At 41.2% G+C, this 445,129-nt stretch overlaps 4 protein-coding genes, 3 long non-coding RNA genes, 1 other non-coding gene and 4 pseudogenes across 14 annotated transcripts, besides 21 other annotated features; 5 read left to right on the top strand and 7 right to left on the bottom strand.

Annotated features, from left to right (window-relative positions):
* Nucleotides 1-8,336: 8,336 nt before the first annotated feature.
* LOC124907821 (uncharacterized) lies at nt 8,337-11,392 on the bottom strand. Its single transcript, XR_007086810.1, has 2 exons — nt 10,030-11,392; nt 8,337-8,718 (listed from the first exon to the last, which is right to left on the bottom strand). It is a non-coding gene; the product is annotated as an uncharacterized LOC124907821 (long non-coding RNA).
* Nucleotides 17,918-18,419: an enhancer, noted in NCBI's record as "NANOG hESC enhancer chr2:69506926-69507427 (GRCh37/hg19 assembly coordinates)". NCBI's record gives its function as "activates a minimal SCP1, AML or CMV promoter by ChIP-STARR-seq in primed H9 embryonic stem cells {active_cell/tissue: H9 hESC(primed)}" and the evidence as "EXISTENCE:reporter gene assay evidence [ECO:0000049][PMID:30033119]".
* On the top strand, nt 45,839-46,395 carry LOC100421347 (golgi reassembly stacking protein 2, 55kDa pseudogene; annotated as a pseudogene).
* ANTXR1 (ANTXR cell adhesion molecule 1) lies at nt 48,886-285,069 on the bottom strand. Of its 6 annotated transcripts, NM_032208.3 has the most exons (18): nt 284,562-285,034; nt 258,098-258,169; nt 253,400-253,471; nt 227,485-227,566; nt 226,426-226,459; nt 225,112-225,191; nt 222,555-222,623; nt 220,725-220,805; nt 207,294-207,354; nt 195,273-195,371; nt 175,127-175,196; nt 173,570-173,648; nt 145,949-146,044; nt 127,924-127,965; nt 116,332-116,427; nt 115,553-115,720; nt 104,798-104,878; nt 48,886-52,988 (listed from the first exon to the last, which is right to left on the bottom strand). In NM_032208.3, exons 1-18 carry the CDS (start codon nt 284,711-284,713, stop codon nt 52,728-52,730), a joined length of 1,695 nt encoding a protein of 564 aa, NP_115584.1. In that variant the 5' UTR covers nt 284,714-285,034; the 3' UTR covers nt 48,886-52,727. The 6 variants fall into 6 exon arrangements, with proteins under 6 accessions (NP_115584.1, NP_444262.1, NP_060623.2 ...); NM_053034.2 differs by lacking the exons at nt 48,886-52,988; nt 104,798-104,878; nt 115,553-115,720; nt 116,332-116,427 and adding an exon at nt 125,655-125,846 and having other exon boundaries at nt 284,562-285,069; NM_018153.3 differs by lacking the exons at nt 48,886-52,988; nt 104,798-104,878; nt 115,553-115,720; ... (1 more) ...; nt 127,924-127,965; nt 145,949-146,044 and adding an exon at nt 151,848-152,887 and having other exon boundaries at nt 284,562-285,069.
* LOC124906019 (uncharacterized) lies at nt 73,323-104,792 on the bottom strand. Its single transcript, XR_007086799.1, has 2 exons — nt 73,824-104,792; nt 73,323-73,635 (listed from the first exon to the last, which is right to left on the bottom strand). It is a non-coding gene; the product is annotated as an uncharacterized LOC124906019 (long non-coding RNA).
* Nucleotides 80,822-81,116: a silencer, noted in NCBI's record as "tiled region #2730; HepG2 Repressive DNase matched - State 5:Enh, and K562 Repressive non-DNase unmatched - State 22:ReprW". NCBI's record gives its function as "represses a minimal TATA promoter and a strong SV40 promoter by Sharpr-MPRA in HepG2 and K562 cells {active_cell/tissue: HepG2 | K562}" and the evidence as "EXISTENCE:reporter gene assay evidence [ECO:0000049][PMID:27701403]".
* Nucleotides 88,070-88,573: an enhancer, noted in NCBI's record as "OCT4-NANOG hESC enhancer chr2:69436772-69437275 (GRCh37/hg19 assembly coordinates)". NCBI's record gives its function as "activates a minimal SCP1, AML or CMV promoter by ChIP-STARR-seq in naive H9 embryonic stem cells {active_cell/tissue: H9 hESC(naive)}" and the evidence as "EXISTENCE:reporter gene assay evidence [ECO:0000049][PMID:30033119]".
* Nucleotides 88,574-89,078: an enhancer, noted in NCBI's record as "OCT4-NANOG hESC enhancer chr2:69436267-69436771 (GRCh37/hg19 assembly coordinates)". NCBI's record gives its function as "activates a minimal SCP1, AML or CMV promoter by ChIP-STARR-seq in naive H9 embryonic stem cells {active_cell/tissue: H9 hESC(naive)}" and the evidence as "EXISTENCE:reporter gene assay evidence [ECO:0000049][PMID:30033119]".
* Nucleotides 100,401-101,600: an enhancer, noted in NCBI's record as "CDK7 strongly-dependent group 2 enhancer chr2:69423745-69424944 (GRCh37/hg19 assembly coordinates)". NCBI's record gives its function as "activates an origin of replication core promoter dependent on BRD2, BRD4, P300/CBP, MED14 and CDK7 cofactors, with strong dependence on CDK7, by STARR-seq in HCT116 cells {active_cell/tissue: HCT116}" and the evidence as "EXISTENCE:reporter gene assay evidence [ECO:0000049][PMID:35650434]".
* Nucleotides 115,230-115,336, bottom strand: RNU6-1216P (RNA, U6 small nuclear 1216, pseudogene; annotated as a pseudogene).
* Nucleotides 116,210-116,316, top strand: RNA5SP96 (RNA, 5S ribosomal pseudogene 96; annotated as a pseudogene).
* Nucleotides 119,542-119,836: an enhancer, noted in NCBI's record as "tiled region #12475; HepG2 Activating non-DNase unmatched - State 5:Enh, and K562 Activating DNase matched - State 5:Enh". NCBI's record gives its function as "activates a minimal TATA promoter and a strong SV40 promoter by Sharpr-MPRA in HepG2 and K562 cells {active_cell/tissue: HepG2 | K562}" and the evidence as "EXISTENCE:reporter gene assay evidence [ECO:0000049][PMID:27701403]".
* Nucleotides 120,562-120,856: a silencer, noted in NCBI's record as "tiled region #8391; K562 Repressive non-DNase unmatched - State 8:EnhW". NCBI's record gives its function as "represses a minimal TATA promoter and a strong SV40 promoter by Sharpr-MPRA in K562 cells {active_cell/tissue: K562}" and the evidence as "EXISTENCE:reporter gene assay evidence [ECO:0000049][PMID:27701403]".
* Nucleotides 126,462-126,756: an enhancer, noted in NCBI's record as "tiled region #10320; HepG2 Activating DNase matched - State 5:Enh". NCBI's record gives its function as "activates a minimal TATA promoter and a strong SV40 promoter by Sharpr-MPRA in HepG2 cells {active_cell/tissue: HepG2}" and the evidence as "EXISTENCE:reporter gene assay evidence [ECO:0000049][PMID:27701403]".
* On the bottom strand, nt 194,458-194,531 carry MIR3126 (microRNA 3126). Its single transcript, NR_036073.1, has one exon. It is a non-coding gene; the product is annotated as a microRNA 3126 (primary transcript).
* Nucleotides 272,386-272,555: an enhancer, noted in NCBI's record as "experimental_59282 CRE fragment used in MPRA reporter constructs". NCBI's record gives its function as "activates a minimal promoter by MPRAs in K562 erythroleukemia cells, with activity observed for the introgressed 2:69252875 or rs80039118 variant allele {active_cell/tissue: K562}" and the evidence as "EXISTENCE:reporter gene assay evidence [ECO:0000049][PMID:34662402]".
* Nucleotide 272,470: a transcriptional cis regulatory region, noted in NCBI's record as "Neanderthal adaptively introgressed variant 2:69252875 (GRCh37/hg19 assembly coordinates) or rs80039118 in the experimental_59282 CRE". NCBI's record gives its function as "modulates activity of the experimental_59282 enhancer by MPRAs in K562 erythroleukemia cells {active_cell/tissue: K562}" and the evidence as "EXISTENCE:reporter gene assay evidence [ECO:0000049][PMID:34662402]".
* GKN1 (gastrokine 1) lies at nt 317,237-323,577 on the bottom strand. Its single transcript, NM_019617.4, has 6 exons — nt 323,524-323,577; nt 320,665-320,718; nt 320,439-320,576; nt 319,232-319,342; nt 318,153-318,300; nt 317,237-317,484 (listed from the first exon to the last, which is right to left on the bottom strand). Exons 1-6 carry the CDS (start codon nt 323,533-323,535, stop codon nt 317,390-317,392), a joined length of 558 nt encoding a protein of 185 aa, NP_062563.4. The 5' UTR covers nt 323,536-323,577; the 3' UTR covers nt 317,237-317,389.
* Nucleotides 325,855-326,087: a silencer, noted in NCBI's record as "fragment chr2:69199258-69199490 (GRCh37/hg19 assembly coordinates)". NCBI's record gives its function as "represses an EF-1alpha promoter that drives an FKBP-Casp9 reporter gene in an ReSE screen in phorbol 12-myristate 13-acetate-treated (for megakaryocytic differentiation) K562 erythroleukemia cells {active_cell/tissue: K562(+PMA)}" and the evidence as "EXISTENCE:reporter gene assay evidence [ECO:0000049][PMID:32094911]".
* GKN2 (gastrokine 2) lies at nt 345,320-352,981 on the top strand. The gene is made up of 6 exons (NM_182536.3): nt 345,320-345,363; nt 347,458-347,511; nt 347,950-348,087; nt 350,956-351,066; nt 351,753-351,909; nt 352,763-352,981. Exons 1-6 carry the CDS (start codon nt 345,352-345,354, stop codon nt 352,843-352,845), a joined length of 555 nt encoding a protein of 184 aa, NP_872342.2. The 5' UTR covers nt 345,320-345,351; the 3' UTR covers nt 352,846-352,981.
* Nucleotides 354,287-354,476: an enhancer, noted in NCBI's record as "active region_15968". NCBI's record gives its function as "activates an Ori minimal core promoter by ATAC-STARR-seq in GM12878 lymphoblastoid cells {active_cell/tissue: GM12878}" and the evidence as "EXISTENCE:reporter gene assay evidence [ECO:0000049][PMID:35858748]".
* GKN3P (gastrokine 3, pseudogene) lies at nt 371,379-375,708 on the bottom strand (annotated as a pseudogene).
* Nucleotides 388,937-389,464: an enhancer, noted in NCBI's record as "H3K27ac-H3K4me1 hESC enhancer chr2:69135881-69136408 (GRCh37/hg19 assembly coordinates)". NCBI's record gives its function as "activates a minimal SCP1, AML or CMV promoter by ChIP-STARR-seq in naive and primed H9 embryonic stem cells {active_cell/tissue: H9 hESC(naive and primed)}" and the evidence as "EXISTENCE:reporter gene assay evidence [ECO:0000049][PMID:30033119]".
* Nucleotides 388,937-390,508: a biological region, named in NCBI's record as "P300/CBP strongly-dependent group 1 enhancer GRCh37_chr2:69134837-69136036".
* Nucleotides 389,309-390,508: an enhancer, noted in NCBI's record as "P300/CBP strongly-dependent group 1 enhancer chr2:69134837-69136036 (GRCh37/hg19 assembly coordinates)". NCBI's record gives its function as "activates an origin of replication core promoter dependent on BRD2, BRD4, P300/CBP, MED14 and CDK7 cofactors, with strong dependence on P300/CBP, by STARR-seq in HCT116 cells {active_cell/tissue: HCT116}" and the evidence as "EXISTENCE:reporter gene assay evidence [ECO:0000049][PMID:35650434]".
* Nucleotides 389,443-389,532: an enhancer, noted in NCBI's record as "active region_15967". NCBI's record gives its function as "activates an Ori minimal core promoter by ATAC-STARR-seq in GM12878 lymphoblastoid cells {active_cell/tissue: GM12878}" and the evidence as "EXISTENCE:reporter gene assay evidence [ECO:0000049][PMID:35858748]".
* Nucleotides 389,465-389,991: an enhancer, noted in NCBI's record as "H3K27ac-H3K4me1 hESC enhancer chr2:69135354-69135880 (GRCh37/hg19 assembly coordinates)". NCBI's record gives its function as "activates a minimal SCP1, AML or CMV promoter by ChIP-STARR-seq in naive H9 embryonic stem cells {active_cell/tissue: H9 hESC(naive)}" and the evidence as "EXISTENCE:reporter gene assay evidence [ECO:0000049][PMID:30033119]".
* Nucleotides 389,743-389,862: an enhancer, noted in NCBI's record as "active region_15966". NCBI's record gives its function as "activates an Ori minimal core promoter by ATAC-STARR-seq in GM12878 lymphoblastoid cells {active_cell/tissue: GM12878}" and the evidence as "EXISTENCE:reporter gene assay evidence [ECO:0000049][PMID:35858748]".
* Nucleotides 389,893-389,942: an enhancer, noted in NCBI's record as "active region_15965". NCBI's record gives its function as "activates an Ori minimal core promoter by ATAC-STARR-seq in GM12878 lymphoblastoid cells {active_cell/tissue: GM12878}" and the evidence as "EXISTENCE:reporter gene assay evidence [ECO:0000049][PMID:35858748]".
* Nucleotides 416,184-422,672, top strand: LOC105374792 (uncharacterized). 2 transcript variants are annotated; one of them, XR_940227.3, is made up of 3 exons: nt 416,184-416,255; nt 416,720-416,771; nt 422,537-422,672. It is a non-coding gene; the product is annotated as an uncharacterized LOC105374792 (long non-coding RNA). The 2 variants fall into 2 exon arrangements; XR_940228.3 differs by lacking the exon at nt 422,537-422,672 and adding an exon at nt 419,993-420,154.
* Nucleotides 416,730-422,105: an enhancer, noted in NCBI's record as "VISTA enhancer hs2511". NCBI's record gives its function as "enhancer in: heart[10/10]" and the evidence as "EXISTENCE:transgenic organism evidence [ECO:0001131][PMID:17130149]".
* Nucleotides 426,816-437,304, top strand: BMP10 (bone morphogenetic protein 10). The gene is made up of 2 exons (NM_014482.3): nt 426,816-427,188; nt 431,642-437,304. Exons 1-2 carry the CDS (start codon nt 426,855-426,857, stop codon nt 432,580-432,582), a joined length of 1,275 nt encoding a protein of 424 aa, NP_055297.1. The 5' UTR covers nt 426,816-426,854; the 3' UTR covers nt 432,583-437,304.
* Nucleotides 426,840-427,000: a silencer, noted in NCBI's record as "fragment chr2:69098345-69098505 (GRCh37/hg19 assembly coordinates)". NCBI's record gives its function as "represses an EF-1alpha promoter that drives an FKBP-Casp9 reporter gene in an ReSE screen in phorbol 12-myristate 13-acetate-treated (for megakaryocytic differentiation) K562 erythroleukemia cells {active_cell/tissue: K562(+PMA)}" and the evidence as "EXISTENCE:reporter gene assay evidence [ECO:0000049][PMID:32094911]".
* Nucleotides 437,305-445,129: the final 7,825 nt, after the last annotated feature.

The following is a 445,129-nucleotide window of genomic DNA, read 5'->3' as shown; positions in this document are numbered from 1 at the left end:
CCTTCGTGAACCTTCCTGGCTCTTCCCTTTCTCTTCTGAAGTTCGCGAGCAGGCAATGTCTGTGGCACGCAATCTGGTTCCTGGTTCCATCTTGCCTCATAGGGATCTTCATTGCCCTCGTGTGGGCCTTATGCTCTGCCTGCAGTGAGACAGAAGCCTCACCAGGGAAAGCCTTGTTGTCTAATTCTTTCAGCTCCACTTTGCTGCCCAGTCCTGGGTAGAGCTCACAGATATTTGAGGGCAGAAGCCTGGTCAGGTCTTGTATTTGAAGCCTCCCTCTATCCCTCTCCCAATCCCCTTGCACAGTGTCAGGCCGCAACAGGCTTTCTCTAGGTAAATGTAAATTTGATGTTGGTGTTACAGCATTTGCATTGATGGGACCTGTTATAGAGAAGGCAGATGGAGAGGAGAGGCTGTGGCCTCTTCCTTCAGGCAGCTGTGATGACAGAGCCTGCTTTGACTCACGTCCACCTCTGCTCATTTCACCCTCTTTGCCCATTCACTCACGGGGCACTGTGATGCTGGCATCTACAGGGCATCTCGGTCAGACCTACCCTCTGTGGGGTGCCCAGGAGGTGCTGCCTGTGGGGCCGTGCTCAGTCTGGGGAAAGGGAGTCTAGATCTTTATTTCTAGGCCAGCAACCCCCACCCTCACGCTACATTACTGCCTTTTGGAAAGGGCATTTGTTTTTTTGCTTTGAAGGAAGGAGAAGGAAAATGTGTGTGGGATCAGCAGGGAGGGGTTGGGCATTGCTCAGGAGCCTCCTGACACAGGCACGGCCGGAGCGCTGAACAAGGGAGTTCTGGGTGGGGCATTCAAGGGCTGCTGCAGACAGAGGAGCCGGCATCTGGAGAGGACCACACCATGTGTTCTGTGCTTGGCGCCGCAGTTCCACACTCCCAGGACAAGGCCTAAAATGTCTGGGTGCTCGGTTTGCCATTGGGAACAGGAGGCGATGAGGTCCTTCTGGTGGAACTCGTGTATCTTGTGCGCGCTGGGGATCCTGGGGCTGCCTTGGTTGGGTGGGTGCGAGGGCAGCACCTCTCATGCTCTGCTGCAACCAGCATTTAGCAACAGCGTTTCTGGAGCCCTGGCGGTGCTCTGGCCTTCGGGGTAGTGGACGCTGACACCACAAAATCAGATGTGGCAGGTCCCTGCCCTGGAGCAACCCTTGCAGTCTAAAGGGAGAAAGACAGGGTGACATCGGAGGTTTGTGTCCCCTGCTGTGGGTGCTCAGAGGAGGGGGTACCAGGCCGGAGATGTAATGTGTATGGGGGTGCAGAATGGGTTTGGCCTGGCTGCAGTGTGAGAGTTTCAAGCAGGCATGAAACAGTCAGGGTTGTATTTTAGAAAGATCACTGTGGCTGGTGTGGAAAGAGGGTTGGGGGGGTACCAGGAGAGTGGTGGCTGTGCTGGGTGGAGGCTCTGCGGCCATCCAGGAGAGTAATTCCAGAGGGCAGGCAGCCCGGCAGGAGACACCAGGGGAAAGCAGCTAGAGTTCCTGCTGTTTTGTGTGTAGTGCATGTGCATGTGGTTTTGATTGTGTGCATGCATGTGTATGTGTGTGTTTGTGCTCATGTGTGTGCCTGTGTGCATGCATGTGTGTGTGTCCACACATGAGTGTAGGTGTGTGCATGTGTGTGAGCGTGTGTGTGGGTTGTGGGAGAGTATAAGAATGAACATTTACTGAACTTGGTATTGTAGTCTTCATTTTACATTTACATTACATAAACTGAAGCTCAGATATTTTATTTTTTTGAGATGGAGTCTTACTCTGTTGCTCAGGCTAGAGTGCAGTGGCACAGCCTCTGCTCATTGTAACCTCCACCTCCTGGCTAATTTTTGTATTTTTAGTAGAGACAGGGTTTCACCATGTTGGCCAGGCTGGTCTTGAATGCCTGACCTCAGGTGATCCACTTGCCTTGGCCTCCTAAAGTGCTGGGATTACAGGCGTGAGCCACCGCACCTGACCTCAGATATGTTAAATACCTTCCTTTTTTTATTCAATGAATATTTGAGCATTGTCCATTTGGAGGGCATATTTTACATATTTTGCCACATTTAATCCTTACACTTATAAAGGAGTTACTATCATCTCCCCATTTTGTAGATGAGGAAACTGACACTTGGACAGATACAAATCCTGACACGATTGAACAGGGTGATGTGTTTCTACATGGCAAATGTCATCTGAAACATTTTCAAATGATGGGCTTCTCATTTTGAATATTCAACATAGTCTTTTACTTTTTTACACAAAAAGGGCAATCTAGGTGCCTTTCATGATCCTCCAAGGATAAAGGAAAGAAGGAATGAGGGGATAGGTATAGATTTCATAAAACAATAAGAAGGCACAAAGTCAAGTCTACAAGCACAGCATCCTTAAAGCAGCATCCTGTGACAAAGTCCAAAGCAATAAATTGGGGTTATGGAGGATTCCACAAGGCCCCGATTCATGTAATTCTTTCTTTCTTTCTTTTTTTTGAGATGGAGTTTTGCTCTTGTTGCCCAGGCTGGAGTGCAATGGTGTGATCTCGGCTCACCACAACCTCTGCCTGCTGGTTTCAAGCAATTCTCCTGCCTCAGCCTCCCGAGTAGCTGGGATTAACAGGCATGCACCACCACGCCCGGCTAATTTTGTATTTTTAGTAGAGATGGGGTTTCTTCATGTTGGTCAGGCTAGTCTCAAACCCCTGACCTCAGGTGATCCGCCCGCCTCTGCGTACCAAAGTGTTGGGATTACAGGCGTGAGCCACTGCGCCCAGCACTTCTTTCTGTTTTAATATTAAGCCTCTAACTTTGGCATGTGCTAACACAATGTGAAAAGGAAAGGAGGAGTGGTTGTGAAATGTACTGTAAACTAGCACTTCTGGATTTTAACATGTGCACAAGCCCCCTGGGTGTGGTATTAGAATGCAGATTCTGATCCAGTAGGTCTGGGTAGGGCCTGAGAGTCCCCATTTCTAACAAGCTCCCAGGAGACGTCTCTACTGCAAGGCTGTCAATGACGTGAAGAAGTCACAGGTGCCTGCCGTTAGTGGAGAGTGGGAATGTGGGCGAGAGTCTGATGGGAGGAGATGAGTTTTATTTTGGATGTGTTGCATTTGAGGCACTCCGATTTTTCCAGAAGAGTCAGTATGACAAAAACTAAGCGAGAAGAGTCAGTGGGAAGAGTGGGGCGTGCTGCTTCCTCCTGTTTGCCTCGAGGTCCGCCACCCCCAGCTCTTCTCACTGTGCCAGGAGGAGTACCTTTAGGACTGTCAGCAATGGCTCTCTCACCTTCTGGACTGTGGTTGGGTTCAAGCCAATGGGGAGCCCTGCAGGAGGGTGCTGGAAGGAGATGAGTAGATTGGGGTGTGTGTTTCCCTGACCCTTACTCTCCAATGCAGGCCCCAGCTTGTTGGGGTGGGGGTTCTTCTCAACATAGCTCACTCTCTCTGGTGCTGGTAGCTTTTCTCTGTTACTGGCCCTGGTATACTGCACCATTCCTTGTTAGTGAGGGGACTGTTTTTGGAGGTATGGGCTTGTTTGGGCAAAGCAACCAGCTTGTGTGTGCCATCTGTGTTCTGTTTGGCAATGACCAATAGAGAGGACATGGTCGACAATGCTAGATGTTGTAAGAGAAGGAATTGGAACCAGGACATCCACTTTTGCAATTGAGAGCTCTGTGTCCAAGAGCAATTCTCAAAATATTCCCAATTTGATGGGCATAGTGAATTGAGAGATGAGTGAGGCTTGAGAAAGTGTTAGACGACTCCTCCAAAAAGTTGGACTATGAAGAGAATGAGGGAAGCCAGGAAGTAGCCAGAGTGAACACTGGGATTGAGGAAAGGGATTTAGGATTGGAGACCCTGGAGTACATTTGCAGGCAGAGAGGAAGGCCCTGTCAGAGACAGAGAGATTGAAGATGCAAAAGAGGGAGAGTGGGCGATGGATGAAGAATCCCAGAGGTCCAAGGCCTCAGGATCAACACAAGACATGGAAGACTCAGCTTTGTGAAGGAGGAGGCATGTTTTTATAGCAGATGAGAAGGAAAGGATAGTGAGTGATGAAACAAGGACTTGGCACAGGGAAGGGCACCAGCTGATCTCCTCTTGGGTGATCATCTTTTCACTGACAGAGGAGGCAGATCTCCACCTGAGAGTGAAGGGGCAAAGGGCAGGTGTGGTAAGTTTAGCTGTTATAAGGAGGAAAATCAGGAATATCTGGAGAAGGCCAGGCACGGTGATTCATGCCTGTAATCCAGCACTTTAGGAAGTCGAGGCGGGTGGATTGCTTGAGCCCAGGAGTTCAGCCTGGGCAACATGGTGAAACCCCATTTCTACTAAAAATGCAAAAAATTAGCTGGGCATGGTGCCGTGCGCCTGTAGTTTCAGCTACTTGGGAGGCTGAGGTAGGAGGACCACCTGAGCCTGGGAGGTCAGTGTTGCAAATGAGCTGTGATTGCACCACTGCACTCCAGCCTAGGTGACAGAATGAGAGACCCTATTTCAAAAATAAAAAAGAAGTATCTGGAGAAAAATGGAAAGTGAGGTGACAGCCAGGTGGTCTTTTGCATACGCTATGACCTGAATTTGATGTGCCTCTAAAAGTCACGTGTCGGCAGCCACGCTCCAATGCGATCGTGTAACAGGTGGGCCTTTTGGAAAGTGATTAGGTCATGAGGTCAGAGCCCTCACGAGTGGGGTTAGAGGCCTTATAAAAGAGGCTGAAGGGAGCTGCCTCGCCTGTTCCACCATGTGAGGACGCAGCAACAAGATGCCGTCTTTGACGTGGAGAGCCCTCACCAGAAACTGAGTCTGCTGGTGCCACAGTCTTGGACCTCTCAGCCTCCAGAACTGTGAGCAATACATTTTCTGTTGTTCATAAGTAATTACCCCGCCTATGGTATTTTGTTATAGCAGCCCAAACAGACTAAGACACCATGTTACATGGTTCCTAATTGCTCTCACCATGTGGCTACCCTTCATGCATTTGCTCATTCCCTCTGCCCTCACAACCACTTCTGTGGCAGCCGTCAACACCAAATGCATTGTAATTGTGAGGGCCTTTGCCTTTATGGGGTAATTACTCGTCCTCCAGGATCTCTGTGTTGGCCCTCCTCTGTTCCTACCTGGTATCTGGTGCAGGATGAAGCATGTGAATCCTCATGTGGTTTGCCTGCTGGCTCTGGCTGACCTCAGGATGAGGTGCGGCCTGCCTTCCCAGGTGTATGGGCATCTGGCTGCACCTTGCATTTGGCTCAGTTCACCATGGCACTGGTATGACATGACTGGCTCTGGCATGACATGGAATTCCAGATCCAGTGCCTCGCTCCATCTTATCCTCGGGGCCTCTCTTTTGAGAGGGAGAATCTAAGTGGCTCAGGCCAACCAGTGGATTTGTTTCTCCTGGGCCAGGTTTCCACTCAGGTTTCGGTCAGCTCTGGCCGGAGTGTGGGGTCATGCGTTACAGACATGGGCCCATAGACTCACCCATCAGCAGAAATTGTGGACGGGGTTCCAGCAACTTTATAGAAGCTCTTCGTGAGATTAACACCCTCCTGAGAGTTTAGTACCTTGGGATTTGGACTGATGTGAATGAAACTGTTTGAGGAAAATTCCTTTGGTTGTTTCCCTGGGATGCTGAAAGGTCCCTAAGGGATAGCAAGGAATTCGCTAATGGTTCCCTAAAGACATTTTATCATGAAGTAGAAATCCCTTAGAGGAAAGAAGTGACTTGTGGGAGATGTGAATTCAGAGGCTGAGGTGGCAGAAATCGACCCTGGGCATGTTTATTATCACTGCTTGCTCAGAGCAGTCATACCCATAGTCTGAGAAAGCATGAGACTGCAGGCTTGGCTGGACCTCATAGCCCAGTGAAGAGGCTCCATCCCGTTCTTCCTAAGGAAAGAACTTGGGATTTGGAGTTGAAGGGTCTTGCTCTGCACCATATAATTTTAGGCAAATCTTTATCTCACTGAGATTATAATCTTCAAAAGACAACATCTTTGGACAAATAATACATTGGGTTAAATTCACACCAAGGTGTGGATGACAGACTACCCAAACTTTTCCTTGGCACAAGACCATGGAGGGAAGATGTCAGTAAATCTAAAGCCAGGAATTCTATTAAGGAGATTTCTGCACACTTAGCCTTGGGCTGATTAAGCTTAGGCCTGAGTGCATAGGGGTGGTGTTCACTGGCCTTTAAACATTCACGTCTATGTGGAAGAAAGCCATTACTTAGAGAGTCTGTACGGTGTGGGTCTCCCTCACGGACTTTAAAATCTGGGCTCTGTTTTCCATGACTGTCCTTTCCTGAGATACTTGCTGACTTTCCTCTTGACTTTGCACACCAATCCTGTTTGAAAGAAACAGTTTCAAACACTGCCAGAGTATTCAGCTGTGACTCTTCACCTGCACCCATGTAGATATGTGTTCCCTCCACAAAGGGCCAATCTCCCTGGCTTATTGCTACTTTTATTTAAAAGCAGAAACAAAAAACTGGGAAGCTTCCTACCCAAAACAACAACAACAACAAAACCCCATTGGGTTTGTTTTTCAAGGAAAGCACCCATAGTTCTTTCAAATCTCACATGCCACATGCATTTCTTTTGAAAAGATCCCTGACTTAATGTCTCTCCAAGGGCCTTGCAAAGATGATCTCATCCCCTGAAATTGGCAGGGAAGAAGCATTCTGGTTCTGTTCCAGCACAAGAACAGAAAGGTAGTTGTTAAGCAGAAATTGTCCAGTTAATAATCAAACAAGCTCAGTCTCTTCTTCCCAGAAAGATTTCAGCCAAATTCTGGAGATACTTTCTGCAGGCAGGGTTTACCCTAGACCCCACAGGCATCTGATTCTGGCTTCTATCAGAGGTTTTAAGGCCTGGTTGGTTTTGAGGGCCTCTGAGGAGGAAAATGGGGCTGGAGAGGAGCAGACTAATGTGGAACCCTCCTACTCCAAACACACAGAAATGCAGGATGAAGGGAAACCAAATTAGTCCAATTGCTGGGACTGAAGAGGGAATGGAAAAACATAGCTGGAAGTGGTGAGCAGCTCCACAGCAGACCTGGGGTGTGGATGTGTCTGTGCTGTTATTAGGCTGGGGTAAGGTCCATGCAGAGATGAGAATCAGAGGCTTGGGCTAGTGCCATGCAGGAGCCTAAACAAGAAAGCAAAACCTGGAGCAATTGCAGGACTGAACTCTTAGGGAAAGAGGGACTAGGATAAAAAATCCACCCATTGAATTGGGAAGATGCCAAGAAAGTTTGCTTGTGCTTAGGTTCTGGGTGAAAAAATAAAATCCTTTTGTGAGAAAGTAAAATCCCAAGTATATGCTTTGAGAGGTTGGAAGACTGAATTTATACTGTCTGTGAGTTATGAACATCATAAATTAAGAGATGCACGTGAAGAGTGGGCCTGTGTATGTTACTGCTGAGGATACATGCTGACATAGATGGAAAATCACTCTGGTCATAAAAGATTTCCATCGAAAAATCAAGCTCAGTTGAAGATGAGCGTTCAGTAAAAAATTACAATATATCTGATAGACCCACCATAAACAAGAGTTTTCAGACACTTGTAGGGAGGTCAGCAACCTCAAACCCTAGATCATAGAAAAACAATTTGAAAGAGACCATCAAAGATAGGGATGTTTAAATGATTAAAGAGATACACAGGCTGGGTGTGGTGGCTCACACCTATAATCCCGGCACTTTGGGAGATTGAGGCAGGAGGCAGGAGGATCAATTGAGCCCAGAAGTTTGAGACCAGTCTGGGTGACATATGGAGGCCCTGCCTCTACAAAAAATAAAAAACTAGCTGGTGTTGTGGTATATACCTGTAGTCCCAGCGACTCAGTAGGCTGACATGGGAGGGTCGCTTGAGCCCAGGAGGTCAAGGCTGCAAGGAGCTGTGATTGTGCCACTGCACTCCAGCCTGGACAAGAGAGCAAGACTCTGTTTCAACAAATAAATAAAAAACAAAAAAGCCACAATGAAAGAATAATACATTATGAAAAGGAATGGGAGTAACACTGACAATGAAACATATTTGTGTTTATGTTCAGATTTCAGAAATAAGTAGACTAAAACTGAGGATAACAGGTTGTCACCAAAATAAAACACAAACATACAACAACACCAACAATTCAACAACACCTCCACCAGTCCCTAAAAAAAGCAACTCAAAGTAAAAAATTCCAAAATACAGGTCTTGGAAAGAGAAAACAGAATGCTTACATCTTGTTCTTGCGTATGTCAGCCCACTGAACTTAGTACAGTTTATATACCCTTATAAAATATGCCAGCTGGCATTAGGATTATCATGAAGGAAAAACAATGCAGACACCAAATTGGGTTACCTAGGATACAAAAATAACATTTTTATTATAACAATATGATAATGGAAGGAATTGAGAATACTGTACCAGTACGGTCCTTGGATGAGCAGCCCCATAAAACCATACAGTGGGAGATAGTGAGTGGAGAATTTGGGTGGAGTCATGGGATGGAAAAAGAACATTACAAAGAAATCATGTAGGGTGTACATTCAAGCATACATGTTCGAGAACTTTGGTACTAAACATGCCTGATGATCAGCCACCATCAACATAACAACTTAGAGTTAGCTTGCCTCCTCCACTCCAGTGTTGCTATAGAGACTGTAGAGTCCACTTTCTTGTTAGTCCCTATGAGCTGAGTTGGGATTGTCATGGTTGTAGAAAAAAGAAAAAGCTGAAAAGAAAAAAAATTATCATTATTTGAGATTATTTGATGGCCAAAATAGAACATTTATGAGAACCTACAGGTAAAATATTAGAAATAACAAGAATGTTTAGTAAGGTTACTGGAAATGAGCAATATACAAAATAATCAGTAAAGGCTAGGAGTGGCTCACGTCTGTAATCCCATCACTTTGGGAGGCTGAGGAAAGTGGATTGCTTGAACCCAGGAGTTCAAGACCAGCCTGGACAACATGGTGAAACCCCGTTTCTACAAAAAAAAAAACCCACAAAACAAAATTAGCCAGACATGGTAGCATGTGCCTGTGGTCCCAGCTACTCAGGGGGCTGGGGTGGGAGGATGGCTTGAGCCCAGGAGATCAAGGCTGCAGTGAGCTGTGATTGCACTGCTGCACTCCAGCCTGGGTGACAGAGCGAGACATTGTCTCAAAGCAACAATGACAATAAAACCAAAAAAATCAGTAGCAAAATTTAGAAAATTTACTTAAAATACATTTAAAACAACAATAGCAACAACAAAAACTGAATATGCACATCTATTATATATCAATAAAAAATAAAAACACTATGAACTTCTAGAAAGAAATATGAGGATAAGACCTTTAAAGAAAAGGTGAAAACAATTTTTTGAAAGACATGAAACAAGACCAGGTAGTTGGGAGACAAAATATATTCATGGATAAAAAGTCTTTGTACATAAAATGTCAATTTTTGTCCAAATCAAATTAAAGTTAATTCAATTCTAACAAAAATGTCCAAGAGAGTTTTTCACAGAACTTGACAAAATAGGTCCAAAAATTCATATAAAAGAGGAAACAGTTATAAATTTCAAAAATCTTAATCATAATAATGCTGATAATGAGAAATACGCCCTCAGATTTCAAAAAATTTTGCAAGCTATAGAAAGTTAAACAGTGTAATATTGGCATAGAAATAGTAAAAGCTACCAATGGGACAGCCTGGAGAGTGTAGAAAAAGACTTATGTATATTAAGAATTTGGTTTATGACACAAGTAGCATTCAAAGCAGTATGAAGAAAGAATAATAAATTGGTCTTGAACAATAAACTATGAAAAAAGAAAAAATAGGATTCCCACCTCACTATACGTAACACATGTGTGCACATGCATATATACACAATTCCAGCTGGATTAAAATCTATAGAATGTAAAATTTTGAAATGTTAAGAAAATATAGACTAATTGTTACAACTTCAGGATATGGAAAAATGTTTTAAACTGGACAGCATAGGCAAAAAAGAAATTTGATAAATTTGACTTCATGAAAATGGGAAGATACTTACTCTGTAACCCAACCTGGAGTGCAGTGGTGCAATCTCCGCTCACTGCAACCTCAGCCTCCCGGGTTAAATGATTCTCTTGCCTCCATCTTAAAAAAAAAAAAAAAAAATCAGAATGTACCGCAAGTAGTTAAGAGTGTTATTTCATGAAAATTTTGTTTCAGATTACATATGCGCTCACATACACAGGTATATATGTCTACGTATATGCATGCACGTGTGTGTGTGTGTGCGTGCATGTTTACAGGGTCAAAGTATAAAATGCTTTTCATGGATTGAGTGTGGTAAAAAGTGTGAAATCTATTGTTTTACTACATTGTCTTACAATATTCTGTGTTTATAGGTCCAAAAGTATGCATGGGAGAGATAAATAGTGTTAGGACAGTGGTTCCCTTCGGCGTGGGAGGGAACGGGAAGACTTGGGGTCAGGGTGTGAGGATTTGCTCCATCTATGTTGATATATTACAAAATATATCCAAAACAAATGCAAATGATGTTAACATCTGTTGTCTAGGATGTCCTCGGGTGTTCATTACATCTGTGCCTTTTCATATGCTTGAAATATATCATAATTAAAGATAAAAAATTAAACAAAATTTCACCAACAGCATGGCATTTGCCTGTAATCCTGGCTACTCGGGAGGCTGATGAGAGAGGATCACTTGAGTCCAGGAGTTTGAGACCAGCCTGGGCAACATAGCGAGACACTGTCTCTAAAACAAAACAAAACAAAACAAAACAAAAAATGTAACCAACCATAAAAAGTATGGAGATGTGGGTAGGGAGGGAACAGGGACTCAGATGTCTTCAAGAAGCTTGCAGCTTAGGAGCCAGTTGTGTTGACTTCTCTGTGGCCAGATGTCCCAGGAGCCTCTGCTCCTGTGGGCTGGTGGCTGGTGAGTGACTGCCACATATTGTTGTGGCCTTGTTGCTTCACTCCTGACTGGCATTGCCACTGATTTGATTCTTACCCAGTTAGATCACAAGCCATCTGAGGGCAGCAATGAGTCTGAACATTTTCATCACCCTCCAGCTCCTGGCACCTGGCAGGACCAATAGACTTGACACAGGAAAAAGTTGCTGCTTGCTGTTTATTGAACATTCTTTCCCCAGGAACCCTCTGTGCCTCTGGCCCTACAATTCTCATTAGAAAAGATTTTATGTTTTTTTAATTATGAAAAATGTCAGACTTACTAAAAGTTTGGAGAATAATTTATTTTTTTTTTAATTTTAATTTTTTTTTTTGAGATGGAGTCTCGCTCTGTCGCCCAGGCTGGAGTGTGGTGGTGCGATCTTGGCTCACTGCAAGCTCCGCCTCCCGGGTTCACGCCATTCTCCTGCCTCAGCCTCCCGAGTAGCTGGGACCACAGATGCCTGCCACCACGCCCGGCTAATTTTTTTGTATTTTTTTTAGTAGAGATGGGGCTTCACTGTGTTAGCCAGGATGGTCTCGATCTCCTGACCTCGTGATCCACAATAAATGCCATTTGCTTTTTTAAACTATTATATTTATGAGATGTATCCATGCAGATACCACTATCTCTAGTTCATTTTTGTGAATATGCCACCAATTGTTTATCCATCTAGGTGTTTTTATTGCTCACTATTACAAATAATGCTGCAGGGAACATTCTGATTCATGTCTCCTGGAAGGTTAGGGTATGTACACCTAGGAGCAGATTGCTCAGTTGAAGGTGATATGGTTTGGCTCTGTGTCCTCACCCAAGTCTCATCTCTAATTGTAATCCCCATGTGTGGAAGGAGTGAAGTGATTGGATTATGGGGGTGGTTTCCTCCATGCTGTTCTCGTGATAGTGAGTGAATTTTCATGAGATCTGATGGTTTTATAAATGGTAGCTTTTCCTGCGCTCTCACACTATCTCTCTACCCTGCTGCCATGTAAGACACACCTGCTTCCCCTTTCGCCATGATTGTAAGTTTCCTGAGGCCTCCCCAGCCAAGTGGAACTGTGAGTCAATTAAAAACCTCTTTCCTTTATAAATTATGCAGTCTTGAGTAGTATCTTTATAGCAGTTTGAAAACGGACTAATACAGAAGCGTAGGCCATATTTCTTGAGAAACAGGATGTGAAATGCAAACCTTCCTGTGATCTTATGGTGGAGGCCTGAACATCTGGGCCCAGTTTTTCCTGGTGAGCAGTTTTTCTTATTTTTACTGACTTGTAGGAGCTTTAAAGACGTTTTTCTGGATACCACTTCCTTGTCGGTTATACTCACTGTGAATGCCAACTTCCAGGCTGCATTTGCCTAGGATGCCTTAGTTACATCTTCTGCTTAAAAATACTTAAAAAATTCGATTTGAGTCAAATTTGTTTATCTTTTTCTTATTGCTTGTGTCTTTGGGTCTTGTGTGTGAACTTTTGTTAGAATTTCATCAAGCCCTGTTTAATGGAGAGATTTTTCTCTGACTCAATTCGGTAGTTTATTTTTAGTGGCATAATGGGTTTTAGTTTATATCATTTGTTAGGGTCCTCTAGCCAGGCCTAGCTCTATTATAATCCATGTAAACTAGTACTTAGGCCTGCAGAGATCCAAGCAGCTTCAAGGCCTGCCAGATCCATTTCATCTCATGGGTGGGGCCCTCTTCACCTGTCTCTCATCATAATCCTCCAAAAGAACCACCACAATCTAGCTCCTGAGCTTGGCTGGAATTTTTCCAACAAGGGCAGATTGAAATTCTTTTCTTGAATAGAGTTAGAAGGAGATTAATAAATAGAAAATAGGGGTCGTTTAGTTTGGATTTGGAACAAGACAGTTTTTTGGAGCAAGAACTTGCTTTGAAATCCCAGTCACATCATTAATTCTGAGTCTTTTTAAAAATCTATAATATAGGAATAATAGGACCTCAACTGAAGAATTTGTGATGAATATTAAATGTATAATTCTGGATACAGAACCACCACAACAAACAATAGTAGCTAAATTTGTTGAGTGCTTAATATGTGCTAGTCACAGAGCTAAATATTTGCATGAATTATCTCACTTGGTCTTTATGACAATCCTATTAAGTACCACTACCATGTAATATAAGGGTTAAGGTAAAGGTTTTGATCATGTTTAATTCTCAGCTCACCTACTTACTGTGTGACCTTAAGTTCTTGCATTTTGTTTTTCTTATCTGTAAAATGGAAATGTAATAACACACATATACATACAGTTGTCCGTTAGTATTTATGGGGAAATTGGTTCCATGGATATCAAAGTCTATCAGTGCTTAAGTCTCTTATATAAAATGGCTTAGGCCAGGCACAGTAGCTCAAGCCTGTAATCCCAACACTTTGGGAGGCTGAGGCAGTTGGATCGATTGAGCCCCGGAATTCAAGACCAGTCTGGGTAACAGGGCAAAACCTCATCTCTACTAAATGTACAAACATTAGCCAGGTGTGGTGGTGAGCACCTGTAATCCCAGGTACTTGGGAGCCTGAGGCAGGGAAGGTTGCCTGAGCCTAGCAGGTGGAGGTTGCAGTGAGTTGAGATTGTGCCACTACACTCCAGCCTGGGCAACAGAGGAGGTTCTGTCTCAAATTTAAAACAAAAGCTTAGTATTTGCTTAGAACCTATGCACATCCTCACTTATACTTTAAATCATTTCCAGATTACTTATAGTACCTAATACAATGTACATGCTACATAAGTGCTTGCTATACCGTATAGTTTTTCAAATTTGTATTTTTTATTGTTTTGTTTTTCTGAATATTTTTGATTTATAGTTAATTAAATCTGCAAATGTGGAACTGTGGAAAAGGAGGGCTGACTCTATAGTCACAGGTTGCTTAATAAAGGGGATATGTTTTGAGAAACGTGTCATTAGGCGGTTTTGCCATTGCATGGACATCAAGGAGTGTACTTACACAAACCTAGGTGGTATAGCCTACTACACGCCTAGGCTATTCGGTATAGTCTATTATGCCTAGGCTACAAACCTATACAACATGTTCCTGTGCTGAATCCTGTAGGCAGTTATAGCACAGTGGTAAGTATTTATGTATCCAAACATATCTAAACATAGAAAAGGTACAGTAAAAATATGGTACTGTTTATCTATGGGACCATCGTTGAATATGTGATTTGCATTGATGGAAATGCTGTTATACCATGCATGACTGTACGTATTTGCTAGGGCTGCCATAACAAAGTACCACAAACCAAGTGGCTTTACCAACAGGAATTTATTGTCTCAGCTCTGCAGGCTAGAAGTCCAAGATCAAGGTGTCAGCAGGGTTGTGCTCCCTCTGAAGGCACCAGGGAAAGACCTGTTCCTGGCCTTTCTCCTAGCTTCTGGGAGTTCTTGGCTTGTGGCAAAATAGTTTCAATCTTTACATGGCATTCTCCCTATGTGTGTGTCTCTGTGTCCAAATTTCTTCTTTTTTTTATTTATTAATTTTCTCTGAGAAAGAGTCTTGCTCTGTTGCCCAGGCCGGAGTGCAGTGGCATGATCTCAGCTCACTGCAACCTCTGCCTCCCAGGTTCAAGAAATGCTCCTGCCTCAGCCTTCTGAGTAGCTGAGATCACAGGTGCACACCACTATGCCCAGCTAATTTTTGTGTTTTTAGTAGAGACAGGGTTTCACCATGTGGTCCAGGCTGGTCTCAAACTCCTGACCTCATGATCCGCCTGTCTCAGACTCCCAAAGTGCTGGGATTACAGGCGTGAGCCACTTCGCCCAGCCTAAATTTCCTCTTTTTGTAAGAATACCTGTCATGTTGGATTAGGGGCTCATCCTACTCTAGTAAAATGTCATCTTAAATTACCTAATTACTTCCACAACAATCCTATATCCAAATAAGTCCACATTCTATGATACTGGGGGTTAGGATTTCAACATGTAAATGTTTGGGAAATACCATTCAACCCATAACAATATACATGATGAGTTTGTCATGAGGTTGAAAAGAGTTGATCGATGTAGACGATTTACAACATTGGTTCATAGAAAATGATCAGGAAAGTGTTAGCTGTCATTACTACTACCATGAATCAGATGGAGAAACTGAAGCTCAGAGAGGTGGCATGACTTTCCTAAGGTCACACAGCCACTAAATGGCAGATTCAGGACTTTCAGCCAGATATGGCTGATTTCAAAACTTCTGCACCATGTATCTTCATTGCCTAAGAGGATAGAAGAGAGGGAGGCATTTATAATTCAAGGTGACATTCAGAAGAGGCTCACCTGGGTGTAATTATCTACAAAGAAGGTTCTGAAAATCATCCTCAGTACTTCACTTGCATATTTATATTCCATATAAATTTTCTTATTTCCAAGTAAAATGGCTGTCAATGAATGAAATGAAATAAAGAAAAAATGAGCTGTCAGTCATTGCATCATTTTCTTTTTTCTCTTGGTTATTTACTGCATTGGATTACTTACGTTCCATTTCCTTCTAGTTATTTCCTCCACTTAGTGTTGCCCAAAGCAGGGTCCCACCTTTCCTTATCAGGGCTGCCCTCCATGTAAGATCTCTTATTGGGTTTTCCTTTCCTCCCAGTCAAAATCTACCTCTCCTATGTCCCATTCTCATAACAGAGCTTTTACTCAGTTGTCCTGGTTAAAAAAATAATGCAGGTCAGGTGCAGTGGCTCATGCCTATAATCCTAGCACTTTGGGAGGCAGAGGTGGGAGGATTGATTGAGCTCAGGAGTTCGAGACTGGAGTTTGAGACCAGCCTGGGCAATGTAGTGAGACCATGTCTCTACAAAAAACTTAAAAATTAGTTAGGCATGACTTAAATGTTAGACCTAAAACCGTAAAAACCCTAGAAGAAAACCTAGGCAATACCATTCAGGACAGAGGCATGGGCAAAGACTTCATGACTAAAACACCAAAAGCAATGGCAACAAAAGCCAAAATAGACAGATGGGATCTAATTAAACTAAAGAGCTTCTGCACAGCAAAAGAAACTACCATCAGAGTGAACAGGCAACCTACAGAATGAAAGAAAATGTTCGCAATCTACCCATCTCACAAAGGGCTAATATCTAGAATCTACAAAGAATTTAAACAAATTTACAAGAAAAAATCAAACAACTCCATCAAAAAGTAGGCAAAGGATATGAACAGACGCTTCTCAAAAGAAGACTTTTATGCAGCCAACAGACACATGAAGAAATGCTCATCATCACTGGCCATCAGAGAAATGCAAATCAAAACCACAATGAGGTACCATCTCACATGAGTTAGAATGGTGACCATTAAAAAGGAAACAACAGGTGCTGGAAAGGATATGGAGAAATAGGAACACTTTTACACTGTTGATGGGAGTGTAAACTAGTTCAACCATTGTGGAAGACAGTGTGGCAGTTCCTCAAGGATCTAGAACTAGGAATACCATTTGACCCAGCCATCCCATTACTGGGTATATACCCAAAGGATTATAAATCATGCTACTATAAAGACACATGCACACGTATGTTTATTGTGGCACTATTCACAATAGCAAAGACTTGGAACCAACCCAAATGTCCATCAATAATAGACTGGATTAAGAAAATGTGGCACATATATACCGTGGAATACTATGCAACCATAAAAAAGGATGAGTTCATGTCCTTTGCAGGGACATGGATGAAGCTGGAAACCATCATTCTGAGCAAACTATTGCAAGGACAGAAAACCGAACACCGCATGTTCTCACTCATAGTTGGGAACTGAACAATGAGAACACATGGACACAGGAAGGGGATCATCACACACCAGGGCCTGTCAGGAGGTGGGGGGCTGGGGGAGGGATAGCATTAGGAGATATACCTAATGTAAATGATGAGTTAATGGGTGCAGCACGCCAACATGGCACATGTATACATATGTAACAAACTTGCACATTGTGCACATGTACCGTAGAACTGAAAGTACTATAAAAAATTAAAAGAATGAAAGATGGTTAGCCAAAAAGAAAAATTAATTAGGCATGGTGGTGCATGCCTGTATTCAGCTACTCAGGAGGCTGAGGTGGGAGGATTGAGCCCAGGAGGTGGAGGCTGCAGTGAGCCATGATTGTGCCACTGCACTCCAGCCTGGGTGACAGAGTGAGTCTCTGTCTCAAAAAAACAAAAATAAAACAACAAAGAAACAAAAACAGACAAGCTTTGCTGGGGTGTATTTGTTATACCCCTGGTGGGTTCCTAAAGACTGTGCCTCTGACAGCCTGGGAACAGGTGGTGGTGGGGCTTACACCAGGGACAAGTGTGAGATGGTCATGACTGGGCAGGCCCTGTCAGGGTCCGAAGGTTGAGAACAGTCTTACCATTTCCAGCCCCAAGTCCAAGTCTTCAAATTCCTTATTCAGGTTCCAGGGTGGCTGGTCCCATCTCTCCATCAGGACTCCCCAGTGAGGGTCCTCACCTATGAGATTCATGTCTTCGGTCCCATTTGGGAAGCTCTCCCTCAACGTGGAAACCTTTTGTGGATCCACAAAGAGCGGTCCTGCTGTAAATCTGGGTGGGCATCAGGCACTGAGGAATTATGATCGCCTTTTCCGATGTGGTTCATTGTGCAGCTAATTCTCACTGGTTATGCTGAGCGAGGATTCTTTGAGATTTTGTAAGGAAATTTCCTCATATTTTCCATTCCTTTCTTCCTAGAGACATTTTGCTGGCAGAGCAACAGCAACTTCTCTCAGCAGCCAGATGAGAAACAGAGCTTGGAGGCAGAGGCGAGAACAGTGCTGATGTGGCCGGTGCTGTTCCTTGGAATTAAAAAAAGGCAGTCCCACTTGGGGCCATTTTTCTGAAAAGTGAAGGGAAATGTAAAACATAAAACGGACCTAATCTCAAGAAAAGTGGACCCTGCTATGTGGGGAGAGATGGTTCTGGGTGAGATGATGCCGCAGTTCTCTATTAATACTTAGGTCATTGACACTCACCTTTTCATGTCGCAAGCCTGGCCTTGGTCTCTGGTCATGGACATGCCACACTCGTGGGTCGTGAGGGTTGGCCCTCTGCCTTATCTTCCCCAAAGACAGACTCACTGGCTCCTGAGCCCCAGGGATCTCCAAAAAGGGGCCTTTGTTGTGGGGACAGCCCCATCATCCCAGCTGGTGGCTACCTTCCAGCAGGTGTTATGTGGCTATGTCCCAGTTCCCAAGTTGCTGACCTTGTGTGATCTCTTCCCCACCCCTGCTGTGATGCTGGAATGACAACAGTTCCTCAAATCTGCAGAGCACTTTCAACTTCCAAAGGTCTTTGGCGAACACTGCCACTAATGTAATCCCTGACTTCCCATTAAGTTTGTGTTTAAGGAATTGTTATAACTTTTAAAGAAAATTATAAAATCAAAACAGCACACATAAATGGTTTTTAAAGAAGCAGAAAATATTACAGAAAGGCCAACAATGAAAACTTCCATTTCTCATGTCATCGCCAACCACCCCATGTTCTCCTTCCTAGAGGAAACCACTCTTAATGGTTTCTTTCTTTTAATTTAGTTTTTATTTTATTTTATTTTACCATGCCTTACAAGGCTTGTTATTAAAACAGCAGTATCAGGTTTCTTATCGGGATGATGAAATGATCTAAAACTAGACTATGGTGATGGTTGCACAGCTCTGTGAATATACTAAAACCCACTGAGTTGTACCCTTTAGATGGGTGAACTTTACAGTATGTAAATTATATCTTAATACAGAGCTGGACATTTTTCAGCAATGTGAAACATGTGATGTGATTTCAGTCCTATTAGGCAAATAAAGCAATTTGCGAGGGCTTTGAGAAGACACATAATCCCTAAATGGATAGACATGTGGCGTTAATTATTGATCACAATAGTTACTAACCATATAGTCACTGCTCTTAGAATAACACAGATTACTGTCTGGTCTACAAAGTCACATATGCAGAAAAATTCTTGTTTCTTTAGATATTGTCTGTGTTGACATACACTCAAAAATGTTGATGTTCTTTCTTCTACTTTGCTGACATCATATTTTCATTAAATACATGCTGCAGTATACTAAAAAAAATTATATCTCAAGCTGTTAGAAAAGGAGGCGGAGGCTGGGCACGGTGGCTCATGCCTGTAATCCCAGGACTTTGGGGAGGCCAAGGCGGGCGGATCACCTGAGGTCAGGGGTTTGAGACCAGCCTGGCCAACATGGTGAAATCCTGTCTCTACTAAAGATACAAAAATGAGCCAGGTGTGGTGGCGCGTGCCTGTAGTCCCAGCTACTTGGGAGGCTGAGGCAGGAGAATAGCTTGAACCTGGGAGACGGAGGTTATAGTGAGCCGAGATCGCACCACTGCACTCCAGCCTGGGAGAAAGCAAGACTCTGTCTTTTAAAAAAAAAAAAAAAAAAAAGACAGTCTCCTGACTCCCCCCTTCCAACTGCCACCACTGTCTCACTTCCTGAAGGCCATTACTTTCAAACAGCGTGATATTTTCTTCCATATTGCTAAATTATTTGTTTGCAATGTTATTTCTTCATTACTTAGTTTTAGGCATTTACTATTGACTTCCCATTAAAAAAAGATGAGGCTTTAACTTTCTTCCCTCTAACTGCCTTGGCCCCCACCATACCAAATATGCACTTCCCACCCCTCATCCTTCTCACAGAGAGTTACAGATATCCTGGTTAACACAGTGTTTCTGTTTATATTAACATGACGACAAAAGCACCACTGGCAGCTGTCCAGTTGTGTGGCGTGGAGGAGGGCATTCGAGGGTTTCACTGATTCTTAATTTGTCAACCTCCTATCTTCCCCTCTCTCTCACTTCTATTTCCCAAGGTCCCTGGATTCCAAATCTTTTGTTTCATCCAACGTGTAAATGATGCTTCATTGAGGCTTTCTCTACTGTGAGCGTGGAATTCAGTTTTTTTGGGGGGGGTCTCTGATTATTTATCACTCGTCCATCTGCCATTCAATTTCTGAAATTTTGTTGCTTTTTCTCATCTCACATTCTTGTCTTTTCTTGAGACAGATTTGTTGACATATAATTTATAGACCATACAATTTATTCATTTAAGGTGTACAACTCAGTAGCTTTTAGTATATTCAGAGAGTTGTGCATCCATCACCACAATCAATTTTGGAATATTTTCATCTTTTTATTTTTCTTTCTCCCACCCTTGATATCCTATCATCTCTTTTTCTGAGTTTATGCCTTTAAACATTCCTTTCAATTTTTTGAATTCCTTAGAATTTCCTTTGAATTCACTTGAGCCCAGGAGTTCGAGACCAGCCTGGGCAACATAGTGAGACTCAATCACTACAAAAATAAACTTGCTGGGTGTGGTGGTGTGCACCTGTAGTTCTAGCTACTCAGGAGGCTGAGGTGGGAGGATCCCTTGAGCCTCGGAGGCGGAGGTTGGAAGTTTAACCTCTTGCATTGGATCTATTGCTTTCTGGGTCCCGTGTCTTATCCTTTCTTTTTTAATTGTCTTATTTTGCTGGACTATATCATCAAGTATATTCATTAAAAGGTAGTAAATTTTTCATTCCTTCCAGGTCTGAAAATGTCTTTGTCCTAATTTTATACTTGGCAAGGTATAGAATTTTAGCTGAAACTGTGTTTTTTCTCAGGAGTTTGAAGCCTTTGTTCCACTGCTTTTTAGAATCTAAGATTTCTGTTGAGAGGTCTCATACCGATCTAGTTATTGTTCTCCTGTAGACAACTTTTTAAAACCTTTTGGGAAGCTTTTAGCATTTTCTCTTTATCCTTGGGGGGTCTTGAAATTTCATAATATGTCTGTCTATCTGTCTAGCTATCAATCTTCCTCTATCTATTCTCTTGTGCAGTGTACTTGGTTGATCCTTCAGTCTAAAGACTTGTGTCTTTCAACTTGGGGATTTTGGGGTACTATTTTAAAAACAATTCTCCTCCTTCTGTTTCCTGTATTCTCTCTTTTTCCTTTGGGACTTTTACCAGTCAGATGATGAACATTTCTGGGTTGGTTCTTTTTGTCTCATATATATATGTGTGTGTGTGTGTATATATATATATATATATACTTTTTTTTTTTTTTGAGATGGAGTCTTGCTCTGTCGCCAGGCTGGAGTGCAGTGGCATGATCTTGGCTCACTGCAACCTCCGCCTCCCAGGTTCAAGCGCTTTTCCTGCCTCAGCCTCCTGAGGAGCTGGGATTACAGGTGTCTGCCACCATGCCCAGCTAATTTATTTTTGTGTTTTTAGTAGAGATGGGGTTTCACCATATTGGCCAGACTGGTCTTGAACTCCTGACCTTGTGATCTGCCCGCCTTGGCCTCCCAAAGTGCTGGGGTTACAGGCATGAGCCACCGTGCCCAGCCCTGTCTTATATATTTTTTAAAAAAATTAAGATTTCCTTTTGTTCTCCCTGATGAAAATTTCCCAAACATTATTTTCCAATCATTCTGATGATTTTTTCTCTTTTCTTAGATTGCTCCTTAGATGAATAGTCTTTTGTTATTATCTTGTGTGACATTGTCTCAAATCTCTCTGAGTACATTAGTTAGAGATCTCCTTCTCTTCTGCCTTTTGAATTACCCATTTCTGATTGTTTGCATCGGTCTTTTTATTTTACGGTATAGGCTTCCCTCAAGTGTATAATGAGGTTTTAGTTGTTTGGTTATATTTGAGAATGAGGCAATAAGAAAAGGTGATTGTGAATCTGTGTGTGGAAGCGGAGCTTGTCAACAGGTAGGCTTTCCTTTAAGGATAGTGGGCAGGAAGTTGAACCTTAGCAAGAAAACTCCAAATGCCCTACGCCAGCTGCTGTAGCTTTTCCCAGTTTTACCCCTCCAAAAGAGAAGAACCTTGTGCTTTGTTTGTTCGGAGTAGGGAGGTGGTTATTACAGCACACCAGCCTGCTGGGAATTCTGTACATGGTGGAGGTAGGAGATGAGTTGAGGACGACTGCTCTACATATAGACTTTCATTGATCTCTTTGATTTCAGCCCTTCATCCCACTCCCACCCTAGCACCTGGCATTTCTGAGTTGGGAGTCTCTCTGGGGCTGTTCAGGACAGAGGTCTTCCTCTGTAGCTGCCCCCTACCCCCACTCATCAGTCTTATAGGCTGTAGCATCCTCTATCTTGTTTCATCTTTTGTCAGCTCCTTAAGTATTGTTTTTTATTTTTCAGAAATTTATTGAAATCTATTGTCCCTTGGTGACTACTCACACTTTCTTCATGGTGATGGACTTTTAGATATTTTTATTGTCATTTTAATGTGGTCTTGCAAGGCAGTGTGCTATCTTGAATTAGAAACTCTCTGTTAGTTTCAACAGGTATAGTGGAAAGATCTTGGTTGGGTTCCTTGACAGCTCTGCATTCTAGTTATATAGTTCAATGCATTTTTATGTCCTGTCATTCTTTCTAGCTGTGGCACTGCTATTATGTGGAAGCCTGGAAAAGTATTGAGAAAAGTTAGCTAATCAATTCATATTTTTGAGGCCCAGGTTCCCTACTTTTAAGTTATTCATGCTGTTAGCTACCATGATTCTAGTAGGTATATGGTTTTGTGCAAAATGCTGGAAAAACAAAGATGAATAAGTCATGGTTCCTTCCTGTCAGGAAGGTGGGGGTTGGGTAGAGACTAAAGAATAAGATTTTACTGTGAGTGGTATGATACAGATATACCAGAATAGGAGAAATCAGGGAAGGTATCACAGAGAAAGTGATATTTAAGCTTTAAATTAGAGTTATCCAGGCTTACAAGGGGGAAGGCAGGCATTCCGGGCAAATGGGCCAGCAAGTACCTAAGTGTGCAGTCATGACAGAACTTGGTGATTTTAGGGACAGAGCATAGGGTACTTGTGGAGGAACGGTGAGAAGTGAGACTGGAGAGTTAATAATGGCAGCCAACACATCATACATGTGCAATCACTACTTATATTTACAGATGGGGAAACTAAGGCACAGACTTACATGACCTTAAGATCCCTTAGTTAATAAGTCAGAGAGCTGGGATTTGATCCCTGGCAGTCTGGCTTAGAGTTCATTTTTTTTGTCAGGGGTTAGGTGATATGGTCTTATTTTTATTTTTTTTAATTGACACATAATAAGTGCACGTATTTGGGGGCACATGCGATATTTTGATTCATTCATATAATATTTAATTTTCAAATCAGGGTAATTGGGATATTCATTATCTTAACCATTTGTTTTATTTATGCAAGGAACATTTAAATTATTCTCTTCTAGCTGTTTTGAAAATAGTGTTCACACCAGGTCTTATTTCTTCTATCTAACTATATTTTTGTACACATCAATCAACCTCTCTTCATACCTCTCCACTTCTCTACATTTCTAGGATTCTGGTAACCATCATTCTACTCTCCATCTTCATGAGATTCACTTTTGTAGCTTCCAAATATGAGTGAAAACATGTGATGTTTGTCTTTCTGTACCTGGCTTATGTCATTTAACATAACAACCTCCAGTTCCATCCATGTTGCTGCAAACGTAGCATCTCATGTCCTGCTCATTTTTATGGATGAATAATACACATTTTCTTCATCCATTCATTTGCTGATGAGCACTTAGGTTGATTCAGTATTTTGGCTATTGTGAGTAGTGCTGCAATAAACATGGGAGTCCAGGTATCTCTTCAATATATTGATTTCCTTTCTTTTGCATATATACCCAGTAGTGAGATTGCTGGATCACATGGTAGTTCTATTTTTAGCTTTTTGAGGAACCGCCATACTGTTTTCCATAGAGATTGTACTAATTTACATTCCCACCAAGAGTGTATGAGGGTTCCCCTTTCTCCATATTCTTGCCAGCTTCTGTTATTCCTTGTCTTTTTTATGAAATCGATTTTAATTGGGGTGACATGCTACCTCATCGTGGTTTTGATTTGCATTTCTTTGGCGATGAGGGAAAGATAATAAGCATTTTAGTAAGGAGTTTGGGTTTTTTCCTGCACACAGACTTTAAGGTAGGTGAATAAAATGATCAATGCTGCGTTTTAGAGCCATAACTCTGGAGCCACCATTTGAGAGAGTGTTAGACCAGAGTCAGGGAGTGCAGAGAGCAAGTTAGGGAATGATTATTCTATGTACCAACAACAGATGATGGTTCTTGAATTTAGAAGTGGAAAGGGCTGCAATGGAAGAGTCCATCGAGTTATGTCAGAGGTGAAATCAACAGGACATGGTCACCGACTAGATGTAGGAGTTAGGAGAAAATTAGGGTCAGGATTAGGTGGCTGAGCCACTGGTAGTTTGCTAAATTTGAGAATGCAAGATGAACAGGCCTGGAGAAGAAAAAGAGAATGACTCAGTGTTGAGCACGGTGTAATTGAGGTGACTGCACAATATCCAGGTAGTCATGTCCAGAACTGGTTGGGAGGATGTGTCTGGGATGCTGGGAGGACATCTGTGTTGGAGGTACAGATTCAGAAGTCACTGGCTCATAAGGAAAATTGAAATCATAGGCATGGATATGACGAGAATATGTGTTATGGAGAGAGTCAAGCCCAGAGTCCTGGAAAGCATCAGAATGTATGAGCGCTGTGCCTGAGAACTTGGTTGATAGTATCCTTGAGGAGGGGTGGAGGGGTGTGGGTGGGGGAGGAGGTGGGAGGATTCCAGTAGTGCCTCTGGGGCTGTGGAACGTGAGGCTGAGGATTGGGAGGGAGGTCCCTGAAGGGCAGAAGGAGGAGGCCAGTGGTGAGGCGGTGATAGAGACAGGAATCTTCCCAGATATGAGGACTTTAGTGATGACAGAAGAAAGGGGTGGCAGGGAGGGTAGCATTCAAAAGTGCTGGAGTGAAGAGAAGATGCTTGATTGAGTTGAGTGATCAAAGGTGCTCTAGAAGGTGGATGAGGAAAAGGCAGGAAACATTCCCAACTGGCCTCTCTTCTCTCAGCAATTTCTGGTCCGCTTGGGCAGACTGCCTGTCCCTGCAGGTGGCGGTCAGCCCGTATAGATCTGCAGAGCGGAATCTGGCTTCCTGAAGTGCTGATGTGCTAGAACCACTGCAAACGTTTACATCCACATATTTTGCTTCCCCTGACCTGTGGACAGATGTGGAAATAGGAAGCCTAGCCAGCCAAAGTAAGCAGAGAGGCTTACAGATCCAAACTCTCCTTCTGTTTTAACTGGAACACCAGGACCCAGCTTCATTCCTCTAATCTGTTCCAGTCTCAAGGAAAATGGACCACCTCTGGCCTCATACTTTAGAGCAAAGCGTGCCAACTGCGCACCTCATGTCCCATTGGCTGCTCTGCACCACCACATATCCCTCTGTCCTGGCCGCACCAGAGAGCGCCCTCCAGTAGGCTGACTCCCTGAGGGTGTGTTGAGTGGTTTGTGGTTGTCTTCTGTGTGTGGCACAGTTCCTTTTCTGAACTTCTCATGACAGCCTGTCTAGTAGGTACTAGATTAGTCCTGTTTGCAACAAGAAAAAAAGGAAGCCCAATATCATACAAATACTAATGGGGAGAAGTGGAATTTGTTTTATTTAACTTTTCTTTTGTCAGAAAAAATTTTAAACAGAAACATTGAAAGAATAATGTAACTGGAGTTGGGCATGGTGGTGTCTGCCTGTAGTCCCAGCTACTCAGGACGGTGGGGTGGGAGGATTGCTTGAGCCCATGAGTTCAAGACCAGCCTGGGCAACAGAGTGAGACCCTATCTCTAAAAGAAAAAAAGAAGTAACTGATACCTCTGTACCTACCAATAGTTCTGTAAGACTATTGTAATAAGTAGCCATCCCTGCATCTGATTTTTTAAAGAAAATGAAATATTAACATACACAGTTGAAGCTCTCTGTGTCTCCCTTCCTGATGCCTTCCCCCCCACTTTAAAGCTCACCACTATTTGAAGTTGGCATTTATTACCATGCAAGTATTTTTATTTTTATTGAATATACTGTATTAAAAAACAATCTCTGGTATTGTTTTGCATAATAACATTTTCTAGACTGTGTTGCATGCTTTTAAATGTTGCATAAACGGTATCAAACTCTGCACTTCTTCAGAGTCTACTTGAGTTTATTTAGGATATCCATTGGAGATTGCAGACAGTGTTAACTTCACCTTGGCATTGAGCAATCAGCCTTGGTCAACTCCGACATGAAGGGATTACAGGCCCTGCAAGTTCAGTGTCTCACAGTTCCCTTCCCGTTTATAACTCAAAGCTCTAACTCCTTGAGTTCCTTATTTGGATGTTTAGGTCAATTTCCTCACTTCCTTGGATTCTATTACAGGCTTTATTATTAAAAGTTTGTCTTGGTCAAGCCTTATTCTTGCCAAACCATTCTGTTTAATGAATGAAATATGAACAATATTTTCCACAGTGCAGAGATGGGATGGAGGGTGGTGGAAAATGCAGGTCAACCACAAAGTCAAAGTCAGAGGACGGAGGAATTTCAGGAGCTTCTCCACAATGTTTGCAACAATCCCTATGCTCTTTCTACTCCCGTTTTTTGAGGAATCTCTCCCAATTTGGCACAAGGCACTCTCCGGGTATTGAACCCAGCAGGAAGTGGAATGTCTGGGTTTTATTGAGGCTATTTCTCATGTTATGAGGCTATTTCTTGTGTTTTGCCTGATTTTTTTTCCTATGAGTCAAAGACTACAAAATAAAAAATTCAACTGTCTTCATCAATAATGAGCTCTTCAGCTTCTATAGCAGTGATGCTCAATCTTTTCTGCAGAATTCTAGAATTTCCTGCAAAGATCAAAGTGTTCTATATCCATGCTGTGTAATACAGTAGTCATTAGCTATTAGCCACATGTGGCTACTGAGAACTCAAAATGTGGCTAGTGTGACTGGGAACTGAATTTTACATTTTATATAATTTCACTAGAGTAGTCACATGTGGCTAGTGATTATTGCATTGAACAGCACAGTTCTAGAGGATTTATACCACTATATGTTGGTAGAATTTTAACAAACCTTAATACATCAAATGAGCTCACATTAAATTTCAGCTGATTTATTTGCTCTTTCTTTTCCCAACTTGAAGTTAATATATGAAACCGGGCAGCTTGGACTGTTATGCTTGCTCAGGCCACTCTATTGTACAGAGTATTGTTTCTCCAAGAGCTTCTGTTAATCTACTGTTTGTAGTCAACATATCTTTGTGATTTTGATGACACTGATGAGCACCAGCTATTGGTGGGTGCATCTGCCTGCACCCCATCATTGGACATTGTCCCTCACATAGCTCACTCAGTCCACAACGTCATTCCCCAGCTTCATTGATTCTGCCTCCTTTAAATTCAGGCTGTCTTTCTCCTCCCTCTGCCTCAGCACAGTCTCACTTTGGGACATGAGCTGTCATGATGGCTCAAAGAGAAAGCTAATTAGAGGGGATAAATCAATGAATAGGAATATAGAGCTGCAGAAATTTTCCAGAATGCATGCAGAGAGGCAAAGAGTAGAAATATGAAAGGTTAAGAGACATGGATGATGAAGTGTGAAGGTCTAACATATATCTGATTGGAGTTCTAGAAGGAAAAGAGAGGATCAGCAATTTTTGAATTGATAATGACTGAGAATTTTTCTTAATTGGTGAAACATTTATGCATACTTCAGATTCAGGTAGCCCGATGAATTTATAACACTACAAACATATTCATCCTTCATAGTGAAACCGAAGAACACTAAAATCATGGAAAGGTCTAAAAATAACCAGAGAGTAAAGATGGATTAATACAAAGGAACTACAGTACCCACAGTTCACTTTTCCACAGCAAAATGGTATTCAGTAGACAATGGAATAAAATCTTCAATACTATGAGAGAAAATAACTGTCAATCTAGAATTGTAAGAAAGACTTTAGGAGAAAATATAGAAGAATTTCTTTGCAATCTTGGGGTAGAAAATGATTTTTAAAAAAGAAAACTCACAATTCATCTGGGAAAAGATTAATACACTTGATTACATTAAAATAAAGAGATTTCATTATCAGAAGTATCTTAAAGACAGTGGAAAGAGAAATTACAGAATAGGAGAAGATATTTGCAGCACTTGTAACAGTGAAAAGATTAGTATCCAGAATATATAAGCTCCCTTAAAAATTGATATGAAAATGACGAACAACCCAACAGGAAAATGAGTGGAACAGTTGACAGGCATGGTGGCATAGAAGGGGTACACAGATAACCAACAATCACTCAGAGATTGTACAACTCATGAGAAACCAGAGAAATGAAAATTTTAACTACAGCTACAATGAATTGTTAATATGTACCCACAGATTGGTAAAAATCAATGGGTCTGGCATGTTGACATGGGTATGGAATAACAGGAACTCTTTTTTTTTTTTTTTTTTGAGAGGGAGTCTCGCTCTGTCGCCCAGGCTGGAGTGCAGCGGCGCTATCTCGGCTCACTGCAAGCTCTGCCTCCCGGGTTCATGCCATTCTCCTGACTCAGCCTCCCGAGTAGCTGGGACTACAGGTGCCCGCCACCACGCCCAGCTAATTTTTTGTATTTTTAGTAGAGATGGGGTTTCACCGTGTTAGCCAGGATGGTCTTGATCTCCTGACCTTGTGATCCACCTGCCTCGGCCTCTCAAAGTGCTGGGATTACAGGTGTGAGCCACCGTGCCTGGCCAATAACAGAAACTCTTAAAGGCTTCTGGTCAAAGTGTAAATTGGTACCATAACTGAAAAAAAAAGGTCATTATTGACTGATGTTGAAAACGTGCATATCTTATGACCCAGCGTCCTACTTTTTGGCATATACTCAAATATTATGTTGTGTAATTCAGTAGCCACTAGCCACATGTGGTTATTGAGTCCGTGAAATATGTCTAGACTGCACTGACATGTGCTGAAAGTATAAATACTTAGTGAATTTTTAAGATTACTGTGAAAAAATTAAAAATATTTAAATTCATTTAAAAATATTATTAGTTAAAATCATAATATTTTGGATATATTGGTTTAAATAAAATATAGCATTAAAACCAATTCTGTCTCGTACTTTAATGTAGCTGAAATAAAATTTAAAATTACATATGTGGCTCTCACATGTGGATCACCTTGTTTTTCTTTCAGATAGTACTGCTCTAGAGACATTCTAGGAGATAGGTACAAGACTGTAAACCACAGCATTGTTTGAATTAGAAATAACCCAAATGCTCGTTGAGAAGAGAATGCAGAAATAAATTATGTTATATTAATTTAGTAATAATATTATACTCATTCTGTGATAACAAAACATGGCTGTTTCTTATGAATACTATGTTAAGGGGATGAAGCAAGTTGCAAAGAATACTGACAGTGTGGTTCCATTCATTGAAATTTCAAATTAAATGCAATATTCAAAAATGTATTACTTAGGGATACGTCCATAAATGGTAAAATCTAGAAGAAAAGGTAGGAAGGTAGAAGGGGAGAGGAAGAAGGGTGTTACTTTCAAGGTACAAGAATATTCTGTCTTCAGCAATATGGAGTTTACAAAGCATATTTTTTTTTGTTCTCCAACTTAAATCTATTCAGTGTTTTGTTTTTTTTTTTTCAAACCTGATAACTGGAATCGAGGGACTGATTTTTGTGGGGGCAGGGAAGAGATTTTGATTACTGATTTAATTTCTTTTAGAGAAAGTGCAGTGGCACGATCTCAGCTCACTGCAGCCTCTGCCTCTGGGGTTCAAGTGATTCTTGTGCCTCAGCCTCCTGAGTAGCTGAGACTACAGGCGCCCGCCACCGTGCCCAGCTAATTTTTGTAGTTTTAATAGAGATGGGTTTCATGATGTTGGCCAGGCTGGTCTTGAACTCCTGACCTCAAGTGTTCCGCCACCTTGGCCTCCCTAAGTGCTGGGATTACAGGCGTGAGCCACTGCGCCCAGCCTATATTTAATTTCTTTAATCATTTTTTAAAGGTTTCCTATGCCGAGTGATTTTTGCTAATTAATATTTTTATAAGAAAATTTCCCTTTTACTTTAGTATTCAAATTTATTTGCATTGGTTTTAAAATGTTTTTATATAATTTTAAAAAATTTCTGCTGTTTCTATAGGTATATCTCCTTTTTAGATCCTAATATTTTTATTTATACATTTTTCTCTTTATTCATGTTTGTTCTTGCTAGATGTTTGACCATTTTAATAATTTTTTTTAAAGAACCAGTTTTTGTTTTTTTGTGCATGGACTTTATCATTTTCTTATTCACCAATTTCTGTCCCCGTCTTTATTGTTTTCTTCCTACAACTCTCCTTAGATTTACTCAGTTAATTTTTTGAGACAAAGTCTCCCTCTGTCACCCAGGCTCGAGTGCAATGGCGCGATCTCAGCTCACTGCAACCTCCACCTCCCGGTCAAGTGATTCTCCTGCCTCAGCCTCCTGAGTAGCTGGGATTATAGGCGGGCACCACTGCACCTGGCTACTTTTTTTCTTTGTATTTTCAGTAGAGACAGGGTTTCACCATGTTGGCCAGGCTGGTCTTGAACTCCTGACTTCAGGTAATCCACCCACCTTGGCCTCCCAAAGTGCTAGGATTACAGGCATGAACCACCACACCCAGCCTGTACTTCAAGTTAAATATTTATTTATGACCTTCATTGTTTAGTAATACTTTTTATGCTATTAGTTTATTCATAACAAATTTACTGTTTTTTCTTTTCATAGATTCTTGAATGTTTAACTCATTCATTTTCAATCATTTATGTTTTGTAATAAATGGATTTAATGCTACAAATTCACTTCATATCATAAGTTTGGATATGTGGTTCTTTGATAATTTCTCAATATAGTATTTTGTAGTTTCCTCTTCTCATCCTTAAACTATTTAGGAATTTATTTAAATTTTTCCTAGCATAAATTTTAAAAACATTATTTTATTGTTAATTTATGATTTAATTGCACTATAGCCAGGTTGCAGTGTCTGTTATGAAATTGGTTGAGAATTTTTTTGACACCTAGAATGTAGTAGATTTTAATAAATATTCTACATATCCTTGGCCGGGTATGGTGGCTATGCCTGTAATCCCAGTACTTTGGGAGGCAGAGGCAGGCGGATCACGAGGTCAGGAGATCAAGACCACCCTGGCCAACACGGTGAAACTCCACCTCTACTAAAAATACAAAAAATTAGCTGAGCGTGGTAGTGCGCACCTGTAGTCCCAGCTACTCAGGAGGCTGAGGCAAGAGAATTGCTTGAACCCGGGAGGTGGAGGCTGCAGTGAGCGAAGATTGTGCCACTGCCACTCCAGCCTGGGTGACAGAGCGAGACTCTGTCTCAAAAAACAAAACAAAACAAAAAAACCCACCTGTTCTCTATTTGTTAATTGTGTGATTCCATGAAGCTCTATTAGATCAGGCTTAGTTATTTGTGTTATTTGAAATTTCTATGCCCTAAAAATTTTCACATTGCTTATCTATTTCTAATAGAAATAAGTTTAAAATTTCTGATCATTTTGGGTTTGACAATTTCTCCTTGAAATTCTCTGTTTTTGCTGTACGTATTTCAAGTGTATGATATTTAGGTACATTACAAACTTATGGCTTTTATATCTTCTTGGAAGCTACTTCCTCTCACGTTTATCAGTTAGAGTTTTGTTAAGGACACTGAGACTGTTCTAGGTGTCTTAGAAACAGCTAGAGCATAGGGAATTAGATGCTCTAAGATTGTTGGCCTAGCTGAAAGAGTTGGTTCTAGGCATTTTCCAGAATGATTCCTTGAGGAATACAGAACTGACTCAACAGAAGACCAATATTTCTAAGGCTACCATCTTGGCTGTGCCAAAATCAAGAAGCCATCCTTGCTGTACCAATTTCCTCTCAGGACCCAAGAAGCTGGAGAACAGACAGAAAAACTGCTGAAGTCAAGCCTGTCATTGCCACAACTCTGCATGTTAGTGAAGACAGCCAACAAGTTTGGAGGAACATGGCCTCTGTCTCACTTCCATCTTCTAACTCTTCAACTGGTATGAACGATGTGTAACCTCACTTGCATGCAAACCTTAGCCTCAGAGGAGATTGGGAAATGCCAGCATCTCCAGCTAGAAATAGTCCATCTTTATTTTTACTACTTCCCTGCCTCTTTTCCTGTCTTCTATTAGACTCATAAAATTATCTATATTCCCTTTCTTTTTTTCTTTGCCAGTTTGAAAGCTATAATTATATTGCTATTCTTTTAGTGTATACCTTAATTTTTAAAGCTAAGTTTAAATTATTTTAATATTTCAAAGTTACTTGGTATTTTATCTTGTCTTTCTAACCAAGGCAAAGACTTTATCATGTTTAATGATGCACTGACCATCCCCCTTTCTAATCTTGCTATTGTTGTAAAGTTTTATTCTTACATTTTAACACAGAAGTTAGCTTTACCGTTATTTCTTTGCAGTCAACAGTTAAATAAATTTATACTGTTTAAAAATGTGTTTTTTTGCTCACCATGGTTTATGGTAAAGTGTACATTTACTGTTCTGTCTACCAAAGTACATCTTTTAGGGTACACACACAACAAAAAGCTGACCTGCTGAGGCTGTTCTAGCAATCCAAAGCATTTGTAACAGATATACTTACCTTGCAGGCTCATTGTGAAGATTAAATGAAAGAGTAAATGTTAAAAAGTGTGGGACAGTTCCTAGCACATAGCTGGAGATCAGCAAATGTTCACATGTTGGAGAGTGGTAATGAAGTAAGAGGTGAGACTTGACTCCAGAGGTGGGGTTTGGATGCAGGACCAGATTGAGGACTAGCTAAAACAGGGATGGGTGGAAGCAGCTTTCTAATCAGACATGCCCACTAGTGTGCCATGGCAACACCTGGGGGTTACCACCCCATTCCATGGCAATGACCTGATGGCCCACAGATTACTACCCCTTCCCTAGAGAGTTCTGCATAAACTGCTCCTTAATCTCCATGCAATTAAAAATGGGTATAAATATGACTGCAAAACTGCCCTGAGCTCCTACTTTCTGCCTACAGGATACACCTGCTCAGCAGGAGCAGTCAGGGAGCTGTAACACAGCCTCTTCAAATAAAGCCATTTTCGTCTACTTGAGCCTGCCCTTCTCTCCTGGGCAAAGCCAAGAACCCTCACAGGCTAAGCCCCAGTTTAGGGCTTGCTTGCCCTGAATCAGTTATATGCTATCAGAATACATGATTTTTCATAAATATTTTCCCATGCTAGGAGCATTTGTTTTCGATTGGGTTCCTTGGAAAGAGAGTGAGTCAATGAGTTGTATATAGAAGTTTTATTGTGGAGTGGTCTATACACATAAGAAAACAAGGAAGGCAGATTGCAATATAGTTGCAGCAGAGGCCTCAAGTGATCCCACAAGGAGCCCTGGAGCTGGAATAGCCCTTCAGAGTAACCCCAAATTGAGGCAAGTGATCAGGTCTTTGTAGCCCTCCAACAACCAGTCTTTGGTCTTGGGCTGTCCCATGGGTGGGGTATGTAACCTTGGCCAAAGCAATCCCCTGTGGCTGAGAGGAATTCTCAGAAGGGATTCAGCTATGAACCACCAGCAGCTGATATTCCCAGCAGCTTGAGGATTTGTGTATTGTCCTTGAAGAGGGGCTCTGAGCAGAGCATCACAGTTTTCACCATGGTCCACCCTTTGAGTTGCTCAGATCCACTTGCCACCATGTTTGGGCATGCCTTCTCCAGCATTCTGGTTTGTCTCATTTCCTGAGGAGCTTACAAGAGAAATGTTGCTAGAATAAACTACAGCTGTTGTTGCTGTAGTTGATCTTAAGGCTGAAATGATTATGTATCATGCCCCTCTTTAGCTACCCATTCCAGTATCTCCTCACTTTCAAGCAGCATCTCTACTGGTCTACATGGCTTGCCTGAAGGGGTGACCCAGATCCTCATCCCTGTGGGGTGTGAGCCCTATTTCTCAGGCCATGACTGCTTTTCTTTCCCATTTACTACTAAAACAGGATACAGAAGCACCAAGGGACACTGGTGGATCACTTGACCGCATCGTGGAGAAGGAGTCCCACCTCCTGATGATCAGGAGCAATGACCCTGCCAGGATAGTGGCTCCTTTCCTTGCCTGCTGGTCTCTTGGCCTGAGGACTCTACAGTGGCTAGTAAGCAGCCATAGCTTCATTTTCAGTGGGATTCCCTTGGCCTTCCCTAGTGGAAGTGTTTGCTCTCTGGGAATCAGGACCACAAGGCTCACAGAGCTTAAGTGGCGGGGATAGGAAGCAAGTGGGCCACTGGCCGTCAGGTAAGTGGGGTCACCTCTGATTCCACCCCTTATTAGATCCATGTATTCTAACTACTTGGGGTGAGGATGGTGCCTCTCTTTGTAAAGTATTATTTCCAAGCTGGTGCCTCAGTTGTATCTGTAAGAGGCCATTCCTCTGCCCTGTCAGGCTGGTGGCTTCTGAGTAGTGCCATACCTGTTAGGACCAGTAGATTCCATGTGCCATGGTTTCACCACTTGCTGTGAAGGGGTCCTTGATTCAAGACAGTGCTATTCAGGATGCTGTGTTGGCGGATCAAACACTCTCATCACCTTGGATAGTGGATCTGGCTGAGGCCCTGGAGACAGGAAAGGCAAACCTATACCTGAAATATGTGTCAATTCCACATTGATAAATAAATAGCTGCTGCTTCCACAGTAAAAGGGGTCCAGTGTGGTCAACTTGCCATCAAATGGCTGACTAGTCTGGATTAGAGGCTCAATATTGGCTTCTGTTGCTGACAGGTTGAACTTTTGACAGCAGCAGTAGCTGGATCAGCTTTAGGGAATGGGAGCCCATGTGGCTGGGTCCTTGCATGACCTCCATCCCCACTGGTATTGGATTCTCCACTCAAAAGCTAACTGTGCCAGCACCTGGGTGGCTGATGAGAGAGGCCAGCTGGCATGAGCTGGCTGAGTGGTCCTGTTTACGTGGTTAATCTCTTCTGCAGTTGAAGTTCTCTGTTGTGTGTTAAAATGAGATATAAGATCTTCATACTCAGTGTCCATTCCTTAGCTCCATCAGTGGCCCTCTTCACCAGATCTCCCTGTGTCCAATTTTCTAATCTTCCTAATTTTGGGCCTCTGACCAACCTACCAGGCTTTTTGCCAATACTCCTGAATTCATTTATATTCTTACCTATGATTGCTCCTCTCCCTCCACAAAGTAGATGACCATGGGCACGGCCCAGAGCTCTGCTCACTGGGAGGATTTTTCCACACCCTTATCTATCAGGCCACTCCTGAATGAGGTTATATGATAGCATCAGTCCATTTTGGCTCATACTGACATGCTAAGCCAACCAATACATGAATCAAGCTTGGACTTTTCTCTCTTCATCAACTGGTCCTAAGAGACTTATCAGTCATGGATGTGAGAAAGGGACCCCGGTTCAACATGGGGAAAAACACAGCTTACACATATCCCTTCACCCTGCTTATGCCTGATTCCAGATTCCAGATGCACCGTTTCCATCTTATCATGGGTTGTTGGTCCTGCTTGACTTTATGACTGCATCCAGTGAATGGTGAGCAGGATTGGCCACATAATCATCTCATGTCCTGTGAACAGATGCTGTGTCTCCCAGAGCCCAGTAGAACACCAGGAACTGCTTTTCATGGGGCGTATGGTTTTCTATTGCAGATGGCATTGCCTTGCTCCAGAACCCCAGGCCCTACATTGTGTTTCTTCTATTGGGGTTTTCCATAAAACCCCATATGGAATCTTTTTACACCATTGATACTGCTAGTGCAATAGGCTCTGATCACTCGTATAACCCATATGGTGCTTTCACTACAGCCTGGGACTTGCTGCAGAGCCCTTTCCTTCTTCGAACCCCTGTCAAAGATAGTGGCTTCTTGTGTCACCCGGTAAGTGGGTCAGAACAGAATTCCCAAATGCAGAATATGCTGCCTCCAGAACCAACAGGGGCTACCAAGTATCGTGCTTTCTTCTTAGTGGTGGGAAGTGAGAGATGCAGTACTTTGTCTTTTACTTTGAGTGACATAATGGTATGCCCCAAACTACTGGATCCACATTCGTGATGGGGTAGCCCCTGAATCTTTAGAGGATTTATCTCCTACATGCCTTACCAAGGTCTCCGATATATTTGCCACTTCTTGCTCAACTGAACCCAACTGGCATAATGTTATGGATATAGTGGACCAATGAGATGTTTTGCACGTTGTCCAGATGGTTCAGGCTCTTCAGACAATATTAACACAGAGGCAAAATAATTAACAATAGCCCTGGGGTGAGACCATGCATGTATATGATTATTCCTTTTACAAGAATGAGAACTGTTTTTGATCCTCCTTTCTAATAGGTCTGGAAAAGGAAGCATTTGCCAGGTCTATGGCTGCGTGAATCTGCTTTAGTGAAGATCTGCATCTAGTATAGCAGTATAGTAGGGGCTACTAATTGGATGAGTTTTAGTAATTCGCTGTCATTTTCCATGATCCATCTAATTTTTGTAGGGAGCAGATGAATGAATTAAATGGTAATATCAGAGGACCCAATGTCTCTTAATTATGCGTTTTCCAGTGTAGCACTAATCTTTCCTGTCTCTCTTGGGATGCAATATTATTCTTAATATTACTGTCTTGGCCTGGGATGGGATTTGGAGGAAGCAGTTTCAAAGTCTTCTTCTTGGCTTGTCCCACTTCAGTATCTCTTACCCCAGAAGTCAAAGAATCAATGTAAATGTTTTGCAAACTACTAAGCATGTTCATTGCATTATACATTTGGGATCCAGTCTGTGGACCCAAGTAGACCCAGTGTGAACCTGGGTCAAGTCTCCATTTACTTAACCTGGCCCCCATGTGTCCCTTCTGTAACAAGGGTCTATAACCTGGGATGCCTTGGGTCTCTGGTTATCAATGTCAATTTATACCTCAATTCCAACAATCCTCAAAACGTCTGGAAAACCCTCCTTCCCCACTTTGTGAGTACCAAATAGATGGTCTTTGGGGAAATGTTGAGGAATTATTACTAGATACAGTAGTCATGGTGTGGCAAGACTTATTCTTATAGGAAATGGTCTCTCCTTCATCAGTGAATTCCTGGTCTGAGAACTTGCTAGATCCAGAAACTGGGCAACAGATTGTGATTTTGTTTATTGGGGTGGCTGTCCTCAAATTCCTCATCCATCTTTGGTGCCTTTGATTGTTTGGTTGCTTTGATTGTTCCTTTGTTGGCTGCCCATCTATCTTGCTCCTAGGGACCCTGTGTCCTGTTAACCATCTTCATACCTTCTATGGGTTGGGTCCCCCACTTGTTACTGTGGTCTTATGATAATTGTACCCATATTGCTTCTGATGGGTAAGTATCTCCATTCAGACTCTAATTTAATGTTGGGATTCTATACTTCTCATAGCTATCAGAGATCCTATTTCTACAGCAGCTTCTCTTACCATCAACCCTGGCCTACAGAGCACAGCCCCACTGAGCTTCTCAGCAATGCTGGTGTTCCCTTACCAGTGCATTCTTTACTGTTCTGGTCATTGGAGTACCTCTGGCCCTACCAGAGGGCATAGTGAGTCAGTGGGTTTTCCTGTCTTACTAGTATAACATTAAGCCTTGCCTACTTCCCCAAGCCTTTTGATCCTTTCTTCCTCCATCTGCCATAGAAATTCTGGCTTTTCTAATTCACTTAGGGTAGGTCATTACTGTTTCCAAGCTTCCAAAATCCATCCTTTATCAGGGGAACCAGCCCCCAGTATTTCAGCTTAGGTTCTTTTTATTTTCCCTAAGTGTTGGCCAGTCTGAGAAATAAGTGAAAGAATACAAAGAGAGGAATTTTACAGCTGGGCCTCCGGGGATAACATCACATATTGGTAGGTCCGTGATGTCCTCTGAGCTGCAAGTTTTTATTAGAGATTTTAAAAGTGGGGAAGGTGTATGAACAGGGAGTAGGTCACAAAGATCACATGCCTCAAAGTGCAATAAAGATCACAAGGCAAAGGCAAAATTAGAATTACTGGTGAGGGTCTATGTCCCACTATGCACGTGTTGTCTTGATAAACATCTTAACAGAAAACAGGTTCGAGAGCAGAGAACCCGTCTGACCAAAATTTACCAGGGTGGAATTTCCCAATCCTAGTAAGCCTGAGGGTACTGCAGGAGACCAGGGTGTATTTCAGTCCTTATCTCAACTGCATAAGACAGACACTCCCAGAGCGGCTGTTTATAGACCTCCCCCCAGAAATGCATTCCTTCTCCAGGGTATTCCTTGCGGGGAAAAGAATTCAGCGATATCTCTCTTACTTGCACGTCGTTTATAGGCTCTCTGCAAGAAGAAAAATATGGCTCTATTCTGCCTGACCCCGCAGGCAGTCAGACCTTATGGTTATCTTCCCTTGTTCCCTGAAAATCGCTGTTATTCTCTTCTTTTTCTAGGTGCACTGATTTCATATTGTTCAAACACACGTTTTACAATCAATTTGTACAATAGCAGTCCTGAGGTGACAAACATTCTCAGTTTACAAAGATAATGAGATTAAGAGATTAAAGTAAAGACAGGCATAAGAAATTATGAGTATTATTAGGGAAGTGATAAATGTCCATGAAATCTTCAAAATTTATGTTCAGAGATTGCAGTAAAGACAGGCGTAAGAAGTTATAAAAGTATTAATTTTGGGAACTGTTAAATGTCCATGAAATCTTCACAATTATGTTCTTCTGCTTCAGTTCCAGCCAGTCCCTCCGTTCGGGGTTCCTGACTTTCCGCAACAATCCTGGTGTATTAGTACCTTCTCCCGGGGTCCTTGCCAGAGTGCAAAGTCATTTGTCTCAGGAAAGTGTTCCCACATTGACAAGCTCCTTCTTCAACCTTATGTTCTGCCTACTCCCCCTTGATCCAGGTTTCTTGGGGTTCAGATCCAGGCACATGCTCCTGGCTCCTTTTTGAACATGCTAGCCATGTCCTAAAGCTTCTCTGGTGTGCTGATTCTTTCTTCCTTTAGCAGCACTTTGCCAGTTGGACCATGTTGGGATTCCAACCTTGTGATCAGTCTGGTTGTCATGATGGTAGGTGGTGGTCGATCCCAAGAGGGGCAAGCATTGTCTGCAAGGCAACTGCCTCATCTGAGGTTTCTGCATGATTTTCAAACAGAAAAGGAAGCAGTATCTTTAAAAAAAACATTTAAATTTAAAAAAAATTTTAATTTTTGTGGGTACATAGTAGTTACATATATTTATGAAGTACACGAGATATTTTGATACAGGCATATAATGTGTAATAATTACATCAGGGTAAATGGGGTATCCATCACCTCAAGCATTTATCATTCCTTTGTGTTACATACAATCCAATTATACTCTTATTTAAAATGTACAATGAATTATTGACCATAGTCTCCCTGCTGTGCTATCAAATATTAGATCTTATTCATTCTGTCTAACTATATTTTTATACTCATTAACCCTTCCCACTTACCCCCTCCTACCAACTACCCTTCCCAGCCTCTGGTAATCATCTTTCTGCTGTCTCTATGAGTTCAATTGTTTTTGTTTTTAGCTCCCCAAAATAAGTGAGAACATGTAGTTTGTCTTTTTGTGCCTGGCTTATTTCACTTAACATAATGACTTCCAGTTCCATCCATGTTGTTGCAAATGACAGAATCTCATTCTTTTTTATGGCTGAATAGTACTTCATTGTGTATATGTACCACATTTCTCTTATCCACTTGTTTGTTGATGGCCACTTAGGTTGCTTCCAAATCTTGGCTATTGTGAATAGTGCTGCAAAAACATGGGAGTGAACATATCTCTTTGATATACTAATTTCCTTTCTTTTGGGTAGATACCTAGCAGTGGGATGGCTGGATCTTATGATAGTTCTATTTTCAGTTTTTTGAGGAACCTCCAAACTGTTCTCCATAGTGGTTGTACTAATTTACATTCCCACCAACAATGTCAATTGCTACCACATCCTTGGCAGCATTTGTTGTCTGTCTTTTGGATAAAAGCCATTTTAACTAGGGTGAGATGACATCTCATTGTAGTTTTGATTTGCATTTCTCTGATGATCAATGATGTTGAGCACTTTTTCATATGCCTGTTTGCCATTTGTGTGTCTTTTGGGAAGTGTCAATTCAGATGTGTTGCTCATTTTTAATTAGATTATTAGATTTTTTCCTATAGAGTTGTTTGAGCTGCCTATATATTCTGATTATTAATCCCTTGTCAGCTGGATGGTTGGCAAATATTTTCTCCCATTCTGTGGATTGTCTCTTCACTTTGCTAATTGTTTCCTTTGCCTTGCAGAAGCTTTTTAACTTGATGTGTTCTCATTTGTCTGTTTTTGCTTTGGTTGCCTGTGCTTGTAGGGTATAGCTCAAGAAATCTTTGCCCAGTCCAATATTCTGGAGAGTTTCCCCAATGTTTTCTTTCATAGTTTCATAGTTTGCCAACTTAAATTCTTTAATTCATTTTGATTTGATTTTTGTATATGGTGAGGTCTAGTTTCATTCTTCTGCATATGGAAATCCAGTTTCCCCAGCTCTATTTATAGAAGACTGTCCTTTCCCCAATGTATGTTCTTGGTATTATCATTGAAAATGAGTTCACCGTAGATGTATGGATTTATTTCTGGGTTCTCTGTTCTGTTTTCTTGGTCTATGTGTCTGTTTTTATGCCAGTACCATGGTGTTTTGGTTACTATAGCTCTATAGTATAATTTGAAGTCAGATAATGTGATTCCTCCAGGTTTGTTCTTTTTGCTCTGGAGAGATTTGGTATTCTGGGTCTTTTGTGCTTCCATATAAATGTTAGGGTTGTTTTTTTCCTATTGTTGTGAAAGATGTCATTGGTATATTGATGGCGATTGCATTCAATCTGTAGATTGTGTTGGGCAGCATGGACATTTTAACAATATTGATTCTTCCAATCCATAAACATGGAATATCTCTCCATTTTTTGGTGCTGTCTTTCTTTCATTAATTTCCTTCATTAATGTTTTATAGTTTTCATTGTAGAGATCTTTCACTTGTTTGGTTAATTCCTAGATATTTTATTTGTAGCTAGTGTAAATGGGATTACTTTCTTGATTTCTTTTTCAGATTATTCACTGTTGACATGTAGAAATGTTATGAGTTTTTGTATGTTGATTTTGTATCCTACAACTTTACTGAATTTGTTTATCAGCTCTAATAGTTTTTTGGTGGAGTCTTTAGGTCATATCATCTGCAACAAGGATAATTTGATTTCTTCCTTTCTAATTTGCATGCCCTTTATTTCTTTCCTCTTGTCTGATTGCTCTAGCTAAGACTTCCGAGGCAGTATCCTCTAACAAATGGGAGTGGGCTTCTTTTATAGTCCCAACAAGTGTAGGGGAATCAGGGTCCCACTGCTTCCTTAGTAGGGCCCCGAATTTGACACAGGAGACTTCCTGGTGTTGGGAATTCAACCCTCTCTGAAGCTCCACTACTTTCTTTTTTTTTTTTTTGAGGTGGAGTCTCACTCTGTTTCCCAGGCTGTAGTGCAGTGGCATGATCTCGGCTCACTGCAAACTCTACCTCCCGGGTTCAAGAGATTCTCCTGCCTCAGCCTCCCGAGTAGCTGGGATTACAGATGCACACCACCATGCCTGGCTAGAGATGGGGTTTCACTATGTTGGCCAGGCTGGTCTCAAACTCCTGACCTCGAATGATCCCCTGCCTCAGCCTCCCAAAGTGCTGAAATTACAGGCATGAGCCACCACGCCCGGCCAGAAGCTCCACTACTGTTATGATGAAGTCCTTAGTTGGATCTCTGCTCTGCTGTCCTCTACCTGTAGCAGGTTGGGGTTTCCTTAAATGCTACCCAAGAGACCTTCTAGTTTTCTTATTTTTCCTTGAATTGATGATGAATGACACTGAGTCTGTCGTATCTTTCTTCAATGAATCAAGTCATAGCAATGGCCCTCAAATCCCATAGCCCTTATATTTACCATCTCTTATACCTTTTGAATACCAGATATATTGCACCAGCGAGTGCATCTCCCTCCACTGGTTTCCCATCCCAGCTCACCACCTGTGAAAATTTTAATAACTGCACCACAACAGGATTCTAAGGGCTCTCCATCCCCCACCTACCACAGGTGATGGGGTCCCCATTGCCCAAGTAATTGCTGTAAGTGATCTAGAATTCAATGAAAGAGTCTGCTTCTAAGGACTATTTCTGATATCAACTGTATTTGATCCCTGGGAACAGACACAGAGTTGGTGAGCTGTATTAGGAAATGCTCTCAAGAGATTAGAATTAAAGAAGGAAAGATTGAGTGGAAGGAGAAGCTGATTTGCGATACAGTTACAATGGAAGCCTCAGCTGACCTCTGGAGCTGGCATGGCTGTTCTGAGTATTCCCCAATTTGGGGAAAGGGGTCCAAGCCTTTGTATTAAGCGCTAGCCAGTCACTGGCCATGGGCCCACCCTGGGAGGGGCATAAACTTGGCTAAGGCCAAGAGCGAGTCCTAGTGAGGGATGCAGCTGTGAGCTGCCAGCAGCTGCTATTCCCAGTAGCTGGGGGTGGGTAGCAGGGGAAAATACCTTGAAGAGGGGATCAGAGCAAAATACCTAAACTGTCCTTATACATTTTCATAATATTAAGTAAAAAATACAAGGTAGAAACTTGTATTTATAGTATAATTTTAATTGTTAAAATTAATATACATAAAAGTGACTAGAAGAATTAAAATGCTTAAGAGGTTTTGTTTTGGAGCTGGGAAAATGAATGAATGACGTTCATTACTCACCTCTCACCACCTGTATCTTATACACACATAAAAAACCTTAGAATACTTAATTGAAAACACAAATTTCCCCACTGATTCCTCTCTATGGGCTGTTCAAATCAGTTAGAAAGTCAGCCTTAGTACTCCTTAGTAGATGGCTGGGTGAACAAGCTGTGATACATCCAGATAATTAAATATTATTCAGTAATTAAAAAAAGAAATGGAATATCAAGCAATGAAAAGGCATGGAGGAAATTTAAATGCATACTGCTAAGTGAAAGAAGCCAACCCAATAATCCTATGTACTGCATGATTCCAGCTATATGGCATTCTAGAAATCGCCAATTATGGAGAAGTTAAAAAAAATCATGGAGGCCGATGCAAAAGGATCTCTTGAGCTCAGGAGTTTGAAATCAGTCTGGGCAACATAGTGAGATCCTGTCTCTACAAAAAATAAAAATAAAAAAATTAGCTGGGCATGGCAGTGTGTGTCTGTGGCCCCAGCTCCTTGGGAGGCTGAGGTGGGAGGATTGCTTAAGCCCATGAGGTTGAGGCTGCAGGGAGCCATGATTGGGCCACTGCACTCCAGCCTGGGTGACATAGCAAGACCTTGTCTGAAAAAAAAAAAGATTAGGGGTTTACAGGGTTTGTGGGAGAGGAGGAGGATGGATGAATAGGTGAAGTGCAGGGGATACTTAGGGCAGTGGAAGTATTCTGTACGATACGTGGATGTGTGTGCGTATGTCAAAACCCACAGAACTGTACAACACAGAGTGAACTCTAATGTACTAGACTATGAACGTTGGTAAATAATAATGTGGGCTGGGTGTGGTGGCTGATGCCTGTAATCCCAACACTTTGGGAGGCTGAGGGGGGCAGATTGCTTGAGCCCAGGAGTTCAAGATCAGTCTGGGTAACATGGTGAAACCCCTTCTCTACAAAAAAATACAAAAATTAGCCAGGTGCGGTGGTATGTGCCTGTAGTCCTAGCTACTTGGGAGACTGAGGTGGGAGGATGCTTGAGCCCAGGAGGTTGAGGTTACAGTGAGCCATGATTGTGCCACTGCACTCCAGCGTGGGTGACAGAGCAAGGCCCTGTCTCAAAAAGAAAAAAGTAAATAATAATGTGTCAGTTTTGATTCATCAGTTGTAACAAATGTACCACACCAATGGAAGATGTTAGCAACAGGAAAAACTGTGTGCAGGGAATAGGGGATGTAAGAACTCTGCATTACGTCCTCAATTTTTCTGTAAACCTAAAACTGTTTCAAAAAATAAAGCACTAATTAAAAAAGAAGGAAAAAATAAAGTGAGCATCAGTTTCTATAATCTACTAGTAATGCCAGCAGTAGTTGTGACTGAATTAACAGATCACATGCTTAGCGGGCAGAAGAGAGGAGACCTCCTCCTCATAGACTGAACAAAGCCCTTTCTGGCAGTTGTGAAATATCAGAACATAAATCTACAGATCAACAGCTGCCTTGTTTATGACGCATTAATAGTTATCACAACAGCCTGACTCTTGATTCTGGAATCTTACTGTTTCCTCAGTGAGCCATGACCCAACCATTGAGTCTTGCTCTACGCATTCAAAGAATGGCAGGGGATCCGGTCCTGTGACAGAACACTTGATAAACGGATGAGACAAACTGGAGTTCAGTCTTCTGACGACTGCCAGGGCTGGCACTGTTTTTTCTTCTGGCACCTACCCCAAGTTCTTGGCATCGATTCTTATTTTTCCTCTCAAGCCAAATGCAAAAAGGACTTAACCTCAACAGACATAGATTGTGGAAGAATGTGCATGCGTTGAAAAGTAATCCAGTAAATTGACAAAGTTAATGAATTTTCAGAGGAATTCATTCAATACCACCCAGTGAGAGTCAGCACTTTGAATATTTCCACAAAGGCAATAGGAAAATGGGAATTTGTTTATTACCTTTGGCTCCTGAAAGAAAACATTGTCCCATACATAGCTTCCATGTCTATTGTTGATTTGCTTAAGCATTTAGAAACATTGAGATTCTTCATTTATAAGTTTATTTACTCATTACTTATAACTATTAATAGTTTTTTCACTGATTACTATGTGAGAGGCACCCTACGCATGAGATTGTTAGTGGAGAGGTTACAATAATATATGTTCTACTGTAGTATCAGAGTATGGGCAGCGGAAGGACCCTTTTTCTTTTTTTCTCCTTATTCCTGCCTTAATTAGAGAGAAGACAACTCCTTTCAGCCCTTCTATTTCTCTCTCCACTCTTTTCTGGGAGATGAGATCTCTCTGATTGGCAAGATTATAAGAAACTTCCATTCATAAGGCAGTGTTACTAAGGGATACTGTCACTGTTAATTAGAAGCAAGAAAACTTGGCATGCATTTGCTTTTATTTAATCCATTTGGAATTTATTTTTGTATGTAGCAGAGATAGGAATTTCATCTTGTTTTTCCCAACTACTTAGTCGTTTATTAAAGAATTAGTTTTGGAAATGCTATTATTATGATAAACTAAACTTCCATTTATTTACAGGTCTGTTTCTGAAAACTGTTCTATCATCATATATTAACTATAGTTGTCCATTTTCTTTTCTAATTAAAACTTAGAATCAGCATTTGAAAGTAGACATCTTACTAGTTTTTTTTTTAATTGGCACGAGTTGAGTTTGTAGATTGAGAGAGAACTGAATTCTTTTCAATATTAACTCTTTCCATTCAAGAATGTAGTATAGTTCTCCATTAAGAATATTTCATTAAAGTTTTATAGTTGTCTTTCCATAAGTTTTGCACATTTTTTGTTAGGTTTATTTATAGTTAATTTCTGGTTAATTTATACACACACATGCACACATATATATATAATTTTTTCTATTATGAATGAATGAATAACTTGTTTCCTAACTGATCATTGATAGTGTTTTCCATGTACCTGGACAACTCTTATTAGTTCTAATAATTTTTAAGTTGATTCCATGGAATTTTTAGATAGTAAATTATATTCAAATCAGTTTTTTCTTCCTGATAATTATAATTACTTTTTCCTTTCATTTGTTTTATTGCACTGGCTAGGACCAAAGGTGGACAATAACACTGATGGTTGGAATCTTTTTCTTTTTGATTGTAAAGGTAATATTTAAAAATATTTTATGTTAAGTATATTTCCTGTAGGTTCGTGGTAGATACACTTTATCAGGTTAATGATGTTGCTTTTTTCCTCCCTATTGCTAAATTGCTAAGGAAGTTAAATTTTTTAAAAAAACTAATCACACTAAGACATAGTGATAGGATCACTTTTCGTTTTTACTAATGGTCCAAGATTAAACAGAGATAATTCTCTTTTAAGGATCTCATAAAAGCAAATATTGAAGGAGCCTATAAAAACGCCGATCTAAACATCAGAATGCACTGAAAACCAACAGTCACAGAAGTAACATGTAGAGTGGCCAGGGCCTGTTGAGAGTGAGCATTTGCTGAGGTAGCTTTCATGGGGCAAGTGAAAGTGTCTGACAAGTATTGGAGGTGGAATCAAAATCTCCTGGAGCTTTGCAGTCTTATTTCTTGTAGTGATTACATCACTGGGGTCAAATATAACACAGGCACTGACAATGGCCAGAAATGCTCATAAACACCCAATTCTGCCCAGAGTGGGGAAGGCAATCTAGTGTATGGCATCAGAAAGGATTATTTGTGGCAAATGCTTACAATGCCCATTTGAAGTAGGAAAAAGTATTTCTCTTCCTGGAGAGAAGACTGGGACCTACATTACTCCCCTTAGGGATGGGTTTATTCACCTGAGGTTTGAGACCCACCATCTTGGCCACCATTTAGAAGAAGAGGAATTGAACAGAGTCCACCCCAGCCAGGAGAAGCCCCTTCCTGCAATGTCAGATCAATGTGGATGCTTCTGCCTCATCTCATTTATGAACCACACTTTGGGTTTGCATGGAATATTTATCTCCACAGGAGCTTGGCTGGAAACGCAGATTATCATTAATTTCACACAAGTCTTTTACATTTACAGGCGTCCTGTAAATAATGTTAAGAGTAAAACTAAGCAAAAAGACATGGACTCTGTATCCTGCAAAGTTGGGGTGGGATTCACAGGGAAGCGAATGTCACACAGTGCTTGTATTTTAAAAAAATGTGAAGTTAGGGCTGTATAGGGTTTCCTGGCTACTCTTGGGGGTGCACATTTTTGGAAGGGACTCATCATAGGTGGTTGACAGTTCTCTTGTCTTACAACTTCTTTTTCAGAAGAAAGTGAAATGTTTTCTGCACTCAGCCCTCACAACCAGCATTTCTTGTACTTTAAAAATCCTTTGTAAGAATGTAAACTACTTAACTACCCAAAGGAAAATGTATTTTATGAGTTGCATCTATTTTAATGTTTACAAAGAAGTCCCAACTAAAGATGCTGGCTAAAGTACTGAATGTGCACAATTAACTGAATATCTTTTAACAGAATCTTGCTTTCAGCTCTCAAGTGACTCAGAGAAAATTGTGTTAGCTCAGCAATTGCTTTATAAGTACACTGCGAAATGGCACTTAAAACCAAGTAAAGGAGATGCATACTTTCAAACTCCAAAAACTAAAATGTCCCAACTTAAGTAGAGAAGGAAGAATCTTTATAACTTAGTGACTACTTGAATTTTGAGGAAAAAAAGAGAAAGGAATAAAAGATTACAGTGGTGGAATCATAAGGCTTCTAATTTGTTTAGATATGATAACTTGGGATGGGGTGTGGTGATTGAAAAGAACACAATACAATTGTAGTCAGCATAAAAATTACAATACAGTTGTAAAGAGAATAAAAATCATGTTTGGCATACGCCAACTCTATAACCTTATACCAAATATATAGTAACTGTTAAGTGACACCTGGTTTATAATGTATTTAGATGGACAAAGTATTATTCTGATTGTTTTGTATCTAAGTGATACTCCACAAAACAGATTTATCTGAAGACAGATTAGTGAAAAACGGTGGATCTCAAATTCATGTTCACAGTTAGCACCTGATAAATGATCTTATTCCCGTTATTAATGGTTCCTTTGTTCAACTTAATGCATTGGATCATTACTCAGGGTTATTTCAAGCAATTTCATGACAAAGTTGATTGATCATGCAAACAATATGTAGGATTTTAACATTCTTTATACCACACAGAAAACTTTTTTCACAATTCTAGTACTTTTCTAGCTTTATTTGTTACACTTAAATTCAGTTAGAATTTATTTTGGTGTAAGGAGTGAGGTAGGGCTCCAGCTTTTCCTGTTTCTTTTCAAATTTCTAACCCATTATCTCAAAACCATTTACGATTGGGAGTCTGAGGCAGGAGGATCACTTGAGGCCAGGAGTTTGAGACCAGCCTGGGCAACACAGTGAGACCCTATCTCTAAAAATAAACAAACAAAAAATCCACACACACACACACACACACACACACACACACACACACACTAGCCAGGTGTGGTGGCATATGCCCATAGTCCCAGCTACTTGGGAAGGTGAAGCGGGAGAATTGCTTGAGCCTAGGGGTTTGAGGCTGCAGTAAACCATGATTGCATCACTGCACTCCAGCCTGGGTGACAGAGTAAGATCCTGTCTCAAAATAACCCCCAAAACACAATTATTAAAGATATAATTTTAAAATGTGTTCATACCCATACCTATTAAAAAGCAAATACTAATGAAAACTTAGAAAAGACTTGTGGCATGACTTTCTGTTTGTGGATGGTTTTATTCCAATTAAGATGTATTCAAGGCTCAATGAGATCTTACAAAGAAATTCAGGAACTAGAAGGAGATGCTCTTCTACCTACAAAATAAATGGAGGAGCTGAATTAAAACTGCTAGGAGGGATAAAGTGAGTTGTATCAGAAATGCAGAAGCAATACAAAGATTTTGAGATGTACATAGAAAGGTATTTATTGCAGCACTGTCCACAACACTGTCTGGTTCTTGGGTTGCTGCAAATCTCTGGACTCCTTGTAAAATCAATCCTAGTTGCCTTTCTGCTACGTTAGCCAAACACAATCCTAACTGATGCAGTATATTTTTCCTGTGTGTTCTGTTTTCACTTTTTACTTATTTTCTCTTAGCATGGATTACATTTTTAATTTGAAATTTGTTATGAGAAATAAAAAATATTTTGAATGTCTGACAGCTAAGGAAGAAATGACAGTAATCCAGACAGTAGAGAAATTAGTGGAAGGCATGAAATCATTTGAGAAATGTAATTTAATGTATAGCACAGCAACCACTGTATTATGATCAGGATATTGAGAACTTGAATACGTCGCACTTTATAACAAACAGACAAATAACCAGAAAAAAGAGTTGATTTAAGAAATTTATTATTTTTTTTAAAAAAGCAACTTCCAGGGTTGTCATTGTACAGGTTTTGCCCAGTCTCCTATAGCATGGTATTATGATCAGGATATTGAGGACTTGAATACGTTGCACTTTATAACAAACAGACAACCAGAAAAAAGAGTTGATTTAAGAAATTTATTATTTTTTTAAAAAAAGCAACTTCCAGGGTTGTCATTGTACAGGTTTTGCCCAGTCTCCTATAGCATGGTATAGTGATAACTGATTTTTTATAACAATGACTCAGAGGCATTGAAGATCCATAACTATCTTCTGAATTATCACAGAAAGAAGAAAGTTAGAAGAGTTTAATGTTAAGTGTATTAAAAATCATATTCTAATTCTTTTAATTTGGTTATCTGAGTATGATAATATAGGAGAGCTCAGATAACAAGAAAAGGCAATTGGTTAGAACACTCCATTCCCACAGGATGTGCATTAACAGACTTTTTACTGCATATGTCTTTATATAGTTTGCAAACTAATTCAACCATTTTACACAGCATTAATTTTTTTTTTAACTGGGTTGACATTGGGCTGAAACATTTGCTTATCATCTTATAATTATTTTTTCCTGTTCTTTAATGGATTTTACCCCCATCTGACATAGTGTTTGGACTTTAGTGTATGTGACACTTCAAGATCATCTCTGCCCATTCTGATGATAGTTACAATGAGGTTACCCATGGCCAGATATCGAAGACTATTAATTAATCCACCAGCTCTGTTCTCAACTTTGGTAAAAGAGAGATCTTGTGTCTCACTGGAGGGTGCACCAAGCTTCAGGCAAGAAACTGTGAGCTGGCTGTCAACAGAATATGGTTCTTATCAAGGTTCTTATTAATGCTGTGCAAACAAGGGTCTCGTCATTTCAGTAACTATTTGTACATTTATAAAAGCAATACAGTCATGGGAAAAACCAACAAGCACAGCTTGGTAGAATAACCTGCCATGAAATATCATCGGCTTTATAATAATTTACTACAACTGTTCTTTTTATTCACACTGGATAGGAAATGCTTCCATCTAACACATGGAATACGAATATATACAACACAAATTTGGCTTTAATAAAAAAAAAAACAGTTCAAAAGGACAATAACACGGGGGCTGAAAACAATAATTTTGTGCAGTTTCCTGATCATAATCACATGTCTCCTGCCTTTTACAGGGAATGACACAAGTATTGATGGATTTTGTAAACCAGTTAAAACATTTTCCTGCCTGTAATAGCCCACTATGAAGATATCACCTTGTTCATACAGTCTTATAGAAGTTTCTCCTTCTTAACTGTAATTCTAAATAACCGGGGATGACACACTGAGTCGGTTTAAGAACAAATCCTGCTGAGCCTTTTCAAAATCATCATACATTTGCAGTTCCCTATTCCATCAAAATGCTTTGCCGAAACAACATCTTGTAACTGCACTGGGCATATGACTGATGTGCTGAATGGTGCATTTGCACTGATGCTCACCATCTCGTTGCTCAGCAACGTCAGCATCTCGGCTTGAACTTCTGAATGGCCGCGGGAATCACGCGGCAGTGCCATGGGGTGGGTGGACTGTTTTAGACTGCCAGCAGTCAAAACAGTTGTGATGGGCTCAATGTCTCTACACTGTGAGCCTGGGGAACCCATTCTCCTATGGAATGGTTTTCAGGGGTCCAGCAATGTCACTGCAGGTGGCTGAGATATTCTGGCCCCTGCTTATGAGGAACTACATGAAAGAAGAAGCCTAGTGTTCTAAAAATTAGACAATGCGGCAGGGTTGGGGAGAGGCTGGGGGGTTGCTTTCATGAGTCTGGAAATTTCTGGTTTTAGCTCTCTGAGAAGGCTGGGAGACTCTGTTGTAGGCAGCTGTGGGAGAAGGCTAGGGTTGGAGGTACACCTGGAGATGTGTCAGTTTGGTGTTGGCACTGCAGATTCAGCGCCCGTGGTCCCTGACTAAGGCACTCTGCCTAGATCTATTTTCCCCTGACTGTACCTTTTATGCCCCCTGGCTTTCCCATTCTCCCTGGAAACTCCTGTTTGTTTTTGCTTTCTAAGATAGAGATAGCAAGTAGGGTTCATTTCTCTCATCTGACTGTTGGGTTCATCTGACTGTTGAGTGGCGGCTCTTTGGAATTGTAATTTGAGAAGGATTGTGAAGAAATCAGTGGGCTTAATAGGAAATAGTGCTGTGATTGATTAGCAATGTCTGCCATGGCCACAAAAATTGGTATTGATAAAATAAATGCATCCCAGGCCCTTATATCTCTGTTCTAAGTAAAGTGAGTGAATGAAGCTGGCTTGATGTATTTTTGAAGGATCTTTGGAGACCATAGCCCAAGCCACTAAATGTATATTTATTTTATATTCTGCCTTGTTCCAGAAAAGATCTGAGAATTTGGGTGGCTTGGGACAGGAATTTTAGGATTTGTGGAAAGCTAGAGAGAGAGATAATTTTGAATAGGCTGATGCAGGAGGTCCAAGACAATGATCTCTGTTTTTATCCCTGGGTGATGAAGCCCAGTGTTTAGCAAGTGATTATAGGGCTTATTGATTAAACAGATCCAGAAAGACCTGGATAAATGGGGTGAGTCCTAGGCATGGTGGAAATTTCAGGCAGAGCATTTCTGTGTTGCAGATCTGATGTATTTCCCCTTGGTTAACAGCTGAGGTTCTATGTCGAAAAGCCAAAGAGAAGTATATTTGTATACACACACATGCCTTATGGGGGTTAATCAAAGATCCTTATTATGTCAGGACCATTGTCTCTCAGCTCTGCCCAGAAGTCTGTGGTGCATGGCTTTACCAAGAAAAAAAACAAAAAACAAACAAACAAAAAAAACTAGTGATATTGTGTGATAGGTCCTAATGATGGTATTTTGGGAAGATCAACTTATGTTTATCTCTGGAAAACAGGATAAACTTCATACCTCAAGTGATTTAAACTGAAGCCAAACCTTGATTTTTAACATGATTCATTAACAGGTTGCTCTTCGACAATGCCATTGTCTGTTGATTTAGGGTCCATGTCTGGCCAAAGCCAGCCACCTCTAGCTGCTGATGGCCTGTGGGTTTTAGAAACTGGCTGATGCTCCCATGAATACGCCCCTGTCTATTGCACACAACTGATTTCACTTACACATCAACATAGCAACATACCTTTTCCATCAGTAAACACCTGCTCCCCTTCTCACTTGGAAACTGGAAGAATTTGCAAGGAAAAGATGCCATACATTTTTTATGTACCTGCAAATCCCAGAAGAACATCCTTCTGCATACCCGTCTGATGTTGAGTTTCTTACCACACCAGGGACCCCAGCATTTCCAAAGTTGTAGGCAAAGTTTTCCTCTTTCTTGGGTGGTGCACAGGGGTGAAGGTCCTTAGGCTCCTAGGCCAAGGGTCCAAAGTCCAGGGATGGAGGTGGAGTAGAGGCAGGAAGGCAGCATTTTAGAAACCCAGCAATGTATTTCTTATCCAACTCTGCATTTCACCTTCAGATAAATGATTTTCTTACTGGTCTCCATGAGACATAATCCTGTTGAGAGCATCTTGCAGTTTCACTGTCTCTGGAACCTTCTAGAGGTGATAGATGGCTGGCTATAAATCTGACTGTAGTTGCCTCATCATTTGTTTTCTGGCAATTTAAAATATCTGTTTCTTTCAGCTGATCATGATTGTTGGTATACTGGCATTGCCAACCAATTTTTAGAATGTGTGAAGGTCAGTGGGCTTTATCACCACTCCTCTTCTCTAACTGGAAAGACTTGTTCTAACATCTCCTGAAGTTTCTGAGAGAGCCCAGAGCAGGAACTTTGGGCTCTAGACAGAAGGCCTTGGAGGAGGGCGGGAGGGAGGAGGTGCCCTGTTGGGAGGTGGAGCCTGGGGAGGAGGGGGAAGGGTGGAAGGTGGGGACGGGATGGGAGGGGTAGGGGCGCTGGGGGGCGGGGGAGGGCAGTGGGGCGCAGGAGGTGGGGGAGTGTAGATGGGGGCAGGAGGCGGCGAGGAGGTGTGGTAGGCGTTGTTGAGTGGGTACTTGGCTGGCTGGTTGTTCTTGACCCTGGTGAAGTTGATGCAGCGCCCCTAGAAAAGAATTGGAGAGAAGGAAACGTGAGCGGACGGCCTCACATCAGGGCCTGTGGTGCTGTGGTGGGCGGCTTGCAAGCAATATGTGGAAAGCTGGCCCCTGTTGGTGACAACTCTCTAGTGGCACATAGTAGAACTTGAGGACAAGTGAGCTCCCCACTTCCTTTTCCTGGACTGTGTTGCAAAACTGTTAAAATTCATCTTTTCCTGGAGTCTAACTCTCTCAAGTGGGAGAAAGGGAATGAGACTGACCTTAACTGGGTGCTGTGTACAGAGGTCATTAAACTGAATCTCCTCAACAGCCCTGCTAACCGGGTATTATTAGCTGTTCCACTGCACAGATGAGGAAGCAGAGGTTCAGAAAAGCGGAGTTACTTTTTCAAGGCCACACAACTAGGAAGAGATGGGGTTGGTGATTCTAACCCAAAATAGACTCCAGAATTATTCTTCCTGCTGCTACTTTGCCTTCTGGAAGGGATCCTCATATTTCATAAACAAAAGTAATTTATTTTGATTAGTTCAGTTACATGCCTGGAAATGGCAGAAGGTTAACACCACGAGCTTCTCCTATATTGTAATTCAAGGATGTAGCTAGATTCTGTGATTGGAGTTGTCATGGAGGCCCTGATGCATTTACCTCGTCTGTGCCCCCTCAAACACTTGTTCCCGGTAATGAATGAAGGAGGCAGCTATCTCTACTGATGTGATCAATACAGCTTCCTCATCCACGCCTTGCCTTCTCCAAAGTGCTAGTAAATAATAAACAGTTTGTCCTGCCCTTGTTCTGGCTGTGGGAATCCCTCTTCTACACGCGGCTGCACCTGTGCAGGTAGCCTTAGTTGTTGTCACAGGAACTGACAACCTGTGTACCTTAAGAAATACAACCTGGGGACATTCTATTGCCAAGCAGGCATCTGCCCTGAATTCTGCTTTTCTCCTACCCTTCTTGGGTACTCAACTGAACAATGCAGAGAAGACCCTGGAACCCCTTAAAGCAGCCTCCTGAAAGTCAGCGTCCAAAGCCAGCCTTAAGTAGCCCTGTCTCCCCTATAGTATCTGCTCTGCTCTCCAGAGTCACAGGCATGCTTTCTCTGTCCCCCAGTAGATACCCACTAGTCTCATCTGGTACTCAGGAACTTCTGTGCAACACTCAGCTCTGCAACGGAGGGGAGACAGGGGTTCTCCTGCTCACCATGTTCCATGCTGGCGTGAGCTCTCTTCGCTTGGCCACTTGCCTGGGTGGGTACCCACCCCTCTGAGGGCTCCTGGCCTCCCTCACTTCCCATGCCTGTGGGGTATCTTATTGTTCTCTCTCTGGCATGTCTGGATGCCTACAGAATTGCTCCCCACAGCGGCTGAGGTGGGGTTGCTCCTCTCTGAGGCTGCCCTCTATGCTGGGCCTGGGGCTGGGGTGTGGAATTGTTCCTGGCCACATGCTCCAGGATGGAAGTTATCCTGTGGTGTCCAGCCTGAACGAGATATGTCCAGAGAGCACAGAGTTTCCCTTTCCAGGCCTTTTAGGGATGAGCTTGAATGAGAATGAAGAGGGTGAGGTGTGGAATTTGGGGAACAATTGCTGCTTAAATTAGCTCTAGGACAAGAGGAAAATGAGAGTGTGCTATTAGAGACTTGGCTCAGGATGGGCCACAGAAGGGACAAGCCACATGCTGAGCAAACCTTCCCTCCTTGTGCACAGCCCTGTGCATCCTTCAAGTCATAAATCATGTCCCTTTTCCCCCAAACATTTCCCCCACAGTGACTCCAGCCTCCACTTACCCTTTGCTTCCTTGAGTTCTCTAGTTACAGCCTACACCACACATTGCAGCCTGCATACTACAGTTGTTTCATCTGTAAATGCCTTGCCTCCCTGGCCAGACAAGAAACTTCTGGAAGGCTGCAGCCTTGTTTTGTGCTTTGCTGCTCCACAACTCACAGCCTCACAGGGTGTTCTGCATGGTACAGGGACTTTTGGTAAAAACGGAGTTGTTTGAGCCACTCAGGAAAAGTAGGGGGTGGGAAACCTTAGCAATAAAGTGAAAATTAATTCCTAGGACATAGCATTAGTCAGAGGGCATCTTGGTGAGGAAGGGCCAAACTTGATGGGACTGCAATTGGTTTAGGAGTTGCAATGCTATGTTTAGATGCCAGCACCCCTGTTTCTCTGAGCTTGCATTTCATGTGATTAAACCAGGTGCTAAGCCGGGGAGGCTGTGACTGGGGTTCCACCCACTGCAGAAAGAATTTACCCCCTCCTCGCTGCACTGCCCAGAGCTCCCGGGTTTATGTCCAGCCTTTCAGGCATGATGCCGATTTTGTAACCCAGTACTGTACATTCCCGGCTGTTCAAGCTGCCCTCTTTTATAGCTTTATAAATCTAAGCCTTGGTTACAGTTTATTTATGATTCTGGATAAAGCTTTCCTTTAAGATGTGAGGGCCCTAATGATTACCATCTGTGATGAATTCCCATGACGACAATTTAGAGCTGGGATTTACTGTGCTATCTGTTCTGCCCTTCGTTCCTAGACATGCAAAGTCAGACAGAGAGGCTCAAGAGATTCATGTCCTTGAAAGATGAAGGGAAACCCTCATCCTGGGGAAGGAGCTGCTGGTGCCTGGGGTTGAGTGCTCATCTGGCTTCAGATGTCTTCTAGAGCTGGCCACCAGGCTGGCCGAGAGGGGAGGCTAATTAATTAATGAATCCGGAAGCTCATGTACTTATTCTCTTCAATTGAAATAAGTCACTCTACTGTTTTTACCAGAGGCTGTTTTGTCCAGAGACAAAATCGGGAGCTCCCAGCCTTCTTCTGCCAATATCTCTGTTCATAATCCATGTTAGGATTCCCAGGGGTTTTCAAAAAAGTTGAAAGCATCCACAGACTAAAAGATGGTCTCTCACATCTGTCCCCTGAAGATGGGATGAAAGAGGGCAGTGGGGGCTGTGGGGGAGTGAGGTGGGGAGGAAGACCTGAGGTCAGCACTTCCAGCTGCCGCCGTGGTGTCTTGGCCAGAGCAGCAGAGGGATGGAGATGGGGTGGGGTAAAATGGTGATGGTGGAGGCAAAGAGTCCTCCTTCCTCTGGTCAGTAACACCCTAGGGGTACGCCCATGGGTCACCTAATCCAGAGCATTGTGCTGTGGTTCATTATAGACCCTCCCCTCACTCCCCACCACCTGGTCCTTTAGAGCTGAGCACAAAAGCCCAGAGCTCTCATCGAGCAGCCAGAGGGGAGGGGCAAGCTCAGAGCTTCTGCGTGGCCCCCACTGTGGGACACCCCACAGTGTGATGTGAAGTGGGGGTAATCATACCGCCTGTCACTTACAGGTATTAGGAGGACTCCCTTAATCAGTGTTATGAAGGGCTTGGAACAGTGCCTGGCGCATTGTGTTTAGTAGTCTAATGCTGTCTCTCTGCAGGTGGGGATGCGCAGACACAATCAGACCCTGTCTGTGGTGGAAAGGCCAGTTGGAGGTGGTATCAGGTGTTCCAACTCCTAGTTTAGTGTCTTCTGAGTGAGCTGCAGACTAGAGCTTCTATACTCCACATCTGGCTTCTATAATACAACTGGTAAATAGGAAAAAATGTAGCAAAATTGTAGGGAAAAACAAAGCAGCCCCTAGAGCCTGCACTCTTATGTTTGTTCTCTCCTCCTGTTGCCACCAAGTCCTGTAACTTATTTCTTATAGGACCTCCCACAGTGCACTGCACACAATTTGACTGATGTTGAATTTATCTTCCTGAAAAAAGGTGCAGACTCGGCATCAATAAATCCCTGGGGTAATATACAGTAAGACCCACAGTCTTTGTAAGAGGGGTGTGGTTACAATAAGTTCTTAAAACCTGGAGTCAGAGGTGCCAGCATAAACACGGTAACATTTAGACCATATAATTGGCCTAAAGATCAGTTTACACAACATCGTTTTTTGCTTGCAAGAGGATAATAGAAAGGCCAGATGTTCTCACCGTCATGTAGGCCAGCAAATCTGCACCAGTGTTTGGTTAAAAGGTTGCTAGGACGATTGGAACTCTCGCTTCATAACACTGGTCTTTGTGACCCAGTTTTATTTTCCACAGTATTGGTTTTGGGTGGTTTGATTCCGATCCAAGATTTGGCTTTGACCTCAGTTTACCTCAGCATCCTCATTTACAGGAATGAATGCCAATTATTTTCACACATTAGCAAAAATTTCTCAGATTAAATTCTAAGAAGAAAATGCAACAATATCTCCAGCTAAATGAAGGCTTAGGATGCCAGCTGGCCTTCCTCCTAGGCTTGAAAGTGCCATTTTGATTTGGGTGTATCTAATGGTGGTGGGAGGACTATTTGAAACGTCCAGGTACATTAGTGTCTTTACTTATCATCAAAACTCTGTCAGTTATGTATCAGTATTTTCATTGTACAGAAAAAAAACTAAAGTCTCACACCTATTTAAATAACTTGCTCGAGACTACACAGCCAGTAAGTGGCAGAGTGGGATTAAAACCCAGCTCTGTTTGCCTCAGGAACTCATCCTCTTTATACTGTATTCCTGAATATAGACTAAAAGTGCAAATGATTTCTTGAAAGACTTGTAGATAGCATCACACAGTGTAGCACTTGACCACAATCCAGCAGCTCTTGACATAGTCAAACGATTGTTCCCGAACCTAAGTCTGGTCAATTCACTCTCCAGCTCAAAATTCTTCAGTGATTCCCCATCACCTTTAAAATAAAAGCCAAACACCTCCACTGGCATACACAGCCCTTTGGGATCTGGTGCGTGCTTATGGCTTTCAATTGATGTCTTACTCTTTTCTTGCAAGATGTCCAGCTTGGTCCACCCTATGCCCTCCACAAATATTTGTTCAATGAGGAATATAATTTGCCATGTGGAACCCTACTCTAAATGTTTCCCATTAGAAACATTGCTCCTTAACTGGTTGGTGAGCACCTCTGAGGCACCCTCAAGGGCTTCTCCTGTGGAGCCTAGTGTTGCTCTAAAGAGCCCAACATTCAAGTTGGCACTCAACAAGTACTGCTCACACACCGGAGCTCCGAGGTGCAGCAAGATGTCTTAGAAAGCTCTGATTTTTCCCTGCAGGTTTAAGCTCTCCAAAGGTCAAGGATCCAGGAACACAGCTATGAGTTTAGGGCTTCTCAGTCACCTCCCCATGGTCTCCTTGGACATCTCCTAGGTTCTTGGAGAAAGGATAGCAAGAATCCTATGTACTTCCCTTGGCTTCCACACTTGAAAGGTTAATGTTACCTCTAAAAATACTTTTTGGGTTACCTTCGATTGCTTTATTAAAGGAAATTGTTCTCAACAAAAAGCTTTGCCTAAATTGGAGGTGACATATTCTGAAATGGTTATGATGAAATGGTCAGGATGAAAGATCTTGTTGATCAGGTTCTGGATTTCCTTGGGTTTGAACTCCAGGCATTGATGGTCTGAGGCATTTAGAGACAGGACACTGGTGCTGGGGGCTGTGGTCTGCCTTGTGGGTTGCAGTCAGGAGGCAGAGTTCTACCTCTAGTTCTGCCACTAACATACTCACTGTGAAACCTGGGGCAAGTCACTTTCTCTCTATGGGCTTCGGTTTCTTCATCTGTCCAATTAAGTTGTACCGGCTAGATGACGTTCAAGGGCCTTTCAGCCCTAATATTCTATAATTCCATCAACATTTTTTTTTTGAGATGGAGTCTCACTCTGTGAGAGTGATCTCGGCTCACTACAACCTCTGCCTCCTGGGTTCAAGCGATTCTTCTGCCTCAGCCTCCCAAGTAGCTGGAATTACAGGCGTGTGCCACCACACCTGGCTAATTTTTTTTGTATTTTTAGTAGAGACGGGGTTTCGCTATGTTGGCCAGGCTGGTCTTGAACACCTGACCTCAGGTGATCCGCCAGCCTTGGCCTCCCAAAGTGCTGGGATTATAGGTGTGAGCCACCGCACCTGGCCTCCATCAAAATTTGAATTCCTTTGAAACCTTTTCCTTGGATAATTTAATCTGAATTCTTTTGGGGCAGCCAGTTTGCACATTTCTTTATACTAATTAGTTTGGCTAATGCTTTGTATTGCATATTTTTCTGGTTGGTCATTAGATTTTTAAAAATATTAATAAATTGAAACTTCAAAATTGGAGGTCTGCCTTCTGCTTTTCTATTATTGTGGTAAGAGTTTGAGCTTGCCTGCAACTTCTGAATTTGGGTTTGTGGGATGACAGGGAGATGTGAGAAGAGGTGTGGGCCGATTGTGTGCAAAAGACTTGCCAGTGGTGAGCTCATGTGTGCTGTGTTATGAGACATCTGTTTGGGCATCAGGCACGCTCCGTGGAGAGGGAGCTGGACTTTGGAGATGGTTAAAAATATGCTATGGCTTCCACAGATTAAACCAAATAGTTTCCTATGAACAGAGGTCATCTAAGGAAAATGGATTCCACAGGAAGAACACTAAAATAATTAGATCGTAAAAGTATAACATACATGCCAAGTTTCCTCTGACAAATACCTTTTCTCTCTGGCCTAGTTCTCCCATTGATTACCTTGTTTGGAGGGCTGTAGGTATTTCTCAAGTTACTAATGAATTAGGTTTCCCAAGTCAGTTGTTTGGAATTATGAGCATAGTTTCTAACTTAAATCATTCTTGTAAACTCAGGCTAGACCACAAAACCTCATCGACATATTGAAGGCAATTGACATAATCCTGCCGAAGGTGGTGCTCTACTGATGAATTAAACACATCAACAATGAATGGATGGCTGGATTGGATGACTTAATAGTTAGCCTTCTACACTATGATTCTCTTCATTTGTTAATTTATTTATGCATTTATCCTTTTGACAAATGGGTTTTAAGTGCCGGCTATGTCCTCAAAGGTGCTGCAGACAGTATTGAGCAAATGTTGAGGTCCCTGTCCTCATGAAGAATATAGTCTAGAGGTGAAGACAGACAGTAGTTAAATGGACCCCAGCAACCACATTTGTGATCTGTGACCCTGAGCTTGGCCACAGTTGATTGGACCAGTTGATTGGACAACTATGCTGAGCTAGACCAATCAGATTCTCTCTCCTGCGAATTTGGAATGACCACTGAGTGACAGGTAGTTAGTTAGTCAGGACTGATCATTTGAATAGAGGGAATGTAAAGTGGGAAGCTGGGGATGAGGGAGCAGCCATCTTCTGCCACAGTCAGGGAGAAGCAGAGAAAGCTCTGATTCTGTTTCATAAAGATCCTTCATACTCATTCATTCTGCCCTGCCCTCATTGTTGCTCATCTTCTAACACTTGGCCACCAAGTAAACCAGTCTTCCTGCTTTCAGCCTTTCCCTTTCACTTTGATATTTTGGCTTTCCATGTAAAATTCATACACGTGTGCACACACACACATATATATAAATAAAAATGTGCATATACATACATATATATGCATGTCTACATATGTATAGATAGAGGTATGTATAAAATGTATGTATACCTGTATATATAAAAATGTGTAGATACACAGATGCATTCAAAGTTATCTTTCTGGCCAGGTGAGGTGGCTCATGCCTGTAATCTCAGCACTTTAGGAGGCCAACGCAGGTGGATCACTTTAGCCCAGGAGTTAGAGACCAGCCTGGCAACACAGTGAGACCCCGTATCTACAAAAAATAAAAAAAATTAGCCTGATGTGTGTGCCTTTAGCCCTAGCTACTTGGGAGGCTGAGGCAGAAGGATGCCCAAGAGTTTGAGGCTGCAATGGGCTATCATGGCACTGCTGCAGTGCATTCCAGCCTGGGCAACAGAGTGAGACCCTGTCTTGCTCCTTCCCCTTCCCCAAAGCTGGAGCCACGGGCAAAGAGAAGGGTGTGTTGTGAGTGGTGATGCTCTGATCCTTCTCGGCTCCCTTTTCTCCACTTAAAACTTGCCCTGCCTATAAATCTCATAATAGCCTGCCTTTTATGTGCTGTTCATGGAAAGGGATCCAAGGTCAACTCTTTTAATTGATTCATTTTGCTGACACACATACTGGCACGTTCTCCATAATAATGTCTTTGGATGCCAGAACTGAGGGTAAGATGAAAGCACACAGGAAATATTTGGTAACACGAGGAAACTAGAAAAATGAAGGAAAGGGTAGAAATAAAAATGGCATCTCTTTAGTGGGACATGTGTAAATACAAGGTCTGTCAAGAATTAATGTTGAGATATGACTTATTTAATGATAAAATCCCCTTTTTCCATCTGATTACACAGTTCTTTGTTGAAAATTTGAAAAATACACAAAAAAAGGAAGGGAGAAGGGAATGTTAAATTATAGCATTCAGAATTAATATTTTGTGCTTATCTTTACAGAACACAGACACACACCCAGTGGTGGATTTATTTACAAAAATGGGATCATCCTGTATGAAAGTTTTAAAGTAGTTTACTGTGACCATTTCTCCCCTGTCATTTTCAATGGTTGCATAATCTTCTATCACATGGAAGCACCAAATGCAGTTAAGAATTTCTTTGTTGTTGGGTATTAAGAGTGTATCTAATTTGTCTCTATTATAAACAGTGCTGTGATAAAACTATTTATCCATAAATATTTTCATACATCTGTCAATTGTTTTAGAACAAATTGTTTGAGGTAGAATTTCTGGGTCAAAGTTTATGCACATTTTAACAGTTTTTGATAATATATTGTCAAACTGTCTTCTAGAAAAAGTGATATTCATTCATAGTTCCAATACTATTTTATGAGAATTTCTATTTCCCTACACTTTCAATTACAGAGTTTTAGAATTAAAAATTTTTGCCAATTTGACTATCTGAAGGAATTGTATTATTGTTTCCCTGTTCACTGTCTTATTATTTGTGAGATGAAAGTTTTTAAAATGTGTGTGTATATATGTAAAGATATATGTGTGTATACATATACATATATACACTCACACATACACACATATATATACACAAACTCACATATATATACACACACACACTACATATGATTTGTCTGCTCATATACTTTGCCCACTTTTACTGAGGTTTTGATCTTTTTTTATTGATCTTTTTTACTGATTTGTAAGAGCTCTTTATAGAGTAATGATGAAACTGGTTGATAGGGTTAGGTTTTGTGTCCCCACCCAAATCTCATCTTGAATTGTAATCCCCACGTGTCGAGAAAGAGAAGTGATTGGGTTATGGGTGCAGTTTTCCCCATGCTGTTCTCATGATAGTGAATATGTTTCATGAGAGCTGATGGTTTTATAAAGGGCAGTTCCCCTGTGCTCGCTCACATGCTTTCTCACCTGTCGCCATGTAAGATATATTTGCTTCCCCTTCTGCCATGATTGTAAATTTCCTGAGGCCTCCCCAGCCATACAGAACTGTGAGTCAATTAAACCTCTTTTCTTTATAAATTATCTGGTCTTGGGTAGTTCTTTATAGCAGTATGAGAGCAGACTAATACACTGGTTATGTAAGCTATTTTTTTTTTTTTTTTGGTTTGTGATTTTTAAAATTTTACTGATGGTATTTTTTGATGTACAGAAGTTAAATAAGTTTATGTGGGTAGCCAATTATATCAATCCATAGAGTCTATTCTTTTTTTTTTTTTTTTTTTTTTGAGACGGGGTTTCACTCTGTGACCCAGGTTGGAGTGCAGTGGTGTGATCTCAGCTCACTGCAACCTCTGCCTCCTGGGTTCAAGTGATCCTCCCACCTCAGCCTCCCAAGTAGCTGGGACTACAGGAATGCACCACCACACCTGGCTAATTGTTTTGTATATTTGGTAGAGACAGGGTTTCACCATGTTGCCCAGGCTGGTCTCAAACTCCTGAGCTCAGATGGTCTACCAGCCTTGGTCTCCCAAAGTGCTGGGATTTACAGGCGTGAACCACTGCCCCTGGCCCATAGAGTCTATTTTTTCATATCCCTTAGAAAGGCCTTCATCAGGGCTGGGCACGGTGGCTCATGCCTGTAATCCTAGCACTTTGGGAGGCCAAGATGGGCAGATTACCTGAAGTCGGGAGTTTGAGACCAGCCTGACCAACATGGAGAAACCCTGTCTCTACTAAAAATACAAAATTAGCTGGGCGTGGTGGCACATGCCTGTAATCCCAACTACTTAGGAGGCTGAGGCAGGAGAATCGCTTGAACCCAGGAGGTGGAGGTTGCGGTGAGCCAAGATTGTGCCATTGCACTCCAGCCTGGGCAACAAGAGTGAAACTCCGTCTCAAAAAAAAAAAAAAAAAAAAAAAGCTTTCATCATTCTTTTTTTTTTTTTTTAGTTATGTTATAGTTTCACTTTTCTATGTTTATAGAATGTTTATAGAATGTGGACTAAAGAGCCAAACTACTAGGATTCAAGAGATCTGGTTCTGCAACTTACTGTGTTATCTTGGACAAATTAATTAACTTCTGTTTTCTTTTCTGTAAAATGGGTTAAATAATTGATCCTAGCTCATGAGATTATTGTAAGGATTAATGAAAATAATAAATTTTTTAAATTTTTGAGACGGAGTTTTGCTCTTGTTGCCCAGGCTGGAGTGCAATGGTGCAATCTCAGCTCACTGTAATCTCTGTCTCCCAGGTTCAAGCGATTCTCCTGCTTCAGCCTCCCAAGTAGCTGGGATTACAGGAGTGCACCACCTGGCCAATTTTGTATTTTTAGTAGAGATGGGTTTTCACCACGTTGGTCAGGCTGGTCTCGAACTCCTGACCTCAGGAGTCCTTGGCCTCCCAAAGTGCTGGGATTACAGGCATAAGTCACTGTGCCCAGACTATAAATAACTTTGAATGGTGCCTGACATATAAAATTACCCAGTAAATGTTAACTATTATCATCTGGAATATATTTTGCTATGAGGTGTGAGGTGCAAGTTCAAATTTATTTCATCTTTTTCTAAATCAGCCAATTGTGCTAACTTAGAAATACCATTTGTTAAATAATCTACCACCTTCCAACTAATTTAATGCCAGCCTTATATGGCAGATTCTCACTTGTTCTTTCATTTGTGTTTTCAGATCTCTGTTCCACTTCTCTGATGTGTCTCTCTATATCTGTAGCAGCAGTTTCCACTGTTATAGTTCCACAACATATTGTAATATTGATCTTATAAGTCTATCTTTATTATTTTTCAAAATTATCTGCACTATTCTCATCTGATTGTTCTTCCAAACAATAACTTAGAATAATGTAATTCATAAATTAAGTTGGAGAAAATGGCCTTTTATATTTTTATGTTTTCTCATCCATCAATAGCACATTCCAAATTTGTGATTTTCGAATGTAAGTTCCAGCCTTCTTTTAAACATTTATTCCTAGATTTATTTTATTGTTGCTATTGTAAAGTTTCTTTTCTCTATTTTAGCATCCTACTCTTAGTATATTTATTTTGTATTTAAATATTTTACTGAATTCTCTTACAGTATTTCTGTTGATATAATTTAATATTTTCCATTTCTAATATTTACTTATTATTACATTTTCTTGTTTTATTGCATTGATTAGAAGTGATGTCAGGTGTCCTTATCTTATTCTTGTCTTTAGTGGGAATACCTTCAGTATTTCATAATAGTTTAGATATCCTTACTTCTGTTAAAAATATACTTTAATTCCAGTTTAAGTGTTTAAAAAAATTTAAGCAAATATCAAACACCTTTTTGATATAAAGTAAGATAACCCTATTGATAGATATTTTTATTAATGTTAAGGAAATAATTTCCTATTCACAGTTGATAGTTTCAAAAAGTAATATTTTAAATTCTATCAGAATCTTTTTGATATCAAGATCATTATATTTTTCCTATATTTTCACCTACTGATATATATTTTATAAATTTTTTTCTAATAAAAATTATCTGCACATTTCTGAAACAAACTTTTGAAAAGTTCTGAAATTAATTCTCTTTGATTTAGGATTTTTGCACCCAAATTCACAGGTGAATTTGGCCATGTTTCTTTTGTTGTGAGCTACTTTTCATCAAGATTATGTTAACTTCACAAAACAATTTGGGAGGATTTTCATCTTTTTATATGTTCTGTATTTCTGAAATAGCATAAGAATTACTTGTCGTATAACAAGTACACAAGCATGAGATAATTCTCTCAAAAATTTTCTAGACATGCTGTTATTTAAAAGTATAGTTCTTTGATGCCTTTAAAAATTTTTGCCACAGATATTGATTTATTCAGGTTTTGTACTTTTTTTGAGTCAATTTCTGTAATTTATCCTTTCTTAGAAAATAATTCATCAAGATTTTAGAAGCATTTGCATAGATTTGTACTTTGTTCACAGGGCATTCTTACAGGTAAACAAATCTCCTTCGTTGTGATAGTCCTTTTGTCTTTCTTAATAATTACATATTTTCATGTTCTAACCTTCCTTTTTGGATTTGTCTTTCAAAGATTCATCGATGATACTGGTAGTTCCAAAGAAATTCTTAAAGACTTATTTCTTGCTTCTACTGATTTTGCTTTGTTTTCATTAATTTGTTTTTTATTCATAGATTCCGTGTTTCTGCTGTCTGTAGATTTGTTTCATATTATTTTCTAAGTTTTACCTAATTCTTATCTCATTTGTTTTCATTTTTTCTTGTTTAATAATGAAAGAATTTAAGGCTATGATGTTTCCAAATCCCACAAGTTTTTATTGAGATGTTCCAATTGTCATTATTTTCTAGGATCCCAGTTAATTGCAGTTTTGATTTCCTCTTGGACTGAATAGTAATTTATAAGACTGCTTTTAAAACTTCAAAGTGCTTTTTTTTTTTTTTTGGAGACAAGCTCTCGGTCTGTCGCCTAGGCTGGAGTGCAGTGGTGTCTAAGTGCTTTTTTGAAGCAAGAGTTTAATCCCTTATTGCTAAATTGTAGATTTTTATTTTTATTTTTGGTGGTATATGTGGACTCTAAAAATTATATGTTCTCTCTTTTTTCAGGTTTTCTTTGTGGCCTAAGTTATAGTTGATTTTTACAAGTTAAGAAAATAATATGAATTATTTATTTGAAGGGTGCTGTTAAATATCCATTAATCATTTTTTGATTCGATTTAATTAAAGCCTCTATATCTTTTATTTACTTTTTCATCTGCTTGCTTTATTGAAGTCCAAGGGTGGTTGTGAGTTTATTAAGTTACTTTTCTCCAACGTTTTACACAATTATATTTGCACAAACTTTGCTCTTTAATCACTGGGCCACCCAAGAGTAGCACAGAGGGTGCTCTTTCAGGGCTCTCTGGGCAGAAGGAAAATCTTCCATCCCAAATAATTCTTGCTTCCTGTTTGTGGTGGTGGTAGCTTATCTGCAAAGGTGGCTGCCATCTTTTCCCCCTGTAGTACACATGTGCTGTGGCGAGGAGGGGTCTATGCCTCTACTCCCTTGAATCTCGGTTGGCTGTGATTGTTTTGAATATAATGAAAGTGATGTGCTAGCTTTGAGCCTGCCTCTGAGGCCTGACAGTTTCTGCTTCCTGTTTTTGGTGCCCTGAGCCTCCATGTAAGAAATCCTGGCTGGCCTACTGCAGGGAGGCCTGTTGAGGTACAATGAAGGCGGTCAAAGGAGTGAAGAAGCCCTCTGGGATGTCCAATCAACCTTCCAGTGATTCCAGCCCCAGCCGCCATCTGACTGCAGCTTCATGAGAGACTCTAAATGAGAACTATCCAACTGAGCCCAATCGACCCAAAAAATGTGAGGAAAAATAGCAAATTATAGTTTAAGTCATTAGGTTTTTGGATGGTTTGTTATGGAATAATACTGAAACAAGAAGCAACTCATCTCTTTGCCTAGTGGGGTCATTCATGGTGTGTGGAAGCTGAGTATGAGTTGTAGGTTTCCCTTTTTTTTTCTGGACTCTGAACTTGGCACCCTTCCTAAAGTTGCTGCGAAGGATCCCGATCTGTGCTTTAGTCATTGCCTGATGGACTAGGACTTTATGCCACTGGAACCCAAGGTCCCCAGGAGAAAGATGGGATAACTGGATGACAGAAAGATATAACCCCAAAGGTAACCATCACACATTTCCTTTTCTGTCCTCTGGATATTATCCTGCAGTGTTCATTTTGAAATGTAGGTTATAGATTAGATAAAGAAAATGTGGTACATATACACCATGGAATACTATGCAGCCATAAAAAAGAATGAGATCATGTCTTTTGCAGGAACATGGATGGAGCTGGAGGCCATTATCCTTAGCAAACTAAAGCAGGAACAGAAAACCAAATACTGCATGTTCTCACTTACAAGTGGGAGCTAAATAATAAGAACTTATGAACACAAAGACAGAAACAACAGACACTGGAGTCTACGTGAGTGGGGAAGGTAGGAGGAGGGAGAGGAGCAAAAGAGATAACTATTGGGTACTGGGCTTAATACCTGGGTGATGAAATAATCTGTACAACAAGCCCCCATGACACATGTTTACCTATGTAACAAACCTTCACATGTACCCCCAAACCTAAAATAAAAGTTAAAAGAAATATAGATTGTTATGTTGGTGAGAAAGGGCTGAACTCAGGACTGGGAAAAATGTTGCAATCTGGAAAGGGGTTTTTGCCTATTTACACACTTGTGCATGCTTACTTGTGTAAGCTGAGCCTATGACATCCTATCACCTTCTCTCACGCTGCCAGTGGGTAGCTCAAGGTTGAAAAGTCTCTCCCGATTCTGAAGTCAGGCTACATACATATACTCAAATTGCCATTTTGACTTGAAAATCTTAAAAAATATTAATAAATACTTGGACACAGAGGAAACACAGTAAGATAAAGTAGCCGTGCCATCAAAATAGGGATGAACAAACTCTGTCCTAAGGCTATATGAAATGCTAACTCTCCATGTCTACCCTACGCGTAAAGTTACAACTACTTGCCATACAAATGAATGAAACTGTAAGGCCAAGTGGTAAAGGACTCACTCTGATGGCCCCTGAGGAAGGTCGATAAACCATTGTAGCTAAAAAAGGCAAAAATATACTAGATGACATAAGGAAATAAAACCTCCTTGTCTGATGCTTAAATCCCTTCTTTAAATCTCATAGCACTATATAAAATCATGGCATGTTTTGTTTGCACCTGTTTAGTTCTGACAAATTTCAAAAAATAAAGACAAAATAGGGTTGGAGAAAGGAGATTTAGGAAAAGTGATCAGGTGGCCAAAGTGCTGTCACTAAACAGGGACTGGCTCTGAGAATTCAAACCTTTCAAAGGGGCAAGACAAAGAATTATGCAGAGATACCCTGGGTAGTATACTTTAGAGGTGGTAGAGAAAGTTGAAAACATTAAGAGGAAGCAAATCATGCTGAGTGGTGACCCAGTGTGGCACATCCTAAATATTGTTTCTTAACTTTGCTCTTCTTAAAACCAGCCATTGGTACTGACCATCATCTCTTCATCAATGGCATCAAGTCCAATGTACACTCCTGGGTCCTGCCAAGCAGTGTAGCAATTACTTCTCCAAAGAGCCTGGTTTTAATCAACATTTTGGATGGGTCTCACTAATACTTTAGATTTAATGCACTTTTCTAAGATTAAAAAAAAAAAAAAAACCACCATGGCATGGTCATGCTGAGTGAGTGAAAGTCTGACCCAGGATGAACTAATATTATTTAGAGTCTTCCTTCTTGCCCTTTCTGTCTCACCTGTTAAGAATCTTGAGGATATTTTTCCTGTCCCCAGTTAAATGACTCTAACTACTTAGAACGACAATTAGTATAGTCTTTCAATTTATTATTTTATTTATGTTGAGGTATTTGCTTTAAATATTGGTGCCAGAAGATAAACCGACTAAGATTTTTTGGTCAAGAGCACTATTTAGCTTGGATGTGAAAATGTAAAAATTACTGATTCATCTGGTGCACAGCGCTGATATCATCCCGCTCCATATATACAAGCTCATGGATGAAGGTTTGTTTTCTTCTTTTGCACCAATCGAGGAATGCCATCTTCAGGATGAGTTCTTTTCCTATGCCAGTAGCTGTCAACACCTTTTCCCCAAAATGGAATATTAATTTTTTTAAAAAAGAACAAGTTTGCTTCTGTGCTTCCTGTATTGTTGCCAGTGAGTGGCACTGTTATGGACCGAATGTGTGTGTCTCCCCAAATCCATGTGTTGAAGCCTCAGCCTCCAGTGGGATAGTATTTGAGGGTGGGGTCTTTGGGAGGAACTTAGGGTTGGATGAGGTCATGAGGGTGCCTCCCTCATGATGGGGTTGGTCCCCTTAGAAGAAGAGTTCCCACAGGGCTTGTTTTCATTCTACTCACACATGCACCAAGAAATGGCTATGTGAGCACACAGCCTGGAAGAGGGGCCTCACCAGAACCTGATCACACTGGCACCCTGATCTCAGACCTCCAGTCTCCAGTACTGTGAGAAAATAAATTTCTGTTGTTTAAGGCCCACAGTCCATAGTATTTTGTTATGGCAGCCTGAGCACACTAAGAGAAGCATCCTAAATGGGTAGGTGTCTGCTAGGTTCTCAGCACTTCACACATGCACCTTTTTCCTATCCCACAACATTGTCACACTGGCCAAGCCCCCTACTCATATGTATTCATTTGAGGGACAAGTTGTTTGTTATGGAGTGAAAAGTTTCATACTAATCCCAAATGCCACTCACTGAGTGCTTACCCTATGCCAGGCTTGGTACTAGCTGCTTTATATTCATCAACTCATTTTGTTCTCCTAAAAGCACCATTGGTTAATATCCCCATTATCCTGATTCAAAAATGTAGAAATGGCTCAGGGGCTGCGTAATTTTCCCAGGCTATCTCTGTAAGTAAGTGACCGAGTGAAGATATAAATCGAGGTCTGTTTAGACTCTATGCTCTTTCTTTTGAGCAACATGTGCTTTTAGATTGGAATGAATCTAGGGCAGAATGAATCAAGAAGCATAGCCATGAAAAGAGTTGGCCACCAGTAATATTACCCATTTGAGAAGTTTCCACGGGTCCCAACACTTACCCAGCCTCCGTTGTTCTGTTCCAGCTTTCCATGTCTCTATTTCTTCCTTCTTTAGGATTTCAGTGCCCTGCAGCAACCCTTCCTGGAGAAGTGCCTTGTGTATCCCTATCCCTTTTTCCAATCATAATTTACTTGTCCTATGTGCCTCTCCCCTTATAATCCTCTGTGCTTTCTAAGGGACAAACCTCTAATCAGATCCACAAGCTGGGTCCACTATAGTGGTTTATTTCTTAATAGGCTCTATCTTTCCATAGACACAAAAATATACTGTGACAGAGATTGATAACTGTCTCTCATATGCATTTTCACTTTCTTCCTTTAGTAGTAGAACCCCTGAGTTTCACTGGCCACATGACCAGCCAGCAATGACTACATTTCCCAGCCTTCCTTGCAAAAGCTGCTTCAAGAGGCAGTAAATGATGCTGAGCTTGACCTAGTGTGGTGCAAGGATTGCAGGTGGGTGTGGCTTCCTTTGCATCAAGGTGTGGCCATGTAATCTATGCTCTGGCCAGCTGAATGTGAGCAGAAATTATATGTCCAAATTCTAAGCTGTGCCTTAAAGGGCACACCCTAACCCTTTTCATTCTTGGACTATGCTGACAAGAACCACACTCTTGGGGTGGTGGAGAAACAAGATGGAAGGAGCCTGGGCACCTGACAGCATGGAGCTGCCATGTTGATCCTGGACAGTTTATTCCCGGAGAGTTATATGTGAGAGGGGAAAAAAAAGTTCGATAGTTGAAGCTTGTATTATTTTGGGCTTTTGGTAGGTCAGCTGAACTTCTAACCTAAATAATATAATTCAAGAAAGGAACCTTCTGATGACAGTATTTTATTCTAAAGGAGCGGCCCCAGTGCTGGGCATTTGGGGTGCTGTGGTAGGCTCTTGTGGTGATCTTCTGGGATTAGGCTGGGCTTTGGGCAGCCTCTTACTTTTTGACCATGGAGTTGGATGCCCACCTTTGAAGAGGTGAGACCTGCCCAGCTGGCTCCCAGAAGCCTCTGGACTGTTTCCTGGACTTATCTGCTTTTTAGGTAAGGGCTGCCATGATCCTGCCAGAGTGCCTCTCAGATAAAACTAAAGGAAGACAGTAGTCAAAACCCTGAAGTATTCTGGCTGATGTCAGACAGAAAAACAGAAAATTTACAGCACTCAAAATCTGGGATTCATTTAGGAGTAAAAAAAAGCATGAAGTTATCCAACCTCAAAACTGTTTTCAGGCTTCCACTGGGCCCCAGTACTCTTCCTAATTGCAAGACCATGTAGAAGTTGGATCTGAAATAAGACCATGAGCCAGTATCAAAATGCCCCATTTTCATGGTGCACGAAATGCTTCACGAATCCAGCCTGCACTAATTAAATGTCTGTGATACTTCTCCCCAGGCTGGGCTGAGCTCGTGTTCTGTATGATCTGGGAAGAAATGGTTGTTGGACTCATATTGAGACTGTAAGAGGAATCTTTAAGAGGAAAAAAAATATATATGTTAAATCTTTTGGAAAGAGGCAGGGTAAAGCTTTGGGGGGATTTCAGCACCTGGATTATAAATAAAGAATGTCGCTAATTACCAACGAATTTTATTTGTTCATTAAAAGTGGACTCAGCAGAAAGCTCCACTTGGAGAGATGACAAACGGTATGACCTCTACTTCATTTCTTCTATTTCAATGGTTCCTCCTAGTTGCACAAACCCTTACCAGGATAACAAGGTCACCCCAAGTACCTGGATGGGCCTCTGACTCCCGAATTCTTCTCAGCCTCCTCTCACTGCTTTTGTTGCTGCTCCTGGCTTGCAGCATTTCTTACTTCTCAACCACCATTTTGGCTCCTAGGCTCTCCCATTTCCTACCGCTTGATGAGGCCTTTGGAACTAGCTTGACCTTTGCCTTCCTCCGGCCTCATGACCTGCTCCACATCCTTCCCCAATTGACTGGTCTTTCACTAGGTCCCATTCCACAGGGGATGAGGACTGGGCCCTGGAGGAGTCTCTCTGAGCTAGATCCCAGGGGCTGCTCACAGAGATCAGCCCTGGAGTGAATTCAGCCAGAGAACCCAAAGAAACTCTGTGAATCCAGACAGTCCAGGAAAAGAAAGGTGACCTCATGCTTAGTAAGAACAATCTCTGTTCAGTCTCCAAAGACCCTGCAATGAGTGGGGGTGCTCGTGGTTTGGCCCACTCCCCCGAGCTATGGCTACCAACCCCCTCATTGAGGAACAGGATTCTTGAGGCTGAGAGATGTGGCTGGGACTGAGGCAGAGGAATGCAATGGAGAGGCAGTGTGGGGACACACTGCAGTTCTGAACAGCTCACTCTGATTTTCTGGGAGTCTTAGCTATGCAGTGGTTGAAATTATGAATAAGCAAAAAGCCCAATAGTAACAGCAATACTCCTTGTCCTCTTTCCGGCCATCACAATTCCCACCTGGTCCTTTCTTGCCTTTCAGCCTTCTTTCTTTGAAGGCAGGGACTTTGTCATATTATTTGGTTTTGGCCTAAAAGAAGCTCTGGAATAGCACCCAACATTTGCTAGTGTTCAATCCATAAGCTCCCTGAAGAGGCTAAAGAACTACATTGTGAAGCTGGAGAGGGAGTTTGGGGGTTTGCATCATCAGTTTCTCTAAACCTGTTGCTTTTTCTCAGCTCGCCTCTCTCCTGCATCCCATCTCCCTTGCTTCTCCCCTACCCATGAGGTTAATGAGTGCCTCTGGTAGCGAGCTGAGCAGAACACCAAAATTTCCCTGCCTTGAGGTGTCTTCTTCCTACTCTCTGCACCCCGGACATGTCCAGACTACCAATTGGTCTGATATATGTATTTTTAAATTATTTAATAAAATAAAAAATAAATTTTTAAATTCACTTTGTCGCCCAGGCTAGAGTGCGGTGTCATGATCATGGCTCACTGCAGCCTCAACCTACTGGGCTCAAGCGATCCTTCCACTTTGGCCTCCCGAGTAGCTGGGACTACAGGCATATGCCACTGTCCCCGGCTCAGTCTGATATTTTCAACATTAGGGATCCCCTGTGGGCATCTCATGGAGACTCCTTTTAAAATGCCAGAGTGTTACCCAGGAGAGAAATTCCCTGGACACTGGCATCCAGTAACATGTGGGTTAGCCAGCATAAAGATCTATTCTTTTGAGGCCAGGGAAAGGGTGCTCGGGACTGTGAAATTTGAGTGGTGGTGATCGGGATAAAGGGACATAGGAATGTCAAATTTTGAGGGAATGGGGGGAGGCAAAAGGACCAAAGTGTGCAGAGCACTACAGAGAAGGGAAGAGAGGGGCTGGCCAGGAGGTCAGCACATGAGCTCATTCACATAGGCTGGGAACACCACAGAAAACGGAGGGAGGGTGACACTCTAGATGTCTCCAGGCAGCTTCTGACCTGGAGCTTACCTCCCCAAACTGTGCAATGAGCCCAAGAGAGACTTGTTTAATCTCCAAGAAGATTTCTTTTCATATGTTAGTCACATGGTATAATATGGACTAAGCGCAAATATTAATATTTTAGGAGGAATACTTTTGTAACAGAGAGTGGAGTTGAGACTCTTCTGCCTCTTACGTCATTTTCATGGGAAAATGACATTTTCCAAGCTGCCAGGAGCCACAGATTTTCATGTTTGGGGATGGAAGAGCAGCTGTATCTGAAGACTGCTGTGCAGGATCCTGCCAGAGTGTCTGCCAATCCTTTATGCTCTGGTCAAGAGAGGGCCTGAGCAACGGTGGGGCCCTGCAGGCTCTCTCCCTAGGGATGGAATGGAATGCAAGCCCAAGTTCTGAAACTTGGAAGTAGGGCACTTGCAGGGAGGTAGAGATTTGAGGGCAGGGAAAGGGAATAGGGAGGAAAAAGGGTGATAAAACTAAAGTGAAGAGCAGCAGCAGGACATGGTACTTCATTCTTCCCATAAACAGAACAATTTTACGGCTGATTACCTTCTGGATTACCTTTCGCCTACTTTCAAAGTGTGTTGCCACAATCTTCTGTCAACAAAAACCAACAGTGATCTCAACCTTCTGTTTCAGAAGGTTGGTAGTTACATGAACATTACTTCTGGTTTGAGTCTCTGAAATAATGATCATACACAATCTGACGATTGATGAGGATGGTATCAAAAGGAAAATTCCCAGTCTGTAAGCCTTGAAAGTGCTTCTGAGGAGATCCTATTTGTGTTTTTGGCTGGCTTATGCCAAAGATAAACTGGAATCTGTATCAGTACAGGTCATCTCTCAAAGGCTATTGGCACACTAGCTGGCTTTTTCTATTACCTTAAATGCTACTCAGGGGCCCTGGCCATGCAGTTATAGTAGACAGCATTCAACTTGTCATTGGCAGGACCGGGTGGAGATGAGAACACAGTTTATATGCCAGAGTTGAAAACTCTAAGGGAAGGGTGGAGGTGTGGTTTTTGCTTATCACATACCCAAAGGTTAACTGAAATTGGGTATACACCTACATTCGAGATCAAGCAAATCATCTGTAATTTTTAGCCGTTTCCTCCTTTAGGCAATTCATATTTCCTTAAGCAAGGTCTTGCCTGATTTTCTGATATTCTTTCTCTTAACACCTCAGTTTGATTATTCTGATTTAAAGAATCTAGCACACAATGAAGATATTAAAACCTTCTTCACTTTAAGCAAACCTCCTCAAAAATTAGAACATTTTTGGGTCATTTTTGTCATTATGATGATGACAGTGATGGTGTTGATGACAATGATGTTGGCCCTTGTTTGATCTAAGCTTCATCGGTGACCTCCCAGTTTGGATCAAACTTACTGGAGCTAAAGGAGACAATCTTGAGTTGCTTTGCTCATCTACTGAGTGCTATCCTTCCAACAACAGCTTTCCTTATTCCTCCATTTGTGTAATAAGGAAGTAGGAAAACTCAGGACTTTCATCTCTTCAGGCTGGTAAATTCGTAGGAAAGAAAAGTTACCAAACAAAAGAGAAAAGACAATGGGAGGAAGACTGCAGGGGACTTGGAGAGTGACACAGGAATTAGAGAATTTAGAATTTAGAATTCTCTTCTAAAGAGAAATTGGCTCTGAGTAAGGCATGGCATTTCCTTTGGTCTGTTAATGTCCAAGTTATAGGTCACATGAGTCTGTATAGCTTTCCTCCCTATCCATGCACACTTGAAGTGATCTCAAGTCCTGGGCCATCTGCCAGCCTGCACAGGCCTCTGGGGACCTTCTGAGTAGAGGTGACTTGAGGCTGATCACAGCTACTCCAGGCTGGAGGAGAGCCAGCTCCTTGCTTCTCCACACTGGACCTCAGGGTCCCCAAAAGGTGGGACATGCTGATAGTAAAGAGCCTCTTTCTGAAGGCAAATCATAAAGACGTGCATTCTTTAAATAAATAAAAGGATGCCACCTCCCCTCATATCTGAATGCACATTAAAGAGCACAAAAAGCATCAGTTAGAAAAAGTGATTACAAAACTGTAATTTATGCAGAATGGAACCTCACAGAAGGTTCTGGGCCATGCGAAAGTGGTTTATACACCACAAATGTCAGAGTCTCACAGCTTCAGAACATTTCCTTGTGAATGAGAAGAGTCCTCTGAGTTTCTCTTCTTGATATGCAAGGGCTGGGGCTGGGTCCCTTCTGCAGGAGTCTGAGGCAACCTGGATAAGGATGCCTCCTCCTCCAGCATCTTTTCGCTCTCCACCCCTTCTTCACCATCCAGTGACTCCAGGGTCACCCCCAGCCCCCTTCCGGTCTGCTGTTATTCTGCCTGATATTACAGTAGCCTCCTAAATGGTCTCTGGGGAAATGAAATTTTTCTTGGGTTGCTTGTTTATAACTAGAGAGTTCATTACTACTGTTACAGAGAATGACTAACTACAACTTTGCTGTGGGGGCAGATGGAGACAATGATAGTTCTGTCACTCTGGAATTAATATCTGGGAAGACATTACTGTCCACTTAAAATCACTGAAGGAATATTGAACACTGGCCTTTTAAGCTCTCAATGTTTTTCACTTTTAAAGGTTCAAATCTTGAGCCGGTCTGCTAGAAAACATTACCTCATCACACTGTCACTGGGTGAAGAAAAAAATTGTAAACTAAGTGAAGATTGAATTTCATACCAAAGCTCTGAGTCCAGAAACCTTGGGGATCACTAGACAAGGAGAATGACAAGAAGACAGGAGAGTGATTTTTAACAATGGTGAACTTGCAAATGAGTGTCCTGGGAGACCTGGGCCACAGAAGTGATGGTGGTGTTGGATGTAATGTCAGCGGAAGTGGCCACTGCAGAGAACCACTGTGTCCTGGTGTGACCAGTCACTCACACCTCCTCACTCAGGCTTTGAATTAATGGGCTGGAACATTTTTCCGAAACCCGCTAAGGAGTCTAGCTCAGACATCATAGATCTGGTTCTATAGTCATCCCTTAAAGCTCACATCTGCTTCTCTCTCTCTCCTCTTAAATTACCATTTCTTTTATTAAATAAAAGCAATTAAAGGCACTAAAAACTCTATGGAAAAAAGAGAAGAGAAAATCCTGGGCTCACTAACTCCACACAGCCATTGTTATTATTTGCAAAGTACATATTTATTTCCACATTTCATCATTTTCACATTTCAATGGATCTCCTATTTTGAGGTGATGCAACAGGAATTTTTTTTTTTTTTTTTGTAGTGGGGAAAACTAAGTTTAGGCAAAATTTAATTGACTCACTGAGAGTCTCTCTCTGGTTGTTCTGTGATCAGAACTCCACCCCTTCTTCACCATCCAGTGACTCCAGGGTCACCCCCAGCCACCTTCTGCTTTGTTATTCTGCCTGACATTACAGTAGCCTCCTAAATGGTCTCTGGGTCTCAGAACTAAGATGCTACTGAGTCTCTTTTATTTTTACTTTATTCTTAGATCCCCTTTTACTCTCACTCAAATGAAAGCTGAATTATGATATAGGGACAAAATGGGGCTTAATCTGGAGAACTGAAAAGAAATAAACTTTTGTATCAGTATATGAGCTAATAAGCCCCCCAACTCTGATATCTCCTTATGTGAGATTTTACTGTATTTTAGGTGCATAAAACTGTAAAGATACTCTTTGAAAGGTATTCTTAAATAGATCTCAATGGGAGATGACTATTTTGAGGAACAGCATCCACTGGGCTCTGCTCCTCTGTAATTGGAGAGTCCCTTTACAGCTCTTGGTCAACAGGTAGCTGTTATAAATGTGTAGTGTCATTTAAGAGCCCCATATTGTTGCAAAAAATAAAAACCCCAAACAAGCCTTCCCATATGTTTCCACTTCTCAATCTATAAATGAATATTCATTACATTTTTCTGTGGCATTCCATCCATCTCCTCTATTCCTTAAATGATGTCTTATTTAATAGGCTTTCATTTTATTAAGATGGTGCATACGAGCAGTGTTCCCAGGATATATCAAATACAATCACCCTTTCTATTTGAGGTAATAACAATCTTTTTAAGAGTTTCAAGACCATTTGATACACGGAGAGAGATCACTGGAGCATAGGGACTTCCAGGGGTCAACTGTTCCATCCTTTAGTTTCATAGTTAGCTAGGATTGGCCCCCAACAATCTGCTCAGAGAGAAGACAACTGACCCTGTCTGCACAGAGCAGAGTTGACTTGCTACATAAATTCATTCTAAGAAGTACATTCAACTTAAGCTGAGATAGAGAATATATGTTTTGAAAAGTTGTTTTAAAGAATAAATAACAATATATACATACTTGCTTTAAGAAAGATTATCATAATTCATAATCATAGAGTATAAAGAGGCCTTTTATGTTCTACATACAAGCTGTAATCTTAATGTCACACACCCAGAGATTTCAGGGCAATGCCTTGTTGCCCCATTGACAATACATGGGAAAACTCTGGAAGTCTTTGTCTATTTACCTACATTTAGACATTTCTCATCACTCCAGGCTCTAATGGTAATGTCTGGTGAATGAGGAAACCCACTTTAAGAGAAAGATACTACAACTGCAACGGTTTAATTTTGGTCAGGAAACTCAAAGTCTAGAAGAGCCTTCTCTTAAGGATCCCTTCAGCAGCTCTGTATGATGAGGAGAGAGCAAAAATCACCCTCCCCTAGGTGGAAAATCTGAGCCACAAAGAGGAAGGTCAGGGCACAGAACCAATGTTTCTTTGCAGCCATGAGACTGCCTTGGCTTCCTATATTAATATTTCTATTCACTATTTTTTCTTTTGAGTAGGTGGAACCATCAGTAACAAAAATGGTAACTAAAATAGACTTCAAGTTACTTGGCCACCCATTGCTTTAAATCATGGCTCTAGCTCTGCAGGTTTAATAAAATGCAAAAAGATACTGTCTGCAGTTTGAGACAGTTTCCCTCCAATAAAACTTTCCTTTGAGGGTATTATTTTGCTTTTCAGCAGCTAAAAGCCTGTTCAAAAAAAAATCAGGAAGGATGGAGATGCTTATGGGAGGGCTCAACACAGTGGGAAAGGGGACCCTTCTGATGGTGGAGGAGTCTGTGGGCACTTCAGTCAAGAGGTTTCGGACAAGCTGGGAAGCTTTCTAGGACAATGACTTGATCATAAGCATCCCTTGGGCCACTTGTTAAAAACAGAGGACAAAACCCCACCCTGTATCTACTGAATCATGATTACCAAGAGAATTTGTCATTTTAATATACGTTGATAACATAACACTTAATAAGTACTGCTTATAATCAGAAAGGTTTGTGATACACAAAGAAAATGAACTTGTTTAGCATATAATATAGTGCCTGGCTCATGGTGAAGGACTCAATACAACTCAGTAAGAAATACTCAATATTGCTTATTGTGGCTCATTAGCAATACAAAAAAATGGTGAATGCATAAAAGAACAAGATGTACTCATAGCCAGTTGGTTAAGGGAGATAGATAACCTAATTTTCATCAGTAGGGTGTGTGTGTGTGTGTGTGTGTGTGTGTGTGTGTGTGTCCTCCTTCTGGTGGACACTGTGATGTTACCTAGGCTAAAATTCCTTAAGTTAGAGGGATTAACCTTTCTCCTTTTGGGGAATTTCTGGCAGGTTGAGGAGATGACTACGCACACAGAAGCCTTTACAGTCACGGCAAGGGCCTACAGCCCATTTTGCTTGTGCATGCTCTAAATCAACCCCAAATCAAATAGTAGGACCACCAGAACCCAGGGACCTGGGGACTGCCTCCCAAGAAGAGGCTGGCTCTGGGGCAAGCTGCCCTTTCGTGGTGGATGAGGAGGTTATGACCTTGGGTCTTATCGTGGCTTAATTCTTTTAAGCATTCATTAAGTCCATGAAATAATAATCATAATAAAATCTCTACATCATAGCCATTGACAGAATTTAGAGTGGGTTTCCCGATGTCAAAACGGAGCAGTTATTAAGGCTCCTGGTTTGTTTTAATTGGACCTGGGCCTTTCAGACCAAAGTCGCTCCGGCCTTTGGAACCATTTATACTCCTTCTGCCTTGAGGCTTCCCACCCCAATTAAGTGGTGAGTCTAGGTGGGGCAGGGATATTTAATAGGCCTTTGGTTTTCTGTAAGCCTTTTATTAATGCTGTAAGTTACAGCGGCTACATACTCTGGGCTGGGTTTCACCTTCTGGTGCTGTGTTCCTGGCTGTCATGGTTTTGTTCCCAGTGTGATTTTCAAGTTGGTTAGTGTTAAAGCAGGAAGTACTACCCCTCCTAGAACAGCCCAGTTTCACCTAGATGGCATAAGTGCTTTAGGAAGAAGGAATGTGGCAGACAACCTTGCCCTTTCTGCAGATCTTCCCAGCAGCTCTCTGCTCTTAACCTACCCACGTCACTGTCCAGTGTATTTTCCAGTGAAAAGGGCTAACTACACCTGCATTTTCCAAGCAGTTTGAATTCCTGGCTATGGCACACTGAGTTGATTACTTTTACACCGACAACACAATGAAATCTCCCTACTGACTTGTCCTCAGTATAAAAATATAAAGGGATACCCATCCCCCCCTTTTTTTCCAGAACTGAAAATAAAACTTAAAATTCTCAGCTGTCATTTAGTATTATTGCCTTCAGCTTGAGAGCTTTTAAAAGAAATTGGCTTCAGAAAGTGACCCAGACCATCTAAAGCCCACTACAGCTGAATCTTGCCAGCTTAATTTTAATCTACAAAGGCATGGGGTGACTTTTCTGCAGTTTTCACACGAGGGCCAGGAGAATGAACTGTTAGAACCTTTGCCGCTTGGTTGACCTTGTTCATTTGAGGACCTTCCACCCGGCTCCTCTCTGCCTCCTTAACAGTTGCTCAAGGAGATGATAGGAATCCTTTGTCCTCAGATCTCTGGGGGTTAGAAGACACCCTGAAGAACCTGTCCATGAGATAACCTGTGTGCCCCTCTGAAAAGTAGCTTCCTCCAGGAATCAGCCTGGGGCCAGTCCAGTAGGGCCTTGGTTTCACCTGGGGATAGCAAATCCACAAGCCAGGTGACTGAAAGGAGACAGACATTCTCTCATAATTTCTTCTCCATGAAATTCGAGCTCTACAGGGAAGAGGATCTTTTCCATATACCGCTAGTGCCTAGAAAAAGAATTGAACTGGGTACCTATGAATAGTCCCCTCACACACAGGCCCTCCACCCAGGCCTGCTCCTTGTCCCATTCCCACCCCTGACTTGCAGTAGTTAATTAATAAGGGTATTTTCTTTTAATAATAACAATGCTGATATGCACCAGCCACTGTGCTGAGCATTTCATGCACAATATTGCATATACTAAATGCACTATATTGCATTTAGTAATCACAACCATGAGCTCCCATGGGCTCATTTTACAAGTTCAGAGTGGGTCATTAGTCAAAACCACACAGTGAGTGGTGGGGTTAGGTTTCAAACCTAGCTCTGCTAATTGGAAAGTCTCTATTCTTACACTCTCACCTAGGTGATCTTGAGCCCTGAGTTGATGTTGTTGATACAGAAATAATTACACGAAACTGAACTCTCAGATTCACATTGTGCACTTGCAATAGGCGAGTGGCCCATCCTCTCCAGTAAGGCCTCATTAGGGATGAGGGGGCCACTTGTGTGAGCTGGACACTGGCCAGCAGCAGGGATGGGAGGCCCTGAGGCCCTAAGCACTTTTGGTGGGAACTGCTGACTGGTGAGATGCATGTCAGTCCTTGGCAGGAAGCTAGGACAGATTATTAAACAGATGGCTTATAAGTTCCAAAGACAGGAAACAGTGGTCATCCCTGGGAGCAAAGGTTTGCCGAAAGCGAATTGTGCCAAACCTCATTTTTTTTGCAAGTCTCACTAGATTCATAGATGGGGGCTGACAGATGTAGTTTATCTGCATTTCAGCAGATCAGTTCACACAGTGTCTCAAAGCACATTTAGGGGAAAGATGGAAAGATGTGGGATATTTAACTGCAATTGAGATGGCTCAGAGAAGGTTGAACAGGCAGCACCCAGAGAGTGCTGGTTAACTTAGCAATGACAATGGTCACTTGTTCTGAGTGCCAAACACGGGTCAAGAATGTAGGAAGAACTGAGTAAATATTTGTTGGTAGTATTAAACTCATGGGGGAAGTCTTCAGTGGTCCCGTGAAAGGGCTCTTTCTTTGATTTGCAAACATTTACAGAATAGACAAAGAGTTTGGGAAGTGGAGGGGACAAGGTCTTGCTCCTTGATCAAGGGGAGGGAGCAGTAGGGTCTAGTGTCTTTCATTTTCTTTTGACCTCTGGAGCCCAGTCTCTGGGACATGGTGATGGGTGAGGATGACTGTGGGTCTTTCATTGTATCTGGACACACTGTGTTTCAGGAGCACTTAGTGATTCTGAGGGGGAGGTTTGAAGACTACTCTGAGAAAATCGTGTGTGTGCGTGTACATGTGTGTATATATGTGCATGCATGTATATATGTGTGTATATACATATATGTATGTGTGTATATGTATGTATATGCATGTGTGTATGTATGTATTAATAGATATGTATGTGTATGTGCATGTTTGGTTTCCCAGCCCAAACATCTAGAACCCACCTAAAACCACCTATCTAGAACCAGATTATCTCCGCTTACCTGTTTTTCATATTGGCTTTCTGGTAAGATTTCATTGAAAGAAGAAGTTTTTTGGCTCAAAAATGTTTGGAAGCCATGGAATCTGATGATATAAAAGGTTCCTTCTAGCTCTAAAAATTAATTGGTTCTTAAAAATTGTGTAGAAGGAAGCTTGCTAAAGGCAAACTCTAAAAAATACTGGTTTTGTCTGCCACTTCCTTTTCACCTCCTGGCACACACGGTCTCCCTGGCAAGCCTCTAAAAGAGCTCCCACCTCTGGGCCTGCCATCTCCTTTCTCTTAAGTGCCTCCTAGCACTCTTCAGGCCCCTGACAGTGTTCCTGTACATTCCTTGTATCAAATTGTCTTCTTAAGTGTAAATGACTGGCTTCCATTTTCTCAGTGGTGATATCTTTGTTGTTAAAAAAGCTTTGAACTGATAGAATATCTGATTAGCAGAGTTTTAAGCAATGTAGCCAAGTGAAGAATTTGAAGAAGAATGGGAGAGAGGCTCTGGGTCAGTAGAGCCTCCATTAATCTTACCTAGAGAAATGTGGCCTTTTGCCCAGGTTCATTAATTTTTTTCAAAGCCACTTTTAAAGTACCTACTATGGGCCAGCATTCTACTAGACTCTACTGGGGGCAAATATTGAGTACAAATAATCTCAGTTCCCACTCCCATATGGCTTGCAGGCTGAGGAGGGGACGCTACTTTACTTAAACATTAATTTGTTAATTCAATAATTATTCACTGAGTGCCTATCATAGCTGGGATGTAGTAGTGAATAAACCAGATGATGTCTATGCCCCATGGGGCATATCTTTAAATGGGTGGATAATTAAAATCTGAGATAAGCATGTAATGAATGTTAAAATGGAAGTTTTGACTATGCTCTGAGCTGTAAGATATTCTAATAAGTTGCCTAATAGGGAAACATCTGTAAACTGGCTTCATGATGCTTGGACTCTTCAGCCAGATGAAGGCTATAAAAGGGGCCTGGGTAGGGCGAAGGATGTATGAAGGGATTTCTTGGAGAGAAAAGTTGCTGTGCTGTGAGTCTCCAGAGACCCTTCCAGTAGAGATTTCATCAGGGCTTCCCTGGGCTTCCCCTCCAGTGCAGTGAGGCTGTCCCCATGGGGCTACTTGGAGAGCTTGGAATGGGTTCCCTGAAGATGGCGAATACAGAGTTCTCATGTCTGAGAAAGTGGAGGCAGCCTGTGCAGCAGGATGGAGGGGCTGCAATTGGGTTCGCCCATCCATGCGTCCTGTAAGTCTTTCTTGTGGACCAGATGTGGGTCGTGCAGAGGAAGTGCAGAGCAGAGTCATCTTGGATGCTGTCCAAGAGGCTATGTAATAGGACAGAGGGACTTCGGCAGTAACAAGCTGGAGGTGACTGCTAGACCCAGAGGCTATGAAAGCACCACAAGCAAACACTGGGAATAAAGAAACATCTGCCTGTGTCAAGGAAACTACTGGAAGGAAGATCCCAAAAGAGCTCCAAGGAGCACCCCAGGGGAAAAAAGAGAGTCAGTGTTAAACACAGGCTGGGCCCACAGAGCACAGACCAGCTTATAATGGGACTAGTTCAAGGAAGGTCTACTTTTTCTCCTACCTCTGCTCACCTGCCCCTACCAAGGAGGGGTAAGAAATTGGCTAACAGACTTGGGTGGGGACTAGGAGGAGAAGAGCAAAATGGAGAAACAGGGGAGAGACAACCTCATCCTGCCTTTTCACAGGGTGGGGTTGGAGTTTAGCCTAGCTGGGGGAGGAAGGAAGGTTTACCCTGGCTCAAGTTGGAGGTTTTGATTAATCTCTCGGATTGTACTTTCTATGACTGAATTTGGAGTTTGTTTTTGAGGGTGGACCTGCTTATAGCCTAAGAATACACTGAACAGTTACAGGGCCTGCCATGGCTGTATGTGGTGGCAGGAGAAAAATCTCTCTCAATGAATAAAATTTACAAGGAGTAGAAGGAAATACAAACCAAAGCTTTGTTTTGATCATGTCACTTGTCTTCTTGTCCCACAAACCAGGTACCAGTGCTCAGAAGGAGAGAAACAGTTACAGAGGAAGTGATACAGCTTGCAGGCCAGGGAATGGCTTGGTTTTCCTTAACCTGGGGATTCCAACATCATTTTCTCTTCTTCCTCTTCACAGGACCCAGAAATGCTCTCCTGGACCAGGCTGTTATGGATGTTCAGGTTCTCACCCACATTCAGCTGTTTTTCTCCTACAGGGCTGGCTGTGACTCAGTGTGGAGGCGCTGCTCTGGCCCTGGCCCCTGTCCTGCCCTGGCTGAGACTGCCTGGCTGTGGGTTGCCCTGGGGGCTGGCAGAGGGACCACAGCAGCTGGGCTGACCCCCTCCCATGCCCCACACTGGCCCATTATGCTTAGTGCCCCCACATACGTCCCAAGGCTGCTGGCAATGGGGGCATGGTCATCCACTTGCGACTTGTAAAAGTCACAGGGAATGTTGACTGGAACCCAGGCCTCCTGGCGTCCAGGCCCTGGCTCTTTCCATGACCCACATGTGGGAGACTGACTTAGGTGTTGCCCCGACACTCTGAAATGGAATTTCTGCACAAGCATGAAAGAAATACATCTAGGCATTTAACAGTGTGTTAGAGACAGGAGTCTGGCGACCCCACCAAGCTGTGCTTCCACAGGATGAGCTTTTCCAGGGTGGAGCTCTGGCAAGACCGCTGGTCTTTGCGGAAGGTAACTACATCAACAGAACTGGCATGACAGCTTACAAAGAAGAGGCTTTGTGGGAAGATATCTGTTGCATCTTGTTGACAACATGTGTCATTTTGTTTGGCACGTTTTAAATGTACAGAAAAAATAGAAGCTCTGGTCCCTTTAGGAAAATAGCTTTGTTAAACCGACTGGCCATTTTTATGTGAGTTAAAAGCAGGAAGCAGATGTGGGAATGTTTCTTGTGTCTCCCATCTCAGGCAACTGGCCATCTGGCTGACAAAGAGATTATAGGCTGCCCAGCCATGAGAAGCAGCGCTTCAGATGGTCCATGTAGTGAGTGCACTAGGCCATAGATTTGAGGTTCTAGTCACAGCTCAATCTGCTCTGTGGCTTTTAGGCCCCTCCTCTGTGAAACGAAGGCACTGGCTTTAGTGGTAGGTCTCTTGACAGTGATTGCTTTAGGGTTATATAATTTGCACTTTGTATGTTATTAATTTTGTTTAACAGTAATAGCCAGGTGTGGTGGTGGCTCATGTCTGTCATACCAGCATTCTGAGAAGCTGAGGCAGGAGGGTTGCTTGAGGCCAGGAGTTTGAGACCAGACTGGACACCATAGTGAGACCCTCTCTCTACCAAAAAAAAAAAAAAAAAAAAAAAAAGGTGATGTGCACATGTAGTCTTAGCTACTTAGGAGGCTGAGGTGAGAGGGTCACTTGAGCTCAGGAATTTGAGGCTGCAGTGAGCTATGTTCACCACTGCACTCTGGCCTGGGCAATATAGTGAGACCCCATGTTAAAAAAAGTTAGCTAGGCTTGGTGGCATGCACCTGTGATCCCAGCTACTTGGGAGGCAGAGGTAGGAGGATCACTTGAGTCCCAGAGGTCAAGGCTAGAGTGAGCTGTGATCACTCTACTGCACTCCAGCCTGAGTGATGGAGCAAGACCTTGTCTCAAAAACACCTCAGTACTAACTGGATATTGTATTATGTTGTTTACAAGAAAACCCCCAAGAAATGGATACATATGCTGTTTTCTGAATAGTACAAATATAAATATGTATCTATTTTATCATAAAGCATAGGTTAGGTTAAGGGGTCACAGTCTGCGCCTGCTCTTAGGTATTGCACTCACTGGTTAGAGCTGACACCTTATGAATGGGCACTGCCCTGCAGCTAAGTGTGGCATGGTGCCAGGAACACCTCCTGGGAGCTGCCTTGGATGGTCATATACGCAGAACCTCATGGATCTTCTTTTCCACTAAGTACTCAAGGCTGCGCTCCCTGGGCTTTGCCTCTTACCTACACTCAATCAAAGTACCACGTCCAAGGTCCTGTGAAATTCTCTTTCCCACTGTCACCTCCCTGGTTTTCTCCTCTCTTTCTCTACTCCTCCCATCCTCCTCCTCCCCTCCCCTACTTCTTTCTTTGTGATTCTCCTCTTTTATCTCCTTCCTGTTTTTCTTCTTCTTTAATAAAGAATTTACTAATTCTACCATATGCAAGGTATTAGAGATAGAGGTAGAAGCCAGCTATCAAAAGCTAAATGAGTGTGACATAAAGCAATATTAAGATGGTCTGAGGCACAAGGCATCTCCAGTCCTGGTAGGGATGAGCAAAGCTTTCCAGAGAAGAAAGGACTTGGGTTGACTTACAACGAGAGGAGTGGGTTGACTTACAATGAGAAGAGAAGGAACAGCATAATTTGGGCCGGGGGTGGTGTGAGCAGAGGTCCACAGGTGGGAATACATATGGTGAGTAGGCTGAAATAGCGTCTTGGGGGCAGTCTGCCTTGTGCAGGACTCCTGAGAAGCAGGCAGCGTCTGACTGTGGAGGGCACTAGGGGAAGCCCTTCTTAGTCAGTCCCGCATTTCCCAAAGTGCCTTTCACAGACTGTTAGTCCCAAGTGATGCTCTATGAAAACAGATCAGTAATTTACAAGTTTGGGAAATGCTGCGTATGTTCCCCCTTTGGAGATTCCCAATGCATGTTGGCTTATTAAAGCATCTTTGAAGTCCTGCAGAGAAAAAGCCCTCTTTAACACTAAGTGCAACAATTTCCAAATGTATTTGACACCTATGAACAGCTGCAGAATAATTATTCCACAAAACACACCTTGTGTGGGCAGGCAGTGGGAACCAGTGAAGGTGTTTAAGGGAGTGTAGTTCTTTGGTGTGTAGGAGTAAAAATTCCCTTATGTCAGAGAGAGATGCATGTGGAGTCTACACAGATGTGCCCAACACCTGCTGGCACAGTTGATCCCGCTCTGTGTTCTGGGGAAGAGAGTAGTTGTGCTGGTAAGTGAAGAAGGGTGGGTTTGCATTCCTTAGCACTGACAGCATGTATTGCCCTTGGGAATTAATGAAGTTCAGCCTATATGCCAAGAAAATGTTTTCACTGGCTGGAGAAGAAGTTGCATATACATATGCATGCATGTGTAAACTTTTGCTGACTGGCAACCTGTTTTGATCTCATACCCTCCCTGTTTCTCCTTGTTTAACCAGAGCCCGAGGGTATCCTCTAAGGAAAATCTTAGGTAACACCTCCTCTCTGTAGCCTTTTCGGACCAGCCCTTGCCTCTGGCTTGTCACTTCCACCCAAGATCTCTCTCTTCTTTATCTTACTGCCAGTGGCAAACAAATTATCACTTTGTGACAACCATCTGGTTCTTTTTTTTTTTTTTTTTTTTTGTGATGGAGTCTCACTCTGTCGCCCAGGCTGGAGTGCAGTGGCACGATCTCAGCTCACTGCAACCTCCACCTCCCATGTTCAAGTGATTCTTGTGCCACAGCCTGCCAAGTAGCTGGGACTATAGGCCTGTGCCACCATACCTGGCTAATTTTTGTATTTTTGTTAGAGACGGGGTTTCGCCATGTTGGCCAGGCTGGTCTCAAACTCCTGACCTCAAGTGATCCACCCCTGTCGGCCTCTGAAAGTGCTGGGATTACAGGCCTGAGCCAGCATACCCAGCCAACATCTGGTTCTTACGTACAATTTTCCTCCCCCATTCCCTACTAAGGAGTGTGTAACTATGCTGTGCTGCAGGGTGCTTTGTACATTTGCCGATGACTGCATATATGACATTGCATGCTTCTGGTTTTTTGGTTTTCAAATGGTAGTGTGTCATATGAATATGTGAACAGCTCATCTTCCTGCCAGCCAAAAGGAGAGTGAAAGAATAAAATCATTTTGGTTATTCCCACTGACACGATTTTGGAATATAGCAAGGCCTCCTTATTCACCTTGAATGTGTTTCTAAAGGTCAACATGAACAATTAAGACGCTAACAGCTAGGCAGGACAATGAATTAACAAAGCAAAACAAAGGGGTGATAAATAATGACAATCTGTCAGTGTTTCATTTTGTCTTCTGGGCATTATTACGGGGTGAACAGAAATTAGATTTCCCTGGGCAGAGTGTTTTTGGATGGACACTGCAGGAGTGAAGAGAGCTGGAGGGACAGTCAGGTGTAAAGAGGGATAAGCCATCCATCAGCCAGTCTCATTGGCTTTATCTCCAAAAAACTTCAGACTCCATCCACTTCTCACCATTTCTACTGGGTCCACACTCATCTACCACCATCGCCTCTCATCCGGGACTCCAACCTTGTCACTGATCTCCCGGCTTCACTCTGGTCTCTGTATAACTGATTCTTCCCACTTCATCCCTGGTCATCTTTGTAGAATGTTAATTAGAGGCAGGCAGTATTCAAGTGTGGAGGATGCTAGGGCACTTGTCTCCCCCCTGCTAAGCCCTCCCCTCCATGTTACATCCAGAGTAAAATCCAAATGTCTTTCCTCAGGTTACAAGCCTGCCTGCATGGCCATCTCCCCTGCTGTCTCTGACCTTACTGCCCACCCATCACCGCTGGCCTCTGAGTTCCTCCAACATGCCAAGCTCTTTCCAGCCTTGCAGGCCTTGTGCCTGCTGCTGTCCCCTGATCTTAACGTAGCAGCTCCCTCTTGTTATTCAGATCTCATCTTCAATGTCGCCTCTTTAGAGAGGGCTTTTCCCACCATGCAGCCTAGATATCTATTGTCTTTCCACTCATCACACTGTTTTGATTCTTAGTAGAGCACTTAACACTTGGGTGCTGTGAATCCTAGGATACAAACTCCATGAAAGGACCATATCCTTGTTTACTAGTGTTTAGCACAACAAATAAACATGTGTTGAAAGAATAAATGCTAGTTCCTCTGTTTATCAGCTGTGGGGCACAGGCACTCGAGCCCTCTGTAAAGATAATTTCCCAGTATGTAAAACAGGAATGGGAACAACTGTGTCACAGGGTCAGAATAAATATATTAGAAAATAATTGTAAATTATATGGCTCTCGTCAAACATGAACCATCATTATTGCTCTAGTCAACTCAGGTTCCTTTTTGTAAAGTGAGGATAATATTTGCTTCTCAGGAATTTTTCAAAGATAAAGTAGATCAGATAATCCAATAAATGTACAGATACTTAGAACAAGGTTTTAAAGGATGCAAGTTCTTCTCTGTGATGATGTTGCAGGGAAGAAGCAGTAGAGAGACCTTGAATGCTTGTTTGCTTTAATAAAACAACGTGGTAGCAGGCACCTGTAATCTCAGCTACTTGGGAGGCTGAGGCAGGAGGATCACTGGAGCCTGAGAGGTCGGGGCTGCAGTGAGCTGTGATAGTGACACTGCACTCCAGCCTGGGTTAAGAGAATGGGATGCCATCTCAAAAGAAAACACCCCAAACACCTAACATGCTGGCTTAGAGCATGCAGGACTTCTGCCTAAAAATAAGAAGTTTGGGATAGGAATTGGCCCAGAAAGGCAAAGTCACAGCTGACCTAATAGAAAACCAGAAAGGGCAGAGATCCATAATTTCTGAAATTCTTACTGTGAATAAAAACCAAAATAGTTGAAGAACTCAGGGCCTGTATGGAAATCATGTCATTCCCCCTTCTCACAAGTGTCTTCCAGACCAGTCCTCTGGACCAGCGTGTCCAACAGACACATAACATAAACCACATGGGCCTTTTAAGTTTTCTAGTAACCACATTTATAAAACATAAAAAGAGACAGGTGAAATTAACTTTACTAATATATCTTATTTAACCCAATATATGTAGAATGTTATTTCAGCTTAATATAAAAATCACTAAAGAAATATTTCCTATTCTTTTTTTCATATTACTTCCCTGAAAATCCAGAGTATATTTTGCATTTATAGCACATGTCATTTCTCACTAGCCACATTCAGGTGCTCAATAGCCACATGTGACTAGTGGCTGCCTTTTTGGATAGTCAGCTCTAGATTTTACTTTTGAGATGTTCAGGATCTAAAAACATCTTTTGCTACTTGTGGGGGTAAGAAGGGAGGCCACAATTTTTAAAAATGTGAGTCAGTTTGTAATCCCACTGACAGCAGCAGGGGGCAGACAAATGCCTAGGCAAACAGGGGTGGGTCCCCAGCAAAACCCCACCTCCAAGTTGAAAAGAATTTAAAGCCTGAAAGCCAAGCTACAAGTCAAATCCACAGACCGGATTGAGAACCCCTCTTCCTTTTTGACACAATTTCCTCTGATGGATCCCACCCTTTATCTATTTTACATATACCTACCCTTTCCTAATTGGTTTTCTACACTGTTGTGCCTACCTTTGAATGTCTTTGCTTTAACCATTTTTGCATACTCACAAACCAATCAGCATGCACTTCCCATTCTGAGTTCATAAAAAGCCCCAGACTCAGCCACACTGGGGGAGAGAGAAACCACCTGACTATGTCTCCACTAAGATCTGTTCCGTCGCTCAATAAAATTCTTCTCCACCTTCAAATTGTCAGCATATCTTTATTCTTCTTGGATGTGGGACAAGAGCTTGGGAACCGCTGAATGTGGGTACAAGCTATAACACAGGGTGGGGTGTGGGGGGTGTTGCCAGCGGAGGTCCCAGTTGGCAAATTGGCCGAGAAAAATCCTGCTTCACTACCAAGTTGCCTAGTGTTTTTCTACACATGAAGGAAAAAGCCATGGTCAACTCTTCCACTGGCCAGTGAAGAGCTTAAAAGAAAATTCTCTTAAAATTTTAAGTTCCTGTCATGGAAATATTTTTATCCTCTGATCTCCACAGATGCTTTACTACATGTAAAACTGTACGTGAAACTGCATCTCTCTCTTTTTCTCTCTCTTCGGGCAGTGCTAGGAAGATTACTCACAAAAAGTCAAATCACATCCCCCATTCTAATGTTGGTATTTCTGGGGAAGCCTTATGGAAAGCTGCGTTTTTTCATGGGGGAACAGTTTGTGCCATGGTTTTACAAAGCTAAAGAATTTCAATAGTCAAACTGTTGCCATAAAAAAATCAAACTTAGGAATAGAACTAAACATGTTATTAACAGAATAGGCTTGAGAGAGCAAGAGAATTCTTTTGGAGTAAAGTTATCCAAAGTCTATGTGTTCTCCTTTGACACATAAATCTACTATCGACCTAGTCTTGGACTTTTTTTTTGGACAGAAATTGGGTAAGTTTTGCAAAAGACAGGCACAAAGCCTGGCTGTGGATGACACCCTGAGGGTCAGAACATTCATTACAGCATTGGCGTCTACAGAAATTTGAAAACACAGCAATGTTGCTGGATAAAATTGGCATTTTCATATGGGCAGGGTAACCTTTTTGGAAGCCTTCATGTTGCTTAAGGGTGGCCTGCTGTGGGACACAGATGTATGGGTTTCTGACTTGATGCAAATTGCTTGTAAGGTCCAGTTTTTGCTAAGAGATTCTATTTTGATCCATTACTAAATATATTTGCAACTTGAGGCCCACCAGCAGTGGATCTACTGCAGAACACACTAGTGCAGCTGATGAGGTGCTGTGGGACCATGGGATATGGGCAGTTCTCATGGGCTTATTCCTGATTTTGGGGGGTGTGCTTATTGTTTACAAGCACAGAGGGTGGCCTCAGCTCTGCAGCTTCCTTGGCTATCTCTGGAGGACTGCATGGCATCCCCTAGGCCTACAGATGTGGTGGGACACTAAAGCAATGGCTTCAGGAACTCTGCTAAGCTTGCTCCCACTACACACTCATCTTTCCATTGCTCTCCACCACCATGCCTAAGACAGCCAACCTTGTTGGTCAGAACTACTTCCCTTGTTAGAGAAAGAAGGAAAATAATTTTGTTGCATAGAAACACAGATGATTCCACGGTGGACTTTCCATTAGGCCCACTTTTACTAGTTATACCACTAAGGAGAATGCTGCCCCTTATTATTTCAATTTTCCAGACTCTGTGACATTTAGGGTTTTCCATTACAATTCACCTTTAATAAGCAGGAAAGTAAATGGAAAGGCTTATAAAAGATTTATTCCCATTTAAAGCTTGTACTTAAGTCAGGGCCACAGAGTCCTTGAAACATAGGTGTTGCAGTAATTGAGGCCAGTCAATGCCTGGGTGTCAGCTGGTGGGGCCACACCATTCAGTGAAGCAACCAAATTCAGACGCTGGGGGCAAACACAGAAATGGACAGAGGTGCTGAATGCTAGAGGAATGGAATGAGCACCCTCACAACTAGCTCTGTCATCACTGTGGATTCTCAACGTGACACTGCTCTCAATGGTATCAGCCAAAAAGAAAAAAAATGGAAAAACACTAATATTAAACAAATGTTATAGGAACGAATTTGTAAAGTGAGACTGGTAAAGCCTTGGAGAGTTTTTTAAAAATGAATTTTCTATTTTCAAACAAACTTAAAGAAAAGTTATTAATAAATGGCAATGACAAAGTATGAATAGCAATTATAATAAAAGTTTAGTGTTTTAAAGTTTTAATCAGCCTCATTTTATCTGGACATGTCCCTAGAAGACCTTGTGAATTCTCTCTCCTTATTAAGAGACGGAGGATTCATTCAGATGTCCCCTTGCCTGTGACTCAAATGCAGTTTCCTATGAAGTTTGCAAACAGCTGTGGCCTGGAGGTTGCAGAAAAAAACCATACTCCCTGGGACAAGGAAACAAATTGAGCTAGGTCCTCAGTGCTGTGAGGGAAAGTTAAAAAAAAAAAAAAAAGCCATGGTTCATTCCCTCAAATTGCTTACAACTTATTCAGGGAGTGAAAAGTCAGTATTGGTTAAAATTAACTTGGTGCTAAACTTTGTGGCTGTAAGCGGAGGAGGAAGGAAGGGCCAGACAATGAGCCTTGACTGGGAGAAGGTCTTGGGCTTTGGCTGAGTACTGAGTGCCTGAAGGATTTGGGTGGACAAAGACTGGAGAAGGTGGAGCTTGCAGGTGGGGGCTGCTGCACTCCCTACCCTCCCTGGTTGCAGGCCTGTGTGTCCTCTCTCAGTTCTTCTCCCTTCTGGCCTTTTACACATGCTGTTCCTCCAACTAGAAGGCGGCCCTTCTCTCCCTGCACTGGGAGAGTTTGTCCTTCGGATCTCAGCCAAATGGTCTCTTCTCTTTGGAAGTATGCCCTGATGCCCTAGCCTGGGTTAAATCTTCTGGCTCTATGCTCCCAGAGAACTCCAAACTCCCCCTCATACTATCTACCATGTGGAGCTGTAATTTAGTGATCTTTTCTGACCACTCCAGTGTACACTCCACAAGGGCAGGGATCTCGCCTTGTTCATGCTAAATCCCCACTGCCTAGCTTGGTGCCTGCTGGAGAGTGGGAGCTCAGGATGTATTAACTGGATGAATGGAATTTCTGTCCTAGACACAGTGTTGGTGGTAAAGTGGGAGGCAGCGAGAGGTGGAATCAGGGAGAGCATGAGGTGATCTGGGAGCACAGCATCCTGTGCAGGAGAGCAGCCCCATGTGGGAGGATATCAATGGGTATGTCATCTTGGGCAGGATATAAAAATGGAAAGGTACTGGGAGGTGGGAAGAGGTAGGAGGACAGGAAGGGAAGGGATTGGGCGGCAAGGACTAACTCTGCCTTCTCCTCAAGAGATAAGGCTGAGTCTGGATGCTTATCCTCCTCTCATGGCCTGGGGTGAGGACTCAAGGAGAGCCAGGCAGTGTCGAGCTGGTGGGTTTCCAGTCTTGCCATTTCCACCAACACTCTTTGTGACCTTGAAAAGAGCAGAGATCTTATCTGAGCCTCATCTTTCCTATATTAAAAAGAGGATAAAGTAAGAAGGTGATGGGGAACAGATAAGATAATGGACCTGGGAGGGCTCGGGAATCTCTCCAGACCACCTTTCCAGACCTCAGCTTTGGTGCCTCTAAAATGAAGGGTCTGGGATTATGAGGAACTGCCAGTCCAACTCCGAGACTGAGGGTCAGGTTGAGTTGGGGTGGTCATGGAGATGCTGAACGAAGATGGGTGTGTGTGGATGTTTTATAGCAGGCTGGCTCTTCCCCACACTGTTCAAAAGCCTATTTCCTAGGTCAGATTTTGCCATCTATAATCTAACCCAATACTTTCTGGCCAGAACAGAACTTCCCACCAGCATGGATTCTGATGATTCTTAATTGAGGCCCATCACGGAGATGCTGAATGTCCCTCGAGATGATCTTTTTTGGTGCCATCAGCTGGAGGAGCAGGCCCGCAGAAGCCAAGTGGCTAGACATGATCATCATGCTTAGACAAAGTAGCAAACCTCCTAAAATATTACACACTTGGGTAAAATTCTGACCCTAGAGCTAATCCCTACCTCCCTCAATCCTGATTTTGTTTGGAAGGGAAAAAATGAGGTCGGAGAATTTGAACAGGGTTGCTTTATTCCCATCCCTGTCTGGTTCAGCCTTAGCATTTACTTCTCTGTTTGCTATTTGCAACCTGATTCCAGGACTCGACCTTCTGTTGTTGCAGCTGTTTGGGAGATGAGACAATCTGAAGTTGAAAGTCCTACAAGTTGAAATTGAAAGAAGCTACAAAATGATGATGATGATGATGATGATGGTGATAATAAGGAGGAGGAGGAATGTGTGTGAATGTGAGTGTGTAATGCTTGTGGAAAAAGGGGGATCAGATTGTGAGGATTGGAAGAGAGGGAGAGGGAGGGGGAAAGAGAGAGGGAGAGGAAGATTGCTCAACCATAGCAATTGCTTTCATACGTATTTACTCAGAGACAGTTCCTACCATGGGAGAAAGAAGTTGGTGCAAAAAAAATCCCAAGATGGTATATTTTGCAGCATCAACTTTGGGTTTAACATCTCTGAAAAAAGTTAACTTTGCAGGTTTTGGGTACAGTTGGTTTTTGCTGTGGACAGAGAGTGTTTTGAACTTTTTATTCCTTAAATTCAGCTAACTCAGCCAAAAATTCTAAGTACTCATGTCCCCCTCCAATGAGACAGCAAAGGAGAGGCTTCCAAGGGTGAGAACTGAATGAATACTACAGAGAATTCAAACATCCAGGGAAGATGGCTGTGCCAGAATAAATCACACCCTCTAGGAACATTTCCTATAATTTGCTCTTTTTTCTTCCTTTTTCTTAAAATGATCCGTTTCTTACAAAAATTTATAAAAGGTCAGGAGACTTTCCCTCCAGATCTGTTGGGACCTTATACCTGGTGTCAGATAGGAATTCTGAAGATGTCCATTTACACAACATAAAGAGCTAATGTAAACTTAATTGTTTATTGTGCAAGAAAAACGACTTTCATGTAAGACTTCAATATGTAGATAACTTGGTTCTTTTGGTCATTGCTGGTTTGAACATAAAATAATTCTGAGAAAAAGTTTTTCCTACAGGTTAAGAGGTAATTAAAATTCTCTGAAATCAATGGCAGTTTTCAGGGAGAAGGAAGGGAAGAAAATAAGCTCCCATCTTTTCAAATTATTTATACCTACCATTTTATTTAATCCTGAGACATTCACTCTGGAATGTGGAGAAGTGCTGCCAGCATAGGAGCAATGGGGTTCCCAAGGTGTGGCTGTTTCCAGGAGCTCCAGTTCCAGCTCCTCCACTCCTCCAGCCACATCACAGGGAGAACAGAGCCCATCACTTCCCACAGGGATGTCCTCACTTCCTGCCCTCTCACTCATACCTGGGATCTACAACCCATGTCACTAAGGAGGACTGGCACTTCCTCCTAAGCCCTCCAACCCCTTCTCCTAAGAGTTCCTGCAGTCTAACAGTGAGTTCTTGTCTTCAACCCCTTCCTCTACTGGATCTCTGCCACACGCACTTAATCACGCTCAAGTCTTACTAAGACAAAGAACTCTTTCCAATTCTAGATCTCCTCCAGCTACTGCCTTGGCTCTCCCTCCCATTGTTTGTTAAGCTTTGCTCCCAACCCCATCATCCCACAGAGCTCGGGTCACTAAGGGCACCATAACCTCCTTACTGCTAATCTTATTAGATGATTGCTCTCAGTTTGCATCTTAATTTCCCATCACTTGACACTCCACCCTCCTCCATAATGTATTATTTTCCCTTGGCTTCCATGACCCCAGACTTTCCTCTTACAACTTCTCTTTCTCTTGGCTGGTCCTTCTTAGTCGTCTTCTTGCTCTATTTCTTTTCTCCACCCTGACTTAAAGGATGTGACCCTCAGGGTTCAGTGCTTAACTTCTTCTCTCTACCCCTCTCCCTGGTTTCCCCTCTAGTCACATTGGTCTCAACTGCCATGGCCAATGACTCTCAGATCTTTGCCTGCAGCCCAAAACTCTCACTGGAGCAAAACTGCCCCCTGACTAGGGTGAGGCATGCGAGGTGTCTAGGGCACAAAATTTAAGGAGGCATGTACTCGCAGGTCCCTACTTTCACACAACCCTGACAGTGAGCAACCCAGAGAGTTCCTGCCCTAGATGCCTTCATGCTTCCCCCTGGTCCTGACCTGCTGCAGGTCCTTTTTGTTTGGATGTCCCACAGGCACTGTGAACTCCACAAGTTAAAAAGTGACGTCCTCATCTTCCCTCGCAAAGCTGTCCTCATCCTGGTGAATGGCAGGCAGCACAGTCAGCAATGTCGCTTGGGCCAAATCCTGGAGGTCCTCCTTCACACTTTCTACCCTCTCATCCTCTACACCCAGGCAGTTACCAAATCTGTGATTATTTGCTCAATATCTTGTGAATCCAAGCTGTCTTCCTTGCCCACCACTCTGCACTTCAGGGTGCCAGCCTCTCTCACTGCCGCTATGTCCACACTGCAGCCAGTGCGACCTTTCTAAAATGCACATCCGATTGCGCCTCTGCTTAAAACTCTTGCAGTAAGTCTCTACTGTCCTCAGGGTGGAGTACAGCCTCGTCAGGCTGGCAGAGCAGGCTCCCACGGCCGGCAACTCAGGTTCCTCTTCACCACAGTCCCTCCTCTCAGTGCCTCCCACTCTGTCCTCCTCTGTACCCTGCTCCTTGTGTCTCCCTGAAGGAGCCACAGTCTCACCTGCAGATCTGTATGCAAGCTTCCCTGTCACTAGAATATTCTACCTCCCCAACTCCATTCCCCCTTCTTGTCTTAGCTTAAATGTCCATTCAAGAAGGCATTTGGACTCCAAGGCTGGTGAGATGCCTTTCCTGGGTATAGCTCCCACACCTCATGTGCTCAGCTCCATCACAGAGCCTTTCACACCAGGCAGTGTTTGGGAGCTTCCTGTTTGTCCCTGTTCCTCGAGGGCAGGGACAGGGCTCATTCATTAATCTTGAATATCAAGCACTAATACAGTGCTCATTGGCTCTTAGAAGACATCTAACAACTATGGGTTGAATGCATGAAGGAGTTCAGGAATCCCTAGTGTTGACTTTCAAGTCTGAAAGTCCTAAATTCAAGCCCCAGACCTCCTTACCAGCTGTGTGTCCTTGGAAAAGTTAGTAATTTTCCCTGAGCCTCAATTTCTGTTCTTTAAAATGGAGATCATCATTACCCCAAGTTACTGTGAATGGGTTTATGCTTCTGTAAACATTTGCAGTTCATACAGTGCATGACACTCTCTTCTCTTGCACACCATACATACATACATACATACATGAACTCCTGGAAGCCAGAGTTTAGTCCTCTGCTAATGGATATCCCTAGTGCTCAGCCCAGAAATGGATTCTTAGTGGGAGTGCAATTGGTTTTTGTTGAGGGAAAGCAGCCATGGCAGGCCTTAGAAATTGGCAGTGAACAGGGAAAAGAAAAAAAGGAAAGGGGTTAGAAGAAAGAGGGAATGCAGGAAATGTGAAGGAGAGAGAAGAGAGGAGAGAGAATGCAAGAGTGCAGACACTTTCTCTGAGGCCTGCTACAGGAGGCTTATCTGCTTTAGAAGGACTGGGCAGAGGATAACCTCTCTCCTGGAGGATAACCTGCCCAGGCTATTCTCGCCTCTGCGACAGTAGGGAGACATGGTGCCCATGTGACTGGCCTCACGCCCTTATTGGAAACAGCTGGGGAGGATTTCACAACCTCTGAGGCTTCAGATGAGTTTCAAACATTGTTTATGTACATTTACGTGTGTGTTTCCCTGGGTCTCTTCTGGTTGCAAGGAGATCCAGGCTTGCAAAACAAGCCCTGAGTGAGCTTTAGTATTTTGTTCTTGCAGATAGTAATGGAATGTACCGGCCTCCTGATGCCAGATCTGAAAACAGATGACATCCAAACCCAGTGGGTTCTCTGGGAGCACGTGAAGTGGGATGGAGTTCGATTTGGAGTAAAAGTGACTGGGGAGGGCTCAGGCTGGTTGGTAGATGATTGAATTCCATCCAGAAAAGACATATGAGGCTGAGTTCTATTTTCTCTTTTCCATCTTCTTTACTCAAGCAGTAGCAATGACATGGCAGCCTCAGTCTAGATTAACCATCTTCCTGATAGGAAAGGGACTGTTAAAAGCCCATGAAGAGTGTGATCAGCCTATCTTACTCTTGGGGTTTCTGAAGGAACATGGGGAGTTGCCTTTAAATTGTTTCAAAAAGGAAAGAGAAGATGCTGCCCTGAGTGAAAAAGAGGGAATTGGACCACCTCACTGCTTCTCAACCTTAGATGCCCATTAGAATCACCTGGGGAGGCTTTGTGATTCCCAGGTGATCCTATAAGTGCCCAGACCTCATCACAGAACAATTAAACAGAACCTTTAGGGGGGGACCTTGAAAGCTCTCTAGGTGATAACAATGTGCAAACACATTGAAAACCACTGGAGTCCACGCTCTGATCTCTGAATTCCCTTATGTTTCTGTGTTTGAAATTAGTAATCTAGGAACAGAATATGTGAAGATGGGAGATTTCTTCACAACTCACTGAGGCTTAATATTTAGATTTAAGGTAGACTAGTTATTCTCCAGTTGTGTCAATAGGTGCTCTATGGAGAAATATAGAAAAGGGGCGGCTTGGTGGCCAAAGCAGTATAGAAATATTGCCTAGGACCCCAGACTCTCAGGGTGAGAGGTACTCTGAAGTTTGTTTGGTTCCTTATCTTACTGGTTTTCAAAGTGTAATCCCCAGACCAGCAGCATCAGCATCACATGGGAGTTTGTTAGAAATGCTAATTCCCAGGCTCCACCCCAGAACTTCTGAATCAGAAACTCCGAGCATGGGTTCAGCAAGCTGTGCTTTAACAAACCTTCTAGGTGATTCTGATGCTCAAGTTTGAGAACCATTGATCTGCTACAGGAATCCCCTGTGTCCTGGCCTAGTGGTTAATTTGTCTTATCCGTGTTTGGTAACATTAGTTACCTGGAGCATTAGTCTCTGGGGCAGCCCGTTGTGTTGTTGAAACTTGCATCCTTCAATTCTTTCTGATGAAATTTGTTTCCCCATTGTTTCTACCTATGGGGCTAGCTCTGTTCAATGGGATGGCCCAGAGTAAATCCAAGTCACTTTCTATTAATACATCCACTTCAAGGCATTCAAGATAATTTTCTAGGACTTCTCATTTAATATAACATATGGCCCATAGCTTCCAAAGGAGCCTTTCCCAAATCTACACTAAAATACTCAGGAAGATGCAGAAAAGGTGACAATTCGCATTACCATCAAAAACAGACCGAGGGGGTGGAAGTGTGGAAGAAAATTTTTGTGAAAATGTATGTTCTCTTGAAGTAGGGGAGGCTTCTCTAAATTTGAAACAAAAGGCAGGAATCATAAATATTTATAGATTTGACTGTAAAATTGTAGAAAACTTGAATATATTTCTAAAAAGTTAAAAGGTAAATGGCAAACTAGAAAAAACTTTGGACATATATTACATGGTTAGACTTTAAATGTCATAAGGATTAAGTACCACATACTTAATGCAAGCACAGGATCTGATACATAGTAGGCTTTCAAAACATTTGATTAATATATGAATGAAGATGGGTTAAGAAAATGATCACAGGAAACCAACACTAAAATATCCAGTGGAAAAATGAGCCAAGTCAAACCAATTGACAAACGAGAAAATAAACATTAAAAAAATCGTTCTACCTCAGTAATAATAAAAAATACAAATTAGCACCTATCAATCAAATAGGTACGTTAATAATATTGAGGAGCATCTGGGGAGATGGGCGTTTCATAGGGGGCTAATGTGAGGGTTAATTTGTATAATCTTTTGAAGGGCAATTATTTGGCCATTTGTATCAAAGCTTTAAAAATTTGCACACTATTTGATCCAGTAGAAAGCTGGACCTTTTATTCTAAGGAAACATTTGTGAATGTGCACAATGATTTGGCAATAAGGATACTGACTGCAGCTTCATTTATAATAATAGATACTTGAAAATCAATCTCCAAAAAGGGAAGATATGCAATGTAATATGACATGGTCATTAAAATGATATTATTCAAGGATATGTAGTGACATGGAAAGATTATTCCTTGACAATGGTGACGTGATAAGAAACAGCTTGCAAAGTGGAATGACACGCCATATCATCATGGACCAAGTAAGTTAAAAAGCTCTCATGACCCCTTGAAGCGTTCTTTCTCAGAACATTCTAAATTCCTTCAACCATTTGCCCTTGAAAGATGAGCAAATTTTCTGAACTCAAAGAGTGGCCAAGCTGTGCAGGAAGCCTTGGGGACCATCCTGGACCATCCTGGGACAGAGGTTCTAACTTCCAAACCTTCTCACCTAGGCTCTGTCAAATGTGTTCTGCTTGGGCAATGCCCCCTTTCAAGCATGAGTCTGGCCAGCAACTTTTTGTATTTACAGGAAACTGTGGGAACAATGAACAATATTACCAAGCTAGGTTCACTCGGTAGAGAGGATGGGAAAGGCATTCCAAGCAGAGAAACCTAGCAAAGGTACAGAGACACAAAATGTCCTGGCATGTTCAGGGCATGACCAGCAATTAATTCCACGTGCTCAGAGCCCATTTGGAGGTGATGAAGGAATCTGGGGTAAGTAGCGTATGAAATGGAAAGGCTTGCCTTTCTAAATCAAGCTAAGGATTCTGGGTTTTCCCACAGTTTTTGCAAGTCTGAAGTGGAGGCATGGTGTGTTGAGGTTTGGTTTTACAAGGAGCACTGTGGTGGCTACCTACTGGGAGCAGGGGACACCATGTGCTTAGTAAATTTTAACAATCTTAGAATCAGATGTGCTACTGGTTTGCTATTTAGGTGGTTTCCTTTGGCACTTTCCCTTTTAAGTTGGCCCAAGCATTTCCTGGTGGGCTCCAAGGAACAATGGGACCATGAGCCCACCGCAGGCAAAAAGAGGGAGACGGGTGATGGCAGATGGAAAACACTCGTGTTCCCTGCTGCCACCCCTGACCTGGGGCTTGGATGGTTCTGAGGAGGTGGGTGCCAATCCCAGGGAAGGGCGGTGGCTCTAGGCTCTGGCTCCCTGAGCCCCTGCTCTGTGCTGAGCTGGAGGCCTTTCAGCAGCCTCAGAGGCTCTGTTGGTGGGCTTGTGTCTGCATCTGGAGGGCTGGGGTGGAGTAGCTGGGGGGAGGATGAAGGAGACAGGAACTAAGGAGGAAAATTTGCCAGGTTTCTGTGAGGTCAACATGTGTCTGAAGCAACTTAGAATGTAACCGAGAATGCAATTAGGTGATTTTTGTTTTTGTTTTGTTTTAAAGAAAAAATTCAGAACCTGTGACTCTTGTTCATGAGCACATGCCTGGATGGAGTCATTTTGAGTTTATGGAAAATGTGGTCAGCTCCATAAATCAGTGCTGAAGAATTCTTACAGACTCACCACCATGCAAGCAAGGCAGGCCTCTCTAGTGAGTCTCCTAAGGTTATGCAAAACAAAACAGAAGAAGCATATAGACAGAGCTACAATATTGCCCCCCCTGCCTCGCCTGGAATTCTTTCCTGAGTAGCCATAGGCAGCTATGAATTCTGGTTCTTACCTCATCTGTGACCTTTCTTGTGTAACTCCATGTGTACATCGTGTGGCTGTTGCCACGGCAACAAGGACACAATTTTCTGTATCGATTTCTCTCATGTATCTTATTTTAGCAAGACTTCCATAAAGAAAGGGCACTTAAAAGTAAACTGGATAATCATAATTTGTAACAGTGTTGAGAGTGTGTTCAAATGTATCCAAATTCTTAAGCTTCTTATATCTCAAATCTATTATTTTGCATGGCTGGAGAATAAAAGTTCAAGGTGGTATTATGTCTCTCAAAAACAGATGGAACATCTTCAGCTGTTAATACAAACTTTCATTCAGAATTGGTAAATAAGAGATTCAATTTAAGTGTGATTCATTAGAGGAAGTTCCATTTATTTTCATTCCATTGTTCTTGGATTTATATAACCAGCATTTTGCTCCCAAACAGCATTGATTCTTCTGTCTTATTAATGATAATATTTCTTTCTATCCAGCCTCTTTCCTATAACCCTCCCACTTCTTAGGTTGACCCAGTTTATGAATTGGTTTCTGCCAAACTGGTCAGTGGAAAATGGAATGTTAACATATTTTAGTGGAGATGTTTTTCAATTGCTGTGAAAAAAAAATGGGGTCATACACTGTATCAGCATCTTGTCACAAAAAAATAGTACTACTGAACCTTAGTTTAGGGATCTTATTATTATTTTTTTCTCAATCTGTCAGAGGAGTCTCATGCATGCTAAAAAAATTTCTTCATTTCCCATAGAAAGCAAATGTATACTTTATAAGACCAAACACCTCCCAGAGTACTAACTATGGCCTATGCTTGTTTCTCCTAACTGTAGAGTTTGTATTTAAAATTTCATATAGAAATTTGGTCTTGTTGACTGTCACAGACAAAAGCTCAAATTCCATATGTGATGAGGGCCAAGTCAACCCAGCATTTATATGAGCTGGTTTCACGTTTTTACTTGCCTGCCATCCTAGTCACAGCAAGAACAGCTAATTGGGCAGTGGCTCACATAAACTATGAAACTTTAGACCAAATCTTCTCAGCTACAAACCACCCACTGTCACCAGGTGCAAGGGGAGGGGGTAGCAGGGCCTGTCTATTGGGCTCTGCTCTAGTGTTCTCTAGTGTTAGCTGTGTCATGCTGGACAGTCAGGAGACCATACACACCAACTGCAATATGGCTTGAAGTTCTGTATCAACCATCCCCAGACAGCAGAACAGCACAGAGTAAATGACCATAAGGATATCTGTCATTGATTGAGCATTTTTTTTTTTCTTTTTCTTTTTTCTTTTTTTTTGAGACAGAGTCTTGCTCTGTTGCCAGGCTGGAGTGCAGTGGTGCAATTTCCACTCACTGCAACCTCCGCCTCCTGGGTTCAAGTGATTCTCCTGCCTCAACCTCCCAAGTAGCTGGGATTACAGGTGCCCACCACCACACCCAGCTAATTTTTGTATTTTTAGTAGAGACAGGATTTCACTATGTTGGCCAGGATGGTCTCGATCTCTTGCCCTTGTGATCCACCCGCCTTGGCCTCCCAAAGTGCTGGGATTACCAGTGTGAGACACCACGCCCGGCCCGAGCATTTCTTTCTTAACAAAAAATTTTTATTTTTTGAGACAGAGTCTCATTCTGTCGCCCAGGCTGGAGCAGTGGTGCGATCTCGGCTCACTGCAACCTCCACCTCCTGGGTTCAAGCAATTCTCCTGCTTCAGTCTCCTGAGTAGCTGGGATTACAGGCATGTGCCACCATACCTAGCTAATTTTTGTATTTTTAGTAGAGATGGGGTTTAACCATATTGGCCAGGCTGGTCTTGAACTCCTGACCTCAAGTGATCTACCTGCCTTTGCCTCCCAAAGTGCTGGGATTACAGGTATGAGCCACGGTGCCCATCCTGATTGAGCATTTCCGTGTGTTCAACAGTGGGCCAAATGCTTTACAAACATTACTTCTCCAACCAGCCACAGTAGGAAGAAGTCCGTGCCATCTACTTTATAAGGATGAAGTTCAGAGAGGTCAGGTGATTTGCCTGGAGCTTTCCAGCCAGGAAGGAAAGGCGGTTCAAACCCAAGTCTGCTTGATTTGAAAGGAGTTCTAAATGAGATACTTTTATTTTGTTTTTGGATTAATGTGCCTGATTCCCAAAGAAATGGATGGAAGATGCAGGTTGCTGGTAGTTGAGGGAAAACTTGGTCCTGAGTTTTGATCTGTAAAACTTGAGGAAGAGAGACTAGCTCTTACATGAAGAAATAGTGATAGTGTTGTTTCGGCAGAACTGAGGTTGTTTCCAGTGTAAGTTACTTGTTACTATTTGAAACAGAACAAGCTATTCAACTTCTCTTGTTTTTTGGAGAATGCAATTAGGTGATTTTTGTTTTTGTTTGTTTTTCTTTCTTCATTTACAAAATGAAGCCATGGGCTGGATGGTTTCTAAGGTCTCCCCTGGCTCTATCTTTCAGGACTGCTCTTGACTAGAGATATTCCAAGCTTAGCCTTGACAATGCCAAGACAAATCCTCACCTGGGGTGAAAGATCCCTCTGGTCCTGGGCTAGCTGGGCCCCACACCTGCTGGGAAGATGGTAGGTGTTTTCTGTGGCCCCTTCCTTGCCCTCACCCCATCCTTGCAGTGCTGGTACTCTGTGATGCACCACTGGCTTGTGTGGCCAGTGGCCAGCAGAGCTCCCTCCTGAAACTGCCCCAAGTAGGGGCCAGTCCTGCTTTATTCTCTCACTGTGCCTATACATTGAGAAGCTCAAATTCTAGGAAGTTAAACCCAACATATTACTGTCAAAATCCTTTTCAGAAAAGCAAATCAAAACTCAAGATCTTGTAATAACCAACATTTTGAAAATCAATGTCTGATTTGTTGCAACATGAAATAATAGCTGGATTTGTAAATCTGGAGTTATTCTAGCTCTGTTTTAGAATCCAAAGTTATTTTAGCTCTACAAAGATGGAGAGAGAAAAAGAATATGTGTGTGTGTGTGTGTGTGTGTGTGTATGTGAGAGAGAGAGAGAGAGACACCATTAATGAATTAACGAGTCCTACCGTGTCTCCTGGCTGTGGACGCATCACAGACACACGATCATATCCTTTCCTCAGTAGGACCCACAAGGCATCGAGTTTTCCCTGAAATAAAACAAATGCACCAAGATTACATATGAAACCAGACCTGTGGCTAGCCGCCGTAGGCTCACAGAACTTTCCGTGCTTCTTCAGTCATGTGAACAACACAACACTGTCAATATGGTCATGATGGGATTAGTGACTCTGCAGTCCCTTAATTCAAAACTGGAGCTTCATGAATGGAGGAGAAGAAGAGACACACAGGAGACTCTGATGCTTGTGAAGGACGCACCCTGAGGTTTGAGTGCCCCCCAAGTTTGCAAACATAACTTGATTCAAGCTTTGGGCTTTTGTCTTTATCACATTTCTGGGCATATCCTCAGACCACAAGTCAATCTTTCCAAATTTCACTAAAGTTTTTTCTTCCCACTTGGTGCCCAGAGCTCATTAGTAAAGACACTAATGATAAATTCTGGAAAATTACTAAACGTTAAGTGTTGACAGGGCAAGACCAATTAAAGGCCCCTGGAATGCACATCCCTGGCTGTCTTCTAGGCTTGCTCAGCAGCTATAACTTGCTCTGAAGCCTGGGCTTGAGAGACAAATTACCAAGCATTACAGATGACCAAAAACCACAACCCCTTTGAGGTTGTATGTAATTGGCTGAAACGGAGAAGAGTGACTATGTCAGCACAAAGGCTTTCACAACTGATGACCAAGAACGCCCCTACAGGTGACTTTTATTTGTATTCCCGGGAACCTGTGAATATGTTACCTTACATGGCAGAAAGGACTTTGCAAATGTGATTAAGGTAAGAATGTTGAGATGGGGAGAGTATCCTGGACTATCCGGTGGGCTCAGTCTAACTGCATGGGTCCTTCCTAGAAGACCCATGGTGGCTTTTGGCAGGAGGGTCAAATCCAGAGAAGGAGATGTGCGGATAGAAGCAGAGTCACAGTGATTAGGTGTGAGACGGACTCAACCCAATGTTGCCGACTTTGGAAATGGAGGGCGGCCATAAACCAGTGGGTGTGGGCAGCCTCTAGCATCTATAAAAGACAAGGAAATAAATTCTCCTCTAGAGTCTCCAAAAGGAAAACAGCTCTGCCAACACCTTGATTTTAGTCTAGTGAGACCCGTTTGGGGCTTATGACATCTGGAACTGTAAGATAATAGATTCGTGTTGATTAAACCTTTAAGTTTCTGGTAATTCATTACAGCGACAAGAGGAAATTAATACAGTCCTTCTCACTCCCTGATATATTCTATGTTAATTTGCTGATTGTCTGTGCCCCCTGGAATGCCAGCTCCATGAAAGCAGGGGTATTGATGGTTTTGTTCACTTCTGTCTGCCTATCCCTTAGGACAACATCTGGTGCTCAATATATATTTGTTGGAGGAATGAATGTAACTAAGTGGTAGGTGCTTCCATGAGTGTTCTCTAATTGAATTGTCCCAGCAGTCCCAGAGGGCTGTGGAGAGGAAATGGAGGGTCAAAGAGAGATCAAGTAACTTGCCCAAAGGCAGATGGTTTATAAACCAGAGTTGAGATTGGAATCCATGTCTGTCTAATTCCAAATCACATATGCTTTCTATTACACCAATTGCAGATTCTTCCTCATGCAGATCTTCTGGTGAAAGCGCTTTAATTTAGATCCTTTAGAACATAGGGTTTCTCAGCTGTGGGTTGCAACCCTTTAAGCCCTTATGAAATCAATTTTGTATGGGACCAGAACTTTTAAGAAATAGAATAGAAGAGAAAATAGTAATTGCACATGGTGAGGATAAGCATTATTTTGTGAAAAATTTATCTCAGTTAAGTGTGTATGGGTGTGTGTATGACTGTGTGTGCACAAACTGGGCCAAAATGTAAAATGTATTTCCTACCCAAGCCTTAGGAACGTTTGAAAATCCTGATCTTGCAGGGGTCTTTGAATGACAGTGCTGGGAAGGCTGGAGGAGTCTAAAGAGTTTAAGTTCCTGGACACAAAGCATTTATATAGGGGCAGTGTTAAGAAGCATCTCAAATATTTCATGTTCTGAAATGATTTTCTGGTGGATTATATACACATATAAAATTGTGTTCTTTAATCTTTATAAACTGTTGTTTGAGTTCTTGTGGGTTTAACTTTGTCTTGTGGGTTAAACTTTGTCTTGCCAAGTGTAGTGTTTCTCATCTATTTTGGCAAGGAATTTACAAACGCCTTGAAAAATATTTTGAAATGATTTTAGAATGCTGGATAGAACTGCTGCTGTGTGCTGCATGGTTTTCTGTATTAAGCCGTTCCAATCACCAGCTAAATGTTTTCCTTTAAGGTTCTTTTGGATAAGCATTTATATTTCAGGATGTAACCAGGTGGGTTTCCTGGATGAATGCCTCTTTTTTCTTTCCCCTTCGTTTTCAGAAGGAGAGGACTCCCAGCATTTGGGTTTGTAAATCAGCCCACCCACAGAGCTGTGTGTGCTAATCACCCAACTCTGTGACAAATGGGCAATGAGATGGGGCAGAAAGAAGAACACTGGGCTGTTGAAGGAACACATTAATTAACTCAGCAGAAATTTAAAGTTACATGCATAGCAAAAGACCAGAAACCACCTAGATGTATAATACCAGGAGAATGAGTAGAAAATGATGTTTCTTTGTGGCAACAGATCACCCTACAGTGTAGTGTTTAAGCACAAAGTGACTGAAGCCAGCCTGCCCCAGTTTGTACTGTGGGTCTCCTTTTCACCAGCTCTATGGGTTAGATGAGTAGTTTCATCTCCCTAAGCCTTACTTTTCTCATATTTAAAGTGGAGATGATAATACTGTCTACTCTACAGACTTGCTATAAGACTTAAAATTAAATATTGAAGTTAGGTACTTGCCTCATAAAAGGTATTCATTAAATGTTACCTATGATCATAGTAAAGTCATTAAAATGATCATTTGGGAGGCTCTGTAGAGAGATGGAAAAGAATGTAATACAGAGTGTAGGAATCCAGCAATTTGAACTTTGTAAGCATGCATCTGTCCATCTTCTATTCTGTGCTTCTCCAAGACTATTTTCCTCTTACCCCCAAGCCACAGTTTTTATTCCTTCTGCCCCAATCACTCCACCCAAATTGCTCTTGCTAAGGCCACCCACGGCATCCCGACTGCCAAATGCCTTGACACTCATTTTGCTTGGTTCTTTGGGGAGATCCGCTGTGCTGGGCCTCTCCCCTGCACACTCTCCCTCAGTCTCTGTGCCACGAGCTTCTACCTGCTCCCTCCGACCTCTCTGCCAAGTCCTTTTCAGCTTCTTCTGCTCCTCCCCCTCTGCCTACACCTGACATGGTGGCCTTCATTTGGCACCTCTATTCTCATCTCTCAGCTGAGTGCTCTCATCTAGTCTCATGGGTCCAACTTCCACCTATCTGCCGGCAACTCAAAAATTCTATACTCAGCCCAGTCCTCTCTTGAGCTCCAGATCTGGGTATCTATTTACCTATTAAATCTTAATTGTAATGTGGATGTATCATATCACATCACAGCTATCAAAAAGTCAAACATTATAAACTGAACTAACTCTTCTCCCCAAACCTGCTCCTCCTTTTGCACACCCTGCCTTGATTCATGGCACCACCAATCTCTCCAGATGGGCACACTGGGTACCAGGAATCATTCTAACCTCCCTTCTCTCTGCCACCTGCTCATGTCCAACATCAACCGTGTCTCGTTAATGTTCTCTCTGTAGCAGCTCTGCTGCCGCCTCTTCCCATCCACCCCTGACCCACCACCTCCACAGCTCCTGCCTGGGCCCAGGCCCTCATCATCTGTCACTCATTCTGGGAATAGTTTCCTGATTGGCCTTTCATCTCCAGGGTTCCTGTCCTCTCTCCTATTGATTAATAAAGAATTTTACTGTGAGCCCAAATGGATGCACTGCAGTCAATAAAATGAACCATGAAACATCTTACTGGCCAGTGTGAATTTGGGTAAGTTACCTAACCCCTCTGTGCTCTGGTTTTGCATTTGTAGTTTCTACTGATCTGGGTGTCTATTTACCGATGGATAAGTACTTTCTACTTTCAAGGGCTGTTATCAATAATAAAGGCATTAGTGCATAGAAAGCGCTGCCCGACTTGCAGGGCATGCTTGATCCGGGTGAGCTGCTGTCATTGGGCTCTTCTGGCCAAGGCGAGATTAGCTAGTTCCAGGTGTATCCTTAGCATTCTGAGTTCTGATTGTCCCACAAATGAACCTAAACTCTCCAGTCTGTGGCATAGAAAACAATCCAGGCAATCAATACAACCTATAACCTCTTTCTACTCCTACAACAGGTAGTTTTTATGCAAGAGCTTTAGAAAAACAGTGTTTGCAACCAAGAAGTAAGCTTTAGAAAAAACAGTGTTTACAACCAAAATCAGAATAAAAAATAACTCTCAAAATTCAATGAGCACTGCATGACAAAGGCTCTTGGAACCTTGATTTTTCTGAATGTAGGCAGAAGTCTGTCATTTAAAGACAGTAGTAGTGGGCTCGTTAATAACAACCCTTTGGGGCTAGATGTGCCATAGAAGAGTCTTCTAAACAGTCTCTGGGCTTCACCTAAAGTCTTAGAGGATCCTTCTGAGTTGCCTCCGCTTTATCTATCTCAGACTTGGATGTCTGTCATGCACAAACCTCTCCACAGCATGCACTTAAGACACTGGTCCTCACTCCCTGGCAAAATGCCCAACTGCTTCTGTGAAGCTAGGACAAAGATTTATCCACAAGCCTCAAGCCCTCTGGCAGATTGTATTAGCTGACATTTATAAATAGCTTTCTTTCATTTGAAGTTGACAAATTTTGACTATAAAATGAGAAATTTACCAATTCCATGCTCCCAAACTGTATCTTAGCCACAGAAAATACCTGCCAATTCACAAAGGCAAAGTGGAAGTTCTATGTAAACTCTAGCTTTGGTTTCTTTCTAAGCAATAAGACTGTGCTGGGAATGATTATGCAGCCAGCATTCATAGCATTCTGGAGGTAGGGAGCCGGGCACGGTGGCACATGCCTATAATCCCAACACTCTGAGAGGCTGAGGTGGGAGGATCACTTGAGAGCAGCTTGGACAACACAGTGAGATCCCCATGTTTACAAAAAATTAAAAAAATTAGCTGGGTGTGATGGCTTATATCTGTAGTCCCAGCTACTTGGGAGACTGAGGTAGGAGAATCCCTTGAACCTAGGTTGATGCTACAGTGAGCTATATGATCGCACCACTGCACTACAGCCTGGGCGACAGAACAAGACCCTATTTTTAAATCAAACAAACAAAAAACCCAAAGCACCCTGGGTCATCAGCTTTTGTGGTGGGGTTTCCTCTTTTTTTTTTTTTTTTTTTTTTTTTTTGCCAGGCAGCAGTTGTATCTTTTCTTCTGGTTTGTCTGCCTTAGCCAGCTGGAAGACAGTCAGAGATTGAGAATTCTGAGAGTAGTTCAACTTATAAGGCCACTATAAACTGACACCTGACTTTTTACACTTTGAAATACATGGTAGGCCAGGTGCGGTGGCTTATGCCTGTAATCCTAGCACTATGGGCGGCCGAGGCGGTCAGATCAAGAGGTCAAGAGATTGAGATCATCCTGGCCAACATGATGAAACCCAGTCTGTACCAAAAAAAATACAAAAATTAGCTGGATGTGGTGGCACCCGCCTGTAGTCCCAGCTACTCGGGAGGCTGAGGCAGGAGAATCACTTGAACCTGGGAGGTGGAGGTTGTAGTGAGCTGAGATTGCGCCACTGCACTCCAGCCTGGTGACAGAGTGAGACTCTGTCTCAAAAAAAAAAAAAAAAAAAAAGAAATACATGATAAATAGTGTGACCCAGCTTTCCCCCAAAGGAAATAAATTAATGGATTTAACGGATAACGTCAGAAACTTTCCCTACACACAGACACACATGCACTCATGAGTGTGTGCATGCCATGCATAGGATAGATTTTGTTGCGCTTTTTTTTTTCTTCTTTTGGTTTTTAAGAAAATTTGCCCATATAGCTGGGCATGACTTCACTTGTCTGAAATGGTCAGCTCCAATTTAATGAGAAGCACGGGGTATTGTAAATCCGGGGGTGAAAACCAAGCAAAGGAAAATGCAGGCTAAATATCAGGGAAAATTTCCCGATCATGAGTCTGGAATGAGGAAGGGGGGAAGTGTGGTTGGTGTGGTTGGTGCCTTAAATTAGACGGGGAGATGGTGGGTGGAGAAGAGCCCACTGTGGACTTCTTCCCTCCGTGTGTTCTCTCTGGGTTTGCTTGGCAAATGTGCTCACCTGCTTCTCAAAAACCCCATTTCATGTAAAGCAATGGGTCTAATGCAATGCAATTCAGTAAGTACACGATTCTGGCTCCTTTCACTGGGGAGCCATGAGTCTTTCCAATACCTGCTGACAGTTTTGTGTGAGGTAGAGCTGTTGTTCTCCTTGCTTATAGCAGAGGTACAAGGCAGGCAGCGAGTGGATGGGTCACTCTCCCTGACCTGCCGGCCCCCATCCATTCTCTGCCTGCCTTCTCCATGCCTTGGAAGCCTGCCTCTGGATCACCTAGCTGCCCTTTGGTCTTGGTCTGTAAAGAGCCAAGGATTTGCAGGGCAAGAGGCAACATTATATAGGTACTTATATAACCTTTTAAAAATGTAAAAACCATTCTTTGTTTGCAGATCATATAAAAACAGGTGGATTTAGATTGTCAACTAAAGAAACAGTTCCTGTCGAGTAGTCTCTTTGCAGGGCTACAGCTCTTTCTGGAACCCAGTAACACCATTTCCCCACATGCTCTTCAGGTGTAACAGCTCTCGCTGTTGCCAGCCCCTGGTTGCCCCATCATCCCTGGGGATTCCCTTCGCTTTGCCCACATCTCTGTTAGTTCAACTCTTTTCAGTGTGCTTTCTGTTTCCTATTAGGACCACGGTGAGTTCGGGAAAGGGAAGCAGAGTTTATGGTACCACATAAGGCTAAATGTTTTGTCCAAGGCTGAGCAAATGTCCTTAGGCATTGTGGCTAGCACGGGACTCATTGTGGATCGAACATCATGTAAAATAGGATGAACCCTGAGATTCTGGAAGCAAGCCTGCCTTACTTCTGGACGGAGAGCACACATGATTACTTTTGAATTTCTTCCTGTGCTTCTATCCTTCTTGTTGCATCTAAAACAATCTCTTTTTCTCTTCTCTCCTCAGAGAGATGGCATGAAGAATGTCAGTTTTCTGGATAGAGTATGCCAAAATGGTCTGTGTGGTTTGACTGGCAGGATGCTCTGGGGAGTGGTTTCATAATTACCGTTCATGCCTCAGCTCTTTAATAAGGGATGAGCCAGGTACAACACTGTTTACTGGGGATTCAAAGCATAGCTGGTGCCTGCGGGGGGTCAAATCTAGTGGAGAGAAGGCTCATAAACATGAGTAATCACACCAACGGCTATGTATGCATTTCCTCTACAGTAGAAGGAGCTGAGTAAGCATTGGCATTGGCTGTTCCACCAGGCAAAAGGAGGATTCATGCTCTGCACGTCCTAACGAGGGAGTCCTGCCGAGGAGCTCTTCAAGTCCACCGGCATCCTAGGTCATTTCCATCTGGCCTTTTAGTTGACTCCTAAGACACTCAGATTCCCAACCACTTAACATTAATTCAGCAGTTGTGTTTGTGGTAAAAATGGACCCAGTGTGAACATTAATGTGGCTCTCCTTGCTGAGATGCCTGAAAAATCACCGCAGTGCAATCATGGCCTCTTTGCCTATTTTAACAATCCAGGCACCACAGTTCCTGCCCTCCAAGGACTTCCTATGGAATGCTGGCTGGGACCTTTGGTGACAACTCTTCTTCTTTTTTTTTTTTTTTTCTTTTTTTATTTGAGATAGAGTCTTGCCCTGTTGCCCAGGCTGGAGTGCAATGGCACAGTCTCAGCTCACTGCAACCTCTGCCTCCTGGGTTCAAATGATTCTCCTGCCTCAGCCTCCTGAGTAGCTGGGATTACAGGCACCCACAACCACGCCCAGCTAATTTTTGTATTTTTAGTAGAGACAGGGTTTCACCATGTTGGCCGGGGCTGGTCTCAAACTCCTGACCTTGTGATCCACCCTCCTCGGCCTCCCAAAATGCTGGGATTACAGGCATGAGCCACTGCGCCCAGCTGGTGACAACTTCTTAACTCAGCTTGTTAAAACCCAGATGGCTGGGCCCCACTTCCAGCGTTTTTGATTTAGTAGATCTTAGGTGGGGCCGAAGAATGTCCATTTCTAACAAGTTCTTGGGTGATGCTGATGCTGCTGTTCCAGGGACCACCTTTGAGAGCCAGTGCTTTACTACAGAGACTAAAAAGAAGCTCAAGAGTCAGGACTGATGAAGTGATAATTGGGGCAACAGAGGCCTATCACTCAGGGAGTCTGGAAGTGAAATTAGAGAAGGGAGGCATTGTGAACAAAAGGAGTTTCACTTGATAGGAAAAGATGGGCGAATGCTGAGAGCCAGTGTGCTTTTGGAGGACTTTTGTGAGATTCTGGGTCACTGGGCCTGGGAATCTGTATTTTTTAAATCACTCTCAGGTGATTCTGACACTCAGCCGGGTTTGAAAGCCTCTGTATATTCAACATCCTACAGTGCCTGGCACACAGTAGCTGCACAATGAATACTCACTGAATTGATACTAATTCCAAGTGGGTGTTGGGAATGTTTTTAGATTTCTAAACGTATTGGCCCATATACTTATTTATCTCATCAAATTCAGTCCTAAACCGCCAGTCAATAGAGGACTATGCTCTCAAGTAGAAACCGGAGTTTTCAAACAGAATTAATGTTCTCTCAGTGTCCAAGATTACAGAAACAAAAACCTGGCTGTAACCAAAGATGTGGCGTTAGTCACAAGGTACAGATTCCTGAGAACGGCATAACAGAAAATCCCCTTTCTTCTTCATGGCTGAGAATCTGCTTGGCTCCTTCCTGTCTGCACATGCATGCACGCCACTGCATGTTCTTCATTAGAAAATAATTAGAAGCAAACAGCTGTTATTCAAGCAAGCTGCATTTTGCCCACATCTTTCCAGAGTTCAATCCATTACCCCAGAGGGCAGGCTTATCCTAAAAAAAGAATCTCACTGCTTCAAACATGGCAAACCAAAATAGAAATGCGTGGCAATTCAGGTGAGCTTGAGCTAGCTCAGCTGAGGAAAGGTAACCACCAATAACGTTTCGCTACACTGCCTGAAATGGTACTTCTTTTGATTTGTTGGAGAAGCCCTGATCCAAAATTAGCAAATTAACTCAGCGAATGATGAAAATAATCTTTGTTGCTATTGGAAGGGGGGTAAGGCTGTGTGTGTGTGTGTGTGTGAGTGTGTGTATGTGTATGGATGGTGATGGGAGCTGGCTCTATTGAGTCTTTGACTTGAGGCTTTGGAGTTGGTTCGGTTCTGTTTGCAGCTTGAAACTGGAGTCTGTAGCCCTGAGTTGGGGGCCTTGTTTTCCAGACCTCAGCAGAACAAGGACTTTGCCTATCTCAGTATGAAATCAGAGAGTGGGGACAGATTATGTCTAGAGTCTTTTCAGCTATAATTTTCCAGTGCTCTCTGACAAGTGGCATAGTGCAGATGTTTATGGGCATGGCTAAAGATTGAAGGTGTTAACTGAATCATGTGAATTCAAAGCCATTTGGACCAAGAAGAATAGAAAAGAGGCCTTCAGGCTGGGCATGGTGGCCCATGCCTGTAATCTTAGCACTTTGGGAGGCCGAGGTGGGCAGACTGCTTTATCAGGAGTGCAAGACAGGCCTGGGCAACATAGTGAAATCCGTCCCTCAAAAAAAAAAAAAAAAAAAAAAAAACAAAAATTAGCTGGGTGTGGTGGTGCGTGCCCGTAGTCCCAGCTACTTGGGGGTTGAGGTGGGAGGATGGCTTGAGCCTGGGAGGTCGAGGTTGCAGTGAGCAGAGATCACACAACTGCACTCCAGCCTGGGTGACAGAGTGAGAACCTGTCTCAAAAAATAAATAAATAGAAAATAAAAAAGAGGCCTTTAGGAAACATTAACTGCCTCCAACGGTTTACACTTCCCAATAAACCAAAGAGGATTTTAAGATCTGGAGGTGTGGGGGAAAGACAGATGGTGGAGAAAAAAGATTTGCTTACAACCAGAAAGAGTGAGTCCTAGATCCATGACCAGTGAGATTTGCTGGTGGGCCCTGATACACTGGCAGGAGGCGCAAATAAAAGGGAATGGGCTTATATTATGGCAAAAGGAGTAGAGATTAGCATTAAGGAGAAGGCTGCCATTTTTCTTAGATAGTAGATTGTCTGCTAAGTGAAGTTATGAGATGCTATGGAAATTTATAGTCACTCTCTGGGGTTACTACCCAAGTTACTTGACTCACAGTCCATGCTTTTTCCAGTACCTTGCCATGGTGATTTTTTTTTTTTTTTTAATATGGAACACTTCACGAATTTGCATGTCATCCTTGCCCAGGGGTCATGCTAATCTTCTCTATATTGTTCCAGTTTTACTATATGTGCTGCAGAAGTGAGCACCACGGTGATTTTTAAAAAGCCTAGTTTTCAACCCAGATTATGTGGAAATTGACAAAGTAATTACTAGTACTTTCAAGTCCATAATTTTAGATAATTGTTCCCCTGTGATAAGCTGGGTTTTAGGTTGGGATTTTATCATGTGGAAAGATTTTGATTCTTCACTATGTAAGTGTTTTATCAGGACTGATGATAGATTTTTTGAGTAAAGAGACACACCTTGATTGGAGAGTACCACTTCCGGGGGGAAGAAGGCCGACGCATATTGTTGTTGAGATTTCGCGGCTCAGGGAATTCATATTCCTGCTCCGGCATCTTGACTCTTGCATTCTTTGCCTTTTCCAACTTAGCACCTTCTTCTGTGGAGCCCTTTTCTCCCCAACGAACCTAAAATAAACAAAATACAATGAAATGAAATGACAAAATATGCTGCCCCTCGAGAATGAGAATGACAAATACATGCATGAGTTGCAATGTGAATGCTACCCAACCCTGGATTCCTTTGGGTTTTGAGGGCCAGGGAAGAGGGAAACTGTGGAAAAAGAGAAAAGGGGAGGACCAAAGGAGCAGAGAGCTGAGCCACATGGGTGGATATTTAGGGAGGAATTGTCCAGGCAGCGGGGACAGCACATGCAAAGACCTTGCAGGTTCAGGTACGAACTTTGGATTTTATTCCAGTGAGAAAAGAAATCACGAGGACGTTTGAGCTGATGTGTGACCTGCTCTGACTCACGGTGGGCAAGACATGGAAACGCACAGTGAAAGGCTGTCCCTCCTATCTCTCCATCCGTCTGCCTTACAATCCATATCCCCACCAGACCTCAAGGAGGTTTTCAGCAATTTGCTTTGGGTTTCTGACATTGAGTCATCAGTGTGGTCTACGGCCATACTGCCCTGGGCATGCCTGATATCTAGAGGCTAAGCAGGGTCAGGCCCGGCTGGTACCTCGATGGGAGTAGTCAGCACATAGATAAGTGTATATGAAGCTGTCCTCTTACCTCCATTCTTTTAATGCCTCCAACGCCTCTCCCACCATAATAAGAGGCGTCTACCGTTGGCCACTTTTTCTTAGGCAGACCATCATCATCTTCTTCCTGCAGAGAAATTGTGGCACATGAAGGAAGCAAAACAGCACTGCTGTGTGGACCTGCCTACTACAGCCAAGTGATTAGGAGTAGAGCTTATAGAGTCAGACTGCCTGGGTGCAATCCCAGTGCTACTGTTTCCTAGAACCTTGGGCCAATCACTGAAACCACCTAAGCTTGTTTTCCTTATCTGTAGAGTGGGAATGTAAGCAGTGCTACCTGGTAAGTTTGTGGTACAGTCCTGTTCTCTTGTTCTCTTCTACAGCTCTACTCCTTTGTGGGAATCGCATCTAACCCCACCTACATGCTAATGACTTGTGACTTTACATCTTCAGCCCTGATGCTTCTGAACTCCAACTGCTCACTTGACATTCACATTATTTGGGGGCTAAAAAACATCTCAACAACACCACAGCAGAGATGTCCTGATTTCCCTACCCTAAACATGCTCCTCCTGTAGTCTTCCCCACTGCCTCTCTCTTCTTTACTGCCTCTCCCCAACTTGTCCCAACTTGCCAGCTAGTTCTGTTGCTACTACTTAAAGATCTAAAATCTGTTGACTTCTCCATCCCCACCACCACTATCCTGGGCCCAAGCCCCCATGCACTTGCTCATGGACACTGTGGTAGCTTCCCAACTGGCCTCCTGCTGCCCTAAGACTCACCTATGATCTGTTCTCCACAAAGCAGCAGAGTAAGTGCAAACGCCAGCTCTGCCCTGTGTGTTCTGGCCTTTGCTCACCTTTCTGGCCTTCTTCCTTATCATGTGCCCCCCTCCTCCTGAGCTCCAGCCTGCCTGCCCTCTCTCAAATACTCTGGGCAAATTCCTGTCTTGGGGCCTGTGCACAGTGTCCCCTTGTCCCCTTGTCTAGGAAAGCACTTCCCCCACCCCATCTTCTGATGGATGGATTTTCATATTACTCCTCAGAGAAACCTCCCCTGGAAATTTCTTCTAAAGTAGCCGCGGTCTCTTCATTCCATCAATCTGTTTTATTTTTAGTTAAGGATCTCATCATGGCTTGATATTTACTTAATATCTGTCTCTCCACACTAGAACGTACGTTCCACAGAGGCTTTTGTTTGTCATGCTTACAATTGTATTCCCAGTCTTTAGAATAGCACTATGTTGTATGTGGTGGGTGCCCAAGAATTATCTGTTGAATTTACAAATAAGTTAAATAAGATGACTCAAATAAAGCAGTTAATTAAGTGTCTGCAACTTAGCTCAGTGACAAGAAGTTAGTGTTTATATTTTTTAAGATGAAGAAAGAAGATGAGGAACTTGTAACTGTGGATGGAAAAAGGGAGGAGATGTAGCAACTGCTCTTCATCTTGGCACTGTAATTATTCTTGTTGTGGGGAGAAAAATATCACCATTTATAGTCATGGATGGATTATAAGGAAGTGGCATGATTTCTCTCCTGGGTAGAGAAAGGAAGCTGGAAAAGGGGTTGATAAAGCAGAGGAATGAACAAAAGAGGGAGAAATTGCTCACAATGCTGAAGCCTGCTTCTCACAGCCTTGTTTTGGTGGCATTTGGGTGAAGTCCTATGCAGGGCACCACTGCGTGGGATGGGGCACCCCATGCAGGAGGCAAGGTGCAAAAAAGCAAAGGCAGGAGAGGTCAGGACAAAAGGTGACAAAGCAAAGCAGAAACATGTTGGCACATTAAGACTCCCTGAGTTACATGTTGTGCTTGGGATGGGCAGTCTTCTTTAAAATGATTTTCAAAAAATTTAATACATCTTAAAGGACAGAGAGGTCACAGCAGACTAGGACGTACAACATTCTGACAGCTGACACTTGGGTGTCTCTCTCTCTCTTACTTGGTTGCTCGCTCTCAGATTCTGCTGACCCTTGTATTCTAAGTGCAAAGTAGGTGCTCGATAAACACATATTGCATTCATGATAACACACCATTGAATTTATGCAGCCTTTCCCATGTTATGTGCCAGTCACTCTTTTGAGCACTTTAAATGTATTATTAATCCTTTAATCTTGCAACCACCCAGGAAGGTACATGGTGTTATTATTCCTATTTTAGAGAACGAGAATAGAGACGTTAAATGACTTAGGTCACCCAGCTTGTATGTGACAGAGCTGGATTTGAACTCATGCAACCTCATTCTCCTTTGATTGTTTCTCAGCATTGGCCAGTCTGGATTTTGTTCTTTTGTGGTTTGCTTTTCCAATCATTTGATGGCAACAAATACACGCTCATTTTTGACTTCTCCTTGTACCTGCTAATTTTGATAATTTTTTTTTTTTTTTGGAGACAGGGTCTCACTCTGTCACCCAGGCTGGAGTGCAGCCTCAACTACCACAGCTCAAGCAATTCTCTCACCTCAGCCTGCCTGAGTAGCTGGGACTACAGACACATATCAATGCACCCAGCTAATTTTTCTATTTTTTGTAAAGATGGGGTTTTGCCATATTGCCCAGGCCGGTCACAAACTCCTGGGCTCAAGTGATCCTCTCACCTCAGCCTCCCAATGTGCTGGGATTACAGGTGTGAGCCACCGCACATGGACTTAATTTTGATAATTTATAACTGCAAAATATAACAAAATAAAGTCCCCAACACAATAAAATATTATAGTTCATATTACTTTACCTTAGAATTTCCGAGGTTTCTTTCACCTTATGATGTGAAAGCAGGAATCTTATATGTCCTATATGTGGTTAAACTTTACATTGGAGGTGGATGTATGTTTCTGTGTAAGTGGCTGTGAACACAGATATACAAAATATGGCTCTGAAAGCCTGGGCATTCCCAGTCTGGGGCAGTTTTCCAAAGGAGATAACAGAAATTCTATCCCCTAAAGCTGAACACAGCAGCACCACGAACGTTAAGAAACTCCAAGAATAAAGCCGCTTTATTCCACAGGGGACTCAACTAGGTTCATGAGCCTCTTAATTTTTTAGGAGCTCATCTAATTAAGTCTTTTCACTGCACAGAAGAGGAGTCAGATCTAGAGAAATGAAGTGACCCCTAAAGGTGAAGTTCTGGTGTGGTTTTCTGATGCCTTGTCCAGGGGTTTTTCTCCCCCTATATTTTACGAAAAGAACTTAAAGAAGGATTTACAACTGGCTTTCTCTAATTCGCAACCCCGCTGAGTGCTCAGGATATAGTAAGATGCATGAAGCCGGTTTCCCCGCTTTCCAGGTTCCACTTGCACACGGGGGCAGTTCTCCCTCTAGTCCCTGGCCCCTCCCTCTTGCCCCTGGCCCCTCCCTCTTGCCGCTGGCCCCTCCCTCTAGTCCCTGGCTCCTCCCTCTTGTCCCTGGCCTGGGGAAGGAGGCGCCGCCCTCGTGCTCAAGGGCAGGGCCTGGCCTTCTCGCAACAGGAAATGCCTAGGGCTTGGGCAATCTCCACACGCTGCCGCGCCACCGAGCCCGTCGCTTAATCCCCTGACCGGAGCTGGCCTGCCAAGCTCAGACAACAGCACCAGGCAGCACAAAGGCCCAGGGGCTGACGGACGGGAGAGTCAGAGTTTCCCCTGCAGTTAGCATGGGTCTGTTTACACATTCTGGAGACAGAAGGGTTTTGCAATCCCCAGGAAGAGAAGGGAATCTTTGATGTGTCTTTCCATTTGGCCAAAAATGGACGGAGTAGAATCCCAGCCCCTCAGCAAGGCCACTAAGAAACTCGGCAGCACTGGAGGGTGGATTTTTACATCTCATTAAATCATAAAGGCTCTTGAGATCTTCCTCCTACACTGCCCTTCAAGGATGGTAGCAGGGAGGGAGAAAACACCAGTATAGAAATCCTCAGTGTGAGCTGGCTTTCCTTTAGTAAACAAAACAAAACAAAAACCTTGCTGTCCTCTATGGTTATTGGAGGATGGGGCTGGATGAGCCCAATTGCTGTGAATGAGAAATCAGGGGCTTGTGGGGAATGAGAAGATGAGCAGAACAGAGTGGGGCAGAGCTACCAGTGAACAGCTACGACCCCCAATCCCCCCGAGTGGTGGGGGTGGCCGGTGGTAAATAAGAGTCCCTTTAATATTCCGTCAGGGGTTGTGGGCTGCACTATACTTTTAAACCTTCAGTAAAATTTGCTGCGCAGTTGGATTTGTGCCAGAGCTGCTAGATCGTGTCTAGCAAACCGAGAAGATGAGATAACGCGGAAGAAGCGAGGAGTAGGAGTCAGTGGTGCCTGGGAGAAACCGCAGGGATTGGGGAGGGAGGCCGGTTTCCCATCAAGGGAAGTTGTGTTTAAATCTGAAAGGATGTGGTGGCTCCAGACGTCCAGCTGGCTGGAGCTTGGGTAACACAAATGGCAGCACATTCCTCAGATGGTAGAGGCCCCTTCTGACCTGCGTGTCCTCAGGCAGACCTGGGTGTGCCTGCAGGCACAGTGCTGTTCGAGGAAGAAACAGCTGTAGAGGATGAAGTCTGTGAACTCACTTGGTTAGCCTGTAATTGGATTAGCCCTGTGCTGTCCTCAGACCCTGAACTTTTCCCATCTTTCCCAATCATGCCAGGCTTTTGTGCAGCTCCACGCTTCAACATGCAGGGCTCCACATGCCTGGAAAGCCCTTCTCCCATTGCTTCTACCCATCCCTTAATGTTGTTTAAGCGTAACCTATTCTGCCAAGAACTCCCGGGTTCCCCAGAGAATGCAATGCTCTCGCCTCATGAGTTTCCACAACTCCACCTTCCACTCACTCAACACGTTTAACTGTTAGTTATTAAGCAAACCAGAGGGTAGAAAGGATGAATTTTCCAGATTCTGGGACTGCCTCACTCCTGCATGTATACTGTGCATGGGACAACTCCACAGACTTGATGTGAATAGCGTCCCCTGGAGTTGTGCAAAGGGTGGCCCTCTCAGACTCAATTGATAAGTTCTTTAACTTTCCTGCTTCTCTGGTATCCATTTACTAGAAGAGCCACATGGCCGGTTTGACTCAAGAAGGCTTACAACTCCCAGTTCACTGCAGGTTTCAATAGGAACTATCAATGAAAAGGAGCACATAACTGAAAGAGAATCAAACCCAAGGCAGTAGCTTTAAATCAGCTTTTAAATTAATTTTAAATGTCATTGAACTGGAGCACATCTTAAATGCATAAGCTCAACAAGAGATTTTTATTTGTCAATTATTTCACTAACTCAAGCAACTATCATTGAGTCCCCATCACCTGCCAGCACAGTGTTATATTTTGAGAAAATAAAGAGAACTCAGCTGTCGACAATATTGTTTACATTTATAGAGGAGTGAGTTTCGTGAGAATGACGACATGAATTAAAGGACTAAGGCTACAGAAACTCCCAGGTCTGGGAGGCTTCGAAGGGCAGAACTTAAAGTAGAACTGGCAGGACTGTCTCATTTGGTCTTTGGGGAGAAGTCAGGGAGATCCCCTCAATGTCAGTCTTGGAGGTAAACTCCTAGGAGTGAATTGGCAAGTCAGAAAGATCCAGCAATACTTCTGTTTGTAAATACAACACTCCAGAGGATTTAAGATTTCACCATTCTGAGCCGCATTTCACATGTCATGGCACCATTATATCTGTTTACGTAAACAAAGTGATTAAAGACAACACAAGGATTGTCCTGTATTCTTCAGTAAAGAATAAGGTGTTTATTTTCCTAGCAGCAATGTTCTTTTTTTTTTTTTTTAAAGTATTAAAACATAGAATACGGAATTTTGGGCCTTCTCTAGGACTTCTGTTTGGAGTGTATGTGTGTGTGTGTGTATGTGTGTGTGGGGGGGTGTCTGTGTATGTGTATTTAATGGTCACTGGCAAGAAGATGCCTGACAGTAGCTTGGCCCTTCATCCCTCCAGGGTGGAGGCTACTCTGGGTGTCTGTGTAGACATGGCTGGAAGGATGCCAGACCTGTTGCTATTAGGAGTTCAACTTATCTGGCCCTGTATAATTTTCCATAGCTCAGTTTTCCTATCTAAACATTTCTTGCCACAGAGAAATTTTTAGGATCAGTGAGCATAATAATAAATCTGAAAATAAGCTCATCCTTCAAAGCCAGGTGCCTATTGTTCACTGGATGGGCATCAATGCTTTCAATAGGCACCCCTCTCCCTTCAGATACAAAATACCAACCTATAGATGTCCACATATTCACATCCTTTCCCACTCTCACCCGCCCCCCAGTGCATATATACTAACCCATGATTAAAACAAGAAGACACATTCTTCTTTTTTTGGAAGAGTTGGGGTCTTGCTCTGTTGCCCAGGCTAGAGTGCAGTGGCATGAACATGGTTCACTGCAGTTTCCAGCTTCTGGGCTTAAGTGACCCTCCAGCCTCAGCCTCCCCAGTAGCTGGGACCACATGTGTGACAGCCACCATGCCAAGCTAATTTTTATTTTTGTAGATATCGGCGGCGGGGGCGGGGGGCGGTCTCCCTATGTTACCCAGGCTGGTCTCGAACTCCTGGCCCCAAGCAATCCTGCTTCAGCCTCCCAAGGTGCTGGGGTTACAGGAGTGAGTCACCATACCAAGCTCCCAGATATATTCTAAAGCTTCATGATGAGACATGGTGACATGGGAGCATGAAAGAGAAGACAGGCGGGAAACATAGGGATAAGAGAGCTAATGAGAATAGCTACACACTAGGGCCATGGACAGAGCACAGAAAATAAGTAACCATCTTTACGTCAGTCTTAAAAGGGGCTGTGTGCCCTGTGTGAGTGACACGGGTCAGAGACAGGTGACACTGCCACTCAAGAAAGGAGCACCTGATGCTCCCAACAATGAGCATCAGGAAGACTTGCTCTTGGTTGCAGGAGCTACATTGTCTTCAGGGACCAGTGAGGAAAGACTGCTCTATGCTTCTTTTTCAGGTACAAGTTTGAATCCCAGTCCCATCACTTAATAACTGAAATATTGGGGCCACTGGTATTTTAATCTCATTATACCTCAGTTTTGCATCTATAAGGTAGGGGTTCATAATAGCACACTTTTGTTTCAGGGCTGCTGAATGATAAAATGAAATGTACCACAAAAAGTGCTTCACATAATTGCCTGGATAGTTATAAATGCTCAATAAATGTCATCTTCAGTAATTAACCACTATTATTATTAATTTTCATACATTCACATGCAATATCCACCAGGAATCTCTGCCTTTCTTCCTGATTAGGACTGATTAGGTCACCAACTTTATAAATGTCCAGTTACACTCTCTCTCTCTCTCTTTTTTTTTTTGAGATAGAGTCTTGCTCTGTCGCCCAGTCTGGAATGCAGTGGTGTGATCTTGGCTCACTGCAACTTCCACCTCCCAGGTTTAAGCAATTCTTCTGCCTTAGCCTCCTGATCAGCTAGGATTACAGGAATGTGCCACCATGCCCGGGTAATTTTTTGTATTTTTAGTAGAGACAGTGTTTTGCCATGTTGGCCAGGCTGGTCTCAAGTACTCTGCCCGCCTCGGCCTCCCAAAGTGCTGGAATTACAGGCATGAGCCACTGTACCTGGCCCAGTTACACACTCTCTTAAGGCAACTCTGGCAGAGAATCTCACACTTGCTATCAGCGCACAGGAGCACTCATTCTAGAGTTGTTGAATAAATAAGATTTTTAAATATCAAAAAACATTGGGGCTACTTACATACCTTTTACCTCTACCCTATTTGACTTCTCTAATGTCCCTCAAGTCAGATTCTAAGACCTTGATTTGCTTGATGCTAAAAAGTACAATGTTTTAACTATTATTGCCTATGTCTCCAGTTTGGGTAGTTTCTTGATTTATTTCTGACATAATATTTAGTTGATTAAGCCAGAGGGTTTCAAAGGGAAATGAACAAGGGGAGGCGCTCTAGGCTCCAGGAAAGGAATGTTTTGTTTTTCATTGCAAATAAAATGTACTAGTCATCTGTCCAGCCCAGGTCTGGCCAAGGCAGTGTGATTAAGGAAGAAAATGGCAGGTGTTTCCAGAGCTATGCCTTTGATAGAGTGAGACAGGACATGGGAAAGGAAGCATCTTCTCTTTCCAGTACATTTACTTCATATGTAGGTCTGTGTGTGTCTGAGACATGGAGCTGCTTGGGGCTAAGCCATAACCCACTTTCCATTCAGTCATGGGGCTTCCTGCTATCTATTGCCTTTCAAATATGCTTGATATTGGGAACGATAGGATCTTTGAGAGCCTGTAAAAGTGGCAGATGTTGGAAGAATATGGTATGGATTCCTGGGTGTAGCTTTTATTTTGATAGTATTTAATGAGACCGAAGTTTAGTTTCTGAAACAATACTATTTCAGAGAGGCCACAGGGCCTGCACCAGGTCCATTCCTCCTTCTGAGGGGAGCTATTCTCACCATGGCCACGGGGCTTACTAGGAAGCTTCTCTTTGGCCAGATGTGACCCAAGAGCACCAGTCTGTTGGTTGGCTGTGAGCTGTGACTGATGATCTATGGTCTGGAGTGAAAAGATGAGCTGGACCAAGTATTTTCCCCTATTGGGAACTGAAAGATGGAAACTGAGAGACTCAGCTATAAGCACTGGGGGCAGATGGTGAAATGAAGACTAGAAATATCAGATGGAGTCAGGAGAGAGGGCTCTGTACAAACCAGAGTTACAAGGGCAGAGAGGCGGCCAGTAAGAGAAGGCAGAAGGGAATAAATTCCCAGAGAGAAGCAGAGCTGCTAGCAGTGAAATCGAAAGCCCATGAGGGTGGTGTCTAGAGCTGCCTCAGTTCTTTCCCCAGCCACAGTCTACCTGAGTTCTTTCATCTTGGACTAGCTTGAACTGGTCTCTGTTTTTTGCAGGCGAATGAGGCTGATAAAAACTCAAATATGGTCATAAAATCCATGGAAGGTGATTACATGCAGAACAAAACCGTCACATGAAGTGCTCCATTACTGCATTCTCCCACGAACTGCCAGTTATTTGGAGTAACTGGAGAGTTAGGGAGGGATCCCCACTGGTGCCACTTGAGAAGATTCTTAACCCAGGAAATGTCCCTCTTAGTTGTTAAAACTGAGCTTCCTTGCTTCTATTGAGCTCTTCAAGTTTCAAGTAATTTCTCTTTGTACCCTCTTCATACAAGTGTGTCACCGTTGGTTACATAGAATCTCAGCATATAGTTCCTTTTTCCATTCTGAATTTTTATATTTTCTATTAAAAAGGTCACTGAGAGCTTATTATAAAGTTATCTTCATTCTCTAAGTTTAGTTATTTAAATAGTAGACATGCCTCTCTCAGAATATGATGTTGATAGAGCTGATGAAAGTTGGGATAAATAATACTGAAGGTCTTCATATATACGGCAGAGAGTGTTTGATTTCATATAGCTATTTATTGAATGTTAGACACTGGGATTTGAATACAGGGAACTAGAGGAAAAGACTGTCTAGATTGAGACTATGATTTTCAGAGCATTGTATAAAATACGTTGCACGGGCTGTGTTAGGTTATCTGTTTCTGTGGGATTTCTTTCTTTCTTCTTCTTGTTATTTTATTTTATTTTCCTGCCAAAATACATTAGGAAGGAGATTAGGTGGCCTAACTCACAGGGCCAACACACACGCTAAGGCAATCAGCACATGCCAAAAAGCGCCTGATGCTAAAAAGTACAATGTTTAAATTTTTATTGCCTAGGTCTCCAGTTTGGGTAGTTTCTTGATTTATTTCTGACGTCATATTTAATTGATTAAGTCAGAGGGTTTCAAAGGGAAATGGAGGGGAGGGGATCTAGACTCCAGGAAGGGAATGTTTTGTTTTTCATCAGCCAATGAAATGTACTAGTCATCTGTCCAGCTCACGTCTGACCAAGTATAATCAACTGCAGGTGTTCACGTGAGTTATCCCTTTGATAGAGTGACAGGGGACAGGTGAGGAAGCTTCAGCCCAAAAACTCCTTTAAGCCTAACATAACCCTTTAGATTCAAGCATTCTGAGGTTGTCATTCTGTTTGGGAAATGAAGTCAGCTTTCTTTGGGTGTAACTACAACTTTTATGAAACAGAAAAAACTCAACTACTTCTCTTCCTTGCTTTTAGCTATCCTTCCTAGATGGTTTTCTAGTTTGGGCTTTTTTACTTGGCTCCAAAATTGTGTTGCTGGGTCCTTCATCCTAAAAGTCCCTGCTGAGCTTGTACTGTGTGTGCAACCCTAGGCTAGATGTTGGATCTGGGGTAAGTCAGAGCCCAGTCTTAACCTACATCCCCAGGTGCACTTTGGCCACTATGGCTGCCACGTCACCTTCTAAAGGCAAATACAGAGCAAGAGCCAAAAGAAAAAGCCACAACCCTTCTAACTGAACACAACAAGGGAGGGAATGTTATTTGCCTCCAGGCAAACAAAGTCCTAATAAGGGAGCTCCTTGCTCTATTTTATTTTTTATGTTTTGGAAGTCTAAGAGATAGCTGCACATAACAGAAGCAAAGCCAATTGCAGTCGTGGAACTAGCCACGGTACTTTCTCTTGAAGGATTAAGGAAAGGTTTTAATGTATGTAAAGAAGGTTTTTTCTTCTTCTTTGCACAGCAATGTAATTTCCTCCCTTGATTTCTGGGCAGAAAGTTAGCATTCCAACAAGATGCACTTTAATTGATTGCAGCTATTAAATCCCTTGGCTTACATGCGTATGGTTCAGGATATAAGAGCCACATGGAATTTTTAATTTAATCATTACTCTTTCTGTATGTAGGAAACTTGACAAATGCATTGGAAGGGGAAGGGTGAGGAACTGGCACTTGATTTGCACACAACAGACGTTAGGGATTGAGGACAAGAACTTGAAACCTTATCAATCTATCTTTTGGTCTCATTGAGTGTTTAGATATGTAACCCTGGCTTCTGAATGGGTGGATGTTACTTCTAGAGACTCCAGCTGTACTAAGAGTGATCAGATTAGCAAAGCCACTTGCTAGGCACTCTTGCCTTTCTCATGATTAGCCTTTAATGCCTCCACTGTATTCTACTCCAGGCCACCCTTGCATCAGAACAGTTTACTGGCCGATTCAGTGGTAGAGTCCAAGAATTTTTTTCTTTAGATGACGAGAATTTGAGAGGAAGGCCAGGATATTAACATATCCCTCTCCAGCGTATTTTCATTACTGCCTGGCCCATCTTTAGGTAATATTGTTTTTAAATGAAAGAAAAATGAAGAATTGGGCATCAGGTTATTCCTAGAACCAATGATTGGAGAATGTAGCAAACTGTGCCTGATCTACACACATAAAGCATTAAGTCTCTGCAGGAGAAGAGAATCTTAGGGTTTGTTTGAGAGGAAAAGTCAGTATCTCAAAGCTCCAAATAACTGTACTGATAAAAACATTTATTTCCATCTCACATTTTATCTCTGCAGGGAGAAAAACCTCCAAAACTCATTGTCTTTTCTGGCAGTTTAGTTCAGTTTCTTGTTCATCCCTGGTTAGGAAAGGCCAGACAGTTTCCTCCCTTCTGCTTCACAGGCAGGTACATTAAATCCTTTGAGCTTGACTTAGCTCTGCTCTGCAGGGGGCTAAGTGTCCAGCTGCCCAGCCAGCTCTCCACCCTACTCTGCCACCCTGCCCACCCACTGCCATCCTGCTGTGGTCACTTACCTCACTCTCCTCGGCAGGGGGTGGAGGGACCTCCTTGATAATCTGAAAAGAAAACAGAGAACAGGTCAGTGAAAAATCTCTGGCTACCTGCCTCCTAAGAGGCTTGCTGTCAGGAGGTACCGTGGTGGTGCTGCCATAATTACCATGGCAATGGCCCCAGCAAGTCGGGCTTAATCACTGCCATGAGAGGTGTCTTTGCTGGACAGAGTAGCTCTGCTAGTTAGCATATGACTCAGGCTGAGGGTTCCAGTCTCATTTGCGTCTCTTCTGGTTTTGTATAGAGAAATAAATGTTCCACAGGTCACAGTTTCATTTCCTACCCCAGATAACTATCATGCAAATTTATTCACTCATTTATTCACCGAGTCATTCACATATCAGATTATTTATTCATCCATCTATCCAATCGTCTACACATTTAACAAAGAATTGTCACACAATGGAAGTTAACATGGTGCTTTAGGGATGTGTCAAGCGTGGACCCCACGCGGGCTGCTGGCAGTCCTTCAGCTGTCACTGGTCCCCACGGGTGTCTTTGCAGGGTGGATGTGCTGCCCAGGCAGACCGAGTCCCAACAGAGGCAGCAAAGGAGTGTCCAGGGATTTCTTTCAGGGCACTGACACTTAGGGGCACAAAGCTTTAACTAACAGTGTTATAAGATTCTGACTGTCCCATCTTTGGGGCTGAAGAGAGACATGTGGAAACTCTGGATGGGCAAGTAATTGGGAGACAGTCTAACCCATGAGAGAATGATGACACATGGGATAAGGACAGAGCAGGGACAGCTGGGGCCAGTGAGCAGTCCCTCCTCCCTCTTGACCCCAACTTGTACCCCTCTGTCATAAAAGGAAAGCCCTCACCGTTAAATGGATTTAGAGTCTCTTACATGGCATTTGGCAATTATCTACTATAATTCCACTCTGTGCCTTGGAGGGCTTCCTCCTCTCACCCCAAACTTATTATCAGAATTTTGGGTCCCCTACTCAGTTCTTTTACTTAGAGGACTTCTGGCAAATCCAAAGCTCATTCCCTATCTCTTGATGCCTTAACATCAGGTGCTGCCTTTGTAGTTGGGTGCTCGGGCACAGCCCACAGGACCCATTTTTTCTTCCTCCAGTCGGGGAGCCGGGCTCTGGCTGCAGGCCAGGCTGCTTAGCTGGCAGCAAGCACCTCTTCAGCTCTCCCTACTCAGCACATGTCTCCTCTGGTTTGATGATTATTCTGGGACCTTGTTAGGGCTCCAATCCCCACGCTGTTACCCACCCTACCATTATTGATAACGTCATCTCTGCATGAGGAGGCAGGCTTCCCACTGCAGGTTCTGTTAACCTTAGCCAATGGCCCAAGACTCCAGTCCTCTGAAAGTATGGTATTCCATTAATTGAAGAGGCAGAAGTGAAGGCCTCCAGGGGTTTCAAACTCTCATTTCATCTGCCTCCACTTCCTGGCTGCTGTGAGACGCCTGGTGAAAGTCTCTGGAAAATGCAAAGCCATGATTGTGCTCACCCACTCAACCCTGGCTCAGAGTTCCTTAAGGAAATCTCTGGGGAGGATCGCTCCTGTCCAGGACTGATTTCCCATCATCCCAGAAGCAGTAAATTACTTTACAGCAGGAAATGTCTGGAAACTGGAGGGAGGGGTGAGGATCTGGGGACCAAGATCTGGAATGCATCTGTTCTCCTGGGGCAGGGGTAGGGAAGGGAGTGAGAGGGGGAACAGGATGTTTGGGAAGAGACAGATGTTGAGAGGGCAGCATATGTGGCAAGGCCCCTGGGTGTGAAGAGGTTTGGTGCTGAGCAGAGGGCTTTTGTCTCCACGGTGCTATGAGCTAAGCACAGCATAGATGTTATATGTGAATTCCAGACCTGCCTTCTCCTGACTGTCAGGATTTGATGAGTCCCTTAACCTGTCTGATCTCCACTGTCCTCATTTGTTAAATGAAGTAATAACATGAACCTTGCAGAAACTGAGTCATCATGAGCGATCATGTGTGTTAAGCATCTGGTAGTGAGTAGGTGCTCAATAGATGCTGCATGCTATTAATACTCTCCTTTCCCTTTCTTGTTGTATTTGTCTCTTACCTTGATTACATCTTTCATACCCCCCCTGCATATACTAAATGCCTTTGCATGGTGGCTTCCAGACAGAGATGCCAAGGGGCCAGCATTTCATGAACTGAGTGAGACAGGAGGCTGGTGTTCTGACAGTGGCCAAGGGTTTTGGGGGAGTCAGTAGCAGTATGCCTGGCCACATGTGTGTCAGCATATGACACTGGCTGGGGAATGCAGTTCTAGGTGGCCCAACACTCAGACCAACCCATCAATGCGGTTGCTATTTAATTTAATGTATTAAGTATTAATTGAATATCTATTCTACATCCTGCAATGTGCCAGACCCTAAGGAACCCAAAACACAATGCTAAAATCCATGATTTATTAAATATTGATAAAGAGGGGCTGGTTTATGATCCAGATTTCACATTGACGCACTGTAAGTTGGGCACCTGAGCTTCTGGAAAAAATGCCACTCTGTTCAGGTAAACAGGAATTAAGCACCTCCAACCTGGTCTCACTGGTTCGGCTTCTGGTTATGTTCAGCAGGAATGGGCAGGAAGTCTTCTCATTGCTTCAAGCCCATGCACCGAAAGCTTGCCCCTGGGGAGCAGGGTGCAGCTCACCACAGGATGGCAGGACAGCTTTTAAAAGTATGATCTAGACAGGCTAAGCTTGGAGTCAGGGATGAGAATTCCAAGCAGTAAAGTTGGATAGGCTGTCCGTGAGTGGGCCAAATCCTTGTGCCAAGACCAGCACATGGGCCACCCAAAGGAGTGCTCTGAGCACAGAGACATGTCAGCTTTCTCAGCCCACCCCACTCCCCTCAGGGCCAGAGTCTGTGTTGCCTGGAGGAGCAGCTTGGGCAAAAGCCTGCATTGCTCTGTAGCCTGCGGCACCATGGCAACACGGCCACACACAGAGTAGCCTTAAAAATAGATATCTCCGTGGTTGCTTCAGTACTTAAAACCAGTGCACCCCTGCTAATGGCTTCCCATGGCTTATAGGATATAATGCAAACTGCCCCCATGTCCCACAGGTTCCACATGATGTGGCCTTACTTCCCTCCCACTGTGTCTCTCTCCTTCACTTTCTGCACTCCAGTCTCCTGGGCACCTTCTTGTTCCTTCCACATGCTCTGCTGCTTCTCAAGTGCAGTATCTTCTGCCCAAATGCTCGCTACCTCCTCCACGCTCAGTCCACAGCCCTGCACATTCCCCAGTGAACACCTACTTATCAAACAGATCTCCAGTAAATGCACCTCCCCTGGGAATCTCACAGAAAGGACAAGGTTCTCTTTGTGGGCTCCCATCATGTTTGTTTTCTGTAGCACTTTGAATTGTAATTGAAAGGCAAATTGCATAATTATTTGTTTCCAACCAGCATGACTAGAAATCCTCTGTTTCCAACTAGAATGCAAGCTAGAATCAGCTTCCAAGCTCAGGCTTGGTTTGGCCCACTCTCCTTTTTCTCAGGTTATGTGAGCATCCTCCTGGTTATGGGTGGGCTCTTTGGCGCCTTCCTCATTAGGAGGGACAAAGAAGATGGATAGGGTTGAAGGGTCGTTAATAAAATATTTTAATGGAAAATAATAAACATAAGCATAACATGGAAGAACTGGATGGTAGTATGGGAGTAAATCTGAGAACATTTTTCACATTTCTACTCTGCAGGCTAGTACCACTTCCCCACTTACTACCACCTTTAGACTGGGTATTTTAGAGAAGCAGAAAGTGACCATTTGCCTCCTTGGGATAGCTGCCCTAGAGTCCCTTTTGCACTAAGAGATGGGCTGGTGAGGTAAAGGGGACGGGAAAAATGAGATGGAATATGGAACTCCTGAATTCTATTGGTATTTCTCTGATACCTGAGAATTTCTTGAAACTGCTGTGTGTTGGGAGATGCATCTCCTCTCCTCTCTTACCAGTGACTTTAATTCTGACTTTATCCGTCTCTGTTCAGGCTGACATGAGGTAGGGTCAGATTTGATGACGATCATTGCATAGATAAAGGAAAGTCAGAAAAGACCAGGTAGAATCTGATCAAATTGAAATGTTACTGACAAATTCTCATTGAGTCAAACAAATTCCAGTTTTTATGTGCACTCCTGAGTTTGGCTGTTGGAAATAGTAATGATGGAAGATGTGGAGATGCAGTCAGCATAGTACGAATAGAGTAGAAAGATTGCGTGTTCTCAGGGCCTGTTTCATGCCTGGGAAGTTGAACTATTTTGGTTTTATGAATTAAGTTCAACCATTTGGGTCTCTGTAAAGCGCTCTCTAATAATTCATTTTATTTTTTTATAAATGGCTTTATAAATTGATTTTAGAAATTGTTAAAGTGAGATAAAGCACCTGATGAGTTTATTTTGCTTTTCTTTTTTCTCTAGCAGTATTGAAGTTTGATTCTTAATGTGTAGGCTTTGATCCTTGCCGTTGTGTTTGTCACTTGCTAACTCTACTGTTACAGTCTTGTGCAGTGGAAGAAAGGATGCTGTCATTCTAGTTCTCAACATGGGCACCTTTCCCACCTACCAGATGACGGCTGCACAGGCTCACTAGACGTTCCGTTTGAAGCCGCGAGTCAGGCCCACATGCTGCTTTAGCAGCAAAAGAATGCCAGGCCTAGTGATTCCTTGTGGTCCCCTGTTTTGCCTCTGTCACCTTGTTGAGAAATCCTCCACCACAACTTCACATCTCCCCTCCTCATCTTTCTTGTCTCCTCACTCTGTGACTGGGACTGGTTAATAGGATAAGCTGTATAGACAGGCTCATTGTTGACAAATGCTCATCTCATGGCATGAGAAATGGAACAAAACAGGGGACTCGTTTTTGGCCCCTTTCTTCTTAAGTTGTATTTTTGTGTCTCCGTGTCCTTTTTGCATGAGCTGAATGCAGGGCACTTCCTGCAAGTCCTCTCTGCCGAAGGGCTGGTCTCTTGCTGCAAAGGAGACACTTCCTTGACACACAGGCATCTCTGCTGTTTAGACAAAGTCCAAGAGAGCTGCTTCAGATAACTCCTTTATTAACGAAATGAAGCATTTGTCCTCTAATTTTAATTAGCTCAGTGGTTTCAAACTTTATTGAGTATCAGAATCACCTGGAGGGCTTCTTAAAACACAGCTTTCTGGGGTACACCCCTGAGTTCCTCATTAGTGGGTTTGGGGAGGGGCACTTGCATTTCTGACAAAGTACCTGCTGGTCTAGGGACCACACTTTGAGAACTGTGAATTAGCTTATTTCCTGGAGCCCCATACCTCTGTCAGATATGCAGGGGCTATGTTTAGCTTCAAGTCAGACATTCCCATGAGTGTTCTGTTGAGACTTGCTTATAGCTGATTAGAAAGACCAGCTTTGAAGCTGTTTCATTCTAAAAATTTTGGTGTCCCCGCTCCATTGTCAGGAACTCTGGGCTCTCCACTGCCTCCCGTCCTGTGTTGGGGAAGACATAGAACTATTTCTGGAGTAAATTTTCAGCTCTGCATGCAGGTACTCCTTGGCTTCCACTGATGTGAATTTGTGGTCATCTGCATACAAGGCTGGCACGGCCTGGATTTCTAGATCCAGCCCTGAAACAATCCCAGCCAGATGGCTCCCTGGGAATTAGGGACATGGATCTTATCTCTCTCTGTCTGCACTGTTAGCAACAAACTCACTGAACTGTGTTTATTCCTCTGTCTTCCGCACTGGACTGTAAGCTCTTGAAGACATGGGCATACTTATCTCCTGACACACAGCTTAGTGTTTGTTACTCGGCCACTATTTCTGGAATAAATGAGTGTGTGTTCCTGAAAAGGGAGGGATAAAGGAAGCATTTCTGATTATAATAAACTTCCTTGCCTCTCAAATAAGCACTTAATACATGTTACAAGATTCAATTCTGGTCTCTTAACCCTCCATATAAATGTTTCTTCAGTAGTTAAGATGCTGAAAGTCCCAACTGCCAAGAGTGGGCTGTGATGCTTGGATGCATTGCGTCATGGGAATCTAATCAGAGTCACGGGTTGGCCTTACGGTTAATTGTGCCATCTTATTAGATACCACCTATACCCCCTTTCATCCCCTAACCCAGGCTTCCATGTAAATTCACTTGCCCTGTGATTATAGACTCCATTTTCCAGTTTTGTATCCGAAATTCATTTCTAAGAAGACTTTCTGAAAATTTGAAAACTACACGCACAGTCTGTTTTGTTCCAACACAGATATGTAACTTGTGACTGTTCATATGTGGTAGTTAAACAGGGCATTAAAATCACTAAACTGCAAAACTGTGCCAGCTCAAAATATGATTTTTGCAAGGTAAAGGAGAAGGTAATGTACATTTTTCGTCTTTTGTTCTTCATAGTCAACTTCATATAACATTAACCATTACACATTTAAAAGTGTGAGGTGACAGTATTCGGCGCCACTGAGTAACATCAGGTGAATGTGAAAATGCTGCCCAGCCACCAGTAGTGACCTGGGGAGGAATATGCAGAAACCAGGCATACCTCATTTGCTTTCTCACTTAGGTGTGTCCTTGTGCAAGTCCAGCATGTATGGCGCTCCTGAATGCGTGTTCTTTTCCTCATTAAAAACCTTTTACATAGCACTGTCAATAGGAGCGTGTGTCCTGGTTCGAAAAATGCAGGGGTTGAATGAGGGAGGAAAGCCTTCAGCCTGTGCAGGAGATGTTTGTAAAGATATAAGAGAAGATGAGATACTGTGAGAGCAATGGGCATAAAGAAACCCAAATGAGCTTCCTCAGAGACCATGCTGAAAAACCAAAGAAAGGAGAATGGAACTCACAGGAGCCACCAGTTGCCTTAGAGGGGATTAGAGGCATGTGTGATGGAGTGAAGAAAAGGAGGTAATGCCGAGAGCAGCAGAATAGTACTTTCATGGTTTTCAGTCTTATTTGGAACCACGCAAATTGCTTTTTTTTTTACATGAAAAGAGGAACCTGGCAACACAACAAAAGCTGAAATTCTATTTTAAGCCAGTGCAGAAGGAATAACAAGACGCTGAGTCATAGCCATCTCCCCTTGTGTTGTGACACTTTGCCCTAAGAATGTCCTTCCTTCCGTCTTGTTTCTGTAGCTCAAAGCCACGGTGCTGCATCAGACTCACGTCAACTAAGAAACTTCACCTGTTTATTTAAAAAAAATCAAGGTAAAGAGCCATATTTACTGAAGTATGTTTTATTAAGAATTTAAGGTGTTTAAAACGGTGGCATTTTTATTGAGTTTATTATTTTTTAGCGTTAGGTTGGCACAAAAGTAATTGCAGTTTTGTCATTCCTTTCAATGGCAAAAACCGCAATTACTTTTGCGCCAACCTAATATATTATTTTGTAAGATCGCACAGTTTTGAATGTTCTGCTCTGAACCCATTTCCCCCATTAGTCCTATTATTTTCATGGGCCAAAATTCCATAATGCAGTCATATCTTCAGGAACACATTTCATGTTACAGGAGAAATGGTGATACACAGAGAATTTTCAGTGTATCTGCTATTTAACAATTATTGTTAACTTTGGACAGAGCAAAGGGAATAGTGCTGACAGGGACTGACTTCCTCATCCTTTCTCTGGTCTTTTGTGCTTTCCATGTGTATCATAAAATCCCAAGGGCCCAAGTAATAAATAATATTCCTTGGGTTTTTGGTAATTTGGGATTGTGAGCTCATGTGTAGTAGGCATTTACCTATGGAAATTCTATGAGGCCTGGGTTGAGGGACGAACCTGCCAGAGGTTTCAGGTTTCCTCTTGCAGATCCCTAAGCATTTCCAAACTTTTTCTCAGCTTCCAATTTACAAAACCTCAAGTAGTGTAAGTTTGAACTCTAGACCTCTCAGAGGTTATGAATTCTTAGGGACACAAACATACACACCCACATCAAACCCATAGCCCATCTTTCACTCAAGGCTTTAGGCAGCTTTAGGCAGAAGACTCAATTTCAACTCCCAAACTTTTATGGGCCCATGAAAGGCTATTAAGCCAAACATCTAGGTTACTGAGATAAGAAAATCTCAGGCAGGAAGCCACTGCTTTAGGGTCAGATGACCATCTGATTTCCAGATCCTGCTTTATTTGGGCCCTGGAAACATCTCCTATTTTCTCATGAGCCTGGCTATGCATTTAAGGCAACTTCTATTCTATTTTTTCCAGGAATTTTTGTTTTTCTTTTGCTGTGGAGTCTGCTGCATTGTCAGTCAATAGTAATGGATTTTTTTTTTTCCACAAATGATGACTTCCTGCACGCTCAGAGGTTAGCTCAAATAAATGTGCCTGTATTTAGATGACAAAGGTCTTTTTTGAAGCCTTTGATTTAAAGCACTGTATGTCCTGGGGGACTTCTGGGTTGATCTCTTAAAGCCGGCTCAACTGCTGCCCCCCTGGCCTTTTAAATTCTGCATGAGAAGCCACCAGAACAGAGTTATGTATAGAAGAAATGCCAATCCAGATCTGAAAAGCCATCTAATAAGGGCTTTAATGTCACAGCTAGAAGGAGATGCTTGCTCTGACCCTTTTTACATTCTAGCCTTCCATTCTGGCTCCCAAACCTTGTAAGTATTCTTTTAATTGAAGTCAAGAAATCAAGGGAAAGTAGGCAACTTGATATGGAAAACATCCAGGAGAGATGAGATGCTAGTTGATGGAGGATAAAGGAATCTTTCCACTGTATAGACAGCATCAATTGAATAGAGACCTCATGACTGATTGGGGTGGGTTAATGCTGGCCAAGGACTGCCTGAATCCAGTAATTTTACACTGTAAAAGTTTAGCAAAGGATGGTACCAAGGGTGTTAATTTGGAATGTGGTACCAGAAATTTTCAAAGAAATGAGGTCAACTTTTTTTCCCTCCAATTTGGAACTCAGATTTCAAATGATTTTTGGTCTCTCATCTCATCTCCCTTAAGACTGAGACTATTTAAAAGGCCCAATTCATCACTGTCTAAAGTGAGAGTTGCAGCAGGAGCTTTACCATTAGTCCACAGGGCCTAAGGGACTCACATGGTAATGTGAGAGAATGGCTGTGCATGGTCTCCATCAGATGGTATGCCAGTGTCACTGCAAAAGTCTGTGAAGTGAAACAGCAAAATAAATCCATGATTTCAGATTCCCTGAGGCTTGAAGGAGCAGCCTCTGGCCTCTGCCTGGGTTACGGGAAAGCCGATTTTTAGACACTAGTAGTGTCAGTGGGATCTGAGCAGGGCACAGAAGGAACAAGGGTGAGTTGATGATGTTCACAAGATGTTCAAGCTTGTTGATATTGATACAGCCTCCAGGGAGGGCACAAAAGAGGCTGCATCTTAGGATCCAGGAACCTGCTCTTTTAGCTGCTTCAGCGTTCTCTAGGACTGTGTTTCCCAAATAGTATTTGGCAGAATACTGGTGTCCTTCCAGATGTCAGTATGTTAATAAGTGTTTGGGAGAGTACAGGTAGTGACAGGCCAAGGAAGAGTTCTAGGGTCAAAATAAATTTGAAGAGTCACATGCAAATTATCCTATTAATGACTCTGAGAAGTCCTGCAGTAAAGGCAGTGATTCAACTTAGTTTAAGGATGTCTTTAAAACTCACTGTCTAAATACCTCTTGTTCTGAAGTGCCCCTATTCATACTTGCAGGGTATGATTGCCCTGACATAGTTTGGAAATGCTGCCCCTGAGTACTTGTATCATATAAAAACTCCTCAGATGGTTTCAGTATGCAACCAGGTTTGAAAACCACAGACCAGGGAATCTTGAAAGGGAGAAGCAGATTCACTCAAAGAAGGTACGAATATGAGGAAGCAGCCTTAGAGACAATATGGTTCCAATTTTCTAGTTTTTCACACGGGGGAAATTAAGGTTAAAGGATTGGACTAATCCTTTAACCAGAAGAGGAAGATGCGGCATTGAAACCCAGTCGACTTTGACAACAACTCGCCTCTTTCCATTTCACCGGCAGGCATAAGCATGGGGGTTGGGGGTTATCAGGCAGCCCACAAAGGATGAGGGAAGCCAGAGATGAGAAAAAAATGGGTGTGTGAGGTGTGTGGTGTACCTGCCCTCCAGAGGTGAGGGCAGGTCATGGCAGAGCTCTGTGTGCTAACGAGAAATAATCTTGTCAGCTGTAGCCTGAGGCGTGTCCATATGGGAATGGGTGGAGGCTGGAACAGGATCAAGAAGGCACAATCAGTATTAGGCCCAAGATGCCTGCATCAGAAGTTGCCTGTCCCAGTTGTGTTTTTATTAAACTGTCAGTAAATCCTTTTGGTGATGTTAGGCTTGGGTTGTCTGGCCCTACAAATTAAATGTTATTCTTAACGGTGCGAAGAACATTATTTTAATGCTTTATTTTTATTTCCACTTAAGGTATATCAAGTTTTTGATTAATTTTTGCCCTTTGCAATTTGTCATTGGAGATGTCCAGTGGGCTTATTTGTTGAACTATCCTTGAAATTCAATTAAATGAATTAAAAGTGATCTGTTACGTAATTCTTTAAAAGCTGTTCATAAGATACCTATAAGGCCACTGAAAACAAGACAGGGAGAACAATTTTGTTTATATAGGAAAAAATTCTGAATGCATGGACATGAGCCTCTCCCAAAATACTGAAAAAAAATTGTTGTTATATGAACAGAAATACAGTGATTTGATTTGACCTAAATAGTGTGGTGTTTTAACTAGTTGGATTGCAGAAAAATTGCAGCTTTAAAAGCAGGATTTTTTTTTTCTTTTTAATTGTGGTTAAAAGAACTTAATATAAAACTTATTATCTTAATTATTTTTAAGTGTACAGTTTAGTAGTGTTACATATATTCACATAATTATGCAACTAATTTCCGGAACTTTATTTTTTTAAATAGTGATGCTGTCTCACCATGTTGCCTAGGCTAGTCTCAGACTCTAGGGCTCAAGTGATCCTCCTGCCTCGGCTCTTCCAAAGTGTTGGGATTATAGGTGCGAGTCACTGTGCCCTGCTCAGAACTTTTTCATTTTGCAAAATATGCTAAGATCTTTTCACTTGGGGTTTCTCATATACCATTAACCTCTCAATAAAATGGGCCTATTTCTAGGATTTTATTTAAGAAACTGATTTGAATGTCCTTGTTATATAATATTAGATACATATAAAATATTGCATATAACATACATGTAAGTCATGAAATAGGATAATACAAACCCCCATGACACAACCACTCATTACAGTTCCATAGGTCTGTGGGCTCCTTCTGCATCGAACACTCTTCCCCTAGGAAGACTTAGGTTTTTAGTTTGATTTGGAAAATACACAAATTATAATATGTACTAGGCACTGTACCATATTTTGGGATTAGTTTCTGTGACTAGTTTCTCCTCGCCATGGAGGAGTTCATGGTACAGATTCTCCTCGATGTATGATGGGACTATGTCCAGATTAAACCCATTGTAAGCTGAACATGTCATAAGTTGAACATGCATTTAATATAGCTAACCTAGTGAACGTCATGGCTTAGCCTAGCCAACCTTAAATGTGCTCACAGAACACTGACATCAGTCTAAACTTCGGCAAAATAGATAACACAAAGCCTATTTTATAATCAAGTATTGACTATCTCATGTAATTTATTGAATACTATACTGAAAGTGAAAAACAGAATGGTTGTATGGGTACTTGAAGTATGCTTTCTATTGAATGCACACAGCTTTCATACCATTACAAAGTCGAAAAATTCTAAGTTGAACCACCATAAGTTGGGGACTGTCTGTACAGTGAGAGATATATACATAAATACTTGTGATAGAATGAGCAAATGCTCTAAAACAGGTGTGAGAAAAACGCCATGGAAACCAAGTGAGATAGCAGCTGATCCTCCCCAGGTGAGGAAAAGGTGTGCAGGATGCTACTGAAATGGACTGAACAACAAGCTGGACTTTGAAGGAAGAATTGTATAGAGAACATAAAGAAGGTGAAACTATTTCAGCAAGAGGAAATAATATGAGCAAAAAGATCATGATAAGGAAGTACCTGATATGTTTAATGAGCCCCAAAGAGTAGAGTGTGCCCACAGTTGGTCCTCCATCCACTTGGCTGCTAATGAACTTTGAGATACACTGAGCAGCAGCTTTGAGCCAGGCACTGTATTATGCTCTGGGGACCTACAGCCTTGGCTTCCAACAGCTTCAGCTTAACAGAGGAAGACAGACAAGCAAACAGGCAATTTTCACAGCATGATCAGTGCTATGAAAGAAGCAGGCACAGGTGCTAAGGGAGACCCTGCACAGGAGGGGAAGGTAAGAGGTGAGGCTGGAGAAGTGGGGCCAGGATGGAAAAGCCCTACTCATGCCATCTCAAGGGACGGGAACTCTGTTTTACGGCCGCTGAACACTCAAGAGAATTCTAGGCAGGGTAGTGAGTAGGCTCATCACCTGGCTGCCTTTTTTAAAAATGAAAAGTCTCTTTAATGAAGGTGAGAAAGACTAAAAGAGCAGTTAGGAAATTGCTGAAATAATTCAGGTGGGAGATGCGGAATCCTAGAGTAAGACAATGGTATCCATTCATTCATTCCACAAATATTTCTTAAGCAACTACTGAGTGACAGACACTGTGACTGTGCTGGAGTAGAAGGTGTGAACAGATGTGAGATAAGATGAGGTGTGGGAAAGGATGTGCTGTAGGCAGCTCCAAAGTGAGATAAGACAAGGAGGGACAGAAGAAGACATCAGCGGTTGCTCTGCAGTCCCTAGTCTGGGCAGCCTGGAGAACAATGGCACATCCATTGATGAAGAGCAGGTTTAGGGGGTAACGTGAAGAGTTCAGTGGGGGGTATGTTGAGGGTGAGATGCCTGCATTTGAGATGTCCATTGGTCCCTTTAATGTGGGCTGGTCCTCTGGAGCCAAGGCCAGTGATGGGTAAACACATTAAGTAGTTGAAGTTGTGGGAGCTGGTGACACTGACCAGGAACAATGTGTTAGAGAAGAGGGTGGAAGGCAACCCTGGAGAACAATTGGCAAGCAGAGGAAAGAGAGCCCATGAGGGAGACAGGGAGAAACTGCACAGAGACGTAGGAGAAGAGCCAGCAGACACCAGTGGAGGAGACAGTTTAAAGGAGAGAGAGGTCGACAGTGCCTACTGCTGAAAGAGGTAAAGAAGAATGAGAAGTGAATGGAGACCACTGGCTGGGAAATTCAGTTTTGCAAGCGAAGGATTGGAGAAATAATGGCAATGGTGCTCAGGGTGCAGTGGGAGGAAGAGGGAAGGAGAGGAATTGTGGACAGTGGATGCTCCGCAAAGGAGTGTGTGGGTGAAAGGAAGGTAAGGAGAAGAGAGTAGCATGAAGGAGAAATAAGGCATGAGATTAACATGGGTTGGATCCGTGTTCCCACGCAAATCTCACGTCGAGTTGTGATCCCCAATGTTGGAGGAGGGGCCTAGTGGGAGGTGATTGGCTGATTGCAGCCATCAGTCATCACCTGATCCATCAAGTGATTGGATCATGGCGGTGGGGTTTCTCGTGAATGGCTTAGCATCATCCCTTTGGTGCTGTTCTTGTGATAGTGAGTTTTCCTGAGATCCGGTTGTTGAAAAGTGTGTGGCACCTCCCACCTCGTTCTTCTCTTCCTCCTGCTCCCACCATGTGAGATGCCTCGCTCCCCCTCTGCCATCAGCCATGACTGGAACCTTCCTGAGGCCTCCCCAGAGGCAGAAGCTAGTATGCTTCCTGTACAGCCTGCAGAACTGTGAGCCAATTGAACCTCTTTTCTTTATAAATTACCCAGTCTCAGGTATATGTCTTTGTAGTAGTGTGAGGACAGATTAACATAGACACATTTTTTAAAGGATGAAGGTGGCTGGCGTATGTTTGTAGGCAGAGGGAGGAAGCCAGTGGAAAGGAAAGGAGGAAGATGCTGGGTGAGAAAGGAAGAAACGAAGAACTTCTGTGGAAAGGGAGGGAGAGGGATGCTGGAGGAGGATGCACATATGAGGGTGCTGGAGTGCAAGGATTTCTGACAGCACAGCTTCTGTTTTCTCACGGAGATAGAACAGCAGGTTGTCTGCTGAATATGAGACAGCCAGAGGTAGTACAGGGAACTTCAGAGAAACGGTTGCAGTTTGGGAGGAGTTCTTATCCATAGAGGTAAGTTAGCAGTTTGCTAAAGTATGAGTGCTGAAGCCCTCATAAATGTGCAGTGGCCCCATCAGCAAGCTGGGCTGCTCTCTTCTGAGGTGACTGATATCTTGGGAGCGGGAGGGGAGAACACACACCACCGGGAAGGTGTAGGTATAGGGACAGAGGGGAGATCGGGAATTGGGGTGTTTATCAGAGTGTCAACATGGAGTCATGAAACTGAGAGCCCCAACAGGGATTTCTTCGATACTCCAGATTTCTCATTTGGGGCAGCCAGTCCCCATTGCTAATCGGAATCCTCCAGTGTCTTGCTACCTGCTGAAATTTAGGCAGGATACGATGGCCTTTCTCTGTATACATAAAGCCACCCCCTACCTGGGCTGCAGGCTCCCATCAGGGCATTGGCTCTTGGCTGGGGTGAGGGGAGACTCTCAGGGATACCTGCATTTTCTACAACTTTTTAGTGCCCTAATGTCACTGATTCATTGATGACTTTCCCCCCTACACATTCAAGCCATTCATAACATTTACTCGTCTAATACATTGCAACTTTTTTTAAAAAAATGATCCTTTTCTGTTTTAGATTTCCTAGTCTTCCTCTTTTTAAAGTTCAATTTTGAGATTTCAATAATATCGGACCAAACTTATGAGTAGCTGGAGTGGGCATGGCGTGACTTGAAGGGTTCTGGAAATGTCCCTTGTGGAACTGAGGCAGGACTTTATTATTATTATTATTTGGGAAAATATTAACCCCTTGAATTACCTATTTGAAAATGCGAATAAGCCCAGTGTGCATAGTCCAATACCTCTCTCCCCTTCAAGGTGGGTGTTTTGTGCCAATGAATAGGTATAGGAATCTTAAAAGCCAGAGGTCCACCTGGCGATACTGAGGAACAAGCTGGGAAACACTAAAGGTTTGATTCAGGATATGGTCAGTTTTCTCTCTCCCCATCAGTCATTACTGGTAGATTACATCTGGCAGGCTGGCAACAAGTTAATTCAGGTTCCATTTGGCTGGAAGTTAAGAGCCCAAATGGGGGAGTGGGGTCCTTAGGGAAAGGCCAAGTGCAGTGGGTAGGCATCATCTGTCACCCTCACCCATCAGGTTTCTTCTTCCAGACAGGACCAGCAGGAAGCAGGAGGATGCTGAGCAGAGGCAGGCCTGATAGCAGCCCCTGTGCCTGGTCTGCTCATCCTGGCCAGTACATCTAAAACTGGCCTTTGTAGCTAGTAACTGGGCCTGCTCTCCTACCCAGCCACCCTGCAGGACTTCATCCCCCACCCCTTCACATACCCAGCCACTGTGGGTTAATGTGTGGCTCAGCGGGGGTGGGGGCCTTGCAGGTTGTTAAATATTTTGAGTATCACTCCTAAAGAAAAGATTGCAGCAGGAAGGAGAAGGCACACGGCAGACACGTACCCCACGTTTTTTAGGTCTTTTCTGCTTTCTGGCTTTTCCTCCAGCACGGAGATGCGGCTCTGCTAGTAGGTTGAGGGGCATTCCCCACCCTTGGGGTAGATGCAGGAAGAGTGACAGAGGAAGGTTTGAGGACCATTGTTTACAAGAATGCCCTCTATTAATCTGGGGACTGTGGTGAGGGGTGCTGTATCTCGGGAGAGAAACTTCCCTGTGTCCTCTGAATGAAACTCTGATGGGAGGCCCATGTTTGCCTTCATTCCTGAGTATACTGTTTAGGAAACATATGACCTTAATCTGCCCTGCTCTGGAGCATCACCCCTCATCAAGGAAGCAAGTGATCAGCAAGTAGTTTTAGGGGGCAGACCAAGCACTGGAGCCCAAGCCAGCTTTCAGAAAGAGTGAGAGGAGGCAGCTTAAATAGACATCATAAACAGGAAAATGAATCCCGAAGATCAACCCTCATAAAGAAATCCTTCACGACTTACAAAGTCAGACCACATTAAGACATTTTGGCTGCCTTCCAAAGCAACAGGGACTTAACCAGATAAATTCATTGAAAAATATTTTGAATATTGCAAAACTCAATTTGGCCTTGGGTGACATTGCTTCCAATAACAAAAGGTTTATTTTGAGAAACATTTCCAAAGAATATAAACTGAATGCCATCCAGTATCATAATAGATTCCTATTACAGTAAAATACTTTTAAATAATAATAATATACAGCAGTTACTATGTGTTAGGTGCTTTCTAAGCACATATATATACACTCCTTTATAGTCTTCACCATCTAACGATGAGGTGGGAGCTCTTATTGTCCTCATTATACCAATGAGGAAACTGAGAGAGAGGTGAAGAAACTTGCCCAAGGTCACACAGCCAGTATTTGGTGGAGCACTGCTTGGCTGTTCTAATGTTCCTAGCTGTCCTCACCCAGAGGTAACTGTAAATAATCAAAGGAACTATAATAGTGTTCACTGCCTGCTGCTACCAGGCCTGCCGACTCTTCTTTAAGAACCCACTGTAAGGTTTTTCTTTTCTTTTTCTAGACTTGAAAATGTGCTTGTTTTTGAATCTCCATAGAAAGCACTTGGGCTGACTCATGAGGATTTTTTACCCTCAAAATAAAATGGTTTTGCAGCCTTAAATGTTTAAAACAACATTTAACTCTTGGAGCTGCTCTGGTAAGAATCTGTTTAAAATCTTGGTGAAGTCCAGCCCAGCCTGCAGGGTCCTAATTAACCCAAGACTTGTGCCTGTCCTGGGTCTCTCCTTCCATACTTGTCTGCTGCAAGTCAACCCTTTCCAGAAGTCCCTGCCATATGGTCCACATCCTGGTTGAGCTTCCCATCTCACTCATTTGCCACCTCTTTAACATGTCATCCGAAGCCATTTCCCCTTGCTTTTCAAGTCCAGTGCTCTGTCTCTCTGTGGTCTTGGTTCAGTTGAGCTGTACACACAGATGTGAACTCCCTCACACTGTGTGCTAAATGCTGAAGTTTCAGAGGGAAAATGAAGATGAGTCCCTGTCCTGGAGAGGCTCACTGTCTATTGTGCCTTGCCGGCCCTTCCATGGAAGAACTAAAATACAGGAAATGAAGATGCCATGGCAGTGGAGCAGTGGCCACTTCACATTCATGGGCTTCACAGCACACACTGATTTGTTGAAAGGCAGGGCACAGGCTAGAAATAGACATGTCACAGGGAATGTTTTTTTTTCTTTATTTGGCTATTACTTTGTTTGGACTTCTCCCAGTCTAAGGGCCAGGGAACAGAAATTGACAGCCAGACATTTACCATTTGGGATTATCGTCAGGGTGGATTATTCCAGGCCCTAAGCTATTCTGGGGAGACATTGTCATGTGATGACTCCATATGACACTGATGGGGAGGAGGCAGGTTTTTATTGATCTTGTAGCCAAAGTGCTTAGCCCAGTGCTGGTCACACAGTAGGTGTGTCCTATAAAAGTTGCCAAAATCAATGAATAAAGGTAAATGCCATTCTTCATTGTTGAAAATAAAGAGGTCAGGCCAGAGACACTTTCTCAGATAGGTAGACTAGTTACTAAGACCAGGGTGGCCTTAGAAGAGTATAGGTTGGGCAACTCAACAAATGTGTATGTGTGTATGTGTGTGTACCGTACACAGAGGCATATATGTTCATTACATGTCGAATAACACTCATCATTTGTGTTGTCCTGTGGATCTTCCCTAAGCACCAGAACTAAAGCGGCCACCCCAGTTGCCCCACCCAAGGGGCACGGCCATTGGCAATCTCACACCCTAACTCATACTGACTGCTGGTGACTCATGGTTCCATTGATCAATGTCAGTTCACATCAATTTTGTATAAATTGTATAAAAAATGCAAGATTTGTCTCCCATCTTTAGTTTTTTAAAAATCCCTTTCTCTCTACTCATGGTCTGTGAACTTTATGTCACCCTTCACCTTGCATGGCCTGAGGTTTGGGGCACTTACCACAGTGCAGCAGAGGGGCCAGAACCACCAGAGGAGAGCCAGGGCTAGGAGCAGGAACAGGATCAGCAGGGCGATGGCCAGGATGGAACCGTCAGACTGCAGGGCCAAGAGAGAGGCGGTCAGCAGCGGGATGGGACCATGTGTGATCTTCCCTCCCCAAACTCCCATCACTGATATGCAGATTTAAGGCTCAGAGAGCAGCACAGTTTGCCAAGCAAATGGTTGAAACTCTGCCCATCATTCTGGGGCTCATGGCCCTGCAACACACTCTGTTTAGCCAATTTTCAAGGGAAATGAATTTATCTTTTCAGAGAGGCCCTGTTCTTCCCTTTGAGGAACATTTTGAAAGACCAACTGCATAAGAGACAGAGCAGGCATGAACATGGACTTCCACTGCTCATCTGGCCCCCTGGAACACCATCCCCTGCCTGGTGACAGCCTCCTCACTGGGTCTGATGTCCCAGTCTCTGCCTGGGCTGACTCAGGACCATTGTACTCTGAATTCAGCCTGCTCCCCTGAACCCATTCACACAGGTGCATGTAACAGATTCATAAAGCTGTGGATGGAAAGTCTAGAGCCTGCTGATGGGATGCCTTGTAGGGTCTGTGAATCCAGGGGGTGGGGGCAGAGCAACGGCTGCTGAACCTGGGAGGCGAGGGGCTACAGTCAGATCAAGTGGCTACATGGGAATGAGGGAGGGAGGAAGGCACTGAAGACCAGTTTTACCCACCTAAAAATGTGGCGAGGCCAGTCCTAGACACAGTTTCTGTGGACTGCGATGTCTAACTTTTAGCAAACAGAGACCCCACTTGGTGTCAACATTCTGAGTTGCTGGTTCAAGGAAGCTGCTTAGGAACACGGGTCTAAGTCCCCTCCACCCTGCCTCCCTACAGCTACTGGGAGTGCAAATCAGCAAATCTTTCTAGGAGAGAGGGGGCAAATTGTGATAGGTATCAAAAGCTTCCTTCTGCATAGAACTGGCTATTCCACTTTTAGTCTAAGAAAATAATCACCACTGCACTCCAGCCTGGGCGACAGAGCGAGACTCCGTCTCAAAAAAAAAAAAAAAAAAAAAAAGAAAATAATCAGATATGTTTGTACAGATAATAATAATAATAATAATGAAAACATAAATGGTTAACAATTGGGGAAAGTTAAATAATGCATTACAGAATTACTACGCAATCGGTTACTATGTAGACATTACATTGTCAAATAATTTTATTTATTCATATTTTTTGTGACAGGGTCTCACTCTGTCACTTGGGTTGGAGTGTAGTGGTGTGATCATAGCTCACTGCAGCCTTGAACTCCTGGGCTCAAGGCATCCACCCATCTCAGCCTCCTGGGTAGCTGAGACTGCAGGTGCATGTGACCATGCCTGGCTAATTATTTTTTTTTGTTTTTTGTAGAGATGGAGTCTCACTTTGTTGTCCAGGCTTGTCTTGAACTCCTGGGCTCATGTGATTCTTCTGCCTTGGCCTCCCACTCTGCTGGGACTATAGGTGTGAGCCATTCTGCCCAGCCATATTGTCAAATAATATTTAAATGATATTTAAATAAGATGACAAAACACTCCTGGTATAATGGATTTATGTATATGTATGTCAAGAGTGAGAGAGACATAAAGACTGTCTGATATTTACTAAATTTTTAAATTTATATTTACTAAATTATTAATAGTAATTTTACTGGTAGTGGTTTTATAGTAATTTTCCTTTTAAAATCTATTTTCTTTCTTTCATAGTGAGAAAATAAACTACTGAAGTTTCCTTTAAAAAAATCTGTATCTGGGGGCTTCCCACTTTGGTGTTAGAGCTCACTGGGCCCAGGGATTCTTATCCAGGGGCAGGGGATCTATGGGGTACCCAGGTGGGCTCAATGGATGGACACTGTGACCCTCCTGAAATGACACCTGTGATGTTTAGTGCAAGTGTCTTCAGGGGAGACTGTTCACAGCACTATCAGATTCTCAAAGCTGCTCCCTCTTCTCCATTACAGGGAAGGGAGGCTGGGTGGTCTGTTCAGGGTAACACAGCAGGTGAATAGCAGAGCTGGGATGTGGCTCACTCCCACTCTGAGTGCTCAGCAGGGGCTGCTGGAAGCTGTTTAAAGGCAGCTCTTACTTGCTGAAACTCCCTGGAATGTCTCTGACCAAAAAGCCAGGGAACTAAACACCTCTGGTCCCTAGCCAGAGCTTGGGAATGCCAGACTGCCCCCAGGGGAGCTGCAGCCTCACAAGTGCCGGTGCAGGGCTGGGCAGCCCAGGGGTAGTTGGGGGAGGGAAGAGAGCACAGGGGCCAGACGATGGACATGCCATGGCCGACGGGATGCTCTGGGCTGCAACATTTATACATGGGTGATGGCAGAGAGCGATGGGCTCAGTAGTGACAGAATGAAATTACATGTTTTCTCCAAACTTAGGGCTGGCCAAGGACAACCCTCTTAATCTCTCAGTCTCTACAGCCCACATTCATAACAGGAAGATAATAAACCTCACTTGCCTCACTGCATTGACGTGGGGATAAAATGATGTAAGCTATCTTGTCAAACACTGAGCTGGAACTCGCTCTCCCTCTAGTTCTCCAGGGTAAAAAACATGGTGAGCATTTCAGATCATAAATCTATGTGCATTTGGAATAATAAGTGGTTCTGGTCAGTAAGAGGCTTACAAAACAGCAGTACTTCAATAAAGTCTACAGACTACGTTTATTCACATTATACACAATTTCCCCTCTCCCTGGTTTTATTTTTTCACTTTAGGTAGATGAACTAAAGCAGAAGGGCTGATATATTTTGGGGGAATTTTTTTACTTCCTTCTAGAGGAAGGTTTTCCGTGAAGTAGCGAGAATGAAGGACTTGGTGCAGAATGGGAGAGAGGGGGCTTCCATACTGGGAGATTTCCTGGCTTTGGATAAAGTGATAGCTGGCTTTTCTCCAGCCAAGCTTGGTGCCCCTAATGAGGAACAAACTGTCCCCCTAATGAGGCCCAGTTCCCTCTGGCTGTGGTGGAGGACAGCCGGGGGGCTCAGGAAGGGGAGAGGTGCAGGAAAGGGGGTCCTGGTGGGTGGAAATGCACAGGGGCAGACACTTCTTGAGGAACTTTATCCTCCTCTGAAGACTGCTCTGGGATAAAGCCCCCGAATGCACTGTCTGTTTTTTGAGATCTTCCAGAAGCCCCTGGATATCCAGTTTAAAAGAATGAAGGGCATGAGTTTTTGATAAACTTAGAGCTAAAGCTGATGTTTTAGAAGGAGATAACGTGTACGTGCAACCTCAGAGGTTCATTCATTTATTCATTCAGCAAACGTTTATTGAGGGTCTATTATTTCCCCATTGAGCAGAACCAGGAAATACAGGATTGATTGGCTAGTCAAGATGCTTGTGTTCTGCTGGCTGATGGGGCTTGGGCATTCGTATAAACAATTAACCACATGCAGTGGTCAACGTGTTACTCAACAGCTGTATATCCTGTACCTTTTGTGTCAGGTAGTGAACAAAATAGGCAGTCTTTATTCTTAAAGAGCTTACATTTTGGTGGAATAAGAATAATGACAATGATGGTAATAACATTGTTGTTAGCACAGCGGACATTCACTGAGCATTTACTGTGTGCCAAGCAGTGTTCTATGTACTAACATGCTTTCCTTACGCTAACTCATTTAATTCTCATTAACAATCTTGTGAATTCAATAATATTCTCTTTCTCATCTCACTAAAAATACCAAGGCAAGGAGAGATGGACAAACTTGCTGACAGCCACGTGGAGAAGCCAGAATTTAAACGTGGGCAGTTTGGTTCCATAGCTCCCAGCAGACCAGCGGGCTATTGTTCTCAGCAAGTAGCCAAGTGCTGAAGAGCCGAGTGTCTGGGAACTAGCACTTCACCGAGGAGGTGACACTCTGCAGAGCAGGGCCAAGGAGGTGTCAGCATTCCCGCACAAAAAGGCAAGCACAAGTCCCTGGGGTAGGGCAGGGGCAGTGGAGGTCCACATGCTGGGAGCACAGCATGAGTGCGGGTGGAAAGGAGGTGGGGTCCCCACTGTGGGAGGACACACAAGCCAGGCTGAGGAGTGTGGCTTCTATCCTGAGCCCAGGGGAACCCTTAGTGGCTTTAACCCAGTGACACTGGGGCATCGTGATCAGATTTGCTTCTTGGAAAGCAAATGCTGTTGACACTGGAGAGTATGGACTGGAGGAGGGAAAGATTCAGAATAGAAGACCCAGGTGGAGGACAGCTGCAATTCTGCCCAATTCTTCTGGGCAGTGTCATTTCCCGAGGTCACTCTTGAAACGCCTGCATTTTTACGGCTGTGTCCAATGCTAACTTACTTAACAACAGCTAACCACCGTGCTCAGTGCTATCTATGCATTCTCTCATTTAATTCAGTGAGCCTCGGTAAAACAGCCTTGTAGGAACTGTTACCCCCTTTTGCAGGTAAGGAAAACTGAGACTCAGTGAAGATATGTAACTCACTCAAGACCTCCACATACCACCCACAGACATATTTATTTTTATATGTTCACAATGTTAATGTTACAAAACTGGGATTTGAATCCATGTGGTCTAATTTTAGAACCTTGACCCCCAACATGCACACTTAACCATTACACTATAACTTCAGATTTATAACAATTTAGTTAAGAAATATCTATACTTTAAAGACTAAGCAGATGCAACAGAAGTTGAGACCATGTTTGCAGTTGCTCCTTCCACTCTGACAGAAGCAGTTCACTTACATGGCCCAGTGTGGATGTGCACATAGCATGGGTGAACATGGACTTCAGAGGAAAGTCAGAGAGGGAGGGGGACCATGGCAGAGGCTGTCTTCCCTTTAGATTCTTGGCTTGGAGTCTTAATCAACTACCTTGTGAAGGGGGATTAACAGCTAATGTGAGAAAGGCTCTAGTTACCTGTTGAATGTATATCAATATTAGAATAGAAGTAGATGCACATCTGCATTATTTAGTAAATAGTATTTGCTTCATTCACAAAATAGTTCGGTTATGCTAAATCAGTCCTTTTCCATCTTTACCACGTTCCAAGATGAAGACACTCAGGTGCTAAGGAACAGGCTTTGCCAGTGGCTGGGAGGCATGTAGAATGCAGCAGGGCTCACATGGCATAGCCTGACCCCCATAGAGCCTGGCTCCGCTCTGCACTGTTTTGCTCTGGGGCAGACTGCCTCGACTCCTTGGCCTCTGGCCTCCATGCTGCCCTCCTGTGCCCCTGATTCACTGTCTGTTGGCATACTCCGTGCTAACTGCCACCTGCTTCCAAGATCTCCTTCCCGGATTGCACCCCAGGAGGGTCGGGACTGCTGCTCACAGCCTAACTCGGGACTGGTGTGTGAGCTTGGCCTCTGTCCTCCCTCTTCACCAGGGGAAAGGGTGGCCAGGACAGGTGAGACCATAGGGCCACATAGATACCACTCTGGAACTAAGTGGGACCATCTGGGCCAGAGGTCCCCCTCGCGGAGTTGTGCCTGCCCAGGCCTCATCTCAGATGAGAGCTGGCAGGGTGCAAGGTAGCTTCTGAGAATGGGTGCTCCCTGACTCACAAGTTCAGACTCATTCTCCATGATCCTTCTGAGAGTCCACATTGGGCAGGGGGAATCTGGAGTGGGGACCTGCATGGACCTGACTTTATGACGCAGATGACAGCGGAAGCTGACCTGTCCAGCCCAGCAGACTCTCAGTGTTTGCTGCCCTTGGCAGTGCCACCTGCCCTTACCAGGTAGCCCCTGCATGTAGTTCACCACAAACCTTTGAAAAAGATTCCAGAGGGGGAGAAACAGCAAACAGCCACACGTGGAGTCTTACCAATGTTATTTTCTCAATAGCCTAAGTATCAACCCAAGTCCAATTCTTATTTTATTAAAAAAAATGGAAATAAAGTTTAAAAAATCAATCAACATGGCCTTTAATTTTAACAATTTTAACAGCAAGTGGTGGGGGGAGTTCTCAGATGAGCAACTGGAGCTGGAAGCACTTCTGTGGTCAAGCAGGCAGCCCATGGGGTTGCATCTTCCTGTTGGGGGATCATCCATTTTCTTCAATGAATAGTTTTAAGTCTTGTCAAATGCTCACACAGAGGCCCGCTATTAAGGAGGCAGACAGGCAACATTCAATACGAAGGCAGGACAAGCTCAGCCCCGCTCCTTCATTCGGGCATGTGTCATTAGGGATGACATTCTCTGAAGGCTGCCCGGCTTGAATGGCCAAATCCCTGCATCATGGCTTTCTTTAATTCCCTCTGCTCCCAACTCACAAAATGAGGACCTCTCTTTTAAGACGAGAAGGCACTGTTCTCAAAGGTATACATTTGGAACTTCAATAATGAAAGCATCTCTTGCTTGGCAGGTGGAATATAGGCAATTTTGGATTTTTAATGCATGGCATGGGGCGGGAGTGAAATATCTTGCCAGGGCTTGTTTGCCCTATAATGGGAGAGAACCAGGCCTCTGGATGATACGGTATCAAACACTGCTGCTCCTTTCTGTTTTCTTTTGTGGGAAAGGGAGGAGGATAGAATGGAGAGGAATTAGTGGGAGCCTGGGGGAAGTTCAAAATAAAGAAACTGTGAAATCCTCCACCTCAAAGTTGGGTCTGCACCAGGATTCTGCCTGATGCCCACCGCATGGAGTGATTATGTAGCCAATAAAGTGCCTCCAGTAAGGTCTTGAAAACTGTTGGTTAAGGAGGGAACGTTTCCTGTCCCTCCTGATGTTTCTTTCCATGTTGGGGCACTCAGTGTGCGTAACTCCAGGCCTGTCTCTGCCCTCCACTCATTCAGTAAATAAGGAAAGTGTAAACCGAGCATGTTTGGCTCCTCTCTCCCCGTTTTCAGGAGTGTGCTGTCCGGAGGGAGCAGGCGGTATTCTCTGCTATTCCATGCAAGCAGCTGTTGTGGGGCCTGATGCAATTTTGTGGAGGCTCTTTAAGAAAGAGAACATAAAAATACAAATGCAAAATTATAAGGGCTACTCCCCTGGCCTTAGAAGGGCCTAGCAGGGACCCATGCAAGTGAGGGTCCCTAAAGTTTAAGCGAATCAGCCCCCCGTAACTCTGCCTCTGGCTGTGCATCTTCCCTGGACAGGCCCCCTGCCTGCCATCAGACTGGTAAATCTATTTAACTCTGGGCTTCCGTTTCCAGCCTGTTTGCTGCCACACTCAGCCAAAATCTCCAACTCACAGTAATAAAGGCAATGCTGAGGTTTTCATGTATCATTTTTTGGCCTCATTTTTCAGTTTATTCACAATCAAGGCAGGAAAGAGGCATGCTTTATTGCCCCCACGACAGTGACCCCAATATCTCTATTTTAACTAACCCCAGGATAGGTCCGAGTAACTACAACAATTATATTTCTACAACAACAGTATGGTCAATTTCTGAAGGAAGAGGTTATCAGAAGCCTCTCTGGTGGCTGGTGGGTTTGCTGTAGTTCTACAGTCTTTGCTAGGTTGTGCAGATTCTGAGTAGCAACACTGAATCACTGAGGCCACTGAAGATACTTGGATGCTTTCACACGGTTAGACTATCTTGTAAGCATTTAACATGAAAGAATGAATTAGTAGGTTGATTCTGCCACAATGAAGAGATATTAGCTTTCTCTGCCAGAAATAGGACAGGAAAATTGCTGAGGATCCATTAGAGCTTCTTGAGAGCTGGCAAAGGTCTTTCTCTGGATTCTCCCCTCCACGGGGCACCTGGGGATGCAGCTGATGATGTGAGGCTCCCCAGAGGCCCGCCATCCACTCTCTCTCCCCCTTTCTCTGGTACAGAGTGAGGGTGCCTATGAAGCACTTTGGAGTGCCTTCAAGGGAAAGAGACCTTTAGCGGGGGCAGCTCTGTTCCACTAACCTGGTGACTTCAGTAGCAATCTGCTTGTTCTAATTACAAAGACTCAATCCTGGTGAGAGAGAAACAGCAGAGATCAAGGAACTATGTCCACTTCACTCTGCTCCAAGGAGAGACCCTGAGGGCAGAGGGAGAGGCACATCAGCCACTGGGCAGAGGGAGGCTGGAGGCCTCTGCACACCTGCCGCTGTCCCTCTGTGAGCACCAGGAAGGGATTCACAGGACTGGCGCCTTGGAGGCATCACATTCCAGGGCTCTGAGTGGAATTTAGAACCATCCCAAGCAGCTGGTCTGAGCTGTTTCCTGCCCAGACAAAACTGGCAAAGCATGGGCAATTTTTATTTTGAAAGATGAAATTTAAGCCATTTTATTACTGCTGAGCAGTTCTAGATGGGCAAGCCTAGAGATCTAAATTCTCTCTCTCCCAGAGTTTATATATTCTGTTATTTCTGGTAGGCACCTTAGGGATGATCTAACTCATCCGCCCACTCTGCCCTGCATGTTTTTGAAATTCTATTCCTCTGGCATCTGTGACTCTCCCAATCTCCCTCTTATCTCTGACCGTTCCTTTCCACTTTCCTCATGGGCTTCTTCTTGTACCTGACCTTTAAAGGTCAGCATGCCCTAGGAGGTCATCTTTTTCCTCCTCTTTAAAAATTGTGGAGATATATACACCATTTTGTTATTTTTAAATGTACAATTCAGTGGCATTAAGTACATTTATGATATTGTGCGACTGATGGATCCATTCTTGTCCATGGCCAGTTTTCTTTCTAAAACTCTCGATGGGTTGTCTCATTTCCTCCCATAGTTTAAACTCTCATCTAGATATGGATGAGTTAAGTCTTCATCTCTAGCCTAGATCTCTCCCCATTCTTCAGGGTTGTATTCAGGACCATTCAATTGTCCAGTAGGTCCTATTGATATGTCAAACTCAACCGTTCACACTGAACTCACTGTTTTCCTTTTCAAAGCTGCGTGATTTTCTCCTCTCATTTGATGGCACTACTTATCAGCCCAAGTTGAAAACTTGGAAGTCAACCTCAGGTGCCTTTTCCTCCCTCTCTTCCTTCCCCAATATGACACGTGCCATCAGTATATCCTGATCCTCTGATCTAAATACTTCTCAAATCTGCCCCTGTCTACTTCATCTCTAATACCATTGAACAGACTTAGGATCTCATTCTTTCTTTCCTGGATTATTGCAATGATCTCTTTATTGGTTTCTCCACCACCAGTATTACTGCCAGGAATTCCATCTTCTACACTGCAGTTGGAGCCACTTATGGCTCTAAACCCTAAAATGATATTCTGATAGATTTGCCTGCCCATGAACTTTTTAATAGCTCTTCATTGCCCACAGAGTTCTTAACATTTGAGAATTTTATGGAAGTGATACATCCCTTTCCTAATGAAAGTATACATTCACATTTATGCACAGGCTCACACGTTTTTTATTACCATTTCAGGGGGTCCATGAAATCCCTGGAATCTATTCGTGGACTGCTAGGTACAAGGCTTTGAGTCTTTAGCCCATACAAGCCCTCTCTTATCTCTCCAGCACCTCCCCCTCCCTCCTCACACTTTGTGCTTTGACAGAACTAAATGGCATTAGCTCCCCATACATACCTCGCTCTTCTGTCACGGTCTTCTTCTCCCTGAGACACTCTTTCTAACTATCATTGCGTGGCTAGCTGTTTTTCATCTTTCAAGTCTTTGCTCAGGTACCACCTGATTTATTCATACCTAACATATTTATTGAACACCTACCATGTGCTAGGCCCTCTCCAAGTACTGGAGAACAAGAGCATAAAATGGACACGGTTTTGCCAATCATGGCCCTTGTCATTGAGTGGGAAACAGAGACCAGTAAATACCACCACTGAACTCTGCATTTGTGCTCTTATTTTATCATAATCATAGCTCTGTCTTATCTACTTTATTTTATAGAAATTATATTATTATGTTCTTGTCTCTGCCACTGAATTAGAAGCCCCTAGAAGACACATATCTGCTTTACTCATATTTGTACCTGTGAGACATAGTACAGTGTTTCAAACACAAATTGCCACTAAATGCCCTTCAAGTGTTTAATAGAATGAGGGGAATAAGGATTTAGCAGGCTGATGCCGCCTATAGTTAGTGGGTAGCAGGAATGGCGTTGGAGCCTACGTTTCCTGTGGCTGCTCAATTCCCCTCCATGGTCTCATTCCTGTTAATGGCTGCATCAACCTCATGGCAAAGAGCTTGGGCTTTGGAGGCAGGAAAAGATGATCCAAATCCTAAACTTCTACTTACTAATATGTGGGCTTTGAGTAAGTTGCACAACCTCTTTAAGCCTTCCTTTTCTTTTTATGATGTCAAGTTATTTATACTGTTAGTAGTTAATTTAAAGACATACACTAAAACTACTCCAAGAATGGGACAAATATGTGGACTTGTAAAATTATTTTTAAGACTGACGACATGGGGGACTTCACTGGTTCTCATAACCCAGCATCTATTTGGGGGTATCAGTGGGGCCTGGAGGCAGTGAGAGAAAACAAACTTCATGGGGCAGATGCTGCTGGGACCAGGCAAAAAGCCTTCATGCCCTAAGGTCCTCACTGTCATACACCAGCCCATTGCAAAGTATCACTCATTCATGACAGATGGATGATGACATGAAAGTCAATGTACACAGTTAACCCATTTTGACACATTCATTCTTCAGCATTTTTTCAATACAGTTAATCTTAAATTATATTAAGACATAAAACAGACCTGCTTTTGCACATCCATTACTGGTATGTCTCCCAGGGTCAGGCAGAAGGAAACAGAATGACTGTCACACAATTGCTAATTGTCGAGACCCGAGACAGACTCACTCACGAGTGCTCCTGCACACCAGGTACTGCTTGTTGACTTGCGCACACTGGACTCAAAGACTTTTGAAAACTGCTCTTGCCCCTGAAACCTAAAACTCCACTGCCTGTCCTTCAGAATCATTGTAAATCTTTCCAATGATGGACAGGTGAATGTAAGACTTCTTTTTCTTTATGTATGTGAAATTGAGATAATTCCTGCTTCCCAGATTGGTTCTGTGATGACATGAGACAAGGCATGCAGAGATCCTGGCACATGGCCAGCCTTCAAAAAATGGCACTTCCCTTTCCATCCTCCCTTTCCTTCTACGTCCAAGCCAAGTTCCTGGTGATGTGCCCATGCTTGGCCAAAGTAAATGAAGTTGATTTCTTGAACAACCCTGTACAAACTCTGACTAGAGCTATGGTGTTAGTGGGTGGTCCCAGATTACACATTTGAGAAATTCAGGCCCTTAAGATTGCCATCCATGTGTCAAGAAAAGGGAAACCCAAGTGGAGTTTCCAATGGTAAATTTAATATCCTTGATCAAAGCTGATCAACCATAAATGAGGGTAACATAATGAAACACTGTGATTCATTCTGGCCACCTGAGAGGTAATTTGGGCTAGAGATGGCAATTAAATTGATAAGACACTGAAGATAGTAGATTCCTTAACCCAAAGTGGGGCAGTATAGAAAAAGTATTAGGTACCTAAACCTTTGTGGAACTCTTTCTAAAAAGCATGGCTATAAAGCAATGAGGCTGTTCATGTAGTGAACATAACTGAATTCCCACATCCAAATGAATCTAATTATCTCCAAACTAGTGGCTTTGGAGATTGGAGACTACCTCCAGTGATACAGCCATTGCCCAAAGCAATTCTGAAACACCTCCCTTGGGACTCTTTCTAAAGTCAGTTTATAGGCCCCCAAAAGAAAATCTTATAATCTCTTAGTCATGCTTTGCTTTTCATGAAAGCATTCATGAAAGTTCTGAGCTTGATAATCCATCATTCACCAGAACTGGTTCCTACAGCTTTTGGGGTTTTAGAAATCAAATGATGATGATATTCCCCTAATCCCCTACTGAGGATGTTCAAATATTGTGGCTTTAAAGTTATGACCATTTCAAAGCAAGAGTGCAGAATATATTTGGAATAGTGACAGCGTTGTTGGAGAAAGCATATGGTTTTCCAAAGCAAATCCGTTGAAGGAGCAGAAATCATATGGATGTATAAATCCTAGTTTGCTATAAATCTTATTACTTTATGCCTTATATGAATAATACCAGAAGGACTGAGATAAGCCATCATTAATATGCAGTTAAGGGGAAGATTGATGACATACTCCCACAAACTCAAGCTTTGAGGCTCTTATCACAGAAGGTGATAAGTACTCTTGTGGTACTCTTGTCACCCTGACCCAGTCATGACATTTCATGTTACTTACGATGGTGAAGGTGATTAAAGTAAATTTTGGATTCATTCAGCACTTCCCTTTCTCTCCATAAAATGCATGGAGCTTGTTAATCAAAACCAGTTTTCAGAGAATAATCCAGACAAGATGTAGCTTGTTAGTACTTGGAGTACTTTAGTTCTTGGAAGTGGGGTGTTGAAATAGGATTACAGAGAAGGTACTTAGTAGTGCTCAAATATTATGACACTGGAAGAGAAAGGCTGGTGTCTCATTTTCATTTTTTGTTTTACTAAATATAGTGATTCGTTTACTTACCGTTAATGTAGCCATTTATTTAATGTATATGCTCAATTGGTCTGATTGATCATCCCTCATGTATTAGTTGGCATCACCGTTACCTATTATTGGTAAGTAAACACCACCTACAATATACCATGGGCTGTTGCTTTAGATTACGAACTTGGAAAGGTGAATTTGGGTGGTGCCTCAAAAAGATAGATGCTCTACCCGAGCATCTATCATCTATGATCAACCATGAATCTATCATCCATGATCAACCAGAGGTAACCATGATGATCAATTCCTTAAAGCAATGTCATTAAACTGTGTAATAGGGTGTCAATAAACCAAGAACTTATTTCCCATTGAGTTTCTAATGCATGCTCAACAGTAGGAGGCATAGAAAGATAGACATCAACTTCTAACCCTGAAAGAGGTTGTCAGAGTCCAATTACAAAGTCAGGACTGATTCTCAGGGCTTGCCTGGAGAGCCGTACTGGTGAAATGCAGTTAAACTCTCAAAGGTGCTGCAATGTGCAGTGCCTGAGCTCAGAGCAGAGGGAGTTAGGAGGCTTGCAGAGGCCACTGAGTCATCCTGGGGCAGGTCCAGAAAGCACTGGGCTAGGCCTTAAGGCCACAGTGAAATTGGATAGGTGAAAGAAGAGAGGGCATTCCAGAAGGAAAATGAAATGTGATCAAAGGCACAGAGTAGAAATGGACATAATTTTATTTAGAGTGAGGATGTATGAAATACAAAATTGCCATTCAACATTTTTATCTGTTAGGGATCAGTACATTCACAAATTTTAAGGCCAGTAGGTAGGAGCTAACTGGGGCTGCCAGGTCAAGCTCCATCATAAGGAGCATTTTGTAGATATTTACTTTGGCTGAGTTTGCACCTTTTATATACAATCTCAAGAATCTTGAGCTTTATAGATACCTATAAAGTATTCTAAGTCCATAAATTTGGGCAATGCAGGTAAAATAAAATTGCTCTTTCATATTTCCTCAGCCTGCAAATGAAACAGTTTTCCTGATGCTGGGTTGTGTTGAAAAGAAACTCAGTAATATTTCAGTTGTCACTTATTCAAGTGCTTTTTATTTTTTTAAAAAATGAAACAAAACATGAAGCCCACTGCTTTGGGCACTGACTAAACTAACGTCTGTTCCAGTAGCCACAGTAATGGCAAAGGAATGTTAGTTATGTATCGTTTGTGGCTGACTCTTCTTTCGAGGAGAAATAAATTAACTCCCTGCCTTTCGCATTTCCTTGGTGCCTTAATGTATAGGTGAGAAGATGGCTGCTTTGCAAAAGGGAAGGTGTTTATATACCCTCATGGGACCTTGTCATTCTGTAGGGAACAGAGGGAGGAGTTTGACTGCCTTCTGGGAATGCAAACAATATAAATCCTGTCAGTCCCAAATACTATCCTGATTAGAAAATACACGTAATGACTCTGGGGTGACTTGTAATTTAGTGCAGTATGACTGTAAGCTGCCAACTAGGACAATATGATCCTGGTGGGTCATCTCCCATTCTCAGATAACTTAGCTCACTGATTTTGCCAATGTTGGACTATTTAAAGAGTTGACAATTATTTTAGCATTGGTAGAAAGGAGATCCTCTCAGATTTTCTCTGCTTTTTGGTCCTTTTCCCCAAACTATTAAATCTCTCCTCTTCCTCCTCCTCCCATTTCTCTTTCCCACTGACAACTCCTTCCCCCCTCTACCAATTTTTTTTTCTTTTTTCTTTCTTTTTTTTTTTTTCTTTTTTTTTTGAGATGGAGTCTTGCTGTTGTCGCCTCGGCTGGAGTGCAATGGTGCAATCTTGGCTCATTGCAATCTCCGCCTCCCGGGTTCTAGCAATTCTCCTGCCTCAGCCTCTTGAGTAGCTGAGATTACAGGTGTCCGCTACCACACCTGGCTAATTTTTGTATTTTTAGTAGATTTGGGGTTTCACCATGTTTGCCAGGCTGATCTCGAACTCCTGACCCCAGGTGATCCACATGCCTTGGCCTCCCAAAGTGCTGGGATTATAGGCGGAGCCACCGCGCCCACTGTTTTTTTTTTTTTTTTTTTGAGACAGGGTCTTGCTCTCTTGCACAGCATAGGGTGGTGCAATCATGACCTACTGCAGACTTGGATTCCTGGATTCAAGTGATCCTCCCACCACAGCCTCCTGAGTAGCTGAGACTACATGCACACAAGCCACCATGCCTGGCTAATTTTTCTATTTTTTGTAGAGATAGGGTCTCTACAAAAGACCCTGTTGTAGAGCCTGTTGCCCAGGCTCCCAATGACTTTTCAGATCCTTTTTCAATTTTGCACTTCTTCCTATAATTGTGCTTCTCTCAAATGGATTCACTGAACCAGGGTGCTCAACCCAAAAGACTATCTGGAATAGCCTCAATAACCCAGGAGGTGGCATAAATGGACACATTGGTCATTCACTAAAGCTTGGGTTCTTAGGCCATATGCCTTCTCTCAAGTTCTTAGAGACTAGGAATCCTTATTTCATATGCAATTTATGTAAGCTTGGTTTTCTGATATTCAGGTACCCAGAAGCTTAGACTGTCAAATTAGAAGTGCAGAGGGGAGTATCTAGATTAGAAAACACAGGTATGATATCAAGAAGCGAGAGACCAGAAAAAGTAGAACCATAAACTTAAAAAAAACACAACATAGTGATCAAAGACTGCTGTAGGGACAAACAGCTTTGCAAATTGAGAGTTTCATAGTAATCCGCCAAATTTTAGTTGGTGATAAAAATGGGGGAGAATAAAATGTACACATTTTACAATATTTTATAGCAACCATTTTGTGTACAAAGGCTTTCTAGGAAGGAAAGGGGTAGGTGGGGGATGAACTCAGTTTGCGTGTGCTTTCTTGGTTCTCTTGATCAATGATTTCTCTCCAGTACTACCCAGAACCCATGACAGCATTGACTTCAGCTTATCTTCCCATCCAGATTGACAAGCAAGTACACAGTTCTTTCTATACATGTCTATTTCTCTTTTCACCTCTTCTATGCCCAACTAATAGTTTTCTTTGTTACCTCTCCATTTATCTTGTTTTCTATTCTGTTCTTTCTTGGTCTTGGCCTTCTCTTTTTTGAAAGGGTTTACTCTGTCATTCTTCTCTAATCTCCTGTGTTCTATGCTTGGCTAATTGTCTTAAACTTTTATTCTTTTCTAACATAAACCCTCAAGATGACAAATTTCCCTGTAAGGACCACTTAGCTGCATTCCAAGTTTTGGTTTTGGCATCTTCATAATTGGTCAGTTCTAAGTATTTTCTAATTTACATTATGATATTACTTTGACTCACAAATGCTTTGGGTGTGTGTTTGAAATTTCAAAACATGAGATTTTCAAAATTGATTGGTAACTTGATTGGCTATTGATTTCAATTGTTTTTTATTTGGCACCAGAATATGATCTATATGTCATTTTTATAAATTTGTTGAGTCTTGGCTTACAGTACATGACTGCTTTTTTTAAAGTGTGAAAGTGTACTTAAAAAAGAATAGATATTCTCTGTTGGATGCAGATTTCCTATATACAGTAAGCCATTCCCCAAAGGGGAAAGGCTAGAGTTCTTATTTTCCACTGTGAATGGGGGTGGGCAGTGGAAAATAAGTGACTGATCAGTTTCATTCAGGATATATTTCATTATCTTTACTTTTGGTACAGTACAGACTGACAGAGAATATTTCATTGCATTTCAGATGTATCTGTGGTAGGATGTCTCACTATTTTATGAGCTATTAGGGAAAACACTGCCCATTATATCATGATATATTATTATGATCTGAAACATATCAATTTTAGAGATGTTAAAATGTGGAAAGAAAAGTGTGTCTTAGATTTGATGAAGTATGATATTTTTGTCATTAGTCTTATAGTTGCATAAGTCTTCATTGTACGCAACCAAAAAACTTTGGACCCTATTTTGAATGTTACGCTGAGGCTTTATCATGTGTCCACTAGATTATATTTAATTAAATTCTTCATTTATATTTTATTAATTCTTTTGGCTGCTTGATCTATTAATTACTGAGAGAATTGTATAGAAACCTCCTGTGATGGTGGATTTATCAATTTCTCTTTGCAATTCTATCAATTTTTGCTTTATATATGCTGAGGATATGTCATTAAGTGCAGATCAGAATTATTATAACTTCCAGGTTAACTGTTCCTTTTAACATTATGTAATGGTCCTCTTTAGACCGATAATTTTTTGCCAATAAGTTTGTTATCAAATATTAATATAGCTATACTAACTTTCTTTTGGTATTTGCCTGATAAAACTTTTCACATGCTTTTATTTTCAATCTTTCTGTGTCCTTATGTTTTATTGAATATATGTTTTATTGTAAATCACACATAGCTGGATATTTTAAAAACACAATCTGTCAATCTGAGTTTTTAAACTGCTGAGTTTGGTCCATTATATTTATTTTGCTTGTGGATTATTTTGATTTAACTTCTAGTTCTACCATCTTACTATTGGCTTATCTCAGTGTTTTCTAAAGTATAGATTCAGAAAAATATTTTTTTTCTCAATTTACTCTCAAAACAAGGAAATGTCAAACTTAGGGAAAACATTCTTTAAAATACTTAGATATAAACATATTGAAAGTCAATTGCTCAAACATCCAAGAAAAACAAATCAGCACAAATCATCCAAAACATCTTTTAAAAGATATTTTTATACATATAAGGGTTACAAGGGTTGTCAAAATAGAGATGTTGGCAAACTACTTTTATTTCAGTTCATAAACAATATTTGAGATCTGAGTTCCGCACTCTGATATTCCTGTGGTCTTTTACCGTCTCTAATGATTGTATGTAAAACCACAAGCCATCCTGTTAAAATAATAATAATAGTAATCATAATAATAAAAATACTGGGACATTGTAAAAAAAATACCTTGAGTTATGTATGGCTCTATGGAGACTGGCTAATAAATAGAGGAGACTGATTTGGGACTAATGTGTTGTTTGTAAATTACAGGGTGTGTTTTGAGATTACTTGAAAACAGATTATTCTCAGGAGTTTGAAGTACTCTGGTCTGAAATATGATCCCACTTGTATTAGGTGGAGGTTGGCCAATCTGAACTGCACTAAGAGAAGTTGTCTCCAGTATCACCAACAGAGCTCTCTTAGATTCATTTTCAAGATGTAAGAACCAAACTTATTTGTGATACTGTATAGGACTGGTAGTATTTAGTTTACTCCTTTCCTAACATACTTTTAGGTCTACAGTCACAGCCTCTCAGCAGCATAAGGAGTCTGAAAGCTTTTCTATTCCAATCCCCACTCTGAGGCATGAATGGTGATTACATTATTCTGCCAAGTTGTCCTGCTGCCTGTGCTTGACTGCAACTATAATAGCGAGCTCATTCCCACCCAATGCAGCTAATTAAAAAGGCCTTTTTAAAAACGAAGCCAGAAACTGTTCCTTTGAGCCTATTCTACCCCTTGGATCTATACAACAAATAATCTGTAGAATTAGGGCTCTAAAGGTATAGCTGCATGTGTTTCAGCGCAGCCCTTTGAATATTGTCTCTATGCTAAGTATGCCCCAGGCTAAAGAGCCCCAATTCTATATTCTACATAACATACCGTATTTGGTAGTATTTCTCATACACTCAGTTTCTCTATGTTCTCCCTTGGAGTGTCCTTGGTACTGAACACAATATTCGAACGGAGATTTTAACTTCACCAAGTTGAGAGGTCCCATCACCTCCTTAGTTTCAGATACTATACTTCTGCTAATTCAACCAGAAGTCAGAGGCTTTGGAAACCATCTCACTGCACAAATTCATATAGAGACCACAACATCAGTACAAGAAAACTAAGATTGGGCATCTACTGTGTGCCAGGCCCCATGTCAGCTCTTCTAAGTACATTATTTCAGTCTAAAGTCATACACCCTGTAAGCAGCAGAACCATGATTTTAGCCACATTGATCTGATCCCAAAGCCCACTTTTCCTCTCAAGTCTTTCCTCTGTGTTTTGCTAAGCCACATATTTCAAAGGACCTATCACCTATAATTACAGCAATAACAAAGTGCGTCAGTGGCTATGCTTTTTCAAGGGCTGAGTATGAGGCTCTGATTCACTTGTAGCCCCAATGCTGTGGATTGGTCACTCTTGGTACTAAGTTCCTTTAGCTCAAATAATGGAAAAGTAAACTAGAGCCTACTCCTTTTCCAGATGACCAAATTCACAAATCAGTGGCATCCAAATTAATGCCATTTTGTTACTAATATACTTAAAGCATACACATGCTAAATTAAGCCTCCTAAAATAATGCATTGTGCTTCCCTCAAATGGCTTCCCGTTGCCCAAACTCCATATTCTGTCATTCAAACCCTCTTCAAGGTGAGTCTCCAATCTCCCTTCCAGTTCAGTTTTGCCTCATTCTTCCAGGTTATGTGACACTGAATGAGTAAGAAGCGGTGGGTGTGGGAAAGTTGGACAGGAAGTGGAATAATATTGTTGGGGCGAAGGAACCTACAGGGGAAAGTCAGTTAGTGAGTCCTGATTCTGTTCTCTGCAACTGGTTGTTTGGAAGGGTCTTCTTTTCTTCAGAGGTTGTTTCCTGGTATTGAGAAACAGTTTGGGGAGATCCTTGTTGGGGAAAATACACTCATGGGATAGAGTTTTGGGACTGAGCTAATCATGAGCTGCCTACTTGTTATACCTGAATTTCTGGAATAATCTGTCCAGCTTCGCTTTGCAGAAGGGGTGAAAATCCTTCTTAGGTAACTGGGAAGTAACTCACCAGGCCCATGAAGTGGACACTCCTCAGAGCGTGCCATGTTTGTGTCCATTGACTTATCTAAAGGTTCACGAGTCTTTGGAACAGGTGGGGAATTTTAGGGTACCTGTGTGATATTTGCTTTTATACCCCAAATTGTATAATATTTACCTCTTTAAGTAATATATCCTGCCTTGGCAACTGTATTGTAAGCCTCTGGAGGGCAAGGACTGGCTATTCTTCGAGTCCCTAACACTTTGCCCAGAGTATAGATTTAAAACACGTTGGTCCTGATTGTTATGATATCATTGGCTCCATTTGCTACCAGCAACCTCCTCCCCATCCTTCTTTCCTTAGTAAAGAGGCCCACATGCATAAAGCACTGGAATGAATTGTCTGTCCCAAAGACAGCTACCCACTTGATTGATGGACTGTTTGCTGACCTTGGAAAAGAAATAGAAGACAAAAATGTCTCTGATTTCTACTTTCTCTGAAGAGTACGCAATAATTTTTTATTATGTTGGAAGGTGAGATTGCCACTCAGCACAGGCTACTGAATTCACTCCCTACCGGGCTGGTGAAATTCAAGAGATTTTGGCAAGGGCAGCCATGCCAGCTGTCTGTTTACCTAAAGAGTCATAATGACTACAAAACCAGGCTGGATTTGTATTCTCTCATCGCTTTAAAGCAACTGGTAATGGAAATGAACTGACTTAGAAAACAGACACCTGGAAATTTCCTCCAAAGACTGTGCGGGGGATGGTCACTGCCCTCCTCTGCTGTCTTTTACCTGCAGTCACTGTGGCCTCTATCTCTGGGCTCCAGCACATCCTCTTCTGAGCCAGTACTCACTAAAGCAGACTGTGCATCCTCAGCCCCAGCTGGCAGCATCCAGATTAGCTGAACTGCTGTAATCTATGTTTCTGGTATTCCAGGGTGAGCTCAGGCCATGCCAATGTTCCCTGGGTCACAGCTTTTCTGGAGTGATCTTGAGTCTATCAGTCTCTATGGTTCTGCTTGGCTTCCAACCTTGTGCTGCAGATCCTCACAGACTAGAGGCCTGCCCAGAATCTTGATCCAGTTAGTGGGCTATTTCTACACCCTTCTACCAAGTCTGCACCCCAGGCAGGGGTCTGCTCCTACTGGAGCTGGTGCTTTTATGATGATATCTTTGACTATTGCCCTTCCTGGGAACGCTGGTTATAGTTTCTTACCTGGCAGATTTTTTCCCCTGTTAAATTATGCTCAAGCTCCTTGGATATGAAGATAGAATTGCTGGCCATCCTTTTCTGAAGTCTACCTCCCAACCAACTCAGAGCCCCCTGTTCTGATTCTACCTCCTTCTGGCTCCTTTTCTTTCCTGCCAGTAGGTGCCATCATGGTACCAGTATGACCCTTGATTGGGTTCATTCATTTATTCACTCAACCATCATTATTTGCTGAGTAATGAGTATGTGCAGACATTGTGCCAGGTGCTGGGTTGTGACGGTGAACAAGATGGTCTGTTTTGCCTCAAGAAACATAGGGGCGATACTATGCCTGAGAGACAACCGCTCTTTCCAATGTCTGCGTTTGCTTTATGACAACTCTCTAGTTGTTTCCAAAGCTATAAACTACCTCTATATGGCAGCCGGAGGCCCGCCTTCCTGTGAAACATTGGTAGTCATGAAGTGTTGAAAATAACCCGGATGTTAAGAGGGTCTTTCTTCCTGAAATAATGAACAAGTCTGTGGCTCTCCAGGCCTTTGCATGAGAGGAGGAAGTGAAGGCACGACTTGGAATATGGAAAAGAGGAATTTGGAGACAAAATTTTGGAGTCTTTGTCTGGCAACATATAAGTGAGAAGGTCCCTAGGCTTGTCATCTTGAGCTAAAATTATTTTTTTAGGCAAATTCCTATCTTTATATCAGAAAGAGGGGCCCCAAAGAAAGTACATATAGAATAGAACAAAAGAACATTTAAGAATCCCAAGATTCTGAATGCATGATAGATTTTTTTTTGTGGCAACAGAAATTTTGCATGTGGTAATAATGTATCAACTTTATTTGCTTTAATTCATGTGTTTAATTTGTCTAAATATTTCCCTATGTTACTATTTACTTGATTCATTTATTGAGGAAAACTCTTCAAAAGTAGCAAAGAGTCAGCCTGCCACCCAGTCTTGTTTGACTTATCACCACATCTGATTTACTGGTGTTTTTCTTCCTAGTTATCTTGTGGGCAACATCTTCAAAGATTTTTTCCAGCCTGCTCCTAAAATACAGTCTTATCGTAGAGACTCAAAAGGAGCATGCTTCTTAATCAGGGGGAGATAGCCTGTTTATAAGCCACGGGACATGTACAGTGAATCTAATGGGGCAGGGCATTAGACTTTTACTTGGCAAGGAAAGTTAGGTCAATAACCTAATACACAGCTGTCATTTTTTGAACAGACTATTATGTACCTCAAGCCCCTTATATACTTAATCTTTACTATAAAAATGCGAGACAGGTTCTGAAACAGACTCCAGGTAAACCTGTCCAGGATCACCCTGGAAAGTCAAGGGGCTGGGATGTGAAATAAAGATTTTCGACTCAATATCCTGTATTCTTAATTCCTCCATTATCCTGCAGTTATAGAGCAGTTGTTTTCGCTTTGATGTTTCAGGTCTCAGTTTGTTGAATTTCAGGTTTCATTCAAATGGCATTTCTCTAAACAGTGATATGACATGGATCCGCTCAAAGTTATTGAACCTTGTTGCTACTGCAGTCAGGCTGTTTTTCATATAAATCAGGAGAAAAAAACAGGGGTCTTCATTTATTTAATGTTGAATTTGGAACCTTGTGTCTAACTTTAGGTCATTTTCTTTTCTTCAAAGATTGTGACTTTCCAACCCAGCAGCCAGTACAAAGCAAATCCTGATCAGGGTTAACAGGGATGAGCATCAACTGGGCCGCACTGCCACATCTTGGGTGTTCAAGATCAAGGGTGTAGAGCGTACATCCTACAAAGATAGTTGCCAACTTGAGAAATGTCCCCAAATTGAAAGGCCCCAGAAATGGATGCAAAACAAGAAGGAAAAACAACAACAAAGTCATGGTCTGGGAGAGCCCATGAACAAACTATGCTCAGAGATATATCCATCCCTGGTTCGGGTTGGTGTCTCTTTAGGGCATGGCCTCGTCCCACTTCTTCACCTGTAATTACTACGTTTCAAATCACTCAGGTGTTATCTCTCCATGAAGCTCTCCTGACTCTTCTTGCCTTCACTTATCCTTCCCTGCTCTGAAATCCTATGGCATTTACACCTGACTCATACAATCTTGTTCTTTATTATACATTTATACACTCTTTTTTTTTTTTTGAGATGGAGTCTTGCTCTGTTACCAGGCTGGAGTGCAGTGGTGCAATCTCGGCTCACTGTAACCTCTGCCTCCCAGGTTCAAGCGATTCTCCTGCCTCAGCCTCCTGAGTAGCTGGGATTACAGGTGCACGCCACCACACCAGCTAATTTTTGTATTTTTAGTAGAGACAGGGTTTCACCATGTTGGCCAGGATGGTCTCGATCTCTTGACCTTGTGAACTGCCCGCCTCAATCTCTGAAAGTGCTGGGATTACAGGCGTGAGACACCACGCCCGGCCTATTATACACTCTTTTATATGCTTGTTGGACTCTTTCTCCAACTGGATTTTAGGCTCCTTAAGGACAGTGACTAGGAGACACAGTAGGAGTTCAAGACATACTTGATTGATTTCTTGATTTTTGGACACTTTGGGTGGGAAATAATAGAATTTTTAAGTACCTAAAAGAAAACAATCTTCATGAAAAGTTCTTTATGTTTCTAAAATTTGCTTGCTTTGTTCAAAAGGACAAATCTCTTTTCAATACTTTACTGAAAGCAGCACTATATTAGTAATTTTCTCAACTTCTGGCTGGAGTTTGGTGAAGAAAAGTGAGGCAGTTAAGACTACAGAGATGGGTGTATTTAAATATCTGGTGAGAGAGGACTCTGGATGTTTGACCATTTTCTATAGTCATGGAGCTCACCAAAGTTTACCATTTGTATAGGAATGTTTTAGCTCTTGGACGGAAAAATCTCTTTCCTGTAAAACTCCATGGAATTTCTGCTTCTGGCTCAGGCAACAGTTATTCATTTGCAGACCTTGAAAACTTGTGACACAGGTGTCCAAATGGGCACCAAATAAAGTGAGAAAAGAAAAGTCTCAACTACATATTTTAAAAATATTTTTGGTTCCAGGTGATGAACTGGGCAGGCTGTGACTGGCATTGACAATATCCGTTTACTCAGACCCAGGGGATCACTTTTGATTGAAAAACCTTGTCCTCCAAACCAGCTTCCCAAGAAACAAACGAAAGTCCAAGACCTTACTTCATATTTTGGATACCCACACGTTCCACCTGCATCTCTATTTTGCCCAATGATAGTTTCAGCCTTTAATTTGAGTTGCTGTGTAGGACCTGGTTGGGGACTGGAGTTTTATGTTTGAATATGAGGCCCCTTTTCTGGATGAATTTGGCCATCTCTTCTTCCCCCTTTCAATCACCTGGGCTTGGTCTAGTGATAAACATGTACCCCCGGATACATGTTGTCTCAGAGGAGCCCCTTGGTTATAATGAGACTCTGAATTAAAGAGCCAGCTCTCTAGGAAGAATCTCAAATTAGTTAAAACTTTTTTCATTAAGCTTCCACTATAAAACAGCTAATAATTACTGAGCACTTACTACCTGCTAGGTCTTCTGCCAAATACTTTACAAATATTATTTCATTTAATCTTCACAATACTGATATAAATTTTTTATTATCTTAGTTTTATCGATTGGGAAATTAAAGCACAAAAGGGCTAAACAAATTTTTTTTTTTTTTCCAGAGATGGAGTCTCGCTCTGTCACTCAGGTTGGAGTGCAGTGGCATGATCTCAGCTCACTGCAACCTCCGCCTCCCATGTTCAGGCTGATTCTCCTGCCTCAGCCTCCAAAGTAGCTGGGACTACAGGCATGTGCCACCATGCCAGGCTAATTTTTGTATTTTAGTAGAGGCAGAGTTTTGTCATGTTGGGCAGGCTGGTCTTAAACTGGCCCTCAAGTGATCCACCCGCCTATGTCTCCTAAAGTGTTGGGATAACAGACATGAGCCATGGCACCTGGCTAGGGGCTAAACAACTTATTAAGGTCACATAACCAGTACACAGCAAAACTGATTCCCTGATTGTTCCCCCTCCTCCCTAAGTCTTCTTCTCCCTCTGTCTTCTTCCTGTCTGGCAGCTGATGGCAACTCCATCCTTTCAGTTTCTTAGGCCAAAACCCTTGGGACATTCTTGATTCTTCTCTCTCTCTAAACCCTATATTCAATGCTTTGGAAAATTCATTAGCTCTGCTTTCAAAATAAATCCAACTCTGACAACTTCTCTCCACCTCCATTGCCCTCCCCTGATTCAACCCATCATCACCTTTTGCCTGAAATATTGCCATAACCCTCCTAACAAGTCACACTGCTTCCATCTTTGTCTCTGTCTGCCTTCAGCCAAGTAATCTTCTAAATATAAGTCAGACCATGTTTTCCTCTGCTCAAAAGCCAAAGTCCTTCCACAACCCTGCACATCCTATCCCCAGGCACCTCACTGCCTGCTGCTATCCTGAGAGGGAATAAGGACAGCAGCAGGCGTGGAGATGCCTGGGGATGGCACCTCCCTGCCTGCTCTTCTGTGAACACCAAGGATCGCTGGCCACAGGGTCTTAGCATGAGGGCTCTTGGTTTGGGATATCCCACCCTTCCCCACACTCCCATAGCCTCATGGTTAACTTCCTCACTATCCAGGTTGCTACTCAAATACCACCTTTTCAATGTATCCATTACTCTATTTACAATTGGAACCTACTCGCTTAGGTAGTAGGAAATCCTCTCACTCTCCTCTAATTATCCTATAGCATCTATTACCTTTTGCCATAGCATGTAGTTTGTTTACTATGTTTATAACTCATTGTCTTCCCTTCCCCCATCACACAGGTATTTTTATCTGTTGCATTCTCTGATATAACCCAGGCACCCAGAGTGGTACCTAGCACATGGTGATCAATAAATATGTGTTGAATACATGATTGAAAGAACTTGGATCACAAATCTTAGAGTGGTTATAATTTTGTTGTAAACGAATACAGCATTCTCACATGAAAATGGAATAATGCAGAATATATTATGAGGTGGTCTTGATCAAGGGTCAAGTGAAGAGAAGATTTAGTGGCATGTGCTCAGATGAGGGAGATGTAAGATGTAACTGGAGGCTGCCGTGGGTTGGGAAGGTGTAGTGGGACTCAATGGGAATTCTTCTAATTTTGCAATGCATTGGCAAGGACACCTTTTCTTCTTAATTAGAGGCCCATGATTTAAAGTTGTAGCCCTGTATTTGCCATACCACAAGTTTAGTCCTGAGATGTCTTCCCTTCCCACTTCCTCTGCTCTGTGGTCTCAAGGGCAGTGGCTGTTTCTTGGTGGTATGGTCAGACATAATGAGAAATACAGATCCAACTGTTGGATCACTCAAAAGCTGGCAGGAATCTGAAATGGAGTTATTTGATTTAGAGTATTTTAATCATTTCCTGCAGGTTGGCAGGTCCCAGAAGGGTCAATTTTCAACAGGATCAGGCAGGATACACTTGAAGAAATTTCAACACTTCTGCATACAGTTTTTAAAATTTGGTGGTGTCCTACTGAGGCCTACAGACTGAGGGTTGACCAGATGTCTGAGACATGGACATTTCTCAGTGGTAACACTTCTCTGACACAATCCTAGTTTCTTGCTTTGGTCAAGTAAAACTTTCCCATCATCTGTACCTTTACAATGGGTTACCCTGCTTTCAAGAAAATTGGTTTGCTCCTAACACAAGATGAAAATTGGTGTTGGGGGCATTAGGAGGGAGACTGTTGTCCATCATGAGGACTGGCTTCCTGTTCTTTTATGATAACCCATTTCTATATTATCTACATTCAGTGCATGCCTGCTCTTTCTTATCCAACTGTGATGGTATTAAGGACACAACTCCAGTTACTGAGAGGTTCTAACAACACAGCTTCCAAAGGCCAACGAGGAAGTGACTATAGTATAATAACTTCCTAAGCTGACCATCAGGCCAAACATTAGTTTCTAGAATGAGCTAATGGAGAAATGTATTCAGTTAAAGAAACTGAATACGCCGACAAAGGTTATTTTGGAAATGCTCATGTTAGGGGCTGATGTCTTTTTTTAATTTTTTTTTTTGAGACAGGGTCTTACTGTCACCCAGGCCGGAGTGCAGTGGTGCAATCTCAGCTCACTGCAACCTCCACCTCTCGGGCTCAAGCCATCCTCCCATCTCAGCCTCCTGAGTAGCTAGGACTACAGGTGTGCGACATCATGCCCAGCTAATTTTTGTTTTTTTTGTAGAGATAGGGTTTCACCATGTTGCCCAGGCTGGTCTTGAACTCCTGGGCTCAAGTGATCCATGCACCTCAGCCTCCCAAAGTGCTGGGATTACAGGCCTGTGCCACTGTGCCCAGACAAGGTTGAGGTCTTGACACAAGCTAACTAAGCCCTGACTGCCCCCTGACAGGCTGAGCTCTGAGACATTGACAGTGGGCAGGACCAACTCCAGAGGCTGACGGGTTCTCAGTCACAGCTGCACATGACAACCTCCTGGGGATGCCGTGGAACCACCAAAGCTAGGGCTCATGCCAGAGGCTTAGGTTCAGTCAGTCTCGAATGCGGTCAGGGCACCAATCTTTTTAAAAAGCTCTCCAGGTGATTTTATATATAGCCAGGAATGAAAACTACTTGATGCGAAGGCTCCAGAGAAGGGCTATCTGAGGAGCTGGGAGAGAGAATGCAGTCCCCGCTCTTGCCTCACAATCCCTATTGTAAGGGCTCCTTCCCCACTCTCTCTCCTGCTTCATCAGTTTTCCATTTTCTCCTGGATTATTTCCACAATAATAAGCAAGTTGCAAATTCTCCCATCCTAAATAAAATGACCTCCCCAAACTCCACATTTTCCTTCAGCTCATACCCATTTTCCTGCATCCCTTTAGAGATGAACTCCCTAAGACGTTCTTTCTGTATATGCTGTCCAATTCCCTTCCGTCCATTCTCTCCTAAACCCACTCTATCTGGGACTCCACCCTCATTACTGCACAGACATAGCCCATCTTACCGTCTGGTCAGGCCAGTGACTTTAGATCTCCCCTTCAGCAGAAATGGGGAAGCTGGAGAACTTAACACAGACATGCCTGATACACTCTGGGGTACAGCACACCCCAATCCAGCCTGGGGCTGGTGGAGCAGTGCTGGGATCAAAGCTCAGCAAGCAGAACGAAGAACCAAAAAACTTTCCAGGGTACCTTTGGAGAAGATTACTGCTTAAGAAACGTTGATAGTGACAATGATAATGAGATCTTTAGTAAAGGGAAAGGTTATGACTTACACAGTGTGTGGTGGTGATGATGACAGAACTGGAGATAAAAGAGAGGCCATCGTTCATGCTGACCTGGAGTGCAGCTTTCCTGCAATGACAACAAGGGAAGCAGACTCTCAGCAGGGCGTGCAATGAGCAACAGGCTGAGAGCCAGACACACAGGACTCCTTTGGGCTCTGCTCTTAAATACCCTTGAGACTGGAGTCTCTTCTCCAGGGGAGGAGGGGTCTGAGTTTCCTCTTTTGTAAAATGTCGGGGGTAGTCTGTATAGCCCATCCTCCTTTAAAGTTTAGAGAAGTGTCAGGATATGCTTGGCTGGTATATTAAGGCAGTGCATTCAGACGTTCCGGCATTGCAGTGAGTGGCATTGAATGGGCAAAGCTTACTTTCATTTAACTTGCTTGTCACATTGTAGTTGGACAAAGTATTCTTCAAAAATAGTCCAAGTCAATGGGGGTAGACTGGGCTAACTATAAATGCAATATTCTGCTGTTATCTGGACTCTCAGTGATTTGATGGGGGTGGCTTTGTTACCATTCAACAGACTCACAGAAGTAAAGCAGAAGATGCATTTGTCTTCCATCTCTTCCCACTCTAAGACACTCGCTGGAAACTGACCTCTTGTTTTGTTGCATTTCGCAGCATGGACACTGAGCTAATTTGTGAAATCAGTGGCATCACAGATTGATGCTGGGCAACCAGAGTTGGAGGTTTCACAATATGAACACACGATTGAAGGCAAAATTCAGATGAACAAGTTCAACTTTTTTCCCTTAAAGCCTCCATTCTTTGTCTAGCCTATTATAGACACGGTTTTGGAGAGGTTATTTTTGTTGTTATTGTTCTCTGCACCAGCATTGCCTCATTTCCCATGTATTTCTTTTCTTGCTCAGGGTGCCCATTCTCTTTCTTCTGTTGATGGTTTTGATCTCATCTCACTAGTGCTTATTATAATTGCATCACCATGAGATTTTCCCCTATAAATTAGTTCAGGGAATTTTTTCCGGTCTGGGTGAACATCCGATGCTGCGCAGAGTCAAGGAAGGAGCACCGTGTGGGACATCAGAAGGCGTGAGTCTGGGGTCTTGGCTCGCCATGAACCAGCCATGGCCCTACTTGGCCTTTCTGAGCCTCCCTTTCTCTAAGGAGGAGATAACAATTATCTAGCGGGGCAATGGTGATGACAGAGCGAGGTCAAGTGTGTGAGAACTTTCTAGAAGTGTAGGTGTGATTAAGCCAGACAGACCTTGGATTGAGCCCAGCTCTTCCACTCACTGCTGTGTGACCTTAGGCAAGCTATTTAAAGTCTTGCAGCCACAGTCTCTATGTCTGTAAAACTGGGATAGTGGGAATACCTAGTTAATGGGGAACCTGGGAGAATGAAGTGAGATACTTTGTAAAACACTTATCCTGGCGTCTGGGTCACTGTAAACACTGGCTCCGTCATAAGCTGGAGGAACCTAGAGAAAGGCTCCACTTTCTCTAGATGCTTTCTTTTCCCCTGTCCCCGTACACCTCCTCTCTCTCTTCCCTGGCTGGGAGGTTCAGTTGCTGGTGAAAACTTACATGCCAACTTCTTTTAAGATAGGCGCTGGACACAGTAAATAAGTATCTTCCACAGAAAAGGGCTTCTCATCTGCAAAAAGGAAATCACTGGATTAAGAAGAGGGAGGTGAGTTTATAATTTCAAATTCAATGACTTCTAGAGAACATCAACCAAGTCCAGGGAGATACCAAAAAAACAAAAATCTTTTTGAGCTTAAAAACTTAAGCTGTACAGCAAACTATCGCAAGGACAGAAAACCAAACACCGCATGTTCTCACTCACAGGTGGGAACTGAACAATGAGAACACCTGGACACAGGAAGGGGAACATCACACACCGGGGACTGTTGTGGGGTGGGAGGAGGGGGGAGGGATAGCATTAGGAGATATACCTAATGTAAATGACGAGTTAATGGGTGCAGCACACCAATATGGCACATGTATACATATGTAACAAACCTGCACGTTGTGCACATGTACCCTAGAACTTAACGTATAATAATAATAAAAAAACAAAAACAAAAACAAAACTCTTGAGCTGTAAAACCCATTAGCAGTGAACTCAAGTGCTCCTGCCTGAATCATAGCTTCCTGTGGTATGTGCAGTTGAGTCAACTGGTGAGAAAATAGTGAGTGAACTCCTAGATAGAGCAGGAATCACTGAGGGGAAACAAGAAAATATTAGACTGGTCCTAAGGAGTTCCACGTCTAAGGGTAGTTGGAGAGATAAGCCATATTTGTGGAAAAAGTTTGCTGACAAATGACTTCACCAAAGTATCATTGGGCTTCATAAGACAGGAAGCTTCCTGTACATGGCTGTCATAGTCAGGTCTTCGGAAAGCACAAAACATGAGCTATGCTTTTGTGCAGAGATGGGGAAGAGACATTCTTGGTTGGAGGAATGGCATGAGCAAAGACAGGGCATACTAAAGGCATGTTCCAAGGTAGGATATAAGAAGAATTTGAAAAGATCAGTATAGAAAGTTTGGTCAAGTTCTTTGAGTTAGCCTGAGGGATTTGCACAAAGTTCTGTAAGTTATAGAAAGAACTTTGGTGGGTTTTTGAGTAAAACTGAAGTGATGATTTTGGAGGTCATAGCAGATGTAGCTGTAGAAGGTGAATCAGAGTCGGGGACTCTTGGAGTAGGGAAGTTCTTGTGCTTCTTCTAATGGATGACCAGGAAAAAGCTTAAAGTGGCTTCAATTCAAGCTCACTAAGAACTTCATTGTATCCCAGTTTCTGGGGCCAGAGACAGGGTTGAGAAGTTATTATACTAAGTATATAATAGTCATCCCTTCAAGCCTCAGCTTTGATTGGGTACATGTGCTGTACAAAAAGGCTGTGGTAGGGCCTACAGGTGAAATGAAGATGAATAAGATCTATGTCATTAATCAGGCTGTGACTACAAGTTCCTATAACTAGAAGATACAAAGGAATACATATATTATTAAAGGATAATATTCTGCTTTTGTTGTGACACTGATGTCGCTTATGATATCTGCAAGTCATGACTGCAGAATATAGCTGACATTAAACTCTTGCCTGAGTGAAGGTTAGGAAGCTGCCTGGGATGGGAGATAGAGGACACATCTGAGTGCTAAGCACAACGTCCCCATTGGCAAGAGGAGGAAGAAGATGTACAGGAAAATCTTCAAGTGGTGAAAAGTTAGGGAGGTTATTCCAGGTCATTTGTTTATTCATTCATTCAACAAATATTTATTGAAGACCTACTATATACTAGAGATGCAGGCTTTGAGAAGAGAAACACAGTCTCTGCTTTCATGGATTTTATAGGAGGCAGGAGAGACAGTTATTTAACATAATTAAAAAATAAATTCTTTGAGTGTGTACCATGTGCCAAGCAATGTGCTAAGGCTTGCAATGAACGAAACAGATAAAGTACCTTGTCCAAGGAGCCAACATGCTAGTAATTACACAAATTGTTATGTAATTATAATTGTGATGAGCACACAAAAGGAGGAGGGGGCTGGCCCTCATCTGGGAGGTCAGGAAATGCTTCCCCAAGGAAAGGCTATTTAAGCTGAAACCTGAGGTTGGGTGATGGGATGGAGTGGGAGAGGGGGAGGCACTGCAAAGATCCCGGGGCAAGAAGGACCCCAGATCTTTTGAGAGCTAAAAGAGGGCCAGTGAGGCTGTTGAATCTAAGTGAGACAGACAATGGCTCCAAATGAGGCTAGAAAAGGCAGCAGGGCCAGATGACCACGGCCACATAGGCCATGATGAAGCTTTTGAAATTTTTTCTAAGCGCAACAGGGAACTACTGGAGGTTATCCTCATATTTGGAATCAGCTGTTGGCAGATGATGGAATGTTGCAGGAATGGTGACGCTGTATTGAGTAAAATTATAAAGCTTATGATGACAGTGTAGGATCATGTAGTACCTAAATTGAGCATTATTATTATTATTATTATCTTTTTTTTCTGAGAGTCTCACTCTGTCACCCAGGCTGGAGTGCAGTGGCACAATCTTGGCTCACTGCAACCTCTGCCTCCCGGGTTCAAGTGATTGTCCTGCCTTAGCCTCCCAAGTAGCTGGGATTATAGGCACCTGCCACCAGGCCCACCTAATTTCTATATATTTTTTTAGTACAGATGGGGTTTCACCATATTGGCCAGGCTGGTCTCAAACTCCTGACCTTGTGCTCCGCCTGCCTCGGCCTCCCAAAGTGCTGGGATTACAGGCGTGAGCCACCGCACCCGGCCCAAGCATTATTATTTTCAAGATGTCCTTCCATCGGTGATGATAATACAGGCAGTCCTCAACTTAACAATGGTTCGACTTAAACAATACTGTGACTTTATAAAGGTGCTTTCAGTTGTGTATATTAATGGTGAGTACCCATACAACTATTCTGTTTTTCACTTTCAGTATAATATTAAATAAATTACATGAGCTATTCGACATTTTATTATAAAATAGGCTTTGCGTTAGATGATTTTGCCCAACCATAGGGTAATGTCAGTGTTTCGAACATGTTTAAGGTAGGCGAGGCTAAGCGATGATGTTTGGGAAGTTAGGTGTATTAAATGCATTTTTGAGTTATGGTATTTTCAACTTACGATGGATTTATCAGGACATAACCCCATCTTAAGTCAAGGAGCATCTACAATGACAGCCAGACTTGCCAGCGCATGTTGCATGCAGGCAATCTCTAAGCACTTCCTGTATGTCACTTAGTCAAATTTAAACTTCTAGCAGAGCTATCAGGATGGTGTATTATTCCTTTCATTTTAAAGGTGAGGAACAGACATAGAGAGATTAAGTAGCTTGTCCAAGGTTACACACGGGAGCTTGGATCTGCACCCAGGCAGCCTGGCTGCAGAGTCTGCATGATTATCTAATAGGCTATAAGCACCAGCCTTGATAGAAGCTGTGCTTCGTTTCCTTGTAATGACAACCTCGTGAGTTAAGGCAGGGCAGGGATCATTAGGCTCATATTTCAGATGCAAAATGGAGGCTGAGCGGGATGACAGTGAGCTAAGGTTGCACCGCAAGCCAGAGGCAAAGCCAAGACTAGAAATGAACTCTGCATTACTCTTTTCTCACTAAGAGATTCTCCATTCCAGGAAAGGCTTGTATTAGAGAATAAACTGAACTGGGGACAGGCGTGGCTGACTCGAACCTATATTTATTTCCTCGTGGCCATGGCTTATCCTGTTGCACATGCACCAGCAGTACCTGGGAGTACAGATTCCTGTCCACATAGCCAGCCCACAGAGCCACGGGGCAGCCACAGAGCAGCCACAGGAGGCCATGTGACTCTGGCTGCCTTCTGTGGGGAGAGCTGGGTCACGCCGAGGAGAGCATCCGAGGCAGCGCACTGCAGCGCCACAGCCAGGGAGACTCCAGGCTGGCATGCCCTGCTCCTGGGTTAGCGCCTGGCCTCACTTCCGGCTGCCTCTGGACAACTCCTCTCTCCTTCCTCCATCCCAACTGGAAAGGAGTGAGAGGATGAGTGTGGCCCAGGCCAGGCAGACATTTCTCACTTTCCCCCTCCTTTCCTTTTCCTTTTCTGCTTGGGAGACCAAATATTTCTGGAGCAAAACAGAGGAAAATCTCACTGGGAGGCCTGCAAAGGCTTCGCTGAGGCTGTGGAAGACCTTCCTCCATCCGAGTGTATCAGCCTCCCAGGCTGTGGGCCTGCTCTGTGGAGCTGGCATTTTCTGCTCCGAGAGGATTGTTTGGTTTGGAGCCTGTTTTCATTTTACCACAAAAATGAGTGACTTTTTTCTCTCTCTCTCTAAACAAAGGAGGGCCATTTGGTTTCCATAACTCAGGTCATCTGACTCCTTCCTGGAACTCCATTTGGGAGGCAGGGCACAAAGCCTTCCTTGCTGCACCTCGGCCGTGCCACGTTTGGCCCCAGGGCCGTGCCAGCCTCGCTGCAGCGTGTGCCAAAGCCAGTGGTGTCGTGACATATGTGGGGCCGCGATCCACTCCTAGGACAGCCGAGGCCCCTGCTGGTCCACCCTCTAGGTGGCCATTTCGCTGCTCACTAGCACCGGGTGGGCAGGGAAAATGAAGGCCAGGAGCTCGGACTGGCCCACTTGGCTTTTGTTTGCAACTGGGGAGAAAATTAGGGAGGGGTGGGAGTTTGAAATCAGACATTCAATGAAAATTTTATTTTTATGTTTAAATTTTTGTTATTTTCTTTTGAGACAGGGTCTCCCTCTGCTGCCCAGGCTGCCGTGCAGTGGTGCAATCACGGCTCACTGCAGCCTCAATCTTCTGTGCTTTAAGTGATCCCCCTACCTTGTCCCCCTCACCCACCCCACCCTAGTCACTGCATCACAGGAGTGCAGTGCCACACCTGGCTAATTAAATTTTTTTTTTTTTTTTGTAGAGACAAGGTCCCCTATGTTGCCCAGGCAGCTCTGGAACTCCTGGGCTCAAACTATCTGCCTGCTTCAGCCTCCCAAAATGCTGGGATTACAGGTGTGAGCCACTGGGCCTAGCCAAATGTAATTCTTAGATGATCTTGAAATATAAATTTCTTTTGTCCATTACCAAAGATATTTTAGAATTCTGTGTGTACCTATGACATAGGTTTACCCAAGGCATCTGTCTATAGGAGTCTGACAAGCTTGATAAGGATTTGGGGATTTATCAGGATTTGGGGGCCAATGAGTATCATTATCTCAGAGTGCTAAACGCCCCAGACTTGGGAGCTAGGCATCCCTCAAGCTGCATACCGAGGGGACAGAGAGGGGCAGAGGATATTTCAGATCACACCGACTCAAATCTGAGCCCTTTTCTTACTAGTGTGTGACTAGGGACACACATTCTCCATCTATAAACAGTGGTGATGACATTGTGTGGGGAGTCAATAATATCGCATTCAAGTACAAAGCATGATACTTAGCACTTGAGCATTCAGTAGATGTTATTCTTCTTTATTACATGGGCCTCCACACCTTTAAAATAGACTACATGGATGTATGGTTTAAAATCAGAGGGATTAAACATTAAAATGTTCAAAATGCCTGATTGCTTAATGATATCACTTTACCAAATTAACATCTTTGTAGACATCAGGAATTAATAGGGAAATGAAAAGCTTTAGTGAATTTGTGTGTGTGTATAGATACACACACATATACACATATGCATATCTATACACACAGGTGCATGCATGTTGATTTTTTCTAACATCATATACCCACGATCTCATTTGATGCTTCTACAACCCTCTGAGAGAGAGATTATTTACATTTTGAGAAACTGAGAGTCAGAAGGGTTAGTTAATTGAGTTAGTGCTGCACCACTTGTGAGTGTCAGAGCCGGAATTCAAACCCAAGTTTTGTTGAAATAGCTTGCCCAGTGTAAGCCCAGCTAGTCTTATAATGTAGCTGGAAGCACACCAGGAGCTGAGGCTCTTCATATTGACAGCTCTGGAGGCACATGGCCAAGATCTTCAATGGGCAAGGCTGGATACCAACAGGAGCTTGCCTTCCAGGAGAGGGGTCTAGGGATGAAGAGCTTGAAGAAAAGGTTCAGGTGTCTTTTGAGAGGCCCTGGTCATGCCAACTAGAATGAAGCCATGCTCTGGAACCATACACTCATAAGTGTATATTTACAGGTTTAGACCTTGGGACAATGTAATCCTTTTCAGACTGGCAAAGAAGAAAGTTCCCAGAATTCTTCCCTGCAGTTTGGTGGCTCATGGATCTGGGATAAAACCAGGGTTGAAATTCATTAGCCAATTCAAACACCAATCAGAGAAAATCCTTTTTATAAGGGTGGATTAAATAATCCAAATACTTTTCAAGTCTTGGCAATCTTTTCTTGTTATAAATATTTATTTCTGGCAAATAGGAAGAGAAAAATAATCCCTAGTCTTATGGAGGCAGCGGGAGGGTGTGTTAGAACCCTCCAAAGCTGATGTAAGCCCGAAGCAGAGCTTACATTCCCATAGTGACATTCACATTAGGTAGTGGGAAAAACAGTGGAGGTTAGGGACTGAAATGAGCTCGCCTTGCTGTTTCTCCTAGTGTCCCTTGGGTCTAGGGAGCATTTTCAGGGCATTCCAGAGCCAAATATAACTGTTCAGCACCAAATTATCAGCTGGTTTGGGAATGTGTCTCCAAATGATGGAACAACAGACAGGCCGGAGTTAGGCTGAATATTTCTACCTCCTCACTGCCTCCAAAAGTAACCAGCCTGAAAAAAGTTAGACTTGTAAAATACTGTGGAAAAATCTGTAATAAAATTATATTCAGCAGGACTCCAAGTTGGTGAAATTCAAAGAATCCGGGCTGAGCTTTCTGGAGCTCCAAAGAGAATGGAGATGACTGATTGCCCAACTGGGGCTGCCTCATTGATAATTCACAAATGTGTGTTAGGGGGGTCTTATTACAAAGCAAAATGGGAGCCATTGCTGAGAGTAGAAAGGAATGTACTATGTGTCAGGCCCTGGGCTAGAAGGTTTTCAGAGATGAGTGAGATAACAAGCTTTTGATAGAAGACATTAAACTCTAGAAAAAGAGATTTTGAAAGTGGAGAGAATGGCTTTTACTTGGACAGGCTGAACAGTGGTTGAGAAGTCAAGGAGAAATGAGAAGATTCAAAGCCGAATGGGAATGGATGGCAGTGAAATGTAGGTTGGTTGGGCCAAGTTGGGAAACATCCTCAGAATGAGTATACCCACTGTAATGTCCTCTTATCTTGGGCTAAAGCCAGAGGGATGCCTTTAAAGTGGCAGAACCAAGCTGGCCACCATCCTTTTCCTTAGACATGGCCCATACCCTCGCTCACAACTCACCTTTTCCCTGACCTGGTATTGTTACAGGGTTTCCTTGGAAGCCCTCCCTGGCTAGTTGCCATGAGATCAGGGGATGGGCTTGGCCAACACATTCCAGGTAAGTTTCCTGGGTCTGTAGCTATTTTACCAGTTCCTATATTCTATAGATACCCAGGACATGTCTTTTGATTTCCCATTCTGTTCTCTGAGGAAGGCTGGAGTAGAATGGAGAACACTAAGAGCCTGGACTCTGGAGACCCAACACAGCCTTGCCACTAACTGGCTATGTCACCATGGGCAAGGTTTTTCACTCTATTCATAACTCAAAATTGTCATCTATAATATGGGAGTAATACTTCATAGGCTTTTGTAAATTTTATTGAGAAGATATCATTTAATGCTTAGCACTTAATAAGCACTCAACATATAACTGTCATTACTAAGATGGGGCACTGTTGGGGTCATCGACTGAGGCACCTGCAAAACACAAGTTGTGGATGTGTGCACAAACTGAGTGAGTCTTGCAACCTGTCTGTTAGGTTGTATCAGGGCTTTACAATATTGGTGTGATAAGAAGCAAGTTACTTATCTAAATAGGATCTTTGGACATGAATATAGTGCAGTGTTCTCAAATGGGGGTTGATTTTGCCCCTCAAGGGGCAACTAGCAATGCCTGAGCAGTTTTGGTTACTGCAACTGGGGGAGGAATGCTATTGGCATCTAGTGGGTAGAGACCAGGGATGGTGCTGAACATCCTCCAATGCACAGGACAGGCCCCTCCCCACTCCCCAGCTATAAATTATCCAGCCCAAAATGTCAGTAGTGTTGAGGTTAGAAAACCTGGCGTAATGTCTACCATGGCTTTATATGCTTCTTTAGCCCAATGTAGAGGGGCCTACAGATATAACTCTGTAGTTCATGCCTGCAGGGTACTGGTGTAATGCCCAGAAAAGTTTAGAGGTGATGGGTAGAAAAGGGAGGAGGTAACAGCTAGAGAGGCATTGAAAGACCAGTCCTGGTTGGAGTAAGAGAATGTCTCTTGATAAAGCCCTCCTTGCAGGCTTGAATGGGTCCAGGTTTTCTTAGGGGTAGATGGAATTGCATCTGAGCCACTCTGCCTGGTGGAGCTTTATAATGTAAATGGGGCACTCCAGCAATGGGCCTTATATTGCCGCCAAGGCTCTGACATGACATGGATGGGGGTGCTGTAGAGTCAGAACACCTTACATACAAATACCAATACAGGACTCAGAGCTGTGGGCAGTCTTGGAAGGAAATGAAGTGGGTTATTATTGTTACTGTGTTCATGAGGATCAAGATTACATTATAGCCCCAGATGGAGAGGAAGTAAAAGGTGAGGGACCATGAGTCCATTCCCAGAGGAGTGCAGGCCCAGGGTCTAGCAGCCCTGCAGATATCTGGATTGTCTGTTGGGCTACACACCCCAAGTTCTGCACAAGGTTGTGACCTCACAGCTCTGGGCACACCAGCATTGAGAACTGTTTGTCAGCACAGCTGGTCTGCCTTCTCAGGATGTAAATTATTATCTACCCATATGTGTTGTTATTTGTATTAATCACAAAGTAATACATATTAGTATAAAAGCCTGGGGAATACAGAGAAGTATATAAAAAAGAAATTAAAATCCTTGATAATCTCAACTTCCAGTGGTAAAATTAATGTCTTGGGAAATACTATTTCAGAATTTTTCCATGCATATTACTTTTAACATAATTGAGATTACATATAATTCTGTGGCATTTGGCATTTATCTGAAGTTAATAGGGTAGTTTTAGGCAGTACAAGGAAATGAAATGAAGCTAATGGGGTTCAGCGTTCTTGCAAAGTATTTTCTCCTCTCAATAAATCCACACCCAAAACAATTCTTGACTGTTGACATTTATAGAACTTACAAATTATCTTCTAAGTAAAGCATCAGCTTTTTAAGATTTTGTAATCCTGAGGTCAGAATAACTGCAGCACTTAAAACAGCTATAACTTGCTAAGAATACAAATATTTGCAAAGCTTTGTTTTCACTTGGTAGAGGATAATTCAGGATTCATGCACAAGGTATGTGTCTCCTGACACACGAACCCTTGTGGCAGTATACAAATTTGGAATAATTTTACCTTTGGAATTGGAACTGAGTGGCAAGTCTACCAAAATGGCTAAAGCCTTCCACACACTCATGGCCACGGGTTATGGCAAATGCTGACTGCTCTTAAAGGACACAAATTTACAGAGAAACTCAGAGGAGAGGTGGGAAGGAGAACTTGGGCACACACTTGGGCCACTAAAGTGCTGTGGGATGCTTGCTGGCTGCCAGAGCTGAATGGCATGGGGGACAGAGCCACCAGGAGCACTTTCTTCCTTTCCCTCAGCAGTACCCAACTTCTCTCAATGGATGTTGAACAAATATTTAAAGAATGTCAGTTTGAAGGGACACAGACTATTAGCCTGCCTGGGGTTCCAGGAGTATGGCCTGTCTCTGAGTTAATCACCTTCTCTTCCATCATCCTACTGAAATGGCAGAGGAGCAGTATTGCATGGGGAAGGGCAGCATCCACCTGCTGGTCACCTTACATGAAAACTGAGCCATGGGGTGCAGAAATAGAGGGGGATGCCAACTTACCCCCGCAGGACAGCAGGACTAGGGGGAAGGTGGGTTTCAGAGAAGTTCACAAGCAAATCTCTCCCAGACATGCATAAAACAAATGCAGCACATGCCTGGAGTCCTCGTGGAGCTCACGATTTTCACGTGGAGTCAATTTCAAACTTGGTAGAGCAGGGGAAACATCAAGGATGACTGTCCACCAGGGACTGGTGCAGCTAACTTTGGACTGTGTCAACTCACCCCCAGAATAAACTCTTTTACTCCCAACTGAAAACCTTGCCACCTAGTTACCTCTGGTGGCGACTTCCCTTTTGTCCCCCAACCATTCTAGATTATGGCAGTAAATTTCAACGTATCTGTATTTTTCTAGAACTGAAAGATGGGAACATCCACTAACACAGTCTCTGCAGGAGCCACTTCAAAAATCAGTGGGCAAAGACCAGAGTTCTGTCTGAAAGAGGGCCAAAGGGGAAACACCACCAGATACACAAAATGCTCCTGAAGTTCAAGAAAAAGGGCCACTCGGGGAATGAGGAGAGGTGCCTTAACTGTGGTCACACAGCCAGCTGCAGACACTGACACCCTAATGCCTGGGGTTCTTCCTACCCTGGTCGGGGGCTTTTTCTCTTGATCTTAGGTTCAAGTCTTGACTTCTCTACTAATGTGTCCTGTGACCTTTGGCAAGGAGTTACATCTCTCTGATCTGCGATTATCTTTCTGCAAAATGAGGGGGATCTATTGAAATCAGCATCTCTGAATCAGGCACACATCTGTCACCTGGGCATTTGGAGTCAGTGGTCCCAGGGATCTTTGGGGATCTGTGTCTTGGAGGCAATGTAGGGAAGCAGTCTAAAGCCTTTGGAGTCCGACTGCCCAGGTTCAAGTCCTTTCCACCCCTGCCAACTGCGCGAACTTGGGCACTTCATCTCTCTGAGTTCATCAGCAAAATGGGGATTCAAATAACTCCTCCCTCTTTGGGCTGCGGTGATGATGAAATGAGATAATACAGGAGGGTGCTTGGCCCAGCACCTGGTGCAGAGTAGGTACTCAACAATCAGTAGCTGCTATCACTTGGCGGAAGCTCCCTGGTGATTCTGATGGGCATCCCCATGAAGAACATGAGACTGTACGCTCCTTTACGTCTCTTCATTCTGAGTTACACAAAATGGCATTTCATCACCTTCACATGATATAAAATCCCTAGGGATGTATCGAGATTGCGTTAAGTGCCTTTGACCAACATATGGCAAGACTCTAACCCATAACAAAGGAAACAATAGGCTTTTTTTTGGGAAGTTTATGTTCTCCTGCCCTCGATCCTCCCTCCCCATCTGCACTTTAATGATCTCCTTAGGGTGCCCACAGCAGCCCTGGAGCCCAGGTGTTTTCTAAGATGAAGTTTAGTTTCTGGAAAATTGGGCATGTTTTTGAAAACAACACCCTCTGGAACGTCTACGTTCGAATGAGTGTTGTCTCTCTTCCCCCTAGGAAGTTGAGCCCCCTCCTCAGAACTCCTAGAACTGCCTTCCTGACCGATGTTCAGTTTGGGGAAATATGTTCAAATGGGACAAAGCTTTATCCTTTGAGAGTGTGCAAAAGTAAACCAGAGCCATGCCTGGTGAATAGGATTGAAAATCAAGTTGAGAAATAAAATTTTGCATCAAAAAATAAAGTGTGCCTATAATATAATGAATCTGATTTCTCACATGGCCTATAAACTCAATTTTAGTGAGTTTGTTAAAAATCAGTTTCTTTTGTTTATAGTCATACCTCATGCATCTCCATGCAACACTAGGATAGTCTAGCATGTTTTTCATTATTGCATTAGTAAAACATCCATTTTTAATTTACAGTGCATAAAATGGATCACTTCTCAGCTCATACTCCAGTGTCTCCTTTTTAGCATTTGAATCTCTCTGAAAGTGGATCTCCAGTTGAAAGTGGATCTTTTCTTGGCACAGTACACTGAATACTAAAGGAGGAAAAAGTGCGGCCAGAGTAAATACAGTTTGTGTGAAGATTTCCAAGATATTTTCTTGGCCAGCAGAGTTCAGCCTGGTGACTGAGGAACTAACCAAATGTTAAACTTAAGATGTATTCTAGACCTCAATAGTTAGCAAGAATTTAAAAATTAAGTTTTAAATCAATTTTGTGGGTTCTTTTCTGATTACGTCAGGGACATATGATCCCAGAGAACTTAGAAAACACAGATAGATGGAAAGAAGAAAGCAAAAATTAATAGTGGTTTCATTCAGAGGTGATGGCTGTTAACATTTTGATGAGTATCTTTCCAGTCTCTGTCTGCATATAAATATGTGTGTTTAAAAAACAAAAATAGTGTCAGTGTATTGTTTTGTAACTTTTTTTTTGAGACGGAGTCTTGCTCTGTCGCCCGGGCTGGAATGCAGTGGCCCAATCTTGGCTCACTGCAAGCTCTGCCTCTCAGGTTCACGCCATTCTCCTGCCTCAGCCTCCCGAGTAGCTGGGACTACAGGTGCGCACCACCATGCCTGGCTGAATTTTTTTCTATTTTTAGTGGAGACGGGGTTTCACCGTGTTAGCCAGGATGGTCTCCATCTCCGGAGACCTTGTGATCCGCCCGCCTCCGCCTCCCAAAGTGCTGGGATTACAGGCGTGAGCCACCGCGCCCGGCCTGTTTTGTAACTTATTTATTTATTTATTTTTGCCATATTATTAACATTCCCCACTCCCCACATCAGTAATTATTCTTCTACAACATTGTTTAATTATTTAGGGGTGAAGTATAACTTATCTAACAGATTACCTATTGTCAGACATTTAGGTTGTTACCATTTAGATGTTTTTCTTTTCCCTCTCTCCCTCATTCCCTTTGTTCTTTCCATTTTTTCTTTTGCTATTATAAACAATACTGTGATGAATATCCTTGTGGCCAAGTCTTTGTAAACATTCCCAGTCACCTTCTTTTGATGAAGCTGAAATTGAAATTCTGGGTCAAAATGTATAAAAGCAGTTGACTCATTTAAAAAATTTCCTTCCTAACGATTTAATGGTCTCTCACTGATGATGAATGAAAACACCTGTTTTCCTACAGGTTTTCCAAGACTGCGTGTTGTAGTTTTGTTAATCTTTGTCAGTCTGACAAAGTAAAAATGGCAATTGATTATTTCAATTTGCATTTTCTTGGTTATATGAAACATTTTCTATATGCTTATTAATCATTATTTTCTTAAAAATTTCCTTTGCATATCTTTTACTCACTGATATATTCACCTTTTTTTAACCGATTTTAGGAATTGTCTTTATACTAAGTTTATTGACCCTATGTTTGTTATATATCCTATTTTTCCAGTTTTATTTCTTGTTTGTTTTATTGTAGTAGGGTTTAACAAGAGAATTTAAAAATATGCACTCAAACATTCAAATTTTTCTTTCATGGTATGCTCCTTCATGTTTAACACATCCTTCCCACCTGGAAGATTATATACATTTTTTTGTTTCCCTCTAGAATTTTTACAGCTTCATGTCCCATTAAAAGTTTTCCTTCATCTGGAATTTGTTTGGATGAAAGGTGTGAGATTAAAAATGAACTTAACTGTTTTTCCAAGTGGTTGGCCAGTTGTCTCAACATCATTTTTTGAATAACCCACTCTTTCCCTACAGATTTGAAAGGCTGCCTTATTTTATACTAAATTCACCTAAGTGTTTGGTTCTGTTTATGGGCTTTGTTCCAAAGCTCAGTTCGCCTACTGTGGTGTGATCATACATTGTTCCAATTACTGCAGCGTTTTTATAAATCTTAAAATCGGCCAGGGCGAGTTTCCACATTTTTCTTGGCTATTCTTGTGTGTTTATTCTTCCACATAAACTTCAGATTATTTTGTTAACTTAAAAAGTCCCCTTGGAATTTTCATTTGGATTGTAATAAAAGTAGATATTAAGATGAAGACAATTGATATCTTTACAATACTCAGTTACTGCTCCATTTAATAACAGTGACGATGATATGGTAGTACCAGCAGCCAACACTGACTGACTCTTAACTGTGCATCGGGCCCCATTTTAAGCCCTGCCTGCCACATTTAAACCTCATAACAACCCAAGACATAGTATGGCTATTATTGCCATACTCATTTTACAGAGAGAGAAACTGAGGCATGGAGATGTTAAATAAGACGTCACAGTCGCACAGCTAGATACGACAGAGCCAGAACTCTTTTTCCCTGGTGGTCTGGCTCCAGAGCTTGTAACTATGCCATAAGTCTATGGCTTTCTAACTCTTCACACTTGCTTTATATCCCTCAGAAAGTTTTGTGACTTTCATCATATATGTCTTTACAAATTTGATTAAATTAGTTCTTGTTACATTTTATTTGTCTGCCCGTCAGTGATAGACTGGATAAAGAAAATGTATATATACACCGTGGAATACTGTGCAGCTATAGAAAAGAACGAGATCATGTCCTTTGCAGGAACATGGTTGGAGCTAGGGGCCATTATCCTTAGCAAACTAATGCAGGAAGAGAAAACCAAATACTGCATGCTCTCACTTGTAAGTGGGAGCTAAATGATGAGAACACATGGACACAGAAGGGAATAACACACACTGGGGCCTACTAGAGGGTGGAGGGTGAGAGGAGAGAGAAGATCAGGAAAAATAACTAATGGGTACTAGGCTTAATACCTGGGTGATGAAACAACCTGTACAACAAATCCCCATGACACAAGTTTACTTATGTAAGAAACCTGCACTTGTCCCGCTGAACTTAAAATGAAAGTTAAATAAAAGAATTTATTTGTTGTTGCTATATTTTTCTTGTGATATTTTCTAATGGTCGTTGCTGAACACTGGCAAAGCTACTGATTGTTATAAGCAAGGTATTTATTTTGAAGTCATCCAACTTAATTACCCTCTCGGTAGCCTAGTAGTTCTGTTCACTCTCTAGTTTTCCAGGAAGACACAAGCATTATTTTAGAGCAATGACGTTTGGCTGCTTTTCCTGTATTTATATCTATTATCAGATTTCTGGTGTTATTATAATGTTCATGGCATTGTCTAATATGGTAGTCACTAGCCATTGTGGCTATTTACATTTAAGTTAATAAAAATTAAATGAAATTACTAATTCAGTTCCTCAATTGCACTAGCCACATTTCAAATGCCCAGCAGCCACATGTGGCTTGTGGCTACCATCTTAGAACACTTCCATCATTACAGAAAGTTCTATTGGACAGTGCTGCTAGAACTTTCAGATCAATATTAGATAATAGTGGTGAAATGGATTGTCCTGCTTTTTTTCTTCTGAACTTTAAAGTGAATTCCTCTACATAGTGATTTATTATTAGAATGATGTTGAGTTTTGAATTCAGATATGTAGATACATTTTTATGTTAAAGAAGTCTTATCCTATTCCTAGTTTACTAGAAATATATTTTTAAAATTAGGAACAGATAATGAATTTTAATATCTTCTTGGCATCAGTAACTTTTGCTATATGAGGAACAAATTCCCCCTCTGTCTTCAAAGTTGTCTTAGCTATCTTGGTCCTTTTTAAATACATTGCTGGATTTTGTTTGCCAATATTTGATTTAGATGTTTGTCATCAGCGAGCTTGATCTCAAATATTGTCTACTTTTAGTGCCTTTGTCCAGTTTTTTTTTTTAAACCAAGATTATGTTATTATCATAGAATGAATTTATATGCTTTTTCTTGGCTGGGTGTGGCGGCCCACACCTGTAATTCCAGCATTTTGGGAGGCTGAGGTGGGTAGATAGCTTGAGCCCAGGAGTTCGAGACCAGCCTGGGCAACATGGTGAAACCTTGTCTCTACAAAAAATACAAAAATTAGCCAGGTGTGGTGGCTCACATCTGTGGTCCTAGCTACTCAGGAAGCTAAGGTGGGAGGATCGCTTGAGCCTGGGAGGCAGAGGTTACAGTGAGCAGAGATTGTGCCACTGCACTCCAGTCTGGGTGACAGAGCCAGACCCTGTCTCAAAAAAAACCACACAAAACAAAACGTTTTCTTTATATCTTTCCTCTGGAACAGTACATATCTGATATGGGTCATTTGTCCCTTAAAACTTGATAAAACTTGGGTGAAAAAAATCTGGATGTGGTGCTTTCGTTCGGGGGGGGGATGAAATTTCCTCAAATTCCCTTCTCGTTCATATATTTCCTGTTCATCTGTGTCTAATCACACTGTTTAATCCATCCATGAAGTTTTATTTCAGTGAATAAACTTTTTCAAATCTAGAATTTATACTCAGTTCTTCTGCAAATCTGCTTTTGATGAGTATTCTTTCCCCTATGATCTGTTTCATGTCTTCACACATTTTAAACACATTTATTTTCCATTCTCTTTCAGATTGGCTCTCTGATCCTCTCTTCTTGTTTGTTCTGTTTGTTTCATTCATCTTGACATGGTTTGTCATTTTGTGCCATCAGCCCACCTTTAGGGGGTTGTTTGCTGCAGGCATGCTGTGGGGCTGGGCTATGTGGAAGACTCCCACAGGGTGAAGGTGCATGGCCTCTGTAGGGCCACAGAGATCAGGAAGATCACGGACACATTTTGGGGCTAGTTTCTTGACTTGGTGCTTCTGTATCACATGGGTGGTGTAACATCATTACACCTGTGGATTTTCATCCCCTGCCTGCTTCCTTGCCCAATTAAATGATTGGTGTATCCTGCTGGAGCCTGATTTCTGCAGGGGGCTCTGTTTTTGTGTGATGCCTTGGCACAGACCTGAGATCTGGTGTCCTGTATCTGCATCAGCATCGGGGTCACAGCCCGCAGCCTGGCCTGGAGCCCCTGTGACTTTGTTTCTTACTTAGGTTTTTATTCCCATTTTGTTTCCTATACTTGGAGATTCCCACTTCTTTCCTTTGAGTGAGGCCACACAATGTAATTTTAAAAATCATATTTCATCCAGATTTTTGGATCTATTTTGTTGACCACAAATCTAGAAACTGTCTTGGATTTCTAAGTGGTTGATTTTTTAAGCAAATGCAAGGAAATTGGGAGAGAAGCATGTATTAACCTATCTTCTGGTTATGCTTATCATCTAAGAATGTGTCTAAACAATTTCTACTTTTGGCATTAATATATTGGCATTTTATCCATGTCTTAGCATGATCAATTTGCAAAGTTGTTCACAGTCATTTAAAAAAGTATTATATGCCCTACCTATATCTTTAGAGCATAAAGATATATGCTCTATATCTCTAACTTTTAAATTAAGTTTTAAGACTTGAAAAATCATATTAATATCTCCCACTATCCATATCATTTTTAATTTGTTCTTTTGACAGATTTTGCTTCATATAGCTTGCTATTGCATTATTTGCTGAAGATCCTGAGGTCTGCCTCATGTTTGAAGTGGCTAGAGCCACACAGCCTTAGCTTCATTATTGGGCCTTCAATTAAGTCTTTCTCATTAATAATGGCACTTATGTTCTCTTTTTGTCACAAATTCCAATGCAGCACTTAGGAAAAAAAATCTTGAAAAAAGAAATATGTGATATAAAAATAAAAACAGATAACATTTTAAAACTTGGGGTATAGAGGTGGGGAAGGAAAATGGGAAAGGTAAAGGAATCTAAGTGTATTTTATTTTACAGGGAGGAATCAGTAGAAACTATGACATTTATAAAGTTGACAGAAAAATGTAGATCTAAACGTGCTGCATTTTAGAATTTGTTCATCTTTTCTACCTCCACAGGTTCTTGTTCATATTATTTTCTCCATGGAAATGAACAGGTGAATTACTAACTAAAGGCCAAGTGTTTTCCTCAAACGCTATTTTTCCCCTTAGAATATTTTTAATAGCTGTATGCTTGAGTTTTGGGGTGTTGCTTGCAGCATAGAATATGATCAAATCACTGCCTTCATCTTCTCCAAACTTAGTATTGTGCTAAAGGCACGGGTTTGTGATTTAAGCCAAATCCCTACCCCAACAACCTCCATTTCTTTTTGAATATGAATGAGGTGACAAGCCTGTGCATATGTTTGCAACTATATATTAGGAAAGGAAGAAAGGAGAGAGAGGGATGGACTGGTTTCCCAAGAAAGAAATAAAATTTCCCAAAGAAGTTGGAAAATAGGCCTTCGAGTACTCACTTGACAAATCCATAGTGAGTTTGCATTTCATCTTCTTCCTATTATTATTTGGATGGGGTCTCACTCTGTCACCCAGGCTGGAGTGCAGTGGCATGATCTCAGTTCACTGCAACCTCTGCCTCCTGGCCTCAAGTGATCCTTCAGCCTCAGGCTCCAGAGTAGCTGGGGACCACAGGTGTGCACCACCACGCCCAGTTAATTTTTTGTATTTTTGGTAGAGACAAGGTTTCACCATGTTGCCCAGGCTGGTCTCGAACTCCTGAGCTCAGGCCATACACCCACCTCAGCCTCCCAAAGTGCTGGGATTACAGGCGTGAGCCACCGTGCCTGGCCACATCTTATTTAATACAGCATCTTGTGTAACCTTTGAGCAACGGCACATAGGGTAGATTCTCTCTCTCCCCAGCCCACTTCCATGTATCTTCAGAGAGCTTGGGCCTGAAAGCCTGCTTGTTTGGGAAGTCTTCTTTGGAAGGTATTGATGTCTTTGAGTTAAACCTTCAGGAGTTTCTGATGTTAGACTTGGGATTTTGGTTAAAGAGAAAAGGGGGACTTAAGTGACATCACAATTGACAGGGAGAAAAAAGAAAGAACTCTGCTGGGGGCACACGTCCAACTTTCACACTGTGACTACTCAGGGATATTTCAGAATGTTTTCAAATAGCACGTACTTTTTGGATCTGTGAGAGCATTTCCAAATATTAAGAAAACTAACCGAATGTTTCTAATGTTTGGAATTACTCCAAGGCCAGGAATTCCAGATGTTTGTGAGGAAGACACAGCATGTGTCTGTTTAACTACTAAAGTGGGTTTTATGATGTCAAGAAGGAAATATCCATAGCCCTTCAATTCTTCTTCTTTAAAAACAAGATAACCTCCTTCAAAAGGCTATGAGGAGCTGGGTGTGGTGGCTCACACCTGTAATCCCAGCACTTTGGGAAGCCGAGGCGGGTGGATCATGTGAGGTCAGGAGTTCGAGACCAGCCTGGCCAACATGATGAAACCCATCTCTACTAAAAATACAAAAAATTAGCTGGGTGTAGTGATGCACACCTGTAATCCTAGCTACTCAGGAGGCTGAGGCAGGAGAATCGCTTCAACTTGGGAGGCGGAGGTTGCAGTGAGCTGAGATCGTGCCATTGTACTCCAGCCTGGACAACAGAAGCAAAACTCAGTCTCCAAAAAAAAAAAAAAAATAGGCTATCAGGAGGAGAAAACTAGTGTGAGTGATTAGTCAACAAATGTGTGTCCTCCTGTCCTCCTTGCTCTCTTTACCTCTCAGGGCTGTTGTAGCAAAAAGATGTGAAGCATTTAGAAGGTACATAGCATTACAGAAAATGCAGTATATTATGACAGTTATCACTGCAGATGTGGAATAAATAATTATCTGTGTGACGGATGCCAGATGCAAATCATAACCAGTGCTTCTGGCATCTGTCCCTCATATAATCATCTTCCCCATCTCTCCTGGTCAACCACATGAATCACGTACATCTTTAAATTAGGAACTTGACTGCTACAAATGTCTTGTGAAGAAGCCAATGTTATGATAATTCATTTTTTCTCATGAAATGCACTTAGTTTTACTCCATATTCCTGTATTTCATGTAAGATATTCACCACGATGAGAGTTTCTTGGCTACTCCACGCAAGAATCATCCAGATTGAAAAAAGCTGCAGAATCTACATGTGCAAGCCTAATGGTTTGGTTTTCGGTTTATTCAAGATTAATGCATTTAGACCATTCCTTTTTCACACTTACCCTTAAGAGTCCCAATACTTTGTTAAGGAGGCTCATGTTTCTGCAGTCCTAATTAACCATCACCAGCACTCCCACCTGAGAGTGAGCCACTCGGTAGATGGCAGGGGACAAGGAAACCAGTGCCCCGCTGCTTCCGGAGGGCTGCTGCAGGGCTGGGGCTTGTGGCTCTGTGTTTTGTGGAGGACGGGGACTCAAGTCCAGCCTTGCTCTGCTTACCAAGCTGGACACCCATGGGGCTGTGCCCACCCAAGTGGTGCCTTTTCTGACTGGAACCACTGTAAGGGCTCACTATGCCCTTGCTGGGGGTCTTTCCAGCAAATAAGACTCTTTTCTGCTGGTTTCATGTGTGTGGCCTTGCTGGAAGACAAGGGTGGGAATTCCCTTCCTTGAAGCCACTTGTCGAAGAAACCCATGGACTCTGCAAGGACTTACTGAGTGTGACCGAGTCATTGATCTTGAAGCTGCAGAGGACCCTGTCCACGTTGCGGGCATGTCGGAAGCCGTTTCCTCTCACGACAACTTGAAATGACTCTGAAATAAAGAATAATGACGAGACTCGTTACTTGGCCAATAACCTTAAGCTTCGCATCTGCCCTGATTTAGAGCATTTGTTCACTATTTCACCAGGCTTAAAATATTCAAAAATTAATTTAGGTTGAACACCAAAAGCAACCAGGTGGGTTCCTTTCACTACTTACCAGTGCATCCTCACTAGGTGTCCCAAGAAGGGCCTATCACTTCTTATTTGAATTCCCACCCTTTTACCTTTGGGCTTACTGGTCCTCCTAACGCAGAACACCTTCCTCCCTCCTCTCTGTCCATTCAAATCTTAGCCAGTTTTCAAATCCAGGCAGTTTGAAAATCTGTGATCTCAGTAGCCGGAGGGAGCCACAGGGGAGGGGTCCTCCACTTCCTCTTTAATCAACTCACCTCCTCTGTGTCTGTTTTGCACATTGTACTCCCCTGAAAGGATTTCTTAAGAGCCCACGGTGCCTACATTTTAGAAAGTCACTGCCTTAGGGCATTCACAGCTAGTCCTGAACAATGTAGGACTGTCATTATGTATGGTCTGGTGGTGTTCTCTTGTCTTTTCTTCCCCAGCTGGAGAAACATTCCTTTAGGTCAGGAGTTGTTTGATACCACTATGGCATTCCTATCTCTACTGGGCACACAGTAACAGTACATAGGCTAGGTAGGAATAATTGTACTTAGGAATGAATCAAAGTCTTTCTTAGCAGTGGTCAGTTGCCAAGCACTACCTACTTGAATTGATATCAGCCCCTCAGTGTAGTACTCATTTGTCTCTGCATAGAAGAGATCATATATCTTGCCTGGCCTGCATATTAATTTCTCATTGGCATAATGTATGTTTGATTAATGCACATGAATAAAATCGTTATTAAGTAAAAACAACTCTCCTTTACCATACTCCTACCATGGAAAAAACCCAATAATTAGTTGGCTAAATGTTTGGGAATATTTGCTTAAGTTTGTTGGTATCTAATGGTCAGTGTTCCACTTTATTTCACTTTTATCATCCTTTTGTATCTAAAAATTGGGGCTCGGGATAATGCTATGTGGCATATCACAAGAGAAATAGACTGAAGGTCAGAGGAAAAAATGCAATGTTTGTGAATATGGATCTTACACAGTACATTGCCATCTAAATGTAGACTTGTTGTTGGAGGAATAATGAAATTAGAGAATTAGTATATGGGACTCTCGAAGCTTAATAAATGTCATGAGTATATGCCACCTTCAGTCCCAGGAAACTAATTTAGAGGCCATGTTTGCCAAGACAATAATAACTAATGCTAATTGCTCCCTCAATGTGAGCCAGGCCCTCTGTGAAATATTGTACATGTCTGATGTCATTTAAACCTCACCACAGCCTGGGGAGGTACAGATGAGACAACTGATCTTAGTGAAGTTAAGTAATGTGTCCAAGATCACACAGCTGGTAACTTGTCAGAATCAGAACTGGAATCGAGGTCTGTTAGGCACCAAATGCCATGCCCTTAGAACTCAGCCATTAGCTTCTGAACCACCATGCGAAAAGGGGGACTCACTGCCTTCTGACAGATGAGTCATTTAGGAGTTGAAGTTGTGATTTTTTTTAAAGCTTATTTTATTTTAATTTTAGGCAGGTTTGCTCATTTTGCAGAAAAGTGGAACAGGCCTGGATGTGAAGCAAGAAACTGAAATTTAAGTAAAAGAATACAGAGACACTACATGTGCCACAAGGAGTATAAGTTAGAAAAGAATGCTTTTTAGAAGTATAAGAGGCCTTCACAATAAGGAAATGGAGACTGTGACATTTTGAATGACTTGCTCAGAGTCATGTCATTAGTAAAGCAGAAAAACTGGGACTCATATCCAAAAGCTAAGGTGACGGGCCTATGGTTTTTTCAGGAGCATAAGTCCTATGACTATGAAGGATTTATACATACACGTTGATGCAAATGCACAATTGCTACGTTTAGAAAGATGGGCTTAGTAGTTTTCTCTAGATGTCTGTCAGGCATCTGACAGATTCCTTGGTTGGCTCAATAAGCAATTTAGTACGTGTCAAGCACTTGTAGAAGAATCTTATCTTCTCTTATTTGCTCAGTTAAGCCTATAGAAACCTATTTCTGTGTCCATTTTGAATGCCAGACATACAGACATCTGTTGTTTGATGTTTTTGCTGATTCCAAATGTTTTCTGCCTCACTTCTGTGCCTACTTCTCTTGTTTCCTCAAAGATCAGCAGAGGAAGAGAAGACTGTGGAAATGCAGGCCACATGCCAAACTCTATTCTCTAACACCATGTTCTAACATTACCAGTTGAGTTGCTAAATCCTCTATAAAAGAGGCTGCCTGCATGTCTGCTTGGCCCCACCTCAGGGAGTTTAGGAAGAAAGACAGCAGGAATCCATGATGTGGCAATGGTGGAAACCAAACAATTTAACCCCCTAGGCCAGGGGGAGACGGTGGAGGAAATGATGCTCTGGGGAGTGCACCAGGGCAGAGGCGAGCTCCCATCCTGCCTGATAGGGTTTCTGTGTTAGTGCACACATTTGGTTACCAGAAGAGCTCAAACATCTGGCCCAGCAGCCTGACTAGAATGTCAGCTCTTCACACATAGACGTTATGTAACAAAACCCTTTCGAATGAATCTGCCAGTAAGTGAAAACCAGGACACATTAGAACCAGGACATAGTGATTTAACTCCACTAATCTACAAAGCCCTGAACCCACCTTTCAAAATATGTACAGCTGTGTTTTTAGGCAACTTGTATGTTGGCTTACAGCTCCTATAAGAAGTACCTCAAGATTGCAGGGCTTTAGGGAGGAATTTTCCACCTGAAAATGGTCTTTGATTTAATCTTTTAAGTTATCTATCCTTTAAGGTTTCCTTAAGATCTATATTCTTTTGTCACTGTTATTCCCAATTACATTGAAAGCTTCCTGATGGCAGAGGCCAAGATTTCTATTTCTTCTGAATGCTGGGTTGTGCCTTAACCCAGGACTGAGTCAGTCTCAGGATGAGCTCATTGAGTGATTGAATAAATAACATATCTTGGCATAGAAAGAGAATAAAGGGGAAGGATAGGGTGATCATTTATTCAGGTCCCAACCAGGTCTAATCCTGTTTATTTTCTGAGGCTTAATAAGGTCCATGAATGAAAAGATGTTCAACATCATTAGTCACATGGAAGTACAAACCATAACCATATGGAGATATCACTTCATACTCACTATGATTGCTGAAGAGAAAGAGATGGACAATGGCATCTGCTGGTGAAGAAATTATAACCCACATACATTTCTGGTGGAAATGTAAAATGCTGTGGCCTCTTTGAAAAATAGTTTAGCAGTTCTTCTACAAAGTTAAACACAGTTACCTTATGACCCCCAAATTCCATTCCTAGACATATACCCAAGAGAATTGAAAGTTATATCCACACAAAAACTTACATATTAACGGTCACAGTGGCATTATTAAAAGCAGCCAAAAAATGGAAATAACCTAAATGTTCATCAACTGATAAGTATGGTATTTCTATACAATGGAATATTATTGAGCCATCAAAAGAAATCAAATTCTCATACATGCTATGACATGGATGAACCTTGAAAACATTATGCTAAATAAAAGAAGCAAGACACAAAAGCCACATATTGCATGACTCCCTTTATAAGGTATGTCCAGATTCGCAGATCTACAGAGACAGAAAGTAGATTGGTGGCTGCCAGGACTGGAGGGAGGGAGAAATGGGGGAATAACTGCTTAATGGGTATAGGGTTTCTTCTTGGAGTGATGAAAATATTCTGGAATTAGATAGTTATTATAGTTGTACAACTTTGTGATACATTAAAAACCACTGAATTGTACTTTATTTATTTAGACGCAGTCTCACTCTATCACCTAGGCTGGAGTGCAGTGACGTGATCTTGGCTCACTGCAACCTCCGCCTCCTAAGTTAAAGCTATTCTCCTGCCTCAGCCTCCGGAGTAGCTGGGATTATAGGCATGTGCCAGTACACCGGGCTAATTTTTGTATTTTTAGTAGACACGGGGTTTCACCCTGTTGGCCAGGCTGGTTTCAAACTCCTGACCTCAAGTGATCCACCTGCCTCAGACTCCCAAAATGCTGGGATTACAGGTGTGAGCCACCACGCCTGGCCTGAATTGTACCTTTTAAAAGGGTGATTTTTATAGCATGTAAAATATAGCTCAATTTAAAAAAAGAAAAAATAAGGTCAGTAAGTAGTTCGATAGATTTATTCCATTCTGTTCTCTCCTTTTATTTCTTTGGTTTCCTTTTTTCTTTTTGGAAATGTGGAACACATAGCTTTGAGATGACCTCAATAAAGATTGCATGTCATTCACTGTGTCTGAAAATGAGACATCTGTATATTCTCCACTTGTTCTGGTCACCCAAGATTTTTGTGCCAAATTATTGTCAGTGATATTTCATCTTGTGAGTCAGTTTGAATTTGCTCTCCTCTTAGATGCTTAATGTGGTATGGAACATCAAAAATAAAATGTAGGGACTGACATATAATGGGTGCTTTCTGAGGCCTGAATTGTTCTAGAACTTTTTTCAGTTATAGCTTTTAATTTATAACAACTTGAGTGAGGCATAATTGATATACAATAACTTGCACATAAAGTGTATGATTTGATAAATTTTGACATATGTACACAATCATAATACCACAGTCAAGACAGTGAGCGTAGCTGTCACCCCCAGAACTTCCCTAGTGTTGCTTTGTAATCTCTCCTCCCAGCCCTCCCTACCTCCACTCCCACACAACCACTGGTCTGCTCTCTGGAACTGTATATTAGTTTGCATTTTCTGGAATTTTATGTAAATAGGATCATGCAGTAAGTAATTTTCTTGTCTGGCTTCTTTTACTCAGCATAATTATTTTAGGACACAGTCACAATTATGTTGAGATTTATACATAGTTTATTGCTTTTTATTGCTGAGTATTAATTAGTGCATTCTACAGGTAAACTGTAATTTGTTTATCCACCTACCTGTGGATGAACATTTTAGTTGTTTTTGGCTATTAAAAATGGAGCTGCTATGAACATTTGTACACAAGCCTTTCTTTGTTTGGACATAGATTTCCTTTTCTCTTAGGTAAAACCTCGGAGTGGAATGGCTGGGCCATATGGTAGGTGTATATTTAATTTTGTAAGAAACTACCAAAACTCTTCCAAAGTGTTGTGCTGTTTTGTATTTGTAAATGAGAGTCCTTCCTCCACATAGAAATGTCTTTAAATGAAAGGAAAGATTGAGCAGAGAATGAAGCAATCCATTTAGAAGAGGTGGCCAAAGGTCAGAAATGAATGCTTCGAAAAACAATGAAAAGTGAGAGGAATACACCACTATCTGATGTTGCTTGAATGTGTCTGTTTTAAACATCGAAATTTCCAAATGGTAAACATGACACCTTAAATGACCTTCCTTTTGTGCCAGCTCACCCAGTTTTATCAGAAACAGTGGGAAACACAGTAGGAATACAACTGCTGCTGAAATGACAGTGTGAGGAGCTAATTATAACTTCCTTCCAGTTCTGGAGTACAAGAACTTCAAGTGTAGAGCAGTTGGCAAGTTGCACACTTGATTCCAATTAGTTCCTTCCTGGCATCCTTGCTTACATAGCACATTGTGAACTGTGGAAGTTGGAGGCCAACTGAGTGGGACCACAGAAAGACTGTGCTCAGGCACAGGGTGCATTTTCCAGAGAGGAGCTAAATTAGACAGGGCCAAATGGGTCCATATTCTTAATTAAACAGAGGCTAATCTGCAAAAATATTTAATTAGAAACTTTAAAAAAGAGTCTATATTGGGAGCAGAATTACTGAAATACAAGTAATGTCAAAGTTGCTACAAAGGGTTTCCACATAGCAGGTGACTTCCTGCATGTTTTGGAACAGGGACTGTAAATACAGTGACATAAGCACCATGCTAAATGGCAGCCACATGCTTGGCCTGGGTACTGGGGTGACAATGGAGAGTGGTGAGGAGTATGGTGAACTGGAAAGTGTATACGTTTCTTTTAAAGGAAGTTATTCAGTCCTCAATAATCATTAACTTGTAATAAATACAGGTTCAGTGTTGTCAGTTCTGATTTTTCAAGTCAAGATGAAAATCTGTATTTTTAGGTGAAATCCGATTTTCTAAATGTTAGCAATAAATTTAAGTTAAAAAATGCAGTATGAATCAAGAAGAATATATATGCAGATCAGATAGGACTTGTAGGCTGCCAGTTTATAACCTCTGAGAGTGGAGGAGTTCTGGGAAGGTTCTCTCTCCCTATATATGTTCACCAGTGCAGTGATTGGATTCCTTCCTTCCTCTCTCCCTTCCTCCCTCCCTCCCTCCCTCCCTCTTTCTCTCTCTCTTTCTTTCTTTCCTGATGGAGTGTCACTCTGTTTACCAATGCAGTGATTGGAATTCTTTTTGATTTCCTTCCTTCCTTCCTTCCTTCCTTCCCTCCTTCCTCCCTTCCTCCCTTCCTCCCTTCCTCCCTTCCTCCCTTCCTCCCTTCCTCCCTTCCTCCCTTCCTCCCTTCCTCCCTTCCTCCCTTCCTTCCTTCCTTCCTTCCTTCCTTCCTTTTGACGGAGTCTCGCTCTGTTGCCCAGGCTGGAGTGCAGTGACATGATCTCGGCTCACTGCAAGCTCTGCCTCCCGGGTTCATGCCATTCTCCTGCCTCAGCCTCCCGAGTAGCTGGGACTACAGGAGCCCGCCACCACGCCTGGCTCATTTTTTGTATTTTTAGTAGAGACGGGGTTTCACCGTGTTAGCCAGGATGGTCTCGATCTCCTGATCTCGTGATCTGCCTGCCTTGGCCTCCCAAAGTGCTGGGATTACAGGCGTGAGCCACCGTGCCCGGCTGGAATTCTTTTTGATGGCAGCAGATTACATATTCTCTCCATTCCCTCTCCCCAGTAAGAGTTCCAGTTAAAAATGTGAAACAGTTCCAGGAATACTGGTTTCCTCAGTTATTGAGAAATAATCATCCATTAATATCTTAGTGGAAACTGAATTAAATCTTTAGAAATCTGAAGCTGTAAAGGAGACCCGGAGGAGGTTTTCTCCTGATAGCATCTGCTTACAGATGGCCATTCTGCCACTGCTCACATGATTCTATGGGGGGAGAGCTCAGACCATCCACTCCATTGTTGGAAAGCTTTAGTTGTACAAGTTGCATGTGGTAAGCCAAAATCTGCCTCACTGAATTCCTCCCCAACCCCTCCATGGTGGTCTCCTGGAGCTATACATAATAAGCCTAATAATTTCTTTCTGCATGGGAATCCTCCAAATATCTAAAGATGCTCTTGTGAGTATCTCAATTCCTGGCCTCAGTCTCTGTGATGACTTCAGTATTTCCTCATCGCACAGGCATCTCAGTAGTGCTCTCACTACTCTGTAAGCAGACTTCTGCTACAGTGCTTACTGCGTGGTTTTGTAATTTATTTGAACATATGACTATCTCCCAGAGTGAACTGTGAGTTTCATAGGGGTGTGGGTGGATTTGGGACTAAGTCTTATGCATTTTTGTGTTGATACATTTTCATGTGGGTTGGTGCATAAAAGACACTAAGAATCGATGAAAGGAGGAAGAAAGGAAAACAGGAAGAAAAAGAGGGAAAGAAGAAAGAAAAGGAAAGAAAAAAGCAAGGAAAGAAGGAAATGAAAGAAAGAATGAATCCATGAATTAATTATAATGTGATTTCCAGATCCATTACCTCTTCGCCTATGGACATGCCTTTGTCAATACCATTCTTAAAATTTGGGACTTGAAACCATGGTCTGAACATGGAATAGGACTGTTAGTTCTCCTGACCTGGACACTGGATGGTTATTGATGCACCCTAAGGTTGTGTCAGCTTTTCTTAGTCAGAGGCATTCTTGTTGGGGAGCAAGACAACTATGATCATTCTTGTCTTTTCTGCTATCTTACCGTTAATTGTTACTAAGTCAGGATTTCCTAAACCTGCCTGTATGTGAAACTGGATATTTGAACCCAAGTTCAACGCTTTATATTTGTCCCATTAAATTACACCTTGTTATGTGCAGCCCAACATATAAAGGCCTGTGCTAGATTTTGGCTTTGTTGTCATTATCTCGCTGCCTCGCCCAGAGCTCAGTTTGCTGTCAGAACCATTGCTGGTGTTGAGCTGGGGTTGAAAGCCAGCTGAGATCACTGTCTTAGAGGAATGCAATCATCAGCATAGAGTGTCTTGAGCAGGACAGACCTGGGTAGGGCTCCACAGCAGGGGCTGTTCTAGGGGCCAAGGAAAAGAAGGAATTCACAGAGTGAAGGGAAGAGGCTAAGAGGAAAGGTTTTCGATGAAGGCAAAGTTTACCTTCTTTACATATCTGTCTAGGGATTGGTCCCACCATTATATGTTAGAAATGTGAACAATCAGTTATTTCCTTTTTACTCTCTCCCCCAATACATGTTGAGTTAATTAATCATTTTGCAGATACTCTTCCCCAATTTTCTTTCAGCGGAGAAACATACAGGAATGCTTTTCTCATCTAGGTATGACATTATCAACATCATGATTCTAACACTGGCCTTTAATCCTTATTAAGATGATGCTGATAACAAGCCATCTTGTTCTGCATAACAATTTATACTTTTCAAAGCACTTTCACGTAAATACTTATATCTTTGAACTAGCTTAATGAAAGTCACAGAGGGGCTACGCCTCGCTCTATCTGACAGGCATCCGGACAATGAAATGGGCTCCCAGGCTTCCTGAAAACTATGTTTACTCCAGAGAATGGTCAACAAGAAATCTTCAAGGAAATCTATGGAAGAAATTTTGATGTAAGGATATCTTTTGGGAGTTTCATTCTCTTCTTAGAAATGTTATTCTGTAATCAGCATGTTTAAACCCTTACGACTTGAATTTGAGAGGTGGGAGCTTGCCTTTTACAAAACCTAGTTCTAGCTTTCATCATTGTGTCTTGTTTTAATTTTTTCTCTATAAGAAATAAAGATAATATGATTGGATAGTTTACTCTGATACAGATAACTGTTGTTTGCTTATAAAATATGTAATATTGCACATAAGCCAGAGATTTTAAGAAAATCTAAAGAAAGATTCCTTAGATTGGATTTACCAGATTTGTCTATTTTATTGGTTCTACCAAATAACCTTGGAATAATTTATCTGTTGAATTGCTTTAATTTGTTTAAATTTATTAGTGGATTGTGTATTTGTTTCTTGTATTTTCCTTACCTTTTCCAAAATTATCTTTTAATTCTTAATTCATTTATTTTTCTTTTTCACTTGATGAGAAACATTGAAATCTATGAATTTGATATGATCAGATCCTGTGGACACTGGTATTTCTGTGTCATTTTTGTTTTTGTGGTGTTTTTATTGTCTTGAACACCTTAATGACATATAGGGGATATTGTTTACTTTTTGAGGTTAAAATTACTTACAAAGGCAATTTTCCATTGTCTAAGTGGTGGAGATTTTTCCTTTTACTTTGGTCTTACTCTATCTTTGTCTATTAATTTTAGATTTTGCTTCATTTTAGTTGCAGTTCAAAGGTATATTAACTTCTTATGGTTGGTGAAAGGAATTAATAAGGGTCAAATAGGCAAGTATCAGTGGCATTGTTTTTTTAACGAATACATGAATCAAGACATTTAGTCAACATTTATTGGCCACCTAGTGAGTGCTGGGTACCCTGCTAGGCAGTGGGAAGTAGAGAGAAATAAGTTTCCTTCTCTGTCTTCAAGGAGCCTACAGGAAGGGAATTCATTATACTAGTGAATTAACAGAAATTGTGTTCATTGTCTTTAGACTTTCTGATTCATTCCAAGGTTGCACAACACAGCCAATTAGACTGCTAAACTCAAAGTCTGGGTTTTCTTTATGAAAGCAATAATTGCAGTCAAGGAACTCCCTTATTTTCTAATTGTTTTAAAATTACAGAACTATAAAATGTGTGTTTATAAAACAATTCACACACACTACATGAGATTTAATTAATCAAATATCCTACTCAATTCCTCTACCTGAAGCACACAAAGCCCAGAGGTGAATTTATCTTCAAGGTAAATTCATGAAGCCTAACTGAGGCTCCTCACTGCACAGGCCCCTTATGAAGCCCTGGCACTGCATTCATGTGGTCATATGTTTTTGTCAAATTTGCCTAGGTAAGATTTCTGAATTCTTAAAGAGATTCTCACCGATCTACCTCTGTGGCAATCACATTTACCCCTGCCATCTGTGTGGTCAGGTAGCAATTTATTTAAAGGTCAGTAGGTAATCTTTTGGGATTGCCTTTCTTTGGGAAATTAGCACATATTTCTGAATAGTTAGTTACCAAGTATTTTGCTAACAACTTTATGTAGGTATGCATTTATGTATGTACATATGTATTTATGTATGCATGCTGTATATTTATGTATGTACATAACTAGTTACCAAGTATTGATAACAACTTTATATCTTTACATATATACTTGATGTTTTGCTGCTGGCACCGATTTTTTAGTGCACCTAACTCCCTGAAAGTCTTTCAGTTGTTCTAAACTATAGGCCAGAAACTGGAATAAAATCCTTAAGGAGTTCCCTCATTTATACCAGTAAAATATGCCATAAACATTGATGTGTGTAGTGTTTGAAGAGGCCTGAAAGTTCTTCCTTTAATGCTTCCTACCTTATCAGGTTGTATGACATATTTTCTGTTGGTAAATTAATAACTGGCACTGTATTTTGGCAGGCTGAAAAGGTGATATCAACAATAAACTCTCAATGGTGAAAGATGCAAGTTTCTGGGGGACAGGAACTCACACACACAGTTTTTCCTTCCTTATCTCCAGCACCTAGCACAGTGCCTGGCATGCAGCAGGCACTTAAGAATACTTTTCAAATGAATGAAAGAAGAGTGATGGGGAACCTGTCAAGAATTATACGAGAAGCGCCAATGTGGTTGAAGTTTTAAGCAGTCCATTAAATATGAAACGAGCATGACCCTGATTTTGATCAGTTAGAGAAAATCTTGTGACTCGAAGAAGGCTAATTCTTTACATAGAGACTTCCTTATTAATGACAAAACTATATGGCCCTCTACAGGGACAACCAGAGCCGTCCACTACCATTGTGTGAGGACTGGCAGATTAAACAATTAAGATAAATATATTAACTGTGTGAAAAGGCCAGCATCCAACTAAAAACTTTAGTATAGCAGTATTTCCAGTATGGCCTATGACCACTATGATTGTCTGGTATCTGCAGGGCCTCATGAAAAAGAGGGGTGATTCCATTTCTATCCAGAGGTAGGGTGTTGGTAGTCACTGAGTATTCAGTATAAGAATCCAGTATTTCTACAATTCCCTTCTAATTAGGTCCCATGAAAGAAGATAACTTTTTTTTTTTTTTTTTTTTTTTTTGAGATGGTGTCTTGCTCTGTCACCCAGGCTGGAGTGCAGTGGTGCGATCTCGGCTCACTGCAACCCAACCTCTGCCTCCCGGGTTCAAGAGATTCTCCTTCCTCAGCCTCCCGAGTAGCTGGGATTATAGGCAAGCGCCATCACACCTGGCTAATTTTTTGTATTTTTAGTAGAGATGGGGTTTAACCATGTTGGCCAGGCTGGTCTCAAACTCCTTACCTCAAGGGCTCTGCCTGCCTTGGCCTCCCAAAGTGCTTGGATTACAGGCATAAGGCGCCGCGCCCAGTGAAAGAAGAGAATTTGGACAGATTTTTTTTTTTTTTTTTTAACTTCCAAACAACTGACATGTGGCTTCTTTCTTTCCTTTTCTCCTTGGAGCAAATTTGGTTAGCAATTTCAGCTCCTCTTTTCACCCTACCCCTTCCTGTTCCTCTTTCCCACCCCACCAACAATGAAGTACATACGTGACTTGAACTCAAAATATCATCAATTGTATGAAAGCAATTAGCATTTCATTTCAATTTACCTCCTGCACATATGGTGGATGGTTCAGCTGCTAGAATTTCGATGCAGGACTTCTTCAAAATCTAGGAGGAGCGGAAATAAAAGAGTCAATGCACAGCTTATTTTGTTCAAAGACAGAATCAGGGTTCTGCTTTTAGCTACTGAGATAGAGATAGGAAGGTTCAAGGACATTTGGTTGCGGTGGGGGTGCGAGGAGTCTAACATCTTGACTAGTACCAATACCAAACATTTATTAAGCCAGATTGTGCTAGATGCTGTTGGGTATCCTAAAAGCCCTAAGAATTATTCATTCATTTGCTCTTTTGGCAGGTATTTACTGAGCCTATGCTATGCCAGTCCTAGTTTTTGCAGAGGTTTAACATAGGGTTGCGGAAATGGGACTTAACTCTGGAAATGATAAATGCCAATGGCCACTCCTATTGGTAGGTGCAAGGGTGAAAGAGTAGACAGTAGGAGCTGCAGAGTTCATGGAGGAGATGCTGGGGCAGGTATGCTAGGAAAGGCTTCATGGAAGAGCTGGGAGCTGAGGGTGGGACTCAAATGAAAGGGAGTGGGTTAGGGGAGGATTAGGGTCCAGGCAGGGAATGGTATGAGCAAAGGTGAGAAGGAAAAAGTACATAGATTTCTTGAACTGGAACAAAGGCAGCTTGAAAAGCAGAAATAAGAGAGTGATACTAGATAGAGCTGGAGAGATAGGACGGAAATGGTCAACTCTCCACAGAAGCTGCATAGTCAGATGACCAAGAGTTCCTTTTTTGCTTGGAAAGTCTGGAAAATGTGAGCTTCAAAGGGGGCATTTGTGCCTCACTCTTCAGGAAGACCTCCTGAGACTTAGTTAAATGGAAATGTACACTTGTCCACAAATGAGTCTTATAGGGTTGAGTGGAGAGTCAGCAGAGCACTGTGACTTCACAGGAGTTAATAATGAAGACTTTTGCTGGCTAGAGTGGGGTTTCTCACTGGTAGCACCTAAGTTTCTCTCCACCATTTATAAATCCTACCTTGAGAATATTGATTCTAGAATTTGAATCAAGTATTTTTAACAAGTATAAGACATTGAGTTAATTTACCAACCAAATGCAGTATCTTTACTTAATTTGGAATTTGAGATGGTTTAGAGGGCTGAAGGAAACCCTTTCTCTATTCTTGAAAAGGGCATTTGTTAAAACAACTGACGATATGATTATAAAATTTAAAGTCTGTGAAAGAAGAAAGCATCTTTTAGCATTGGGAAACGCCCATTTATTTGCATCGTTGTATTTCTTTACATATGCTTCTTTGTTACAGCTTAAGTGATATATCACAAGACACAAATGAAAGAGAATAAATGAAAATGTGGGGCTGACTAAAGGGAAAATAAAGGGAAGATGACGCAAGAAGTGAGAATAGCATAGAAAAAATATGCTGAGGAGCTTATTTCCTTGCTAGAGTGGACTTAGTTCCAAGCTTTCTAGTAGCAAACGAAAAGGACAGCCAATATTTATGAGCTTTCTCAATCTGTGGAATGAAAACAAATCAGTTTCTCAGAAGAGGTAATATTTACCCATTCCAGAGAGAAATCTGGGCATCCTTATAGAGAAGCATTGCGAAAGAAAATGAACAAACATGCTTAAGAAAATATTAAGATGCATTCATTGAAATAGGTTATCTCCCAACCATGTATTTTAGGTAACTCTATGTACCTGAATGTCACCAAAAGCAACATTTCTTCTTGACAATTCTAAAATTCAGATTTTCTGACTACTTTTCCTTCACTCTGTAGAACTTCATGGCATTTTTATACTTTGATTCCCCTATTTGTTTGCAGCATCCTTCTGACTCCGCAGTTGGAAGTAATTAGTTCCTTCAGCTTCTGCCTCATTTCCTCAGCCTCTGGCTTACCTAGCCACCTCCACCCACCCCAGACACAGGTGCAGCCTCAGTTCCTCCCTGGTCCCTAAGTCTATCCTGACTGTAGCATGAAGGGAATGCTCCGGACTCCCATGTCCCTTGCCCATCTCTGTTAGAGTCAGCGGTCCTCACACACCTGCTCTGGGCACCTGGGGAAAACACTGAGCTCCTGTTTTCCACTCATTGTCAGTCTAACTTGGGAACAAGGACCCCAAGGATATATCCTGGGCACCTGTGTTTCCCTGCTGGCTTCCCCAGTGCCTTATGGTTGATCTAGTCTTTTCGGTCTCTTGCGCATATAGCACCGTATTAGGACTGGGACTTGCTAGCATCCTGGTGCACAGTGATTCATCCCAGACAGCCCTGCCTGAATTGTGAAGATTGTCCATTTGCCAATCCCTGAACTTGCTGCTCTTGGGCTCTTCCTGTTTGATGGGGTACTTCAGCCAGTGGTTGCCATGACCAAGGGAGGAAGCCACCCCCTTTGACTTGTCCTCAGGCACAAGTCTCCAGACAGCCCACATTTGAGAAATAGAGGTAGCCCAGAGGGAGAAACTTATTAAACAGTGATATTAGAACAACACAAAGCTGTTTTTTGATGTTTTAAATAAAATTCCTCAGGCATTTGACATCTCCTAATAAATCATTTTATCATCCAAAACTAAAGACTTCAAAACAGTCCAAGAATTTAAAAAGAGCTTTTGGACTAGTCCTGTTCCCATTCCCCAAACACACACATGAAATTTTTACCCAACCCGAGTTTCAACCAACCTTTTTGAACCAACTCTGATCCTTAACCAGGGATTGGTAAAGGAACCATCCGTGGATCTTTAACCACAAAGGCACACTAACAGGGGTTGTCATAATAAACACATGCTGTATTATTCTCTCAAAGTGTCTGCAATTAGCTGATAAATCTAAGGGGTGTATGGAGGGCCAAAAAATGCCAGCCAAGCACTGTGATTCAATCCAGTAAAAACACAGCTTTCCCAATCTTAACTTAAAACATCTGGAAGGATGCAATACAGCCAATAGAGTAAAATTTATCAGTGAGGGGGATGGGCAGGATTTGTCTGGGACTGGGGCTCCTACTCATTTGAAATGTCTGGTTTCAAAAGGTAGGAAGTCACAATGGCAGTTGGTGGATTTGAAGGGTTCTCGTGGTTCTTAGCAGCCAAGACTGTATGGTAATCAGCCTGTCTGAACTGTAGCAGACAGCAGATCAGCTCAGGGACTGGAGACTGTGTGGGGGTAGGGAGGCCCGGGCAGTGGTAGCCATGGCAGAGGTGTAGACACAGCACTGGGGAATCGCTGATGGGAAATCACTAGATGCAGTGGAAGAGACTTACACAGGGTAAGGCTGATGTTAGAGGTAAGAGGCTTTAAGGTGAGGGTATGATTGATCTGCAGAGGAGAGAGGGATAAGATAACTGCATGCCTCAAGTATAATCCCATGTGAAGAGTTGGGTCTTGGCCCTGGTCCGTATTTACCTGACCTATGCTCCTTTACAAATCCCTTAACTTTTCTGAACCCCAATTTTGGAAAGCAGTTCAGTATCCTGAGTAATTGCTTGGAATCTGGAATCAAATAGCTGAGGTCAACTCACTCATGAGCAGTGTGACCTTGGGCAGGTTCCATAACCTCTCTGAGTCCCTGTTTCCTCTCTATAAAAGTGGGATAACAATAGTATCTACCTGAAGTACGAGCATAAAGTTGTTGTGTGGGAAGATTAAATGAGATCACACAGGCAGAGCCCATAGCACAGTGCCTAAAACCTGATAAGTAATCAACTAATGGTAGCTATTACTATCAAGAACTTAAGCTCTGGAGACTGAGAAGATAGACTTGGACTCTGAATGGGTTTATATTCAAATCCAAGTCCCATCACTTACTGGCCATGTGGACTCGGACAAGTTATTAAACCTCCAAATCTCAGTTTCCTCTGCTGTAAAATGGGATAAGAAAAACACCAACTTCAAGGGGCTGTATGATGGTTAAATAAAATAACAGTCATGAACGCAGAGATATTTTGTTTGGAAAATCAATCAGATTTAGGTAATAAAATTCATATTGGATTGGACGGTGAGGGAGAGCATGAGATCAAGGAAAACTGACAAGGTTTTTGTCTTATAGACAGAACTAGACAGATGTGATCGATCCACAGAAAGTTAATAACCCTTGGGTCACCAGCCAGCATGAGCACCTTATGAAAATAAGGCACCAAGAAGAGTGGTCAAAATGACCTTGGCAGTAAAGCACTTAAGAGAATGTCTGGCATGTATTCAAACAACAGTGGCTGTTAGCTCTTCCTTTGTCATTACTATTGCTACTGCTGCTACTTTTGGGCGTGGACCGTGGTTCACATGTGCTTACGCCCCATCGCCCACCCCTGGCCTTCTGCTTAATCATATTTGCTGACAAAAGCTGAACCAAGGTTAATGCTATTTTCCTGCCAACTTTTGGACAGATTTCAAAGAGAAAATAGATGGAAAAGTATGTTTGAAATCCATAAAGAGCTAAATAATTGTCATGTGTTGTTTCTGGTAAGTTGACTTTTGTACATCTCATTGGATTATTGGTGGGAGGACGAGTAAGAGAGGCAGCGGATGTACAAGAACTTTGCCAAGTTACAGGAGCTGTTTGATATATTTAAAGTGAAATCCACTGTGGACCAGTCCGGGTTGTATAGAAGAGTTTATTTTTTCAAATTCTAAAAATCTAATGTCCTTTGTCATGAAGTTCTCAGTTTATGCAGAGATTTCTCAAGAATCTTTACAGAACTGTGAATATCTGCACAGAGTTATAAGGAATCCCTCCCTTATCATAGGCACGGCATTTCTTTTTTCTACTTGCTCTGCTTCTTGCTTTAATAAACAACCAATCTTTATTTACTTGGCCATTTCCTGTTGGAGAACTTTTTTGTGTGTTTATAATGGACCAATCTCTTTTATCCCTTGATGGTATAGGTGTCTTTTGCTTTCACACATATTTCAGAAAGTCTTTCAGAGCATGTTCCTTGGTGTCTTATTTGTTGTAAAGGGCAAATTCTGGTTTAAAGATGTATGGGGTTTGAAGTATGCTGGTGTCAAGGATGGTTAAGTATCTACCGACCATTTACATCTGTTCAGTTGTCTAAGACAAAAACCTGAACGTTTAAGTTAGCCTTGCTCTCTCTGTCACTCTCCAAATCCAATATGAGTTCTGCCACCTAAGTGCTGGTGATTTGACCAATGAAATATCTCTATATCCATGCACATTTTAATGTAAACTGCCATCCTTTAGATAACTTATCCTAGTTTATAATTTACAGTGTTTTTTTTTTATTGTTTGGTCACTGTCTTCTTAGATTATAAACTCTACAAGGAGAAGGACTGGGTTTGTTTTTACTTATTATATTCACAATGACTAGCCTGGCACATAGTAGGCATTAAATAAATATTGGATAAATAAATGAATAAATGACACACTTCCTGCACGTCTTAATAAACTGGCATTGTAGCATATTATGTATTAATCTCCCTTTCCCCCTATAAGTGTAACCTCAGGGTCTTCTGAATACAAGTCCATATGCTGCATCTTGTAATACTCCCCTCGTCTGATTAAGTACCACCATCTTTGGGGACTTGCTGCCTTCCCAAGAGGCCAATTTCAACACCTCATTTTTAAAAAATTGCTTACCTTAAAAAAAAATGTTGTAGGCATATCATAATCCCCTGTATTAGGTCGGCCGCTTTGTAAAGGCCTCAACCCCTTTTCTTGGGAAAAACATAGAGAACTGTAGTTGGCAGGTGGGGCCCAGCCTCCCACAGAAGCGCCACAAACATTATTACAGCTGATGGCAGAAAGCACATTGGATAAGCCTGGGGATAGCCAGGCAGCTTGGGACACACAACTGGCTCAAACACATCTTCAGGACTGTCAATGTTGTCCCCATGAATTTTGAAATGATTTAATCTCTAATTAATAAAATGTTTAAAAAGTTGCCCCGTCTCTACTAAAAATACAAAAAATTAGCCAGGTGTGGTGGCAGGCGCCTGTAGTCCCAGCTACTCGGGAGGCTGGGGCAGGAGAATGGTGTGAACCTGGGAGGCAGAGCTTGCAGTGAGCCGAGATAGCGCCACTGCACTCCAGCCTGGGCAACAGAGCGAGACTCTGCCTCAAAAAAAAAAAAAAAAAAAAAAGTTGCCTTTTCTAACTAAATTCTCCACACTTTAATAGGCACACATATTGTTAACCATGGACATTACCCCAGATCCATGTCAGTTCTATAGAATCTGACTTTAAATAAAAATGGAATATGGCCACGTGCAGTGGCTCATGCCTGTAAGTCCAGCATTTTGGGAGGTGAAGGTGAGAGAATTGCTTGGGGCCAGGAGTTTGAGACCAGCCTGGGCAACATAGCAAGACCCCATCTCTAAAAAAAAAAAAAAAAAAAAAACTTTACAAATACAAATATGGAATATTATACACACGTATTTCTGGGATTCATATATGATTTTATGTACACTAATACACTATACCAAATACATTATACCACGCTTACATGCAACAAAACACATTTTGAAGCAGTTTGTGTATCTTAAACAATAAAGCTTATTCTTAAAACATGCCAAAGTTTTTGTCTGAGGGAGGGCACCCCACTCACTTAAATAGATGCTACTCTGTTAGTTTCACACTCAATGAGAATCCGATCCAAAGGAGTGTAGGATAAACAAGGTTCTAAAAGTAGGAAATTCATTTGTTTCCCCACTAAACCACTTTCTTCTCATGTCTGCAGGAGAAAAGCTCAGAGAGCTGGGAACTTCAAAATGTGGTTTATTTAGTAAGATGAGCAGACTGGAAAAGTGAGTGGCCTTTCTTGGGAGCTGATTTCGTTCTAAAATTCTGCTGTTGCTTTTATAGTGGGTCTCAGCAGATTCCTCAATATAGGAGGAGGGGCTGCAGGAAGAATAGGAATGATCTGAGGATTAACTGAACATGCCCCTCTGCAATCTTTGTAGCCTGTTCAAGCTCTGGGAATTCTTGTTCAATTTGGACTTTTTAATAAGCTGAATAGAAATAATAGTGTAGGAGAAATGCCTGGTCTGAGTGTCTGCAAAATCTGAGTCTAATTAATGACTGCTGAGGCAAAAGATTTTTTTGAAAAAAGATTCTCTGCCCACTACAGAAATTACAATTGATTCTATTTATGTTTCGTATCCAAGCCTGCTAATGTGAATGGTGCCCAGAATGCCATGTTTTACAGATGCAATCTTGGAAGAGAGGGGAGGGGAGAGGCTGAGGGGATTTTACAAGAAACGGAGCCACAGACTGCCCTCTTGTTGTGCAGTGTAGGTCTTCCCTGGGTCACAAAAGCTCTATGGTACTCTGGGTTGCTTTATAATTAATAAATATGCAAAGCACAGGGCTGCATATCATGGGAAATATGACACATAGGGCAGTCTTTGGGATTGCACAACTTAGCATGTGACCAGGAGGAATGGCAGAGGCATGGAACAGATCCACATGCCAAGCAAGAGCTTCAAAAAATTGGTGCCACTGGAGTCCAAGGCAGGGAGAGCTCATGGAAGAGGAGAGAGCAGGGCAGGCTTTGTAGAGATGGGAAGACTGAAGGGTGCCTTTGGACAGGATTCAGATGGGGCGAAGGAAGGGAAGGAGGTTGCCTCCAGTGACCAACAAGCCTGATTTATGAGAAGAGCTGCTGCTGCTGAAATGTGCCTCCCCATCTGCTAGCCCTGGAAAAGGGATTAGTTCAATAAGGCAGACACTTTCCAGGACTTTGGGAATGTGACATGAATTCTGATCACAGGAAAACCCTTTGCAGTTCCTGTTGGGGTCTTGGAAGAGTAGCTGGGAGGCAAGCCTGGAAGACAGATTTCACCTTTTATCACAGCTTTGTTAGGGCCTGGGCCAGATTAGGGGATTACATTGCTTCCCATGAGTGGAAGGGACAAATCAGCACAGGATCTGGTTTTCATAAATAAAATAAATTTATATATACCATGGAATAGATTGATTCCTCGGTTCCGTTGATCTCACAGTTTCCCTGATAACAAGGATGGTCATGCCACAGCTTGCGAGAAATCCTTGCAAACATAGTTGTGTTTGCTCAATGCTTGTTGTTTATTGTTGATCAAACATGCAGAAAGCTCTATGTGCTGACTCACTCTCCTTAACAGGAAGCCTGATGTCGGCTTAAATATTTATTCGAGGGAAATTCTCCTAGATGGAGATGGCTTGGTGCCAGCAGCTGTGGGCTCTCCTTTTCAGACAGTGTCCTTGGTTTCAGGCACCACCCTCAGTTGCACACCAAGTGGGGATAGCTGGGAGGAGGAGCTGGCATCACGGTAACCAGGCCGAGTGTTGGGATTCAAAGCTGCTGACCCATCTCGGTGTTATCTGAACCCAGCTTTTATGCGGGTTCCTGTTTCACTGCCTGAAACACTTTTGAAAAGGCAAGCAAAGACCCAGGAGCCTTGCTGGACCTTTGCTTCATACTTTTGCTCGAGGGCTGGTGCTAAATTCACCAGTTGTGGTCGGTGGAAATTCCCTGAAGAAGCCACAATATGAGAAGGCACAGGAATAGTTTCTTCCTTTACAGTGTTACTGGCTTCAAGGGCTACAATCTTCCAGCCATCCAGACTTCTTCTTGTAATTTTATCACCATATTCTGCAGAAGCGAGTGGGAAAACTGTCGTGGTGCTCAGAGGTAGAGTCCTGTGCAAGTGTGGAAGGGGAGATGTTCCTTGCAGCCTGTGTCAATTCTCCAGCTTCTCAGGACGATGGTACTTCATCCGTTGGGCAGTAATGATTTCTGGAGGTGGTCTCTACCTGGTAGTAAGAGGCAAAGTGCTCCCCTGCCCATCCACGGTGTATTCAGATCAGGCCACATGGATTCTGGTCTTGCCTCTGTCAAGCCAGTTCACGTTTTCAGTCCTCAGTGTCTTCCTCTCTGAAATGGAGCTACTTCCTGGCCTGCCTGCATTGTTTAGTAGAACACAGTGGGCATTCACATCGTGGGCATTAGAAAGACTTGAGTCTATTCGGGATCACTACTCACTGTGCTGTGTGGCCTTGGACAAGTTGGTGAATCTCTCTGAACTTTTAGTATCTACTTCTATAAAAGGGGTAATGATTTCTACATCAAATGGCACCTGTGAGGATTCAAGGAGATGATTATGTGAAATGATTTGCACAGTACCTGGCACATAGTACGAACTCACTGAATGGTGGTTTTGATTATTTTTAGCTTCCTAAGAAAATAGAGGTAGGAAAAATCATGGGCTCTAGAGTCAAGGAAAAAGTGGGTTCTAACCCTGCTTTCCCCCTTAGGGCTGTGTGGTCTTGGGCAGGTTATCTGAGCTTCAGTTTCTTCATCTGTAACATTGGAATAGGAATATTTATTTTGCAGCATTGTTATGATTTTTAAATGAAATAATATTATATGGGAAAAAGGGATAATGTCTGGTTCCAAAGTAAGTTCTCTACAGCTGTTAATTTCCTTCTGCCCTTTTCCTATCCCTCTCAGTTAAGAAACTAAAATGGAAAACAAGTGGGAACATTTTGAAAAAATCTGACACATAAGTACTTCCTCTTGAAGGAGAGAGGATTGAAGAACAGTGGAAAGATCAAAACATGAGCATCAGATTGAGGAAGCAGAGCATCTGGGGATTTGATGAATCCAAGCCCTGGGCAACTGGCTTCTGGTAATCCAGTGGTGATTTTCCATTTCCTCAGACATTTATGGCCAAATGTCATGAAAAGAGCAGAATCTTTGGAACCAGAGCTGAGTTCAAATTCCCCACTCCACCATTATAAGAGGGCAGACCTGAGGGCAGTTTCTCCAACCTTCTTGCACCTCAGTTTCCTCATCTATAAAATGGGGATAATAAATCCTTCTTCAGAGAGTGGTGGTTAAGTGCCTGGCAGAGGCGCTAATAGAGAGAACGTGTTCAAGTCATAGTGAGTTTTCTTCTTCAAAGGCCGAAATGCTATTGATTCTGAGTGCCATGATGTCTAGATTTCCTGAGTCTTGATTTCAAGCCTGATTGCTCTATTGTCAGACTCTGTACCTAGCTATAGTTTCCTATTGTCCTTGGATTTAGCTTCTGCCTGCTTCTTCATGTCATCTTCTGCCTTTCTTCACTTTAAGCATTGGTCTTTCATTCTCCTATGCACTGTACTGGGCCGTGCTCTGCCAAGAACATTCTATCCATGCCCTTCCAATGGATGGCTCCATTACGTCCTTCAGTTCATCTCTTCAAAGGAACCTGGGTTCTTTGTCAACCCTTTTACTCTTAATCTCATGGCCATGTTATTTCTTTTATTCCTGTTATCACAATTTTAATTCCACATGATTATTTATTTACTTGTTTTTAATGTGTCTCTCCCACTGGATTGTAAGCTCTACCAGGACAGAGCCTCTACCTGCTTTAGTTGTTACTGAATGGTCAGAGCCTGCCATAAAAGATTTTCAATAAGTATTTGATGTATGAATAAATACTAGCCCCTGCATATTAATTTAAGGTTTAAAAATATGAGCATTATGGGCAGAAAACTTTGTGAAGAATTTGAGCTTATCAGAAGCTGCTCTGCAATCTTATTTTGGATAATTAAGCCCAGTCCTATTTTATTATGAGAAAATAACCAGCCACAAAACAACATTCATGGGAACAAGCTGGGATAGAGGCTTCAGATGGGGGGGAAATTGAGAGTTTTCTTTTCAGTATCCAAAAGGGGAAATGAATCTACTTCTTAAAAATAGTTAGCCAACTTTTAGGCCGTAATTATTTCTGTCTGATTTAAGAAAGATGAGCTCGCTCTACTTGTCCCTGTTTCTCTGTCCAAGCAAACGAATGAACAACTGCCATAAACATGGGTTTCGAGTACTGGAAGGATCAAAACCACTAGCATAACTCACAGATAAAAGCTCACAGGAATGTTATCATTCAGCTAAAAGTTTGGAGACTAAAGTCTCAAATTAGTTTTCTTTCTATTTTGAACGATAGTTTCGCTAAAATTTCTTAAAGATCTTTGCAGTTATTTCCATTTGGGGATGGAGGAAGTTTTACAAACATTTGGGCTCATGTTGAGCTTGGGTGAGTTGCTAAGGCTGATGTATTCAAGGACAACACTGATTTATGCATACAAAAAGAGTCCAATCATCTATGTGGGAAACAACACTTGGAGTTAGGCACACGGCTCATAAGAACGTCTGAACAGATAAGAGTTGTCCCTTTTCAGAATCTAGCCATCTTAAGGCAGGACTATTGCCTCCTAATTGGCCTACAGTCTCTGGGTATCCCCAGTCTCCCTCCCACGTATGCAAGCACTGCCATCAGATTATTTTCTTAACTTGTTTCAGTAACTACACCCACTGCCTATAGGTTAGAGGCAAAACCCCTTCGAGGCTCATGTTAATCTGGTTTCAACCCAATGTCTAGGCTTATTTTCCATTACTCCTGACTCCTTTACCCAAACTGTCCCACTAGATAGATAGGTATTATTATTATTATTGACCCCTGAGTATGCTTTTCTGTCTTCCAGCCTCTAGGTTGAGGTCATAATATCTCTCCTTTGGTGGTACCCATCACCTTTCCCTGGTTTTTCAATGATTCGGGTCTGCGCTGCCTTCTCATGAGGACTCCTGCCCAGAATAATCCACCTCTGAGCTTCTTAAGGATCCATGATCGGCCCCCAGTCCTGCTATTAATCATGTTTTGCATCCCTTGGGTTGTTGTTTTACATGGTTATTGTAGTTCTTGTTGCTTACACTGTCAAGTATGCCACAGTGACCCCAGAAATAATTTAGAGTAGGAGTCCTTCACCTGTGGACTGACAACTGGGTCTGATAATTCTCTATGCTATCAATAATTTCCACTTTCTGGTTAAGGTAGCTTGAGGAGGCATATATTCTTTGCAAACAAGCACTTCTTGAATAAAACAACTGTCATTGGAACATAATTAAGACAGAAATTCCCAACCTGAGGTGGGATGAATTTTTGCAATTCTGTATTCTTAAGGTCAGATATGTCAATGTTCTAAAAGCATACCTGGGGCACTTAAAAAAAAAAGCAGATTTGAAATATATGGATCCCTTGGATCCATCTGAAACTCAATGCAATAGAATCTCTTGGGAATAGGTATTACAAACATAATTCTCAAGTGATTTTTATGCATATTCAAGAATGTTTAGGGGATCAAAGGAAGCTGACATTAATATCCGTCATATGATAGGGAAGAGAAGTGGAAGAGGCAATAATTCATATGCCTTGAGTGCCTATTGTATGTCTGGAAAAGTATTAGGCATTTTCACCAGTAATCCTTGTAATCCTCAAACAAGCCTATGATGTAAGTCATCATCAGTCCCTGTTTCCAAACAAGAAATGTCCAAGGATCTCTAAGTGTTAAGTACGTGGGCCAATGAAACTCTGGGTTGCCGGGCTCTGAGCTTCTTACTTCCCACTCTGCATTCCACTCTGCTGGAGCTCCTAGCAAACCCTGAAGGGAGAGCAGCATGGAGGCACAGCCATGCTGGAATTTTCCTGGGTTGGTCTGGGAGGGCTGGCAGATGCTGAGCCCTTGGCCGGTAACCCCTGGATCAAGACCCCCTTGATGTCTTAAGAGGAAAGTGATCCCCTGAGCTCTGAATTTGCATCCTGGACCCCAAGTCTGTAGCCTGGTAAGCTGCCAGTGAAGATCACAGATGCCTGCCTGATCACAAAACCTAATGGTGGAGGCTGCAGAGCATCTGAACATCATTGCAGGTGCAGCACACATACTGACCTGCTGGCTGAGGCTTTAAGACAGTAGCATCCAATATTCTATTTGGACCAAGGGCCTTGCCTGTGTATGGGAGGTGGAGAATAGAGGCCCTGGAAGCCAGTGTCCTGTTTACTATTCAGGAAAAGGTGTGAAGAAAATCACCTATGTGTGAAGGAGGACTGGTGACCGTGCAAACCCTGGACAACACTGGAGCCCATGTATTTGGGGATTATAGGTCGAAAGCAGTGGGTCTCAACATTAAAATCACCTGGGGAGAGTTAAAGAAACTCTTGAGGTCCAGGCTGCACCCCAGACCAGATGCCTAGGCAGCAGTGCTTTTTAAATCTCTGCAGATGACTTCAATGGACAGCCTGGTCTAAAGTGCATCCAATGGCCAAGTGATATAAGTCCAAGCCTACAAGTGCTCTGAAGGCAGCTTGTGTTCAGTCACAATGGGAAAGCTGAGGTGGTCAAGCGTAAACCACCAGCCACAGTCTGCCCAGTTAGGAGAACGGAGAGGGCCTCCTGAAGCCTGGCTCACTGCCAGAGTAGCGCCCCTTTCAATTGTTAATTTTCCACTGCAGGGTACAATTGAGAAAAGATGTGTAAAAGGCAGAAGGGAGAGATGGGACGTGGCAGACACAAAGATATAGGAAGAAATGATGTTCTCTTAAGCAGAAAAACACCAGGCTTTGAGAGATGGAATTGGGGTATTAATAGCAGATCAGAGACGGAAGGTGCCTGAATGTCTAGTCTCAGAGGAAGAGCTCTACTTACTGAGTGGATGATGCCTTGCAGAGCCTGAAAGCCGTCATTCACGGGAAACACATGATCCTTACTGTCCGCAATCCGGGCCAGCTGAGAACACAGCAAATACACAAACACATGGGGAGACTGTTAGGCTTGGATGTGGAAAATTTAGGAAAGCCGTTGGGGCTAAGGGGCTCTAGTTATATTCAGAACCCAGGGGAATATGAGGCCTTCACTGGGCTCAGGGGCTGCCCTGAAAAGCCATCAGTAATAACAAGCTCACCAGTGGCCTCTCTGGAGCAGGCCAAGGGTTGGCTCCAGCTTTTACATTTGTTTCAATACTTTTCTCCTCGGGAGCAGAGGTAAGAGCGCCCAGCTTGATGAACGCTTGGCCTGGGTTGATATGTTTATAAATTTGGGCACAGGCCATGGGCTCATTTTTCTCCCCTTCACCCAAATTCCTGTTGGCAACTTTATCTGAATCAAGCAGATTCAAGTTCCCTTTCAGAGCAAATTTAAATTCAAGCTTTGGTGTTGGGTGAGGCCACCTTCACCTTTCACCCAAACTGCCCATTAAGGAAAGGGCCCTTGCAGTTGGTTTGGCTGCTCCTGCTTTATGTAGCAGGAAACTGAGGGCCAGGAGAAGCCGATGTAGGGCTTGTCTGCCCCCAGATCTCTGTGTGGTTCTGTGACTGCCACAGAGTCAGTGTCAGCTGTTGTGTATGGCTTCTAAAAAAATATGTTTTATTGTTTTTACTGATTGCAAAAGTAATACTTACTCATTGTAAAAACTTAGGAAAATCCAGGAGAGTTAAAACAAAAAGAAAACAAACGTTACTCATAATCCTCTCTGTTCATCTATCATCTATCTATCTTTATTAGCCATTTGATAGACACTGTTCATACTTTTTCTATGTGAACATACAAATGTCTATTTTAGAAGTGAGCACATACTATTCTCACTGCTTTGTAATTTTGTTTTATTCACTTAATGATATATCATGAGCATTTTCCTATGCCATTAAAACAAAAAGAAACGATGAACTACATTGAGGTACATGTATTTAGATTGCTAGTAAGCTTTTACAACTTGCTTATTATATGCACCTATACACATTTTTTTGCCCACTTGTCCAATTATTTCCATATTTTTGTGTTGAAAATACTTTGCGTTTTTCATGGGTGAAAAGGAACATTTGTTATTTGAATAAGAAAATCATACTTGTCAAATTAAATTTGGCCCGGGTGTGGTGGCTCATGCCTATAATCTCAACACTTTAGGAGGCCATGTTGGGAGGATCACTTGAGCCCAGGAGTTAGAGACCAGCCTGGGCAATACAGTGAGGCTTTATCTTTACAAAAATTTAAAAAAAAGTAGCCAAGTGTGATGGTGTGTGTCTGTAGTCCCAGCTATTCAGGATGTGCACCTGTATACCAAGCTAATCAGGAGGCTGAGGCGGGAGGATCACTTAAGCCTGGGAGGCAGACGCTGCAGTGGGCTGAGACAGCTCACTGTACCCCAGCCTGGGTGACAGAGTGAGACTCTGTCTCAAAACACAAACAAACAGAAAAAACCCGTTTTCCAAGTTAATTCAGATATCTTTTGACATCCTGGCAATTTAATGTTTGCCAAGAAAGATGCTGCCTTGATGGTCTGTGTTGAAGACCTCAAGAGCATCAGCAAATGACTTCATATTCCTTACACAACCAGTAATTCCTTCCTGTTTAGCATTTCTAGAAAAATAACCTATTTCAGGGGCATTTATTCCATTGATCTTCCCTCTGCACTGACTGAACATGTTCTTCATGATTCACAAGCTCAGTATGCTCCAAACCTGAGGAAATCCATTACCATACCTGTGTCTCATTGAAATCTTTCACACCAACACAGTAAACAATTGCACCAAGATCTCGAGACCTATTAGCCTGGGAAAAGGAAAGAAAGGACATTAGAAAGAGAAGCAGTGACAAATGAACTCCTCTTGGAGCTACCTGACTAACTTCAATGATGAGGTATTTAATGAGCACCTACCATGTGCCTGGTGCCATACTGGAGAAGGCAATCCCTGTCCCCAGGAAGCTCAGACTTCAGTGGACATCACATTCTAACATAACACATGGTGGACTTGAAAAGACACACTGAAGTAGAGTCTTGATGAAGGGCTTAAAGATGAGGGGAGGAAGGGAAAACTGCAGACTAAGTTAAATATTCTGGGGAAATGATTACCTTTTCCATTCCTTTGATGGATTTTTACTGACATACGTTTCTTTGTAATGGGGGCGTGATATCACAAAAGAATGGGGCCTTTGGAACTTGATATAGTTGAGTTTGACCCCTGGCTTTACTCTGTATTGTGTTTTGGGGATTAAATGAGAACATTTACAGAGCTCCTCACACAAGGCTAGAACCACGTAGATACTCATAAACGTCAGCATATTTTGTGAATAAAGCCCTTTCATTCCTACAGAATAAAGTGGTTTAATGGTATGGAAATTGTGGTCCATATTTGAATAGGTAAATCCATGATCTCTACAATTAAGCATTGGGATGGCAACATAATGAATAATACCCAGATTTTGGCTCAACTTCAATATTTGATTTATTAAAGTCTCTGATAATCTGATTTCCAGATTCTCCTGTGTTTCAGAATGGAAAAAAAATTGAAAATCCTTGGCACTTACAGTGGGTGCTTAATAACTGATAGCAAACATAGAGCGAGTGCTCAATATATGCATATTGATTTTGATTGTGTTATTTTTTCCCTTTCTTAGTACTCAAATCCATTTCTGTTTAACACTGAATTCTAGAAAGGACAAAAACTTATGTCTTTTTTTCCTTCATGTTAGAAATTTCCCTGCTGCTTTTAGGATAAAATAAACTTTTAGACTCACTGTAGCCTCAACTTTATTTGCAACAACTCTGTGATTCTTCTCCTCCAGTTGGACTTTATATAGAATTGTCAAGAAGGGAAAAGTTCAATTTCTTTATATCTTGAGCTTTATCTTTCTTTTTCAGAAGGTCTCCTTCTACTGGCACTCTGAATATTTTCCCAAGTTTGTATGTGCCATACCTAAAATTCCTTCCCACTAATCCCTATCTTAAGCCTCTGACACCCCATCATTTATTTTAGTTTCAATTCTTTCCTTATTAGGGTTTTTACTTTATTTGACTGTTATTTGGCACCCAATCAAGCCATCTTGCATTCCCATCACATAGTGAGTTTCTACTTTCAAATATAGAGATGTATTATTTTCCAAATGCTCAGGGAGTGTCTGTCATATTACCTTGTGTATTTCCTCATTAGAGTTACTTTTTGTACTAGTGGGAGGAGAGTTTACCTACATAATTTCTCTAAGTCCTCTGCCAGTGTAGGCTTCAAAGGGCTGACCATTATTTCATGGTGACTCACGAGGGCAGCAGCTGTATCTCACTCACCTCTGTGCCTCTAGTTTCTAGCAAATGGTCAAGTATATGCCAAGCTCTCAGTTAACACTGAATGAATAAATGAATGAATATATATTTTGTGTTTGTGGAAAGAGCTGAATTTAAAGTAAATAGTTGTTAAGAGCTTGAGGAAAGTGTGATGCTACCATTAACTCCTCTTCTAGAGCCTGCATCTCTGGGATGTTGTTTCTTTCTACCTTGGGCCTGAATGAACCTTTGTCACTAATAAGGCTATAGTTTCAGTACATTTCTATGGTTAACTTGTTTCCTTTTATACTAATTATGCATATAGCTCAAATGTGAAACTTGAAAGAAAAGAATTTCGTAAGTATAAACATTAGTTTTCAATTCATCAGCAAACTTATTTTTCTAAGTCTATTTATACAAGGTAAAATCTTCATTGAGAGAATTTTTCCACTTGCCTTGAGGAATAATTTTTGAGAACACAAAGAAAAAGAAAAAAAGGAACTATTAAAAGAGAGATGACAATTTAACTTTGCTACCAACTGCTGTTTAACTTTGGTTCTTAGAGTGAAAATCTCAGTGATTGATACATTCTGACAAGACTGGCTCTTACATATTTCAAGTAATTCTTTCCCTTCCTCCTGTTTTAGTAGAAAATATAAGGAAAAATTATATCAATGTTTATTTGTTTACAAGTGATATACAGTATTTAAAAACTGTTAGAGCAATATAATGCCATCAATAAAGGCAGGGTAGAATTTTTAATCCTTCAAAGCAGAGTAATATGTAAAAATTTTGAAAGGGGAAAACATTTACCATGTGTAAAACATGAAAATTCACTTGTAGAACACGAATTATTATTATTATTTCTACTTATGAAACTCTATTTCATTCAGGGGATTTGCAAAGAACACCTATCACATGAATAGAGAGAGTGTGGCCCATTTTAGAAAGGAGAAGCCCCGTTCCATGTATATGTTTAGACACAGCCAGGCCGTTGCTTACCTCCCTCTCTGAATAGAAAAAGAGATCTTCATGGAGTTCTCCATCAGTCAAAGCAATGATGACGCTGGCTGTCCTGTACCCTGTTTAACACAATACAGACTGGCTCAGTCCACCCTGCTCCACCCAAGGAAACACCCTCTCAGTCCCAGGATTCAACCTCTTACGAGTTCAACCACCCAAAGTCAATATTGTGAGAATCACCAACTTTTCTTTTGGGCCTGGAAGCAACTCCAGCATGAAGAAGGATCCCCCATGGGGACAGACTTTAGGGGGAATAGGTTTTGCTTTCTCATTTTTCAGCCTCATCTTGAAAAATGGCCAAACCTGATGAAATGGTCACTAAACCAACATTTGGGAGTAGCACCGGTGAATCAAGTGTGATTATTTTCTATTAGCAGACACATAACTGTTGCCCAAGCTGTGAGCAAACTCCCACCTGGGCTGTTCAGACGTCCTTGTCACCTGCTGTAATGGACCACATACACCACCCCTTGAAGACAGTTTGGTGAAAGTAATAGTCATCATGATTTACAAGTTGACTGGAAGAATTATAGCAGTTGGCAAAACCTACTAGAATTATTTCAGTGATTTTTAGGCTTCTCATATCAACATTCACGGTTGATTTACATTAGCAAGATTTGGTGTTGATATTGAGTCTGTTCTGTTTGTTGCAGTTTAGGATGAAACAAGAAATGGACACCTCTATAGGCCTGGGAGGAAAGTCTCTACTGTAATATTGAATCTCTTTTTTAAGAGATTTGACTGAGATACAGAAATGCTACTCACGAAAGACACTGTAGTAATAATAGCTAAAATAATAAAAATTTCTATGTGCTAGGCACTCTACTGAGTATATTTTATGCAGTTTTTTCATTTAAATATAGGAAAGTTTAAATCAAACTGGTATTTTGATCTTAATGTTATGTTCAGTCACAGTAATGAAGAGGCTTGGAGCTCAGAGAAGAACAACAAAATTAAATTTTACATAAAAATCCAAGACTTTACTAACCTATGCAAGTATTTACTAATTTAGTGAATTCAACATGCAAAACTCTTCATGGGAATTAGACTGTGGCCAAAATGGGATCTTAATTACTTTTATATAACTTTTCTTGGCATCAACAGGACAGTGGAATTTGACCCAATACATGCCACCTTTCTATGCATTCCTTGTTTGTGATGAAATGTGTGTCTAAGAATTACAGATAATATCATACATGTCTTTTGAAACATGAAATGACTGAAGCACTTTTTCAGCAACAAACACGGAAAAAGTTAAATAATTCATAATGGTAGTTCATACTATAGTCTTACCTTGTCTGTTTTCATAATAAATCTGCTCACTGGCCTGAAAAACATATGAAAGAGCCCTTAGACTTATAACCACTGTTTGTCACTCCAAAAACCATAGTGGATAATGGGCTCTGTTGTTGAATATGCAGCCAATTCAGTCTTGATTCCTTATGTAATTCACCCAGGCTTTGCTCAATTATCAGTGGCTGATATCCATGTAAAGTTACCTCTCATTTAAGTAGTATACAGTTATGTGCTGCATAGCAATGTTTTGGTCAAGGACAGACTACAAATATGACAGTGGTCCCCTAAGGTTATAATGGAGCTGAAAAAGTCCAATCACCTAGTGACATCGTAGCTGTGGTAACACTGTAGTTCAATGCATTACCATTTCTATGTTTAGAAACAAATATCATTAGTGTTACAATTGCCTACAATGTATAGTACAGTAACATGCTGTATAGGTTTATAGCCTAGGAGCAATAGGCTACACCATATAGCCTAGGTGTGTAATAGGCTATACTATCTAGGTTTGTGTAAGTACACACTATGATGTCACAATGACAAAATTGGCTAACAAGGCATTTTGTTGAAATCCTTGTTGTTAAGTGATAGATGACTGTAGTTGTCAACATGGATTGATGTCTTATTCCTTATGGCCTAGTACTTGTTAAGTGACAGATGACTGTAGTTGTCAGCACGGATTGATGTCTTATTCCTTATGGTCTTGTTTCCCTTAAAGCTGAAGTCCCTGAAATTCTGCCTCAATCACTGAAGCTGACATCCAACAAAGGACATTTTTGGAGTGGCGGGACTTGTGTGTGGCGTGAATTTGTGACTGCCAGCCAACCATTAGCTAACAAACCATTCATCAGGGTCAGGGAAGAAGGAAGGGAATCCATTTCTTTAGTTCTTTTGGCTAGAGTGGTCAGTGTACAAGCTTATGGGAAGAAAATGTACTCTCTTGCTATTGGGTGCTAGTCAGCCCTCTTAATATAAGTGCCTTATCTCATCAGTCACCCCATGTTGATATTTCAATATCATGCTTTATATTTGGATTTCAAACTGTTTTAAAATTACCCTTTCAAATCCTTCATGCATGTAAGTGTCTCCTCCTGGCAGAACTTTCTGGAGTTCTTCTAGGCCTTGACGGATTTGTTCTCTGAAATCCAAAGACACTCTGTTAGTCTTATTTGAGTATTTTTTACTTTGCTGTTGTAGTCATAAGTACTAGTCTTCTTCTTACCTCTGTGGATACTGCTGTCTAGTCCCAGTAATTCCCCAAAAGCCTATCAAAGGGAAGGCCTTTATATTATCCGTTCAGGGTCAACCATAACACAGGATGAGTGAGATTTCAAGGATTAAGGGGAAAGACTCTTCTGCAGGACTCTCCATCTGCTTGTAAACACTTTCCTTTCCCTTAACACAATGTTTTCCTTCTACATTGGAAATGAGTCTCTAAATGCTGCTCCTGATGGGACACACAGCAACTTAGGCAGCAATACAAATGGCTCATGTGAGCCAGAAAGAGGTGAGAACCAAGAACCCAGGGAAAGGCCACCACAAGGACGCAGGTGGAAGAGGGTGGCATCCACAGCAAACTGCCACCGCACGGGTGTGCCAAAGGAAACGGAAAATAAAAACCCAAGGAATCTCCGCTTTCCAGGACAGCCAAGAGTGTTTTCTGTGGGCCGGTGCCTGTGTTTTCTTACTCTGATTGTTCAAGGTGACAGTGCGGGCAGGAAGAGTTCAACTGGCAGTGGGAAACATAAATGACTTGGGGGCCAAATGGAATCTTTGTGGACCATTCTCTCTGGGATGTAAGAAGTCTACATTCATGTTTCTGTCTTTTAAATAGCTCCATATTGTGCCAAAAAGGGCAATAAAGTAAAATTTCTGACTCACATACCTTATTCATAAACTGTAACCCTATGAAGGGTTTGAAATTTTGCCTTCCTCCTGCTGGGGTCTTTTTAGTGGTACAGGGTGGAGATGCTCTATTTAAATTGGGAAGAGAAACTCTTTTGGATAGGAAAAAATCTAACATTTATTGAGCATCCGCTATATACAAGGTAGTGACCAAAGATTTCTGATTTCACCCTCATAATAACCACTGAAAGTGAGTATTACTGTCCTTACATTACAGGTAAGAAAACTTGGGCTCAGAGAGGTTAAGTAGGAGAGTGGAGACTTGAAGTCAAATCTACCTGACTCAAAAAAGGCTTTCTCCTCTGCAAAGCAGCCTCTAGCATGGAACAATGCTAGAGGAAGTGGGAACCTGGCATCAGTGAAAGGCAATGGCAGTTCCTAACACTGTCTGGGAACCTATGGCTCTGAGAACTTATGGTGCCAGGCTCTGTCTAAATACATGAAATACAATCGATCCACTTAAGCCTTATGACAGCTCTTTGCAGTAGTACTATTGTTACCGCCATTTCACAGATAAGAAAACTGAGTCACAGAGAGGTTACAGAACTTACCCAAGGCCACTCTTACCTAAGACAGAGGTGGGATTTAATCCCAGAGGCCCTGTTCTTAATCAGTATGATAAATACTCTCTTTTTCTCTCATATTTATCCTGGCATTGCTTGGAGGGGGAATTCTAAAGAAAATAGTAATCTTTTGTTAAAACTGATATGATGGGGAGACCGTGGGTGAGGGTGGCTTGCCAGACTGCTGGAGATTTTAAAAGACAAACTGAAAAGGGGTTTGCCTGTCCCTGGGCTGCTGATGCTTCATAGGTGGAATATTTAATACCAAGTAACTCAGACTTTGGAAACTGACTATTCTCTTTTCAATACCCGTGTATCAGACCACATGCCCAGCCGCCCAAGTCAGAAACTGGAAGCCCTCCTTGATCCACTAACTTGACTTTCCTTCCTCTCACCATCATCACATTCTGTTAGTTCTACTTCAAACATATCTTGAAATGGACTACTTCTCTATCTCTTCAGCCAACACCACTGTCCCAGCCACCATCATCTCTTGCTTAGCCACTGGGGTAGTCACCTGCTATCTTTTGAATGGCCTCTTGCCCCCTTTTCCATTCTTTCTCCATAAGGCTGCAAGAATGTCTTTAAAGTACAGATGAAATCATGGCATTCACTCTGGCTCAAAGCCCTTCAACACCAACCCATTACACCTGGGATTATATCCCAAATCCTTTTCATGACCTTCCAGTGCCTATGTAGATGGCTCTTGCCTCCCTGTCCAGCCTCATCTCACATCATTCTGCCCCCACTCTCTTGCCTTCAGCCATACTGGTCTTCCCAAGCCCCTTTCTCCAATAGGCACTTCACATCGGCAATCACTGCTGCCCGGGAACACTATTTGACCAGCTCTTCATGGGGCTAATTCTTATCCAGCCTTCAGTCCCAAGTTAAATGCCACTTGCTCAGAGTAGTCTTACTTGACCTTCCTAATCTGAATTGTCTTCCTCTATTAGACTTTTTCCTGGTACCCCACAATTTTGCTTTATAGCACTTAAGATATTTTATAACTAATAACATTTCATTATGCAATTATTTAGGTTTTGTTTGTTTCAGTTCTAGACTTTAAATTCCTTGAGGACTGGGCCATGGCTGTTTTGGTCCCCATTATATCTTCTGTGCCTACTACAGTGCCTGGAACATAATAGACTTTCAACAAATACTTACTGAAGGGGTGAGTGGAGGGAATGGATGTCTCCACTGTTACTCATTCTGGGAAGAAACCATTTTGGGGCAGGGATGAGCTTCCCTTGGCCATATGGAAGGAGGCCAAGCAGGACCTGATCTGGACATTAGCCAGATCTGGTCATTGACAAGTCTGGGCCCATGTGGTGGTTAAAAATCATTCTCTAGGTTGTATTTCTTATATTACCTCTAATATTCCAATAAATCCCATCAAAAGGCATACTTTAATTTCAAACTCTGTTGTTTGGTAATGAGAAAGGGCATATATCCTGGAGAATAAAGATGAGAGCAGTGTCCCCCACCAAGGCCATGCTGGGGGCAGTGCATGGCACCAGCAATCCCCAGGCAGGGGGCAGCTCTGCCCTGTGAGTTGCCAGTTTCATGAGGGTCCGAGCAGCAGAGCTAGTGGCAAGGGGACATGACGGGGAGGCTGGGATAGGAAAACTGGGGTCTGTTTGTGAGCACACAGAGGTGGCACCATGGAACCCCTCATAATAGCTGGGGGGCACTATGGGGCAGAGGGATAATTTCTGACAGTTAGGTGAGAGACGCTTGGGCATTAAAAGTAAATATGATCTAATTCTTTGGTCACAGACTAGTGAAGTCTGGGACATTTGGGTAACACTAAAAGTGGAATATTGTGTTAAGACTTGAGATTTAAAAAGAGAGCAAAAAAAAAAAAAAAAAAAGGCTTCTTGGGGGTGTGGAAATATTTGCTTGGCTTCACTGTATTTTTTCCCTGCCAAATAAAGTCTGGGAACTGGGATATTTTCTCTAAGCCTATTTCCCTTTCTTTACAAGTATTTTCTTGACTTTTTTTTTTTTTTTGTACCAGAACAACCAAAGGCTGTTTTGGAAAATGTCCTTATCCTTGATGCTTTGTATCTGGCAAGATATGAACTCACTAGTTGCGAGTGGTGATCACAACCTCCCCATTATACCACCCTTGCTGCTCAAAAGATCAAATAACACATGGCCCCATCTCCCTACTCTCTGCCCTTCTTGAAGGACCCACAACATCTAAGCAAACAAAATGGATGGTTTCATAGGAATTGTGGGTGTGTTTTAGTTCTGGGACAACAGCACTATTAATAAGGGTCTATTCTTATTTTCTCTTGGAAACTGAAGGAGATTGGGAGAAAGATCTTTTAGGGGATGATAAGAACCTCTCTGAGGACTTGGTTATTTCAAGTGAAATGTTATCTTCCTGGGAAATGAAAGAGGCAGGGAATCCTATGAAGAGAGGCTGCTATTACAGAGCCCCTGTTTTCCTTGGTGGTTTCACATGTCTGCCAGTGTTCCTACTTAGAAGCTAAGGGTTTTAGGCCATTTGTTTTGTGTTCCTTTTGCAACTCCCACTACACTTAATGATTGACCTCAAGCAGGTGATTGTCAAATGAATGATTCCAGTTTGGGTGCATTCACCCATCATTCATTAATGGCCACTGCTATTTGTTGAGCATACACCATGCACCCAGCACTCTGCTGGTTTGTAGGGGTAGAAGGTGGGGAGAATCAGTCACAATGTCTTCTGGGCTTTCTGTTGTTCTAGGAATTGCTCTACTCTTCATGATTACTCTCTGGGATTCTGGTTGTGTTATGACAGTTTGATAACATTGCTGATGAAAACATTAAAAGATGAACACGTAAGAAAAAAATTAAATTAAAAAAAATAGCTGGGCATGGTGGTGTATGCCTGTAATCCCATCTACTAGGGAGGATGAGGCAGGAGAATCGCTTAAACCCAGGAGGCAGAGGTTGAGTGAGCCAAGATCATGCCATTGCACTCCAGCTTGGGGAACAAGAGCAAAACTCCGTCTCTAAAAAAATAAATAAAAGAAAGAAAAAAAAATAAAAGATGGACACACATAGAATGTCAAGAAGTGCTTCAACAAGCCTTTATCCCAAGTATTCTACTGAGGTTTCCACTGCAAAATCTCCCTTAGGATTCTGCAATGGCTATCATATTTTGGTTCTATAAAAACAACCTCCATCACCATCCAAAAATAACCCAATATCAGCTCTGCATTGTCAACTTCCTAGTCTTCTTGTAAAAGAGCTTATCATCTCTGGTACTCTTCCTTCTTCTTCTTTATTCTGAATTTGTTTTTGTGGATCTAGTTTACACCTGGTATCATTTTCCTTCTGTGGAATTGGACTCTTCTCAAATGCTTTGCAGTTGTTGCCTTTGGTTCTCAACTTACACAGTAAACACCTATCACTATTTATTACCACTAATGCCACTCCTGGAACATTCCCAGATGGCCTTATGGCTCCAATTGTTGACTATAAGAAAACAGTGTAGTGAACAGAAGAACACAGATTAATTAAAGACATTTTGCTGTTATTTTAGGAGTTATGAAGTTCTACAACCAATTGTAATCATTTGTTTACAATGTATATAAAACAGTCTCTTTGGGACTTTTACCTAAGCATAGGCCAAAATGATTAACATAATATCAAGATGCATGCTGAACCAAAGCTCCTCTTGTGTACTTTTTAGTGAAATACAATTTATACACAGTAACATGCCCAGATATTTGTTCATTTCCCTTATAATTGTTGAATATATTTCTATAAAATTGTTTATAATATTCCTTTATTATATTTTAACATTTGTAGGATCTGTAGTAATATTCCCTTTCCTGATATTATCTGTAAGTCGTATTTTCTCTCCTTTTAGAAAAATCACTTTTTTTTTTTTTTTTTTGAGACGGAGTCTTGCTTTGTCACCCAGGCTGGAGTGCAGTGGCACAATCTCAGCTCACTGCAACCTCTGCCTCCCAGGTTCACGTAGTTCTCCTGCCTCAGCCTCCTGAGTAGCTGGGACTACAGGTGCGTGCCACCACACCTGGCTAATTTTTTGTATTTTTAGTAGAGATGGGCTTTCACCATGTTAGCCAGGATGGTCTCGATCTCCTGACCTTGTGATCCGCCCGCCTCGGCCTCCCAAAGTGCTGGGATTACAGGCGTGAGCCACTGCTCCCAGCCCAGAAAAACCACTCTTACCAGTGGTTTATCAATTTATTCTTTTAAAATACTCAACTTTGAGCTTTGTGATTTTCTGTATTATTTGTCTTCTTCTATTATATGTCTATTTTCAATTTTATTGATTCACTTGTTATTATTTTCCTTTCCCTACTTATTTTGAGCTTAATAAGTTCTTTTTACTTTTTCATTGGTTTTAAATCATTTAATCTTTTCTTCTTTTCTAAGAAAAACACTTAAAGCTATACATTTACCCTAGGCACGTGACTTTAGCTGCATCCCACAAATGTTGATATGCTGGGTTTTCGTTCTTTGTTGGATACATTTTCTAATTTCCCTTGTGATTTTTCTTTAACCCATGGATTGTCTTTGACACACAGACTTTCTTCGATAACTTTTTATCTCTAGTAAATACTTTTTATGTTGAAGTCAGCTTTGTCTAATATCCATTCTAACTTTTTATGATTGATGCTTGCACAGTATATCTTTTTCCATTCTTTCACTTTTAATCTATCACCATATTTATATTTAAAGTGTCTCTTGTAAACCATATATAATTGTATGTGGTGGACTGTTATACTAATGTCCCCAAAGATCACTCCTCCCACTGTATGGTCCCTGTATGGTCCCCTCCCATACTGGCTGTGCATGTGGCCATGTAACTTGCTTTAGCCCACAGGACATCTGTAAATATGACAAAAACTAAGGCTCCATTAGCACAAGAATATTGGAGTTTGTTTTGTTGGACTGTTGCAGCCACTGTGAGGGAAAACCTGGTCTTTTCAACTACTTGAGAAGGAAGGACCATATTGAGAGAGAGATCTTCAGCTGTTCCAGAAGCATTGTATTTCCCAGCTGAGCCTAATCCCCAGCTGAATCCTATATATAAGCTGCATAAATAAGTCCAGGTGAAATCAGCATAAGAAATTATTGTTTCAAGCTATAATATTTGGGGTATATTTTATGCAGTAATAAATCAATGATATGCTGGATCTTGCTTCTTTAGCCAGTGTGACATTCTCTGCCTTTTATCTGGAATCTTTAGTTCATTTTATATTTAATGTAAGTCTTGGAGTGGTTGGGTTTGAGTCTACCATCTTGCTATCTTGCTATTTGCTTTCTAATGGTCACTTCTGTTCTTTGTTTCTTTCTCCTTTCCTATATCCTTTTGCATTGATCATGTATTTTTTGGTATTTCATCTAGTATCATCTATTAGCTTTTAAAAACATAAAGCTGTATGTCTTGTCTTTTTTAGAGCAGTTGCTCTGCGAATTATAATATGCATCCTTATTTTATCACAAGCTACTATAAGTCAGTATTATGCTACTTCTCACAAAATAGAAAAACCTTTTAATATTATATTTCCATATAGTTCCCTCTTATCCTTTGTGTTATTATTGTCATACATTTTATTTCTCTGTTTGTAACAAATCCAAAAATAGTGTTATTTCTGTCTTAGTCAATTGTCTTTTTACAAAATTATGAAAAGATAAAAAATAACCTTTTATATTTACCTAAATATTTATCATTTCTGGTACTCTTCCTTCTTCTTCTTTATTTTAAATTTGTTTTTTGTGGATCTAGTTTATACCTGGTATCATTTTCCTTCACCCTAAAGAATTCCTTTAGCATTTTTTTTAATAGCGCAGATTTGCTGCTGATGATTCTCTTAGGCATTTTCCCCCTTCTGAAAATGTCTAATTCTGCCTTAAATATTTTAACTGGATATAGAATTTTAAGTTGATTTTTTTCTTTTATCTCTTTAAAGATATTGGACCTTCATTCTCTGGATTGCATTTTTTTTTCCTAATAAAAAGTAAGTTATTTTTTTAATGTTGCTTCTCTTTAATATATCTTTCCTGCCTTCCCTCTGGCCGCTTTTTAGATTTTTCAGAAATTTGACTATGATGCACTTAGGTGATGCTTTCTTTGCATTTGTCCTGCTTGAGGTTCTTTGAGCTTCTTGGATCTGTGTGTGGATCACGTTTGGTATTCCAATTACACAAATACATGTTATCAAGTAGTATAGATCACTTGATATTCTCCCATAAGTCACAGGACTGGTTCATTTTCTCCCTCCAGCCCTCAGACTTTTCCCTTTCTGTCTTTCAGTTTGGATATTTCTATTCACTTGTTTTTAAACTTATTAATCCCTTTTCTGTGGTGTTCAATCTGGTTTTAAACCTATCTGATAAATTTTTTATTTCAAATAATGTATCTTTCAGTTCCACAGTTTTCACTTGGTTCTTTCTTTGAGTTTTCTTTTTTTAATTTCTGATCACCCATATCTTCCCCCCCATTGTATTCACCTTTTCCTGTAAATTATTTAACCTATTTATAATAGTTGCTTAAAAGTCCCTGTCCATTAATTCAAATAACTGAGTCATCTGTGGTTTGTTTCTATTAACTATGTTTTTCTTTATTGTGAGTAATATTCCTCTGCTTCTTCCCATTTTTCATAACAGTTTACATTTCAGTCACTGAGTATAAAAAAAGCAGTGGAGACTTCGGTATAATATTGATTTGTGTTGTTTACTCACTGCAGAGCATAAGGCTTTTATTCTTTGTGAGCTAGGGCGAGGGGCTGATCATTAGATTCCTCCTTGAGTCAGGGTGAGCTTGGGCTGGGCTGCACCTTTTGTTAGATTCATGTTCCCTGTTATTAGGCCAACTCCTGGACTTTTGCCCTGCCCTGCCTTTGTGATCTTCTCAGTATTTGAATTGGTAGATGGCTAGGTGCAGCTTCAGATATTTTTGCTTGACCTTTGTATTTCACTCTGGTAGGACTCCAGAATCCAAGCACAATGAGAATCCACCTAATTATGTGATTTATCTCTACTCTGCAGGCAATTCCTCCACTGCTGCTTTCTTGGAAAAATGCAGAAATGTGGGTGAGGGGGGATAACTTAGGCTGAGATATTTCTTTTTCATTTCAGATTCTAAAGCCTCCTTCTGGCACACATGTTTATGTAAGACTCAGCTGACTTTTCCTTATCCCTGCAGAGTGTCTGTCTATGGCAGACCCACTCCTCCAATTACCCAAACCTAGACCACGCATCCACCTTTAAGTATGGAAGCTTCTGCAGAACCTTCTCTGCTTAGCTATTATATAAAGGGTTTGTTTCTCTCTAATTCAGTTAATCAGTGCTTCCTGCATCTCTACTAGCCTCACGGAAACATATGAATTTTATTTTGTCTGGGCTTTTCTGGTTGACCATGGAAATGAAGGCTTTTCACATCTCTGAATATCATAAACAGAAGCAGACATACTTTACAGTTCTTTTCTAAATGTTTGTGACTACACATTTGTCTCAAATCAGAAAGAAAAATACTAGATGCTGATTACCAGCATACAAATACACTCTAGTATCTCTTATCTTAAAAACATTTTTTAAAGTCCTCTTTGATCCCACATCTCCCTCTAGCTACTGACCTATTTATTCACATCTCTCTATATGACACAGCTTCTTGAAACTTGTCTCCTCACTCCTTGTCTTTTCTGGTGGAGTCCTTCTTCAAATGTTTAGTGATCTTTGGCTGTCTGTCCATATCAAATGAATGAGACTAAAAGCCTTGTTGGAAGCTCTGCATGCATGGTGGGCATGCCAATTGATGAATGACCAGCTTTTTTTTTTTTTTTGGCAGTTGTTTTTTGTTGTTGTTGAAGACTCTCAAATATCATTTTATGTGTATGTATTTTTCCCTCTAAGACATTTATTTCTACAGAGAAGTAGTTTTCAAACTCTTTTCTTAGATTTTAAGTCTGAAATTGGACAAGGAAGAAGGCTGGAAGTAGCAACATTTGTTTTGCAGATGTCTCTATAATTTCTCTGTGCCTGGTGTCCCTGACTATGAAACCATTCTTGTGCAATTTTGTCAGAAAATATGCTTCTCCTCTCTGGTGGAGGTAAATAAGGGGTAATTTTCAAACTCTAGTGGGAAGGAGGGATGGTTCTGAAGGTTGAAGAGCTTTTAAACAATCAATATTCCAGTTTTCACTCTCTAACCCTTCCTTGCCTTTTGCAATATCCAGGTTTTGAGCTTTCTAGGATTCTACAAGGCTACATGGTTTGTTCATCTTCAGTATTTCCTTCCACAGGATTATATTTGACTTTTCTCCACAGTGCCATATCATTTGCCACTCTTCCTTCCCTTCTATTCTTATATGTGGTGTTTTTATGGTTTAAATATTTCTCAGTTTCCTCAAAGATGGTCTTTGTGCTTTTGTTTCAAGTTTTCCTGGTTTGGGGTTGGTTTTTTGAAAGAAAGGGGAAAACATCTTAACTTATCAAAATATTTTTATTTATTTTAATTTAAAAATCTCATTTTAAAGTTGGAAGTCCTCATTTTTTAACCCACTCTGCTCTGACTTTTGTCTCCACAACTCTGCCTCTGCTGAAACTGCTTCTAGCAAGGCCCGCTATGTTACCAATCCAATGGTCACCTCTCTGGCTTCATGTTCCTCAACCTCTTTCAGCATAAGACACAGTTGATGTCCTTCATTTAAGCAATGCTCTCTTCTCTGAAAGATTTGAGAGTAGATTTGTGTTTTATGGCATGATTTCCATTACACCATACTCTCTCCTTCTACCTTACCACCTGTTCTTTCTCACATTTCTATGTAAGTTGTTCCATCTCATCTAGAACTCTAAAGATTGGAGTTCCAGCTCCAGAACTCAGTAAGATCACCCATCCTCACATCAGCACTGTTTTACAAGGTCACCTCATTCTTCCATGACTTCAGAGCCAAACTCCATCAAAGAAGCATGAGCTTTGGAGGAAGACAGACTCGGGATGGAAATCTTATTCTACCAAGTGCTAGGTATGTCAGCTAACCTCCCTGAACTTTAGCTTTCTCAAAGTAAAACAAAGGTGTGGAATGCTAAGATCTACCAGATTTCTTCCAGCTTAGAATATTGCATCTGATTTGAACTGGGAACAAAAGAGCAAGCAGAAATAGAACCTGGGTATCTTCTGGGAACTGGAGAGGCCACACTTGGCAGACAGGAATAGTCCATGATGTAACACAGGATCCAGTGCAGAGCCAGAAGGGAAGCTGACAAAGAGGAGCCCATCAAGGAATTTTTAAAGGTTGCAGCATAAGCTGGCATAAAAGACAAGAGGGATGGTTTAATCACAGGACAAGATGAATTTGTCCAAACTCTTCTTTATACAACTCTATTTTCATTGGTCACACATTTGTGCAGTAATTTCACCATGTGGTTTTCTATGGCACCATCTGGCTTTTGAAATAAGCCCTGTTAGACCTTCACATACCTTAAGACTTAGCAATTTAACTCCTGGTTATCTACAGGCATACCTTGGATATATTGTGGGTTCTGTCCCAGACCACCAAGATAAAGTGAATATTGAAATATTGAAGTAAAGTGACTCTCACAACATTTTTGGCCTCCCAGTGCATATAAAAGTTATGCTATACTATATTGCAGTCTATTAAGCATGTAATAGTAGTATGTCTTTAAAAAGTACATACTTCAAATTAGCCGGGCATAGTGGCAGGTGCCTGTAATCCCAGCTACTCAGGACGCTGAGACAGGAGAATCACTTGAACCAGGGAGACGGAGGTTGCAGTGAGCCAAGATCGTGCCATTGCACTCCAGCCTGGGCAACAAGAGCAAAACTCGGTCTCAAAAAAAAAAAAAAGTACACACTTCGATGAAAAATACTTTATTGCTAAAGATTGCTAATGATCATCTGAGCCTTCAGTGAATCATAATCTTTTGCTGGTGGAGGGTTCTGCCTCGATACTGACGGCTGCTGACTGATCAGAGTGATGGTTGCTGAAGGTGGGGTGGCTGTGGCAATTTTTAAAAATAAGACAACAATGAAGTTTGACCCATCAATTCACTCTTCCTTTCACACAAGATTTCTCTGTAGTATGTGATGCTCTTTGATAGCATTTTACCCACCATAGAACTTCTTTCAAAATTGGAGCGAATCCTCTCAAACCTTGTTGCTGCTCTATCAACTAAGTTTATGGAATATTCTAAGTTCCTTGTAATTTCAACAATGTTCATAGCATCTTCACCAGCAGTAGGTTCCATCTCAAGAAACCACTTTCTTTGCTCATCGTTAAGAATCAAGTCCTCATGAGTTCAAGTTTTATCATGAGATTGCAACAATTCAGCCACATCTTCAGGCTCCGCTTCAAATTCTGGTTCTCTTGCTGTTTCCACCACATCTGTGGTTACTTCCTCCACTAAAGTCTTGAACCCCTCAAAGTCAGTTGTGAAAGTTAGAATCAACTTCTTCTAAGTTGCTGTTAATGTCGATATTTTGGCCACTCCTGCATGAATCACAAATGTTCTTAATGGCATCTACAATGGTGAATCCTTTCCCAAAGGTTTTCAATCTACTTTGCCAAGATCCATCAGAGGAATCACTATGTATGGCAGCTATAGACATGCATTTCTTAAATAATAAGACTTGAAAATCTAAATTACTCCCTGATCCATGGGCTACAGAATGGATGTTGTGTTAGCAGGCATGAAAATGACATTAATCTCCTTGTACACCTTTATCAGATCTCTTAGGTGACCAGGTGCATTGCTAATGAGTAGTAATATTTTGAAAAGAATGATTTTTTTTTTTCAAGAAGTAGGTCTCAAGAGTGGGCTTAAAATATTCAGTAAACCATGCAGTAAACAGATGTGCTGTCATCTGGGCTTTGTTGTTTCCTTTAGATAGGACAGACAGAGAAGATTTAGCATCATTCTTAAGGGCCCTAGGATTTTCAGAATGGTAAATGATCATTAGCTTCAACTTAGAGTCACCAGCTACCTTCACTCCTTATAAGAGAGCTAGGCTGTCCTTTGAAGATTTGAAGCCAGGCTTTGACTTCTTTCTATCTATGAAAGTCCTAGATGGCATCTTCTTCCAATAGAAGGCTGTTTCATCTCCACTGAAAATCTGTTGTTTAGTGTAGCCACCTTCACCAACGATCTTAGCTAAATCTTCTGGGTAACTTGCTGCAGCTTCTCAATCAGCACTTGCTACTTTGCCTTTTATGTCATGGAGATGGCGTCTTTCCTTAAACCTCATGAGCCCACATCTGCTAACTCCAAACTTTTTTTCTGCAGCTTCCTCCCCTCTCTCAGCCTTCTAGAAATAGAGTTAGAGCTTTACTTTGCATTAGGCTTTGGCTTAGGGAATGTTGTGGCTGTTTTGATCTTCTATCCAAACCACTAAAATCGGCAATAAGGCTGTTTTGCTTTTTAATCATTTGTGTGTTCACTGGAGTAGCACTTTTTATTTCCTTTAAAAACGTTTCCTTTGCATTCACAACTTAGCTAACAGGCACAAGACGCCTTGCTCTTGGCCTGTCTTGGCTTTTAACCTGCATTCCTCACTAAGCTTAATCATTTCTAGCTTTGAATTTAAAGTGAGGAACTTGCAACTACTCCTTTCACTAGAGCACTTAGAGACCACTGAAGTGTTGTTAACTGACCTAATTTCAATATTGTTGTGTCTCAGGGAATAGGGAAGACCAAGTAGAGGGAGAGGGAAACAGATGGAGGAAGAGCTGGTTGATGGAGCAGTAAGAATACACACATTTGTCAATTAAGTTTGCTGTCTTACATGTGTGTGGTTTGTGGCACCCCAAAACAAGGACAATAGATAGTAACATCAAAGATGACTGATCACAGATCACCATAACAGATATAATAATAATAATGAAGGTTGAAATATTGAGAGAATGACCAAAATGTGACATACAGACATATAATGAGCATATGCTTTTGGAGAAATCGTGCCAACAGACTTGCTCAAATCATGGTTGCCATGAACCTTCAATTTGTAAAAAACACAGTATCTGCAAAGTGCAATAAAGCAAAGTGCATAAAGCAATTCTTGCTTTTGCCCACCCTACCCTCAACAGGAGGCAAGTATAAGTACATTCATTTCCTCTTTGTTTATAATAACAAAAAGTTAGAAACAAATTGTCTATGAATAAGAGAGCAGGTAAGTACAGGTGGTATGTTATTACAATAAAATATGACAAAATAGAAAAGTATGCAGTAGTTAAAATGAGCCAACCAGCTATATGTATCTACACACAAAAAAAATCTCAAAAACATGACATTAAGTATAAAAAGCAAGTTCAAGAAAAATACACACAATATGACCATTTAAAAAATAAAGTTTCGGCTGGTTGTGGTGGCTCATGCCTATAATCCCAGCACTTTGGGAGGCCTAGGTGGCCAGATCACTTGAGGTCAGGAGTTTGAGACCAGCCTGGCCAACATGGTGAAACCCCGTCTCTACTAAAATAAAATAAAAAAATTTAGCTGGGCATGGTGTTGCTCGCCTGTAGTCCCAGCTACTCAGGAGGCTGAGGCATGAGAATTGCTTGAACCCAGGAGGCGGAAGTTGTAGTGAGCCAAGATCGCACACTGCCCTCCAGCCTGGGCAACAGAGCAAAACCCTCTCAAAAATAAATAAAATTTTAAAAAAAGTTTAATATGAATATATATTATAGCTTATGCACATATAAAAGTATGCAATATCCATTGAAATGATAAATCCCTAATTCATGATAATAATTATCTCTGGTGAGGAAAGAGAAATGGTAGGTCTACATAGGAGATGCTGCCTGTAACCTCTTATTCCACAAGCGTGGTTGGTGGGTAATGAGTGTTCATTAACCTTTTTTTTTTCTATACTTTTGTTATACCTCAAATATTTAGTCACTTAAAAAATTGAAGTGAGTAGCAAAGACTGAACCTGGAGTTCATGAGGAGGCATTCGGAGGCTATCAGAATCAGCATTAAATACAAGACTCAACAGGTCACCCACACTGGTGGTAAAGGAGCTGAGTCAGGTGACAGCCACGTGGCTTCAGAGGTAGAAATGTGGATGTTGACCAGTACTGGGATTGTTTTTGTTGGGCAATAAAAAATATGTTGGTTTTGGCTAGCTAGCTTTGGATATGAGAATGCTACTGTTCTTTGGTTCTGTTGACTACTTCTAAAGTTTACCTTGCTGTCTCCATCCAGACAACAGAAATGTTTCTGGGCACTGCTTTGTCAGTTTTTATTCTTAATTTGTATTTGCCACATGAGTAGTAGCAGGTGAAGGGTGGTATCTGTGATGTGCTAGGGTCTCTGTTAGGTGCTTTCCATATGTTAATTCATGAAAGTCTCATAACAACTCCATATGGTGGGCATTACTATCTTCATTTCACATATGAGAAAACAGACTCAGAGAAGTGCAATTACATGCACATGGTGGTGGAGCCCAAATTGGAAACCATAATGGGTCCTGGTCCAAAGTCTGTGTTTTCTCTGTTACATCTGTGGTGCCCAAACTTGGTATGTAACAGTGTACTATATACAAAGACACAGGAGACACATAATGTTTTTTTTCTGGAGCATAAATTGTACTCCAAAATTTGAGAAAGAACAGAATTTTTATGTAACATCACATATAATGGAATTATGTTATGGAATAGAATACACATGCATGCACATTTTTAAGATAAAAGAACTTAAAAGAAGTTCTTGCTTTTAACAAGGCACTTCATACTATACCGTGAGGCCTCAGGGGGTACAATTTTACTTTCTTCTACTAACAAGGGTACTCCAGAGGAAGGGATTGAGAAGCAGTGGACTACACTACTCTCACAAATCAATCTGTTCCCAGACCTGCTAAATTGCTCCATGGTGATTTCTTTTTACCATCATTGTGACCAACATGGAGACCCCTTAAACAAACCTTCTGTAGAGACATTGCCTGTGTCCCCTTATCTGGAAGAAGTCTCCCTACAACTATTACACAAAAGAAACAATAATTTTCATCTGGCCTCATGTTGAGGCAATATTTTCTACCTGCATCCCTCTATATAGGGATAGGCTGGCCAAATGTTAAAACTTCAAGAAGGATGTGGGCCAAGGGGAGCTGGGGACTCACCCTTTGAATCACTGTTGGGCCTACTGTGATGATTTGAGGTGGGATTTGTCCAGGAGGATTTGGGGCCATTCCTTAGCTGTTTATAAAAACCCCTAACAACAACCACAATAGTAACAACAACTAAGGTTAATTGAGCACTTACTATGTGCCTGCATTGTTAACCCTTCCAACAGTTCTGTGAAGTGGGGTCATCATTGCATTCACTTTATAGATAAGAAAACTGAGGCACAGAGAGGCAAGACACTTGCCTATGGACTCAGACCACATAATATCTCCCAATCAACAGGACAAGAGAATAAACAAATGCCCCACTCCCTCACCATTTGTCTTAATTTCACCATCAAGCCCTCACACAACTAAAAGAACAGTACCTCAAAATGAAATGAATCCAAGTTCTTTCAAGCACTAAATATCTTAAGACTCTTTCTCCTTGTTGCTTTTAAATTTAGAAAAGGCCTTTAGAACTATGTCTCTTGGTAATGGCAGCCTGTAATCATTCAGCTCCAGGAATCAAGTGATGTCTTCAGAGTATGTCATTTTCCCCTGTGACACTAATAGCAAAACCACACTTTCAACCAAACCAAAGGATGACTGAGAAGGAGAGAGACATGTGGTCTCTTGGTTTTCACTCAGCAGTTGGAGCCAAGTGTTCTTGGCTTCCATTCTACCTCCTTAAGCAATAAGCAAGATACTTAACCTCGTACCCCCATCTGTGAAATGCTGATGCTACCTCTTTACCTCTTTGTGAGGAGTATTTCCAAGTTCCGGTTTCCAAAAGCCCATGAAGATGAAATGTATAGCGGGCATAGGCTGCCTCGGGGAACTGTTTTCTTAAAGATGTCAGAGGGTTTGGGTGGTGAATTATGTATGCTTAGATTTGTTTTAAATTTAAAACTGTACGTAATAGTAAAATCATGGGAAATCCTACAGTATAGTAATTAAGAATATGAACACTGGGATAGCGCTTCTTGAGTTCAAATTCAGGTTCCTACACTTTCACATGACAGTGGCCATGAGCTTTCTCCACCTCGATAATCCCCATCTTTGATAATACATATAATAAATGTAATTCTCAAAACTACCAAATTAGGGGGATACTACTATTTCCTCTGATTATAGATGAGGAAAGTATACTAGGCTACAGGTATATAATAAGCCCTTAATAAAAGATTATATTTAGATATAAACACATACGCATATATATGTACATATGCATATATATGTACATACACATATTGGTGGCTTCCATTTGACTATTACACAGATAAGAAACAAAATAATACATGCAGAGGCAGTATGTACTGGGTAGCTTTGTAATGTAATAGAAAAATCACTGAGTTAAAACTTTTTAATTTTGTGAGTTAAAAAGATGGTGTTGCCAGTGAGTATATGAATGAATTTGAGCAAAGAATTCTGTCTCTCTGGGAATCATTTTCCTCAGCAGTAAAATGAGGTCAGTGGGTTGGATAAGATATAATAATTCTTTGACTCATAGTTGTTCTGTTATGCTTTGTTTTTCAATCTTGCAAAGTTTGGAAGAAAGGTGAAATTTCCAGTCAAAGATAATGATCTTGGTCTGCATATTTTAACTTTTGCTTCTTTTTCCAAATTACTGTAGAAATAGCTAACTGATATAATAGAGAAAATGTTTCTTCACTGCTGAAAAATAGGCAAGGATGCCAGAAACTTTGAATTTCTGCATGATGTGGAGCTGCTGAGGTCAGAGTAAGGGAAGGACCCACCACCCCGGGATCCTAGAGCACAAGAAGAAAAGCATGAGGGATGGCGGGGAAGTGAAGGAAACTAGTTCTTAACACAATAATCCAGCATCTACACCTGACCATCTTCCTTTAGCTTCATCTTCCTCTTTGCCTTGGAAAGACTGCTGGGTCTCTACTCTGCCTAAGATAAAATTATGCTACATATAAATGTTTTCATTTTCCTTAGCCTGAGCTCTTAACATTTTCAACAAGGATCTTGCATGATCTGCTGCAGAACTTTTCCCAAATCCCAGTACTGAAAAGCCCATGTGGTTCCATTTTTAAGTCACTATACTCAGAAAAAGTCTCAGCAGTTGGGAAGAAGAGGACCAATTTTAGGAATTTGAGAAAATATCCCCCTTTGAAATAAAGTCATATAAAAAACAAGGGAGCACATATAACCAATTCTAATTTATATTTATGTTGAAGACATTCTAGTGTATATTTATGTTGAAGACATACCTTCAACAGCAAGGTCATACACATGTGGAAAAATTTAGGAACAGGAAAGTATTCATAGGGATGAAAGATATTGTCAATTGAAAAATGCAATGGAAGCAGTGAAAAGTAAGCTGGGTGACTGTGAAAACAGAAGCAAAAACAAAATAAACAACTTAGACTGGTAATTACAGGATCTGAATGAAACATTCTCTCAGATGTCAAAAAAATAATAGAAAGATTAAAAAATTATACTTAGAATATAAAGAGATATTGGATAGATTCAAGAATCGAATGGACAGAAGAAATGTTAATCACAAAAGGCATAAAAGAGAAATGTTTTAAGCTGAAAAAGTGTATTAAGTCTTCAGATAGAATGGCTCAAGTACTACACAAAGTACTTTACAAAATTAATGAAGGGACTACACCTGGAAATATTCTGTTGATATTTAAAAAAATATGTATGATAAAGAGAAAAGTTCTATAAGCAGCCAGGAAGAGAAAACAGGCTACCCACATAGAAGAGATATATTAAATTGGCATCTCTCCTTTCTAATAATGCAAGTTGACTATGTCTTTAGAAAATGTAAGGGGAAAGATAGTTAAGATGGAAGAGCTTTATATTCAATGGAAATATTTACCTGGAGGTGAATACAAAAAAATTCTCATATAAATGGTGACTTATAAGTCTTAATAGTCACATATTCTTCAGGAAAATCTTACCTAAAAAAAAGACTTAGCAAACTGAGGAATTAAAAATATATAATTAAAACTTAAGTACTGGAAAGGAAGTATGTGTGTGAATGTGTGCGTGTATTCATATATATTCAATGAAATCCGTAAATCTTACAGTAAGTTTAGATAATTATTGTTGATATGTTTCTAAAATACAATGCAAATATTTCTTAAAAAGAAATTCAGCAAGAAGAATCAGTAGATATTTATTCAATTCTTGTCACTATCGAGGCAAGCAAAATTAACTTGCAACTGTTACTAGGATGCAAATGAAATTATACTTTTCAAATCATTGAAAAATTACACAAAATATCAACGAAAGTAAAAAATAAATGAATGAAAAAGATATATCAGGAAGTGCAAACAAAATTCAAGTTTAATAATACTAATCTTGGACAAAGGATATAAAGCCAAAAGCACTAAAGGTGACAAAAAGATTATTTTATATTGATTAGATGCACACTCCATAATGAAAATACACATAAGCCAAGTAAGATGATGTAAATTAAAAAGCAATGTGTTGGAAATTAAAATAAAACAGTCATGGTGGAAAATGCAAAATGTCTATCTTCATAGATCAAGTAAACAAAAATATAAAATATTTAAAAATTAATGTTTCTTATAACAAAATTTTAATCATCAAAGTGTACATATTTTCTAACATCCATGGATACTAAATAAAATTTGATCATGTAGTAGTCCACCAACAAAAATTAATAAACTAAAAAATAGAAATTATATAAATTGAATTTTTAAAAACTTCCATGACTCTAGAAATTGAGGAAAGGGTAAACAAAAATGTGAAAATTGTGAAACACTTTTCCTAAATCATCTTAAATCAAAAATAGTAAATATAGCTATTAAAAAATTAACAATAATAAGAACAGGACATGTCAAAATGTATAAAATTCAACAACCATATCAGATTTAAAGTACAATTTATACTGTTAAAGCTTTTATTATTTAGAAAGAAATAAAGTATAGTGAATAATCTTTTTTTTTTTTGAGACAGAGTCTTGCTCTGTTGCTCAGGCTACAGTGCAGTGGTGCGATCTCAGCTCACTGCAACCTCCGCCTCCCAGGTTCAAGAAATTCTCGCCTCCCAAGTAGGTGGGATTACAGGTGCGCACCAACATGCCCAGCTAACTTTTATATTTTTACTGGAGATGGGGTTTCACCATGTTGGCCAGGCTGGTCTCAAAATCCTGGCCTCAAGTGATCAGCCTGCCTCAGCCTCCCAAAGTCCTGGGATTATAGGTGTGAGTCACCACACCGGGCAATTATCTTTTATTTCGAGAAACCAGAAAAACTTGCAATATAAGAAGCAGAAGGAAGGAACTAATAATAGTAATAAGATAAAATAATGAATCATAAAATCTAACAATATATAAAACAGAACTGATGAATACATTTAAGAAACAAACCATTAGGTAATCTGAATGGGGCAAATAAGAGAAAAGAAAATAGCTTTATACAATTGGAGGAAAGGGATATAACCAAAGATACAGAAGAGCTTTTGAAAATTAAAAAGATACGTGATAAATTTAAAATGTCAACATATTGGTAATTTCTACTGTTTCTCAAGTTAGAAAACACGATAAAAGCAATAACACAAAAAGCTGAGGTAACTGTCAAAGAGCTTCTTCAATAATAATTTAGGCTTTGATAGTTTTCCTCTGAGTTATATCAAACTTTGAACAAACGTTTGCTCTCTTTATTAGTTAAGCAATTCTGCAGCTTACAGCAAGATTGCCTACTCATTTTTCCAAGCTCATGTAATCCGTTTACTCCCAAACTGACAGAGATTGTATGAAATAAAGCCCCAGAATACTCTCAATATTAAATATTGATAAGTAATATCTTTCAGCTTAAATCAAACCAGAAACACAATAAAAACATAGCAAACCATGATAAAGTTTATTGTAGGAATGTAAGGTTAGTTTTTCATTAGAAAATCTTTTATTTATTTATTTATTTATTTATTTTTGATACAGCACACTCTGTTGCCCAGGCTGGAGTGTATTGGCATGATTACGGCTCACTGCAGCCTTTACCTCCCATGCCTCAATCGATCCTGTCACCTCATTCTCCTGAGTAGCTGGGACCACAGGGGTGTGACAACATGCTTGGCTAATTTTTAATTTTATTTTTTGTAGAGATGGGGTCTCCCTATGTTGCTCAGGCTGGCCTTGAACTCCTGGGCTCAAGCGATCCTCTCACCTCAGCTTCCCAAAGTGCTGAGATTACAGGTGTGAGCCATTGTGCCAGGCCCATTAGGAGAGCTTTTGATTTAAAATTTTTACAGACAGGTCAAAGGAAATAGAAGAAAGATATAACTATTTTGATATGGCAAAAGGGTATTTAATATAACAACTATTTCAGATAAAAAGTTTTAATAATCTCGCATTTGAAGAATCCTTCCTTAACAAAGTAGATAAAATGTATGAAGTTAGCATCCAATAAAATGCATAATTGTAAAACCCAATTGGGAATTAAAGTCTGAAAATTTTAGAATGTAAGAAGATACACAGGAAGATATACTAGCTATAAATATTAGAAAAGAAGACAGAATTAATCACAGATACTACAATCACCTTATTGGAAAACCACTTAAAAATTAACTGGAAAACTATTAGAACTAATAAAATGTTTCATTAAAGTGGTGGGATAAGAAGGCAGATGTGGTGGCTCACACCTGTAATCCCAGCACTTTGGAAGGCCGAGGTGGGTGGATTATTTGAGGTCAGGAGTTAGAGACCAGCCTGACCAACATGGTGAAACCCCGTCTCTACTAAAATGCAAAAATTAGCCTGGCATGGCGGTGTGCACCTGTAATCCCAGCTACTAGGGAGGCTGAGGCAGGAGAATCGCTTGAACTTGGGAGATGGAGGTTGCAGTGAGCTGAGTTCGCACCACTGCACTCCAACCTGGGTGACAGAGCAAGACTCCCTCTTAAAAAAATAAAAATAATAAAAATAAAAGAAATCAACAAAAAACCTGTTAGAAACCTATTGTTTTCCCCAAAACTAATGTTTCTGAAGCTCTTTTTTTGGCAGGGGATGGGGATGGGGGCTGCATGCATGGTCTTTTCTACAGAAAACCCACTGACATGCACGTTTTTGTAAATCATTTTATGGAGTTCAGTAGAAGCCCATGGATCACAAACTATAGGTTCACCAGTCAAGAGTGAAGAATGACAGTTTGGAGAATACAACAGCAAAGCATTTCTTTCACAATGGAGGCAACTTAAAATGCCTGGGAAAAAAATGTTGACAATTAGACTAATTTGAAGAAAAAAACAAAATCGTACTGAGGGACGTAAACGAGACATGGTATATCCCTAAATAAGAAAATAAGTATAGAGAAAATGCAGCGCCATTGCTGCTGAGTTAATCTGTATTTTTCACACAGTTCGAGTGAAAATCCCAGGGATATCTGGGAACATAAAAAATTATTTAAAATGTATGTGGTTGGAAAAATCCAGTAAAGACCAAGGAGATTTTCACCCAAGATTAGAAATGAGGATAGATTGGTCCTCCAGATGTTAAAACTAATTAAAACAATGTGATCCAACTATAGAAACAGACAGAAAAACAGAACAGAATAGAAAATCCAGTAATGAACCCAAGCCTAGCAAAGAGTTTAACTGTTCAAGTTGTTGGTAAAAGATTATTACACAGTGGTGTGGGAAGAACTGGCTAATCAATCGGGGAAAGAAACACTGGATGTTGACCTTGTACCTTATATCATAATAAATTCTAGAAGAAGTACTAATTTAAATAAAAAAGAATCAAAAGTACTGTAAAGAAAGGTAGTAATAAAAAGGACAATGGCAGCCCAATTACAGTTATAAATAGGGGTGCTAAATTTCTGAATAATATTAAAAATACAGAATTCAGATATACATTAAAAGAATATATCATAACCAAATGTATACAGAAATACTAGAATGATCCAATATTTAAAAATGTTTTTTATGACATTCAGTGTACTAGTAGGTAAAGGAAAAATATCACCATCTTAACAAAAGGCAAAATTGCATTTGATTAAATTGAGCATCTATTTTTTTTTAAATGAATAGTTGAACTTCCTTCACGTGGTCTTATTTCTTATTTCTAAATGATGACACATTTGAAGTATTTCAATTAATGTAAGAACAAGACTCTCCTTGGAGTATCCAGGGACTCATATGCAGTAGTTAACATCATTTTATTCTAACAGTACTTAAATTGACATTGTATACTCTATTATACTAAGGAAGTGACCTGCAAACTTTGTTACAATCTATCAACTATTTAAACTGATGAAGCCAGGAAATCTTGGAAGAGCAACATGATACAGTACAAAGTACAGGAGTTGGACCAAATTTAGAATCCAGAATCAGAATACTAATTTGGCAGATTACTAGCTATCTGACCTCGGCAGGTTACCTAAACTTTTTGAACCTCAGTGTCCTTATCTGTAAAATTGAAGTAGCAGCAGCCAAGATAGAGTATGCTTGCTACTGCCTATATCACCTGCTGATTACAACAGAAAAAGCAACCAAGTAGACTGGAAGGTAAACAAAACTGGTGGACTGGGGAGGAAAATTTAAACCTAGAGAAATGACCCACACTACCATGAGGTCCAGAATTTCCCCCCCCAACTCAAGTAGCTGCAAACTCCCCAAATATGGTGACAGACAAGTTTATAGATTCAAGAAGCTCTGCAAAGTCAAAATAGGGTACCCTGAAGGAAAACCATGCCCACACAAATAATCAAACTGCTAAGAACTAAAAAAGAAGAAACTGTGAAAACAGAGAAAAACGACACATTCCATATATAACAATGATTCAAATGACCGCATAGTTCCTTCCCATTAGAAAATAGAGTAACAATGGTTATATGAGGATAAATAAAAAAGGATAAAGTGCTTGCAGATAAAAGACACAAATCGTAGGCATTATTATTCTAATTGGAGTTTCTTTACTATATCTTAACACATTATATTTATTTTCCATTCTATTTTTTCATCTTCTCATAGCTTTACCCTACGTGTATTTGATCCCAAGAACTGAATGCGAATACAGTCATTCCTTGGTATAGGCAGAGGATTGGTTCATGATCCCTGAGTATACCAAATCCATGCACTCAAGTCCTGCAGACAGCCCTGCAGAACCTGCATATACTAGAAGTCAGCCCTCCATATATGTGGATTTTGCATCCTGCGAATACTGTATTTTTGATCTGCATTTGGTTGAAAAATACCTGTGTATAATTGGACCCATTCAGTTCAAAATGTTGTTCAAGGATCAGCCGTATATCTTTGATATTATTTCTTTTGATTTACCCAAAACTTTTGCTGAAATGAAAGTCTTTGCCAATTCATGTCTTGCTTTTGAACAAGTTTTTCTTAATTCTATAAGGTCTCTCAAGTATTATACAGGTATCTTAATGGACCCTTTACTGTTTTATAGGGATATTGTGACAATCAAGTGAGATAGAAAAATACAAATTCCTGTGCCCAACTAAAACACTGCAAGTCATATATTTCAGAAGCAGTACTAGCTTGGAAGATCTGAAAGCCTGATTCTTTTAGCCAGTCTCCTGAGAAAGAGTTTCAGAGAGATCTTGCCCACATTTCTTCCATAGGCTGATGAGGTTGGGGGTGTGTCCATAAACCATGCTGTGCTTTCCCAGCTGACCTAGGCCAAGCAGTCACCACATGAAATCCACACAGCCTTCAGCAAGGCATTTTTGGCTGTTGTTTGATGCACATTTGACCCATACAAAATGCTGCTTCCAGCAAACCAGGGACTCTACCCTCTGTTTTCTCTTCAGAACAGGAAACTAGCAGTAGTGACGTTAAGGTACACAAAAATTAGATTCCCAGTAGATTCAGAGGATGACTAATTCCAACAAGCATAACAAACCACAATGGGTCTGGAAGACTTGGCATTCTGATAGTGTTTATAAATCCCTGACCCCTCTGACCCTGTCAACTTCCCAGAAGCTGTGAGCATTAGCACACAAAGCACCTGCAAGTGATGTGTGAACCTGGTCTCTTGGCCAAACTCTTATGCATGGGGCATGGACAGCATGAAGCTGCACTAGGAAGCCTCGGGTTGTAGGAGGATGTGAAGAACAGGCGAGAGGGGTGTTTAGCTCCCCATCGCAGAACAAAAAACATCTCTGCATAAGGGGTGGCATCATCTAAAGACTGAGCAAGATGAGGAGTCTTGAGATGGCCAGAGACACCTTCTCAGAGCTTCTTAAAATCCTTGGCCAGTATTGAAGGCAAGTCACACAAGTGTCTTGGATTTTATGATTCTCTGTTGAACAGAAGGCAGCAAGGTAAACTGGAAAGAATGTGGAGCCTGGGTCTGGTCTGGGTTCTGTTTGCTATTCTTGGGAAGGTGACATGGCCTCAGTTTCTCCTTCTGTTAATAAGGGATCAGAAACTCCTGTTTTTTTGAATGAAATGCATGCATATAGTAGATCAGGTTGAAGGAGTAACAGGATTTGAAAACTCCTACATGGTACAGAGCACTCTTTCTGTTACAAATCCTAACAAAGTCATGGGAAAAAAAATAGGGACTAGCTCAAGTTTGCTGACTTCAGCTAGAAAATTTTACTCTGTCCTGTTAGTCCTATATTCATTTCTATAAGAACGTTAGAGAATAAAGTCTTCCTGCCCCCCCTGTACTGGCCCTTCCTCCTTTTCTTTTTCCAACACATCCATATATGAGTCTCCCAATAATCCCACATGTGTTCCCCATGGTGCTTCTCTCATGTGGGCCATCTCACTATTTAAAAAGTGTACAATTTCATAAATGGGGGAAGACTATCCTCTCCACTCTCTAGTATACCATCCTAACTATGAATAAATGACATGACTCTGTTATTGCTAGTTTTCATCTGCAAGTAAAATGTGGCAAATCCTAAAATACTTTTGTTAAGCTAGATCTACCTAGTTTAACTTCTTTGTATCAACAACATTCTTTTACACTATTTAAATTTCCTTTTATTTTGTGGTACCATAAGCCCTCCCTTTCTACTCCCTTCCTGGGTAATTATGAACAGTAAATATTTCAAGCTCTTACCTGTCTCACAGTGCACTTGTATCTGAAACCTTAATCCAAAATAAGTCTAACTTAAGTAAAAGAAAATATAGTCCCCCAATAATATGGTTTGCCAACATTTCGCTCCAAGTTAGCAGATGGAATCAACAATCAAATGTGAGATTTATCTTAATGTAATTTCATCATTTATAAAATTTCACCAATATCAGGAAATTCTATCAAAAGTAACTGAAGAGTGAACTAGCAGCAGGACCCATGTGCCCATACGTAAGGTTAAAAACTTAGGGTAAAAGAAGGAACTATTAGATTAAAGTGATCAACAGGTCAAGGCTGGCACCAGAGCACAAATCTCAGGGCTACTCAGGAAGTGATGGACTTTTTAACAACAGAGATAAGAAGTATCCTTACCTGTCTTCTGTCAGTTTCATTAAGGTTGTTCCTCGGGTGGAGAAAACAATAAAGGACATTCTCAACTGTGGGCTGGAAAGGAAAAGAAGCTCTATTAGGACAGACAATAAGACTGCGCATGCCACTCCCTTCAGGCTCCCTCCCTGTCCTTCCCTTTCTATCACGGCTGCCAGAACTGAAGACCCATAACCCACAGGGGGCCTCCTAGGCTGGTGCTGCGGGTGTTGATTAGCCAGCAGTGGACTTGAAGTGTGGGTCAAAGAGAAGACACACTGGATCTTCCTGAGGCTGCTTCTGACCTGATATCATTGCTTAGTGAGTGTGGATTACGAGTAAGAATGATAAACTTCATTGTTGCCCTGTGTTCTGTTTGAAGTGTGTCCCAACAAGGGGACCAATCTGTATGGTGTCTATAAAAGGGGATCCCGATAGGTAAAATTTGATAATGTTTCCACGGTAGCCTGGTGTATTCTCTAATGATGAGTTGCAGCTTGATGCCATCAGCTATTAACATTATATAACAAACTCCCTTTGATCTGAAAGTGGGATCACCATCAACTTTTAATTTCTCCTTGGCTTCCCAAGGAGATTATCCTATAAGGAGAGAATGTGCTGACTGGTCATAAGAATATCTATTCCACTTGGTAGTCATACTTCTCATTATTAATGAATAAATTGGCATGGTTTTTATATGGCAGTGCTCAGGAGCATTCTCAATGTAAGAGTCACACTCTGGAGACAGAAGCACTCTCACCTGAGGACGAACTTGTTTCTCAGTCTGCAAGATGGACCATCAGACTGCAGTGGATTCAGCAATGCAATGCCGTTCTGTGTGTCCAACTTGTTCTTCCGTCATAGCATCAATCTATTTCTTCACAATGCAATAACCTCCCACACCTGATCGGGCTCTGAACCTTGTAGTTCCAGTTCCCCAAGTGTTTCTCAAACCTGCCTCACTTCCCGTATCTTAGCTTAGGATCCTGGCCTCAATCGTCTGACCACTACAATTTCCTAGCTGGCGTCTTGCCTAGGAAGGTTCTTTGCTCCAATTCACTCTTCACACTGCTCCCAGAATTATTTTCCTAAAACAAAAATTAGAACCTGTCACTTATCTGCTATAAAATTTCCAATGACTCCTACTGTCTCCAGGATAAAGTCTGCATTTATTACCACATGGTAATAAATGCCTGATGCATCTTTGGAAGCCCTTGGCATGGTGTTTAATATTTGATAGGAGCTCAGGCAATACCTGGTGAATTGAATATTGGTCCCTAAAACAGATCTCAGTTTTCTGTCCATGACCCCGTGCTGCCTGGGACTACTTCCCCAGCACTGGGGCAGCAGGACACCATGTCCTAAATGATAATAACAACAATCATAATGATTATAATAATATAATAATGGCCAACCTTACTGAGTTCTTACCATGTGTGAGATCATAGTGATTTGCACGTATGATCTCATTATACTTGAACAACTGTATGAGACTGGTACCTATAGTACCAATCCTGATAGTTCATATCAAACTAACAGTTCCTATTTTCCACAAAAGGAAATTGAGGCCCTGAAAGATGAAACAATTTCCTTGAGGTTACACAGTGGGGGAGTGGCAGACCTGGGGCTTGAAGTCAAGTGTTTTAATTCTAGAACTTGGGCTCCTAACTGCCACATTATATACTGCTCCCCTTCTGTCAAGTTCAGCTCTGGAAATAATAAATTTGAAATGTGGAAAATAAAGGTCTCCAAGAGGCAACTGGCATATAAGTCTAGGCTAGAGGCATAATTTGGAAGTCCTCAGCGTACTGATGTGGGCAAAGTTGTTCAGAGAGAGTGTCAGCAGTGAGGAGGGAAGTGAGCCAAATACAAAACCAACACTAGTATGGGAAGGGCTGGCTGAGGCCAGTGAGATGGAAGCAGAATGAGAGCCAGTGGAGGAAAGAGTTTCAAGGAAGGATAAGTCTGGATCCAATGAAACCCCTGCATCCAGTGGACTAAAGGCTGCAGAGTGCTCCTGGATTTTTCCTCTGGGTCATCCCTGGGTGAGACCTTGGCGAGCAAGCAGGTGAAGGGTGGGGAGGAGGGCCAGACAGCAGTGGGTTAAGGAATGAATGAGAAGTAAGGATATGGAGATGGCCAGTCTTTAAAGACAAATGAGTGAGAAACTAGTAGAGAAATAGGGTCCCATCTATAGGAAGACAAGATCAAGAGTTTCACTGTCATTGCTTTTTTTGGGACAAGGGGCAGGAGAGATTAGTTTGTGTTTGTAGACTGTGGGGAAGGAGCCAGGGGAAAGGTAGAGAAAAATACAAGACAGAAACAAAGACCTGGAGGAAACTGGAGACAATGGGATAAAGTCAGACTAAAATGGAGAGGTTGGCCTTACATGGGAGGGATACTTGGATCTCAGAGACTAGTGGGAAGGACACATATGCATCTTTTAGGAGTAGATTGGAACTTGAACTCGTGTCTACTACTCTCTGGATTCTTGGTGAAGTAGGAGGTGAGGTTATTTGCTGACAGCAATGGGTGTGAGGTGTAGGTTGAAGGCTTGAGGAAAACAGCAAAGCATAAGAATCATTATTAGAAAAATGATAGAAGGTCAGAATAAAGATAAATAAAAGGACTCAAAATGTCAAAAATCCCACTGAGATTAGAAATGATGTACTTGTACTGGCATCAGCCACTGTTATTGAATGAATTTCCCCCCTGTAGTCCCAGCTGCCTTAGACTTTTTATTAAAATGAATAAATAAATGAAAATTGCCCATTCATTCACTTATTTAAAAATACTGACTGAGCATGTACTATGTGTCTGGCACTGTTATGGGCACTTGGGCTGTGACTGTCAACAGACGACAGCCCAGCCTCTGCCTGGTGGAGTTTGGGTGATGGTAAGATCTTGGCTCCACACTTTGAGGGGCTCCATGGCCAAGCAGGGTTAGCGGAGACAACCAGAGAAGGGTGCCTTGTCTGGATTAAGCCATGTCAACCTCCCTGGTCCTTGGTTTCTTCATCTATAAAGCAAGGGAATTGGATTAAGGGTTCTCTTAATCCCCTCCCTTGCCCCTGCCCACAATTTTCTAAGATTCTAAGATAGTGAAGAGTCTGGGATTGCTGAGGGAACTGAGAAAGATGTTGTGTGCCCACTCTAAGCCAGGTGCTGGACTGGTGGGCTTGCACATGTTTTCTCTTATAAGCCTCATATATAAACTAGGGTTCAGCCAAGGTTGGTGAATTGCTACGGTTGCACAACGGAACTTAGATTCAAACTCACATCTGCCTGACTTCAAAGCCTATCCCACTAGACTCCTCCACTTCAGAGAGAACAGAAGCCCAGAAGAGCAAATGAGACACAGAGCAGTTACTGTGAAGGGTGTGGAGGCAGACTTGTTTTATATCACTCCAAAGGACCAATGGCTGCGAGTGAAGAAAGGACATCTTGGCCTAATGACAAAAAGACTTATGAAAACTGGAATTGTCCAACTATTGGACTTTTGCCTCAAAGGCAGTGAGTTTTCACCAGAGCTATTCAAGTAGAGAGTTACACAATGCCTCCTAGGATAGGCTGGGAAGTCTCGTTCCTTTTAATTCCTAGTTTCTATGATCCTTTCAAACATTTTCTAACACCACCCATGTATTTGTTTCTCTCCTTTTCCTGTACTTTTTCTCCCTTCTGTCCTCTCAGCATCTGTTTTTCCTAATCATCTGGGTTTAGATGCTTCCTGCTGTAGCTTCCAATTTTTGGCATAACAGACAAGCTACCTCCTAACCCTTTCCCTCCAATTAGGCAGGTAGGCATGCGTTGAGGTCAATAACCAAATTTGAGGGGAACATGTCTGTCACTACCCAGGGCTTAGAGGATAACCTGTATTCTGAGACAGAGAACCTTACTCAAAGAAGAACTTTATGGTCACTCCTATCAACCGGAAGACTCTATGGAGGCCATCAGCATGAAGTGGAGCTGTGTTAGAACTTACGATGATCAGACCAATTTTACCAAAGACTTTGACAACTTGCTTCAAGCACTCTATGAAAGCTATTACTGTTGTGTTATCCCTTGGAGGCTGCACACAGTGGGGTGAAGTGACCTCATTTCCTTACCACTAAGTCCAAGACTCCCATGATATTTGCAGTGACTATGTTCAAAACTGCATTGCCTTGCCTGGGAAAGTGGTGTTGAAAATGCTCAGAGGATTCTACCTGATAATAGTACACACAGCTAGAGAGCGACCAATTGTCACATTTTGCTCAGGACTAAGGAGGGTTCCCCTTAGGATGTGAGACTTTCAGTGCTAAAACTGGGAAAGATCTGGGCAAACTGGGATGAATTGTTCATCCTACACACTGTACACCCTACACGTGAGTCCAGCTAAAATGTGCCAATTGCTGCTGCATGATGCAGTGTGCAAGAAAAATGTTAAAGGTAATAAGAATAGGCTATTCAACAGAGAAGGGAGAATGCTAAATATTTTTGGTCTCGTAACCAGATTTGGCTCCTCCCAAAAACATAAAGCCAAATGTTATTCTAAAATGTGGCAAAGATGAAAACAAAGCAAACAGTCTCTGGTCCGAGATCTGAGAGCCCAACTTAGTCAAAAAACATCCCCAAAGTATGTAGTAATTAATAGAATAGCAAACATGGACTAGTTTGACTCATGACAGAGAACTACAAGTGAACAAAATGCATAGTGTTTCTCACCTGATGAATTTGTGAGCCAACTGTTCCACAAAGTAATAGATTTCATTCCAGTGGTGCAGCACACTTCCTGATCTAGGAAAACAAAAGCAGGTGTTGCGTGACTCAGGTGTTTACTTGTCTTTACCTTGTATTATTTATCTTCACATTCTGTTATTTTACATTTGACCTCTCCAATAACTGGACTCATTACTTGAAACTTCTGTAACTTTGGAAATTATTTGAAAGGCTGTTTCAACTTTCTGTTAGGGTTCTTTAAGATGTTGTAAAAGAACTCCCCCAATCTCGCACTGCCCCCACCCCAAATCCACACACCCAAACCCTGAAAAACAACAACAGCAACAACAAACGCTGGGCCCAAAGAGATTCACAAATGAGTTTTGCGTCTTCGAGAAACAGCTATTTTTGTGCTATTAAATTATTTCTCTGATTAGGGAAGAAAAACTGTTCTAATCCATTTAAATGAAATTAGCACACACGATAAACACATCCCCTCCCCAAAGAGTCCAACTTCATTTGTAAATATAGATGCAAAATCTGTAAATCATATTAATGAAATGAACACAGCAGGAATCCAAAAGAATAATAATTAATTAATTGGTGAAGTTTATTTCAGGAAGGTAGTGATAGTTGAACACTTAAGGAAATCTAATTTAGTCGTATTAATAAACAAAAGAAGAAAAACGACACAGCTTTTTGTTATACGAAAAAGGAATCCTCTTAGTGACAAAAGAAGGAAACTGTTTCCCTAGGACATACGGAATCATGAGATTTTAGATTTGGAAAGGGGCTTCTTTATTTCCCAAGTTTGACTTCTGTTTCACTGGTACCATTTCCTACTGCTTCAGTCAGCTTATATTTTCCATAGTGCTCATATTCAGTTTGTTGCAATGGCTCCGATTAGTTTTTTCTATTCGAACCCACTCTTTTTAGTAGCTGTGATGCCTCCTCCCTTTCACCTAAGGATCAATTTCAGGCAAGCTCTGCATTTCTGCTTGCCATTCTAATAACTGTTGAGGTTAGAGTTTGCTCTTTCTACTCTGACATTGTGTATTGCAAACATTTTCCACTGATTTCTGATTATTTTTATTTATTATGCACTCGTTTACAATTTTAACATCCAGAGAGCTATTTGTTGCTGTTTTTCCTTTGTTTCAAACTATTTTATAGAGATTTAAGAGGACTTTTTGCTTTCCTTTTAATGGAATGATAGTCAGAAGAATTCTCATTCTGATCGGGTGTATTCCATTTCCAGGAGGGCAATTTATTTTTCTTTGTCCCATATCCAGAAATGATATATCTGTCTGACCTGAAAAAGTGGTACAATATGCTCTGGTCATACCATTAGATACTCTGTGTCATAAGGATGTCTCACTTTCCTCAAATTCACATTCAATTCTAGAGAATGTACATAGGCATCTTTTACAGTGATAGTCATTGTTCCACTGTTAGAGAAAAAAATTATAAATCCACCAGTACACAATTTCTATGAATATATTCACATACACATTCTTATTTCTTTAAAAAAATGGGAAAATAAGTTAACATTTGCTCATTTTATGTGGAGAACACATGGGTGTTCATTATATTATCCTTTGTTCTTTTTTGAACAACACAGATTGTCTAGAATCTTATAATAGGCACTGTAAAAAGGGTCAAAAGCAATGATTCAATCCTGGATTCTTCTCCTCATACAGGAGATATTCATTATAATTATGTTTTTGTGTGCTCATCTTGAACCCCACTTTGGCTAATTTGAGATGATATTTGGCATAACCAGAGGCAGGAAGATTATACTGGGGATTTAATATTTCTTATTAACTATTAAAAATAACATCACCCAGCACTACTCTAGCTGCCTAAGGTGCAGAGATGGCTAAGAAATGGTGCTTTCCCCTCAAGAACTCAGAGATGAGTGAGGAAGACAGAAGAATTAATATGTAACCTGTCATGAAAAGTGCTGTAGTTGAGGACTGTGCATTTGGAAAAAAGAAAAGGGGAATGGCTCTCTGTGCTGGTGCAGGCTGTGAAGGGGGGTGGTTTTTAATCCCATTCTTGAAGGACAGGTAGAAACTTGTGAGGAAGACAAGGGGAGAAGGATCATCCTTGGTGTAAAACATGGAAGTTGGGGAAGAGCAAGTGGTTTCATGGTGCAGCACCATGCAGCCTGTAGAGGGGAGGTGAGGAGCTGGGGAGATGGGGAAGGGATCTGGAAGGAGCGTGCCAGGGTCCCCTCCTGTCAAAAGCACCCCTTTGTCTATTCTGCTTACTCAGCCTTTATACATACTGCATCTGCTTGGGATACTCATTGTCCGCAGTGGCAAGCAACTCTTCATTCAAGACTCAGGTCAGTGGACGCAGTGGCTCATGCCTGTAATCCCAGCACTTTGGGAGGCCAAGGCAGGTGGATCACCTGAGGTCAGGAGTTCCAGACCAGCCTGGCTAACATGGCGAAACCCCGTCTCTACTAAAAATACAAAAATTAGCCGGGCATGGTGGCGTATGCCTGTAATCCCAGCTACTCAGGAGGCTGAGGCAGGACAATCACTTGAACCCGGGAGGCTGAGGTTGCAGTGAGCTGAGATTGCACCCTTGCACTCCAGCCTAGGCAACAAGAGGGAAACTCCATCTCAAAAAACAAAAAAACAAGCAAACTCAGGTTGGTCTCTCCGTGTTGCTTTTAACCAACACAGACAGGACTCACTACCTTATGCATAAGGCCCTGCCTTATGCTCTCAGGGCCACCGTGTCCACCTCTCTGTCAGCATCCCCTGATACTGGGTGGCAATCGGTCTTAAAGAAATTTCCCTCCCAAGCATTACCTGTTTATTGAATGAAAGAAAGAAGAGCATGAAGAGGAAAAGCCTCTATTGCTCATGGAAGCTTCCTGATCTTTTGCCAACTGAACCTCAACTATTCTGCCTTGGCTTGGATAAACAGCCTGGGTTTGGGACTCAGATGGCTCTCGCCAATTCCCGTGACTTACGTGAAGTAAGAAGCCTTCCCAGATGGGTCACTGATTCTAGGGCATAGCTGCTTGGTGACTGGGCCCACATGATCATCAGGAGATCTCTGAACAGAATGGCATCTGGAGTCTCCCACGAGCTCACCAGAACTGCATATCCTAGCCCTGGGCTTAAAGCTTTAGAAATCTTCTTTCATAAAGACCTGGCCATCCTCCTGGACAGGGTTCACTTGTATACTTCAGGTCACATAGACTGGTCCAGGGTGCCATCCTTCAGCCATAGGGTGGATGCTCTGGCCCTGGGGGTCCTGGGTGGTGATCTGGCAGAGATGGCCCAATGCTCTCCAGGTGCCTCAGAAGATATGCCACATGACTGCCTATAAGCCATTGCCAATCCAGAATTCTACAACCCCTTTCCACTAGAATCAAGAGATTTCCTTAAAGACTGGCCATTAGTGGCCACTTCTGAAATGCAATGCTGTGTTTTGGTCCATACAACCAGAAAAATTAATCTTTGAAATTCTGGTTACTGAGGGGGTAGGGTGAGATATCTAATGATTAGAGAGGAATCTCCAAACCTCCTTTATCCCATGTCCAATTTCCTCATCGGTAGAGAATTTCTGCCGGGAGGAATTTATACTGGGAAGATGGTTAATGGGTACAAAAAAAATTAGAAAGAATGAGTAAGACCGAGTATTTGATAGCACAAGAGGGTGGCTATAGTCAATAATAATAAATAATAATTTAATTGTACATTTAAGTGTAACTTAAAAAGTATAATTGGATTGTTTGTTACACAAAGGATAAATGCTTGAGGGGATAAATACCCAATTTTACATGATGTGCTTATTTCACATTGCATGCCTGTATCAAAACATCTCATGTACCCTGTAAATATATACATCCACTATGTACCCATAGAAATAAAAGAATAAAATCAGGAAATTATACTAGGAGGAGAAGCAATGTGTTGGTGAAATAGGAACTTGAATTAGAATTGGGAAACTATTATTGACTCCCTGTTTAAGGAGCAAGAGTTTGAAGTAAATCCTTTTTGTGTTAATATTTCCTCATTCTCAAGGAGTGGCCCTATTTCACAGCCACAAATTAATTTGCATTCCTTTACTTATTGAAAAGTGTCACCCAATGATAATTCATACTTCCAGCTTTCTTAAAACATGTCATTTTCACTATACTTCTATCTGACTGATGTAAAGTTTATACCATTTTGATGTTCACCTGATTTGTTGATGCCAGATATAGGGAAAGATCCAAAATATATCCTTGGGTGTTGACAAAAGTCTACATCCATCAAAACTCTTGCTAATGGGCAAAAGCTGAATTTTCTGAAGAAGAAAATAAAATGAGAGCTTTAAAACAAAACTGGAGGCAAAAAGGCAATGACAGGCTTGCTCCTCTGCTAACAGCTGCCCTGTCGCTGCTGGGGTTTGTCACTTCATGTATGTAAGTGATCATTCTTTACACAATTATTTAAGCCTTGACCAAAATATACACCCTTTGAGCCACGCTGGAGATGTACATAGCCTGCCTCCTCAATCATCAAAGGTAAAACCACAAACTTCTAAGATTCTAGGAACCAAACTGGGTTTGTCTTCTCTGGGTTACCCTGGGATTCCAAGGGGCCTCAGCTGCTAAAGGAAAAAGAGAGTAAAGGGGTATCTCGATCTGCACCTTGGACTCCTTCTACTCTTTATTTCCGAAACTTCTTAACCCACACATGCAGGCATTGTCCTAGCGCAAGATCAAACCACCTCTTGGAGAAAGAAAGAGCCCTGTGTCCGCTGCTTATGGTTTCAGCATGGCAGCAAACTTGTTGGGGGTACTGCTTATATTTCTTTAACCCAAAGCCCCAGTGGCAGGAGGCTTACCTGTCTGATGCCACAGTCCTCTCCCCTGCCTCACCACCACCCACCAATCCCAGCTGACTTCCTATCCATGACCACTGGGACCTCAACCAGACCCCCACCCCGCCCCCCGCTGCCTTCTTGCATAGGGATGAATTTGCTGGGTCTATGACTCAGTTTAGACTTTCTGTTGAAACACGTATGTCTCACCTGCACTTGGCCTTGTAACTGATCTTCTGGTGTGGAAACTGCCCTAGTAGCTACTGCCAGAATAACTGACTCAGGGTAGTTCAGACCCTGGGCTTCCTCTCAATCCTGAAGACCTAAGTGGACTCCTGGTCACAACCAGGTAGGTGTTGGCTGGGGGAAATGGCAGAAAGTGGATCCAATTCCAGTTTCTTTCCACCCTACAATGTATAGAACATGCCATTTATCATGTCAGTCTCTTTATAAGTCAATGACCTTAAACTCTGGCTATGGAGTCCTGATACCATCTTCAGATAGTATGGCCCACCCACTCATTATCACCAAAGCTGCAGGTGGAAATTAAAACCTTCTAAGCCCAAATATAAATAGTACTAGAAAGTGTTCCATTGGACTCTGTTGTAGATTTTTTTTCCAGAACTGCCTTTAACACGTAACTGCTGGGCAAGCTGTAGTCACAGAGAGTTGCAGTGCCACGTTCTAGAAATCAGTGGATGTAAAAGGTCCCTAATTTCGACTCCATTAAATCCTAACTCAAATGCAGTTCTAGCCCCTGAAGGCTATTATAGGTCAACTTGGTCTCAGAATGGCACAGAGGGTCCAGACCTCTTCTTGGGATTTTGTGCCTGTGTTTCACTGCACAAATCTCAGCAGAATTTGGAATTCAAGTAGCCTCCCAGGAATTCTGCTTGAAGATAGTCTTACAGAGTTCTGTGCTTGAAGATTCTTTCAATACTCTTGGGTCCACTCAAAACCAGAGTCAATGTCCTCCCACACTACCATCTGACTTGGCCTTGGAGAAGGGCTCACTAGACCATGGGGAGGGAAAGCCACCAGTCTTCACTACTAGACCCAGAAGGTTGTTGCTGAAAGCAGTTCCAGAGTGTCTTTCTTATTTTTGTTTTACTATGCTCTCTCTTGTGTTTGGAACATGATAAGAAGTCAAGAAATTTTTGTGACATTGCACTCACTGTGTGTTCCCAGTGCAGGGTTCTGCATGGAACCTGACACTGCCCTCTGATTATTGTTTAATTACTTCCAAGGGTCTAATATGCAAAGAGTAGAAGCAAAATAAGAGCTCCAAATCTCATTCTGACTTGTTTTCTGAAGTGCATTCTTTTCTGTTTATGTGAGTTTCCAAACCTCCCTGTGGTTAAGCTCCTTAGAAAACACAGGCTCTTTCCATTAGCCACACATACAACCAGAGTCAGAAAGAATCAAGTTGGCCAAAATGAATTTAAATTATCCTCCCTTCTTTTGCACACAGATTAGAATAGAATAAAAGGGAAAAAGAAAGTTTGCAGTTGGAACCATCACCAAGGAGTCTTTTAATCCTGGAAGAGCAGAGCAGCTCTAAGGATGGAAATTATAAAACTGCCAATTTCTACTTGTCCTTAGCCCCACCCAGTTGAAGTCACTGATGTCCTCAGCAACCCACTTGGGTCCCAATCCTGGAAGGATACAGACATGTTCAGCAGCTTCAGGCGCATGTAAGTGGGACTCACACTTGATTCTGCTGTCAGAGACCCTGCATTCATTTGCTGTTGTGCTCCCTCCCCAGCTTCTTCCAAAGAAAAGAGTGCCCTTTAGAAGACAAGTCAGAATGAGATTTGGAGTTCTTATTTTGCTTCTACTCTTTGCATATTAGACCCTTGGAAGTAACTGAACAATAATCTGAGGGCAATGCCTTCCTCTGCTTCCTCCTAGCCTTGCCCTGTCCTCTGACTGCCTGGAGTCTTAAACCTGGCCCAGGCCTTCAGGCTTTGTCCTCCTATTACTGTTTCAAGTCACAGCCATACCTCCCTCTTGCTCAAAAAGCTTGACCTTGACTTTTGCCTCCACTCCAACTTCTTTAGACATCAATACAGACCCAAACCTAGTCACTGAGCACTGTACTTTGAGTTGGGGCTGCCCGCTCTGCTCCTGTCTGTGTCACAGAGACCCCAGGACAGGGTGCCTGGCCCCACTCGACTGACTTGTGATGAAATATCCTGTTAGTATATCTAACTGATGCCTATGGAAACAATGATTTTTAAGCTGCAGAATGGAATTTATTAGTGATTTGGGAAAGCAATGTCATGGGACATTGCTAACATTAAAAAAATAGAATAGAATAGAAATACCAGAATATACTGCATACAGTAACTAAAAGAATGTTATGTGTTAACTTTTGTTCAATTACACATAAGTATTGTATATGTACTGTGTCAAGATATAAAATGTATTTTTCTTGTGGATCATGATCAAAAAGGTATTACAGCAAAATATGCACTCCTTTCAACTCCACTCTGCCTTTTTCGACAGGCACATGCACACACACACACACAACACATGTACACCAGGAGAACCCTAAAAACATTTTCTGATATCAACTATTGGTACTTTTGGTGCAGATTCAACACAAAAGCACTGTTGTTAAGAATACAGACAATGGGTTAGTAACCCAAAAGGTATTTCCCATAATTGAAATGCACAGCTGCGGCTCCATTCCTCACACTCGCCAGATTCACAGAGATGAAGCCACAGTAGCCACTTTGCATCCCCCAGAAAGATCAAAGGGGGATGGGTCAACATCGTCGGGTGAGAGTGGCTGTGGATGATGTTACTTAGGAGGAAGTGACGCAGAATGAGGGCACCAAGGGAGAGGGTTTACAAATATCGTATCACAAAAGCAGCAGGTCCATTGTTGGAAATTTTGGGGGGGTGGGTAGAGAGGAGGGAAAGACAAACAAAAGGAAGAAAATAAAAATCACCCATCATCCCACAGCTCAGATAGAACCATTGCCTTCACTGCAATGATTTTACTTTCAGACTTTTCCCCAAGCATCTTCACTTTGTGTATTTACAGGTTATGGTCTCTGCTTTTTTCACTTAATGTCATTATGGTTATGAACAAATTTTTATTTCATTCACTAATCCTTCCCAACATCACTTGTAACATCTGCATTTTCTCCACTTTATAACTTGTACAATTATAACTTTATAATAGCTATAATTCCTTTTTGTACATTGAGTTGCTTCTACTTTTTCACCATTATAAAAGAATTCTGATGAATATTTTTTAACAATATCTTTACATACATAATGGGGGTAATATTTTGAACTTTGTACTGTGCTTTTCTCTTTAGCAACTGCACAGAAAGTGACCCTGGTCAGTCGGAGACATCCATCTGGCAGGAGCCACCCTGGAGCAGTGGGGGATTCTGTTTTTCCAGCAGTGATGCAGAAAAGGGGAAAAAGTTAACATTTGAAATTCAAAATATGATTTTTGCAGCAAGACAACTGGTTTGGAAGCAAGACTTTGTCAAAGAGAGATTTTCTAAATTCCTTTAGCAGTTAAAGAACAAAACTTGGAGGATTAAGATCACAATATAAGGAGGACATAATTTCCTCTTGTGTCATTTGGTGAAGAAATCCATGCCTTAGGCTGGCAGTACAGCAGAGGGACAGAAAGCCCTTTGCTATCTGAGGATTATGAAAAGAAAAGAGAGAGGGAGGGACAGATGCTAAGAATGAGGGGTTCATGTTTGGCTCTCTAGGAGCCAATTACCCTATAGACTGTCCCCACATCAACGTAATTAGACTGTGCAGTGAGGGTGGGCAGAGGAAGGACAAACTGATTTCACTATTGTTTTAATTTGGATGTATTTAACTATAAGCCATAATTTTTTCACATTTATGGTTCATTTTTCTTTGTATCAATTAAGATAAGCTACATAATTTGCAGAACCTAGGGTAAAATGAAAATGCAGTGTCTCTTGTTCAAAACTTAACAAAATTCAAGATGGCAAGATGGCCCTTAAACCAAGGGCCAGGCCCTTTGAAATGAGAGGCCCTGGGTGGCTGACTGCACAGGTCCCATGCCCATGAAGCTGACCCTGGTCTCAATATTTTTGGCCCATTTTATATTCGGTTGCAAATGTTTTCTTAGTCCAGGGGTGGGCAAGCTTTTTCTGTGAAGGGCCAGACAGTAAATATTTCAGGTTCTGGGGGCCATGTGGTCTCCGTGGCAACTACTCAACTCTGCTTTTTGTAGCACAAAAGCAGCTATTGATAGTACATGAACAAAATGAATGTGGCCGTACTACAATAAAATTTTATTTACAAAAACAGGCTGCAGGCCATAGTTCGCCAGCTTATGTCCCAGACAATCACTTTCTTTCAGACTCGTTTTTTTCTAAATTTCTGTATTCACTGTCATGTCTTTCTCACGACAAGATAATATACAAATCTGTATTTTTTTTCCTGATAGCTGAAGTTTTGGTGTACTTTGCTATTCATTTCCTGTTATTTATTGCCGATAATGCAGACTGGAAAAATTGCGCCTTGGGAGATATATGGAGGCATTCTTTGTGACCTAATAAATATTTCATGGGCATTTGAAAGGAAAGTTTATTCTCTGTAGGGTATAGGGTTCAAAATATATTTTGAATATATCCTTGAATGCTTAAGTATTCAGAGATGTCTTTCAGATTCTGCTGAGATACAGTTTTTATCTTCAGCAGTCAAAAAAATTGGAGTTATCTTAAACATTTCTCAAATATTGAAGCCCTGTTGCATTCCTAGGATAAATTTTACTTGGTCTTAGGATATTATTCCTTTACTATACTGTTAGTTTTTTAACAATATGTATTTAATTTAAAATTTAAAGTTTTTATTCAGAAGTTGGTGGGAAGTTTTGTGTATGAAGGTATTATCTTTGGTAGATATGGTTATTAGATCTATGCTAGCTTCATAAAGTGAATTGAGAAACTATTTTTTCCTGCTGTCTGTATGCGTTTAACACTAGTACTGAAATTTTCTGTTCCTTGAAGATGTGACAGAACTTTCCATGAAACCAACTGGTCCAGAATCGAAGGACTCCTTCACAGAGACAAATCCATCTCCTTCAAATACCCAGATTCTATTGGTGAGGGAAAGGCAACATTTGAAAGACTGAGCATTTTACCTAAAGGGATTTTAAAAAATCACCACAATGGACTATTATCACAACTTGGATTCAAAATTTATGGATTTCCCTCCCTCTTGCTACCCAGAAGGTGGACTTGGAAGAAAAGAGGAGTTTGGGAGCTAAGAATAAACCGCATCTTCTTGCATATGTAAATGTAATATGAGTGATTTTTGCTACCTCGCATAAAAATTTTACATTTTTCATTTTCTCTATTGACAATCCATTCTTTCAGTTTTATATTTTGCTACAAAGTCTCACTGATGGCCTTATTATTGACTTCTTAACTTTTCTAGAGCCATTCCTTCTGTTTCTTTTATGCCATGTCTTTTTCTTATATATTTTTTCACATATATTTTCCATTCCGATGTCAATATTTTTAGGTAATTTTTTCAGTAAGTAATACAATTTTAAAATGTGTATCATTTTAAAGCCTGACTAAGGAATTTTAAAATCACATTTCACTCAAAACCTTATAATTATTGAGCTTTTTTGGAACATTTAATGTGTAGAGTAAAAAAACTAACGCCAGTCTGAATCTCACTTTCCTTTTTGTTGAGCCTATTTTTTTTTCTTTGTTGGAAGAATGTAGACTTTTCTATTCTTATATTTTAAGAAATTATCGAAGATTGTACAAGTTGTAGACCATTTAAAAAAACTAATTAGGCTGAGTATTTTACCTAAATCTTCCAAATCTAAAGACTCCAATCTTTCTGCAGCTCAGGAAAATTATCTTCCTTTATTATTATTTTTTATTGTATCTCTTATAAGTGTTCTCTGTCCCCAGAATTGTTATTGTGTATATATCTATATCTATATATATCTAATATATATATATATTAGATATTAGATATCCTGGATCTAGTCTTTGACCTACTTTTCTCTTTACTCATTATTTTATTTTATTTGAGACAGGGTCTTGCTCTGTTGCCCTGGCCGAAGTGTAGTGGTGTGAACTTGGCTCACTGCAATCTCTGCCTCCTGGGTTCAAGCAATTCTTGTGCCTCGGCCTCCTGAGTAGCTGGGACAGCAGGCACGCGCCACCACGCCTGGCTAATTATTTTTGTATTTTTAGTAGAGATGGAGGGGGGGGGGTCTCAACATGTTGCCCAGGCTGGTCTCGAACTCCTGACCTCAAGTAATCTGCCCGTCTTGGCCTTCCAAAGTGCTGGGATTACAGGTGAGAGCCATCGCACCCAGCCTCTTTTCTCATAATTTTAATCTCTGCATCCTTTCAGCTTAAGTTCTGAGGAATTTTCTCAAACTGTCCTCTGATGAACTGAATCTACTTTTTTGCAATATTCAATGTGGTGGTCATTATTTCTAATGGATTTGAATATTCAGAAACAGTGTATTTTTTTCCCCCAAAGCTTCTTATTTTCAGCTTGTTCCTTTCTCACGACAGACTGGTTTTGTCTGTTGATGCAATATTATGTCAAAATTTATTGAAAATACTATTTAGACATATATTTGCTAAAATTGATTCAATGGTCATTTCCACTTCTTTTGTGTAATAACTATTATATTTTATATTTTTAAACTTTGATTCACATTTCAGATAATTTCCTGAAGAAAATTATCCCATTCCCCTTTCAGAAAGAATCCATATGTATCTGAAAATGCTTTTTTATTTTTTTTCATGTGTAAGTGATATCTTGGCTAGGTATAACATTTTAGTTCATAAATCCATCAGAATTTCTTCATCAAAAATTTTATCCATCATAAAAGATTAATTGTGTCAATCAAAATTCACCATTTAATGTTCAGAGCCTTCGCAGGTACCATGTGTTTTCTTCCCACTTATAAAGTTCTTCTTTTGTCTTTTAAAGATTGTCACCAGGAAATGTTTAAATATTAGTGTTTTTTAATGAATAATTAATTGAGATTATCACTTGGTGAGCCTACTTAATCTGCATTTTCAAATTTTTCTTAAGTCAGAAGAGTTTTCTTCTATTAAAGCATTGAAAGTTTCTTCTAGACTATACTTTAGCAATGAAAAGTTATTTGGTCCTTTGAATAGCTATTTTTTTCATTCATTATTTATCATTTTATCATTCATCACTTTCCTCTAGCTGTGTTTTCCTCCTGAAATTATGAGAATTCCTTAAACATGCCTGCATCATTTATTTCATTTTCTGCATTGTCTGTTCTGCTCTTTACTGCTTCTTTGGTGACTTTAAATTTTTCCATATTATTTTATATTTCCTTAACCGTTCTAAGTCCCTTCTCACTTCATATTTTTTCTCCTGTTTCACAAATTTACTGTTTTATTTAACTTAATTGAAGTCATATGGTGCCACAATTGACCTTTTTTTTTTTTTTGCTACTGAAAATGCTTTCCATGAATATATTATTCTTCCACCTCAGGAATTTTGTTTAATCACTTATCTTAAGGTGCTAAACTTTTGTAGGCCCTATTTTCATCCTTGAATGTGGAAAGGTATAACTTGGCTTGGCATTTGCTTCCAAAATAGCTTACACACACACACACACACATACACACACACACACACACTTGCATCATCTCACACTTATAAACTTCTCTAAGGAATTAATCTGGTGAAAAGGAGTTAGTCTTGATGGCTAAAGTAAGATCATGTTGTTGTTCCATCAGTTAGGGGAGAGTGGGGAATGGAATCAACCCCAGTCATTTCCACAAAGGAACTTCACCTTTGCAAGGTTTGTTTGCTTGTTTTGGACACAGTTACATCATTCCAGCTTGCCATATGTAGGGGATGCTTTGGCCTGGCCTCTACTTCAGGTTCGCATTGTGCTATACCTGGCCTCATCTTGATCCCCAGTACATCCACATAATTAAACACAAAACTCTGCCGTTTCCCTGGAGGCGCGCGATCTGGCGGGAGGACTCAGCAGCGCTGGACAGGATCACAGTCATGGAGGTGCCTGGTTTTCATAGGCATCTCTTGTGGCTTGGTTTCCCCTTTGACCCCCACAGAGCAGCTGCCACTGCATGATGCTGATGCCCAACAGCAACAGGGCTCCAAGGGGATGGTTCTCATCTCTCTCAGGTCCCCACTCGACTGCAAACTCACTTCCAGATCTGGGATTATTCTAGGGGCTCCTCACTGATCTTTCTCTCCATATTTTTTTACAATTTGGCAACAGAGTTGAAAGTAGACCCTGGCTTGACCTCTTTCATACTCAGTCCGTCTGCTTTATTTCTAGTGAATTTCTAACGCATGTGTTGCATGTCAGTGTCAACGCCCTTAGTCTCTGGACCCGATGCAGCGTCTCCTAGACACTTTCTTCAGGCTTTTTCTTTTGGGAGATGGGACAGTTTTAGATGATAGAGGGGAAAGGAATGAGGGAGAAGCTAACTGTTTATGCTCCAGATGCTCCAGATCTTTTTCTGAAGTCATAAACTTGCTTTCTCATCTCCCATTAAGCCCCTCAGCTCATTAATTTTTAGTTTCTGCTCTTATGATGCCCCAAAACAGCACTTCCAAAAGTCACCAATGCCCTTATTTCTGCTAAAGTATATGGCTTGTTTTCAGTTCTCATCTTGCTGGACCTACTTATAGTATGCACATATTGATCAGCAAACTGATATTTGAGTGCCTGGTTGGTCCTTTGTAGTCTATATAAAGATGAATAATTATGACACTTCACATTTACTGAGTACTGACTAAGCAGCAGGCATTGTGCTGGGCACTTTACATTCATTGCCACTTAATAATAACAGCTAGCATTTCCAGTGTGGCCAACGCTGTTCTGAGCACAACCTTATGTGACACATACTATTATTATCTCCCTTTTTCCAGATGAGGAGACTGAATTCATAGAGAGGTTAAGTAGCTTACTCAAGGACATACAGCTAGTATGTGGTAGGGCTGAGATTTGAACCCAGGTGGTCTAGACTTAGAGTCCATGTTGAAGTCCATGCTTGTCCAAACGCTATGCTCATAAAGTCTTTCTGGGTTTAACCCTGTGCTCTTAACCATTAGGCAACACTGCCTCCCCATGGAAGGGTCAGGAAATGTACAATTACAGTTCAGAGTGTTAGGTGCTAAGATAGTGAGAGGTATTAAAGAACTTCCGCTAATTGTTACGGGAATTTGGGAGTGAGGATTCCAGAAAAGACTTAAAATTAGAGCACTTAAATGGAAGCAGGAGTGCTGAAATGGCTGCCCATTTTAATGGAACAAAGTGTGCAAGTTGCTTTACCTGTTTGACCTTCAATCCCCTTTCCTTTTGATATTGTCTTTTACAATAGTTAATAATCAGGATGACCATATAATTTAAAATCCAAACTGAGAAACTTTTGAGAGTAAAAGAAGAAGACATTCATAATTATGCTGGGACAACAAGCATAGACCAGGCCTGTCCTGGGCAAATTAGGATGTTTGGTCACTCTGTTAACAATGAACTTTAACGGTTATTTATGCTTAGTGTTGTCTAATAGCATCTGAAGTTTCATTTTACCTTATATTGTTTATTATTGTGACTGGTCTAAAGTTACAGTTAGGAGTCTTCACTTTTCTCTTATTTGCTATAGAATTCTTATTTACTATATAATTTCTGCAGACCTGGAATCTGCATTATTTTTAACGTCAAGAGCGATGGTAGGCTGACTATGATTCTGATCATAATCCTTTTGCAATCAAGATGTTGGGAAAGCCATCTTCCAGGAGGTCTCTACAGGTATTTATTAATTAGGGCTGCATATCATTAAGCATCAGGGGAAAAACAGGTCAGGTCACTGGATGAAACCCCATAGGACAAACACTAAGGGTTTTTCCTCTCCATCTCTTGAAAATGGACCACTCCACTGCTTGTCATGCAATATGAGTTGTTATGGGGTTAGGAGATTCTGAATAAGGAAGGAACTTTGAATGAAGAAATAACATAGAAAAGTGGTTGTTCTTATTATTATTTTTTTTCTTACCACAGGGAGCCCGCAACTAGTAATAGAAGGGGACCATGCACTAGTAATCGTCTCAAAGGATAAATGGGCAGGCATCACCTAGGTAAAGATGGGTGTGGTGGTGAAGGGCATTAGAGCCAAAGGCAAGAGAGGGCATGGGTTAGTTTGGGGAACTATGCAGTACAGTTTTTTGAAAATTAAAAAGATGTGGGATATGGTAAGATATGAAGTTTTGGAAATGCATAGTGACCTGAGCAATAAGGGTCTTGCATACTTTGCTGAAGAGTTTACACTTTATCCTGAAAGAGCTTCGGAAATGTCTAAGGGGTAAGAGGTGAGAGGGAAGATAGTATCGACATCAGATTTGTGTTCTAAAAAGATCAATTTTAGAATTGATTGTCAAGAATACAAGGTGGGGAGAGGGGTAAAGAAATGAAGCAAAGAGACCAATAACTGGGTGAAAATGGTGAATGCCTGAGCTAAGACAATGACAAGGTAGAGTACAAGGTCAACCTGGGAGAGATATGGCAGTGGATATCATCAGACTTGAGTGTGAACAAGAGATTACTCTCATATCTCTGGCTTAAGCAGCTGGACTTATAGGGCCACCATTCACCAAGACCATAAATTGAGGAGGAGATGATTTCAGGAGAAAGCATCTGAATGATCACCCCTTCCCCCCATTGAAATTCTGTCCCTCCTTGCCTCACTAATACAATTCTTTGCTGGTTCTCTGACTGTTCTGCTTCTTCTCAGCTCTGTTTAGTGTAATTTCTTCTCTTGCCCAGACAATTCCTGTTAGCAATTCCTTTGGGTTGGACTTTGGCCATCTTCCTCTTCAAACTCCACCTCTTCTGGGCATTTAAAAATCCTGATATTATCTTGATATTATTTATTATCCATACCTGCATTTTCAACTATTACCCTTGGGCTTACAACACTCAAGTTTTTATTTTCAGCTCCAGGGTATCAAGCCAACTGCCTACTCAACATCTCCATGCACATGCCCTACATGTTCAGACTCAGCATGTCCACACCAACTTCTCTTTCCTTCTGATGCCTGCTCCTTACTGTTGCAACCCTTTCCTCTCCCATTCACTCACAGCCAGTGGCTCATCCAATCCTGCTGATCCTTAATACAAAAGAGCCCCCAGTCTCATTTATTATTTTTTTCCTTCATCCTCACTGCAAACATAGATGATAGATATGTATTTCTAAAACACATACATAAGCTTGACACTTTTGTCCTTAGAAACCTTTAATCTCATAACCTATTCCTGATGGAATAAAATCCAAACTCTTTCCAGATTATTTCCCTGTCACACTCATATTACAAAGAGTATGTGTTAGTTTGCTTTCCTAAATGTTGCCTTTTTCTTTACTTTGTCACCTGACAAAATCCTGATCAACTTCCAAGTTCCAGATCCAAAGTCACCTCCTCTATGAAGCCTCCTAAGTCCCTCTCATCTCAACCAAAATTAAATTATTTCACTGTTTCCCCATGTCTTCTACAAAACTTTGAGCTCCTTGAGACTTGGCACTTGTTTTAGGCATTTTTTGATTCCAGAACTCTAGCACAGCTTGATAAATATTGAACTGATATATTCCTTATCCTAGCCAGGCAGTACTGCTTGGAATCTATGGAGGCATCTTTTGTTAGAGGACCATATTCTGTTTCTGCACTAACACCACCACCACCATGACCACTGCCATCATCATCATCATCATCATCATCTCCACCTCCACCACCACCACCATATCACCATCACCATCATCACTACCACCACCATCACTATCATCACTACTACCATTATCATCATCACTATCACTATCACCACCACCACCATCACCATTATCCTTATCACCATCATCATCTTCATCACAACTATCAACATTGCCATAATCACCACTATCACTGTCACCATCACCACTACCATCACCATCATCTTTATCATCACGTCCACCTCCACCACCATAACCATCACCATCACCATCTATCGTCTCAGCACTCATGTGCCAAATGGTTAATTAAAGGTTTTAATCTTTACAACACTTTTGTGAGGCAGACATTTTAATGCCTATTTTATTAACAATACTGAAGTTCGGAGAGGCTAAATAATTTGCCCAAGGTCACAATGCTTGCTGAAGCATTGAGCTGATATTTAAAGCTGCAGATGCCTGATTCCGAAGGTGGCCTTCTTAAGCCCTGTGTTAAGCATTCCCATGAGGCACATTTCATGTAGGGAGACTTATGAGAAAGGAAGCAAAGGAGTGTCCTGGCTAGTAAACAACATGGCTTAAATGTATATGTACACACAGCAGGACCTGGCAACACTGAAGGGCAAAACATGGCCTCTCAGTGACCTTTGCTCTTCTGCCTTCATATTGTGTGTGGTTTCTTCTGCCACCATCTAAAATAAGAGCTCTGCCTATAGCCCAGCTCCAAGGTGTGTGCTGCCTCAGCTATATCCTCATCATAAGGCCATAACCATGAGCCATCATTATGGGGCAACTTTTCTTGTCTTCCTGTTCAGTCTTATGACTCACTGAGGGAGGGACCTGAATCAGAATCACCTGGGAAGCTTTTCCAAAATACACGTCTGCCTCAGGCCTCTGAAGTTGTGATCTGGCCCTTGGTTGAGAACCTCAGTTTAGCATATTCATTCCCAAGGTCTACAATTTCCACTGGAGCTTTTATCATGGAAGCTTCCCAATTTCTTCCTTCAGACAAATGCCCAGATGTGGTTCTTGGATGCTAGGAATCAACATCAATGGCATACCCTGCTCTGCCCTGCCTTCTTTTAGTCAGGAGTTCTCAACCAAGGTGGTACCAACCTTAGAAATAAGTATAGAGGCTGTTATTTATTGGTCATCACAATGACCAGAAAGGCTAATGGTATTTAGAAAGCAAGGATGAGGAATGCTAAAGCATCCCACAGTCCATCACAATGAAACACCGTCCCATCAAAAATGCTAACAGCACCCTCATTGAGAAGCACTAGTAGGAGCCCAGATACTCTTGATTCAAACTCAGAATCAGCCCCTGCAGTGTACAGGCATCCTCTGAGCTCTGCTGCTGCAGTGGTCTGTGTTCCATGGGCTGCTGTCTTTCCCCAGCCTTTCAAATTCCCTCGTATTCCATAAACTATGGAAAAAGAGAGTTTTATCTTTCAAATATATTCATGTAATACTTAGGTGGCAGGAGAGCATGTCTAATCTCCATTTCTACTTTCCATTTAATCTAATTTAATCCCCCGCCCACCTCACTGAATATTTCATCTAAAGTATGCAGAGAATGGGGAAGGGAGGAAAAGAGAAGGAGCTATCATTGCCTCTTGGGCATATTTGAAACATCACGTCTGACAGTAATTCTAGGTTGATGAATGCTGTATATCCAAGACTTGGCTCAAAACTGACCTTTCTCCAGAAGTCTTATCTCTTTATTCTCTCTCAATGGCTACTTCTTTCTTGCTTATTCAAGCCAAAGCAAGCTATAATTATACGTTTTCAGTAGAAGCTTTTATTGTCCACCCATATCTGGCTTTCCCTTCCATCTAGGCACATGGAGGATTATTCTTCAAGTCTTTTTCCATAAAGTGAGGCTATCTGACCAGTTCTGACCAACAGGCTGTGAGGAGAAGGATGCACGTCACTTCTGGCTGGAGCATTTCATGGCCAGCAAGACATCATCTAGCATTCTCTTCCCTCGCAGCCTTGATGGTGGCAGGAGGTATCAGGAAGGAATCTCCACCAGCCTGGCTCCCAGAACCATCACCATAAGAAGAGCCCTGCTGACTCCTATCAGACATGTAGTATATGCAGAGAATAAAACTTTTGTTGTTTTGTGTAACTGAGATTCGGGGGTTATTTGTTATCACAGCATAACCTGACCTACCTTGATTGATTCAATGTTCTTTTGCATATTTAGATTCTTTTTAACTTTGTGCATAGATTATGAGTCAGAGGGGCTTGGGTTTGAGACTTAGTTTCACCATTCAGAGTGACCTTGGGTAACCTCTCTAAACCTCGGTCTCCTCACGTGTGAAATGGTAATGATGACTGTACAGACCTTATGGGGGTTGTAAACACTAAACAGGGTCATACAGGCAAAGTGTTTACTATAGCGTCTGGCAGGTAGCAAGGGTTCAGTAAATGTTACTTCTTATTTCTTACTGATCTAAAATTGACTTTACTTGGCCCCTTTCCCAAATCCTCACTGAAGCCTTTAGCTCTGGCTGCCTAGAGTCCTCTAACTTTTCTCCATAAAAACCTGACAGCCTGGGACTTCTTCCTGTTTATTTTGCATTCCTTTTACCTCCCATAGCAGGACATTGCTTGCAATAGGCATTGTTTCATCCACGCATGTATTGGAGTACACACTTGTGATCAAAACTGAGTATGTCATCTATGCCAAATGAATGGAAGAATCTGCTGAGTCAAATTGGAGAAATCTAATTACTTTTTCAGTATGAACCTGACGTGTCTGAAAAACGTGTCAACAAATGTTTAAATATTCTCTTTGTCTTTTATTGCAGAGTAATCAGGGGGAGAGGCAAGATCCAGTCTCTTGGCCGCATACCAAACATAGACACACATTCTAAATTAGCATAGAGCAAATCCCATTTGCATTTATGTGACAGCCAAGTCTCCCTAATTGATCCCAGAATTTGTTTCTGGACCACTAGGAATCCTTTAGCATTTGGACATAATTACAGGTTATCTTGGGACAGGTGCCTTCCTCCAACACTCCTTGACACTGAGTTTAACCAGGTCTCCACAGCTAAATAAAGTAGAGGTAGTTACTTGGCTGACCCAGACAGAAACACAAAACAAAACAAAACAAAACAAAACAAAACAGTTTTGCCTTATTTATTTTTATTTTTGACCCATATGCCAAACTATCCAATTTGCAGGCAGTTCTACCAACTCTTGCCTGGCCTCAAAGGCCTTCTCCAAATGTGGAACTTAATTAGAGGAGCATTTAAAACCAAGCATTAAGTCCACCTCAATACAAAAATAATAATAATAAAAGAAATTCCTGGCCCCTGATAACTATTTTTCTGATGCCCTTTAAAATTATTATTGTAAAAGATAGTGTGGCAATTCCTCAAAGACCTAAAGACAGAAATACCATTCGACCCACCAATCACTTTACTGAGAATATACCCAAAGGAATATAAATTGTTCTATTATAAAGATACATGCATGCATATGTTCACTGCAGCACTATTCACAATAGCAAAGACATGAAATCAACCTAAATGCACATCAATGATAAATTAGACAAAGCAAATGTGGTATATATACACCATGGCATTTTATGTAGCTATAAAAAAGGAGATGATGTTCTTTGCAGGAACATGGGTGGAGCTGGAGGCTGTTATCCTTAGAAAACTAATGCACAAACAGAAAACCAAATACCGCATGTTCTCACTTGTTAAGTGGGAGCTAAACAATGAGAACACATGGACACATAGAGGGGAACAACAGACACTGGGGCCTGTCGGAGGGTGGAAGGTGACAGGAGGGAGAGGATCAGGAAAAATAACTAATGGGTACTAGGCTTGATACCTCGGTGATGAAATAATCTGTACAACAAAACTCCATGACACATTCTTATGTAATTTCTTTTTTTTAACATCTTTTATTTTAAGTTCAGGGGTACATATGCAGGATGCGCAGGTTTGTATGTACCCCTGAACTTAAAAGTTGAAAAAAAGAAATTAGAGTATGAAATGAGAAAAGAGGAGATAAAATTGTTATTTGCAGGTTATATAATTATATATCCAGAAAACCCAAGAGAATCAACTAGGAAATTATTTGAAACAGTAAAATAATTCACAACAAAATCAACACAGATACTTATACTCTTTATATGTCTAAGAGCAAACAAGTTAAAATGGAAGAAAATTTCCCATTACAATAACCAAAATGATCAAATACTTAGGAATGAAATTAACAATAAATATACAAGACTTATACGAATTAAAATCCAAAAATATAAAAAATATCTGATTGTAGCACCTTCAAGGTGCCTTCTATTGAACTCTTTGCTTTCCTTATTCAGAGCCAATTTTGCAGACACTAAGCCATCTTCCAATGTATTTCTGAAAATAAGCTACATCTGTGTGTTTTAGCATATTTACAGACTTCAGTTTCCTTTTTCTATCAGATTCAGTCTGAACAAATTACGAATTTATCATAATAAAATGTCCTGAACACACCTTAAAGTCTGACTCATCAATTAACCCCCTAGATCTCTGGAGCATTTCTCTGGGTTGCAGGGGGTTGGAGTTCCTGATACTTTCCATCAACTACAGCTGATTTAACAGCAGAGTAGTAGCTCCTCAATTAAGTAACTTTAATCGCCTTATGCACCATGATTTACTGAAACTCTGATGCGGGGATTTTGAATTCCTGGAATCTACCCAGTTCCTCTAGTTGTATTGCCATGTGCTTCTCATTATGGCCCAACTCTACAGGGAAGATGAGTGGAAAGAGCTGGTCTGGGAGTCAAGGGCAGACACTGTCCTAGCTCTGTCGTGATCTAATCCTAGGTCCTTGGGCAAGTCACTTAACCCAGTGGACTGAACAAAGGTTTTCTTATCTTCAAATTAGGGACAGTCATGCTTCGCCCTACCTACCAAACAAGGTTGTCTTTGGGACCCTTGTGAGAGAGCATGAGTCTGCAAGACTCACACAAGTTCCCAATCCAGTATTTCTTTTGTAAGTTAGTAGTTGGGAACTCAGAAGATATTTTCCCAGAAAAAAGCCAGTACTATACCTGATGGGGAAATTTCCAGCCTAATGCTACAAAAATCTATCTGATGATCCTGTCCCTGGAGTACAACACATAACAGTGGTCCTGCAAATCAGCACCAGCAGGGCATCATCCAGGTGTGGGTGCTGTGGTTGGAACTCTGGGGGAGTGGCAACATGGAATCCCTTTGTACAGTGGAAGAAAAAGAAAACTGGTGCCGAACAGAAGGGAAATGGCAGGGGGAGTCGGAGGTCTTACGGGGAAGGAGCACATGGTGAGCCTGTGGGGGGCCTTTAGACATATAAGGATTTATTAGGTGCAGAAAATGAATGACAGGCTGTGGCTTTGGCAAGTCCTATAAATAAAGCTGCTCAGCGTTTACTCCTGCCTTCCAGACCACCATCTCCACTCCTCCTGCTCTCTTTCCCACATTCTATTTTTGAAGTCTTCAGGGCACACATAACATAGCCAGCCACTTGAGATTCATGATGCAGAATCCACTATCTCCATTCAAGTGACTAATAGCTCCATGTAAAATAGTCCAATATGTAATACATAAACATATACGTAATAAGAGAGGGTGGGGGGGTGCTGTGAGAGAGGGAAGGTAGTTATGTCTGTGGGTTGGTCAAATGGGTGCATTCATCTTGGAAGATCCCCTGGAAGACTTAAAAGAGGCTAGCTGTTTCTTTGCTTTTTGTTGAACAGAGCCTTCCAAATCTAACTTTTCAAATCCCCGACTGAATTCCCAGCAATCTATTTTTCCTGACTATAACCAGAAAAGCATGTTTAAGTGAACATGAAATTCCATCAGTATAAAGCCTTGTGCAGCCCAGTCCACCAGCCCAGTCGCCAAAGCCACTAATAATGCCCTATTGTGTTACTGTGGTATTTTCTAGGTTATCATTATGAAGTCTTTGCTCCTGGTTGAGAAAACATGACGTTCCATTAAATGTATAATCTGGGTTCCCTCCAGGCCAGAGATGCAGCTTGCTTAAAGCTGAAATGAGCTGAGATTTAATGTCATGGGAAAAGAGAACCAGTTGCAGGGGAAGAAGGAGTTGCAGGGATTGGGAGAAGAATGGTGGATTCAGTCCCCTATGATCCCTCGGTTTCAGACTGTAGACAGTGTCTTGCCAGCGAAAGGATCTAAGAAGCCCAAGGAAAAAATGAGTCAGCATTTTTTCACTTTCCACTCTGGCTGTGGTTGGGTGCTGGACAGCACTGTGTGAGGAGGTTCTCTCTAGGACAGAAGATCATGTCTTTAGCGACCACCCAGGGGTCTGTTTGCCACCACTGCGTTTTGGCCCATCCCCTAGCTCTGGACTCATCAATCTCATAAATTAGCCTGGATGGAGGTGGTAAGCTGGTGGAGTGTGCACTACCGCACCAAGTTCTAGCAAGTTTTTCATTCAGCACAAAAATATCCTTCTCTTCCAGCAACAGAACAGCTAAAGGAAGTCAGAGGCATCCACCTGAATGTCTGTAAAGGTCTCCCCACCATTTCTTTTCCTGGAGCATTTTTGGGTCTCCAATGTGCTTCATAGAATCCTATGATGCACTCAGACATTTACTCCAGGATTAAATATAAAAGCAGCAGCATCCTTTACAACAGCAAGGGGCTTGGAAGTGAGCACACTGTTTAGAGACCCACTTGACATGATTTTCAAAACAAATTCAAAATAACTTATTTTTGTTGAATATAAAAGTAATGTATGTTCAGTACAGAAAAATTAAGAAAAACATGTAAACAAAATTTAAAATTCTACCTGCTAGAGACAAATAGTAGTACCATATTGGTAAATAGAGACATACACATGTGTGTGTTTAACTTTTTAAACAGGTGGAATCATAACGCAGATGACGTTTGGTAATTGCATTTCCATCTAAAAGTGTATAGTATGTTAAGAATTATGTATTTCTCCTAAAATAGCTTACAAGCTTGTATAACATGCAATGCAGGTTCAATACTATACACATATCATACCTTAGTAAATCCACTGCTGTTAGACACATGTAATCCTCAGCTTTTTATTATAAACAGCACCTCCATAAACATACATGTAGGTACTTCTTTGTGACTATTTGGATTTTTTTTCTTTAGGACATGAAATTGCTCGATGGAAAGGAACACCCCTCATTTTTTAAAAGCATTTTATATGTGTCGCCAAATTATCTTCTTGTCTGCACTATCCGGTATGGTAGCCACATGTGGCTATTAAAGTTCAAATTAGTTAAACTTATATAAAATTAAAAATTCACTTCCTCAATCGCACTAACTACATTTCAAGTGCTCGAGTCACATATGGCTAGTAGCTACTGTATTGAACTGCACAGATATAGAACTTTTCTACCGACCTAGAAAGTTCTACTGGACAGCGCAAGTCTAGAAAGACTGCACCAATTTACATTTTCCCTAGTAAGAAATGACAGTGCCTATCTCCCACAAATTGGCCAATACTGAATATTGTAATTTTTAAAAAAGTTTTTGCCAACCTAATAAAAATCATATTGTTTGATTTTTTCATTTCTTTGATTAATAACGACCTTTTTAGTTCATTTATTGACTCATATTTTTTTCTCTTGTGAATTATGCACTTAGGCTATTTCCTATTGGGATTTTGCTTTTACTGCTTTTTATATATGAAAATCAATCTTAAGAGAGTGATTTATGTGGCAATAGTTATTGTAACTTCTTATGTTTTTTCATGGCTTATTTTTCATTTATAGAAGTGTAAAATTTTAATATATTCAAATCTCTATTTTCCTTTATGGTTTCTTCCTTATCATGTTTTAAAAGCTCTAAACCTAAGATTACAGTAATATTCATCTAAATTATCTTCTAGTTCTTTGATCATTTCATTCTAAATATTTAGATTTTCAACCTTTCTGAAATTTATTTATGTGTATGGTTTGTAAAGTATAAATCTAACCTTTTTCATTCTCCATGTTATCAATCACTTGTCCAGGAACCATTTTTTTTTAAATTAATGAATCATTATATACTGATTGGAAATTCCACTAAATGTTTACATGTGTTTGGATCTACATGTACTTGTCTTTTTAGATTTTCTACTCTATCCACCTATTCTTTGGCCTTTACCATCCTGTTTTTATTAATTTACATTATAATACATTTTAATATTTGGAGAGAGAATATGGCTTCATTATTCTTTTCCAAAAATGTTTCAGCTCTTTTTACCTGTTTTTTTTTTTTTTGCTAAGATAAGCCTAGAATCATTTTGTTAAATTCTTATCATCAAAACAAACTCTTTCAGAACTTTGACTGAAAAGTTGAATTCAATTTCTAAATTAATTTGGGGAAAACTGGTTATCTCTACAGTATCCATATCTCTATAGTATCTCTACAGTCATCCATTCAGAGACATGGTGATTCTGTCCCCCTTTTTTTTTTTTTTTAGATTTTCCTGAATATCATTCTGAATTGGCTTTTTAAAAAAGCACGGAGGAGGAGCACCTCCGACTGTTTTCATGCACTGTCTCTAAGTCTGTGAGCTGATGCTTCCAGCCACTAGAAGTAACAAAAGAAATTCCATTCCTTAGCACTGGAGCATATTTTCAGTATCCACCTTCTCATAAATCTGCAGAAAAGAAATCTCACTTTTCATCCAAAGAATCTGGAGTTCAAAACAGCCTTTACGGAAAAATCAAACTCCAGGGGCAACTGCAAAGCACATTTGGTGTCTAGCTAGCCAGCTTATTTTGCAGGACTCTTTTTCCAACTCCTAAATACTTTCCAGTCTGTGAAATCCATCTCCCCACCACTGTAACAGCAAAGCGCCTCTCCTGGCACTGGAGAGCTCACTCAGTTTTAATGAGCACGGATCTTCTGTGAGGGGCTTTTTATCGTTGAAGCTGGTTTTCAGCAGATAGCATGAAGCTTCCTTGGGTGACTGTGGCTTGGCAAACTTATGCGGATTTGGGAAGTGCTTCATTGGTCAGAATTCAGCTCTCCCTTGAGCAAATCCTAAAGCCTAACCACTTTTTGCAAGGAAACCAGGGCTCCTGCACCTCCCTGGTAGCCCACCAGTCAAATGGCCAAGAGCTTGAATTCACTACATCTGGGGTACTCAAGTCGAAGGGGAGGGACATTTGGCAATGTCTGGAGGCATTTTTAGTTGTCACCACTAATAAGGAAGGAGTGGGGGGCGGGGGATGTTACTGGCATCCAGTGGGCAGAGGCCAAGGATGCTGCTAAACATCCTACAACGCGCAGGACAGCCCCCACCACAAAGAATTACCAGGTTTCAATCTCAGAAGTGCCAAGGTTAAGAAACCCTGCCTTTCATTCTCACTCAGTGCCCGGTGAGAAGTATGCATTACATGATTAGGAGCAAAGATAATGCCTTCCGTGGGACAGCGTTTCAAAACAAAACAAAAAAACAAAAACAAAAACAAAATGCGACGATTGGCTTTAAAATGCCCAAGCCTCTAACTTTAGGAGTGCCTGTGCCTGCAAGTTCTGCCTTTGGTAAGCAAGCCTTTCCCACCAACACGGGAGGGAGTCACAGAAACTCAGCAAGACAATAGCATCCTCCAAGCCCCTTGCCTGCTCCTGGGACACAGAAAGCAAGACAGAAAAGAAGTCTGTCCCCTTCCGAGCAAGCGGCGTCGCCTCGGCTGCGGGCTCTGGAGCCGAGGCTGGGAGGAGCGCGCCCCAACAAAGGCGCAGCACTCCGCCGCCGCCTGCCGCGCGGTCCCTCTGTGGCCCTGGAGATGCGCTCCTGTCCCCAGGCGACCCTGCCAACGAGCCCGGCCCGGGGCGAAAGCGTTTTCGCCCGCTTAGCCTGGGGTGGGGGGGACAACTCGCGGCACTTACTTGTCCAAAATGAAGTACAGGTCAAATCCGCCGTAGCAGGCTGGACCCCCATCCTCCCTGCGTCCCCCTTGCCCGGCGCAGATGAGCACCAGAGTGGCCAAAGAGAGCCACTGGAAGCCGATGCCGAGGGCTCTCCGCTCCGCCGTGGCCATGGCCCGCAGCCCGGGGAGAGCAGGGTCCGCTCCTTCCCACGCTCCGCGAACTCGCCACGACCCTCAGGGACGCGCCATCCGCGGGCCCTTCCTCGCGGGTCCTTTATTCCCCCTCGCTCCCTCGCAACTCCCCGGAAGCAATTGTCTGGAGGAGTTCAAGGTTTCCCCTCTGGTTTCCGCTCCGATGCTGTTTCTGGGTTTCGGGTTTCAAGGATCCCAATCCTGTCCTCCGCTTCTTTTAAAGGGGAGGGCTGCCTCGGTCCGGGGCCGCCGGGCAGCTCCCGAGGCCGCGCCGAGCTTTTGCAATGGAAGGAGTTCCGTCCCGACGGTTCTTTGTCCCAGATTTTAAATATGATGGGGGGGGGGGGGGGTTTCAAATTGTTCTTGGTGGGGGCAGTGCTTTGCCTTCTCTCCTTCCTCTCTGCCCCCCTTTCGCGTTCTTACGGGGAAGAAAGTTCAAAGGCTGCCACCTTGTGGACAAAGGCGGCGAAAGCACGCGTGGGACCCGCGGGAGTGCGTCGGGGGCGGGGGCGCTTCCAGGCTTCGCGTATAAATTTCCTTGTCCTTACCATTCTCATGTGAGCTGTGCGTGTTTTCTTACTCCTTCCTTCTTCCCACGCACTTTCCCTTTCTTTTTCCGTGACCGCCTCTCCATTCTCTGTAGTCCTTCTATTCCTTCTTTTCCTTCCCTATCCTGCATCTTTTGATAAGGTCACTAAACATTGGATGAGAATTTGTTTCCTCCAACCACGGTGACTCCGGCTCCCCAGGCTAGGACCTTTGCAAACAAACCATTGTGCAGATGAAGTAGGGGAAAAACGGGACCTTTGTGGTATGAGTCATCAGAGTGACCTTACATGGTCTTAGTCTGTCTGGACCATAAAAGAGACTGTTGGGGTCCGGTCTGAAACCATCACAAACAACCCCACAGAGTGTGGTACTTAGGGCTGCTCCCGGCATGGAACAGCTGAGCCTTCTAGATGGCCACCATCTCCATCTTTTAGGGATTCTATGATAATAGTTCTTCTTTTCAGCCTGTGAACTTTGACATTTTCTCTCTATCTTTGATTTAGGATGGAGGAAGTAAACAGCTTACAAGAGTAGAGACGCTCCAAGCAGTTTGGAATTGGCAGGGAAGTTCCGTGCTAGCCTCTCTAAATTGGAGAATCAGCCTCTGAGCCCCAGTTCCGAGTGGTACCCCAGTTCTAGCTTCCTATTGTCTTCCGCTCTGGGAGCCCTCAGTGCATATGCATGTACTGTTTTCCCAGGATTCTTCCTCCAGACACACATATTCCCCTCCACTTGTGTGCCTCCCAGACCCTTATACCCCAATGTGACAGTCCATGGTGGTTTCCCCCAACATGTGTACCATGGAATCTTAGTGTCTTGGAATGCTCCACTAACCAATAATCATGTTGTCAAATCAGCCTTGAAGATTTGTCATGCGTAGCACTGACCTGCCTCCAAAATGAACCCAGTGTTTCTCACCTCCTGGAATTCACACCCCTTCCACCTTGGGTGAGACTGACCTGTGAGTAATTAAGAAGATGGTGTGTGGCTTCTGAGGATAGGCCATGAGAGATGTTGTGGTTTTTCCCTTCTCTCTTGGATCACTCACTGTAGGAGAGCCCACTGCCATGTCGTGAGAACACACAAGCAGCCCCAAGGAGGGGTCCGTGTGGTAAGGAACTGAGACCCCTGCTGGCAGCCAACACCACTTTGCCAACATTGTGAGTGACCCATCTTGGACATAGGTTCCTGACATCCTGTGAAGCCTTCAGCTGACTGCAGCCCTGTCTGACATCTTGACTGCAACCTCATGAGAGATCCCAAACAAGAACTACCCAGCTAAGCCATTCCCTGATTCCTGATCCACAGAAATAAGCGAATTTTTATTAGTGTTTTAAGTCTCTAAGTTTGGGGGCAATTTTAAATATAATAAAAGATAACTAATATATGCCTAGTATCATATTAAAGCCTTGAGAATTTCTGTAGGAAAAAAATTGCTGAACTGTGTTTCCCAGACTTACTTGACCATGAAACTGTTGTTTCATAGATAAAATGTATTAAACCCATACTTTGGGAATTATTGCTCTCAGGAAAAAAATAATTGGAGGGAGATTAAAATACCCTAACCATCCAAGTCTTCCTCTTCCATGTCTTCTTTCTCCTCAAAGGATTGAAAACCCATGCTGACCCCACTGCAGCTCGATGACTTGAAAGACAGTGAGGAAATCTATAGAAATCAGATGGGTAAGGGAAAGCAGAAACACTGGTGGGAGCTGGTAAGAGAAGAAAAGGGATATGACAATGTGATGGAGAGAGTGTTTATGGGATTGGCAAGGAATAGGAAAGAGCTTGAATGTGGAAAGCGGGTGGAGGGGTGAGATGAATCAGGGAAGCATTAAGAATATCTTCTCTCACCGTCATGCCCCCAGGGCCGTCTCAAGTTGTTAAGAGTTTAGGTGACAGAGGAATGTGTTGAGAGCTTTACAGGCAAAATAGTTTAGGAAATTACCCCGGAAGGAAGCAGGGGGTGTCCTGATAGAGCTCTTCAAAGTTACAGACACCATTATCCAAGATAGATGAGGGCATAGTTCTTCCAGGGGTGGGAGGAGAGAGGATATTCTGTGGGAAACAAGGTTATGGGGAAGGGGAGAAAGATCAAGAGGCTCCTCTGGACAAAGATGGTATTTTCCAGGGCAGACAGGCAGTGAGAGGAATTCAGATATTTGAGTGTCCCAGTGCCTCTGCCTCTCTTCCAGGATTCTAGAAAGAAGTCCATCTCTAGATCTTAAAATGCCTCTACCCTGCTCTCCCTCCAGCCTGAGGAAATACATTCCAGGCTGCCTCTTCTACCTAGAGGGCTTTGTGCCAGCCTCACTCACTGTAGGGAGGTGTTCTCCAAACATTCTTGAGAAGTGAGCTTGAAGTTGAGCTGCAGAGATATGGTTATTCGCAGGGAGAGTTTAAATACGACAAAGATGTCCATAGTCTATAACAGTGGTAAATGAAGCCTCTTCTGTGATCCCAGCATGTTCGCTCAGCGGGGGATGTTGTCAGGTGTCAAAAATTGGCAACAACTTTTGCCTTTGTTTGTTAGGCTGTAGTGGCCTCATAATTAGTGCTTGTAGAGAAATGGGAGAGGTGGGTCAGTCACTGCAGGCTAGAAGGCGGCTTGGGGAGAGTCTTGGTGGGTTCCTGCTAGCATTTTCCAGAATGATTTTACAACTCAGAGACATATAAATGTCAAGATCTTCCTACACAAATGTTACCATCCTCTTGAGGTAATTCTCAGTGTTCTGACTTGATTGGGAGTGTCCTGGTTCCTAATGCCTTCCAAGGCCTCCAGTGTTCTGGAAGAGGTTGATCAGCCTTTTCAAGGCCTATAAAGATAGATACATGAGGTTTGGAAGGGACTCTTCTGCTTCTTTAATTCAAGGCAGTGGAAGAACGATATACATGGTGATGTTCAGCCTGTGGATGGATATTTCTGGACTTGGAGAAGTACAGGAGAAAATTAACCATGCACGTGGGAGCATTTGAAGGGTAACCTGGAAGCCTAGGCAGGAAAGAGTTTCTTGCAGGAAGAAGTAGTCAACAGAGCCATATGCTGTGGAAGTCAGGAGGATAAGCCCTAAGAAAACTCCAGTGATTTGGCACAAGTGTCACTGTGTCACAAAGGAGCATTCCAGTAAAGTAATGCGAACAATGTTAGACTGTGCTGGGTTACCAGGAAGCAGAAAACTCTCTTTCAAGAAGATAAGGGGATAAGGGGTAACTTGTAAATGTTCAAATGTTTTATTTGCCACAAGGAAGAATCCCAAGATATTCAAAGGTACCAGGAATTTCAAGGTCCCTGCCTTCCAAAAGATTGGAGAGTTTGTCTGACTAGACTGATTGTCTCAAGGCTTTAGTCCTGCACTCTGATCACTGTTCTACCTGAATTTACTAGGCTTCCTTCCTTGAGACAGTAATTATTAAATATGCCCTGCCTATCTACAATATCAGCCTCTTAGTAACTCGCTCTCTCTTACTTGCCCTCTACTTTCAAACACATGTGAGCGAGCCCTTTTCCCCGGTTGTCAAACACAAAGTTTACTGTCCTAATAATCTGTCAAGAACTCACTGGGCACTAAGTGCCATTTGTCTGCATTCTTAACATTTTAGAAAAGGTTCCAGGTAACCCAGACTACCCCAAAAAAATTTGAGTAAAAAACAATTTTTTTTCCCTAGAGAAGAAATATTTGCCACAATGTGGAAAAATCTGATACTCTCCATAAAGTTTTATGTCAGTCAGGTAGGTCCAGTGTTTTCCAGGATCTTGGAGGATCCTGTAGTCTCTGGGACCACCATAGGCAAAAAGTGAAGTGAGTGTTCCCAGAAGCAATTAATCATCTGGAACAACAAAGTGTCTTAAGAATCTGAATCAGCTGAGTATTGACTTTTGGTGATAGGGAAAGCAAAGATACAGTAATAAAATTAAGCCCAGGGGCAGAACCATAGGCTAGAGCAAGATGTCCTGATGGTATCTTATAGGTCAAGCCAGCCACAACTTCAGCCTAGAAACAGTCAAAACCTCTTTGAACTCAGCATCCCATTGATACCCTATCCAAAGCCCAACCAAGTCAACCTTAAAAATAAATTCAGTTCAATAAGTCCCTTGACTCATTTACGGACACTCCAAAACCCATCCCAAAGCCCTGCTAACACCTACTCCAATGCAGTGATGAAACCCATTCAACACAGGCCCAATCAAACTCTGACCAATTCAGAGCCCTGCAAAAAATCAGCCTATTTCCTATATCATTGTCAGCCCAGAGGCAGATCCTGTTTAATCTGGTTTGCATCCCAGCTCAGCTAAGGCCACACAACATCCCTGTGCATCTTAAGTCACAGCCAAGCCTCTGAAGAGCACATTCTTACCAAGGATCCAGTCAAGAGTAATCCATAGTTTATAACAACCTAAAACGTCCATTTCAGATGCTCAAAAGGACCCAAAGACTTGCTGAACAAAAAGTTCGTTTCATTTAGACCAGAGACCAGGCCAATCCAACTCAGAACTCAGATGACAGTGGAAATGGACCAGTACAGTCCAGGGTCCTGACAAGCCCAGAGAGTACAAATGCCCAATGGAAACCTGTATTAAGCAAGTCAAGGCCAACACAAATCTAGCCACAAGACCAATTCAGCCCAATCCTGTCCAATTCTGCTCAATTCTGACATAATTAAACATATTTAAGACTAGGGTCTTACTTGGAGACACCAGATCAATTTACAACTGAAGATGCCAGGAAAAATCTACCCAACCCATCAAGCCTAACACTCCTTTGATCATTTTGCTAATGGCCACCATCCAAGTCCCAAGCCAGAGGGACTAGTGGTTCTCAAAATGCGTGAGTATGTGTGTGTTGTGGTTGATGTGGGGAATGGGTACTGTGAAGGTGGGGACAAAGAGATTTGCTCAGTCTGAAATAACCAGTGGAGCTTTATCAAGGTACCTTCATCTGAAGAATGTCAATAATGAATGTGGGGTTTGAGGAACACATATACTTTTAAATAGTCTTAAAGTGACCCATTTTGTTTCCTTCTTGCTTCAGACCCTCTTCCTCCTGATGCAATCTTTTGAAATAGGTAGAATGGATGATAATTCCCATATACTGTTTGAGGCCTAGGCAGGACAACACACTGACTAATGCTGTAACCTCATGTCAGGCTATCTGGGGCAAAGCACAAGTCCACCAGTTTTAACTGGGTGACTGTGCAAGGTACTTGACCTGTCCATACCACAACTTCCTTTCTGCAAGATGGTGATAATAATATTATTATGTACCTCATTGAGTTGTTATGCAGTTTCCATGAGATAATGTATGTTATGTGTGGCCCTCAGGAAGCATGCAGTCAATGCTGGCTTTTATTGTTATTGGAGGGTTCTGGGAAATTGCTCATGAATTTCTTCTTGATATGAGAAAAAATTTTAGAAGAGCCACATTCAGAGTGGCTCACCAGTGAACCAAAGCTATTTCTCTGCTGTGGACATTCACATTATCAACTTTGAAAAATGCAAAGATAAATATTCTAGCTCACCCAGGAACTACTGGGAGTTGTTGGTTTCCTAGGATGCATGCAGAAAACAAATAGAAAACATGCTTTGGGGATATCAATTATCTATTGGCAGCCCTGCTGTTTCTGCTAGCCAAAAATGCTGGATAGCTAAGCTTTAGTGGAATGTCTTGAGTACATTGTAATAAGGCATGATGCTTCTTTCTGATATTGGGTGTTGAGACCTAGGGATTCATAGGAAAGAGCCATTATTATTCATTCTCATTAACTCATTCATTCATTTGAAAATAGTTTTTGGATATCTATTATTATATGGCAGGCCTTGTGTTTGAAGATAAAAAAATAAATATAACCTGGACCTTAACAGAGTTTAGTTAGGAGACAAAACACATAAAACAGGTGTTGGTACAATAACGTGGTTTAGTCTGTCTTTTAGAGGAAGCTCAGCATGTTCCAATCACTGCACTGTGCCAATCCCAAGTAGTTCTGATATAGTGGACTCCTTAGTGAGGCACTGTTGGATCACAACTCGTGAGGGCAACTCGTGCCAGAAGATGAATGAATTAAAACATGACAAATGTCTCTTCCTACTAGTAATGAGACATTCTTTCACTAAGAATATTCAAAAGTGATCAGGGAGCAGCCTGTGGCAATGAGACCAAGATCTGGGCTAATTAAGCCACTTCCAGTCTGAGTGAAAGGGATCTCTAGGGTGCTTACTCTTATTCATAATCCATCATGACTTACCAGGGCACAGAAGGGCTTGGGGCAGAATTGTGGCTAGTGACAAGGTGTGCATTTACCTGATGGGTTTGCCTCTGAGCAGTGACACCTTAGGGAAGTGCTTGGGAGCACTCAGACCTGGGTCAGATTTCTGGCACAGGTTTTCAGGCTGAAATGAATATGTCCAAGATGGGGGTCTAAGAAGTAGGCTTATCCTGGAACCTCATATGTAAAAGCATTTGTTCTTTCTGTGGCCAAAGTAACAGTGGGGAGATCATATACCATTCTTATAAGAGAGTCTCTGTGTCCCTGAGATAGGGGTTGATTCATGAAGCTAGGGCAGACTCTTCTCAAAATAGGGAGAGCTGAAGGCATGAATGGTGTTGCTACCACAGGTCTTGTTTTCCTCTTCATTATATTTTTCATCAAGTGTTGAAGACTCACCTGCTATGCAATCTTAATTGTAGTCATAAATGTAGGTACTTAAATTGTGAGCTTAACCCAAAGAAATAGTGGGGTCGATTAATTAACAGATAAAGAAGACCAAGGGACTTTATAGCATAGGGGAATTACTATCTTGGCTTGAAATACAGGAAAAAACTCAATGAGATTATTACAAATCCAAGGACCAATAAGGAGGAAGTAAAGGTCCAGCCCTACAATACTGTCCTCTAAAAACCGAATTTGCTCAGAGGCAGAGGCAAAAACCTCAGGTGGTAGACAAGAAGGCTTTTTAATTTGCTGTCTGAACAGAAAATTATAAAACAGAAGTATGGCAGGAGATTATTACAACCTTGGTAGGTAATGGTGTCAGCTTAAAGCACAGTGTTTAATCATATAGTCAATTCAGGAACTGTGGAAAACAGAAAAACAAGGGAAAAAATCCAAATCCTATACATAGCAATATGCTATGCATATGTAGTAGACATATTTGGAATATTTTTTCCACATTTTGATAGTTACCCATAAATCATATTCTCCTAAGAAACAGTTAAAACAACTACACCCTCTAGTCTTCATTGCAGCTAGAATTCAGATTTATAAACTGCAATCCTACTATGCATCTTCAGTTGAATTACTTTATCCCTCTCTGAGATGTTTCTTTATATCTTTTATTATTATTATTATTATTATTATACTTTAAGTTTTAGGGTACATGTGCACAATGTGCAGGTTAGTTACATATGTATACATGTGCCATGCTGGTGCGCTGCACCCACTAACTCGTCATCTAGCATTAGGTATATCTCCCACTGCTATCCTTCCCCCCTGCCCCCACCCCACAACAGTCCCCAGAGTGTGATGTTCCCCTTCCTATGTCCATGTGTTCTCATCGTTCAATTCCCACCTATGAGTGAGAATATGCGGTGTTTGGTTTTTTGTTCTTGCGATAGTTTACTGAGAATGATGATTTCCGATTTCATCCATGTCCCTACAAAGGACATGAACTCATCATTTTTTATGGCTGCTTAGTATTCCATGGTGTATATGTGCCACATTTTCTTAATCCAGTCTATCATTGTTGGACATTTGGGTTGGTTCCAAGTCTTTGCTATTGTGAATAATGCCACAATAAACATACGTGTGCATGTGTCTTTATAGCAGCATGATTTATAGTCCTTTGGGTATATACCCAGTAATGGGATGGCTGGGTCAAATGGTATTTCTAGTTCTAGATCCCTGAGGAATGGCCACATTGACTTCCACAATGGTTGAACTAGTTTACAGTCCCACCAACAGTGTAAAAGTGTTCCTATTTCTCCACATCCTCTCCAGCACCTGTTGTTTCCTGACTTTTTAATGATTGCCATTCTAACTGGTGTGAAATGGTATCTCATTGTGGTTTTGATTTGCATTTCTCTGATGGCCAGTGATGGTGAGCATTTTTTCATGTGTTTTTTGGCTGCATAAATGTCTTCTTTTCAGAAGTGTCTGTTCATGTCCTTTGCCCACTTTTTGATGGGGTTGTTTGTTTTTTTCTTGTAAATTTATTTGAGTTCATTGTAGATTCTGGATATTAGCCCTTTGTCAGATGGGTAGGTTGCGAAAATTTTCTCCCATTTTGTAGGTTGCCTGTTCACTTTGATGGTAGTTTCTTTTGCTGTGCAGAAGCTCTTTAGTTTAATTAGATCCCATTTGTCAATTTTGGCTTTTGTTGCCATTGCTTTTGTTGTTTTAGACATGAAGTCCTTGCCCATGCCTATGTCCTGAATGGTAATGCCTAGGTTTTCTTCTAGGGTTTTTATGGTTTTAGGTCTAACGTTTAAGTCTTTAATCCATCTTGAATTGATTTTTGTATAAGGTGTAAGGAAGGGATCCAGTTCCAGCTTTCTACATATGGCTAGCCAGTTTTCCCAGCACCATTTATTAAATAGGGAATCCTTTCCCCATTTCTTGTTTTTCTCAGGTTTGTCAAAGATCAGATAGTTGTAGATATGCGGCGTTATTTCTGAGGGCTCTGTTCTGTTCCATTGATCTATGTCTCTGTTTTGGTACTCTTTATATCTTTTCTCCAAAATTTTCAGTGTATTCTCCTTCACTCTTCACTGATACTGCTGCTTCATATTTAATTGCAAAATTATAATCCTGAAGATACTTATATGAATTTTATACACAGGAACTGTGCCTAGGCTAAGGGGCTTTTGAAGTCATGAATGTATGAGTTGAAGCTATGAATGTGCTTAAATCCCACCTTGGGCTAAGTGAAGAAAGTAATAAGAAATGAGGGCAACGATGGAGCCCAGGGGAGCACCAACATCTTTACAGAGCTTGACATAGAAAGAGGAAACAAGAAGTGAAACAGGCATTTCTAGAAGAGAATAGTCATGAATATCAATTGGCGTAGGGAGGTCAAGAAGATAAGAACTTAAAGCTGTTCATTAGATTTGGCAGTTAGGAGTTCTTTAGTGATCTTCATGCAAGAAGCTTTGTGGAAATTTGGGAGAATAATTTATATTTCAGTGAGCAGAAAAGTGTGTGAAGTATCAAGGTGAAGATGGTGGATGGAACACACCCATCTAAGTTTGCTCTCTCTCAGAATCTCACTAAAACCAAAGTATTGGAAGTAAACATCATCATCATCATCAACAACAACAACAATAACGAGTCCCACAAGGATGGGAAAAAGGAAGAGGGAACAATGTCAATACAAATCTAACAGCTGGAAAGTTGCATCTAACCTGACAATGGGAAAAGTGGTGAACCCTCCTTATCTGTACCGCAGAATCACTGGTACTGAGGGATACAGCATGGGGCTAAAATAAAGAAAGTAATTGAAAGCTCTTTAAAAAGCAGCTAGATCCCCAGATGCTCTCTGGGTAGTCAGTCTTCCTCAACCTCAGCAGAAGATTGGAATGTCGTTCTCTGATGAAAATAAAACAGAGGGTTTGGACTGGGGGATGCTAGGCATAGCTGAGGCCATCAGTTCTCTACTGAAAATAGGGGAGTTGTGGGAATAGAGGAGTACTGAATGTACTGAATGCTGAAGGCTCAGACCTTCAGCTCTATTCCCTCACTGATCTCCATGAGTGCTGGCAGCCAGACCATTACCTTCCAGGCAGGAATTTATTTTATTTTATTTTATTTTATTTTATTTTATTTTATTTTATTTTATTTTATTTTATTTTATTTTTAAGATGGAGTCTCACTCTATTGCCCATGCTGGAGTGCAGTGGCACCGGCAGGAGAATGAAATGTTTTCTATTGGGAATTTGTCATCCCAAGAAAAAAACTCTAAAGATACTAACATCAGGGCTTTTTCAATGACTGACTCAGCCCAGTCACTCTGCAAAGAAGCCTAAAGAAGACAAGCTCCACTCACAAACTTTGAGCTTCTAATCAGTTCCCACACTTAGACATGAACAGATGAACCATAATGACCACACATTCATAGAAAGGATGTGTAATGGTTTGGCTCTGTGTCCCCACCCAAATTTCACGTCCAATTTTAATCCCTAGTGTGGGAGGAGGGCCCTGGTGGGAGATGATTGTGTTACTTCACCCTTGCTGTTCTTGTGATAGTGAGTGAGTTCTCATGAGATCTGGTTATTTAAAAGTGTGTAGCACCTCCCTTTTCTCTCTCTTCCTCCCGCTCCCACCATGTAAGATGTGTCTGCTTCCCTTTTGCCTTCCACCATGATTGTAAGTTTCCTGAGGCCTCCCCAGAAGCAGAAGCCTGTATGCCCACAGAACTGTGAGCTGATTAAACCTCTTTTCTTTATAAATTACCCAGTCTCAGGTATGTCTTTATAGTAGTGTGAGAATGGACTGATATAGACTGTGTTATAAAAGATTGAGACAAACACACACATACACACAGAGAAAAGCACTTAGAGGTAACAGAGACCATGTTGAAAGAAGAGCTTATTTCCCAAATTGCTATTTTCAGAGCTTTGAGAGCAGATATTACATCCATAAAATTAAAAAAATGCTAGAAAAAGGAACATTCAGATAAAAAAAGAACTTTGAGAAATTATGACACAATAGTATAATTGAAAAAAAAACACAACAGAATATTAGAAAAATAAGCTTGAAGACTTTTTTGTAGGAAGTAGAGCAAAAAAGACAATGCAATGAAAAAGAGAAGAAAAAATGTGAATAAAATAATGCACAAATGCAGAAGGTCCAACATCTGAATAATAGAATCATAGAATGGGAGAACAAGGAAAATAAAGGGAAAAAATGTGGCACACATATACACCATGGAATACTACATAGCCATAAAAGAGAATGAGATCATGTCCTTTGCAGCAATCTGAATGGAGCTAGAGGCCATTATCCTAAGTGAATTAATGCAGAAACAGAAAACCAAATATTGCATGTTCTCACTTATAAGCGGGAACTAAATATTAAGTACACATGGACACAAAGAAGGAAATAGTAGACATTGGAGCCTACTGAAGGGTGGATCGGGGGAAGAGGGTGAGGATCAAAAAACAACTTATTGGGTACTATGCTCATTATCTGGTGACAAAATAATCTGCACACCAAACCCCCAAGACATGCAATTTACCCATGTAACAAACCTGCACATGTACCCTCTGGACCTAAAATAAAAGTTGGAAGTTTTTGGCCAGGGCAATCAGGCAAGAGAAAGAAATAAGGGGTATTCACATAGGAAGAGAGGAAGTCAGATTATCTTTGTTTGCCAATGACATGATCCTATATCTAGAAAACCCCATTGTCTCAGCCCAAAAGCTTCTTAAGCTGATAAGCAACTTCAGCAAAGTCTCAGGATACAAAATCAATGTGCAAAATTTGCTAGCATTTCTATACACCAATAATAGGCATGCAGAGAGCCAAATCATGAATGAACTTCCATTCACAAATGCTACAAAGAGAATAAAATACCTAGGAATACAGCTAGCAAGGAAGGTGAAGGACCTCTTCAAGGAGGGCTACAAACCACTGCTCAAGGAAATCAGGGAGCATACAAATGGAAAGACATTCCATGCTCATGGATAGAAAGAGTCAATATCTTAAATATGGCCATACTGCACAAAGTAATTTATAGATTCAATGCTATTCCCATTAAACTACCATTGACATTCTTCACAGAATTAGAAAAATCTATTTTAAAATTCATATGGAACCAAAAAATAGCCTGTATAGCCAAGATAATCCTAAGCAAAAAGAATAAAGCTGGAGGTATCACGCTACCTGACTTCAAACTATACAGCAAAGCTACCATAACCAGAACACCATGGTACTGCATAAAAACAGATACATATACCAATGGAACAGAATAGAGAACTCAGAAATAAGACTGCACACCCACAACCATGTGATCTTTGACAAACCTGACAACAACAAATAATGGACAACAAATTTCATATTTAATAAATGGTGCTGGGAGAACTGGCTAGCCATATACAGAAAATTGAAACTGGACCACTTCCTTAAACCTTATACAAAAATTGACTCAAGATGGATTAAAGACTTAAACGTAATACCCAAAACTATAAAAACCATAGGAAAAAATCTAGGCAATACCATTCAGGACATGGGCATGGGCAAAGATTTCATGAAGAAAACAACAAAAGCAATTTCAATAAAAGCAAAAATTGACAAACGGGATCTAATTAAACTAAAGAGCTTCTGTGTAGCAAAAGAAACTGTCATTAGCATGTACAGACAACCTACAGAATAAGAGAAAATTTTTGCAATCTGTCAATCTGACAAAGGTCTAATATCCAGAGCCTGCAAGGAACTTAAACAAATTTACAAGAAAAAAACAACCCAATCAAAAAGTTGGCAAAGAACGTGAACAGACACTTCTCAAAAGAAGACAGTCATGCAGCCAACAAATATGAAAAAAAGCTCATCACTGATTATTAGAGAAATGCAAATCAAAACCACAATGAGATACTGTCTTATGCCAGTCAGAATGGCAATTGTTAAAAAGTCAAGAAACAACAGATGCTGGCAAGGTTGCGGAGACAAAGGAATGCTTTTACATTGTTAGTGGGAATGTAAATTATTTCAACTGTGGAAAGTAGTGTGGTGATTCCTCAAAGATCTAGAAGCAGAAATACCATTTGACCCAGCAATCCCATTACTGGGTATATATCCAAGGAATATAAATCATTCTATTATAAAGATACATGCATGCGTACGTTCACTGCAGCACTATTTTCAATAGCAAAGACATGGAACCAACCCCCAAACCCATCAATGATAGACTAGATAAAGAAAATGTGGTACATATGTACCACGGAATACTATGCAGCCATAAAAAGGATTGAGATCATGCCGTTTGCAGGGACATAGATGGAGCTAGAAGCTATTGTCCTCAGCAAACTAGCATGGGAACAGAAAACCAAACACTGCATGTTCTTACTTATAAGTGGGAGCTGAACAATGAGAACACACAGACACATGGGGAGGTGGGGAACAACACACTCTGGGGCCTATCAGGGGCTTGTGGGGAGGGAGAGCATCAGGAAGAAAAGCTAATAAATGCTGGGCTTAATACCTGGGTGATGGGTTGATCTGTGCAGCAAACCACCCTGGCACATATTTACCTATGTAACAAATCTGGAAATCCTGCATATGTACCCTGGAGTTTAAAATAAAAGTTGATTTAAAAAAGAAAAAAAAATCATGAAGAAAATTTCTTAGAATGAAGGACATGAGTGTCTAGTTTGAAAAAATGTTCTGAGTTCCCTGAATAAAGCTAAAAATAGATCTACTCCAAGCTCATTATTACATTTCAGAATATTTGGGACAGAGAGAAGGCTTTGTAAGATTCTAGAGGGAAAAATCAGGTCATGTAAGGAGAATCAGGAATTAAAATGACCTTGGGTTCCTCAACAGCAACATTTGAAGCCAGCAGGTAATAGAGGAAAATTATTTACAACCCAGAATTGGGTTGTATGTCCACGCATAGTCAAACTATCAGTGAAATGCTGGGATAGAATAAGACATGTTCCAATATGTGAGATCTCAAGAAATTTACCTGCCATGCATATGTTCTCAAGATGGTGCTAGACAAGATGCACCAAAATGAAAGAGGAAAGCCAGAAAGGAAGACTTGATACCAAGAAAACAGGGAACCAATCTGTGATAGTTAACTTTATGTGTCAGCTTGGCTAAGCTGTGGTGGCCAGTTGTTTGGTCAAATACCAGTTTTGACTTTGCTGTGAAGGTGTTTTTTAGATGGTGTTAATATTTAAATCAGTAGACTTTGAGTAAAGCAGATTACCTGTCCTTTGCGGTGGGTTTCATCTAATCAGTTTAAGGCCTTGAGAGAAAAGATTGAGGTCCGTGAAGAAGAAGGAATTCTGCCTCCAATGCACCTTGGGACTCAAGACTGTAAGAATTCAACTCTTCCCTTGGTCTCTAGCCTGCTCTACAGATTTTTGACTTGCCAGTCCCCACAATTACATGAATCAATTCCTTAAAATAAATCTCTTTCTTCCTCTTTCCCTTCCCCACCTTCCTCTCTCTCTCCCTCTCTCTATCTCTCTCTCTCTCTCTCTCTCTCTCTGTCTCTCTCTCTCTTTCCAAACACACATATCCTATTGGTTCTATTTCTCTGGAGAACCCTGCCTAATACACCAACTCAGGAGAAAGGCAAAGGGAATGCTTAGGATGACAGCAAAGGGCCACCCTAGGAGGATGGCTGTGCAGGTGGCCTGGAGAAGAGCCAGTCCAGAGAGAAGCAGAAAGAAGGTTCCTAAAAGGATACTGCCAACAGGGAAAAGAGAAATTATTAATAATAGTTACCTTGATGTGATTGACATTGGAGAGCTGAGTATCACTTCTAAAATAGAAAGTCAATAGATAATGTCTGAAATTGATGAATCAAAATATATCAGTGTATGCATATCATTGAGAAACATGGCAATGTAGAAATGACAATATTTAGTTAAAATAGTTGAAAAGGTCTAGGAACAGGGAGAATGGTGAGATAGAAAATGAGAGCATTTTGTTTTGTGACTTAAAGACAATTTGACTTTTTTTTTTTTTTTTTTTTTGAGACAGAGTCTCACTCTGTTGCCCAGGCTGGAGTGCAGTGGTGTGATCTTGGCTCACTGCAAGCGCCGCCTCCTGGGTTCATGCCATTCTCCTGCCTCAGCCTCCCGAGTAGCTGGGACTACAGGCGCCCGCCACCATGCCCGGCTATTTTTTTGTATTTTTAGTAGAGACGGGGTTTCACTATGTTGGCCAGCATGGTCTCGATCTCTTGACCTCGTGATCCGCCCACCTCGGCCTCCCAAAGTGCTGGGATTACAGGCGTGAGCCACCGCACCCGGCCTGGACAATCTGACTTTTAAACTATGTGTATTTATTATTTGGAGTAAAAATTTACAGCATTTTATTTCATTAAAAAAAAATTTTTTTTTTGAAATGGAGTCTCTGTCACCCATGCTGGAGCGCAGTGGCGCGATCTCGGTTCACTGCAACCTCTGCCTCCTTGGTTGAAGCAATTCTCCTGCCTCAGTCTCCTGAGTAGCTGGCCACCATGCTTGGCTATTTGTGTGTGTGTGTATTTTTACTAGAGATGGAGTTTTACCATGTTGGCCAGGCTGGTCTGTAACTCCTGGCCTCAAGTGATTCTCCTTGGCCTCCCAAAGTGCTGGGATTACAGGCATGAGCTGCTGTACTTAGTCAAAAATTTACAGTATTTAAAAAAATGAGATGCTTCAGATTTTTCTAATGGTTCTGCTAAGGAATCCTGCTAACATTGCTTCATCCTAATGAGCTATTAGCACAATGAAATGCTAGGCCATTAAAAGTGACAGTCACATGAACTAGATATCAATACATGAAGATATTTATAAAATAATGTTGACAAAACTGAAAGAGTTGAAAAAAAAACACTGCACACAGTAGTTTATAAACATTGAAAGCAACACTAAAAACCATATATATATACATAAATCATGAATACATACACAGTAAAAATTATATATAATACATTGCCTTCAATGTTTATAAATTACTCTGTGTGTTCTTTGTTTTATAAACACCACATCACACACACACATACACCACTTAACAGTTATAATTAAAATGTAAAATAATGCCCAACATTATGAGAATGATTTAATAAGTTTTGGATCAGTAATAAAATCTATGTAGCCATCACAAATAAAGCACATGAAGCCTGTAAAACATGAGAAAGTGATATCATTGTGCATTCTTACAAAAAATAAATGTACGATATATGCAGCTTATGTTGGCAACTATGAAAAATGTTCATATGGATAAGAGCTCAAAAGTAAATGTTACAAATCACATAGTGTTAAAAACAAACAGTAAATTGAAGGGGAGGCAGTAGATACAGTGAGTGTAAAAAGTTAACTGTGAAGCTATAAAATGGGCAATAGTTGGGGTAGAGTTGGAGGTAGGAAAGAAATACAAGGTTGAAGGAGCTTTTGTGTTTGCTTGTTTGTGTGATTTTTTTTTTAAGTTGGGAGTTAAGCAGATATCCTTGTCTGAAAAGGGAATAAGGAAATGTAGAGGCTGGCAATGAGAGAGAGAGACAGAAAGAAAGACAGAGAGAGCTAGAGAGAGTTGGATTTAGGGGTTAGCATTGACCAAAGAAATGAATTATTGTAAGACAAGAGTTCTGTTAAAGGCTTACATGAATGCCATAGTTCCATTAAGACTCACAACTGTGATTTTGATATTATGCTCCTCATTCTGTGAATGAAAATCTGACAGTTGCCAAATATCTTTGTTAAAAATACATGTGCCTGTAAGGGATAGAGCTGGGATGTTCCTTCGCCCATGTCACCCATTGAGACAAAGGAAAGCTTGCTGATAACGTCTGTAAGTGGGAAGGTGAGGAGCTGAACAAGTTTTGAAAGTTTAGGTTTAAACCTGATAATCCTTTTTTTTTTTTTCTGCAATTTTTTCCATGACTGGAATTTCTAGGAACTAGATTTTCTGAATCCCATTCATAACACGGTGCTTGGCTTTGTTATTTCTTTATTCTACTGCAGGATGTTGACTTTTGTGTCACCAACTTGCAATTTGTCTAGTTCCTTTGAATCCTTTAAATGACTGTGTAACTCTCATGTTTAGATAAGTGGATGATGGGGATTCTTCCTTTGACTTACATAAGGGCTGAAGGTCCTTGAATTCCAACAAGGGGTTGCTGCTTTATTTACTGTAAAATTACTTTTGCAGAGCAGATGTATAAAGCAAGTCAGCAGGAAGAAATCACTTGAATGAAAGTGTTGTAATTGCATTTGGTTTCCAAGAACGTTGTTGGGCTCCTGTGGACATCTATGCTCTGATGGGTGGAGTTCTCATGGGGAGCTGAGCCCCACGAGATCCACCAGGGCCTTTTCAGTGGCTCTCAGGCACTCTGTAGAGCTTCATGTGCCTGCCCATGGGCTTGTCTTCCCCAGAGCTTGTGAAATAGGAGAAGTCAGTGCAGAATTCTGGGGAATCAGATTCTCAGATGCCTCTTGAATATGGCATCAAGTACATTTAGGGTCAAATGCAAAGATCATCTACTAGTCAAAAGTCTAAGAGTCAATTCAATTCATCTTAAGTCTGAGTCATTCTGAGTCCCATGAATGAAGAGCGTTAGGGAAACATACATGCATCAGAACTCTGAACAGCCATCCCCTTTCAGCCCCTCAAAAGGCTTGAACTTGCATGTGTCCACTCTCAGTGAGTTGCTGCCAAACTAATTCATTTACCTCCCACACCATAGACACCTTCCCCACTTTGAAGTGAAAGGGGTTGGAGAGGGAGCTAAGCTAATGCTAAAAGCCTTTTTAAAGGGCTCTGACAGCCCTGGAAAGGGGAGACAGGACCAACACGAAGAGGGAACTCTGGTGAGTTTAGGGATGAGAAGATTCTTTAGCCACCAGGGTTCTGCATGGCTTCAGTGACCGGTGGAAATATTAGCATTGGCCAGCCTTCTGCCTCCCTACTGCTGCAAAATAAACCATCCTAAAACATGATGACAAAACAATGAATTATTATTTCCCATGGTTCTGAGGGCTGACTGGAGCTCAGCTGGGAAGCTCTCATTTGGGGTCTCCCATGTGACTGCAGCAAGATATCAGCTGGACTCTGGTCATCTGAAGGATCAACTGGGCTGGACGTTCAAGTGGCCCACTGGTATAGCTAACAGCGGATGCTGGCTGTTGGCTGGAAGCTCAGCTGGAGTTGTAAATTTTGGCACGTACTTGTGGCCTCCCCATGTGGCTTGGGCTTCTTCCAGCTTGGCCACTGGTCTTCAGAGGGAGCGGTCCTAAAGTGAGCATTCCAATGACTCAGGCAGAAGTGACAAGTCTTCTTATGTGTTAACCTTAGGAATCTCAGACTGTCACTTCTGCTTCTCTATCTTGGTCAAGGGAAGTCACAAAGTTTAACTTAGATTTGAAAGAAGAGAATTATACTCTACTTTTTGATTCATGGAAAAGCATGCCAATAGAGTAAGGGAAGAAATTGATGGAAGCCATATTTGACTGCCTCCCACAGCCTGAATAGACTTCAGCCAGGGCACTATAGCAATGGGTCTGGAGTGCATGTAATGAAATGACACAAATGATTATTAAATGCTTAATATGTATATGTATCACACATCATTGCATTTTATCTTTTCCACAACCCTATGCAGTAGTGGGGCAGATTGAATTTTCAGCTCCAATTCTTCACCACCCTCTTTTGCCATCTAACTGTTGAGTGCCTTTCACATGAGAAGTACACAAAGGGGTTATTTACCTGCACCACCTTGACTTTTGGCTTGATCGTAAAACTTATTTTGGCCCAAGGGATAAAAGTAAATGTGATGCAAAGAGGGATTTATGTGGCAGACCATGCTCCATGAGAAGGGCTTCTCCCTGGAGGTGCTGCCCTTCCACCTGTAGCCAGAATGAGAGGCATGGCACACATTGGAGCCAGATGGACTTATAGCTTGAAGGAGAGATGCTCAGCCAAGTCCAGCCTCAGTCAGCTAGTTTCCAGCTACCTGCCCATAGATGGATGCAAAATGCTTGTTATTGAATGCTACTAAGATTTTGTTGTTGGTTGTAATAGCTGACAACAGTAGGCATTATTAACTCCATTTCCCCCCTGAGGCCCTGGGAAGTTAATTAACTTAGCTAGGAACCAGTTTTTGAATCCAGCTCTGGCTAATCCACTGCCCCACACTGTCTGCCACACGGGTATCATAGGCAGGTGTGGCCAAGCCCCTAGGAAGTTCTTAGAGATTGCTGACAATTTTGATCTTGGGGGGTGTGTGGGTTGGGAAGGAGGTTGCTGCACTGTGTTTCACTGTTTATTCAATAATTTCCACTGAAGAGATGAAAAGCTGAGTAGGGAGGACCCATCTCCGTTGCTCAAGCATGAAAGAGAGCATTGTTGATTTGACTGCCTTGTGCAATTAGCTAAAGAACTCAAAAGGCCTGGGAGGGCGTCGGTCTCACTGAGATTAGCTCGTGTGTGTGTGTGTGTGTGTGTGTGTGTGTGTGTATGCGTGCGCCCCAAAACTCTGGCGCTTGATACTCTTGACAATGAGAAATAAGGATTTAGCATTCATCTAAGACTTAGCTTTTGTTGTTGATGCAAATTAAAGCTTTTTTTTTTTTCCATAAGCTATGTTTGCTTTCCCACTGAATGATATTTGAATAAATGTCTGAGAGGAAAATACTGGAGTCAGAGAGAGAGCCAAACCTGAGACCTGGTCCTGGTTTGGCCTGGGTGGTTCTGAGTGAGTCCCTTTGGCTGGCTAAAGCTCAGTCTCTGCATGGCATCATGGCATCTGCCCGCGCCACCTCATGCCATGAGAGGCAGATGACACCCCCACAGTGGAGAAATGCACACCTTCATCCAACAGGTGGTAGATGAGCAAATCTGCATATTTCTGGAAAATAAATTATTAATTCATATCTAAGACCTAGATAGTTGATTTTTAATCTTTTTTTGTCTTTTTAATAAAAAAATGCATGTGGGGCCTGCCTCTGTTAGAATCTGGCCGCAGTCTGTCCAGGTCACTGCTAAACATGGCCATTGTTCACTGCAGCCAAGCCAGACCAAAGACAGAGACATCAGCAGCTCAACAATTGCCCCTCCCGTTCCTCAGCTTCAGGGTCACCACAGGCCTATCACACGTACCAGTCCCACTGGCCACCAGCCAGACCCTCAAAGCCTCATGACAAGGCCATGGGTGGTGTCTGCCATTGACTCATCTCCCTTTCTAGCCCCTGGCCAAGGCAACATTTTAAGCCTATATATTAACTCCCCTCTCTTCCATATTCCCTTTGAATTGAACAAATAATACAAAAATAGAGTAAAAATTTGTCCTAGCAGTAGAATAGATGAAGGATGCTATTGAAAAGCCAAAATCTAAAAAGTTTTTGTTACTATAATACAATGTAGGACCAGTCTGAGGGAAGTACCAATGAGCTCATGATTAAAAAAAAAACAGTACCTGAACAGTACATTAATGGGACTTAAAGCTAAGCCCCAACGGGGCTGGATGTAAAAGCAGGACAAGGAGCATCTAGATGCAGTCAAACCTCTAATCTGCAAATGATTCGTGGTCCATGCCAGCAGGAGAGCAGGTGATTGAAGCAACAGCCCCAGCTTCCATTTCACTCCGGTAACCTGCAAGTCATTTCAGCAACAGGGTTATGATGAGAATTGTCATTGCAGGCAAGAAAGGGGCCATTGCCCAAGCCTAACGTCAGCAGCACCGACAACAACCTGTCAAAGAAAACATTTGGCATGGTGGGAATGTTTCCAACATTGAGGGTGCCTCTGGCGAGACCTCTACCCCAACACAAATACTGCTGTGTTCAGAAAAGGAGAGGACAGAATTGAAGGCAGTTGCCCCTGGGCAAGGTCTGACTCTGCCCATGACATCAGGATTTTCAAGAGTAATAGGTGTGCAGGGTGTGATGGGCTTTGACACTTGTTCCAAGCAAGAGAAGCATGCTGATGTAGGGAAGACAACAGGGGTGTCAGTTGCTTTAATGGTCCCCTAACTAGAGAATCCTATTAGAAGACCAAGTTAAGTGTAGGCAGTAACCAAAGTTGTGCTCAGTTGGGACATGCCTGCTATGCTAAGGTCCTCTGTTTTGGGGCTTTCTGCATATTACTCACACATAATATGTATCAAGCAAAGTAAAAAATTCAGAAGATTTCAGGGGGATTTTAGTTGTCGAAATTAATGAAGGTGGGGGACACACTACATACCCAAGTTGTTTGAAGGGATGTTCTGCTAACTTTGTTCGATTGTGTTTACAGCTGCATGCCATGAAAACTTGTCCTGTGTTCCATCTGATTGTAATTTTCTGAGATGAGATATGAACTTGCTTCCAACATAAAGAAATTGACTTTGTAACTTTTTAGTAGGCACCAAAATTTTCAGGAATGCATGTAAATTTAGGGAAGGCTGTATTTCCTTTGTTTAGAACACTATCAAGAATTGTTTGCTGTTTCGGAAAAATCATGTCATCAGTGCGACACAGCTTGTGACACTTAAGCTGTTGCCAGCAGATACTTATATGAGTCTGCATTTCATGGAGCTTCCACTTCCTGGTGCAAACATCTAAATATTGAAGTTTTTAATATTTTATTTTTGTGAATTTGAACTGTCGGAAACTGATAGAAATCTCTTCCCATTTTGTAGCTTTGCTAGTTTCTTTTAGCATTTCCAATAGATTTTTTTTTGGTGTTATATATCTTCAATCTATGTAATTTTGTTTCTAAAGTTGACTTCAATATAGATTGAATGTTTTGTTATCCCAAAGGACCTTCTATTATTTTATTCACTAATTTTGCCACAAATTCTTCTTTTTGACAATATTACCACCCCTGATTTTATTATTTATTTAAAATGTATCTATACATTCTTTCCAATTTCTTTTTTCACATATCAGTGTTTCTTTAGTTTTGTCTTTTCTAATATCTAGATTTTTAAACAAAATCTCAATCTTTATCTTTGAATAAAGTAGTTCAATCTAGTCACTTTAAAAACTTGTGAGTTTGAAACAATTTCAGATTTATAGAGAAGTGATAAAGACAGAGTTTTTATGTACCTTGCTCCCAGCTTCCTCTAATATGGATGAACATCTGAACATATATATATATATACATATATATATATATATATATATTTTTTTTTTTTTTTTAGATGGAGTCTCACTCTGTTGCCTAGGCTGGTGTGCAGTGGCGTGATCTCGGCTCACTGCAACCTCTGCCTCCTGGGTTCAAGTGATTATCCTGCCTCAGCTTCCTGAGCAGCTTGGACCACAGCCACATGCCACCACACCTGGCTAATTTTTTGTATTTTTGGTAGAGACAGGGTTTCACCGTGTTAGCCAGGATGGTCTCCATCTCCTGACCTCGTGATCTGCCTGTCTCAGCCTCCCAAAGTGCTAGAATTACAGGCGTGAGCCACCGCACCCGGCCCCCAATCTGAACATCTTAAATAACCATGACACAATGATCAACACTGTGAAATTAATGTTAAGACATTGTTAAGCAATATTATGAAACTACCATTGTTATAATATTGTTAACTCACCTACTGATTTTCTTTGGATTTTTTAAACCAGTTTTTTCATTAATGCCTTCTTTCTGCTCTAGGATCCAAGACAGGATCCCACATTGCATTCAGTCATCAGGGCTCCCTAGTTTTCCCCAATTTGTGACAGTTTCTCAGTCTCCTTGTCTTTCATGACTTTAGCAAGTTGAATTGGGTTCTCCAGTAAGATGTGTCCAAACCCTAACCTCTGATACCCCTGGAAGAACTTATTAGGAAATAGGGTCTTTGTGGACATAACTAAGTTAAAGATTGCAGGATGAGATCATCTTGGATTTAGAGTACGCCTTAAATCTAATGACTTATAAGAGAAAGGAGAAGAGGATTTGAGACAGAGAGACATGCAGGGGAGAAGGCCGTGTAAAGACGGAGGCAGAGATTGGAGGGGTGCTGCCATAAACCAAGGAACACCAGACACCACCAGAAGCTGAAGAAGCAAGGAGGGACTCTCCTCCTGTAGCCCTGCTGACACCTCAACTTCAAATTTCTGGCTTTCAGAACTAGGAGAAAATAAATTTCTGTTATTTTAAGCCACTGAGTTTGTAGTAATTTGGCATGGCAGCCCTGAGAAACAAATACAATAACCTTGACATCTTTGAAGATTTCTATCAGATCTTTTGTAAAATGTCCCTTGGTCTGGATGTGTCTGAAGTTTTCTCATGATTATACTGGGGTTATGGATTTGGAGGAAGAATATGAGCAAGGTGAAGGTCACATCATATGAGAGGACACAAGATATCAACCTGTTTAATATTGATGATGTTCACCTTGATCACTTGGTTAAGGTGGTGTCAGCCAGATTTCTCCACTGGAAATTCACTATTTTTTCCTTTCTATGTTCTGTTGGCTAGAAGCATGTCACTGAGTCCAACCTATGCTCAAAGAGAGAGAATTAAACTCCACCTTCTCTAATTTTACATTCTACTTTGAATCTTGGAGCTGACACATCTTCTTTTTAAATATCCCTGGAATGTTTTCAAAAATTGATCTAGACTTGAGAAAAGCTCTATAAATTCCAATTGGAGATTCACATGCCACAGATAAAACTATAAATTAACAATAAAAGAACAAATGACATAACAATTCAAAATACAGTCCTACAGTATTTTTTGTAGTTGAGGTAATAAAACATGTAGCTATTGGCTTTTAAAATAAATAATAATGATGTTAAGAATACATGTCGAAAATTAAGGAATGAAGTCAGTTATACACAGAAGAAATTAATGGTGGTAAGTGATTTTATTGCTTAATATAAAAGGAATGATAAGCTTAAGGAGAGTAAGAATTTAAAAATTAGTAAGTAATATTAAAGAAAACATACACTGATGAATTATAAAACAGAAAAACGAGAGAATTGATAAGCAAACCCTGGATCAATGTATTTGGTTTGGAGCAGAGCCCAGTGTTAAGATGACACACACCTGGTTGCAGAAGTCATCTGGCTGAACTATTGCAGCTTAGGCGGGAATCTGCACCAGGAGCCAAACCTTGGCAATGCAGTGTTCAACCTTAACCTCGTGTCTGACAATCACAAGTTTCAGGAGGGGAAGCTTTGTTCTGATTCAATTGTGGGCCACAAGAGCAAGCAAAGACCTCTCTTTCAAGTATCCAGATTTCAGCGTCAGAACCAGACCTTCTGTTTAGGGGACGGCAGCAGCTGCAATTCAGCTTATTCTGGCAGCCATCGAGGAGTCTTCCAGGCTCAGTGAGACATGTATGGTTCTGGCTTCATGTAGAACTGAGAGTGACCAGGAAGGCCCTTCAGACAAAAATATACTCCCAAATATACAGACTTGGTAGGCAAAGCCCTAGGGAGACAGAAAGTCTAGAATCTGGCAAATCTTGGCAAATGAGTTTTGAGCGTATTACCAGGGAGCTATTATTTGCACCCCAACTGTAAGGCAGGATACTCCAGTTATCTAGAAATAATTTATTAGGCGCTGAAGTCCATTTTCTGATTAAGCTAAATGTTTTGTCTTGCATTATGAAACTGACCTTTTAATAATGTTCAAATCATAGAAAGAACATTAAAAAAATCTGAGCGAAGTTCTATCCTCCTAGTTCATTTAAAATAATCCATTCAAATATAAACATTTAAAAGTTTATCTCATTAATTTCTTTCTTTTTTTCCAAGTTAAGGTAATCTAACAAATATTAGATAAATTAGATAAATCTTTCAATGTATCTATGACAAACTGATTGTTGGAACTCTGTATGGCGATGAAAAAAATAGAAATACAAGTTGAGGATATCTGCTATCACTTTTGTATATTCTTTGTACTTAATGGTTTAACCAATTCAATTAGGCCAAAAAAAAGTGAGAAAGAGAAAAAAATGAAAGAGAGAAAAAGAGAGAAATGGATGGAGGGAGAGACAGAAAGGAAAAAAGAAATAATATACAGTACATACTGTAAAAAAGAAATACATGATCAAAGTCCTAGGCATTATTATCTCCACAAGAGTACCTTTACTTTGGAAACCAGTCGCATGTCCAAGAGTCACCAGGCCACCCTCCCCTCTGACCAGCTGGCTACAATTTCAGCCTAGTTTGAATATGTGAGTAGATATTATTTAAATGTAAGGTCTGGCATATTTTCTCTTCTGCCTTACTTTTGTTTTCTTTTTGAGACGGAATCTTGCTCTGTCTCCCAAGCTGGAGTGCAGTGGTGCGATCTCTACTCACTGCAACCTCTGCTTCCCAGGTTGAAGCGATTCTCCTGCCTCAGCCTCCCAGTAGCTGGGATTACAGGTGCCAACCACCACACCCAGCTAATTTTTGTATTTTTAGTAAAGACAGCGTTTCGTCATGTTGGTCAGCCGGGTATTGAACTCCCGACCTCAAGTGGTCCACCTGCTTTGGCTTCCCAAAGTGCTGGGATTACAGGCGGGAGCCACTGTGGCCGGCCTCTTGTGCCTTAATTTGATTGTGCTGATATTCTTGATTGATTATTTCTAAACTTTCAAATATTTGGGAAATTAAAACTCAGTTAATGAATATATGTATATATCAATATAAAAGTTCCTTAGAAAAATTGACTTATAGGTTAAAATGTATTCGTGAATGTTCTGGAAGGATCCAATTGCTGGAGGTTTGTTTTAAATGATCTAGTTATGTCAGATAAACTCTTAGATAAGCCCTTGCCTTGCCCATTATTGCAGTATCTACAATTGCGCAGAGGCCAGAAAAATACTGTAATAATGGGCAAGGGCTTATCTAAAGTATTTTTTGTTAACCTCGCTCTCTGAGAGGCCTCTGATAGGATATTATCTGCTCCTCTCCGGTGTCTCTTGGGGTCATGAAGTCAGGAAAACTTCTGATGACCCTGCAAGCCAGCCAGCTCTGTGTACATGCTGCATCTCCCAATCCCAATAGGCCAAGTGCGGAAGGTGAACCGTGGCCTGGCGTTAGTTACTCAGGTCATCCCCAAGGCCAAACAAAACTGCAAATGGAAAGCTGTGCACAGCAGGCTTCTCAGTGGTGATTTAGAATCTTGCAGAGGGCAGGGCTTGGCCCTGGCATAGCCCAGGAACAGTGAGCTCTCTCTGCAGTCCTCTTGTATCCTGGTGCTGAATGAACTCATTTTCACTTACACCACTCTTCTGGGAATATGGGTCAAAGGCTGAATGTTTGGAACCAACAAACATTGAGTTGAGCCAGCAATGAGAGGCCTCTGCCTCATGTTGGAATGAAAGAGCAGTTTCTTTCCATCTGCACAGGTCTACTCTCTTATTGTCTTCATAACATGATCTTACTTGTGCTTTCAACTTTTTAAAATTGTGATTAAGTATTGAGTAAGGACAAAGACTACTTTAAAATATATGTAAGATGTGAAGAATAATGTTACAATACACACCCATGAACACCCCTCCCCTCCATCTAGTTTGAGAGAGACCATTACTACCACCTTGGAAGTCTTCCATGTACTCATCATGAACACTTCTCCTCATCTCAGGGGTTAATATCTATACCCAATTTTGTGTTATTATTCCCTTGTTTTTCATCATAGTCTTACCACAAATGCATGCATTTCTAAAATATACATACTGTCTATTTTGCATGTTTTTGTAGTTTATATAAATGCTGTATGTTTTCTTGTGCAATTTGCTTTTTGGGCCCCAAATTATTTTCCAGAGAGTCATTCATGTTGTTGTGTGTGGCTGTGATTAATATAGTTTTCTTTTTTTTGATGTTTAGTATTCCTACTAAATAAATATATTTGTCTGTTCTACTGTTGGCAAATATTTGGATTATTTCCAGTTTTTTGCTGTTTCAAACTCTGTTGCTATGAACTTTTTTGTACATGTTTCTGGATGCCCATGTGCAAGAGTTTCTCTAGGATATATACCGAAGAGTGCAATTATTGGATCAGGATATTTACAGCTTCAACTTTATTAGACAATGCTGAATTGTTTTACAAAGCAGTTGTATAAATTCACAGTTGTTCTGGCCATTTTCTGGTTACTGAACATTCTCTTCAACACCCGATATTAGACTTTTTCATTTGCCACTTGGATGGGTATACAATGATCTTCCCACTATGGCTTAAATTTGCATTTTTCTTATTACTAATGAAGTTAAGATCTCTTCATATCCAGATTCACCATTCAGGGTTCCTCTAATGTTAGAAACATATTAATGTCCGTTTTTCTACTCATCTTTTTCTCATTGATGTGTTAGAATTCTTAACATCGCTTTTGTACAAATCTCTTACCCAGTTTATGTGTTGCAAATATCTCTACTAGTTTATGTCTTTCCACATGATTTTTGTTGTCTTTGGGTAAACAGACATTCTTATTTCTAATGTAGAGAAATTTATTAATATTTTATTTTATGGCTAAGATTTTTTATGTGAAGTTTAGCAAATCCTTTCTTTTCTCAATAGTCATGTAGTTATTATTTTATATTACCTTCTACTTTTTCGCCTTTTATATTTAGAGATTTAATATACTTGGGATTAATTTTTTAATAAGGTATGAGGTAGAGGTCTATTTCATTTTTTAGTTTGTTTTTATTTTATTTGGCTACCTAATTGTTTTAATACCATTGATTAAAAAGCCCATGTTTCACCCACTGAACCTAGAGTGCAACCTGTGTCCTATTCCAGCCATCTATAGATGTGTGAATTTATTTCTAGGCTTTCCATTTTGTTCCATTGATGAATTGGAATATTCTAATACTCATATCACACCATCTTAATTATCATGTCTCTATCATAATTATGATAGGTCAAATCACTCACTTCATTGTTCTGCACCAGTAACTTGGCTATTTTTGGCCTTTTCAGGAAGGGTCTGAAATTTTATCCTACTTGAAAGCTATCGTTTCATGGATGATGACAGAAGACATGAGACTTCTGGATCAGAGACAAAGGACTTTATTACTCGTGTCACAGCAAGCAGTGTGAGCATGAGCATGTTTGTGTCAGTGCTCGTTGCCTATAAGTCTCATAGAAGTGATGATGTAGACCAAGATTGATGCTTGCACACACAGTGGATTGCATTACTGAGAGAAACCCTGAGCTTTGGGAACTCGAATCTTTTATAATAGCATGCTTGCTCTTTCTTCTAAAGGAAGACACTATCTCTATCTTCCAAAGCTATTTGCCATACAAAAAATCTTTGCAAAAATTAGTTAAGAACAAAGGGCAGTCAGTGCTTCTACTCACAAGATGTATAGAAGCACCAACAACTCATGGAGAACTGTCTCCCAACTGGCCCCTGATCTTCCATGTATATTCTAAATTTAGTTTGTTATGTAGTAGACACACACACACACACACACACATGCACACACACACACTATGTTGAAAATTTGTTTACAATTTGCCTTAAATCTATAGATTGCAGAAGAGCTGACATTTTTGTAATATTACATCTTCTAATTCAAGGCTATGGTGTATTTCTGCATTTATTTAGTTTACCTTAACATCTCAATAAAGTTTCCATAGAAGTCTAGCACTTCTTTTGTTGGTTATTACTTAGCAAAATGATATCTCATCTCTGCTCAAATTCCTGCAATGTCTCCCTATTTTACTCAGAGTAACACCCAAAGGGGCTCTTCATGATTTCGTTTTCCATTACCCCTCTGCCCTCATCTCCTATTACTCTCTGCTTTGCTCATTCTGCTTCAGCCACATTGATCCCCTTGCTGTACTTTTAATGTGCCAGACACGCTTCTGTCTTAGGCCTTAACACTGGCTGTTTCCTCTGCTCATAATGCTTTTCTCTCAGAAATATTGGCATGGCTAAGAACTTCATCTCCTTCCGTCTTTGTTCAAATGTCACCTTCTCGATGTGTATCCCAAATACCCTATTACAAATTGCAAACTGCCTCTTACCTCCTGACACTCTTGATTCCTCTTACTCTGCTCAGTACTTTTTTTCTTAGCATGCTAAGAAAAAATACTATGCTATTATGTTACAGTATAAATTACTATCCTACAAAATATCCTACTATTAATTAATTATATTTATCATTATTTCTGTCTCCTCTAACTAAAATGTTAGCTAAAAGAGGCAGGGATCTTTGCATTTTTATATGCTGATGGATTTCTATAGTGGAATAGTGCTATGGATGTAGCACTATTAAGGTGCTTAAGAAATATTACTAAATAGTTTTTCCTAGGTATGTCATATCTTTTGCAATTATAAGTGTATCTACAAAAAATTAAAGTTTCTATATTTGCTGCTGATGCATTAAAAATACAATTCATATTTGATTGTCATTTTGGTACTTAGAAATCTCTAAATTCTCTGACTCTCATAACTTATATAGGTTTCTTTGAGTTTTTACACAGAAAATCATGTCATCTGGGCAGAATGATGGCTTTTTTCTGCTTTCTTTCTAATCTTTATGTCTTTTTATTTATTTTTCTTGCTTTACTAACTTTCAGTACAATGTTTATAGAAATTGTGATGGCAGGCATTTTGTTTTATTTATTTTTTTAATAGGAATGATTTCATTGTTTTATATGATACTTACAGTAGATTTTTGGAAGGGATGATCTTAGTTTAAGTTTCTTCTGATTCCTAAATTTCAAAGAATTACTTCTTTTAAGTATGAATATTTGTTGCTATTGAGATACATCACAAAATTGTTGTCTTTTAATGCAGCAAATTACATTATTTCCTATGATCAAATCAACTTGGATTGCTATGAAACATCCAACTAATCATGCTATATTATCTTTTGTATACATTGCCCAACTGATTTGCAATGATTTTGTTAAGAAATTTTGCATCTATATTTATGACAGAGATCAATCTTTAATTTCACTTTTTCATACAATCCATGTCAGGTTTTGAAATCAAGTTAATAATATTCTTATGAAATGAGTTGGAAGTACTCCTGGTTTTGTTTTCCCCTTATACATTTGAATAGTTTGTATAAGCTTAGAGTAATTTGTATCTTCAATATTTGTTAGATTGCCTGTAAAAACCATCTTGGTCTGGAATTTTCTCTTGTGAAGTTTATAAACTTTTGACCCTATTCCTTTACTACTATTGTACATTTGTTTTCAATTTTATTAATTTCTGAATTGTCAATATTATTTCTTTCCTCATATGTATTTTGTATACATTATGCTTATCCCTCATTTGTAAAATTGAAGGCCTAACTCAATGTTCAGCCATTCTTCTATAAAATAAAGATTTAAGGCTACCAGTTTTTCACTACACATTGCTATAGCTACTACTCATAAGGTTTTATATGCAGTGTTTTCATTATTGCACAGTTCTAAATGTGTTTTACTTTTATTCATGAATTTTTTGTTAGCGCTTGTATTATTTAGAATTAGTATACCTGATTTCAAAACAAATGGGTAATTTGGTTTTATTTAGAGAAAAATGTTTATTTTATCCTAATTAAAATTAGGTCATAAAAATTTCTTCTTTTATGATGCCAGTCATTTGAATTTTTTTGAGATTTTATTTATGTCTCAGCAATGACCAATATTTGTAAATGTTTCTTTTCTTTTTTTTTTTTTTTGAGACAGTCTCGCTCTGTCGCCCAGGCTGGAGTGCAGTGGCGCGATCTTGGCTCACTGCAAGCTCCGCCTCCCAGGTTCACGCCACTCTCCTGCCTCAGCCTCCCAAGTAGCTGGGACTACAGGCGCCTGCCACCACACCTGGCTAATTTTTTTTTTTTTTTTGTATTTTTAATAGAGACGGGGTTTCACCGTATTAGCCAGGATGGTCTCGATCTCCTGACCTTGCGATCCACCCGCCTCGGCCTCCCAAAGTGCTGGGATTACAGATGTGAGCCACCGCGCCCGGCCGTAAATGTTTCATACATGCTTAAGAGGATATATATTCTGCAGTGTTCTACATATGTTTATTAACATAAGCTTGTTAATTGTGTTAAACATTTTTTATATCTGTAACTACTTCATTTCTAGCTTATTGAAAGATATATGTTAAAATCTTCAACTAAGATAATTAAATTGTTAAATTCTCCTCAATTCTTATAATTTTTCTTTTATGTATTTTGATAAGTATATATAATCTAGAATTTTTATATATTCCTAGTGAATTTAATTTTTTATCATGAAATAGGGGGTAGACAATTCTTCTAAGAAACATGGGATTTACCAGTTCCCAAAAGTCAGGTAGATGACATTGTATCCAGTTTATGAGTCACAGTTTTCTTTCTTTCTCACTCACAGTAGGAAAATATCTAAGGCCATGACCTTTGATGGGGTTTTGATAAGTTTTTACCTCTCATGGCTTCAGAATATTTTGGAAGTTCTACTAACCTCATAGTGCACTTCATGTGAACAGTTATGAAATAATATCAGTATGAGGAAAAATATAACAGTTTCATCCCAATAAAAACTGGTAAATATTAGCATTTTTCCAAATGGTGAGAATCAATGTCTTTAGTTTTATTTGTTAGGATTATTTGTGGCTATTTCACCTGAAGACATGAGAATGGATTAGATATTCCCCTATGGCACTGGGGATTAAAAAAAGATGTATGGGGGCAGCTTTGAAAAGTTAACAGTTTTATATTGTAATACACAATATTTAGAGTCTCTATTTTCTCTGAGACCTTTCACTTTCCTGGCCATCAGTGAATGGAAGTTGCTAACTTTGAGCCAAACAGGATCAAGGAAAATGGAATTGGGATTCAATATGAGTTATTACCTCTTGAACTGGAAAGACATGTAAACACGAGAGATGAGGCTGAAAATTTGGGTCAGCCATTCTGTGCCATGAGCACAAAAAAATCCATCCGCAATATGCGAAAAAGAGGGAAGTAAAATTTAGAGAAGAAGAGAGAAAAGGTAACGCGTGGCTTCAGGGAGAGAAGCAGACTTGGGTCTTGGTGTCAGCAGAGTTCCTGGATGTAGTTTTTTTGATAACCAGCTGCTTTTCTTGCCCTCAGATTTTTTGAGATATTCTTATATCCTTGCAATAAACCACCCTTTCTTGCTTATGTGACTCTGAGTGAATTTCTGTCCTTGCTGATCTGAAACGTTACTGTGCACAACAACTATAGAGCAGCCTTCAGAGCAGTTGGAGAGTATTGGAACCATTCCCAGGGTTGTGGTTAGTGGTGTCTGAAGCACCTGAAGGGGTTCTTTACAGGAGACAGGTCTTGAATATAGGCTAGCAGTTGAGTCTAATGCACTTCAACAACTTGCCACCACCACATTGCATTTTTGATCCTGTGCATTCCAAGTCATAAGAAATTGTAAGAAATGTGAGTATACACTGAATTCAATGCTAAATGATTTTATTGAAACTTAAAGAAATCAAACATAACTAGTAGAGAAAAATTTCAGAATGACATGGTAAAAACCACTGGAGCCCATATTTTTTCTGCACAGCATATTCAGATGACTAAATCCATAGTGGCTTTAAAAAATTGTTTAGTTCTCCACCGTGTCTCCACAGAAGGAAATGTCCACAATCCATAGTACACTGGTCGTGTAGCACGTTCCTGAGTAAAAAAACAGGCTTGCCTCTAATAAAGAGAAAAGAAGAAGCCTATATTAATGTCTATTTAAGGACTCTTTTCTTGGAGGGGATTGGGGGAGTAGGGGTTTCCAAACTAGCTATGTGCTAATGTCAAGGTTTATCTACTTGTTGTGATGAAATCAATCAATTCAGAGATCTGGAAAATTGCCATTAAGTTAGGTCCCTAGGTAGACACTTTGTTTGTGTGCAGCTGTTCTTTGAATGTCCAGAAATTAAGTGATTGTCTGAGCTATAGAAAGTTAATAGATTCTATTAGCATTCTTCTTTCATTTAGCCATTCATGCATTCTTTTGAATATGACTTGAGTCTACTCTTGATTCACACTTAAAAGGCAGTGTTCCATAATATTTAAGAGCACAGAATCCACAGCCAAAATGCTTGGAATTGACCCAGGCAAGGATTTTGTGACCTCTCTGTACCTCAGTTTCCTCATCCATAAAGTAGGATTAAAATAGAACCTATAAGATTGCTGTGAAGAACCGAGTTAACACACTTAAAGCACATAGAACAGTACCTGGCACAGAGCAAGCACTGCACAAATGTTGGCCTTGATGACCATCCCTGCATCACTGGTGCCCACTATGGACACGCGCGAGGATAGTCTGACAATCCCACCAGCACTAACTTGGGGTGCACAGTAGGGATGCTACTCACCTTGCATCTCCTCAGCCATGTATGTTGGAATCCCACGACACATGTTTGCAATGTTTTTTCCGAACTTGCTCAGGTCATCGACTTTGTTTGGGTTGACTGAGTACATCAGGCCCTTGGGAGGTGGTCCTCCTGGTCCCTTACCCTGAAGCTGAGTGTGGAAAAGAGAGGTAGAAAGGAAGAATGGGAGAGAATGAATGCCAAGCCCAGTGGTTTGTTGACTTGAGGGGTATACGAGGCCAACAGTGAGTGTTGCTCAGCTAAATTTTTCCATAATCAAGATGAAGAAGAGCCATTTCTAGCTTATTCTGTATATCTTAGCATTTCTAAGTGTCCTAAGGGATTTAGCTGGTTTGAAACCTCAGCTTCTCATAAACACAGAAGTCTGAGGCTTAATTTATTCTGCAACTTGGACCTCATTTGGTCATCATAGATTCCTTGGATTAGACTATGTAATAATCATCTTCTGAGAATGCAGTTTATTTATTTTCTCTACCTTGTCAATGAAAGGTACTCATTTATCAGTTATAGGAATATGAACTCAGGCAAATATTTTAAAACATTATGGATCTCTTCTTTCCACTCACCTGGATTAGTATGGCCAGACAAAATATACAATACCCAGTTACATTTGAATTTCAGATAAACAATGGATCTTTTTTTAGTATATCCCAAATATTGCATAGGATATATTATACTAAAAAGACCTGCTGCTTACCTAAAATTCAAACCTAACTGGATATCTTCTATTTTCATTTGCTAAATCTAATAACCCTAACTAACTCTTGCAGAAAAATGTCCTTGGCAAAGTACTGAGGCTCCTATTGGTGTGACCAGAGCTTTGCTCCTCTAACAGTCAAGGTTTCAAGTGCTTTGCTCAGCGGTTGTAGAGGTAGGTGTGAGCCACAGCATTTGATGTGGCAGAAGTTGCCTTCCCTCAGGCAATCACCAATAACTTCCCCCTTTGTGCTGCACACTACAACATACTGTAGTCAAGAGGGAATGACTGTGATCTTCTCGTTATTTACTGAAGGATGTAAAACCTCTCCCCTCACCAAAAATAAAAAGCCTTTTATTTTTACCTTCTTTTCCTTGACCAGTGCATCAAGGGATTGAATGGAGGGCATGACTTCCTTGTTCATTTTGTGCACAATGCATGTCTTCTTTTGAAAGAGTCTGGTTGCAGCAAAGCCCTGTTAAAGTAGATGGCAAATAGTGAGGCATGTGTTCTCCGAGGAGCTTTTCTTATCAGAGGTCAGTTCCACCTGCAGAGAGAAATGGGAACTCCAAGATCGTGATGAGCTGGGATAAGAGCACTGGATGGGGCACTGCTTGGCAATCATATCTATTGCTGACATTTGTGAGGACAGACTGCAATTCTGTGAGGGCAGAGACTGAGCATCTAACTGGTTTGCTTTATTTCCAGGTTCCAGCATGATAAAAACCCCTCTATATAAGTCTGTTTTACTGAAATAGACTTTAAAAGCTATCATGTTTTAGTCTCCTTTGATCCTCACATTTCAAGGAGACAGATAAGACAAAAATTATTTTTCCAATTGACCAGATAAAATTGAAACAATAAAGAGTTTGCTATTTAAAAGTATAACGTTTGTTAAATATATAGCTGATAATTCCAGAGTTGGGTCTCCTAACTAGTGCTAAGTGTTCCTTTCTTTGCTCCTCTCTTTCTTTGCTTCTCTTTTCCTTTCCTTCTCTCTTTCTTTCCTTCTCTCTTTCTCTCTTTTTTCTTTTTCTTTCTTTCTCTCTCTTTCTTTCTTTCTTTCTTTCTTTCCTTCCTTCCTTCTTTCTTTCTTTCCTTCCTTCTTTCTTTCTTCTTTCCTCTCTTACCAATTAATATTGTCATTTACATTTCCCGAGTTTTAGGTGAAATGTCAATTTCAATCTCTTTAGAAGGTCGTAAAACCTCCTTTGAAAACAAAGTGAGATAGTCTAAGCTTTGGAAGCAGTAATGTTGTATAAGTCTTTCAGCATTATTGAGGGTATCTGCAGGCAAGGCAAAAGGATGTTCATATTTGTTGTATATACCCACAATCCCTTGAACATAGTGTTTGTTGGTTTGAATTTTAACTGATCATGCAACACTTATTAACAGTAGTTATCTCTAGGGAACAAAATCGGATGAGCAAAATGGTCACCTTTACTTATAACTGTATGCTATGTGTAATTAGAATTTATTTTTAATTTCTTTATGGTTAACATGCACATTTTTTGTTAAAAAGAAATCGTATTTTTAAACAATAAAGTGAAAATTGCACGTTGACTACCTACATTTCCATAATCCCAGATGGAATTCCAGGAGTCCCATCCGTTGTTATTGTCAACATTGGCCACATTGTGTTCATTGTTGACACTCACTGACTGCTGCCCACTTCCAGCATTGTTGTTGTCATCATTGACGTTGATATTCTGAAGTTTATAAGAGATTGAGAGTGATTTAATATCACATTTCCTTGCAAATGCATTTTGGTAGCAAACTTGAAAAGGTGAGACTTACATAGTTAGCTAGGGCAGGAGCTAGAAAGACTCCAAGAAGTCCAGCAAAGACAATCTGAAATCACAAATAACATTGGTCTCCTGTTACATGGCAAAATGATGTCTTCTTTCTTCCTCTATCCAAGCTTATGAAAAGTATTCACTAATTTTACCAATGTGTTCAGTTCTAGTTCAATGTGTTTTTTTCTTCTCTTACCTTGCATTTTTTAACCATAAAGGTTTTAACGATAATGTGAAATTGCTGATTAATTATAAGTAATTATATTAATGTGATATATAGTTTTAGAATTTTTAGTGTAGGCCTTATGAAACGCTGGAAAAATTGATGAAGAAGGGAAGTTGAGAGCCAGGAAAGCTGCTTTCATCTCATTGCCATCCAGTACTGAGGAAGAAAATGTAATTTTCAAGTAGTGATAAATCAAATTATTGAATCAAATCCCTTTTAAAGTAAAACCCAGAATGTACCATCTTGTTTCTCTTCAGTTTAATAAGTGGTATCATAAAGATGACTTTGCTAAGATAATACTTCTGGAAATGTCAGAATAGAGTTTAAAAATTTTTAAGATTGGTCAAAATATTAACTTTATAATAAAACATATACTTGGCAAATGAATTTCCTATAAATTATCATTGGTCAGAATGCTGTTTTGTTGAATTATATTATGTAATATAAACCATAGGTGTTATTAGAAAGTAGAGAACTGCCTTTCTTATTTAGAGCTTTCAAGGACTTGCTATAAATGATTATTTTTAAAATGCTTTATAAATCTTCATGATTTTTCTATTTTGGATAAACTCAGCTATAGTTAATGACAGCATCCTACCTTGAGTAGATATTTGGATTATTTAAATCTAGTAAAAGAAGAAAGTTATACTTCTTCGAGTATTAAGAGATAGGAGTAAAGATTCACTTTTAAGTTATTGAAAATATGTGTATCCTCCTAAATATTAACAAAAATGATTTGGGATAACTGACATGGCTTGGTTATTCAGCTTAAATTTGTACTGTGGCTTATGTTACACAGGTTGTTGATGCTCACCTCTCACTCACTTGTTTCTAATTGTTTTATAAGGTTTAAAATTCTCTCTTTAGAGAAATTCAGAAAATTCACCTGGCACATATTTTGACCTCCTAGGTAACATATTTGTACCAGTATTGAATTTTGGTCAGTGCCCCAATATAAGAAAGTTACTGTTTTAAAATAAAGCAAACTATCTTATTTTCCTTGGAAAAAAAAAGAAGTTTTACAATAAATAGCATAGTATAAATGAATACTATGGTTTGAGATGGCTATAAGTGCTAAAAATCACATCTGAAAATGATTTCAGTTAATTTTCCTATTTAACATGGGATGTTTTCTTCCTAATAGAAATAATCTTTTTATTAAAAAAAACTTTCCAAAGCAATGGATTAGTAGGCAGTTTGGATGCCAATGATGAGAAAGCAAGTATAGAGTGTCTCGCTGGCAAGAGTGATCAGCAGAGGCGATGTCACTAGCAGTGTCCCAGGATACTTGGTTTAATTATTTATCACAGGGTCCCTGACATTGGTTTTCAGAGCACAGAGCTTTATGCAGGGTGCCTCATTCTGGGTACCTAGTCTCATTTCCTTTGCCTGGGACAAAATAGTTTTGAGAACTGCTCTAGAGATTCAAGGTAACTTTTGAAAAAAAATTAAATTTTTCTCCCAATAGCTTAAAAAGGAGTTAAAAATTAGTCTCCTAAAAAGTCAGAGGTAGAAGAAATTTTAGAGAACACCTAGTACAATGCAATCATTTTACAGATAAGGTAACTGAGCTTCAGGGGTTAAGTGAGTTGGCCAAACTTATACCTCTTGTTCACAGCAGAACTAGGAGAGAAATCAAATCTAACCTGTGTCTGGAGCTCCCTCTGACCCTTTTAAACTTTGCTGCTATTAAGAGGACCTAGTTCTAGGTAGTCATTTTACATTTGCAGCCCCATTATAAAGTAGAGTCTGCCGTAACGTTTTCCAGTGTGTAGTATGTTGAAACATGAAAATAGTCATCTGATTCTAGCCCCTTTGCATCGTGTTGTGAGAAACCCGGCACTACTAGTTACTTTGGCAGGGTTTCTCGGTCCACCTCCTCCTAGACTCTCAGGCTTCTGTCTGGAACCACAGGAGAGATGCTGTGGTAGCTTCATGTTTCAGATGCTTTCTTAAATAAATGGCCATGCTAGAGCCCAAGGCAAATCTTTCTTTCTTGGAGACCCATTTTACTGTAACAAATGTGACAAGAAGTCTATCTCAGCCACTTATTTTGATAATAAGCTTTTCATCTTTCCTGAACATGCTCAGGAATTTTGGTAAATAAAAGGAGGAATTCAAGAATGAGGGATGATCGGCACTTTCTAGGGCTTAGGAACTGCTTACCCTGCATGGAGACCGGAATCAGGTGATGCGGAAAGTCATTTTGTTAAAAATAGGTCAGTGTGAGGTGCTCAGACAGCTGTCTAATCTCAGCACAATTATCCTTCTCTATAGAGATGCTTATAAATGCCATGATTATATAAATAGAAAAAAGATTTTTTTTCATTATTTCTTCTTCTAAAAAAAAGGGATACATGTGCAGAACGTGCAGGTTTGTTACATAGGTATATGTGTGCCATGGTGGTTTGCTGCCCCTATTGACCTGTCCTCTAAGTTCCCTCCCCTCACTCTCCACCCCCCAACAGGACCTAGTGTGTGTTGTTCCCCTCTCTGTGTCCATGTGTTTGAAGAGAGAATTTTTTTAAAACAAATTTTCCATGATGGGGCCATAAGAAGCAGACCTCCTAAATCTCAGAATATTGACAGTCTCCAATCATTTGGTGGTAAATTCAAAAGGAAAAATCTACTCACTGTGAACTTCATCTTGTCTTCACGAAAGCAGTGGACAGAGGAGTAGGCAAGCATGGACCTGAATGAGAAGCCTTCTCATATTTGTACTTAACCAGGTTGACTCAAACTAGGTGTTATCAGGTGGGGTCAAAGACTTACCTTCCTCAATTTCTCCTATCTGTGCCATGAGCCAGTGTACCAGGAAACCTTTCAGAATATCTGCATGCTTAGCAAGGAACTTTCACATGGAGTTGACCTGACTCATCACTTGTTGAAGCTGAAGGTATCACAACAAACTCAATATGATTTATGATAACTTCTCACCCAGTCAAAGCTGTGGGCGTGAGTATTTTACACGCTAACATTGCTCAGATTCAGAAAAAGAATAATCCCTAAAATCAAACAAAATCACAGCTGAAAAGCCACGTGTATACTAGGCCTTCCAGATAGCAGCTCCTATAGGAATGTAGGAATGGTTTCCACTTCTTAACTTTTATCTGAGCCCATGGCAATGGTTTTGCTTAGACTAAACATGTTTTGTGAGCAACTCCCACCAAACCTACCCCTTTTCTGCAATGTTGAGCTCACTTAATGATAGCACCATATATCTGGTACAGCCCTTTCTTCTCAGTCTGACATCTACTTAGTTACTGTCATTTTATCTCTGAAATGCCTCTCAACTCTGACCTTGCCCACAGCTCCCCTCACCTGGACTTTCACAACAGTCATGCAATTGATCACTCTGGTCACCAGTTTCTTATATTCCAATGCATTTTCTTCATTAACCCTGAGGTTGTCTTTCTGAAGTGCATAGATAGACATGACTCTATCACGCTTGGAAATTTCGCTGGCAGCCTACAGAAAATTCAAAGTCATTGGAATGGCATCCAGGGTCCTATGTAATAAGATTTCCAAAGGCTTCCCGTCTGCCACTTTATGCTATGTACCTACATTCTAGCTCCACCAGCGTTCCCACCATTCCTGGAAAAGTCAAGATGTGTATGTCTCCATGCCTTTGTACATGCTGTTGTTTTATCTTGGAGGGCCACCCGCTAGCCTCTCGCTTGGTAGACTCCTGTTCATTGTTCAAGGCTCAGCTCAAATATCACTGCCTCCATCACATCTCCCCCATCTGATAGATAGAACTTTCCTAGTGTTTGTTTTTTCCTTCTGGGAACTATAAAAGCAATATCTTTTTATTTGCTTCTAGATAATTTAGTTTTCAGAAGTTACATTAAAATAATAAAAAATATTTTCATCAAAAGCAGAGAGTAGAAACTATCAATTGGGCAGACAAGTAAAAGCTCAAAACAGGTTTGGAGGTGAGTTGGTTTTAATTTTTTTCCTGCTTTTTCCTATACAGTGAAGCTAGTAAATTAAATTTGCCAAGGAGGAAAACTGTATTTCATTAACTACCAATCTATAAATTTTCCCTTTGGAAACTTCGTGCCCACAATTTTCCTCCTGTGCATGGATTGAAACCATAAGATGGGATCACATGGTTATAAAGCTTGATTCGCTATCAACATCTCTTCAAAACTGTTGGTAGGAGTGGATTAGAACAGCTGCAGTATTACTGGATATTTTTTAATGTGTCCACTGATTTCTTTCAAACTCACTCTTTATCCACAGAAGGTAATAAGCCTGGAGTAAGGGGCAGACATGTGTGAAGAGGCCTTCATCTGCTTTAGGAAACTTCATGTCACTGAGAAGTCAATGAGTGGGTAGCATGGTCTCTACGTTTAAACTCAGCCACCAGTAGTCATCTTGGTACACAGGTGCAGTGCCCAGCACACATTTTGCATGTCATACCAAGGACAAGGGCCTGAAGTTCTGCAGTGGACCTGTGAAATGCTGGTCTGGAAGATGTTCCATGACAGACAGACAGACAGATAGATAGATAGATAGATAGATAGATAGATAGATAGATACATACATACATACATACATACATACATACACACGTATACACACATAGATACACACACATACATAGATACATAGGTAGAGTTCCGGGTCCAATAATCCCCCCTTTAGAGACTGACAATTCACATTCACACATCAAATGGGCTAAGAAATTTATAGGGGAAAAATCTCTGTTTCATCCAGGTTCTTCTCATCTTAGTTGACTACAGAACCTGATCGTTTTCCCTTTTTCTTTTATTTATTTGTCCTAACATCTCATAACAACTCTGGGGACCCCTGCCTTAGTGAAAAAATTGTGCCACCTCTGAGGATGCACCCTGGATTTGAAAACCCATTTGGGGAGCTACTGGATGAAGCTGGGAGCCAGGAGACCTAGATTCTATTTTCCCATCTTTCAATGAGTCATTTATTTTTTTGGTTTAGGCCTTAGGTTTCTTGTGGGTAAAAGAGAAGAAATTCCTCCTTTATACAATATTTGTTACTTCAATGGCTCTACAACCAGAAAAACTTCTTTTTCTGTACTTTGTGTGGTGTGGGAGGTTGGGGGAGAGGGAGTGTGGGGGTCAAGGTGGGGGTCAACCCTCACCTCAATCCTGGTCTCATCCAAGGCCAAAAGTCCTAATGAAGCATGAGCAAGACTTTTGCCCTGAGAACTGTGTTTTATGTTTCATTCTTCCCTTGAAGAAGAATGTCTTCCCAGGAAGACAGAACATACCAATGTTTTTGGTCACCTCCATAGAATCTAAAATATGCAGACACATATATGGTGCTCAGTAGGCCCCTTGTAAAAATTTTACTTGCGTAAAGGAGATGTTAAGCTACAGGATAAAAAGTGCGTTATATTTAGTCATTTCTGGTTTTGGTGCCAGCCTGAGAGGGGCTGCCCTACACTGGCTGTGATGACACATTGAGGGAGTCTCAGTTGATGGTGTGACCTCTGTGGCTTGGGGTTAGTGTGGAACAAATCAGCCCATGGGTAAATAGAGCCTGCCCTGCCTACAGAGATTGATGCTGGGCCATGCCAAGAAACAAGCCCCTATCGTCATTTTATCTCACAATGCACACACACCCAAGGCTTCATTCTACTCCACACCCTGTGTTGTGCTCAGTGGAAACTCCCTCCGTGTGGAGCAGACGGGATGCATCCCATGTGCAATATGCTCCTGTGTGCAACTGGAGGGAGGCCTGCAAAGGACTAAACTGCTCATTTAAAGATGTCAATCAGATCCCAAATGGTTGGAACCAAAGTGCTTTCCCACAGAAATCAGACTTTTCACATTCCTTCTTGTTCTCTGAGTGGAAGGGAATGTTTGCCTATAGGGTACATTTTAATCATTAAATATTCTCATTCAAGATTCCGTCTCTGCACAGACCTGTTAATGGGCTGACCTAGAGGTTATTAATACCTATGAAGCCCTTAGTAACCTTGGCTTCCTTTTCATTCTTGCTCTCCATTTTCTGATAGTTAGGACTCAACTGGCCTTAGTCCATTTGCCTGCAAATGATAATTTATTTGTTTGAGTGTGGAAGTCCCTTCATGCAGACTCTATTTCAGTCTCCTTGCCTTTACTTTTGTCTTTCTGAGCAAACTGCACACCAGTCTGATGGTCCTTTTGATGGTCCCCAGTCAAGTGGTTCATTATGAGGTCTGAATACACTTCGCTGTGGAGAAATTTCTGCCCCTCTCTGGTCTTGATTTCCCAGCCTGTAGCTAAGACTCTCATGATGGTTCCGGTGACTACAGCCTTGGTGCTTGCAGCAGTGACACACCCTTATCAAAGCCTCCATATGTACTTATGGCTAGGAATGACACGTCTAAAAAATAGCGATAGAAACATGTAAAATAACGTTTTAATAGTTATTGCTAGAGGAGCTTCAAGTTCCAGAAAATCCAAACTTAATACATAATTATTTTTATATAGGGGAGAAATTCTTTTCGAGTTACAGCAGAGTGGAGGGAGCACTTTGCATTACTGAGCAGATATTTTTGTTGTTTCCTCTGGGACCGTTGCCTTCCAAAATACATATAACTCTGGCTTTCTCTGGCTGTTTGTATGTCTGTTCAATTGCGTTTGCCAAAACTTCTGGATCCCCTCAGAGGCAGGCAGTGATATATTATGCCTAAGATTAGTTGTTACCTTGAGTGATAGAGTAATATAAATGGGGTTTGGAAAAATCTTGCAAAAAGAAGATCTCCTGAGTAATTGCATCATGTGTATGAAATATATGAAAGTAGAGGTAAAGACAACGCTGACCAATAACTTCATGTTTATCATCGTGAAGGACAATCAAGCCTGGTTAAACAATTCGTTCTGAAAAAGATTTAAAGAAAGTATGCCCATATGAGGAATAGAAATCATAAAGTGATAGCAACATGTTGCTTTATAATTATGTCCTGGCTAATCCAGAAATAATAACACTATACTTTGTTCAGTGTTCAAATTGAAGCGGTTTAGAGATAATGTTGTAAAAGCACTCATACTGATGGTGTGTTAATTAAATAACAGCAGTCAGGCTGGGAAATGACTAAACTGCTTATTAAAAGATGAGAATAAGATCCCAAATGGTTGGAACCAAAGTGCTAGCGCTGGCAGAGCGGTGCCTAGAGCCAGGGCCTTGCGAGGACCCCAGGCCACCACACCATGGCTTCCCTGGCAGAAGAGGCCAAAGTAAAGGACTTGCCCTAAGGCCAGTGAACAATGAAGCACAGTTTTGTAAATCATCGAGTTTTCTGTAGGGTGACCGGTCAGAATTGGTTTCCTTTTCTATGTCTTACATAGAACACAATACACACATATGCAATCTTTTCACTTCTGAAAGAACACATCTTCAGATGGTGACATTGGATCCTCAAGGGTGCCTCAGAGAATTTTGAGTTTCCATGTTTATTCAATTATGCTCTCTCCCTACCTACATTCCTAGTCTGTAATTCCTGGAAATGCTTAATAAAACGTATCCATCAGGATTCATTCTGGAGTGTGCTTTTCCTTCAGAGGTCCCACTGGATTTGAATAAAAACCTCTCATCCATGCCAGGAAAGTTCTATCATTTGCTTGCTCAGAAATGGGTCACTGGGCCTACAACCCCCTACTCATTTTCTCTTATTGAAAAATAGCCCATTAATAGCAATGCATCATGCTGCAGCTAATGCCATGCCCCAATTAAGCACAAGTGCTACAGAAGATTTAAAGATGTAAAACAAACAATGCTCACACTCCAAGATCCTGAAATCTATACGAGAGGCAGGGCTGGCTTTATAGATGTGTGACTAGTGCAGTCGCAGAGGGCCCACACTTGGGTTTAGTGCTTTGCAGTTGCCACCTTGAAAATCCTAATACTTTTATTTTTGAATTTTTGTTTTCTAAGTGGAGTGAATGGGACAACGGAGCATTTCGTTCATCCTTTGCATTCTTCCTGCTTGGAGCTTTGGTTCACACGTAGTCCTGCTATGCCCACCTCCCTGGATGGGCTCTTGATCACCACTCCTCTACTTCTCTCTACTGGTAGTACACAGCTAGAGGTACAGGAAGAGTTAAGGTCAGACACATATACCCAGATGCTGAGTTGCAGGGGCCACTTATGTTGCAAAAATCCCTATGCCCAAGGGAGTGTGTGACAATAAATAGCAAATCAAAAACACCATCACAAGTTGAGAGACAGAGATAACCTATGGATGAAAGGAAAAAGCTTTTTTTCCCTGCTATCTGAACAAGGAGTCCCACATTTTCATTTTGCATTGGGCATTGCAAATTGCATAGCTAGTCCTGATGGGAGGCAAGACACGCACATAGTATAGACACACCAAAGCAAGATGAGAGGAGGGTGAGGTTCTGAGAGGCTTTGACCTGTCCAAGGTCACATGGCAGGTAAGAATGGAGTGATTGAATTCACATAACCCTGGAGCCTGTGCTCTTGCCTTTATGCCAAATAAGCAGTAGAGACAGACATTCAAAAGAATGTGCTATCTCTCAGCTGGAGTGGTTACAGAGGCTTCATGCAGCATATGGGCTTTTGCTGAGTCCTGTGGGATAGACTGACAAAGACAAAGAGAGAGAGAGGGTCAGGCCACTCCAGCCTAGAGGAGCAGCAGAGCCAGGTGGTGTGAACTGGAGGTTCAGTAGTTGTGAGGAGACTGTTTTATGGCATTCTTAACACGCTCAGATTTGCTTTTAGGGTTGCTAAATATCTCATTTAATCACAGTAGATAGAGAAGAATTGACTCAGGATTATCTAACTTATCAAAAACCTACAATTTACTACACACTGAGATCAAGATATTACAGGGATTTAATCTTCACCAACTGACACTTGAAACTTCCCTTTCTCTTTGGCCCAGTACTTCCCTGCATGTCTGAAGGTTCTTTTCTCTTTTCCACACCCACACTTTTCAACAGCCTTGAGCTCCTCCCAGTAAATTAATATTTTAGGTAGTGGCCATGGGTGTTTCCCTAAAAACGTAGTCACTTAACTTTTTCATAATTGACACACCTTTCAATTTGATTTAGCTTTTTCATAAAGGACCATCAAGCACATATAAAGGAAAGTATATAAATAAGTATATACCTTTTAGAAATGTAAATACACTTTATTATTTAGAATTTCATGACTTACCTTGAAATAGAATGTGTATGGAGATGATATATGATGGAATCGCTGGATATCTATTAGGCTGTGATTTTCCTTCCTTCTTTCCTTCCTTCCTTCCTTCCTTCCTTCCTTCCTTCCTTCCTTCCTTCCTTCCTCTTTCTCTCTTTCTCTCTGTCTTTCGACAGAGTTTCACTCTTGTTGCCTAGGCTGGAGTGCAATGGCGCGATCTCGGCTTACTGCAACCTCTGCTTCCCGGGTTTAAGCGATTCTCCTGCCTCAGCCTCCTGAGTAGCTGGGATAACAGGTGCCCACCGCAATGCCTGGCTAATTTTTTTGTATTTTTAGTAGAGACAGGATTTCACCATGTTGGCCAGGCTGGTCTCGAAATCCTGACCTCAGATGATCCACCCACCTTGGCCTCTCAGAGTGCTGGGCTGTGTAGTTTCCTGAGACAGAAACTGTTTTTCTGTCTCAAGAAACTCACACTACTTGTGTCCAGCACACTTCCTGCCCTCAAATGAAATTCTGATACAAAAAAGGTTGTACTAATGTTTGTCACTTTTCTCAAATCTGGAAGAGGCCAATTTCCCAGAAAACCCCTTTCTCTCTTCTTGGGTGGGAGCCAATATAGAAAAGAATTTAAACTTAAAACTGATTCCTCTTGGACCTATCATAGCATCAGTGGAGCTCAGCTTTTGTGACTTATCGCCAGCTTCTTCCCTCTTCCCTTCAGTGGCTGTTCAAATCCTTGCCAGATTATCCAAGTCCTCTCTATCACTCCGATCTTCAACCTAACAGCCTATTGCATGGAGAAACTCAAAGGTATCAGGCTTCTTGAACTGTCATCCCTCCATCTTCCATCTTTGTCTTCACCCAAACTTCATTCCCTCTCATCTTGGAGGAATATGTTCTTAATACATCATTTCTAAGACCAACAGTTCTATCTCTGATTTTCATCTTTCTCCATCAAATAGCTGTCCTTTTTCTCAAACTTCAGTCTCTTCCTTTTTGATTTGCTCCCTCTTTTTGATTTGTATGGCCAAATTTTCTCAGTAGTAACAAAATAAAACAAAACATAAAAACTTTCCCTTAAGTCTACTTTCCTCACAAATGGAGACCTTATATCTTCCCTCCTCTTTACATCCCTTAAAAGAATCACATACATTTTCTGATCCTATTTCCCCGCCTACCATCATGGCTCAACCCACGGCAATTGGGCTCCAGTATTGGTGACACAAAAGTGAGGAAGACAAAGAGCCTAACTTCAAAATTGCTGAAATGCCGCTATTTTTTCAGTACTTATCTAACTTCTTTGTACTTTTCGATCCTGCAATTCCTTTATTTTAAAAAATTATCTCCTTTCTTTACTTCTGTGACATTGCTTTCTCCCATTTGCACTTCAACTGCTCCTTCTACCATCTCAACATTTGCTTTCTTCTCTTTCATCTTTCCCTTCAATGTTGGCATTGGAGTCCATCCTTGGTCTTTTTTTCATCCTTCGCATTCTTCCTGTGTGACCTCCTCTATTCTAAATACTTGAGCCACCCATACGAGATGGAAAAACAGGTCCAACCCTACTGAGCTTCAGGCTTTAGTTTGTTGCATACATTAGATGTATTTAATAATCATATTTCAAAATCAGATAGACTCCAAACCAAATTATTTTCGTTACTTCTCAAACATGCTGTTTTTCTGTTATTTCTATTTATTTTAATGGCACTTTAATCTCTGAATCAATCAAAATAGATAGCTCAGCTACTGTCAAATTGATTAACAATGGATAACTATAGCCTTTAAATTCTATCTTTTAAATATCTATTTTAAAAAACCATCTAAAACTCTTTTCTGAGCATAAAAGTAACTCATAAGAAATTATGGAAAACAAAAATAATCAAAGAATAATTGACACATATCATTCTACTACGCAGAAATAATCACTGTTAACTTTTTATCATATTTTAACAAAACTTATCTTGTGACTTCTTTGATTCATTTATTATTAAAAACGTGCTGTTCAGTCTTCAAATTTGGGGGGATTTTTCAATTATCTTCCTGTTATTGATTTGTAATGTAAATTCATCATGATCTGAGAACGCACTTTGTATGATTTATATTCTTTTAAATTTGTTAATGTGGGTTTTGTGGCCTAGCATGTGGTCTATCTCGGTAAGTGTTCCATGGAAGCTTGAGAAAAATGTATATTCTGCTGTTATTCAATGAAGTATTCTATAAATGTTGATTAGATACAATTTATTGATGATACTGTTTAGTTTAACAATACCCTTACTGCTTTTCTGCCTACTTGATTTATTAGTGCTTGGAAGAGGGGTATTGAAGTCTCCAGCTATAACAGTGGTTTGTCTATTTCTCTTTGCAGTTTTATCAGTTTTTAAAAAATAGACTTTAATTTTTAGAGCCATTTTAGGTTTATAGCAAAATTGATTGGAAGGTACAAAGATTTTCCAGCTCTATTAGTTTTCATCTCACATATTTTGATGCTCTGGTGTTAGGTGCATACCCGTTAAGGATTGTTATATCTTCTGGGAGAACTAAATCCTTTATAATTATGTGATGCCTCTCTTTATCCCTGATAATTTTCTTTATTTTGAAGTTCACTTTGTCTAAAATTAATACAGGTGCTTCAGTTTTCTTTCGATTAGTGTTAGATGGTGTATTTTCTCCACTCATTTACTTTTAACCTCTCTGTGTCTTTATATTTAAAGTGAATTTCTTATAGACAACATATAGTTCGGTGTTATTTTTTATTTTATTATTATTATTTTTGAGATGGAGTTTTGCTCTTGTTGCCCAAGCTGGAGTGCAATGGCACGATCTTGGCTCACTGCAACCTCTGCCTCCTGGTTACAGGCATGTGCCACCATGCCCAGCTAATTTTGTATTTTTTGTATTTTTAGTAGAGACAGGGTTTCTCCATGTTGGTGAGGCTGGTGCCGAACTCCTGACCTCAGGTGATCCACCCGTCTCGGCCTCCCAAAGTACTGGGATTACAGGCATGAGCCAGATTAACTCTGTCACTTTCTATCTTTTACTTGGTGTATTTAGATCACTCACATCTAAAGTGATTCTTGATACAGTTGGATTAATATCTATCATGGCTGTAACTTCTCTGTTCATTCCATTTGTTTTTTGTTTCTGTTTTTCTTCCTCTCTTTTTTGCCTTCTCTGGTTTTAGCTAAGGATTTTATATGATTCCATTTTCTCTCCTCAATTATACCTTTTAAGAAGTTTCTTAGTGATTGCTGATTTTGCAATGTGCATTCACAACTAATCTAGATCTACTTTCAAACATCACTCTACTGCTTCATGGGTAGTACAGGTACCTTTTAACAGAGTACTTCCAATTCCTCCCTCTTATCCTTTATAACATGCTGCCATTCATTTTACTTATTCATATGCTATAACCTCAAAATACAGTTAATGTTATTACTTTGAATAAATATTGATCAATTAAGAATAATAAAAATGAAAGATTTTATTTTACCTTCATGTATTTCTCCTCTGATGCTTTTTTTTTCTTTATGCAGATCTGAGTTTCTTACCTATATCCTTTTCCTTCTGCCTAAAAAACTTCTTTTGATATTTCCTTAGAGGGCTGGTTTGCTGATGATAAATTTCTTCACATTTTGCTTGTCTAAGAAAGTCTTTGTTTCTCCTTCATTTTTTTAAGGATAATTTTTGCTGAATGTAAATTTTGCTGACTCAATCAGTGATTTTTTTCTTTTACCACTTTAAATATCTCACTCTAATGTCTCTGTGCTTGCATGATTTCTGAGAGACATCCACTGTAATTTTATCCTTTTTCCTTTATTGGTATGGTGTTTTTTTGTTTTGTTTTGTTTTGTTTTTGTTTTTGTTTTTTTCCTGGCATCTTTCAAGATTCCTTTTTTGTCTTTGGGTTTTTTTTCCAGTTTGAATATGATATGCCCAGGTGTAGATTTTTTTGGTATTTATTCTGCTTAGTTTCATTAAACTTCCTGGATCTGTGGTTTGGTGTCTGTCATTGTATTTGGAATGTTCTTGGCTATTATTAGTTCAATGGTTTCTTCTGCTCCTTTTTCTCTTTATTTCCGTTCTGCTATTTCAGTTATATATATTGTACACCTTTACAAAATGTCCCATAATTCTTAAATAACTGTTCATTTTTAAAATTTTTTCTTCTCTTTGTATTTCAATTTGAGAAGTTTCTATTGGCATACCTTCCAGTTCACTTATTCTTTCATCCTCCATGTCCAATCTATCAATGAACTCATCAAAGGCATTGTTCATTTCTGTTCCAGTGTTTTTGATTTCTGTTTTTTCCTTTGATTCTTTCTTAGAGTTGCCATCTCTCTGCTTACATTACCCATGTCCTCTTGCATGTTGTCTACTTTTTCCGTTAGTGCTCTTAGCATTGTAGTCATAGTTATTTTAAATTCCCTATTTTATAATTTCAACATCCTGCCATATATGAGTCTGGTTCTGTTGCTTGCTTTGTCTCTTCAGACAGTTTTTAATTTTTTTTGGCTTTTAGCATGACCTGTAATTTTTTATTGAAAGTTGGATATGACCTATCGGGTGATAGAAACTGAAGTGAATAGGCATTTTGCATGAGGTTTTATGTTAGTCTTGCTAGGAGTTGGATTGTGCTTACCGTTGTGTATAGGTGACAAGAGCGTCACTCAGCATAATGCACTGAGATTCGTATGTGTCATGGCACATTTTAAAAATTGAGTTATTCCTTTTTTATTGTTAAGTAGTATCCTAATATATAAATGTACCACAGTTCATTTGAAAGGCATTCGTGTTGTTTCCAGTTTTGGGTAATTACAGGGAAAGCCACTGCAAATATTCATGTACAGGCTCTAATGGGCCCATATATTTTCATTTCTCTTTGGTAAATACCTAGAAGTGGGATCGCTGGGTCATATGATAATTATATTTAATTTTATGATGAATTACCAAATTGTTTTCCAAAGTGGTTTACCATCTTGCATCCCCACCAGCAATGCATGATTATTCTAGTTGCTCTGCTCTTTGACAATGCTTGGACTTTTCAATTTTGTTTTGTTTTGTTTGCTTATTTGTTGTTTTAGTCATTCTAATTGGTGTATAGTGGCATCACATCATGGTTTTAGTTTGCATTTCCCTAATTACCAGTGATGCTGAGCATCTTTTTACACACCTATTTGCCATCTGTATATCTTCTTTGGTAAACCATCTTTTCAAATCTTTGGCCTGTTTTTAAAATTGGAATGTATGTTTTCTTGTTATTGAATTTGGGAGTTACATATATATTCTAGATATAAATTCTTCATCAGATGTACATATCAGATATGTATTTTACAAGTATTTTTTTCCCAGTTTGCCTCTTATTTTTATATTTTTGACTGTCTTTGGAAGAGCAAAAGTTTTTACTTTACTGAGCTCCAATTTATTAATTTTCTATTTGTGAATTTTTAAGGATGATATTAACTCAAGGTATTTCATAGGTGTTCTTTCTTAGAGTGAGGACATTCCTTTCTACTTCTAGTTTTCTGAGAGTTATTATCACGAGCGTATGTTGAATTTTGTCAAATGATTTGCTGCACCTATCAAGACGAACACATGGTTTTTCATTTTAATATACAATATATTAGATTATAGTAAGTCCTCACTTAACATCGTGAATAGGTTCTTGGAAACTGCAACTTTAAGTGAAATGATGTATAAAAAAATCAGGCTGGGCACGGTGGCTCATGCCTGTAGTCCCAGCACTTTGAGAGGCTGAGGCAGGGGGATCACAAGGTCAGGAGAACGAGACCATCCTGGCTAACATGGTGAAACCCCGTCTCTACTAAAAATACAAAAAATTAGCCGGGCGTGGTGGCACTTGCCTGTAGTCCCAGCTACTCAGGAGGCTGAGGCAGGAGAACTGCCTGAACCCAGGAGGTGGAGGTTGCAGTGAGCCAAGATCGTGCCATTGCACTCCAGCCTGGGCAACAAGAGCGTAACTTCATCTCAAAAAAAAAAAAAATCAATTTTACTATAGGATAATTGATATAAATGAGAGTTAAGTTCCTGAGGCCTATTTCTGGTCATAAAAACATCATCAAACTTCTAAATAAAGACCCAAACATTTTTTATATTAAACATTGAAATAAATATGAGCTATACATACATTTAAGAAACATTCATAAAAACAAGTAAGATAATTGTTTTCCCAGGTTCTGGTGCATCAGCAAGTGAAGCTGGTGTAGTAGTAGTGGGTTAAATCAAGGAAGAGATTTTGCTAAGAGAAAATTTATATAGAGTGCTTCTTGCCACCATACAGTATAAAACAAACAATAGCAAATATAGTGGGATCACTGAGCACTGTTTATTGATATGCATTTATATGACTGGCATATACTTTATGAGTTTTTATTTGACAAACATTTGTATTCATTCCTTCATTTTCCAGCTGCTATTCTGGTTCAGGGTGGTAGGCATCTGGAGCCTATCCCAGAAGCTCAGAGCATAAGGTAGGAACCCACCCTGGACAGGATGTCATCCCATTGCAGGGCACACTCACGCACACACTCACCCTCACTCATGTTGGGACCATGTAGACATGCCTATTCACTGAATGGGCACATGTCTGGGATGTGGGAGGAAACTGGAGTGCCTGGAAAAAACCCACACAGGCATGGGGAGGACACGCAAACTCCACACAGACAGTGAGTGACCTTGGCTGGAAATCGATTTTTTTCTCATCAGCATTATAACGAAACACTTTGAACTAAACAGTGTTATTTGATAACCTGCTGTGTATTGATTGATTTTCAAATGTTAAACAAACCTTACAGTCCCAGGAAAAACTTCACTTATGTATTATTATTATTATTTTTATATACTGCTGTATTGAATATACTAATATTTTTTATTTTTTTCAGGAGGAATACTGATCTGTAATTTCTTTTTTTATATTATTTTTGTCTATTTTTGGTGTCAAAGTAATATTGGTCTCATAGAATGAGTTGGGAAGTATGCTCTCCTCTTGTATTTTCCAGAATAATTCGTATAGAATTCAGATTATTTCTTCCTTAAATGTTTGGTAGAGTTCACCTGTGAAGTCACCTGGGCCTGGAGCTTCCTCTGTGGAAAGGTTTCTAACTACAAATTCAATTTCTTTCATTGATATAGGGCCATTCGGGTTATTTATTTCTTCTTGAGTCATCTTTGGTGTTTGTGTCTTGCAAGAAGTTTTCCATTTCTTCTAAGTTGTTGAATTTGTGGATATAAAATTGTTTGTAATATTTCCTCGTTATTCTTTTAACAGGTATAAGATCAGTATTGATGTCTCCTTTTTAATATTGATATGAATAGTGTACGTCTTCTTTTTTTTTTTTTGTTCTTGAACAGTCTGGTGAGAGATTTATCAATTTGATTGATTATTTAAATAAGCCATTGGTGTTTTTCATTGATTTACTTTTGTTTTTCTATTTTCAATTTCATTGATTCCTGCTCTTATCTTTATTACTTCTTGCTTTGTGCTTGATTTAGGTTTAATTTGATATTTATTTTCAAATTTAAGGTAGATGCCTCGATAATTTATTTAAGATCTTTCCTTTTTCTAATATAAGTATTTAATGCTATAAATTTCTCTGTAAGTACTGCTTAAGCTGCATCTCATAAATATTCATATATTGTATTTTCACTTCCATTGAATTAAAAATATTTTTTAAATTTCCCTGTGACTTCCTGTTTAGTCTATGCCTTATTCAGAAGTGATTACAAAACAATAATTAGGGATTTTTTGGATGTCATAGTTCCATTTTAATTTAATACTGCTGTTTAAATGTATAATTCCCTAATAATTTATGAGGTTTGGTATGTTTTACTTATAATAAATATTGATAATATTATTAGATAAATTTATTGAGAGCTTACTCTATGCGAGCAATTATTCTAAATATTTTATATATGTGAACTTTTCAATGTTTATAATGATGATTTGAGGAGGTATTTTGTTATTCTTTCTTTCCAAATGAGGTTACTGAGGCACACAGTGAGAGATAGGGAACATGGAATTCAAATTGGAATTCAAATCCAGGTAGGATGTTTCTGAGGCCTCAACTCTTTACCACCTCCTGTGATTGCTCCTCTCCTTCGAATCAGGTCATTTGCCCATTAGAAAAAAAAAAAAAAAACAACCCTGGCCAGGCACGGCGGCTCAGACCTGCAATCCTAGCACTTTGGGAGGCCGAGGTGGGTGGATTACCTGAGGTCAGGAGTTAGAGACCAGCCAGGCTAACACGGTAAAACCCCATCTCTACTAAAAATACAAAAATTAGGCGGGCGTGGTGGTGCGTGCCCGTAGTCCCAGCAACTCAGGAGGCTGAGTCAGGAGAATTGCTTCAACCCGGGAGGTAGAGGTTGTGGTGAGCTGAGATCTTGCCACTGCACTCCAACCTGGGCAACAGAGCAAGACTCTGTCTCAAAAGAAAAAAGAATCCTATGTGTCAACTATTTTCTTGTGGATTTATTAAAACTATTGGTAAGTTGAAGATACCCTACTCGTTGTCTCCCTCATACATTAGAAGTATTTTAATTCATTACCATGTCATTTTCTGCCATACCCAAAGCAAGGGCTCAAAAACTACTATTGGGGAGAAAAAGACTCTGCTTTAAATAGCCTTGGGATGAGGGTTTAGTTATTTGGGAAAAGCTGATGTATAATAGATCCGACCATAAACAAAAATTAATTCCAAATTAATTTTAAAAATAAATGTAAACAATATATATGATATGAAATAATCCATAAAAAACTGGAAGAAAATATACGTAAACTTTAATCTGATTTTGGCAATGCAAAGGATTTTCTAAGCCTAAAAATATTGAAATAAATCATATGAAAAAGGCATACAAGCCTAACTGCATGAAATGCAAAAGATCATTAATTGCTTTTTTTAAAAGCAAAATTTAAAAGCAGGTGTGACTTCTCCATGTTGTCAGTCTGAACCTCCATCTGCCAGCTGAGTAATGCCAGGAAAAACATGAAGCCATGTGGGAAGATGGTGGCCACATAAGAAGGAAGCTAGAATCCACAAATCATTCCTTGGAGGAGAGTTACCCACCATGAGCATCATCTGCTTTGAACTATATGTGAGTGAGAAATAGAAGTTTATTTTGTGAAAGCACTGAGATTTAGGCATTGCTTGTTGGAGTAGTTAGTGCCAATATTCTGACTAATGAAAGTCACTGTGATAGGGACACTGTGCAGTAATAAGAATGTGCAATAGAGCTTGGGCTGATGGATTGGAAAAAAGACATAAATGAGAGAGGCATTACAGAGGAAAACTGGCAGAAGAATCAAGGAAGACTTCAAGGGTAGCCCAAAGACCTAGATAAATTGTCAACAGAAATAACAATGTTCAGAAAAAAGAACAGCTTTGGGAAAGGAGTGCAACAATTTTTATTTTAGACATGGTGAGCTTGAGATAGTATATGCTGCCTGGAAAATAAGAAAAGAGTTGCAGAAGGAGAGAGCGAGAGAGAGAGAGAGCGAGATCATGAGTGTGCTTCAGAGAAATATTGTAAAAATAGAGGATTTAAGTTTTGTAAGTTAAAAAGTAATAGTTACAATGGGTCTAAATAGGTCTAATCTTCAAGAAAGGCAACTAACCAAATCAATAGTTAGAGCAGATTTTACTGTTTGGTTTGAACAGGAGAATAGTGAGAAAAAGACATCTGTAAAGATGTCTAAGATACTTAAAGATATAAATGAAGGTATTACATATATAAGGAAGAATAAAATTAGTAAATAAAACAGGCTGAAATAAAACAGCATATTACTGTGAAAAAAAAAACAAAATAGAAACATTACATTACACTGGGAGCAGGTTTCACAGAAGCAATAATAAGTGCCAGAAGGCAATCTAGTAATATCTTCACAATGCTACAAAGAAAATAACTGTCAACCTATAACTACTATCCAAAAGTAAGAGGCAAATACTTATTTAAACATAGAAAAACAAGAGAATTTAACATCAATAGGCTTCCAATAAAAAATCTATTAAGAGATATATTTAAGCAAAAAGAAAATAGAGTATTCAAGCTATAAGAAATAATTAGCATAAGATTGATAAAGTATTTTAGTAAATTTAATTATCCATTGATGGTACACTTAACTATTTTGAGGTTTTGTGTTTTCTTTGTTTTTTTTTGTTTGTTTGTTTTGTTTTTGTTTTGAGACAGTCTCACTCTGTTGCCCAGGCTGAAGTGCAGTGGCATGATCTCAGCTCACTGCAAACTCTGCCTTCCTGGTTCAAACAATTCTCCTGCCTCAGCCTCCCAAGTAGCTGGGATTACAGGCACGCACCACCATGCCCAGCTAATTTTTGTATTTTAATAGAGACAGAGTTTCACCATGTTGGTCAGGCTGGTTTCAAACTCCTGACCTCAAGTGATCTGCTGGCCTCGGCCTTCCAAAGTGCTGGGATTATAGGCAAGAGCCACTGCTCCTGGCCTGTGTGATATTTTTAAAGGTGAAAATTAAACTACATAATTATAACACTCTTGGGATAGAAAGCATGCTCATAAAAGTACTGAGTTTCTATGTCTTTGGGGAAGAACAAAATATAGGATGCTTTTTGGATTCGTAGGAAATATGGATAATTAAGTATATTTGTTAAAATTTCAAAGGAAGCCCTAAATAATAAAAATTTACATATTTCAAAAAGATAACAGGTAAAGACTATACAATCTTTATCAGTACAAAGAAGGCAAAAAATAAAGGAATGAATGCTAAGAAAGACAGCAATAAGTATACAATAAAATACGACTAGAAAGAAGTCTAAATTGTATTAGTAATCACAATATAGGAAACGGATGACATTCACATATTAAAGGAGTTTTTCAGACTGTAGAATAAATAAAACTTGGTAAAATACTATAAGCTAGAGAAACATCTAAGGTAATGCCACACAGAAAAGTTAAAAATAAAATGAGCAAAGAAGTCTACTACCCAGATAGTACTAAAAAAAAGGCAAACCAAAGGCAAAAAGAAATGAACATAAATAGGGGCACAGTGGGACATATTACATAAGAATGAAAGACAGTTCTCCAGGACGATATACTGAAGATGAATTTGCATTTTCCAAAGAGCATTGCTGTGAATGTCATCAAACAAAAACTTATAAATATTACATAGAAACAGACAAAAGTACAGTCCTAAGAAAGGTTTTTAACATGCCTCTAGTAGAATTAGTTAGATCTGGTAGATAAAAAATTAGGAATAATGTAGAATATTTGAAAAGTAAAATTAACAAGCTTGATCTAATGGAAATATCCATTTTAAATGTAACCTGATGATATAAAATATACATTTATTTCAAATATTGGAGTGTTTAGAGATGATGAAAGAGAAAGAGAGAGGGAAAAGAGAGGAAAAGGTGAAGAAAGAGCAAGAGAAAGGAGAAAAATCTTTACTTAAGAAACTGAAAAATATTCTCAACAACTTGTGGATTAAAGAGAAGATCACAGTGGAAATTAAGAAATATTAAGAACTGATCAAAATAGTTGTGAGATGCAAATAAAAAGTACTTAGAGGTAAACATTTATTGCTGAATGCTATCCTTTAAAAATAGCAAGAGATTTAATAGAAATAGGTGGGTTTCAGCTCAAGAAGTTAGATAAATAACAACAGAATAGTTATGAAGGAAGTGAAAATAAAGAAAAACTAATAAAGGTAGAAATCAATGAAATGAAAAACAACTAAGCAATACAGAAAATTCACAAAAATAGCCAAGATGGTTTTTAAAAATAGCAAGGCTGGAAGATTTCCTCTGCCAGATATTAAAACTTACTTATAAAGACAGTGAAATTAAGACTGGGAGGCATTGTCATTTGGATGGACAAATAGAACAATAGAATAGAGAGACAATAAATAGACTAACACATACATGGAAACTATATGACATTATAAATTAGTGAAAAAAGCCTGAATTATTCAATAATGGATGCTGGGACAACTGGATATCAAAATGAAGAAAAAAATTAGATTGCAACCTAATACTATATTCAAACATAATAGTAAAATTAAATGTAAAACGCTAGACTTTAAGAAAATGTAGGAAAATACATTAAAGACCTTGGAAGCATTTCTTAAGCAAGACTAAAAAGCACAAATTAGAGAAGAAAATATTGCTCATCTCAACGACATCAAAATGTAAATAAAACTTCTGTATAGCAAAGGACACCATAAACAAAGTTAAATGATGAGCTATATGGACTAGGAGATTATTAGAGAATTCTTATTCAGAATATGAAAAGAACTCCTACATAGCAATAAAAAATGGACAAGAATTAGAAAAAGGGGAAAGGATATGAACTAGCAAATAGTTGACTCTGCACACTCCTGTGACCCAAGCAAGCCGTACACTACAGGACGATTTTGAACAGGTACGAAAACATCTGTGTCAGCACCGATTGTATCAGCAAAGCAATGGACCATATAGAAGAGTGAATAAATGGGCATTTGGGTTGGTTCTGAGTCTTTGCTATTGTGAAAGCCTGGATAGAGAAAATGTGGTACATATATATGATGGAATACTATGCAGCCATAAAAAAGGATGAGTTCATGTCCTTTGCAGGGACATGGATGAAGCTGGAAACCATCATTCTCAGCAAACTAACACAAGAACAGAAAACCAAACACCGCATGTTCTCACTCATAATTGGGAGCTGAACAGTGAGAACACATGGACACAGGGAGGGGAACATCACACACCAGCACCTGTTGGGGAGTGAGGGGCTAGAGGAGGGATAGCATTAGGAGAAATACCTAATGTAGATGACGGGTTGATGGGTGCAACAAACAATCATGGCACGTGTATACCTATGTAACAAACCTACACGTTCTGCACATGTATCCCAGAACTTAAAGTATGATAATAATTTTTTTAAAAAGAGTGGATAAATGAACATTAATACCTTCATTCATTGAAGTGTTATTTTAAACGTTTTGGTGATTTACCAACTAAAGAATATTGGACTTAATGTCGGAAGGCCTGAGGGAGAGTTATTTTTGCCAGAAACTATATACTAACTATATACGATCCTAGGCAAATTCCTTAACCTGTTTGGCTCTTAGCTTCCTTGTAAGAGGTTTAGATGAGACTTGAAACAGCGTTCAATCTGAATAACCCACGGAAGTTTTAGACCTACTACGTCAGGGTATCCAAAGGTGGGCACCGTCAGCACCAGGCCCTTCCAGGTCAGCAATTTCACTCCCTCGGCGGGGAGCTGGGAGTGAAGACAGGAATTTCATTCATAACAACGTTTACAAGCACCACTTCTCATTTTAGTTTTCACTCCTGAGTTGTGGGTGGGCCTGACAGTTTCCAAGTCTATCTTTCAGTTAGGGAGCATTCTGGAAGCAGAAGCCTCCTTGCTAATGCTCCTGTCTCAGCAAGGCAAGGAGAGGCTGTATCATTTTCAGAATTAAGAGTGTGGACTCTGGAGTTAAATTGGGCTCAGATCCCAAACACTGCCTTTCGAAGCTGTGTGATCTCAAAGAGTTACTTAACTTCCCTGCACCTTGGTTTTCCTACCTGTAAAATGGAACAGGTTAGAAGGTAACTTCTAGAGTTGATATGAGAATCAGATGAATCAATATATCCGAAGTGTTTGGAAAGTGTTGAAACATATTGAGTGCTCTACAAACACTAGCAACAATCATTATTAGACTATAGAACCAGAACTCCTGAGGACGGGAGGGGGACATGGTAGAGGATAGCATGTGATACTTTCATTAGCCCTAATGTCTATGGGCATTGCTGGTTTGCTTTTTTGAGTCTCTGAAGCCAGATATGAGAGAAAATTTGCAGGTGCCTTAGAAAACTGTAATCCTTTCTGCAGCTACTATCTGAGAAAGATTTAATAAAGCTGCGTGTTTTACATCCACCCCCACTGAACAGCCAGGGTAGGGAGATTCCAGTGAACTAGGTAACCCTTAACTTGCCCAGATGTCTACTTTTTGAGAACCCCATTTTTGTTTAAAGCTGCTAAAGTTAGAAAGTTGTTTCAGCTATAGAACAAGGCCATTATTTATGTTATCTCTTTGTTTACTGTGGTGATTCTCAATATTTTACAATTTTGCAATTTACTGGGGTTTTTTGTTTTGTTTTGTTTTGAGATGGAATCTTGCTCTATCACCCAGGCTGGAGTGCAGTGGCATGATCTTGGCTCACTGCAACCTCTGCCTCCCGGGTTCAAGCAATTCTCCTGCCTCAGCCTCCTGAGTAGCTGGGACTACAGGCGAGCACCATCACGCCTGGCTAATTTTTTTGTACTTTTAGTAGAGACGGGGTTTCACCATAGTAGAGACGGGGTTTCACCATGTTGTCCAGGCTGGTCTCAAACTTCTGACCTCAGGTGATCTGCCCGCCTTGGCCTCCCAAATTGCCGGGGTTACAGGCATGAGCCACTGCGCCCAGCCGCAGTTTATTGTTTTTGTTGTTGTTGTTGTTTGTTTTGTTTTTAAATTTCCCTTCCTGAGTTCATGATTATACCCTGACACTAACTAGCCATTTCTAATTGTCATGTTAAAAAAATTACACAAATTAAACTTTATTCTCTTTCTCTCTCTTTTTTTTTTTTTTCAATCTAAGAATTTCTTAATACTCTGCAAGATAACTAGAGGTCTCTAACTTACAGTTTTGTGCAGTTTTGGGCGAAGCTTAATGTAAAAATTTGGTTAAACTTGGTAATTGGGGAGAATGCTTTCTGAGTCTTGTTCCTCATTAATTTCTGGAAATTGACACCAAATCTAAAGGGAAGAACGAAGAAAGTCCTAGGCTGTTTGTTCTCCAAGCAGGCCTCCCCAGCCACTGTCTTGGCACCCCGTCTCATATCCGTTCCCTCTGTGGAAGAATTCAGCCAGCAGAACAGTGGTGAAAAGACATTGAGTTGGGGCCCAACTCAGGCCTTAAGGAAGCACTCTTCCTTTAGGAGGAGATGTTAGAAGTTTGTCCTTGTAGAGCTATAAAATGTATGCATAGAACAAGCATCATGCAATATTTTTAAAGGGTGGAAATTAAAATGTCAAGTGCAGCATAGTACAAATAGCAGGGAATATTTACAGAGTGACCAAGTGGTGAATTTTCATTACTGACTAATGAACTTCATTGATATCAGGTATGTGGTTGGATCTCAATTCTGATAAAGGAGTTTGCTAGGGTGTGTCAGAGATATAGACATGGTCTTTTCCAAAGTGATCATTTGAAAAAGAGATATCCACATCTTCAAGCCCATATAAAGGATAGAAGCTGCACAGGGCAGCTTTACTTACTCCAGCACCTTCCTCTCCCAGGCAAAATGAAAATACTTGTGAGTATTTGTTTCTGCTTCTTGATACTCTTGTGGTGACTGCTTGCAGACAATGCTCATATCTAATATGCCATGGATTTTGGGAGTCTTAGACAGATACTGTGCATGCTTCTAAGCTTCTGTGATTGAATTAATGACATCTTTGGCAGAAATAGTGTTGAATAAGTCTGACTTTTTTTGTCCTTTTCCTGTTTTGAGATGTTTACTTAAAAGAAAATTCAAAAATACAAAGAAATCTCTAGATAATTTTGATTTGGAGGATGTTTAATAATAATCCTTTATTATGAGCTTCATAGGGAATTTGGGCTATTTAAAACAACTACATTTGCTATCTAAGAGAGAAGCTGTAGTTTAAAAATAATATCAGTAATAGTAATAATAGTACCTCTCATTTCTCAAATGCATACTAAGCCTTAGACTAAGCATATCACATGAATAATTTCATCTATTCATTGCAACAACCCTATGAGTTGAGTAGTATTCTCCCCGTTTTACAGATAAGGAGACTGAGAGGCAGAGGAATGTGATTTTCCCAAGCCCGTAAATGTGGGATTTAGAATGTAATTTATCCATCTGAATCCCCACTTGCAGGCGCAATCATGGCAAATTTAAGCAGCCAGAGTGTCTTCAATGTCCTCTCATTATGACTAAATTCTCCCTTAGGACAAAACGTTCCTTCTATGGCCACTCCACCCCTCCATCTGATCCCAGCCTCCGTAGTTCCACATTGCAGTGCCCCATGGACAGTGGGCTATGTTCTGACCTAGAATGGAATTCGCTCCCCTAGTCTCTGTCCTTTATTCTCATTCAGCTGCTAAGGGAGAAAGCAAAATGTTAAGTACCTCTTTCTAAAGTGTTAAAGACTATCAGCTTAAAGAGCTCCCTCTCTCAGGGCTGTCTTGATTTTCCAAATTGAGACCTAACCCTGAAGCACAAAAGTATTATATAACCATGGTGTATTAACCACAGTGTTGGAAGGGAGATCATTTTGGGGCAGAGGACACTCCCCAAGCTCTCTCTAATCATACCATTAAAGTGGTTTAGTCCTTCGACTACTTGTTCAAACCACTATTTTAGACTCATTAACTAGAATATACGGGAGTATCATATGTTGCTGGAGCTGGTCTGTGGTAAGAGAAGATGTATCCCTATGGAAGGCTGAATATCAGCACACAGGTCTTTGTTAGATGCTCTACTCCCAGTCCCCAGAAGAGAAATATTAAGGGTGGGATGGAAAGGGAAGTAGGAAAGTCCCACTGACAGTTCTTAAAAATATCCCCCTTCCCCAAGACTCCTTTCATCAGCAGTTTTCAAATGACAGTGCAGTCAACTATGTACTGATGTAGTTTTCAGCGATAGTACAGTTCACTGATGTTCAGAAGAGAGGGTACAAAACCTGGGTTAGCATGTTGGAACAGACTCTTACAGAACTACAGCAAAATATCAGAACTGCTTCAATGTCAGCTCACGACCTGTGGGCCCAGCACTTGTGTGATAGTATCACTAAGGCATAGGAGAATATGGGGGTTTTACTTGATGTCAGCCTCAAAAGTTAATTGTGCTCCCAAGCATTCTATTTTCATAGTTTCCCTTAGGAACCTGTCAGGTCTTTATCACCCATGATTCATTTTAAATCTGTATTACCCTCTCAGTCTTAAGGGATTAAAGTTTTTTAAAATTAATTAATTAATTAATTATTTTTTTAGAGGACACAATTTGACCACTGTTATCCAAAGCTAGTGTGAATCATACCAGAGTATTTCCATAGTGAAATGAATCCTTCACTGCTCATCTGCCCCGGGTTTCTCCTACTATCTACATGGTTATAATGCTAGAAAGAGTTGGGAATTAGGTGGCAATTGTAGCACCCTGTGTCTGGCAAATAGAATGAACTCAACAAATGCCTGTTAAATGAGCCAATGTGTGAGCCAATCAATGTGTGCGTGGAAAGGGAGTGCTGACCATCTGTGGCCACTCAGTGTCTCTAGGTGTACATTTTCTGAGATATCTGTGCCTTTCCTGTCCAGTGTTTCCTCCTGTCCCACACTCAATGACTACCCTATAAAGAATGGATGTGGTGGGTCTGTTTTTCAGGTGGCATTTCTGGTGGTGCTGACCATCTTTGGGATACAATCTCATGGATACGAGGTGAGTTGGTTCCTTATGGACTTTATCTCTTAGAGATGTTGGGAGAGGAAAGGGAAGGTACAAGAGAGCCTGAAGACAGTAGAGAGGCCATATGCCTTATTTGGGATGGAATCTCAGAAATAACCAATAATGGAAATAATGAGCTTGGCTATTCCTCTCCAACCACAATACCTTTGCAAATGTAAGCCATTGCTTTAAAATGTGGTCAGTCTCATTTCTCTTGTGATATCACTGCTTCTCCCATATATAATATAGTAAACTCTAAGGAAAAGCTTTGCCTTCTTATGGCATCATAAGTTTTTGGATTGGGACCCCAGTGGACAGTTTTAGTTTTTAATCCCTTGTTCATAGCAGGCAGCTGCTTTATTTTGTTGGAAGAGTTGCCTTTCAAATATATAAGATTTATGGAAAAACATTTTGTCTTTCTTTTCAATCTAGGTTTTTAACATCATCAGCCCAAGCAACAATGGTGGCAATGTTCAGGAGACAGTGACAATTGATAATGAAAAAAATACCGCCATCATTAACATCCATGCAGGATCATGCTCTTCTACCACAATTTTTGACTATAAACATGTAAGCAGCAAATGAATTTTCATATTCATCAGGACTAGTTTGCTAAAGAGCAGAGGGATCTATATATATATGGGGCATATATACTTGAATTCTTAGACTTAACCTTGCAATTCTTTAAGAATTCCTCACTTTCACTTTTCTCTTTAAATAATCAAGCAATTGGTTAAAAAAACAAAACCATTTTGAAGAAAAACATATGACAGGAAACATATGCATTTGCTTGACCTTTTCAGGTAGAAATTGGAAGAGTAATGCTATTATCCCACTACAGGCTCAGAAAGTGCAAAGAAGAGTAACCAAAGTCCAAAGCAAAGCCCGGCATGCAGACACTCAAACTCATTTGTTGAGTGAACAAATGAATGAATAGGGCTTCTAACACAGAACATCATGCAGAAAAAGAACAATTGGTCAGGCACAGTGGCTCATGCCTGTAATCCCAGCACTTTGGGAGTCTGAGGCGGGAGGATCTCTTGAGCCCAGGAGTTGGAGACTGGCCTGGGCAACATGGCAGAATCCCATCTCTACCAAAAATACAAAAATTAGCTGGGTGTGGTGGTGCGGGCCTGTGGTCCCACCTACTTGGGAGGCTGAGGTGGGAGGATTGCTGGAGCCCAGGAAGTCAAGGCTGCAGTGAGCTGAGACTGCACCACTGCACTCCAGCCTGGGTGACAAAACGAGATCCTGTCTCAAAAAAATAAATAAATAAATAATTAAAAAATATAAAATAATAAAAAGAACAATCACAAAGCAATCACAACATAGCAGAAATCCAGAGCAACTATACACATTTAATTATGTACATAGGGTAGGCAAAAAATCATACTTTTTCTGTAAGAAAGAAAATCTGCTAACTAAAAGCACTAAACTATTTTCAAGTGTTAGATACTGGCATTAACAATAAGTCACAGAAACCTGCTCAGAAAACATATCCTTCATCAGTTATTTATTCATTTGTTTTCCATTTCTTCCACCAACGAATTATGAACCTGCTTCTACCTAGGTTCCAAGCTATGCACTATGGATATAAGTAGGTTCCTGCTCATCTCACTAGACTTTTGAACATGATTTTCTGTCCCTTTTCTTCTAGAAATGTCTTCACGTTCCTCTTTCCCATTGGTGTTGGCAGTTCAATCACACATTTGAAAGTATAGAGTCATTAGAAAATGTGGTTTAAAAGGAAGTGGCACTGAAATTGTTTTTAAGCAACTGTCATGGAAATCCCAAAACTGTCTTTAAAAAAAAATGGAGAAGTGAGGATTTGCTTTAAGCTTCTTCCATTATCACCAGGCTCAGCCTCTGTCTATTTTTTGAATTTTAGGAACTGACAATTTGTGAGAATTGAAAAATAAGAACCAGAAAGATTTCTATTAGATACAGCTTTCTAGGGTATATCATTATTTGGAACTCTGTAGAGACAATTTTCACTCCAGGTGAAGACTCAGTGGCCTTAGGTCCCATCTGGCCCCAGGGTCTTCACCCTCCATTGCTCTTTCAATCCCACCTTATTGCAACCCATCCCTCTCCAGCCAGCTTGGGTTTGAGATGGAGAAGGGATGGGGAAAACTGGAGAGGAAGAAAAGATGGCAAATGAGGGGAGGATAGATGAGACGTGTGTGAGCGTGCATGAGTGTGGGTATGGGTATGCTTATGAGAGCTCCTAAAGCAGCACTGTCTAACAGAACTTTCTGCAGCGGTGGAAGTGTTCTAGATTTGAATTTCCAATAGGGAAGCCCCCAGCCGCCTGTGGTTATTGAGTACTCAAAATTTGTAACAGAAGTGCATTTTAAATTTTACCTAATTTGAATTTAAATTTAGATAGTGGCATATAGCTAATAACTATCATATTGGACAGCACAGTTTTTTTTTTTTGTTTTTTTTTTTTGACGGAGTCTCGCTCTGTCACCCAGGCTGGAGTCCAGTGGTGTGATCTTGGCTCACTGCAAGCTCCACCTCCCGGGTTCATGCCATTCTCCTGCCTCAGCCTCCCGAGTAGCTGGGACTACAGGTGCCCGCCACCACGCCCGGCTAAATTTTTTGTATTTTTAGTAGAGACGGGGTTTCACCATGTTAGCCAGGATGGTCTCGATCTCCTGACCTTGTGATCTGCCCTTCTCGGCCTCCCAAAGTGCTGGGATTACAGGTGTGAGCCACTGCACCTGGCCAGGACAGCACAGTTCTAAAAAATATTCTATTTACCCCAAACTGGGGAGGAAGCAGAATAAAATTAATGGAAAGAAGCCAGATGCAGTAGCTTACACCTCTAATCTCAGCACTTTGGGAGCTCAAGGTGGGTGGATCACTTGAGATCAGGAGTTTGAGACCAGCCTGGCTAATATGGTGAAACTCCATCTCTACTAAACATAAAAAATTAGCTGTTCATGGTGGTGCACACCTGTAGTCCCAGCTACTCTGGAAGCTGAGGCAAGAGAGTTGCTTGAACCAGGGAGGTGGAGGCTTCAGTGAGCTGAGGTTGCACCACTGCACTCCAGCCTGGGCAACAGAGTGAGAGTCTGTCTCAAAAAAATAATAATAATGGTAATAATAATAATAAAATAATGGAAAGAGACAGAGTAGTGCTTCTTCTCAATCTTTCAAACCTCAAACTGCAGACCCTGGTTCCATGACATGAAAAGCAGAATATAGTCATGGGTTTGCACAATTTCAAAGGGGTAGAAATGACAAGTGAAAAAATGAAAATGTTATGTAAAATAAGTCAAGTGGATAAAGTTGATTGCAGATTGGAGAGCAATCCCACCATATATTCACTGTGCATGTTCAAGTCTTTCTTCCGAGGTTCAGGCATCATCTTCACCAAGTTCAGATTCAGGGAACTAGGGAGGAACAGTAACTGTACTCTTGCTGCCTCAGGGCTACATTGCATCCAGGGTGCTCTCCCGAAGAGCCTGCTTTATCCTGAAGATGGACCATCAGAACATCCCTCCTCTGAACAATCTCCAATGGTACATCTATGAGAAACAGGTAATTCTGGGGCACTCTTGAGTATTCTCTGTTCTTAAGCCAGGCAATACTGGTATTTATGGAGAAATGAAGAGTGTGAGGGAGAAGATCATACTATCATGCCTTACCATAAATGTGATACTCAACTTATTAAAGTTATTAAAGTGTTTTTACTTTTATTTTATTATTTTTTAAGAGCAGGAGCAAATCTTAGCTTGATTTCCACCATATAGTCCTAAATACAAGAATTTATAATAAATTCCAGTGACATTATAGCAAGGACTGATCAGCTTCTCTTCTCAGAGCAGGGCTATGAGAAATGGTGACTGGAACAATAATAAGAGAAGTTCTAATATTCAATGACCCAAAGATGCAAAGAAATAATACAGTTGAGTGAACATATACAAACAGTGCACTGCGGCTAGAGACCCAAGGTTTAAGTCTCCCTCCACAACTTCTTATAGGTGCTACCTTTGACATGGGACTTACTTTCTTTGGGCTTCATTGCCACCAGAGGTAAAATAACACTGGTAATTACTAATGAGGCTACTTCACAGATAGAGTGTTCAAAAAGAGATGATGTCTTGAGATCCCTAAGTTCTTTCTATTTAATAATCTGAAAGAGAAAAATTGTCACAATTTAGAATAAGGTACACCAATTTTTGTCAATTTATTTTATGTTGTTCTTTTCTGTTATACCGATCTAGGCTCTGGACAACATGTTCTCCAGCAAATACACCTGGGTCAAGTACAACCCTCTGGAGTCTCTGATCAAAGACGTGGATTGGTTCCTGCTTGGGTCACCCATTGAGAAACTCTGCAAACATATCCCTTTGTATAAGGGGGAAGTGGTTGAAAACACACGTGAGTACCAATAAGTCATTCACTCACCAAATATTTTCTGAAAGCTACTATGTGCCAGGTGCTCTGTTGGGTGCCAAGTGAAATGCAAATAAATGGGAACAGTACTCAGTTCAGTTTGCTTTGGGAATTAATTACATGCCATGTGTGTAAATTGTGCTAAATTTTAGGAATACAGAAATGAATTAAACGTCTCCAGGGAACACATAGTCTAGTGAAGAAGCTGACAAGTGAAAAGAGAGGATGGAGTAAAGGATTTCTGGATGCCAATGAAAAACTACTCGATTCTTGTATACTTTCATATGTAAGAATTTCAAGTAGCAAAAAGTCATCTGGGCCCTTAGAATAGCATATTTTGAAGATAATAAGAAGGAAGTCACTAAGAAATGCTCTCAGGATCTAGAATAGAATTGGTATAGGAAAGAGGAGGCCAAGCGGACTTACAGACAGGGAGTAAAAACCCTGATTCATCTGGGTAACATATGCCACTGCAGATATTACTGTCATTTTTATACAAAGTTTCTAAATGTGGCAGAGCAACCAGAGTGAAAGAGGTCGGGCCAACTGATGATGAACACAACAAAGGAAATTTCTCAGAGTACTGGAAGGTAGATAAAGAAGAGTTTATGTTTATTATATATCTACTGCCCAGAAAAAAATTTTAAGTACTCATTCATAAAGTAAATAAAGGCACATAGGTATGCCATTGACACAGAATGGCATAATATCACTGGGATTGAGCCAACCAGCACTTCCAAAAGTTGTCAGTTTTATTTAAGCTAATGTATTATTATTCTAATAATTCCAATAATATATTTTTTAATGCTCTTTCTCTGAAAAATTTTCCCTTTTCCAGATAATGTCGGTGCTGGAGGCTGTGCAAAGGCTGGGCTCCTGGGCATCTTGGGAATTTCAATCTGTGCAGACATTCATGTTTAGGATGATTAGCCCTCTTGTTTTATCTTTTCAAAGAAATACATCCTTGGTTTACACTCAAAAGTCAAATTAAATTCTTTCCCAATGCCCCAACTAATTTTGAGATTCAGTCAGAAAATATAAATGCTGTATTTATAGATTTTTTGGTGTTTGTTGTTTTTTGTAAGCAGCAAAGGGAATCCAAGCAATGTCTTTGTCACTATATAGAAGAAAAAAAATTGCCAGAATTTTAAATAAGGTGCATAATGTGTGAAAATTCCCAGATAATACCACTGGGTCACATGTGGACTAGTCAGCTGGGGTCGAATTTCCATTTCTTCGTCTGCCCTCTGGACCAGCTTCCCATCTAACCATCCAAATATATGGGAGCAACCTGGGTAGAGAAGAGGCTCACACGGTGGTGGCCTTGACCTGGCCAGGGGAGGGACATAGCGTATGCTTATCAAACAAGTTGAATGCTCAGGTGAAGGCTTTTAGGGCCATTCATATGAGTTAAAATGTCCTTTAACTCACCAAAGCAGTAGACTCAACCTGAATAAACTTTATAATAATATGTGTTGCCCTGGAGTGAGAAGGGAGAAAGGGAGAGAGGAAGGAGCACCTAACGTCCAGGAAAAGATGCACCATACTGAAGATCATAACAGGAGTGAAAGACTAGAAATGCCAAGTCAATACATAGCAGAAAAGCAACTTCCAATATTTCAAATAAATTGCACATTGTGTACAAATCTCAGATCGTGAAGCTGGGTCACACGTGAACGTTCGGCTGAATGCAAATTCAGAGCAAAGAGGAATTACTTTAATAACAATTTATTCTCTTGCCGTAGACCTCTGGGATCCTAGCTGCAGAGGACCCCCGGCCTCCGCGTTTGAGCTGACATGAGACTCTCACTAGAGATTAGATGGAGAAAGGGCTCCAGCAGGCACGGAGCTGGAAGCTTTGTCTGTGAGACAGCTCCGCGGGAGCACTCATCCCCCAGGGCTCTCTGTCTCCCTCTGAGAGGCTCTGGCCCCATATAACCACCAGAATGGGAGAAGAAGTGCTTCCCCGTGGGATTAGGGCACATCTGTCCCGCAGGCCCACCTGCCTGCCAGTCCCTCCCAGGATTCCTGCCTGGCCACCCCACAGGAGTGTGTACACAGTGCAGCCTCAGCTGCTCAGCATGGGTGCTTTGCTCCACTTGAGTGCATTCCGGCAGCGTGGGAGCTGTTTGAATCCCCCAGTGCACACAGATCCCAACCCCAAGGGTCCAGGGGAGGGAGCTGTGAGCAGATCCGGACGTCCCAGGGCTGTGGCTCCGGAGTGCGGAACTGGGCCCAGTGCTTCAGCAGAAGAGGAGCCCATACTCTCAGAAAACTCTCAGAGAGGGGTGAGTCGCACAGGTTCCTGGGCTGGTGTGGAACCTAGGCGTGCCTCCCTCCACAGAGCTGGTCCAGTAAGTGTGGGGCCTGTCTCCCTGCTGGACCTCTGCCTGAAGGAGCCCAACGACCTGGAACACCTAACAACAACAGAAAGTCACGGCCACAGTGCCAGTGATCAGGGGTCCCTCCCCTCAAGACCGAGGAGGAGACCTGGTGAGGGGTCACCCCTCTCCCCCTTGCACCACAGAGCACGGCTTCAAAGGCCCGGATACACAAAGGAGCCGGGTGGCAGAATATTAGTCTAGCTATCTCCCATTGCTCTCACGCGCCATCTACTGGATTTCATCCCAAACTACAACACGAAAAACTGCTAATTTTCCTGCCTGCCAGGCCGAGGACTGGAATTCAACAGACTGTTTAGAGCCTTTGCCCTCTGAAAACTTCCAGAAATGAAGCCAACTGACTATATTCAGTTTACACCAGAGTTAAAGGAACGCCAACCCTCCCAGATGAGAAAGAATCAGTGCAAGAACTGTAGCAATTTAAAAAACCAGAGCGTCCCCTTACCTCCAAATGAGCCCACTAGCTCCACAGCAATTGTTCTTAACCAATCTGAAATGATGAGCATGGAATTCAGAATCTGAATGGCAATGAAGCTTATAGATATCCAGGAGAAAGTTGAAATGCAATCCAAGGAAACCAAGCAATCCAGTGAAATGGTTTAAGAGCTGAAAGATAAAATAGCAATTTTACAAAAGACCCAAACTGAGCTTATTGAGTTCAAAAAAGAATTTCATAATACAATCAGAAGTATTAATAGCAGAATAGGCCAAGCTGAGGAAAGAATCTCAGAGCTTGACCCCTGGTTCTTTGAATCAACTTAGACAAAAATAAAGAAAAAAGAGTTTTAAGAAATGAACACAATCTCCCAGAAATATGAGATTATGTAAAGAGACAAAATCTATGACTCATTGCCATCCCTGAGAGAGAAGGAGAGAGAATAAGCAACTTGGAAAATATATTTGGGGACATAGCCCACAAAAATTTCCCTAATCTCTCTAGAGAGGTTGACATGTAAATTCAAGAAATACAGAAGACCTTGGCCAGATAATATACAAGATGACCATCCCCAAGGCACATAGTCATCAGATTCACCATGGTCAATGCAAAAGAAAAAAATCTTAAAGACAGCTAGGGAGAAGGGTCAAGTCACATGCAGAAGGACTCTCATTAGGCTGGCAGTGGACCTCTCAGCAGAAACCTGACAAGCCAGAAGAGATGGAGGGAGAGGGGTCTATTTTTGTCATCCTTAAAGAAAAAAAATTCCAACCAAGAGTCTCATACACTGCCAAACTAAGCTTCCTAAGTGAAGGAGAAATAAAAACCTTCTCAGACAAGCAAATGCTGAAGGAATTCAACTAGACCAGCCTAACAAGAGGTCCTAAGGGAGTGCTGAATATGGACTCAAAAGAATAACACCTGCTACCACAAACACTCACTTAAGCACACAGCCCAACGACACTATAGGCAATTACACAGTAAGTCTACATAACAACACAATGACAGGATCAACATCTCACACATCAATACTAACCCCGAGTGTAAAGGGGCTAAATGCCCCACTTAAAAGACATAGAGTGTCAAGCTTGATAAAAAGACAAGATCCAATCATCCACTATTTTCAAGAGCTCTATGTTATGTGTAATGACACCCACAGACTCAAAGACTTGGAGAAAGATTTATCATGCAAAATCAGAAAACAAAAAAGAGCAGGAGTCACTAGTTTTATATCAGACAAAACAGACTTTAAACCCTTAATAATTAAGAAAGACAAAGAAGGGTATTTCCTGGACCACAGAAGGCTTATTGGAAAAAAGGACATAATGACAAAGGGTACAATCCAACAAGAAGTTTTAACTATTCTAAATATATACACACCCAACATTGGAGCACCCAGATTTATAAAACAAGTACTTCTCGATCTACAAGAAGACTTAGACAGCCACACAATAATAGTGGGAGACTTTCACATCCTACTTACAGATCATTGAGACAGAAAACTAATAAAAGAACTCTGGACTTAAACTTGTTACTTGACCAATTGGACCTAATAGATATCCACAGAAAACTTCACCCAACAAAGACAGAATATACATTCTTCTTATCTGCACATGGAACACATTCCAAGATCAATCACATGCTAGGTAAGAAAGCAAGTCTCAATAAATTAAAAAAAATTGAAATCATACGAACCTTAATATCAGACCACAATGTAATTAAAAATAAATCAATATCAAGAAGATCTCATACATAAATACATGAAAATTAAACAACTTACTCCTGAATAACTCTTGTGTGAACATCAAAATTCAGGAAGAAATAAAAAATTATTTGAAATTACTAAAAATAGAGACATACCTTACCAAAATCTCTGGGGTACAGCTAAAGCAGTGTTAAGAGGAAAGTTTATAGCACTAAATGCCTTAATCAAGAAGTTAGGAAGATCTCAAATTAGCAGTCTAACTTTGCATCTAAAAGAACTAGACAGAAAAGAACAAACCAACCCCAAAGCTAGCAGAATAAAAGAAGTCACTAAAGTTAGAGAAGAATGGAATGAAATTGAGATGCAAAATCCATACAAAAGATCAAATGAAACCAATAGTTGTTTCTTTGAAAGAATAAATAAAATTGATAGACCCACCTAGCTAGATGAACAAAAAAGAAAGATCCAAATAAACACAATCAGAAATGACAAAGGTGATGTTACAATTGATCCACAGAAATACTTGTCCTCAGAGACTGCTATGAACGTACACAAATTAGAAAATATAGAGGAAATGGATAAATTCCTGAAAGCAAAAAATCTCCCAAGATTGAATAGATGTGAAAATTCTCAACAAAATATTAACAAACCAAATCCAGCAGCATATCAAAAAGTTAATATATCATGATCAAGTAGGCATCATTCCAGGAATGCAAGCCTGGTTCAACATAGGCAAATCAATAAATATGATTCGCCACATAAACAGAATTGAAAGCAAAACCTACATAGTCATCTCAATAGAGGCAGAAAAAGCTATCAATAAAAATTCAACATCTATCAAACGAACATACCTCAAAATAATAAGAAACATCTATGACAAATCCACATCCAACATCATACTGAATGGGCAAAAGCTTTAGCCATTCCTCTTAAGAACAGGAAGAAGGCAAGGATACCTACTCTCACCACTCCTATTCAAGGTAGTACTGTAAGTACTAGTCAGAGAAATTAGGCAAGAGAAAGAAATAAAAAGCATCCAAATAGGAAAAGAAGTCGAACTATCTCTCTTTGCTGATGATATATTTGTATACCAAGAAAACCCTAAAGACTCTGTCAAAAGACTCCTAAAACTGATGAATCATTTTAGTAAAGTTTCAGGATACAAAATCAATGTACAAAAAGTAGTAGCATTTCTATATACCAACAGTGTCCAGGCTGAGAGTAAAATCAAGAACACAAACTCACTTAAATAGCCACAAAGAAAATGATATATCTAGGAATACAGCTTTCACTAATGAGGTGAAAGATCTTTACAAAGCTTAAAGAAATCACAGGTGACACAAACAAATGGAAAAAAATCCATGACCATGGATTGGAAAAATTAATATTGTTAAAATGGCCATACTGCCCAAAGCAATATACAGATTCAATGCTATTCTTTTAAAACTGCCAATGTCATTCTTCACAGAATTAGAAAAAAACTATTCTAAAATTCATATGGAACAAAAAAGAGCCCAAACAGCCAAAGCAATCCTAAGCAAACAAAACAAAACAAATGAACAAACAAAAAACAAAGCTGAAGACATCACACTACCAGACTTCAAACTACACTACAAAGCTACAGTAACCAAAACGGCAGGGTACTGGTACAAAAACAGACACATAGACTAATGGAACAGGTTACAGAACTCAGAAATTAAGCCACACACCTACAACCATCTGATCTCCAACAAGGCTGACAAAAACAAGCAATGGGGTAAGGATTCCCTATTCAATAAATGGTGCTGGGATAACTGGCTAGGCATATGCAGAAGATTGAAGCTGGAACCTACCTCTCACCGTATACAAAAATTAACTCAAAATGGATCAAAGACCTCAAAGACCTCAAACTATAAAAATCCTAGAAGATAACCTAGGAAATACAACATTAACCTTGGCAACATTAGCCTTGGTAAAGAAGTGGGATCTAATTAAAGAGTTCCTGTGCAGCAAATGAAACTATTAACACAGTAAACAGACAACCTACAGAATAAGAGAAGATATTCTCAAACTACGGATCTGACGAAGGCAAAGTATCCGTCCAGAATCTATAGAGACCTTAAACAAATCAACAAGTGACAAACAAATAACACTTTAAAAAATAGGCAAAAGAGATTAACTGATACTTCTTAAAAGTGGCCAACAAACATATGAAAAATTAGCATCACTAATAATCAGAGAAATACCAATAAAATCACTAAGAGATACCATCTCACACCAGTCAGAATGGCTATTATCAAAAAGTTAAAAAATCCACAGGTGTTGGTAAGGCTGTGGAGAAAGAGGAACACTTATACACTGTTGGTGGGAATGTAAATTAGTTCAGCCCCTGGAAATCAGTCTGGAGATTTCTCAAAGAACTTAAAACACAGATACCATTTGACCCAGCAATTTCATTACTGAGTATATACTCAATGGAAAATAAATCATTCTACCAAAAAGACACATGCACTCATATGTTCGTTGCTGCATTATATACAATAATAAAGACAAAAATCAACCCAGCTGCCCATCAATGGTAGATTGGATAAAGAAAATGTGGTACATATATACTACGGAATACTACACAGCCATGAAAAGGAATGAAATCATGTCTTTTGCAGCAGCATGGATGAAGTTGGAGGCCATAATCCTAAGCAAATTAATGCAGGAAGAGAAAACCAGATACTATGTGTTCTCACTTATAAGGGGGAGCTAAACATTGAGTACACGTGGACATAAACATGGGAACAATAGACACTGCAGACTATTAGAGGAAGGAGGGAGAGAGGAAGATTCAGGTTGTAAAATTACCTATCTGGTACTATGCTCAGTACCTGGGTGATGGGATGTGTATACTTAACATCAACATCACACAATATTCCCATGTAAGAAACCCGCATGTATACTCCCTGCACATAAAATAAACACTGATTTTTTTTTTTAAATGCAACAACAAATAGGTTTTTCCAATTCTCCTTATCAATTGTCACTTTGGAAACTCAAATACAGTTGAAAACTGGCCAGGAAAGTTTTGGGGTTCCTCTGATTGTTTCGTAAAAGGAGTTTAATAACATTTAAAAAATAATTTCTATGTGCCATTTACTACTTTTATTTCTAAAACTGTACATCTACTTCTTAACAGTCATCAATGTACTCAGCACTGGAACAGGTATGCTGGGGGAAGAGGCCCAAGGCAAAGCTACCATAGCTGCCAAAGTTATTTTCTTGTTGGGGAAATAAGCATTAGTATGAAAACACTTGATAACAACAGTAATGAATGCACAATAAAGTGCCAAATGAATGGTAGAGTGTCTGAGCTGGGGCTTTGGTGTTTGCAAGTGATGCAAACCAAATCAAATTTGCTGAGGCCAAGGGGGAATTTACTGTCTCATATAACTAACCATGGAAGAAAAGAGATACTCTGGTCTTGAGCAGTGGAACTAGATGCTTGAAGGTGACCACACACTCTCTTTCCATGTCTCAACTTTCCTCTCTACATTCAACCTCAGTATCTTACACTGGGTTTCTCCATGAGGATAGAGTCAATACCACTGTGAACTACACTATAGTCAACCGCTATTGGTCCTCATCTTCCCACCTTGATCATCAGAGAGAAAAGGACTCCTTTTAGTTCTAATTTCAAATTACTTTTAATTTTAAAAGTATATGATCCTAATTGGCTCATGTGGGGCACAATCCTGTGGCCAGCATTAGGGATAGGAAGTTGGGGTGCAGGAAGGGGTGTTATGACTGGTAAACTCCTTTGGAATCTACTGCTTAGAGATGTGTTATCCTCATTAATTTTTATAGCATTGCTCCTATTTTTAGCATTTGCTCTCTAACTCTCCTCTTTGCTGTTGTCATGCTGAATACGTGTTAGGAGCAGCCAGTGGAGGATAACAGGCACACCCTAAAAGGAATGTGTCTAAATGGAAGCTACAATGCAGCTGGGGCTTTGGTTATATTTTTTCCATAATTAGCCCCCTCTTAAAGACTGAAAAAAGTAGACATCGACTCCGTTAACTTACTGGATGCTCAAGCCAGAGACCCTCTCTGGGCCATCAGGGAGAAGGAGCAAACCTGGACCGAATACCACAAAGCACCCAGGATGCTGGAAGAGTTGGTCAGACTACAAAAGCTGGCTTGAGCTGAGTTATGCCTCCCTGCCCAGAGTCTAGTGGGTTCTGGCAGTGCTCTCTCCTCATAGTGGCCCAGCTGAGAACTGATGGTATCCTCCAATGCACAGTCAGGCTGGAATGGCCTTGTGGATCCACAATGGGGACCTAGAGGCAAGTTAGTTTGATAGGGAAAAGGCAGAGTTCTAGGTCATCTGTGCCCTGACTAGTTTATTTTCAAGCCAGCCGAGCAATCTAGCTTTCTGCGGGATGGAGGAGCAGGTATCCAGCATTGGAAACCCATGGAGAACGGGGGAGAAAGAGAGAGGAGGACCTTTCAGCTGTGGAAGGCTCTTTGGAGAATGGTTTGTGGGAGGGGATTAGTTCTGGTTTGGCCATACTCCCAGCCCTGTAGCAAAACCTCCTCAGGGCTTCCCCTCTCTCCACACCCCTCCCAGTGAGGCTGATGCTTTGAGCTTACTCCTTACACAGTATTAACCATGCCACACTTATAGGCATTGTCATCTTGGTTTCCCCAACCCCCTTTCTCCTGTGACAGGTCCTTTGCTGGCAGTGGACAGGTAAAATCCTTACTCTAGCCTACTTCAGCTCTGTTCCTCATTCCCCGAGGGGTAGGGACTTTTAGAAAGTGGCCCATCCCATGGTACATGGTCCCTTCTTGACCACACTAGGACTCAAGTACAAATTAGCATTTCCCTTTTTATGAATCACTTAAAAAGTGGTACTACCACACTCCACAGCAGATATTGCCACTTTTAAAATGATTTTTAAAAAGGAGAAGGCTAATTTCTTCCCTGCTGGCTTCCCTACCTGCACCTTGTAGATAGCACCACCCGGGGTGCAGGCTGGGGCAGGCTGTGGTGGGAAGGGAAGCAGTGGTGTCCCAGTTCTGGAGAAAGGCTTGCAGACTCTGCCTTTGGCAGGATTTTTCTGCAATTAGCCATCTCCTGGGCAGAATGAAGGGAATTTCCCAGCCTGTTTCCTGCCTGGGCAGGCTCCTCAAATCCAGGGATGAACTATTAATACTTTCTGCAGGGCCAGCTCTCCTTTTGGTTTTATTATGGTACCAATTCCAGGGCTTTGAGGGTTACAGGGAACCAGGCTTTCAGTGGGGTGGGGCGGGGGGAGGTAGACTGCTTCTCATCTACAGTTGGAGAAGATTCCAGAAGGAGAATACTGTCTGGCTTCACTGTTCTCTCTGGGTTGTTTCCTTGGTTCTCTCCCCAGCTCCATGTTGTCTCAGTCTCCTGGATCCCAGTACCCCTCCAGGTCTTCCATGTGGGCCCCTAGACCACACCACCCACCTTCACACTCCCATTCCACAACTGAGTCCAGTGACCAGCTTATTGATACTTCCTTAATTCTCAGCCAGAGCTAGCCCTCGGATGGCCCAGCGGGTCTCGCTGCTTCAGATGTGGACTTGTGGGCATTCCCTGGCACCATTTTCTCTCTGGGTCCTGTAAGCTCCCAAGTGCAGGAGGTTCTGGGGTACACCTGTGTGCTTGGCAACATCCAGCATTGTGTTTGCTGCTTCATCTAGGTGTCCTGTTGCTCCCATTTCCCGTCATAGGGCATCAATCCTTCAGCAAAGGGAGACAGCAAATGCAATGCTGCCTGTCTGACCACGGGATATACTGGTTCAGATCTCACTAGTGATAGCCCAGACTTCAACTTGCTTTGCAGGGTATTAGATCCCCAATCCCTTAGTGCCCAGGGATTCAAAGTTTGGAGTAATCACAGCCCTGCCAAACAGTAGGGGTGCTGGTGGGGAGTGTCTGCTGGCTGTTCATGAACCTCTGCTGTCCTGGGTCTCTCTCCACTGGACACAGCAGCATCTCTAAGTTACAGACAACAATGTGCTGCCCTGCATGGTTGAACCGCTTCTGACATCTGCTAGGCATCCCGTCCCATGTGCCCTATGCCCTCTTCGATGCCAGTGAGTCACAATGGTCTATGCTTATTCACAGCAGTAATACCTAGGGAGTGCCCACGAAACCCTTTAGTCCTGGTCCCTCACTCCGCATGGATCTCCTGGGAAGGCATCCACTGAGTGGATCAGTTCATGAGAACCTGCATTTATGAAGCTCTGGAGTGTGTAGGCATCATCCTCAGTGAAGACAAGTAAGAGGCCCAGCCCTTAGAGGAGCTGCAGCAGGGAGAGTACCTTCCACCTTGAGGCCACCCCAGACCTGGAGGAGCTGCAGGCCCTGGCTCTGCAAAAGGACCTTTGAGGTGGGTGAGACTGTCTCCCAAATGGGCAGCTCTTGAAAAGGACACATGACCAGTGTGTGTGCGTACTGCCTGCTCTGAGTCTTCATTGGTCCCTCTGTCTTCCTTTTCATATGTATGCACATAAAATATACTGATGTTTGTGTTTTTTTTTTTTTTTTAAAAAAAAGCTGGCCTGAAGGAGCAACTGGGCCCAGGATATGAGTGTGCCAATGGAGCTTTTGCAGGAAGCTGGGTGAGGCATGTAGATGAGGTTCTTATTTTTGTTATTTCCCATACAATTGTGTTTCTTACAGTAAATGACATGTCACATGTCACGCAAACTCGTTTGCTCATCTGAGATAGAATTAAATAGGATTTGTTCATTCAGAGCTCCCAGGATTAGAATACATGGACCCAGACAAATACTTTATTATACAAATGTCTGTTTGGATAACTGACTCAATGAATGAATTCAAGCATTTGTTAACTCAAACATAATAAATATAAATTGGTGAATTAATAAAATATTGAGACTTCTAGCTTCTAATAATGATGAAGTAGCTTATATCAGACTAACATGCCTTCCATAACAATTGTAAACCTGGAAAAAAATATAAATAGTAGCCATTTGAAGACAATAAAGTTACCCCAAACAGGCAGAAACTAACGAGGATATGACCTTTAAAAGAAATGCTTATTCATCTATTGCTGGTAAGAGTTGTCTAATACTCTGTGGCAAAACCAGTCCATTGATTACCCAACCCCACAGCTCCAATTTAAGTAGCAACAAAAAAAAAGCCCTTAATTTTAGAAAATATATTCCTTTAGTTCCAGGGGATTAATCATGATTAGTCTGAATCAGTAGTTTTCAACTGGGGTGTGATTTTTCTCCCCTCCCCTGGAGACGTCTAGTGGTGTTTGGAGATATTTTTGATTGTTACAGCTGGAGGGTACGTTATTGGCATCTAATGGGTAGACACCGGAGATGCTGCTAAATATCCTACAATGCCCAGGGCACCGCCCTACAACAAAGAATGTTCTGGCTTCAAATGTTTACAGTGCCAAGGCTGAGAAAGCCCTGGGCTAAATCAGTCTTGGTTTCTTTTAAGACAATAAAGCAGTATCATTTTCCTCAGTCTATGATTGGCCTGTGGGTGGCCATATGATCTCGGTTCCTGCCAATGAGTTATAAGTAGAAATCTGCTAAGTGGGGCTTTCAGGAAAGATTTTTCTTTCCTAATAAGGAGTAACAGACTCAGCTGGCATGTGACTCTGCCCTTTGTGTGTTCCTATCATCCTTCCCTCAATGAGGATATGAGGCTGATGTCAGGAGATGATTGGCCATTTTAGGACCATGAGGCAACAATCCTAGATAAGGAAGATTCGGGAAAGAAAGAAAGAGCTAGAATGCCTGACTGCATTATTCCAGAGCTGCTCCAGCTGGGACTTCCTTCCTGGATCAGTATCTACCTGTTTAGGCCACTGTGACTGAGTTCTCTTTTTTCACCGTTGAAAGCATTTCTTACAGATACACCTGAAAAAGGCTGGATAACTCCAGTGAGTACACATGCCTCCAGACCTGGGCCCACCCAGCGCTGCTGTCTCCACTTCTTTCACCCCTAAAACCCTTTTGCAAATTCCAGGCTCACCACCTTCCTTTACTCACGCTGCAGAAACCCAATACTGAGGGCTACTCCTAGGATAACTTCAAGCAAATGTCACTTGAAGCTCACTGCCCAGCTCTCTTTGGCCTGCCATTCCTTCTTATCAGTCCAGACACTGTCCCTAATTCTCCCTTGGCTCTTGGGGAAATGTCCGATGTTGCAGCAACTCTGATGCACAGGGCTCAGCACACATTCAGGAATGGAATCGAGTGCTTCTTGGCGTTTAGGATCTAGGTGTATCCCATTTTAAGGTGGTAAGCCCATTTCCTCAGCATGCTTTTAACCACTAGGGAAGGATTCCCTGGCTGCTGCATGGCCCTTCCAGCTCATGCAGTAGCATATGACCTCAAAAAGGGACACCCCAAGAATTCACCCCTCACTGCCTCTAATGATGCAGCTCACCCCTCAATCTTCCTCTAAAAAGTTACTGTTGCTACACCCATACATGGCCTTAGGTAAGCAATGCCTGGTCAATGGACAATCATCCTGTCCTCTTATTCATGACCTTTGTTAGCTTCTCTTTTCTCCTGTTTGACCCAAACTAATCACAATAGGGAGAATCCTGGGGCTACTCACCAGCCCCTTACCATCTGCAGTTGACTCCCATCTCAAGAGACTTGCCAGAGTGTGTTTGATTTTTGCTGAGAACTCCTCAGCATATTCCATTATGCTAAGGATAAATTAAAGGATAATTCCATTACTATCCCTTTCCACTCCGTTGGGGCCAAGGGCGAGGTTGGCTATTGCCTGGGAGTGGCATGAAAAAGCCTTCTGGGGCATTGGAAGTCTTCTCTCTTCCTCTGGTTGATGGCTACATTGGATGAATATATGTAAACATTCATTGAGCTGTGCACTTAAAATCTGCACTTCATTGTATAACTCAATAAAAATGTTCATATATTTTTAAAATTTAAAACACAAAATAAAAAGGAGGCCCATCCAGTCTTCAGCAGTCTCAAGATACATACAAGTTGGCCATGGCTAGAGCCCATCAGCACTGAAAGGCCCGGGTTCCAGCTGCCTGGTGCCTGGAGCCAGGCCAGAGGACCCAGTGCTGTGGTCTTCCTTCAGGGATGGGGAGGATGTAAGTCCATGGACAGCTACAGCTCTGCCTGCTGTGGACGGCTGGGGTACTGCCTCTGTGTAAAGCATCGCCCAAACTAACTCAGTCCAATGGAGGGGCTCCACACAAATAACTACTGACATATGGGTTATGTTATGGGGTGGGTCTCTCCGCCCCAAGCAGACAGCAGGACAAGGAGAAGCAGCACATTCCAGGCAGGATAAGGGGCACTGCTCCTGATCTCTTGGAAAGGAAACTGAGAGCACAGAGTGAGCAGGTAGCCAGAAAATGAACACTGGGCAGCTGCCTCCTGTGGCTGGCGAGCCAGCTCACCCATACCCACGGTCCTGAGTTTGGACACAGCTGGCTCTTCCCTAGACTGCAGAGAAGCAGGAGTGGCAGGGAGAATTAGAAGTGGCACCATCGGGGGTGGAAAGGACTGGTAAGGAAATTAAGATGTTCCCCCTAAAGGGAAGTCTGTCAATGGAGTGCCTTTCTCGAAACAAGGAGACCAGGAAATTTGACCTCTGTTTTAGATCTCCTCTCACTGGGAAAGGACTCTTGAGCAAGGATGGAATTCTTGCAGGAGAGTTTTATTTATTGCGAGAGAGTTTTGAGTCCCAGCTGGGATTTAGACATTACTTAAAGACTTCTTGGTAATCCTCCAAGTGCCCAAAGATTCTTTCAGGGTAGATCTGCTCAGGAAAGAGGGGGCTGGGACACAGTCCTAATCCAGTAACAAACTCTGGAGAGGGAGGAGCAGTTTAATGACATTGTGATGTTTCAGGCTCAAATTTGTCGCCGGTGCAGTCCCTAGTGAACTCATATTCCAGGTCTCAGGGTGGTGGGTGGGGACTGAGTATAAAAACAACAGTAGCCACAGATGAGAAAAGCCCCCCCTTTTTTTTCACTAGTTTCTCTAAGAAACTAGGGTACACATTGCAGGGTGATATGGTTAAGCTCTGTGTCCCCACCCAAATCTCATTTGGAATTGTAATCCCCATAAACCCCATGTGTTGAGGGAGGGACCTGTTGGGAGCTGACTGGATTACAGGGGCAGTTTCTCCCATGCTGTTCTCGTGATAGCGAGTTAGTTCTCACGAGATATGGTGGTTTCATACATGTCTGACAGTTCCTCCTTCACACACTCTCTCTTTCACCTGCCACCATGTAAGACATGCCTGCTTCCCCTTCTGCCATGATTGTAAATTTCCTGAGACCTCCCCAGCCATGCAGAACTGTGAGTCAATTAAATCTCTTTTCTTAGAACTGTGAGTCAATTAAATCTCTTTTCTTTATAAATTACCCAGTCTTGGGCAGTTCTTTATAGCAGTGTGAAAACAAACTAATACACAGGGCATACATGAATGATTGAGATGCCAAAAGGTGAGGAGAGACTCATTTTTCTTATTTCTGCACTGGGTCCAGAGGGCTAATGCCCCTTAAGCCCCCTCAGGCTCCCCAGATCAGTGGCAGAGATGGCAGTGTCTGCCCAAAAGGCAGCACTCCACAGAGGGGCAGCAGGTGGAGACAGCTCAGCTGAGGACTCTGGGTGCTGTGGGTTCCCTGGCCCCTTCTCTCAGCTGTAAGAGGCAGCATTGACTATGTCAGCCTATGTCAAAGACAGGGGCTGCCCCAAGGGAGGAAGAAAAGAGAGATGATCTCCCTGCTTGGAAGATCACTGGGCTCATTCTTAGCTACTTTTAGGCACTCCCAGGGAGACTCAAAAATTATTTCAATGGACTCAGCAAGAAGCTTAAGTTCTCATTTATTTATTTATTTATTTTTATTATACTTTAAGTTCTAGGGTACATGTGCACAACGTGCAGGTTTGTTACATAGGTATCCATGTGCCATGTTGGTTTGCTGCACCCATCAACTCGTCATTTACATTAGGTATTTCTGCTAATGCTATCCCTCCCCCAGCCCCCCACCCCCGGATAGGCCCCAGTGTGTGATGTTCCCTTCCCTGTGTCCAAGTGTTCTCATTGTTCAATTCCCACCTATGAGTGAGAACATGTGGTGTTTGGTTTTCTGTCTTTGTGACAGTTTGCTGAGAATTATGGTTTCCAGCTTCATCCATGTCCCTGCAAAGGACATGAACTCATCCTTTTTTATGCCTGCATAGTATTCCATGGTGTATATGTGCCACATTTTCTTAATCCAGTCTATCATTGATGGATATTTGGGTTGGTTCCAAGTCTTTGCTATTGTGAATAGTGCCGCAATAAATATACGTCTGCATGTGTCTTTATAGTAGCATGACTTATAATCCTTTGGGTACGTACCCAGTAATAGGATCTCTGAGTCAAATGGTATTTCTAGTTCTAGATCCTTGAGGAATTACCACACTGTCTTCCACAATGGTTAAACTAATTTACACTCCCACCAACAGTGTAAAAGTGTTCCTATTTCTCCACACCCTCTCCAGCATCTGTTGTTTCCTGACTTTTTAATGATCGCCATTCTAACTGGTGTGAGATGGTATCTCATTGAGGTTTTGATTTGCATTTCTCTGATGACCAGTGATGATGAGCATTTTTTCATGTGTCTGTTGGCTGCATAAATGTCTTCTTTTGAGAAGTGTCTGTTCATATCCTTCGCCCACTATTTGATGGGGTTGTTTTTTTCTTGTAAATTTGTTTAAGTTCTTTGTAGATTCTGGATATTAGCCCTTTGTCAGATGGGTAGATTGCAGAAATTTTCTCCCATTCTGTAGGTTGCCTGTTCACTCTGATGGTAGTTTCTTTTGCTGTGCAGAAGCTCTTTAGTTTCATTAGATCCTGTTTGTCTATTTTGGCTTTTGTTGCCATTGCTTTTTGTGTTTTAGTCATGAAGTCCTTTCCCATGCCTATGTCCTGAATGGTATTGCCTAGGTTTTCTTCTAGGGTTTTTATGGTTTTAGGTCTAACATTCAAGTCTTTAATTCATCTTGAATTATTTTTTTTATAAGGTGTAAGGAAGGGATCCAGTTTCAGTTTTCTATATATGGCTAGCCAGTTTTCCCAGCACCATTTATTAAATAGGGAATCCTTTCCCCATTTCTTGTTTTTGTCAGGTTTGTCAAAGATCAGATGGTTGTAGATGTGTGGTGTTATTTCTGAGGCCTCTGTTCTGTTCCATTGGTCTGTATATCTGTTTTGGCATCAGTACCATGTTGTTATGGTTACTATAGCCTTGTAGTATAGTTTGAAGTCAGGTAGCATGATGCCTTCAGGTATGTTCGTTTTGCTTAGGATTGTCTTGGCTACGTGGGCTCTTTTTTGGTTCCATATGAACTTTCAAGTAGTTTTTTCCAATTCTGTGAAGAAAGTCATTAGTAGCTTGATGGGGATGGCATTGAATCTGTAAATTACCTTGGGCAGTATGGCCATTTTCACGATCTTGAGTCTTCCTATCCATGAGCATGGAATGTTCTTCCATTTGTTTGTGTCCTCTTTTATTTCGTTGAGCAGTGGTTTGTAGTTCTCCTTGAAGAGGTCCAAAGCTTAAGTTCTGTAATCCCAGGTGGAACATACAATCTGTTATTAGTGTTCATATGATCCTCTTTTAAACAGAAGGCTAGGGCCTTAATAAACATGGAATACATTTGGGTCAGGGACACTGATTTGAGATTCAAATATGGTAAATTTCACTGAGTGCTGAAGTAGATGTATTCTGAGAATAAATGTTAACAATGGCCATCAGTAGGATGGTAACATCTTGAATGCTATTTTTGCCATCACCACCCCAACTCCCAAAGGACCCAAATCCTGGTGCATGCATGGAAGATTCTTTATAAGGACCCAAATTTACCTTGACAAGTCCTCTAAGGTCTAGAGGGGTGTGCTGGCTCTTTCTCAGGAGGGAGCTATCACAGCCCAGCCAATGACAGCCAAGTGTGATGATGCACATCGGGAGGGCAGCAGGCCTTGAACCTGGCATTTCTGGAAGGAAACCAGTCCCAGCTGGAAAGCGAGTATCTGCAAGGATGTAATAGATGGAGACAAGCATGGTGGGGGGTCTTGAAGTCTCCTGGAAATAACAAGGATGTTATAATAATTGGATGAAGTCCAGAGATGATGGGAAATTCAGGAGCAGCTGAAGCTCAGAAGTCCAGAAGAGGGAGACTGGCATCAGAGTGGTCAGTAGGCAGCAGGCCCCCACCATCACAGAAGGTTCAGGAGTGGGGATCTAGCAACTGTAACAGGGACTTAGGCACATACGACAAGATAGGGACTGGTCCCCAGAGCTCAGGTTGAAGGTGGAGGCTGGGTGTCAGGGATAAGGCACATACAGGATGCACTGACAACCATGGTGATTTGACTCTGGGGATTCACTGGGCTTAGTCTTGGGGGCCAGACGCTGCCTCATGGTGCTCTCAGGGCCTCGGGTTGACCAAGCCTTGGTATATTGCATCTGATATTTACACATAGTGTGGCTGTGTACGTATCTGTACTTGCCTTGCCCTCAACAAATCATATGTGACCAATTCCAGAGGCTCAGAGCCTCTGGCCTGCCCAACCACATCCTGTGTACACCTTGGTAGAGGTTCATCTTGGGCTTTTCTGGTGCAGTCGGCTTTCATTCCTGGCTATAGGCAGTCAACCACTGCTCTATCTTCTTGGCAGAACTGGCTCCTAGCAGCTCTGTCATCCCCCAGAACCCTCCTGCTCCATGCACACGCACTATGCAACACCCCACCCAGTCCTACTTTATTTTATAGTCCTCCAAACTCCAGCCTGACCTTCTGTGGACATCTGCGCATGTGTCTCTAACACTCCTTCCCCATTTATTCTTGTTCCTGAGGTGAGAGGAGCCAGGGATGCTCTGTGGTTTGGGTAGGCATGGCTCAGGCCCTCCCAGCTATAGGAACGGACAGTTAAAATACAAAGCCTATTCGATTTCAACAAGAGAGAAAGAAAAAGACAGATTAAAAAAGCCTGGGCAACATAGTGAGACCCTGTTTCTACCAAAAAAAAAAATTTTTTTATTAGCCTGGCATGGTGACTCATACCTATAGTTGTAGCTACTTGGGAGGCTGAGACAGGAGGATCACTTGACTCAGGAGTCCGAGGCTTCATTGAGCTATGATCGCACCACTGTACTCCAGCCTGGGTGACAGAGCAAGACCCTGTCTCCAAAAAATAAACAATAAATAAATACATACATAAAAAGAGTGCTGAGAATCCGTGGTCCTTATTCATTTGCAATGGAGAGAAATGCCTGGGAGTTACCACTAAAGGGCTTAGGCCAGTTCCAAAGGGAAGCTTACCTGGATCTCTCACAGAAATTTTCATGTTACAGGCTGGGCCACCACGGAGAATAGGCTTCCTTGGAATCTCAGCACCAATTTTTCAGGAGACTGAGATATAGCCTCAGACCCAACAGCTAAGTCTGTGCTATGGCTAGTGTCTGTGTTTATTTTTGATTGATTGATTGATTCTTTTTTTTTTTTCTGGCTAAAATTCTCAAGAAATTTCTCAAGAGATACCCCAGAAAGAAGCCCTTAAAAATGAGCCATCCTGGGAGAGGTGCCAGCTCCTTTGCACCATGCCGGAGTGGGAGGTCCCGGGCTGCATGCAGCCGGGAATGCTGAGAGGGGACAGGGCAGCCAGGGAGGACTCATTTGCTAGACCAGTGAGGCAAGAAACTATTGTTCTAACCCAGAGGGAGAAAGTGGACACACTTTTTCAGATTACAGAGCTGGGTACTGGGACAAAAGGCAGAAGGTAGAAGACTAAAAGGAGCAGCTTCCCACAGGCAGAGGGAGGGCTGGGTCCTAGCACTGGCCTCAGGCCAGGTGAGTCCACATGCCAGACAGCCCTCCTGGAGGTTCAGAGCCCAGGAGTCTCACCGCAGATGAAGAGTCCCATAAAGGACAGAAGTTGGATTTCAAAACAAGAATTGGAGTCAATTGCCAGGGCAGTACCTTTAAAAAGAAAGAGAAGGATTTTTATTTTTAAAAAATAGCACTTTAAGACCCCCAAATAGAGTGGCTATATTATGAGTTGCAACTAACACAGTTGTAGTGCTCAGGACAGCTCTTCTAGCAAAAGACTGGGACTAAAATGAAAGATCCTACTACCGCCTGCCCCTGCAATCATTGGCCTCATCTCTCCTTTTTCTATTTCTTTAAGTGATCCTTAATCATCCTTCTGAACCCCAGCCCCTCAGGTTCTCCCTGTTTTCCTGCTGGATCCTCCTGTTATGAATAACCCCTGTTCATTGGGTTAACTTATATTAAGATGTAAGTGACTGGCAGCAGCCTAATGGGAAGTGCTTACTGACTATCTGGACTAGAAAGCAGCTCTTTAAGTCTTGTCTAGTGGTTTTCCAAGGTGGTTACTACTGATCCGCCACCACATTCCTAGCAGGAGTGCCAGCCACTGAGATGTTCCTTTTCCAGAGTGGTCTATAACTATTAGAGTTTTGCCTTCCAACCTCTGGGCAGCTTGCAGAAGAGGAAAATGGGGATCCCAGAGCAATGGGACTCTAATGATAAGATGCTGGGCTCTGTGTTGCTTGGGCAGGGGGTGATGAGGCTTTGGGTCAAGCGAGGATATCTACCCACTGTCAAATCCCACTGATGAGATGACTGAACTTAGCCTCCTGATAAAGACTAAGTTAACTCAGCTCGCCATTCTCAGCAAGTCCCGCTGTCAGGAAATCATCTCCACAACCAGAGGGGGAATACATCCTAGGCCCCATTATTTTTATATCCAGTAACAAATAAATAGAACAAACCCAACAACTGTTATTAGAATTTGTCAATGACCGAAAATTCATACTGTGCCTTTTGACTCACCCATGGTCTTGGGTTTCTAGTTAAGTTGCTAACACACCTTCTTTTTGCTGCTGGGCAAAGTAGGTGGGGTCATCTCTGCACATGTTCTTAATGGGCTTTCCATACTGTGCTAAGTTCTTGACCCAGCTGGGTAAAACAGTGTAAGTCAGGCCGCGAGTAGACGGGTAATACTTAAAAGCCTGGAAGGGGTGGCACATCAAAATGATGAGACAGCATTTGGGGGTGGCACAGGAAGCAGGACAAAAAGGATCTGAGACCCTGGCCCATGAGTAAGTGGAGGCAGTGCATGGGGTGATAAAATTGACCAGAATAGCTCCGAACCCAAACAGGCTCTTGGAGTCTCTAACAGCAATATCCTGTCTGGCCACAAGGTGATGACATTACTCCAGAAAAATCTGCCTGTGCGTTCAGGTGACTTTTCCTGTCCGTTCCTTTCAACCTTTTAAACTTAATAATTCATTCGGTCTTCGATGCTTTCTCATCTCTAATGAAAATATAGAATGCTTTAAATTTTTTTGTTGCATTATATTATGTTTTTGCTTGTTAAATCAGATGGGATACTTTCAGCTTTTCTCTTTAAAAAATTGGTAAGTTACCTTATTTTTATGTGACCTGAAGTGTATCTTTTTCTCCCCCCTGAGAGTCAGCAACTCCTGCCATGAATATCAGTGTCGGCCAAATGTGCTGTGCAGGCTACTTAAGCAAATGACAGCAGATTTCAATGACTTGCCCAGGACCACTCGCTGGTTTTTAACTTACTGGACTACTTTTGTCATTTAAGAAGCTGAGGGGAAGAGAGCTTCAGCAGTCCTGGGCTTATTTTCAACTGAAGAGAATATGTGTGGATATGTTTAGGGGTTAGGTAGAGGAGAAAGAAGGTAGGGGAATGTGAATATTCTATTACTTCACTCTAATATTTACATTCAACAATTTATATTCACTAACATGTAGCTCAAACCCTTCTGGAATTCATCAAAATGAGATCACTGTATAGAACTTTTATTTGATTAAATTATGACTTGACTTGAATGAGCCATCAACAGCACCTGGAGTCCTTGGTATGATGGTGGAATTTCATGGGCATGAAGAACAAGCGTGACCCAAGTCTCTCTGTGTGCACAGCCTTGTCCTAGGAGGTTGGATGCAGAGGTGGAAAACACCAAACTAAAAGGAAACCACAGTGAACTGGCTTCACTTACCTGCTTGTCCAGGGCCTTGCTAATGTCATCCAAACTTGGGAAGACTGCCTTGTCCATCCTGGCCAGGACACAGGCCATCTTGTTAAATACCTTAGCCACCAAAAGGGCCTTAAAGCAACACAGCAGAAACACGTCATTCATGCAGTCACAATATTAATGGACACCCACTCTCTATCAGTGTGGCACAGCTGCTCTTCTGACTGATGTACAGCATCCAGCAGAGTGCCACTCTGGGCACCAAAAAAAGGCCAGCATCAGGACTGGTAACACGTTCAGAGCCCTGATGCTCCCGGGGCTTTTGGCACTGTCCCCTGATGTGGGTGAGGAAAGGAATCTCTCAGGGCATTCTGCACACAATGAATGGACAGGTGGGATGGGAGGGATAGGGGGTTGGATCTAATAATAAGGCTGATTGCAGGTCCTGTTCTGCCACTTAGCAACCATCATGGTCCTCAGTGGGCTCCACGATCCTCTGTTTTTTCATCTGAAAGCAGAAATAATAATAGCCCCTCTCCCACAGGGTTGCTGTGAAGATGAGAAGAGAAATTAACTGCTTGTGAGAGCTTGTGAGGGCACTGTGAAAATTATGGAGTGCTCTCTGAATGTACAAGGTTGTCAGGAACCTTGGGCCAGGCCCTCTAGACTCAGATTCTAGCCCTAGGTCTGCCACTGACCATCCCCCTCCATGAGTCCCTGGGCCTGTCTTCTGGCCTCTCACAGCCTGGAGTAGAGCAGCAGTTCTTCAGCTGTGTCTGACTGTGCCTAAGGTTCGCCTGCATCTCCCTCCTCCAGCCAGAGTAGTTCTGGCTTCTTCTGTTCCACGTCATAGACTACCGTGGAATATTTTTGTTTGAAGAAAAGTCTCCATGGCATAGAGCAGAGTTGAAAATCACTAGCCTGTGTAGACTGTGTGCCCTCTAGCAGGATTCAGGGGACATTTCCTTGAGGAAATCAGGAGTGGGTTAGGTGACTAGCGAGGAACATGGTCAGGGAAGGGAGCACAGAAGATACAGACTGGAGCAGAGAGAAAGCCTGTGCCTGAGGTGCCCATCCTGAAGTGTCCGGAGTGGCTGGAGGGAATGTCATGGATGTGGGTGGGAGTGGGGCCAGATGGAAGACGGTGGGGCCAGATGGGACAGGGCCTTGCAGGACAGAATAAGAAGTGTGGGCTTCTGCTTCACTTAACCCTTCAGAGTCCTGCCAGGTAGGAATGGTAGCTATTGATGCTATTTTGCAGAGGAGGAAACTGAGGCACACAGAGGCCGAGTGATGTCCCTGTGGTTATAGTGCTTTTCTATCAGACAGCCAGGCCAAGCACACAGGTGGAGCCTTCTCAATATTGTGTCTTTCTGCTAGGTCTTACCATTGAAAGTGATGGGCAAGTTGCAGTCAGATTTCTAAAAATGAAAATACAACATTCTTCTTCTTTGGAAATTAACATTAAAATCAGAAGTCAAGACAAAATAACTTCTACAGCACATACCAGTTACAAGACATGGGGGCTTCTGAGATCAGAGGCCTTCGGTGGCCGTGTGAAGTCAACACCTCACAGGAACATAGGGGATGTAGGATCCCTATAGACCAGCTGGAATTCCCCCTATATTTTTTGGCTCAAAAAGAAGTCACTGCAACTGCAGGGAAGCTGTTCCCTTACCTAATGATGTGCATGCCCATCAAGGACCTAAACCTAGAGAAGGCGAATGTCCTCTTTCTCTGGAAAAGCATAAGGCTACATTTTGGACCAGACGTGGCTTTCTTTCACATTGTAATGAATGTGTTTCTCATCTTATATTCTTGTAGTCCAGGATTCCGTCCTATTCACTGAAAATATTGTTGTCTCGGATGCTGACCATACCTTGGAAGGCACCAATATGGATAATTTGAGTCCCAAAAGATCCATACAAAGGATGGTTGAAACGGATGTTCTGGAGAAAACCAAGCAACAGTGAGAAAAGTTGAAAGTTCAGAGTTCCTACTTTGCCCATGCCTTGTAGGTTTTACGGGTACCCACAGGAAATTTGAGGAGGTTGCCCTTAATTATCACCTTTTAAAATGCTTCTGCTAAAGGAGGACTAGACAGGTTGAACTCTTTCCATCCTTACTCACCATCATGGCCAGGGATGGGGTTAGGACGAAGACCCCAAGGATGGAAGATGCAACCTGAAATGAAAACAAATATCAGGGCATTTTTGCCTTAGCTTCAGGTGAGCTCAGAGTCCAGAGCCCCAAGCCCTGCTGGGGCTGGAGCCTTCTTTTAATGATCTCTAACTCCCATCCTCTTTCATGGCATGGGGGACCCAGTGTATCAGGAGACTGTCACGCAGTATGGTTGATATGCTGGCTACTCAGGAGACAAAGCTTTATATAGTTCAGTCAAGGATACCTTTTGCTTCACTCTGCATGTATTGCTAATCACTGGGCTAAATATTAGGCAACCTGACCAACCACTTGATGCGCACATGGGGAAGGACCATCTCAGGCCAAATTGTAAAATAAGTGATGATAACTCAGGTTCTCAGTCTTGTTTTTCTGCACCTTCCTCTCTCTTTCCAAGCATTTGAGACTCCCTCTCTGCCCTCTCTGGAAACTGATATCCTCCTGATTTCCTTTCCTCTAGATTCTCCACTTTGCCTGAGAATAAAAGACCGTGAACCACTTATTTGCACTTTATTTTGAAATAGATTGTGCTAATTAAATGTGACTAATTATTGAAATATTTGCAGTTAATCATTTCTTCTCAGTGTGGCCTACTTGCTTGTTGAGGGAATTTTAAGCATCAGAGAGTAAGTCAGAGAGAATTGGTGGGAGCAGAAACAGGACAAGGTGAGAAAGTGCACAATGAATGTTTCCCCACATTCCATACCTCATTCTCATCTGGTCTACTGAAGGCTCAGGAACTCGCCTTCTCCCCCACCCCGCAATATCCCACATGCAACGAAAGCAAACAAAGGCAAGATACATATACAAAAGAAAAGAAAACAGCTACTCTATGAATAATCATCATGATGCTGTAAGGCTAATAGAGGAAATATATGAGCTGCAAATAGCAACACTATTTTATGAAACTATTAGGGTTGGTATATATTAAATATATTTGAAACTTTCCTTCACTGGAAATTTGTAAATAAGACAAGTCTAGGAAGAGAGGACCCTAAAATATGAATATCTATGTAACCCCCAAGGATTCTGGACCTTTAAGAACTTAGTTATTACTTCCTTTGGGAGAGACTCTTTGTTCAGATGTTCCAAAACAGAGAGGCTATGTTTTTTCAAATTAATATTTGAAAATTCTAAATTCCCCTTGAGTTTAATTTGAAGAGTCCATGGGGAAAAAAGAACTTCTCCCTGGCTATTTTGGCTCTGAGAACATAATCACCTACATTTGAAATTAGAAAATATACTTACAAGGTGTTTCATGGTGTCTCATACCCCACACAACAGCATGCATAGAAGAATTTTCTATGTCCCATTTATTTTCTAAATCTGTTTTATATAGTCCTATGCCTTTCAACTATTGCCATGATAAGGCGTTCTGGGTAGTTTCCTATGATCCGGATACCATTCAGGGAGGAAAAAACGCAAGTTTATGTAATCACAGTTATTGCTTTTCTTTAACTACATCTGAGTATTTCTCTTTACCCTGATACCAAGGTAAACATTGGTTCCAAGATAAACATGGCATATGAGCAAATCTTTGTGGGCTGGTATGCCCATGACCTTAGCAACTAAGGTGAACATTGCAAACATTGATCTCACAAAATGGTTCTGATATAAAAATCAATGAGCTCACTGTTTCTACTTCTCAATTCCCTAAAAGTGTTTTTACTAACAGTGTGAGTGATTGAGACAAACCTCATGAAACCAAAAGAGACAGGCTGAACTACACAATTAGACTGATTGAAAAGCAATCTGGTCCCGCTCTTCATCCAAACCAAAAATCATGTGGTTGTCCCTGCGCTGCCCTCTGTCTACCCACCAAGCTGACCTCATTTCACTTCTTCAAACATCCACCCTGGTGGACTTTCCTGATGTCCTGATATTTTGCTCCTGCTACATGGCTTGTTTCTCTCCTCTGACCTTTCATTTCAGGGCACGTTTTTCCATAAAGAATATTTTGACTAGCCCTGGAAGTCCTGAGACATAGGAAAATATTGCCTTTATATAATAAGTCAAGCATGAATTTAGGCCTTTTCATACATTATCTTTTTTTTTTTTCCTCAAGCTCTGACTAGCGGTGGCCCAGCTACCTGGATCAAATTCCAGAAGGCCAGAACCAAACAGACACTTCTTCTGAGAACATGTGCTCTGTATGGGCAAGCCTGGGCACTGGAATGACCCAAGGAGGAAAGACAGACAGCTCAGTCCTTACAGTGCCTAATAAAAATTGGCCACAGGAACATCAAGCAGTTGCATTTAGGGGGCTATAGGTCACCCAGGGCTCAGATAATATCATACTCATATCTCTATTGCTCTCAGTACTTCAAAAACACCATGCACAGACCACAAACTCAATAGTTATTGAATTATTAAAGAAGTTATTAAAGAAGTTGGAATCATCACAGTTCCTTGCCTGTACCTTACTTTGGCTATTTATATTTTTTGTTGTGTTATATCTATTTGTACAGTTGTCTGATCAGGACATTAAATTGGATATTTATGTCACTTAATTATCAACTTTGTGAGGTTAGAGACTTTGTTTTGTTCTCTGCTGTAGTTCTAGTGTCTAATATTTAAAATAGTACCTGACACAGAGTAGATTGTTTTGTTTTGTTTTTTGAGATGGAGTCTCACCCTGTTGCCCAGGCTGGAGTGCAATGGCGTGATCTCGGCTCACTGCAACCTCCGCCTCCCGGGTTCAAGCGATTCTCCTGCCTCAGCCTCCCGAGTAGCTGGGATTACAGGGTTGTGCCACCATGCCTGGCTAATTTTGTATTTTTAGCAGAGACAGGGTTTCACCATGTTGGCCAGGCTGGTCTTGAACTCCTGACCTCAGGTGATCCGCCCGCCTCAGCCTCCCAAAGTGCTGGGATTACAGGCGTGAGCCACTGTGCCTGGCCCATATACTTGTATTTTTCCCCTAATCTCTAAGCAAATAAAAAATATAAGTCAGTAACCCAATCACATCATTATGGCCCACATACAAACTCTCCTTCTCATATTGTTGCTTGGTTTGGTTGTTTTTCATTAGCTCTTTCCATTCAGTCAGATACACATGAGGACGCCTGGCCTTCTTCATGCATGTGCCACTTGTTTTCCATCTCTATATTCAATTATGATTATATTCATCTGTTTTCTATGGCTGTTTTCAACCTCCTCCCTCTTCTACCCTGCGGATCTTCTCCTCTCACCTTCTTCACCTCCTGCATTTTTATATACATCCAGGAACCCAGGACTCCTGCCTTCCAGGACACCAACTGCCCTGATCCCGCTGTGCTCCTGTTAGCTCTTCTCCTTCTGGCTCAGTTTCCCTGGATGTTTCTGTGCCTTTTCTTTTGTCCTTAATATTTTCTCTAAAGCAGGAACCTCTGAGTAGGCACAGTATGTTAGCACACGTTATCTTGCAGCATCTTGTATCTATCCTGAGCTACTTATTTTTTTCTCTATGTGCACCCAACCTCAATGGCTTGATCTACCCCACTTCTTTCTGAAGTTCATTCCAGGTAAATTGGCAGCTCGGGTTCCCAGTCCACCCCATCTTGTTAGGTAGTTGACATAGTCTTTTACAAAGCTGAATTCTCTTATTTCTAATTTTTTTATTCAATTGAAAACTCCAAACAGCCTGATCATTTTTTTCTCTCTCCAAATGAAAAGTGGCCAGCCGTTGGCCCCCTTGCTTCCATGAAGGCATCCAAATAGTGTTATAGTGTTACGCCCAAGTCAAGACTTTGGTAACATTTCAGTGATCTGCCTAACTTTCAGGAATGTGCTTATCAGCAATCTGATTGGGGCAGGATCTTGGAAGCTCTGACTCATGAGATGACACAACTGCGCCTATTGTCTTATTGGAGTACCTTCTGGGCGCTGACGGTTGTAACCTTGGCAAAACTGCCATTTCAGAGAAGGGACGGAAGTGGCCCTGGGCTTGGGCAGTAGGACATGCCTAGGAACTGTTGAGGAAGCTATGTGCTAGCATGTAATAACCCGTGAAAGAAAACTGGGAGACAGGAAGAGGGGGCAAGACCCCCTTCCTTAGTTCCCTTACAACATCCCCAATATGCTATTATGAGTTAGATGTCTTGTTATCAGAGATCAATACTCCCATTACTTAGGAGAGTCTTGTCTCAAAGAAACTTTGGGTTTCCAGGAAATTGTTGCAAGATATAGGTTCTCATTATAACGCATGTGCATGAAGCAACTTCTGCACATACTCAGTCATGATCTACTCATTCCCCCAACAGATAATATTCACAGGCAATGTTTGCCTTGCTTTCTATCATGTGTTCCTAAGGCTGCCTCCTGTACTCCACTTTTGGTGGTCAAATTTAGGCTGAGTGGATGATGCATTAATTCATTATTATCTCTTATGTAAGGGAGAATGGGGAGTGATCACTAGCTTTCCGGATGATGTCCAAGGATACTTGCTTCCAGGAATTCATATCCTTGTATAGGTCCCACTCACTCTGAATAGAGTTGACCTGTGCAACCAATGGGATATTGTGGAAATAAAGGTATGGAACTTTCTAGGTTAGTTCATAAAAGACATTATGACTTCTGCCTTGTACACTCATGGATCATTCACTCTGGAGGAACCAGTTGCCATGTTTTAAGATGCTCAAGTAGGCTCATGGAGAGGTCTATGTAGCAAGAAACTGAGGCCTTCTGATAAGAGCAATGTGAGGAGCCATCTTGGAAGCAGATCTGCCAGCCCCAGTCAAGCCTTCAGAGGACTGCAGCCCTGGGCAACATCTTGACTAAAACCCAATGAGCTACTCTAGTGAGAACCACCCAGCTAAGCCTTCCTGGATTCCTGACTCTCAAACTGTGTAATGTAATACATGTTAATTGTGTTCATGTTTTGGATAATTTATTATGCCATAAGAGAGGTAATTTTTTAAAAATTGAGGTTAAATTCATATAAAATGAAATTAACTATTTTGAAGTGACAATTCATTGGCGTTTAGCACAGCCAAAAAGTTGTGCAACCATCATGTCTGTCTAGCTCTGGAACATTTTCATCACCCTGAAAGGAAACTTGATAACCATTGAGGAGTTACTTTCATTCTCCCTTCCCTCAGACTTTGGCATGCACCAATCTGCTTTCTGTCTGCATGGATTTACCTATTCTGTATATTTTATACAAGTGAAATCATACAATATATATCCTTTTGTGTCTGGAATTTTTTACTTAACATAGTGTGTTTTCAAGGTTCATTCACATGACAATATCAGTACTTCATTCCATTTTATCGCTGAACACTATTGCTTTGTATGCATGAGTCATAGTTTGTTTACCCATCGATCTGTTGATGAACATTTGGGTTGCTTCTACTTTTTGGCTATTGTGAATAGTGCTGCTATGGACATGTGTGTACATGTATGTGTTTGGGTTCTTGCTTTCAATTCTTTTGGGTATACACACACCCAGGAGAGTGGAATTTCTGGGTCCTATGGTAATTTTATGTTTAGCTTTTTGAGGACCCATCAAGCCATCCTCATCAACACTTACTTTTTTCATTATATCCATCCCAGTGGGGGTAAGATGGTACCCCATTGTGGTTTTGATTTGCATTTTCCTAATGAAGGAATAAGTTATTTAAAACTTATTCCAAATTTATGCTATCAAGACATAAGTTTGGTCCATAGGAGAAATAATATATTGAAGTGTCCCAGTCATTAACTCATTAATTAACTCACTTCTTGAACAAACATTCCTTGAGCATCTTCTACAGAATAGGTCCTAGGGGTTGTGGAGTTCTCAAAGTTGAATAAAACAAAAAGTCTTTTCCCCTAAAGAGCCTTCTGTCAACTAGGGGAGATGAGATGTTTATCATAGCAGAGATTTGTCATCTATTTCAACTGTAAGCAGTTTTGAAAGGGACATGGGGAAGCATTAGAGGACTTAACTTCACATTAAGGAAAGCAGATTTAAGACTTGTCTGGGATCCAGAAGCCAAGTTTCTGAGAGTTGGTGAACCAACATTGCCAAATTCATGATTTTGTCCAGGGCTAAACCCTCCCAGGCTGAATAAGTGAGCACTTGCTGTGGTTCCCACCCAGTCCTCTTTGCCTGTCAGCATATTTGGGCTCCCCGTGGCTGGCCTGGCTTTCTCCCTCCTGGAGGACAGCCCAGTTGGCAATACACCTGCTTTGCTTGTATTCTAAGTTTAGGATTGGGGGAGTTGGTAGGAGAGAGGATTGGGGTGGGTTTTTGTTTTTTTTTTTTTGGCCTTTCAACTCTTAATTTGAAACCCTGAGCCTGGACTTTGAGCCAGGCTTCATTCATTTTGCCCTGGCATCAATAACAGTCTTTGCCTGTGCCAAGAATGACCCCTGCCTGTTCTGGTGCTGCCACATTTCTTTCCATTCCTTCAGCTGAGACAGATTGGGAAGTGTAGCATCTTCTCAGACTCAAATTGAACTTGGCATTTTACTAGATTATACTGATCACCACCAGGCCTTCATTTGCTCTCTCTTTCTTCTGGCTAGAGTCTACAGGTCCTACACAGCCTACCCTATATCTTTTATGATATTATCTTCTTTTGTTTGCTGGGTTTGCTTTTTTGCCTTTCCAATGGATTCAATTCATTTCATTTTAACAAATATATCAAAGTATCTACAATATGCCAGACACTATAATAGTATTGAGGAGACAGAAATGAACACGTTAGACATGGTCCCTGACCTGATACTGCTGACAGTCTATTAAGGAGTATGGTATCCATTCATTCAATTGATCATTTACCCAACAAATGTTTATTGATTTCTTACTGTGAGCTAGGTGAATTCTAGGTGTTAGGAATACAATGGTGAGCTACATAGATTTGATCTTTCATGTCAAGGAATTCTTAGTTGGTGGAGGAGATAAGAACTTAGTACATAAACATGTCTGTTATCTACCCCTGCTCCCTGCCTTCACTTCCTTCCATATGCAGCTTAAATTCTGTGGCCAATTACCTTCCTGTGTTATAATCACTCTCTTGAATATACCCTCCACTCCCTTGCCCCATTCTTGCTTCAGTGAACTCTTTTTTTTTTTTTTTTTTTTCTTGAGACGGAGTCTCTCTCTGTCGCCCACGCTGGAGGTGCAGTGGCACAATCTCGGCTCACTGCAAGCTCTGCCTCCCGGGTTGACGCCATTCTCCTGCCTCAGCCTCCTGAGTAGTTGGGACTACAGGTGCCTGCCACCACGTCTGGCTAATTTTTTTGTATTTTTAGTAGAGACGGGGTTTCTCTGTGTTAGCCAGGATGGTCTCGATCTCCTGACCTCATGATCTGTCCGCCTCGGCCTAACTCTCTTAATTAAACCACGTCATTGCCTACTTGGTGGCTATGCTGAGTGGTCTGACTTTAAATTCACATTCACTTACCCCTAGGGTGGCCTTCAAACTCACAGGAAATTGTACTGTATTTTTCAAGTCCAATCACACTGTTATTCTGCCAGACAACTATTGCAAGTCTTTATCTCTCCCCAAACTTCCAATATCTCTCCCCCATCCTCATTCACACAAGATGACAGTCTTGTGTGGCTTGTGGTATTTAGCTTGATCCCTGACTTTTCAACATATTCCTTGTATTGCAGGGGGCACAAGTCTCAAAAATCTATTATCCAAACTGTTGTCAGCTGCTTTCCAGTTAGCATCTGCCAAGGAGACCCTGACACAGATTAGAAAGCAGGAGGAGGGGAGAAATCGTTCTTATTCTGGATTTGACAATGGCAGCTGCCTGTAGGCAACTGCAGGTTCCAGCCACACCAGCATTTCCAGCACCTACAGAGGAGGTAGCTCCTGCTCAGCCTGCAAGTCACAGGCCCCCTTAGAGGTCCCCTCTCTCCCATTGTCTTCTTCAGTCCTTCCAGCCTTTTGCACCCAATTCCTCCCATTAAAATTCTCTCTGCTTGAGAATGTTTCATGTTTTCCAAATTGGTCACTGATTGATAAAACTTGTTCCTTATTTCATTGAGAATATGGAAGCTATCTGAAAAAACTTCCATATCCTCCCACCACCATGTCTACCCACCTTCCAGCATCTGTGTGTATAAACTCTAGCTTCTCTCCTATTTCTTAGGACTGGCTGTCTGAGTTCCTAGCCCTAGTTTCCACCTCTGCTTTGATCCCAGACCTTATTCCTTCTGGCTCGCTCATGCATTTCTATCACCATCAATTTCTCTTCCCTGCATTGCCTATTTTTTGCTTCTTTTCCAGATCATTCCTGTGAGCAAAAATATATGCATTTTGCCTCCCACATTCAAACAAAATAAAATGACAATAATGATAGAAATAAAACAGAAAAAAATTCCTCTCCTTTCTGCACTTCCCACCCTAAGTACTACCCTCTTTTCTGTTCTTCCATTAGCAGCAGAATCCCTTGAAAGAGTGGTTCATACTATCTCCTCCTGGTTTCCCTTGAACCTACTCCAATCAGGCTTAAGCTCAAACAGTCCACTGAAACTGCCCTAAATACATCTAATGACCTCTGCAATAATAAATGCATGGTCCACTCTCAGCCCCACTCTTCCTTGACCAACGAGCAGTCTTTGACACAGCTGAGTCCCCTCCAACCCCTCAATGGGCCTCCGGAACACCACACGTGTGTGGCTTTGCTCTATCCTTCTGACCACTCCTTCTGCTTTGCATCTTCCCAACCCCAAATGAAGGAGTGTCCTCAACCTTAGCTCCTGGGCCTTTCCTCTCTTCTGTCTCTATTTAGCTCATTTCGTGATTGCATTCAGCGTCATGGTTTTAAATATAATCTCTACTCTGACAACTTCCAAATTTACATTTCCAGCCCAGGTCTCTTTCTTGAGCTCTAGGCTCATATGTCTAACTTTCTCCTTGATGTCTAATGATCTAAAAATCAGCCTGTTCAAAAGTGATCTCCAATTGTTCCACCCCCCACAAACCTGCTGCCTCACAGTCTTTCTTATCTCAGGGAATGGAAGCACTATGATATTGGAACCATCTCCACTCTGTTTCCCACCTGATAGGGTTTGACTGTGTCCCCACCCAAATCTCACCTTGAACGGTAATAAGGGTGGGGCCAGGTGGAGATCATTGAATCCTGGGGGTGGTTTACCCCATACTTTTCTTGTGGTAGTGAATAAGTTTCACGAGGCCTGGTGGTCTTATAAATGGGAGTTCCCCCGCACAAGCCCTCTTGCCTGCCACCACGTAAGGCATTCCTTTGCTCTTTCTTCTTCTTCTTCAGCCATGATTGTGAGGCCTTCCCAGCCATGTGGAACTGTGAGTCAGTTAAACCTCTTTCCTTTATAAATTACCCAGTCTCGGGTATGTCTTTATTAGCAGTGTGAGAACAGACTAATACACCACCCATATCCGTGGTATCAGGAGATCTCCCCAGCCCTACCTTCAAAATATATACAGGATTAAATAACTTCTCATCAACTTTACTGCTTCTACCCTTGTTTAATCCACCCCCATCTCTTACCCAGAATATTTTGAAAGTCCCTTAACAGGTGTTTGCCAGCGTGCCCGTTTTAAACAGTAAGGCAGATCATGTCACTCCCTGATTTAAACCCAGCTTAGCTTCCCATCTCACTCAGCATAAAAGCCACATGAGCCACATGGTCCCACACCCACAGAGGCAGGCCTCCACTTCCTCTGCCTTCACCCCCTGCTACTTCTCTTCTGCACCCTCAGCTCCTGTCATTCTGGCTTCTTTGCTGTTCTTTACCTGGGACTTTTGCATGTTCTGTTCCATCCATCTAGAATATTTCCCCTCAGGAATTCTTTTCCTTGTTCTCTACTTTTTTTTAGGTCTTTATAAAAATGTAACCTCAATTAGGCCTCTCCTGGTGGCCCTATCGAAAATTGCAAATGTCATCCTTAACCCTGACATCTCTATCCCTGTTCCCTGCTTTGTTTTTCTCTCGCACACCGAATGTAACCTAACATACTATGTGGTTTACCTATGGATTCCTTTGCTTATACTCTTGCCTTTCACTGGGATGTAAGCTCACGAAGATAGGGACTTTGTCTACTCGGCTTCCGGCTGTAGCCCCAGCCCATAACACCATGCAGAGCACCTAGGAGAAATTCAATAATTGTGAATGAAGGAGCAAATAATTAAAAGGTGCCTCAAGCAAAAGAAGAGTGTCATGAGAGAGAATAGCAGTCAGGACCCACTTTAGATATGGTGGGTGTGGGGGAGGTAGGAGGAGCCAGGACTCTGGCAAGTGGCTTTTAGGATAAGACCTTAGGAGTGTGGGTTGGGGAATACAAAGTAGTTTGATCCATTGCTTTAGTTTGCTGGGCAATGAGAGGTTTCCCAGGATGTGGGACTTTCAACGCTAAAAGGAAAGTGCCAGGCAAACCAGGATGAATTGGTGACTTTAGCAGAAGGGGAAGAGAATGTCCCTGGTGGAGGGTGGGACAAGTTCAAGTACTCTGCTGGAAAAGCTTCAGGGGCCAGGCTAGGCAGAGCCCTGTAGGGTGCGGCAGCAGTGTTTTCTATCACCTGTGCAGTGGGAGGTCACCAGAGGGTTTTTGTAGAAACCTTTCTAGCTCTCATGTGGAGAATGGGTTGGAGCCCAGTAAGAGGGAAGCATGGGGACCAGTTTTCTCCAGGGGAGGAAGGTTGTTAAATGTGGTTTGGGTTCTGTGAGGACCTAGTCAGATTCACCCTAGGGGGTTGGGGGGGTGAGGTTGAGTTATTGCTTCCTCATCTCTGAGTGCTGGGAAGAGTGGGCAGACTCTGAATCTACCTTTTATAATTTTGTTTAATACCAGCACTTACTGCAAATTGCAAAGTAGGTGAGATTGGAGTGGTTTTTTGATAAAGAGAGAGCTTGTCAAGGGGAATTTCGGAGCCATTTTCCACATCAACTCAATAGAGGTGTTAATCCTCAATCTGGATAACAGAATAATTCAACTACTGACTTTGGCTTTAAACTCCACTGCAGATTAACCAACTGTCAAGGACCTCAGCTGCCAGCAGACAGGCCTCGATGATGAAGAATGTCAGACACCCACGGCAGGCACCGTGTGGACACTCCAGGCCTGACCCCTCCCCGTGGAAGGCACAGGGGCAGTGCTGGTGAACTTCTGGATGGCCCTGGGTAGTTGATTGCTGGCTGCCACCATCCCCCAACAGGGCAGGAAGAAACCTGTTTTGTGCCAGATGACAAGGTGAGATTTCCTGGCTCTGACTCTTTAAGACAAAAATTGTGATTTAGAAAGAGACTGGCCTGCAGAGGAGCATCATCAAAACAGTTTTGTTTTTCTAAAAATAAATTTTAAACAGAATGGCAAAATTATTAAGCATCTTGAAAATTGAGTTGACTTTAGCGCTCTCACATGCTATGATTATTTTTGCATAATCTCTCCTGTTATTTTCCTATGCAAATTTATCTATTAACATAGTTTCTATAAGTGAAAGTGTGTCCTTATTTCTTTTATTATGTATTTCTATTACTCATTCACATTCTGATAGAAAATAGGTTACTTTTTCTAATTACACACATAACTTTGCAGAAAACATCTTTGTGTGAAAACAATAGTATTGTTTTGAATTATTTCCTTAAGATAAACTCTTAGAAGTAAATCTAAGTCAAACTTTTTAAACAATAGAATACATGTATATCATCACTGCTACATTGCTTTCTAAAGTATTAAATTTAACTTCTCATAGTATATGAGTATATAAATTTTGTAGTAACAACAATTTCTTTTATTTTTCAGTTTTGTAATTTAGTAGTTATGACATCACATCTCATCTTTGTTTCAATTTTATTTCCTTGATTACTGATGAGATCAAATATTTTTTCATAAAATCCCTGTCTTCTGTTCTTTATTTCTTCCTTTCCTATCAAGTACAATTTGCAATTCTTCTATGAGTCTCCTTTGCTTTCCAGTGGGTATACCAGGAGTGTTACCTAGTAGGGTTATTGAAAGCATTGGTTACTCAGAACAATGCTGGTGAGTAGTCATGGGCTTGATTTGGGATGTTATCAACTGCCTAGCTTTGAATGCTGGCTCTGACATTTGAATGCTAATGAGACATAGAAAGGTCATTTTGCAAGAGCAAGTGGGATTGGAGATATCACTGTGGCTGCCTTTGGAAAATGCCACCTGTCACATTAATCATTTTCTTTTTTCTTTTCTTCTTAAAAATAGAGACGCAGTCTCACTATGTTGCTCACCCTGATCTCAAATTCCTGGGGTCAAACAATCCTCCCACCTTGGCCTCCCAAAGTGCTGAGATTACAGGTGTGAGCCACCACACCAGGCCTATAACTGCAGCTTTCCAATATTATTATTCTCTCCCTCTTTCTTATTTTTCAAATTTGTCTTGTTTATTCTTGCTCATTTATTTTTCCATATGAATTTTAGAACCATCTTATCAAGGTCTTTTGACTGGCAATGCATTGACTTATTAACTAAATTGGGGGATAACCAACAAATCATTTTCTATTTGTAATTTTGCCAAGTCTTTTCTTTCTCTTTGTTTCTGCTTACTATCCCTGTAGCATGCCATTCACAAAGTGGCCACAAGGTGGGTGTAGGAGCAAGGAAGGTGACCCTCAGGCCCTTTTTGGTGTTTCTTGAGACCTGGTACGAGGTACAAGGGAAAGAGTGAGTTTGCTAGACAGAATGAGGCTGCAATTCTCTACATATAATATCTTGCACTTATTTGGCCTAGCTTACAAACATTTCATTTTCATTATTTTCTTTGGATAAATGAAGAGCGATCTTTCCCCATTTTATTTATTTTTATTTATTTATTTATTTATTTTTGAGATGGAGTCTTGCTCTGTCACCCAGGCTGGAGTGCAGTGGTGAAATCTTAGCTCACTGCAACCTCTGCCTTCTGGGTTCAAGCAATTCTCCCCACTCAGCCTCCCAAGTAGCTGGGATTACAGGGGCTCACAACCATGCCCGGCTAATTTTTGTATTTTTAAATAGAGACAGGGTTTCACCATGTTGGCCAGGCTGGTCTCAAAAATCCTGACCTCAGGTGATCCACCCATCTCGGCCTCCCAAAGTGTTGGGATTACAGGCATGAGCCACCGCACCTGGCCTCTCTCCCCATTTTATAGATGACAAAGTGAAGCCCTTGGAAGTGGGACGACTTCTCTACAAGGAGGACACAGAGCCCATGTCCTCTTGTATCAAGGTTACTCTTTTCTACGCTATCCAAAAGGAATAAAAAACAAGTGGAAATGAAATCCAAAGCAATGGCTGGAAAATGGGTGCAGGACCATTATCCCCATGTTCAGAATCCTGGCCTCAGCCTCCATGTGCCTGTCATCTCTGTGTAGTTAGTCATCAAGCCTTGTCATTGTCCTTCATGGTGTATCTCACATCTATCTTTCCTCTCCTCCCAATATCATCTCCATCTCACTTCTGACTGGTATCCAGGACCCCAGTTTTCCCCTCCAGTCCATCCCCTTCGCTGGGGTAATAATTTTCATTAGTCAGAGGTGGGGAAATGGAGGCAAACAAGGTTATTGTTTCCAGAATGAGGTGCCTGGGGTTGAGCTAGCTGATGGGTCTTCCGAAGCAGGCTGGGCCTTCTGGGAATAGTTTGGTGGGTTGATGGATGAGATGTCAAGGGCATGCCCACCACACCTCTCCTGGCTCCTACTGGGACACCCACAAGGAGCCTCCTGAAGGTTCTCCAAGGGGCAGGGTATTATTGTCTGTTGACTCCAGGGCATGGGCAGAGCAGGCAAGCAAGTTGGGGACAATTGCCAGGCAGCTCCAGGGAGCAGCAGGCAGCACAGGGCAAACCTCCGGTATCTATCAAGGAAAGGCTGCTGAAGAATGAGCAGCCACACTGGGGCTTGCTTTCCAAAATGATTCTTGCTGAGTCACTCTGGCAATGTGACCCTGGGCCACGCCTCTTGGCACCTGCTATTTTACTTCCGTTAGCTTGAAGAGAAATTAGAAGCCTCAGTGTTGCCTTATAAGGCAAATTGGGGCAATTCTTTGAGAAGGAAGGGCTGTGACTCAGGGACACCTGCGGAGGGGAGGGAGAAGTGGCTGCACACAGATCAGAGGTTTGCATATACACACACACAGGCTCACAGATGAGCAGGGGAGAAGCTTCCTTCACCCATTCCACATACTTGTACACGCTCTTTTGTCTTTTGTGAATTCTTTTCCTTTTAAACACACAGAACCTGGATTCACCTGTACCAGTATGGTGGCGTGGGGTCGCTGGAGGGATGTTTATTTCCACCCTTCAGGAAGCAGCTCTGCATAAATTGTGCCTTGAAGAAGAAGACCTCAGATCTGAGGTTAGAAGGCCGCTGCTTGTGATGCACTGAAGCTCAGAGGTCACCCCATCCGACTCTCCACACCATCCCTCAGAAAACCACCTCAATGATCCAAAACGGACTCAGGTGTATGACTGAAGAGGTCCTGGACCTCCAGAGATAAAATTACCAGCTCCTTAGAAGCACTCCAGAGTTTATCAAAGCCTACTTCCGCTGGGGAAAGCTCTGTGCCTCCCCTCAGCAGCCACCCATGGTATCTACCCATGGCTGCTTCTCTAAGTCCCCTGCCAGCCCCACCTTCAGGAGCTGGAATTGGGATGGGTAAAGTTTCCACAGCTACTTTCTTAATGTAGGAATCACTCCGAGGCCCTGCACAACACGTACTTGACACCTTTCATCTCAAATACTCCCTTTGACTCTGTCTGGCTTGATTCAGTGTCTGGTCCATACCTTGTTGCCTAGCTCCATTCATTGAAGGCATGCATCTGAGTCACCTGCCTCCCTCATGTCTAACACTGCCCTCCTTATGAGCAGCTAACCCAGGACAACAGAGGGGAAGGCGATGATGAGATAGACCATTCTGTCGCACCCTCAACCCCAAGCTATTAAGGTGATCAAGTTAGCCTCCAGCAGGAGAGGAGAATGACCTTGGATAGAATATTAAATATGAGTTGTGCATTAAAAAAGAGAATCAGAGAGGTTATATAGTTTATTGAAGGCCACATAGCTATTGTTTCTGTGCCTCCTTTCAAACCAAATAATCATGAGTCACAATTTATTGACCGTTTCCTATGAATCTAACCCCATGCTAGCCTCTTATCTTATCTCATTGAATTATCATTATTATGGTTATTAATTTAAGTGTGAGGAAACTTAGATAAATTTTGCAGCTTACTCAAATTCTGATTCAATAATTGATGCTGAGTCATTCTATACAGTTGTATTATCAAAGTTAGTATTATGAAATTATATTATTGGATTAGAAAACTCAGAACTTAAGTTTGAGAGCTGCTCTGTATCTTGCATTTGGGAATTCAAATCTCATTATAAAAGTTTGAGAGCTGCTCTGTATCTTGCATTTGGGAATTCAGATCTCATAAAAATTATAAAAAATTTTTAAAAAATTTTAAAAAAAAATTATAAAAAAAATTTTTTTTGAGAAGGTGAGAGCTAGAATGCATTAGCAAATGCCTGCCCTTGCTGGGCCCCCATACCACCCCTTCCTCCTGTACAACCACCCTGCACACACACACACACGCACACGCACCCCACAGATTTTCAGCATCAACTGCCATAGAGAAAAAGATTCTCAGGGGGGCCAGTAACAGTTCCAACTTGTTCTCATATCAATGATGTCACCTGACCAGGAAGTCTACTCCAATTTGCTCACTGAATTAAGTCAAAAACTGAGCAGCAGAGGTAGTTAGCTTCCGTTAGGGTATTTAATTTTAGAAACTAAACAGCTTGCTGGTAAATTTAGTGTCATCACTTCTCATTACTTAGTTAAGAAAGATAAGTGCTGGAATAATCACTAAGTAGGGGCTTTTATTGTTCAAAGTAAAAATGCAATTTTGATCAAATAAAGTAACATTCTGGCTGGGGGCAGTGGCTCATGCCTCTAATCCCAGAACTTTGGGAAGCTGAGGTGGTCTAATTGCTTGAGGCCAGGAATTTGAGACCAGCCTGGCCAACATGGTGAAGTCCTGTCTCTACTAAAAATACAAAAATTAGCTGGGCATGGTGGCGCAGCTACTCGGGAGGCTGAAGCATGAGAATCACTTGAACCTGGGAGGCGGAGGTTGCAGTGAGCCAAGATTGCACCACTGCACTCCAGCCTGGGTGACAGAGCAAGACACTGTCTTAAAAAAAAAAAAAATTAACATTCCTTTCTAATGGTCTCATTTGGTAGGAACAATGTATTGGAAGAAATAATATATGAAGTAGAATATATTGTACATTTTGTAAACAAATGGGCACCAGTTCCATAATAATTATGTATAATTTATTTTTGTTTTGACACAATTACAAAGTTATACAAAAGTTGCAAGTAGAAGAGCTTTATTTTCCTTACCCTTGTGAGTATAAATTGGCATTTTGACAGCCATTATTCCTGAATATTTTTAATTTTTATAAATACATAATAGTTGTACATATTTATGAGGAACATGTGATATTTTGACACATGTATGCAATGTGTAACCATTGAATCAGGGTAACTGGGATATCCATTACCTCAAGAATTTATTATTTCCCTATACTGGGAACATTCCAAATCTATTCCTCTAGTTATTTTGAAATATACAATAAATTATTGTTAACTGTACCCTCCCTAATATGCTATTGAACTCTAGATCTTATTTCTACTATTTAACTGCATTTTTGTTCCTATTACTGAACCCCTTTTTATCTTCACCTGTCCACTACCCTTCCCAGCCTCTGGTAGCCATCATTCTACTCCCTACTTCCACAAGATCAATTTTTTTTTAGATCCTAACTATGAGTGAGAACATGTGATATTTCTTTCTATGTCTGGCTTATTTTACTTAAGATGTCCTCCTGTTCCATTCATGTTGTTACAAATAACAGGATTTCATTCTTTTTTATGGTGGAATAATATTCCACTGGGTGTATGTGCTACATTTTCTTGATCCAGTCATCCACTGACGCACCCTTAGATTAATTCCATACCTTGGCTATTGTGAATACTGCTACAATAAACATGGGAGTGCAGATATCTCTTCAATATACTGATTTCGTTTCTTTTCAATATATACCCAACAGTGGGACTGTTGGATCATATGGGAGCTCTCATTTTAGTTTCTTGAGGAAGCTCCATACTGTTTTTATACTGTATTAATTCACATTCCCACCAACAGTGTATGAGTATTCCCATTTCTTGGCATCCTTGTCAGAATCTTTATTTATTTATTTTTTATAAAAGGCATTTTAACTGGAGTGAGATTATATCTCATGTGGTTTTGAATTGCATTTTTCTGATGATTAGTAATGTTAAACATTTTTTCATATACCTCTCGGCCATTTGTAAGTCTTCTTTTTAAGAAATGTCTATTCAGATATTTTGCCTGTTTTTAATCAGATTATTTTATTTTTTGCTATTGAGTTGTTTGGGTTTCTTATATATCTGGTTATTAATCCCTTGTCAGTTAAATAGTTTGCAAATATTTTCTCCCATTCGGTAGGCTGCTTCTTTGTTGATTGTTTCTTTTGCTGTGCAGAAACTTTTTAGCTTGTTGTGATCCCATTTGTCCATTTTTTGCTTTAGTTGTCTGTGCTTTTGAGTTCTTACTCAAAAAATCGTTACCCAGATCAATGTCCTGAAGTATTTCCCTGATGTTTCCTTCTAGTAGTTTCATAGTTTCAGGTCTTACATTAAGTATTTAATCCATTTTGGTTTGATTTTCATACATAGTAAGAGATGAGAATCTAGTTTCATTCTTCTGCGCATTGATATCCAATTTTTCCAATACTATTTGCAGAAGAGACTCTCCTTTCCCCAATGCATGTTCTTGGTGCCTTTATCAAAAACAAACTTGTTTGTTTGTATGTAAATGTGTAGATTATTTCTGGGTTCTCTGTTCTGTTCCATTGGTCTATGTGTCTGCTTTTATGCCAGTACCATGCTGGTTTTGTTACTGTAGCTTTGTAGCATAATTTGAAGTCAGGTAATGTGATGCCTCCAACTTTGTTCTTTTTGCTCAGGATTACTTTGTCTACTCAGGGTCTTTTGTAGTTCCATACAAATTTTAGGATTTTTTTTTTCTATTTTCATGACGAATGTCATTGGCATTTTGATAGGGATTGTATTGAATCTGCCGATCACTTTGGGTACTATGGACATTTTAACAATATTGATTGTTCTAATCCATGAACATGGGGGCTGTCTTTCTGTTTTTGTGTGTCCTTTTTAATAACTTTCATCAATGTTTTACAGTTTTCACTGTAGAGATCTTCCACTGCTTTGGTTAAGTTTATTTCTAGGTTTGTTGTTTGTTTGGTTTTTTCTTTTTTTTTTTTTTTTTTTTTTTTTGCAGCTATTGTTAATAGGATTGCTTTCTTGGTTTCTTTTTCAGATTGTTTGCTGTTGGCATATAGAAATGCTATTGATTTTTTGTCTTTTTTGTGTCCTGCAGCTTTACTGAATTTATTTATCAGTTCTAATGGTTTATTTAGTTGAGTCTTTAGGTTTTTCTAAATATAAGATTATATCATGTGCAAACAAGAATAATTTGAATTCTTCCTTCCTAATTTCGATGCCCTTTATTTCCTCTTCTTGTTTAATTGCTCTCACTAGGGCTTTCCATTCTGTGTTCAAGAAAAGTGGTAAAAGTGGGCATCCTTGTCTTGTCTATATCTTAGAGAAAAATATTTCAGTTTTTCCCATTAAGTATGATGCCAGCTGTGGGTTTCTTGTATATGGTCTTTATTATGTTGAGATATGTTACTTTTACACCCAGTTTGTTGAGATAATTTTTATCATGAAGGGATGCTGAATTTTATTAAATGCCATTTTGATATCTATTAAAATGATCATGTCGTTTTTGTCCTTCATTCTGTTAATATATCATGTTTACTGATTTGCACATGTTGAACGATCTTTGCACCCCATCTTTTTATTGTGTTGTTGAATTTGATTTCCTAGTATTTTATTGAGGATTTTTACATCAATGTTAATCAGAGATATTGACATTGAATTTGGTTTCCGAGTATTTTATTGAGGATTTTTACATCTATGTTCATCAGAGATATTGACATATAGTTTTCTTTTTCTTTTGTTGTGTCTTTGTGTGGTTTTGGTATCAGGGTAATGCTGGCCTTATAGACTGAATTTGGAAGTGTTCTGTCCTCCTTGGTTTTTTAGGAATTGTTTGAGTAGGTTTGTTATTAATTCTTTAAATATTTGGTAGAATGCAGCTGTGAATCCATCCTGTCCTGGGTTTTTCTTTGATGGGAGAGTTTTTATTACTGTTTCTAGCTCATTACTTGTTATTGGTTTTTTCAGGCTTTGTATTTCTTCATGGTTCAATATTGTTAGGTTTTATGTGTCTAGGAATTTATGCATTTCTTCTAGATTTTCCAGTTCCTTGGTGTACACTTGTTCATAATAGTCTCTAATGATTCTTTGTATTTCTATGGTTTCAGTTGGTGTTTCCTTTTTTTTAAATTTCTGATTTTATTTATTTAGATCTTCTCTCTTTTTTCTTTGCTTACTAAATGTTTGTCAATTTTGTTTATTTTTTTCCAAATACCAACTTTTTATTTCATTGATCTTCTGTATTGATTTTTTAGTCTCAATTTTATTTATTTCTGCTCTGACCTTTATTATTTCTTTCCTCTTACTAACTTTGGGTTTGATTTGTTCTTGCTTTTCTAGTTCCTTGAGGTTCATCATTAGGTTGTTTATTTAAACTTTCTCCTTTTTTGATATAGGTACTTATTATCTACTTTTTTGATATAGGTACTATAAACTTCTTTCTTAGTACTGCTTTTGCTGTATCCCATAGATTGGGGGATGTTTTATTTCCACTTTCATTGTTTTAAGAAATTTTAAAATGTCCTTCTTAATTTCTGCATTGACCCATTGATCATTCAGGAGCATGTTGTTTAATTTCATATTAGTATAGTTTCCAAGATTCCTGTTGTTATGGATTTCTAGTTTTATTTCTTTGTGGTTAGAAAAGATACTTGATATGATTCCAATTTTTAAAAAAAATTTTGAGACTTGTATTGTGGCTTAACATATGATCTATTTTTGAGACTGTTCCATGTCCTGAGGAGAAGAATGTGTATTCTGCAGCTGTTGAATGAAATGTTATATAAATGTTTGTTAGGAACATTTGGTCTATAGTACAGATTAAGTCCAATATTTCTTTGTTGATTTTCTGTCTAGATGATCTGTCCAATGCTGAAAGTGGGGTGTTGAAGTCCCCAACCATTATTGTATTGGGGTCTATCTCTCTCTTTAGCTCTAATAATATTTGGTTTCTATATCTGTATGCTCCAGCATCAGGTGCCTATATGTTTACAATTGTTATATCTTCTTGCTGAATTGATTCCTTTACCATTATATAATAGCTTTCTTTCACAGTTTTTCCTTAAAATCTCTTTTATCTGAGATTACCATAGTTATCGTAAAATCTGTTTTATCTGAGATAACCATAGTTACTCCTGCTATTTTCTTTTCTTTTTTTGGGGGGGGTGGGCAGGTGGGATTTCATTTGCACGGAATGTTTTTTTCCATATGTTTATTTGGAAACTTCTCTGTTACTATTTCGTTGAATAACTTTCTGCCTTTATCTCTTACATCTTACATTCTGCCTACATCCTCTTTGAGGCCAACAAATCTTGATATTTCATTTTGAGGTTATTTTGTAGATCTCGTAGATGTATTTTAATTCATTTTTCTTCTCTGACTGCATATTTTCAAATAGCCTGTCTTCAAGCTCACCAATTATTTCTTCTGCTTGATCAGTTCTGCTGTTGAGACACTCTGATGCACTTTGCAGTTGGTCAATTGAATTTTTTAGCTCCAGGATTCCTGTTTGATTTTAAAAATTATTTCAATCTCCTTGTTAAATTTCTCTGATAGAACTCTGAGCTTTTTCTCTGTTAACTTGAAGCTAATTGAGCTTCATCAAGACCTCCATTTTGAATTCACTGTCTCAGAGGTTACATATCTGTCACTCCAGGATTGATAACTGGTGCCTTGTTCAGATTGTTTGATGATGTCACATTTTCCTGGATGTTCCTGATGCTTGTGGACATTCGTCAACGTCTGAGCATTGACGAGTTAGGTGTTTATTCCAGTCTTTGCAGGCTGGCCTTGTTTGTATTCATTCTTTGTGAGAAGGCTTTCCAAGAATTCAAAGGGGATTGAGTGTTTTTACCTAAGCCTGTGATCACTTCAGCATTTCAGCCCGTTTAGCACTAGAGGACACCCTAAGCCCAGGTATGCTGCAACTCTTGCAGACTCACACAGCCTTGGTGGACTTGGGGAAGTTAGAAAATTCCCTGGGTTCCCAGGCAAAGTCCATCACTCTCTTCCCTCTCTTTGCCCCAAGAAGGAGTCTCTCTCTATGCTGGACTGCTTGGAATTTAGGGAAAGTTGACACAGGCGCTTCTGTAGCTACCATAGTTAGCACCACTCTGGGTTGTGCCTGAAGCCCACTTTCTCCTAGAACAGCACAGTACTGAGGCTCATCCAAGGCCCATACCTGCTACTGCCTGGCTGTTGCTGATGTTTATTCAAGATCCAAGGCAATTTTAGTCAGCAGGTTGTGAATCCTGTTGGACCTCAGTCCATCCCACCTGGACAGCAGATTCCCTTCTGGCCTGAGGTAAGCCTAGAAATGCTCTGGGAGCAAAGGCCTGGGGTAGGAGGCTTCAGGATTCCACCAGTGCTTTACTGTGGCTGAGCTGGTACTCAGTTACAAAACAAAGTCCTCTGTAATCTTCTCTCTCCTTCCCCTAAGCAGGAGGAGTCTCTCTCCATCCTCCACTGCCTGGAGTTAGGGGAGGGTTGAGGCAGGAACTTCCCTGGTCACTGCAGCTGGTGTTGCACAGGGTGGCGCCGCAAACCCACAGCCTCCAAGAATAGTGAAGCACCAGGGTTTGCCCAAGAACTTCAGTTCTTTTGGCATGACTGTCACTTAAATTTATTTGGAGCCCCAGGCCACTTTAGTCAGTTGGTGGTGAAGCTAGTTAGGACTCGGTTTCCTCCTTCTGGGGCAGAGGATTTCCCTCTGGCCGAGTGCTGGTCTAAATGCTTCCTCCATGGGCACTGGTGGACTTCTGCCCAGTGTTGTGTTTCTTCATGACAGTGCAACATGGAGTTTCAATGCAAATTCCTACAATCACCTTGCTGTCCTTCCCCCAAACATACAGATTCTCTCTGCACTGCACTGCCTGGGGTTGGGGCAAGGGTGGTGTAGGCAATGAAAGACTGTCCTTCCTACACTCTTCAATGTGTCGTTCCTTGTTATTATGTTAAAACCAGGTACTGTGATCGCTCATCTCTTTTTTTTTTTTTTTCGGTTCCTATTGAATGTTTCTTGTTAAACAGTCGTTCAATTTGATGTTCCTAAGGGAGGCATGATTGCTGGATGGTTCTATTCAGCCATCTTGCCCTGCCTCCTCTTCCTCCTGAATCCTTTTTTGTATTTTCTATAAACCAGGATATTTTTCTAGATAACCACAGAACAGCCAGCACAATCAGGAAACGGACATTGGTACATTGTTGCCATATAATCTGTAAGCCCCTGATCAAGTTTTGCCAACTATCCTATTAATGTTCTTTATAGAAAAAGGAGCCAGTTCAGAATCATGAGTTATTTGGTTGTCATGCTTCTTTAGTCCCTTCCAGCTTGGAACACTTCCTCAGTCTTTCCTTTATTTTAATGATCTTAACACTAGATTACACGCTAGTTATTTAGTGGAATGTCCCTGAGTTTACAGTTTAGTTGATGCATCCTTATGGTTGGATTCCAGCTGTCATTCAGGTTGGATTCATCCTTGTCAGAAATAGCACTAAAGTGTTGCTGTGTTCTTCTTGTTGCCTCCCATCAGGTGGCCCATGATTTTGTTTTGTCCTAACACTGTTTCTGCCCACTCGGATCACTTGACTAGGGTGGCTTCTGCCAAGCTTTTCCACTGTAGCTACTCTTTTCCCTTTGCACTTACTAAGAATTTTGTTGAGAGATACTTGGGAACTATGTAAATATTCCATTTCTCATCAAATGTTCAATTTATTCATTTATTTTATTTATATCAGCATGGACTTGGCATCCTATTCAATTCAGTGGGTAGTAATCCATTACTATTATTTTTCATTTTGATGCTCAGATTGTTCCTGATTTGCCCAGAGGATTGCCTCACACTGACTTCTGTGTCCTATAGATATGCTCTTGTTATGCGTTGAGTACTTCCTACTGCTGGGCACAAGATATTCCAGGTTGATCTTATAATTTTCCTGCCCTGATCCTGCAATCAGCCGTTTCTTCAAGTAGCAATGATTCCTTTTATAAGAGAATAGTATTCAGAAGCCAGGATCTGAGCTCAATATGTGCTCATTGCTATTGGAGGAGGTCTGCCCTAGGCCTTCTCAGTGGACAGAGCTAGGGAATATGTGTATGCATATACATATGCACCAATATATGTAGAAATAGAAAGACATAGATGGAAATATGCTGCATAATGTATTTAACTTATCAATTTATTATATACATCTCATGTCTATCTATCTAATGAAAACCTCAGCTTACACCAGGATCTTCAATTTACTTATTTCTTTTTTCTTTTTTATTTACTGAGATAGGGTCTCACTGTGTTGCCTAGGTTGGTCTCAAACTGCTGGGTTCAAGTCATCCTCCTGCCTTGCCCTCCCAAAGTGCTGGGATTATAGGTGTGAACAACTGTGCTCAGCCCATTCAATTTAAATTTAATACTAGGGTTCATTTTAGTTTCTCATTTTCCATATTTGTAACTCCTTTCTCTGACAGTGAGAAACCAGGCTCCTGTTATCCTTCATATATTTATTTATTTGCTCAGTCATCCTGCATGCCACCAATTTCCCATGGCCACCATCGCCCCTTCCCCTGTGTGGATGCCCTCCCTTACCACACTCAGGCTCTGCTTGCCCACCCTAGCCATGGCCCTCTCCTTACCATACGGACACCCTCCTTGCCTGCTTAGATCCTGACACCCTGCCTTCGGTGATATAGTTTGGTTGTTGTCCCCTCTAAATCTCATGATGAATTGTAATCACCAATGCTGGAAGGGGAGCCTGGTGGCAGGTGTTTGGGTCATGGGGGCCGATTTTTCATAGCTTGGTTATGTCCTTGTGATAGTATGACACCTCTCTTTGCATTACACCTGCTTGACCATGTGATGTGCCTGCTCCTGCTTCACCTCCTGCTATGCTCCCTGGGGCCTCCCCAGAAGCTGAGCAGAGGCTAGCACATGCTTGTAAAGTCTGCAGAACTGTGAGTCAATTAAACCTCTTTTCTTAATAAATTACCCAGCCTTAGGTATTTCTTTATAGTAATGCAAGAATGGACTAATATACTGGGCAACAATGATTCCTACTCTCACATTATCCTCCCTGGCATGGGTATCTACTTAGCAGTGCCCCACCTAATGGATTTCGGGAAATATTATGTTGCTCAGGAAGGGAAAGAAAGAGACTAGAAGGAGCTCATTTATTGATATTTTGCAAGATAAAGGAGAGGAGAGCTCTTCTACCATAGCACTTGTGAATGTCTACAGTGGTGACTATTTTGAGTGGCTTAGAGTTAAAGGGAATAAATCTGAAACTAATATCCTGAAAGTTTTGCACCAAAAGGTGTTCTGAAGTAGAGAATCTTTGTTCAAAGACAGTCTCAACAAGCTGCAATGACCTGACTGTGAAATGACAGAAGCGATTCTGCAGAAAGGATACCTAAAACTCAGATGATCATGGTGGACAGGAAGCAGGACTAGATTGTAGCTCCAGACAGAGCAGCATGCGGAGGCTCGCATTGTGAATTTTAGCTCCAGATCAACTGCAAGAGCAAATCATCAATCCCAAGAGGACTCACAGACCCTCCAAAGGAAGCAGACTGCTCCTGCAGGATCTGGGAGAACCCCCAAATACTGTGAGTGCCCCAAATGTGGAAGTGGGAAAGGGAGACTCTTCTCTCCCAAACACACACCCCCACTGGAGAAACTGAAGGTCTCTTTGGGAGAGAAGTTTCCGACTTTGCCTGGAGCTGAGTCAATTTGGGAAGCCAAGCAAAATACAGGGGTAGAGGAAGCAGCAGAAAGGCCCTGGGAGCTTGCTGGGTCCCCTAGTAGGCCATTCCTCTCTGGAACCACAGGGATCCAATGGGAGGGAGGCCAGAGAGCCAGGTTAAACTCCACAGGGAGGGCCAGGTGCGGTGGCTCACACCTGTAATCCCAGCACTTTGGGAGGCCGAGGCGGGCGGATCATGAGGTCAGGAGATCGGGACCATCCTGGCTAACACGATGAAACCCCATCTCTACTAAAAAATACAAAAAAAAAATAGCCGGGCGTGGTGGCTGGTGCCTGTAATCCCAGCTACTGAGGAGGCTGAGGCAGGAGAATGGCATGAACCCGGGAGGTGGAGCTTGCAGTGAGCCAAGATTGCGCCACTGCACTCCAGCCTGGGCGACAGAGCAAGACTCCATCAAAAAAACAAAAAACAAAAAACAAAAACAAAAACAGCAACAAAAAAAACTCCACAGGGAGAATAGAAGGAAATCTCTAGCTGAACTTTGTAAACATTTGAATGGGGTGAGAAGCCTCCTGGCCAGAACTTGTGGGAGGGTACAAATCTGGTGTGCAGTCTCCACAGGCAGGGGAAGACACAAACCCTTTTCTTTCACAGCTACGAGGCACGTAGCCTGGTTTTCAAGCTCGTCTTGCCCTCTGCCTGGAAACGGACCCGGGGCTCTTGGTGGGGGCACAGAGGGAATGGACCGACCCTTTGGTTTGCATGGGAGCTGGGTGAGGCCTTTGATTGCCAGCTTTCCCCCACTTCCTTGACAACCTGCATGAATCAGCAGAGGCAACCATAGTCCTCCTAGGTACACAACTCCAGTGAACTGGGAATCTCACCCCCAACCCCCACAGCAGCTGCAGCAAGACCCACCCAAGGACAGTCTGAACTCAGACATGCCTTGCTCTGCCCCCACCTGATGGTCCTTCCCTACCCACCTTGTAGAGGAAGACAAAGAGCATATAGTCTTGGGAGTTCTAGGGCCCCACCCACCACTGGTTCCTCCCCATACTAATACAGGTGATGCTCTCTGGAAAGCGCCACCTCTTAACAGGAGGACAACCAGCACAAAAATAGAGCATTAAACCACCAAAGCTAACAACCCTCACGGAGTCCATTGCACCACCCCCACGCTCCCACCACCTACACTGGAACAGGCGCTGGTATCCAAGGCTGAGAGACCCATAGACAGTTCACATCACAGGACTCTGTAAAGACAACCCCCAGTACTAACCCAGAGCCAGGTAGACTCGCTGGGTGGCTAGACCCAGAAAAGAGACAACAATCATTGCAGTTTGGCTCACAAGAAGCCACATCCGTAGGAAAAGGGGGATCGTACTACATCAAGGGAACAGCCTGTGAGACAGAAGAATCTGAACAACAGCCTTCAGCCCTAGACCTTCCCTCTGACAGAGACTACCCAAATGAGAAGGAACCAGAAAATCAACCCTGGTAATATGACAAAACAAGGTTCTTCAACACACCAAAAAAATCACACTAGTTCACCAGCAATGGATCCAAACCAAGAAGAAATCCCTGATTTACCTGAAAAAGAATTCAGGAGGTTAGTTATTAAGCTAATCAGGGAGGGACCAGAGAAAGGTAAAGCCCAATGCAAGGAAATCCAAAAAATGATACAAGAAGTGAAGGAAGAAATATTCAAGGAAATAGATAGCTTAAAGAAAAAACAAAAAGTTCAGGAAACGTTGGACACACTTTTAGAAATGCAAAATGCTCTGGAAAGTCTCAGCAATAGAACTGAACAAGTAGAAGAAAGAAATTCAGAGCTCAAAGACAAGGTCTTCAGATTAATCCAATCCAACAAAGACAAAGAAAAAACAATAAGAAAATATGAACAGCTGGGCATGGTGGCTCATGCCTGTAATCCAAGCACTTTGGGAGGTCGAGGTAGGTGGATCACCTGAGGTCAGGAGTTTGCGACCAGACTGGCCAACATGGTGAAACCCCATCTCCACTAAACATACAAAAACTAGCTGGGTATGGTGTTGGGCACCTGTAATACTAGCTACTTGGGAGGCCGAAGCACGAGAATCGCTTGAACCCAGGAGGTGGAGGTTGCAGTGAGCCAAGATCGCACCACTGCACTGCAGCCTAGGAGACAGAGTGAGACTTTGTCTCAAAAAAAAAAAAAAAAAAAAAAAAAAGAAAAGAAAATATGAACAAATCCTTCAAGAAGTCTAGGATTATGTTAAATGGCCAAACCTAAGAATAATCGGTGTTCCTAAGGCAGAAGATAATTCTAAAAGCTTGGAAAACATATTCGGGGGAATAATTGAGGAAAACTTCCTTGGCCTCATAGAGTCCTAGACATCCAAATACAAGATGCACAAAGAACACCTGGGAAATTCATCACAAAAAGATCTTTGCCTAGGCACATTGTCATCAGGTTATCCAAAGTTAAGACGAAGGAAAGAATCTTAAGAGCTGTGAGACAGAAGCACCAGGTAACCAATAAGGGAAAACCTATCAGATCAACAGCAGATTTCTTAGCAGAAATCCTGCAAGCTAGAAGGGATTGGGGCCCTGTCTTCAGCCTCCTCAAACAAAACAATCATCAGCCAAGAATTTGATATTCAGTTAAACTAAGCATCATATATAAAGGAAAAATACAGTTTTTTTCAGACAAACAAATGCTGGGAGAATTTGCCATTACAAAGCCACCACTACAAGAACTGCTAAAAGGAGTTCTAAATCTTGAAACAACTCTTGGAAACACATCAAAACAGTACCTCTTTAAAGCATAAACCACATAGGACCTATACAACAAAAATACAAGTTAAAGATCAAAAACAAAAAACCCAAAAAACCAGGCCGGGCATGGTGGCTCATGCCTGTTGTAATCCCAGCGCTTTGGGAGGCCAAGGCGGGCAGATCACTTGAGGTCAGGAGTTCAAAACCAGCCTGGTCAACATGGTGAAACTCCGTCTCTACTAAAAATACAAAAAAATTAGCTGGCTGTGGTGGCAGGTGCCTGTAATCCCAGCTACTTGGGAGGCTGAGGCAGGAGAATTGCTTGAACCCAGGAGGTGGAGACTGCAGCAAGCTGAGGTTGTGCCACTGCACTCCAGCCTGGGTGACAAAGTGAGACTCTGTCTCAAAAACAAACAAACAAACAAACAAAAAACAAACTACACAGGCAACAAAGAGCATGATGAATGCAACGGTACCTCACAATTCAATACTGACATTGAATGTAAATGGCCTCAATGCTCCAGTTAAAAGATACAGAACTGCAGAATGGGTAAGAACTCATCAACCAACCATCTGCTGCCTTCAGGAGACTCACCTAACACATAAGAACTCACCTAAACTTAAAGTAAAAGGGTGGAAAAGCATTTCATGCAAATAGACACCAAAAGGGAGCAGGGGTAGCTATTCTTATATCAGACAAAACAAACTTTAAAGCATCAGCAGTTAAAAAAGACAGAGGGACATTATATAATGGTAAAGGGACTAGTCCAACAGGAAAATATCACAACCCCAAACATATATGCACCTAACACTGGAGCTCCCAAATTTATAAAACAATTACTAATAGACCTAAGAAATGAGACAGACAGCAACACAATAATATTGGGGGACTTTAATACTCCACTGACAACACTAGGCAGGATATAAAGACAGAAAGTCAACAAAGAAACAATGGGTTCAAACTATACCTTGGAGCAAATAGACTTAACAGATATATACAGAACATTTCATCCAACAACTGCAGAATACACATTCTATTCAACAGTGCATGGAACTTTCTCCAAGATAGACCATATGATAGGCCATAAAATGAGCCTCAATAAATTTAAGAAAATTGAAATTATATCAAGCATGCTCTCAGATCACAGTGGAATAAAACTGGAAATCAACTCCAAAAGGAACCTTCAAAACCATGCAAATACATGGAAATTAAGTAACCTGATCCTGAATGAGCATTGGGTCAAAAACAAAATCAAGATGGAAATTAAAAAATTCTTCAAACTGTGTGACAATAGTGACACAACCTATCAAAACCTCTGGGATACAGCAAAGGCAGTGCTAAGAGGAAAGTTCACAGCCCTAAATGCTTATAACAAAAAGACTGAAAGAGCACAAACTGACATTCTAAGGTCACACCTCAAGAAACTAGAGAAACTAGAGAAACAAGGACAAACCAAACCCAAATCCAGCAGAAGAAGGGAAATAAACAAGATCAGAGCAGCACTAAATGAAATTGAAACAAAACAAAAAAAATACAAATCATAAATGAAACAAAAAGCCGGTTCTTTGAAAAGATAAATAAAATTGATAGACCATTAGCAAGATTAACCAAGAAAAGAAGAGAGAAAATCCAAAAACCTCACTAAGAAACGAGACAGAGGATATTACAACTGATACCACTGAAATACAAAAGATCATTCAAGGCTACTATGAACACCATTATGCACATAAACTAGAAAACCTAGAAGGGATGGATAAATTCCTGTAAAAATACAACCCTCCTAGCTTAAATCAGGAAGAATTAGATACCCTGAACAGACCAATAAAATTACTGACAAAAAAAGTCCAGGACCAGATTCACAGCAGAATTCTACCAGACATTCAAAGAATTGGTACCCATCCTTTTGAAACTATTCCACAAGATAGAGAAAGAAGGAACCCTCCCTAATTCATTCTATGAAGCCAGCATCACCCTAATACCAAAACCAGGAAAGGACATAACCAAAAAAGAAAACTACAGACTGATATCCTTGATGAACACAGATGCTAAAATCCTTGACAACATACTAGCTAGCCAAATCCAACAACATATGAAAAAGATAATCCACCATGATCAAGTGGGTTTCATACAAGAGATGCGGGGATGGTTTAATATACACAAGTCAGTAAATGTGATACATCACACAAACAGAATTAAAACAAAAACCACACGATCATCTCCATAGATGCAGAAAAAGCATTAGGCAAAATCCAGCATCCCTTTACGATTAAAACTCTCTGCAAAATTGGCATACAAGGGACATATCTTAAGGTAATAAAAGACATCTATGACAAACTCACAGCCAACATAATACTGAATGAATAAAAGTTGAAAGCATTCCCTCTGAGAACTGGAACAAGACAAGGATGCCCACTCTTACCACTCCTCTTCAACTTAGTACTGGAAGTCTTAGCCAGAGCAGTCAGACAAGAGAAAGAAACAAAGGGCATCCAAATCCGTAAAGAGGAAGTTAAACTGTCACTGTTTGCTGACGACGTGATCATTTACCTTGGAAACCCTAAGGACTCCTCCAGAAAGCTCCTAGAATTGATAAAATAATTCAGCAAAGTTTCCAGATACAAGATGTACGCAAATCAGTAGCTCCTCTGTACACCAACAGCGACAAAGCAAAGAATCAAACCCTTTTACAATAGCTGCAAAAAAATAAATAAAATACTTAGGAATATACCTAACCAAGGAGTTGAAATACCTCTATGAGGAAAACTGTGAAACACTGCTGAAAGAAATCATAGATGACACGAACAAATGGAAACACATCCCATGCTCATGGATGGGTAGAATCAATATTGTGAAAATGACCATACTGCCAAAAGCAGTCTACAAATTCAACACAATCCCCATCCAAATACCACCATAATTCTTCACAGAATTAGAAAAAAACATTCTGAAATTCATACGGAACCAAAAAAGAGCCTGCATAGCCAAAGCAATACTAACCAAAAAGAACAAATCTGGAGGCATCACACTACCTGATTTCAAATTATACTATTAGGCCATAGTCACCAAAACAGCATGGTACTGGTATAAAAATAGGCACATAGATCAATGGAACATAATAGAGAACCCAGAAATAAACCGAAATGCTTATAGCCAACTGATCCTTGACAAAGCAAACAAAAACGTAAAGTGGAGAAAGGACACCCTTTTCAACAAATAGTGCTAGGATAATTGGCTAGCCACATGTAGGAGAATGAAACTGGATCCTCATCTCTTACATTATACAAAAATCAACTGAAGACGGATTAAGGACTTAAACCTAAAATCTGAAACTATAAAAATTCTAGAAGATAGCATTGGAAAAACCTTTCTAGACATTGGCTTAGGCAAGGATTTCATGACCAAGAACACAAAAGCAAGTACAATAAAAACAAAGATAAAAAGCTGGGACCTAATTAATTAATTAATTAATTAATTGCTTTTGCATAGCAAAAGGAACAGTCAGCAGAGTAAATAGACAACCCACAGAGTGGGAGAAAATCTTCATCTATACATCTGACAAAGGATTAATATCCAGAATCTACAATGAACTCAAACAAACAGTAAGAAATAAACAAACAACCCCATCGAAAAGTGGACTAAGGACATGAATAGACTATTCTGAAAAGAAGATACACAAATGGCCAACAAACATAAAAAATGCTCAACATCACTAATGATCAGGGAATGCAAATCAAAACCACAATGTGATACTATCTTACTCCTGCAAGAATGGCCGTAATAATAATAATAAAAAAAAACAATAGATGTTGGCATGGATGTAGTGAACAGGGAACACTTCTACACTGCTGGTGGAAATGTAAACTAGTACAGTCACTAGGGAAAACAGTGTGGAGATTCCTTAAAGAACTAAAAGTAGGTCTACCATTTGATCCAGCAATCCCACTACTGGGTATCTACCCAGAGGAAAAGAAGTCATTATTAGAAAAAGATACTGGCACATGCATGTTTATAGCGGCACATTCACAACTGCAAAATTGTGGAACCAACCCAAATGTCCATCAATCAACGAGTGATAAAGAAACTGTGAGATATATATATATATATATATATATATATATATGATGGAATACTATGTAGCCATAAAAAGGAATGAATTAACAGCATTTGCACTGACCTGGATGAGATTGGAGACTATTATTCTAAGTGAAGTAACTCAGGAATGGAAAACCAAACATCGGATGATCTCATTGTTATGTGGGAGCTAAGCTATGAGGACGCAAAGGCATAAGAATGACACAATGGACTTTGGGGACGTGGGGGAAAGAGTGGGACGGGGGTAGGGGATAAAAGACCACAAATATGGTGCAGTGTATACTGCTCAGGTGATGGGTACACCAAAATCTCACAAATCACCACTAAAGAAGTTACTCATGTAACCAAATACCACCTGTACCCCAATAACTGATGGAAAAAAAATGACAGAAGCAATCTGTGAATAAGAACCCTGTGAAAATCTCTCTTTGTGATTTGTTCCTCATCCTTCAGACTCACAGTGGGGATAGTGGGGAGTTCGGACAGTGGGGAGTATGGGAATCAGCTCGGGGTTCTAATCTTGGCTGCATAACCCATTCATGGAGGGCCATGGGACAAATCATTCACCTGCTGAGTGTCAGCCCTCTTTCGAGTCAACCCTGGTAATCCCTGGCTCTTCTTAGAGTTGGATAGCTCATTCCCACAGCACTCTGTACATTCTTCACATAGTTCATCTTGCTTTCCTTCAGGGCAAAGATCAGGCCTCACTCATGGTCTCCAATGTGCCAGTCCAGGTCTGGCAAATATGGGCATCGAATAGGCCTTTGTGGGTGAACGAATGCATGACTGAGTGGGTTTCTGCTTGTCAAGTCTTCCTCTTTGGAAGCATACCCCCTTAGCACACATTAGAGCTCACTCTCAGATTGCATTGCCAAGAAGTCATGCTTATTAGGACAGCTGGTGCACTGGAAGGGCTTACATCCACCCCCCCTCATAAAAATCCCCGATTCCCAGATAAGGAGAGGAAGTGGCTGCCGCAGGAATTTGATCTGAGATAACCCGTTCCACCACGCTTGGTGGACTGTGGTGTGCATCTGCAATGCGCGGCCACTTGTCGCACGAGGCAGCGGCCGCCACAGGCTCTAAAGGAATGTGTGTCCAATATTGGGTGCTGAAAGGCTGGAAGGAGAAGCAGATCTCAGGACGTGTCAGGGTGGCTGATTTGCTGTGATCGAAAGGGTGTGATCCTTCCCTGGGTAGCAAGTGGGGGACAGGGTCGTGGGGAAGAATGTGGAGGGGATTAGAAGGGCTTGCTTCCATTTTCTAACATTTCATATCTATTTCCCTTTAATCTTTTGACCTGGCCTTTTCTAAAACTGGGTTTTAATAAGCTAAAAGGGGACAACGCCTCTTGTATTCATTTATGGAGTTTATAAAGAGCCCATCCCCTTGGAAATGAGGGAACATGTAAGACAGCAGTCACAGGAGCCCAGATTCTTCAGCTTCACAGTGGTGGTGACAGGGGCAGCAAATTGGCAGAAGAGCCAACTGGTTGACTCCTATTCTGGAAGGAGGAAGGGATAATTTACACTTACCAAAAATACCCTGACAGGCATCCCATCCATTTAATTGGATAATTTATTATTGGAAAGATCTCCAGATTTATGACCAAAGATCTGGGTGTCTATCCCAGCTTTGCCACTTACTGGTTCTCTCTAGGGAAAAGAAGTCTCACCGTGAGACTTAGTGTCTCCATCTGTACAGTTAATATCCTACTATCGTGCAACTCCAATATGAAATGGCTTGTAAAAGGCAAAGAGCTACAAATATGCAAAAATAGTTATTATTATGGACTTCCTGTCTTTTAAAACACACATGTTCCTTGGAGGATTAAACCTACTCTCATTCACTCCTTAGTGTTAATTGATTTCTTAAAACTCCTAATTATAACTAGTGGAAAAATGAGAATTTTTTTCCGCTGAGCTCACACCACAAGCTGGTTGGGAAGGGGTTTTGGAGTGGGGCAGATGCAAGGAAGGTGTTACAGAGAGATTTGCTGTTGGATGCTAGTGTGGTATGGTGGAAATGCTGTGGACTCACCGAGAGTTGGGTTCAAATCTTAGTTCTGTTAGATTCTGACTATGTCGCCTGGGAAAAGTTATTAAACATCTTCAGGCCTAAGGTTTTTCATTGACAACAAAAGGATGCAGGGCTTCAATAAATGATCTGTCAGCACTAATATTCTTGGATTCTGTGCTTAGGTTATGACAGTAAAATACACCTTAGAAAATTCACTGTCTAGTTTATGATACAGTATTATCTGGAATTATTACCTAAAAAGAGTTAGGAATATTGCCCATGAAGTGATAATTCAGGCCTGAACTAAGGATAGATAATTTCTGTCATTTGTAGAATCCCCAGCACAAAGTGCAGAACCTGGGACACAGTAGGTGTTTATGTGTCAAACAGACTATTTACACAGTGCAAACCTTTATTTTAATGGAAGGAGAAGGTCAACTCTTGCGCCACTGACAGTGTTTTTAGTTAATTCAGTCCGTTTTTCAGGGATTCTCCCTGCTAATTTTTCTTCTTGTAGATACAAAGGAGTATTTTAATAATAAAAAGAAGCAATTTGAATATTTAACAATAAGAGATTCACTAAGCAAGTCTAGGGATATGCAAATAACTGGAATGTTATACAACAGTTTAATAAAGATTACATAAATGTACATTGGCATAAAAAGATATTTGGGTTATATCGGTAAGTTTAAAAAGTAGTTGACTAAACAGCTCCCAAAGCACAGGAAAAAGTCTGGAATATTACACATCGAAGTGCTTAAAGAAGTTATATATATTCATGGAAGGATTAAAGGTTTTCAAAATGAATTTTTTCTTCTGTTATTTTTAAAATCTTAATTGAGAAATAATTTGCACACCCTACAACACACCATTAAAATGTATAATTTGATGACTTTTAGTATATTTCCAGGGTTGTGCAACCATCATCATAGTCAATTTTAGAACATTTTCATTACTACAAAAAGAAACCTCATACCACTTAGCAATCAACCCCTGTCCCACCTCCCCCTCCAGCATCCCGCTGGCAACCTCCAATCTACTTTTGGTCTCTATAGATTTGCAAACGTTCTCCTAATTTATGTTTTACATTCAAATTTACAGCAATCAAGTTTGGTTTTCAGTAGACTTTGCCAGAGAGCCCATCCAATGATCATGCACCAAAACGACTATCACGTCACTATCTTTTCTGGACCAAAACCAGGGAGCAGAGTCACATCTACAATTAAGGGTGGTTTTCAGACCTGGTAGTAATGCTGCTTAGTGTATGGGTTGAAGTATGGGGATCCCAAGCTTCCTTTCACTTCTGATGGTGCTCTCATCCCTAACTGGAAAGAGAGCTTTGTACCTTCTAGCTCCTTTTATTTCTAATCTGAGATATCTTTTCATCTTTTGAAGAGAGGCAGAGATATAAATGAAACCCTCACCCTTAACCATTGTCATGTTATGATTTTCACAGCCTTGTTTTTCATCAAGAATCACTGATTTGAAGTCAGATGGTTTGTATATGACAGATCTAGTTCCCAAACTCAACCAGGCCAGCTCATAAATATTTACTATTCATGTTTTTAAAGTGATTGTGTCAACTTGCTCTTAGGTATCAGAAATGAAATTTTATGGCCAATGAAAATCAAGTGATTAAAAATAGTTGCCTATTTCCTAAAGTCCAAATATCTCAAACATATGAATTCATTATTCTAATATTCATTTACCATCTTCTATGTAGAGAGCCTCAAGTTTAGTGCTCAATTACACAAAGTATAATCCTGGCTTTCATAAACTTATAATGTGGAGGCTTGGTTCCAGTCTTTGGACACCATGGTTCTTTTCTCATTTACACTATAAAGAAGATTTATGATGACAACCAACATAAACCCATCTAGAAAACAAAGCATATATTAAGTTGATCCATGTGAAGTTATCAATATTCTACCATTTTTGACATCCAAAAGTTTCAGTCCAATAAAAAAACTTGCACTAAATAATGATAGCAATTGCTTACAATTTATCAGCAATTGGACCTAAAATATGTTATAATCACTATTTGATTTGGTCTCACAACAATCCCATGAGGTAGGAAATATTCTGATCTCCATTTTTTGGAAAACAGAGTCTCAGAAAGATTCAGTCATCTGTTTGAGTTGATATTGTCAATAAGTGGTCTTATTGTGTGATACATCAAAAGGTTTGTGTGATGCAAAAATACTGTGCTCTTAAATATTGTATTAAATAAAACATTAAAGGAGTTGGAGAGAAAATAAGGGCTACAAAGAAGTCCTTATTCAAGTTTCTAGCACAGAGTGTATGCTTAATAAGTGTTAGCAGAATACATGAGCAAGAAAGCAGAGAAAGGAATGGTTAATGCTAATAAAAGCCCAAGGAAATCCTTTCCATATCTTTTCTTGTATTCCAAAGGGTACAGAACAATCTTCCTCAAGCAGTAACATCTCCCAGCAGGCCCCATCTCCACCCCTTTTGTCAGTTATCTCTGATTCCTGTCAAGAATCTTCAACCTGTTGGACAAGAATCTCATTTCCACATTAAGCTCCTGTCTTTCCAATGGTGGCCCAAACAAGTCCTAGATTTCCAATCATAAACCAATTAGGAGATAAGATATAAACTCATGAAAATTGAATAGCAATATGAAACATCAGGAGAAGACATGTATATGAAATATGAGTGGGTCCTGCCCTAATACACTCCCGTCAGAATGCTATTGTGTCGGTGATTCAGGCTGTCTTTGGGCAGAGGCAATCTGCCTGGTAGGATGCCTCTGAATTTACTAACAATCACCAACTGGGAAAATGCCAACGTGTGAACCACTTGATTCCATCTTGTGATGAATACTCCTCCCCAAAGTTCTGTCATTGTAATCTGCCACCCTGCAAATTTTGCTTGCAAAATGTGTGCTGGCAGCGGCTTCTGCAGCTATTTCAGTATCCTGACATCTGTCGATGCTCTTTGGGCAATGGAATGATACAAGTCGTTCTCATAAGTCATTGGTATCAAAGAGCAATGCTAAGTTTTTACAAAACATTTTGGGAAGAGCATCATGAAGATGCCCATAAATGCTATCGGGCACTGCCTGCAGCATGAGCAGACCATTCGGTGAGAGGCGAGATATAGAGGAGCGTGACAGGGGATGAGCATGTGCAGCATGACTAAAATTAGTTTCCAATCTGAGATCTTCATTTCTGCCATCTCTGGAACAGCCATCATCATCCACATTTTTCCCCATACATGGCCCATTCCAAAATAATCCTCATTCAGAGGTCTAAATGTCAACTGCTCTGAAAAAAGGTTCTGAAATGATGATGATGAATAAATGTGTAACATTTCAAGCAGATACTCTGTGGAATCTTATCACCACTGCCAGAAAGCAGCTAGCAAGGGAACCATGGCCATATACTGAAGCAAGGCCTGGTTTCTGGCCTTGTAAAGCGATGTCTCGAATATGTATCTGCAGGTTGATACCTCATCTCATTGACAGCTTTCCATCCTGACCTGAAGTTCTCCAGCTTTCCCAGTGTTGCATGTAGGCAGCCCCATTCCCTGGGACGGTCAGAGACTGGACTGTTTAACCCAAGGGGAAATACTCTGTCCTGGAGTCACAGAGCACAAAGCTCTTCATCTGTTATACAGACCCAAGGATTTCCCCCAAAGTTCTACCACAGAAAGGCAAGGATTTCCCCCAAAATTCTACTGCAGACAAGAGAAGTCATTTTATATTTAAGGTCTTACAAAGTCTTATGTTACAATTACAAGAGGATAAAGTCTAGAAGCTAAACTAAATGACTGAAAAAATGGCTCAAATGATGACACTCTTGAGATTCACTTGGAGAGTTTAAAGGCAATTTTAAAAGAAAATGTGAAAGTGGAAAAATTCTAGTTTTTTATTTTATTTTATATAACATTAAAAATATATATGTAGTAAAATTATTAAATAAAATAGGTAAACGTTTGACTCTTCCATCTACATCCTTAAAAGGCATATATACAAAATTCCCCCAAAATCTATCTCTTTTTGAATTTTTTATTTGGGAAATGAGGGAATCATCTTATTTGGCGGTATATATGGAACTTAAGAAATATTTGTGGAGTAGTATAGGGAAGAGTCAGGTGTCATTAATATGAGAGAGATTGGGTGTTTGGGTGTCTCATTTTGCCTATTGATTTTAATTTTAAAAATACTGTCAGCAAAAATTCTATAGAATATTAAAATCTGCATTGTCTCTGAAATTACTAAAACCATTAACAAACCTACTAAGTTTAATGTACTGATGCTACCCAGCATGTTTTCCACTTGAAAATAATCCCTTGCCTATTTCCTCATTCGCTTTACCTTAGACCTAGTTTAATTGTGAGACCTCAGCCCCAATTCTCATGACAACTGGAAGGGGTATTTGACAAGGTTGTTATCTGGGAAGAATCATTTCACCATTTGGGGTTTTGGTTTCCCAATTTATATAAAGGATGATTTTCGCCTGCCTCACCTATTCTTTTAATTACTGTGAGGGTCAGATGGCATGAACATAAACTCTTCAAAGAGTAGTGTACTAACCAAGATTTCTTTCCATATGTGTGTGTGTGTGTGTATAATATATACATATATATATTAAACATATAAAACATGTAACATATATTTTAAGTTAACAACCTGAAGCACTCCAAGCATATATTTAGAAAGGGAGGGAGGGAAGGTGGAAGGAAGAACATAAGGGAAGAAAGGAGAAAGAAAAGGAGAAAGGAAAGAAGAATAGGAGGAAGAGAAGACATAGCAAATAAACTATTCATAATCCCATATTATCAAGGTTGTAAATTCCCATACTCTTTCTCCTTTACTTTGTCTCTGTTGAGTATGGTCATTTCATTCACATCCACATATCCGTGAGAGGACAGGCTGCAGGATATCTCAGATTTCTCCTGCTTTTGCAAGCTGCAGTTTTTTGTTAACCTTATTTTATACTGTTTTCCTTTGGCAAACACAGGTGCAAAAGGAATGGGGATTTAGTTGGAGTTCAGGATTCGACCTTCTCTTCTAGAGTGTATTCTTTTTCTTTAGAAAATATAATAAGCTTTATTTATAATATTTAATAATGATATTTAAATGATGTTTACAATTTCTATATAAACTCTTGGATACTCAGCATGTTTCAAATATACAACCTTAATTGATACTCAGCAATCTCTGTTAGTTTCTAGCTGTTATATTCCATAGTGGCATTGGTATTGTATGCTTCTACCTCATTGTGGTTAAAATATACTTTTATGAACTTGCCTGAGAATCCAACAACCAACATAATCACATAATGAGAAAATGTGTTCTGAGTTCCAAACAGCTGGCTAACAAATGAGTACCCAGAAGTCAAAAGTTGTATGGCATTTTCTAATAGCTACATTAGCCGACATAAATCAATTGACATATTCTAATGAATGGAATTCTTTCATTAAATAAGAATTAGCTATGTATTCATTTAATTGTTTAAACAACTTTTTCTAAGCAGTTTTCAAGAGCACCTGAATCACTTACAGATTAGTACATGATAAAAGACACAGAAGATACTAACTTTTAAAACAAGATGCCATTTAAAAGGGAGAATAAACAATTTAAAAGCCTGGAGCTGAATAGATGTGCACATTCATAATAACAATTATTAGAACTAAGGCTTTTATGCCAACCACTGTTATCCCCACTTCACAGATGACAAAAATACAGTTTTTGAGGGGTTAAGAAAAACCACCTAATCAGAGCAATGTTCAAGTTTTCTGAACACAGGGTAACACTCTGAAGAGTAGAAACCCTAGGTTAGATTGTGTCTGATTCTGGCAGTACATTTTAAATGATATTTTTGGGTTATGAAGGTGAAAAGATAAATATTCAAAGTTTAAAAAAATTTTCCTGAGAATAAAAAGAATAGAGATTTCTCTACAGATTCCATTCACAGCTGAAGTGGGAACACCACTTTGCTGCCTGGATAATAAGTATTGAAGTTGCTGTAAAGGAGACCCCCCAAAGATTGACAGCTTGTTGAGAACCCTGTGGATGAAGTTACCTTCCTTGGAATATGGAAACAAGTGGACTGTGTGTGCACAGTAAGAGAGTTTACGGGCTTGGTCGATGATGGGACAGGGTTGACGGAGGGTCCTAGAGAGGAACAGATGGAAGAAGTCTGAGCAGTACCGGTTAAAAAAGAGGAGAGATAATGTTAAAACATTTGGCCAAGGAACCTGAGACATTCATTAATCTAGAAAAACTCTTGAGTGTGTGACACTGGAGCCTGGCATCTTCTACAGTAAAAATTCAGCGACAAAAGAACTCTTTTCTACAGAGAAATTGATCTCTCGTTGGCTCTGTACCAAGAAAAGAGTAGCAAGTAGCAAAGGAAATAAAGCAGGGGCCAATCTTTACATTTTCCCTGCAAGAACCACTGTCTCTCCAAGGCCCCTCTCTCTGGTCCTTGGTAGCCTCCTTCCCAGTTGTCCTCCCCCTCTTCTCACCATTTAACTCACTGTGAGGACCTTGTCATCTGGGAACTTGACCGCTTCCGGTGCTACAGACCATCTATTTTCTTCATTCGGAAGCTCAGCTTATGGACGAGCAGCTCACAGCACTTGCCATCATCCCTTTGATCCTTCAGGCACAGTTTATTTTGCTACCGAGCTTTACAATATTTCTTCAGTGTTGCTGAAATTCAAAGTAGGATTGACTTCAATAATTATGGAAATGACTCTAGTCCTACTTGTATAGACTGGTTAAGATTCTTAAGGAGTTGCTTGAAATTTATGCAATATTTTATTGAATTTTAAAGGGGAAATGATATGTTTTAGTACTATTTATAAATATTGGGATTTATACATGTCTTGAATTGTATCACTAAGTAAAAATTTTGGTGCTAATAATAAAGTATAAATATATATGGTATATTGTTACTATTAAAACTCTATACCTAATTTCTCTCTTGAAATTTAGTTTCAGCATGTTTATCTCCTTCACATATTGACCTAGCTGTTCCATTTTCAGTTCAAACATGCTAAGCCAAAAATTTCCTCCAACCACCTCTTAGACCACCACTTTTCAAATTTTTATAATTTAAATGAAAATAAATTAAAAGCTATGTTTTTACACATTTCTAATCCATTTACTCACTTTCTCCTTAGCAGGCTGGCCTCTGGAGTCAGACTTCCTGGGTTAAAATCCCAGATCTACTATTTAGTAAGTGTTCTACAATGTGCATATTATTTTATTTCTTTGAGCCTCGGTTTCCTTAGGTGTGAAATACTGTTTGACTTATTGAATTGTGAGAATTAAAATTGCATTTTTAGGCACATAGCAATTTACGTTTGCTGCTATCATTACTATAATTATCATCCTTATTATTTTTACCTCTACCCCATTCTTGCACTTTCTTTTTTTTTTTTTTTTTTTTTGCTTTGTTTTGTTTTGTTGCAAGGTCTCACTGTCTTCTTGGCTGGAGTGCAGTGGCGCAGTCATGGCTCACAGCAGCCTCAACCTCCTGTGCCCAAGCAATCCTCCCACCTCAGCCTCTCAAGTAGCTGGGACCTCAGGTTCCTGGCTAATTTGTGTGTGTGTGTGTGTGTGCCTGTGTGTGTTGGGGGGGTGTGGGAGCGGAGACAGTCTCACTATGTTGTCCAGGCTGGGCACTTGTTTTTTTAACCAAATGACTTTGCCTTTTAATTCACAGAGGAAATTGAGAATATTAAGAATGATGTTTCTCAACTTCTTCCTCTACCACTTCATCTATCTTTTCCTCTCTCCTACAATTACAGACAAAGGTGCTCCCCTTCTTCTGCCTTATCCTTTTCCCCCAACTGTATTCTCTCTGCCATGTCTTCACTCTATCAAATTAGTCCCTCTTGGGGAAGTAGAGTGTGTTTAACTGAAAGACTGGGCTTAGGGATTGAACAGAGCTGTTGTCAATCTTGGATCTTCCTCTTCCTGGCTCTCTGACCAGCACCCTCATTTGTAAAACAGAGATGATGATAGCACCTATGTCATAGGGTTTAGGGGAGAATTAGCTGAAATAATGACCATAAACAATGGGGCTCAGTGCCTGGCACAGAGTAGGAGTTGAATAAATGGTAGCTTTTTATTGTTATTTTGGTTAGTATTGCACACACTTCCTTGCTAGCCTAGTGCCACTGTGCATTACACAGGGTAGGTGCTTAATAAACATTTGTTCTAGTGGTGGTGAAGGATGAATTATTAGCCATGATAAGTTGCCCCTGGCTGGGGCTCAAGATTCCTGGCTCCTCTCAGAGCTGTCTGACATCACCACCACAAGTTCCAGAGAACAACATTTATGTAGAAGGGGGACACTCCAGAAAAAGTCATTTTATTTCTCTGAGGATTTTGCCCCAAACCTAATGTGGTCTCCTGATGAGGAAATAGACTTTTGCTTTGGCTGTAAGCAGGTTCAAGGTGCAGAACCCAAGGACAGCAGCTGTTTACTTATTTCTTTTCTCTAGGATAATACTCCAATCCATTTAATAAGAAAGACAATTTTAAAGTAAGCACAGTAGAAAAAAAGAAACAGTACAAATAAGTTCCTCTTGAGGGCTTTGGGGCAGGACAATTGGGATGGGGGAGGGATGAGCCTTCTTAGCTGAAGGATGCCCTGACCGTCTTTGTTTCATCAGCCACTTGGAGGACCAGGATTCCCATGGGTCGAGCCCTGGCCAGCATTTCCCACTGTCCCAAAGAGAAATAGCCAGAGAGAGAACCTTGATATTTTCAAAGGGAGGACGGTGAGTGGGTGTGGAGTGGGGCAGAAGATGGATGGCAAGAGGCAAGAGATGCAAGTTCCTTTAGGGATGAGAATGCACCTGCAGTTTTGGGGAAGATTGTGACATTTAGGAAGGTTAATATCCTGTATTTAAATGTAGATTCCCTTGGTTATATTTAAGCTTAATTCTCTGTGGAGTACCTTGTAAAACTGAAAGCAGATGAATATGCCATAGTGCCATTCGCAAATGTGCACTTTTGTTTATTGATTCATTGAGCATGTGCTATGTCTCAAGCCTTAAGCTAGTTTGCAGGGATACATGAATGGAACACAGCCCCCGCCCTTAAGTTGTCCATGGTATTTGAGAAGACGGACATTCTAACCTTATCTCAGGGAAGCTGATAAAACTCAGAAGTATGTCAACCATGCAACAGAGAATGACCATTCTTGTGCCTGGAATAACAGCTTGGGGATGCAGATTTTGGAATTCTTTTTATCACAGATTTGGTCATTTGACTTTATTACAAAGTTCACTTGGGTGTTTTATCTTAGCTAGGCTGATGATTGCTGTGTGGCAAGAATGGTACAATAGAATCAAGGTAACTGCAAAAATCTTCTGGAAAAAAAAGCCCTACATTTTCTGAGAATTCAGCTACCCAAGTTCCATTTAACTGTCTGGTTGGCTATTTAAAGAATTCTGTTATTGTCCTTCACTAGAATCCCTTTTAGGTGCTGTTATCAATCCCAGCTGCACAAAATCCCCAGGGATAATTAACCAATGAGTCCTAAACACATAGCCCTGACAGATAATTCACTAATTTTGGAGGGCATGTGTAGGACCACATAAACGGCTTTGGTTCCCTGGACTTCCACACAATGTAAATTGCACCAGAACAAGCTTAATTGAAGGCACTTATCTAAAATTCACTTTGTCATTTTCCAGCCATATATTCACAATGCTTTGTAAGGCTTGCTTAAGCAAAATTGCAGTCTTATGACATCATATAATTAGAATGGGACATGACTCTTGTAATCTGACCTTTTCCCATTGAAGGGAAGAAAGAAAAAGAGATTTTCTTGGGGTATAACTTAGCCTTTTAAGGCAAAAGTGACCATCTCTTTCTTTTTAGGAACCAGAAGGCTGTTTCCGCAAACAGATTTACCAACATTACCTAAAGCTGAACGTGGCCCATGGCTTCACGTTTTTTTCCCTTTCTTCTATGCGTGGCATTTAAGGAAGATGGGTCACATGTAGACACTGATTTCACAAAGAAATGTATGATGCCCAGCAACAGGGCTGTCATGACACACTTAAGCTATCACTCTGATGCAGAAGATCTTCTCCAAGAAACCCTTTTGGCATGCAACTTTCTGAACTTGTCAAGTGAAAGTCAGCTGAAAACCGGCTGCCCATTGATAAGACAGGTCCCCAGTTATTTCTCCCTCCTTCCTTCCCTCTTCCTGCAGCGTGTCAAAGGCCAGCCTGGCTGAACTCTGATAGTCCTTTCATATTTGAAAGTTGATAATTCTAAGTTATAGGGTTTGACTTAGTGGGTCATGAAACTGGGGAGGAAGGGGTTACTCCTGTAACCTTCCACATGGCTTACAGTCTGACTGTGACGCAGACATTTGCAGACTGATTTGGCTGAGATGAATCTTTTTTATAAAACCACATTTCTTTTCCTTTCAGGTATATTCATCATCATGTAGTAGTTACTTTCCAAGTTCAATACCATGAGTGTGGTTTGCCTTGACCTTCCAGCTCTCCAGACACTGTCCTGGGGGTGATCATTTGAAGAGGGGATGTGTGTTTTTTCTTTGAAATGTATGTACGCTGAGTTCTACTGACAAGGTAATCTTATTTTCTTAATGAAAAAAAAGAAGAAGAAAAAAGAAAAGGGACTCGTGTTTTGCCTATTCTTCTGGGGAAGACGGGACAGAACACTTGAAATTGGATCTGTCCTAGGAAATCTCAAAACTTTAGAGGGTTCGTTCAGCTTTCAGGGAAACCACTGTTAATAGCTAGCACAGAGAGGCCCATTAATACACCCAAATTATGTGATAATCGTAATATGGCCAAGGATTATGCCATGCCCTATTCACCTTCTCAGAGTCCAACCCAACTGACTATAAGTCTAACAAAGGCTGTTTAGAGAACTAGGAAAGAGCGGTGGCAAGAGTGTGAATTTGGATCCCCAAGTTTCCCCAGCAGTGAGAATTGAGGCAACTCATTTAATCCTTTGTACTTCAGTGTCATCTGTAAAATGGAGAAACAAATACCTTCTTACACAGTGATGCTCAGACAGTGAGTGTGAAAGGCAGACACATGGTGCAATTCAGTGTAGGGCCCTGGGGTTATTCCTCTGTCCTAGTCCACATGAACATGCTGGAAAAGCCAGCTTTCCAAGGAACATGGCTTTTGATGGCTGTTCATGGGAGTGAAATCAAACAATGTGAAATCTGTTAATTTCTTCACTGAAATAATTGCACTTATTCGCATCTCTTACTTTTTCCTCTAGGCTGCTTTCCAGATCTGAGTGTCTTGTGAGGTGTGAATGGCAGCTTATCTTGCTGAGAGTGTGGAATAAACCCTTAGCAGCCTCTGGTGTTAAAGGGCTTGACTTATCTCAGTGTGGTGGCAGAGTGCCCTGGCTGGGTTTACTTCTTTGTCTTTGCACTCTGTGTTGTTGCTTAGCACAGCTGTCAAACACCTCTAGTGATTCTAAGAGCACACTGACAGACAGTCGATTCCACTCCTGGGATATCCTAGGTCAGTGGGCATTTTCATTTTTAGCATTTACTTCTTAAGAAGCACATGCAAAAAAGATTTTGTTAGCTTTAAGAACTATGAATATATTACTTAAAATACAGATAATATAATCATAATCTTGTCTGTAACATGTAAAAGTTGCCTCACTCTGTGCTTTAAATGTGTTTCTGAAAGGAGGGTAAGTAAAATGATCATGATTTAAAATGTAATTAGAAGCTGGGTGTGGTGGCTCACGCCTGTAATCCCACCTTTGGGAAGCTGAGGTGGGCGGATCACTTGAGGTCAGGAGTTTGAGACCAGCCTAGCCAACATGGTGAAACCCCGTCTCTAACAAAAAGTACAAAACTTAGCAGGGCGTGGTGGCACATGACTGTAGTCCCAGCTACTCGGGAGGCTGAGATGGGAGGATTGTCTGAACCCAGGAGGTGGAGGTTGCAGTGAGCTCAGATAGCGCCGCTGCACTCCAGCCTGGGTGACAGACTGAGACCCTGTCTCAAAAAAAAAAAAAAAATGTAATTGAGGAACTCACTATTTCAAGAAACTCTTGAAGTTTTTTCTGAAGCTAATAATATTATTATTTTTGCTACTTTGGAATTTGATAGATAATATCAGTGTACCTACTTTTTCTAATGTGAGCTGTCCTTTTCTCCCTTTTTTTTTTTTTTTTTTTTGTGGAAATGGGGATAGGACAATCATTTATTTCCTTATTAACCGCTAGGGTTGGAGATAGTATATGAGGTACTTATTGTCAGGCAAAAGAAACACTTCTCCTAGGATTTCTCCAAGACAAAGTTTCAAAGTTGTTCTTTCATATGAAGTCCCAAGTCTATCTGGATTTGATTTTTGCATAAAGTACAAAGTAGTCAATTGATATTTCTCATAAATGATCCCTGCATTTTTCATGAAATCATCTTTTTCCTACTGATATGTGATGTCAGGTATTCTATGTCAATTTTTGGATTTATGTGAGTCCTTTTCCAACTTCTTTTTTATTCTATTGATCTATTCCTACACCAACGCCACACTATCTTGATCATTACTGATTTTTAATAGATTTTAATATTGGTAAGAAAATTCTCCTATTTAATTCTTCTCTAAGAGTACCCTTACTTAATCTTAATCCTTTGCTCCTTCATATAGCTTTTAGAATCATCTTTTCAAGTTCTATGAAAAGTCCTGTTAGGATTGTGATTGACATTTTATTGAATTTATATATTGATTTGGGGATTTTTTAACATCTTTATTATATTGTCTTCTTATCCATTGACTTGGAATATTGTTACATTCATGCAAGTCTCCTTTCCTGTCCTTCAATAAATTTTTTTGCTCTTGGACACCATGCTTTACATGGGCTGTCATTTAATATAGGGTGTGGAAGCCAACACAATACTAAAACAGTGTTTCCCAGCCCAAACTATACCTTTTCTCAAGGTGATAATCTACATGCTCTGTTGCATCTCTCAGGAATGAGTGGCAGAGAAGAGCAGAAGAGAGAGCCTCCAAGACTCAACTACAGTCCCCAAAGTCAATCAGCATAAGCATTGGCAAGGATGTGGAACAACACGAACTCTTGCTGGGAGACACAGGATTGGGAAAACCATTTTCGAAAACAATTTGGCATTATGTAAAATTGTTGGAGTCTTTTCTGACTACCAACCAGCAATTCTATTCTGATATTTACTCTTACTAAATAAAGTCTAGACTTGCACTGTCCAACATGGTGGTTATTAGCCAGCACAGGCTGGAGTGCAGTGGCGTGATCTTGGCTTACTGCAACCTCTGCCTCCTGGGTTCAAGTGATTCTCCTGTCTCAGCCTCCTGAGTAGCTGGGATTACAGGTACATGCCACCATGGCTGGCTAATTTTTGTATTTTAGTAGAGACGGGGTTTCACCATGTTGGTCAGGCTGGTCTCGAGCTCCTGACCTCGTGATCCGTCCACCTCGGTCTCCCAAAGTGCTGAGATTACAGGCGTGACCCACCGCACCTGGCCGAGAATCTCTTAAATAGAAAATAACAGTAAGATTATTCACTGTAGTACTGTAAATAATGAGAAAAAAAGAAACAAAGTCTCTATCAACAGTATAACGTACAAAGAAATTTTTATGTATTTATAAAGCTGACAACAATTCAGTGAAAATCAATGAACTCAGCTACAGGCATCAACAAGTGTGCATTGGAAAAATCCTGTTGAGTGCAAAAAAGTAAGTCTTGGAAGAAAACATATAACATGATTCAATTCATATATAAGTTAAATGGGCAAAACCCATCGTATAGCTTGTTAAATTTTTTTTTTATTATCACACCTGGTCCTGAGAAGGTAGCAGGAGTAATGTAATGCTTCTGAAGTGGGATCCAAGGTAGAGAGGGTTCCAAGAACCTAGAGTCATGTTCAAAGACCTCCTGACTTCATTGGCCTCTTTTCATTCAGGATAATTTTATTGGTTGCATTTATTCAGGGGCTGTGCACTACTCACAGGAAACAGCAGAATTCATCAGGATGCTGTCCAGTGGCTCTGACCATGTCTGGATCCCAGATCCCTTTGAGAATCCAATGAAGTTCAATGTTAGATTCTTTAAGTTTGTACAGTTATGGAACTAGTTTTAAAAACTGGCCCAGAACTTTGCAAATCAGAGGTTCTGGAGCATTTTGCAGTGGGGTGGAAAAGCATAATGTGTAATTAATATTTTGCTTTCCACATGTATGGGTTCTTTTAAAACATCTAAACATACCTTTTACATCTTTGGCTCACGAAACTGCCCATCCACTCTGAATGAACCGTAACACATTCCAAATGAGAAGGATACAAAATAATGAGATAAGTGCAAAAGAATAGAATGAATTGCATCCAGAAAGATCAAAATAGGGGTAGGAATGTAAAGACATTTGGACCTTTTAGGGTCAGATGAGAGTCATCAGAAAAAGCTTCTAGAGAAAAATATGGGGATAAAGAGACTCTGCAGCTAAGATGTGAGGTGTCCCAGGCCTGGAAGAGGGAGAGAGCTTATGTCCCCTTCCTCCAAGCATGAAGCCAACCTCCTTCCTTGTCCACCCAGCACAGGTATGGGTTTAAGAACCTTCACCAAGCATGCGTCTCAAGACACGCTGATATCTTGAAATGTCTGAAATATGGCTATAGTCATTTTCCTACTGTATCTTTTAATCATCCCCAAATATCAACATGGATCCAAATATTTGACCCTGTAGTTTTTCTAACACCAAGTACAGGGAAGCCAGTGAAGTCTCAGTTAATGTTTTTATGCTCAAGAATGTAAAGAACTAGAACTCCGCAATGTGGGATGCATGTCTCTCCCCGTGACCTTTGAAACCAGTGTGCTCAGGGGTTGTAAGTACCACCACTTACACTGCTGTCCTGTGGCAGTTACACGCACATGCCTGCATTCAGAGTTTTGGAGTGTGCGTTGACATCTGTGTGTGTGTGAAGATAAATGGGTGCCTGTTTGGATGCAGGACATGATACAGGGCATTGCTGGTATGCTGTCAGAAACCTCATGTGAAAACGAACCACCCGAAGGACGGCTTCTGGCCCTTGGAGTCACTCACTCACTTGTGGGACTGTTCAGGGTATAATCTGTCTCCAGTCTACAATTGTCGTTTTACTATGGGAATAGAAAGTTTGAATCAAAATTGAACATTGAATCAAAATCAAAACTATTAAACAAATAGACAATTAACAACTACTAAACAAAATATGGTTCTTTCTATGGTAATTTAAAAAATGGCTGTAACATTGTACATTTTAGGAGGAAAAAGAATCAAAAGATGACTAGAAACCTAAGTGAGCCTGGAGAAAAAGTTAAGTGGAGACATTGTAGCTAAACGATGAGCATGAATATAGGAAAATTTAACCTAGAAACTGAGAAAGGATTCCAGTGAACCAAATATCTTGACACAGCCCTTGGAACACAGCACCAGGACGCGTGAGTAATGGTGTGCACGTCAGAAAGATACCAGAACTACCACCTCAGTGGGAAAAACATCCCCTGGGCTTGTCCGCAGGGCCTCTCTGGCTGCACCCCGGCTGCTACTGTCACTAGTTAGAATGGAAAATGTGATGAACCTGATTTGTCTTTCCTAATCTGGACACACAATCGATTCTACCATTTTTATTTTCAGGACCAAGGCATTTGGCGTTTTTTGTGTGCCTAGTAATGTTGTTTGCCGAGTGTATTAGTCAGGGTTCTCTAGAGGGACAGAACTAATAGGGGATGGAGATATATTTCTGAGTTTATTAAGTATTAACTCACACGATCACAAGGTCCCACAATAGGCTGTCTGCAAGCTAAGGATCGAGGAGAGCCAGTCCAAGTTCCCCGACTGAAGAACTTGGAGTCCCATATTCAAGGACAGGAAGCATCCAGCATGGGAGAAAGATAGGCTGAAAGTCTAGGCCAGTCTCGTCTTTTCACGTTTTTCTGCCTGCTTTATATTCTAACCGTGCTGGCGGCTGATTAGATGGTGCCTAGCTAGATTAAGGGTGGGTCTACCTTTCCCAGCCCACTGATTCAAATGTTAATCTCCTTTGGCAACACCCTCACAGACACACCCGGGATCAATACTTTGCATCCTGCAATCCAATCAAGTTGACAGTAAGTATTAACCATCACACCAAGCTTTTGCTGGAGCCTCTTGATGACAATTTTGATTGAGTCAGAAGGATGAATTTCGCAGAGATGTTGGTTATATTAACAACTCATTGCACAGATGGAGGACCTGAGGTCCACATCCAGCTACAAATTTCTGCCTGCCTCCTGCCTCCAGGCTGATCTGGGGACGTGTTGGCCTCTCAGCATTATTGCCCATGCCCTAGTCTGGTAGAAGAGTGGTTTAAAAGTGTGACTGTTTTATTCTTCATAAGAATCAGGCTGCCTTGGTTGAAATTGTGGCCCCATCACTTTGCAACTTTGTGGCCTCTGGCAAGCTATGGCACTTCACTGACCCATATATGTGATGGAGATAATGATACGGTTATTACAGGAGCACACTTGATGATAGGTGTAAAGCACTCAGTACAATGCCTGTTTGTAGGAAGCATCTAATAAATTCTAGTTGCCAGTATAACTAAGCACTTGCCCTATTTTTCAAATGCTATTTTAGCCAGATCAAATAGGTAGGAAAAAGCCTGTCAATCATGAAGTTTATACTTTCCTGTTTCTAAAAAGGTACACTTCTAAAAATTTATATAATTCATTTATAGCTATTAACTTAAACTTGGAAAGTTTGGATATTTGGTCTGTCTTCACAAGTGTTTATCTGAGCCCTACCTCTCAAATTAACATGTATCACCATTGATGTGCATTATGTTGATTCTTATACCTATTATATGCATGTGTGAAACTAAGCCCCATAAAAACAGAATTTAGGCATTCCTGCTGAAAGGAAGTGAATTGAAGGGAAGAGAAGCAGAGCCTTTGCAAAGAGAAAATTGTCCTATCTCTCAACCAGTGTCAGAATGTGGAAATGTTTACAAAATGCTCATTAAAAGAAATAGGGATTGCAAGATAGAAACAAATTCTGGTGCACAAGTTTACACTAGGGAGATAAGAAAGGCTAGGCCCCTATAGGGGATTTTGTTATCCAATTACTGCAACCTGACTTTTAGGGGGAGAGGAAGAGTGGTAGGGGGAGGGAGAGAGAGAGGAAGAGTTTCCAAACTTGTCTCCAGTGACAGGAGACATTTACGTTCCACAAGATAAAACTGCCACTTAGAGCCCAGGGAAGCTAAACCTTCCTGGCTTGGCCTAGGAGCTCGAGCGGAGTCATGGGCTCTCTGGTCCTGACACTGTGCGCTCTTTTCTGCCTGGCAGCTTACTTGGTTTCTGGCAGCCCCATCATGAACCTAGAGCAGTCTCCTCTGGAAGAAGATATGTCCCTCTTTGGTGATGTTTTCTCAGAGCAAGACGGTGTCGACTTTAACACACTGCTCCAGAGCATGAAGGATGAGTTTCTTAAGACACTAAACCTCTCTGACATCCCCACGCAGGATTCAGCCAAGGTGGACCCACCAGAGTACATGTTGGAACTCTACAACAAATTTGCAACAGATCGGACCTCCATGCCCTCTGCCAACATCATTAGGAGTTTCAAGAATGAAGGTAAGTTTTTGCTGATGAAATTTTGCTAGGATTTTTTTCAAGACACAATAAGTAAATTTACAATGCATGGGAATGATATAGGTAAGGGTAAATACATCTATATAAGGATGTTAAATACATATGGATACACAAAAACAAGGCACATTTTGTTCTATACCAATTATATAGTCATTTCAGGAACCTCGAAAAATACTTACAAACATCTTTTAATCCAAAGCCACAAAACATCTATCAATTTGACATCATAATTGGGTCCTTTTAAAAAATGTTAATTTGAACACCAAGTAATACAAAGAATTAATGTTGGTCTACTGCCGTACCTTTGTCATTTTCCAAATAGGCCTTGATTGCCATATGGGCTTTTAATTAACTAAAAAATTTCTCAACTTCTACTTAGAATAAAAAGGGTAAAAACAGTCAAAAAACATCAAATTGTGATTTGTGTTTTGTTCAAACTTTTGATAAGTTTTTATTTTGTGACCTTATTTAAGAAATGTTCAAACAGGATGGAAATATATTTTAAAGATTCTTCCTAAGGCTGTGTTGTTTGATGTGTCATGTACATCCTTAAAGCACTGTTTACAGTTTCCAGGAAGTGTAGATGGCCCATTAATCATCCAGCTCATCATTTCCGTCTTTATAAAGAGCAACGTACAAGCTTTGAATTATTGGTGGGAAAAGTGTGTTTTCTTCTCTTAGGTCTTTAAATTTGGTAACTAAATCTAATGAGCTAGCAAGTTAATGTTTTTGTTTGTTTGTTTGTTTGTTTGTTTTTTGGTTAATATGGTCCTAGTAGGAAAAAAAACCCCTGATATCTAGATATCTATAGTAGAAGCTGAAGGTCCAAAGGAACTAATTTAATTTTTGCCAGTTATGCTTTTATAGTCACTAACCAGGTATAAAAGAAGCTTCCCGTTAATATTGGCCAGATGTTCTTGAAAGAAGAAAGGTAATAGTGAAGAAATAGCTCAGGATTTGGGATTTTGAGAGCTAGTTGGCTTAGTGGTTGTGAATAATTAGCTGATGCCTCAGAGCCTCAATTTCCTCATCTATAAAGTGGGAGTAATAATACCTACATAACATAGTTGAGTGACTCAAAGGAGGTTACAGATAAGAAAGCACTCCATTTACTATGAAGTGCTGATCAAACTTTAGTGACTACTAATGAGTTACTTAATATTCTAGGTACTGGAATAAATGTTGAGTAGGTATTCCTTAGTCCCTAAGATATTATCTCCCTTTAAAATTGAGTTGGCTGCCAAAATTTATAATTCATAATATCTTTCTCATGGAAATGGCAAGTTGAGATTACAGATTGCTTTTGGAGGTGAGTCTGAATTGAAAATGAACAACTTCCTCCTGTAAGAACCCTCCCTAATACTTCTCAGCACTGAGCCCTAAGTGTCTGGCTCAGGGTGTGGGTGAGAAAATGTTGTTTGCATCCCCTGGAAAACTAGAAACGTTTTCCGTTCTCACTTCTCTCATAGAGTATCTGGATGATCCAGGTCAGGATGTGGAGTTTACTGTGCTTATTATTACTGGAGATTATTGAGGGCAGGAACACATCTCTTAGTAAACAACCCAGCCGCCAGCACCTCTGCCAGTCTGCAGGAAATGTGCAGCCTGAGGACAGAAATCGCACAGGACATGCCCTGTTGGCTACTATTGCCTCTCTTCTGACTCTTTGGATCTGCTTAGTGCAGCTCCCTAGGAGAGAAAGACCAAAAAAACTCCAAACCTACCCCATCTTGGGAAAAAAAAGTGCCACCTCCAAGGTGAAAAAAGCGTGCTCCTTTATCACCTTGTCATTTGGGGAAATCAGTTATCTGCATCAAGGCTTGATTTATTCTGGTGCAAAACGAGTAGAGAATCAATACCTGCATTATGGGGTCATTGTGAGAACCAGAGAAGATCATGCTTGCAAAGCACCTGGCATGAGAAATTTGTCAACAAACATTCGTTCTCTTGCCCTGAAATGTAACTCTTCCATCTATTGCTTACTGCATTTGCACATGCACAGAACTTCACAGTGAACTTACTTTTTCAAAACAGCTTTATTGAGGTATATTTGACTTATAAAAATATGACATATAAAAATATTGATGTATAAAAGTATAATCGCACATATTTAAAGTGTATAATTTGAAAGGTGTTGACATATGTAACATTCATTGAAACCATCACCACAATCAAGATCATGAATATATCCATTAAAACCAAAAGCTTCCTTGTATACTTTGTAATGCCTTCCTCCCACTACAGTGAGCTCTTATTTTATACTTTTCTCCTGGGTAGAGCAACCAGCCTACTCTTCCATGTTCCCTGTCCATGGGGAGTCAAGTCTCTTCCCTTCTTAGAGTGGAAGAATAACTCCCAAGCCCAACCCAAGAGCTTGATGATGGATTAAGGTCATATGTCACGCCCATAAATCAATTTAGTCTGGTGCCTAGAATCATCAACTAATCAATATTTTTAAAGCACTACCTCTGTTTAAGCCATCATAGTAGGATAGAGACATAGAAGGGAGTTTTGAGCCATTCAAACCAGGAGGATGGCAATCTAGTTGGGAAAATCCATTCATAAAAAGATGGCTGAAATATAAGGACGTAAATGACAAGGATCAAAGGAGATATAAAGTGATCAAATGATTTCAGAGGGGAGAGGAGGGAACTTTCAGATGAGAAGTAAGGGAGGCTTTTATAGGAGATGTCAGAGCTGGATAGGTGGAGGTGAGGTGAAAGGGCTTTCCAAGGGTCAGAAGAACATGTGAAAAGGTGAAAATTGCAGGGAAAAAAAGAGTGTTTTGACAGGTGGTAAAGATATCAATGTAGTTAAAACAGAAGGGTTTACAAATCCATTCAATTGTTCACAAATATTATTGAGTAATCACAATGTTCCATGCACTGTGGAGGACGTATGTAAGCTATGGCTGATCAGGAGGTTAAGACCCAGATATAGCTGGTCTTGAGAGCCATGCCAGGGAGTTTAAATTTATTCTGTAGGTCAGCATTTCCCACTAGCAGTGTGTAAGATTAATTTAGGTGGTACCCAAAGAAAGCTATTAATCATGTGAAATTATTGTATATTTTTCTTAGTATGGATTTTTAGCAAACACACATAAATATCACCTCAAATCTCTCCTTTAATGAATTATGTTGCTTAGGAACAGTCTAAAATAGATAATAAGTATAAAATAATTAGATCAAATTAAAGAAAAATATTAAAAGATTATAATCTGAAACAGGGACTCACCGAGATCATGAACTAAGTATAAACTTGGGGAAATGCTGCCAATGATGACAGAGAACCCCCAGTTGGTGGTCCTTAGCATCTTCGGTGCCATGGAGTCCTTTGATAATCTGATGGCAAATGCCTTCAGGGCTTCCTTGTAGACTCATTACCTGAGGCAAGTGTGCAGGAGCTTTGGGCTCACTGTGAAATATTCAGATAGGAAGTCAACATGATCGTATTTGGAAGTATGCTTCTAAGACTAAAGGACTTTTACAGAGTTGATTCATAAACATTATTGAGTGAGTTATACATGTCACGCCCCATGCCAGGTGCTAGGGGTACAAGACTAAGGCAACCAATCTAGTCCCAGGATTCATTTTCTCCCATTCCTCTTTATAGAGAACCATATAACCAGCAGTCAATTGCTGAGACCCTCTTGGTTTATGGCTGTCTTATTGGCCTTGTCAGGCTTTGTTGCCTAGAACAGAAGTCAGCAAGTTTCTACTGTAAAGGGCCAGACAGATAATAACTATTTTAAGCTTTGCAGGCTATATGTTCTTTGTTGTATCTATTTAACTCTGCCATTATAGTGCAAAAGTAGCCACAGACAATACAAAAACAATGGATGAGGCTGTGTTCCAATAAAACTTTATTTCCAAAAGCAGGTAGCAGGCCCATATTGGCCCATAGGCTATAGTTTACCAACCTCTGATCTAAATGGAGGTCTTTTAGGAAGACCAGTGTCCAGCCAACTGTGCGGGGATCTCCACCCACTACAAACACAAATATTAAAAAACCATGAAGTCCTCATCCCCGAAAAGCTTCAAGAAAGGAACAATCACCACATGTCCCATTTGGTGGCGTTTTGTTTGTTAGGAAATTTGGGGACTTGCCCACACAATCTCCAAGGTCCCTCCCAGTTCTGTAATTCTGTGGCTGATGAGCTATTCAAGCAAGGTTGGCTGAGTTTTATGCCATCCATTAGACCCCCATTTTCCATTTTAGTCTTGGCAGCTGAACTCTTTTGGGCATTCTACCACTGACCTTTTGGGATTTCCTGTGTCACAGAATGCTGACATTGTGTTTGTTCTCATTGATTTTCTCCCTTCATTCTTTCTGCATTAAGCTTTGTGCATGGGAAGGCCTTCTTATTACATAAATAAGCATCTGTTTTTCCCTGAGACCCACTGCAAACCTGATTTTTGCAAATTTCTTTTTTCAGATCTGTTTTCCCAGCCGGTCAGTTTTAATGGGCTCCGAAAATACCCCCTCCTCTTCAATGTGTCCATTCCTCACCATGAAGAGGTCATCATGGCTGAACTTAGGCTATACACACTGGTGCAAAGGGATCGTATGATATACGATGGAGTAGACCGGAAAATTACCATTTTTGAAGTGCTGGAGAGCAAAGGGGATAATGAGGGAGAAAGAAACATGCTGGTCTTGGTGTCTGGGGAGATATATGGAACCAACAGTGAGTGGGAGACTTTTGATGTCACAGATGCCATCAGACGTTGGCAAAAGTCAGGCTCATCCACCCACCAGCTGGAGGTCCACATTGAGAGCAAACACGATGAAGCTGAGGATGCCAGCAGTGGACGGCTAGAAATAGATACCAGTGCCCAGAATAAGCATAACCCTTTGCTCATCGTGTTTTCTGATGACCAAAGCAGTGACAAGGAGAGGAAGGAGGAACTGAATGAAATGATTTCCCATGAGCAACTTCCAGAGCTGGACAACTTGGGCCTGGATAGCTTTTCCAGTGGACCTGGGGAAGAGGCTTTGTTGCAGATGAGATCAAACATCATCTATGACTCCACTGCCCGAATCAGAAGGAACGCCAAAGGAAACTACTGTAAGAGGACCCCGCTCTACATCGACTTCAAGGAGATTGGGTGGGACTCCTGGATCATCGCTCCGCCTGGATACGAAGCCTATGAATGCCGTGGTGTTTGTAACTACCCCCTGGCAGAGCATCTCACACCCACAAAGCATGCAATTATCCAGGCCTTGGTCCACCTCAAGAATTCCCAGAAAGCTTCCAAAGCCTGCTGTGTGCCCACAAAGCTAGAGCCCATCTCCATCCTCTATTTAGACAAAGGCGTCGTCACCTACAAGTTTAAATACGAAGGCATGGCCGTCTCCGAATGTGGCTGTAGATAGAAGAAGAGTCCTATGGCTTATTTAATAACTGTAAATGTGTATATTTGGTGTTCCTATTTAATGAGATTATTTAATAAGGGTGTACAGTAATAGAGGCTTGCTGCCTTCAGGAAATGGACAGGTCAGTTTGTTGTAGGAAATGCATATTTTCCTCTCCAGTTAAGTCCCTTTCAATCTGTTTTCTCTTTGGACTTGCCATTTCCTGGCAATGCCACCTCCCTGTTGATTTGAAAACAACCCCTAGGCAAAATACAGTGTCAAAAGACACACACTTGTGTATGTATATTTGTACATACATGAACTTACAAAAATCTTTTGGTTCTATGCAGGCAGGTTATACTCATCTACATGCATGACTCACTCAAATGTATGCATATTAAAGGCCAATGGTATGTTCTCTGTTACCTCTTCTCTGAGTAGGATTTAAGTCAAGATAATTGACATCAGGGTTTTAATCATCCTAGGAAGTATTACCCTTCCTAAATACTCTGGAAATGTAAGTGTAGCTTTTGTCAGTTGAGTTTCTGTAGTTGCTCAGAGAGGAGGGGCCTGGCAAAGGATGCTTGAAGGGAAGGGTTAATTGATACAGAAACCAAATGGACTTAAGAGGTCTTAGAGGTACAACAGGAAAAAATGAACCCATGGAGGACCAATGTGCTCCAGAGGGCAACTCCTGGTCAAGGCAGGAAAACAGAAGAAACCAGCATGAAATCTGTTCCTGAGACAATAGGAAAGCAAGGCCATGAGTACTGGCCATTGCTGCTGCAGAGAGTAGAGGGGTTGGGAGGGTACTTGAAGGGGAGAAAGGGAGAAAGGGAAGAGGATATTGATGTTATCCTCAGAGGCTATCCTCAGATGTGTCTGTAAAACCAAAAGTGGTTCTGTTTAAAGAATTAAATCTTTTGGACAAAATAGAAGTATCAAAGACTAAGAGGAGGAAAATCAGAAGGGGTCTGTCTGTTGGAAGAAAGGATGTTAATATCTTTCTTCACCTGTTAACACTGTTCCCTTGTCTCAGCACCCCTGCTTTCCTCTGCTCCATCTTCTTCCTTCCCTCTTTCTTCTTGGCCCTAGTGCCTCTCACCTTCCTCCCATCCCTGTGTCCCTGCTCTTCCCTGGCCTTCATGATGCATGCTGTGAACTGGAAAGGGACACCTAAGTGCCTTTGCTCTCAGGGTGAAAGGAGTTAGTGTTCTAATTTCTAAATCTTCCCGTGATATTTAATTTGATTTTATTTTAATAATATCCTTTATCAAATGTTTTGTTCATGAAGAATACTTAGATATAAGAGAAAAGAAAACCAGAATAAGTAAGTATAAGAAAAAGAAAACCAGAGTCCAAATGAATGGATTTAAATAAACGAATTTATGAATAGACACACAAGCAAATGACTCAAAAGCCAAGCCTGAATTTTGAAATCATGATTGTTTCATGGTAGAAACCCAGTAACTTTCCCATCTTCTCATCTTACCATCTTCCCATTTTGCAACTGGCCAGGACTGAAAGTGGTGAGGAAGTGTTCTGCACAGGAAGGGTCCGGTGGGTTTTCCTGGCAGGTGGCAGCCTCCAGTCTTAACCCCTAACCATTTCCCTCTACCTGGCAAGCATATTCTGGGCTTTGTGCAGGAGGAACCAGAGCAGAGCAGAGCAGTTTCCAAACTGTTCCAGCATCTCCAGGCAGGGAACATGGATGGTTCCTGTTAGAACCAGGAATGTGGTTTCCAGTACGTCATCCCCCATTCACCCCTACTCATCTTAAGGAATGCTTCCTTAAGAAGTCTGACACTTTTTTCTTTTTTTTACCCTGGAAAACAATCAGTCCCCTTTTACAAATCTCTTAAGGTTATAAACTCAAACTGCACTAGACAATAGAGGCAAGGAAAACTATTTTGAAGAAGGCCCAATTTGAACCTCAGCTCGCTAGATCTGTTGTCTGCTGGGTGAATCCTGGGGAATTCATTGCTCATGGAAGAGTGGTGTTTTGACCGTCAGTGGGTATACAGTGATTGATGCTTTGAGAAAGCCATGCAACTCAGAATCACTATTTGTGGAACAGCCTCCATATAACATGATGTGTGTATGTGTGTGTGATGTATAGCTGGCTTTGAATAACCACGCTTAATACCCTCAGTGGAACGTGGTGCATCCTTCATACTCCATGGTACACAATGTATACTCACATACTCCAAGGTACTTCTTATCCTTTCTAAAGGACACTGTAATACATACACAGTAAAACCTCAGCTGACCAGGATAGTCCTGGTTAGATAAAAATTAAGCAAATTTTCTTTATGTCTAATACATATGACAGTGGTGTGCTGGTAAAACCCTTACAACCAGCAATCCAGGGGGAGAAAAAGCCCTGATTTGTGGATTTCAATGCTGCAAACGCTCCTACATGGTCTATCTTGAGCTGCCAAGGTGATGTCAACTGGCTTGCAAAACTTCTAAAACCTAAGTCAGCTCTTGGGAGCTGTGCACTGGTGCTGGCACACCGCTGACATTTAGTATCCCACTGACATTAGCACACCGCTGACATTAGCACCCTGATACTAGAATGTTAAGGATGTGCCAGCCCTGCTTTCCACTGTGTGCGCTGCTGGCTCCGGGCTTCTGGAGAAATCTTGTCTCGAGCACTTATAGTCACTCTTCTGTTAAAGAGATATGAAAATATAGGCTGTTGGCGATCAGGCTGCATAGCCCAGTTGTTTCTTTCTGCCCATCCAGATGTAAACCTGCATTTCTATGATTTTCTGCTTCCCTGTGGAAAGGGAGTGCAGAGAGCAACATATTGTTATTCAAATGTTGCTAGTTGTATTTTTTTGGCTTTTTGTCAGAAAGTGAAAAGACACAGCCCGTAGAGGAGTTCTCCCAGCTCCCACCGGAACCCCGGCAGCACACCGGTGTCACTTTCAACTCCTGCATTGACAGGAAGCCAGAATATTGTCAGATCCTTAAAAAGGTAGAATCTTACTAATGTTTCTCTGGTCATAGACCTTCTTCTGGGTCCCATGCCAGTTTTTTTCCCCCTTTTATTGCAGAATTATCATCACCGAAGTTGATATAGCTAAACAACTCTTGAGGAGAATTATAGCAGAGGGACTTGGGCAGCCCACAGCCAAAATATTCATGTAAGAGTTTCTAGGCTTCCCACTATTTATTGATTGATATATTTATTTTTGTAAAATATTGTAGAATACCAAATATTTTATTTTTATGTCTGTGATTCCCTTTTGGATAGAGAGTCTTCTGGGCTTCAGAGTATGGCTCACATATAATATATGGCCTGTATTTCCATCTCTCTCTTTTTGCATCAGAATATTCTATTGGTTTAAGGAATCTTGCCATAGCTTGCCATAATTTTGTATATTTGTGTCTTGCAGGCATGCTGTGCCTACAAGCATGCTTTGTAGTATATTTTCTGATTTGTAAATAGTACAGTTTTAACTGAAGTGTAGATGTTCCAGGAAATATTTAACCAATACATTGTCATGCAGTTTCATAAAGTGATGTTGTCAGTTTATCATGAGAAGCAAATATTGTCAGGCTGTGAGAGAATGTGATTGCTACTCAGTAAACGGAGATGCTATTTAAATGAATCTTTTCATCCCCCAAATCTGGTACTTCCCCTCTGAATTCACCTGTTGCCGTCACTGACCCAGAAATTCAGAGATGTGATTGGTCAAATTCATTTGTAATTGGACCAATTACTTTGTAAATGTCAAAAATGTTAGCTTAGTGATTTCCAAAAGAGTCAGCCCCAAAGTGCCGAATTCTTTCCTGATGTGTAAATTTTGGTCCGGGGAATTAATGACAAAAACCTTTTTTTTTTAAGAACTGTTACTAAATGTTTCAGTATTTGTTATGATTTATATTCTTCAAGTAAAAGATATTTTCATATAAGAGAATTTTATGTATTCTTCTTACTTGATTCATCAACAGATTATGAAGCCTAGCAGTGTTCTGGCAAAACCTTTTTAACTTGCCTAGAACACAGAAGGGATGTTGCCCTTTTTAAGGTTGTAGATCTTTTCAGAGTCACTGTGGGTCATTCTCAACCCTTTGCAGTTCTGCAAGCTCACATATGGTGCAAGAGGAAATGCTGGTATGACTCTGTGCATTTTCTTGCCCCCAAACAGGAACAGTTGATTTCCTACATTAAATGGAAGGTAGATGTGACTATGGAAGAGAAGTACACAGGGGTGTTTCTGCATGTGAAATATTTGTCATAAGTTAAAAACCCATCATGGAATAACTGTTTGTTGTGATCAGCATGTTTTTATCACACATGGGCACTGGTTTTGTGAGCACCTGGCTTGATAGTGGTGGGGCGGCCAATGTGCCAGCGCCCGCCTACTGAGCATTCATGGACATTGGAAATCAGCGAACACCACAGACACACCGAATCAGCTGATGCACGGTCATGTTCTGGGGTAAAACCTGTTCATTATCCATGTCCACATTTGTATAGTTATCACTAGACTAAAATGAAGATGGAAATAAATATTTTACCCTGTGTTCATGAACCAAATGTGTACCTTCAGAGTCTTTTTAAGTAAAATAAAAAAATTATTTTGGTGATAATTATTTGCAGCTTATTTTTCCTTGAGGTAAGGTATTTAATTTTGCACACTCCCCACTTTTTCATGTTTCTACTTGATAACATATCCCGATGGAATAAAACTAATTGCTATATTAATAAAGAATGGTCTGAAGAAACCATAAGTTGTTTTTGGCTTGTAACTGACCTCAGTAGGGAGTGGGATTTTGTAGCTCCATGGTTCTCCCACTTTATATGACTTTGTGTAATTCCCATTAATGCCACAGGCATTCACAGAAAATACAATTGGCTCCCTTTTGTCAGTAGCTGGGAAATATTTCTTCTTTGAATACCAAAGGAGGCAGTTTAGAGGTAACAGTCCTGGCCAACAGACAGACCTTGCTGCTTTTTCACGAAGGAAATTCATTCTTATGGCAGAATGTGGAATTTGAAGGGCATAGGGACAGCCCCAGGTAGAATAAAATCTCTTCCATCAGAAAATCATCCTGCATCACTTTTTTTGAGGGGACGCCTCCAGTGTCTCAGCTGGCAGGCTGAATCTGGCAAGTGTGTCGGAGGGAAGCACAGCCTTCATCCCTGGATGAGCACTGATAAGGTAAGACAGGGCTCTCCCATGGAGGAAAGGGAGCTGAGAGCCCAAGATGGGGCTGAGCCCAGGACTGGACTAAACAGACCTGAAAAGCCACTCGTGTAATTTGATTTTGAATTCTTTAGCAACCTATTCATTCTCTTCTTTAAATAAGTCCGTTTATAAAAGTCTGTCACAATGTGGGGTCTGGAACCCATCTCTGCAATTGGTTTGACCTGATCACAGCTATGCTGGACCAGCCGCCTTGTTCTGTGATTTCTTTCCTACTGATACAGCCTGGAATTGCACTAGGCAGACACACAGCTGCAAGTTATTTGGGGGGTAGTTTGTTTACAAAGTAAGATAAAAAATTATTTTCAAAGCTCACATTATACATTTATAATATGTTACAGGTTCTAATAGTATTCCTGATGTGAACTGAACTTTGTGGTATGGGGAAATCATGCCATGAGATCTCTGCATGTGACTCCAGTCACATGAATGAGAACCCACTTTTGTATAGAAGTGACTATTTGTAAATAAGGGGCCTATTTGGAGAAGGTGAGAGCTTGTTAACTTGGGTGGTTTAAATGGATTATGTGATTATCTCCAACTCACTCTCCTGAACTGTCAGTTTACAAGAAACAGCTCCTGCCCTCTCTTAACCTTCCTCAGACCATTCACACAGATCTAAAGTAGCTCATCTCATTCCAAGAAGAAAGCCCAGAAATGCATAGACAACGCAATACGTTTTTACTCTTAAATGTGATTCTGTGAATCTTATAAAAAATTTAGGCCACTCAGTTCAAATTAAGATTGATGGGAGGTGTGAAGTACCATTGTCAACTCAAGATTTGCTAGAAAGTTTTCACACACAGAACACTGAGCCCACTTCCTTGCACAGCATGGGAATGGTTTTAGAAAATTTAGTTCTAACTCCTTATTAGTATCTCACCTAAAATGCGTACCATAACCTTACTAATTATGAGGAAACATCAGATGAACCTATTTTAAGAAGATTCTGCACTCTTAAAAAGTCAATGAAAGGCAAAGAAAGATTGAGAAACCGTTATAGATTTAAAAAGACTAAAGAAGCATGACAACTAAGTGCAGTATGTGGTCCTGAATTGGATCCTAGACCCCTCAAAAACTGGCCAAAAGCACATTATCTTTTTGTTAAGTCCACTGCTGCCACAGCTGGTAGAGAGTCCAACTTCATCCATTGTATGCTCTCAAATGACATTCATTTGTAAAAATCTTCTGCATGGTTATTGCTCTTTTTCTGAAACTGTGAGAAGCTATACAGGAGTAACTAGGCTTTTGCTCAATGCAATGTCCAAGAAGCAGGCAGACAGCATTAAAAATGAAACCTTTCTTTGCTCAGTAGCCAAACTCAATGCAAGGAACAGAGCTGAAGGGAAATTGTTCATCACATGGCAAACCTGATGTTAATAAATGAGCTGCAATAAAACATTTTCCTGAAATAACCAAACTCAACATGCTTTTCAGGCAATAAGCCATCTGTTTCAAGTGTTTAGAAAACGGATCTCCAATCACTGGTAATTTAAACTTCCTTATACCCCAGTTCAATGTTTGATAAGGAAAGAGTGCTAACAGGATGGAAACTGAGTTACTATATTAAGAAACCCAGCAAGAACAAAAACCAGCCCCCTGCAGCTATTTTGTTTATGCTCCAGACCCATCTGTTTTAATTAACGTAATATTTACATGAGACCAGCTCCTGTTACGTCTTTTGCTGCAAATATCGCATGTTTTATTCTTTGTTGTTGTTGTTGTTCTTGCTTTTAAAAGAGATCCTGCAAAAGCACAGTTGCAGACTATGCCTGAGCGAGGTGTACACCGGGGAATTACACCTGCATTCTAGCTCCCCAGGTCCAGGCTCACCTGCTTTGTGCAGTTTGGGGTCAGATATCAGGTTGCCAGATGAAATACAGGATGTCCAATTAAATATGAATCTAAGATCAAACCATGAGTAGTTTGTTTAGTATAAGTCTGTCTCAAATGTTGTACAGAACATACTTATACTAAATAATGTTGGTTGACTACCTGAAATTCAAATTTGGTTGGATGTTTTTATCTGCTAAATCTGGCAGCTTAAGTCAGGTATTGCTCAGAAGGTTACATGAGTGGAAAGATCCAGAGAAAGATGAAGTCGTTTGCCTTTCCATGCCTAGAAGGGCTATTCAGAAGATGACTAATCACAAAGCATTAATTTGTTTACACTAAACAAATTATTCTAGTAAGGTTCATCATTGAAGAATAGCTTTGAGATTTGAAGTGGAAATCCCCTTGACCATGTCTGCCAATGCTAAAAACAGTAGTAACACCCCAAAATCATCATCCCCAGTTTATACGTGAAGAAATTGAGTCACAGTGAAGAAGGCATACTCTTAGAGGTCATTCAACCAGGCAGAAGCAGAAGTAGGATTGCGAACCCAAGCAGCTCACTTCCAGCAATCAAGCCCTTCCCTGCTCTGCCATGCTGCCTTCTACTTAAAACCACAAAAGTAGTGAACTTTCACATCCATTTTCCTACAAAATCTGTCAACAAACTGGAAACCCCCAAGCTTTAGCCAGGCGACACTGAGTGGGCCTCATACCTCAGGATCCAGGCTGCCTACCATACTTCCATCCCTCCCCTGGGGCTTTTTCCTGTCTCTTGCTTTCCTTCCCTCTTTGGAGCTGTTCTTCACTACTACATCTTTAAGAGTTTTCTCCCTGCAATACAGGTGCTTCCTCTTCCTGCCCTTTCTCAATGTATGGGTCCCATAGGTTAAGAGCTCACTGAGAATTCTGCAGAGATAGACACGGAGTGATGACAAGGACAGAGCAGAGTCATATGCACAGGTTGGATAACCCTATAGAGACCCTGGGGCACTCATTTGGTCTCTGAGTCCTCTCGGCTCCTCATCAGAATTGCCCAGACATTTCTCTCAAGGCTGGGAGCCTAGAAGGTGTTGGGTGTGAGACCAAGATGCTCAGCCCACAGCTCAAGGAGGAATCAGGCTGACACTGCTGGCTAATCTCATGCCCCAAACATTCTGCCAGGGTCCTGGCCAGCTATGTCTTTTCAGGATTTTCCCCTCCCTCTCTTATGAAATCTGTCTGTCAACTAACTGGAAACTCCCAACCCTTAGTGAGGAGACATCACATGGACCTGAGAGGTTTTTCTTTCCTCCTCGACCCCCACTGGGGAAGAGGCATGTTTCCCCAGAACTTCAGAAGATTCTCAACTGAACTGACTGACATTTTCACTACCTTTCCTGGGAGTCTTTCCAACACCGAGTCCTGAAAACCCTACCCTCAAAGATTCTCTTTTTTTATGTTGACTTCACCTATTTTAGATTTTGCTATATTCATTAAAAGTGAAATTCCTGGAGAAAAGGCTATGCACATTTAAAATATATAATTCTGAGAGATACTACCAAAAATGACTCTCCAAAACTTTACATCAAATTATAATCCATCAGCTGTGTATAAGAGTACTATTTCTACAGTTTCCAATATTCAATACTATTGCTTTTCTCAATGGACCCTGTTATGGATTGAATTGTGTTCTCCCAGAAAGATATGTTGAATCCCTAACCCCACATACCGTAGAATGTGACATTATTTGGAAATAGGGTCTTCATAGAGGTAATCAAGTTAAAATGAGATCCTTAGGGTAGACTGTAACCCAATATGACTGTTGTCCTTACAGAAAGGGCAAATTTGGACACAGAGACAGTTGGAACACAGGGAGAATGCCATTGAACATGAAGGTAAGGATTGCAGTGATGCTCCTACAAGTCAAAGAACACCAAAGATTGCCAGCAAATCACCAGAAACTATGGGCGAGGCATAGAACAGATTCCCCCTCACGACTATCAGAAAGAACCAACCAAGCCTACACCTTGATCTTGGACTTCTAGCTTCTGAAACTGAGAGATGAATAAATTTCTGTTGTTTAGACCAGTTTGTGATACACTGTTACAACCGGTCTGGAAAATTGTTACAGATGCTAAGTACAATAATTCCTTGTTATACATTTATTTCTTTAATGATTTAAATTGACTTAAAATTAAAATTTAATTATTTAATGATTGGTGAGTTTGAACATATTTTGACATATTTCCTGACCAGTTTTCTTCATTTCATAAATAAACTTTTCCTTTTACCCAGTGTTCATATTTTTCTAGCTAATTTGTTGGAATTCTATGTATTATGCACAATTAATCCTTTGTTATATGCTATGGATAGTTTTCCCAGTTTGTTGCTCATCTTTTAACTTTTTAAAAATAATACATTTTGTTGTTTAAAAAGTTTACATTTTTATTTAGTCAAATCTTTCAGTCTTTCCCTTTGTGGCTTCTTCACTTAGGTGCCTCATACTTAGAAGTGGTTTCTCCATTTCAAAATTATTACAAGGTTTTGTTGGCAAAATAACTGTCATTTTTGGCCTGGCCTAATGAAACTGCCAAGGGAATAAGAAAAGGTAGAGGGAAAAGGAAAGTGTTTTCTATTTTGTCTCTTCCTTGGACTATCCTAGACCAAGTTCACATCATCTGAGCCTGGAAGAAGCTTAAAGCCTTACTTTCTCTTGGGAGAGTTCTTGGAAAACCTCTCAATCTGCAGTTCCTGTGACTTGAGGCCTGGGTGCTTACTCCTGCAAAGCCCAGAGAACCTGCAGACCAGCCAGGCTCCTCTGTGCTAATGTCCCCTTATGCCTCCAGGCAGTCTTATCGGATGGTGCCATGATGTCGTTATCTATCACTGTGTAACAAACCACACCCAGACAGTGCTTTCGATAATAACAATCATTTATTTTGCTCATGAATCTGATGGTTGATTCAGATGGGCTTAAGGAGAATATTCTCCCTTGAGATCTCATATCATCTGATGGTAACAGGGATGCCATCATTTTGAAGGCACCTGGGTTGGGGCTTCTTAGATCTCTCTGTCTGTTCCCTCCACGCTGTCTTTCTAAACAGCTACCTCAGGGTAACCAGACTTTCTGTTCAGAAAAGAGAGAGAGAGAGAGAGAGAGAGAGAGAGAGAGACCTGTATTGGCTTTTATTACCTAACCCTGAGAGCCATGCAGCGTTACTTTCTCCTCACCCCGTGTGGTAGGACTGAGTCACAAGACCAGCTTATAATCAAGGGGAGGAGAATTAGATTCCACCTCCTGATGGGAAGTGTGCTGATGAATCTTCAGACATCTTTAAAAACTCTCACAGATAAATTGTGAGAATCCTCCAAATGGATTCTCTCTCTTCTGTGTACTGCCTGTGCAGGGTCTATAGGAAACATCCCTATCTTCCTTGCCTTGATGAACCCTAAGGGTGCAAGCCAGTCCCTGCTCAACAATAGCTTCTCTTCTTCGCTCCTCCACCAGACCAGGCTGCCAGGCTCTCTCTTGACCTCAGATTTCTGAGTGGGCTCAGACTTGAGTCCTCCCTGCCCCCCACCCCCAAATGTAGGAACACATATCAAGTTATCCCAGGGGTACCATTTGAACAACTCTTCCTGTACCTGAAGTGAAGGGCAGACATTCCTCCTTCCCTCCCCTAAATCCCAACAATCAGAGCTTGGCTAAGTAAATTAAGATTCACCCAGAAATGAGTGTGTTGACTAAAATCAAGTTTTGAAGAATACTTGTAGGCATGGCAAATATTCCTTAATGGGATAACAATTTTTCTTAAGTCAAATCATGACAGGTCTTTAAAATTTGGTGACCCAAGCTAAATGATGTATTTAAGCTAGAGCCAAAGACTACTTTCAGTTCTTTTGGTTTACTAGTATATTTTAAAGCTATATTTGGAATGCTTGCACTTTCAACAAAGGAATCACAGAAAAATTAAGCAACTTAACTAAGGTCATTGTATCAGTCAGCAAAAGGATTGACCACAAGATCTAGGTTTCTCAAGTTCTAGTATTAAGACTCAACCTTTTGCCATGAAGATGTTTTCAGTGAAATTTTTTCTAAGATTTACCTCAATATTTTTGTTTCAATGAGGCAGAAAATAAATAACAAAGAAAAAATTTCAGATTCTCCTAGACAATATTCTGCATTTTCTGAGCTTTCAGGAATATACTTGAACAAAAGCCAGATTTTAATAAATAAATGCTGCCAAGAAATATTATTTAATAAGTAGAGGTCCACATGATGCAGCAGAATGTTATTTGCTTGAGGAGTTGCAAAGTGAGAAGCAAAGTGCTTTTGACACATCCCAGGGCATGGTGTTGAAAAGCTGCGTGTGGAGTTAAGTAAAGGGTGAAGGCAGTGCGGATTTACACAGCAAGTACAGTAACCGAGTCCCATGATCTATCACCTTTAGGTTTGTTGTTTTTTGCCATGACAACTGCTTATCTTTGGTAGATGTTTTTGGATCCACAGCTGTCACTTGAGGAAGTGACTTTCCTTAACTGGCTTGACAAACAAAGACCAAATATGAAAATTCAGCAGCAGAACGAGAGATTTCCATATGGGAGATACTATGAGGTTTGTTAGAACTGCTCTTTTCATGGGTGCACAACTGATATAGAAAAAGACACAATGGCAAATACTGGTAACTCTGATATTCACCAAAAAGATGCAGTTAATCAACCACCTACAGCTAATTTGAACCCTTTAGAGCTAATACTAGTGCTATTACTGATGTGACAACTTAAAATCAGGAATAGGAAGATTGGAATGTTTGCCTGTAACTCTTGTGCTCCAGGCAAATTAAACCAACCTGAAGTTGCAATGCCAGATTACAGACTCTTCTATGCCATCTCATCCTGTATGGCCATCTTGTTGTCCACCAGTACAGCCCTAGTTCCTGTCTTCTTCTCAGACCATCCAAGGATCCCAGGATTCTCTTTGAGCTCCCTACAGCAGAATGGCAACCCCAGGGCCAAGCAAGTAACATAAAAAAAGGAAAGTCGCCAGGGTACCATTGGACAGCTCAGGCCTCAGCTGTTGGGAGCAACAGCTATGCAGTTCTAGATGACTGTTACCATAATGGAGTTTAGACCTGTGTGTACCAGATATTCCAATTTTTAAGATAAACTGGAAATACGGAACTTAAAAGTTTTTGAATTTTTCCACCTGGTTACAGAAAGTGTTTATACAATTCTTAGAAGTATAAATAATGCACATTTGTGAGTCAAATTTGGTTCCAAAGCTACGTCTTTACCCTGTCTGGCCTTGAGGTTAGTACAAATACTGGGAGAATCACATTCCTCTTGACTGAGACTATGGCCTTTCCCACTAAGCCCGTAGTCCTGCCAATAATGCCCAGAATTGGAACTGATCCTTTTTGCTCATCCTTCCATTTGATGTGCAGCTGCTTTTCTTGTTAAGACTGATTAAGAGTTGGGTTGGGTGCTTCTTTCTTCCCTCATTCTAGGGGAATGTATCTCTGTTTCCTGTT

Source organism: Homo sapiens, chromosome 2 (genome assembly GCF_000001405.40).
Source record: "Homo sapiens chromosome 2, GRCh38.p14 Primary Assembly".
NCBI classification, from domain to species: Eukaryota; Metazoa; Chordata; class Mammalia; order Primates; family Hominidae; genus Homo; species Homo sapiens.
The sequence above is the reverse complement of the archived record's forward strand: the minus strand, read 5'-3'. Positions and strand labels throughout refer to the sequence as shown.

Coding starts and splice junctions, on each gene's coding strand:
- ANTXR1 (NM_032208.3), bottom strand. CDS start 284,713: ATGGCCACGGCGGAGCGGAGAGCCCTCGGCATCGGCTTCCAGTGGCTC. Junction 220,806..222,554: donor AAGATTTCAATGAGACACAG/GTATGGTAATGG, acceptor CTGTGTTCTCAG/CTGGCCCGGATTGCGGACAG. Junction 127,966..145,948: donor GGCCCCTCTGCTGCACTGTG/GTAAGTGCCCCA, acceptor TTTTCTTTTCAG/ATTATCAAGGAGGTCCCTCC.
- GKN1 (NM_019617.4), bottom strand. Junction 320,577..320,664: donor CTCCTGCCCTAGCTAACTAT/GTAAGTCTCACC, acceptor TATAAACTTCAG/AATATCAACGTCAATGATGA. Junction 317,485..318,152: donor CATGGCTGAGGAGATGCAAG/GTGAGTAGCATC, acceptor TCTCTTTATTAG/AGGCAAGCCTGTTTTTTTAC.
- GKN2 (NM_182536.3), top strand. Junction 347,512..347,949: donor TACAATCTCATGGATACGAG/GTGAGTTGGTTC, acceptor TTTTCAATCTAG/GTTTTTAACATCATCAGCCC. Junction 351,067..351,752: donor GGTACATCTATGAGAAACAG/GTAATTCTGGGG, acceptor ATACCGATCTAG/GCTCTGGACAACATGTTCTC.
- BMP10 (NM_014482.3), top strand. CDS start 426,855: ATGGGCTCTCTGGTCCTGACACTGTGCGCTCTTTTCTGCCTGGCAGCT. Junction 427,189..431,641: donor TAGGAGTTTCAAGAATGAAG/GTAAGTTTTTGC, acceptor TTCTTTTTTCAG/ATCTGTTTTCCCAGCCGGTC.